This window comes from Lissotriton helveticus, chromosome 2_2 (assembly GCF_964261635.1).
Source record: "Lissotriton helveticus chromosome 2_2, aLisHel1.1, whole genome shotgun sequence".
NCBI lineage: Eukaryota > Metazoa > Chordata > Amphibia > Caudata > Salamandridae > Lissotriton > Lissotriton helveticus.
In genome coordinates this window covers 34,843,251-35,419,966 of record NC_136060.1, presented here as the reverse complement: position 1 = coordinate 35,419,966, position 576,716 = coordinate 34,843,251, and the positions used below count along the sequence as shown (strand labels likewise).

Here is a 576,716-nt window from a genome sequence, read left to right as displayed (position 1 = left end):
AACCATAATGTAGAACTCTATGTGGAACTAACAGGAGGAACCACAGAGTATTTGGTTCAGTAGTTCCGCTGGGTCCCACACAATGTCCTGATCTGTCCCACCACTGGGATGAACAACTTTTGCTATCAGGTGTGGCCGATTCAACTGATCCCAAGAACACCTCTACAACCACCCCTACAATTACTCCTCCAATTATCTCTTTGATAGGCATCCTGACATGGGTTGAAAAACAGGTTTGTGTATCACATCACTTTTCACTCTTGGCTCCCCTTTGTCTGAACATGCCACACAGCCTATTTCTCCATATAATTCCGAACTCCTCATGCTAGTATTTCCATCCCCCTCCGGAAGATTGATACTGGCAGTAACGTTCTTTTCCTGGCTCCCCTTTGTCTGAACATGCCACACAGCCTATTTCTCCATATAATTCCGAACTCCTCATGCTAGTATTTCCATCCCCCTCCGGAAGATTGATACTGGCAGTAACGTTCTTTTCCTTAGGCAGTAACCTGGGCCAGGACACTCCCCGAAGACATCCTCTGACACAATAAGTCTCTCTTTCCGTGTCCTCATCAGTGACTGGACTAGGCCTTCTTCTACCCTCATTTCCTTGGCCATGACCAGTATCAAAACCTTTATCGAATTCCGTTTCAAACAGCCCCAGCTCATTAGCATGAGCCTCATCAGCCTTAAGTCTGTCCTCCTGTTCCATCATGAGCTTGCCATAAAAGAACTTAGTTGTGTTTGCTGGGCCACTACACTTATGCTTCCTCCTATGATCATAGAATGGACCCTTCTTCCCTGACATGACTTTAAATGGAGAATCTTTTAGTATTTTCTGCGTTTCCTTACTCTCACTCTCCAACTTAACACAATCGAACCTTTGAAAGTTTTTTCCTTTATTCTCTCCCTTCGACTCAATATAACTTAAACTCCTTTCTCTTTCCAGTTCATAATTGTCCACATACTCCTCCAACATCTTGGTCCTGAACTCGGCCGATGTATTTCTTTGCCGCTTCTCATTGCAATTAAACTGGTTACTCTTGCATATTTCCCTTTCCCGCTCTTTGGCTGTGGTATTTAAACACACTACCTTCCTTTCAAATTCTCCAATTTTCGCAACTTTTCCCCTACTGTCTTTTCTCTCTTGTTTCTTACGTATTTCTCTTTCATCCACCTGACTTTGGTAAGTGTCTTGTTTTTTATTAAGTTTGTCCTTAATTGCTTCTTTTCCCCATTCTTTATTACTTGCAGCTCTTTCAAAGACTGTCATACCCTTTGATGGCGGCGTTCGAACATTCAATGTTTCACACATAGTAACTTGTATGCTTTGAATCCGTGCCAGCTCATTCATATGTTCCTTTCTTTTTCCATAAAGTGATATTCTCAATTTCTTTTGATCCTTCCACCCTAGCATGGTGGGTCCACCTTCCGTTATATATATAGTACTCCTTGTATTGCTTTCCTTATAAACTAGATCCATAACTTTGTAGCCTATTACCTTTATGTCCTCCCCTGCGTACGTTTTTAGGGATATGTTGGCTTCTTTCAATTCATTTCCATATTTTGTTGCTAATTTTCTGTTCCATTCACTCTTGCTTACCACACTATAGCGTGATCCTGAGTCTGAGATTATTTCTGTCTCTACTCCGCCTATAAAGATGGTACACCTCAGGTTTATTTTACTAGCATTAACTTCCTCTTTGCCATCCGTTCTTTCCTTGAAAACTTCATCCCTTTGTACCTTTCCACACGCGGCTTGTATATAATGTTCATCCAAAACATTCAAGATGTTCTCATAAATATTTCTGTCAGTTCCTTTCATGAATACCTTTTCCATTTTGTGATACATTTTCCGTCCCCCAGTTCCTAAACTGTGAAGTAATATTTCCGCCTTTACTTCAGGTACAAGAGGTACTTCCTCTTCCTCAAAAACGGACAAATAGTTCTCAAAATACTCTTTCCACTCTCTCCATTCTGCAATGGTTTTTTTATCCTCCTCCATAAACGGCACCGGTGGTGGGAAATTATACATTCTGCCCCACTCCCTGTTAAGTGTGCTATAGGATTCAAGAATTACACATGAAGATGCAACCTCCCACAGAAAGACGACGCACAAGTGCACACTTTGGACTCTTTGGAACACCCACCTTAAGAAATAAAATTTCTTGCGCTAGTTGTACGCCTCAAGGATCAAAAAAAAATTACTTGTTGATGATAGGTAAAGGAAATGTAGGCGAAACTTCTAGAATATAATGCTAGGATATCCCTTCAGAAAAATGACGAGGAAAAAAAAAACACATTGCACGAACACAAAAAAAAAACTAGCCAAGATAGGTTTGCTGGTATGGGAGAGTCTGGTTCGTGACAACGGATGAAGGGGGGATGGATAATACTTATGGCCTACACTTTCAAAGAATTCCGCCTCTAAACCTCATCACGCTTCCTCTTTGATGTATGAATATTTGCTGCGCTGTTTATGCTAGGTAGGTTTTAACAATCAAGCTTGCGTCTGGAGGGAAATTTCACCTTCTGGAACGTTCCAAATGGCGCAGTTAAATGAACACTGTCTCCCTTGACCAACGATATTGTCACTTTCCGTCATCAGAAGTTACGGAACCGAGAATGCTCTCAACAAATGAAATAGTATGCTAAATGGTGATCCTATCACTTTCAGTACCACCACTTGCCTTTAACTTGTCAAAATTTTCTAACCCCTTATTTTCCGAACAAAATTTGAAAAGGGCGTGAATTGGAAAATAGCCCAACAGGTGGCAGTCAATTAAGGCGCCTGCTTACTTATGTGCTGAGGAAGCGGATGATTCAATAAATAAAAATGTAAGGGGTATGTGGAGAATGACTTTAGAGAAAATTTCAGCGCACAGGTTAATTTTTTTTTTTGTTTTAACTTTAGCTGCGATGTAAGAGAGCGGTTGGTCCTTTGCCTCACTCAGCTCCTCCACACGTTCATTTTAAGTGCGCACCACTGAATTCACCAGGATATCACTATACTTCCAATCAGGTAACACTTTTATCCCTCGTTTTCAAACTCGAGTTCCCTCACCGTTATACAGTATAATATAGGAATAATCATGTAATATTTCAGTTCAAAGGGGTTTGTAAATAACTCACTCAGATTTCCCCTATACAGACTTCACGAGGTAATACTTCAAATACTTCAGAGATAAATTATCCAGCGGTTAGGTTTACTACTTGGTTCGCTGTGACAGCTCCTCACATCAGCTCCTGCTGCTTATCAGCAACCAGTCTAGTTGAAAACTGGCCAAAACTTGTCGCAAAACGGTAGATTTATAGAACACTGTTGCTGGCAGGTCCCGTCTTCTACTCAACGGGCGCCGAAGAAAGAAGGTGCCCAGCAGCACTGCCCCGACAGTAGAGCTCAATTCCACCTCAACGCCGGCAGCAATCGTTCCTCCACACGCGCTGCACCTCAGCGTCTTCACTCACTTTTATGACAGATACGTGCACCGCTTCAGGACAACTCACAAAATCTCGCGTTGTGCCCGACTGCCCCAGCTCAACCTGCAGCTGCTTCCTCATATGTCGCTTTCCCCACCACAGGTCACACCAACTGGACAGTAATCACCAGCTACACCAACGCCGGTGACTTCAAACGAGGAGACACGGTTCCTCTCCTCCACACGGCACAGGCTCACCGTCTCCGAGGCCACGACCTCTTTTGTCGTTCCGGAAGCGAGTACCTCTCGTCCCGCGGGGAAACTCCTCAATAGGTACAGTCTAGTACCGGTATGTCCGCTGTTCCCGTGATCTGTTACCTCCGCACAAGCATCAAGTTCATCCAGGGGGGGAAGGCACCACACTGACCCCGGCTCAGCTCCGCGTCCTCGTCGCCAAAATGTAGTAAGGAATCACTACTCAAAAATGGGTTCCAAGAAAGTACTTTTTATTCAGTCATAAACAAACAGGTGCTCCCGGCTTGGCGGCATAATATCTCCGTCAACATTCTAACTCGCGCTCCCGGAGGGAGAGCGGACCATACCAAGTGGGAGACAGAGAGAAGGGGGGGAGCGGGGAAATAACAGTAAGTTAGATTACAACACAAACCATGGTGCAGAGGGAAAGGACGGTGCGTTCGGCCAATGGCTCCACCAACCATTATTGAGGTTTTCCATTCCCCTTCCCAGAGTTGAAAGGGGGTTACTCCATTGTGTGATAGTATTACACATGATCAAATTCCTTTCGAGTGCAAGGTCACTGTCTGTGATAGTATTACGCATGATCAAATTTATTTAGAGTGCAAGGTCACCTTCTGTGAATTCCGTGCACTCCTAAACTGAACCATTCACGCTTGCAAGTTGGATTTTTTGAATTTGTGAATCGGTGGATATTACAAATTCATGTTTGTTGTTTAGAAATTCAAGTTAAGAAGAAAGGAAAAACAGATTTGTGAACAAAAATAAAATGGCTTGTGGTAGCCAAAGTCGTTCTTGCAATTAAATAATAGTGCATCTCTCTACTTGTGTGGGCTGCGTGATAGGGGATCAGAGAAGAGAGGAAAGTGCATTGTTCCCTGTAATCCAATAACATATCCTGTAGTTTAGATTATAATTTTGCCAAAGATAACAAGACATCCTTCATTCAATAATACAATTATAGTATTGTATTACTGGAGAAGCACTTTGATGTTTATGCAAACATTACTGAGATGGCAAAGCTGTTGGAATCGTGAGTAGCATGAGCATGGAAAGCCGTACTTTAAAATAAACCTTTCCCTAGCCAGGCCTTTCCAAGTCTCACCTATAGACAGCCTTTAGCTGTTGTCGAAGACGTATTGTGGACACAGGGGTAGCCAAAAACCAAACTAAAATACTCCCCCCCCACCCATTTTAATCGGTACTTCAAATTCCAACAGGAGAGTAAAGCTAGTAAGGACTGTCCTCCCTAGAAGAGGTCCTTTCATCCAAACTTCTATCTATTAGTCTCTCCACCCTTTAAGCCTTTCATCCAGCATCCATTTCCTCTGTCTAATCATGCTCCCATCAATCTGTCATTTAATCCATCCATCCTTCCTTTACCATTCCATCCATCCACCCATCCATCCACCCATCCATCATTTTGCCTACCTTTTATCAATCACCCATCCTTTCACCCTTCAATCCAGGTTTCCATCCATCTATTCAAACATTTATCGTTCAATCCATTCTTACGTGCACCCACCCATGCAAATATAACTTTACTCTTCCATCTTTCAAACCTTTCACCTTTGTATCCGTCCTTTTATTGACCTCTCCTTCTTGTCGTGGTTTCTTCCTTCTTTTCATATTTCCTATATTTCATTCTTCCTTTCTGCCCTCCATTTCTCTTTCCCTCTATTTTCCTTATTCTTTCTCCATCTGTTATGATTTCTACCCCGCATTTAGAAAAGAAATGCAGCAATTTTTTATATAGTGCGAACTCAACCCAAAAGTATTGGAGCGCTTTACATGATTTATTATTACATATATTTTTTTGTATGGATGGGGAGATTGATTTGCCCAGAATCACAGGATGTTAGGCTGACCCAAGAATCAAAACCCATCTCCTAAGACGACAGCTCGAGCATTAAGCCACAACCTCAACCACAAGAGCGGAAGCATTTTCAATATTACATACAACTTGATGCAAAAAACAACCACTGACAAAGCCAATAGTCTTGGCTTCTTGTAGGTGTAATGTTACTTGTATTATATATCTGGATGCAATGAATGAAGCAGCAAAATAGCAGTCGGATGGCACACTATGCGATGCACATCTTTTTAGCTTAATTGCTTTTAGGCCACACCCTTAATTGCATCAGTTACGCCACTTTGAAAGATCCCCGAGATTTTTCATCCCACTCAAAGCCCTGGTCTACATGCGCGGTCAGGTTCTTGGCGCACATAGCCTTGGCTGCAGCACACAAAGGAAAATAATTAGAGGGAACATTGCTTACAATGTCTAAGAATGGACTTAGACACTGTAGGGGTACAGGGCTCGTGCACATGTACCCTCACCAGTTGTATAGTGCACCCAGCTGGAGAGGTGTCTTACCTATACCATAGGCAGTGGGTTTTAGGCATGGCACATAGTAACATACTTTACAAACAAAATGGAATCCACTAAGACAAGGGTATTATGCGGTCCCTACTATGGTGTGGAGCATACAGTGTTGTTTAAATACCCCTCACACACCAACAGGCCCCTTGGTGTCATGCTTCATCATCGGGGTCTTCGCACCCCTCTACGGGATGCAGCGTGCTGCGACCGACGACTACGTGGGAGCACTATTAGTGGACTATGTGGATGTGTGTGGGGTAATTATTGTGAGTGGTGAAGAGGTGAGGTTTTAAAAAGGATACCTGGCTCATGGGGTGAAAAATAGACTTTTATTAAGCCCCCGGCTGGTATCATTAAAAGGGGTGCAGTGGGAGGTTGTTAATGTATAATTATGTACATCAACCTCTACTGTGCGTCTACATGGACATGTTTCGGAGTCAAAAACTCCTTCTTCAGGACGGGAACTGCACAAGGTTCCACACCTTACTCACATGAAAATGTTAAAGTGTATTCTAAAAAAAGGGGGGTGAACTATGGGTGTTGTGTACCTAATTCATAGTTCAGTACCGTAGTCTTATTAGCCCATTTGGCGTGTATTTTAGACCTGGAGGGAGAGAAAAGCATGATAAGTATTTTCACACAAGGTTGTCAAACAGGTAGGAATGACCTAAAGACAAATTAATTCGTAATTAAAGGGTTTGCCGATTGCCTCCAGTGATCGTGCAGCCCTTTATACTGCCGTTAGCTGGCTTAATTGTTGGTTAATTGGAATCGGATACGCGCCCAAACATGGGCCGATCACCATTCCTATTGCCGGTGTTGTGCGAGGGACCAGGGCGCTGGCTTCGCGCATGTGTATTAGTTGTGGTTTTTGCCGCGCATGCATGGGAAACGGACACTGATCCCTCGCGCATGCTGACCCAGAGTTATAAGTTTTGTTGATAGTCATGCAAATAAAATTGTAAATAAGGGGCTTGTGCATAGAGGATTGCAGACCCACGCATGTGGTTACAATATAGGTTATTCCTACAGCTATGAAGAAGATCATAAAAGGTGATTGATGTCTTACTTAGGGGGATTTATCTTAGTTTGCATGACTATCAACAAAACTTATAACTCTGGGTCAACATGTTAAACTTGTTCTGTTTTGAAAACATAGCACATGGAGAAGGTACCCTCCCGAAATGTCACACTGTTACGCCCTCCCGATTCCAGTTACAAACGAATCCTGTCCTTCGCGCATGCGTGGGGGATCAGTGTCCGTTTCCCACGCATGCACGGCAAAAACCACAACTAATACACATGCGCAAAGCCAGCACCCTGGTCCCTCGCACAACACCGGCAATAGGAATGGTGATCAGCCCATGTTTGGGCGCGTATCCGATTCCAATTAACCAACAATTAAGCCAGCTAACGGCAGTATAAAGGGCTGACCTTTCCCCCCAGACCGGCACAACTTTCGGAGCTGCGTTGAGGGGAAGAGGGCACATCGCATCCTACAATACTCGTGAGTAGCCAAACATCCACGTTAGAGGAATGACTTCAGGATAACGATGTAAGTGAAAGATCCTGAACCATTTGTCCTCGTTTTTTAGATCACTGAACATAGTGTGAGAACCCCCAACAACACGCATAAGGCTCATGGAGAATTTTGTGATCAAACTTTAAGTAAGACTTTTTCTATGCCATCTTTATCCTCACAGGATCATATGAAACCAACTGGTTATACAATGTGTGTGTTATGTTTGTTATGTGTTTGTCCTACTTGTTTCACTTTATTCACAGGGTGCACGATCACTGGAGGCAATCGGCAAACCCTTTAATTACGAATTAATTTGTCTTTAGGTCATTCCTACCTGTTTGACAACCTTGTGAGAAAATACTTATCATGCTTTTCTCTCCCTCCAGGTCTAAAATACACGCCAAATGGGCTAATAAGACTACGGTACTGAACTATGAATTAGGTACACAACACCCATAGTTCACCCCCCTTTTTTTAGAATACACTTTAACATTTTCATATGAGTAAGGTGTGGAACCTTGTGCAGTTCCCGTCCTGAAGAAGGAGTTTTTGACTCCGAAACATGTCCATGTAGACGCACAGTAGAGGTTGATGTACATAATTATACATTAACAACCTCCCACTGCACCCCTTTTAATGATACCAGCCGGGGCTTAATAAAAGTCTATTTTTCACCCCACGAGCCAGGTATCCTTTTTAAAACCTCACCTCTTCACCACTCACATTAATTAACCCACACACATCCACACATAGTCCACTAATAGTGCTCCCACGTAGTCGTCGGTCGTAGCACGCCGCATCCCGTAGAGGGGTGCGAAGACCCCGATGATGAAGCATGACACCAAGGGGCCTGTTGGTGTGTGAGGGGTATTTAAACAACACTGTGTGCTCCCCACCATAGTAGGGACCGCATAATACCCTTGTCTTAGTGGATTCCATTTTGTTTGTAAAACATAAACGGGGAGACTGAATCCACTTTCTTTCTCTCTCCCTCCCTCTTTTGTTATGTATTTGACATAGTAACATACACCACGCTAAAATCGAATCCCTGCAAGGCAATTACCCACTTGCATATTCTGATGGAAACTGCATCAGTTCTCTTACACATAAAGATTTCCTTCAGGGGTTTGTGATCCATCTTTATTATAAAGTTATTACCCCAAACAAACTTTCTCACCTCTTAAACTTCTGGACACAAACAAAATGATTCTTTCTTTACCATCAACTATTCTCATAAGAACCACTCCCAAGCCTTTTGAGCTAGCATCAGTCATTAGTACCGTTTCCTGCCCTGGTTCAAAACTGAACAAACTAGGAGTGTCCTTCAACTCCACTTTCGTAGACACAAATTCTCTCTCACAATCGTCATTCCACTTAAAATTCAATACCCGTTTTTAGCAGTCCCCTCATTTTCTTACTCTTCTTGGTGAAATTTACCATAAATTTGCTGTAGTACTCAGGCATGTCAAGGAACTTCACCAACTCATCTTTACTTTCTGGTATCAGCATATTACTGATTGCAGCCACCAATCCTTCTGATGCCCGAATACTCTGTTGTCCACGTTAAACGTACACTTGTTCAGTGTAAGGGAGAGACCACATGAATCCAGTCTTGTGAGGAGAGCATGTCTTCTGTTGTCCTGCTCTACCACCGAACTACCAAACACTAAAACATCGACCTGGTGGACTTGACCCCAGGTATCCCTTTCAATATGTCTTCCATCACCCTCTGGAACACTGATGATGCCGATACCAAACAGAAAGGCTTCCTAACATACTTACACATACTTCACATACTTGAACCATATGGGATAACAAAAGATGTCAGATCTTGAGACAATGGATGCAATCTTATCTGATGCAATGTGGATGTCAAGCCCATAGAGGAGAAACACTTCGCATTCCCTATTGAACTCAACATTTCTATTATATTGGGTAAAGGGTACATGTCCACTATGACACACCAATTCACCGCTCAAATCGACGCACTGTCTCACCTCCCCACTCACTTTCTTCGCAATCACTACAGGGGTAAACCACTTGAACCCTTCCACCCTTTTGATTATGCAGTGTCTCTCCAATCTTTCCAATTCATGCACCATGTCATTTCTCACTTTTAACTGAACATGTCTTACTTTATAGAACGTAGGGATGGATCTCGGCTTGATCTTTATGGAATGAGTATAATTCCTTAGGCAACCAAATCCCTCGCTCAACACATTAGGATATAAACTTTCATACTTGTTGAATACACATCAGCAAATTCACTTTTTCTGTCAACTATACTGCTAAAGACTCATTCGGATCAAAATAAAAGCCTAACTCTATATGATGAATCCAACTTATGAGAGAGTCTCGACCTCATAGACACATAAACCTTCTCTGCTGTGATCCTGTCGCCAAACTCAATGTCACTTTGGAAGTAGCCTAGAAGCATAATTTGCTCTCCCCCGTACCCTCTAGGTTTTATATCTGGTTTGAACAACTCTACTTTTGCTCTTAATTTCCAGCTGTGAAATTACTTAGGTATCAACGTAATTTTGGCTCCAGAATCAAACAGCATGCTTACGTTTGCGCCTCCTGCATGCACCACATCTACAGGGCCCTCATCACCCTTTGCACCAACTTGTAGCACAATCACATTACAATCATCCTCTAACATTTATTGCACTTCTCTCACTTTACCTTTGTCACTACCTGACCTACAATTTGCTGTAAAGTGATCTTTGCACTCACATTTCTTACAAACTGACATCCACCCTGGGCAATCCTTGCAATTAACTAGATGTGGAGTGCTATTACAATGGAAACAACAACGTTGAGCTTTTTTTCCTTCCTTGGGGTCATCTTTCTTGTATATTTGAACCCCCACACTCCTGATCTTGTCACCATCACCCCTTTCATGCACACTGGATTATTTCTTTATGTTATCAACACACGCCATTGAGTGCATAAGAGTTTTTGCCGTGGTTAATACATCGTTAAGAGCTGGGTTGTCTTTTTGCCATAATGCATCTCTTGCCTTTTCAGTAATACAACCCAGCATGAATAGATCCCTTAACCATTCCTCACAAGATGCCCCAAAATTGCACATTGATGCAAATTTGCATAATGATGTTATATATTCTTCCACCGATTCTTCTGACCTTTGCATTTGCTTCCTAAAGTGATACCGCTCTAGCACCGTATTTATTTTGGGAAGACAATGCAAGTCCAATTTGTTCATGCAAATTTCAAATTCATTTAAGTCTAATGAGTCTGGCTCACCTAAGTCCAGAAGATGCTCATACACTTCTTGCCGGACCCAAGCAGTGCATCAAGAGAGATGTTTTATGTTCATCACTCAAAGACATTCCACGCACCTTGGTATGAAGAGTACATACTCTCTTCCACTTTGGCCAGTGAAGAACAGGTTCTCCAGGAGATAAGAACAAGCATTTGCAATGCAATAGGTCTCGCATTAGGAAAATTTGAGCGGGAAACATCCTTTACAACGCAACTTTTACCACGCAGTGCTATTACAACGCAGGTTTTACAACGAAAACCATTACAACACATTGCGCTGGGGGGCGCTCTAGGATAGGGAATAGATTTAATTTACTATCCAACACCTTCCCTAGTGTCCACGGGGACTGGAGTTGGAATAATAAATTAAACTATTCACTATCCAGCACCCCAAAGCGCTATGCGTTGTAATGGTATGCGTGGTAAAAAACGCGTTGTAAAAGCATGCGTGGTAAAAGCATGCGTTGTAACGTCATACATCCAATTTGAGCTATGGGTATTGTAAATGACACATTTTTTATTTATGTGTTGGTTTTGTAAATAGCGAAATTAATAGCTTTGTCATTTACAATGCCAATAGTTATAACTTTCACAAATGTGACACCTATAGCATTTGTATTTTATTGTATTGTATTGTATTTATTATTTGTAACGTGCAACTGTCACCCTACGGGAATCCTGGCGCCCAAACAGGAAAGTAGTCAGATGGAACGATTAGTCAGATTTGTAATGCAATATGTGCTGTATTTACATGACTTGGATGTATTGATATTACAAATAACAATGGCTTTTCATTTTTTTAAATAATTATTACTTAAATAAAAGTTATTGTAATTTATAATGGCAATAGCTTAAACTTTTGTAAATAACTTTTGTGACAATTATGTTAAGTGTATTTTATTGTGACGAAAATCCAAGAACAGAAGTGAAATATTAAATTTTTTTTGTGACATTTGTAATAAAGCTTGAAGCATTGAGAGAACCAGTTGTTGTTGATTGGTTGCACAGATTGATGCTGTGGTGGCGCTGAGTGATGTTGTGGTGGCGACGAGTGATGCTGTGGCGTTCAGTGATGCTGTGGCGTTCAGTGATGCTGTGGTAGCGCATAGTGATGTTGTTGTGCCCCTGAGTGATGCTGTGGTGGTGCTGAGTGATGCTGTGGTGATGCGATAGATAGAGTGAGTGCGATAGATAGATAGAGTGAGGGTGATAGATAGATAGATAGAGAGAGGGCGATAGATAGACGGAGGGCGATAGATAGACGGAGGGCGATAGATAGACGAAGGGCGATAGATAGATAGACAGATAGATAGAGTGAGGTAGATAGAGTGAGTGAGTGAGGGCGATAGATAGACAGAGTGAGGGCGATCGATAGATAGATAGATAGATAGATAGATAGATAGAGCGATGCCGATATATAGAGTGAGTGCGATAGATAGACAGATAGAGTGAGGGAGATAGATAGCTAGATAGAGTGAGGGTGATAGATAGATAGAGTGAGGGCGATAGATAGAGTGAGGGCGATAGATAGAGTGAGGGCGATAGATAGCTAGATAGAGTGAGGGTGATAGATAGATAGAGTGAGGGCGATAGATAGAGTGAGGGCGATAGATCAATAGAGTGATGGCGATAGATAGCTAGATAGAGTGAGGGCGATAGATAGAGGGCGTTAGATAGATAGAGTGAGGGTGATAGATAGATAGAGTGAGGGCGATAGATAGATAGAGTGAGGGCGATAGATAGACAGATAGATAGAGTGAGGTAGATAGATAGTGAGTGAGGGCGATAGATTGACAGAGTGAGGGCGATCGATAGATAGATAGATAGAGCGATGGCGATATATAGAGTGAGTGCGATAGATAGACAGATAGAGTGAGGGTGATAGATAGATAGAGTGAGGGCGATAGATAGAGTGAGGGCGATAGAGTGAGGGCGATAGATCAATAGAGTGACGGCGATAGATAGCTAGATAGAGTGAGGGCGATAGATAGAGGGCGTTAGATAGATAGAGTGAGGGTGATAGATAGATAGATAGAGTGAGGGCGATAGATAGATAGAGTGAGGGCGATAGATAGATAGAGTGAGGGCGATAGATAGATAGATAGAGGGAGGGCTATCGATAGAGCGAGGGAGATAGATAGATAGATAGATAGATAGATAGATAGATAGATAGATAGATAGATAGACAGATAGATAGATAGATAGATAGATAGATAGATAGAGTGAGGGCGATAGATAGATAGATATAGTGACCTCCGTAGTTTTATGTCAATACTAGAGGTTTCCTCATTACCCATCTATTTCATACATATTTAAATTACCTCAAATAAAGAAAAGCTGAGTTGGCCAGCAACAAGATTCGAACTTGTGACCACTAGGTTGGCCATAGATCACCACAGCAGGGCTTTTACCCACTGAGTTGCCTTGCAGGTTATTTCTTGTTTCTAAAATGTGTCAACTGGTGAAGATAGCTCCAAGGAGTTAGTCATCTTCTTTCTGCACAGATCAATTGCACATCCAACAACTCTCAGTAGAAGTATGGTAGCAGTTAATGCACTTGCTGCAAAGATCAGTGTATATAATAGGCGGTTATTGTCCTCGCTGCCCAGCATTACCCATGACTTCCAGCTCGCGTGCAAGAATCCCAACAAAAGAGCAGAGTGGGTTCGTGAGTGAGCTGCTGGCTTAGGTGTCAGCAGGGCCATTAGAATTGTCAGACTTTTGAGACATTTTCCGCAGAATCCTGGGTAGCCGCTTTTGTCAGTTTATTTGCAGGTTAAGAAAATTTTTCTAGCCCAGATGGATCAAAAGTTACTAAAAATATGGTGACACCACAGCAACATGTGTCGCTACATTTTTTAGTAACTTTTGATCCATCGAATGCACTTTGCAAAGGTTGACTGGTCTGCTTTCTGTTTACTGATTGCTATATTTGGGTGTTATATCTTGTACGGATGAGGTGGAACTTTTGAGCCAACAGTGTTAAGTGTATCAAGGGGAGACCTGATGACCCCTCAAATTCAAGCCTTTGTTATGGGCCCTGGTGGAGTCTGAAATAAGAAAGCCCCACCCCATCCCTCCTGCACGTTGTTGCAGATCCAAAGCAGACAGCGTGCAGGCCAGCCGCTGCTGAATGTGTCCTGGTGTTTGAAAATAACACCAGGATCAGTGAGTTCAGCACATTATACAGCGGAGCCCAACTTTTTGGCAGGGTTGGACGATGTTTATCCTGTGATGATAGTGGGTGGACCCCCGACTTGGTCATATGGAGGATAAGATGGTGGTCAGGCTTGATTGAAAAGACACAAGTCATGGTAGGCAATTACACAGCGAGAATGTTCTAAGCAAGAAAAGCTGAAAGGAAGTTAAATGTCTCATTAAAAACTGTGAAATGTGCAGCTGCGAAGTACCAATAAATGCTATCGAAGAATGGGGTTTAACCTGATACGCAAAAGGGAATCGAAGTACAGTTGTGTGAGAGTAGTTGTAGAAAAGTTTCACTAGATGGCGCCAACAACAAATAGATACAAGTTATTTTCGCCATTTCCAGAACAGGGTTCAATAAAAGAAGCTCGCAAAGTAAACAGTTTTTTTTAATGAAGCGCACCTAAATGGCTAAAATGCATTAACGATAAATATATGCATGTCAAACCCCTCAGCACACATATCGTATACATTTCCATCTCACAATAGTTTGACTATTATATTACAAAGACCAGAAAATAACGAAAAAGGCACAATGCGTGTTTTTGCAGCGTGGCTGGTCAAAATCATTGTTTCGTAGCGCTCTGATAACAAGTTGGATGGGATGGGGGCGGGGGAGAAGGGGAGTGAGCGAGTGGGAGGGAAGAGCTGGCGAAGCTTCGCGCTTCAAGAGCCTGGTGGGGGGGCGGGGGAGCCAGCATGTGGGAGGGAGGGAAGGAGCATATGGGGATGGGGTGTGAGTGAGGGGGAGCAGAAGCCTTTGATGTGGTGTGCGAGGCCAAGCGCGCGCTGGAGAACCGTCACGCTTCAAGAGTGAACATGCATTGTGAGGAATCCGCAGAGAAATCCGCTTGGTCAAGAGAGTTTGTTCCCCTGCTATAGGGTCGAGCTAATTAATCCCTGCGGGATTTAATAGCTCGACCTAAAAATGGGACAGGACTTGCATTCTGAATTGTAGTGCAATACAATTCATTAGCTTGATTACAAGTTCAATTACACAATTCAGCAAGCAATAGTTTCACTGGGATTCGGTTAATATCCAAGAGTCCACACCTGTCAGGAAGGAACATGGTTAATATCACGTATCCTACTCTAAGAATAACACAAGAAAAGATATGCACAAAAAAACTACTGATGATGTGAAGGTAATTCCATAAAACATTAATGGCTCCAGGAGGGATAGAAATTAACAAATCAATGCATTGAAGTTGCTTCAAATTGTCCAATTAAAGAAGCCAAGAGAGAGGACACTGATTCCACACAAAAATGGCTGCTTCTAATGCCAAGAAATATGCTGTACTGGTTGTGCTCACTGGCTGCTGAAAACTTGAACCCAAATAATCATGGCCGCTTAATTGAATCAAAGTCCCCAGTTGAATATGGCTGCCACGCATCCACAAATGTGCACATGCTTGAAGAACTCCAAACTCAAAGTTAAGTAGCTCAAGTAAACATGAGCGTGTGCATTTAAATCGAGGCTTTGTATGAAGTTGTCAAAATAAATATGGTCAACGAGGATGGCGTGCACAGCGTGAGATGTACCAGTGCAGCTTAAGATTGCAGATGCATTGAGACCTGGTACGAAGTTGCCCACAGCATTATTGCCACCACGGGCAGGGTTGTTTAGTTATACAATCCTTGGTTTGCAGCTCATATTACAGCGCAGCACCGCTCGTTTCGATACAGAAGAGCGTAACACGGTTCAAGGGCAGATTTGCACGTGGGCAGAGCAGTTCTCCTGAAATGCCCAAGTACCACAATTACGGTCAGCTTGGCAGCGGAGTTAGTTTCAAAATGAAAAAATAAACAGACCTGAAACATGCCCTGAATAAGAGAGTTCGGGCGTCAGAAATACCAAGTCTCAGATGTTGAGGTGTCACATACAATGTCTTATTTCCACCCGTCACCAGTGTGAAAAGTCAAGAAGGTAAACAATGTTCTTCTTTGTTAACTTCCAGTTTATTTCAAGTTACAGGTATCCCCTCATTCAGCTTAGCACCACACTTCCCCAGCTTCCTCCTAGCTCTCTCCAACTCCTTCAGCTTTTGAATACCAACATTCTCAGAACTCTAATTCACTTAGCGACACTACTAGGCACATGGAGAGGGTTCTGACTACCAGATTCCACAATAGGCCTGAATTTTAGCACCTTGGCTGCTAAGACTTTTCCCCCTAGAATACTAAGCCCTTTTTTTGGCTATTTGGTGTGGTTCGCGCTTTAGGTATCCATAACTTCTTTTCTACATAAGGAATCCATGCCAAATTGGCTTCCTTTTTAAGTCTGGGGTCGGAGATTTAATGTTTCTTAGTAGGGCTGTAGAACCCGCCTCCCTGCCCTGTCTCTCCTTCATTGGCTGGCTTCCTAAACGGAGGCCAGCCATTGGAGGAGAGATGCATCACTCCGATTTAGCCCCGTCCTTTTCGGATTTGGGGGCGTAAGTTTTGCTGTTCTTTAGACAGTGACGTTGTCTGTCACTCAGAAACAGAAAACCACGCCCCCATTCCGAAAAAAAGACGGACGCTTGCGGCCGCCATTTTTTTTTTGTCCCAAAGACGAGCTGCAGGACTCCCTTCATCCTCGCCTGTGCTGCCGGGCTCTATTCCGTCTTGTACTAATATCTTATTCACTGTCCCTTCGTTATGTGGTGCCCCTGGCCCTGACTTGTTTGTACTCTGCAGTGATGGCTTGCAAGCTAGAAACCCTAACCTGGAGATGGACGGAGAGACTGCTCTGTTGCGGCCGCCATTTTCTTTTTGTCCTGAAGACGAGCTGCAGGACTCCCTTCATCCTCGCCTGTCTGTGCTGCGTTCCAAGAAGAGGAATACCGAGGTAAGGACCTGCACAGGGACATGTGGCGGGAATTGGCCCTTCACAAGGAATCTCCAGAGCTCCCATGGCCCTGGGCTTATTGTCTCTCCCCGGCCTCACCTGCGTTTCGTAGCACCATGCAGAACCCCGTATTATCTGGAACTCCGTCAGGGACCCGCGGCCCCTTTACTTGCACACAGCCTCCCAGACGGAGAGCGCTGTGGTCCGCATCCTGGCTGCAGGGCCTCTCTCGTCATCCTGGAGCTTCCTTGGCCGGTGCACCGTCACTGGAGATCTTGATGGGGCTCACTCTGGCTGCTTGCAGGTCTGTCTCGCTCTCACCGCTGTCCTCGTGGCGCAGATGCACTTCTGCGGATGTCCCTGACCCTCGCTCCCAGAGGCTCGGATCGTTGGTGTGCTTCGCTGGCACCTGTTCTTCAAAGATGTATCGCCTGCATTTTACTTTCACCACCGCCGGTGTACTCCGGCTGTTCCTCTCCTGTCGGGGTGTCCAGCACTGATTTTTCCCAGGTATTTAGTGCGCCCCTTGGATCAGGGGTTGGGGTTCCCCTGTGTCTGGGTGATGTTATTCTCCGTGATATCTGTGTAATGCATTCAGCCGGTCCGGCCATTATTTGCTAGCGTTTTATTACTAAAAGAAACAAAACTACAAGTCCCAGAATGCAATGCGTAGCTAAAAGGCCGGGACTGGGCCTGAAGTGTTATGACATGATGTGCTTTGGCAGGAATGGGAGAAGTTGCATCTGTCTCGATTTCAAACTTGTATTTCCATGCAACGTTCAGAGCTAAACCCACCCCCCTCCCCTGGAAGTAGCTTATCCTTGTTTCTATTTGAGTGTTGTGAAGTGTTATTGGGGGGAGTGGCCGAGTGGGGTGCCGTGCGAGGAGCGCAGCTGGTGGAGAGGGCTTGTCACTTCCCTCACCAGCTACGGACATATTTGGAAGGGGTGAACACCCCAGGTCTGAGACGTGGCTCAGGAAAGGCTTCCAGGTGACTCCAGGTCACCAGTGATGCAATGCACCAGTTCTGGGCTTCTCTTTTACACATAGTTAGTTTTAGAGTGTGTGAATGTTACTTGTTTCGTTTCTCTTCCATCACTCTGAGGTAAAGTTTATCACTTTGTATTAAAACTCATCAATAAACAGCACCTCAGAGATAAGAGGGCTTCAGTCAGGAGTGGCTTCCACCTAGTAGCTGTGACCATGATAAGGATATACAGGTTCTACTCCGCCCTGATTGAGATAAGAGGGTAGTTTTTACACCCACTAAATCACATGCACTTTATTTATATTTTTTACTTGATGGTCCTGACGAAGTGCTAACGATCTATGGGCAACGGAAGCGCGAAACATGTTGACCTTAACTATTGACACCTAGGCAAAATAGGCCTTTTGGGTCAATAATTTTTAGCAGTATTGACTGCTAAGGGTATACTTTTAAACTTACCGCTGCATGTTTACCCTTACATTTATTTTAATCTATTACACTGGCACGTATTTTCATTACCCTCCTCTTGACCCACCCCCCGCACCCCCGCATGCACCATCCGGCATTCCTCTAAAAGATCTCCGACAAAGTGACCCTTCGGGGGACCGGTAGGGAATTGCAGCACCGGCCCTACGAGGAGCAAACGCCCGATGATGAAGCATGACACTCTTCGGGGTGTGTGAGGGCAACAGAGGAAATAAAGTGTTTTTCCCTCTCATAAATTTGGGTTCTCTATACCTTGGAATCCCTTTTTAGGTCGAGCGACCTATCTCAATGCGCATGCGCATTGAGCGGGAGCGAGATATATAGGGGCTTATCGAGAGTTTACCTAACTGGCGATTCCACTGGCGATTTGATGCTGTGCCCGTGCGCTTTTAGGTCAATGCGCAAGCGTATTGACCTAAAATGCGCGTGCACATCATCAAATCGCCAGTCAATCACCAGCAGCACTCCTCCCACACCTTTGAAGTGAAGCTTAACTTCACTTCAAAGGCCCCTGCTGCTTCACACCCTCATGCCGCTCTCCCCGCTCCGCCCCCTCCCCTGCCCGCCGTGTCGCATTTCTCCTCCCCCCTCCCCACAGCAATGCCCTCCGCCGGCCGTACTTTCACTTTGACGGCCGCAGGCCGTCTCACGTGTTTCTCCTTGTTTCCCCTGGGTTCTTAATGCCAGATTCTATGGCCCATACCTTACAACCTGACCCCTCCTTTCCCCCCTCCGTGCCTCGTACCACTTTCTCTCTTGCTCTGCTGGTGTCTGAAGTCTGGTATCTACATAGTGTCTGATGGACGTGGCACGAGGAGAGGAAATAAATAATTACTGTGCAGTACAGCCCCTTAATCCGTACTCCACGCAAGACTGTCACTGGACTGGCTTGCCTCTGCCTGTGCCAGTCCCTGCCTTTGCCCTTAAACTTTGTTTAATGTTGCAGGTCTAGCAGTGCAGAGGGTGTCCCCCTGTCTCGGTCTCTCTATGAAATCCAGCTGTCTTGTGTGTATGTGTGTCTTTGCATCATGATGGTGTCAGTGCGGTGCGTGTGTCTGTCTGTCTGTCTGTTGTCCCTCCCTGTCTGGTGTCTGTCTCTCTGAAGTCGGCCTGTTTCCTTACTTACACCCCAGCCGCCCAGACAAGGCCGAGCAAACCCCCACCTCCCAGCTCCCTGGTTTTTATACAGGATCAGCGCACACTTTAAAGGCTTTCTGGCACTGCGGAGAATTCAGTCCCAACACCAACCACAAAATGCCCGGAGCAGGTATCAGCGGGCTACACGGAAGTGCTGGCATTTTATCTTTTTCCCGACTTTCATAAACTTTCCCTTTCATCGACATAGGAGGACAAACCAGAAGGGTTATAAGAGAGGTGTTTGAAACATGACAGAAAAGAAAGCCTTCTGATTGCTGCAGGATGGCTCAGCGGGGTGACCGTTCTGTTCTATAACCTAAGTAACGTTTGTAGGTCAGGAGTTCGATTCTAGGCACTGACAAATTAGCTCATCTATCTTCTGGTGGGTAAACTGACTTTTATTAATAATAAAATATGCTATTACAGCGCTTAGAAGCTTAAAGAGTGTGGCATACAAAAAGTAATTGGTACATTGAGCGTGCATTATTTGTTCACATGTCCAAATTCTACCATGGCCTTTGTGTGTGCCATGGTAACGCCGTTTGTACATTTTCTTTAATTGCTTTGAAATGAATACTGTCAAGTTTATTAATGCACACACATTTGTATCCTAAAAAATAAGGTATTTACATTTGTTTGGTTGTATCCTTTTTTGCAGTCCTGAAGCACATCTTGGCAAAGGTGCTGCACAATTACACATAAATCAAGTATGACCTATTTAGTCCGTAAACCCAGAGCTGCCTGTGAAACTCCTGCGTGTGATTTGTGGCATTCACCCACCACCACCACATCCACTACACCCACCACCACTACATCCACCACCCCATCCACCACCACCACTGCATCCACCACCGCATCCACCATCACCACATCCACCGCATCCACCACCACCACATCCACCACATCCACCACCACATCCACCAACACCACCACATCCACCACCACATCCATCATCACCTCCAAATCCACCTCCACATGCACCACCACATCCACCATCACATCCACCACCACATCCACCGCCACATCCACATCCACTGCCACATCCACTGCCACATCCACATCCACAGCCACATCCACCACCACATCCACCACATCCACCACACCCACCACCACTACATCCACCACCCCATCCACCAACACCCCCACCCCATCCACCACCACCACTGCATCCACCACCACCACCGCATCCACCACCACCACATCCACCGCATCCACCACCACATCCACCACCACATCCACCATCACCTCCACATCCACCATGACATCCACCGCCACATCCACCACCACATCCACATCCACCACATCCACCACCACCACATCCACCACCACCACCACATCCACCACCACACCCACCACCACCACATCCACCACCACATCCACCACCACATCGAACACATCCACCACCACTTCCACCACCACCGCATCCACCACCACCACATCCACCACCGCATCCACCACCGCCACATCCACCACCACCACATCCACCACCACCACCACATCCACCACCGCATCCACCACCACCACATCCACCACCACATCCACCACCACTTTCACATCCACCACCACCACATCCACCACCTCCACCACATCCACCACCACCACATCCACCACCTCCACCACATCCACCACCACCACCACCACATCCACCCCCACATCCACCACCATCACCACCACATCCACCATCACCACTGCATCCACCACCACCACATCCACCACCACCACCACATCCACCACCACAACCACCACCACCACATCCACCACCACATCCACCACCACTTTCACCACATCCACCACCACCACATCCACCACATCCACCACCTCCACCACATCCACCACCTCCACCACATCCACCACCTCCACCACATCCACCTCCACCACATCCACCACATCCACCACCTCCACCACATCCACCACCACATCCACCACCTCCACAACCACCACATCCACCACCACCACCCCCACATCCACCCCCACATCCACCACCATCACCACCACATCCACCATCACCACCACCACCACATCCACCACCACATCCACCACCACCATATCCCCCAGATCCACCACCACCACATCTATATGTGTGTGTGTGTGTGTGTGTGTGTGTGTGTCTCTGTGTGTGTGTAGGTGCAAATGCAATGTTCTTGGATTTTCGTCACAATAAAATACACTGAACATAATCTTCACAAAATTTATTTACAAACGTTTAAGCTATTGCCATTATAAATTACAATAACTTTTATTTAAGTATTAATTATTTACAAAATTAAAAGCCATTGTTATTTGTAATATCAATACATCTAAGTCACGTAAATACAACACACATTGCATTACAAATGCTATAGGTGTCACATTTGCGAAAGTTAAAACTATTGACATTGTAACTGACAAAGCTATTAATTTTGCTATTTTCAAAACCAACACATAAATAAAAAAAGTGTCATTTACAATACCAATCGCTCAAACTTTCCTAATACGAGACCTATTGCATTTCCAATGCTTGTTTCTTTTTCTTTTCCTTTCCTTCCAATCTTTTAAGTATGGGTGACTTTTTGCACCATAATGCATGGGTGACTTTTTGCACCCTGGCATAGGAACTTTGTCCTCTTTGTTGGTTAAATACAAATTGTAGCACAATTGTGTGGGTAGGGCTAGTGACTGCAACAGGAAAAGCGCCAAAACGCAACATGGACACATACAAATTTTCCAATGAAAACGTACCCTTTTTGTCAATGTGGCTAGCTGTGGATTTTGGGCCGAAGCTCAGCCGGCACATATGGAAACCTACAAAACTTGCACATTTTTGAAAAACAAGACACCCAGTGGGATCCAGGGTGTGGTGATTTGCATGGCTCTCACCACTTAGAAGCCCTGGCAAACCTCAAACTTTGACAAAAAAATAAATTTTCCTCACATTTTTGTGGTGAAAGTTCTGGAATCTGTAGGTAGCAATACATTTCCTAGCACCTACCATTCCCTAAGTCTCCCTATAAAAATGGTACCACTCTTGTGTGGGTAGGGCTAGTGGCTGCAACAGGAAAGGCGCCAAAACACAACATGGACACTTCAAATTTTTCCACTGAAAACGGACCCTTCTGTGCAGTGTGGCTAGCTGTGGATTGTGGGCCCTACCTCAGTCAGAAAATAGGGAAACCTAGCTAACCTGCACATTTTAAAAAACAAAATACCCAGGGGAATTGAAGGTGGGGTGACTTGCACGGCTCTCACCAGGTTGCCTTACCTTGAAAGCCCTCGCAAACCTCAAACTTTGACTAAAAGAACAAGTTACTTACCTTCAGTAACGCCTTATCTGTTAGAGACATGATCTAGCCACAGATTCCTTACCTTTGAACTTCCAGGCGTCAGGCTGGATCTGGGAGATTTTTCTCAGCAGTACTCTTGGGGCTGGTTGGTGGCGTCGGTCGGTCGGTCGACTACGCGTGACATCGTCGTAGCATCGTGTTTGTCGTTGTTGTAGCGTCCGTATCATCAATATAACCGCCACTCCGGCACCCTGATGCGGCTGGATGACTCTATCAGATAACACATTTTGCTCTCATTTCTGTGATGGAAAGTTCTGGATTCTGCAGTAAGCAACACATTCCCTACCACCTACCATTCCGCCAAGTTTCTCAATTAAAATAGTACCTCAATTATGTGGCTGAGCCTAGTGCCCACGACAGAAACAGATCAAACCAAGGTCAATGAGTGTCCCTTTGTGAGGACTACCATTGATCTTACTTTGACCTGTTCCTGCTATGGGCACTTGGCCCAGCCACACACTTGAGGCAGCATTTTTATTGGGACAAGTGGGGGAAAGCTGGGTGGTAGGTAATTTTGTGGATTCCCCCTGATTCTGGAAGAATACATCACAGAAATGGCTGACAAAAGTGTGATTTTGAGTTTGCAGGGCATTGTGGGTAAGAAACATTTGTGGGATCCACTAGATGCACACTACCCCATACTCTCCTGGGTATCTAAGTTTCAGAAATGCCTGGTTTTAGTAGGTTTCCCGGGGATTGCAGCCGAGCCCAGGCCCCAAAACTGCAGCTACCCCTTTTATTGATGTACCACAATGCATGCTGGACCCTGCCCTATTGCGGATGCTAGGCCTACCCACTCAGGTGAAGTATAATTTTTATCAGGAGACATGTGGGAACTGTTGGTGGCTGGAAATGTGTGGTTCCCTGCTGACTCCAGTACTTTGAGTCACAGAAATATGTAGAAAAGGTGCATGTTTACCCTATATTTGAGGATTGCAAGGGCTTTTGGATAAAAATACCATTGTGGTAGCTACACAAGAAGCATTACTCTGAAGTCCCCCTGGTTTCTAGTTTAGGAAATATCTGGAGTTAGTAGATTTTCCCTAGAAACAATGTACATCCTGGCAGAGAAAGACAGAAAAGACAAATATCACAGCACCACCATCTACTAAAGTCCACACACATACTGGTTGGGTTTGGCATGAGGGTGAGTGAAAAGTTCGAAATGAAAATTTAATTATCAAAAGATATCACGAAAATTAAAATGTGGAATTCACTGTTAATAAAAGAATTATTTAATACTGAACCACAACAAGGCAGCAACAGCTATACAGGACATTCACACACTTTTCATGCGTGACATGCACACAAAACCATTCCCACAACCAGCCGCGGGCCCAGTACATTACAACACTCACATCAACAAACTGCTCCATTCAATGGTCCGTCACTTTCATACCCCCACAGGACTGACACAGCACTCATATTACTGCAGCTGGTGGAGTGTGTAGATTGGCGTTTGGCTGTTGGTGTGAGTGGAGTGACCAGCAACAAATCACTAAACACACCGCTAGCCACACACATTGCCAGCTAGACACCGGTTTAGACACAGCAATCGCAGCGCCTGGCAGTGGGTGTAATGTGTGCACTGGTGTTTCAGTGATGGTATGTGTGTAGTGACTTAATGCTGGTCACTACACACACTAGCAACTAGATGCAAGCCACACAACCCACCAGCCAAACGCTACTCAGATATCACCATGAAGCTCCACACCTATTTCTTTTCTAAAACACTCCCACAATGAATAGACTACTCACATGACACCAACACCAACCTAGAACAGACTGTCAAGAACGTCTCAGCCTGGAATACTGGTAAAGCCGACAGAGTCACCCCGTCTAACCCACCAAACCCAGTAAATCCACCAAGCAGACCAGTTGGTACACAACAGAATTGAGAACCACGGAATGCAACTGCAAGTGTCTAGAAAGGAAATGTCACACTAGCAAAGAGCCCACAGACCACACCAACTTTAAGACATCCCTCAACCACTCCCATCAACTCCTGAAAGAGACGGAAAGGAATACTCTAGCTGACAGCATTGAAGCCAGTTCCAGCCACAGCAAAGAACTCATCAACATCGTCAGAGAATTCTTCAATCCCTCAGCCGCTGAAAACATCATTACCCCTTCCCAAGAGCTCTGCTACACCTTTACAGACTTCTTCCATGGCGAGATTTCCACCATCTACAAACACTTCGAACCCCAAACCACCGCTTCCGATACTCTCAGCCTCGTAGCTCCCTCAGAGGCAAACTCCGAACACTGGATCACCGCCTGGGACCAGCTCATCACTCAAAGCATCTCAGCCATCATGCACTCCGTCCACTCAGGAGCACCCACTGACCCATATCCCCACCACATGTTCAACCTCAGGCGCAATAGGATCAGCAACCAACTCACTGGCATCTTCAACGCTTCCATCTCCACAGTCACCTCTCCAGAAGAATAGAAAGATGCAGAAGTCAAACCCCTTCTCAAGAAACCATCCACCGACCCCAGCGAACTCAAGAACTACAGTCCCATCTCTCTACTCATCTTTTCCACCAAAGTCCTCGAGAAAACCATCAGTTATCAGCTCACAGAACATCTAGAGAACAACAATCTTATGACCCTCCTAGACTGAGGAGAAATGGCAGCCCTGAACCCCCTCAACCTATCAGCAGCATTCAACACCGTTAACCACCATAGCCTGATCAAGAGGCTTCTTCACATCAGAGTTCAAGGAGATGCCCTCAAATGGATCACCTCCTTCCTCACGGGAACCCAGAGAATTCGCCTACCACCATTCACCTCGGAACCCAAGAACATGGTCTGCCACGTCCTTCAAGGTTCGTCCCTCATCCCCTCAGTGTACAACACCTAAAAGACCTCCTTGGCCAACATCATCTGAACCCTTGGACTAAAAATCATATTCTACGCAGACAACACCGAGCTCATCCTCTCTCTTTCTGAAAACCCCTCCACCAATATAGCCAACTGTAGAAAGGTAGGATTCTTCTGCATGGTTATCCCCACGTTATGCCTGGTGCTAAGCTGTTTTGGGTACATCCCAAATTGGATACTGGGGTACCCTTAGAAGTCCCTAGTATATGGTACTAAGGTACCCAGGGCATAGGTACCCCTGAGGTCCCCCATGGGCTGAAGCATGCATTATGCCACCCATGGGGTACCATTCAAAATGGAACTACAGGCCTGCCATTGCAGCCTGTGTACACTGGTGCTAGCACCACTTACTAAAGATATAGGTTTCCTATATCTAGGGTCACTGCACTTAAAACCTATAAGTCACCCCACTAGCAGGCCTTTACAATCCTGAAGGCAGGGTGCTTGGTTCTAAGTGAAAGAGTGTCCCTGCATGAGCAGGAAAAGCCCTGCAGCCTACGGAGTCCTTTCTTCCGTGTTGTCAGTGAAGCAGCCATATACCATATAAAGGGGCACCACGTAATTACGCGATGACCATCTCAAAACTGGCTTCAACTTATCCTATCATGTTTGGTTTCAAACATGTTGGAATCACCCCCACACCGTAAACAGTATGGGAAGTATGATTCCAAGCACTGGAAGAGCCCTCCGTTAGGCTCTCCATGTCCCCGGTACCAGTCTTCCAGATCCGGACTGCACAAAATGGTTGCTGCTAACCAGATAGACAATTCTGCCCTCCTGCTGCTGAGCCAGGCTCGAGCAGAGAAAGGCAGAACAATAGACATCCTGTCATGGGGAGGTGTGACCACGTCCCAGACAGGATTTAGTGTATTGGAGCAAGGTGGGTGCGCTTGCCAGCACAACTCAGTCTGCATGAGGGGCACATTTGGCTCCCACGTGAAACTGGACAATGGACCCGGGGAGTAAGCTCCCCTCTGTCCAGACCCTCCCCTGGGAGGGTCCCCTGAATCATTCCAACCTTTTCCCTAGGGTACCTAAGGGCTTACCTGGGTTTAGGTCCCTAGATTCGTCGTGGGATAAGATTCAGATCAGACACCACTTCTTCTGCCGTCTGGGCACTTTGGACTTTGCTGGACTTTGTTTGGGATCGCTTTCGTCCCCCATCCTGTCTGCTGCATCATCTGTGCCTTTGCACCATACAGGAACCTTCCAAGGCCTGTCGACATCCAAGATACCTGGAGGAATCTCACTTGGAGTGAAGGAGTCACTCCCCTGCATTCGCAGGCACCGCAATTAAGTTGACTGGTCTCCTGATCATGAGCTCCTCCGGACTCCGAATGGCTCTGCAACACAGGCGGTGGTTTTCCACAGCTCCTGAGGTCTGCCCTGCCCTCTCACCAAGTTTGAGGCCAGTATCCCTCGTGGGGGTTGCAATAACCAGACCCCTGTGCACTGTGTCAACTTGCAGTTGTAAAGGCTTGTTGACTTCTCTCCAAGAAGATCTTTAGCTTCAAGTAGCCCCAACCTCGAGCATCTCCGTGACCAGAATCTTGGGCCACACCGCATCGTGTCCTGCATCTTTTGGTGAGCTGCTTGAGGTCCTCTCGCGACTCCAGTGCCTCCTGCCTGTGAGTCCATTTGAGGGTCACCTTTGCTTCTCTTGGGCTCCCCTGATTGCTCGGGGCCTGCCCTGACTCCCCTGCTTGTGGCGAGTCCCCTGGACCTTACTGGTCTCAACGTTACTCCTTCTTCAGCTCCTACATTGGTTGTCTTTGCCAAGGCTTGTTGGTGCTCCCGCTGGACACCGACCCCTCAGCACTCAAAATCCTATGTGGACAGCTCGTGTACGGCTCCTGGACATCTTCACCGTCACCTGGTCCTCACAGCTGCAGAGTCTAGGTCCTCTTCAACTCTCCTGCAACACCTGACATCGGAGGGCATTCTCCTTCCAAGTCTCCTGGCCACTCCTGAGTGACATAGACTCTGTCCCCTCTGCTTGCAAGTTCCTCTAAACTTGAATCCACCTTCGTATTCCATCAGACACTTTCCCCTTCTTCAGCAGCTGCACTTTCCTGAAGTCCTCCATTGGGTTCGACAGTGGTTTCCGACACCACTTCACATGTATGCACCCGGCTTCCCTGGTGTAGGTAATGTGGGTACTAGGGTATCCATGGGTGGGGTGGCTCTCCAACCTTCTGTCTTCCACAGGGTCGACTAAGAAGGGTCCTTAATCTTTAAAAATCCAACCACAACTTACACGTAGACGTGTATGGAGCATGCTGTCGTATTTCCACACTGCACACACTCTCCGTGGAGTTCCTAGTCACTCACCTCTGCTGGTTCCTTGGATCTCCAGCACTTCTACGTCCTCTCGACCTTGTTTTGATCCGAGTCGTGGTTCTTATACCACTTTCTTAGTATATGGTTTAGTCCCCCTCCCCCCGGGGTCCACTCTGTATTATGTGCTATTTACTGTTTTTCTTTTCTAAGTATTGTGTGCATTGTGCATATCTCCGGGTAGGAGATATTTGTATGTGTTAGAGAGTATTGTATAATTAATACATATTTATATAAATACTTTGTGTGGTTTTTTATCACTGAATCTATACTATAAGATTGCATTCTGGTAAAACAAGCTGCTTTACAATCGTTCTGTACTAAGCCTGAGGGATGCTCTCCACAGCTACCACTTCCAGAGCTTTCTAAGGTCTGTCTAAGACCTCTTAAATCACTATAAGGGTTCTCTGGACTGGTGCAAGGTATCCACTTACATAAGTGTACATCATATACCAGGTCAGCTTCTCTTACCAACTTCCACCAGTGCATGAGCAGTGTTGCGAACTGGATGCCAAACAGCTGCCTCAAACTCAACACAAACAAAACAAAAGAACTTCTCTTCAGGAACAACTCCTCCCCTTGGAACGACTGCTTGTGTCCCTACGAACTAGTACCCTTACACACCCTGACAGACCACAACCGCAACTTCAACATCATCCTGGCGCAAGCTCGCCATGAAAAGCTGATCAATGCGGTCTCCTCCGCCTGCTTCTTCACTCTTTGCATGCTCTGTAGGATCTTCAAATGGGTCCCCATTGGCACCAGATGAAGCGTCACTCAATTCCAAGTCACCAGCCGCCTGAACTACAGCTACACACTCTACGTAGGAATTGCCATGCGCATCCTGAGAAGACTGCAGACCATACAGAACTCAGCAGCCAGGCTCATCCTTGACCACCCCAAACAGATCCACATCAGCCCTCACCTCAAGAAGCTCCACTGGCTCCCCATCCAGAAGAGATGCCAATTCAAGATGCTGACCCACACCTATAAAGTCTTTCACAATCAAGGACCAGCATACACCAACCGACTCTTGAACTTCCCCCAATCCTCCAGACACCTGTACTGCGCCTCCCTCTCCCTCGTGCACACTCCCTGCATCGGTCTAAGCAAGAGTGGCGGATGCTCCTTCTACCTCGCTGCGAAGTCCTGGAATGGCCTTCACTTCCACCTAAAGACCGTACCCTCTCTACTGGAATTTAGGAAGGGACTCAAGACCTGGCTGTTCAACTGAACCCACTGGAAGCAGCTAAGCTCTCAGCACCTGGACACCTTTGCGGGTGATTAGCCGCACTTTATGAATTCTGTTAGATTTGATTTGACAGATAGGAAAAAAATAAAACATCCAACTAAAAATAACACATTTGTTTTCAAATAGAAAGCTTATTGGTACAAAATGAAATACCAACTATGACTGCACACACAACAGTTGTAACTAAACACATCAGACTATTTCCAACCAGCCATCTAAACAGAAAATATATAGCAATACGTACCACAGTCAGTTCCCTCTTACAGTCATGGTTGCTCCCAAAACTTGAGTTGTGTATGGTATAATTTGAAACATGTGGGCACACATAGACCAGGATTAGAAGGTGACTTGGGGCAGTACATAAGACTGTCTCTCCTTTCATACTCCTCTTCCGATATAGACCCTACATCTACGACAAGGAAAGTCTTTTTTGGTGTTGGAGGAAAGTATTCAACAAAGTGGCGATCTTTCATTCTAGCCACACCCCTCACCACTCAGACTCTAGGAACACTTGCCTGCTCATCTGCAACAAGACTGCCTATTACAGACGTCTGGAAGTGTACAAAAGTCATCTTGAATTCTGGAGAACGATCTTTGGTAACAACGTAAGCATTGAAGGATGCCAAATGAAACCAATGAACAGCCACCTTCTTGTACCAGATATAGGACTTTAGAGCAGTATTGTAAGGCTCCAAGGTTTGATCTACTCTACACCTCCCATGTGCTTGTTGTAGTCTAGAATGCCCACTGGTTTGCATACTTCTGCAACCTGACCCTTAACAGTCACAGGCACAGTACTTGTCCTCATGAATAGTTGTCAGCATGTGGACATCTCTTCTGTCTGAAAATTTCACACCAAGGAGTTCAGTACTTCACAAAGCACTTCTCGGTCCCCTTTCAAGTTTTTGACACACAAGCACTTCAGGGTAACCTTTACAGTCAGAGCGGATTGTGCCACATGCCACAGTGCCCACTCTGAACAAATCACATGTATAAATGGTGACCCTTGTGAAAAAGTGATCTGGCAAGTTCCCACACAATTTTCTCACTGTCCACCCTGAAATTATACCCATAACTAGTGTCACTTTCACACATCATATACTGCTTAATACAATAACATGGTCTTTTGCTGGCAATGTATTGTCTGAAAACCAAATGCCCCTTGACCAAGACCAGAGGCTCATCCACAGATGTATCTTTCCCTGAAACATAGATCTCTGGGAAATGATCTACTAAATGGTCAAATGGCTAAGCCTTGAAGAGATGGTCACAATCGTTGTGATCTTGTGGCAATGCTGTAGCATTATCCACAAAATGCAGCATCCACTGCAGAAGCAACTAAGGTTCTCAACTTAGTTGCTAGAAATATAGCAGTTGCAATAAAGGGACTAGTAGACCAATTACATGACAGTGATGACTTCCTTTTCAATCCCCTCAGCAAAGTTAAACCTCAGAACAGCGTAATCACGTGGAGATTCGTGGGAGTCCAGCGGGTAGCTCTCGAGTGGGTCTTAAGTGTGGCACTGTTGTCCCTCAAAAACTGTTCTGCATACAAATTAGTCTGCTCAACAATATCATCCAAAACACATCATCAATAAACAGTTGGAAGAAATTGATAGGCAAAACGTTTTCTGTATTTATTCTATACCCTGAAACACCACTAAAGACAGGCAAAAGAGACTGAACCTGTTAGGGGCAACCCATGGTTCAGCACTTCCTATGAAAAGCCTTCCAGCCCTTGACTGCAGTCCAGTGAGCTCTTGCTTGACTACTGGCATATCACTGTCCTCTTCTAAAAGAGGCACTTCATCAGCACGAATAGTGGATTCATCATCCGATGATTCCTCTCAAATAGAAAATTCACTGCCAGAATCTTCAACTTGATCTTGACTCAGAAGCAGAGTCAATCTCAGAGCCGTGTTCAGAGGCAGATTTAGAAAGCAAATCTACAACTTGCTGGGCAGTCAGCTGGGCGGTCAGCTGGGCGGTCTGCTTGCAAACAGCCATAATACTCACTAAAGTAACACAACAAACAATACAGCGCTAAACAACGCTGTGTCAAATTAGAACTCATCAAACTCAGCTGTATCAAAGAGTAAATATAACTATTGACATATAATGGTCTTAAAAAAAATATCAATAAATCTACACAATGAACTTGATACTCTAAAATGATACTACTCACTTGGCACAGTCAGCCAGGCGGCGGATCAACTGCCCCTAGTCTGCACAGGCTCAGCAGGTACCAACAATATCCCACTGGAAAGGAAAAAGAAAATAAATTGGTAAGCTAAATATGCTACAATTATTACAAGCATTGAAAAAATGCGAGCAGGGCAATGATACTCTTTTGAAGTAAACATTACAAAAATGTTTCTCTACCAAACACATGCAACTACACAACCCGTAGATCTACCAGTGCCGATCCTGTAAGCAGAATTCGCCTCCAAGGAAATCAAAAGCTTATACTAGAATAAAAAGAAGAAATAAACATTTACCATTGGGGGCAGATCAACATCACAAACATCTGATCTGCCCCCAAGGGAGGCACACAGCAAAGGAACGAAATTAGCACCCTAGAGAGGAGTGACCCTTACCTCTGCCAAACACCAGTTTGGGCACACCACCATCCAGTCCACAAACACTGGCAGAAAAAATCCCCATTTCAAACACACCATCAGCCAAACTCCAGCTACACGCCAGTCCACACACACAGCCAATCAAACACCAGTACACACACAAAACCAGCCAAACGCGAGTACACGCAGACCACCAGCCAAATGCCAGGTCATGCAAACCAACAGCCAAACTCTGGTTCACACACACACACACATAATCTTATTCCCTGGTCTCTAGTGGTTTTCTGCCCTGGCCCCTCCTTGACATAGAAAATGGCTGATCTGCTTGGGCGGGGCAGATAAACAGCCAAAACATGTGCCCAAAAATGAAGTGTCTATTGCCCAAGGGGCAGCTCCCACAACATATACCAATGTTACATTCCCTGATGTCTAGTGTTCTTTTTGCCCAATCACGGTCCTACCCGCCATCCCGCAGCAAGGAATGCACACCAGAGAGACACTGGCAGCAAGGAAAGACTCTTTCCTTTCCCCTCGGTGTCGCTCTGCCCTCTCGATTCCTCTTGAGAATAAAAAACATACCTTTTTCATGATGCGCCCCAGCATGCTTTGATGATGGCACTCCTACGTCATCAGATCGCCAGGAAAGGGGTGGCAGCGGACGAGCTTCCGCTGCCATCCCTGGTGGGGGAATGAGGTGGGGAGCCCCCATGAGGGAGTGCTAGGATGTGCTAGACATGTCCTTAGCACTTAAGTGGGGTTAAAATGGCTAATGTTATTTGCCATCTTGATTTGTAACACAAGAACATTTTATTTCTAGACGATCTGGAGTTGTAATTGTCGACTTTGATGTTCTTTTTTGCTTCTTTCCCATGTGAAGAAATGTTTTATTTTCTTTGTGATAATCGTGCTGTGTTTTAATAAATTGCAAAAAACACAGTTGATGGACAGAATGTAGAACAATGTCTTACATTCACCCCAGTACAAAGATCTGGGCCTAAATCCATCGTTTTTTTGCACTCCACACCACCCTAGGTCATAGAATGGCTATATGCAAATAAGCCTTGGCCCTGTGCCTCATGGGAACAGTCCAGCCCGAACTACCAAGCCATGTCTTTCCTAGACCGGAATCAAGCATCCAAGGACCGGTTTCTGGCTATCAGCCTTCTTCAGCCTGGATAGCTTGACTCCAGTGGTGTGGAGAGCCTGGGACTCACGTCTGAGCATACCCAGCCCACTCGGGGGTGAAAATTGCAAAAAACACAGTTGATGGACAGAATGTAGAACAATGTCTTACATTCACCCCAGTACAAAGATCTGGGCCTAAATCCATCGTTTTTTTGCACTCCACACCACCCTAGGTCATACAATGGCTATATGCAAATCAGCCTTGGCCCTGTGCCTCATGGGAACAGTCCAGCCCGAACTACCAAGCCATGTCTTTCCTAGACCGGAATCAAGCATCCAAGGACCGGTTTCTGGCTATCAGCCTTCTTCAGCCTGGATAGCTTGACTCCAGTTGTGTGGAGAGCCTGGGACTCACGTCTGAGCATACCCAGCCCACTCGGGGTGAAAATTGCAAAAAACACAGTTGATGGACAGAATGTAGAACAATGTCTTACATTCACCCCAGTACAAAGATCTGGGCCTAAATCCATCGTTTTTTTGCACTCCACACCACCCTGGGTCAGACAATGGCTATATGCAAATCAGCCTTGACCCTGTGCCTCATGGGAACAGTCCAGCCCGAACTACCAAGCCATGTCTTTCCTAGACCGGAATCAAGCATCCAAGGACCAGTTTCTGGCTATTAGCCTTCTTCAGCCTGGATAGCTTGACTCCAGTGGTGTGGAGAGCCTGGGACTCACGTCTGAGCATTCCCAGCCCACTCGGGGTGAAAATTGCAAAAAACACAGTTGATGGACAGAATGTAGAACAATGTCTTACATTCACCCCAGTACAAAGATCTGGGCCTAAATCCATCGTTTTTTTGCACTCCACACCACCCTAGGTCAGACAATGGCTATATGCAAATCAGCCTTGACCCTGTGCCTCATGGGAACAGTCCAGCCCGAACTACCAAGCCATGTCTTTCCTAGACCAGAATCAAGCATCCAAGGACCGGTTTCTGGCTATCAGCCTTCTTCAGCCTGGATAGCTTAACTCCAGTGGTGTGGAGAGCCTGGGATGGATTTAGTTCCAGATCCTTGTACTGGGGTGAATGTATGACATTGTTCTACATTCTGTCCCCAACGGGATGGCGATCAGGTCCTGTTGACATCACTCTTGCAGGAATATATGGACTGCTTTCTCACTGAAATACACTCAGGAATAGGCTAACTAAAAGCAGATTTCAAATCCTGCCTCCAAGAAGTCTGTAGGGAGTTGACGGAGCTGGGGGACCAACCGGAGCGAGCAGCGGACTTACGCATTGAGGACCAACAAATGATTTGGAGGAACAGAACCTAGAGTTACAGCTGAAACAGAATGACCTTCAGAACTGGAGCCACAGGAACAGCAGAATACAAGGTATTCCACAAGGTGCGGAAGGATCCAACATCTTGGCATTTGTTATGGAGGTCCTCCACACCATTAGGTGAGAAACCCCCCCAGATCGTGCCCACAGGGTACTACCAAGAGCTCCGTTAGCTGGACCAGCCCCCCACATCCTAATACGCCTCCACTACGATGAAGGTAAACAAGCAATCAGGACAGTGGCATGGGTAAGGCTGACAGAATCTTCTGCGGTGCAATGGTCCACCTCTACCAAGACATGCTGATAGCAACCCTCAAAAGGCTCAGAGATTTCTGACCAGTCTCCGCTGCTTTGAAAGAGTGAAACATCACCTACCAATGGGGCCTCCCGTTTAGCCTCTTTTTTCCAATGGAATAACCAGCACAAAGTACTTTGCTCGCTGCAGGAGGCTATATTCTTCCTAGGCCTCCTAGCTGATCTCTAAGGGGATGACCCCCCTCCCCGCACTCAACAGCAGTTGGAGAGGAAGACACGGTGCCCAGAATGAAACACCTCTATCCAAAACCTAGACATAAGGGCCCAGAATCAACATCGGACGCTAAAGCAGCTATAATCTCTCACCTACAACGGAGGGACAACGGCTTCCCTCCTCGAGAGTCCTCCACGTCGTGATCCACACCAAAGTCACCTGTTCTCCCGAACCTGCAGCACCATCCACTTTAGGTGCTTTAAAAGTCCAGCAAGGACATGGATTGTCCCACCCCACTCTTTCACCACAAGGAGGCACTCGGTTAGACCTTGGCTCATGCTCCCTCATACTTTCCTTTCCGAGCAAGGGGATCACACCCCATGTGCGCCGGAACCATACACCCATACCAAGGACATGGATATGGACTTGTTACTTGTTCGCCTTTTCTTTTTACGGTTGAGGCAACTTTTTACGGTTGAGGCAACTTTAACACTCAGGGGCACACACTTAAAAGCTTAAACTTCCCTCTCTAAATGGACGTGGCCTAAACTCCCCCAACAAACGCAAGCAGATATTGAATACTTAGCTCAGAATGACCCTTATATCATCTTCATATAAGAGCCCCACCTAATACGCACAGATCATTTCCGTATGCAACATTGAAGTTATTTCCATCAGTTCTGGGCCTCTCCCACCTCCAAAATAGCAGAAGTGGCGATTCCATGCAAATCACTTAGAGTCAGTGCCCCTACCTCCATGACACAAGACCCAGAGGGCAGATATCTGAACGCTATTACTCGCTAAGGAATTAAATCCATAACACTTCTTAATATATACGCCCCTAACTCCTCATGAGACTTGTTTATCTGCTCTACACTGAAACAGCACCTATAGGACGCCTCTGAGGGCTTCATAGTGGGGGGGAGGGGTTTGACTTCAACCTAGTTTTGGGCCCCAACACCATCACAACACCAAATCATACCAAGGGATGGAAGCGCTGTCAACCCTACTAAAAAAGGAAATGGCAGAACTGAAGTTCCTGGGTGTCTGGCGCTATCTCCACCCTACACTAGAGATTGTTCTACTCACATGTCCACTCTTCTTACTACTGCATTGATTACATATTCATCTCCTACTATTTCCTTCACACGCTGGCATCTGCTGACATATCCCATATATCCATCTCGGACCACACACACATAGAACTGCTATGGCAAGATGACCCTGCAGACCCTGACAACCTGCACCTTGGTGACTTCACCCATAAACACTACTAGAGTATGTGAATAGGACAGACATCCCAGAGGTTATTCAAGACTTATTCTCACACAATTCTACCACAGACGTCTCAGCACACATACATCGAGACGTTTTCAAAGCAACGGTATGGGGGACAATCATAGGTATAGAGAAAGGCAGAGCGAGAGAGGCGAGACTGGTAGATAGACAGCCGAGATAGAACAGTTGGCGGTCCTTGATAAACAGAAGGCCTCCAAACTCCTTAAGCGGAAACTCAACAGAACTAACTAGTCGAAACACACCCTCCTGACAATCAGACAGCACTTTTATGGCAGAGGCAATAAAGTAGGTTCCCTTCTCACCCACAAACTGAGAGTCCACCAGGCCAGGGCCACATCCCACGAAACTTGAGCAGCCACAGTGAAGGATAAGTACGAGGCCTTGTCCCCCTGACAACGGTCACTACCCCCACCCCCAGATGGAATACCTGCTGATTTGGTCCATCAACACAGTGAAATGTCTGGGAATATGGGTACACCGAGACCCGGAAGTAGTAATCCATGAAAACTATGGAAAGGCCTGCATGGCTCTAGAACGTCAAGTGGATAGGTGGTCCTCTCTTCCACTGTCTCTTGCCGACCGCATTGCTGTTATTAAAATGATCGTGCTGCCGCGGTTTCTATTCCTCTTTAATAATATCCTTATCAGGCTCCCGAAACACCTTTCTCACACTATAAGAACCCACTTGCTTCGACTAATCTGGAATGTCAAGCAAGCCAGAGTGGGCTGGCATACACTCACACTTGACTATACTCAAGGTGGATTCTGCGCACCGGATCTCTATCTGTACTATCTTTGTGGGCAAGCGCAGTATGCCTACTATTGGTATTACCCGCACGCTTTCACACCTCATGTTGCGGTAGAAGACGGAGATGCACACCCCATCCCACTGTCTGGGATACTAACGCACACACACAGAGGCACTCCCCGGGTATATATAAAAACGGTGGACACCACCATTGCCGCTTGGCACACTATTGGTAAATTGACAGTCAAACTCCCCAAATATGCCCCGGCTCTGCCAATTACACATCATGCATCACTTTCAGTTACACATGAAACGGGTCGTATTCGCCCCATGCACAAGGTTGGGGTCAAGCACATGCAGGACCTATTTTCAGATGGGCACTTTCTTACACCTGAAGATCTTCAATACATTACCAACCAGACACCACTATTTCAGTTTACTGTTCATCGACTGAAACTTGCGGTCAAAACACATTATGAATCATTTCCTCTTGAACCACCTATATTACAATCCCTTCAATTGCTATTGGTGACCCCCACAAGACGAAAATTGGTTACTAAACTATACAAGTCAGTGCCGGCTGAAATGGTGAGAGGGGAATGTAGAGAGCCACCCGGCCTCTCCTGATAAATGTATCTTTTTGCACCCATGCATCCCTACACCCTTCCGGGCGGGTTCGCCCCGTGGGGGATAAATAAAGGGTCCGTAGACTGCTCGGGGTCTTCCGGCCAGCAGCTAACCAGGGCCTCACATGTCATCATTACCGCGCTGCTGTGGCCTATGTCCCCAGGCCCTGCCGCGCTACACTAGCGACAAGGCCGGTAATCGCCCACGCGTGCGCTCCCCTGCCGCGTGTGGTTAAGCTGCGGTGCCCATCCGCATTGCCCGTGTCCTGTCCTGCTGGTGTGAGGCGGGTGCTCCGATCGCACTGCGGAGCCTGCCGCGTCTCTGTGTGCGCCTGGGAGGTGCGGCCTGCGCTGCCCGGCTCGAGTCTGCCTACGCGTCTCTCTCCTTTGGGGAGTGCGTTCAGCTGGCGGTTCTCGCCGTGGCGGCGCCTGCGAGGGTGAGTGACCTAGACCCCGCCTGCATGCTGTGTCCTCTGCACTCCCGCTACGGTGTCTGCCCCGGAGTGAAGACAATTGGCTGTTCTCACACAGCCGATTGAAGAGGCCCCCAAGTGCGAGGCTGTCAATCCAGTGCCTGTGCCCCACATTGTCAGGGGTGAAGACTGCTCCCATCAAACTGGCAGTGCAGCCCTCATGAGGAAGTGTCACCCCTGAAAGAGAGAGTTCTTCTCGAGGGTGTCTGACCTGTGGAAGCCAACAGGCATTGGCAGCTCCAACCCCTGTTGCAATTCCTGTGTGCAGCCACCTCAGTCTATGCGTCAGAGAGTTGGTGGGGAAGAGACTGGAGAGGACACCCGTCGTGGGGAGGCCGGACCAGCACATTCTTGCTGTCCCGGCTGTGCGCATCTTTAGGAGACATGGCCGAAGGGGCAGGCTACATCCCTGGAGACGTTTGTGAAGAGGACAGGTCAAGTCCACGTGCTGGGACACCAGCTCAAGTGCAGCGCGTCAGCGGGAAAGGCATAAGCCCACACCCTCGCACTGCCACAGATACGCCAAGATGAGTGACCCGGCGGCAGGCGGCGCGGTTCAGCGAGACGGAGGAGGGAACCCAGCGGTCACCGCAAATCCTCCACCCCCGGTGCACACTCACACTGCGGTTACACCGCTCCCACCTTTCAGCGAAGCTAAAGACCCTGCAACAGCGGCTCCCCGGTGGAAGGCCTGGGTCGGACGACTCAACCACTACTTCAATGGGACAAGGGAGACGGATGGCACCGTGAAACGGTCGCTCCTCATCTACTACGGCGGAGCCAAGATATACGACCTCTTCGAGACGCTCCCCAACACGGGGAGAGAAGATGACTATGATGCGGCGGTGGCCTCCCTCAACAGACACTTCGACCCGCAACTCAATCACGATTTCGAAAAGTTCAAATTCAGGAGGGCGTGGCAAACTGAGACGGAATCAGTCGACATGTTCTACACGCGCCTACGCCGGCTGGCCAGCACGTGCCCCTTCGCAGATCCACGGGAAGAGATCCGTGATCAGATAATCCTTGGCTGTCGATCTAAACTGTTGAGAAAACTCATTCTCCGGCAACTGGGAATCTCGCTGGATGAAATACTCGTCTTTGCCCGCTCCCATGAGCTGTCCGACGCCAGGGCGGAGGAAATGGAGGCCTCCCTACATGCACCAGTTGTCCCGTTGCAAGCACCCAAGGTCCCGGCCATCAAAGAAGAGAAGGTAGAGGCCATCCAGAGGCGACCACAGACATCACGCCCAGCACCGAAAGCAAGCCCGGGAGGTCTGTGTGGGTATTGCGGTGAAGATCACCCTGCGACGGCCGTCTGCGGGACGAAGGGGAAGACGTGCTCTCGGTGCGGAAGACAAAATCACTATGCCCGAGTATGCCGTGGGGGGCGGTTTCGACCGACGATGTCAAGACCGCGGAACATGTCTCAGAGGGTCCGACAAATATCGCTGGTGGACCCGTCACCAGTACCGGACGACCAACCGCAAGAAAGGCGCCCCATGTACGAGGACGAAGACGATGAAGAAGTGTTCGTAGTCTCCTATGTCAGCCGAACAGGAACTCGTCGGAGGCCACCTCCCATGTGCTCTGTGTCCATTGACGGTACGGACGTGCGAGCCCTCATTGACACCGGTGCCTCGGTCAATGTCATGGACTCCGATCAATATGACCGCCTAACACCACGACCTCATCTGGCACCGTCTACTGCCAGCATCTACACCTATGGAGGGACGGACCCTCTCCCTCTCAGGGGCGTCATCCAGGTCACGGTTGTCAGCGGCAGCTACACCACGGAGGCGAGGTTCCATATTACTGACGGCAAAAAGGGGACTCTGCTGAGTTGTCACACTGCCGAAGACCTGGGGCTCATTTTCTTTGCTAACCAAGTTCACAAATCTCATGCAGAAGCAATGCTAGAGGAGTTCCCGGAGCTTTTCAAAGGACTGGAGAAGCTAAAAGGCAAAAGGTTTAAGCTGCACATTGATCCGACAGTACGGCCTATGGCCCTCAGGCATCGACGCGTACCATTCAACTTACGTCCGCAAGTAGAGGAGGAGCTGAGGAAGCTCGAAGAACTAGGAGTAATCGAAAAGGTATCGAGGCCCACACCGTGGGTGTCCCTGCTGGTCGTGGCGCCCAAGCCCAAGCAGCCAGGAGCTATTCGACTCTGCTTCGATATGAGGTTACCCAACACTGCAGTAAGAAGGGAGCGCCACATCACCCCTACGATGGACGATATTGTGGCCGACTTGAACGCCGCGAAATGGTTTTCGAAACTGGACCTGAACGATGGGTACCAGCAGCTCGAGCTCGACCCTGAAAGTAGATACATCACCACGTTTTCAAATCACGTGGGGTTACGCCGATATAAGAGGCTCAGTTTCGGAGTGTCCTCGGCCGCTGAGGTCTTTTAGAACGCCATTCGGGAGACGCTGTTGGGGCTGCAAGATGTAATTAATCTAAGCGACGACATCTTAGTTTACTCCAACACACTTGAGGAACATCATACCCACCTCCGTGCCACGCTGCGTAGACTGGCGGATTGTTGTTTGACTCTGTACAAGGCCAAGTGTTCCTTTTACCAAGAGAGAGTGGACTTCTTTGGGTACACCTTCACCCAGGAAGGGCTGGTAGTTGACCAGAAGAGGCTGCCAGCACGCCACAAAACCCCACCGAGGTGAGGAGTTTTCTCGGTATGGCTACATATTGTGGGCGCTTCATCCCCAATCTGGCCGCCATATCTGAGCCGGTACGTGCCCTCACACGACATGATCAGAAGTGGGAATGGACACCTACAGCCAACAAAGCATTCCGGGATGTCAAGGTGGGCCTGCTGGACAAAAAGGTGATGGCATACTTCCATCCTCAACGCCGAACGGAACTGGTCATTGACGAGAGCCCGGTGGGCCTCGGCGCAGTTCTTCTCCAGGAACACGGCCCTGATGTGTGGAAGCCAGTGGCCTACGCCAGCAAGGCACTTACTGACACGGAGACCAGATAAGCCCAAATCGAAAGTGAAGCGCTGGCGATCAAGTGGGCGTGCCAGCACTTCCATCAGTATCTGTGTGGCCAAGAGTTCAGCGTTGTGACCGATCACAAGCCGTTGTTCCCGCTGTTTGCGGGCTCCTCCAGACTGACCCCACCGAGGATTGAACGCTGGGCCGTACAGCTCCAAGGATACAACTTCAAGGTGGTGTTCCGCCCAGGGGCACACAACCCTGCCGACTATTTGTCCCGTCACCCGGAGTCCTCGACACTATCCGCGTCGTCTGGGGACGTTTGCAACACAGAGGCGTTCATACACATGGTGTCGCAGGGCGCATGTCCGAAAGCCATGTCACTCTATGAAATCAGCCACGCCACTCGAGAAAACCCCACGCTTGCCTGAGTTCGAGAAGCCCTGGAGAACAAAGGATGGGCTCACTTCATGGACGGGGCACGGGCCCTATGGCTGGAGGTTAGTCATGCACGTCAGCAGCTATGGCAAGTGAGAAGTGAGTTGAGCGTGGGAATGGAAGGAATGATTTTGAGAGGGCATCTCATCGTAATACCCAAAAAGCTCCAGAGGAGGATCCTCGCTTTGGCCCACGTCGGCCTCCAAGGAATGGCTAAGACCAAGGCCAGACTATGGGATGAGGTGTGGTTCCCGGCGATGGACTCCATGGTGGAGGAGATGGTGAGGCAGTGGCATGCCTGCACAATCACAGGAGGAGATCCTGCCCTGACACCGGTGCTCACCGAAGAGCTGAGCAATGCCCCGTGGACACACCTCAGTGTGGACTTCGGTTGTTTTCCCGATGGACGACACATACTGGTAATAGTCGATTCCTTCTCAAAGTTTCCGATCGTTGAGGTGGTGGCCTCCACCGCGTTTCCACATGTAGAGCGAGTCTTGGATCTGGTATTCGCGATGATGGGGTTACCCGAAGAAGTCAACTCCGACAATGGACCCCCTTTTCAGGGGAGAGAGTTTCAAGAGTACCTTGAGATCCGAGCGGTAAGGCACCGAAAGATCACCCCACTGTGGGCTCAGGCAAATGACGAAGTAGAAAGGCTCATGAGAACCATCAACTGGGCGCTACGCATCACTGTGGATGGCGGCGAAGATCCTGAGACGGCCTTAAAGGAATTCCTGGGCGTGTACCGTCAGACTCCCCATAGCACCACCAAGGGTGCCCCGGCTCATCTCCCGTTCAAACGTGCTCCACGAGATAGCATCCCGGCTGGCCCGGCTTGGGTACCTGTGGAGAGGGATGATGTCGCTGTCCAGGCACGGAGGGAGACCACGAATCGGAAGGCAAGTGAGGCCCGGAGGTCTCAGGAACCCCAGCTGAGAGTGGGGTACCGGGTCTTGATCAAAGACCAACACCCCGGGTGGAAGTTTGGACGCCCTATGAGCCGGAGGTATGAGAAGTGGTGATCATCCAGGGCACCATGGTGACCGTCCGAAGAGGACAACAGTCCGTCACGAGGAACGTGTCCAGCTTCAAGAGGACCGGGGGAATGGATGGATGTCCTGAGACAGGAGTGTGCCAAGATTCAGCTGGTCTTCTCCCCCGCGAGGTTACCGGAAGTAGGAAGCTCGGAGTCAGAGCCGCCAAGGGCAGCGAGTTCAGGGAGTGCAGAGAATGCAAGACCGATGACTCGGACACTGGCGCAGCGTCTGTGGAGGGAACCCCGGCTGGGGTGGAAAAATCCCCTTCTTTCCGAGAGCCAGAGGTATGGTCTCCGGCCGAATCCAGCGCCCAGCCAGCGTTTGAAAGATTTTGTATATACCTCTCCGTGAAGTGTACAGTTTCTGAATGTGCAGGACTAAAAGAATAAAGGGATGTAGAGAGCCACCCGGCCTCTCCTGATAAGTGTATCTTTTTGCACCCATGCATCCCTACACCCCTCGGGGCGGGCTCGCACTGAGGGAATAAATAAAGGGGCCGTAGACCGCTCGGGGTCTTCCGGCCAGCAGCTAACCAGTGCCTCACGTGCCATGTCCCCAGGCCCCTCCGCGCTACAGGGAAGACCGTAGCTTGACACGTTGGAACGCTAAATTAGATCCTCCATTGACTCCGTCAGATTGGGAACATATTTGCGCGTTGACGGGTAAGCTAACACCCAATGGAAACCTAAGGATTATCCATTTTAAATACATACACCAGATTTATCATACACCTCTAAAATTGTACAAAATCGGCTTATGGGACACAAGTAATTGTAAAAGATGTGGTCAATCAGATGAAGACTTTTGGCATTTAGCGTGGCAATGTAATCTGGTCGCAAAATATTGGGATGAAGTAATAAATTGTTTAAAGGACATGTCCAACCTGAATTTGAAGTGAACACCTACAGCCTGTTTGCTATGCTTTGTGCCTCAGGTAAAAGGTTTTCTGTGGAAATTTCTGAGAATTGCTTTATATTGTTAGCAAAACGGAGAATAGCAATCACATGGGAGAGCTCTCTGGCCCCTCTGCAAAGAGACTCTTGAGCTGTATACAGAAGAACTTCCGTCCTCATCTAACCCTAAAGACATTTGGGAACCGTTGCGACATTATATGATAATGAAAGGTCAAGTTGACTCTAATTCTGAGGCCTAACAAGCTACAATATGTCACATGGGACTGCTAATTTGAGACGGGGGGCGACATGTGGTTCTAATATTATGTGTATGAATATGTAGTAGGAGCAATCACTCATGTGTTGGTGTTTCTGTTTTTTCTTTTATTTGTTGATAACATACCGCCCTGCGTGGCGGCACCGTGATTTGCCTATTATTAAAATTAATAAACAGAATATACTTTTTAAAAAAAAGTAGGAGGCCTTCCGGAACTTCTATCAGAAACTTTACACAGAGGACAAGACAGACCCCACACGTGTACGTCATTTCTTATGGCAATGCGATTGGGACCCAATTTTAGCCCACAAAAGAGAATCCTTAGAGGCTCTAATAGAGGCGGCGAAACCGCACAGGGCAGTCCAGGTTTTGCCAACTGGGAAAACCCCATGGCCAGACTGCCTGCTGTTAGAAATTTACAAACCATTATTAACAGCCTTGCAGGAACTCCTGATCCTGTTCTATAACTCCTTTTCCTCTGCCATGGCTTGACCCCGGAAGGCGAAAATATCTTTAATCAATTAACCAGGTAAAGATCCATCAGATTGCATGCTGTATCGCCCTATCATTCTCTTAATTGTGGCCACTAAAATGTATCAAAAATGTTAGCAATGCATCTAGACCCTTTGCTCCCAGGCCTTATTGAACAGGAACAGGTAGGATTCCTCCGCAATTGATAGGGTTCTGATAAAATTCGTCACCTGACCCACTTGATCGAAAAGGCTCAGAGACATGAGGTCCCAGCCCTGCTTCTTTCCCTTGATTTGGAGAAAGCATTAGACAGAGTGAGCTGGGTGTTTATGTCAGAGTCCCTCCAGAAACTCCAGATTCCAAGCGGCTTTAGGAAGAAAATCCTGGCGGCCTACACCGACCCCCTCTTTAGTGATCAGGCTCAACTGATGACGCTCAAACCCCATTCCCCTATCTCGGGGAACAAGACAGGAATGCCCACTATTTCCCTTCCTTTTCGCCCTGGTAGTTGAACCTCTAGTTATCAGAATCAGACAGGATCAGAAAATCACTGGCATCTCTTCGGCCAGCCAAATGCATAAGATGTGTCTAATTGCAGATTATATTCTCCTTACCCTCTCAAAATTCCACAGACTACCTTGCGGCCTTAGCCTCCGTCTTGCAGGAGTTTGAAAGAGTATCAGGTTTTAGGGCCAACCTGACCAAATCTCACATACTCAATCTCACTATTCCACAAACAGTCCTCCCGATCTTGCGGTGGAAGAAGGTGGCGAGGTTGTTGCAGAGGTTATGAGACTGGGGAATGTCTGCTGTCTGTGTGCTGGGTTTAGAGAATTCTTTGACCATGGCAAAGAGTTCTTTGCTGTTGTTTGCATTGGCGTTGATGCGTCCCTCGATGGCTGCTTTCTTCATTGTTTTGATCAGGTGGTGGTGTGCAGTGAAGGCTGTGTGGTCTGCCATGATCTTGCTGCTCCTCCATCTATTCTCAATGCTATCTGCAGATGCGCCTGGACTCTTGGAGGGCAGGGGAGAACCAGTTGACTTTCTTGAAGGCTTGCTTGCCTGAGGGTTTCCTGAGGGGGGCTAGTGTCTTGGCGCAGTCAGAGATCCAGGGGTGGAAGTTGCATGCTGAAGTGTTGGCCTCTGTGGATGTCTGTGGTGGGGTATTGCTGAGAGAGGTGGTGAGCTGGTCTTCAGTGACCTTATTCCAGCTTCTGCGAGGATTGCGTTGGGCATAGTGGCGCATGGTGGGTTTGGTGAAAGAGAAGTGGACGCAGTTGTGATAGGTCCAGTGTGGCTCGGAGGTGTGGCTAATGCAGATGCTGTTGCTTGCGGAGAAGATGGGGACAAGCGTGTGTCCTGCTGAGTGGGTTGGCGTTGTGATCAGTTGTTTGAGTCCGATGGTGGCGAGGTTCTCCAGTAGGGATGAGGTTTTGTGACCTTCGAGGTTGTCCAGGTGGAAATTGAGGTAGCCCAGGAGGATGTAGCCCATTGAAGCGAGAGTGTGATGAGCGATGAAGTCAGTTATGGCTTCGCTGAAGGGGTAGGGGTTCGCGACGTCTGTAGGCAAAGGTGCCAAGGAGGGTGGTGTTCAGGTTGGTCTGTATCTGGAAGTGGAGGTGCTCTATGTTGGGTGAGTGCTCATCGGAGCTGGTTGTGAGGTGGTGGGTGTCTTTGTGTAGGATGGCGATGCCTCCTCCCGGTCAGTTGACTCGGTCCTTGTGTATGATTTTGTATCAGTCTGGAATGGTGGTTGCGATGTCCGGGGCTGAGCTGAAGTTCATCTAGGGTTCTGTGAAGAAGGCGACGTCAAGGGAAATGAAATTGAGCAGCTTCCAGATTTCCATGGCATGTCTTTTGAGGGAGCAGGTGTTGAGTAGTTTGCATCTGAGGTGGTCGGGTCTGGTTCTTGAGGGTCATGCGGACAGAGGGTTTGGTGTGCGGAAGCCGGCGAAGGTGCAGTTGTGTGTTGTTCAGTGACGCGAGTTGACAGGCGGACTGGTGTCCGACGTTGAGGGCGATGAGGGTGCAGGCGTCGTAGCTGTGGTTGGTCCGAGGTCCGTATTCTGTGGCGCACAGATGGGTCCGACGACCTTGCCTTTGGCACACCCACTGTGCTTGGCCACCATTAAGTAGTGTGAGGGGGGGGGCCAAACAACTGGGAGGTGGGAAAGTGAGAAGCAGGAAAGCGGCGCTGGAGGAGGGGTGGGCCGCGGGGGACGAGCAGCGGCAGGGACATGGAGAGAAAATAGCCGCATAAAGAGAAAAAGTGAAAAATGAAAAAAAGATGAAAGGAAGGTGAAAAAGAGATGAGAGGAGAAAAAGGCAGAGAGACAGAGGGCAGAGCAGCAACAGAGCAGAGATGCTTCCCACTGGACCACCAGATATGAGGTGCAGGCAGATGCCTGCGGGTGGGTAGGGTCTCGAACACACAGACCTGCAAGGGTGAGGTGCAGCAGCTACCAAGCTGAGCTGTGCGGGAAGGGAAGCAGTTCACTGATAAGGTCAGTGTGATGGCGCCTTTCACCGCGCAGCAGCCGCCATTAAGTAGTGTGAGCACTGGACAGCTGGGAGGCGGGAAAGCGGCGCTGGAGGGGGCAAGGCCATTGGGGGCGAGCAGTGGAAGGGACATGGAGAGAAAAATGGAACAAAAAGGGAAAAAGTGACAAAAAGCAGAAAAGATGACAGGAAGGTGAAAAAGAGATCAGAGGAGAAAAAGGCAGAAAGAAGAGAGACAATGGGCAGAGCGGCAGCAGATCAGAGATGCTCCCACTGGACCACCAAGGATGAGGTGCAGGCAGTTGCCTGCAGGTGGAAGAGGGCCTCGAACACACAGACCTGCAAGGGTCCGGGGCAGCGGCTACCAGGTGGAGCTGTGCAGGAAGGGAAGCAGTTCACTGATAATGTCAGTGGGGCGACGCTCCTCCGCCTTAATGGAGGCGCCACCCCTGCTTGCTTCTTGTTAGCCCTCTTAGAGTTTTAGTACTTGATTTAGATCTTGCCTGACAGGTTACTCCCTCACAACGGTGACGGATATCCCATCCGTTCAAACATAAATCCCATTATATCCCATAGGATTTATATTTCAGCGGACGGGGTATCCGTTACCGTTGTGACGGAGTAATCCGTCGGCAAAGATCTAAAGCAGGCCCAAAGTACTGTTCAGGGTAAACCTCCTATAGTATGCGGCCACGCCGAGGAAGCTGGGCACGGCACTGATATTTCTGATTGGCTGGCTGACTTTGTGACCTGTACTTTCTTTAGATCAGAGCTGACGCCATTGCAGGGGAATGAGGGGAACATAAGTAACCCTGTTCTTAGAACCCAACAAGAATCTCAAAGCATGTGGCTATTACATGCCTCTTTTGAAGATTATCATGAACAGTTAGATTCTTGAAAACATGATTTTACCTAGAACCATTCTATTAGTGCAGCAACTTGTTAATCCTGACCTGCCGGGTTTATCTGAGGCAGGTTCACTGTTGTACCTTTGTAGGTCCCTGCATATTATGTCTGATTGGCATGTGGAGGAAGCGGTTGCAGTGGTGACTACATTGGATGCAAAAAGGGTTTTTCATCTGGCCTCATGGGTCTATAAAAACAATTGCTCAGATCCAAGAGGGCTAGTCACTAAATCTGTGACCAGAATAATCTAGTATACATCAATTGGTTTTCCACTGAATGTGTTCAGATGAAACACATATTTTTAACCCGGTTCACCAGAAAGAGAGGAGTGCCCAAAGTTGATGTCCAATTGTGTAAATCTCACTTGAAATGGTTGCCTGTCGAAAGTGTATGGATGTTGCTACCAGTGATGACTTCCCAGCTGGCATTCATCATACCGAGAGGGTGTCATAGGTACGGGAGAAAAACTTAAAACCAAACACCCTAATAAAGAGATGACAAACCCTCAGTATAAACATAAAACAAAATGGGAGAAAGAGAAACGCCCTGGGAAACAGCAGACATGATGGCGCATGGACTCAAGTGGAAAGGATGAAGAGAACAAAAAACAGGGACTAATTCTGTAGGAAAGAGCTGAACCACCCAAAAGCTCCCTCCAAGGCGCCAGCAGAGACAAATAGTCAGTCGAACTGGACTGTGACCTATCGAACACAAAGGAGAGGCCCATAAGGGCCAAAACAGCGGCATATCCAAAATACTGAAGCAGCTGGAGTTCAACGAGAACATCAACAAGGACTGCCTTAGTGGCCCAAGAGAGAGTCGGGATCCAGCCTTAAGGGGACTAGAAACTCTGATGATTCAGGATGACCAAATAGCCAGTGAGACAATGTTTTCTCGGAACTTTCCCACCTCAGGTAAAAGTAAAATAGTTCTGACGTTAATAGGATCATTAGGGTCAAAGTTTAATAGAGGCCTGGCCACCCCCTCTTTTACCGCTTTGGTAGCCCCTGAGTAAAATGGGGGTGAGCATAATCCTAATAGGTGGGGCAACAACTAGGGGTAAAAAGGCACTAAACGGATTCTCAGGAGAGTCCAATTTGAGTTTATTCAATTAGAGCAACAACTAATTTGATATGTCATTGGAAGAATAGGCTCAAATCCAGATGGGTCCACTCCGCCTTTCAACCTTACGAGGTTGTTAAATTGAGGACCATTGAGTTGTGTAACAGTAAATACTGGTCACTCAGTGACAGGGTGCTTTAAGAGTGAGCGTGCGCTTTACAAATACACGTGTTATGTAAGGTGGAGGGATCAGTAAGGAGCATAAAACTTGAATATACTACATGGGTATGGGCTACATGAACAGGGGTATGAGTTTAGTAATCCTCTGCGAAAGTGATTTGGCATTCATGTCACACAAGCCTTGAGATTTTACAAGACAAGTTAGATTTAGACTATATGTATACAACATAAATAAATCACAAATACAGTTTAAAAGAAGTCTGGTTAGAGAACTTAGGGAATCTGTTTTGCCATGAACAATTTTTTTTAAATATGTTGGCGACTGCGAATTATAGGCTATCAGGTGGGCGTAGGTAGAGCTTGTGAGAGAGGATCCCCGCAAAGATGAGAGTGCCTATCTAGAGGTTGGGGGTTCTCATTAAGCAGAATTCTGCCATGTGGTAGAGAAACCTTTCGAGAGGTAATATTTACAAGCTGTATGCTTGAAGCAGATTTAAAATGGAGTATATGGCGCATGTTTTAAGAGTTGGATTGCATTTGGTTTAACAACGCTAAATAATTTGTGGTGGGGTCCTAAGGGAGATAGTTGTAGGAAAAAAAGAGTTGGATTTAGGGTGGCAGATGCTTCTGTTATTGCAGTGCAGGAAGGAGGGTAGCTGATGGCCAGTAGGGACGAGCTGTGGAGCAGGTGTGTTCTATTTTGAGACTAGCACAGCAGACAGATCATAATTTAAGTTATCCCACAGAGGTGGGTGGCAGAAATACTGGCTAAAAGTACCCTGCCCCTTTATGTATCATGTCATGGAAGGTCAGTGGCCCCAATGACAACATTAAGTGATGGGTTCTCCCTGACATTCTCTTGTTTCAGGTTACTAGACCTGTCTTCAAATCTGGTGATTGAAGAATAGTGCCAGGGTGTTAATGTGTTTATTTTACCTTGAACTGCTCCTTTGTCTTCCATCTTACAGGAACTCCTGCCTGCTTAGCATTTTTCTACTGTATAGTCTATAAACCACACTCATTCAATCACTCACTCATTCACCAGCTCACTCGTTAAAGTGCTCCAGTGCTTCCTCCTTCCTTCCTATCATTTTGTTTGTTTGATCTGTTTATTATAATTTATCAGTAAGACATAAAAAGACAACAATTTCTCCAGGTGCTTCGCGCATGCATACAGGACCCCTTCCTTCCTATCATACTGTACTTCCCATTGACACATGGCACTGTACCCAATCTCTTGCTCGCTCTTCCTTAGCTCTCCAAGTTCCTGAAAACAGAGCTAACTGAGCAGGGGTCTCAACGCTGCAACCTTTCTCGCATTCCGTACCCATCCAAATATGAACCCAGACCTTCATCAGGCCCGGTCATTGTTAAGCATAAAATATAACTGCTCAACTTGAGCTACCATATTGAAAAACCAAGATAAGGTCCTACACTCTGGTGAGCTAACCCAAGCCACCCTAAGCTAGGTGAGAGACAGGGCATAGCACAAGGCAGCAAACCCTCGCAACTCTGCCCTGTCAGAAGTCAAGAGTACCTAGAGAAATGAAGGGGAGTGCACCTATCAGTCTGAGCTCAAACTCCCGCCCAATCCCTCCTCAGCTTCTGGGCCTCGCAGGTAAATGCATTGATCAGGGAGAGGATCTATCTGTGGTTTGAGTGCCAACAGTGCTGGAGGTGGAGGTTGTGTCAGCATCATTATGCGATTATACTGGTCCTATTATTCCTATAACAGAGTACAATTCATTTTTTAGTCCTCTGGCAGGCCAAATTGTAATCACCAGACAGACGCGCTCTTTCACTCACAACATACATACAGGGCAACTCTCACTAACAGCATGAATTCACATGCCTCTCCTGGTCTCTCTCTTAAGCCACCATCCTACCACTACTGTGTCTATTCTTTCTTCCCATCCTGCCAACCAGAGGCCTAAGATGTGCCACCTGGGTCAGCTATCACTATGATACAAACAACCCCCAACCACAGTACCTAAGCAATAAACCTCACCGCACGCACCCAACACACTTAAGAAATGTGGCTTAATCGGCTTCCATCAGACTCCCAACAGTACCACAATAATCCTTACACAGCACCCTTCTATTACGCATATGATGTGCCTTTTTCAAACTAAACATTATGAATTGGACCCCTGACATTCTTCTACGCTCTACACAGCACATAATCCATATAGTTGGCAAAGCACTGCCAGTTCAACAGGCCTCGCTATACACCAAGCCAACATGCATCTTATATAACTTTAGCTTTAACATACACCGCCAGCATGTACAAACATTACATTGCAGTTCCTGGCTAGCCATACTGTCTAGACATGTTTGCAAACGTCTGGCAATGAAACAACTGACCTTCTAGCTCAACAAATGGCAAAATCCTTTGGAACTCTTATCTACAGGCATAATACAGTGGACGTATTTAGTAGGATCAAACTCCTTTTTCTTGCACATTAATCAACTTCAACCCTTACTAAACTAGACATTTAACAAAGAGCCCCCAGTTTAGAAAAGGCGTTGGTGCCATACTATTAGCAAAAGTCGCTATACAAATACCGCTAATATAAATATATCTGAATATATACACAGTGGTGGAATATGTCAATGTGCCCCAGAATGCAAGATTGTATTGCCTAAAAAACAAAACATAACCTACGAAAGGCGAACCTTATAGTTCAATTAAGGGAAAAGGTCCCAATGATTGAGAGGATAAAGTGCAATCACTTGATTGCGTATTCCCCACTGGAACTAAAACTAAACAATGGCAAACAAGTAACAAAAATGAAAGCAAACCTGCTCAATTAGTGGAATTTTTCCTTCAATGCAGAGTCCATAATACCTCATCTCCAGACATGTGTAGGACACAGAATAAAAAAAAAATCTAATGGGTGTCATGCTTTATCATCGGCTACACCTCATTCACCAAAGAACCTTCCAATGGTGAATGGCTCCTCACGATTGTGAGGAATACTTTTGAAAAGGCGGGTAAATGTGGAAACGGGACCTAGACTCTATAAAACTCACTGTATCTAATTCCAAGGATTGTTCTTTAATGTGGGTAGATCTAGGGAATGCTTAAAAGCGAAATTGATACATAGGCACCAGATCCGAATTCTCCTGATGCATTACCAGTCATACATCACAAAGCACACAGTACCTATTAGTATGGTCCTATAAACCAGCATACACTGGAAACGCAGGTTTTATGTGTCCTGAAAAATAACAAAATATATGACATAGTAAATCATAGTTATAACCACATAACTAGAGACATAGACCGACCAAACATATAAATAATAAAACAAAAAGACATTACATTTTTCGTGTCTTTGATAAACTACTCGTAACAGTTCACACGTGTTTGGTGCACACAGCAAACCCCTGCAAACCTGTGTAAATAGTTCAAACCATGCATGACAGCAATCATACATACAGCTCATCACTTCCTACCACAACCCCAGCTATATAGGGTCTCATGGAGTGGAGGTTGGGCGACTCCCTGTAGTCACACATTGGAAATAAAAGCATCGGTAATGAAAATAATATTCTAACCAGAGAAAATGTGCCCACCCCTGTGGGTGCTTAGTACTTACATCATCAAATGTATTGCCCCTCTGTTGCACCTGCAAAAGTATAGCGAACACTCCAAATGTTAATCTGTCATGTAAACCAGAGATTATAAGCATTTTGCCTAAACTGAGGGTTCCTACAGTGTGGAACTGAACTCCGCCCTCACATCCAGTGGTGCAGTAGATACAGGGACAACAGGCCGTGCCACGCGTACAGCCCAGAAAGATGAGAGTTGTTGTGCTGGCAGCCCTCTCCCATTCACATGAGGGAAACCGGACATTATAGGTGTGCATACTTCAAAAACCAGGATGGAGAAAAACGTTGTATGTCTATGTGTGTAAGTTCTACACTATGGCTGATACTGCTCGCTAAAAATCATATATAGAGCTATCCCTTAACAGAATAAGGGATTACATATAAAACATATTAAAAAGTAAGTTGTTGCACAACGGGCCCGAGTAGTTTCACGGTCCCTTACTAAATTGCTAGGAATGTACATTTGGAGGAAAAAAGGTGGATGAAAGTACAAACTGGGAGGGTTCCGCAAAGTGTGATTGGCCTTGGTAATCAAATACTATGTGAAAACCTTATATGCACCATAAATGTGTGATTACAGGAGCATACTAATAGGTATTGTGTGCCTGGTGATGCATGATTGGTAATGCATGTTCCCAAATAGGACTCAGCAAAATTGGGATTTGGTGTCCTGAAGAAAGCCTGGGTCTGGCTACAGGCCCAGTTTATAGACAGAAACGTGTCGACTCCTACAGATGCAGGGATACTAACTAATCCCATTAATTTAGTTTTTAATCATCCCCTAGATCTGTCCATATTAAAGGACAATCCTTGGGATTAGCTATAGGGATTTTTATAGAGTCTAGAACCTGTTTCCACATTTACCAACCTTCTCAAAAGTACTCCTCACTATCGTGAGGAGGCCATTCACCATTCACCTTTGGAAGGTTCTTTGGTGAATGAGATATGGCCAATGATAAAGCATGACATCCAGGGGGATGTGAAGCCACATCTATCAATTTTTTGAAAATCTGTGTGTCCTACACGTCTGGAGATGTAGTATTATGGACCTTGCATTGTAATGAAATTCCCACTAATTGAGCAGGTTTGTTTAATTGTTGTCACGATTTTGCCTTTATGTTTAAAAATCGTGACATGACGTGACATTTACATGAGCTACACGGCAGTTAAGAATTTTTTTTTTTTAAAAACACATTTGCTTTTTATGACGATTTAACATATTTTTCGTTCTGCCAATGACCAGCCTGACTGGAAAGATTTCTGTGAAGAGCAGAACTCCTTTCCACTTGCGCCAAAACAATGAAGCCAGCAAATGCTTGTAAAAGAATATAAGCAACAATGAACAAAAATGCACTTCTGAAGCATAATACTGGCAGCTCAACTAATCACAAAGTTGGCAATACAACTTCTCATAGCACAGCATAAACTCCATGGGTTTTGATATAATTGAATGCTGCTTTGTGGCAAACTTAAAACCAAACCCAAGACATATAGGACATAAAGTTGCATCCAACCTGTAGACGTGAGAAGTGTCCTCTTGATGGTAACATCCTGTAGGAAATTCATCCCAAACTGAGCCAGGCTCACAGTACCCTAAAGTGATGAGCACTACATATCCTAACTGATTGGAGAGATTTATAAGAACCCTCAAAAACAAGATGCGCATTGTGGAAGTGCCATGGTTTGACGTAAAACCCTGTGAATTCAAGACAAGAGAATGAAACCTACAATCCCAAGTACTTGTAACGTATGCCCTACTCACCGAGGGCCATAGAGCCACTGTTTTCTTTCAGTCAGGATCATGAGACCAGCATTAAGAGGAGTTATGTTATGTTATGTTGATAACAACTTCTAAAGCGCACAGTCCTGCCAAGCGTCACGCAACAGGTGTGACGCTCATGCATTTCAGTGCGGTGATCCGCATCACCGCACTGAAATGCATTGACACGCATTTTGCCACCTGCTGCCAGGAGAGCCACCAGTGCCGCCTGTCATCACTGTGCCCTGTAACCTGCCTTCCGCGTCCTGGTGTCCGCATTCATACCAGACAGTGGAGTGCACAGCTGACGGCGCACAATTTAAATTACCGGTGTCGCCGCGGCACTAGCATCAGCATTATGTCACCCGAGAGGCCTTTGCCGTACTGTGGAGTGTGCCACGTTGGCTATAATAATAATAATAATAATAATAACTGACCTGGACCGACGATAGCCCGGCGTTAGATTGCTGCGGCGGCCTATGTGAGAATCAGAGTTAGTTGTACTGATTATTTGCCGCCAGTTTGTTGCAGAGCTTGCATTCCACCCCAGCAGCAAAGTGTAAGTGGAGTGCCGTATCTTCGCTTTCATTTTTAAATGGAATAAACTGACATTTGCTTTATGATAAACAGCGATCCGAGCGTTGATAACCCAGGCCAGATTCTGCCGCCTGCAGTGTAACGAGCCATACACACCGCCCCAACACCATCAGCCCCATGTGCTTGTGGCCACCAGACATCAGTAGCGGCTCCCTGCCTGCCGGCCGTGTTATTTTAATTAACTTTCATATTAGCGTGACTCACTCGAAGTTTATCTCGGCGCTGCAAGTACTTAATAATCATAACCCAGTACCCCCCATTCATGCAGATCCAAGCCCTGTGAAAAGCAACCCTCACCAAAGCGGCCCCAGAGTGCTCGACACATGCACACATGACAGCTCCAGCTTCCTGCCTACACCATAGCTCCCAAATGAGAACCTGTCAGACCGGACCAAGGTATCAGGGGGACACAAACGGAGAGAGCAGGTCAGCACGGTGGCACTGAGGGGTCACTGCACCAACCAGGCAGGCGAACCCTCTTAACAGCACAGCCACCTTCAGTCAGTCTACAGCACTAGTGCCTGCAGCTTGCGTGATCCTCTTCACAGCAACCTGGTAAAAGATGCTCTGGCTCACCGTGGCACTGCAGGAGGACACGTCATGGGGGTACAGGTGAGAGAGCACTGAAGTAGTGCAATGGGATGTCTGTGCGAGTGTCAGTTTCTTGTGAATTTTGGTTTAATGGGCAAAATGTTCTGTATTGTTTAGATGCTCATATCGGGGATTTATAGGTCTTGAAACACGCTGGAAACCGGGTCCATGGGAGTGAATGGGGCTGGCAGAGTGTCTGTCACTCCAGGAGGCCATGAGCCTGCCCTGGAATGGATCTGAGTCGATTTCAAAGAGCTGAACTGTCATATCAAATAAAGAATTATTTGTAACATGAGGTTGAGAAAACACACAGGAAGGAAATTTTTGGTACACTGGCACACTTATTGTTTCGAAACATGCAGTTTGGATGTTTCTGGATTAAATAAAACATCATAGTTTTATGTCTTGTTTAGTCTCATTTACTTCTGATTCTTTGCCTGTTCTTGTAGAAACAGGGCGCTTGCTTGAAACCCCTCATTTCCTCACTATGAAAAGTCCTGTGGACTCAGATCTCTTCAGTACATGCTGTGACTGAACCATTCAGTTTTCTTCTCAGCCCCAAACCCATGTTTTTCACTTTGATGGAAACATCAAGATTTTGGTGGCCTTTCTATCGTCCTATTCTGAAGATGACGATGCTTCATTTGGTGACCTGGGGTGCACTCACTTGCTGTGCCCTTGTTGTTACACCAGTGTTAAACCAGTTTTGGACTAATTCCAAGATTAGGACACCGTGTACCTGATTCTCCCACACTGCCACTGCACTGCAGGGGGGCTGGACGTTTTATAGATGTCTCTCTAGCACACAGCTCATCCAACATGAACCAGGCATGTTCACAAAACGTGTATTTTATGAGGATTATCTGAGAGTTACTGCTTTTTACTAGGTTACTGCTCATCAGTTTCTGGTGATTTACAGCAGTTTTAAGATCTACTTGGAGTTTCTCGTTGCTCAAATGAGTGTAATTTCTGATATTTATATGTTTCCTTCGTCTTCATTGCTTGATTTTGCTTGCGATAACGTGTCACTCATAGTCGTTGAATGTCACTCATAATTACACTGAAATTATTAAAACGTCACACATAAGCAATCTGAAACCTTGGCAGCTATGAGCGCAGGGCACCCAAGGGTTTCATGGCGCTGAGGAGTGAAAGTGAAAGTGGGGAAATGTCTAGCACTGTGGGAAATCCCACAGTGCTCAGGGAAGAAAGAGAACTTCACAGTATTGGTCTTTCAGTGTTTTTTATTAGGACCAGAAAAAAGCATTTCTCCAGAAATGTTGTACAAATGAACAAGAGAAGGCAGGGCATGCGGACAGGTTATGTGGAAACGGTAGACTCAACTGGAGAAGTTAAATTGTATAATAGGTGAGATGCATGCAGATCAGATCAACGTGCAAGTCTTGATGTATGGTAGGTTAGTGCACCACAAATAATTGTTACGGAGAGAGTGTTATTGTGGAGCCGTTTTGAAAGTACAACTATCAGAGTTCTCTTTGGGAGGGAAATCCCCAAAGGCTCTGTTCTGCTTAGTGTCTAAAGGACACTTTATTCCTGAGTAAGCTTGGCGCACACATAATAACAGCCGTTGTACGGTGACGTGAATGTTAAAGCCAAATACTGGGACATTTCACAAAAATAGAAGTAGGACTACAAATGTACTTCAAGCGATGAGAGCGCTCCTTAGCAGAGAATTACAGAACAGGCAGTAGGAACATACATAAAATGCAATTTTTAAACCCAGTAGCTTGCCTGCCAATTAAATTGCATTCTTGAAACAACTTCTAACTATCCCTGCTTTGTAAAACATTAAAAACACCTCCCACCGTTTTCAGTCGACCCTCTCTAAAAACCGGGACGTGAGCTAAATTTCTTGAAATTTGCTGGGACAGCTGGTTAAAAACGGGGACCGTCCTGGCAAAATGGGGACGCCTGGTTACCCTAAGCCTTTGGCTTCTTAGTCGCACAAACTAATATGCTCTTACAATGCTCTAACAGACATAAACTAACCCGTCATCCCACTCCTTGACAGTTCCCTCCTCCCATTATTATTTTAAAATATTAACTTGCCCCTTTCCATTTAATGCCTTGCTCAGGCCCCACTGGCGTTTTTCCTACCCACACTGCTTTTCTTTTCAGTGGCTTGTCCACCTGTGGACGTAGCCTTGTGATGTATTCCTATAGGTTCTGTATCGATCCCCCTATTCCTGACCCTATTCTGGTTAACAAGTTAACTAGCAGCCATCCCATGAGGCAGAAAACCCCCATGATGCAGGAACCGTTATCTGATAAAGCCACACTACGGCACAGGAACGTGTTATCTGATTAGGTCATAACGCTTGCCATCTAATTAGACAAGCGATATTCCTCCAGCCCCTGATAAGGCATACGGAGTTCTCAAAACAAATCAAACCTATGACAGACCTGGGAAAAACCCTGCGGCCATTGTTTTGATTTCACCGAGAACTTCAGCAAAAGAATGTGCTAACGACCAGGTCGTATGACATCCTTATTGACGTATCTATGTCCATCCTTACGTCAATCTCTGCACCTTAAAGGTATAAATATTACCAATATTGCCCTATGCAAACACACGCGGTGGTGACGAGATCGGAGCAGCCAGACTTGCCGAAGCATAGAGCAGAGCAGACCCCGCTGGCGCAGCCCCGCCTTCCTGACGCGCTGAGAACGAGACGCTGCTTTCTCCTGCGGAGAAACCCAGCTCCGGCGCTTCCGGGTAGCCCTCGCAGGCAGCCTGGGATATCGAGACCAGAGACGAGAGATACCATCCCTCATTCATCCTAGAGTCCAGGTACAGAACTGAATAACCCCTTGCAGAGAATTCTTTAGTCAGTCACTTGGCAAAACAAACTTAACTTAAACTGTAACTTTCTATTCCCGCCCACGTATTAGGCTTAGGTCAGGTACACGGGGTAGGCGTAGTTAGAAACACCAGTTGAGTACGATTAGTCAAATGTAAATGTGTATGTATTCATTTTATTCATTTTAAACCTTCATATGGCTTAGAAACCATATCAATGTTTTTACAGTATTATTTTATACTTCTGCTTTTATTGTATGCACTTTACTTAACCATAAGTATTGCAATAATATCGATCCATTTCTCTTGTATGAGAAAAGAGACTGATCAATAAATAACATCTTTTATTGAACACGCCCGTCTCTTCCTTTTCTCTACAATCTGGTGAGACTAAGAATGCACGTACTGACTGAGTAAAATAAGTCGTCTTTTGTTTTCACACGACTCTAGAGATACACTCTTGATTAGGGGAGAGCAAAGTTGTCATGTTCTATGGTTGTCAGAAACTAAATCCCTTCTTGTCTATCCAGGGAGGTTCAACTCCTCCTTGCCTATTCGAGAAAGTTTCTAGTGAACTCTGAGCTAGCTGGCAAAACCCAAAACTTTAAGTCTAATATCGACAGTAGTAGACCTAGTTAACGTCTGGTCTAGGCCTATACTATTGAAGGTATTATTCCAATGCGCAGAGCCTATTGGGATAATAGGAACTACACTACATGGCGCCCAACGTGTTTGGAAGGGCGATAAACTAACGTAAGACATTTAAAGTAACTCAGTCGTGCTTTTTCACTCAGACCCCTTTTTTCCCATAATACTCCAAAGACGTCTGGAGTGGGTGAAAGGTAATATCCGCCAGACCTCGCAGGAGGAAACTCCTATGTATGGTTCTTGGTTTAGTCAACGTTGAAGGATACACTGTTCCAAAATATTGTGCATCTAATCTTTGTTTCCATAAGAAACCTGATCTGCAAACAAACTAAATAACCTTCCTGTCGGTAAAATGGTAGACAGTGATGAAGAAAGAGAGACAGTTAGGATAGCAACTGAACTCGCAGCAGCTGATAATGCACTGCAAGACACAGACCCGGATATAAAACTCATCCCGGTCATCAAGAGGAAATCTATAACTTTAAAACTTATAGAAAATGGACTGACACCTAGAGGTGGCACAGTCATATTCGTGATTGAGGCACACGAATATCGGCAGACAGAGGTATATTATTCATGGATACATTTTCCAGCAGCAAATGCTGTAACAAAGTACTTCCACTATTACAAAACAGAGGACCCTCCTAATGAGTACACTCCTTTCGAGGAGGTGGAAGTACCACTTAAATTTCAAGAGCATCTGCTCTTATTTAATGGCGCCCTAAAATATAATAATCACATCACCAGGCTCGGTCCATTAGGTAGACCAGGAGCAACGTGGCCGGTCCTAGCCGGATACACACCACATCCAGACATCGAAAGAATGCCTGCACCAGAGCTTTTAACACAGCTAAAACAATTAATAAAATTACATAGACAATTAGTCCAATATGTGATGCGGACTTCAACAATTCAACCAGCAATTAAAATTCCACAGCTGACCCCTCACCAGGGGAACACAAATAAAATTACACCACAGAACATACAATCCTGCCTAGGTAAAGTGCCAGCTAAACGGGAACAAATACCATTCTGGTTAGCACAAAACATCACCCAAATAGAGGCGGTGTTTCCAGACACCACCCCGTTAGAAAAACACAGGATTCTGACTATCTGTCTTCCAATGGGAATCGCACCACACGTGGAGGACTGTGACACTTGGGGTACAGTCTTTGCTTCTATCTACACAAAAACGCACGGTGTTCCATCCATTTCGGTAATACCAGATGTGCTAAAACAAATTCAAGACTAATACGGTCCAGAACCCGCTTTAACTCTTGGTATGAAATTACTAAAAGACTTCAAGCAGGTCTCGGCTATATTATTAGCCAACATAAAGGGAGAAGCAGCAAACGTGGCGATCCGCCAGAGGTTAAAGGAGACAGATATAGCAGACCAACCAGCTGAAATTGCCAGAATTATAGAAAAATCCTATGAGGAACTAGGTAGAGATAGTTTAGGTGGAATACCAGTAAAACCACAACTGATTGAAAGTCCTGAAAAAATATTTTTTAATAATAATTCAACATCACAAAAAAAGAGCTGGGATGGAAACAAACAATCCAATCCTAAAGAAAAGAAATTCCAGTCCAGAGGAAGGTCTCCTCGGCGGAGAGAAAAATCTCCGAACCAGAGACACAGGTCACCCCAAAGTGACCCCTCTGGGAAAAGATATAACCTTAGAAATAGGGATAATATAAAGAAGCCTGATAGATATCAAGACATTGATACACGTCCCTCTCAATCTTTTCAGACTTCCTCGCAGAAATCGGAAAGAAGAGGACGATCAGAACAAAGAGAAGAGCACGCCAAGTCCAAAGACAAGGAATCTGCTCATCTAAAAAAGAAACTACAATTTCCAAAAAAGAAGGTAGCCAGTATCAAGGTAGTTAACAATGCCGAGAATACTGAGGACACAACTGAAAAACGGAGAATGGGCTCAGACAATGCTAGACAGCGCAGCAGAAGTGAGCATAGCTCACAAAGTCCTTATGAATCTTCTGGAGACAGTGGACACGAATGAATATCTTCAAGTGGAAACTGCAGACACCAGAGTTAGCAAACCTCACAAAATATATGAAATAACTTTACGTATAGAAGGGGGTAAGACTGGAAAAATAAGGGGACTATTTTGGGATAATCTCTCCAAGGGCTATGACATCCTTCTAGCTGAAAAAGACTGGCCACCAGAGTTTGTCAGGGAGTGCCCTCATGGCGAAGAAATAATTATGCCTGCCTTCTCAAATCATATCCCAATTCATAAAAAATACACACTTGCCAGAAAGTGGGCAGTAGCTCAAGCTCCTGCTTTATATAAAAATCATGTAGGATGGGATGAGGACTCTCCTCCTCACAAAATCCAGTTAAAATCACAACCTACTGCACAAAGACAGTACCCAATTAAGCAAGAAGCTAAAAAACAGGTAAAAGAAATCCTAGATCAATTAGAATACCAGGGGGTGATTGAAACTTGCACCTCACAAATGAACAACCCTTTGTTTCCGGTCTCCAAACCAGACAATTCATATCGTCTAGTTTTGGATTACCGACACCTTAACTCATGTTGCAAAACTTTTGCAGTACAAAACTCGCATAGTGCTGCACTAATGAATAACATAGTGCGCAAAAAATACAAAACAACATTAGACATCTCTAATGGATTCTTTTGTCAAAACATAGCACCAGAGAGCAGATATTTGTCTGCATTCTCAATAAATGGCACTCAAAAACAATTCTGTCGGTTAGCCCAGGGGTACAAGAATAGCCCAGGGGTATTCTCAGCGAGAGTAACAGAATTACTACAAACATATGATGACGAAGCTTTATCTTATGTCGACGACATATACCTAACAGATGATGACTTGGATACTCACTTGAAGAGAGTGAACACCATAATACTTGGGTTCGCAGCAGAGGGTTACAAATTCAACTTTAAAAAATCCAGAATTGCCCATCTAACAGTCCTGTTCTTAGGATACGAATTATCAAGTGAAGGCAAAAGCCTGGCTGACAATTTCCTAGAGAAATGTGCCGTACTCCAAGCACCTAGAACACTAAAAAACTTACAGTCAATTCTAGGCTTCCTAAATTTCGGAAGAACATACATTGCAAATTACGCAGAAAGGGTCAAACCCCTTTATGATCTAATAAAATCAGATTTTAAAAGAACCAATTGGACTCAAATACACACAGAAATTTTGAGATCCTTACAAACAGACATGTTAATTAAAACAAAATTAGAAACACGTGATAACACACGCAATCTTGTGATTCGAGTCATCCCAGGAAGATGCGGATTCACATACCTGACCTCTAATGAGGGAGAGAAGGTACCAATTGCATTCAAATCACACTTGTACACTAAGGCTGAAATGAAATTTAGCCCAACGGAAAAAATTCTTACTGCAACACAGACAGCTATAGCAAAAGAACGAGCCCTGGCACAAGGTAAACGAATAATAATCGTGACACCAATACCAGCCCTAGAGGCTGTAACAAAAGCAAGCATTCCAAATGCTAAAGCGCTCCATCCAAGATGGATACAATGGGCTAATTCTCTTGCTGCAACAGACGTGGCATACGAATTTGATCCTAACTTAAAAACACAAGAATTTCTCCAATATGAATTTGAATGTCCTCTGCCAACCGAAATTCTGCCTCTAGAACATTACGGCTGTATAATATATACAGACGGATCAGCACAACCCGCAGTAGGGGGTAAACAAGCTTACAGTGCTGCGTGCGCGATTGTTAAAGGTCGCTGGCACGAAGGAAAATTCAAACCGGCTATCACTAAGACACAATCTCTAGGAGATTGTACAGCTCAGCGAGCTGAACTACTGGCGTTTAAGATGGCGCTTGAAAATACCGATCGAGAATTCCCCACGCTCATAGTGTGCGATTCGTATTACTGCGTTCAGTCTTACAATGAATACTTGCAGATCTGGCTTCAGAATGGCTTTAAGGATGCAAAAGGAGGCACAATCAAGCATAAGATGCTCTGGGAACAAGTAGTTCTATTACAAAAAGAACTACCAAAGACTCACGTGATACATACGCTGAGTCATCAACGTGATGGCGTTCACGTTGCAGGGAATTCATTGGCTGATGAGGCTACGAAGGCAGCTGTGCAAACGGCTTCCGTAGCTGCCATCACACGGTCAAAAACAAAAATAGACAGCGAAATATTACAGGCTGTCAGCGCTACAGAAAAGGATTCGATAGAAACACTCCCGAAAGGCTTTCCAGTAAAATACTCATACATAACTGATGCAAACAATGTTCCTTTCGCTCGAATCCCTGGAGTGGGGGATAGGGCAATTCCAAACATGGAACATAGGTTAGGACTTATAATAGCGGCACACGAAGGGCTTGCTTCTATACATGCTGGCGTCTCAGCCACAGTATCATTATTAAAACAGAGATACTGGTGGCCACAAACAAGGAACTATGTTTTAGAATGTGAAATATGTCAAAGAATGAAAGTATCAACGGTGAGACGTCCAGCGCAGACGCCCCTTCTAATCTCGGATAAACCATTAGCCTGTGTTTACCTAGACCACTGTGGTCCCTTACAAAGGGATGGTAACTATAAATACATCTTGGTTGCAGTGGACTCATGCACGAGATTCATATGGATGTGGCCCCAGCGAACGGCTGACGCCAGAACTGTTATAAAAGATTTCCGAGTCTTTATCGGCACATACGCAATTGGCATGCTGCATTCGGACCATGGTCCTGCTTTTAGCTCTATAGCTTATAAGGAGGCCATGGTCAGCATGGGTGTTACATTGCGGTACTCTTGTCCATTTCACCCTGAGGGGAACGGAATTGTTGAAAGAAAAAACCGTGACATAAAGCAATCTATAACGGCAAAGGTATTAGGTTCGGGAGCTGGGTGGGTCAAACATCTAATAAGTGTCCAACGTAGTCTAAATAACTTGCCAAGAAATTCTCTGAAGGGATTCAGTCCGTACGAATTATTGTTTGGAACTAGGATGTTAGTCTTAGATCTCGACAGTCAGACTTCAGTGGTGAAGGAAAAAAGCTTTGATATCAAAGATCGTTTGGCTGTTTTGCAGGACTTAAACGAAACAAGAAAAGACCTGAGCAACATAAAGTTGAAACAGCAGCCAACAACCACTGAAGAACCACCACCTGTCCCAGCAAGACCTGTCTGGATTCCAAAAGTCGGGGATCTAGTCAGAGAAAAGATCGCGGTAAAGAAGGAATTTGGGCCTTCTTACAGAAAAGCAGTTCCTGTCTTGTCTGTCAACGGGACAAGATCAGTTGTACTACCGCCGCTTGCTGGTAAAAAGGAGAACCGAGTTGTATCCATCGACCTGGTAAAACCACAACATGTGGCCGATAACAAATAGTAGGCCAAGTGGACTCCCGAGAAGTAGTAGAACACCAAGATTTGCTACTAACACAGAGGTTCAATCTAAGAGGCTAATCACATTCGAAACGCCTACAGAACTACAACAAGGACTATGCAACAATGCAATGGAACTTAGACCTCTGAAAACCCAAATAAAAACATTTAGCAGAGACACACCAATCTATAATGAAGTAACAAACGACTATGCAAGAAACAGTAATCCTGAAGCAATTGGAACAATTGACAGAACTGCATCCGGCTACTTCATAAACTTCGATGATTCCTCTGAAGGCTTCACTGAATCAAAAACACAGCCATCAACAAAAACCTTTAAAGAAAAAGTTAAAGTACTTTTGAAACAACTGAAAGAAACATATCTGATTTCTCCATGGATTGAATTTTGGGTGGGTTTTGGTGCATCTATCCTCATACTTTGGCTCATCATGGTACTAACTTTGGGACGCTTCATTGAGGGAAAATATGCTAAAATGGACACAGCAAGTCAGAAAATCAACTTGATCCTCAAACCACACACATCTTCACACGTCGAGAAAAGAGAACTTTCTTCAGTCAACTTCACAGCCAATCCTATACCGGGTGGGGTAGCATGGGACAAAACTGACTACGAAATTTATGGTCCGGTTGAAATCCTGAAATATCCACACCAAATTAAGATCTCGTTGAGTGACTTTGTAAAACCGAGCTCATTTGCTGATGATTGGGACTTTGAAAGTATAAATAATATGATGTCTGACTTAGTGATGTCTGCTAAATTTACCAAACATGATTATTTGCAGGGTTCCGACAAATTATGATAGTATGTACTGTTATAACCACTATGGTAACCATTTTCTACATAGATCTGCACAACCTAGAAATGTTTTAAATTATAATCAATGGGAACATTGTGCAACCCCTCCAAAAGGAAGCTCAAGAACCGTTTATGACAAATATTCATACTTTTCAGGTTTTAACACAAGTAATGCCGAAACATTTTATTTCAAATTGTCAAATAAGACAGGGACAAAGACCATGATAACAAACACGAAATTTATATATTCAGACTCATTCTTTGAACAAATGAATACTTTTGGTTTTGATTATTGGGACAAAAATGTTGAAGTAAAAAGTGTTTGGGGTACAAAAGAATGGCAAGTACAGGGTATAGAATCATTGTTTAGAGCCTGCATGATCCCAGAACAAATTATATTTTTAAATGACACTGTTCAACAAACTACCTGTCTTGGCTTAGCCAAAATCAAAGACTTAAATAAACCGTCTATTCCAAAACCAACAATGAACAGCAATAGCTCCACAGATGAAGAGATAGACGTAAATTATGTATTAAACCAAAACAGAACACATCCTGATTGGAAACAGTGGTTGATCTGGCCCACAGATACTAATAACTGTCAAAACAGATTCCTGAACAAAACACAGGGGTTCAAAATGACCAGGCCAGACCCTAGATATTCCCAAAGACAACACCCAGGAATAATAACCACCTACAGTGTGGGCAAATTATGCCTTCAGTGGCTACAGACTTCCACACTGGCAGAAATTAAGCAACACCTAACTTTACTTACTGATGGTGCTGACTTGCGTGATTTCATTATGGGACAGCACAAACAGCGTCAGAAACGTTTCATAGCAGCCTCTGTATATGCAGCATACAACGAGGCCTGGAAGGTGACTCAAATTGAGACAGCAGAAAGAATACGGGAAATTGACCGTATTAATTTGGAAAAATCACTTTCTGTAGTGGACAATGGGTTAATGACTCTGTCCTCCAGAATTTTTTCTCTGGACAGCATTGTGTCTTCAGCAATCGACATAATATCGCAAGACTTGCTGTTGTTACAACACGGTCAGTCTCAATTGCGTTCTATTGTACAGCTTGGCTGGACGTTACAAAATCTGCGTTCAGGCTATGTGCCTTGGCGTTTAATCAACACAACGTCACTATTCAATATCTTTAACCTTACTGATAAACAAATCAGTATGGCACAAAAGGGTGCTGATTATACAATTCTGAGCATTGAGAAACTCGAGAGATTACCAGTGACAATGTCAGAACGACCTGTCAGTGAATGGATAATACATGGGATAATTAATATTCCAATATCAACCTTCAGGTTTCAATACTGCCAAAAATATATACAGGCTGGCATGTACGAAAAATTGGGAAAGGGGTACATTAAAACAACATGGAACTAGCCCTATTCACATGCATGTGTCAGTAATAAAGGACAGAAAGTGTTTCTTAGTGGCAATAATTGTGCAATGTCACTGAGCGGTACACTTCTGTGTAATGGAATTAGTTTGCATGGAGCCTGTGAAGGGAACTCAAATAACCTTTCATGTCACCAGCTAGGCGCACCTGCAACAGAGATAGAACCATTCTTTCAAAGACTCTATAATGGGAGTTACATTCTAATTGTAGATCGCAGATGCTGTAGTCTTATGCCCGGGACTCCTTATCTCGTAACTACGACTGCGAAGGTCAAGTGCTGTGGACGCTTATTGTTCCCCAGCTCCCTTCCAGACAGGGAGGCAAGGGCATGGCCCAACTTGAAAATTACTTCTATTCGAATAGATACTTTAAGCAGAATGAAAACAGTGCTTCTTCAGACGCCGACCAGACTCACGTCATCAAAAGAAACGTATGATCTCCTAGTCGCAAGGACGACTGCAGAGATTCACTCCTTATTATCAACTAATTCCCCCATACATTTCGCAGAAATCCTGAATGAAATCTTAAATATTTCTGATACCAGTGGAGTCTCAAAAATATTTAAGACAGTATTTTCGATGGCATTAACACCATTCAAAGCCATACTGAGTATTTTTCCAGATTTCGTCCATTCGATTTTTGGCAGACTTCCCCTCATTTTAGGACTAATCGCAGGAATCCTATTCTTAGTCCTTATATTTCGTTATGGCAAACCATGTCACAGACAAAACACCTGCGACAAGGGAAGAAACAATCCTAGCCATTGGATACCGGGACCGGATATCAAAAATCCTGGGACTATCCCGGCTTAGAGACCTGAACATGACTTGGTTTCTTTCATTTCGACCAATGTGGCATCGATGTGTTTTACCTGTATTAAGGTGCTTGCTATGCGGAGAAGAATGCGTGTTAGACACCTGTCTGACTCTACAATCAGATGCGCCAATGGATGCAGAAACATTGTTGAGTCCAATAAAGGCTCATGCTTTGTGCTGCCCTCAACGGCTACCAATCCTGATGACGGCATTCGTGGAAGCTTCACCACTACGATTAAGGGGTAGTGAAGTTCAAGATGAAAGCAGCATTGATCAGGTACGACCTTCTGTCAGCAATACTAATCAAAACGTCAATGGAAACAATCATGCGCACGAATGCATGGTTACATCTTTTTCCGAGTTAGTGGAACTCTCCCAGGAAGCTGTTGACAACTTTTTCGAGAGTCTAAATGATATGATGTCCTCACCAGAGCAGAAATAAAAACTTTTGAGAAAGCTCGTACACGGCGTTCCCTGAATTTGGCCTTCAACTAGAATAGCAAACTACCATGAACAATTTTCCCTCCAGTTCACGGACAGCAATTTTTTCAGCAGCCCCAAAACATTTTTACGAATTTTTCGGGACACTTATTTTCTGCTTAAAGTAAGAACTATTCTTAGAGAACAAAAATTTCTATTTTTAGATACTTTATAGACATTAGCTGCCCGCTGGTATGTTCATAATTATTTTATTCTGTGATGGAATGGTCTCGAAACTTTTTTCTGTATTAAGAGCCATTTCATGTGTAAATTCTCATATACAAATTAGTGATAATGTATAGATATGCGTGATTGCTTTAGCATTATTCTACAGCTTGAGTGCATATATTACATGTGACTGTTTTTTCCGTATATTTGATAATTTCAAAATGCATTTATGTATTTTGGGGTGGTAAGGTATACACGATACTCTACAGTATGTTTTACTATGCATAGATTCGTAAATATGTCCATAGTTAGCGTGGAGTGGGTGTGATGTATTCCTATAGGTTCTGTATCGATCCCCCTATTCCTGACCCTATTCTGGTTAACAAGTTAACTAGCAGCCATCCCATGAGGCAGAAAACCCCCATGATGCAGGAACCGTTATCTGATAAAGCCACACTACGGCACAGGAACGTGTTATCTGTTTAGGTCATTTTTGATATTTTTTTGATATTTATGGGGTTTTATAAAGCGCGAACATTCGCTCCCAGGGGAGCATCTTGGCGCTGAGCTAGCGAACAGTAGGTAGATGAAAAATGAAGTAGGTGAAAACGATGAAACTAAATGGCTGCCAGTACAGAGGTATCTGATTGTTGGTACACCCAAGTCTTAAGGAGTTTTCTGAAAAGACCCTCCTTTTCAGTCAGTCTGAGGTTGGCTGGTAGGTTATTCCATGCCTTGGCTGCCAAGACAGTGAAAGTTTTCCCACCCTTGGTTTTGTATTTAAATCTGGGAATCATGATAAGGTTTGTCCCAGATGATCTCAAACATCGCGGAGGATTATAACGCATAAAGCGATTTTTAAGGTAGTGGGGACCTGTGTTTTGCATGGATTTGAAAACGGTGAGAAGCAATTTAAAAAGAATTCTTTTATGCAATGGTAGCCAATGCAGAGCTCTTAATGCTGCTGAAGCTGATGACCTTCTGGGGAGTTGTAAGACCAATCTTGCAGCTGCATGTTGTATACTCTGCAGCTTCTTAAGGGTGGACTTTTTCACTCCAGCCATTAATCCGTTGCAGTAATCAAGTCGGGAAAGTATTAAAGTTACCGCGACTGATTTTCTAGCTGCAATGGGGAGGAAATCAAAGAATTTTTTCAGTGATTTAATGAGACCAAAACAGCGTCCAGCCGTAATCCTTGCCATCTAATTAGACAAGCGATATTCCTCCAGCCCCTGATAAGGCATACGGAGTTCTCAAAACAAATCAAACCTATGACAGACCTGGGAAAAACCCTGCGGCCATTGTTTTGATTTCACCGAGAACTTCAGCAAAAAAATGTGCTAACGACCAGGTCGTATGACATCCTTATTGACGTATCTATGTCCATCCTTACGTCAATCTCGGCACCTTAAAGGTATAAATATTACCGATATTGCCCTATGCAAACACACGCGGTGGTGACGAGATCGGAGCAGCCAGACTTGCCGAAGCCCAGAGCAGAGCAGACCCCGCTGGCGCAGCCCCGCCTTCCTGACGCGCTGAGAACGAGACGCTGCTTTCTCCTGCCGAGAAATCCAGCTCCGGCGCTTCCGGGTAGCCCTCGCAGGCAGCCTGGGATATCGAGACCAGAGACGAGAGGTACCATCCCTCATTCATCCTAGAGTCCAGGTACAGAACTGAATAACCCCTTGCAGAGAATTCTTTAGTCAGTCACTTGGCAAAACAAACTTAACTTAAACTGTAACTTTCTATTCCCGCCCACGTATTAGGCTTAGGTCAGGTACACGGGGTAGGCGTAGTTAGAAACACCAGTTGAGTACGATTAGTCAAATGTAAATGTGTATGTATTCATTTTAAACCTTCATATGGCTTAGAAACCATATCAATGTTTTTACAGTATTATTTTATACTTCTGCTTTTATTGTATGCACTTTACTTAACCATAAGTATTGCAATAATATCGATCCATTTCTCTTGTATGAGAAAAGAGACTGATCAATAAATAACATCTTTTATTGAACACGCCCGTCTCTTCCTTTTCTCTACAATCTGGTGAGACTAAGAATGCACGTACTGACTGAGTAAAATAAGTCGTCTTTTGTTTTCACACGACTCTAGAGATACACTCTTGATTAGGGGAGAGCAAAGTTGTCATGTTCTATGGTTGTCAGAAACTAAATCCCTTCTTGTCTATCCAGGGAGGTTCAACTCCTCCTTGCCTATTCGAGAAAGTTTCTAGTGAACTCTGAGCTAGCTGGCAAAACCCAAAACTTTAAGTCTAATATCGACAGTAGTAGACCTAGTTAACGTCTGGTCTAGGCCTATACTATTGAAGGTATTATTCCAATGCGCAGAGCCTATTGGGATAATAGGAACTACACTACAGCCTATCATCTTTCCTTCCCTCCTTCTGCCTTTGCTTTCCGTTTTTAGATCGAAGCCTAGCAGACACCACAGCTGAGGTGGAGAGGCAGGGTATTCCAGGTCTTGGCGGCGAGGTATGGGAAGGTTCTTCCTCCGGTTCTGGTCTTGTGGATCCATGGGGTGGAGGTCATGGTGAGTTGTACGGACAGGAGTTGTCTGGCTGGTGTGTGAAAAGCGAGGCAGTGTTTCAGATATTCTGGTTCTATGTCATGGAGAGCCTTGTATGCATGTATGAGGAGCTTGAAGGTGATTCTCTTGATGACTAGGAGCCAGTGGGGTTGTCGGAGGTGTGGTGTCATGTGGCTGTGGCAGGGGATGTCAAAGACCAGTCTGGCTGCAGCATTTTGGACGTTCAGTAGTTTCCTGAGCTGTTTCTGGGTGACGCCGGCGTGGAGTGATTTGCCATAATCAAGTCTGCCGGTGATGAGTGCGTGGGTGACCTTCTTTTCTGGATTCTGTGGGGAGCCATCTGAAAATCTTTCGAAGCAGGCGTAGCATCTGGAAACAGGATGAGGATACTGCTTTTATCTGGCGGTTCATTGAGAGCGAGGAGTCCAGTATGATGCAGAGGTTGCGTGTGTGGTCCGTGAGAGTGGGAGTGGTTCCTAGTGCAGTGGGTCACCCAGAGTCATCCCAGGCTGAGGGGTGGGTCCCATGATAAATTTTTCAGTCTTGGCCGAGTTGAGCTTGAGGCAGCTGTCTTTTATCCAGTTAGCGATGGCCTTCATTCCGTTGTGAAAGTTGATTCGGTAGCTGTGGGCTCATTGGCGAGGGAGATGATCAGCTGAGTTTCATCGGTGTAGGAGATGATGTTGAGTCCATGGCTTCTGATGATGGCTGCGAGGGGGGCCATGTAGACGTTAAAGAGGGTGGGGCTCAGGGATGAGCCCTGGGGTACTCCTCAGCTGATCTCTGTAGGCTCAGAGAGGACTGGGGGTAGTCTGACTTGCTGTATTCGGCCGGTCAGGAAGGAGCTGATCCAGTCTAGTGCCTTGTCGTGGATGCCGGCGTTGTGGAGTCTTGTAATTAGGGTGCGGTGAGATACCAGTAGGATAAGGGCTGTGGTTTTGCACCAGTCGAGGAGGGAGCGGATGTCGTCGGTGGTGGCTATCAGTGTGGTCTCGGTGCTGCTGTTGTTTCGGAAACTGTCTTGGGAGGTGTCCAGGACATGGTTTTCTTCGATGAAATCAGAGAGTTAGGTGTTGATGGCCTTCTCCATGACCTTGGCTGGGAAGAGGAGGAGGGAGATGGGTCAGAATACTTGAGGTCTTTGGGGTCGGTGGACATTTTTGTTCAGCAGGGGGTTGATCGTGGTGTGTTTCCAGTCATCTGGGAAGGTGGCGGTTTCAATGGAGCAGTTGAAACTGACGAAGCCGGGGAGTAGTGGAGGTGGCTGCTTTATGGAAGATGCGGTACAGGCAAGGATCCATTGGGGCTCCTGAGTGGATGCTCTTCATGGTCTTGAGTGTATCGTCTGTGGTGAACAGAGTCCAGTTGAGCACGATCTGTTGGGGTGTTGCATGGTCGCTTGCGGTGGTGGCGGGTGTAGTGGCAGGGTCTTGGGTGTCAAAGCTGAAGTAGATCTGCCTGATCTTGTGGTGGAAGTAGGTTCCCAGTTTGTTGCAGATGTCTTGGGAGGGTGGAATATCTGTGGTCTCGCTGTTGAGCCTGGCAAACTCCTCGGCGAAGGCAAAGAGTTCTTTGCTGCTGTTTGTGTTGGCGTTTATTCTGTCTTGGAAAACCGTTTTCTCTGTGGTTTTGAGTAGACGGTGGTGTGTATTGATGGCAGATTTAAAGGTTGCATGAGTTTTCAGGGTTTTGTTGTTCCTCCATCTCTTCTCGAGCTGTCAGCAGGTAAATCTGGACTTGTGGAGGGCGGGAGTGAGCCAACTGGCTTTTATGGATTGTTGCTTGCCTGGTGTCTTCTGGGTTGCGCGCTGCAGTGTTGGTGTAGGTGGAGTGGTCGTGCTGAGGAAGTTGGTGAGACTTTTTTGGTGGCCTTGTTCCAGCTGCGATGGAGGGGAGATGAAGGCGGTGGTGAACGGTGGGTATGGCGAAGGCGAGATGTATGCAGTGGTGGTCGGTCCAGAGAAGTTCGGTGGTGTGGCTGTAGGTGATGTTCCCGCTGGCAGAGAAGACGAGTCGAGCATGTGCCCGGCTGTGTGGATCGGTGCAGTGACTAGCTGCTTAAGTTCGAAGCTGCTGAGGTTCTCCAGTAGCAGGGCTCGACAAATCCGAAAAATGGTAATAGTCCTGCAGGTCTAGTACCATGGAAAATCCCCTCGACCTGACTCCAACCCACTTGACCTCCGTCTCTGAAAACAGAGCAAAAGTGACAAGATAACAAGATTTAGAGGCATGTTTATTGCTGATTCCCTTTGTGAGCAATAAAAATGCCTTTAAATCGTGTTATCTTGTCACTTTTGCTCTATTTTTAAAGACAGAGGACAAAAGTTAGTTTGACTTCCTACTCGCCAGAAAGGGCGAGTAGGACCTAAAAATAGCTCGTTCTCATCCATTCTCCCTCGCAAATGTGAGCGGGCAAGTGGATTTGTCGAGCCCTGTGTAGGGAGGTAGTGTTCTGGTCCCTAGGGTTATCCAGGTGGAAGTTGAGGTCTACGAGTAGCAAACAATCGGTGGATGCGAGAGCCTAGGGTGCGATGAGGTCTATGATGGCATCAGTGAAGGGCAGACAGGGGCTGAGGGGCCTATAGATGAAGGTGCCATGGAGAGAGTGTTAGACTTGGCATCGTTTGGCATGTTTACTCTGTCTTTTTGCTTTCTGACCTCCCGGTTTTGACTCTATTTTTGCTAGTTTAGTGTCTCAACACACTTTCTCACTGCTGTCCAGTGCAAGTGCTCCTATTATTAATTATATTATGGTTTGGTAGTTCCATGATTCGCATATTTGATTTACTGGTAAGTCCTTAATAAAGTGCACTGAGAGTGCCAGGGCATGTAACTCAAATACTGCTAGTGGGGCTGCAGCACTGATTTTTGCCACCCACACAAGCAGCCCTGTAAAGGTGTCTCAGACCTGCCACTGCAGTGTCTGCACAGTTTCTAACTGCCATGTCAAAGTGGCAAGGCACCCACTTGCCAGGCCCTAATCATCCCTTTTCTTACATGTAAGTCACTCATAAGGTAGGCCCAAGGTACCCCTGTGGGCAAGGTGCTGTGTATGTTAAAGGTAGGACATGTCCTGGTGTGTGTGACATGTCCTGGTAGTGAATTACAGTGTATTTCGTTTTTTCACTATGGAAAGACTATCTGTCCCATAGGATAGAATGCGAGTTTACTTATAACATCTTATAAGCATACCTTCCCATTGGGGCAAGATAAGGAAATGGAGTTTAGTATGCCTGGACTTAGAATGTAAAAATGTATCTTTTAGTAAAGATGATTTTAATGTTCTGTGTTTAATATATCACATTTAGAAAGTATGTATTTTCTTACTTAGCCATCCTATGTTCCCCTACTGGGTTTGTAGATTGACTGGCTTTGGAGTAACAGGGGCTGAGGATATGCATTCTCTTCAGACAGCCAATGGGAGGAGCATTGTCATTGTCATTAGCATCCAAGTGCATAGCGGATACAGGATAATATCTTCATTCTTAAACAATGCCAGTTTCATGGTGAATCTGGCACTTTTGCTGTGTAATGACTTTGGATTATTCCGACTGGCGATTGGTAACGTGGATTCCCCTATTTTTGATATAGGTAGAACAAATGGTTCATGGTATTATAAAATATTCCTTTTATATAATTTTGCACTAATTATTATTAAGGAATGGTGGTTGTGCAAATAGCGATTCAAACACACTTCTTCTTAATTTTTTTTAAAATTGATTTTGTTTATTTATGCGTTCGATGGATATTACAAAATGGCGCCCAAAGAAAAGGTGCGCCGAGCACCTTTTTTCCTTTTGATTTGCTTATCGAAATATGGCAATGTAGATTGCCTCAATTGACCCTTAACATATAAAAATTATTGGGTATTATTAAAAAATACGATGTATGGTAATATAGATTATCTCCACCGATATTTAACTTCAATAAAATATTTTAAAACCCTTTTGGGCCATAGGAAACAATTCAAGTCTGACTTTGATCGTGTGCCACGAACACGACCGACTGAAACATTTCTCGTTGAAATTGGCAATGCTGAATTTTTGACTTAACACTTGTCACAAAGCAACCCACTTTTTCCAACAGTAGGGGAATTTCACTTCGGGCGACACTTTCGCTGCAAATTGTTATGTCTGCCCATAAAAATTAACGCAGAAACAGACCTTAAGCCCATTATGAAATGGCGGACGTGTAAAACAAGTCTCCAACGCCCTTTTTTTCAAATTGGGCACAGGTGATTCTTACGGAGGGCTATTTAAACGCTGCAATGTTGACTTGAAAAATTTCACGATTGGAGCTACGCTGAAAAAGCGGTCCTGAGAAATACAAAGTACGCTTGGGAGGGGAGGGTCTTTACAATTCAAGTGACTCCCATGTTATAGACTAGGGCGTACCGGTACAATGCACTTCGCCGGACCCCGTATGTGGGGTTCGTATTTTTAAGTTGGAAGGATTTCTTTCCTTAACAATTTATTAGTATTGCTTATAGTGCAATGGTACCAGCTATTACGTACGGCCCCGTATGTGGGGCATTTGAGTTTCATAATGTAAGGGTTATTATCTACCCCTCCCCCCTCATTTTTAACTAAATTTGAGTATGTGAAACGCTTTAAACTCCAAAGCACAGGTGCACCACAAAAACATTATTCAAATAAGAACGAATGTATAGTCCAATTCCAAAAAGTAACAAAGAGAGATGTTCCTCAGTTTGTTTTCTTTATTTCATCAGAATTGAAAAAAAGCACAGTACAGCCGACGCGTTTCGTCCCAATGCGGGACTTCTTCAGGACGCTGAGTCAAAATTCTTAACGTGCCTCCATTTAAGGGTGGAGGAATAAGGAGAGCGCTGTGCACGAACAAAGTCAGTCGTCTGATACAATCTGTGGTATAAACTGCAAAAAGGAAATCACAAGATCGTCCTGGTACAAATCAAGACCAGATTCAAATGGTGAGTCAATCTGCCCTGTCAACATTGGATCAGAACACAATTCCGTTTAGGACCTACAGGAAGTCAAGACTCCTTCTGTCAGTAGAGAGGTGGAGACCGCCCACTAATATGTGTTGATTATGGATTTCAATCAGCGGTTTAAAACAGATGCTACAGTCCAGCAGTCTGCAAATATTAAGACCATGCCTTTTACGGCAGGAATGCCAGGATCGCAATCTGATAGTCACGATCTGTGTAAGCAGACTCCACGGACGGCGTCCAGGTGAAAATCCCCGCAACAAGCTTGTTGGCCAGGACCTTGGCAAGGATCTTGGGCTCTGCGTTTAGCAAAGATATAGGCCTATAAGAGGCACATGAGTCTTTCGGTTTTCCTTCCTTAGGGATGGCCACAATTGTGGCTGTTCATTGATCTCGTGGTAGAATACCCTTCTCCCTGCTCTCCTCAAACATACATTTTAGGTACGGGCTAAGGCTGTCTGGTTTGAGCTTGTACAACTTGATCGGCAGTCCATTAGGCCCTAGGGCTTTACCCGGTCGAAGATCCTTAACAGCCTGGCCCAGCTCTTCAGCAGTGAGCGGCGCCTCCAGGGTCTCCCTTTCTGCGGGCTGTTCATTCTAGGCCCAGTTGTCCTGTACAGCCTCCACCGCTCCCCGGCCCTCCTGCAGCCTTCAGCGCCCGGGCAAGCTTCTCACGGTCTGTCTCCTTCACTACTATCCCAACGCAGGACAGCACCTCCTCGCCACAGGGGCATGCCAATCTGCTGCAGTACGTCCCACACTGTCCTGCCGGCTCCGGCGCTGTGTTCCAGCAGTTTGAGCACGCCGCCCGTTACCCATGCACATGCCTCTGTGCCCAGGGCGTTTGCCTTGCCTACCAGTATTTTCTTTTGGGTACAGGCTTAACTGGTAGTGCGGTGCGTCCGAGTCTCCAAAGCCTGGCCCACAACTGTTTGGCCCCCGCCTCCTCTTCGGGCAACTCGGGCCTTCAGTATGTCCCTCCAGGGGTAGGGCCACCCCCACCGTCAGAGCAGCGCCGCCGCCTCCGGGCCATGGTCAGGCGCTCCGAAGGGGCAAGGAGGTTCCCAGGGGTCCACTCTCCCTCGTGGACCCCCTGCGCCGACGATTTCTCTTGGGTGCCGCCGCCAAGCAGGCTCCCGGCGCCCGCTGTCCACTCGCGGGCAGGCCTCAAGCTGGGAGCTCGCGTAGGTAGCGCACCCGACCGCGCTATTCCCGTGCCTCCGTCTGTAGCGGGTCTCTGGGGCTCCTGCGGGAGCGCTTTGGAGCGTGCCTTGGTGCGGATGGATGACGGATGGCAAAGGGGAAAGACCTAGTTTCGGCAGAGCTCCCCTTCTAGGCGGCCATCTTCGCTGGCGCCTGGCCACGCCCCCCATCCTGATGTTTTTGTGGTAGGATTTTTTACTAGATCTGAACTTCAATAGATCGTTTGTCATGGCTTCCGTGAATACATCTATGGCATCAGGTGGCATTTGAGGATTGAAAATTGAAAATGGATACCGGTTTGAATGGACTTTTCTCCCTGTCCTGTTCAATCCCTTCATTCATAGCTCTTTTTGGTATAGACATCTGATCATAAATATTGTCTCTGTTTTCAAACTGGGCATCCTCCAGGATTTCAATGGTTGACAGGTCTTTCCCAGTCAATGCATCGGTGGCAGTTATTCTACTGGACACCTTTTTTGGATTTTTCAAAATGGGTCCTCAGTTTGAAATACTTATGTAGTTTCAATTTGCGTGTGAAACTAAAAAGGTCTATCCTTGTTTGAGTGTACTCTAGGTGGCTCGTAGGGCAAAATGTCATTCCAAGACTTAAACTTTATTTTCAGTTTCCATGAGTTTTCGCAGGGTCAGGTTAACCACTGTTAGATTTGTGGTTTTTGCTATCGCCTGTTGGATCTCTTCTGGTTGCGATTCCCCCAGGTTGCCTGTGGCTTCCCTCTTCCTGCTGCCACCCCCTCTGCGGGTTCTTCTCCTCTTGTTTCTGGGGGTTTGTTCTTGCCACCCCGGATCCATGATTGGCGTATTATCTGAAACTTGTCGTGAAAAGGGACCTTCTTACTCTGGGCTGTATTCCCAGGTTGCTCATCACTCGACTCATTTTCAGTCAAATCAGATTCTGAGGATTCTACCCTTTGAACCACTTGTTGTTTCTTCTGGTTAAATTCCTTTCGGGGTGCATCGAACTTTCGGGCGAATGTTAGGACCCTTCCTTGTAAATAATCATTTTCGTCACGGACAAATTTTTCTTGCTTCCTACTTTTAATTTTTTGTTCATATTTCAGTAGTCTTGCTTTCATCTGGGCTTTCAACTCCTCCACCCGGTTCTTCCTCACCAAAATGGAAGATCTTCAAATAGTGTGATTCAGGTGGTTACAGCGATATTCATTTACTATTCATTTACTATTAAAATGTAGTATTCATTTAGTAAGCATGAAGGCTAAGTAGTATGCCCACAAGCCGAAATATGCTAATGAGGGAATACTAGTTCTACTCAACTACACTTCAAATACATGATGAACACTTCAATTGATTGCTAAAAGAAGACTAGTAGTATTCTAGAAGAATAGTATCTGAAGCTTAGTAGTATTCTGTTAGGGTTTATTTGTAGCTCTTGTGCTATTTCAAGAGCAAAATGAAGGCTAGTCTCATTGCCTGTGACCACTGTTTGAAGACTAGTGGTATTCTTTGTGAGCACTAACTGAATACTAACTGAATACTAACTGAAAACTAACTGAAAACTAACTGAAAGCTAACTGAAAACTAACTGAAAACTAACTGAATACTATCTGAATACTAACTGAATACTAACTGACTACTAACTGAATACTAATGATTGCTGGGAGGAGGGGTTTGCGGGGGGGGAGATGGGGGTTCGCGAGGAGATGGGGGGTCGCGGGGAGATGGGGGGTCGCGGGGAGATGGGGGTCGCGGGGAGATGGGGGGTCGCGGGGAGATGGGGGGTCGCGGGGAGATGGGGGGTCGCGGGGAGATGGGGGTTCGCGGGAGATGGGGGTTCGCTGGAGATGGGGGGGTTCGCGGGGAGATGGGGGTTCGCGGGGAGATGGGGGTTCGCGGGGAGATGGGGGTTCGCGGGGAGATGGGGTTTTGCGGGGAGATGGGGGTTCACGGGGAGATGGGGGTTCACGGGGAGATGGGGGGTTCACGGGGAGATGGGGGGTTCGCGCGGGCTTGGACAGTGTATGCAGAGGACTTTGGATGTGAAGGGTTAAGAACAGATGTGAAGGGTGGATAGACAATGGATACAGAGGAAAATGTGCACATGAAGTGTGGAGGGCACACCTGGATTCTGAAGATTGGATATGGAAGGGGGCCAAAGTGTATGGAGAGCACATTTAAAGAGTGAGACTGATGACCAGTGTCGAAAGTGTGGTGAGGGGTTTGGAGAGTGGATGTGGAATGCAGAGAGAGAATGGAGACCATAGAGTGCAGATGTACATAGGTGCAGAGTCAGTAGCATTTCCATTGCAGATGTGGTGAAGTGGTGTGAAGAATGGATAGTCAGAGTTGGTGTCAACCACCGACAGTGGATGTATAGGGAATCTTGAGGTTGGAGAGCAAATGCAATTAGTTGAAACCCCAAGTGGCGGTTGGAGAGGGCATGTACAGTTTAGAGCTAGAGGATGCGGAGGGCAGAGAGTGTATGTCCAATGTGAAAAGCAAATGTGGTGGGACAGGAAGCAGATGTGAAGGGTAGGGAGGCAGATGCGAAGGGTGGTGAGCAGAGTAGTTTGATGGCAAGTGCATTTGAAGTACAAATCTATCAGTTGGATAGCACATACGGAGGGTGGAGATCAGGATGGTGTGCAAAGCCCATGAAGAGGGCAGAGGTGGATGGCAGAAAGCAGCTGGCCACGGAGAGGAGATGTGTTGCAAGGAAAGAGAATAGAGAGGATGTAAAGTGTGGATGTGACTGCCATACTTAAAGTGGCAAGAGTATGGATGCAGAGAATTTAGAATGGGTGTGTATTGTGTAGAACAGAAGTGGAGGGTAAATACAAAGGGTGCACATCCGGATTGGAAAGTAGTGCACATTAGTGGACAGTGCACATAGCTGGAGAGGGTGATGTATATGGAGTGCAGATGATGGAATGAGAATGGACGGGAGGTAGAGCAAATGTATAGTTTGGGAATATATATGGAGTGGATGCAGAGCATAGTGGGTGGATGTGGGCCATGGAGTACTAGTGCTCATAGTAGAAAGTAGATGTCCTATCTGCACAGTAGATGTAATGAAGTCGTATTGAAAATGGATTTGGAGTAAGTGTGGACCACAGAGAGTAGGTAGCGGTATAGGCTGGATATTGTATATGCAGTATAGAGCACATGTAAGGGAGTTGCTGTACATGGCAGAGAGCATGTGGAGGGTAGATAACGAGTATGGGTGGTGTGAGGCATATCTTGAGGAGAGGGAGAATGCACCTGGAGGGTTGGGAACAGATATAGTGTGGAAAGGAAGGCAAGGTGGCGACAGCAAATGGAGATTTGAGAGAAAAGGTACAGGATAAAGTGCAGATGAACAGACTGTAGACTACAAGTGGAGAATGTAAAACATGTGAAGTGTAAAGATGTCTGGGGTGGAGAGTGATATGCAGGGTAGAGAGCGGATGTGAAGGGGTGTGGATTGTGGACAGTAAACACGAGGAGCGCATGTGGAGAGAATGCATGTAGAAAGTTTATGTGGAAAGATGTCAGCTAATGTGGAGGACAGAGCACGCATTTACACAGTGGTAAATGGATTATCAGGTTGTAGAGCATGCATAGACAACAGATGTGGAGGGTTGAGAACGCAGTGGGATAGTGGTTAATCCGTATGCAGGGTGGACCGCAAAAGCACAATCAGTGGAGTAAATTTGACAGTGGAGAGCAGATGCAACGGATAGAGTGAGAATATGAAAGCCCCTTTACTGCATGCACCTTTCTGCTCTAAATGGAAGCAGGCATGGCGCGGGTGTGCCTACAGTGTCAGCAAATTATCCTATAACAAATTCCCCATATTTCCGTTGGACCCGTCGGGATCCGGCTCAATAATAGCTGCTGGATCTGGCTGGATGCCCTTCATATGCAGCACTGACCCCAAGTGCCAATTTAAGACACTGTGCATGATTTAGAGTTTTGTGGACTGGTACTTCATCACACACATGAAGGACTTCCGGCTGCCTTATTACAATTGCATTAGGCTCTAATCCACTTGTAATAAGGCATAACGGATGTCTGTTACTTTTGCGATGGAGTACCCGTCCACCAAACTCTAAATAAGGTCCAGTCTTTGCTCATTGCCCTTGTAAATTAGAGATTCTAATCTTGGCAGCAGGGCTGATGTAATCTTTCAAGCTTCTGAGGTTGATTGTTTTAGAATGGTAACCCAAACCTCAGCTGTTTTGGCGACTGGAGTCGATTCAGTATGTTGTCAGCGCTACCTGGCTAACAGAAAAGAATATGACAATACCTCTTGGAATTGCAAATAAGAAAACCTGCATTAAAATAGTAATTTGTCAGTCCCCAAAAGCAGGACAGTCCTTCATAAAAGAAGGGCTATGGCAAATTAGGACATTATAAAACAATGCTTGAGGTTCGAGTTGCTGTTTCCCTTTTCTTTTGCAGAATAGAAGTCAATGCATTTTTCTGAATTTTAAAGTGCAAAGTTGTACATCTAGCTAGGGAGCAGGTTGAGTTTGCAGGATGGAAAAATCAAGCCGGGTGTTCTTGTGGAGATGACCATAGCTGCCAAAGTTTCAGATTGCTTATGTGTGTTATTTTCATAATTTCCGTGTAAATATGAGTGACATTCAACGACTATGAGTATTTCGTGAGCAAAATCAAGCTGTGAAGATGAGGGAAATATATAAATATAAGAAATTACACCCATTTGAGCAATGAGTAACTCTTAGAAGATCTTTAAACGGCAACAAATCACCAGAAATGGAAGGGCACTCCGGAACCCGACTGTACCAAATAGGATGTAAGCATAATTGCCAAGAGTTCAGATTTCTTCGCGTGACATTTCCATGGTTTCAGTGCACCTATCAGTGACATTCTGCTGCCAAATGTGACACTCAGACTGACAATTCTTGCAAATAAAACCAAGCAATTAAGTCCATAGAATGAGATACATATTAGAAATGTTGCTATTTTTAACAATGAGAAGTGCTAAAAGATCTTAAAACTGGTAAAAAAAACCCTGATCACTAACCGCAGTCCCTTTCTAAGTTGATTATAATGTCATTTCATTGAAGACATGCCAAATTCTTTTAGAAGTTTTATATACTGCCAACTCGACCCGAAGGTATTTGAGTGCTTCACATGAGCACTAGTTAAATTACATGAAGGAACATTCATTTTTTAGGCACGGGGAGATTCGGTGATTTTCCCAGAATCACAGGATGTTGAGCCGACACTGGGACTCAAAGCTAGTTCTCCATTCCAAAAGCAGTGCCTGTAACGTACGTCACATCTTAAATGTGAGCAATCATTAAATGTGATTAAGGATCCAAGTGAGGTTTTTTTAGGGGAGAAGTGGTGCCTTCCTGTTTTCATGCTGCGTTTCTAAAATGGGTTTTCTTTTTCACATTTGTGAACACAGAAGCTATTTTGAAACAAAAATAAACAGCTGGGTTATATTAGACTGTGATACGTACCAGCGCCCATTGGGCCTGTGAAGATATATGCTTAGGCTCACAGATATCATGGTTCTATACAATTGACACAAAGTTTTAGGGAACAAATGCGTTCCCAGATGTCAGTGGAAAGGTGAAAAGGAAAATGATATGTTTCTAATCAGTCTGTGCAGGGCTCACCTGGCTGTGCCCAGACGTGCGTTCCCACATGTCTGCCCGGCTGGGCATTCTGAGCATGTTCTTCAGCAGCAGCTGAGCAGGGGGAGTTGGGGTGGTTGGTTAACAGGCTGCAAGAGGGCAGTGCTGACTGTACCTGCTAGAGATGATTACTAGGGGGCCATAATCTGCTTAATTGGACGTTCTGCCGCTGACATACTTTGCAGTGCTTATAGGATCGGCCATGGTTGCTTGTGTCATGTCCGTCCCAACATTGAGTGACGTTTTAAGCTGACCCACTGGGGAGAGAGTCGCCCTCGACCCACAAACATGCCAGATCCAAATCAAATACTTTCAGAAGGAGCCATTTTATCAGTCTCCCCGGCGTCCCTCGCGCTGCCCTCACATACCACTGTCAGTTGGGTCGGGCACGGGAAGTGGAGGGTTAAGACTGTGTGCGATGTACTTTGAAATAACGGTCTTATTTTCGGAAGTGTTTTCCAAGCCTTGCTTGTTACTATATCAAACCTTTCATGGGTAAAGTAAACGTTTGCACTTTCATCAAGTGATTACGTGTGTAGTGTTTCTAATGCTGCTCATTTTGTCATACGATTTTGTTTTGAAGTGAACTCCGTGAATGATAATTCAAAATCTAGGATGCTGCTCACATACCAACCAACACAAAGCCTTTTTTTCCGGGAAAGCGTGTCTTGCTGAAAGTAATCACTCGACATAATAAAAAAGAAACAGATACTCACAATTCTCCTTAAGATAAAAAGCATACCGTTTCTGCACAGTGTTAATTTTCAAATCTCAGCACTCCTCTGTATTTTTAAACCTACGTGTTATTGTTACGATTAGGGCATCTTTTGAACACAGCGTAAGAATTAAACTTGTCTGGGCTGCAGGGGGAAGTAAAAACATGAATCCATTCCTGACGGTGCTTTTTGTTACGCTTTAACAAACTCTTTCTGCCCCTGTGGGTGACGTTGCACGCTGCTGCCGGATCAACTTGACATGTCCTAGAGGCTTGGACTTCCAAAGCAGTTATAAGTCTCGCATCGCTGTGAAAACAATGTGTCTGTCAAACTTCAGACCATTGCTCACTTAAACCAGGAGTGTCCTGTCGGTGAGTGACTATTAATAATCAGTCACTCACTGTCTGCACTGTCTCACGGCAACGCCGCTGAGATCAGACGTTAATGTTCTAGTGAGGATGTACAAGCCGCAGAGAGCAGTTGGGCAGGATAGAGAGATGGAGAAAGTAAAATTAATACAGAGCGCACATGTGAGGAGAGAATATACAGCGTGTAAAGTGCACATAGAAGATAAAGAACAGGGAGTAGAGGCTAGATGTGGGCAGGAATTCCAAGATGCAGTGAAATGTAGTGCAGTACTGAAAGACTTGATAAAAGAGAAATGAAGCACAATGAGAAGGCTCTTAATGAGTATAAATCCCTTTCCGCTCCTATTTACAAAGAAATACCAAACTAGCCAATCGCTAACCTTCGGGGATTGGGAGGGCCGATTCCTCGCTTAGCTATTTCTCCCTAATAAGTATTCCATTTCCCTTCCTGCCAGAGCACTGCACTCAGCTATCACCCTGAAAAGTTTCATCTGAAAACCCTGCTGATATAATTCCTCCATATAGGCTCCTCGTAGGCTCGGTGACTTTCCCTCGGTTTCAGCAACAAACGTGAACAAAGAGCTTAGAGATCGAGTAACTTGATGGCTGGTTTGAGAACAACAATCCTCTTGCTGATTGCCCAAAAATGCTTCGGAGGTGGGCGGAGATTAACAAGGTTGGTTGGATGGGGAGGGCTGATTCCTCACTTAGCTATTTCTCCCTAATAAGTATTCCCTTTCCCTTCCTGCCAGAGCGCTGCGCTCAGCTTAACACCCTGAAAAGTTTCATCTGAAAACCCTGCTGATATAATTCCCCCATATAGGCTCCTCGTAGGCTCGGTGTCTTTCCCTCGGTTTCAGCAACAAACATGAACAAAGAGCTTAGAGGTCGAGTAACTTGATTGCTGGTTTGAGAAACCACAATCCTCTTGCTGATTGGCCAAAAAGGCTTCGGAAATTAACAAGGTTGGTTGCAGTACAGAAGAGCTTTTGTCCAATTGTTTTCAACAACCTTTATTGAACAAGCATTTGCAATGCAAAAGGTCTCGTATTAGGAAAGTTTGAGCTATTGGTATTTTAAATGACAATTTTTGTATTTATGTGTTGGTTTTGAAAATAGCGAAATTAATAGCTTTGTCATTTACAATGTCAATAGTTTTAACTTTCGCAAATGTGATACCTATAGCATTTGTAATGCAATATGTGTCGTATTTACGTGACTTAGATGTATTGATATTACAAATAACAATGGTGTTTAATTTTTTTAATAATTAATAATTAAATAAAAGTTATTGTAATTTCTAATGGCAATAGCTTAAACTTTTGTAAATAACTTTTGTGAAGATTATGTTCAGTGTATTTTATTGTGATGAAAATCCAAGAACAGAAGTTAAATATTAACATCTTTTTGTGACATTTGTAATAAAGCTTGAAACATTGAGAGTACATATTTGAACCAGTTATTGTTGAATGGTTGAACAGATTTATGCGGTGGTGGAACTGAGTGATGTTGTGGTGGCGACAAGTGATGCTGTGGCATTCAGTGATGCTGTGGTAGCGCATAGTGATGTTGTGGTTCCCCTGAGTGATGCAGTGGTGGTGCTGAGTGATGCTGCGGTGATGCGATAGATAGATAGAGGGAGGGCGATAGATAGATAGAGGGAGGGCGATAGATAGATAGAGGGAAGGGGATAGATAGATAGATAGATAGATAGATAGAGGGAGGGCGATAGATAGATAGATAGATAGATAGATAGATAGATAGATAGATAGATAGATAGATAGATAGATAGATAGATAGATACAGGGAGGGCGATAGATAGGTATACAGATAGAGTGAGGGCGATCGATAGATAGATAGAGTGAGGGCGATAGATAGAGTGAGGGCAATAGATAGATAGATAGATAGATAGATAGATAGATAGATAGATAGATAGATAGATAGAGTGAGGGCGATAGATAGAGTGAGGGCGATAGATAGATAGATAGAGTGAGGGCGATAGACAGATAGAGTGAAGGCGATAGATAGATAGATAGAGTGAGTGTGATAGATAGATAGATAGATAGATAGATAGATAGATAGATAGAGTGAGGGCGATAGAAAGAGTGAGGGCGATAAATAGCATGAGGGCGATAGATAGATAGAGTGAGGACGATAGATAGATAGAGTGAGGACGATAGATAGATAGAATAAGGGCGATAGATAGATAGAGTGAGGGAACGTTACTCTCTTCACTCGGCCTCAGACTAGTACAACTCGGCTTCCGCTTCCGTTCCAACCAATGTTAAATGGCTGCAGCATGGTTGCCTGGATCCTACTAAAAGTAGCCCAAATGTGGCCCATTGTTCTACACCGAGGCAGGAAGGTCTTGGCACTTGATATAGCCAGACCTCCCAAATTGAACAGCCTACATCCACATCAGAACCAGTGTGCAAAGGCTCTGGGCAATTATGTTAAAATGTCAAAACAACGTTATTAAATCAGTCCAATATTTACTATTGTTTATTCATCTGCAAATAGGTAAATCTCTCCCTAAAATGTCAATCAAGTATATCATGAAAAAACAAGTATATAAAATAACGCAAACAGTGTTAAAACACGCCTCGGTGCCTTACATAGCAGGAACAAAGAAAACACAAAGCAAGAAGTTGGATAACGTCTATAATGCACCTTTCAACAAGCATTGAAAATGCAATTGGTCGTGCATTTGTTGATGTTGGATCTCTTTGCATTATAAATGGCAATACCTTTTACCTATGTGTTCTGGAATGAGGAGTAAAGCAGAGTGGCATTGAATGGAGAGGAGTCAAGCAGAGTAGTGTGGAGTAAAGAAGAGTGGTGAGTGGAGTAATGCGGAGTGAAGTAAAGCAGAGTGGCGTTGAGTGGAGTGGTGTGGTGTGGAGAAATGTGGAGTGGAGTGAAGCTGAGTGGAGTGGAGTAAACCAGAGTGGTGTGGAGTGGAGTAAAACAGAGTGGAGTAAAGCACAGCAGAGCGGAGTAAAGCAGAGTGACGTTAATTGAAGTGGAGTCAAGCAGAGCGGCGTTGAGTGAGGCAGAATGGCGTCGAGTGGAGTAAAGCAGAGCATAGTAAAGCAGAGTGGCATGGAGTGGTGTGAAGTAAAGCAGTATTAGGCGAGTAAAGCAGAGTGGAGTAAAGCAGAGTGGAGTGGAGTTGTATGGATTAAAGCAGAGTGATCTTGAGTGGAGTAAAGCAGAGTGGAGTGGAGTAAAGCAGATTGGCGTTGAGTGGAGTCAAGAAGAGTGGCGTTCAGTAGAGTGGAGTGGAGTAAAACAGAATGTTATTGAGCAGAGTGAGTAGAGTAAAGCATAGTGGAGTTGAGTGAAGTGGAATAAAGCAGAGTGGCATGGAGTAAAGCAGAGCGTTGTTGAGTGGAGAAAAGCAGAGTGGCATTGAGTGGAGTAAAGCAGAGTGGAGTTGTGTGGAGTAAAGCAGTCTGGAGTGGAGTAAAGAAGAGTGCTGTTAAGTGGAGTAAAGCAGAGTGGCATTGAGTGGAGTACCACACCACAACACTACCCTAAAACGCTACCCCCAGCACGACCCTCCACGATCCCCAGTCCGGTCCCCAAACTCAAACACTACCCTGCACGACCCCCCAGCACTACCCTAAACCCTAAAACACTACCCTAAACTACACAAACACCACAACACTACCCTAAACCCTAAAACACTACCCCCAGCACTACCCTCCCCCGACCCCCAGTCTGGTTCCCACACTCAAACACTACCCTGCATGACCCCCCAGCACTACCCTAAACCCTAAAACACTACCCTACACTACACAAACACCATAACCCTACCCTAAACCCTAAAACACTACCCCCAGCATGACCCTCCCCGACCCCCAGTCCGGTCCCCACACTCAAACACTACCCCGTGCGACCCCCCAGCACTACCCTTAGCCCTAAAACATTACCCTACACTACACAAACACCACAACACTACCCTAAAACACTACCCCCAGCACGAACCTCCCCCGACACCCAGTCCGGTCCCCATTCTAAAACACTACCCTGCATGACCCCCCAGCACTACCCTAAACCCTAAAACACTACCCTACACAGACACCACAACACTACGCTAAACCCTAAAACACTACCCTACACAGACACCACAACACTACCCTAAACCCTAAAACACGACCCCCAGCACGGCCCTCCCCTGACCCCCAGTCCGGTCCCCACACTCAAACACTACCCTGCACGACCCCCCAGCACTACCCTAAAATATTACCCTACACTACAGAAAACACCACAACACTACCCTAAAACACTACCCCCAGCACGACCCTCCCCAGACCTCCAGTCCGGTCCCCACACTCAAACACTACCCTGCACAACTCCCGAGCACTACCATACCTAAAACACTACCCTACACTACACAAACACCACAACACTGCCCTAAACCCTGAAACACTACCCCCAGCACGCCCCTCCCCCAACCCCCAGTCCGGTCCATACACTCAATCACTGCCCTGCACGACCCCCCAGCACTACCCTAAACCCTAAAACACTACCCTACACTACACAAACACCACAACATCACCCTAAACCCTAAAACACTACCCCCAGCACAACCCTCCGACGACCCCAAGTCTGGTCCCTACACTCAAACACTACCCTGCATGATCCCCCAGCACTACCCTAAACCCTAAAACACTACTGTATACTACACAAACACCACAATAGTATAATAAATAAGGCATACAATTAGTATAATAAATAAGGCACCAATCTACCATTCCGCATGCAGCTTGAATAGAATGTTAATAGTAGTCTGGGTAAAGTCCAGTAGTATTCAAATTGTTTGTATTCACTAAATGTTCTGCACTGTAAATGAAGACTATGCAATTACAAATAAGTATGTGCTTAGTATTCTGTTAGTATTCAAGACGTACCACTCACATATCAGTAGTCTTCATGCACTAGCCTTCCCAAAAAGAATACTACTGAATACTAAAATTGGCATAAAATAGTCTTCGAATGCTATAAAAAGACAGGTTACCCACCACTAAATGTAGTATTCCACTTCGGTATTATCCTCCTTTGCCACTTCTTCCTCAAGCTCTTTTATTTCTGTCAGTGCCTTTTCACGGTTGGTCCAAGCGTATTTCACAAGTATGCCTAGGGTGCCACGACAGTATTGTGCGGTATGCTCGGCCCAATCTGTCAAGAGCTGAGGGTCTGGATTCTCATATGATGGGACGGTATATACTCTTAGTCCCCTAGGGACGCTATTCTCTTTGATATAACTCTGAAGACTGGTGGCCTCCCACCACTTTCTAACCTCACGTTCATGCAATCTTTACATTTTACTCAACAATTCAGTCATTCTGTTTTGTGGCTGCGTTATTGAAGTGGTGGGTCCTCTCAACTGTGTCCCAACTCCACCCTGGGATTTAAACAAGTCCTTAGCTGCCTCGCGGCGCGTAGTTTCACAAAACATGCCTCCTTCACCAACAGTCACAATGCGGTATACTGCGTGTAAAACGAGCTTTGTTTAGTCCCCCTACTACGTTCTGCTGCTTAATTACTGCCACCTCCACAATTGGAAGAAATCAGGCTTACCCGCATCGTATTCTGGCTCGCACACTCACTGCTTCCTGATCACAGCTCCACAGATACTTGCAGGCTTTTCCAAAACGCAGTTTTTCTACCGCGGGAATAACCGGTCTTGTTGCCCAGTTCTTGTGTGTATATGCTGTGTCTTAACCAGCTTCTTTTCGCTAATTACTCGCAATCCTCGTGTGCCTTGATACACGCTTCTCAGCTTTCCGTACTGTCACCCAGCCGGCTGCTTCTCCCAAGCTGGCAGTTAGCAATGGTGCTCTGTGCAGTTCTTGTGCGTATATGATGTATCTTGACCAGCTTTCCTTTACTTGATACTCGCAGCCCTCGTGTGCAGTGTTCATTCCATGGCTCGCCTTAGTACACGCCTCTCCGCTTTCCGTGTTGTCACCCAACGGGCTGCTTTTCCCAAGCCGGCGGTTAGTAATAGAGCTCCGTGCAGTACAAACGCGACGTTATCGCGCCTCCTCCTCCGCTTCTCCAAACGACGCACCTGCGTGCCGGTTCGGGCATTGAGGCCTTTGATGTTTGCTTGGCGGCCTTCTCTTCCAGCCTAACTATTTTCTCTACTGATGAGGGAAGTTATCCCGAAACCCGAGCCATGTTTCGGGCGATATCCAAAAACCCGGGACATGTATCGGGTCTAGAGATCATCAGTTCAACAAGTACCTACTTGCACCCACTGGGGTGAACCACTCAAGAACTCCATATACCAGAGTCCATAGGGGCGACCCGGAGGAGGGGCTAGCGGTGTGCGGTCCATTGCGATGGTTTCTACAAATTGGCTCCCCTGAGCTTTGAGCTGACGAGCTCCTGGACGACGCACCTGCGTGCCGGTTCGGGCATCGAGGCCTTTGACGTTTACTTGGTGGCCTTCTCTTCCACCCCTATCTATTTTCTCTACTGATGAGGGAAGTTATCCCGAAACCCGAGCCAAGTCTCGGGCGATATCCAAAAACCCGGGACATGTATCGGGTCTAGAGATCATCAGTTCAACAAGTACCTACTTGCACCCACTGGGGTGAACCACTCAAGAACTCCATGTACCAGAGTCCCTAGGGGCGACCCGGAGGAGGGGCTAGCGGTGTGCGGTCCATTTCAATGGTTTCTACAAATTGGCTCCTTTGAGCTGATGAGCTCCTGGACGACGCACCTGTGTGCCGGTTCGGGCATCGAGGCCTTTGACGTTTGCTTGGCGGCCTTCTCTTCCACCCCTAACTATTTTCTCTACTGATGAGGGAAGTTATCCCGAAACCCGAGCCATGTCTCGGGCGATATCCAAAAACCCGGGACATGTATCGGGTCTAGAGATCATCAGTTTAACAAGTACCTACTTGCACCCACTGGGATGAACCACTCAAGAACTTCATGTACCAGAGTCCCTAGGGATGACCCGGAGGAGGGGCTAGCGGTGTGCGGTCCATTGCGATGGTTTCTACAAATTGGCTCCCCCGAGCTTTGAGCTGACGAGCTCCTGGACAACGCACCTGCGTGCCGGTTCGGGCATTAAGACCTTTGACGTTTGCTTGGCGGCCTTCTCTTCCACCCCTAACTATTTTCTCTACTGATGAGGGAAGTTATCGCGAAACCCGAGCCATGCCTCGGGCGATATCCAAAAACCCGGGACATGTATCGGGTCTAGAGATCATCAGTTCAACAAGTACCTACTTGCACCCACTGGGGTGAACCACTCAAGAACTCCATGTACCGGAGTCCCTAGGGGCGACCCGGAGGAGGGGCTAGCGGTGTGCGGTCCATTGCGATGGTTTCTACAAATTGGCTCCCCTGAGCTTTGAGCTGACGAGCTCCTGGACGACGCACCTGCTTGCCGGTTCGGGCATCGAGGCCTTTGACGTTTGCTTGGCGGCCTTCTCTTCCACCCCTAACTATTTTCTCTACTGATGAGGGAAGTTATCCCGAAACCCGAGCCACGTCTCGGGCGATATCCAAAAACCCGGGACATGTATCGGGTCTAGAGATCATCAGTTCAACAAGTACCTACTTGCACCCACTGGGGTGAACCACTCAAGAACTCCATGTTCCAGAGTCCCTAGGGGCGACCCGGAGGAGGGGCTAGCGGTGTGCGGTCCATTGCGATGGTTTCTATTTTTGTATATATTGTTTGTGATGAACCTTGGTAATATGGATTGTCTTTTCACTTCTTTCTGGGTCGTTTTTGAGCATTAGTTTTAAACTGTAAATAGTGTGTGTATTTAGTAGAAATTTTAATGTATATATTATGTACTTATTTGTAGCCCTGAAGAAGACCTTCTGGGTCGAAACGCGTTGGCGACTGTCGTTTTAAGAAGAATTTCTCAATAAAGAAACCAAGAACCTGCTGAATACATTTGCATTTTTCTTACGTTGTTTATATTTGCAAATCACATTCATTTCTAGACCTATTGGAGTGCGGAATTGCTGTATTTGTTATATTTTTAAGTACTGTATATTGGATTCTTATCGTTTTAGTCTTGTTTTGAATATATAACGTATTGGATATTTTTCTAAACTGGCATGGTGTCCTTTTGTAGTGTTTTCATTGTGTTACTGTTGGTTAGGTGCAAATGCTTTACACACTGCCTCTGAGATAAACCCGACTGCTCGTGCCAAGCTACCAAGGGTGTAAGCAAGGGCTATGCCAACAGTCTCTACGCAGGTGCCCCTTTGTATCAGATCGAACGTTTACAAATCGTGCAGAATGCCGCGGCTAGATTGATTGGTAATATTCCTTACCGACAATCTGTAGCATCCTATCGCAAAAAATTGCACTGGCTTCCTATCACAAAACGTATCCACTTTAAGATTCTGATACTTGCCTTTCGAGCCTTGAACAACCTCGGCCCAGGCTATCTGAAAAAACGGCTTGTTTTATCACAATCCGTTAGATCCTTACGATCTAATAGTCTACGTCTCTTGGTTGTCCCACGCTTCCGCCTCTCTAGAGTAGGCGGTAGAGCATTTGGAGTATCAGCAGCCAGACTGTGGAACAATCTCCCCTTGGAGCTAAGATTTGTCCCCACTGAATCCATCTTTCGCCGTAAACTTAAGACTTGGTTGTTCTCCTCTTAATTCTCTGTTCTTTACTCCTTTTTTCCCTGGGCTCATTAGTTGTTAGCGCCGGGACACCCCCTAGGGGGTAGCCGTGCGCTCTATAAAATCCAAAAATAAATAATAATTAAGGGTTATTTCAGTAGTGTGTCCCCTTATCCTGACTAGAAGGAAGGGTCCCTACTTGGAACAAAGGTGCAAACCATTGCCAACTACAGACCCCCATTTTTAACAGAGAGTTGTTTGGGTTGGTCTGGATCTGGAAGTGGAGATGTTCTATGGTTGTAATTGGTAGGTTGAGTGCATGGTCAGTCGGAGGGTGTTCCTGTGGGCGATGGCGATGCCTCCTCCTGGTCGGTCAGGGCGGTCCTTGTGGGTTATTTTGTAGCCGTCGGGGATAGAGATGGCGATGTCCGGTCCAGATCTAGGGTTGGTCCAGGTTTCCGTGAAGAAGGCGACGTTGAGAGCGGTGGCATCGAGGAGGTCCTAGATTTATGTGGCATGTTTGTGGAGGGATCGCATTTTGAGGAGGATGCATTTGAACTGGTCGGGTGTGCTGTTGGTCTGCTGGGCAGCAGGAGGAGCTAGCATGTTGGCGTAGGTGAAGGGGTGGCTGCAGTTACAGCAGGCTAGGAGTTCATGAGTCTTTTTCAGCGATGTGAGGTGGCAGGCAGTGCGGCATCCTAAGTTGAGGGCGCAGAGGGTGCTAGCGTTGTAGTGGCGGAGGTTCCGGGAACCAGGGTACCCGGCGCGGTCAAGGTGCAGACGTGCGCTAACGGACTTGCCTTTGACGCGCCAACGGTCTAGCCGCACAGCGGCTGTCGTTAAGAAGTACTGCGGGTGGCTGGACAGCTGGGAGGCTGAAAAATGCAGTAAGGGTCACTGGAGGGGGTGGGCCGCTGAGGATCACAGCAGCAGGGGCAGCAAAGAAGCAGAAGCGAGTGAAAAAACCAGAAGGAAAAAGGCAGAAACAGGGGAAAAATAAAAACAAAGAAAAAAGCAGTTAGAGAGACAGAAGGGCAGTCAAGTAGCAGAGCAGTGACGCTCTGCCACGAGACCACCAGGGATTAAGCACAGGCAGGATCCTGCGGGTGGAGGAAGGCCTCGAGCTCCTGACCTCCGGGTCAGCAGCAGCAACGTGGGCAGCAGCAGCAACTAGATGGAGCTGTGCAGTGAAGTCCACCAAAAGATTAATGGACTGCTATTTGCTGGCTGTATTTGTTTTAGGCTGTCTTGCTTGAGTTCACCCCTTCTCTTGCTCAAACCTTGTTTACTGTACAATTCCGAGATCTCACTTTCTGTAAATAGGCCTTTAAATCTTGTTCCTATCTTGTCACATTCGCTGTGCATTTAAACACAAAGGTCAAATGTTAGGCTCTGTTTTCCTAGGAGCTTGGTGTCTACTTTTCTTTCTGTGACTTCAAAGTTAGAGCATTTACAGGAAAGCATGAGAAATGCAGATTACTCTCCCCATGGAGCTTAATTGTCCCCCTTCTATGCTCGAGTTTATGAGGCTGTAACATAACCCTTAAAACAGGCCTGAAGGGAGCAGGTGCACGCACTAAACAAAGATTCTTCTATCAAAGCACGGTTGGCTTTTGCTTAATGTGACCCTCTAGTGAATATGTAACGATCTTTCTGTTTACAGTCAGTGGGTCCAAGTACCAAACCCTTTCAATATTAACACACATTGTCCAGCCACAAAATTTAGCCTACACAACTACACTTAATGAGCAATAGCCTCAGTATGTGCAACTTTTGCAGTGGAACCAATACACAGATTACTGCTTTCCTGAAAACTACAAACGGGAGCCCAGAAATCCACTACAGTATTTACACTACAGCCTTAAACATCCCGTCAATGTCAAAACACAGTTTTATACTATTTGGTGGATGTGTGTGTTGTCATCAATCAAATAGGTAAACATGTTCCACTGAAACAACACTGGCCTACCACCAGGGCCGACTTTAGCACTGTTGGTGTCTGGTGCGACACTCTACACCACTTCAATGTATGTCTCTCTCTTCTACTCTGCACCACTCTATGCCAGTGCACTCTACCCCACTCTAATAATCATAGTCATAGTCAATTAGTCTTTATTTCAATTATCATATTCATTAAAAACATCGTACATCAACAAATAAAAGGACTAACAGATTTGATTTGATGAATCCATATCAATAAAACATTTGGGAGAATAGATCACGATAATAAAACACTTTCAAAATTGGATACAAATAAATATCAGTTTACATAAAACCACGAGTGTACACCATAAACAGAACTTTCACAGTTTTGGCAACACTATTTAGCCCTATGACTAATAAAGGAATGACACTGACACGTTATTTGGGTAGGGGATTTACATACATAGACAGAATGATGGGACAACCATAAGGCGATTAAATGCTAAAAATGTTAATAAACTTTGGCACAACTGTGGTGCCCTCATCTATTTTGCTCGAATAACCCACATCCATCCCAAAAATTTAGCAACAGCGTTCGCTATGGGCTCTTGTGTTATCTGACTTCAAAATCCTTGGTGCCTCCACGCCCGACCGTGTACCCAGAATCGAACAGATTGGTTTAAGCCATTTGTTCCTGGGAGGCTTATAAGCAGGGCATACACACAGAACGAGTGCTAATGTTTCCTTCTGTGGTGGACATACAGTACATTTGTCATTGATCAGGGGGTGCCATTTACAAGTAAAATATTTTATTGGAAGGGAACCCAATCTAAACTGGTGATACAGTTTCCTATCATTAGGTACTGTGATAAATTCTCAATACCATTCATACTTAATCTCTTGTTTGTGCTCCAGAAATTCCATCGTCAAGGTAAGCCTCGTTAGGGATGAAAAGCGCTTCATCATAACCATATTCCAATATGCTACCTTGAACTCTTTCTTTGAAGGAAAACGATTTTCTGCGGGATCCTCGCCTAAGCTACTCAACCCCATATCATTCATGGTATCTTTTATCCTTCTTAGCCAGAAGATCTTACATGAGCAATCTGCCCACCTGGTTTCAAGAATAGCTTGGGCATACAGGGACAATTCAGGGGTAACCCAGAGCCTTCTCCAGTATGCCACAGGTCTGAAGCAAGCTATGTCCTCAATTTTAGAGCAGCCCAAATCTAAATAAAGAGGCAATAATGGTGTTGGTGTTGATTGTGGGAGACCTAATAAGGCTCTCACAAATTTGTTTTGGGCTGTAATCAGTTTCCTGATAATTGTAAATGGGAAGACCTCGTCCTGCAATAATAGTACAAGAGGGTTGTGATCACTTTCAACCCGCTCCTGTACTACCATATCCAGTAGGGAGGACCAGAATTCTATGTTAAGAAGAATATAATCTATACGGCTGCTTTTCAGCCCATTGTTAAATGTGTGAGAGTCCCGCCTATCTGATTTAGACCTCCCATTCACTGCCCTTATTCCCCATCCCAAACATAGCCCTTTGAGCTGTAATGCAGCCTCAGTCCATCTTTTAATCGGTTGGGGGTCAAGGGATGGAATGTCCCATTGTGCATCCTCCTCAACACTGAGGTTAACATCCTCATAGTTTAAGGGCTCAAAGGAGCAAATGCAATCCCCTACGATTACCAAATTACTGCGTCCCTTATACTGATCTAAAAAAACATCTAAGAGCGCAACTGTACTGGAGCCTCTGCCCCCTGGAGTCCCTCTTGCATAGACATTAATGACCAGTGTATCCGGTACGTTTGCCACCCGGAGTCTAATGACCATAATATCCCTACTGTCAATCTGTACTTCCTCCACTAAATAGCCTGCTTGCTGTCTAATCCAAATGACAAGTTCCCCTAAGGGGCTACCTCTCTGTCCCCCCAAAGCCGGTTTGCAAAAATTAGGAACCAGGGTGATAAATTTGTTCTAGTGCCCAGGTTTCCTGGAATGCCCAGATATCGTGATCGTCAATAAATGCAGACCATTCAGTTGAAGAGATTTTAGAAGAAAGACCCGCTATGTTCCAGCAGACTAGTGACAAGTTTGGCTTTTTTAAGCCCTTTCTTTAGAGTATTGGGAGTGACCAAGGGGTTAAGAACATAAGCATTATCCGAGTCCTCCAGACTAGATATACTGATAGACGTGGGGAACCCTTCTAAGGGAATTGTGAGTGGAGTGTCCTCCCTCACTACACTAGTCATGTCCACCCCACCTTGGCCTGCATCCCCGAAGGTGTTAATACCACCCACGTATTCAGTCCCTACCTGTTTGGAATTCCTGTTTGAAATTGGTTCCTCGTTATTAAGAATGTGTAGATCTAAATCATTCTCACAATGTCCCCTGTATTATTGTATGCCTATAAAAGATAGACTAATATTTGATCCAAGTCAATCGATACCATCTAAGGAGGCAAAAATATCAAAGCGGTTACATGTAGGGACTTAATAGTTATATTGGCCCCAAGCTTGGCGTACCACCCTCCACGCACTGCGCCTACTATCTACAGGCAGTTGGTAAAAAAAGCCCTGGGGAAGAATATTAATATCATCCATCTCAATATGTCAATTTCCAGCCCTGTCCAAGATGTGCTGGACCAGACAGTAGACCCAAAACGTAAAACCACACAGTCACCGGACTTGTGTGATTTACCAATCCAAGGTACTCTTCGAACCAATTTAAAATCAGAGAAAAGATCATACCTAGTGCAGGTCAATGAAGACCAGTGTTCCCGTGTAGCAGACGGTAACACAGGAACATTGGCCAAGACAACTGTGTAAGGTGTCGCGTCCGGAGGGAGATGTAAAGACGTGGGGGCATATGAATTACTACTGACACGTTGCTGAAGAGTACGGGAGTCACCCACTGTCAATGCTAATGGAGGGGGTACGCCACTTTGGGTAGGATGAATGGTTTGGTTAACCACAGGTGGTACTACAGCTTGAGGTGGGGGACAATGTACTGTATTTAGGGGTGCCCTGGAGTCTATTCCGCTCCCTGGCGGTGAGCCCGTCCCTTTTCCCTGCCGCACACTATAATTAGTTAACAGAGCACTGGAGATTCACTGCTCTATTTTTGCCAACCTTCCCTCTATCAGAGTCAGTTTTTCTAATAACGGGTTGATCAGGGCTAAGAGTTTGTTTTCTATCTGTGTACAAAATAGGTCCTCAGACAGACGTGATAGTGAATCAAATGTTGCGGTGGTAGCATTTGTTATACATAAATTGTCGGGGCGTTGTTAGGCTTTAAACTACCTTCGCTCCCATTTTCACCCGCCTTGCGTTTAGCAGCTCTAGGTACCTGTTGATTGGGGTTCAAAGGTCCACAAGCTTTCCTTTTTTTTGATGGCGGTTCCCCACCGCGGACCTGACTAGCCTTCTGTTTTCTTCTGAAGACCATGGAGGTCTTGGGGGTGTGGACTGAACTTTCCAGGCTGGAGAGTGGAGAATGTGATTGTACCGGGGGAGTCTGACTAGAGTGTGGGGTTCCATCCTCAGTGGCGATGTGCTCAGGAAGAGATGACAACATTATACTACTTAGTGGTTGTTGGGGTTCCAGTAACAACCTGCGTTCAGTGAGCTGGATCGCAAAGATTAGCTCTGATTCGGCCCTAGAAAGAAATGCGTCTAATGTCCCCACGACTCCAGAGCCCACACCCGCCTTACGCTTGCTCAATTTTGCCAACAACCAAATATCAACAACAGAGACTAGCTAGCACAATGCTTACAAGTCCCACGTTAGGGGGGTGGCCCAGCCCAGTTTCTTCCTGACTCTGATGGGCCCGCTCTTGGTCTGGGCTTTGTCCGGGCGTTGTCCCGCGCTCGTGCCGTGCCGCGGGTGGAGAGGCAGCACTTTATGCGCGATGACCATGCCTCCCCCTCACTCACGGCAGGTGCAGTGATGATGTTGCACCCTGGGGGTTGTAGTCCTCTCCCGTGGTGATGATAGCAATGCAGGGATGAGTATTGCATGTCCCTGGGTCCCCAGTCCCACCAGGGATTCCTCCAACTCAAATGGCAGCACAAATGCGCCCACACAGCCAACAGACAACAGGACAATCTCCCACGCCGCGGGGGAGAGGCAGCGCTTTATGCGCGATGACCATGCCTTCCCCTCACTCGCGGCAGCTGCGGTGATGATGTTGCACCTTGGGGGTTGTAGTCCTCTCCGAGGGTGATGAGAGCAATGCATGGATGAGTATTGCGTGGCCCTGGGACCCTAGTCCCACCAGGGGTTCCTCCAACTGAAATGGCAGCACAAAAGCGTCCTGCAAGGCCAACAGACAACAGGACAATAGGAACAGCAGAAAAAGTTCCCCCACTCTACTATGTACCACTGCACTCGTCTCCACTGCACTATACACCAGTCCAGTCTAGGCCACTCCACTCTACTCTACGCCACTGCACTCTATTCTACACCCCTGCACTCTACGCCACTGCACTCTATCCTGCACCATTCCACTGTACCCTGCACCACTCAACTCTACATAATTTCACGCTACTCTGAAACAATCTACTGTACGCCACTGGACCCTATGCCACACTACTCCACTCTACGCCATTGCACTCTACTCTGTACCACTCTAAGCCACTCTATTCTAAACCACTGCACCGTACACCAATGCACTCTACACCAACTACTTTTTACCACTGCTCTCTACACCACTGCACTCTAGTCTGCAATATGCTGTGCCAATCTGCTCTGCACCACTCTGCCCTACTTTACACTGCTATACTCTATGCCACTGCTCTCTGCACAACTCTACACTACTCCACTCTACTCCACTCCACACCACTCTAATCTATTCTGCACCGCTGCACTCTACACCACTCTACGTCACTGCACTCTACATCAATGCACTCTATACCACTTTTCTAAAAACCAATGCACTCTACTCCACTGCACTTTTCACCAATTTACTCTATATAACTGTACTCTACGTCAATGCAATCTGTCCCACTTTACTCAAAATCAATGCACTCTACACCACTGCAATATATGCCACTCTATAACACTCCACTCTGACGCTCTACTAAACTCTACAATACTCCTCTCTCCGATATTTCACTCTAACGCTCTACTCCACTCCTTGATACTCCACTCTTATGCTCTGCTTCACTCTACGCACTCCACTCTGTCGCTCTACTCCACTCTGTTGCTCTACTGCACTCTACTTCACTCCACTCCACTCTACTGCACTCTTTGCCACTCTACAACACTACTCCACTCTACGTGACTCCCTCTACTCTACTCCCCCATCACACTAAAAGCCACTCCATAACACGCCACTTCACTCAGCTCTACTCTACCCTACTCTACCCCACTTCACGCCACACCATAACACTCCACTCCACTTTACAACACTCCACTCCAGTGTCCTTTACCCCATTAATTTTTAGCCATGTAGAACAGCAACCACGTTGGTGTGCAACATGGCTAAAACAAATTGACAAAGCCAGTACCTCTTGCCTAGGTCAGACCTATTTGTTTTCCCAATGTTTGTTCTCTTTCCTGTTATCCTTCATATCATCCATAGCATCCTTCAAGCCGCCACCAGAAGAGCCCCTCCCCTAAGGTGGTGCTTCTGTCCCCCCTTGTAACTTCTTTGACCCATCCTCCTCTCCACCCATGCCTCTAGTGCTTTCTTCACCTATGCTATGCACATCCTGTTCCCACCTGTGATAAAGGCACCACATCATCTCTAGACCACTTCAGGCATTCTTACAGTATGTCTCTGTACTTGACCACATCTATCACCTTTGCTCCACACCCCTGACACCTCTCTGTTAACATCCCTCCTGGCTCAGTTGATGACTGCCAATTTGTGAGTCGCTAGCCAAACCATCCTTGACAGTACCTGTGTCCATAAAACCACTGTTTCCACCAAAACTTCCTTATCGTACCCAGGTCATGTTTCCTCATCTTTATTAACTCTAATCCTGTAATCTGGACTAGGTCATTTCCCCTACATGAATTAACAATACCTCCAGCTGTGACCATTTTCCCTAGTTCCCACAGCTGCGGCATTAACTGTCTGCACCATGTGTCCCCTTGTCCATACCATTGCACCACCACATTGTCCATGTCCGAACCCAGCTGTGCACAGTCTCTCATCCTCTCTGCTTCTACTCTGGCCCACTCAATTATAGAGTGGCCACAGATCCATGTTTTTCTTTCTCCTTCCCCTCTGATGCACACATGTCAAGTAAAAAAACAGTTCTTCAGCACCCTTGCATTACCATCACAGATGTATATATACCCACCAGTGGTGGCTGGTGGATTTTAAAAGTGGTGAGACAGAAATCTTAGACCAAAGTTGGACTTGCGTACAAACACAGTGTTGGACCTAGCCCTTTTGACAAGTTTATCCCTAAACTTTTTGCCTCCCATTTTTCGGACCCTGTTTTTGTTGGCTTTAGGACTCTGGGCACTTTACCACTGCTGATCAATGCTAAAGTACATATGCTCTCTTTATAAATTGTGATTCTGATTAGTTATTCATGATTGGCATATTTGATTTACTGATATGTTTCTAGTAAAGTTCATTGTATGTGCCCAGGACCTGTAAATCACATGCTACTAGTTGCCTGCAGCACTGATTGTGCCACCCACACAAGTAGCCTTTCAAAAGTGTTACAGACCTGCCACTGCAGTGTCTGCGTGCACAGTTTTAAACTTCCATTTCAGCCTGGCAAGTGCACCAACTTATCAGGCCCTAACCTTTTCTTTTCTTACATGTAAGTCACCCCTAAGAAGGCCCAAGGCACCCCCATAGGCAGGGTGCAGTGTAGGTGAAAGGCAGAACATGTGCTGATGTGTTTTACATGTCTTGATAGTGAAATACAACCAATTTAGTTTTTCACTATTGCAAGGACTTGCTCTCCCATAGGCTATCATTGAAGCTGCCTTGTAACATTTTACAAGTGTAACTTTCGATTGGGAACAGCTAGCGAGTTGGAGTTTGGGCTCTTTGAACTCAGAATTTAATAACACACCTTTTAGTAAAGGTGTTATTTTAAATAGTGTGTTTGAAAATACCACTTTTAGAAAGTGGGAATTTTATTTTTTAACCATCCTGTGTCCCTCTGCCTGCTTGTGGATTCACCCTTTGGTTTTAGACTGACAGGGCCTGTTTGTGCATTCACTTCAGACACTCACACAAAGGGAGTTGAGGTGTGCCCTGCATATGCTGAGGGGCCATCCTGGGCTACAGTGGTGGGAGAAGTTGTCACTGACACCCAAATAAGCTGTGGCTGCTCTGCACAATGCTGTCTCCACCTCCTGTAGTGAAACTGAACCAGAGAGGACAGAACTGCTTTTTCTGAGCGATAGAGACTTTCTGAACAAATATTTCAAAGGGAAAAGGGGTATAAGTATTATACCTAAAACCCCAGAACTGTAGAACACTTCTGGATCAAGAGGATCCTGCCAAGAAGAAGAGCTTAAGAGCTGTCAGGAGGAGTGCTGCCCCTTTGCTGTGTGTTGCTTTGTTTGGTTGGCCTGCAGTTGCTGCTTCTGCATGGGGCAGTGGAAAGGACTGGACTTTTACTTTGCTTTATCCTGCTTGAGAAGATTCCCCCAGGGCTTGATGTAGAGCTTACCTCCTGTTAAGAAGTCTGAGGGACACAAAGACCTCACCTGCTGCATCCACAAACTCCACTGCTGGGAGTTCTGTCCTGTCTGGTGGTACAAATTCCAGTTCTGTGCCACTGGAGGTGTTTGTTGGGCTGCAAAACTCAAGAGAAATATTTATTTATTTAAAAGTTTTATATAGCGCTAGCTAGACCAGAGGGTATCAGAGCGATTTACAGCATTATCACTCAAATAAAAATGTACACAGTAATATGTCTAGTGGGTTAGGACGCATCGCAGAGTATCTTCGAAAAGGAGCCCATTGTCCTTCATAAGATATGTTAGCATAGTAGGATGTCCAGTGTCTTGTGACATTTCACAGAGATGTCGTCTAAGAAAGTACTGGGGCTCTAGGTGAGATTAATGAGGTTAGGACTTAGTGTCAAAGGGCCCGATTCACAGAACTAGCTTAAGACAAAATCCTAAACTTACTACCATTTTGGTATTCACAGAAGGCACTTACTCATTTTGGTATTTACAGAAGTTAGGAGTCCTAACTTTAGGACTCCTAAATGCCTTCTGTGAATACCGAAAGTCTTAAAGTTAGGATTTTTCTCAATTTAGTAGTAGTAAAGTTAGGACTCCTAACTTTAGAACTCCTAAATGCCTTATGTGAATACCGAAAGTCTTAAAATTAGGATTTTTCTCAATTTACTAGTAGTAAAGTTAGGACTCCTAACTTTAGGACTCCTAAATGCCTTCTGTGAATACCGAAAGTCTTAAAATGAGTATTTTTCTCAGTTTAGTAGTAGTAAAGTTGAGAAAAGTCCTAATTTTAAAACTTTCGGTATTCACAGAAGGCATTTAGGAGTTCTAAAGTTAGGAATCCTAACTTTACTACTACTAAACTGAGAAAATTCCTAATTTTCAGACTTTCGGTATTCACGAAAGGCATTTAGGAGTTCGAAAGTTAGGAGTCCTAACTTTAATACTACTAAATTGAGAAAAATCCTAATTTTAAGACTTTCGGTATTCACCGAAGGCATTTAGGAGTTCTAAAGTTAGGAGTCCTATTTTTACTACTACTAAACTGAGAAAAATCCTAATTTTAAGACTTTCGGTATTCACAGAAGGCATTTAGGAGTCCGAAAGTTAGGAGTCCTAACTTTACTACTACTAAATTGAAAAAAATCCTAACTTTAAGACTTTCGGTATTCACAGAAGGCATTTAGGAGTCCTAAAGTTAGGAGTCCTAACTTTACTACTACTAGATTGAGAAAATCCTAACTCTAAGACTTTTGGTATTCACAGAAGGCATTTAGGAGTCCTAAAGTTAGGACTCCTAACTTCTGTGCATACCGAAATGAGTAAGTGCCTTCTGTGAATACCAAAATGAGTAAGTGCCTTCTGTGAATACCAAAATGGTAGTAAGTTTAGGATTTTGTCTTAAGTTAATTCTGTGAATCGGGCCCAAAGTGTCTGAGTGCTGCTATGGGCAGGTTTCGATTAGTTAGGCTTTAGCTATCCATTCGTGATAGATTGATTGAGGAAGAGGTCTTTGAGCTGCCTTTTGAAAATTAGGAAGGAGGGATTGGTTCTGATATGGATTGGAATGGAGTTCCAGATTTTTGGTGCATTTTCTGCAAAGGAGCGAGATGCGGTTTTCTATTTACGAGTTTTCGGGGGATAAGGAGTAGGGTGTCGGTGCTCCTTAGGCCTTCTGGAGTTTTGAGGCCAGGTAGGCGGGATTCCCTGTGTGTAGCGCTTTGTGTGTGAGGCAGGCAAATTTGAAGTTGGCACGCATTTCGATTGGGAGCCATTTTAGTTCTCTAAGTGCAGGCGAGATGTGCTCATATTTCTTGACTCCGGTGACCATTCTAGCTGCTGCGTTCAGAGTTGATCTGAGGGGGCTAGGTGAGATTTTTCTGATCCTGTGAGGGTTGCATTTCCGTAGTCCAGTCTTGACAGCACCAGGGATTGAGTGGCTTGTTTGAGGTCATTGGGAGGGATGAAGGGCTTTATTTTGTTGAATAGTTTGAGGTTGAGGAAGGCGCTCTTTGCAGTGTTCTTGATGTGTTTACTCATGTCTAACTTAGGGTCCAAAGTGATTCCCAGCGATTTTACAGAATTGGCTGGGGTGGGTTTGTGATTGAGAGCATTGATAGCTTTTAACCATTCAGTGATTAGTTTTTTTTTCTCCTTGTTGGAGATGAAGAGGATTTCTGTCTTGTCTTGGTTTAGTTTCAGGTGGTTTGTGATAACCAGTGCTCAACTTTTCTTAGAGTGTCGTTCAGTCTTTGAATGTCTTCGATGGAGAAGGTTTCCAGATAGATCCGGGTATCGTCAGCATAGAGGTGGAAGGGTATGTTGTTGTTTTTTAATATGATGGTAAGTGGTTCCATATAGATGTTGAAAAGCTGCGGCGAGAGAACTGATCCTTGTGGGACACCCCTGCTAACAGGGACTAAGTCGGACAGGAAGTTTTTATTTTGTATTTTTTGGGTGCGGTTTTGTAGAAAAGAGGTGAACCATTGTAAGACCACCTCCTCCGCTCCAACCCTTTCTTTAAGTGTCTTAATGAGAAGTTTGTGGTCAACCGTGTCGAAAGCTGCCGATAGGTCCAGGAGTATGAGTAGGCAACATTGACCTGTGTCAAGGGATTTGTGCATATCGTCTATTATATTTAGGATTGCTGTCTCTGTGCTGCATCTTTTTCTGAAACCCTATTGGTGTGGGTCAATAAGGTTGGTGATGTCCAGGTGTTGAGTAAGTTGGAGGAGATTACATCTTTACTGGAATTTCGTTAGGAGAGGGAGGTTGGAGATGGGTCTGAAGTTGTTCAGATCGTTTGTGTCGGAGCCTGATTTTTTCAGTAGAGGTGTTACTTGGCCAATTTTTAGACAATCCGGCATGGTTCCTGTGCTTAGGGAGCTATTTATAATCTCTGTCCAGAGCTGGGCTAGGGAGAGTGTGAGCTTTTTGGCCAGTTGGGCAGGTATGGGATCCAAGAAGTGTGCTGAGGGTTTGGAGTTGGAAATCATTTTGATTATCTCTGCTTCGGAGATGAGATTGAAAGATTTCCATAGGCTTGCGAGGTGCTTGGGAGTGGTCTCTTCCATTACTGGAGGCAATTTGCTGGCAGAGGGACTATGGTGAACGTCCAGGGAGAGTTCTATCTTGGTGATTTTGTCTGTGAAGAAATTGGCAAAGTTGAGGCCGCAGCTAGTGTTGTAGTGGGTTTGGAAGTTTTTTGCCTAATGAGATTTAAGAGTTCTTTGGGCCTGTTTTTAGCATTAGCAAGGGCACTACGAAAGAAGGAAGATTTTTCGTTCATTATGTGTTTATTATATTTTCGGCGAACTGATTTCAGTCTATTTCGTAGGATTGTGGACCGGTTGTTGCGCCAAAGTCTTTCTGTAGCTCTTAGTTCTCTTCTTTCAGAGTTTATGTCTGTGTTGAACCATGATCTTGATGGTATGTTCCTGACTCTTTTTAGTTTCAGGGGGGCTAGTTGGTCCATAATGGAGGACATGGTAGAGTTGTAGTGAGAGGTGAGTTCTGTTGTTGAGAGCTCACCTTTGTGGTTAGTGAGGATGGAGTTTAACCTTTCCTCCAGGTCTTCAAGGGGAATCTGACTTAGATTTCTTTCCCAGTGGGGAGGTCTTGCGTGCGGGCCTGACACTGGATCTTTTGGTTGATGTGGAAGAGAATGATATGGTGATCAGACCAGTCAACAGGCAGGGTGTGGCCAATTGAAACTAAATCTGGTTGTGCGATAATGGCATCCAGGATTGAGCCTTTATTGTGAGTTTTCTCAGTGCAGTGTTGGGTGAGGTTGTAGTTTATTAGGAGATCGTTTAGGGTTTTGATTAGTGTGTTGTTTTTTTCATTCCAGTGTATATTGAGGTCGCCAAGAATTAAGTTGTTGGAGTCACGGAGTGAGTAGTGAGTTATCAGGTCGGAGAGGTGTTCTCCAAATGAGGCAGTGTTTCCTGGCGGAAGGTAAAGGAGATGGCAAAGTAATGAATTGTTGTTGCTTGTCTTGATGGTGGCAGTGAGACATTCAAAAGAGTTGTATTCTAGGGCATCGGTTTCCGTCACAGTGATGTCATTCTTGTGTATGATTGCCATACCTCCTCCTCGTTGGTTAATTCTGTCTTTGTGGATGATTGTGAAACCAGGGGGCACAAGCATGTCCATGGTTGGGGGGGGGGGAGATCTCATTTAGCCATGTTTCGGTAATGAACGTGAAGTCTATGTCATGGGTGAGGATGGTCTCAGCTAGTTCTGTGGCATGTTTGGTGGCCGATCTGCAGTTAACGAGCATGCAGTTGGTGGAGGATCCCTCCCCCAAATTGGGTTTTTTCTTAAAGGGGGCCCTGGGGATATTGGTGAGGAAGGCTGGTGGTCTTGGGGGTCTGGGGTGGGAGCAGTCTCTTCCAAATCCAGTGATAACATGGATCTTGGAGTTGGGGGGGCAGTAGTGGATGTGTTATACGATCAGGCTAGATTCATCGCTTCACTCGGGGACATTGCGGCTCTTGCTCTTTTGGGTCTTAGTGTCCGGTTAAGGAGGGGGGTTTGTGGTCCAGCTGAGCCATTTGGTCATTTGAGGCCTTGTGTGATTGGAGTTGGAGGGTGTGGGTGGGTTTCGAAGATGGGAGTTTGTTCGGCTTTTGTGGTGAGGTGATGTTCCGTAAGATTTCGGTGAGGCCCAGTATTACCGTTTTTAGCTGGCTTTCCAGCAGGGCAAGTCGCTGGGTCGTCTCTGGTTCCAGAGTGGGGTGTTGGACAATCTGGGTCGTTGAATCTTGGGTGGCCTTACATGATTGGAGTCGTAGAGTGTGGGTGTCGGATGTGGGTGTTGAGTGGGCTCTTTGGGCTGGCTTTTGGTGTTGAAATTGTTCAAGATGTCCCTATGGGTAGACCTGGGTGTAGGGAGTGGGAGATCACCTTGTGGTTGCGAGTGAGATTTGGGAGTCATTGACTTCGGGCAAGGTTCGCTGGTTGTTAGTTGGGGGGTGGGGGTTTAAGATTCCTGACACCGTCTCCGCATCGACTCTGACATCATCACTGAGGCTGCTGCCTGCACCTGGACCGAGGGTACCGCTCATGCAGCGCATGAAGTGAAGCCTCACCCTGATGCTAGCCGAAACCAGCACATCCTCTGCACCACCACAGAGTTGACAACGGGCGTAAGTGACTTCCTGTACTCATTGACGCTGCACCGTCATACAGAACTGACGCCTCGCAACCAATGCAGCATCACCTCTCCTGCACAGCCCAGAGTCAGCGCCTCGCTTCCCCTGAAAGGACTTGATGCCTCGCCTCCCCTCCCCTGCGGCAGTAACGTCACCTCGGCCCTACGACGCTTTACCACCGCGACGCCTTCCAATGTCTTTTGACTTCATCATTTTCCACAGTACTGTTTTGGGGATCGTGTGACTCCTAGGCTGGCCCGCCCACCTTGCAGTCGGCACCGTAAATTAGAAATTTGTACTTGTCACGACATTGTGCTAGTCCCAGTTGGGAATATTGTTTTCTGGGAACTGTATTTTTGCAAGATACCTTTTAAAAGTCATATTTTAAGTTTTGTATGTTGTATTTTTGTCATTTTGGTCTTTTGGTTTAGATAAAGATTGTTTATGTTTGTACACTGGTGTGGTGTCCATTTGTAGTGTTTTCACTGTGTTACTTTGTGTTTGGGTGCACATACTTTACACACTGCCTCTGAGATAAACCTGTGTGCTTGTGCAAAGTTACCAAAGGGGTGAGCAAGGGCTATCTAAGTGTGTAACTCCATTATCCTGACTAGAAGGACCGTTCCCTACTTGGACAGGGTGCATACCACTGCCAACTAGAGACCCCCATTTCTAACACTCAGTATATGGATTCCATATGTGCATATGCATATAGGTCAATGAGAAATTGTAAAAAAAATACTAGTATCCATGCAGAGAAACCCCTTTGTTCATATATATATATATATATATATATATATATATATATATATATATATATATATATACATATAGAGAGAGAGAGAGAGAGAGAGAGAGAGATATTTTCACTGAAAAAAACACGTTACAGGAACGTTATAGTAAGGCTGACATTTCACACGAACAAAACCAGAGAAATTCAGCGGTTTTAGTTAGCTGAGCTAACTATAACTCGCGCCCCCGCAATGCACTGCTGATGACGTCACATATTACATCACTCATGACATGGTCAATTACATCACTGATGACATCTCAAATGACATCACTGATGACATCACTGATTACATCATCCAGTGACTGAGTGTTTCTAAAAAGTTTAAGAATATTTTATATATATATATATATATTACCTACTGGCGGTCGCCAGTAGGTATATATAGTTAGGATTTTTTCCCTATGGGATTTTTGAAAATTCTATGTCTAATAACTTTGGCGTTTGTGGACGGAATTGGCTGAAATTTTCTGGAAAATGGAACATTTTGTTTCTGAGCAGCCACTGGAAATTTGGGGGGAGTTGGTCCAGGGGGGGCCGAGAAAAAAGGGGGGTCCCAAAACGTGTTTTTAACATTGAGTTTTCCATAGGGCGGTTAGCCTCACTTTTAGCCCGAACGGCTGAATGGATTTGCACGAAACTTGGCAAAATTGTAGGGACTGGTAGCCCGATGTGCCTTTTGTAGGTCTTAATATATGTGCTGCAGTGGATTTTGAGAAAATAACGTTCAAAAAAAGATATATATCTGTAAGCGCGGACCAGGCAGCGCCCCGGTACGCGTACTTGACGCGTAACGGAACTTCGCGTAGCGAAGTTGATTGGCTCTCCGGTGTCTGTCAACATTCTAAACAGTCCGGAGCGGCCGCCATCTTGTCTCTCGGTAGGATCGAGAGACAAGAGGAGGTCAAAAGCGAAGGGGCAAATGACCTTAAGGGGGCATAGTAGATACTCCCTGACCCCCTAGGTTTGATGTGGAGGCTTTAAAGGGGCCCCGCTAAGCAAAAAAAAAAAAAAATTTTTTTTGTTTTTTTTCGTGGTTAGCGCCCGGTACGCGAACCGGGAAGCGTACTGGGGAGCGTATCACAATAAAAAATGAATGATAGACTTTTCAAATGCTGTATGTTAATTGATTGTTGGTTTTGTTGATTATTTTTTTTTTTTTTTAAACTTTTTTTATTGTGTTTCATAATTTATTAAACTTTCTAACATTTCATTGTCAGAAATTTCATAATCATGGAATATAGATTGTAGTCTCTGAGGTTGTAAAATGTCCTCATTTGCAAGGAGGTTATCTACTGCTTGCACACATTGCAGTAGTTCTTGGTCCCATGTTTCATCCATAAATTCAATCTCATTTGGATCAATGATTTCTGTGTTGGACTCTGGAAGGACAATTTCAAATGAAATGTTTTGTTCACTTTCCATTTTTCCTGAAATTTGCATTAAAAAAATATATATTAGTAGAGGTAGGGCACTGTTGGGATTAATTTTAGATAGGCAGTTTTTATCAGAGAATTTATCTTTGGGCAGTGTATAGTATCAGAGTGGAAGTAGGAATATAAAAAAGTGTATCTAAATTTATAAGTACTACAGAGGGATAGTATATAACTAACAGAAAAAGTTTGCCATATTAACTTAAAGTGCACAATATACTTCAGTTTTAAAAATAACAACTTACCTTTAAAAAGAAGTTGAAGTTATTAATGAAAATCCAAATGAAATGTACACCAGGAAGTAGTAGTCAAAATGGCTGTGTTTCCTTCTCTTCCTTTATATATATTCGGGTACATAACCAATCAAATATCATGTAAAAAAAGTAGAAAATGAAAGTAACATTTTAATTGGTTGTCAATTCCAACACTTCAGATGTGTTTTGTGAAGTAATTTACCTCACGGTATTTAGAGAGGACTACAGGCTAAATGGCTAAATGGAATTCCAATCAAATTTGTGAAAATGGTAGGGATTGGTATGTAGTATGAGCTATTCTATATTTGGTGAAATTGTCTCCAGTGGCTTTTCTGTTAACTACTTTCCCACCTTTTTTGATGGTGCGCTTCCCAGGAAGCGACCCGGTACGCGAACCGGTGAGCGCCCTGGTACGCGAACCTTAAGCGTAACGGGAGTTCACCATTTTGTGTTTCGGTCGAATTATGATACAAGATGGAGGGCAAATAATGTTCAGAATGGGTAGAAGGGGGCACAGTAGACTTATCTTGACCCCCTAGGTTTTGTGAGGGTGGCTGAGGAGGCCCATATGTGCGGAAAAAAAAACATTTTTTTAAAAAATTTCGCGAGGTTAGCTCCCGGTACGCGTACCGGGTAGCGCACCAGGGAGCGTATTTTGTTGAAAATTAGTGAAAATAGTTAGAGTAAAAAAATAATTGTGAGTGATTAGATGTAGGGTAGCTCTGAGAAGAGCTTTTGGGTTTATGGTACATTTAGGTACTTATAAGTAGGTACCAATGCACATTTTTAAATTCAGAGTGAAAACTCTGTTGCCCTCATCTGAGAAGTGAACTCCATCTCCTCTGTAGATATCTTGCATGTAGTAACGCAAGTTATTGTTGTACAGGGAGCCCATTCCATGGTCTCTCATGTAAGCTGAAACAGATTTGTTTACATGCTTCCTCGACTTCTCAATTTGTGGACAAAATTGGTTTGACCACCTCCATTTCTGTCTTTGGCATATATTTGAATATACCAAGGCAGTCTGAGGAAAAAGTGCCATTAATTGCTCAAAGGTGTCCTTTAAAAGCATTTCCAGACCTACACCAGTCAAAGTGCCCAAGTCATTACCTCCACAGTGCACAATTAACAGGTCAGGTTTTGGCAAATGCATAAAGGTTTTCACCAATGGTATCAATTGGTGACATTTTAATCCTCTCTGGCCAAACCACTTAATTTCCACATCTTGTAAATTGAGGTTAGGTAAATTCCTGCTTTCAACGTACCTTTGAGCCCAGTGAATATAACTATGACCAACAATCCAGACAGAAAACATGGTGAGAGAAGGTTCTCCTGCAGTCAGATGAAGTGTGGCAATGAAATGGCAGTTGAAAAAATGTGAGTTTGAAATGAAAAAAACTGTGGAGTTTCTGTGTTCATGAAGTAGTAACAGTGATTGGTGGATTTTGATTGATGAAAACAGAAAGTTAGGGTGTAGAGATGTGTTCTTTGAAAGATGTATTTTGAGTGGTCAATAAAAAATCATTAAATGAAAGAAAGCACTGGATATGCAGGTGCACTGAGAGTTCAGAGTTCAATTGCAACATTGTTGTGTGAATTTGCAAACACCAGAGTTTCTCCAAGAGGTGGTTGCTATGGAAAATAGGCAGAAAGGGCAGAGGGGGAAGGGTTTTCATTTGAAAAAAAGTGAGGGAAGAGTTTTGATTGGGTGACATGAGAAATATGTGTGAAGAATTACACCATTTCTGTGCTTTTGATAGCTGCAGACTCTGGAGTGCATACCTTTTGCTCTGCTGAAGACAAATTGGTGTGTTTCTGAGACTGTTTTCAAACTCAAAGTATTTGCTAAGGTGAGAAAATATTTCTTTACTTTAGATAGAGAATAGTGTGCTTTAAGGAGAAAATTATGATTTATGTGGCGCAATTTGCTAGTAAATATGCTCTCACATGTGCATGGAAATTTTTGATTTTGAATGTTTTTGTTATATAGCCATGTTAAAAGTGACGCAACCATGCTGGAAAGCCAATCAAAAAATGCTTTCATGTGTTTTAATGACATTTTAAGTCATTTTCTGATGTGCAGTGTTTAGAAATTATGATTTGAAAATCGTTTTTGTGGAAAAGGAATTGTTTTTAAAATCATGACAAGGATATAATGGTGTATGGTTATTTATAAGGCAATTGACTGTCCTTGATGTTATTTTTCTCATTTTAGTGTAAGACCTTTCTCTGTGGCGCAAATTGCTTGTAAATATGCTCTTACATGTGCATGAAAATTTTAATTATCAATGTTTGTGTTACATAGCCATGATAAAAGTGAACCAACCATGCAGGAAAGCCAATAAAAAAACGCTTTCATGTGTTTCAATGACATTTTAAGTCATTTTCTCATGTGCAGTTTTTTGAAATTATGATCTGAAAATCGTTTTTGGGAAAAAGGAATTGTTTTTAAATTCATGAGAAGGACATAATGGTGTATGGTTCTTTATAAGGCAATTGACTGTCCCTGATGTTATTTTTCCCATTTTAATGTCAGACCTTTCTTTGTGGCGCAAATTGCTTGTAAATATGCTCCCACCTGTACATTGAAAATTTTGATTTTGAATGTTTATGTTACATAGCCATGTTAAAAGTGACCCTACCATGCAGGAAAGCCAATCAAAATACGCTTTTATGTGTCTTAAGGACAATTTAAGTAATTTTCCCATGTGTAGTGTTTTGAAGTTATGATTTGAAAATCGTTTTTGAGGTAAAGGAATGTTGTTAAAATTTATGTTCGCCATATGCCCCCAAATTTCTTTCTCAGGGTTGCAGCAGGGTGTTCTTGAGACACCCCTGCACTTTTGGAATAAATTCCTAATTTGTGATGAGCAAATTGTTAATCGCAAATTGCACCTTCATTTATATGAGCCTCCTAGCCCATGGAAATGAATGGGTAATTTGCAATTAGCAATTTTCTCATCGCAAATTTGGAATGGTAAAGAATCGCTATTTATTCCTTAAAATTCGCTTTTTTGGAAATGCAAAATAGTTATATGATACATATGGCGGTTGATGTCTAACAAGATAAGAAGCTTATGGATACATTTATGATGACTGGTGCAATGAAGTAGAAATCACTTACTTCATTGGTAGGCCTTTACAATAAATTATCTCCTCTGTATTCTTCATCAAGCATAACTTTAATCTGCAATCCTGAGTAGGCCTCACCTTAAACAAACCTCTGGATAGGCCACATCTTATTGTCATCCTGATTTAATCATTTATAATTCTAGGGACAGATTTATGATAGGTGTATACCTCTTTTGTGCCACTTAGAAAACATTGTCCATGGGGAAATGACTTAAAATGTCATTAAGACACATGAATGTTTTTTTTTTAAACGTTTGCAATTTTTTTGGGTCACTTTCAACATGGCTATGTGTCTGAAACAGTCAAAATCTAAATTTGCAATGCACTGGTGGGAGCATATTTACAAGGAATGTGCTTCATGGGGAAAGGTCTTATAATGTAATATGGGAAAAATGACATTAGAGATACTGAAATGCCTTATAGAGAAGCATACACCATTATGTCCTTGTCATAAATTTGCAAACCATTACTTTTCCCCAAAAACGATTTTCAAATTATATTTAGAAAACAGTGCACATGTGGAAATTACTTAAAATGTCAATAATTCAAAATTTGTGATTCCTTAAATGCAATGTATAAAAAAAAAATATGTAAAAAATGATATTAAGGATTTGGAAACTACCACCAACTTGTAGTTTGTGGTAATTTGCGAATTCTTTTCAAAAAGAATTTTTTTTAAAAAAAAAAAAAGGTCCCATATGACGCCCATACATGCCATTAGGGCATGTAGGTGTGCCATGTGCTCCCAAATTTCTTTTTCAGGGGTGCAGCAGGGTGTTCTTGAGATACCCCTGCACGCTTGAAAAAAATCCTATTTTGTGATGAGCTAATTGCTAATCACAACTTGCAACATTAATTCCTATGAGCCTCCTAGCCTATGGAAATGAATGGGTAATTTGCAATTAGCAATTTGCTCATTGCAAATTAGGAATAGTAAAGAATCGCTATTTATTCCTTAAAATTTGCTATTTATAATATGTAAAATATTTTGATGATACATATGGCAGTTCATCTGTAACAAGATAAGAAGCTTAGGGATAGATTTATGATGAGTGGCGCATCCCCAGGGATGTGACAGTCATCCTGCGCCACTGTTCCGCCACCCATGGTGTGCTGCATTTACAATGCGGCGCAGCATGGGGCAAAAAAGGCACAGATGCGTGACGCATCTGTGCTGTAAAGGTGGCGCATTGCTGGAGTTGTATCGTAAGTGCGATGCAGCTCCAGCAAGGATCAGGGGTGCCCCATCTATACAATGCTGCGTCAAGACCTATGCCAGCTTCAAGCAGGCGCAGGGTTTTGAAGCAGCTTTCTCCTATCTGATTGTAAATGCGGCACACCATGGGTGGTAAAGCAGTGGTGCACATTAACTGGTGCATGCCTGGGGATGTGCCATTTAATATAAATCTGCACTTTAACATTTGAGTATGTGCAGGGGACACAGAGTCGTTGAGGCTTATCCAAGGTTAAGAACAGATGAGTCCTGTTCAGTGAAAAATTAGACATAGGCTTCACCTGCTCAGCATCGCTGGACATGGCTAAATAATAGCTGCAAAATGTTACTCTTGTTAAATAATTTTACTATTATAATCTGTGAGATTTGTCTCTTACTCTGCAACATCTCATTGTTGTTGTCTTTCTTTAAAGATAAAGACAACCTCAACATGAGCGACAATCTGCAATCAGTTGATTTTGACCTCATCATTGAACTTGTAATTGAAACATCAGTGGATGTTGATCCATTGGATGATTTAAATCCTGAGGATGAAGAAGAGCGTGATGAGGATGCAGATTTGTCCGAATTATATGATATAGGATGGGAAGCTGACCTGCTTGAGCCTTTGGAAGTATAAACATTTATTTTTAAAATTTATAATCAATAAAAAGTAAAAAGGTAAACCGTTTAATTTAAAAATAAAGACACCTTCAAAAACAGGTTATGTGTAGTGTCTTCAATAAAATATTAAAATATGCTCATAAAATTAGATCAGATTCACATATAAAATAGCATAGGTAACATAAATATAAATCTCATTTCTTTTCTGCTATTTCTGTATTGTAAATTTGCAAGGACTAAAAAATCTTCTATTTAAAATGTCAAGTAGTGTGTTATGTTTTTGATCACTATTACTGAGTTACTGTTTGATAATATTTTTTTATTAACATTTTTATTATATTTTTCCTCAGATTCAACTATGCCTACAAAAATAAGAGAGATGAAGGCTGCAAAACGTCAAAGACAGCAGGAGAAAAAAAAAATGCAGCAGTCCTCTAACAAAAAGATTTCTCAAGCGATGAAGAAAGCACCGGGTAAGAGCTCTAAATATTTCATAAAAAATATTTCTAATAAAAAAAATATTAGTACAGAAAATGTTTCAATCCATAACAACACAAGTAAATCAAATGGAAAGAAAAGGACAAATGAAAATGTTACTGCTAGAGCAAGAGATAAATCTGTGCATGATAGTAGAAGGAAACAACAGTTTACGGAGATTCGTAAACGAATGTTCCGTAACAGGATAATTGGCAATTTGTTAAAAAATATTAAGAAAGGTCAACAGAAATTAGTTTTTTATAGGAGAAAAAAAAAAGTTGAGAAAGTTATTGATCAGGCTTTTGAAATTAAACGTAAGTTATTTATTTTGATAATCAATAGAATTAGGAAGCTAAACAAGGCAATTTTTGATTTCAAAAGAAATAGTAGATGGAAGAGAATAGTTAATCGTAGTAATTTTTGTGAAGTTTTTTCTGGAGAATGGATACATAGTTCAAGCTGTGAGGCATTTTTTAATGAAGAGAGTTATTTCCAGGATAATGATTTGGTGCATGCAGTTGACATCAGTGGTCGTGCTTATGAAGTGAAAGATGGTTGTCCAGTTGAAAAAGAAAAACTTGTGACAACAGAGGCAGAAGAGTTGTTAGGTAATGAGGTTTTAGGAAGACGTGCTAAGGGTCCTGTGTACACCTGGAAGTGTAGTAGTATTTGCAGTGTGCGACAGGATTCCATCAATTTGCTTTGTGATTTTGTACGGTCATTTAACAAGAAAAGTTTGAAGCAGAAAATGAGGTTGTTGCAAGAATTAGATCCTTGCAGAGTGAGAGAAGTGACAGGTTTGCATGGTCATTCACTGGCTTGTCTTTCCAGGAGAGTATGCCAGAGTGTTTTTCATCATTTCAGGATGCTAGCAGTGCATCATAACAAAGTGAGGAAGTTAGTTAGACTGTTGTATTATGCTAAGAGTCCAGCAATTATGCTGAAACAATTATGCGCTGCTCTTTTGCATGGTTCTGAAATAGATGTGAGGAATATATGTGAAGAAATTGAGTTTTGTTACTTTGGAAGTAAAGAGGAGAATGTTGAAATTGAGCAAGAAATAGAGGGTCATTTGGAAGATACTGTACATGTTTCCAGTACAGATAATTTCCAGAGGGAAATTGCGACGTTTGACATGAAATCAAGTGAGATGCCTAATTTCACTTGTGTGTGTTGTCGACGCACTTATTATAAGAATCAGACTAAGTTAGTGGATTTATATGCAAAAAGTGAAAGGGAAAATAATAGTGAATGGAAGGATTTTGCAACATACTTGATGGTAGAAAATTGTTTTGATTTGGGATTGGATCAACGTGTGTGTACTTATTGTTGTAACAAATTAAAACAAAACCAGATGCCTGCTAGAGCAGTTCATAATAATCTGGAATTGGTTGAGATTCCTTCTGAATTGAAGGATTTAAATACTTATGAATCTATTTTGATTCAAAGTATCCATCCCTTTCAGGCTATTGTAAGAATGGAGCCAAAGACAGGGAAATTGCCTCCATCAGATTTACAGAGAGGATTAAAGGGAAGAGTTGTTTATTTGCCTCTAGATTTGAAGAAAAACATTAACACAATTGGAGTAGAAAAAGTGGAAGAGGAACCTCTGGTTATCTTAGTTAATGGGGTTCCGACAAAGAATAAGAAAATATGGCAAGATTTAGTAGATGTTAGGAAAGTTAAAAAGGCAACATTGTATTTGAAAAAAAATAATAAATACTATAAGAATGTATATGTTGAAGAAGAGGAAGTAAGTGAGGAAGAGGATAGCGATTTGTGTGCTGGTCAAATTGAGAAAGTAGAACCCTCTACTAGTGAGGAAATATATGAACATTATAGTGTTCATCCTTTGCATTCAAAGGAAGTCATGGGGAATGCTATTGAGTTGTTTCAAATGAAACAAGCCAAAGGGAGTCCCATTAGTGTTTGGGAGGAAAGTTTGGAAGCTCGGTGTTTCCCACAGCTTTTTCCAACAGGTCAGGGAGGAAGATATGATGAGCGACCTCATCAAATTCCTGCTTCTGAATACCGGACTTTGCGATTGTATGCAGGAGATGCTAGGTTTCGACAATGCATTCCTTATTTGTTTCATCTCCTGTTTGAAAGCGATCTGTCTGGACTGTCATATGCAGTGAACCACATCTTGAAAAGTGGTATACACATGCAAAACATCTCGGCAAGTGATTTTATGGATAAAGTGAATGTCCAAGATAGTATTTTGGATTCTCACCTGATTAATCTCATGGCGTGTCAGCGTGGTACTAATGAGTACTGGTACCGTCGTCATGGTGATTTAAAATGTATGCTGAGGAACTTAGGTACTCCCACATGGTTCCTCACTCTGAGCTGTGCCGAGTATGGCTGGGAAGACTTACTTGAATTTCTACGAGAGGCAAATGCTAACGTAGAAAACATCGAATTCAAGACACCCGGAGAACTGTGCTCTTTGGATCCAGTCAATGTATGTAGGTACTTCAATCATAGATTTGAAGCTATGATGTCTTTCATCATGAATAAGAAGAATCCACCTCTTGGAGAGGTGTTGGATTTCTTCTGGAGAAAGGAGTACCAAGCAAGAGGTGCTCCTCATATACATATGTTGCTGTGGATCAAGGATGCACCTAAATTTGGAACGGATCCAGATGACTCAGTGATGAGTTTCATCCAACAGTATTCTACGTGTGCTGTTCCAAACGCAAAGGAGAAGAAAAGCCTAAGAGAAAAAGTTCTGCGTTTCCAAAGCCATCGATGTGGAAAGTACTGCCGTCGTAAATTCCGAAACAAGGACAAGTTCTACACTAAATGTCGTTTCGGCTTTCCACGACCGGTGATTTCTAAAGGAAGAGTAAACAGTTTGATGTCTTCGCTGCGACACAATGTCATGAAGAAATCACCTAAAAACACTTACAATTTGAAGAGGAACGAAGAGTCCAAGTACATCAACGACTACAACCCGGTGATTTTGTCCATGTGGAATGCTAACATGGATATACAGTTTGTGGCTGATAACTGTATGGCTGTGGCTCGGTATGTGACGTCTTACATCACCAAAAAAGAGAAGACAGAATTGAAGGATATGTGGGAGGACATTTCCCATGAAAAGAGCCTCAGCAAGAAGTTGTACAGTTTCAGTCTGAAGATGTTGTCGCATCGAGAAATCGGAGCGTACGAATGTTCTGACCGGTTGTCTTCAGCAAGTCTCTATGCCAAGTCCAGGAGTATCGTTTGGGCGAGTCTTGGTCTTGCTGCAACGCGTAATCGAGTTCTCAAACCTGTGCGGGAAATTGAGTATTTGGCGGAAAAGGAGCCAAACAGTACCGACATTTTGAAGACAAACATGTTGGATACATATTATCCAAATCGAAGCAGTCACCTAGAGAATGTTTGTCTGTATGAGGTTCTGCAAAATTACATGTTCAAGAGGAACATCAAAGAAGATACTGAGAAAGGAGTGTATGCTGTAATAGGAAGTGAGGGATGTCTGGTGAAGCAAAGAAAATGCCACTTGATAAACCATCGAAAATTGAGTGGCGAATCTCCTGAAAAAAAGGAGTTTTTCTATTTAGCACTTTTGCAACTTTTCAAGCCTTGGCGTGCAGAAGAGGAACTGCTTGGAGATTTCCTCTGTTATGAAGACTCTTTCAATGCCGCCAAGGAGACCATAGAATGTCCTGCTTTTCCCAAATATGTAGAAATGTTGAATGCGGAAATTGAGCAGGAAGCAACGATTGCAGCCGAGATTGCCAGAGACAGTTCTCAGGACAGTCAGAGTTCTGCTTCATTGAGTCAGGATCCACTAGGAGGACCTCTTATTGAAAATGAAGCTGCCACTGCTATGAATGAGGTGGAAAGAGCCATGGCACATGCTCAAGAGGATGCGGTTAACTTAGAAGAGTTGGAAAGGCAACTCAACGTTGAGCAGAGGAAAATATATGACGAAGTTACCATGCAAATTGATCATGGATTAAGTCATGATAAGAAAGAGTGCTCATGTACGTCGTTGAAGCCTGTCCGACTGTACGTGAGTGGAGAAGCGGGAACTGGAAAAAGTTTCCTCATTAAAGCAATTTCATGCTATTTGCAGGAAAGGACAGAGTCATCGCTGTCTTGTGTTGTCACTGCTCCAACTGGACTGGCAGCACATAATATTAAAGGGATTACTTTACATCGTTTACTGATGCTGCCAGTGGAGCATGACAACAAATTAGAATATCACAAGCTATCTGGAGATGCTTGTTTTGAAGTTTCAAGAATCTTGAGGAAAATGAAACTTCTTATCATTGACGAAGTAAGCATGGTTTCCAATGTCATGCTTGCCTTTGTGCATTTGAGGATGCAAGAAGTTCTCAAAACAGAGTATGATGTGTTATTTGGTGGCAAACACATCATTGTTTTCGGAGATCTTCTGCAGCTGACACCAGTGAAAGGGCAACCTGTGTTCAAAATGCTCACGCATGAAGATACCAGGAAGTGCCTAGGCAGCATTGGCAACGTCAATATATGGTTAAACTTCAATTATGCTGAACTGCATGAAAATATGCGTCAGGCAAAGGATGAAGTTTACAAGACTATTCTACAAGATGTTAGAATTGGAAAAGTGACCGAGCATGGGAAAGAAGCTTTACATGCACGATTACTGTCAAATTTATATCCAGAACAAGATGTTGTGCCTGAGAATATTTTTCAGAAAATTACTGATAAGAAATCTGGAATATGTTTGATGCCAACTCTTGCAGAATGTGCCAAATTTAACAACAAAATGTTGCATTTAGAAAAGCAAGAGATTGTGAAAGTGGAAGCTATTGATAGAGTAGAGCATATGGGATCAACAATTATTTTGTCTGAGAATCTGAAATCAAAATTGGATTCATTAGAGAAGACTATATCTAAAACTGCAGGTTTTGAAAAGACTCTGAATGTGTGCTTGAACTGCCGTATAATTTTAAGAAGGAATTTACATGTTGAAAGAGGTCTGGTAAATGGATCAATGGGTAATGTTGTTGATTTTGTGAAATACAGAAATAGAGATGGAATTGAATTTTTAAAAATTAAATTTGATGGCATTGAGGAAGTACAGCTAATTGCTCGTTGTTCTGCTAGATTTTTGCTTGTAAAAGACTTATATGTTCGCCGTAAGCAGTTCCCTGTTTGCTTGGCATATGCGGTGACAATTCATAAATCGCAAGGTTTAAGTGTAGACACTGCATTGGTGAATATTGGCAGTTCTGTGTTCAAGGAGGGTATGGCATATGTGGCATTGTCACGAGTTAGAACTTTATCGGGATTGTACTTGATTGAGTGTGATGTCAGAAACATTTGTGCAGATCTAGATTGTGTTAAGGAATACAATAGGTTAAGAAGAGAGTATGCGCCACATTTGCCTCAGTTTCCTTTGTTTGAGAAACGTCTGGTAGGCCGGAAACGAAGAAATGAGAACAATACTGGGGAGGTTGTAGCAAAAAGACAAAAAGTGAATGAACCTAAAATTACAAGCAGAAACAAAGAGGATTCTGTTGAAGATGTTGTTGGTTTTCAGTTTGAAAACAGTTCTGGTGTCAACTGCTATGCTAATGTAGTAATGAATGTTTTGTTTTCTCTAAAAAATGTAAAAGAAGAGATTGTGGTCAATTCTGATCAAAGATTTTGCAGTTTGTTGAATTCTGTGTTAGAGAAATGTAGCACAGATAGAACAAAAATAGAAAGTGTGTCTGAAATTCGAAACCTGTTAGACAGATGTTCAGGGCAAACACAATTCTCTCAAAATATTCAGCAAGATTGTCAGGAGTTTTTAATGTATATGCTTGATGTATTACATGCTGAAGGTGTAGATGTAGATCAGCTGTTTGGGCTTTCTTATCAATGGCAGCATGACTGCGAGAACTGTATGGTATCAAGTACTACTAGTGTAGACTCAGAAAGATTTATATATTTAACTTTGCCAGACAGTAAATCAGTCTCCTTTAATAAGCTAGTAAAAGCTGCTAATCACAGCATGGAGTGTAGCCAATGTAAATCTGAAATGATGTCCACATTATTTATACGAACATATGGCCAGTACGTCATTTTAATGTTCCAACGATGTAGGCCTGATGGAACAAAATTGACAACTTTAATAAAAAATTTTGTAGCTTCGCAGTTGTCAATATCAGGAAGGACTTTTGTAACTACAGCAATTATATATCATGACGGCCCTTCAATATCATCAGGACATTACACAGCTTATTTAAAGTCTAGAAATGGCTGGTCATTCTGCAATGATTCTGTTTTAATTTTCAAAAAAAAATTGCCGTATGACCTTAAAAACTCTTACCTGGTGTTTTTAAAACCAAAATTTTAGGAAAATAATCTCGGGATATGATCTGTGGAATTTCAAGAAGTTCTAATGGCTCCTACACAATTTGGCCTTGAGGATAAGTGTAGTTCAGAGACATAACTTCTAATCAAAGGATTGGACATCATGGAGATGTATGTGCACTTTAAATGAGTTCAGAAAAACTGTTTCTTTTCATAAGCTAATTGAAGCAGCCAATCAAAACATGGAGTAGAGGGAATGTAAGTCTGCAATGCTGTCTACTGTTTTACATTGCTTTGTGATTAAAAGTGATGTAGAGAATTAAATAATTGTAGTACTCATAGAGGTAGTGTAAGTCTGCTTCATATTAAGCAGTATCAGTGTCATAGGAAATGTAGAACATGACTGACCAAGAAGGGGAAGATATTACTATTCCAGGATTGTGAAAATGATCTTCAACATTTTAATTCTGAAAGTTGCGGAAATGCCAAATGATGGGATTGGCTTACAAGAAATCCAAGAGTTATAAATATCTCTGACTAGATTTGGCCTTGTGGAAAATAGTGGTAGAGAGCAAGAAGTCATTTATTGCATGTAACGTGTTTTTAAAAACGATGGAGGTTTTCTTTCAGAAAGTGGCGGGCTGAAAGTAATAATAGCACAAAAGAGTGTAAGCTGTTCATAGGACATCCTTGGACGTCATGGAAAGTAAGTTAACTTTAAGGAGTTCTGAATTTTATTTTCTGATGTTGTATGGGTTTTTTAAACACAATCATTTTGATTGTGTTTTTTTTTCCCCGCTGTTACATGATGAATACCTTCAAGTCACTGTTTTTAGTGAATTTTGATACATTCTGAGAACAGCAAAAATAAACCATTTAACATGTATAATTAATTCTGTACTGTTTGCATTTATGATGTATATGTAGAACTGTGTAGGAGGCATGGAGAAGGTGAGTTTTCTGTAAGTGTTAAATTTATTGTATGCAGTGCTGCACTTCTACGTATTCTTTCATATGCTGGACTACATCTGCACAATGAGATACCTAAGCAAAGGAAACACAAGTGATGTGATTGTGAAATGAGCAAAATAAATTGCACATATTTCAATTACATCACTTGAGTTTCCTATCATTACGAATCACATTGTGCAGATCAAGTTTAGGTCTGTCCAGGGAAACATAGGAGGTTTCTACTTTGTTGAAGAGTGCAGTGGACATGACTCACTTCATTAGTAGACTTTCACAGATATTATCTCCTCTGTACACTTCAACAAGTGTAAATCTCATCTTGAACTCTGAGTAGGCCTCACCTCAAACAAATCTCTGGATAGGAGACATGTTATTGGCATACTGAAGCGACACTTTTCTGAAACAAGAGCAATGCAAAAGATGCACCATGTTTTAAGATAGGCCTCACTTCATCTGCATCAAGATACTGTTAGTTTAAAATGTATATCTTTAGCATTGTGTAGAGGACCTGGAGAAGCAGAAGCTTCTGTCAGTGTCAAAGTTGTTGAAAAACTATTTGTCCTTCAATATTTTCCCTTGTCTTTTGTAATTTTTAAATACATATTTTAATTTTTTTTCAAATGTTGGTTCTCTCTTTCACAGATTGAAAGTATAGAAATAAAATGTGATTAATTTAACGGCAATTACAAGGTAAATAGTTGTACTCTTTTCGTTACATTTCTATCACATTCACCTACTATTAGATCCACTGCTTCACTTCTTTAATCCTCAGTTTCCTGCCTTTGCTACTTTCCTCATTCCTTTCTCTATTACCTATTTACTCAACTCCTTCCACTCTTTTTCTCAGTCCCTCTGTTCTCATAGTTTCTCAGTCTTGTTCACTCACTCCATCTCTATTACTCTTAGTGTCTGTGAATTACTTTCCCAACTTTTTTTTTTTTGGGACCGCTTCCTGGGAAGTTGCCCGGTTCGCAAACCAGCAGCGTTATGGCAGTCCACCATTTTGTGTTTCGTTCGAATCAAGATACAAGATGGAGGGCAAATAATGTTCAGAATAGGTAGAAGGGGGCACGGTAGATGTATCTTGACCCCCTTGGTTTTCTGAGGGTGGCTGAGGAGGACCATAGTTCTTCACTCTTGTTCACTCTCTCTGTTTCTATTAATGTCACTGTTTATGACTGATCAAAAAAATGTTTTTTAAAAAAGAACAGTAACTATAAGGGAAGGAAATAGACAGTTATGTTAAAAGAAAGACAGCTATAGGGAGTAAACTAACGATACTGTTACCTACAATCCACTGCTGTTGATGTTACTGACCATGTCATGAATGATGTAATATGTGAAATCATCAACAGTGGATTGTAGGTAACAGTATCCTTAGTTTACTCCCTAGAGCTGTCTTTCTTTTAACATAACTGTGTATTTCCTTCCCTTATAGTTACTGTTCTTTTTTAAAAAATATTTTTTTGGTTAGCTTCCGGTACGCGTACCGGGTAGCGCTCCGGGAGCGAACTAAGAGAAATACAGGTTGGCAGAGTTCCAAATATTCTACCAATTTTTTTATAATGGGGAGTTAGTTCTGAAAAGAACTTTTTTTTTAATGTTTTTGTTGTTTTATATTTTTTTTAGTATTTTTTGAACATTTTTTTACTTTTTTTGTATTTTCTGAACGTTTTTAAAAATTTTTTGGTTTTTTTGGGGGGGGGGGAAACAAAAACGATCCATTATAAAGGGCTCAACAGGAGCAAAAAAAAAAAAAGAATTTATTTTTTGGTGCGTCTTGTGCAAACATTAATATGATTTTGAATTGCTCGCAAAATCAAAGTGATGCTACTTTCTCTGTAGCAGATGAAAGCGCCACATTCCACGCACACTTGTTTTACGTGCCCAAACAACATTTGGATGTTTGCAATCACCTCCCTCGCCTCTGGTCCCGACACCTCTGGAACCACCGATCTTCTTGCCATTTGGAGGGGATTTTGTTGTTGGTCACGTAGCTGGGCAGCACTATAGTTATTTGGGTGCCACCTACTCATATGCCGATGCATAGTATGATTGCCATAACTATATTTTTTATCAGTGCCCCTTGACAATCTGTCACCGCATATGCGGCAAAACACGTAACGAGCATTCACTTTCTTTTGCCCCTCAGGAATTCTGTAGAATTGCCAGATATAATTCTCCTGTCGATTGTACCTCCTGGGCTCCTCTGGCAAAAACTCATGCTCTTCCTCCTCTTCCTCCTCTTCCTGTTCTTCCTCTTCTTGCAGAATTACTTCTGCAGGTGGTCCTCTCTTTCTTGGATTTGGTGGAGGTGGTGGGTTAGCACCAGCTGAAGCTACTAATGAAGCCATCACAAAGTCTCAATAAAGGGTCTTTCTCTCACCAAGATGAAAGTCAGAGTGATGAAAGAAGGAGGGGTTTTCATCATTTGGGAAAAACAAAAGTTCTAAACCAATGAAAAGTGTCCATTTTAGATCACATGACCTTGTATTACATCATTAGGAAACCAAAAGTGAAATGAACCAATGAAAAGTGTTATTATCGAGTCACATGACCTGCTATGTTTACATTACGCGGTCGGCGCCGCGCCGCGGATCGCTTCCGGTTCGCGTACCGCTGCGCTTCCGGGTACGCGAACGTAGCACGTAATATGACGTATTACGCGAGAACGCGAAACGTCATGCTGACGCGAAGCGTCGCGATGTTGTTTTGTAACGCGAGAGGTGCGCTAAAGGAACGTTTACCAGTTCGCGTACCGGGTCGCGCCTCCGGATTGAGCTAACGGGAAGCTAACCGGTACGCGTACTGGGAGCGAAACAAAAAAAAATAAAAAAAAAATTGTATAAAAAACATGTAAAAAATATTTTTCTTTTTAAAGAATAATACATTGTAAAGGTTTTGATATTAGCTATTAAAAAACCAATGAAATTCACTGAAAAAACCATAGGTTATAGACCATATATAGTTAGGAATTAGCATTTACAAAACCTTAAAAATTCACTGAAAAAACCATAGGTTATAGACCATATATAGTTAGGGATTAGCATTTAAAAAACCTTATTTTACTCACACAAAACCATTGAAATTCCATATATAGTTAGTTGTACTAACTATATATCACGCACCCGCAATCCACTGCTGATGATGTCACATATTACATCATTCATGACATGGTCAGTGACATCACTGATGACATCACTGATGACATCTCAAATGACATCACTGATGACATCACTGATGACATCATCCAGTGACTGTGTGTTTCTGTAAAGTTTAAATATGTTTTACATATTGAAGAATGAGTAGATGTAGAAGTGTCTGGATGAAGGATTTAGTAGGTGCGTGACTGACTGTATGAGTGAGTGATTAAATGTGTCTCACTGAGTGCATGGGTTAGTGACTAAACTGTCTTAATTTGTGCATCATTATGTCTGTTGTTCTGTAAACTGCTGCATGTGTTGATCAGTAGCTATATGAGTAACTATATAGGTTATTGATTGGTTGCCCAAGCATTTGTATGGGAGACTGAGTGTGTGTGTGAGTGGCTGGGAAGTGTATGACTCTGTGCATAGATGTATGGGTTCAAAAGTGCATGTTGGAAACAGCTGTATGGGCGGTTGACTGTGTGCATGACTGTATTGGTGAGTGAATAGATATCTCAGTGCTACATGTCAAATTAAGTACATATGTAAAATACAGTACATGTGAGAGTTGACATATATAAATAACTGTGCATAAGAGCCAGTGAATGTGTGAGTGGCTGTATGGATCATTGTGAACTTGTATCCAGGATTGTATAAGTGAGTAAATATGTTTTAGTATTTGTTTGAATAAGTAAGTAAGGTGTGTTTAACTGTATAGTTAAGGAAATGGAGGTGTGATTGATTGTTTGCATGACTGTCTAGGTGTGTGTGTAACTTCATGGATGAGTGACAATCTGTGAGTCTGTGTTTACACTGAGTGTATCTAAGGTTATATTAGAGTCTGAAGAGGTTCATCGTATTATCACAACAGTGATGTCATCAGTAATGTCATTTGAGATGTCATCAGTGATGTCATCAGTGATGTCATTTGAGATGTCATCAGTGATGTCATCAGTGATGTCATTTGAGATGTCATCAGTGATGTCATCAGTGATGTCACTGACCATGTCATGAATGATGTAATATGTGACATCATCAGCAGTGGATTGCGGGTGCGTGATATATAGTTAGTACAACTAACTATATATGGAATTTCAATGGTTTTGTGTGAGTAAAATAAGGTTTTTTAAATGCTAATCCCTAACTATATATGGTCTATAACCTATGGTTTTTTCAGTGAATATATATATATATATATATATATTCACTGAAAAAACCATAGGTTATAGACCATATATAGTTAGGAATTAGCATTTACAAAACCTTGAAAATTCACTGAAAAAAACATAGGTTATAGACCATATATAGTTAGGAATTAGCATTTAAAAAACCTTTTTTTACTGACACAAAACCATTGAAATTCCATATATAGTTAGTTGTACTAACTATATATCGCGCACCCGCAATCCACTGCTGATCATGTCACATATTACATCATTCATGACATGGTCAGTGACATCACTGATGACATCTCAAATGACATCACTGATGACATCTCAAATGACATCACTGATGACATCACTGATGACATCTCAAATGACATCACTGATGACATCTCAAATGACATCACTGATGACATCACTGATGACTACATCCAGTGACTGTATGTTTCTGTAAAGTTAAAATATGTCTTACATATTGAAGAATGAGTGGAGGTATAAGTGTCTGGATGAAGGATTTATTAGGTGCTTGACTGACTGTATGAGTGAGTGATTAAATGTGTCTCACTGAGTGCATGGGTTAGTGACTAAACTGTCTAAATTTGTGCATCATTATGTCTGTTGTTCTGTAAACTGCTGCATGTGTTGATCAGTAGCTATATGAGTAAGTATATGGGTTATTAATTGGTTACCCAAGTATTTGTATGGGAGACTGAGTGTGTGTGTGTGGGTGGCTGGGAGGTGTATGACTCTGTGCATAGATGTGTGAGCAGTTGATTCACTAGATGTATGGGTTCAAAAGTGCATGTGGAAACACCTGTATGGGCGGTTGACTGAGTGCATTGGTGAGTGAATGGATATCTCAGTGCTACATGTCAAAGTAAGTACATATGTAAAACACAGTACATGTGACATTTGACATATATAAATAACTGTGCATAAGAGCCAGTGAATGTGTGAGTGGCTGTATGGATCATTCTGTACTTGTATCAGGCATTGTAAAAGAGAGTAAATATGTGTTAGTATATGTTTGAATAAGTAAGGTGTGTATAACTGTATAGTTGAGGAAATGGAGGTGTGATTGATTCTTTGCATGACTGACTAAGTGTGTGAATAACTCCATGGATGAGTGACAGTCTGTGAGTGTCTGTTTACACTGAGTGTATCTAAGGTTATATTAGAGTCTGAAGAGGTTCATCGTATTATCACATTAATGATGTCATCAGTGTATATATATATATGATGACATCTCAAATGACATCACTGATGACATCACTGATGACATCTCAAATGACATCACTGATGACATCACTGATGACATCTCAATTGACATCATTGATGATATCACTGATGACATCACTGATGACATCATTGATGACATCTCAAATGACATCACCGATGACATCACTGATGACATCACTGATCACATCTCAAAAGACATCACTGATGACATCACTGATGACATTATTCATGTGACATTATTCATGTGATAATACGATGAATCTCTTCAGACTCTAATAAAAACGTAGATACACTCAGTGTAAACAGACACTCACAGACTGTCACTCATCCATGGAGTTACTCACACACCTAGTCAGTCATGCAAAGAATCAATCACACCTCCATTTCCTCAACTATACAGTTATACACACCTTACTTATTCAAACATATACTAACACATATTTACTCTCTTATACAATCCCTGATACAAGTTCACAATGATCCATACAGCCACTCACACATTCACTGGCTCTTATGCATAGTTATTTATATATGTCAACTCTCACATGTACTGTGTTTTACATATGTACTTACTTTGACATGTAGCACTTAGATATCCATTCACTCACCAATACACTCATGCACACAGTCAACCGCCCATACAGGTGTTTCCACATGCACTTTTGAACCCATACATCTAGTGAATCAACTGCTCACACATCTATGCACAGAGTTATACACCTCCCAGCCACCCACACACACACTCAGTCTCCCATACAAATACTTAGGCAATCAACCAATAACCCATATAGTTACTCATATAGCTACTGATCAACACATGCAGCAGTTTACAGAACAACAGACATAATGATGCACAAATTAAGACAGTTTAGTCACTAACCCATGCACTCAGTGAGACACATTTAATCAGTCACTCATACAGTCAGTCATGCACCTAATAAATCCTTCATCCAGACACTTATAAATCCACTCATTCTTCAATATGTAAGACATATTTTAACTTTACAGAAACATACAGTCACTGGATGTTGTCATCAGTGATGTCATCAGTGATGTCATTTGAGATGTCATCAGTGATGTCTTCAGTGATGTCACTGACCATGTCATGAATGATGTAATATGTGACATGATCAGCAGTGGATTGCGGGTGCGCGATATATAGTTAGTACAACTAACTATATATGGAATTTCAATGGTTTTGTGTCAGTAAAAAAAGGTTTTTTAAATGCTAATTCCTAACTATATATGGTCTATAACCTATGGTTTTTTCAGTGAATTTTCAAGGTTTTGTAAATGCTAATTCCTAACTATATATGGTCTATAACCTATGGTTTTTTCAGTGAATTTCATTGGTTTTTTAAAAGCTAATATCTATAGCTGTAAAATGTATTCTTCTTAAAATCAAAAAATTTATTTTATATGTTTATTATTTTTTTTTTTATTATTATGTTTTGGTTCGCTCCCGGTTCGCGAACCGGGAAGCTTCCCGTTAGCTCAATGTGGTGCCGCGACCCGGTCCGCGAACCAGTAAACGTTCCGTTTGCGCAACTGCCGCGTTAGAAATCAACATCGTGACGCGTCGCGGAAGCGCGACGTAGCGCGTTGTCGCGTAATGCGTCTTATGACGCGCCGCGTTAGCGCACCCGGAAGTGCTCCGGTACGCGAAGCGCGGCGCGAAGCGCAGCTCTCCGGAACCGATCCGGGGCGCGTCGCGAAAGCGCGACGTATCGCATTGCCGCGTAATGCGTCTTATGACGCGCCGCGTTAGCGCACCCGGAAGTGCTCCGGAGCGCGAACCGAGGCGCGAAGCGCAGCTCCCCGGAAGCGATCCGGGGCGCGTTCCGCAGCGCGTAACATAAGCGTAACAGGTCATGTGACTTGTTAATAAAACTTTTCATTGGTTCATTTCACTTTTGGTTTCCTAATGATGTAAGGCTAGGTCATGTGACCTAAAAATAACACTTTTCATTGGTTTAGACCTATTTTTTTTCCAAAATGATGAAAACCCCTCCTTCTTTCTTCACTCTGACTTTCATCTTTGTGAGAGGAAGACCCTTTGTGATCACTGAGCAATGGCTTCATTAGTAGCTTCAGCTGGTGCACCCCCACCACCACCACCACCTCCTCATAGGAAGAGAGGACCACCTCCACAGTTCATTACCAACACAGAGGAGGAAGAGGATGAAGAAGAGGAACAGGAGATACAGGGAACACAGTTTTTACAAGAGGAGCCCCGGGTATCTCATCATAAAACTAGTTTCATGTGGCAGTTTTTTTCTTTTCCTGAAGGACAGAAAAAAGTTAATGCTCGATATGTGACGTGCCTGATATGTAAAGAGGACTTATCTAGAGGCACAGAAAAGAAGTATAGTTACGGCAACTATACTATGCACCGTCACATGCTGAGGTGGCATCCACTAAACTACAGCCGGGCAGAGATGCGTGACCTTCAGGACAATCCACCAACTCCTGTGGCCAGGACATCGTCACAGGTATCTCTGTCGGGGCCAGAGGCACGGGAAACCGTGCCAAACATTCAGGACAACTTTGTCCATATGAAGATTACCTGTTTATATTGTGGTACATTGCTCTCATGTGCCAATATGAGCATTAACTTAATAAACAGAGCATTTGAAAACCACAAGTGCTCTAAACGCCCCAAAAAGTAAATTTTTTTTTTGCTCCTGTTGAGCCCTTTCCAATGCCTGTTTTTTGTTGTTTCCCCCCCAAAAAACCCCCAAAAAACATAAAACTGTTCAAAAAATACAAAAAAAAATGTTCAGAAAAAAAAATATATATATAAAACAACAAAAACATTAAAAAAAAAGTTCTTTTCAGAACTACCTCCCCTTTATAAAAAAAATTGCTAGAATGTTTAGCACTCTGGCAAGCTCTATTTCTTTTGGTTCGCTTCCCGGTTCGCGAACCGGTACGCGAACCGGGAGCGAACCAAAAAAAAATTTAAAAAAAAAAGAAGAGTAAGTATAAGGGAAGTAAACAGAGAGTAATGTTAAAACAAAGACAGCTATAGGGACTAAACCAGAGATACTGTTTAATAGATTTATTTACCGAAGAAAAGATGGAAGAGGGTATAATTGTGAAAAACAAAATAGATAAGGAAGTGAAAGAAAAAAAGGAGAGTAGAAGAATAACAAAGAAGAGTTTCTTAGAGAATGTGAGTGAATGTTCAAAATAAGATTAAAACATGTGGAATAACAGAGAGAAAAAACAGAAAGCAGAAAAGAAGAAGTAACAGAAAAGGAATAATTGAAACAGAAAAGAAATGTAAATAACATAGGGGCATATTATCAACATAGGCAATAAAAGTTTCGCAGCTTTTATTGGCAGAAATGTGTCGCTAAAGCCGCTTTTGCAGCAGAAAACTGCCGCTACAGCCGCTTTTGCAGCAGTTTTCTGCCGATAAAAGCAGCAATAATTTTATTGGCTGTGTTCATAATATGCCCCTTAGTGTGCTTCAACTACACAGAGAAAGCATAATGAACAAGTAGTGAAAGAGTGATCAGTCAGAGACACTAAGAGTAATAGAGACGGAGTGAGTGAACAAGAGTGAGGAACTATGAGGAGAGGGACTGAGAAAAGGAGTGGAAGGAGTAGAGTAAGTAAGTAAGTAATAGAGAAAGGAATGAGGGAAGTAGCAAAGGCAGGAAAGTTAGGGTAAAAGAAATGAAGCAGTGGAACTAATAGTAGTTAAATGTGATAGAAATGTAACGAAAAGAGTACAAAACATTTACCTTATAATTGTCGTTAACTTAGTCACTTGTTATTTTTATACTTTCAATCTGTGAAAGAGAGAACAACCATTTGAAAAATATTAAAACATGTATTTAAAAATTAGAAAAGACAAGGGAAAAGATTGAAGGACAAACAGTTTTTCAACAACTTTGACACTTACAGAAGCTTCTGCTTCTCCAGGCCCCCTACACAGTCCTAAAGATATACATTTTAAACTAACAGTATCTTGATGCAGATGAACTGAGGCCTATCTTGGAACATGGTGCATCTTTTGCACTGCTGTTGTCTCACAAAAGTGACGCAATGGCAGCGCAAAAGAGGTGCACAATCATCATAAAACTGTTCCTAACATTTTAAATGATTGTTTCAGGATGGCAATAAGGTGTGTCCTATCCAGACGTTTGTTTCAGGTGAGGCCTACTCAGGGTTGCAGATCAAATTTAGCCTTGTTGAAGAGTACAGAGGAGATAATACATGTGCAGGGCAACCAATAAAGTTCAGACTTCCTCTGTTTCCCTGGAGAGGCCTAAACTTCATCTGCACAATTTGATTCGTAATGTTACGAAACACAGGTAATGTATTTGAAAAATATGCAATTTCTTTTGCTCATTTCACAATCACATCACTTGTGTTTCCTTTGGTTAGGTATCTCATTGTGCAGATGTAGTCCAGCATATGAAAGAGTACGCACTGAATGCAACAACTTTGACACTTACAGAAGCCTCACCTTCACCATGCCTCCTACACAGTTCTAAATGTACATCATAAATACAAACAGTACAGAATTAACTATACATGTTAAATGGTTTATTTTTGCTGTTCTCAGAATGTATCAAATTTCACTAAAAACAGTGACTTGAAGGTATTCATCATATAACAGCGGGGGAAAAAAAACACAATCAAAATGATTGTGTTTAAAAAACCCATATAACATAACTAATCAGAAATCAAAACTCCTCAAAAGTAACTTACTTTCCATGACGTCGAAGGATGTCCTATGAACAGCTTACACTCGGTTGTGCTGTTTTTTCAGCCCGCCACTTTCTGAAAGAAAAGCTCCATCGTTTTGAAAAATATGTTACATACAATAAATGACTTCTCGCTCTCTACCACACGTTTCCTCAAGGCCAAATCGTGTAAGAGCCATTTATAACTCTTGGAATTCTTGTAAGCAAATCCCGTCATTTTGTATTTCCCGCAACTTTCAGAAAGAAAACGTTCAAGATCACTTTCACAATCCTAGACTAGTAATATCTTACCCTTTTTGCTCACTCATGTTCTACATTTCCTATGACACTGATACTGCTTACTATGAAGCAGACTTACACTACCTCTATGACTACTACAATTATTTAATTCTCTACATCACTTTTAATCACAAAGCAATATAAAACAGTAGATAAAATTATATCAACCCCTAGAATCATTATACGCCAGTTACCTACCCTAAATTCTCTTTTCTGAAAACAGAAAGTAAGAATATTTTTTAGTAAAAAGGCAACATTGTATCGTAGTCAAATGGCAATAATTTCCGAAACAGCAAATTTTTTTACATTTTCAATAACCTGTGTAATAAGCGGATCTTGTCAAATGACCATCATGCAATATAATAGCTGCAGTTACAAATCTTCTTCCTAAAATCAACGACTGTGTAGCCACAACATTTGTAATTAAAGTTGAAGACTTACTTTCATCAGGTTTATATAATTGGATTTTTAAAATGACATTATAATCAAAAGTTTGGACCAATAATCTAGACAGCATTGCAGACTTACATTCCCTCTACTCCATGTTTTGATTGGCTGCTTGAATTAGCTTATAAAAAGAAACAGTTTTTCTGAACTCATTCAAAGTGCAGTTATTTTTCCATGACGTCAAGTGTTTTGGTAAGAAGACTGTTTGCTTTGGGAAATACTCTGTTGTCCTTCAACTAATCTGTGCCCACCACTTTCTGTAAGAAAATCTTCTTTTTTTCCAGGAACTATTGTCTCTGTACTACACTTATCCTCAAGGCCAAATCGTGTAGGAGCCATTAGAACCTCTTGAAATTCCTCAGAGCACATCCCGAGATTCTTTCCCTAAAATTTTGGTTTTAAAAACACCAGGTAAGAATTTTTAAGGTCATACGGCAATTTTTTTTTGAAAGTTAAAACAGAATCGTTGCAGAATGACCAGCCGTTTCTAGACTTTAAATAAGCTGTGTAATGTCCTGATGTTATTGAAGGACCGTCATGATATATAATTGCTGCAGTTACAAAAGTCCTTCCTGATATTGACAACTGCGAAGCTACAAAATTTTTTATTAAAGTTGTCAATTTTGTTCCATCAGCCCTACATCGTTGGAACATTAAAATGACATACTGGCCATATGTTCGTATAAATAATGTTGACATCATTTCAGATTTACATTGGCTACACTCCATGTTGTGATCAGCTGCTTTTACTAGCTTATTAAAGGACACTGATTTACTGTCTGGCAAAGTTAAATATATAAATCTTTCTGAGTCTACACTAGTAGTACTTGATACCCTACAGTTCTCGCAGTCATGCTGCCATTGATAAGAAAGCCCAAACAGGTGATCTACATCTACACCTTCAGCATGCAATACATCAAGCATATACATTAAAAACTCCTGACAATCTTGCTGAATATTTTGAGAGAATTGTGTTTGACCTGAACATCTGTCTAACAGATTTCGAATTTCAGACACACTTTCTATTTTTGTTCTATCAGTGCTACATTTCTCTAACACAGAATTTAACAAACTGCAAAATCTGTGATCCGAATTGACCACAATCTCTTCTTTTACATTTTCTAGAGAAAACAAAACATTAACCACTACATTAGCATAGCAGTTGACACCAGAACTGTTTTCAAATTGAAAACCAACAACATCTTCAACAGAATCCTTTTTCTATCTGCTTATAATTTCAGGTTCATCAACTTTTCGTCTTTTTGGTACAACCTCCCTCGTATTGGTCACATTTCTTCGTTTCCGGCCTACCACACGTTTCTCAAACAAAGGATATTGAGGCAAATGTGGCACATACTCTCTTCTTAACCTATTGTATTCCTTAACACAATCTAGATCCGCACAAATGTTTGTGACATCACACTCAATCAAGTACAATCCCGATAAAGTTCTAACTCGTGACAATGCCACATATGCCATACCCTCCTTGAACACAGAACTGCCAATATTCACCAATGCACTGTCTACACTTAAACCTTGTGATTTATGGATTGTCACCGCATATGCCAAGCAAACAGGAAACTGCTTACGGCGAACATATAAGTCTTTTACAAGCAAAAATCTAGCAGAACAACGACCAATTAGCTGTACTTCCTCAATGCCATCAAATTTAATTTTTAAAAATTCAATTCCATCTCTATTTCTGTATTTCACAAAATCAACATTACCCATTGATCCATTTACCAGACCTCTTTCAACATGTAAATTCCTTCTTAAAATTATACGGCAATTTAAGCACACATTCAGAGTCTTTTCAAAACCTGCAGTTTTAGATATAGTCTTCTCTAATGAATCCAATTTTGTTTTCAAATTCTCAGACAAAATAATTGTTGATCCCATATGCTCTACTCTGTCAATAGCTTCCAGTTTCACAATCTCTTGGTTTTTTAAATACAACATTTTGTTGTTGAAGATGGCACATTCTGCAAGAGTTGGCATCAAACATATTCCAGATTTCTTCTCAGTAATTTTCTGAAAAATATTCTCAGGCACAACGTCTTGTTCTGGATATAAATTTGACAGTAATCGTGCATGTAAAGCTTGTTTCCCATGCTCGGTCACTTTTCCAATTCTAACATCTTGTAGAATATTCTTGTAAACTTCATCCTTCGCCTGACGCATATTTTCATGCAGTTCAGCATAATTGAAGTTTAACCATATATTGACGTTGCCAATGCTCCCTAGGCACTTCCTGGTATCTTCATGCGTGAGCATTTTGAACACAGGTTGTCCTTTCACTGGTGTCAGCTGCAGAAGATCTCCGAAAACAATGATGTGTTTGCCACCAAATAACACATCATACTCTGTTTTAAGAACTTCTTGCATTCTCAAATGCACAAAGGCAAGCATGACATTGGAAACCATGCTTACTTCATCAATGATAAGAAGTTTCATTTTCCTCAAGACTCTTGAAACTTCACAACAAGCATCTCCAGATAACTTGTGGTATTGTAATTTGTTATCATGCTCCACTGGCAGCATCAGTAGACGATGCAAAGTAATACCTTTAATGTTATGTGCTGCCAGTCCAGTTGGAGCGGTGACACCACAAGACAGCGATGACTCAGTCCTTTCCTTCAAATAACATGAAATTGCTTTAATGAGGAAACTCTTTCCAGTTCCCGCTTCTCCACTCACGTACAGTCGGACAGGCTTCAACGATGTACATGAGCACTCTTTCTTCTCATGACTTAATCCATGATCAATTTGCTTGGTAACTTCGTCATATATTTTCCTCTGCTCAACGTTGAGTTGTCTTTCCAAGTCTTCTAAGTTAACCGCATCCTCCTGAGCATGTGCCATGGCTCTTTCCACTTCATTCATGGCAGTGGCAGCTTCATTTTCGATAACAGGTCCTCCTAGTGGATCCTGACTCAATGAAACAGAACTCTGACTGTCCTGAGAACTGTCTCTGGCAATCTCGGCTGCAATCGTTGCTTCCTGCTCGATTTCCGCATTCAACATTTGTACATATTTGGGAAAAGCAGGACATTCTATGGGCTCCTTGGCGGCAGTGAAAGAGTCTTCATAACAGAGGAAATCTCCAAGCAGTTCCTCTTCTGCACGCCAAGGCTTGAAAAGTTGCAAAAGTGCTAAATAGAAAAACTCCTTTTTTTCAGGAGATTCGCCACTCAATTTTCGATGGTTTACCAAGTGGCATTTTCTTTGCTTGACCAGACATCCCTCACTTCCAATTACAGCATACACTCCTTTATCAATATCTTCTTTGATGTTCCTCTTGAATATGTAATTTTGTAGAACCTCATACAGACAAACATTCTCGAGGTGACTGCTTCGATTTGGATAATATGTATCCAACATGTTGGTCTTCAAAATGTCGGTACTGTTTGGCTCCTTTTCCGCCAAATACTCAATTTCCCGCACAGGTTTCAGAACTCGATTACGCGTTGCAGCAAGACCAAGACTCGCCCAAACGATACTCCTAGATTTGGCATAGAGACTTGCTGAAGACAACCGGTCAGAACATTCGTAAGCTCCGATTTCTCGATGCGACAACATCTTCAGACTGAAACTGTACAACTTCTTACTGAGGCTCTTTTCATGGGAAATGTCCTCCCACATATCCTTCAATTCTGTCTTTTCTTTTTTGGTGATGTAAGATGTCACATACCGAGCCACAGCCATACAGTTATCAGCCACAAACTGTATATCCATGTTAGCATTCCACATGGACAAAATCACTGGGTTGTAGTCGTTGATGTACTTGGATTCTTCGTTCCTCTTCAAATTGTACGTGTTTTTAGGTGATTTCTTCATCACATTATGTCGCAGCGAAGACATCAAACTGTTCACTCTTCCTTTAGAAATCACCGGTCGTGGAAAGGCGAAACGACATTTGGTGTAGAACTTGTCCTTGTTTCTGAATTTACGACGACAGTACTTTCCGCAACGATGGCTTTGGAAGCGTAGAACTTGTTCTCTTAGGCTTTTGTCCTCCTTTGCGTTTGGAACAGCACATGTAGAATACTGTTCTATGAAACTCATCACTAAGTCTTCTGGATCTGTTCCAAATTTAGGTGCATCCTTGATCCACAGCAGCATATGTATATGAGGAACACCTCTTGCTTGGTACTCCTTTCTCCAGAAGAAATCCAACACCTCTCCAAGAGGTGGATTCTTCTTATTCATGATGAAAGACATCATAGCTTCAAATCTATGATTGAAGTACCTGCATACATTCACTGGATCCAAAGAGCACAGTTCTCCGGGTGTCTTGAATTCGATGTTTTCGATGTTTCCATTTGCCTCTCGTAGAAATTCAAGTAAGTCTTCCCAGCCATACTCGGCACAGCTCAGAGTGAGGAACCATGTGGGAGTTCCTAAGTTCCTCAGCATACATTTTAAATCACCATGAAAACGGTACCAGTACTCATTAGTACCACGCTGACACGCCATGAGATTAATCAGGTGACAATCCAAAATACTGTCTTGGACATTGACTTTATCCATAAAGTTACTTGCCGAGATGTTTTGCATCTGTATACCACTTTTCAAGATGTGGTTCACTGCATATGACAGTCCAGACAGATCACTTTCAAACAGGAGATGAAACAAATAGGGAATGCATTGTCGAAACCTAGCATCTTCTGCATACAATCGTAAAGTCCGGTATTCAGAAGCGGGAATTTGATGAGGTCGCTCATCATATCTTCCTCCTTGACCTGTTGGAAATAGCTGTGGGAAACACCGAGCTTCCAAACTTTCCTCCCAGACACTAATGGGACTCCCTTTGGCTTGTTTCATTTGAAACAACTCAATAGCATTCCCCATGACTTCCTTGGAATGCAAAGGATGAACACTATAATGTTCATATATTTCTTCACTTTTAGAGGGTTCTACTTTCTCAATTTGACCAGCACACAAATCGCTATCCTCTTCCTCACTTACTTCCTCTTCTGCAACATATACATTCTTATAGTACTTATTATTTTTTTTCAAATACAATGTTGCCTTTTTTACTTTCCTAACATCCACTAAATCTTGCCATATTTTTTTATTCTTTGTCGGAACCCCATTAACTAAGATAACCAGAGGTTCCTCTTCCACTTTTTCTACTCCAATTGTGTTAATGTTTTTCTTCAAATCTAGAGGCAAATAAACAACTCTTCCCTTTAATCCTCTCTGTAAATCTGATGGAGGCAATTTCCCTGTCTTTGGCTCCATTCTTACAATAGCCTGAAAGGGATGGATACTTTGAATCAAAATAGATTCATAAGTATTTAAATCCTTCAATTCAGAAGGAATCTCAACCAATTCCAGATTATTATGAACCGCTCTAGCAGGCATCTGGTTTTGATTTAATTTGTTACAACAATAAGTACACACACGTTGATCCGATCCCAAATCAAAACAATTTTCTACCATCAAGTATGTAGCGAAATCCTTCCATTCACTATTATTTTCCCTTTCACTTCTTGCATATAAATCCACTAACTTAGTCTGATTCTTATAATAAGTGCGTCGACAACACACACAAGTGAAATTAGGCCTCTCACTTGATTTCACCTGAAACGTGGCAATTTCCTTCTGAAAATTATCTGTACTGGAAACCTGTACACTATCTTCCACATTACCCTCTTCTTCTGGGTCAATTTCAACATTCTCCTCTTTACTTCCAAAGTAACAAAACTCAATTTCTTCACACATATTCTTCACATCTATTTCAGAACCATGCAAAAGAGCAGCGCATAATTGTTTAAGCATAACTGCTGGACTCTTAGCATAATACAACATTCTAACTAATTTCCTCACTTTATTATGATGCACTGCTAGCATCCTGAAATGATGAAAAACACTCTGGCATACTCTCCTGGAAAGACAAGCCAGTGAATGACCATGCAAACCTGTCACTTCTCTCACTCTGCAAGGATCTAATTCTTGCAACAACTTCATTTTCTGCTTCAAACTTTTCTTATTAAATGTCCGTACAAAATCACAAAGCAAATTGATGGAATCCTGTCGCACACTGCAAATACTACTACACTTCCAGGTGTACACAGGTCCCTTAGGACGTCTTCCTAAAACCTCATTACCTATCATCTCTTCTGCCTCTGTTGTCACAAGTTTTTCTTTTTCAACTGGACAACCATCTTTCACCTTATAAGCTCGACCGCTGGTGTCAACTGCATGCACCAAATCATTATCCTGGAAATAACTCTCCTCATTGAAAAATGCCTCACAACTTGAACTATGCATCCATTCTCCGGAAAAAACTTCACAAAAATTACTACGATTAACTATTCTCTTCCATCTACTATTTCTTTTGAAATCATAAATTGCCTTGTTTAGCTTCCTAATTCTATTGATTATCAAAATAAATAACTTTCGTTTAATTTCAAATGCCTGATCAATAACTTTCTCAACTTTTTTTTTTCTCTTATAAAAAAACACTTTCTGTTGACCTTTCTTAATATTTTTTAACAAATTGCCAATTATCCTGTTGCGGAACATTCGTTTACGAATGTCCCTAAACTGTTGTTTCCTTCTACTATCATGCACAGAGTTATCTCTTGCTCTAGCAGTAACATTTTTGATTGACCTTTCCTTTCCGTTTAAATTGCTTCTCTTTTTCTGGACAAAAACATTTTCTGTAGTACTACTTTTTTTTCTAGAAATGTTTCCTATGAATGTTTTCGTGGTCTTACCCGGTGCTTTCTTGGTGACTTGACGATTTTTTATTGTAGAGGACTGCTGCAGTAAATGATGGACCTGCTGTCTTTGACATTTTGTAGCCTTTCTCATTCTCTCCTTAGTTGGCATTCTCAAAATTTGAAATGATCTGCAGTTGAATCTGTGGTAAAATATAATAAAAAATGTTATTAACCACTATTACCAAACAGTAAATCAATAACAGTCATCAAAAACTTAACACACTACTTAACATTTTTACATATAATATTTTTTAGTGCTTTGGCAAATTTAGAATACAGAAATAGCAGAAAAGAAATGGAATTCTTCTTCATTTTACCTGTCCTGTTTTATATGTGAATCTGATCTAATTTTATGAGCATATTTTAATATTTTATTGAAGACACTAGACATAACCAGATTTTGAAGGTGTGTTTAATTTAAAATTAAACAGTTTACATTTTTACTTTTCATTTATTGTAAATTTTACAAATAAATGTTTATAGTTCCATAGGCTCAAGCAGGTCAGCTTCCCACCCTATGTCATACAATTCTGACAAATCGGCATCCTCATCATATTCTTCATCATCCTCAGGATTTAAATCATCCAAGGGATCTACTTCCACTGACGTTTCAATTACAAGTTCAATGTTGAGGTCGAGATCAACTGATTGCTGATTGTCACTCATGTTGATGTTGTCGTTATCTTTAAAGAAAGAGAACAACAATGAGATGTTGCAGAGTAAGAGACAAATCTCAGAGATTATAATAGTAAATTTGTTTAACAAGAGTAACATTTTGCAGCTATTATTTAGCCATGTCCAGCGATGCTGAGGAGGTGAGGCCTATGTCCAAGTTTTCAGTGAACAGGACTCATCTCTTCTTAACCTTGGATAAGCCTCACCGACTCTGTGTCCCCTGCTCATACTTAAATGTACTGGGGCAGATTTATGCTAAGTGGCGCATCCCCACGGATGCACCAGTTAATGTGCACCGCTGCTCTGCCACCCATAGTGTGCCGCATTTACAATGTGGAGCACCATTGAGCAAAAACAGCACAGATGCGTCACGCATCTGTGCCGCAAAAGCAGCACATTGCAGGAATCACGTCATAAGCGCAACATGTCTACTGCAATGCACAGGAGGAAGCCTCACATTGCATGGTGCATCACTTCTTATGCCTGTTTCAAACAGGCGTAAGGATTTGATTCAGCAATGCTATAAAGCTGACTCAGTGAAATCTTCTAAATTTCACTGTGTTAGTTTTACAGGGCTTTCATGCAAATTAATGCATACCTTGCAACAAAACACTTATATGAAAACTGACGCAGGTTTCATGTGGCACAGGACTTTACAGCATGACACATCTGCCTAGATGCATCAAGTTGTAAATATGTCGCCACATAGCAAATCTTTTGCACCGCCGCTGCGTCACAAAAGTGACGCACAGTGACGCAAAAGAGACATACACCTATCATAAATCTGTCCCTAACATTTTAAATGATTGATTCAAGATTACGATAAAGTGTGGCCTATCCAGAGGTTTGTTTGAGGTGAGGCCTATTCAGAGTTGCAGATGACATTTACGCTTGTTGAAGAGTACAGAGGAGATAATACATGTGAAGGCCTACCAATGAAGTAAGTCATATCCACTTCACTCTTGAACAAAGGCCAGACCTTTTCTGTGTCCATGGACAGACCTAAACTTCATCTGCACAATGTCATTCGTAAACTTAGGAAACACAGGTGATGTAATTGAAAAATGTGGAGTTTCTTTTCCTCATTTCACAATCACATCACCTGTGTTTCCTTTGCTTAGGTATCTCATAGTGCAGATGGACTCTAGCATATCAAAGAGTACACATAAGTTGAGCAGTGTATACAAAAAATTTGACATTTACAGAAGATTCAGCTTCTTATCTTGTTGGAGATGAAATGAGGCCTGTCTTGCAACATGGTGCATCTTTTGCATCACTCCTGCATCGGTTTCATGTGGCACGGGACTTTACAGCATGACACATCTGCCTAGATGCATCAAGTTGTAAATATGTCACCACATAGCAAATCTTTTGCACCGCCGCTGCGTCACAAAAGTGACGCACAGTGACGCAAAAGAGGCATACACCTATCATAAATCTGTCCCTAACATTTTAAATGATTGATTCAGGATGACGATAAGGTGTGACCTATCCAGAGGTTTGTTTAAGGTGAGGCCTACTCAGGGTTGCAGATGAAATTTATGCTTGTTGAAGAGTACAGAGGAGATAATACACGTGAAAGCCTACCAATGAAGTACGTCATGTGCACTTCACTCTTGAACAAAGGCCAGACCTCTTCTGTGTCCGTGGACAGGCCTAAACCTCATCTGCACAATGTCATTCGTAAAACTTAGGAAACACAGGTGATGTAATTGAAAAATGTGGAATTTCTTTGCCTCATTTCACAATCACATCACCTGTGTTTCCTTTGCTTAGGTATCTCATAGTGCAGATGGACTCTAGCATATGAAAGAGTACACATAAGCTGAGCAGTGTATACAACAATTTTGACATTTACAGAAGATTCAGCTTCTTATCTTGTTGGAGATGAAATGAGGCCTGTCTTGCAACATGGTGCATCTTTTCCATCACTGCTGCATCGGTTTCATGTGGCACGGGACTTTACAGCATGACACATCTGCCTAGATGTATCAAGTTGTAAATATGTCGCCACATAGCAAATCTTTTGCACCGCCGCTGCGTCACAAAAGTGACGCACAGTGACGCAAAAGAGACATACACCTATCATAAATCTGACCCTAACATTTTAAATGATTGATTCAAGATTACGATAAAGTGTGGCCTATCCAGAGGTTTGTTTGAGGTGAGGCCTACTCAGGGTTGCAGATGAGATTTACGCTTGTTGAAGAGTACAGAGGAGATAATATATGTGAAGGCCTACCAATAAAGTAAGTCATGTCCACTTCACTCTTGAACAAAGGCCAGACCTCTTCTGTGTCCGTGGACAGACCTAAACCTCATCTGCACAATGTCATTCGTAAACTTAGGAAACACAGGTGATGTAATTGAAAAATGTGGAGTTTCTTTTCCTCATTTCACAATCACATCACCTGTGTTTCCTTTGCTTAGGTATCTCATAGTGCAGATGGACTCTAGCATACCAAAGAGTACACATAAGCTGAGCAGTGTATACAACAATTTTGACATTTACATAAGATTCAGCTTCTTATCTTGTTGGAGATGAAATGAGGCCTGTCTTGCAACATGGTGCATCTTTTCCATCACTGCTGCATCGGTTTCATGTGCACGGGACTTTACAGCATGACACATCTGCCTAGATGCATCAATTTTTAAATATGTCGCCACATAGCAAATCTTTTGCACCGCCGCTGCGTCACAAAAGTGACGCACAGTGACGCAAAAGAGTCATACACCTATCATAAATCTGTCCCTAACATGTTAAATGATTGATTCAGGATGACATTAAGGTGCGGCCTATCCAGAGGTTTGTTTAAGGTAAGGCCTACTCAGGGTTGCAGATTAAATTTACGCTTGTTGAAGAGTATAGAGGAGATAATACATGTGAAGACCTACCAATAAAGTAAGTCATGTCCACTTCACTCTTGAACAAAGGCCAGACCTCTTCTGTGTCCGTGGACAGACCTAAACCTCATCTGCACAATGTCATTCGTAAACTTAGGAAACACAGGTGATGTAATTGAAAAATGTGGAGTTTCTTTTCCTCATTTCACAATCACATCACCTGTGTTTCCTTTGCTTAGGTATCTCATAGTGCAGATGGACTCTAGCATATGAAAGAGTACACATAAGTTGAGCAGTGTATACAACAATTTTGACATTTACAGAAGATTCAGCTTCTTATCTTGTTGGAGATGAAATGAGGCCTGTCTTGCAACATGGTGCATGTTTTACATCACTGCTGCATCGGTTTCATGTGGCACGGGACTTTACAGCATGACATATCTGCCTAGATGCATCAAGTTGTAAATATGTTGCCACATAGCAAATCTTTTGCACCGCCGCTGCGTCACAAAAGTGACGCACAGCGGCGCAAAAGAGATACACACCTATCATAAATCTGTCCCTAACATTTTAAATGATTGATTCAGGATGACGATAAGGTGTGGCCTATCCAGAGGTTTGTTTGAGGTGAGGCCTACTCAGGGTTGCAGATGAGATTTACACTTGTTGAAGAGTACAGAGGAGATAATATATGTAAAGGCATACCAATGAAGTAAGTCATGTCCACTTCACTCTTGAACAAAGGCCAGACCTCTTCTGTGTCCGTGGACAGACCTAAACCTCATCTGCACAATGTCATTCGTAAAATTAGGAAACACAGGTGATGTAATTGAAAAATGTGGAGTTTCTTTTCCTCATTTCACAATCACATCACCTGTGTTTCCTTTGCTTAGGTATCTCATAGTGCAGATGGACTCTAGCATATGAAAGAGTACACATAAGTTGAGCAGTGTATACAACAATTTTGACATTTACAGAAGATTCAGCTTCTTATCTTGTTGGAGATGAAATGAGGCCTGTCTTGCAACATGGTGCATCTTTTCCATCACTGCTGCATCGATTTCATGTGGCACGGGACTTTACAGCATGACACATCTGCCTAGATGCATCAAGTTGTAAATATGTCACCATATAGCAAATCTTTTGCACTGCCGCTGCGTCACAAAAGTGACGCACAGCGGCGCAAAAGAGACACACACCTATCATAAATCTGTCCCTAACATTTTAAATGATTGATTCAGGATGACGATAAGGTGTGGCCTATCCAGAGGTTTCTTTGAGGTGAGGCCTACTCAGGGTTGCAGATGAGATTTACACTTGTTGAAGAGTACAGAGGAGATAATATATGTAAAGGCCTACCAATAAAGTAAGTCATGTCCACTTCACTCTTGAACAAAGGCCAGACCTCTTCTGTGTCCGTGGACAGACCTAAACCTCATCTGCACAATGTCATTCGTAAACTTAGGAAACACAGGTGATGTAATTGAAAAATGTGGAGTTTCTTTTCCTCATTTCACAATCACATCACCTGTGTTTCCTTTGCTTAGGTATCTCATAGTGCAGATGGACTCTAGCATATCAAAGAGTACACATAAGCTGAGCAGTGTATACAACAATTTTGACATTTACATAAGATTCAGCTTCTTATCTTATTGGAGATGAAATGAGGCCTGTCTTGCAACATGGTGCATCTTTTCCATCACTGCTGCATCGGTTTCATGTGGCACGGGACTTTACAGCATGACACATCTGCCTAGATGCATCAATTTTTAAATATGTCGCCACATAGCAAATCTTTTGCACCGCCGCTGCGTCACAAAAGTGACGCACAGTGACGCAAAAGAGTCATACACCTATCATAAATCTGTCCCTAACATGTTAAATTATTGATTCAGGATGACATTAAGGTGTGGCCTATCCAGAGGTTTGTTTAAGGTAAGGCCTACTCAGGGTTGCAGATTAAATTTACGCTTGTTGAAGAGTATAGAGGAGATAATACATGTGAAGACCTACCAATGAAGTAAGTCATGTCCACTTCACTCTTGAACAAAGTCCAGACCTCTTCTGTGTCCGTGGACAGACCTAAACCTCATCTGCACAATGTCATTTGTAAACTTAGGAAACACAGGTGATGTAATTGAAAAATGTGGAGTTTCTTTTCCTCATTTCACAATCACATCACCTGTGTTTCCTTTGCTTAGGTATCTCATACTGCACATGGACTCTAGCATATCAAAGAGTACACATAAGTTGAGCAGTGTATACAACAATTTTGACATTTACAAAAGATTCAGCTTCTTATCTTGTTGCAGATGAAATGAGGCCTGTCTTGCAACATGGTGCATCTTTTGCATCACTGCTGCATCGGTTTCATGTGGCACGGGACTTTACAGCATGACACATCTGCCTAGATGCATCAAGTTGTAAATATGTCGCCACATAGCAAATCTTTTGCACCGCCGCTGCGTCACAAAAATGACGCACAGTGATGCAAAAGAGGCATACATGGCTATGTAAGTTAAATAATCAAAATCTAAATTTGCCAAGCACACATGGGTGTGTATTTACAAGGACCTTCCACCACGAGGAAATGTCTTTAATTAAAATGGGAGAAATAACATCAAAGGGACTCAAATGCCTTTTAAATGTACCCCAAGCAACCTATGAAACTCTAGCAGTACATATCAAGAAACTTAAATTACTTCAATAAACGTTTTTAAACAAAGTAAAGCAGTTATTCAAATACATTCAAGGCGAAATGACTTAAAATGGCCTAAGACACATGTCAAAGACTTAAAATCTAAATTTGCCAAGCACAGATGGGGGCGTATTTACAAGGACCTTGCACCACGGGGAAAGGTCTTTAATTAAAATGAGAAAAATAACATCAGAGAGACTCAAATGCCTTTTAAATATACCCCAAGCAACCTATGAAACTCTAGCACTACATATCAAGTAAACTAATTGATTTCAAAAATTGTTTTTAAACACGTCATCTAAATCAATTATATACCTAGATTCAAGGGGAAATGACTTAAAATGGCCTAAGACACATGAAAGCGTTTTTTTAAGGCCCTTGCACCATTTCTGGGTCACTTTTAACATGGCTATGTTAGTCAAAGAATTAAAATCTAAATTTGCCAAGCACAGATGGGGGCATATTTACAAGGACCTTGCTCCACAAGGAAAGGTCTTAAATTAAAATGGGAAAAATAACATCAGAGAGACTCAAATGCCTTATAAATATGCCCCAAGCAACCTATGAAGCTCTAGCAGTACATATCAAGAAACCTAATATTTTTCAAAAAACGATTTTAAACACATCATATAAATCAATTATATACCTACATTCATCGGGAAATGACTTACAATGCCCTAAGACACATGAAAGCGTTTTTTAAGGGTCTCTTTTAACATGGCTATGTAACTCAAAGAAACAAAATCTATTTGTAAAACACTTGACACAAAGCAACATTTTAAATACAGAACTTTCTTCATAATTTTCTCCCTAAAGCATACTATTGTCTATCTAAATTAAATGAATCTTTTCTCACCTTAGCAAATACTTTATGAGTTTCAAAACAGTCTCAGAAACACACCAATTTGTCTTTAGCAGAGCAAAAGGTATGCACTCCAGAGTCTGCAGCTATGAAAAGCACAGAAATGCTGTAACTCATCACACATATCTCTCATGTCACCCAATCAAAACTCTTCCCTCACTTTTTTCAAATCAACACCCTTCCCCCCTCTGCCCTCTCTGCCTTTTTTGCATAGCAACCACCTCCTGAAAGACCTCTCATGTTTGCAAGTTCACACAACAATGTTTCAATTGAACTCTGAACTCTCAGTATACCTGCATATCCAGTGCAATCTTTCATAAAATGATTTTTTTTGACCATTCAAATTACATCTTTTAAAGAACTCATCCATGCACCCTAACTTTCTGTTTTCAGCAATCAAAATCCACCAATCACTGCTACTGCTTCATTAACACAGAAACTCCACAGTTTTTTTCATTTTAAACTCTTATTTTTTCAACTCCCATTTCATTGCCACACTTCATCTGACTGCAGCAGAACCTCCTCTCACCATGTTTTCTGTCTGGATTGTTGGACATAGTTACATCTACTGGGCTCAGAGGTATGCTGATAACAGAAATTTACCTAACCTCAATTTACAAGATGTGGAAATTAAGTGGTTTGGCCACAGAGGATTAAAATGTCACCAATTGATACCATTGGTGAAAACCTTTATGCATTTGCCAAAACCTGACCTGTTAATTGTGCACTGTGGAGGTAATGACTTGGGCACTTTGACTGGGGTAGGTCTGGAAATGCTTTTAAAGGACACCTTTGAGCAATTGATGGCACTTTTTCCTCAAACTGCCTTGGTATATTCAAATATATGCCAAAGACAGAAATGGAGGTGGTCAAACGAATTTTGTCCACAAATTGAGAAATCGAGGAAGCATGTAAATAAGTCTGTTTCAGCTTACATGAGAGACCATGGAATGGGCTCCATCTACAACAATAACTTGCGTTACTACATGCAAGATATCTACAGAGGAGATGGAGTTCACTTCTCAGATGAAGGGAACAGAGTTTTCATCCTGAATTTAAGACTATGCATTGGTACCTACTTATAAGTACCTAAATGTACCATAAACCCAAAAGCTCTTCTCAGAGCTACCCTACATCTGATCACTCACAATTATTATTTTACTCTAACTTTTTTCACTAATTTTCAACAAAGTACGCTCCCCGGAGCGCTACCCGGTACGCGAACCGGAAGCTAACCGCGCGAAATTTTAAAAAAAAATGGTTTTTTTTCCGCACATATGGGCCTCCTCAGCCACCCTCAGAAAACCTAGGGGGTCAAGATACGTCTACCGTGCCCCCTTCTACCCATTCTGAACATTATTTGCCCTCCTTCTTGTATTTTAATTCGACCGAAACACAAAATGGTGGACTCCTGTAACGCTGCCGGTTCGCGTACCGGGCCGCTCCCCGGGAAGCGCTCCATTAAAAAAGGTGGGAAAGTAATTTACAGAAGAAACCCTAGAGACACTTTCACCAAATATAGATTTGCTCATACTACATACCAATCCCTACCATTTTCGCAAATTTGGTTGGAATTCCATTTAGCCATTTAGCCTGTAGACCTCTCTAAATACCCTGAGGTAAATTACTTCACAAAACACATCTGAAGTGTTGGAATTGACAACCAATTAAAATGTTACTTTCATTTTCTATTTTTTTTACCTGACATTTGATTGGTTATGTACCTGAATATATATAAAGAAAGAGAAGGAAACATAGCCATTTTGACTACTACTTCCTGGTGTACATTTCAATAGGATTTTCACTAATGACTTCAACTTCTTTTTAAAGGTAAGTTGTTATTTTAAAAACTGAAGTATATTGTGCACTTTAAGTTAATATGGTAAACTTTTTCTGATAGTTATATACTATCCCTCTGTAGTAGTTATAGATTTAGATAGACTTCTCTGTTATAGTTATGGATGGAGTTAGGCTTCTCTTGTATAATTATGAATTTACTTACGTTAAATCACATACACTTTTTTATATTCCTACTTCCACTCTGATACTATACACTGCCCAAAGATAAATTCACTGTTAAAAACTGCCTATCTAAAATTAATCCCAACAGTGCCCTATCTCTACTAATATATATTTTTTTAATGCAAATTTCAGGCAAAATGGAAGGCGAACAGAAAGTTTCATTTGAAATTGTCCTTGCAGAGACCAACCAAGAAATCATTGATCCAAATGACATTGAATTTATGGATAAAACTTGGGACCAAGAACTACTGCAATGTGTGCAATCAGTAGATGTCCTCCTTGAAAATGAGGACATTTTACACACTCAAACATTACAAGCTATGTTCAATGAAAATAACGACATTTCAGACAGTGAAATGTTAGACATTTTATTAAATTTTGAAACACAATCACAATAATAAATAATTGCTTAAAAAATAAAGAAATAAAAAAAATCAACAAAACAAACAATCAATTAACATACAATATTTGAAAAATCTATCATTCTTTTTTCCTTATAGTACGCTCCCCGGACCGCTTCCCGGTGCGCGTACCGGGCGCTACCCACGCAAAAAAACCAAAATTTTTATTTTTTTATTTTTTGCCCCACGGGGCCCTTTTAAAGCCTCCACATCAAACCTAGGGGGTCAGGTAGGATCTACTATGCCCCCTTATGGTCATTTCCCCCTTTGTTTTGGCCTCCTCTTGTCTCTCGATCCTACCGAGAGACAAGATGGCGGCCGCTCCGGACTGTTTAGAATGTTGACAGACACCGGAGAGCCAATCAGCTTCGCTACGCGAAGTTCCGTTACGCGTCAAGTACGCGAACCGGAGCGCTGCCCGGAGCGCGCTTACAGATATATATCTTTTTTTGAACGTTAATTTCTCAAAATCCACTGGAGCACATATCTTGAGACCTAGCAAAGGCACATCGGGCTAACAGTCCCTACAATTTTGCAAAGTTTCGTGCAAATCCATTCAGCCGTTCGGGCTAAAAGTGAGGCCAACCGCCCTATGGAAATTAACATGGGAAAAACACGTTTTGGGACCCCCCTTTTTTCTCAGCCCCCTCTTGACAAACCCCCCCAAATTTTCAATGGCTGCTCAGAAACAAAATGTTCCATTTTCCTGAAAATTTCAGCCAATTCCGTCCACAAACGCCAAAGTTATTACACATAGAATTTTCAAAAATCCCATAGAGAAAAAATCCTAACTATATATACCTACTGGCGACCGCCAGTAGGTAATATATATATATATATATATATATATATAAAATATATATATATATATACGCCAAGGTGTACTGAAGAATGAGTGGGTGTATGAGTGCCTGTATGGATGACCGACTGTATAAGTGAGTGATTAAACAAGGCTTAGGTAATGTATGGGTGAGTGACTAATCTGTGTGAATGTGTGTATCAGTATGTTAGTCGGTGTGTAAGTGGCTGCATGGTTTGGTGAGTAGGTACATGAGTGTCTATATGGGCTATTGATTGGTTGTCTGAGTACCTTTATGGGTGCCTGAGTGTCTGTGCGGGTGGGTAAGGGGATGTGTGACTTCCTGCATGGATGTATGAGTGGGTGAATCCCTGTGTGTATGAGTTCATGAGGGCATCTGTGAGGGACTGTATGGGTGAGTGAGTGTGCGTATGGCTGTGTCGGTGAGTGTATGGATGTCTCAGTGGTATGTGGGTGAATAACTGCATATGTGAAAGCCAGTATATTTGAGTTCTGGAGTATATAATTGACTGTATGTGTAAGTGAGTGATTGAAGAGTGGCTGTATGGGTGAGTGTGTGCTTGTGCCAGCGACTGTATTGGAGAGTAAGTATTTGTTAGTATCTGTATGAGCAGTGAGTGTGTGTGTGTTTCTATTTGAGTGAGTAAATGGCTGTGTGATTGTGTGTTTGTGTGAATGAGTAGGTGTGTGACTAGCTTTATGGGTGACTGACAGTGAATGAGTAGCTGTATGGGTGTATGAGTGGCTATATCGGAGGCTGTATTGGTGAGTGGCTAGCTATAGGAGTGCCTGTATGGGTGAGTGAGTGGACTTGTATGAATACCTATGAATCAGTGAGTGGGTATGTACGTACTGGTATTGGTGTGTCAATGGTTTCAAGAATGGTAGTCTGAAATTTGGAAGGGGTGTATGAAAGGTTATATTGGGGTGTGAGTAGGTGCTTCAAAGATTATGCAGATGATGTCATCAGTGATGTCATTTGAGATGTCATGAGTGATGTCACTGACGATGTCATGAGTGATGTAATACATGACATCATCAGTAGTGCATTACGGGGGCGCGAGTTATAGTTAACTCAGCTAACTATGACGGCTGAATTTCCCTGCTTTTGTACTAGTGAAATGTCAGCCTAACTATAATGTTTCTGTAACCTGTGGTTTTTTCAGTGAATATCTAAGGTTTTTTAAATGCTAATTTCTAACTATAATGTCCCTGGAACCTGTTTTTTTAGTGAATACATATATACACATATATACAAATCATTTTTAAAATATATTTTAATGTTTGACTGTAATAGTAGTGCATGGGTAATTGGATGACTGCACGGCCAGTGCGTGTGTGATTGCATGAGTGCATGCTTAGTGCCTGGTTCATTGGATGAGTGCATGGGTAGTGCCTCCGTGAATGCATGAGTGCAAAGGTAGTACCTGGGTGATTGAATTAGTGCATGGGTAGTGCCTGAGTGAATGGGTTAGTGCAAAGATAGTGCATGGCTCATCGGAATGAGTGCATGGGTTGTGTCTGGGTGGTTGGATGAATGCATGGGTAGTGCCTGAGTGAATGGATGAGTGCAATGATAGTGCCTGGATTATTGGATGACTGCATGGGTAGTGCCTGAGTGAATGGGTGAGTGTGATAGTAGAGCCTAGGTGATTGGATGAGTGCATGACTTGTGCATGTGTGATTGCAGGAGTGCATTCATACTGTCTGGTTGATTGAATGAGTGCATGGGTAGTACCTGAGAGAATGAAAGAGTGTATGTGTAGTGTCTGAAAGAATGAATGAGTGCAAGGATAGTGTATGAATGATTGGATGAGTGCATGGATTTTGCCTCAGTGAATACATGAGTGCAAAGGTAGTGCCGGGGTAATTGAATGAGTGCATGGGTAGTGCTTGAGTGAATGGATGAGTGCATGGGTAGTACCTCAGTGAATGGTTGAGTGCAAGGGTAGTGCCTGAGTGATTGGATGAGTGCATGAGTAGTGCCTGGGTGATTTAATGAGTGCATGGGTAGTGAGTGAGTGATTGGATGACTGCATGGGTAGTGCCTGAGTGAATGGATGAGTGCAAGGATTGTGCCTAAATGATTGGATTAGTGCATGGGTAGTCTCTGCGTGATTGGATGAGTGCATGTGTAGTGCCTGGGTGATTGGATGAGTACAAGCATAGTGCCTGAGAAAATGCATATGTTCATGGTTAGTGCCTGAGTGCCTGAGTGAATGCCTGAGTGAATGCTTGAGTTGAAGAGTAGTGCTTCAGTGATTGGATGAGTGCAAGGGTAGTGTCTGGGTGATTGGATGAACTGCTTGGGTGATTGCATGAGTGCATACATAGTGCCTGAGAAAATGCATGAGTTCATGGGTAGTGCCTGAGTAATTAGATGAGTGCATGGTTAGTGGTTTAGTGATTGGATGAGTGCATGGGTAGTGCTTGGGTGCCTGGATGAGAGCATAGGTATTGCCTGTGAGAATGGATGAGTGCCTGGGTAGTGCCTCAGTGATACAATGAGACCATGCTTAGTGCCTGAGTGAATGGTTGCGTGCAAGGATAGAGCTTGAATGATTGCATGAATGCATGGGTAGTGCCTGGGGGACTGGATGAGTGCAAGAGTAGTCTCTTGTTTTGTGCACAGCAGAGAACTTTGGCACTTTTTTTTTCAGCAGTGATGGTCACATTACAGTGATACCTTTTGGTAACAGCTGAAATTCACTTCTTCAATCAACCTGCTAGATACAGATTTTGAGCAATCCTGTCTGGGTAATCCAGACCAAGTCTCACCAGAGATTAGGATTGATAGAAGGGACAGACACATGGAAAGAAAAGGAAGCCAGTATGTGCAGTCCAATGAGGAGCAAAGAAATGAAATGATGTTGAAGCCAACCAATGCAAATTAATAGACAGACTGTAAGCCTCCTTTAAGCTAATAAGATTTTTCGTAAATGGCATTGCATGCCCTGTCTCATGTTAAAACTAAAAGTGGATTACCTCTTGGAAAGATGAAGACTGTGGTAAATAAATTGTTTTTGATACAACTCTGGTTGTTCCTGATCCTTGGAAGGTGGTGATCCTAGCTCAGCAAATCTTTAGTTGATGCCATTTTTAGGGGAAAAAACATGCACTGAAAATATTGCTACAGTTTTAATATTTTCACAGTTCCCGTCAGGTATACCTTGGGTCCCCAGAGAATTCTCAGGACGTTGAAAAAAGCAACACATTCAGTGTGGATGCTGTGGTGTGCGAGGTCTGGGCCTTGCACGTGGATACTAGGCACTAAGAAATGGACACAGAGGCTGGATAGTCGTAGGTGCCGGAAAGACCCCGAGCGGTCTTCCGCCTCTTTATTTTATACCTCGGGACGAGCCCGCCCCGAGGGTGTGTGAATGCGTGTGCGATATGGATACATTGTAGAGATGAGGCCGGGTGGCTCTCTACATCCCTCCTTTGATTTAGTTCGATATCAATCAATCACCAGCTAGGGTGAGGTCCAGGCGAAGTCTCTGAGTCTCTGGCTTGGTCCTGGATTAGGCCTCAGGTGGTATCGGTTGCTGCGGCATACTGGAGAGCTAGCAACCCCAGCCGGGGTTGCGTTGACACTCCTCAGCGGAGATGGGGGTCTGGTCCCAGGGCCTGGAGACTCGTTTTGGTGATTGTCCCTTTCGTTGGATCTACGTGGACTCAGCGGAGGGGCGGGAGCCCCCGCTCCCCGGCCTTCGCCATCTTGGATCTCTGTCTCAGTGGGTGAGGCTTCAATGATGTTTTCGGGAGGGCCAGCCGGCTCTCTCACTCTCTTGAAGCAGGATACGTTCCGGGTGACAGTCTGGCGTCCTCGGCGCGCTGTCACCATGGTCCCTTGTACCTTTTCCACTCTCCACCTCTCTGGTTCATAAGGGGTCCGGAACTTCCACCCTGGATGACGGTCCTGGACCACCACGCAGTCTCCTTCTCTTAAATTTGGATGCACAGCATGTCGAGCCACACTCGCCTTCTGGTTGGTAATGGTTCGGCGTGACTGAATGGCTTCATTGTCTCTTTCTTCCGGCGTCCAGGTGGATGCTGACGGTATGTTACCTCTTGGCGCCCTCTTGAATAGTACATGTGCCGGGGCGCACTTGGTGGTGCTGTGCGGGGTCTGTCTGTAAGCACTCAGAAATTGGTCCAGGGCAACCTCTGGGTCGGTTCCATTGTCTGTTGCAATCCGGAGTGCTCTGTTAAGGGTCCTCATGAGTCTTTCAACTTCCCCATTCGCTTGAGACCATAGCGGTGTTATCTTCCGGTGCCTTATTCGGAGGTTTTCGAGGTATGTTTGGAACTCTCGTCCTTGAAATGGTGGTCCATTGTCCGATTTTATTTCTTCAGGGATTCTCATTGTCGCGAAGATTCGGTCCAGAGCTTTTCTGACTTGGGGAAACGCTACTGACGGGATAATCTCTACCATGGGGAATTTCGAGAAGGTATCCACCACTACCAGCGTGTGTCGACCATCAGGGAAGCTTCCAAAGTCGACGCTCAGGTGAGTCCAGGGGTTTTTGGGTGCGTCCTCTGTGATGACAGGGGCGGGCGCCTGATCTCCCCCTGTGATGGCACAGGCGTGGCATGACCTCACCATTTCATCTACCATGTTGTCCATGCCAGGGTACCAGACTTTGTGTCGTAGCCGTGCTTTTGTCTTGGCCATGCCCTGGTGGCCTACGTGTGCTATGGTCAGCATGTGCCTCTGGAGTTTCTCGGGTACAACGATGAGATGGCCTCTGAGCACGATTCCTTCGTCTCCTACGCTGAGTTCGTGGCGGATCTGCCACATCTGTTGTCTGGCATGGCTCACTTCCGGTCGCAAACCCTGAACTCCGTCTAGGAATCTGGTCCAACTGTTGTCTGCGAGGGCGCGTTTCACTCGAGACAGTGTTTCATCTTCGGCTGTGGCCTCCCCTATCTCCTGGAGTGAGAGTGTGTCTGGGCATGCCGCTTGAGATATCATATGGACGAATTCCTCTACTCCATGTCCATCGGTGAGTGGGAGTGCTTTCTTCGTCACGTCGGGGTGTCTGGACAGGTAATCGGCGGGATTGTGGGCTCCTGGACGAAATACCAGGGTGAAGTTGTAGCCTTGCAGTTGTACGGCCCATCTCTCGATGCGCGGAGGCGCGAGTCTGGAGGATCCCGTGAATAGCGGCAGCAGTGGCTTGTGGTCAGTTACTACCGTGAATTCCTGCCCGCACAAGTATAGATGAGAATGTTGACATGCCCATTTGATGGCAAGGGCTTCCCGCTCAATCTGAGCGTATCTGGTCTCAGTGTCAGTGAGCGCCTTACTGGCGTACGCCACGGGTTTCCACTCGTCCTTGCCATATTCTTGCAACAGTACGGCTCCCAGACCGACAGGGCTGGCATCCACGATGAGCTCTGTCTTCCTTCGTGGTTGAAAATATGCCATCACGGCCTTGTCTAGGAAGTTCGCCTTAATGTCTTGGAAGGCTTGATTTGCCATGCATGTCCATTCCCATTCCTGATCCTGGCGCATGAGTGCCCTCAGAGGTTCTGCCAGGGCGGCCAGGTTGGGGATGAATCGGCCACAGTAGGTGGCCATGCCGAGAAAGCTCCGCACTTCGGATGGATTTTGTGGGGTGCTCGCGTTTTGAATGGCCTCCGCCTTCTTCGGGTCCACCTTTAGACCTTCCCTGGTGAAGGTGTATCCAAAGAAATCAACCGCTTCCTGGTAGAAAGCGCACTTTTCCTTGTGCAGAGTCAGTCCTTGGTCTGCCAGCCTCTGCAGCGTGGCTCTTAGGTGAGCGTGGTGTTCCTCTAGCGTGTTCGAGTAGATGAGTATGTCATCACTCAAGTTGATTACCCCGTTCAGCCCCGACAGTACCTCTCTGATCGCGTTTTGAAACACCTCGGCGGCGGAGGAGACACCAAAACTTAACCTTTTATATCTTCGGAGCCCGACGTGAGTCGAAAAGGTTGTTATGTAACGAGTCTGCGGTTCGAGCTCCAGTTGGTGGTAGCCCGCGTTGAGGTCTAACTTGGTGAACCACTTGGCTCCGTTCAGGTCGGCGATGATGTCGTCCATCGTTGGCGTGATATGTCACTCACGCTTCACAGCCACATTGGGAAGTCTCATATCGACGCACAATCTGATGGCGCCGGGCTGCTTGGGTTTCGGTGCCACGACAAGGGTGACACCCAGGGAGTTGGTCCAGAGACCTTTTCGATTACTCCGAGGTCTTCCAGTCTTTTGAGTTCAGCCTCTACTTGTGGCCGTAGGTTGAATGGCACCCTCCGGTGCCTGAGAGCGACTGGACGCACCGAAGTGTCGATATGTAGTCGTATCTTTTTCCCCTTTAGCTTCCCTAGGCCGCTAAAGAGCGATGGGAATTCTTGTAGAATGTTATCCGCGTGTGATTGGTGGACCTGGTTGGCAAAGAATACTAGTCCTAGATCTTCAGCAGTGTGACAACTGAGGAGTGTGCCTTTCTTTCCTTCCGTGATGTGGAATCGAGCTTCGGTCGAGTATTCGCCATTGACGATGACAGTGTTGATGACTCCTCTCAGAGGTAGAGGGTCGGTGCCCCCGTAGGTGTATATGCGAGCGCTCGACGGTGCCAGCGTTGGTTTGGGCGACATCTTCTCATATTGTTCCGAGTCCATCACGTTCACGGATGCTCCTGTATCTATGAGCGCTCGCATTTCGGTTCCTTCTACCGACACGGTGCACATGGGTGGAGGCCTTCTCCTTGTGGATACCCGGCTGACGTAGAATATTACATACACTTCGTCGTCCTCGTCATCTTCGTAGTACGGCCTCCTCTCCTGAGCTTGACTGTCCGGGGGCGGACGTTCGGGTTCCAGCGATAACTGTCTCACTCTTTGTGTTACCGCTCTTCGACCATATCCTCCTCTAGACCTCGGGGCCCCGGGCCTGTATCTCCCACCTTGACACACCACTGCAAAGTGGTTCATGCGCCCGCATTTCAGGCAGGTTTTGCCTTTTGCACTGCATGTCGCATTCGTTGGATGCTCTTCCCCGCAGTATGCGCATTGGGTGTCTCGCGACTGCCACTGTCGCGGGCGATTGCTTTGCGGTCTTCTCTGTAGAGCGTCCACCCTTTCCTCTTTGATCAGCGGCATCTTGGGGGAATCCGGACGTACCATCGGGGAGCGCAGCGCCGTCTCCATCTCTTCTGCCCTTGCGTCCGAGAGCTCGTGTGATCTGGCGAGGATAAGTATCTCGTCCAAGGCTATTCCCGGTTGTCGGAGAATCAGTTTTCTGAGCAGTTTGGACCGACAACCCACGATGATTTGGTCCCGTATCTCCTCCCTCGGGTTCGTGAATGGGCAGCTGGCGGCCAAACGGCGCAGCCTGGCGTAGTACATGTCCACCGATTCCGTCTCCGTCTGCCACGCCCTCTTGAATTTGAGTTTTTCAAAATCCAGATTTAGTTGGGGGTCGAAGTGCGCGTTGAGGGCATTGACCGCCGCGTCATAATCATCTTCTCCACCCGTGTTAGGTAGGGTCTCGAACAGGTCATATATTGCAGGGCCGCCATATAGGATTAGGAGGGACCTCATGACCGTGCCATCTGTCTCTCGGGTCCCCTTGAAGTACAGGTTTAGGCGCCCCAGCCATGCCTTCCATCGGGGAGCCGCGGTCGCTGGTCGGAGGTATGGGGGCCACTCCCGTGTGCGCATGGCTGGTCACTTGCGGGCCAGGGACGAGTGGTTGGGCTGGTCCTGCGGGTCCCGGGCCTACAACTGGCGCCGTCGCTGCGGCGGCTCCCTGCGACGCGTCAGTCATCGCTGCTCGGGCGAGCACGTGTGTTCCTGGGCGGGAAAAGGACAGGGCACTTATCTAGGCGCTGGGCAGCTGAATCCTCGATAATGTTCCCCCTGTGAGAGAGACACCCCTGCCACTTCACGCGCACACACCTCCGTCGCGCCGTGGAACTCAGGCCAGGGGACTGTACATAAGGCAGGCAGGGGGCAGCACTGGGCGCTGTGGAAAGTGAGAGCCTGCCCCACGGGGCTCTGCGCATGCGCACCAACTCTTAGGTATCACTGAACAAGAGGACTCTTGTGTGGGCCAATGCTTGTTGGCTATTGGGGAGCAGTGTCCAGCTCTGACGTGTAGGAGAAGAGGCAGGGCAGACTCCGTGAAGCCGGTCCCACGCTGGCAGGATGACGAGGAGCACAATGACGGGTCCTAGAGCAGACGTGCAGCGTCGCTCTTCTTCGCCCCTCCCCCACCGGGGCAGCGCGCGCGCGGAGCAGCGCGCTCACTCGCGCAGGAGCCTAGGCCGCGAATGGTGACGCGGGCGAAAGGCTTGCGCAGACAGGGGGGGCCTAGCGAGGCCGCGGGAAAACGCCGTGCAGGCGTGGCAGAAGGACCCCACTCACCCGTCGGTGAACGCGCCGAGTCCCGCCGGCCGAACACGCTCCAGAGGAGGAGGCGCGTGGGCGGGTCTCAATCGGGCGCGGGCCGCGGTGCCACAGCAGGGACGCTGGCCGATGGTCGGAGGGTCTCTGCAAACTCCGCATCCGGAGCGGAGCAAGGTGAGGGGCCGCTGCGATACGCACGCAGCTGCTTGCATGAGGCACGCGTGAGGCCAGTACCGGCCTCGTCGCCAGTGTGGTGTGCGAGGTCTGGGCCTTGCACGTGGATACTAGGCACTAAGAAATGGACACAGAGGCTGGATAGTCGTAGGTGCCGGAAAGACCCCGAGCGGTCTTCCGCCTCTTTATTTTATACCTCGGGACGAGCCCGCCCCGAGGGTGTGTGAATGCGTGTGCGATATGGATACATTGTAGAGATGAGGCCGGGTGGCTCTCTACAGATGCCTTTTGTGTTAAACAGTCATGAAAGATTAAGCACAAATTACCTCCCAAAAAACGCTTAGCACCATAGAGGGAAATGCTTAGCAGCCAAGTACTTAAATAATGTGTTTTAAAAACCAGTCCTCACGCTTGGACTGCCTGTACTGCGGTGAAAAGCTGCCTTTTGGTTTATTGAAACTCCCTCTGCCTCTCGTCGCCAGATGGCGCTCCCCTCCATTATTCCCTGTCGGATCGCGTGTAATAATTGTTAAGCGGTCACTAGGCAACGGGTCGGCGAGGGTGAGTGGCTGGCAGCGGAGACGGTGCCGGTGGGGAGAGCTGCCGAGCGGCCACCGTGGACGAGGGGGTCACCCGTGAGAGAAACGTCCGGACCTGCCGCCGCAGCACTGGTAATTACCTAAAAGGACTCTTTGGGCGGGTAGGGTGCGGGTGCTAAGCGGTACTGAATCAAGAAGTGAGGCGTTCTCAGGTCTGATTTAAAAGCTACACTCGCACCGTGTTTTACTGAGTCCATCTCGTTTCCTGAACTCCCTAAACAGCAGTCCGAAGGGTCCCCGAGAGCTCAGCGTCATTACACACACCACATAGGTCTCACATGCAGCTCGGTAGCTGTGACGACACTTTACATGCGGAGACTTTAAGGCTCACGCTTATCAGGCGAAATCTAAAGCTACAAACCTCGGAGTACAAAGTATTATTGCATTAAAGGTAGCGTTCCTGTTTTCCGTATTAGAGCGCTGAAATCATCATTTTAATTTATGAAATGTAAACCCAGAGTTGTGAACTGTAGGGTATCTGAAATTTGGAGAATACACTGCTGGTAACTAATAGCCATGCCATGATAACTGGCCACTTGACAACCACCGACTACACCATCTACATCACCTTTCATACCAGTGGGACTTTCATCGAATACAGGGCCAGTGCTAGGATTTTTGGGGCCCTGTGTGTACATGTGCACAGATGTAAACAATTCTAGAATACTATGAGGAAGGAACAAAGTGAAGATAAACAAAGGACAAAGAAAGGCCACTCACTACACCGGGCGAGAGGTGAGGTTCCTCTAATTTGCATGTGACATCACAAGAAGTGACATCACAGGGCTATTAATCTTCTTTGGCATCGCTGAAGTGACCTAGTGTGGATGTCAGTAACATGGACGAAAAGATAAATGCCCAAATATAATAATTTTATCTATTTTAAAGCTATAGTAAGGGGATTACAGTAGTCACATTGAACAGAAAAACTAGGCACAGGTCTCACGAAGATTAATTTCCCTACTCAATGTTAACTGATTGCTTCCAGATTAGTGTATGGTAACAATTCTAGAGCATTGCGGAAACCGAATTGAATGTAATCACCATGGTAAAAAAATAGAGTATAGGGAAATAAAGATGAGTTCAAATACATGTACCTTTTCATTTTTACTTAAAAGCTTTATAAATTAAAGGTCAGAACAAAAAAAGGACAACAGACTGCACCAAACAAGGGTGAAAATCATCACTGTACTGAAAAGGCTGTTTGAAATATGAGTTTTTAGAGTTCTCACATTTATACATCATTTTATTTTTTCCTTTCATTTGGATCTTGTACTCCTGCATTTTTGATGCAGCCTGTTCCAGAATGCAAGGAAATAACAACAGGATGTACTACTTACATGTGGTATAAAGAAGCAATTTGAGACCTCTTCTGATGGGAATCTTTGATAGTGACAGTTACAGTTTTAATACAACTTTTACTGTGACTGGAAACGAAAGTTTGAAGATGCACTTATTTTGGAACCATTAGTAAAGCCAATTGTGAGGATGTGGTTTGGACATGAGAGTGTTCACTCGTGTGTGTTTGTTGCAGCAGTATATCAGTGTTGTTTAATCCTGCACCTGGGATGAGAGTTTAGGCCTTTGAATAATCTGGACAGAGAAACAATATCAGCAGTTAGGATTTGCTTCGAGACTACTGCAGAACAGCTCATTAACTTAGCTTGAAACTGGAAGCTGACCTCTTACTCATCCAGAGAAGTATTCTTATATACTCTTGGAGTCCTTAAGAAGTCCTTGCTTCGTATTGCTGCTGGGATGTTACTAAAAAGGATTCTTGCTGTGGTGGCAAACTAAGAGGGGCATTGTTGTGACAGACCCATTGTAGGGAATGCATTATGGCTGTGTCAGCAAGTGGCATTTAAAGTAGGGAGTCAGACTTCGTTTATGGGGGCTTTGCAGAAAGCTGCACTGGCTGACAGAGGTCACAAAGACGCTTTTCCCTGCAGCTCTCTTGAAGAAGGCACTGGGGATGCACTATCACACAGTTTGGTTTGGACACCTTGCCTATTGCTAAAAGACAATATGCATCTCAAGCACATCTCATGGCACTATAAGGCACTCTCTAAAACCTTACACTTAAAACAAAACATGCTACAATTTACAATTACTAGTGTGACATTCAAGTAGCAGTTGGGTGTCGTCAAAATGTCATACATATGATGTAGAGATGCTACATGTAAAGACAGGGCACACATAAAAATGTCACACATAGGCAAGGGAGTAGCATGAAAGAAAAAATATCCCCCACCTTCAACCAGCTCTTCTGGCACCAAGCATGTGAAGCCAGTCACCCTCCCCAGAAGTGCTCTTTTGTCTCATCCTAGCATCTATCCATTCATCCTTTTATCCTTCCACCCACCCGCTCTAAGTCACCATTTCTTCTTTACATTCTGTCATCCATTCATTCTTTCATTCATCATTCAGTCTTTCACCATTCTGTCTGTCCGTCCATCCGTGTGCTCATCCATCAATCCCTTCACCCTTTCATTTACCCATTCAGCCAGCCATCCTTTCACTCATCCATACATCCTATTGCTCATCTATCCATCCACACTTTCATTCCACCCTTTCCCTAATCCATCCATCCATTTCCCTTTCACACATCCACCCTTCCTTTCACCCTGACACCTTTCAGTTCACTCATCTATCCATTCCTTCACTCATCCACTCTTATATCCATCCTTTCACTCATACATCCATTATTTCACTCACCTATCCATCCATTCACTCATCCATCCATCCACCCTTTCACCCAACCATCCACGTTATGTTATGTTGTTATGTTATATCCATTTATAGTCCGCTCGGATACTCGTGAGTGTCCCGGCGCGATGCCAAAGGGGTGCTGAAAGAAGCTATCAAGCAAAGAGATGGGTCTTAAGTCTTAAGTTTCCTTTTGAACACAGCTGGGTCCTGGATACACCGCAAGGCAAGGGGGAGGGCATTCCAGGCCACAGTAGCCTTCACCACAAAAGAACTGCCCCCTAGCCTCTGAAACTTGAACCGCGGGACCTGGGCAAAGCGAAGGGACATGGATCGAAAAGCTTGTGAAGGAACATAAAAAGAGAAACGCCTATGAAGATAGAGGGGGCCACACCCGTGAAGAGCACGATGGGCCAGAGCCAGAGATTTAAACTTGACCCTGTCCACCACGGGGAGCCAATAAAGAGAGCGCAGTTGGTAAGCCACACTGGTCCTTGCCGAAATGCCCAATAGCAATCTGGCCGCTGTATTCTGAACCACCTGAAGCCTTTTGAGCAGGTAGCCAGGGGCACGAGCATAGAGGGCATTGGCGTAATCCAAACGTGATAGAATCAAAGCGCACGTAACAGTTTCTTTAGCTGCCTGCGGAAGAAGTGGGAAGAAATTCCTGAGAGTCTTAAGAAGGCCGAAGCAACAGCCGGCCAGTTTCTTAATGTGTGTCGAAAAGAAAAGACTCTCATCGAACCAAACACCCAGGTTTTTTGCGGGCTGTCCCATGGAAAGGGGCAGTGGAGAGTCAGGCGGTCACATCTGCTCTTGGAAGTCAGAGGGGAACTTTCCAAATAGCAAGATCTCCGATTTCTGTTCATTGCACTTAAGCTGTGCATCCGCCAACCATGTAAAAATGGAGGCTAGGCACTGTTGTGCTGCTGAAACGGAGTCTGTAGTTTTATTCCAGGTAAAAGCAGCTGGGTATCGTTCGCATAGGCTATCACCTTCGCCCCAAGCTTCTCTGCCAGATATATAAATGGCGTAACATAGATGTTGAAGAGCAGAGGGAGCCATATCTGCTCAACACGCTCCTCCAGAAGAGACCTAAGCCAGCCCCAAACGGCTCCCGACACACCAATCGCTGCTATTGGGGCCAAGAGAAGAGCACGAGGCACCGTATCAAACGCCGCCGAGAGATCCAGCAAAATTAATGCCGCTCTCCCGCTGGCTACGAGACACTCCCGAATGGCCTCAAGCACCTCCTCTAAGACAGTCTCAGTGCTATGAGAGACTCGAAACCCTGATTGAGCTGGGTGCCGAAGTGCCTCACTATCCATATACTCTGTAAGCTGTTTATTGACCACGTTCTCACATTTCTTGGTGATAGCCAGAATTTATTTATTTATTTATTTTGCTAATTTGTAAAGCGCATGAATCGCCCCAACTGGGGTATCTCCGCGCTGAAGACTAGTAAGGTAATGTCTGTTGGCTCAGAACAAAAATGTTTTCAACTGCTTCCTGAAGCTAAGATAATTATGAGTTAATCGCAGCGTCTCAGAGAGCTGGTTCCATAACTTGGGCTCAAGGTGAGAGAAGGCTCTACCTTCCCATTTTTTTTTCTTGAAATGGGGAGTAACTAGGAGGCCTTTGCCTTCCGAACGAAGCTTGCGTGAAGGCGTGTAAACTGTCAATTTGTTTGATAAATATGACGGGCCAAGTTGATGAAGACTCTTAAAGACTAGACAGCATATTTTGAATTTAATTCGTTTGCGAACCGGAAGCCAATGTAATTTGTGAAGGAGGGGCAGGGAGGGAGTGCGGCGAGGGGCATTGTTAACCAGTCGGGCTGCTATGTTCTGAATCACCTGCAAGGAACGCAGGGCAGAGTCTGTAGCCGAGATGAGAAGTGCATTACTAAAGTCCAGCCGGCTTAAAACCAGAGCATGAATCAGGGTCTTACGGGTAGTGAGGGGTAGGAAGTGAAAAACTTTCCGTAAGAGGCTGAGGGCATGGAAACAAGATCTTCTCGTAGATGCTATATGCTCCTCCATGTTTAACTTGTTATCAACAAGAACCCCTAGATTTTTTACAACTGATTTGGGGGTTGGAGCCGCACCTAGTTCTTCCGGCCACCAGCTCGGGGACCAGCTGGTGATTGCCTCCGTAAACAGCATGATTTCCGTTTTGGATGTATTGAGCTGGAGGAAATTTCGATTCATCCATGCCTTGATTTTAAGCATGCCTTCTGAAAAAATTTCACGGATATTAGGAGCATTAGTATCATAGGCCAGGAGCAGCTGTGTATCATCTGCGTAGGAGACTGGGATAAACCCAATCTCTCTAAGCAGAGCAGCCAATGGAGCAATATAAATATTAAAAAGGGTAGGGCTGAGACAGAAGGAGGGAGATAGGCCGATAGTTCCTGGATTAAGGGGATCCAAAGAAGGTTTTTTTAAGGAGTGGCAGGATCTTAGCTAGCTTCCACATCTGAGGAACGGCTGCTGTCTGAAGAGACAGATTGATGATAAAGTTCACTTCTGTGTTTACACTCTCTGCCACCGCTGCCAGAAGCCTGGCTGAGCAGGAGTCCGAAGGAGAACCGGACTTCAGCCGCCTCAGGATTTTAAGGGATTCCAAAGGGTCGACTGCTCTAAATGCTGACAAAGAGCAGGTAGAGGCAGCAGGTTGCCCCGCCAAGACCCCTCACGGCTGCTATTGCCAGTAGGAAATGTAGCCTGGAAGGCCTGAATTTTATCTCTAAAACTGCAGGAGAGCGTGTTACACCAAGCCAAGGAAGAAAGAGTCACACTCGATTGAGCCAGCGGAGACGTAAAGTCACTGCGGGCTGCAAAGAATTGCCCTTTAGCCAAGGCACTGGCATCATAATAAACTTTTTGCATTGCTCTAAGCTTCCTCTTGGCTATGGGCAGTACCCACTCCTGCGCCAAGACCGCTCCAAAATCTTGCAGTCATGCTTAGCAGCTTTAAGAGCCGAGTTGAACCAAGGTTTAGAGGGCGCGTCTCTAGCCGGTCTGGCGGGCCGAATGGAGGCCACAGAATCAGCCACACGAGACACCCAGGCTGTAAACCCCAACAGACACTCCTCCAATTCTCCTGACAGGATGGGCCTAGAAAATTCCAGAGCCCGTCTAAATTCCAGAGGATCAATTTTCCCAAAAGCTGGCTTCTGGTAGGAGCGCGCATGTGTCTCTGCGTTAGATACCACACAAGAAAAGTAGGATATAAAATGATCTGACCAGGACACCTGGCAAGGGTCCCTATAGGGAAATTGGTGCAGATCGGGTCCAATAGATGGCCGCCCTGATGAGTAGGAAGGATGACATGCTGATTAAGTTGTGCAAGTTGTAATATATCCAGCAGGTCAGTCACCTCCTTAGTATCTGATCGATCTAGATGGATATTAAGATCGCCCGGAACCATATAATTGGGAAAATCTGACCGCCCTAAAAACAATAGCGTCCCCACAAGTCTGCAGAAATGAACCCATGGGTTCAGGGGGCCTATAGATCAGGGAGGCTCCCAAGGTAAAATTAGCTGAAAAGCGGATGCTCAAATCAAGCACCTCACAGCCTCCCCAACCCGAAGTATCCCCCAAACGGAGATCCCATATGTCTTTATATATAATGGCCACACTGCCTCCTCTCTCTCCCTGACAGTCGGCTCTAGAGGTCTTATAGCCCATTGGAATGGCAAAGGAGACAATGGGGTCAGAAGTGGGAACGAACCAAGTCTCCATTAGGAACAGCATGTCTAGAGAGTTGTACTCCAAGAGATCATAAACGCCTGCATGATGTTTCCTAAGAGAGCGGGCGTTGATCATAGCTGCCAGAATAGAGAGGTCCTTGGCCCGCTGGTCGGGTAAACTAACCTCATTAACCAGGGAACAAGCCCCCACCACAATTTGAAGCCACAAACTGGGCAGCAGGCTGTCGGTGTCACAGCCACTTCCCAGTTGCAAGGTGGCAGTTGGCATCCATCCTTTCACTAATCCGTCCAACCTTCCACCCATCCATTTATTCCCTCATCCATCCATTCACACTTTCACTCATATATCCTTTCATTCATTCATCCATCCATTCTCTCATCAGCCCTTCAGTCTCACTCATCCATTCATTCACCCTTTCACTCATCCATTCATCCTTTTGTCCATTCACCCTCCATTTCAGTCATTCATACATTCTTTCACTTATCCATCCGTACATCCACCCTTTTACGCACCTGTCCATCCTTTTCTCATCCACCCATCAATTCAGCTATCATTTCACTCATTCATCAACTCTTTCACCATATCCCTCCATCCTGCCCTCCTCTCATTTATCCATCCACCCTTTCACTCAGCCATCCATCCTTTTACTCATCCATCCACCCTTCTGTTCAGCAGGGGTTTGTAAGTCATGTTTGATGCACAGTGCTAGGACTTGAGGTTACTTTGACATGGCATTGTGGTTCCTTTTTTTGCAGTTTTATATAGCACAACCTCGGCCCAAAGTCTGTGGAGCGCTTTACACAAGTATATATGATTCTACAAAAGGATATATATATATATATATATATATATTCACTGAAAAAACCATAGGTTATAGACCATATATAGTTAGGAATTAGCATTTAGAAAACCTTATTTTACTCACACAAAACCATTGAAATTCCATATATAGTTAGTTGCACTAACTATATATCGCGCACCCGCAATCCACTGCTGATGATGTCACATATTACATCATTCATGACATGGTCAGTGACATCACTGATGACATCACTGATGACATCATCTAGTGTCTGTGTGTTTTTGTAAAGTTTAAATACGTTTTACATATTGAAGAATGACTGGATGGATGGAAGACTGAGTGTGTGTGTGGCTGGCTGGGAGGTGTGTGACGCTGTGCATATCAATGTGTACTTGTATCAGTGATTGTATAAGAGAGTAAGTATGTGTTAGTATATGTGTGAAAAGTATGGTGTTCTGTGTTTAACTATAGATGAGGAAATCGAAGTGTGATTGATTCTTCACAGGACTGACTAGGTGTATGAGTGCATATGATAGTGTTCTAATAATAACTGACTGTATGTATGAGTAATTGTATGGGTGAATGAGTGAATGTGTGTGTAGACGTACGAATCAGTGAGTGCGTATGTAGTAACTGGTATTGGTGTGTCATGATGTCATCAGTGATGTCATTTGAGATGTCATCAGTGATGTCATTTCAGATGTCATTAGTGATGTCATCAGTGATGTCACTGAAGTATGGTGTTCTGTGTTTAACTGTATAGATGAAGAAATGGAAGTGTGATTGATTCTTTACAGGACTGACTTGGTGTGTGAGTAACTCCATGGATGAGTGGCAGTGTGTGACTGTCTGCATAGGTGTATGAGTGCATATGATAGTGTTGTAATAATGAGTGACTGTATGTATGAGTGATTGTATGGGTGAATGAGTGAATGTGTGTGTAGACGTAGGAATCAGTGAGTGCGTATGTAGTAACTGGTATTGGTGTGTCATGATGTCATCAGTGATGTCATTTGAGATGTCATCAGTGATGTCATCAGTGATGTCATTTGAGATGTCATCAGTGATGTCATCAGTGATGTCACGGACCATGTCATGAATGATGTAATATGTGACATCATCAGCAGTGGATTGCGGGTGCGCGATATATAGTTAGTGCAACTAACTATATATGGAATTTCAATGGTTTTGTGTGAGTAAAATAAGGTTTTGTAAATGCTAATTCCTAACTATATATGGTCTATAACCTATGGTTTTTTCAGTGAATTTTCAAGGTTTTGTAAATGCTAATTCCTAACTATATATGGTCTATAACCTATGGTTTTTTCAGTGAATTTCATTGGTTTTTTAACAGCTAATATCTGTAGCTGTAAAATGTATTCTTCTTTAAATCCAAAAATATATTTTATATGTTTATTAATAACTTTTTTTTTTAATATTTTTTTTTCTTCGTTCCCGCTTCGCGAATCGGGAAGCTTCCCGTTAGCTGACCTTGATGCCGCGAAATAGACCGCGAGCCGGTAAACGTTTCTTTACCGCAACTGCCGCGTTAGAAAACAACATCGTGACGCCTCCCGTCCGCATGACGTTTCGCGTTGTCGCGTGATACGTCATATGACGTGCTACGTTAGCGAACTCGTACGCTTACCGAGTCGCAAAGCACAGGTTTCTGGAAGCAAACCTGGAGGCCCTGCAAAGCGCTTAACGTAAACACAGCAGGTCATGTGACTTGGTAATAACACTTTTCATTGGTTCATTTCGCTTTTGGTTTCCTAATGATGTAAGACTAGGTCATATAATCTAAAATGAACACTTTTCATTGGTTGAGAACTATTGTTTTTCCCAAATGATGAAAACCCCTCCTTCTTTCCTCACTCTGACTTTCATCTTTGTGAGAGAAAGACCCTTTGTTACCAGTGAGCAATGGCTTCTTTAGTAGCTTCAGCTGGTGCTTCCCCACCACCTCCACCACATCCAAGGAAGAGTGGACCACCTGCTCAAGTTATAATTCAGCAAGAAGAGGAAGAAGAAGAACAGGACGACGAGCACGAAGAGAGGCACTTTTTGCCTGAGGAGCCCAGGACGTCTCACCGGAAAGAAAACTTCATTTGGCAATTTTTTAAAATTCTCAAAGGTCAGAAAAAAGTAAATGCAAGATACGTAACTTGCTTATATGTCAAGATAGACTGTCCAGAGGGACCGACAAAAAATACAGTTTCGGAAACTACACAATGCATCGCCATATGACTAGGTGGCATCCTAACAACTACAGTGCTGCACAGTTTCGTAACGACCTAGATAATCTCCCTATTATGGCCAGAAGATCTGTTGTACCGGAAGTAACGGGACCAGAGGGCAGGGAGATGGTGCCAAATATTCAAACGAGATTTCATGAAGTAAAACACGTCTGCGTACATTGCAATGGATTCATTTGCTACGGAGAAAGAAGCATCACTCTGATCAACAGAGCTATTGACTATCATATGCAAGTTTGTACGAAACTCCCCAAATAATAAATACTTTTTTTTTGTTTTGTTGCTCCTGTTGAGCCCTTTACAATGAATCGTTTTCATTGCCCCCTGCAAGAAAAACCCAAAAAAATATAAAACTGTTCAGAAAAATTCAAAAAAAGTAAAAAAATGTTCAGAAAAATAATAAAAAAAATATAAAACAACAAAAACAATAAAAAAAAAAGTTCTTTTCAGAACTACCTCCCCGTTATTAAAAAATTGGTACAATATTTGGAACTGTGCCAACCTCTATTTCTCGTAGTTCGCTTCCCAGTTCGCTCGCCGGTACGCGAACCGGAAGTGAACCAAAAATTAAAAAAAAAAAAAAAAACCAGTAAGTATAAGGGAAGGAAACAGACACTTATGTTAAAAGAAAGACAGCTATAGGGGAGTAAACTAGAGATACTATTACCCGTAATCCACTGCTGATGATGTCACATATTACATCATTCATGACATGCTCAGTGACATCATCAGCAGAGGATTGCGGGTTTTTTGGCAACGTGCCTTATCCACGGTTTAATAACGCTGCCTTTTGCTTTATATAAGTTTTCAAATTGTATGAAATATATACCAATAGGTCGTTATGAACCTTTAGGTAGTGCTTTTCTTCATGAGGTCTGGTCGCTTCCATACACATACAGATGTTTCAAAGATGATCAAGAAGTTTATCTGAATGGAGAGGAATGCACTGAGACGCCAGATCATTCACTAATGTGTAGGCACATACAGTTACACGGTTCATGCAACAAACACCGACCAAATATGGCTTGCGTGTTGCAAGGCACGCCAGTTCCTGCTATCATCCCCACGTTCAAGTTGTTGGAAAATGGTAGTTATTTGATGCTCAATAATGAAGATTGTTCTGGGTTAATTAAAAGTATTCCTTTTATCGTAACAGTAAGTGAACGGGTTATTTGCTGCAGAAATGTTCTATTTCCTCCCACACATGAACATAGGGAGTTTTCAATCTGGCCACAAATACCAACCTTGGGAGCACATTTCAACGGCATGGCAAGAATAAGAGCTCTTTTGTCTCAGAGAGAGGTGGCCTTGAGTTCGGCCCGTGAAACTTTCGTGCTTCACATAGCGAACACCCGTACAGAGGTGCAGACCCTTTTAAATACTGATTCGCCTTTGCATTTCAGCGACATGGTTCGGACTATCTTTGACGCGTCCTCCACAAAGGCCCTGGCGCACTTTTTTAAAGTTGTTACCAGTGGTCTCGTGACTTCATTTGAGAAAATCTTTGGAGTCATCCCTGCTTTCTTTCATTCTATTTTTTCCACTCTGCTTCGTGGATTCCCATTTTTACTTGCATTACCAGCGGACGCTCTTGTGCTTTTTTACATTTTTAAATATGGATGTCCCTCCTGTGCAAGCTCCCGCCCTGCAGCTGCTGACACTGTTCCGCAATCGCATGCTAGAATATTATGGCACAATGCCGTTGGCGATATTAAGCACGGCATATGGATTATCTTTTCGATTCTCCTACTTCACCTGTGTCCAGCCTGTATTTCACTGCCTGACCTGTGATTTCGATTGGGCCATTGATTTGTGTCTCTGCGGACCGGTTTCTCCTGACGTCGACTTTAATCAGCTGATGACTCCTATCATTACTCACGAGTTGGTTTGTCCTGGCGAAAGGATTATGGCTGTGGCATTGATGCATGGACTAATTGGTCCTTGGAATTTACTGGCGGCAACACAGTCTTTCTTGGAACAGAGCTTTCTTGAAAACCCACCGAGCTGTCCTCTGATGGTGATAGAGGATCCGGTGCTGGGAGAGCACGTATGTTCTTTTCCGCTTTTAAATTGGATGGCTGAACTCTTTTCGGATGAAGACGGTGACTTCCTATTGGAGGCTGTTGCAGCTTATTTTGCATACACAGTTATGTCATAGACCTTTTTCATGTTTGATATGCTGAGTACTAGCATTTCATTGACAATTCATTGACTTATTTGTCAAGTTTTTATTATTTAGCTTGCCTATTGGCTTAAGACTCGATAAAGTACTTGGCTGTTTTATTTTTCTTTAGCATTAAATTTTCCTAGTTTTTAATGTTTTACCTTGCGGACCGTCCACATATAAAGTTGCAATCTGCTCTCATGAGATGGCACTTCTATTATCTTATTCAGTTCGTTTCCGGATCATGGGGAGGTGTCATCTAGGTCCTGGATATCTTTACACCGTGTTAAGTTAGCATGGGCTCATTACCGGTTTAAACGCCATTTTTCCTTTTTTGCAACTTCTGCACACGACACTTAGTTGTTGCTTTAGCTTTCAACCTAGTAGTTCATCGTGGTTTACATGAGAATAATATGTTATTGCTCTACTATCTGCTTTGCTTGTTAAACTATATCTGTACAGCGAGTGCTGAAGTTTCAAGAACAACACGATACAGAATTGTTATGAGGTCTGATCTCCACGACTTCATACTCATAACATAAGTGCAGCTTCTGCCAATTCTGGGCATGAAGCGGGTTTTATATTGCTTTGCCGAACACACATACACAACAGTTGTTGCGGTTCACATGAAGAGAGAGCTGGTGTATGCTGATGTGATTCCTTCAAATCTAAGACACTAAAGTATGGGCACGCCCTAAACCAACACAAACAGACCTTCTTAGCAAATAATATAATATGTGTATTAGGGAGGGTGAGATATAAGCAGCCGCGGGCCGTGGAGGGAGTTACGGTGGGGCAGGGAGGCGGGGAGGGGGAGGGGCAGGGTGGAGCCCTCTCCACCCTGCCCCTCCCCCTCCCCGCCTCCCTGCCCCACCGTAACTCCCTCCACGGCCCGTGGCTGCTTATAAGTGTTGCTAACTCTTATTCATTTACAGCATGTTAACATACTGTCACCATTCGCTTTTTATGTACTAGTAACTATGCTGGTAATTTTGCTACTGATAATATGTGTACTTGTATTATCTAAGATACTACGCCTGAGAAGACGGCATTAGTAAATAAACATTTCAAATACACATGTGTTCTTCTTAACTCCATGTTCTGGTTTCTAAGAAATATATAACGACCGACTGTTCATGAGTTCCACGTATCCTGAGGTACTATAAGTTCATATTCTGGATTGTCTAAACATTGAGAGTTTGTTATATCCAATGTGACACTGTACCTAGCTTGCTAAGGGGTTTTTGATTACTAAGGTGAGTTTTGGGACACCCTAATTCGCCGAGGTTCCAATCCTCTGTCCACAGTTCTGTGTGAGAACAGAAACCCTGCGACAGGGGCACCCCCGACCCTTGCTGGAGCTTCATCACACTTGCGATACAACTCCAGCAATGCGCCACCTTTACGGCACAGATACATCACGCATCTGTGCTGTTTTTGCCCCATGATGCGCCGCATTGTAAATGCAGCACACCATAGGTGACGGAACAGCGGCACAGAATGACTAACACATCCCTGGTGATGCGCCAGTCATCATAAATCTATCCCTATGCTTCTTATCTTGTTAGAGATGAACCGCCATATGTATCATCAAAGTTTTTTGCATTTCCTAAATAGCGAACTTTAAGGAATAAATAGCGATTCTTTACCATTCCTAGTTTGCGATGAGCTATTTGCTAATTACAAATTACCCATTCATTTCCATAGGGCGGTTGGACTCACTTTTAGCTCGAACGGCTGAATGGATTTCCACGAAACTTGGCAAAATTGTAGGGACTGGTAGCCCGATGTGTCTTTGCTATGTCTCAAGATATATGCTCCAGTGGTTTTTACGAAAATTAACTTTGAAAAATATATATTGGGCTACATTGGCCTATATATATGTTGGAGCCCAAATGTAGCCCAATGTAGCCCAATGAAGCCCAATGAAGCCCAATGTAGCCCAATGTAGCCCAAAGATGGCCGCCAGAGACAAAAAAAACAAATGTAGCCCAAATATCAGCCAGATGTAGCCCAACTATAGCCCAGTGACAGAATGACCAATCAGCTTCGCAAACCTCCGTTACGCGAAGCGGAGCGCTGTTACAGATATATATCTTTTTTTGAACGTTAATTTCTCAAAATCCACTGGAGCACACATATTGAGACCTAGCAAAGGCACATCGGGCTACCAGTCCCTAATATTTTACCAAGTTTCGTGCAAATCCATTCAGCCGTTCGATTATTATTATTATTTTTTTTTTTTGCCCCGCGGGGCCCTTTTAAAACCTCCACATCAAACCTAGGGGGTCAGCGAGGATCTACTATGCCCCCTTATGGTCATTTGCCCCTTCGCTTTGGCCTCCTCTTGTCTCTCGATCCTACCGAGAGACAAGATGGCGGCCGCTACGACCGTTTGGAATGTTGACAGACGCCGGAGAACCAATCAGCTTCGCTTCACAAAGCTCCGTTGCGCGAAAAGTACGCGTACTGGAGCGCTGCCCGGTCCGCTGTTACAGATATATATCTTTTTTTAAACGTTAATTTCTCAAAATCCACTGTAGCACATATATTGAGACCTACAAAAGGCACATCGGGCTACCAGTCCCTACAATTTTGCCAAGTTTCGTGCAAATCCATTCAGCCGTTCGGGCTAAAAGTGAGGCCAACCGCCCTATGGAAAACTCAATGTTAAAAACACGTTTTGGGACCCCCCTTTTTTCTCGACCCCCCCTGGACGAACCCCCCCCCCCAATTTTCAGGGGCTGCTCAGAAACAAAATGTGCCATTTTCCTGAAAATTTCAGCCAATTCCGTCCACAAACGCCAAAGTTATTAGACATAGAATTTTCAAAAATCCCATAGAGAAAAAATCCTAACTATATATACCTACTGGCGACCGCCAGTAGGTAATATATATATATATATATATTACCTACTGGCGGTCGCCAGTAGGTATATATAGTTAGGATTTTTTCTCTATGGGTTTTTTGAAATATATATATATATTACCTACTGGCGGTCGCCAGTAGGTATATATAGTTAGGATTTTTTCTCTATGGGTTTTTTGAAAATTCTATGTCTAATAACTTTGGCGTTTGTGGACGGAATTGGCTGAAATTTTCAGGAAAATGGCACATTTTGTTTCTGAGCAGCCCTTGAAAATTTGGGGGGGGTTCGTCAAGGGGGGGCCGAGAAAAAAGGGGGGTCCCAAAACGTGTTTTTAACATTGAGTTTTCCATAGGGCGGTTGGCCTCACTTTTAGCCCGAACGGCTGAATGGATTTGCACGAAACTTGGCAAAATTGTAGGGACTGGTAGCCCGATGTGCCTTTTGTAGGTCTCAATATATGTGCTCCAGTGGATTTTGAGAAATTAACGTTTAAAAAAAGATATATATCTGTAACAGCGGACCGGGCAGCGCTCTGGTTCGCGGACTTTTCGCGCAACGGAGCTTTGTGAAGCGAAGCTGATTGGTTCTCCGGCGTCTGTCAACATTCCAAACAGTCCGTAGCGGCCGCCATCTTGTCTCTCGGTAGGATCGAGAGACAAGAGGAGGTCAAAACAAAGGGGGAAATAACTATAAGGGGGCATAGTAGATCCTCGCTGACCCCCTAGGTTTGATGTGGAGGTTTTAAAAGGGCCCCGCGGGGCAAAAAAAAAACAAAATAATAATAATCGAACGGCTGAATGGATTTGCACGAAACTTGGCAAAATATTAGGGACTGGTAGCCCGATGTGCCTTTGCTAGGTCTCAATATATGTGCTCCAGTGGATTTTGAGAAATTAACGTTCAAAAAAAGATATATATCTGTAACAGCGCTCCGCTTCGCGTACTTTTCGCGTTACGGAGCTTTGCGAAGCTGATTGGTTCTCCGGCGTCTGTCAACATTCCAAACAGTCCGTAGCGGCCGCCATCTTGTCCCTCGGTAGGATTGAGAGACAAGAGGAGGCCAAAGCGAAGGGGGAAATGACCATAAGGGGGCATAGTAGATCCTTCCTGACCTCTTAGGTTTGATGTACCATTTTGCCAAGTTTGGTGTAATTCCGTTCAGCCATTCAGGCTGTAGACGTATGTAAATGTCCTATGGAAAATTGCATGGGGAAAACACATTTGAAAGTGTTGAAATTTAGAACCAATTAAAATGTTACTTTGGTTTTGTATTTGTGTGTGATGAAAGTTAATTGGTTATGTATATATGTCAAATGAGAGGAAACCACAGCCATTTTGTGATACTACTGTCTGAGGTACATTTGTGAGGAATTTTTGGTGGTGAATTTCTGGTGTTTGATTTACACAGTACTAACACTTCTGCTACTTTTAAAAAGGTGAGTTGTTAATTTGTAAGGGGAACTATGTTGTACACTTGAAGATAATTTGAAAAATGTTTTCTGTTATTTATTTGCAGTCCTTCTGTTATACTAAATACTTGATAAAGTTAGTTTTATATTATGTATTACTAAAGACGATAAATGAAAGTGATTATTTTTTTCTGCAATTTACAGCAAGCAATTTCAAAATAAAATGGCTCACAATGAAGAGACCGTGGCAATTTCTTTTGAATTGTCCAACACATTGATTGAAATTGAGAGCACCAATAATGAAATATTGTCACAAGGAGGACATGACTTGTATGATTCCATTAGATTGATTGAAATGGACAGCACCAAGAATGAAATATTGTCACAAGGAGATGACTTGAATGATTCCACTACATTGATTGAAATTGAGAGCACCAATAATGAAATATTGTCACAAGGAGGAGATGGCTTGTATGATTCCATTAGATTGATTGAAATGGACAGCACCAATAATGAAATATTGTCACAAGGAGGAGATGACTTGAATGATTCCACTACATTGATTGAAATTGAGAGCACCAATAATGAAATATTGTCACGAGGAGATGACTTGAATGATTCCACTACATTGATTGAAATTGACAGCACCAATAATGAAATATTGTCACAAGGAGGAGATGACTTGAATGATTTTTTTGATCAATCTCTTGATGGCGAATTTATCGAGTGTTTGGAGACCATAGAGTTACAAGAATCATCATTGGAGACTTTTAATGAGGACATTGCTGATGAGGACATGTTACTAGTTCTTTCAAATTTAGAAAATTCTGAAGAATAAATTTATATTTAGAAATCAAAAATTGTTTGAGACATTATTCATTTTTATTTTTAATTTATGAGGTTGTAGCGAAGTGATTGTAGTATAAAATGAGACTTATAGTATAGAGTGCAACATTTTTATGTTACATGGTAAGTTTACTCATATTTACTTCCCTTCTGCCACTATATTATCTCCAATGTGTATTTGACATGTCTTCTTCATCTCCGGCCTCCTTTCTCTCACTGTGTGTCTCCGATGCATCTTATCGCTGGTATTTTGTGTAATTACAGAAGAGAGTAAAATAAAATAGTTCGGAACGTGAAAAGGGGGCAAAGTAGAGTACTCCTCACCCCCTAGGCCTTTTTAGGCGGTCCCAAAAGGATCAGTTTCTGCTTTCCTGAGAGATTATGGTATGAGTTCCATATACCACAATAACTTGCATTACAACATGCAAGATATCTATCTCCTATTACCAACTTTTGGAGATATTCGCGCTAAGCGCGAATATCTCCAAAAAGTAACACCTGCCCTGAGCAGTTCTTAGCCATGTTATCCAATGGGAGGTGGATAACATGGCTAAGAGTATTAGCTCGGTAATGCATGAATATCGCTGAGTTTTTAGCGATATTCATGCATTGCGGCCGTTTATTATCGCATTTGCGATAAACCTTGATAATAGTAAGGTTTATCTTCGATAATTTCTGACGATGCTTAGTGGTAAAAAATTGGTTGGTAAGCATCGTTAGCGATAAATATCGCTTAACTTTGGTAATATGCCCCAACGTCTGTTAACGTTCGATTCGAAGGAAATGAGGAAGTGTTGAAAAACATTGTCTGCGCCATCTTGCCTTTTTTGAAATGCCACACTTTTGTCGTGCACGGCAGCCATTTTAGATGTCTTGACCAGACCCACTCTCTGCACGCTGTCGATTCGTAGCATGGCTCCTCACCCACGCAAGCATCTTCCCTAGGCACTGGTCACCACCGCTCTCTGTCTTATGCATGGGCAATAAACCTCCCCCCATCTGCGCTGCTCTTCCCTGAGAATCACACTCTGTGCCCGCCCGACACCTCCCTTTCGCCCTATTCACTACCGCACCCTCTGACACTCCTCTTTCTCTGTGTCCGATTGTCCAGGCTATCAGCTAGCCCTGCAGATGTAGTTTATGGCCCCAGCTGTAAAGAATCACCCCTCTTCAAAGGAGTTATAGTAGATCAAGGCCCACACTCGATGAGATCCGTCACACCACACGTGTTCCTACTATCTGAAAACCATCCTGTATTGTGATTGGGGAGGGGACCGAGCCTGAAGCGGAAGATTCCAGGAATGACTCTTTGTACATCAAAGTTTTTACAATTATGTGTCACATTAAAAATATATAGCACTCCAACAAAGTAGTAGGAATATAAAACTTTAATAACATATAAATATATACAACAAAACAAAAACAGTAAAAACATTTAAACAACGAAGAGACCGTGGCAATTTCTTTTTAATTATCCAATAGATTTATTGAAATTGACAGCACCAATAATGAAATATTCTTGTCAGTAGCGGTCTGTTGTGCGAATAGTTCCAAGGCAGCAGAACGCGCTGAAATCTAGATGGCACGAAAGTGATGTCTAGTAAGTTGCCGCCCAGCAAAAAACGGCGTGGGGTGCCGCGGGGGTGAGTGAGTCCAGTAGGCACCACAGCTATTCTTACCGGCATTGCAGAATTACTGCTGGGGACAATGCCTGTGCTGTAGCAGGGTCACAGCAGAAACAAAAAGGATTCTGTTGAAGATGTTGTTGGTTTTCAATTTGAAAACAGTTCTGGTGTCAACTGCTATGCTAATGTAGTGGTTAATGTTTTGTTTTCTCTAGAAAATGTAAAAGAGGGGGAGGCAGTCCAAAGTTCCGTTAAAAGGGCAAAGGAAAGGATCGGTGGTTTGAACTATCAGTCAAAAAGGGGAGGGGGGTGCAATAATTTTTCCTACCGGGTCACACTGTGCTTTCACCGGAAGTGAGGTCTGCAGGATTCTAGTAATTCAAAGTGAGGCTGGCGCCAGCATGGGAGCGCCGACGTCCCGCGGATACAGTTTCGTCACTCCACGGGCGATCATGGCAGTCATTCCCCATCGGGGGTCGGAGACTCCCGCGGCTCCTCTAGAATCTTCAAGGTCGTGGAGGACTACGGTGGTGGAGTCAACCAGTGACCGGGCCATTTCTTTATGTTGGGCCCGCTCTTGCCAGGTCGACCGCCATTTTGAGAGTTCGGCAGCTACCGGCGATCGCGGGGTCACATGAGCGGACGGGCTCCACCCTGCCGGGCGAGATGTTGCAGCATCGCCACAGTGGAAGAACCCTTTTCCGGGCGCCTGGAGCGCTGAGGGTGCAGCTGGGAAGCCTCCACCTGGGGAGGCGGGAGAGGCCTGTTCGCACCGTCTCTCTCTCCCAGTGCACCCCACGGCGTCTCGCTTGAGATTTGTTATGGCCGGACCAGGCGATGAGGACGAGGGGGGGGTCGGAGGCATGTGCAAGACATCCCCCCCCAGTGTTGTCGCAGCCATTATAAAAGAAAGAAGTGTCCCGTCCGTCTTCGGGCCGGGCTTCCGGTGGATGTCGGCCGGACGCCCCTGGCTCTGGCCCCATGAACGGGTTTCTTGGTTTATCGGCTGCAGCCGGATCCCGTCGGCCTCGGCCCCCCGACCGTTGGTGGTCGGACCGGAAGAGCATGTGGCGGGACTACCTGCAACTCTCAAGGGCCACCGCGGCCGGACTGGGAGAGAGAGGGGAGGGTCGAGGAGACATTCCCCCCCCCTGCAACTGTTCAGCGTTGTAAAGGCAATCCCCTGGCCGGGTCCCGCTGGCCTCGGCCTCTCCTTCGGCTACACCCTACGTTAGGATCTCCTGGCCGAGGCGTGGCAGCAGGACCTGCCTTATATGGGCTGCTCCCGGCTGGGCGTAGCCGGAACCCTGCCCCACCTTGGAAGTTTCCAGAGTGGGGGTGGATGTTCTACTGACTTGCATTTTCCCTAGTCTATCGATTTTTTGGGCGTGGCAGGCGGTGGGACAGCGAGGGGTGATTTGGTTTCTCTTACTGTTTTTCTGGTCTCTCACCACTGGCATATTTTAACGTTTTCTTGTTTCTAGGACATTAATAGGTTTTATCATTACGTTATGTTATCGTTTCTTTGTTCGTTGTTTAATAAAAGTTCATGTTCATCAGTGGCCTACTGATTTTCGTTTTCCTATTTTTTTCTTTCCAGGTTGTTTCATGGTAAAGTTTCTGTTAACAGGATACAGTGATCACTTCGTTATTATTGCATATGTCCTTTTCACTAGGGGTGCTCTCTGGTCGGGCCAGATGACGTATCTCTAGTAAATGGTCCGGGTGAAAAAGGTGCATCAATCAGTGGGGAGTAGATAGGCATGACAGATTACAACGGGGGAGAACGGTCCGCATTACGTACCCTTTCACTACTTGCAAAGATTTTCCTACGTTTATTTGCAAACAGGGAATACCTCCAAAAAGAACTAATTCCCAAACAGTCAATGTTCGGACAATCAATCAATCAATGAGGAATGAAATAGGTACGACGTGTTAAAGGCTTGCGTTACCTACCCTTCACTATCTGCAAAGGGAGATAGAATATTCCTATTCTTCCTCGTTTGCAGGTAGAGAAGATCCTTAAGAGAATTAACTTCGAACAATTCAATGCTCGATTGAAACAATCAACAAGGGGTACTGTGAACACAAATGAACGCCGCTTATATACATACGCATTGCTATTTTCAACAGGTTGTTCCTAATGTTTCTATTTTAGCGAGGTCAAAAGAGATCCCATTAGTGGCCTACTGATTTTGCTCGATTCTTTTTGTTTTTTTACACGATTTTTCGCTATCTGCAAAGACTAAACAGAGTATTGCGACTCTGTGCTTGTTTGTAAATAGAGAATGAACCAAAGAGAACAATCAATCAAATGGAGAGAGAAGCAGGCACGACGGATTACAAAGGGGGCAAAGGGCTGCGTTAACTACCCTTCACTATCTGCAAAGAGAGAGTACTCCTAATAGAAATGAGGGGTGGGGGGCAGCAATCAAAGCAGATCAGTGTGCATAAACACGAAAAAAATAATTCTTACCACGTACTTGACATTCGACAGCTTATGATATTTGCTATTAAAAAACCATTGAAATTCACTGAAAAAACCATAGGTTATAGACCATATATAGTTAGGAATTAGCATTTACAAAACCTTGAAAATTCACTGAAAAAACCATAGGTTATAGACCATATATAGTTAGGAATTAGCATTTACAAAACCTTGAAAATTCACTGAAAAAACCATAGGTTATAGACCATATATAGTTAGGAATTAGCATTTAAAAAACCTTATTTTACTCACACAAAACCATTGAAATTCCATATATAGTTAGTTGCACTAACTATATATCGCGCACCCGCAATCCACTGCTGATGATGTCACATATTACATCATTCATGACATGGTCAGTGACATCACTGATGACATCACTGATGACATCTCAAATGACATCACTGATTCATTGTTCACGAAGGGCTGGAAGAGCAGTTTCTGGCCGCGTCTGCTCATATAATCACTGGCACCTGCCACAGTGGGCGTGGCTACATCGCAAAGCCTTCTGTGCCTTGTAGTACACTGGCCCTCTTCCCACAGTGGGGCCACTCAACAGTCCTTACAATTTGAACCAAGTATTCACCAAGTGGAGTAAAGTAAAGCGCTGTAAGCCCTCAGATTGCGCTTTGCAGCAGTGAATTCGTGCTCAAGGCAGCACCACCTGCATTGGAGCTGCTCTTGTCTTCGTTCCGTCTTTGCAAGGCCCTTCTCAGAGCCTGCACGAACCCTTCATAAGGTGGGCCTCGCTTCTCGACTGGGCAAACAGCCGATATCCATCAAAATCTAAACAGGAAACCCCAAATTGAAGCAAAGCCACACGAAGTTCAGATCAGCACGTTTATTTGCATTCATTTCACTGCTCGCTCCTTGACAGCTTTCAGAGCAATCTTTCAACATGTAAAGCCTGGAAGAGCAGTTTCTGGCAGCGTCTGCTCATATAATCACTGGCACCTGCCACAGTGGGCGTGGCTACATTGCAAAGCCTTCTGTGCCTTGTAGTACGCTGGCCCTCTTCCCACAGTGGGGCCACTCAACAGTCCTTACAATTTGAACCAAGTATTCACCAAGTGGAGTAAAGTAAAGCGCTGTAAGCCCTCAGATTGCGCTTTGCAGCAGTGAATTCGTGCTCAAGGCAGCACCACCTGCATTGGAGCTGCTCTTGTCTTCGTTCCATCTTTGCAAGCCCCTTCTCAGAGCCTGCACGAACCCTTCATAAGGTGGGCCTCGCTTCTCGACTGGGCAAACAGCCGCTATCCATCAAAATCTAAACAGGAAACCCCAAATTGAAGCAATGCCACACGAAGTTCAGATCAGCACGTTTATTTGCATCCATTTCACTGCTCGCTCCTTGACAGCTTTCAGAGCAATCTTTGAACATGTAAAGCCTGACGCGTTTCAGGAAATAATCCTTTCTTCAGAGGCATTGTTCACGAAGGGCTGGAAGAGCAGTTTCTGGCCGCGTCTGCTCATATAATCACTGGCACCTGCCACAGTGGGCGTGGCTACATTGCAAAGCCTTCTGTGCCTTGTAGTACGCTGGCCCTCTTCCCACAGTGGGGCCACTCAACAGTCCTTACAATTTGAACCAAGTATTCACTAAGTGGAGTAAAGTAAAGCGCTGTAAGCCCTCAGATTGCGATTTGCAGCAGTGAATTCGTGCTCAAGGCAGCACCACCTGCATTGGAGCTGCTCTTGTCTTCGTTCCGTCTTTGCAAGCCCCTTCTCAGAGCCTGCACGAACCTTTCATAAGGTGGGCCTCGCTTCTCGACTGGGCAAACAGCCGATATCCATCAAAATCTAAACAGGAAACCCCAAATTGAAGCAAAGCCACACGAAGTTTAGATCAGCACGTTTATTTGCATGGAGTAAAGTAAAGCGCTGTAAGCCCTCAGATTGCGCTTTGCAGCAGTGAATTTGTGCTCAAGGCATTTAACAGCGCTTTACTTTACTCCACTTGGTGAATACTTGGTTCAAATTGTAAGGACTGTTGAGTGGCCCCACTGTGGGAAGAGGGCCAGCGTACTACAAGGCACAGAAGGCTTTGCGATGTAGCCACGCCCACTGTGGCAGGTGCCAGTGATTATATGAGCAGACGCGGCCAGAAACTGCTCTTCCAGCCCTTCGTGAACAATGCCTCTGAAGAAAGGATTATTTCCTGAAACGCGTCAGGCTTTACTTGTTCAAAGATTGCTCTGAAAGCTGTCAAGGAGCGAGCAGTGAAATGGATGCAAATAAACGTGCTGATCTGAACTTCTTGTGGCTTTGCTTCAATTTGGGGTTTCCTGTTTAGATTTTGATATATATATATATATATATATTCACTGAAAAAACCATAGGTTATAGACCATATATAGTTAGGAATTAGCATTTAAAAAACCTTATTTTACTCACACAAAACCATTGAAATTCCATATATAGTTAGTTGCACTAACTATATATCGCGCACCCGCAATCCACTGCTGATCATGTCACATATTACATCATTCATGACATGGTCAGTGACATCACTGATGACATCACTGATGACATCTCAAATGACATCACTGATGACATCACTGATGACAACATCCAGTGACTGTATGTTTCTGTAAAGTTAAAATATGTCTTACATATTGAAGAATGAGTGGATGTATAAGTGTCTGGATGAAGGATTTAGTAGGTGCGTGACTGACTGTACGAGTGAGTGATTAAATGTGTCTCACTGAATGCATGGGTTAGTGACTAAACTGTCTTAATTTGTGCATCATAATGTCTGTTGTGATGTAAACTGCTGCATGTGTTGATCATTAGCTATACGAGAGGCTATATGTGTTATTGATTGGTTGCCCAAATATTTGTATGGGAGATTGAGTTTGTGTAGGGGTGGCTGGGAGGTGTGTGACTCTGTGCATAGATGTGTGAGCAGTTGATTCACTAGGTGTATGAGTTCAAGAGTGCATGTGGAAACAGCTACATGGGCAGTTGACTGTGTGCATGAGTGTATTGATGAGTGAATGGATATCTCAATGCTACATGTCATAGTAAGTACATATGTAAAACACAGTACATGTGAGAGTTGGCATATATAAATAACTGTGCATGAGAGCCACTGAATGTGTGAGTGCTTGTATGGATCATTGTGAACTTGTATCAGGGATTGTATAAGAGAGTAAATATGTGTTAGTATATGTTTGAATAAGTAAGGTGTGTATAACTGTATAGTTGAAGAAATGGAGGTGAGATTGTTTATTTGCATGACTGACTAGGTGTGTGAGTAACTCCATGGATGAGTGACAGTGTGTGAGTGTCTGTATACACTGAGTGTATCTAAGGTTATATTAGACTCTGAAGAGGTTTATCGTATTAGCACAAGAATGATGTCAAATGAGATGTCATCATTGATGTCATCAGTGATGTCATTTGAGATGTCATCAGTGATGTCATCAGTGATGTCACTGACCATGTCATGAATGATGTAATATGTGACATGATCAGCAGTGGATTGCGGGTGCGCGATATATAGTTAGTGCAACTAACTATATATGGAATTTCAATGGTTTTGTGTGAGTAAAATAAGGTTTTTTAAATGCTAATTCCTAACTATATATGGTCTATAACCTATGGTTTTTTCAGTGAATTTTCAAGGTTTTGTAAATGCTAATTCCTAACTATATATGGTCTATAACCTATGGTTTTTTCAGTGAATTTTCAAGGTTTTGTAAATGCTAATTCCTAACTATATATGGTCTATAACCTATGGTTTTTTCAGTGAATTTTCAAGGTTTTGTAAATGCTAATTCCTAACTATATATGGTCTATAACCTATGGTTTTTTCAGTGAATTTCAATGGTTTTTTAATAGCAAATATCATACACTGTCGAATGTCAAGTACGTGGTAAGTAAAAACATTTTCGTGTTTATGCACACTGATCTGCTTTGAATGCTGCCCCCCACCCCTCATTTCTATTAGGAGTACTCTCTCTTTGCAGATAGTGAAGGGTAGTTAACGCAGGCCTTTGCCCCCGTTGTAATCCGTCGTGCCTGCTTCTCTCTACATTTGATTGATTGTTCTCTTTGGTTCATTCTCTATTTACAAACAAGCACAGAGTCGCAATACTCTGTTTAGTCTTTGCAGATAGCGAAAAATCGTGTAAAAAAACAAAAGGAATCGAGCAAAATCAGTAGGCCACTAATGGGATCTCTTTTTGACCTCGCTAAAATAGAAACATTAGGAACAACCTGTTGAAAATAGCAATGTGTATGTACATAAGCGGCGTTCATTTCTGTTCACAGTACCCCTTGTTGATTGTTTGAATCGAGCATTGAATTGTTCGAAGTTGGTTCTCTTAAGGATCTTCTCTGCCTGCAAACGAGGAAGAATAGGAATATTCTCTCTCCCTTTGCAGATAGTGAAGGGTAGGTAACGCAAGCCTTTAACACGTCGTACCTATTTCATTCCTCATTGATTGATTGATTGTCCGAACATTGACTGTTTGGGAATTAGTTCTTTTTGGAGGTATTCCCTGTTTGCAAATAAACGTAGGAAAATCTTTGCAAGTAGTGAAAGGGTACGTAATGCGGACCTTTCTCCCCCGTTGTAATCTGTCATGCCTATCTACTCCCCACTGATTGATGCACCTGTTTCACCCGGACCATTTACTAGAGATAGGTCATCTGGCCCGACCAGAGAGCACCCCTAGTGAAAAGGACATATGCAATAATAACGAAGTGATCACTGTATCCTGTTAACAGAAACTTTAGCATGAAACAACCTGGAAAGAAAAGAATAGGAAAACGAAAATCAGTAGGCCACTGATGAACTTTTTATTAAATAACAAACAAAGAAACGATAACAATACGTAATGATAAAACCTATTATTGTCCTAGAAACAAGAAACGTTAGAAGTAAGCCCGTAATAAGAAACCTGAAAACATCGCCCCTCACTGCCCCAAAACGTGTCTGTCCCACCGCCTGCCACGGCCAAATAACGGCAAACTGGGAAAGATAGAAGTCAGCAGACATCCACCCCATTCTAGAAACTTCCAAAGGGCAACAGGTTTTCGGCTACGCCCAGCCGGAAGCAACACATATAAGGCGGGTCCTGCTGCCACGCCTCGGCCAGGAGATCATCACGTAGGGTGTAGCCGGAGGAGAGGCCGAGGCCAGCGGGACCCGGCCAGGGGGATTGACAACACTGGAGAGTTTCAGGGGGGGGAATGTCCGTGTCCTCGACCCTCCCCTCTCTCTCCCAGTCCGGCCGCGGTGGCCCTTGAGAGTTGCAGGTTGTCCCTCCACACTCTCTCCCGGTCCGGCCACCAACGGCCGGGGGCTGGGGCCGACGGGATCCGGCTGCAGCCGATGAGCCAAGGAACCCGTTCATGGGGCCAGAGCAAAGGGCGTCCGGCCGCCATCCACCGGAGGTGCGGCCCAAAGACGGACGGGACATTTCTTCTTTCTTTTATAATGGCTGCGACAACACTGGGGGGGGGATGTCTTGCACATGCCTCCGACCCCCCCCCTCATCCTCATCGCCTGGTCCGGCCATAACAAATGTCAAGCGAGACGCCGTGGGGTGCACTGGGAGGGAGAGACGATGCGAACAGGCCTCTCCCGCCTCCCCAGGTGAAGGCTTCCCAGCTGCACCCTCAGCGCTCCAGGCGCCCGGAAAAGGGTTCTTCCACTGTGGCGATGCTGCAACATCTCGCCCGGCAGGGTGGAGCCCGTCCGCTCATTTGACCCCACGATCGCCAGTAGCTACCGAACTCTCAAAATGGCGGTCGACCTGGCAAGAGCGGGCCCAGCATAAAGAAATGGCCCGGTCACTGGTTGACTCCACCACCGTAGTCCTCCACGACCTTGAAGATTCTAGAGGAGCCGCGGGAGTCTCCGACCCCCGCAGACACCCCCGATGGGGAATGACTGCCATGATCGCCCGTGGAGTGACGAAACTGTATCCGCGGGACGTCGGCGCTCCCATGCTGCCACCAGCCTCAGTTTGAATGACTAGAATCCTGCAGACCTCAGTTCCGGTGAAAGCACAGTGTGACCCGGTAGGAAAAATTGTTGCACCCCCTCCCCTTTTTGACTGATAGTTCAAACCACCGATCCTTTCCTTTGCCCTTTTACCGGAACTATGGACTGCCTCCCCCTCTTTTACATTTTCTAGAGAAAACAAAACATTAACCACTACATTAGCATAGCAGTTGACACCAGAACTGTTTTCAAATTGAAAACCAACAACATCTTCAACAGAATCCTTTTTGTTTCTGCTGTGACCCTGCTACAGCACAGGCATTGTCCCCAGCAGTAATTCTGCAATGCCGATAAGTATAGCTGTGGTGCCTACTGGACTCACTCACCCCCGCGGCGCCCCACGCCGTTATTTGCTGGGCGGCAACTTACTAGACATCACCTTCGTGACATCCAGATTTCAGCGCTTTCTGCTGCCTTGGAACTATTCGCACAACAGACCGCTACTGACAATCCACCCCCCGGGACGCCCCACGCCGGATACCCAAATCAGTGCGGCACCCAGGCAACATCTTCTGAATTTTCATAATTTGAAAGAACTAGTAACATGTCCTCATCAGGAATTTCCTCATGAAAAGTCTGCAATGATGATTCTTGTAACTCTATGGTCTCCAAACATTCGATAAATTCGCCATCAAGAGATTGATCAAAAAAATCATTCAAGTCATCTCCTCCTTGTGAGAATATTTCATTATTGGTGCTGTCAATTTCAATAAATGTATTGGATAATTCAAAAGAAATTGCCACGGTCTCTTCGTTGTTTAAATGTTTTTACTGTTTTTGTTTTGTTGTATATATTTATAAGTTATTAAAGTTTTATAATCCTACTACTTTGTTGGAGTGCTATATATTTTTAATATGACACATAATTGTAAAAACTTTGATGTACAAAGAGTCATCCCTGGAATCTTCCGCTTCAGGCTCGGTCCCCTCCCCAATCACAATACAGGATGGTTTTCAGATAGTAGGAACACGTGTGGTGTGACGGATCTCATCGGGTGTGGGCCTTGATCTACTATAACTCCTTTGAAGAGGGGTGATTCTTTACAGCTGGGGCCATAAACTACATCTGCAGGGCTAGCTGATAGCCTGGACAATCGGACACAGAGGAAGAGGAGTGTCAGAGGGTGCGGTAGTGAATAGGGCGAAAGGGAGGTGTCAGGCGGGCACAGAGTGTGATTCTCAAGGAAGAGCAGCGCAGATGGGGGGAGGTTTATTGCCCATGCATAACACAGAGAGCGGGGGTGACCAGTGCCTGGGGAAGATGCTTGCGAAGGTGGGGAGCCATGCTAAGGATCGACAGCGTGCAGAGAGTGGGTCTGGTCAAGGCATCTAAAATGGCTGCCGTGCACGACAAAAGTGTGGCATTTCAAAAAAGGCAAGATGGCGCAGACAATGTTTTTCAACACTTCCTCATTTCCTTCGAATCGAACGTTAACAGACGTTGGTGCATATTACCAAAGTTAAGCGATATTTATCGCTAACGATGCTTAGCAACGAATTTTTTACCGCTAAGCATCGTCAGAAATTATCGAAGATAAACCTTGCTATTATCAAGGTTTATCGCAAATGCGATAAAAAACGGCCGCAATGCATGAATATCGCTAAAAAGTCAGCGATATTCATGCATTACCGAGCTAATGCTCTTAGCCATGTTATCCACCTCCCATTGGATAACATGGCTAAGAACTGCTCAGGGCAGGTGTTAGTTTTTGGAGATATTCGCGCTTAGCGCGAATATCTCCAAAAGTTGGTAATAGGAGATAGATATCTTGCATGTTGTAATGCAAGTTATTGTGGTATATGGAACTCATACCATAATCTCTCAGGAAAGCAGAAACTGATCCTTTTGGGACCGCCTGAGAAGGCCTAGGAGGTGAGGGGTACTCTACTTTGCCCCCTTTTCACATTCCGAACTATTTTTTTTTACTCTCTTCTGTAATTACACAAAATGGCAGCGATAAGATGCATCAGAGACAGACAGTGAGAGAAAGGAGGCCGGAGATGAAGAAGAGATGTCAAATACACATTGGAGATAATATAGTGGGAGAAGGAAAGTAAATATGAGTAAACTTACCATGTAACATAAAAATGTTGCACTCTATACTATAAGTCTCATTTTATACTACAATCACTTCGCTACAACCTCATAAATTAAAAATAAAAATGAATAATGTCTCAAACAATTTTTGATTTCTAAATATAAATTTATTCTTCTGAATTTTCAAAATTTGAAAGAACTAGTAACATGTCCTCATCAGGAATTTCCTCTTCAATCATCTCATCTGGAATCTCCTCATGAAAAGTCTGCAATGATGATTCTTCTAACTCTATGGTCTCCAAACATTTGATAAATTCGCCATCAACAGATTGATCCAAAAAATCATTCAAGTCATCTCCTCCTTGTGACAATATTTCATTATTGGTGCTCTCAATTTCAATACATGTAGTGGATAATTCAAAAGAAATTGCCACGGTCTCTTCATTGTGAGCCATTTTATTTTGAAATTGCTTGCTGTAAATTGCAGAAAAAATAATCACTTTCATTTATCGTTTTTAGTAATACATAATATAAAACTAACTTTATCAAGTATTTAGTATAACAGAAGGACTGTAAATAAATAACAGAAAACATTTTTCAAATTATCTTCAAGTGTACAACATAGTTCCCCTTACAAATTAACAACTCACCTTTTTAAAAGTAGGAGAAGTGTTAGTACTGTGTAAATCAAACACCAGCAATTGACCACCAAAAATTCCTCACAAATGTACCTCAGACAGTAGTATCACAAAATGGCTGTGGTTTCCTCTCATTTTAGATATATACATAACCAATTAACTTTCATCACACACAAATACAAAACCAAAGTAACATTTTAATTGGTTCTAAATTTCAACACTTTCAAATGTTTTTTCCCCATGCAATTTTCCATAGGACATTTAGATACGTCTACAGCCTGAATGGCTAAACGGAATTACACCAAACTTGGCAAAATGGTACATCAAACCTAAGAGGTCAGGGAGGATCTACTATGCCCCCTTATGGTCATTTGCCCCTTCGCTTTGGCCTCCTCTTGTCTCTCGATCCTACCGAGAGACAAGATGGCGGCCGCTACGGACTGTTTGGAATGTTTACAGACGCCGGAGAACCAATCAGCTTCGCAAAGCTCCGTAACGCGAAAAGTACGCGAAGCGGAGCGCTGTTACAGATATATATCTTTTTTTGAACGTTAATTTCTCAAAATCCACTGGAGCACATATATTGAGACCTAGCAAAGGCACATCGGGCTACCAGTCCCTACAATTTTGCCAAGTTTCGTGCAAATCCATTCAGCCGTTCGATTATTATTATTATTTTTTTTTTGCCCCGCGGGGCCCTTTTAAAACCTCCACATCAAACCTAGAGGGTCAGGGAGGATCTACTATGCCCCCTTATGGTCATTTGCCCCTTCGCTTTGGCCTCCTCTTGTCTCTCGATCCTACCGAGAGACAAGATGGCGGCTGCTACGGACTGTTTGGAATGTTTACAGACGCCGGAGAACCAATCAGCTTCGCTTCACAAAGCTCCGTAACGCGTAAAGTCCGCGAACCGGAGCGCTGCCTGGTCCGCTGTTACAGATATATATCTTTTTTTGAACGTTAATTTCTCAAAATCCACTGGAACACATATATTGAGACCTAGCAAAGGCACATCGGGCTACCAGTCCCTACAATTTTGCCAAGTTTCGTGCAAATCCATTCAGCCGTTCGGGCTAAAAGTGAGGCCAACCGCCCTATGGAAAACTCAATGTTAAAAACACGTTTTGGGACCCCCCTTTTTTCTCGGCCCCCCCTTGACGAACCCCCCCCAAATTTTCAGGGGCTGCTCAGAAACAAAATGTTCCATTTTCCTGAAAATTTCAGCCAATTCCGTCCACAAACGCCAAAGTTATTAGACATAGAATTTTCAAAAATCCCATAGAGAAAAAATCATAACTATATATACCTACTGGCGACCGCCAGTAGGTAATATATATATATTCAGCCACTCCTGTTTACAACCATACAAAATCAGGCACCGACTCCGTGGGATGAAGTTACAAGGATAGTTTTTATTCCATACGATTAGACTCGTTTCGGCAGACATAGCCGCCTTGGACACTACATCTACCTTCACCGAGGTGAAGAGCCTTTTTGTAGTATATATATATATATATATCAGCAGAATCCTCCTTGCAAAACTGCCTCCTCCGAACCAAAAGCCGCTTCATTGCATCGGACGCCTCGGAAGACCGTCCTTGTCAAATATACCTTCACTTCTCCCAGTATTAACGTAGAAGTACGAAGCCTTGTGCGGTTCTTTCAAATCTTTTTATTCAGCCATCCAAATTCATATGTGTTTCGAGTGCTCTCGCACTCCTGTTCACTGATAATTTGTTTGTTGGCGAGCGGCCATTTTTAAAATCAAATCACACCTGATGCAATTGAAACTACAGATGTAGTGCATTCAAAGACAGACTTGTAGTTTTTACATAGACTTGCACCATGACTGTTTGTTTTGCGCAATATCACATAACCACATTGTTCCTCAGTAAACCATTTTTACATTACGGACCTCTCTTTCAACAACACGGTGTGTTTATGCAATATTGCTGATGTCTCTTGCAAACGGATAATTTACAATCGATCCATACATTTTCTAATACTGCCCAAGTGGGCGCGCATCACCATGTCATATTAAACATTCCCGGCATATTAAAATGATCAATATTGCTATTTTACATTCTCGCGGCTCCCACCCTGCCATAGCAAACAGCGGTTTGCCAGGGGTGGGCACCCCAGGACAATGCAGGAGCCGGCCTTGGGGGGTGGCGGTCCCCAGGGCCATCACAGGCTCCAGGAGGGGGACCGCGCAGCCACCCTCCCATCACATGCAGAGCCCCGGGGAGGTGGTGGTCCCAGGGGCTCCGGGGTCTGTAACTGACCCCCAAATTAGCATTTCAATGCTCCGGGGAGGTGGTGCTTCCCGGGGTGTGTGGGGGGCCTCGAGCCCCCCACACAGGTGTTGAAATATATAATTTTTTAAAACAAGCAACGGGGGTGGCGGTCCCCGGGGCTGCGGGGGCCGTGTGCCCGCCGCATATATTTGATGAAAGCCCCGAGGGTGGCGGTCCCCGTGGCATGGTGGGCCTTGGAGGCCCCCCAAACATTAATAAAACAAGCCCCCCTCCCGTAAAAAAAAAAAATGACAAAAGAGGCAAAGCCCCGGGGGATGGGGTGCCCGGGGCAAAAAAGGGCCTCAGGAGGGGGGCCCCGCGGTCCCACTCCTTTAAATGTAGATTTTTTTTAATCTAATAATCTTCCTTGACCATACTAAAGTAGTGTGGATGTCCTAAAATTATTTGTATTGTGTAACTTTCAGGTTAACTCCACTGCTTCTGCAACCACATTTAAACCTATTTTTCATAAAATCATCTGTTTGCCATTGGTCTAAAACTGACAGCTGTACGTACTTGCATTGGAAGAATCTGTATTCTTGTTTTTTGAGGACTCCTAATTACAAGAAAATGTTTAAATACCGCACGGTATGCCTGCATTAAATTAACTGTGAGTAAAAAGTCATGGTTTATCACTGGTGATGCTGTAATTTTTATGTTCATTTTACTCACCACAATGAAGTATGTTGCTAATCTGTGATTAATTTTGTGACGGGTAGAGTTTTAATATTTTAATGATACTGTCAATTTGTGTGCAATGTGTTTAAGTTTCCTTTAAACTTAATAATCTGTTTACTAGCTTAAACTGAATTGAGTATCTACTGCCAGAAATATGTTTTAGAGAGCTTCATTAACTAACATTTAATGTTTGTTTAGGACATCTCTACTGTCAATAATGGTTCAGTCTCAAAAACACCTACTCAAAAAAGTCAGTTTATGTGGAACTCCAATGAGATCCACATGAAGAAAAAAATACCACACATACATAATAAATAACAATGGTATTGCCAAATATAGTAACACCATAAAATCAATAACCCACCATGGTATAATCAATTTCATTATGTAAAAATGTAGAATTACATCAAAAGGTTCCATACAGATTTAAAAAGCAATTAAATAACTTAAAAGCTCGAATACAAGACATTTTATTAGAAGGAGACAATATTAGCTATATGGCATCGGCTGTTATTTGAACAGTGTTCTCATACAGGTGCGGTAATATAATTGCAAAGTGGGACAAATAAATAATACATATTTCAAGATAAAGGAATTCCTTGCCTTCTCAAATTTTTCTTTTTTTACCATAAATATTGTTGTCCAGGCAAAACTTTAAGTAAGAAGAGGTCACTTTGAGATGAGATTTTAACTGGGTTACAGACACCGATGATACCAGACTCTGGTCTAGGTCAAACAAGCTTTAAAGCATATGAAAAATTTCTTACAAACATGGATTTTTCTTATTTCATTACAAAATCTCTTTCCACATATTACTCCTTGATGAGTTAGAATCGCTTCTATGCTTCTACGATGACCCAACAAACCCCTCCCACCTAACCTTGCACAAATTAACTTTTTAGCCCAATGTCTTAAGGCTGCAATTGCTGCCAGGGTATTACATCCACCCAAATTCCTCAAAGTGTGCCCTTCGATTTTGTCTAAGAAACCTCATTTTGCATGATCAGTGAATTCCACTGCAAACAATAATATAGCTGGGGTTTTGATGGAGTGCTGTTGAACCCATGGCAAGATGGCTCTAGCGTAGCAATGCCGGCTGGGAAATCAATCCAGCAAGAATCCGGGCCAGTCGCAGGCATCGGGGGCCCAAACTACAAAAGAAATGACAGCGAACTACCCCTGCACCCATTGCCCCGAAAAAGAATGATGAGGAGCTGTCTGGGCCGCAGCACAGACAAGACTACATAACAACGGCGAAAAATGGCAGACTCACGCATGTTATCATAGAGGCGGACTGAGAGTGCGGTGCTGCGGTGGAGCTGTAGAGCATAACCCTCGCACGTGCCCATTCCGTGGGTACCCCAAACACCGGGCACTTACCGGCCCGCATCCTGTTGTTGCCACAGCTGGGAAATAATGTCAGCCAACAATAACTGTTCTTAGTGGTGGTCGTTGTTGGCCGCAGTTTATTAATCATAAAAGACATATTAAAAGTATAACTGGTTAAGCAATCTTCCATTTGCGAACTGTACCAATCAATCATACAAGACATATTGCAAATTCTGACACCAACTTGTGATAACAGGTGTCAGTCTTTGGTGCACTCCTCAGTTCGAAAATGGCACTTGCACAAAAACCAGTTCCTTGTCAGTCTATTGGTGTTCCAGTGGTTGGTTGCCCATGCCTTCTGCGTGTCGTGGAGGGGATCTTATCTGTCCGGAGTTAGGTCCCCAGCTCGCTACCATTTGCGCCCTGCCGTCCGGCCGGGTCTGGGCCGCGAGTGCCGTCTCCTCCTGTTACTCCCCTCCTTTGTGCGGCCACGTCACCCTGCCGTGCGGCATTCAAAAGTGAGTGGCCATCCTCCTACACACCGCCCGCCGGTGTGTTTCCTTGGCCAACCAGTGTAGGATTTCCGTAAACGCCCCTTCCCTTTTCCAGCACTGCGACTTTGCTGCTCCTTAGGTGTGGGTGGGTGGGCTTCAGTCGTTGTTGTTGTCGTGCCGCTCTTCCCAGCTCCTCGAAGCGATGTGCTTCTGCTGAGAGGGCGGCGGCGCTTAAATCCTCCTGAACCCCCATAGGGCCTCAGGTGAGCCCTACCGATTGGGGGGTTCAAATAAAGCCAAGTTGACCATTGGGCGGCCCTTGGGGGCGCCCGGGTCAAATGTCACTTCCGGTCGGGGTGGCTGATGCGCACCCCGCTTCCGCTGGTTCCTGGGCGCTTTTGGGCGCCCGGAACCAGTTTCCCCACTGGTGGCACCGCGAGGATTATGGCGCCGGCCTTCAAGCCTCCCCCCCCCCTGCGGGGGGGGTGCGGCGGCCTCTGCAATAACCCTCGCACGTGCCCATTCCGTGGGTACCCCAAACACCGGGCACTTACCGGCCCGCATCCTGTTGTTGCCACAGCTGGGAAATAATGTCAGCCAACAATAACTGTTCTTAGTGGTGGTCGTTGTTGGCCGCAGTTTATTAATCATAAAAGACATATTAAAAGTATAACTGGTTAAGCAATCTTCCATTTGCGAACTGTACCAATCAATCATACAAGACATATTACAAATTCTGACACCAACTTGTGATAACAGGTGTCAGTCTTTTGTGCACTCCTCAGTTCGAAAATGGCACTTGCACAAAAACCAGTTCCTTGTCAGTCTATTGGTGTTCCAGTGGTTGGTTGCCCACGCCTTCTGCGTGTCGTGGAGGGGATCTTATCTGTCCGGAGTTAGGTCCCCAGCTCGCTACCATTTGCGCCCTGCCGTCCGGCCGGGTCTGGGCCGCGAGTGCCGTCTCCTCCTGTTACTCCCCTCCTTTGTGCGGCCACGTCACCCTGCCGTGCGGCATTCAAAAGTGAGTGGCCATCCTCCTACACACCGCCCGCCGGGGTGTTTCCTTGGCCAACCAGTGTAGGATTTCTGCCACGCCGCAGGGAGGCTCGCGTCTTTCTGCGGCTCCCCCCCTGCACCTGGTTCGCGGCTCACCTCCCCTATTTTTTTTTTTTATTACTTACAACCTGCGAGCGCCATCGCACCCCACAAGTTATCCCAGAATACCTTCATCCCTTTTTCGGAGAGATGTACCCCATCTTGGCCGTAAAGCTCGGGCCGGCCCGGGTGGATGAGACCATGGCGGATTGATTCCAGGCCATTGGTGGAGCAAAACTTGTGCATTGCGATGTTCAATTTTCGCCTCGCATTGTCAACCGCCTTGTTGGAGTCGGCACCTCTCCAGTGCCTCCTGCTGATCATTTCTGACCAGACTACCGTCGTGGGGCCCAGCCATGCTGCTGCTTTGGTCAGGTCCTTCTGAATGGCCTGCCCTACCGCCTTGCGCCCCAGTCGGGTCAGATCGTTGCCCCCGAGGTGAATGATCAGGACGTCGGGCAGCCATGCCGAGTCTGCCATGAGGCCGTCCAGCGTTGGCAGTAGCTGCTCCCATCTCATGCCCGGTTGCCCTATCCAGCGGATGTACGTCGCTTTGGGCCTGCTTGCCCTGTGGCCTGATTGCTGCCACCAAGACTCCATTCTGGACACGAACGAATGTCCCACCACCCAGACCAGCCGCGGGCGTCCCCCTGTCAAGAGAAAGCATTCAGTTAAGGTGGCCTGCTGCGCACCGGGTAAGGTTAGAGGGCAAGCACCCTGCCGTGCGGCAACCCAGAGTGACTGCTACCCCCCACCCGCTTTTTTTTTTTTTTTTTTTAAACAAGGTGTGGGCATACGTATGACTTGTATGCCCTGGAACGCCATCTGCCTACGGCCTGGATCCTGTCCTCCGGCATGCCATGCTGCGATGCCGAGGTCGCTGCGCCGATCCTGAATGAGTGAGGGGCAAAGGACGCTGCGTGAAAACCGGCCTTACTAAGGCCCTGGCGCATCACGGCCGTAAATTGAAACTTACTCAGGTTCTTTCCATCCCGATGTATGAATAGGGGGCCTTCGCCAGCCGGACGGGCCCAATTCCTTGCCATCTCAAATTTTTCTTTTTTTACCATAAATATTGTTGTCCAGGCAAAACTTTAAGTAAGAAGAGGTCACTTTGAGATGAGATTTTAACTGGGTTACAGACACCGATGATACCAGACTCTGGTCTAGGTCAAACAAGCTTTAAAGCATATGAAAAAGTTCTTACAAACATGGATTTTTCTTATTTCATTACAAAATCTCTTTCCACATATTACTCCTTGATGAGTTAGAATCGCTTCTATGCTTCTACGATGACCCAACAAACCCCTCCCACCTAACCTTGCACAAATTAACTTTTTAGCCCAATGTCTTAAGGCTGCAATTGCTGCCAGGGTATTACATCCACCCAAATTCCTCAAAGTGTGCCCTTCGATTTTGTCTAAGAAACCTCATTTTGCATGATCAGTGAATTCCACTGCAAACAATAATGTAGCTGGGGTTTTGATGGAGTGCTGTTGAACCCATGGCAAGATGGCTCTAGCGTAGCAATGCCGGCTGGGAAATCAATCCAGCAAGAATCCGGGCCAGTCGCAGGCATCGGGGGCCCAAACTACAAAAGAAATGACAGCGAACTACCCCTGCACCCATTGCCCCGAAAAAGAATGATGAGGAGCTGTCTGGGCCGCAGCACAGACAAGACTACATAACAACGGCGAAAAATGGCAGACTCACGCATGTTATCATAAAGGCGGACTGAGAGTGCGGTGCTGCGGTGGAGCTGTAGAGCAGCCTGGGGCCTCCGCTGGCTATCTGGACCCGTCGGTCGGCTTGTGGAACCCGAATCGGTGATAAAAGGGGGCCGCATCTACCAACGCGGACTCCAGCGAAAGGTGTGGTTTGGCGCCTGAACCTGCAGCCGCAATCTTGTAGGAGAGGCCGCTTCGCTGTCCTGGGCTCAGTGGCACCTGGCTGAACGCCAGAGGCCAGCTGAGTGCCTATCGGAGGCTGGGAGCAGTACTGCTGCGGTGCTGCCTCCCCCCTCTCACCGTGGACTATCTTAGCATTCAGGAGGTGAACGCATACTGGCCCGCGATGTATGTCAAAAGCGGAAGGCGCCGGCCCGCGGACTGTGGACTGTGCTAGGCCCTGTAGGGCCCCAAATAACACAACGAGGTTCAGGGCAACCCACACTGCGGGGGATACAGCCACAGATGTAGTATGGCACTAGCAACAAAATAAGGACAAAAGTGCTACTTAAAGCAGCGTGACAACTAGCCAGAAAACAAATAAATCCCAAAGGGAAAATTACTGGACATTACCTGTCCGATAGCTAATAACACTGTACATACCTGTGGAGCGGTGTTCCTGTGGGCCGACTACCATCACAGGAGTAGGGAGACACCTGCATTTACAGGTCTGATCTAGGGGGTAAGACCCTACCTGGGACCTGCCAACCATATCGGTGCGCAGGTACAGCGGCAGGCGCACACAATCATTTGCGTAGGCAGGTACCACGAGACCTTCTCTGGGTGGCGCTGAGTCTATGGTACCTGTACCTGACGGTGCTGGCTCAAGGGGCTGGAGATACTGAAGCAGTGCTGGCCGATAGGATGTAGAGAAGAGCAAGTAAGAGGAAAAAGTAGAACATACCTGCAGTTCTATAAGCCACTTAACAAGACATGCTCATCCTAATCATGGGAAAAACTGACAAGCAGCAATTTCGTCTCACCTTTGAGTAAAAAAAAGTGTGCAAACCGACACAGCATGCCCATTCGGACTCAGAACAAGACCCACCATAGCAGTCGAGCGGCTCCATGGAGGCCAACTTGCAGGCCATGCAATAAAGTCCCCTGTCTATTGATGGGAAAATAGATGCGCTGAATGCATGCATGGACAAAATGGCCTAAAAGCTGGAGAAACAGGATGGCAGGCTCACTGGCAGTGCATCTCAACCACAGAAGATGACGTCCAGACATTGAGCATCAAACAACTAAATATGGATAAAGTACTGGCCATCATCCAAGCAAAAATGTAAGACTTAGAAGCGCGCTCGCGTAGTAGTAACCTACGCATTCTTGGCTTCCCGGAATCCACCAATACTGGCCGAATGGAACAATATGTGGAAGAAATTATAAGAAAAATGTACAGCAGCGAGGATTAATCAGCAGTGTTCGTGGTGGAATGGGCTCACAGGTCCCTGCAGGGTGAACACCCACCCCCCAACCCTCCTCACACCGGAGCCCCGCCATGCCCAATATTGGTGAAATGTTTAAAATTACAGGGACACTGTACTACGCTTATCGCACGAGAAAGGACCCATTCAGTTTGATGGAAATAACGTGTCTTTTTATCCGGACTTTACAATGTCAGTTCAGTCGTATGATGTGAGTTTGGGCCTGCAAAAAAAGAAACTTCAGTTGTTGGGCCTAAAATATGCCATGTTGTACCCGGCTCGCTTGAGAGTGGAACAAGATGGTTGGCCACTAACTTTTAACAACCCTAAAGCAGCCATGGAATATATAATGAAAGCCAAGAAGCTGAGACCACCCTTCACGAACGAGGATGCGGATGCAGATGACTCCCAGACCCAGGGCGAATAAATGACTCTACCGATCTGAATAGACAGATAAGTTACAATAACGAAAATATAACAGTCATGTTTAACTCTTGCAATGAGGAAGTATAATCCATTCCAAATGGTACGTATGCAACACGGTGTGGACGCAGGAAATAGAGGTGCATAAGACACCTACCCCTAACGATAAACTGGTCCAGATGTCCTGGGCCCTACAGATATAATCCCAGCCCCCTTCAGTATAATGAACAGTAAAGTGCTCCGGCGCCTCCCGAACAGGGTAGACGCCTACTTTAATTGCATGTTTTGGATACACTGTGCTCCTCTGCTATTGCGAGGGAGTTCATTGTTAAAAAAGAAATGTTTTATTCATGATGGTATGGCTTTTGGCACTGTTATTTCGCCAGAGTGGGAGGGGTTTCCTATTCTATAGTTCTTAATTTGAAGTCACTGAATGTTCTTACACCTTTACTTCGACACTCGCACCTACTTGAAAAGCTTAAAGTTGCAACACTAACTCGCCCCATTACGATAGCTAGGCCTTCTCAGCACACAATAAAGTGCACACACTTAAATGAATTACATGGAATGTACGGGGGCTGAAGATTCTTAAAAAACTGATGTAGGTCTTTGATTACCTTGATGGCCACCAGATCGACATAGCGCTTATCCAAGAGACACACCTGACACCACAAGCGGCAGCTAGCATTGGTTCACGTTGGGCACATGACAAAAAAGCATCTTTATATTCATCTTATTACAGAGGTGTGCTCACACTGGTTTGAAAAGGTGTCCCCTTTGCTACTACTTACTCAGAATCTGATGCTCAAGGGAGGTTTGTTATATGGCAGGGCAACTGCAGAGGTACAAATGTTATGCTAATAAATGGTTACAGGCCTAATTTCGGTGACCCTGAACTTTATATCAACATTTTTACCAAACTATACAAACTGCAACCGTCCACGATCATATGGGGAGGAGATTTCAATTTTCCACTTGACTTAAACATGGACAGGTCTGGCTCCGATGGTTCCCTGATCAAACAAGCGTTCAAAACTCTCAAAGTGGGAATGTCGGAATGGGAACTCTGGCGACTAAGACACCCAAGGACAAAAGAGGGTACATTCATATCCACTACACATAACATGTGGTCTAGGCTAGACTATTGGCTAGTAACCCGAGCAATGAGTAACTGGATAGGTGAGGCCAAACACCTACCCAAAACGCTATCTGATCATTCCCCTGTTTTATTGTCACTAACACTACCTACTGATGTCCCGGGCCCATTTCAATGGAGAATGCAGTCCTCTGCCCTCACAGATTCGGTCTTCAGGGATGATGTAAGAACAACAATTATACAGTACTTCGGCGAAAATACAGGGTCTTTTGACTCTGCGGAAGCACTATGAAAATCCTTCAAGGCCACTATTAGAGGCACCTCTTATTGGACTCAGTGCCGACGTTTTAAAATGATTATGTACTCAAATGGCCCAACTTGTACAAAAGCTCCGGGAGCTTGAGTCATCGTATGAAAATGACCCCAAACCGTAAAAACTGATGTATGTCGTTACAACGCATGCTTTTTCCACGCATGCCTTTACAACTCAGGTTTTACCACGCAAGTCGTTACAACGACTTGCGTTGGGGGGCGCTGGATAGTGAATAGTTTAATTTACTATTCCATCTCCAGTCCCCGTGGATAGTAGGGAAGGTTTTGGATAGTAAATTAAACTATTCCCTATCCTACAGCGCCCTCCAGCGCAAGTTGTTGTAACGACTTACGTTGTAATTCCTGCGTTGTAAAGGTACTGCGTGGAAAAAGTTTTGTTGTAAAGGATGTTTACCGTAAAAACTGGCAGACATAAAAACACACCTTCAAGAATACACCGACCAGGAGATCCGATATTTATCTAAATGATGGGTGGCTAGAGCATATGGGGAGGGAGGACGACCGGGCCGTAGTCTAACCGCTAAAATCAGGGGCACAAGAGACATCTCTTTCATTCAAACTCTTAGAATGCAACAAGGCACACAGGTACACGCATCCCAAGACATATTGCAAGCCTTAGTGGACTACTATGCAGAGCTATACGGGGTGAGAGGGTCTGCTGAAACGAATGAAACGCACTCTAATCTAAAGGACATAACATTAGCGTGGATGTTGCCCGGCCAAAGGGAGTTTTTGGTTCAACCACTAACTGAGGAAGAAGTGGGAGATGCAATCTGGGCAATGCCCAATGGCAAATCACCGGGTGGTGATGGGATCCCAGGCGAGTTTTATGAAGCCTTCACTAACCTACTGATAACTCGCTTACTGGCAATGTATCAAGAAGCATACGATAAAAAATGCCTGCCCCCCCTCTCTGCGCGAGATGCTTTTAATAACCCTATTAAAACCAGATAAGGAACCCGAGCACGCGGACTCTTACCTCCCACTATTTCTAATCAATACATACATTAAGATTCTGGCAAAAGTCATCGCTACCAGGCTCCAGTTGCTTCTGCCGGCCCTGGTGCTGCCAGATCAAGCAGGATTTGTTCCCTCACGATCTACCACGTACAATTTGCGCACAGTATTTGCAGTACTAAATCAGATAGACCCCTCGCTACCCGCGGCTGCTGTTTTTCTAGACGCAGCTAAAGCATTTGACTCCATTTAGTGGCCATATATGTTCACGGTGCTGGCCAGGATGGGGATGCCACAAGCGTTCTTAAACTATATCCAATTGTTATTTACAAAACCCGTAGACTGGGTCCATGTCAACGGTCTCAAATCCGAGCCAATTAATATACACAGAGGAACACGCCAGGGCTGCCCACTATCCCTAATTTTATTTGCCATTGCTCTAGAGCCCCTAGCTTGCATCATACGTCAGAAACACTCATGCACCGCGCTAGGATATTGTCTCTGACCTCTAGCGATCTCACTTTACGTGGACGATATGGTTGTTTACATTAGAGATCCAAGCACACATTTGGAGGCCACACTAAGAGAATATGTTCGGTTTGGATAGTATTCAGGTTTAACCATAAGCTGGAATAAATCAGTGGTATTTCCCCTGACCCCGGCAACCACGCCCCACAAAACAGAATTTCCTCTGGTATGGTGCGTGTCGCCTCTTAAATATTTGGGAGTCTGGGTGGACAGAGACCCGGAAGTAGTCATCAGGTTGAATTACGGAAGGCCGTTACAAAACTGCGAGGCCAGATAGCACGATGGGTGAAGCTCCCCTTATAACTGGCCAGCAGACTTGCAGTAATGAAAGTGATTGCCCTCCCTAAATTTTTATACTTTTTTGTTAACATGCCTATTCCCCTCAGGCTGGAAGTTTTTAAAACACAGCTGTTCTGTATGGTAACCCTAGCCTGGTCAGGCAAACAACACAGAATAAGCTGACAAACTCTCACTCGCCCATATGCAGAAGGGGAATTTAACGCTCCAGATCTGTATTTATACTATTTATGTGCCCCAGCTCATTTCGCTCAATACTGGTAACAACCCCACAGCTTCATTGCCCACATGGCTATCGAATCAGACGATGCATATCCAACTCCCCTTAACGCCATACTGCTACATAAGCGCAAACTAGCAAACCTTAAGACTCGCATCACGTGCAGGCAAATATCCAATATATGTAGCTAGGCTGCCATTGCTTCACCACCCTTCATTATCTGCCACAGGCGAAACTGGTGCATTGACAATACTACAGGAAGCAGGCTTCCGCACTCTGGGCGATGTTTTCCCAACTGGGTAGTTCATCTTGTTAGATGACTTTATTGGTAGACGTAGTGGCAGTTTGATGAAGTTTATATATTATATAGATTAAGAGCGGCCATGAAAGCGCTGTATCCTAGGTTCCCCCGGGAACCACCCGAGTTTTTGTCGCTATGAACTATGCTAGTAAGCACTGACAAGAGAAACCTGATAACTAAGTTATACAATACCGCTCAGAAGAAACTACATGCTCAGTGGACAATGCCAGGAAGAGATGGAACACAGTGCTAGATACACAAATCACGCCAGAAGACTGGGAAGTATGCTGTGGTTTATTAGATAAACTTACCTCCAACTGTAACTTAAGTCATACATTTTATATACCTACAACAGGCATACCATACCCTACAGCAGCTATATAAGTATGGGTTAAGCCAAGATTCCATATGTAAACGTTGTAGAACAGACAAAGCAGATTTGCTCCATCTCGCTTGGATCTGTGAGCCCATTGCGTCATATTGGAAACAAATAATAGACACATTGACTGAGATGGTGGGGATAAGAATTGCATGCACTCCAGTGGTATGTCTACTTGGCCTTCTCAAATCAATACCCAGTGTTCATCGTAAACTAGTGGCCATGGCACTGCTGTTAGCCAAGCAACAAATATCAATCTGCTGGGGTGGGAAAAAGGTGCCTTATAAGAAAGACTGGTTGCGTGATTTGGCCTACTGTAAGGCAAAACATGAGACCTATGCAGAGGAACTGCCTGTAGCTTCACAACCAACTGACTTTTGGACCCCTTACGTTGTGTATCTGTTAAGTGCAAACTCAGAAGCACCTGGATGATTATATACGTTTTTAACTGTTGGGGCCAACTAAATATCATTGAATGCATTACTTTAGCAACACGTCAACTCAAAGAAGTAAAATGACCAACCAATATTGTGTTATACAGGACGTTGACTGATTATGTTGTTATTGTTTACTTTAAACTAATATCTGGTAAAGTACACTGTGCGACTAAAGTACGTGCTATGTAATCGAAAGTACTAAGGGCCAGATGTAGGTAGGGTTTTACCGGTCGGTAACGGCCGAATTCGGCCGTTACCGACCGGTATTTGGCATTTGATATGTAGGGGCAGGTAAACAGGGAAAATCGGTAATTAAGAATCGGTAAATAAGTTTTACCTACATCTGGCCCTAAATACTGTAATTCTCATTGAAAGATATTGTAACCTGTTTATGAAAAGTCAATAAAAAGGAAAAAAAAAAATGTAGCCGGGGTTTTGGATTTGTATATAGTGAGAAGGTGGGAAAAACGTCCCGCCTCTCTGTTCTATAACACGCACCCAACCCCTTAGCTTGGGATTTAGTCTTACAGATACTGTTAGAAATATATTTGCATCCTTTAAAGTGCTCTACACAATTTCCCCTAAAATGTATAAGAATTAACTGTCTTCATTTCACCAAGATAGTAGGAGCAATTTGAGTAGTTATGCTGAATTTTGCCCCAAAGCATAAGACTTTGCGTTTAGAACTGTTAATTTTCAAGAAATCAGCCCATGCATTCAGCTGTAAAGCAGCGAGCTGGGTATTTAAACCTTTAGACGTAAGATCAAGAACTATAATATCATCTGCTTATCACAAACAAGCCACCAAGCAACCGCCAATACTCGAAGGATATCCCGAACTGTTACTCAGTACAACCGGTAGACTGGATATGTAAAGAGAAAATAACAGCAGCGGGGCCAACAAACAGCCCTGCTTCAAGTCATTTTTTGTTGGGATCACAATGGATAGGCCTCGACAACCTCTGAGCAGGGCCTGACATCTAGTAGAAGAGTGCAAGGCAATAAATAAGTGTAATAGGGTTGGACGATCAACTTTATTGAAGTTAATAAAAGCGGAAAAAACTGGGGAAGCTCTGCCTAACACGTTTTCTGCAGTAAGGTGCAGGGCTGTAATATTATCCATGGTGCCTTAATCGTCTGTCCTAATGGTATTATAGATTCCTCATTTACTTAGGATTGAAGAGGGTCTAGTAGGCATTTTGTGCCACATTTCACTTTGCGACTTGCAAATTGAGATTTTTTTTGTGATGCCCGTGACTGCTTCTGCTTTTTCAATAAGGCATTTACAATTTTATTTAAATGAAGCCCGTTTTCCCTTGAGGAAAATGGGATGCATTTAAAAAATAAATATTTAACGTTTCCGGTTCCATGGGACCACTGCCTGCTCTTGAAAAACGTTTTTGCCTCCAATCACAAAGGGGAAGGGCCCCTTCCCATTTGCGACTGGTTTACCACCTACTTGAAGTAGGTGGTGAACTGCTATTGTTTTGCAACTGCTTTCCGGTAGCAAAACAATTGTACATCCCCTGTGACTCGCTATTAAGAAGGGATGCCCATGACACACCCCTTCCTTATAGCGACTCGCAAACCCTATTTGGCGAGTCGGGTAACAGATTACTGACTTGCAAAATAGGGTTGATACATGCTATATGCCTTTTTAGCAGGTGCAAACGGCCCGATACGCTATTTGCGACCGCTAAAAACGGTTGTACATGCGGCCCTTTGAGAAGACCTACCCACAGCAACTAGCAATGCAATTTGTTGATAATTATTGGGTAGATTATGGTCACCCTTTTTATGAAGTGGGATAATGACACTTCTGGTCCAAGATGAGGGCACTGTAGATTAGTCATAACAATATTCAAAGACCAGGGATAAAATAGTTGCAAAACGTTTGGTTTCACTTTTTAAAACCAAGATTGGTTCTTCATCTGGACCCATCGCTCCAGAAATTCTAAACGAGCAGATTGAGGTCTTGATCTCGCCCTAGAGGGTGGCCCATTACTCACTGCCTCCATCTCACGGCTGGGGAGGAGGACCTCCCAAAGAGACATCTTTCGAGTTGGCCACATATAGCTCGGAGATAAAGCTATTTCATGGAACAGGTGAGGGGTGGATCTTACCCTCGTTCCACAGCAGTCCGCAATAATCCCAGAATTTTCTTGAATTCTTAGAGAATATGGCCTCTCTTAAATTAATCCATTTACGACGTGACTCTTGTTTTATTTTACCAGCCATTAGTCATACTCTTTTCCTCAAAAGTGCTATTAGTTTAACTCTATCAAATGAGAAGGAGACACATTGAGGCTAATTAGCCTATTTATTTCTTTGTTCAAGATAAGGATGGGTAATTGTGAAGGTCTTTGAGGTGACCTAGTATAAGCCCAATAGCCCCTACTTACAACCTGTTTCATAAAATGACGGGGGAAAAACATAACAACAGGTTGTCAGGTACCTATGTTACTAGCAGTCTTCTCCAGAAGCCCTGCTAGATGCAAATCCTGTCAGGGAACCAGTGGGATCTACCCGAGCTCTTAATAAAACTCATGATGGCCTCATTACGTTTCCACGACCACACTAATGCCATCCTAACTTCTATGGAGAAAATAAGAACTCTACAGTCACTAAAATAGCTGTCTACATTTTTTAAATCAGACTCAAGGCTGAATAAGACACAGTGAGTTAACCAGTTGATGTTTTATGGGGGAAGGAAGCAGGGACATTGTGATTAAATGTACCATTAGCAATCACACAGTCAATTTTTCTTAGTGGATCCAGGAGTACCAGTCCTCTTTCATCTGTTTTTATTATTTATGGAAACTGGAGGAGTGGAACTTATAATGCTTCTTTGCTTTCTACATCTGCAAATAGGCCAATGGCATAGTTAAAAAGTTTACAATTCATATAACCAACTAGAATGACCTTGGTATCAACCCCCTGATCCGTAACTTCTTTTATGAAGCAAAACAGTGCGGGAAGCATTTTATCATAAAGCGGATCCGGTGAATGTAAGCATTTACAATTAAAATATGATCCCTTCCACTTTCTCTCCGAGTTGGAATGATTTTTACGGCCTGAAGAAAAAAGTACTATAGTAATGCTGGTTGAAATTATTATTGAATTATATAGCTATACCACCCCTAGCGTGACCTCTTTTAGAGGGAGAAGCACTACAACTAAAGACATAATAGCCATCTACAGCAAAATCAGAAGTCGACCTGGTCTCCTGGACGCAGGTCACATCAGCTTTCAGGGTGTTTAAAATATACTTTTTGTTGGGTATATTGAATAAACCAGCTGCATTCCAAGAAGCACTTTTTAAGCTGGTATTAAATATAGAGTTTGAATACTGGACCTGAAGCACTGGTACAATTAAGGGTACTGACCAACCAATTCCATTTGGACAAATCATCCTCTTTTTTTTAATGGATCTGCTTTGCATGACGCACTAAGGTTTGCCAACTTGGGTTCCCAAATTTTTAATAGAGGGTTTGGCATGGGGGATACTTGAAGAGGCATCCACGCCTATAGAGCGTAGTCTTCTAACTTGTATCCCACAATCCTTGTGCTTGGGCTTTGCCAAGGGAGCATGGCAAGGGACATCTATGCTCAAACTAGGCAGATGCTTTCCACCCTCGCTTTTTTTAATCAACTGCGAGACCAGCTTAAAGAGGCTTCATCTTCTTTCACCACCACCAAAACCTTCAGGATTGTTAAAAGAGTATCTTGAATATGATCAGTATTATTAACAACGTTTTCTAGTAAAGAATGGATGACAAAACATTTTCAAAGGATTTGAGGGATTCAGAATATTGAATGTAATGACCAGGCAAATTACAGGAAGGATTCCTAAGTAACTCTAAATCAGGTGTGTCCGAAATTTCCAAGGCGGAGACCAATATCTCCATAGGGGTACTGCTTAAAAGCTTTAACACAGATTTCTGTTGATTACATAAGGGAGTTGTAGGGGGAATGATCTCTTCTACCAATTGCTTTCCCAGCAGAATATCAACATCATGTAAGGTGAAATCCTTGTTCTGGCATTTGGGATCTTCTCCGGTTGCTGAGTGCCTTGTTCTGAGAGACAAGTGAGGTGAGGAATCGTGCTTTACAGGGTTCCTTACATCCAAGAAGACAAGTGGGTGCTCCTGTTTGACCAACTTGGAATAGTTATCACTGGACCACACATCTTCCTTTTGGAAAAAGAAAAAAAGGGAGTTTGAGCCCTTCACTGCATTTAATGTGAGGATTTTGTCTTATAACATGCCCTTAAAGGGATCATTCTTCCTGAACAAAGCTTCCTTATCATAATCTTATTTTCTCAAAAGAAGGCTACGGGAGGAATTCAACCTTGTGGTCCACACTCTGGGTGATCCGCAATCTTGGCACAGATGCCATGTCGCACAAGACCACTGGCGCTGGACACAGACCACCTTGACTGGAGCCCCCTTGTCCCAAAGACCAGCACCCCCGTAGGAGTCGGCCATCTCGTTGCCACCTCCTTTTCAGGGGGAGCTATGGTACTCAGAGTTATGGCTATTGATTTGACTTTTTCGGTTGCTGTGCATCTGTTCAGACGAATAGTTGTGAACTACTTAGTGAGAGGTGCTCAGTGTCCAAGAGAGACATGAACAAGACCATGGTAGATGAGTTAAGTGACTTATAGATATCACAAAACCAACAATCCTTCAAAGACCACCTAGTAACTGGTTTGGAGTATTACAGTACTTGAGTAAAATGCAGAAGGCTCTTGAGCAACAGTAAAAAACACTGTACCGTAGAGAAAATTGAAGGAAATTCCTCTGAAGCATCCACCTATCCTCCTAAAACACTACAAGGATCGTCCTGGATCTAACTAGTTTTACCATCACACTAACACACACCAACTACATCACAATATAACACTGTATCTACCAAGCTCACAAAACCAAACTCAACAAACAAGTACTTTCAAATGAAAGCTCATTCAGATTGATTGATGGCCTTCTAAGATGTGAATAACATAGCATACCAATAATTCTATTGCTAATGACTTATGCATCCTACTTGCTATTTCTGCTCACGTACTTGGTTTGTTGTCCACTTTAGGCCTCACTCTGAGTTTTGCATAAAAGCAAGTTCAGAAATTCCCATGAACTAGTACGGTTTGCAGCTGTCTGATATTTCGCTTTAAAAGTCGTGCACCTCTTCCTGTATGTACTTTCTATGTAAAATTGTCTCTTTTCCAGATTTTAGTTTTAAAGAGAATTTCAAATTTTCCCACCTGTGCTTCCATGTCTGGTGTTTCACTGATCAGAATGTCCACATATTTAGTTAAAACAAGACAGCATTGTTGCAAATACAAAGTTAAACACTACTGTGTGCAAATCTTTGTTTCTGATCACAAGTACTGCTAACAGAGTTACATGTTATATTTTTCAAGGCATTCATGGTACAGTCATTAAGCAAATGCCGCAGGAGGCGACGGAGAGATGAAGAAGTTAAACTCGGAGCCCCTGCCCTGCAAGGTAGACTCTAATATCGCACCCATACTGCACACCGTCTCCCAGGTATGTGGCTGCTTCCCGGAGAAGAAGCAGGACACACCTGAACAGCAGCAGGATGCTGAAGGAAAGGACAGCAAGTTATTAGTTCTACCAGGTACACAGAGAAACCCTTAAGGTCCTGCTGTTAGAATCCCATGTTGTACAGTATTGCGCAAATATTTATTGCCATCTTTCACAAGAAACTTTCAAGTTTTATATGATTTCTGGTTCTTGTAGATGTTTTCAATTTATATCTTCTGTTGTCTTCTACAACTTTTAAAGGAGTACTTGTTACATATGACTGTATATAGTATATACATGTTACAAATGTCGCTGGTTTTAGTATATTTGATTATTTTAATGTCAATTTATTTAGAAACAAGCATAGGAAAAACCAGTAGGTCTGCCTTTAATGTACATCCCCATGCAAATACAGACATGCAGAAATGTGTTAGCAGCTTTAAACAAGGTGTGTTGCCTTTACCAATGCTTGTTTTATCTCATGCAGTTTCCCATTTCAAAGCACTTGAACTAACTGTTGCGAATGCCTAGTCAATGGACCTCAATTTCTTAACCTTAGAAGGATGAATACGTTAGTTATTCCTGCCTGGATTTGAACTTGTTTGTGTTGGCTGATCAGACATAGGGCCAGGTGTACAACCATGTGAAAAGGCTATTTAGCGGTCGCAAACGAGCTGATTTCTCGTTTGCAACAACTAAAAGCCGTCGAAAATCTGGCTCCAGATGCCTCCAGCTTGTGGTTAGCATTCTCAGCAATCACGACATTAACGATAATATTCCTCCTGAATAATTTTGTTTTAATAGCCCCATCAAAGTAGTAACACTTAATACATGATTCTACTAGGAATATTTACATTGTATTTGGCCATTTTAGTTCAAAAAAAGGTTTGGAAGTAAATTTCAAAAGTTTAATTTTACAACCTAAGTGCACACCTTGGAACTAATGCAGAGCAGAACACATAGGCATCCTGAAGTGTTTTGCTATATAAGAAAATAAGGGGTGTTGTAGAAGAGCAAAAGTCAGTGCTGACCGAGGAAGGATTATTTAAGCAGTGTCAGTAGATCTGAGGTTGAGTTGGCTGAGAAGAAGGCGTTGCGCCATGTGGGTCAGAACCAGGACAGGCTGGCAAAGGATGTTGCAGCAATACCATGACAGGAGGAAACTGATGGATAGATAGGAGAGATGTTAGGGGTGCCCAATCAACAGTAGCAAAGAGGGAGAGAAATGAGGCAGGAGAGGAACAGTGTTGTGCAGCAGGGGAATAAGAACCTCTCAAGAGTAATTACTTATGAAATGATTCAATTCTCAAAACTATTTCAGGTGGTATTTATGAAACAAAACACAAAATATGATGTAATTGCACGATGTTGATGCATTCATACTCCTTGTCCTTGCGATGCAGTGGCACCAACTTCACTGGACTCACCAGCTCTTCCTGTCACCTTTTCTGGAGCCCATTCTTCAAGTTGGCAGTAAAACTGTGTATAATCAGGTTATGGAATGTGGTTGTCCTTTTTTATTCTAAAACACCATGGATCTATTATGCCCACCTTTATGCAGTCCGACCTCCTGAGGCCTCCCTAGCCGCACTGCTGTCAGAGACAACAACTCAACTGCTCCGTCTTCCCCAGGCAGTCTCGGAGACTCTGGACCTCCCCTTACCAGGGAGGAGATTCAAGGGGCCATTTCACTCTTGCACTCCGGTAAGACGGCAGGGCCGGATGGATACCCTCAGGAATATTACGCGACCTACCACGACTTGTTGGTTCCGCACCTGGTGGATCTGTTTCACCATGTGGTAGACATGGGGTACTTCCCCCCAGAGTCCAACGTGGCCACTATTGTGGTTCTTCCGAAGACACAACCACCTTCCATCTCCTGCGCAGACTACCGACCCATTTACCTCATCAACACCGAGGTGAAAATCTTTGCCACTGCCTTTGCTCAACGCCTCTGCCCCCTCTTGCATGACTTGGTCCACCCAGACCAATGTGGCTTCCTCCCTGCCCGTGGTACCCGGCATTGCATACGCCGTCTCCACCTCACCCTCGCACACCGCCATCAGCTCACCTCGTACTTGGCCTTGCTTTTCATTGACTTTGAAAAAGCATTTGATACAGTTAACTGGAGCTATCCAGAAGACGTGCTGGAGGCGTTGGGATTTGGCCTCCCATTCAGCGTTTCATCCGAGTTCTATTGTCTAGCCCTGAAGCATTGGCCCTAATTAACGGCGTGCTTTCGGAGGCATCCCCCATCCAGAGGGGCACCCGCCAAGGCTGTCCACACTTACCGCTTTTATTTGTGCTAGCAATGGAGCCCTTGGCCTCTCTCCTACGGCAAGATCCCCGCATCTGGGGATGGGCCTGGGACCCCTACCAGATTGACAAGGTCGCCCTCTATGCCGACGACGTCCTCCTATTCCTAGAGGATCCCGAGGACTCCAGCCTACAATGCTTGGATGTCCTTTCCGCCTTTGAGCAAGATTCCAGCCTATGGCTCAACCCGGCGAAATCCACTCTGGTTCCCCTCCACCCGTCACATGCATGTTTCGACTGGCAAACAACCATTCCCTTGCGTAGGCAATCCTTCAAATACTTGGGAGTCTGGGTCACCTTGCTCCCAGAACTTGAATGGGCCTTAACCTTGCGCCCCTGGTTACCAAGGCCAAGTCAGACCTCAAGCGATGGCAGTCCCTTTCTCTTAATCTCCTTGGCAGAAGTGCGCTTTTTAAAATGAGGGTTCTCCCCCGCTTTTTATGTATTCTTCAAAATATAACCTTTCTCCTCCCGGGGAGCTGGTTCCGCGAAATTGATGGCCTCTTCATCTGGTTTTTAGGGAGAGGCGGGAGGCAGCGTATGGCCCTGGCTCACTGTCAGATACCTCCTTATGATGGTGGCATGGGTGTGACTAATCTTCACCTCTGCTACCTGACCATGTGACTTATGGTGGTTCATGACTGGTTCTCCGGTGGCTGGTCCGAACTGGCGTACCAGTTTGAGCTCTGGTCTATGGACTTTCCACAGCTCCAAGCCTTCTTATACCATACCCATACCACAAATACTTCCCAAGCCCCCTACTGTACGGAGGTGGAGGCGGGGAGTGGATTGGTGCGGGGCCCAGGAGGAACCCCTCTTCGAAGCCCGGGGCTGCCCTGAACTATTCAAAAAGATTTGGGGTAAATAGTTCAATCTATTGTCCTGAGTGGTGTGCGTGCTCATATGTATCGCGATAACCTTGCACTAGAATCTACTCTGAAGCATAATACACAAGTCTCTGTCATCATCTTTGCTTTTGTTTATCATCGAGATAATGTGCCTGATTTTGCTGCCAATGTAATTTTGTGGTTTCTTTTAAATATCAATACATTTGATTATAAAAAAAACCACCATGGATCTCCCTAAATCTAAATCTATTTTGGCACTTCCAAAACTTCCCTCAGACATGTCTGTTTGATAAACAGCTGTAAATCAGACAACAGGATTTTATTCTGTTAAGGACATGGAGATAAAGATTATGTTTCTCAATTCTTTACTGCAACATACAACAGCCATTACAAACATTTAATACAATTACATTTCCCATGAACATGAAAATGAGTCATCACCAAAGCACCAATCACAAGGCAGCATCCCCTTCAAATAGTAATGGCTCCATTTAACTGCCTCTTTTCTTTGTAATCAATATCCAATCACAAAAAAAAGTGCATTCTCAAAGTTCAATAACCAGCTGTGGAGCAACAGCTCTCCTCCATCGAACATGAGCGAGTCTCGACCAACTCTACTTTGACCTACACATGTCGATCAGATCAGACTGCCCTTGCTCATGAAATGACAGCTATCACACCATCACGGGCCCAAAGGCTTCCCAGTATGCCCGCACATTTCTGGTTCTGTTCTGCGCCTGAAAGGGAACTAAATTGTTAGTTCTGCCATAAACTCAAAAGTTCACTTAAACAACTATATACACCATTGTGGGCACTCAAAACGCACACAATGATAGTACATATCAATCATTAAAATATAATTTTTTTGTGATTATGGATAGGATAATCCTTGCCTCTATCTTCTAAATAGAATTGAAAATTCTTGATGCGAGTTAGAAAATTTCTTATTCTGTTCCAGGACTGGAGGCTCAGGTTATGCTTGTTCAAAGCTGTCTCTCAGCAACAGAAGCAACATTCACAGTAAGCGTATAATGAAAGGTCTTAAACATAGATTGAGAGGATTAGTCAGTTGCCTTCATTATGTCCTCCAAGCAAGACCAAGGAGAATATGTCTTGGAAGACATGGCTGCCTGTACTGAATGAGTCCCACACTTAGAAACATGGGTTCCAGCCACAGACGTTAACCATCAAACCCATCTCGCTAGAGAAGCCAAAGCAACTGGGTTAAAGGGCTTTTGAAGAGAGATTAACTTCTTACCTGTACCATTCTATGTAATTATTTGGTCCCGTATTCATAGACCCTCAAATAATGAACAACACACAATTTCGTTTTGTTACCAAAAGCTGGGTAGGACATATCCTTAAAATTAGACTTCTCTTCATCTCTGCTTCAGGAAGCCTTGATGATAGAATTTTTAAAACGGGTCATATGGGCAGGGCTACTTGCTTCTAGTGCTCACCTTTTACAAATCATTTTATGAAGTGACTGATGGTCCCATGTACTAAACCTAAGTTGCAAATAGAGGAGGGCATACAGTTAAATTAAAAGGGTGAACTGAGCCATGGGTTTGGCTTGGCTCTAAGAATCCATGCACGAGCCGAGCCATGAAAACGTTTGGCATGTAGATCATTGAACAAACATAAAGTGAAAATATGATACAATCTCTTCAAAATAAAAAAAAAAGTTTATTTTTTACCAGGCATAAGCATTTCACCTTTATACATCCAATTATATCACTGTGTAGATAGAAATTTATTAAGAGTGATAGTTTTTAGAAATATTTTGACTCGCGCCCCAACGACAATACCATTAGTGAACTAAGAGGCAAGTCAGTGGCCATTTAAACCCTATACATGACCTAGATTCTCATTATAGATGGAGCAATATTACAGTATACTATTTCAAAAATAAGAGGTGCCTGTCCAGTGCGCATCCTGAACCCAAGAATTCAAAAGGGCCCTCATATGTGACAATAAAGGAAAAGGAGGGTCTGTGTAATAAAATATTTTCCTAGGATTGCACAATTTGGACAAGCAGGTAATCCAGTTGTGATTTTAGGTTATCCAGTTTCACATTTTGGAATCCAGCCAACAGATGCATCTCTCTCTCTCTCTCTCTCTCTCTCTCTCTCTCTCTCTTTCTCTCTCTCTCTCTCTCTCTCTCTCTCTCTCTCGCTCTCTCTCTCTCGCTCTCTCTCTCTCGCTCTCTCTTGCTCTCTCTCGCTCTCTCTCTCGCTCTCACTCACTCTCTTTCTCTCTTTCTTTCTCTCTCTCCCATTTACATCAAAGGTCACTCTTTTGACTTTTATTCTTGGCTCATGACAAGAAAAACTGACGCAGAGGTAGCAAAGCCGACTCAGCCCTCCCCCGACCCAACAACCAAGCCACACATGCATTTATTTGAGGGGGTGTCACACATCATACAACCCTCCCACCCTCAAAGCTAGGCTTCTGAAGAGGTGTCCTTAAGGAATGGAGCATGTATAACAAAGAGCAATAGCGCTGAGAAAACAATTGGACAGGGTTTCTGGCCCCTGGCACCATCCGAGCACAGACGGGCTTGCCTGTGGCACGCGGGCAGCACATCAGTGCATCGCACTTCATTATATGATCACTTAAGTGATGCATGTGACAAACCCTGGCCAACTAGAGCCCGTTCGTTCAAATACTGTACCTCCAGTTGGTGCAGACAAGATGGCGGCATAGAAAATATATGTTCTTTCAGTTTTTATTCAGATAGATATTTGTTGCAGGTTTTTATCTAGTTTCAAAGGAGCTGAACACAAATATACATTTTCATGTCACAGCATATGCACTGTTAGAGAAGCAGAAGACTCAGCCTTAGAGGATACCAGGAAAAGAACATATGCTTTTCTGTTGTTTATACCAGGCTTGTAGGGTATGGAAAACATTGAGCATTTTGCTGGTTTAAGTAAGAGATTTTCAAAGTTCATATACCTTAATGATCACTCAGATAGAGGTCTTTGGTTAAAGAATTATTCAAAGCGAAAACAAACATTTATTTTCCATATTTCATGATGATGTGCCTTGGAGATGCCATTTGTGGTTATCCGGGATATCAGACATGCACTGTTCCCAAGTATGAGGGTTTCAATTCTTGTTATGTCACTTTGATAAATCTTGCCACAGACACTCGAAATTTAAAAACAGTTCATCATAATACACCCAACACGTGTTTTGCCCCTTAAATGGCAGGCAAGCATGGGGTTTTCTCAAGCTTGTGCTTTGTGGAATTCCAAACTAGGTGTTGAATTATTTTCTAATCTTTTAGAATCCTGTGTTTTCCTGACTTGTAGCGCTGCGTTATGTATGTCGGTCACAGGCATAATGCCATTTCTTGATCGTGACCACGAGGTCCTTCCTGGAAAAAATAACAGATTACTCATGTAGCAGAATAAGGATATTACCTAGTTTACATTTCATGGAAGACCAACAGTTCCATTTTGGGAAACACAGGCCTGCCTGGTGAAGAAATGAGGAGTAGAGGAATCCCCCAGACAGATTTGTTGATTGCTGCATTCCTGTGAGCAGGGTGGAACACACTGGAGGATGGGAGAGAGAGACCCTGTGCACTTCAAAATGCTGCCTTTTGATTCAGTGATAGATTACAAAGAAGGGGCCTGGACACATCTTAGGAAGGAGACAGGGCTGATGAGGGAATCATAAAGAGTAGGGCTGGAAGCCTGGGATTAACCTTTGATGCACATATCACTGTGGCTGTCATCCATGTGTGAACTCTAGTCACTATCATGGCTTGTGTTTTAGCACTATAAGATTTAGAGTCTCTCCTGCTGTGACAGACAGCCTTTCAAGAGGAAGAGAGAGAAAAGTATACACTTCAAAAGAAGCAGAACCCCACCATAAAACTTCTTAAAGACCCAGACCCTAAATCAACTTTGGTGTCTGGAAATGGACTATAAGAAAGGGAGGATAAGACACCAACATTTGTCATCTGCTAAGCAGCCAGATGGGCTGTGGGAGAAGTGGAAGCTATACAATGCTTCTGCCTGTGAACAGGACTGGGGGCCAAGGCCTTCTAGTCTCCCTGCTGGGTGGGGGACAACAACTTAGGGAAACCAAGACCACGTGCCCTGAAGCGTCTGCCTGCTTGCAAAGACCAGTGTGCTATGTGAGGAAGAGAAGAGCGTAGGAGGGAGCGAGGGCCACTGGGGAGCTCTACTGAGAGGACTCCCTGTGTGATATGAGAGAAGATGTTTATCCACCGATCAGATCGTTGTCCATGTGCAAGAGTGATTTGATGAACCTGTATGCCAGGAGAGGGCCTTCGATGACTGAGCTGTGCATTGAGCAACGTGCGGGGAGCGCCATGACGTACTGCTTTGTTGCGGTGACCCAGTGTGCCAAAGTGGCCACCTTTGAAGTGATTTTGCCGACAAGTGCGCCAAGCCTTGTGTAGGCACTAGCGGCGACCCCGTATGCCAGGAGGGGCCTCCATGATGTGGGTGATTGCACTGGAGGAGTCTGCGCTTCACCGCAAGTACGGCTTGCTGTGCCATATGCCAGGAGGGGCTGCTGGTTTTTTCAAAGGTTCAGGCCATTGCGTGAAGAATGGCAACCTTCTGGGTCGAGTCCACGCATCAAGATTTGTCCCTGACCGCTGTGGAGGACAACGCACCATCACTGGGATCTGGTCAGGAGCCTGAAGATCAACCCTCTCCCTCCCATGCAGGGAAAATAGATTTGCTGCGACCATGGAAGCTGGAAGTATCTCGGATCACTAGGGGCCGGCTGGGTGCTGCTGCATGTACCGCAAGTAGCTGAATGCTTCTATGCTTCTAAGACTTGTATCGGGCCTGTTGGGCCCCTAGGGACTCACTACTGAAGGTGCTGCGGTACCATAGACACTTTTGGCTAATGTCCAAGAGTCAAAGGAGAACTCTTGAGTACAGCCTACTATTAAGCATTCCTTGGATACGGCCCCTGGTGAAGGAGGAAAAACCCAACCACATTACAAGGAAAAGGATGGGACAAGGATTTGCCTGGCAATCACTATAACCCCGGACCTCAAGGGGGTTGTGTTGTTGCTTACGAATGTCGTTATCTCTTTGAATGTATAGGGTCAGAAATAAAATATGTCTTTTTCATACAAAAACAAGTATTTGACTATACATAGACTTATTGACATTGCTAAGTGCACTTTGAGTTATGAGTTGGGTTCAACCCGAGTGAGTCTTTGACTACTCGTCCTGAGCCACTCCTGAAAGTGAAGTCCAGAAGGGGTACTTGCCCCTGTTGCTCAGTATCCATAGTAGGTCAGGCTCTGGAACATCATGAGTAAAAGGCCTCAACCACCGCAGTTAGGGCCAGTAACTCCTGTGTGCCCCATGGCCCTCTGAAAGGGTTTTTGACAGTCTGCAATGAGGGTTCATGGACGAGAGCGATTCTCACATCTAATTTTGCTAATGGCAACGAGGATGAAATATATTTTTAAGGCAGTTTAAACTCCACATCCAGTCTTAAATGTGGAGAAGCCATTTTCAGCCATCTTCCATTGAGACCGTGAAATCTAGCTGGGTATCACCTGTGTACTTGTATTATCTGGTGCTCTTCTCTTCTAGGAGTATGCAGAATAGTTCATTGCTGAAATGAAATATCACTGGTGTCAAAATTGAACTTTTAGGTATGCTTCTGTGTATTGGTATGCTTTCTGTTATGGATACATTTGTTTGGATGAACTTGTGCAGTTGGTTAGGTTTGAAGTGAACAATTGCAGAACACTGTCATTAATGCCAATTGCGGGGAAAGGTTGTTGAGTAGCAGAATACTGCAATGATCTAGGGTGATGAAGTAGGGGTCGAATACATATTTCAGAACTGTTCTCAATACCCACATCTCAAGTATTGACTTAATACTTCGTAAGGGTCGCCAGTGATGCAGATGGAGTGTTGGTTACTTACGTGGTTGCTGTACCACTATTGTACTGCTGCTTGGTATTGCTATAGAATGACATTCTCCTTGATTTGCAGCAGTATAACATTTCCCTTCATAATTAACTTTCCAAGGAAAAGAAGGTGGGCTTATACATAGATGTGAGTTTATTAGGTGATGATAGTGGCCTTCTTTAGCTGTTGGTAGATCTGACCAGTCTTGAGTTTGGCTATAAAGTGTCGTGAGTGTGGTTGGCAGTGTGCTTGATCTTACTTATTTTCTGTTTGATAAACCTGATGATAGCATTGTACTTTTCAAAGAATTGTTCAACCAATTGGTGCAATACTTGATCGCTTAGAAGAGCACATTCCTGATTTTGGGGTTGTCGTTAATAATGGTGGTTGTGGGGTAGTAGTCTGTGTGTAGAGAAGTATTCTGCTCTTGCTGCAGTGATGAGTTGCCACTGTGTAGAGCAAAGTGTTTTCACCTGGAACTGGGTTTTATGGCCTTTATGTTTTTTTCCTGTTAACTACTAGAAGTACTAGGGGCTCTGAAGGCCTGGATTTCGAAGAGTACATTTTCATAGTTACATGAGTGTCCATGTTTGATTAGAGTGTAAGGTTCATTGTGTCATGTTTGGCATTGACATTTCTGAGGGGATCCAATGTGATGTTATGAAAGAAAGGTCTTTTTAAAAAAAGCTAAGTGAGATAACCTTTTGAAGAATTTTTTTTCTAAGTTGCTTTTATTACATTTTTCGATATCGTCGGTGCAAGCAGTAATTATAAGCACAACAAATAAACATATAATAAACCAAGATTATAGTGGCAGCATTTTTTTTTTAAAACAATTTTTATTGAAATATTTTGTAGAGCATTACCATGACAACACAATTTGCATGATGTGTAAATAGATCACAGTATTAGTCAGACAGTTTCCTGTACAATTCTCATAGTTCCACATTTGGATGCTTCCCCTTCGTACCCCTCCCCCGTACCTGTGGATCACCTCTAACAATCTGCTCCGCCTAGGTTATTCAAACACTCACATCCGAATCCGAGTCCTCAGGAGGCGGTGGTTCACATATGCCTCCTCGTTAGGAGTTCCAACCCCCCCAGACCTTTTCCCATTTTTTTGGACTGCCGCGGTGTATATAAACTGATCTTTCCGCTACCATCGCCAGGTCCATATGCTTGCACCACTGGGCAAGAGTGGGGCTGGTCCTAGACCCCCAGCCTTGGGCAATATTCTGCTTCGCTACTGTCATGCCTAGAGTCACCCACCCCTGATCCGTCGCATTTAAGTCTGTTGGTTCCCATATATTGAGCAGACAGCACCTCGGTTCCGGCAACACAGTGACTCATGTAACCTGGGAGAGCGTCCTCATCACTGCCACCCAATATTCCACTAACCTGGGGCAGCTCCAGATGGTATGGTAGAATGTCCCTGGCTCTCCGCACTCCCTGAGACAGTGTGGCGTGTCTGTCCGCCCAATTCTATGTAGGAGTACCCTAGTGTAGTAGGTGCGGGGAGAATTTTTAGTTGAACGGTGGAGAATTTTTAGTTGAACTAGCCGAAGCCGTGACGGAATAGCAGCCTCCCGAGGAGAAGCCAACGCCTTTCTCCAGTCCGCCTCGTCAACCTCCCACCTCGCTCTCCCACTTGGTCTTAACGGTCTCCGTGGGGTCAGGTCTATTATTAACTATTTTCTTATACTTCATCGAGATTGTCTTTTTTTCTAGATGGCCCCGTTGGGAGTCTATCTTCCAATGGCGAGGATTCCTAGTGGCAGCATTTTTAGTGATCAATTCTATACATATGATGTAAAAATCCTAGTTGCATATTATATTACACCTTAAACACTTTAGGAACATAAAACTCCACCCCCTCTCCTTCATGGTCCCCTTGCAACCTTTATATATTAGGATATTGTGTGAGCACCCAGATAATGGTTAGCTAAACATTGGAGGCTTAACAAAGCCCTCCAGTATCAGCAAAATAATTATCCCCATCTAGACAGATATTCTGCATATATATCAAGTGATTCCCTGATCTCCTCCTGGCTCACCCGTATGCTTGAGCTATGCAGTCTGAGGGGAATTTTATGGAGGGCTGGTGTCTAACTTAGCAGCTATGGTGATCAGCACAACATCCCAATCTGTTGTTGAGCCAGATCTCCCATTCTACTATGTTGTTTTGCTAGTACCATAAACCCAACTTTGCTGCATTTTTCCACATCTCTCAGCAGTTCATGAAATTGAGAGCCCAGCCCCTTTGGCCTTCCATCCTATGGCAATATTTAGCTTAGCCAGCACCAGACGAAATCAGTGAATCTACTAATTTGTTGCAACCCTTTGGTTCAATCTTGACACCCAAGCAGACAAACCTCTATTTAAGCCCGAGTCTTTGGCAAGTTATCTCCTTGGGTAGTTCAATGACCTTCTCCCAAAACCTTCCGATGACCAAACAGTCCGACACCATGTGGAAAAATCCACTTGAAGGGAACCACATCTAGGGCAGATGTAAGTAGCACCAGGGTACATTTGTGAAATTTTAACTCGGGACAAGTATTCTTAAATTAAGTTGGGTAAATGTGTTCTAGTATGTGCTTCCAGTTTCGAGTCGCAAATTGTTTGCAGATCTACCTTCCCATTTTGTCTTCACTACCGTTCAGTCTGGGCATGAATCATGGGCAATCGTAATGTGCAGTGTCATCACTGCACGCCGAACATGCCCTCCAGTCAGTAGTGTAGTAAGTTATTCTGACTTTGGCAGTTCAATATCTTCTTTGCCCCAGGTCAGTTGGGTAGCTTTCACTGGGTATTGTAAGTTTAGAGCTGCCCCATACAACCATGGTCCTCCCAGACAGAGTTGAATGTTCTCTGTTTTCCTCCCAGATACAGGGCGCCCACCATTGTAATTCCGGCAACCACCCATGGTTCCGTGTCTTGCATTAAAGCTAGCCCTCTCAACCTTGGAAGACACCACAGAGGCAGTTCAGAGGCATACAAAGATGGGTTTCAAATTTCTTAAGGTGTAACTGCTAGCAGTATCTTACGTTACAGGGGATTTAGAGTAGTTCCTCAAGGGAAAATTTCCCCCAAAACACAGCTTCTGTAATCAATTGATTTTCAAGACCACCCTAACCTCTTTCCCCACAATATCATTATTAGTACTTAACCAGCACATTTGCAATGTGAGCTGCTAAACAATAACTTTTAACATTTGGTGTGACGAGACCGTAGCTCATCAAACTGGCACATACAGTTTTTGATGGATAGTCCATATCTGGCTTTACCCTAAGTCAGATCTGCTAACAATGTATTGAATTCCTTGAAGCATCGTCTTTTAATAATTATTGGCAGTGCGATGATATGATTTCATAAACTTGGCAATTAATACATCTTATGGCCACCATTCCCACTGGAGATTAGTAGCTTGCACCAAAAGGGAGGTAGCTGCCTAAATGTGGCAGCCACCTCTTCAATATTTCCTGCCATGAGCTATTCCTCGTTGTGATACATCTGCACCTTTAGATATGTAAACGTGTTTAACTTCCAGCATAAGGGGAGCCCCAATTCAGGGGGCATGTCATTCCTAATGTTTAAAATAACAAAAATAAACAGGATTTAGTTTTGAGACACGATAGCTGTCCGAATTGCTCCAGTTCCTGCATTATGTCTGGTAGGTAGCTAATAGGGTTGTTGAGAAACAAGAAGGCTTCATTTGCGGATATGGATGTCATATGCATGGTCTGTGGCAAATGTATTTCTCAGTAAGTAATACGCCCTGCTATGCGGCATGCAGGCCAAGGGCTCCATAGCCAGAGTAAAATGCAGCAGGAACAAGGGTCACCGCTATCTAGTAGCGCTGCTTTGAATAGACTTCAGCGGTAAGAAACCCTATCCTTCAGTTGCCCATGTATAAGTCTTATCCACCCAAATATAACATTGATCAGGCCCATTTTCTGTAGTACTTAATATAAATAATTCCAAAGCAAGGTATCAAAAGCTTATTCCAATTTTAAGAAACGCAACTGCCATGCACTGGTGGCTCTGTTGTGCCCTGGCCATAACATGACACAGCTGTTGCAAGTTGATTTCAGTGTTGCATATGGGGATAAAACCACTTTGGTTAGAGTTTACTAGATCCAGCATCAAGGGAAGCAGTCTTTTAGTTAACACTTTGTAAATATTTTAGCTTCTGCATTTAACAGAGATAAGGGTCTGCACAGCTTTAACTCCAGTTAGCCTCTGCCTACCTTGGGGAGTACCACTTTTGTAGCTTCTTTTACTAACCTGGGTAGGACTCCTCTTTGGTGTGGTCCCTCATAGATATGGAGTAATTTGGGTGCATGTTTGGTCTCATATGTAACATAAAATTCGAGTGGTAGGCCATCAACCCCTGGTGCTTTGCCATTGGCCAGATGGTCAATTGCCACTTTCAATGTTTCCACAGTTAACTCCACATCTTGATCTCTTTTTTTCCTAGATATTCAAGTGAAATAGAGGTATCATCTCAAGGTATACTCTGGCATTATTATTAGCCTCGGATTGGCATAGTATATAAGGGCTCACAGTATGATGTTTTACTGACAATGTGAGATTTGTTCATGGGGGTACGAATCACACAGATGGGGTTCCTCTCGTTCTCAAGTTGTAATAGCCAGGCGAGCATTTGCCCATCCCTGTCTCTGTCCAAAATGCTGTCTAGCTATGTATTACTTGTAACTTTTTCCCGATAGGGGTTGATAATTTTGTAAGGCTTCAACTAAGGCCTGTGTGTTATGTGTGACTTTCAGTGATTGCGTCTTTAGACTTTATATGTGCAGTTCAGCCACTAATATCTCCTTTTGTATAGTTATTTGAAGTCCATAATTGTTTTTTAGACAGATACCCCTAACAACCACTTTAACAGCACCTCTCACCTCTAGCGGAGTCATCAGCTCAGCTCTCTTTCCCATTGAAATAATGATTGATATTTTTACCCACTACAGCCCAGAATTGTGCATGCACCAATGTTTAGTGTGTAAGTCGCCAAGTGGAAAATGCAGACAGCAGCACTCTGCCCCTCCTATTGACCTCAGCGCTGATAGCTGCTCTGACTCAGTCTGACCAAGGTACTCAATTTCTGTAACAGTATCTCTATATCAACCCCATTAAAAACGTAGCCTGTCTCGCTCTATACCATGTACTGATGAGGAGAACAAATATTCCCTTCTGGATGAGTTTCACACTATACCTCTGTTAGCTGCAAGTTGTGTGACTAAACAACTAGGTTTTGTGCAGTGAGTCTGCCAGGGGCTCCAGGTAAAGGAAGGATTGATCTATCTAGTTCAACATCCATGACAGGGTTATAGTCTTCCCCCAGATCAATGGAGAATCTAATTTCTTGAGTGGTGTTGGGGACATGGTGTCATAAAAGGCTCCTTGATTAATGTTGGGAGCATACATACAAATCAAGGACAAGTCCTGCCAATTGAAGGTCCCCTCCACCATAGTGTAACACCACTCTGCATAATCTGGCCATTGGTAGAGATAAATGGACTCCAGGAGACCAAGGTGGCCCTAGGAAATGCAGAATATGTGTTACTTTCCACACCTTCTGTTAAGTTCTTCTAGTTCTGATTGGGTGAGGTGAGTCTCCTGAGGGCAAAGTGCACTCTACCTTGTGTCAAGAGGATATAAACTTTATATCTCCTGATTGGGGTGCGAAGGCCCCCAATGTTAAACATTTAAAAGCGTCAGACTTAGGCATGTTGGTTCCGACAAACTATGATTTAGTAGTGGCCCAAACTGCCACACTCCATGCTACCTTAATGCCTTCCATATGGAACACCCCCTCGCAACCAGCTTGTTTGTGAATCTAACCATTAGTGTCATTGTATGTGTGTGTAAATGGTGACTGATCCCAGAACTTCCCTCAAATCAATAACTAAAAAAGATAAAGTGAACATCCATTCCTGAACCATGTGTGGAGTGTAAACCATGTCAATAAATAACACAATGACAGAAGGACAGTCCAGGGGGCCCCCAATCCACCGTCATCATGGTGTAGGACATCCCAGAAGATATACAAAAGACAGTACTGCATTAGCTGTATGCTGGTATGCCTATAACAGTTCTTGAGTACTGTCCAGCAAAAGGCGATTGCTCAAACTGCACATTTTGTGTCTTTGGTGTGCCATACGGGTAACAACTGTGGTCATCATTTGGAGTGCCCCATATCAACTCACCTTCATCACTTGAGTAATCTTTTGCAGTGTCTGATCCCTTTTCCTGTGGCTTCAGTTGTCTAACCATAGCGACCAACAGCCTTAGCTTGCCCAATGCTACCTAATACTCCATGGGTCTGCTGTACTGCTGTCCGCTGATGGTGCTATTAGTGCCCAGCTCTGTGTTGATTCCAGATGACACCATCCATTCCAGGGCCTCTGCTGATGTTGTGAAGAAGTGGGAAGTTTCATCAGTAATTACCCTCAATTTTGCAGGGTGTAAAAGTGTGCATATGATATATCATTTAGGTAGAGCAAGCATTTAATTGATTCAGAGGCGCATCTGTGTCACTACTGAAGCAGTCAATAATTATTAAATACAAGTGTGCCCTACTAAGCAAATGAAACTTGAGTAAAGAACTGCAAAACCTTACATATAGTGTTGGGAGGAAAACCCCTCCTGGACAGTCATCTGTGGCCTATTACTGAACTCTGGTCTTGTTCAAGTCCGACTTTTATTTATAAGTCAAAGGAAATGAGCATGTTAAGTGCCAAATGCAAACTTGCTTGCCTGGGTAATGAGGACCCACACTCCATGTCTTGTCTTTCTCCTTCTCCCTTTATATAGACAGTCTCTTTCTTGAGCAATCTCCATTTTAGAAAATATCTTTCTTGTAAAAAAAAACATTTCTCTCTCCCATTAAAAAAAAAAAAACTTTTTAAAGCTAATATCTTAAGTAATCTTTAAAAAAAAAAGAAAAAAATCTCACATTCTTTTTGTAAATTTCATCTTCTTTCACCTTCCCAACGAACTGTCTCCCTATTTGCCCCTCAAGTTTCAGAGTCTACACTGGCTGGCCATTGCGAGCCTCATTAAATTCAAGGCACTATCCTTTGCCTACAGAGCCTTTGAGCAAAGAGCCCCTCTGTATTTAAAAAGAAGATTGTCTTCCTACCATTAGGGGAGATAATTGCACTCCAGCGCGCTTAAACTTCTGCACGTTCCCAGGGTTCGCAAGGCACGAAGAGGAGGTCAATTCTTTTCCTTTTGGACAACTAAACTCTGGAATGTTCCTACGTTTCGCTCCTTCTGAACCAGTTTTTCATAACTACTGAAGCCTATTCTTTTTGATGCTTAGACTTTCTGTTCTGAGGTTTGACTAGTCTTTGTTCCGTAGTCAGGCCGCTTGCGCCAGGACGCTTCTTCGGAAGCAGCTGCGCACTCTTCAAAATCTTTTGTATTATATTCTCAGTGGTAGTAGTGTAATCCAGGAATATAAAGATCTTTGTATTTTTGAATCTGAAGAGGGCCCTTTTCACGTGCGTTCTGTAATATCTGATCTCTAACCTGATACTTCAGTAGGCACACTACCATAGGCCTAGGTGGCATGCCCCGCACAGTGGGCTGACCCGGCACTCTATGTGCTCTTTCCACGGCAAATACTTTAGGGTGGGATGGGGCTCTGTGTCAAATTGCTTTTCAACTAGAGGTTGTTCCAAAACAAATTCAGCATTTTGCATCTTTGATAGTTCTGGAATTCCAATCAAACTGATATTATTTGACCTAGAGCAGCCCTCAGCATCCTCAGTCCAGTACTCCATTAATGGAGGCGAATGACTGTTGCTTTCAGTTCTATTACTTAAGATTGTAGGTCAAGTGCCATTGGCCTCAAAGAACTCAGTTTGGCTTCCTGTCATGTTTTTGTAATCCGCTGTCTATGCCCACTCATACAGTCTTATGTTCCAGAGTTGTTTTCGTATTGTGTATTGCTTTCAATTTTTCATCAAACTTCATTATGGCCCACCGGTGTGGTTTCGAACCTACGCAGTGAGTCAATCATCTTTGTCTAGGTTCAAGTGTAGGGATAGCATAATCTGGGCTGGCAGCCCCTTGGTAACTTTCGGCTTGACCATTATCCCAGACCATTATCTTCATTTCTCAAATTGGTGTCTTCCTAAAAATGCCAGCACTAGTCTTAATGTATGGACAAGTAGGTGTCATATGAACTATGACCCCTATCGTGGTGGGGACCAGCTTGGCATAGACTAATTTCTAATTTCTAATTTAAAATACTTGTAAAGCGCATCATACACCTTGCGGTTTCTTGGCGCTGGGGGGATCGGCAACTGAGGTAAAACAAAAAGACCAGGAAGAGAAGAAAGGGAAATTTGAAGGGGTTTAAGTGGGGAAGGCTAGGCTGAAAAGGAACGTTTTCAGATCTTTGCGAAAGGGGAGATACTGAGTGGCAGAACGGAGGTGGTCAGGAAGTGAGTTCCAGAAGATTGGAGCTAGGGTGGAGAAATTAGCCCCGCCCCACTTTTTGCGAGTGAAGCGAGGGATCTGGAGGAGGGACCTGGAGGAAGATCGAAGTTCTCTTGTGGGTACATAGGACTTGATTAATGAGGAGATGAAGGCAGGGGCAGAGCCCTGGCGGGCCTGGAAGACCATGCACCCGATCTTGAATAGGGCCCGTTCCTTTATGGGGAGCCAATGAAGCTCTCTAAGAAGGGGGGTGGAGTGGTGATAACGAGGGAGGCCGTACACAAGCCGGGCTGCTTGATTCTGGACGGTCTGGAGTCTACGCAAACTGTAAGCGGGGATACCGTGGTAAAGAGCGTTTGCGTAGTCCAATTTTGATATCACGAGTGCGGCCATAATGATCTTAAGTGCCTGGGGGGAAAAGAAGCGAGAGACAGTGCGGATAGTGCGGAGAGAAAGGAAACAGGAGGACACCACAGAGACTGCTATCAAGAGCAGTGAATCACCGGCAGGCATCCACAGCCAGTTCACAGCCCAGGCTGTAGAGCTCTGTCTCCACAAGACCCCATAGCACCTTAGAGTACCCACAAAGAAGGGTACTCTAGGTCATTGTCAGCACGATCTGATGCTTCCTTCCTTGCTTTCCATGCTGTTGTAGCTCATCTGTAAAGCCTCCTATGTGTTCCTGCCTCATTCAACATCGGGGTTATATGTGTGGTCGACCATTGTGGCATGGAGGGAAACTAACGACCTTTCAAAGTTGCAAGACCTATTCCCAACAGTGTTCTGTTCCAGTTGAGATTTGTGTATTTTTTTTAAAAACAGTTTTTATTGGGGTTTTGCACAGTTACATCTAAAGCACAAAATTCTCATTACATATGCGGAAAAGTGCTACATATTAGTGTCATCCCCATGTGATCAACATTATTAACAGTTCAACTCCCTCACCCCCACCCGTGAGTTGTTTCAACTTCTGGTTGTCAGCCTGGGGATTGTGTAGTTCTGCTGTAGTGTTCACTGCTTGTCATCTCAGATAGGTTAATACCAAGGGGCGCAAGGGAGTAAAGTCAGGGAGGGGGCAGCCACTTATGCTATCTGGCTAGTCTCACCCCCCCCCTTTACTCAAGCGACAGGGGACGTGAGTGATCCTATCATTTTGGTGACTAGCCTTCCCCAGGCCCTTGCCGTGTCCCGTGTGCCTATGCCCCGTAGAGCTTCCTTCAGAAGAATTCTCCCATCCGAGCTCGCCCATTTTTTGAATTCTCTTCTCCATGTCCCCACTTTTGTCCCCTGTCAACTTCCAGATCTGGGTGATTTCCCCTTTGGCCAGGGCATATGCAAGATCCTGGAATTTCCCTGTCACTTTGGTTTTAGTTGTATGTGGGAGCCATGCCAACAAGCAGTTGCTTGCGGTATGGGGTATCTCCCTGTCTGTGATAGTTTACACTATGTGTAGCACCTCTTCCCAGAAAGCCCTCAGAGTACTTATGTAATATATGCACCTCTCTTTCCTCACATTTCCACTCAGAAATATCTTCTAATTCGCACTGGGGTAAGATATGCCCATTGTAGGATATAATAATTGATTCATTTGAACCGCGCATTCCGCGAAACCTTCAGGGTCCTCTCTACGATGGTCTCCCAATCCGCCTCAGTAATCGGGATTTCCACATTCTCTTCCAACTGCAGTCGCAACCGCTCCATGGGCTTCTGAACGTCATGACGTATCGCCCTGTAGAGGCAGTAAACCATTTTGATCCTACCTGCTGATAGAGCCTCGTATCCGGACCAGTCCAATGCTTGCGGTTCCGTGAATCCCGCACCCCAGTGCTTCCGAAGTGCCGAGGTGAGGGCCCTGTGCAGGAGAAAGTGGCCTTCGGGTAGGTCGAAATCTGTGCGGAAGTCGTCCAAGGTGAACATCTCAGAATCTTGAAAAAGATCCCCCAGTACCCTCACCCCGCCTACACCCAGGCATCCAGGCCCACCAAGTTCCTGCAGTGTGGTAGATGTAGAAGCAGGGCGAGGCGTGAGACAGGAGAGTAGGGAACTGTGCCATGAGTATGTTGTAGATATCTAGCCCAGCACTGGGTTACTACTCTGGTCTCTTCAGTGTCTCCAGTGGAACATATTTGCAACAATATTTTCACAAGCACCTAGGGCATTGGAGTGAACGGGTACGGGGCCCTCTACGGTTTCTTCCTGGTCGCCATCAACTGAACTGGCCATTTGAGCTGCGTCGCAATATAATATGCGTCAAAGTCCGGGACCGCTAACCCTCCAGTCACTGTGGAGCGCTGCATTGTGGTCAAAGGCCACACTCCTGTGGCCCGATCCCCAAATGAACGATACGATCTGTGAGTCCAGATCCCGGAACATCGTATGGGGAATCCACACTGGGAGTGCACCAAAGAAATACAATAATCGTGGTAATGCACCATCTTCAGGAGAGCCACTCTGCTAGCCACTGATAATGGTAGGGACTTCCAAAATTCTATAGAGGAGCGAAGGGAGCGTATCGCTCTACGCGCATTACCCGCCATGAGGTCTGGGGTTCAATTATAGATTTTTACTCCTAAGTACGCCAGGCTGCTGAACTCCCACTGGAGGCAGCCCAGCTCATCTGGAGGGGCCTATTGGGTGTCATGGGGAAGAGTTGCGATTTCTGCCAGTTCACCCTCAGACCTGCGAGCTCACCAAAGCGTTCTAACATATTCTGCACCCCTCTCAGGTCCTCTTCCGTGTCCGGGAGGAATATCAGGAGATTGTCTGCATACAGAGCAATGTGATGCTGTGTCTCCTTCACCATCATCGCCCGATAGTCTTGTCCCGATCTCGCGTAGCACGCCAGAGGTTCCATGTCCAGGGCAAATATTAGAAGAGACAAGGGTCATCCCTGTTGTGTGCCCCACTCCACTTTCTGACCCAGGGAGATAGCCTTCCCCGTACACACCCTGGCCATCGGGTTTGCATACAGTGGTTTCGCCCACATTAAAAAACTGACCCCCAGACCCTAGTATCTAATAGAGGAAGTGCCATTCCAGGCTATCAAAAGCCTTCTTTATGTCTACTGCAAATACAGCTGCTGCGGCTCTACCGTAGTCATCCGTGCCCAAAATGGCTAGGAGCTACCTTTTGTTAGTGGCTTTGTTCTGTCCTGGAATAAAGCCAGCCTGGTCGGGGTGGACCAATTTTGGCATGTGTGATAGTAGTCTGGCCGCTAAGATCTTACTCAATATTTTATCGTCTTTGTTCAGCATGGACATTGGCATTATAGGCTGTGCAATTATGTGCCTGCTTGCCCTGTTTCAGCACGGATAATAAGCGCTTCCCTGGTGCTATCCGGTAATTTGCACAAATCCCAGGCTGCAGCATACAGCGAGACCAGCCGGGGGGTTAACTGCCCCGAGTAGGTCGCGTAGAACTCGGCCGGCAAGCCTGGGGTTTTGTTGTGTGCCATGTGTTTGATGGCCGCCCTCACTTCCTGTGGGGTGATGTCCGCACCCATCATCTCTGCCTCATCTGGTCCTAGTCACGGCAATTGCAGCCCCTCTAGGTAATCCCCCATATGATGAGGCACCACGGTACAGCCCAGCATAGTACTGAGCAAAGATGCCATTGATCCTCTCCTGCGTATATTGTCTGTAGGAGTAGGAGAAGAAGGAGTAGTCTTGGTCATGGGGGTGCAGTGTGCTCCAGGAGCCTATAAGCCCCTAGTGACAGCCGCCAGTCATTAAATTCCCGGGCTGTGCGCACTGTCTGGGAATCACACAATGGAGGGTGGTATCTATCCAGGTGCACGTCAGTCATATTGTTAAAATCTCCCCCCATGAGAGCAGGGAAAGTCAGGTATGGGGCCATGTAGTGGGTCAGGTGAGCGAAGAAGGTGACCTGGTCAGTGTTAGGGTCGTATACACTCACTATATTAAGTGCACATACGTCTAGTCGTCCTCGTACCACTAAATAGCAGCCTTTTGGGTCTACTAAAGCGTCTGTGAGTTTGAATGGGACCCGCCCTTATTCAAATCAGCACCCCTCTAGCATAAGCGGAGTATGTGGTGTAGAACGCCTGGCCTCGACAGCGTTTCTGCAGCACATATCCCTTCCTTCGCCGTGAGGAGGTAGGAGAATACTTTATATCTCTTGGACATGGTGGTCATTTCCCTTATGGTTCTTGATAGACATTTATACGTTAGTGTACCTGCCATCTGGTATCGGATCAATAGACGCACGCGCGTCCCCTTCCCCCAGTACCCCCAGTCTGTAGTGCACCCCCAGTTACCCCGAAAAGACATGTGAAGCGACACGCTTCAGAACCAAATTCCCCAAAGCCCACTCCCCAGGACAAGTAGGTGGTTGCCTCCCATCCAAACCATTAGTCTAAGTCAGCTGAAAATCTGCCCACGGAATGTCCAGTCAGGGGAGGTGGCCCCACAGCTACTCCAGCCATCAGGACAACCACCCAGCTCAGAGGGAACAACTAATGCAACAGATTCTACCCCTTCAGTGATCACAGAACCTCTTTTTCAGGGTAGCGTCATTGCAGTTTCCCTCAGGCCCCTCCCTACAATTCTGCCGGGTCTCTCAGATGATATAATCAGCTGTTCTCGGTGTCACCTTTGGCTGTTCAATACTCAGGGTCTCAGACGTGCTCGAGCCGTGTTCCTAGTCCGATTCCAACACTGAACCACTGCACTCCAAGACAGCATTCTCTGCTTCCTTTTTGCTTATCAGTGCCACTACCTTCATTGCACTCTGTCACTCCAATTTACCTCTTCCTGCGTCGAGCCCAATGCATCTTGTTTGGCTACTCTGCTGCGGGATCTGCCACTGCTCTTTCCCCACCGTCCAGGCTCCCGAGGTGGGGCCTTGCCTCAATGGCGCTCTAGCCAGTTCCCTTGCCTTCTGTGGGAAGTATGGTTGGATAAGTAGTAACCATACTCACTTTTTTAATTATCCACAACCAACACTATGGAGAAAGAATAAAATTGGTTATCCTTGTTGTTTGTGGTTTATATGTTGTTTTGACTATATGTATGTCATTTTTCTACTTACACTGCACGTTTGTCACAAACACATTCTTTGTTTGTTTATTTGGACACAATTATTTTGAGCTTGATGGCACCAATGATGAGAACAGGGCAATCCTGGTGAGTACCTGCCAGGTTCCCGTTGGTGGTGCGCCCGTGAGGCGCCATCTCGCTCACACACACTTTTTCCTTTGTCTGAATGTGACACCAGGGTGTGTGTTTTTTGTATTCTGACAACTGTGATTTTTACAAGTAGGGACTGGGCAAGTTTTAAATACGGCACAATATGGATGTATCTCCTACCCCATTAAATGGAAATTGGGGAGGCCAGCTCTAATGTAATATTTTGCGACATACGATACACCATTAAGTACAAAATTATATAGTGCCGAGGGTCTAGGTTCTGGTTTTGTAAAGTTGTTGAGTGGAGGGCGACCTATGACCCTATTGTCCCTCTAAGCTCCTTATTGTTAGATAAACTTCTGTGGGAAGTGAAAGAACTCTGCTACTCCCTCAGTGACCACTCACAGTCCGGCTGGGTATAGCATTCTTACTTGTAGTCGAGTTGATGGAGCTGCTGCTTTACACTCTGAAAGGAGGCCCGTTGCCTCTGCACCTCTCGGGAAAAATCTGGAAATATGCGCACCGCCACTTTGTTCACCTGGAGCTCCCCTTGGCGTCTCGCTTGTGCCAGTATGTGGTACCTGCCCTTATAGTGTAGGAGCCTCACCACCACAGAGTGTGGAGGTGCCCTAGGAAAGTGTCGGCCTCGCTGGCACCAGGTGGGCTCTCTCAAGGGCGTAGAAGGCCGACAGTCCCTCTGGTGCCACCTCTGTGCGCAGCCAGTTTTTAAGGTAGTCCACCACGGTGGCCCCTTCCACCATCTCCGTTAGGCCCACAACTCTGACATTGTTCCTGCGGGCTCAGTTTTCTGCATCTTCCACCTGGAGCTCCAGCGTGCACACTTTTGCCTCAAGCGCAGTGAGTTGACCTTTCATTTTTGTGAGAGCAGGGGCGGATTCTGACAGTATGCGCTCATTTGCTGAGACTCTCTTAGTGAGAGGTCTGTGATCCTCCCTCAGAATGCCCAGGTCCATACCTATGGAGTCTATCTTTGCCTTCAGCCTCTCACTGGAAGCAGTTATTGCCTGTAGGATGTCTTGTAGGGTTGGGTCCTTGTGGGGGTTCCACTTGTGAAGCAGGACTCTTGCTAAACCTCTTACGAACTCTCTGCTTGGACTCCTCCAAGTTTGTGCTTCTTGGTCATTTTCCCCATTGATGTCGCAGAGTGATTTAATCTCTCTTGTCTCTGCCACGTGTCCTTGAGGTCCGAATGTCCGTCACCCTCTGATGAGATGTCCCACTCCTCCTCAATAGACACTTGGAGATGAGTGCAGATTATCCTCTTTTCCAGCAAGGGCAGGTGCCTCAGGGAGCATCCTTGCATCAGCAGTCCAGCCAAGACGTGCTGTAGCATGCCAGTCCGTGATCTTGGTTATCTCATTAAGAGGTCCTCAGGGTCTTGTACTCTCCGGCCCTCTGGAGTCACGTGCAACACCCCAGGATCCTTATGAGTGTTCTGTGGAGGACTGGGCTCCAACTCGCAGGACTCAACACAGTCCCAGTGGTCCAAGTCTCAGACCCCCATGCCTGGGCCTCTGTGATATTTCAGTCGGCCGGGCACTTCTGTGCCGGCTCGGCGGACCCAGCCCTTCCCAGTAGGTGTCCTGCGGCTGCTACGGTCTCCCTATCCAGGCTCTGAGTCCTGTGCGCACTAGCTGCCCACTGCTATTGGTAAGCAGACATTTTACCACCTCTTCTTGTCACTGCTGTCATGCCCTCATGGCCGCATGTCGCTGTGTCCTAGCTGTCTCCCTAGGATAAGCACCTCTGGTGGGACAGGTATGGTTCCTCAGCGGTTCCCCCCCTATCTCAGTGCATAAGCAGTAATGCAGTCTCACAACTCCAGAATTCTCACCAGGGAGCAATAGCAGATGCTGGAGCCGCCTCTGCTTCCCGGATCTCCATATGCATAGCTCTGTGTGGTCTAGGGTGGCATTCTGCTGCTCATCACCTGTACCATTGTATTCTTAGAAGGCCAAGATCAGTTCATCAATTTCCTGTCAGTGCCCAGCAGCTTCTAGGGGACCAGACTCCTGCAGCTACCCACTGCTCAGCTCAGGCAACAGGCATAAGCCTCACCTACTCAGGCCCCACGCCCCACGCTCATCAGTCCGCCTGCCCCCAAGATGTGGTCACAACGCTCTGGCACCACTTCAGTGCAGATGCCACATCCAGCGCAGGCGGTCTCTCGCTGCGGCGCCCGCCCTTATATGGCCCTGGGGCAGGGTAGTCCTCTTGCTCTATCGGCCTCACCTGGGGTCAGAGGCAGCCTTAGTGTTTGCTGCCTGCCTCTGGCACTGCAGGGCTCATTGTCTCCTACAGCTGCTTGCCTCTGGGGGTGCCTCCGCAGTGGTCCCCGGCGAGGTCGGGGACGGGCCAAATCTTCCCTCGGAGCGCTCAGCGGTACCACCAGTTCCAGGGATCCGCCCTGCAGCTCAACTCCCTATTCATTCAAGGAGCCGCCGCCATCTTGGGTTACTCGCAGGTGCAGAGGACGGTCCCGTCTATAGGGTTCAGTGCCCTCCAGCTCCGTTGTTTCTCGGGTCTGGCAAACCCCCCCGATCAGAGTACGGTAGGGGCCCCCTCAGGGTCAAGTAGTCTTCCGAGGGGAGTCAGGATGGAACTGGATGGCACAGCTGATTGGAGCTCTCGAGCAACACTGCTCACTCCGTTGGCATCAGACCACGCCCCCTTTGTGTTCTTGTTTGATTAATCTCTTTGGTGTTGCACACCTCCATAATGGTTCATGATTTCATAATTTCAATTAACACTTTTTCGAATGTCTTGAGTACCTTTATCACTGTTTTTCAATCATGGCCATCTCTGTGCCCCCGCAGATGCTCACTTCTGGTGCCCCTCTTTCTGCAGATGGCACTTGGAGCCCTGACCCATCTGTTGAAGGCTTATCTGCATCCCGCTGGGGAGCCCGTGATCCTCAGGTTGGGACTGTACTCCTATGGTTTGGCTTCCTTGAAGACCATTCGACATTCTATTGCCATGCTGCACAGATCCCAACCGCGGCCCGCTGGAGCACCCCTCAAACAGTCTGTAAATGCCCTGCTAGATCACTGCACAGCACCCATTTGCTGTAAGCAGCACAGCTTCACATCAGTGCCCAGGACAAGGAGTGCTCTTCCACTCATTCGCTTCGCACCATCTTAGCAGTCAGATGAGGCCACACCATGCCCTTAGCTCACCAGTGGCTGCACATTCCGATCCCAGGAGGGATATATGAACAATTGGGAAAGTTAGAGGATTACTGGCGACCTTATGTTTAGTAAGATGTTGTGTTTTTGGTGGCTGTCTACCTGGAGCATCCTCAGAAAGATTCTTTTTACTTCATGCGTCAGGCCACGGCCCCCCATAACCTTTGAAAGATTTCTAATGGTTTCAGCAAAAAAAAGTCATGTTTCTCTGTTTTTTGATCTCTGTACAAATGTTAAGATGTTTCCGCATAACCAACTTATTTAAAAACCATGGTAAAATTTGTAATCAAGCAGGTCAATAGACTGATAAATAGTTTAGAGGAGGAGACAAGAAACAGGAGGATGCTGGAGACAAACAAAATGACAAAAAGGGAATGATTTTGGTGGAGTTATAGCAAATTGAACACAGGTAGGGGAGTACCTGATGACCAAAGCTAGCTTAATATAAGCAGTTGTGCAGAAAATTAGGACCATGCCATAGCTGACCTTATGGAAAAAATATCAGTCCTACTGATCCAGCGAAAGGCCAATGTTGAACAATTTCACAAACCAAACATTTTAATGGGGCCCATACACATTTACCCAAGTGTGTATTCCCACTCCCTGGCCAAACGGCTGGGGGAGTCAAGTTTTTTACTTCGCCTAAATTCCGATTAGTTAATTCCCTGTGAACACAAAATAGTTTGAAATAAACTCAATACCTAACTAATCGTCACAAATCAACACTCTTTTTCCTCTGGTTGATGGATCATTAGTTGAGTTAGTTGATGGTGATATTAACAACTATCTAACTAATCCACAAATCTCAGTGAAATAACCACAGACTCTAGGTAAGATTCATAAGCTTTATCTAAGATTTCAGTCATGATTTGAACCCTCGTTAATACAGATTCACAGTGCAAACTCCATCACATGGGAGAGACAATTACATTTACCAAATACATTCGTTTACACAGATTTCATTCAAGTAATCAAAATGCAAAGAGTGGATAGATGAAGAGACAAAAGTCACAAAATAAGATACATTTGTATAGAAATATGCAAATTTTAAGACCGAATGACATTTACCTAATGAAATACTGAAAACCACCCCTTTGGCCAAAGGACTGTTGGGAGTCCCCTGAATTAGGATCAGGAGACAAATACTACAGGACAGGATCAGGACTTACTAGACTTCTCTATAAACCCGACACACCAGGACGCATCCCTCTCTTACACTCTCTCCCTCCTCGATGTTCTTCCGCAATCTTTAAATCTAATCAGGCTGTCATTTGGAGCTGAATCTTCCCAGTCTGTGCTCTCTTCTTTTCTTCTAGCAGCTCTGTCCTCTCTTTCTCTCTCAGCATTGATGTGTGTCTAACTAACTTAAGTCACTCTAGTTATAGTCTTTATTTCTACTTGTTCCACCCTCAAGAGTTGCAATTATTATGGAATATGATTGGACGGGGCCAGGGAAGTTTTCATCATACCATGCTGACATATTCAATTTTATTAAGGTTCTTATTGTCCTGTAAACTCTTCCCCTTTAACTCATTCATGTTGTCCTCTTCCCCTGCATATATTGTTGCCATTGTAATAATTCATTCAATACAGGCTACATAGATGAGTGATACACATCTTCTTTTTTCTATGTCTTTCGTCCTTGATATCTGGCAGTCATTCAGCTCTTTCGGTCATCGGGTCACATTACGAATCTACTGAGGATGCGCAGCTCCTTTTCATCCAACGCCATTTTCTTCCCTCTGTTAGTGACACCGTAGGCCCAAATGTACACTATTAATAAAAGAATCATAAACAGATGTTATTTTCTTAAACATATAATTTTCACTGTTCACCACCCACTTCTACTCTATCCCATGTTAGTTTTATTTCTCTAAGCAAAGGCATTAACAACTGCATCTTTTTTTTAAGTTCAAGCAAGCATATCCCGAGCATGTGGCTCCTCAAGACGACATGTTAGTCGTTCCTGCGCATGCGTGAGGATTTTTCCCCTCTCAAAGTGTGTTAGTTACGTTATCTCTACGTAATGCTGTTGACATGTCAAACATTGCTGGCAGAGACTCTCTGAAATTTGCCTAAACTTTGGATTGTACCATGTCTGTCTGAAATGCCTAATCATGGCATCTCTCCCAATGTGTGTCGCTCCATGATATACTCCTGCCATTTGTGATAACAAGCTATCTGGCATTATTGGTCTTCCATCTGGACACACCCATACTTCATCATCTGCTCCTCTTGTACAACCTGATTTAATCCAGAGTACCTTTTCTTTGGTATCTGCCTCATCCTGCAACGGCCTAACTTCATCCCATGTTTCAAATGCAGAGAAAACCATTAGTTGGCAGTTGATAACTTCTTTTTCCAACCCTCTGTTCAAAGACATTGATTTTCGAGCACAAAATTGAGCAACTTGGTCAGCATATCTGTTGCCTTGTGTCACATAATCATTTCCTGACTTATGTGCGGCACATTTGACCACTGAAATTTCCTTTGGTAATTGTAGGTCTTCCAATAGTTCTTTGACATGTTTACTATTTCTGATAGAAGAACCTGAAGAAGTCAGCAATCCGCTTTGCACCCATAGTTGGCCAGTCATGCACAACCCCAAAACCATATTGACTATCCGTAAATATGGTTACTCTTAATTTTTTCCCAAGGTTGCACACTTTTGTTAAAGCTAGCAATTTTGCTATTTGTGCAGACTTGACTCCTCTTAAACAGTATGCTTCCAGAATAGCAGATACGGTACATACAGCATAGGCAGAACTCAATTCTCAACCTTGTTTCCTCAAACATGACCCATCAACAAACAATACATAGTCTGATTCTTCCAATCACGGATGTCTGGTCTGGGCTTTGTACACATTTCTGTTACATCCTCACAGTATGGATATGGCAGCAAGGTTTCTGGATTTACTGTGGTGCATCTTATTACACTTACATTTTCAGCACCCAGAATCACCATTTCATACTTAGTCAGCCGACTAGGGGTTAAATGCTGAGTACGAGTCCTTGTTAAAAGGATCTCGACTGAATGTGGCAAATATACCTTTAAGGGATGTCGCATTACAATCGATTGACTCTGTTCCAGACTCACACAAGTAGCAGCTACTGCTTTTAAGCAGCCAGGCAATGCTGCAGCCACTGAATCCAAAGTGGCAGAAAAATATGCCACTGGACGTCGTGACAATCCATGTTTCTGGGTTAACGCTGAAAGAGCCCATCCTTCCCTTTCACAACAGAAAAATGCAAATTCTTTTGAATAGTCTGGTATTCCCAATGCTGGTGCTTGACACAAGCAATCTCTCATTTTTTATGAATGCTTCCTCACTTTCATCATCCCATTCAATCGGATCTGCCACATCCTTTCTTGTCAACCTTAGTAAAGGCTGTGCGAGCAGTGTGAATCCACTGATCCATTGACTCCCAATCACTCCCAAAAACATTCATACTTCTTACTTAGTTTTAGGCAAACTTATTAGTTGAATTACTTTAATTCTCTCTGGTGTCTCTTTTCTAACTCCTCTTTCTAGCTTGTGTCCCAAATATTGGACTTCTTGTTGACAAAACTGTAATTTTTCTGGTGACACCTTGTGTCCACCTTCTGCTAGATGGTTCAGTAAGGCAATTGTGTCTGTGACACAAGCCTCATGTGTCTTTGATGCCACCAGTAGGTCATCAATGTACTGAACCAGAACCGAATTTCCTGGCATAACCATTGTTTCCAAACTGCTATTCAGGATCTGATTGAAAATTGAAGGGCTCTCTGTGTACCCTTGAGGAACTCGGCACCATGCCAAAACACGATCTCCGAACCGGAATGCAAAAAGATATTGGCTATCCGGATATAAAGGAATCAAAAATAATGCTTGGCACAAATCAATCACCGTGTACCAATGTGCATCCCATGGTATCTGATAAAGGATCACTGCTGGATTTGGTACTACTGGACAACAGGGTACAGCTATCTTAATAATTTTCCTGAAATCTTGCACTATTCTATACTTGCCACCAGGTTTTTTAATTCCCATGATTGGCAAATTACAAGGACTCTCCATTATCTCTTTCAAAATACCTCGGTCAATCATTTGATCAATTACTGGAGCAACTCCTGCTTTTACTTCAAGGCTCATTTTGTATTGTGGTGTGTTCAGATAAATGGTACCTTCTTTCACCATGATTTTAATTGGGTCTACATTTGCCATAAGACCAATTTCTTTTCCTGAAAAATCCCACAAATCTGATCTCACTGTGTTTTTCAGCTCATCAGGCAAACTGTTTTCAGTGAGAAGTGAAAACATCTCATCCAATTCTGTCCCCTGTTTTGCTAGCATCATTTCAAATGCAACATATCAGGTGTTTGGAAAGCCACCCAATCAGCCGTACAATAGATAGTGCAGTTCATTTTGCACAACAAATCTCTCCCTTATAGATTTACTGTACTTGAATCACGTACCACAAACTGATGCATGTCTTTGAAATTTCCAATATTAACTTCTATTGGTTTTGTGACTGGGGTTTTTATTTGCTTATTTGAGACTCCTACAACTTGGATAGTTTCTCCTGAGATGGGTAGATTTAGAATTTCTGCTGCTTGCACAGTAGAACGGGTGGCACCAGTATCCACTAGGAAAGTGATAGCATTACCTTCCACTTTTCCCTCAACAAATGGACCTGACTGACCTACCGCCAAGGATGCGCCAAACACGCATTCTTCCTCCCCCTCAGGCACCGTTATTGAGACGCGTCCAAATCACTCTCATTACTTTGCATCCAATATTGTTGAACTGTTTGTGTATTCTTACCACTCTCTCCACGAAATCCGGTGTTCACACTGTATCTCTGCACCTGAGAGCTCGTATAATTTGGCATAGGGGCTTGTGGCACCTGTAATTGAGGAGTAACTACCTGTTGCTGCTGGTTCACAACCACCTCGTTTTGCATCTGTGGATTTAAAATTTGATTTACCCCATTACTCTGATGAACACTTCTACATTCATTCTTCCAATGTCCATGCTTTCTGCATGCCTGACAAGGGTATTTCTTTCTCACTTCCTCTCTACTCATTCGTCCTTTTCCTTTATTTCCATTCAATACTTGACTATTCTGATTGTTCGACTGGTTTTCATTTTTAGAACCAGAATTTGCCTCTTGGTGTTCTGCCAACTTTACTTGCGCCCACATCATTTTCTCTTTCAGCTTCTCGTGCTTTGCATCAATATCATCACTACAATACTTCGCATACTTTAAGATATCATTTATGGGCTTGCTTTGCCAACAAAGCATATGTTGCTGAATCATCTGACTAATTTCTGATCTTAATCCATACACAAACCTATACACGAAATGTCCCACATCCTTATCACCAATATTTTCAAATCCACTATACTGCTTGAATACCTGCAATAACCTTTCATAATACGCATGCACTGACGCTTTTGGTTCTTGAGTTGTTCTATCTATTTTAACTCGATCTGTTTCCTTTGGAGGAATTTTGCTTTTTAAGAGAGTAATCACCTAGTGATACTTTTCCATCACCTCTTCTGAAGGTGCACCTGTCCTTGCATCTCTGGGATACTCTTCAGCTGGCCAATCAACAGTAATCTTACATTCTGTTCACAAATCAGTTGGCACCACTATGTCAAACAGGCCATCCAAATCTTTTAACAAAACCTTTGAGACTTTCACAAACCTTTCTACCTGCTTATACCATTCAACCGTTTTTTTTCTTAATCTGGGAAAATCATTCGTAAAAGACAAAATATCATGTCTAGTCCAAGGAACATGAACATATCCACCACCAGGAACTTCCCTCATTGGACACATTCTTTCGGCCTGATCTGTTTCTTTTAATAGAAATGCAGATTTTTCCTCTGTAACTGCTTCATCCCTTCATCCCTAGGAGATGCGGGAACGTGCCTCATTCTTGCGCACTCTTGCGCATTACGAATTGCTCCCTCGGCTCGGTGTCTGGTTTCCCTTGGTTACGCTCGTCTCGAGAGCGTAAGGGAGCCTTTGCCGAGCCGGAGCCTTTTTTCTGCTTTTCCCAGAAATAAGATACATTTAATGAAAGATCGCCATCTGCTGGCTTCTTTCAAACGCTGTACTCAACTCCTCATTTTGCCGTATATATATTTTATGAAAAGCCTGCAACTTTTGAAAACCCAAACCGGCAAGTCTGTTGGTAAGCCCTCAAATAAACAAGAGTTGAACTGATTCCTGTGCCTACCTGCACTATTGGGTTTAACTCCCATAAAGGCATATTATTGATCAAGCCTAATTAAGGCATTTTATTAACTAAAGCCTCATAAAGGCATTTTTCTGATACTTTACTTGAATTTATTGATATTTTACAATGGAATCTGACTCGAATGTCCCCCAACACTCCCCTAAGGAGCACTTGGGGGACAACCTCAAGAGGTTTATTGGGTAAGAACTCAATTCTTCCAACAGAGAAGCAGTTGACGCTGCTCTCTCTAAGAGGAAGAGGGTTTCCCCTCCCGAGGAGATCTATTTCTCTCTGTCGGATGGGGTATCCCCCTCCACCTCTGGACAGCAAAAAAGGGGTAAGGTACCCGTGAAAAGAAAACATACAATGGAGACATTCACCCATGCGATGGAATTTAGTAGCCCTGCACTACAAGAGATGCTGGTGCTCTCTGCAGCACAGTAGAGAGACCCCAATTCCTTGGGGCAGAGAGAAGGGGTGCCTGTAGCGGCATTATAGAACGCAATACCCTTTATTGGACAAATGACTCTAATGATGATTTTAATAACCAAGCCACAGACTATGAGGACTTGGATAAGTTTATTTTTGACCCCCAAGATACCTTTGAAGACCTCGATGAGGATTTAGACCATCCCTCCACCTCATCCCTTACTGTTAAAGACCCCCTAGGCGGGGAAATGTTTAACCCTACCACCATTCGCCATCCTCGCAGCACCGAATCGTGGCCTATGGACCACGTAGGTAAATACTTATCCCAGTGGGTCAGGAAACACCTCGATACAAATACCCGCAACCTACTGCAGAATGAGTGCCCTCGACCCTCCTCGGAGGATAAGATCTGCAGCACCCCCAACCTTGACCCTGAGCCGATCACCTTCCTGTTTAAACCAGGAAGGGACCCAAGGAAGGGAATTCAAAAATGCCACAAGCAAGCTCAAAACAAGCTCCTTTAGGTAATGGGACCACTATCAACATTTTTGGACATGACTGAGGAGGCTAGATCCAACAATACCCCAATAGATGTTGAACTCTTACGAGGCTGGTCGCAACACACAATATGTCTTATTGGCAAAGCCAATGCTAATCTAATTACTGAAGGCATGAAGGTGGTTCTTCTCAGAATGAACCCCAAGCTCACGGACCTATCTGCAAAGGAAGATATGTGCAATGCCAAAGGTCTCTTGTTTGGCAATAATTTTGTTAAATCCTTGGGGAAGTATGTCTCCACTTTTAACGCCTTCAGTAAGGCACAATCCAATATGCGGAGAGTTTTAGGGGGACAACTACTTTTTAGAAGGGCTGACTGAAGGGGACAACCTGTCAGCCGCGGCTCCTTAAGGTCCCACTTTTACCAAGATGAAAGAGGCTCCCACCCCTATAGAGGCTTTCGTGCCAACTCCAATTTCTACCCCCAGCGAGGAAGGGGTTTAAGATCCCGTGGTGGCAGATCAAGGTCATCCAACAAGCCTATCAAGGTAAGCACAAATCCTTCTCCCCCCTTGAAGGTGGCAGGAAGACTGAAGCATTTTGCACACAATTGGCTTTGAATCACTCAAGATCCATGGATCTTAGAGACTGTTGTGGGGTTCAAAATAGAATTTTGGGAAGAGCCACTCAAAGAAAGAATTCCAGAGGAGATGACTCTAAACAAGGAAAATTCAAAGTTAATCGAGTCGGAGATTTCCCAAATGTTAGACAAGGGAGCTATTATAAAAGTTTCCCTGTCAGAAATATCCAAAAGTTTTCTAAGTACTATCTTTCTTGTCAAAAAGAAAGGCAAGTGATGGTGACCCGTCATCAATTTAAAACACTTAAACAAGTTTCTAACATACAGACACCTCAAGATGGAAGGTATCCATCTTTTGAGGGACATTTTATAAGCCAAGGACTGGCTGGTAAAATTGGATCTGAAAGGTGCCTACTTTACCGTACCCATGGACGAGGAGTGTCACAAGTACCTTCGTTTTACTTGGAAGGGAACTCTCTACCAGTTCCAGTGTCTTCCCTTCAGCCTATCATCAACCCCTTGGTGCTTCACCAAGGTCCTACGACCAGTAGTCAGTTATGTCAGACAGAGAGGGGTTTGTCTAATAATTTACCTAGACGATATCCGCATCATGTCTCAGGACAAGTCAGAAATCTTGAAACACTTAGATATGACAACAAACCTTCTACGGAACTAGGGTTTCATCATAAATGTGGATAAATCTATTTTGACCCCGGCACAGTAAATAGAATTCCTTAGTTTCCAAGTAAACACTATTCTATCCAACCTAATCCTTCCCCACCAAAAGGTTACCAAAATAAAAAAACATGTCTCCCTTATTGTTTCCAAAGAATCTGTCCGTCTGAAAGACCTAGCCAGGGTTTTAGGTCTCCTCTCCTCCTCTATCCAGGCCATTTCTCCAGGTACCCTTTATTACAGGGTTTTGCAAAGACTAAAAGCTCTGGGCCTGAGGAAAGGCCTCTGGTATGAAGACTTGGACAACTTCTCAGCTGTCTCCTATATAAATCGTCTGGGGGCGCAAGATCCAAAAATCTCTCAGATATTGTCAAGCAAATATGGTATTTTTGTTGGGACAAAAAGATCGCCCTCAGAGTGGAATTTAAGCGGAATTTAAGGGCAGACTGAAATTCATGTTTCCTCCACGATTCCAGCAATTGGAAGTTGAATCCCGAGGTTTTTCCCCAGATCCAAGAGCTTTGGGGCCCAATCCAGTTAGACTTGTTTGCCAGCAGATTAACTCACCAAGTCCAAAGATACTTCAGTTGGAGGCCAGACCCAAATGCGTCAGGAGTAGATGCCTTTCTCCAGTCTTGGGAAGGGATCAAAGTTTACGCCTTTCCTCCCTTCTAAATGATTTAGAGATTATTGTGGAAGGTGAGACGAGTCATGCTCCATCATTCTGGTAACTCCCTTTTGGAAATCCCAAGTTTGGTTTCCCGGGGTAATGGAGTTAGCGTGGACTTCCCGTGGCTGATCCCATCATCTTTAGGCCTACTCCAGGGTCCGGAAAGAGAAGAACACCCTTTGGTATTAGAAGGGAAGATGAACCTTCATGTTTGGAGGATATCAGGGATTCAGGCAGTTATTTTGGCCTTTCAGGAGAAGCTAAAAGCCTATTGGAAGATTCATGGGCACTAGGTACCAGGAAAAGATACAAGGGTGTTTGGAGAAAATGGTCTTGTTGGTGCCTGGAAAGGGATTTGGATCCCGTTCAATGTCCTCTACAACAGGTAGCTAATTATCTTGCTCATCTTTTTGAGTCAGGTCTTTCTTTCAGAACTATTAACTACTACAGATCAGCATTTAGACCCGTTGGTTGTGATCAACGTCTCTTATCATATGTTAGACCCTATAGACCTGTTTCCTCAGCGACCTTAGCCTGATGGATATATTTGATTATGCATGAGGCTGAAGTGGACCTCTCTAGATTTGGAGCTCACTCTTCTAGGGGTGCAATGGCTGGCAAAGTATTTTGGCCCGGAGGATTTCTGCCGGAAATACTTAAAGCAGCAGATTGGTCTAATGCAAGTACCTTCTCTAAGTTTTACTTGAGACCAATAGAGCATGTTAACAGTGTAGCTCTACATGGCTTTAAACATGCATAATGGTAGCCTCCGGTCTTGTAATGAAATGACGATTCTCCTATTATTATACAGAGAGAATCTTGATTTCATTAAAGACATACGGAGGCTAACATTATCCCACCCTCCTCTCCCCCAGAGGTTTGAGTCCGGTAAAGTTTATGTTTAATATTCTGATATTGCACATTCTGCTTTTATCTTCAGCTTTAGTCTGTCCTTACACCTTTTACCATACAGTGTTCTTTATTCCTTCTCAGATAACAATGTTAAGGATCCGAAGAGATAGGATCTTTTAGCGCTGGGATACCTCCGGGTGACTACGCGCTCTATAAAAATAAATAATAATAATAATAATAATAATTAAGCAGACTTATGGAACGTCATGTTGTACATCTGTGTCATCGCAGCCCACGAGGAAGATGAGAGCCTGCTTGTCATGATACTAATGTTCTATTTATTGTGATGTAACAACATTCTTTAAAGGGCTGCATGTTGGGCAGCAAATAAAAGTATTTGCATAATGTTAGTCTCCGTATGTCTTTAATGAAATCAAGATTCTCTCTGCATAAAAATTGGAGAATCGTCATTCTCTGTAAACACAAAATAGTTTGAAATAAACTCAATACCTAACTAATCCACAGATCTTAGTGAAATAACCACAGACTCTGGGAAGATTCATACCCTTTATCTAGGATTTCAGTCATGAATTGAATGCTCGTTAATACAGATTCATAGTGCAAACTCCATCATTTTTCACATGGGAGAGAAAATCTCATTTAGCAAATACATTTGTTTACACAGACTTCATTCAACAAATCAAAATGCAAAGAGTGGATAGATGAAGAGACAAAATGCACATAATAAGATAGATTTGCAAAGAAATATGCAAATTTTAAGACCGAATGACATTCACCTAATGAAATACTGAAAACCACCCCTCTGGCCAAAGGACTGGTGGGAGTCCCCAGAATTAGGATCAGGAGACAAAGACTACATGACAAGATCAGGACAGGGCAGATACTTTACTAGACTTCTCTATAAACCTGACGCACCAGGGCGCATCCCTCTCTTACACTCTCTCACTCCTCGATGTTTTTCCGGAATCTTCGAATCTAATCAGGCTGTCATTTGGATCTGAATATTCCCAGTCTGCTCTCTCTCTCTCTCTCTCTCTCTCTCTCTCTCTCTCTCTCTCTCTCTCTTCTTGTCTTCTAGCAGCTCTCTCTTCTCTTTCTCTCTCAGCATCGATGTGTGCCTAACTAACTTATGTCACGCTAGTTATAGTCTTTATTTCTACATGTCCCACCCTCAAGAGTTGCAATTATTGATGAAATACGGAATATGATTGGACGGGGCCAGGAATGTGTTCATCACACCACGCTGACATATTCAATTTTATTAAGGTTCTTATTGTCCTGTAAACCCTTCCCCTTTACCTCATTCATGTTGTTCTCTTCCCATGTATATATTGTTGCCATTGTAATAATTAATTCACTACAGGCTACATAGACGAGTGATACACATCTTCTTTTTCCCATGTCTTTCGCCCTTGATATCTGGCAGTCATTCAGCTCTTTCGGTCATTGGGTCACATTGCGAATCCACTGAGCATGCGCAGCTCCTTTTCATCCAGTGCCATTTTCCTCCCTCTGTTAGTGACACTGCAGGCCCAAATGTACACTATTAATAAAAGAATCATAACAGATATTATTTTCTTAAACATATAATTTTCACTTTTCACCACCCACTTATACTCTATACCATGTTAGTATTATTTCTCTAAGCAAAGGCATTAACAACCGCAGTTTTCTTTTAAGTTCAAGCAAGCATATGCAGAGCATGTGGCTCCTCGAGACCACATGTTAGTCCTTCCTGCGTATGCATGAGGTTTTTTTCCCTCTCAAAGCAAGTTAGTCGCGTTATCTCTACGTAATTCTGGTTTGCACATGCGCAAAGCGTTTTTGCAAAATAAAGCGTGTTTTAGTCGCGTTGCATTTTATTTCTCTGAAGCTTTTCTCCCACTTGTTGTTGTCCGGTGTATATCAGTTTTCGTCTCATCTACAATTTAAACAGTTAGTGAAAGTTAATGAAGGATTGCTCAGAGTAAGTTTCAATTTCTTGAATCCTTTATCCATCACTTCCACCATACACCAGACAAGCATTTAATTATTTTGACAATTGAAGTGTAAGTAATAGTGTGGAAATAATAGTAGAGTCCATCAGGATGGCTGGGGTAATGTCCTCGGCCATTCTGAGGGACAGAGTGCCATCCGTCAAATGCTGAATCAGGCCCTTTGTCTCCAACTGCTGAAAAAACTTCTCTGGTCAGTCCTGTAGCTCCTAACTCCTCACGGCAGGTTTCTGGTCACCAAGTCTCTCTTCAGCCAGGTCTCCTGCCGGGTCTTGATATTTTAGTCAACTGGGCTGCATTTAGTGCTCCTGAAGCAGGTAAATAGGAGGCCAACCACTTGACCCTTGGAGAGCAGTTCCAGTCCTCGGGTACCAGCAGGAGTCCTTATGTGAGTCCTGTTCTTTCAGCAGGAGTCTAAAGTCAGGGTTATTCTTCCAACAAGGCGTTCTTTCATCAGATGGAGTATTCCTAGGTTCATGAATGTTCTGAGGTGGTGGTTTTTGAGGTTCCAGATTTATCCTGTGTCCTTACCAGTGATTGAAGCAAATCTACCACTCAATCCTAACTATTTTCTCACAATCCCCACTTTCTTTTGCGCCACTTTTTCTTTGCTTTCCTATCAAATTAAACAGGAGCCCCTGTTTCAAAATGGCAGTCCCAGCTGCCACCAGGCAGGTCTTTCTTCAGCTTCTTGGCCATTCTCCTACCGGACAGGTCAAAAATGGTTTTCCCTTCTACTGTGGATTGAGCCTAAATGTCTAGAAAGCCCAGGGGACGAATAGATTTCCCCTCTGGCATCACCAAGTCAAAAGCGGTAATGCTAACGCAGCTCATTTTTGTGTCAGCTGTTCCTGTCCACTTTGAGATCGCTAATCCCTGCTAAGTGACCAGCAGTTATCACCCATTGGTCTTTCCTGGGTACATGATCCCAGGTCCGATCCCTGAGAGTCTACTCAGCCGTTCATCCTTCCAAGGGGGATAAAACAAGTACCTGTGAGTTGGGTATTTATACACATCTGTTATTTCAGTGCTGAAATACACTTCAGGGTGAATATGGGCCTTACAATCAATTTGATAAGTTACAACCAGTGGTAAATTACTTATCTTGTGTGATAGAAATTATGCATCACAGCCAGTGTTGTAAAAATACAGCTGGGATTAGGTTACACTGGAGCTAATTGCCCAGACATGAAAAATACCAGCAGCAGAACATTTAATTCACTACATTTTGCAGCTTAACAAATACTGTTGGGGGTCAAATTTACTGACGGATGGTAAAAATGCCGCTGTTCGAAATATACATTTCTATGGCAGGGATAGGGCCCCTGCAGACAGAGCATGCCTGCATCAATGCCTACATGTTTGGAAATCTTATTTAAAGAAAGCTTCAGGCTGCAGAAGTTGGTTAGGGGTTGTACCCTGATTTTACGGTGTAAGTTCAATGTGTTTTGGACAGTAGTTTTCTGTAATGAGATTTTCTGGGGACAATACAACCAGTGTTGGCAGTAATTCAAGTATCACAGGTGGTAATTTTGTGATCGCAGTGGAATTTTTTGGGTGGATGTTATTTCCTCCTTTTGTAATGCACATATTTACGGTCCCAGACTCATAGTCGTGTTGGGTTCATGCAATCAAGCTTTGAAGTAGCCTTTGCAGTAGCCTTTGCAGTGCACATAAGAGTCTAATGATGTTTTTGCTTGTGACAAGTTGAGTGCTTTATCCCACCCGTCATTGTACTTCTAATATTTATGTAATTTGGCAGCAGCAGAACCTACCCATGATGATCTGGTGAAAAGGGCTGAACAGTTTCTTAAGGAAAGAATTCAACAGGGCGACCAACAAGCACCATTCCTCCTGGGGCAGCTGTACTTTGAAGAGGTAAGTTGTTTCCGAATCCTTAAAGTTACAAAATCAAACTTTAAAAAGTTGTGAAGAAGGAGAAAGATAAGAAAGACATAATGCAATTAGAAAAGTGGTCATTTTTCTGAGAGTCATTTCCTCACTAATGTGACTATAGTTAAACTTAAAAGGAAGAAGGGAAAATGGTCTTAAGCTGCAAATAGTTTTCACAATCCGTCGATCCCATTTTTGTGCTATGTTACGCCCCATCTCCCCATTTTCAGATGTCTTTAAACAAACCCAAACCTCTTTCCAGTCATTCCTCCTTGGTAAGGATAACAGGCTGGGGTGAAGTTGATATTTTATTGAAGTTTTTTTTAACACATTTTTAATCATATTTATAAACAGACATAGGCAGACCAGATCTTCGGGGTCATTAAATCGTATAACCATCTTAAATGATGTATGTATTCTACTTTAGCCAAAAGTATAGTCCTCTGGGACCTCTGTGGGATGTGGCATGTTTTGCACCAGAGGTCCGAAAAAAGGTGTTTAGTGAAGATCAACACACAGCCACTAATCTGCAAATTCACAGATATATTATTAGTAGACCCAACTTCACCGTCTCCTTCTGTAGACCTAGCCACATGATCCAAGACACCCCTATATAATCCTTCTAGTGGTAATGTTCATTACTTATTGTGCTAGTTCAGTGTCTCTTGATCTACCACCTGTGCATTCCTTACCACATTCAACTCCTCTAGTGACCACTAGCAGTCTAGCAGCACTTTACCGTCTGTTGTATACCAGACAGTCATCTTTTCTCTTTTTTACTACCCTCAAACCACAATTAATGTATCTTGTTGCAAATCTGTTCTTCCTGCCAGTTTACATTGGAGAATATGTGACTACAGGACTGTTGAAAATGTAGCGAACCCGTTCGTTGTAGCCTCTTTCTTTTCTCCCCTCAGGACTCTCTAGATTGAAGCATCATGTTGACGCGTTATTACCCGCTCTTTTCTTTGAGACTGCTTCCTTGTCTTTCAGTTTAAAACATTCAGGTTTTTTCAATTCTGCAGCACCCAGGTCATGCACAAAGGTTTCTGAAGCCAGCCTGCAGTGAGCCTATTTAAGTTAAGTCCAAGGAGAAACACTGCTCGTAGGATGTGGCCCGCCTAAATTCTTCTAGGGGCTCTACTTTGTTTTCCAAATGAGAGTTCTCTACCATAAATAGATTAATTATTAATCTATTCTGTCTGCAGTTCTTGGATTTCCCTCCTGAACTTGACTTACCCTGGCATTGATCTTATCCAGTATGTATTCTATTTTGGACCTGGTCCCGTCAGTCCTCTTAAACATGATAATAATTCCTTTCTGGGATGGGAAAATGACCAAAGACATCTGAATAGGACTTCCTACCTGCTGTAGCTTGCTTATGTGAAATAAACCTCTTGTTTTTATTGCTTATATCAATATTTTTGGAATACACCAGAAATATTTCCCACAGCCGCCATGAGTCATGGGTATTACTATGACCCTATTTTATTTATTTATTTCTGAAGTTTTATATAGCGCGAACAAGATCCCAGAGGATTTCAGAGCACTTTACATTAGGAAGGAAAGGAAGGAACAATAAAGCAAAAACAACATAAGGTAGAGATATAAACAAGAATGTTCACAGGTTACACACAAAAAACCCCGCAAGGTGGTTATATTAAACAGTAGTAAAGGTTCATAGTATGTCGCAGAGAAGCGTGGTCGTAAATGATGGTTCCATGAAAGTAGGCACAATGTCATCGGGCAGGAGAGCCTAGCCCACTTACGGAAGGAATTTATTAATGAGGAATCTTTTGACTTCCAGTTTGAACACCGCTGTTGAGGAGATTCTGCGTACATCCGGTGGTAGCGAGTTCTATAACTTTGGGGCAGCGCCAGAGAAGGCTCTGTGACAAGTGCTTTTTTTGCTGAGGATAAGTGGTTTCAAGAGGAAAGTAGTGGCGGTTCTTGAGGCTCTTGCACCACAAGATAGTTCAACATTTTGTGCCAGGTACCTAGAAGTATTGAAGCGGATAGCTTTGTGCGTCATAACAGCAATCTTTGACTGAATTCGTGCTTCATAGGGGAGCCAGTTTAGAGATTTTAATACTGGCAATATGTGCTCATTGCGTTTGATGCCTGTAACCAGTCTAGCAGCAGCATTCAGTGATGCCCTTAGTGGAGCCAGGGTGTATTTGGGAAGGCCACAGAGGGTAGCGCAGCCGTAGTCTAGCCTCGGTAGGACAATTGCTTGGACCACCTGCTTGAAATCATTAAGTGGAAGGAAAGGTTTGATATTTCTGAGAGTCCTCATCAAGTGGTTTGCACCCTTGCATATATTGCTGATATGATTTTTCATATTCAGGTGCTTGTCCATGGTGACTCCTAGAGATTTGGCTGAGTCTACGATGAGAGGAGAGCAGTTGAAGGCAGTGAGGTGACTCAACCAGAGGTCTATCTTGGGGATGTGGTTCGGGGGGGAGATGAGTAGCAATTCCGTTTTTGAGGTGTTGAGCAGGAGATGGTTCTCAGTTAACCAGTTTTGAGTTAACGTTAGGGTAGTGTTGAGTGAGATGATGTCTTCCGGGGATGAGATTTTTAAATAGAGTTGCGTGTCGTCGGCATACATGTGGAAAAGAATACCCTTGGAGTTTAGAGCATTTGCTAATGGTTCCAGGAAAAGGTTGAAGAGGGTAGGAGATAATGCAGTTCCTTGGGGGACTCCCATGATAACTGGGGAGGGCTGGGAGAGAGAGTGATTTGCCTTGACTCTTTGAGATCTGTGGTGGAGGAAGGACGAGAACCAATGTAGCACCTGATCACAGAAACCCATCCTGTTTTGCAGAATGGATAGGAGGTTGTCATGATTAACCGCGTCGAAGGCGGAGGAAAGGTCAAGGAGGATCAAGAGGCAGGATTCGTTTTGATCGAGCATTTTTAGAATGTCATCCATAACATGAGTGAGGGCCGATTCGGTGCTGTGCCCTTTCAGAAAACCGGATTGATGCTGATATAGGAGTTGGTAGTTCTCAATGTGTTCACAGAGTTGGGATTGAATGCATTTTTCAAGGAGTTTTGCAGGGGTGGGGATGTTGGAGATAGGTCGGAAATTATTGTGGTTAGTCTTGTCAGCGTTAGGTTTTTTTTATTATAGGAGATACCTGTGCTGCTTTTAGGCAGTCGGGACAGGTCTCACAAATACACTGATGGGCTATGTTCGCTGGATATGAATGTGCAAAGAAACAACAAACCTGGCAAAAACATGATGCCAGCAATTAGGTATAGGGACTTTCCCTCTTTTCCTCCTCCACCCCCGGAATCAATGCATGCACACCAAGGACTTATAGTAGATATCTTAATTTATTATACACTCTATACTAGGGTAGAAGGTAAGTATTCAAGCTATTATGAGAATTAGCTGAGCATTAGCACAGGTGAATACTGACTAAATACACAATATAACCCCTTCGTTGGAACTTTGGATATGACATCCTAAACCCCACGGAAGGGGAGACAGGAGTGATTCTGAAACAGTTTGCCTACTGCGGAACTGTAAACGATGTCCAGCCTCCACCTGCATTTACTGGGGCTTGGTCCCTTAACATTCCTCACTGTCTATTGCTAATATATTTATGATGGGCTTCACGATTTTTTTATTTTTTTATTTTATAAAAAAAAATCTTTTTATTTACTTTGCTCACAGACTCACAAAATACATAGCAGTGTTCAAGTATCATGAAATAAGTTGGCAATTCATTGTATATTCAAGTTCAGATCATACAGTTTCAGAATACCACCACCCGTACCACTCCTCAACCGCTCCCCCCCCCATTGCTCGGTACTTCCGCCAGGGACCCCCGATCTTTCTCCATGTAGGGCTTCACGATTTTTGATTAATAGGCCCCTTTTCCGGATGACTCTGGAGTGCATGTTTATCACGGTTGGGCTCCAGGGCCTGACCCTCGCGCAGAGACTTAAAATCATATGTTTTGGAAACATTTCTCCAAACAGGGGTATAATATGCTGTGAGGGTATTATATGGTGTGATTGTGCGACCCCACCTTGTAATACACTACCTGCACCTTTAGGACCAGTCAGATTTTGTTTGTTAAACCTTAGCTCAACCCTGGGTAGCTGTGGGCCTGAGCAGTAAGGTTACAAAAATGAACAAGTATAAAGAATTTGAACAGCACCAAAACAATTGAAAAAGAGAAAAACTCGACACTCAGGAAACCAAACATCAGTTTATAAAAATAGACTGTATTTTTATGAATTCATGGGCACCAAAATGAAAAAATTCTACTGGTGAGTTCCAGAGATATAGATTTTAGAAGAAACAATAAATCAGGACTTTTCACTGACCCGCAAACAATCAATTGCAAATTCAATGACTCTGACACTGGAAACTGTTTTGAGAAAATCTTTAACAAGTTGAGATGTGGAACAAGTCAAGGAGACCAACAAGGTCCAAAGAAATAGTTGCCTCCTCAAGATGAGTTGACAGGGGCCTCCTGGATCTACTCCTCAGTCCACAGTCTTGGTGAGGTGATTCTGACCACAGGGGCGACGTTCCTCAAAATCCTCTCAGGGATCAGCAGAAGTGAAATAAAATGAAAATAACATTTCTAGAGCACGTCTATTACCTGGGGGTATCTAGGCACTAAGCCGACCAAGAGAAGCAGCATATAATGAAAGCAAGAGGATAAGAACTACTTATTAAATAAACAGGGATTTAGTCTTTTCCTAAATTCCAATAGGATTGATTTATTCTTGAGTTCTAGGGGGAGCGGGTTTCACAGCCTTGCTGTGCAGGCTACGAAACTCTTCCCACCCCATTTGGCTTTTTTGAATTTGGGGACTATATGATTCCCACTGAAGGGAGAGTGAAGAGGTCTTATTGGAGTGTATCGTTGAAAGCGTTGTGCCAGATAAGCTGGGCCAGGGCTGTTTAGGGCCAGGAAGGCTATGCAGAGGGCCTTGAACTGAATACACTTTCTAGTAGATAGCCAGTATAGCTGAACCAAAGCTTGAGAGGGGGCTTTGTGTCTGGAGATTCCCAGCAGTAGTCATGCTGCCGCATTTTGGAGCATCTGTAGCTTGTTGAAGAAGCGTTTTTGAATGTTGGTGAACAAATCATTACAGTAATCCAATTTGAAGGTGATAAGTGCCGTGACTACTGTTTTTTGCAAGGTCAGTGAGATATAGGGCAAAACCTTCCTAAGAAGTTTCAGAATGGAAAAACACGGAGTTGTGATGTGATTTATCTGACCTTCAAAAGATAGTTTAGTCTTGAAGATCATCCCTTAGGTGTTTACATTAGCACTTGGGATGGGATGGGTACCGAGTTCTTGAGGCCACCAGTTGGGAGACCAAAAGGACGGATTATTGCCTAATAACAGGACCTCAGTTTTTAAGGAGATTAACTTGAGACAATTGTCCTACATCCAATTGCCTATATCGAGCATGCAGTCATGAAATTTAACTGCAGCGGCATCAGGGTTCCCAACTACCGACACGACAATCTGGGTATCATCGGCGTAGGAGATAAAAGCAAGGCCATATTTAATCAACGTCGCTAGCGGGATGACATATAGATTAAAAAGGGTGGGTCTCAAAGAGGACCCTTACGGCACCCCACATGGCAGAGAGAAAGATGGTGTCGTGAAATCTCCTAAGGTCACTATTTGAACTCAAGCAGTTAGAAGAGATGTTAAGAAATCCAGGGCTTTGTCTTTGATTCCAATGGATGCAAGCCAGTCAACGAGAAGAGCGTGGTTGCACAGCAAGCACAGCCGAGAGATCTAATAAGATCAAAGCCATGTTGCCCCCACAATTTATAGTCTGTCTGATTTCTTCAGTGGTGGTGATTAATGCAATCTCTGGTCTATGATGACTGTGAAACTAAAACTGAGTAGGGTCCAGAATCTGATTTGCATTTATAAAGATCTTCCATTCCTGATTGACAACAATTTCAGCAACTTTGGCTGGGAATGGTAGACGAGAGATCGACCTATAGTTGATAAGTCCAATTGCGACTGGACTACCAGAGTGGAATCAGCAGTTTCCTTTTTTGGGCGATATCTGTCTTTCTGGGCAATCTAACTGCACTCTGACAGCTGCCCTGGGTCCAGCAGGCTCGGGTGTAACTTTTGATTGTGTAGTCCTGGTTTTTTAGGTTGCACAGGGGCAAGAAGCTACAATTTGGTGATCTTGGCTTCCAACTCACCAGGCAGGCTACTTCAGCTTTTGTGTCCCTGTGCTGTGAACAGGAAGTCAGCCAGCTGACTCTTGTAGTTTATGCTTCTGGCTGGGCTCAGAGAGACACCTTCTCCAAGAACAGGACACAGCAGGCACAGTCTTTTCCAACGTTAGCCCAAGGAGCAGAAGGTTTAGTCCAACTCCGGTGCAGCCTCTTTTTTGTCAGTTCCAGGATCATCAGGGCAGTTCTTCTTCAGTCCTCTTCTCAGGTCAAGGGAGATCAGACTTCTGGGTGCCAGTGGTGCCCCTTTTACACCTAGGAAATGCCCTTAGGGAAGGTCCTAGTCAATCGCCAATGGGCTACTAGGTTCCCATCCACCTGTTGACAATTTCCTGTGAAGTGTGGCATCTGGCTATCCCAGAGTGCTCTATTCTGCCCACTCCCAAGATGTCGGGACCCATCTCCTAGTGTGTGAAGATCGGTAGTTCACCCTACATGTGTGGCTAACTATGGGCCACATACCCATGAAAAAAACGGTACGGCCAGTGTTTCCCTCTCTCTGTCCCTGACGCCAACCTGTCTGCCCGAACAAAAGAGCAGCCCCTCACTTAGTGTGTTCATCTTTTACCCTTCAAAGGCAGTTTCACTTTTGAAACTCGCCTTTTTGACCAACACCACCGTTGGCTTGCTGCCAGGAGGAGGTAACACCTTCTTCAGTGGCAGGCCTCTATTCTTACCTATCCTGGGAGATGTTGACACGTCTACCCAGGGTGGGAGAAGGTATTCTCATGGCCAGCCTCAGCAAATGGCCACTGGGAAACTGGGGAACAGAGTAAGAACTTTCTAAAAGTTACTCTGATTTCAACTTTGGCATCAACTCGGGCTTAATGTAACGAGTCGTTTGATACCTTGAAGTACCAACTTTGGTAGTCCCATTAAGAAGTTACCTCAGCTGAGGTGTCAGCGTGAAACGCTGGGGCTACCAGCATCTCTCCATGTACAAACAACAGTTGCGGGTTTTTACTGCTAGAGCATGATAAATGCATGTCTAATTCTCTAATATGCTGCTCCTGACTTAGGACTCAATAGGCCTGCTGTGGGGGTGACTTACATGCATTTAAAAAGGGAGTTTGGGCTTTGCTTTTGATCAAAATTACAAAGTCGAGTTAGTTAGTGACTCACTGTCTGCTGTGGCAGACTGTGAGTCACGTTTTTACTTGTCCCACTGAGGGTGGCACAATAAGTGCTATAGTCCCTAAGGAGACACTCTAACTTACAGGCCCAGGGTACACCTGGTACTATATAGTAGGGACTTAAAGTAAGTTAGCTTGTGTCAATTGGGTATTGGCTAATCATACATAAAAGTTTAAGGGTTAGGAAACTAGCACTGAGGTCCGGTTAACAGGCCTCAGTGCACTTTGATTCGAAAAACCAGCATCATCTGTCCAAACTTTGGGGGTGACAATACAAAAAGAGGCCTTTCCTTACACATGCTTTTAAACCTATACATGGACTTGCAACCCCATCTTGTTATATTTGCTTACAGATAAAAGGCTGAAGAGTGGCAAGTTTGACCAATAACATCATAAAGGAAAGCTAAGCCCTAGTTTCATTATGAATAATAACATTGATCGCAATGATCCTTTGCCTGTTTCAAGTCGACCCTTTTAATTGTTTCTGACACTGTTTTAACAAGGAATTTTACCGAATGCACTCATTTGTGCCCCTTAAAATCATAGGAAGGACATTTTTTAGCGGATTATGCAGTACGGTTTCTAACCCAGTATACCTTCATATATATTTTTTTATTACTACCTGGCTTTAAATGATTTTTGACTAGGTAAAACTAACTACACTGTGTCATCCGAATGTATGACGTTACAACGAATTCCGTTGCAACGCATGCCTTTACCACGCATGCGTTACAACGGAATTCGTTTACCACGCATAACCTTTACCTCGACTACTTGCGTGGTGACGTCATACGTCGTTAAGAGGAAACGGAATATTTTTTCCGATTTCTCTTAAACGACGCTGATTATGTGCAGATCCCGACGTGACTTCTGGTGAGTTTTTTTATTTGTGGGGGAGACCCCCCCAAGCCCCCCCCCGTTTTACTTTTTACCTTTACCACATATGCCTTTACTACAAACTTCGTAGTAAAGGTATGCGTGGTAAAGGCTTTAGTGGTAACCACGCATACGTTGTACTGCATGCGTGGTTAAAGATTTCGTGGAAATGGCTTCGTTGTAAAGGCCGTTTCCCGTGTCATCCAGGGTTTCTTACTATATATACCTGTTTAGGGTTATCATTTTACTACGTATTAGTTTTAAATTCCAATGATAATTTTTACTACCACAAGCTCTTCAGCTTATAAGAGATCGAAACTACACCCATTGTTTGCGCTGATATACTACAACCAAGTATTTTTTATTTTTTTTGGGGGGGGAGATTACTGCTTTAAGTATATACTCATATGATTCACTTGCTTCACTTTATATTTTGGACATATTTTCAGTTTTGAGTCCATTTACTCATTTTTTGTTTCCATAAAGGTTTAAAACCTAATGGTAAGCTGTGGGCAGGTTGTAAGCCCACTGAATTGTAAACAATATGTCTTGCAGCACAGCGCATGCTCTGTGTAGGTGAGACCTAACTATCTTCTTCCTTATATTACTTTCCTTTTTAACTCGCTCATACCCACCTGACTCTTGGCATCTTCCCACAGCTGCTCTAAGAATATCTCCATTAGGATGTTTGGTAGCGGTATTATATTTTCATATTTATTTATCACATTCCTTTTGTTTCTAAGCTTTGGATCACCGGTTTCCTTTGTTTTCATCACCACACTTCTGTTTGCACATTGATATATCTAATAAAGGTTTCTGACCTATATATACAAACTTCTTACTGCAATATACACCACCTTTCTCCATACATTTCTAATAGTTCTCTGTGTGTGGACCGAGGGGAACATAGTATTAATAGTTCTCAGTGTGTGGACTGAGGGTAACGTAGTATTTTTCTTCAGCACTTAGAATTTTCTAATACGCCTATTACGATCTCTGGGGTCTAATCACACTCTTACTAATTAACGTTATCAGCTATGTCTATAACCGCTTACCTCATTTTCCTAAGTGTTGAAGCCCTGCTGCTCTAACTTATGTATGATAGATACTGTGTACCCTTAATCAAATAATTAATCTAGATTAAATTCATCAGATATGTATCCACAGCCTTGATAAAGTGCTATGAACGAAACACGTGTTGGGTGTTTCTTGATGTACACCTGGTGTGGTTGTATTCAAACCACAATCAGTAAAGAAAGAATACTACATTTTTACACGCCGGGAAACTCCTTTTTAGGGCTCGCCTGGCGTTGGAGCGCGAAGCGCTCCCGCCAGCGAGTTCTATAGTCACTATCCTCCCTGCCAAGGGAGTGAGAGCTGCTCCAAACCTGGGCACGAGCCGACTCAGGTCCGTGAACGCGCGGGAACGTCAACGTGCACGTTCACGCGCGTCACGCTCCTGTCCTCCCGCGTCTCTTCTGAGGCGCGCTCGAGGCCGACTTGCGGTGTGCTGTTCCAGCGTTAGGTAAGTGAGGGCCGGGGGGGATTTGTTTGCTTGTTTTTTTTTAGTTTCCAAGCACTGTACACAGATTGGTAGGGGAAGTTTATTCCAGTAAAAGGATGTCAGTTAAGAGAAAGACAAGGTTCTCGAAAATCAAAGGCTACACACTAGAAATGATATTTCTTTAAGTGCATAAAACATTACATGGAAATAACTACAAGAAAAAAAACTGTTTATCGAAGTAAATATGTAATTCTTAAGAGGTCAAAATAGTTTACTCCCCTTCCTGTGCCGTCCAATAGTAAGGCGTGTTAGTAACTCATTGCAGCGCCATGTTTGCTAGGCCGCAGGTTATTCCCCTTGCATCCATCTCCTTGCCGTGGTTGGAGCCGGGATCTCTTGTGCTGAAGAGTATGACGGGAGGCACTCCGCCTCTGCAGAAGGTCTCCGAGGTAAGGGCTAGGGAGGAAGAGTCCCGTTCGCAGCAGGCCTGGCTCCCGACGGCCACCACAAACACACACTGATCCGAGGCGCGTCGTCACCTCCAGTTCTCCGTGGTTTCCAAAAAGGGAAGCGTCTTTCGAGGGTCTTGGAGGTGAACTTCGGTCTTCATGCTCGTGCCCGGATGCATTGTCCGCCATTAAGTGCGAAGAGGTGGTCTCAAAGCGAATTGCGAGGTCCGTCGAGCAGGTTCTGAAGCTAGCACATGAATGTGTACCTTACACCGGTCGGGTAAGGTCCAAGCCTTTCCTGTGGCTTGTAAAACAGGACTGCGGTTTACGGATCCTCGTGCACTCCTCCTCAAAGACCTGGAAACCAGAAGCAAAGACTCGGTCCCGGGAAGCTGTTGTCACTCCGTGTAAGCCACAAGTAGGCGCGCATAGAAAGATCGCCTAATTTGCTTCTAGTTCCACCCAGCTATTATGACACCAAACAGTGGTTTAAATGGGAAGATACTCAGTACCTCCACTTCTTTACATATGGAACGGATGGTACTGGTATTTCTCAGCACGGCTCCAGAGTACCGGCACGTCTCGGCAGCACACAGGTACTCTGGGATGGCGAGTACCTGCAGTTCTATATTTCCATTCCAAGCACTGCCCAAACCCATTGTTCCGGTGTACAAGTGCGCCATAAAGGAAGACTGTGAGGAACCCGTGTCACACTTTCGGCTTCTGACTGTAATGTCTGTTTTGCTATTGTGTTTTTCTTTCCTGTCATAGCTGTCACTTTCAATCTCCTCTCTAGCGCCAACAAACCTTGTGGGTGTATGTTCATTTTATAAGTTCGGATAACTTAACATTTTTTAATCGCACCTCATTACATACTGGCGTGTGCAGCCTATGTTGTGATGTTGGGCATGTTATATAGCGCGAATTCTTGCTGTATATGGCCTCGCAGCGCTAATTATGCCGCACAAGAACACGTAAAACTAGTGAGCATTCGTGGCACTTCCCCCCGGGTTTTCGACGCTCAGATACTGTGTTGCTTATGCGTTTATTTCACGTTCCCGATACACTCTGTCTCGTCAGCTTTCCACGCAGTTATCTTTCACTCTGGAAAATGATTTACACATATAAATAAATGCAAGCAAAACATTCGGTAAAATACGCCTCTTCTAATTTACGTACGCATCATACGCAGATGTATAAAATGAGATTTTTAATTTGCAACATATGGTTGAAAGTAGAGCTTTTACAATACATCAAATTGGTAATAACGCATGTTTTTAATTTGGTTAAGAACTGCAGTGCGCAAGCTGCAGAGAGGACTTGAGTATTTAAGTGCATTTTAAGAGATAGGATGATTCATTTAATATACGTGTTATACCCCCCCATTCCCCTCCGCCCCCCGCCGCACTCCCCCACTCTCCCCGTGCGCTCGCCCCCCCCCCGCAGGCCCCACACCCCCTCGCACTCCCCCCAGCTCCTGGCTTCACCTCCTCGCACCACCACCCTCAAACCCCCCCGCCCCATCTCCGCTCTCCACGCCCCTCCGCCACCCTCCAACCCCCACCCCCCGTCCACCCGCGCCCCCCACGGTGACGGGGGTCTGTTGGGCTCTACCACGCCCTCCTCCCCCCTGACGACGAGCCCCAATCCAACTCACTCTCCCCCCCACCACCTCACGCCCTCATCTCCGACTCCTCAATCAATAGCGGAGACCCCCCATCCGTCCCCCACTACCCTCCCCACCCTGTTTCACCCCCAGGGCCCCCCCCAGCTCGCCGTCCCTCCCGTCCCCCGCACCCACAACCACGTCCACCCCGCCCTCCAGCTCCCCTGCCCCCCCTCTCCATGCTCTCCCCCTGCCGGCCCCCCTGACCCCGCCCCCGCCACCCCCGCAGTACGCACTCTATCTGCACCCCCACCAACCCCGCACTCCCCGCTCCACTGGACTCATCCATCCGGCTCTCCGCCCCCACCACGAACACCAGCGCCTTCTTCACTGTGCCCTTGCGCTTATTACTTTTTGCCTTCCCCCCTTCTGCCACCACCGCAGCTCTCCCTCGCTGTCCGCCGCCTCTCCCGCCCCTCCTCCTCGAACCCGCCTCACACCGCGGGCGTGACCAAGGCGGCTCACAACACGCCAGGACTGCCGCCGCAGCGCCATCGGCAGCGCGTCGCGGTGGCCTTACCCGAACGTCGTCCTTCACCAGATCCAGGCGGCCTGCTTTATCGAGTAGGCGCAAGGCCTGGGGGGGCCGGGGGGATTTGTTTGCTTGTTTTCTTACTGAACTACTCTCACTACAGGCACAACACACTTTTTTGTTCTCATTCGGATTTGCCAAAGGCAGCTGCGTGTTTATTTTTGCATCATGCTTTCACTTAAAGTGAAAGCGATATGCAATTATATACAAACGGCTGCCTTTGTGCAATGCAATAATGTGTTCCGGTGCCCGGCGTGCTCTTCTACTGGCACCACCTCTCTGGTCTCTTGCTTGGGCCGAGTCAGCCGTCCCTGCAGCGTCTCTTCCTGCCCGTCCGTAAGCTAGGCTCGGAATTTAACCAAATAAATTAAAAGGCAGCCTGCTAGCTCTCCACACACCGCCGCACCCGCCTTGGCTCAAGCGCCACCACAAGCCAGTTCGGAATTAGTTTTAGTGTGCAAGCTCGTAGAGTGCTATTTAGAAAACAATCATGAAGCCAGCCAATTTGGAGCTGTTCGTGGTAGGTTTTTTTGTAGTTATCGCTCTCCTTAGGTGCAGATGAGATGCCTTACTCACCACTGAACACTTTACCCGACTTTAAAAAAAACACATTTTTAATCGTTGCAGTTTGTTGGGAAACTGCTTGAAATCCAGGATAAATCTAGAAAACTGCTGCCTACTTCAGGGGAACAAAAGGTGTCTGGAAAGTTAACTTATAAAGTGGCGGTGGAGCTGCACTGGAAGTGAAATGGAGATCTGGAAAAGGTTCTGCTAGCCCCATGTTGCACCGAGCGAGCCCAGATGGTGCTCGCAAGAGAGCGCCGATAGGGATACCACGGTTGTCCATCTGAGTTGTCATGAGTCCCCGCACACAATCTTTCTTTAAATGTATTTATGTATTAAATATATTGCTGTTCCTCAGGCCACGCCACGTGGGCTTCAGGCGGGTTACAGCCTGGTAAGGTGGGATAACGAGCACAGTGCATTACACTGTGACTGTTTGGTTAGTGTCTGGTATTCTCAGCATAGGGGAGATAGGGGAGAAGGGTTACTGTGTGTATGTTATATTTATTGACCTACATTGGCAATATCTGCCCAAGATGAGTGCCTTTAAAAGTGTCCTGAATGGCAGTGAGTTATTATTGACTGTTATTTCCTCCGTTAGAACATTCCGGAGTTTTGGGGTCCAACGCGGGAATGTGTTTTTCAGCACATTGCTCTTCCTCTTTAGACATTTCCAGAATCGGGTATGTTTTGTTTCTGTGGTGCGCGCCCCTGCAGTGATCATGAGCATGTCTTTTAAGTATGTGGGAATTCATTTCTGTGGGCCCTCGCTCTCTGCTCCTTTGACAGCTCTGTAGTGACACGCTCGTGTGTGGACACACACAATAAGAGTCTGTTTTCCAACAGTGTCTTCCAAATTCAAACACTTGGCACTACAGCTCTGCAACGCTGCCTTCCTGTCTCTTTCTATTCTTGTCTTTCTCTCTCTCTCTCTCTCTTCCTGTCTTTCTTCCTCTGTTGCTGTCTTTCTCTCTCTGGTGCTGTCTTTCTCTTTCTGATAGATACATCTGCCGTGTGGATTCCTCACCTTGTGAATATCCCCTTGCGTCAGCAACATTCGGAAATTCTTTTGTAGCTTCGCGCCGACGTGGATCCGGATGTCACAGAGGCACGGCATCGCACGCGACCTCGCTGACGTCACCGGCGCCTATAACAGGCCCACGCCGGCGTGATGACATCAGTTCCCTTTTTTCCGCGTCGTCGACGCTAACGGTTTTCAGGGATCGTGTAGTAGCTTCCAGTAACTTTGTTACTATTTCTTCGTAATTGTGTCTTTATTACATTTTCTTCGAGATGTCGTCGAAGAAGACGGGATTTAAAGCCTGCGGTGAATGTGGCAAGACCATGTCAATCACCGACCCCCACGAATGCTGTGTATGGTGTTTGAGCTCGGACCACGATGTCGAGGACTGTTCCTGCTGTAAGAAGATGACTCCAAAAGCCTTAAGAGAGAGGGAGACAAAGCTCCTTATGGCGAAACTCAAGAGCAAAAAAGCTAAGAAGTCGTCAAAATCTCGATCTCGTCGGTCGAGGTCGAGGTCTCGTTCGAGGTCACACTCGGAGTCATCGTCAGCACACGCTTCGAAGTCTTCGAAGAAGAAACACAGAAGGAAGTCCCATGAGTCGCATCATCACTCTGGGAAGGACTCTAGCTCGAAACCAAAGTCCCAGATCAAGCTCGTGTGTAAAGAAGTGGAGGTTTCGGAGTCGGAACATGAAGAGGCTGTGCATCCAGTTTCACCCGAGCCTCAGGAACAGGTCCAATCTCCGATTCCATCAAATCCTTCTGGTCAGGAGGATGAAGGTGAGGAGCAGGGGGATGGTGGAGCCGAAGTTCCGGCACCCAATGGTTCATCGACTCCGGCTCCGGCGCCCGAAGAAGAGGTCGACGTCGTATCGACTCCGCCTCCCCGGGAACATCCGAGAGGTCCGTATCCTGAGTTTCCGACTCCAGTTCCTGAACGCCATGTATGGTGTATATTCAAGGGCAATGTTCCCGTCTGGTGCACCTGTTGGTCCCACGGGTCCTATGGCCTTTAACCTAGGGGTTCCGCAGGCTTATGCCCCTGCACCCTTCATGCCCTTTATGCCGGCTCTACCGCCGCATTGGCATTTTCCGACACCACCGGCTCCATCGACGCCGATCCCATCGACGCCGATACCCGTGACTCCGAGGCAGGATTCTGTCCGACCTCGTGTCGAGAAGCCTCGTCCGACGTCGGGCTCGACGCCGGCAGCGACCCCGTCGGAGTCGATTCCGAATCCTTTAACTTCGATTGTGAAAGAAAGGTCTCGGAGAAAGGCCCAGAGACTTTTAGAAGAGGAAAAGTATGGGTATTCTGACACTGAGGAAGGAGAATTACAGGATTCTGAGGATCCCTTTGATGAGTTAGGTGAAGCCAGTGGTCTTGAACTGTCACCTGAATGGGAGTTGGCTTCTGTATCGAATGCTCCATCTAAGGATGTGGTGCCTTACCACACTGTGATTAAGAAGGCAGCGAGTTTACTAAATATAACTCTGCCTACAGCTGATTATAAACCCAATATTTTAACTGAGGTACTTCATTCACCCTCATCTGTGATCGAGCCTATGTTACCATTCAACGAGGCGTTGTCTGAACCTGTCTATGAGGTCTGGAAGAAACCCTTGACTGCTCCAGCGGTTTCTAGATCGGTAGCAAGAAGATATAGAGCTGCACCGGATGACCCTGCATTTTTAACAACGCATCCTCTTCCTGAGAGTTTGGTAGTGCAGGCTGCCTGTTCTAAAAAATCTGCTGGGGCATTTCCACAGGTTCCTGGAGACAAGGAATCCAGGAAACAGGACCAAAATGCTAAAAAGGTTTTTTCATCAGCCAGCATGGCATTGAAGTCAACCAATGCTACATGTTTGATGGGGAGATATATCCATGCGTTGATGGACTCTGTCAAACAACTCATTCCAAAGGTTCCTGAGGATGACAGGAAGGATTTTCAAGAAGTAATCTCGGACACCCAAGCGGCTGCGAGACAGGTCATCCAGAGTGGTTTGGACACTGCGGACTCGGTGGCAAGAGTCATGGGTTCCTCTGTGGCTACTAGGAGAGCTGCTTGGCTCAAATCTTCGGAGTTTTCTGCTGATGTCCAGTCTGCTTTAATGGACTTACCCTTTGATGGTTCAGGTCTGTTTGGAAAGAAGGCTGATACTGCCTTGGAACGTTTTAAGGACAGTAGGGCCACTGCAAAATCTTTAGGCCTTCAATCCAGAGGTACTACCAGAAGACGTTTCAGAGGATTTGGCCGATCTTCCTTTCGATCTTACAGATCATTCCAGCAGCAGCAGCCTCAGCAGCAGCAGCAGAACACGCTGTACAAGTCGTACAGAGGCAGACAAAGACCCCGTCCTAGAGGTCGTCAAGCTTCCTCCTCCTCCTCCTCCTCTCCTTCCCAACCCCCGGCCAACGCAGCAAAGCAGCCCTAGATCCGCCATTCCGGATCATGTGGGCCCAGTAGGGGGTCGGCTTACTCATTTTCTACAAGATTGGGAGTTTATAACTTCGGATCTTTGGGTTCTCAATCTTGTAGAGAATGGGTATGCTCTTCCTTTCCAGGAATTCCCTCCCAATTACCCTCCTTGCCAGGGTTATTGTTCAGAAGACCACCTGCTTCTCTTGCAGGAAGAAGTCCTGGCATTATTTCGAAAGGGTGCAATAGAGGTGGTTCCAGAGCAGGAAAGGGGTCAGGGGTGCTACTCCCGGTATTTCCTGATCCCCAAGAAAGATGGCAGACTTCGGCCAATCCTGGACCTCAGGATTTTGAACCTTTACCTGAAGCAGGAAAAGTTCAAAATGCTCACTCTTGCACAGGTTCTTCAGGCGCTGTTGGAAGAGGACTGGATGGTGTCGATCGACTTGCAAGATGCGTATTTTCATATTCCCATCTTGAAGTCTCACAGAAAGTATCTCCGTTTCACGGTTGGGTCACAGCATTACCAGTTTGTGGTCCTTCCGTTTGGCCTTACTACTGCACCTCGAGTCTTCACCAAGGTGATGGCAGTGGTGGCAGCTCATCTCAGGAGAGCGGGGATTCATGTATTTCCGTATCTAGACGACTGGCTGATCAAAGCGGAGTCGCAGGAGAAGGTGCTCCATCATCTGCAAGAGACAACTCAGTTGTTGCACAGGTTGGGTTTTTCGATAAATGTACCCAAGTCTCACCTGGTGCCCTCACAGCGCAACCTGTTCATAGGTGCGGTACTGGACACAACCGTATGTCGTGCATTCCCTCCCCCTCAAAGAATTCGCGACATACGGGAGATGATTCCTTTATTTTACAATGGAGCGGTCGTTCCAGTCCTGAAGGTCCTTCGCCTACTCGGTCTGATGGCTTCATGCATTCTGTTGGTCAACCATGCACGCTGGCACATGAGGGCACTCCAGTGGTGCCTCCGCAGGCAGTGGTATCAGCACAACGGAGATCTCGGGGAGTCAGTGAGGATCTCCAGGGAAGCTGCAGCGGATCTGTCTTGGTGGAGCGTGGAAGGCAATCTGTCACAAGGAAAGCCTTTTCAACTTCCTCCAGCGGTGGCCACAGTGATAACGGATGCATCCACTCTCGGGTGGGGTGCTCATCTAGGAGACCTGGAGGTCAAGGGTCTTTGGTCTCCAGAGGAAAGGTTGCTTCACATCAACCTTCTAGAATTGCGGGCGATACGTTTGGCGCTCAAGGCCTTCCTCCCTTCCCTTCGCGGTCAGTCAGTCCAGGTCCTGACGGACAACACGACCGCGATGTGGTACATCAACAAGCAGGGAGGAGTGGGGTCGCAGTGTCTCTGCAGAGAGGCTCTGCGTCTCTGGTCCTGGGTTCAGGACCATCAGATTTGTCTGATGGCAAATCATCTGGCCGGGGTTCTGAACGTTCGTGCAGACAGTCTCAGTCGGCAGTTCTCTGCCGATCACGAGTGGAGGCTTCACCCGGAGGTGGTTCACGACATCTTTCGGATGTGGGGGACACCTCGGGTGGACCTGTTCGCCACTCACGAGAATGCTCACTGCCTGTCATTCTGCAGTCTCCAGTATCCGATGCAAGGAGCCTTGGGGGACGCGTTTCAGTTGAGTTGGGACTCGCAGCTCCTTTACGCGTTTCCTCCCATACCCTTGATTCCTCGGGTTCTGAGGAAGATTCGCCAAGACCGGGCCCAAGTCATATTGATCGCCCCGGATTGGCCAAGAAGGGTGTGGTGTTCAGACCTTCTCCACCTCTCCTCTCACCCGCCGCTCCGTCTCCCTTACAGGGCAGATCTCCTCTCTCAGATGGAGGGGCAGGTTCTACACCCCCACCTCCAGACCTTACACCTTCATGCCTGGAGATTGAGCGGGGCAACCTGATTTCTTTTTCTCTCCCTCACGATGTGGTGGATGTCATTTTGTCGGCCAGGCGTGACTCCACTAAGTCCATCTATTCTTATAGGTGGTCTAAATTTGTTGTTTGGTGCAGGGAGAAGTCTATAGACCCTTTGAGGTCCCATTTATCTGATGTGCTCCAGTTTGCCCTTTCCCTGGCCCAGCAGGGGCTTGCTGTTGCCACGGTGAAGGGATATCTGTCTGCGCTGTCGGCATTTATCTGTATGCCTGACCAGCCTTCTCTTTTTAAGTCTCCCATTGTTTTAAGGTTTCTGAAGGGCCTTACTAATAGGTTCCCTCCTACACCCTTTGTTGTGCCTCAGTGGGATTTGAACCTAGTTTTGACATTTTTGATGGGTGCTCCCTTTGAGCCTCTTCACAAGTGTCCCATGAGGCTTCTGACTTTGAAAACGGTTTTTCTCGTTGCAATAACCTCAGCAAGGAGGGTAAGTGAGCTTCAAGCTCTTAGTTCCAAGCCCCCATTCCTGACCATTCATGCTGAACGAAAGGTTCTTAGGACCAGGGCTGCTTTTCTGCCTAAGGTGGTGACTCCTTTCCACCTTGGTCAATCCATTACCCTTCCTACCTTTTATCCTCCCCCTCACCCTTCCAAGGAGGAGGAGAGGTTACACCGTCTTGACCCCAAGAGGGCGGTGTCTTTTTACTTGGACAGAACTAAAGACTGTCGAGTGGACGACCAGCTCTTCGTTGGCTTTGCTGGCTGCAAGAAAGGAAGAGCGGTCCATAAGAGGACTCTGTCGAGGTGGATCGTGCTCTGCATTAAGATCTGCTACTCTTTGGCTGGTAAGGACCCTCCAGAGGGTATTAGATCACATTCGACTAGAGCAAAGTCTGCATCATCTGCTTTGTCTAGAGGTGTACCTGTTGAGGACATTTGCAGAGCCGCGACTTGGGCCTCCCTCCACACTTTCGCGAAGCACTACTGCTTGGATACCGAGGTGAGGAGGGACGGCCATTTCGCTCGCTCTGTCCTCCAAGATTTCTTGGTATAGCAGAGTGGACACCCTCCTCCGGGAGTGGGGACTGCTGTGGGACTCTATTCACAAGGTGAGGAATCCACACGGCAGATGTATCTATCAGAAGAACAAGTTACTTACCTTCGGTAACGCTTTTTCTGGTAGATACTATATCTGCCTGTGGATTCCTCACTGACCCACCCGCCTCCCCGTTGTCCACTCTTCTATGCCAGAGTTTCTATGATGTGTTATTTTATTGTCATGGAAATGTTTATTTCAAATGTTGTTATTGCATTTGCTTCACACTGTGTGTGTTACCTTGTTTCTATACTACGTATACTGTGTATATTTCTACTATCATCGGTCCGTCCGTGTGCCTCGATGGCACGGAAAAAAGGGCGGAACTGATGTCATCACGCTGGCGTGGGCCTGTTATAGGCGCCGGTGACGTCAGCGAGGTCGCGTGCGATGCCGTGCCTCTGTGACGTCCGGATCCACGTCGGCGCGAAGCTACAAAAGAATTTCCGAATGTTGCTGACGCAAGGGGATATTCACAAGGTGAGGAATCCACAGGCAGATATAGTATCTACCAGAAAAAGCGTTACCGAAGGTAAGTAACTTGTTCATCTGTTCCTGTCTTTCTCTCTCTGTTAGTCTTTCTCTCTCTGTTAGTCTTTCTCTCTCTGTTCCTGTCTTTTTCTCTGTGTTCCTGCCTTTCTCTCTGTGTTCCTGCCTTTCTCTCTCTGTTCCTGCCTTTCTCTCTCTGTTCCTGCCTTTCTCTCTCTCTGTTCCTGCATTTTTCCCTATCTAGTCCTGTCTTTCTCTCTCTATTCCTGTATTTCTCTCTCTGTTCCTGTCTTTCTCTCTCTGTTCCTGCATTTTTCTCTCTCTAGTTCTGTCTTTTTCTCTCTCTGGTCCTGTCTTTTTCTCTCTCTGTTCCTGTCTTTCTCTCTCTGTTCCTGTCTTTCTCTCTCTGTTCCTGCATTTTTTATCTATCTATTCCTATCTTTATCTCTCTATTGCTGTAGTGCTCTGTTCCTGTCTTTCTCTCTCTGTTCCTGTCTTTCTCTCTCTGTTCCTGTCTTTCTCTCTCTGTTCCTGTCTTTCTCTCTCTGTTCCTGTCTTTTTCTCTCTATTCCTGTCTTTCTCTCTAATCTTGTCTTTCTCTCTCTAATCCTGTCTTTTTTTTCGCTCTCTCTGTTCCTGTCTTTCTCTCTATTCCTGTCTCTTTTTCTCTCTTCCTGTGTCCCTTCCACGCTTTCTCTTTTTGCTAGCTGCCATATACCCCGGGGAGCTGTGGACAGAGGCAACGGTCGTGGACCTTCAAAAAATGACCTCCTTTGACCCAGTCTCCACCCCACTCACACCCCGCCTGCCGGGAAATGCCTGCTGATATAAATGGCCAATCTGTCCTTGGCGATTGTGCCTCATACGTGCACTCAGATTTTTAACCTGGAACTGGGCTCGGCCCACAACATGAAAAGTGTTTTGGCCGCAAACAATCAGTTATTCCTCATTACTTTGCTTTGAATTTTGCTATTTGATATATTGACCACATTTCTATATTGTACATATTAGGCCCACGCTATTGACTGTTCAATCTACCACTCTTTACTTTCCATTGGTTGGAACATTTCAAGCAGCATCTTCGCGGCATGTGATTAACGCATCAGCAGAAGCTCCCCGCGGGGTCCCAGTCACAGGGAGGAGCTAACGAGACAGCCAAGGGCCAGGAAAGTGAGGCTCATGGAATAGAATGTGAGTGCTGCACCAACGAGACAAGAGCAGTGTGCGTGCCTGTGAGTGCTGAAGAACCCAAAGTAGATAGAGCGTGCCGCCAAGCTAAACGGTTTTGAGACAGTGACCGTCACAGCACTGAGGCAGGAAAGCAAAGTCAGTATGTATCGGAGCGGGAGACAGCATGAAGTAGCCTCAAGGAAGAGAGAGCGGAGGACCCTTGTAACACTCTAATGTGACAGCAAAGAGAGGTGCCTGCTGCGTGTTACTGTGAAGAAGGGGGCACCTCCAGAGCAGGCTTAAGCTACGTACACTAGGTATGGGCAAAGGACGTAGGGGGGCTGCAGCACCTCAAAAATAAGGTTTGGGGTTCAGAAAATTCTGGAACAATATCAAAAAAAATTGCAATGCAATTGGTCTCGCATTTACGCGACTTTAAGCTATTGACATTGTAAATAACAATACCTTTTATTTATGTTTTGGTTTTTAAAAAATAAATAAAAGGCATTGTCATTTACAACGCCAATATCTTAAACTCACACAAGGGCGAGACCTATTGCATTGCAAATGCTTGTTGTTGTTAAGACTTTATTGTACATATGGTCCCATTGCAGCTATAAAATTGTGCATTACTATTTACCAGTCATTAGTCTTGCATCCAGAGGTAGCAGGATGTCTCAGTGCTTTTTTACTTTGTGAGGCATTAATAACTATTTTGCAGAGAAAATTATAATGACTGCTTTCTCTATACTATTGTCACCTTTTACGAATGTGCGACGTTGATCTTCCTTGCTACCTTTGCAATAGTTGAACATAGGCTGGCATGTTCGTCAGCATTTTACTTAGCAGCACCCTCATGAAACTGATGACAGACTGCATTTTTGGCCACACTCAGATATGTATTGAATGTGCTGTCACATATAATAACAACAGTACCATTTACGGGGCTGTTGACTGCCACTACAACAGCTACAGGTATTGTTTTCTGGTCAGTGCTTAAAACCAATGTAATTTCTCATGTCATAAGATTTTTTGTTACTGAAAAAAATTCAAGTGCAGCCCCTAAATCAGACTTGAACTGCTTCTGTTGTGGCATCATTATTTTACTGATTGTTACGCAGTCAATGCTTGGTACACCGCACACCGTTTTTTGTATACAAAGTTCTACAGAGAGAGACATGGATTCACTGTATTGTGGCAGGCCATGAAATATTGGGATAATTAATTTCATCCCCTTCAGAACTACCGGGCAAACCCATGGATTTTTGCCAAACTATTTGAAAAGAGGTGCGAGCGCTGGGCTTGCTGTATCCAACATGGCCCTACTTTTTTTTTTTAAGACTTTATTTTTCAGGTTTTTATACAGAAACAAACCAGTAATGATACAATGCAATCTGTATGAACAGCAATGAAGGAGCGTCATCGTGGTAGATCAGGCACAACACATGCACATATAATAACAGCAGCAAGCAATGCAATATGGTCCAGAAGTAAAAATGCACATTATACACAACCGCACCATAACACAATAAGTCAATAATGAAGATGAAGTACCCAACCCCCAGTGAGAGGGATCAAGCCAAACAACAGGAAGGGTCGGGCTACCACTAGGACCCCACAAGGAGACCTCCAGTCATATCTAGAAAAGCCCCTAACCCACCCCCTCCGGGGTAATTCCAGCTACCACCTGTGAATCTTGTGTCGTCCCACATCGGGCTATGTATTCCTTGTATGGGCCCCAGATGTCCACTGGCCTGGATGAACTGGGAAGCAAGGTACAGAATTCCTCACAGTTGACATTGCAAAATGTTAAGCTTCTCAGCCAGGACTGAAGAGTGGGAGTGCGTCTGCTACCCTATAATAGCGCAATCTCGCGTTTAGCCAAGAGGAACCCCAGGGCGGCCAGCTAACGAACCTTCCGAGGGAAATTAACAACATAATCCAGTAGTGCAATCTCTGCAGTAGGCAAAAGCTGCATGGACAGTATGTCCCCTAACGTAGTGTGAACGCTCGTCCAGTACTGATGAATTTTAGGACATGTCTAAGCAAGGTGGGCAAAGTCTGCAAAGGGAGATAAGCATTTCTGACAGTGGTGTGGTCTGGAATTGTCTATTCTATGGGAGTGAGCGGGAGTGAAGTACATCCTGCGGAGAAACTTAAAATGGAGTAGTTTGTGTCTGCTGTTCAGGGAAATTTCACCGGTGGCCCTGCAGCACTGCTCCCACTGGTTGTCAGAGATAGGCTTGCCCAAGTCTACCTCCCAGGCCGCCCACACCCTGGAGTCATCCACAGGCCGAATCACGCCACACTGTCTATATGAGTTTGGAAATCAAATGGGCTCCAGACGGGCTCCGTATCAGCAGCATCAGGGGAGGCGTAGGCTCAGGGGCAGAAGGAAAAGAAGGAAACACGGTCCGAAGAGAGGACCGCACACGGGTTAGGACAAAGGAATCCATAAAGGTACGCTCACTAAAACGGGCCTCCTCCGATATCGAAAAAGCATGCCCGTCGGGGAATAAATCGCCGAGCGTACTAATCTGGAATTTCTCCAGGGTGCGTTGGACCAAGGTCTCCCCAGTAATCGGGAGCAAGGAAGGATTAGGCAAAGGTAAGTCAGGAGAGTACAATAAGTCAAACCCCAACAATCTACGTAGTCTGTCCCAAGCCCAGCACGTAGTAGAAACTGTTTGAACATCTCGCGGTCCCGAGGGTAGCCCGAGGGCAGGATAGTAAGGAGCTGGCGCGGGTGAACCAGATCAGCCTCTGGTTTCAAATATGGAATGCGCGCGTCCGGGTGGAACCAAGCATATGCGTAGCAACACTGCGCAACCTGGTAATGCAAATGAAAATCCGGTACCCCGAACCCACCTCTGTCATATGGCAAAGTAAGAATCTTCCAGCTGACACGGGGAGTCTTGTCCCACCATATTAATCGCAACAGTCGTGAATGCAACTGTAGAAAGAATGACTTGGTGAGAGGGATCGGAATGTTGTTAAAAGGGTACAAAAACTGGGGCAGAATGACCATCTTAATAATTGCAACCCTGCCCGCCATGGATAGCGGGAGACGTAACCATTTTGTGACCTGTGATTCTAACGAGCTAATTGTTCTGCCATAGTTAAGCCTGATCATCGTAGCAGTGTCAAGGTGACTATAAACTCCGAGATATTTAACCGCGTCATCAGACCATTCCAGCGGAAACTCACACGGCCAGGCAGTGGTGCCAGCCGTAAGAGGGAAAATAACGGATTTATGACAATTAATACTAAGTCCAGAAAACCTTCCTAACCTAACAATTTCCAAAATCAGGGGCTCAGGTTAATATGAGGCATCCTGACATAAAGAACGGTGTCATCCGCATACAAGGAGATTAAAAGGGGGCCTGTACGAAATTGCAGGCCACGGTGTAAGTGAGTCTCCTGGAATTGGCGAACTAAAGGGTCCATGGCCAAGATGAAAAGGAGCGGAGATAAAGGGCATCCTCGTCTCGTGCCGTGAGACAAGGGAAAAGGGTCGGAGAGAGTGCCGTTAAGGCGCAGTCTGGCCTTTGGGTTAGTATATAACAGAGCCACCGTAGCGACAAAGCACTCAGGCATACCCATACGGCGCATGACCGATAGGAAAAAGGGACATTCGAGGGAATCGAACGCCTTTTCAGCATCTAGAAGGATAGCTGTGGCAGGCGTGGAAGACTCGATTCTATGCAACACCGTATATAAGGTCCTTAGGTTCAGAGAAGTGGACCTGTGCGGGACAAATCCCAACTGTACCGGTGAAATAATAAATTACATCAAAAATTCCGGGCCTTCGCGGACCTACAGCGGAATCACGCTCTTTCCTACACCCAACACTTTAGGTACCTCCAGCTGCGCCACGCGCTCCAGACCCACCTCCCTTCCCCAGTCTCCCTTCCGGAATTCAGTCTGCTAGAGGCCCAGGTGATGATGGGGGACCTGGGGAGAGGGGGGTCTCCCGTATTTATCGCTCCTTGCTTAACAACGGCCCTGCATCCCTAGACATGCTGCATGCTCGATGGGAGGGATGGGTGGGACCCCTGGAAGAGGTGGACTGGAGATATGCCCTTATGGCGCCCAGAACCCTGACCACCTCCGCAAAACTCCGGCTGGTCCAGACCTAATATCTCCATGCGGCTTACCTCTCCCCTGACCGCCTCTACCGGGCCCGCTTGAGACCCACTCCGGACTGCGCGAGATGTGGTGTTGCGCCAGCGGATTTCTACCATGTGGTGTGGCTCTGCCCTGGGCTGGCGCGATTTATGGAGGGGGTGGAACGAGAACTAACCCGTGCTCTGGGATGGGAGGTTCCCCATGAGCCGACTCGACTCCTTCTGGGGGTCTTCGATGGCCTAGATGGTTCCGGGACGGACAAGCGCCTCCTGGGGGCGGCACTGGCAGTGGCCAAAAGAGACATAGCGAGCCACTGGTCGCGGCCTGATCCGCCTACTGTGGGGAAATGGAGGAGGGGGGTCGACTGGTGCGGTACCCAGGAGGAGGCTCTCTTTGAAGCTAAAGGGGCATCGGACCTGTTTCACAGGATCTGGGGGAAATGGTTTAATTTACTACCACCTTGACTGATGCTTTACTGTCTGTTCCTAGCCCTTGTCTTTCCCCTGTACCCATGACTGTGGACTGGCAAGTTGAGTTCCGTTTCCCAAGATTTCTGTCTAATATTCTGCTGTGTGATTTGATTGAGCTACACCCAATGAACTTTGTCTATTGTTTTAAATCCCAAATAAAGTTGATTATCAAAAACAAAATTCCATAAAAAATGACAATCTGATCGCAACAACCTTGGCCAAAATTGTATAGTCCAGGTTCAATAATGATAGTGGCATATAGGAGCCACAGAACTTGGGGTCTTTCCCCGGTTTGGGCAATAGAATGATCACCGCCTCCCTAAACGTAGGGGGAAGAACACCGACTTCAAGTGCCTCGGCGTAGACCTCCACTAATCGCGGCACCAGGATATCCTTATACGCTTTGTAGAAATCGGCAAAAAAAACAAAGAGACCCGGCGCCGAAGAGGCACATAGCGCATCAATGGCCTCGACAATGCTATCTGGAGTAATGGGGGTCAGGAGAAAGTCCTGTATATTTCGTTCCAAATATACCAAAGCGATCTCAGATAAATAATCCCCCATGTCACTTAGGTCACCGGACAGACGAGACGTATAGAGTGATTTATTGTAGGAGAGAAAGTGGTCACAAATATCCGGAGTGGAGTGCAAAGGGGTACCATCGGGGCCAGTCATTGCAGTGATGTAGGCAGAGCCACGTGGAGGACGCAGAGTGTTGGCCAATAGCCTACCGGGACGCTTGCCCTCACCATATCGCCTTGCAACATGGTGCTTACTAAGGAACGATAGCTCTCTTTCGGCAGCTTCTCTAAATTCCAATAACAACTCCAACCTCCTCGACTCAATAGACGCAGAGGGCGAAATGAGCCCATCCCCATCCAAGGCGACAATATCTCGCTCGATATGGGTCAATGTGGAGCGGAGGTCACGCAGGACACCAGCGTGTTTTGAAATGCATACTCCCCTGATGTAAGCCTTAAAGCCCTCCCATAAAAACGCCCACGTGTCAACCGACCCGGTGTTTAAATCGAAATAGTCCTCGATAGCCTGTCTGATCTCTTCATTAAAGACAGTGTCCAACAAGGCGCGGCCAGGAAACCGCCATTGTCTCTCATAACCCCCTGCCCTGGGAACGTTCAACTGCAGGACCACCGGAAAGTGATCTGAAAGAGTGCGGGGGAGGGTTAGGACAGCATCCAGCCAGCCCGCCACCCCAGGGGAAACTAACCAGTAGTCAATCCTAGTCCAAGTGTTGTGAAATCCTGAATAGTGAGTGAAAGCGGGGAGGTGAGCGTGCATTTGAAGTTCAACGTCGACTAAAGAATACTGAACGCATATGTCTCTGAGGGCCTGTCGGGCACGAGGTTTGGCGTCTGGGGAAGCAGCAGTACTGTCTCTAGCAGGGTCCATCAGAAGATTAAAGTCACCTCCTATTACCAAGAGCCCGGTGTCAATAGAAAGGAGACAAACCTGTAAGGCCTGAAAAAAGGACGGGGAGTCAATATTTGGGCCATATATCCACACCAAGGTAACCTTCTGTCCCATCAGCAAGCCAGTAACTATCAAAATGCGGCCATCAGGATCCTGGCTCGTGTTGTAGAGTGCAAACTGGACTCTTTTATGTATAAAGATGGAAACCCCTCTCGCGTACCTGCTGTAATTGGAGAAGAACCTATGGGGGCCCCAGCTGGAGGCGACTGGAGCCCCATCTGACCTAGACAGGTGAGTTTCTTGCATAAAAACTATATCGATCTTGTGACGAGCAACATAGTTGAGAACTTGCCTATGTTTCCTGGTGTTATTCAGACCATGCACGTTCCATGTCATCAGTGAAAACCTGGAAGGACCAGGTACATTACCTAGCTGCACCATTGAAATTGTATCAGGACAAACCAAGCTTTGTGGGCATCTGATCCAAACCACATAATAACCATAGATACCGAAAATCTGCAAAAACCATTAATGTGAAGATAACGAACCACTACCCACCCACCACCCAAACTCTTATAAACCCCAAAGAGGCAGACCCAAATGTAGCTAACCCTGCACATGTGCAATGGAAATCTGAGCGTGCCAAAAGGAGCAGACGAGGCACAGTGCACCAAACGAACAATAGAAGAAAACATAATGGTATTCACCATAGGGCATGGCAACGCCACGCCGGTCAGACAACACAGCAATCAATAACTTTGAAATGAAGTGCATATGACTGGAGCGAAAAACATTAGTAGGACACATTAAAGGAGCAAGGAAACATAAAAAGCGGTCAACCAGTCCCAGGTTGGGAGAAGAGATCCACACTTGACTGTGACGACTGCAGCAGTGGGGAAGCAGATCTCGGCCCTCCAGACGCAGCCGTATGGTCCTTCTTGTAATCTCGGCAGAACTCCTGCGCTTCAGTTGGAGTGTCGAACACCCGCGACCTGCCGTTTATGTCCACCCTAAGTCGAGCTGGGTAAAGCATGCCATAGCGGAGACCCAAGTTCTTCAACGTTGCCTTGACCCCCTGAAATTTGCGCCTAGCTTCTTGCACTACGATGGTGAAATCAGGGAAGAAAGATAGCTTGCTCCCTTGCCACTGGACATCCCCCAAGTCAAGAGCAGCGCGCAGGGCAGTGTCTCTATCTCAAAAGTTAATGAGCCTGGCGATGATGGGTCTCGGAGGCAAACCAGGCCTAGGACGTGGGCCCAACGATCGATGGGCAGGCTCGACCACGAACCCCTGTGTGAAAGAGTCCCTGCCAAACAGGTCGGTAAGTAGTTGTTCCACAAACGTGTCCATACGGCCATGCCCATGGATTTTCGTGCTCATATCAGCCAGTTTTTTATCCAGATCGTCGAACCGGCCGTCCAGAGCCTTGAAACCAGCCCTCATTTCAGCCAGCATGGCCGTGGCAAAGGGGGCCGAGCATTCAGCGTCCTGAGGGATTGAGGTATCCGCGGACTGATCAGCAGGAGCATCCGTCACAGTGCCCGTCGCTTTATCAAACTGGAGCTTGCTCTGTTTAGGGTCTTTCTTCACCATTATCGCGGTGTGTGGAATGAGGACAGTCGTGGATAGATTGATTAGAGCGCCGCTGCACAGGCCAAACTCTGAGCGGGAAAGCACTAAGCGGATTGGAGAGACTCAGCCAGCTGCACAAGAGGTGGTACACCCACCAGGGACAAGGTGTGTGGTAATGACGAAGAAGAGGCGACAGCCACGCACACAAGGCTCTCCACGACATGGGCCCGAAGTACCTCAACAGCCGCCTCACCTTCTACACCCACCCGCCAGCTACGATCGGCCAGCCTCACCCTCGCCGCTGTACCATGCATTCGCAGAGCCACCGCTGGAGGAAGATCCTTCTCCTACCTGGCGGCCAAGACATGGAACTCCCTCCCCATCCACCATGGTTTAACCCTTCCATGAGAGAACACAAAATAAAGCTCCGTCACTTAGAAAGACGCTGGAGGAAAATAAAGGATCCCATAGACAGGGATCAGTACAGAACGTTCCTTAAGTTGTATAAAAATTATATTCTGTCAGCAAAAGCAGAGTATTACGAATCACGAATCAATCATTCGGAGAATGTTCAGAAAGAAACTTTTAAGATCTTAAATGAATTGAGCAAGAAGGTAGAAAAAGTAGAAACGTCAATAGATTGTAACATCTTTCAACACTACTTTCTTGATAAGGTAGAAACTATTCTTTCTGACATCCAGAACTCCCCCAGCTGCCATTCTCTACCCTCTCTCCTCCATTCTCAAATCCCCTCCTCTGAGCACACCATTCTTAATTTTCCTTTGATTTACTCTACAGCTTTAGGTCAACTCATGAATCGAACTAAGTCTGGCTCGCCAGTAGACCCTTGCCCTCGCAGTATCTTCCGTCTGGCGCTCCCCACTTTAGAGAATCATTTCATCTCCCTATTGAACAAATCATTAGATCTCGGCCAGCTCCCCTCTAGCTTCAAAGAAGCATGAGTTGGGCCCCTAATAAAAAAGCCGGGGGCTGATCCCACCAACGTAAAAAATTATAGGCCTATATCCTAGCTGCCTTTCCTGTCCAAAATCCTGGAACAACATGTCCTGAGATCTCTCTCAGCATTCCTGGAGTCACACCATCTACTCCATGAGGGGCAAGCAGGGTTTCGGGCACATCATAGCACTGAATTAGTGATGCTTTCAGTACTAGATGAGCTCAGAGGTATGGCTGACAGTAAAAAGCCGAGTGCCCTGATATTATTAGATCTGTCAGCGGCATTCGATGCTGTCAGCCATACCCTGCTTCTGGACAGACTGGCCGCTTTTGGGATAAAGGACACAGCCTATAAATGGCTAAAATCTTTTCTTTTAGGGAGAACTCAAAGGATTCAACTGGGGGATTGCATATCAGATTTGGGTGATCTGAAGTGTGGAGTCCTCCAGGGATCGGCTTTGTCCCCACTCCTTTTTAACCTGTATCATCAGCCCTTAATCAACTCTTTGGTAAGCATGGGCTGTAAAATTTTTAACTACGCCGACGATACTCAGCTGTTACTGAGCATCGATAACACGACTTGCGCACAGACCCATGCTCAAAAGATTCTTAGACATACAGTGAGCTGGATGACAACAAACCTGTTGAAAATTAACCCAGACAAAACTGAGTTCTTGGTGGTTTCGACTGAAGCCTCTCCCTGGAGCGACCTGTTTTCGCCTCAAGACCTTGGCACCACCCGAAACCTTGCCCTAAGGTAAAAAGTCTGGGTAAAATTATTATTATTATTATTATTTTTTTTTTTTTTTAAGTTTTCAAAAACCTTTATTTGTAGTCGCAATCTGTACACCGCTATTTAGCCAACAACCCGGAGGCAGGCAGCATATGTTTGTCTTTCACATAGCAAAGTAGCAATAAGTGTACAGTGTGCATTAAGCCAGTATATCATTTACATACAACTTCTAACAGAAACACACGTGAGAGAATGTCACAGGTCAACCCAATCAGTTTCCAGTAATGGAACACGATACTCGCCGCCAGCAGTCCCTGATAGTCTGCATGGAGCCGGTACCCTCTCCCTCCCCGCTCCCCCACAGCAGATTAACATTGTGCTGCTCTCAATCACTCTCCTCTCCCCCCGAGCGGGCCAGCCAGTCCACCATTGGCTGCCAAATATCGACAGGCCTAGAGCGGAGTGGCATCATTTCCCAGTACGCCGTCAACTGGTCTTTGCAGTACAAAGCAGATTTTAGCCAACCAGATGTCGTTGGTGGGGCCTTTTGTTTCCATTTGAGTGCTATCTGTCGCTTGGCAAGCAGGAGTAACATCGCCACCAGCTTTCTGGATGCGCTCGGCACCGGCAGTACAAATCCCAGAAGCCCTAACAATGGGTCAGGACTCAAGTGTGCGTTTATCATCAGACCTATAGTGCGAAATACGTTCTCCCAGTATGCACCTACCGGTCCGCACTTCCAAGACAAATGGTAAAAAGTGGCCTCCCTCTCGCCACACCTCCAGCAGGAGGCGTCAGCTGACAGTCCCATCTTCACCAGCTGCAAGGGTGTACGGTATGTTCTGTGGAGATAATTGAAGTGTATGAGCCTGAGTCTGTAATTTGGGGAAAGGTGTTCTAGTTGCGTGCAACAAAACGTCCATTGTTTGTCTGATATTTGTATATCCGCCTCCCTTGCCCAGGCCATCCTCGAATCAGTGTGTGGGACTGGTGTCGAGTTCTGTGTGGCTCTATAGATCCTCGTAATTAATTTGTGGGAGGAGGCATTCGAGAGAACATCCTCCAATGCCGCTATTGTCGGCGGTGCCTCCGGGAAGCCCGGGTATCTACTCTTGCACGCAGCTCGCAGCTGGTAATACAATAAGAGCTCTGTGGCCGTAGGGGTCGTAGAGTTAGTCATTTAACGGCAGAGGTACGTTTATGAATAAATACAGGAATTTGGGAACCACCACCATTTTTGCAAGGGCTATGCGTCCCATCAATGACAGCGGGAGCGTCTTCCACTTCTTAACTTTGCCCTCCAGCCATTCTATTGCCACTCCAAAATTCATGAGCCAGATGTCCTGAACTGTGCGACTCACTCTAATGCCCAAGTACTTAACTTCCTCCTCGGCCCAGTCAATCTGGAATTCAGTGTGGCACTTCACCGTGCTATCCGTTAGCGGCAGCATGGTCGACTTTGTCCAATTGATATTGATCCCAGTGAGGCCGCTATATCTGAGTATCTCCCGCATCAGCGGATCGAAATTCGATTCGGGATCCATCATGTAGATCGTAATGTCGTCCGCGTACAGGGAGATGAGCAGGCCGCGCGACGTGAAGCCAATGCTCCTCTGAGTGTGGTGTTGGCGCATTCGTGCGGCCAGCGGCTCTGTAGCTATGGCAAACAGCAAAGGAGAGAGCGGGCATCCCTGCCTCGTCCCTCTCGTGATCTGTATCGAGTCCGAGGTCTGCCCATTCACACGTACCCTTGCCGTCGGGTGGTTATACAGCACGCCGATGCGCCTGGCAAACAGCGGGCTGAACCCCATTCTCGTGAAGAGTGAGTGAAGGAACTTCCACTCCAGGGAGTCGAACGCCTTGGTCGCATCGAGTAGCGCGGCTGCAGCTTTCGACTTGGGATCTAGATAGTGGAGCAACCCGAACAGAACTCTCAGGTTGTGGGACGTGGACCTTTCCATGACGAATCCTGACTGGTCTGACAGGGCAATTTGCGGTAGCATGTATTTAAGTCTCTCAGCCAACAGTTTCGCATAGATCTTGGCGTCCACATTAATGAGTGAAAGGGGCCGGTATGATTCAGGCTCAAGAGGGTCTTTTCCGGGTTTTAGTAGGGTGATGATCAGCGCCTCACGCATTGATTGCGGAAGTAACCCTGATTCGACCGCGTCTTCGAAGACCCCGTACAGTTTGGGTACCAGAATGTCCGCATACTCCTTGTAAAATTCAGACGTTAAACCGTCTGGACCCGGTGCCTTACCAGGCGCCATGCTCATTATTATTGCCCGTATGTCTTCCTGCGAGAAAGGTAAGTCCATGTACTGCCTGGCCCCATTGTTAAACCAGGCCAGGGCTATCGTGTCCAGATAGTCTGTGATAGTTTGGTCGTCAGGAGTAATCTGTGACGTGTATAGTGTGCGGTAGTAGTCTGTCATGACCTCGAGGATGGCATTGGGTTCCCTCACTATGTCGCCCCCCTCGTCTCTGATCTCCAGTACATAGGTCGCACCTCTGGGAGCTCGAAGCATATTGGCCAGCGTCCTGCCCGCCCTGTCTCCCTCCCCGTATCTTCGGGCCTGCCCGTCTTTTGCAAGAAATGACACCTCCCTGTCTGCCTCTTCCTGGTATTGCGTGAGTTTTGTACGAAAAGCAGCCCTCACACTGTCTGCAGGTGCCTCTCGAAGCTGTGCCTCAAGCGCTGCCAGTTCAGTTTCTAGCGTTTGCAGGGTGCCTCTGATGGAGCGGAGTATCCCTGTCTTTAGTGACATGCAGCATCCCCTTATAACCGCCTTACATGCCTCCCACAGCGTGCCCGGTGAATCTACCGACCCCTCGTTCAGCTCAAAGTAGTCCTCCAGTTTGTCCCGCAGTTCTTGGCTAAATACCTGGTCTCTAAGCGCCCTGGAAGGGAATCTCCAGCTGAATGGCTGGATGTATTGTGCTGGGGTGGCTAGTGTAAGACAGACTGGTGCATGGTCAGATAGCGAGCGTGGCAGGTGTGTTACGTCAGTCGTGAGTGTATGAACATTCCCAGACAGCAGCCAGTAGTCCAGTCTAGACCACGCAGCCCTGTGCATTGTTAGACACGTTCCCTCTCGGGCACCCGGGTGCAGTACCCTCCAGGAGTCAATTAGTCGAGCTTCCGTTATGATGTCTCCGAGTGCGGCTGCCGCCCTGGGGTGGTGCTCTCTAGCCATACCTTGCCTGTCCATTGTGTCTGAGATCACCACATTGTAATCACCTCCCCATATAATCGCTGCCTGCCCACGAGCTTGTACTTTGTACCAAAGGTCATTATAGAACTCAGGGTTGTCATCATTAGGACCATACACATTCACCAGAATCAACCTCATTCCACATAGATTCCCCACTACTATTATGTACCGTATCCATTTTCACCTCTGTCGTTGTCCAGTGAAGACCCCTCCTAATGAGCACTGCTACCCCCCGGGAGTAGTTGGAGTATTGAGCATGCAAAGTTTCACCCCATCTGTGACTGCGAAGCAGCGTAGTGGCATTGGCAGTTAGGTGGGTCTCCTGCAGAAAACATATGTCTATACTTTTCCGCTGCAAGTAGGCTTGTACCAGCCGGGCCTTGCGCCTATCATTCAAGCCGCGCACATTCCAGGTTAACAGTTTAATTTGTGTCATAGCCTAATTAGTGAGTGCGTAACGTGACCCAGCCGCGACGTGTGCAGTAGGGTACAGCATAGTCTTCCAGGAGTGGTTACCATGGAACTCCGGATGTCAGTCGAACTCTGGGGCCTATCTCGTTCAGCCATGTGTGTATGCATTGCCTGTGTCAGTGGTCTCTCAACAAAACAATAAGCAACAGTGCTTTGCAGTCCCAATCCCCCCCAACCCCCACCAACCCCCACCCGCTCCAACCCCCCAATCAGGTCGTGCAATTCTGTCCCTCCCCTCCCACCCAACAATCAAACACCCCGCAAAACATCTCAACAGTTCGAAGTACATGGGAGTCATCCCTCGGGGAACGCGGGTCGTACACATTCTAACCCTGTACTTTTGCCAGGGCGACCGAGCGCCAGCCTGACTGCGCTCCCGTGTGGACCTCCCCTCACCCTCTACATATGGCTATATAAGTCCAATTCATCTCAACCAGGAGGAGCTGCAGCGTCCCGTGCTATCGGTAGGCCCTTCCAACCGTCGCCACGTGGAGCGACGTCAATGGTGGTTCGATGTCCAAGCACCCCGTAAGGCGTCTCAATGAAACCAGTCTAATGGGAACCATCCCTCGGGGGAACATGGGTTGTATGCATATCAATCCTGCGCTGTTGCCAGGGCGACCCAGCGCTAGCCCGTCAGTGCCCCCCCCCCAGAGCCTCCCCCCAAACAACAAAAGCGAGTGCATAGGTCAACATAACTGTGTAGGGGGGATCAGCAGCGCCTCAGCTCAGCAGCTAGTCCCTTTGGCTGCCACGCCAATGTGAACCACGCAGTGCATACTAAGTTCGACCCGCCGTCACTCAATGTCACTCAGCGCAGCTTGCACCTCCGGGGCATCCAGCGGCGTCTGATTCTTCTGGTCCCGAGATAATTGCTTCGCATATTTCAGCGCTGCCTTAGCGTCCACAAAAAAGGAAGGTTTACCTGGGCCCTGAACTCTCAGTTTGGCAGGGTAGATGAGAGAATACTTGGTTCCAATTTGCTGGAAAATCTTCTTGGCCGGGACAAATTCTCGCCTTGCAGCTTGAACTTGCATGGTGAAGTCCGGGAAAATGGAAATGCGATTGCCCTGATATTGAAGGTCTTGCACCTCTCTCGCCATGCGGAGAATGGTATCGCGGTCCCTGTAGTTCAGGATGCGTGCTATTATTGCTCTTGGTGGGGCTCCCGGCTTGGGCTGGGGGCCCAGTGTCCTGTGCGCCCTTTCTACCAGGAACATTTGAGAGAGTCCCGTTCCAAAAAGTTCCGACATCATGGTCTCCACATACACCTCCATTTTCCCAACGTTGGTCGTTTCCGCCACACCCGTGATGCGGACGTTGTTACGTCTGGAGCGGGCCTCCAAATCCTCGTTCTTTTGCTGAATCAGCGTTAGAATCTTGTCCATGCCCTGTAGTTTCTTGTCCATGGCGGTGTGACCCTCCTCAGTTTCAGTCACTCGTGTCTCGAGCACATCCACCCGACCATCCTGTTTATCCATCCGCCTGGTCAGGCTGTCCATGCGAGCTGCCAAGTCATCCATCTTCTGGTCAATCCCTTGTAGACTCGTTTTAAGTTCTTGAAACATGGACTTTATATCGCACGCCTGCGCGGCTCCGGCATCGCTCCTCGCGGCCTCCTCCTCCGATTGCTCCTGGCTCGCCGCCTTCTGCTTTGTCTTATCGAACGTTATCTTCGGTTGCCGCGTGTCAGGCTTACCCATCTCGTCCGGCAGTCTCGACAGTGCTGGCGCAGGTTTTAGTGCAGGTCACCACTGTCGGAAGGGCAGCAGGCAGGGATTCACTGCAGGTCAGCCTGTCGCCCTCCTCGCCGTAAGGTGGCCCCGCAGGTGGTGTTAGTCCCTCCCGCAGTGAGGTGCCGTAGTATCCCAAGCTGAAGCACTGGTGGGTAGGCCGGTATCACGGGGCACCAGGCCCGGGCCGTCGTAGCTCAAAATGGCGTCTTGCACCACTACGCAGCAGCACAACCCACTAACCTGTATGCAGCGTTCAGGGCCAGGTCGTGGTTCCTGAATGGTATCCACCACCTCGGGCGATCAGTGTCCCTAGAGGGCCGATGGACTGGTCAGTGATATCGTGAGGGTCAGGTATTGATGTCGGCCACCCGTTTCCCCGGTGGGTCGGGCCGCGCACCTAGTTCGCACAGCCTGCACAGTCTCAATGAGCCCAGCGGACTCCCGAGTCGCTTCCAGGCCGTTCCGCAGTGGGACTCACCAAGCCGGCTGCTCAGCGGTCCGTCGGGGGCTCCTCCGCGGCCTCTCACCCTCGTTACGCGGCAACCCTTCGGCACCAGCCCGCTCCGAGTCTCCTCGCCGCAGTAGCGTAGTATTCAGCGCCGTCCAACTGCTTCTCCCTTATTCCGGGCGGCGATCGCAGAGCTCCCGCTCCGACCTCCTTCGCCCAGCACACTGGTTTTCCTGCGCGTCTCGCAGCCCTCATCCGGGCCTGGACTCACGCGAGGTCCCGGCTTCCGTCTTGCCTCCAGGCCGCAGCTCCGCCCTCAGCCAGGCCGTCGCTCATTAATGTCGACCTGACCGTCCGGGCAGATTATGCACGCCAGCAATCGTCTCCAGCTGTCTGCCGTTCTCGAAAGGGGAAAGTCGGCCGGGTTAGCGCATCAGTTTGTCGGATTTATTTCGGATTTATGGGCTCGGTCGGCGGAGCTGCGGTATCAAGCAGCCATTCCGCCTCGCGTCCAAGCCACGCCCCCCTGGGTATAATTATTGATCACGAGTTGTCAATGACTAGTCAGATTTCATCTGTGGTTGGGACCTGTACTAATTTAATTAGACTGTTACGTAAGCTAGTCCCCCTCCTTTCCTTTTCCATGCTTCGTACCATTGTATCCGCCACAATAATTTCAAGACTAGACTACGGGAATGCCCTGTATTTGGGGTTGCCCAAAACTTTGATCAACAGGCTGCAAGTTGTCTTGAATGACGCTGCCAGGCTGATTTTTAGGTTACCCAGACGGACTCATGCACCTCCACTGTTGTGTAAACTGCATTGGCTCCCCATAAAACAACGTGTGGAGTTCAAGAGCTTATGCATCGCTCATAAGGCTGTCTATGGCCAGGCCCCTGCGTACATAAAAGGACGCCTTGGGGTCTACAACCCCACACGATCATTAAGGTCTTCTAATACCCAACTGATGTCCTGCCCCCGCTACAAACTAGCAACGAAGGGTGGAAGATCTTTTTCAGTGGTGGCTCCCCAGCTCTGGAATAAACTCCCTGAGTCTCTCCGCAAGGAAACTAATTTATTGCGCTTCAGGAAGTCCTTATAAACACTCCTGTTTAGGGAAGTCTTAAACTCTGCTTAATATCTGGTCCAGGTATCTTCCTGTTATTCACCATTATTTTCTCCTTCTGCTGAAAAGCGCCTAGAGACCTGTCGGTGATTCGGCGCTATATAAGCTGTAGTTAACATAACATAGTTAACATAACATAACCTACGACTGACCCAGGACCACCTCTCCTTCAGGAAAGATCTCAAGACCTGGCTTTTCGAGCAGTAGCGGACCCCTCCCCCCCAGCGCCTTGAGACCCTACTGGGTGAGTAGCGCGCTATACAAATTGCTGATTGATTGATTGATTGATTGGTAACACCTGGACACAAAGTAAGGGCAGCTCAGCGTGACAGTGTAAATCAGAGGGCGTCAGAGAGCGGCGAAGGCATCCACCACCAGACCACGCCAGGGAGCGCAGAGATCACGGGATACCATCCAGTAGCTGGCCCCCAGGCAGCGCCGGCGTCACAGGAGATCAAGGCCGGGTGTATGCATGCCAGGCTCTGGCACAGCGCAGGAGTCGGGCAGGTAAGTCGAATCCGGGTTTCGGCGGCTGCAGGGGACTCAGGCGTCACAGCGATGACCGGGCACGGTCAGAAAAGCAATGGCACAGGTATGGGCACAACGGGAGAGGCCCGGGACATCGGCCACAGGAACAAGCTAGCCAGAACAGCGAGGCCGGAGCAGGCAGCAAGGAGTTGGAAGTGAGGGTTTCGTTTTGGGCCACAACTCAGCCACCGCCCCCAGAAAGGCCCCCCCACCAGCAGAAGACAGAGCCAAACACACCGGGGAGCAACCCCCAGAGCAGGCACCAACACCCCACCGGCAGTGGAGCACCCCCGAGGTGCCGAGGGGGGAAGTCAAGCCGACCTGCGCCATCACAATGTAGCCCCCGCACTCGTCCCTCGTCCGAAACCCGGATCCCCCCACAGGCCTACCCCCCCAAGCCCGCCGGCCCCAGCAATCCAGGCCCCGGACTCGGAGCAAGCACCAGGGCGCGAAGCCCGAAGTCCGTCCGAGGTCAAGGGGTCCGACCGGAGGGGGCGGCGGCAGGAGAGCAAGCAGGTGGAGGGAAGCCGGACAAGCAGAAATGCGTAGCGAGGCCGCAACAGGGCAGCAATGGCGCAGACTCACCACACTTTCGGCCGCGCCGCAGCTTCAATATGTAGGCCGCATCTCTGTCACAACCTTAGCAGGCATCAGCACTCCCCACGGGCACAGCACGCCTCCACTCTGGACCTCCGATTGTGCTCCGCATGGTCCCGGGCACTGAAGAATGGTGTCCGGTTGCAATTGAAGGCTCCTACATCGAGCTAAGAAGAAGCATAAACGCCCGACCGGCGGAGCTTCAGTCAGAAGCGGCCATCTTGGTCGCCTCCGTGGCCACGCCCCCCCAACATGGCCCTACTTCTAAGTTCTGGCAAAATGTCCACTTTTGGACTGTCTTGCACAGCCTAAGGGATTGTGTGGCCTTGCAAGTCTACTCACTAAACCCTTTGGCGGCAGTCACTTGTTCTGGTGTCTTTGTCACAGGCCTGGAAATTGGTGGCATTCGGCTTGCTATATTCCATGTTCAGAAGTGAAGAGCAAGATGGTGGTGCCCAGTGGGAAACCTTCTGAATCTCATGGCTTCTAATACTCCAGTGCCACCGCCATATAAGATTCGGCTAATGTTCTTCTTCAGCCCTCTGATTTGACTGAGACTAGAAGGAGACCCTAGCTGGCTGAATCTGGATATCAGTCAGCAGAGAGAAGGGAGGATGGACTGCTGGGGCTGGTGCTGAATGCTTGTGCTCAAGATGCACCCAGAAAGGGACTAGTGAATGACACAGGGAGAGGAAGAGGCCATGCCCTGGTTCATCCAGTATTTGTGCTATTATTGCCTTCTACGCTTAACTCTTACACCACAAGCCAAATGTCCCGAGGGACAAGCAGGAATTATTTAACCTGAGATGGCTAGTCCCAAAGGACTCTTGAGGTAATGAGCCAGAGGTCGATGGAACTGTAGGAGGTGGCCTGGATCCAGGGCAAAACACAATTTATAGCACCTTTGAACGTCCAACAGCGTGTCTTGCACACTATGAAAATAAGGTGATTTCGATAGAAAGTGGCTTATCACCAAAACAGAGATTAATGCTGGGGACCTGGATTTATGCTGAACAAGTGGATTACAAGATACGGGGACCAGGTTAGGGGCTGTGGGAAGATTCATCTATAAATAGCATCAAGTACAAGGTTGAATACTAGAGTATGATGTAAAATCCTCGAATGTTAGGATTCGAGAGTGTACAGTCTTAGAGTGGGACCTGCAGGTGTAGTGTTTCCTTCAGATAGTGTTTTGGAGGGCCCGTCATAGTCGCCCTTGATGTTGTCTTACTCTCTAGAATCCCTATGTTGATCCCTCAAACAACGTTTCAGAGATAAGCACCATCATTGCTGTGTTGGACACCCCCATCCAGCCTGAATTGGTAAGGTCTACTGCAGAAAAAAAGAGGAACTTGGATTAAAATGGTTCAAGGCTACACATCTTTGCAGATGTAAGCCATCCTACTTTGGGGACCATGCCTCACCTCATGCAGTTAGAAAGGGTTGGAGGAGTGTTAGTTGTTCCAGGCAAGATTCAAGGTGAAATTGACAGGAAACACATCTCTTCTTCAGAACAACGGAAACTTTTGAGTTCCTGGCCCATGAGAGAGAGTGGTGTGGGGAACCATACTGGTTTAAATTATTGACACTTCATTTTGGTGTCTCATGTTGTGTTTTACTGTGCTGAGATTACGTTTTTTAATTTTAGTTCTTGTGTGGTGGGATTGCTGACTTTCATATTCCTAAATTAAAGATTGAAACATAAAAAGAGGTGCTATTCTTGTATTGTTTAACTCCTTTTTAGGTCTTGCGCCTAGCGTTGCAGTGCGCAGCAGTGCTCGTGCAGCGCGAGACGTTATGTAAGGGTTTTTAAAAGCTGACCACACGCTCATGCGTGTAGTTTTGCTTTCGCCGGCAGTCATTGGCTTTAGCGTGTTTTTTTTAAAAAAAGCCACGCAATTGGGCAAAGGCGATCGCATGTCCCGCCTTTGCTCCTCCCATTCCTGTCCATGTCTATTACGCACAGCAGCGCACATTCGCCTCGCTCCCTCGCCCCCGCTCCTCTGTGGCGAGCGCACAACACTGATTTTAATTATTGAAACACCCCACGCTGCCCTTTGTCTTTAAATATGGCAGCCGTGCCTTACTTCCCCGGGGCCAACATTTTCACGACTAAAGAATATAATCACCGTAACTTTTCACAAGGAGTACTCTACACTCCCAAAAACTCTAGTTTTACCATGGCGCCCGCGTCACAGCCACGCACATTACCACTCATTGGTTTTATGTAAAAAGGTGCCATCCCGAGGTACCTTTGGGCAGTCAGAGGGGCGAAGATTCAGCTCTACCGCAAGAAATGCTTGTTGTACATTTGTCAGATAATGCTTGTCGCCCGATCTTTCGTGGTCCACCTTTAAAAAAGCAGCAGCTGCGCAGGCACAGCAGATTCACTTCCCGCTAATGCACAACATCTTCCGTGCCGTCCCCATACTCTACTCTACTCTCAACTTAGTAGCCTACTGTAGCGTCGCTCGCCTCCAGGCACAGTGCTTCAAACGTCTCACTGCTCCAGAAGAGGTATGTTAAAGGGGCTCCGTGCGTCACCGTCATCTCAGATGTTCAGCTTCCCATTCTCTGCCAATATGTCTGCTATTGCCTTGTTTTCGAAGTACCTCAGTGAGGCATTTACTCCATCTGCATCTTTATGTGAGCAACAAGCCCTGACAGCCTGAATCTCATCAATGCCCCCAAGCAGTCTATGACAACCGCAGATGGCCCCTGCAAGTTTCCACATGTCAGCTGCATGTTGCTGCATGTAAACAAAAGAGGCATCTCCCACCTTACCTTGCTACCCCCAAGGCTAGCTGCTCTCCATTAACACCTCATATTAGCTCATCTTGATACCCTGCTTCTGAAAGAGAGGGCGAAGAGCGTTGAGAGCTGAGATCCCTGCATTCATTCCTTGAGCAGCAGTGTCTCGAGTATTCTAAGAAGTACTGTATTAACATTTGTTGCCAACTGGGTACAAAATGGTGGCATGATGTATTAAGATTTCGAGACAATCTGTGTCCTTGAGACATGTGTTACAAATACAGCATCATTCCAGCCACACGTCTTAAAATGTGTACCTGTCTATCCCTGTGGGTAAGCGCTTCAGTGCCTCATAAAGTAGGAAAGTAGGCACCATACAAATCCTTCTATGCAATGCAGTTTGCACACTTCCTAGTCAAATGCATGTTTCCTTGGTCTCCCTTATTTCTTCAATGTGCACTCTGGATGATTGAGAGCAACACATTGCTTTATCTATGACACTTTCCTTTTGGTGATTGTGTGTCTATACAGGGCTTTAAGTGAAATTAAAAAACTGGGGGTTCTCTCAAAGGGCTGTAGTCGATGTAATGAAGGGCGTGTCTTAAAATACTTAAGCTACAAACACAGTGCGCCGCACAACTTGAATTTCACTGCATCTGTCATTGCATTCAGATATATAATACAAGTGACAACACACCTACAGCAAGCCTGGGCTATTGGCTTAGCCAATGCCTGTTTTTTGTTTAATTAAGTCTGCACAATAGCAAGAATACAAATGACTATGGTTCCAGGGTAATCAGGGGTCTGTCACAAGGAGATAATGGCATGGTTTTCCTTTATAGGGAATAGCCTAAAACAATCCAGGAAAAACAACTGCTGACAGTTCAGTCACATATGATCTCTGAAAGGAAGTAAACTAATTGTCTGGCAGAGGTCAGATCGCGGGTCAGTCTGACCTTTCTTTGGTCAATCATGCTCTTTTCCAATTACCTCTATTAGGTTTCAGTACACCGTCACTTTTATACCAAATTTGTCTTGGTTTAATTTTTCAACAAGCATTTGCAATGCAATAGGTCTCGCATTTGCGAGAGTTTGAGTTGTTGGCATTGTAAATGACAATACCTTTTATTTATGTGTTTTGAAAACCTGAAAGCGGTGCATAAATAAGCACTTTGTACTTGCCGTCCTGGCTTATGACAAGCAAGTCTGGCAGTAAACGAGGCACAGTTACCGCCAGCCTTGGTTTTCACAAGCAATGACTATAAGAAGAAAAGTGCATGTTAAGGCACCGCTTGCAAGTTTTTAAAACACATACCTAAAAGGCATTGTCATTTTCAATGCCAATAGCTCAAACTCTCACAAATGTGAATGCAAATGTATGTTTCAAAATGGTAGCCTCCAAGACTTCGGTGGAGAGGATTGAGTAACCCCATTACACCAGGTCAATTACGATTTGCATGAATTCGTTTTGTTAAAGCTGCTTATGGTTTTCAGACAAGCTGCATAAAGTGATAATTATTAAATAATTTTTCTGACATATTGGATCCACTAGTGCCCTTTTTATTTACATTCTTTCCACAAGGGAAAAATATCTTCTATGTGTCATGTAACCAGAATGGGGCCCTTGCATCAATACAAATATGGAGCACATTTTGTGCAGGAGGAGAGTTTCCAGGGGCCTCATTATATAGTGTGTTGACACCGGGCGTACAATTTTCGGTTCCTGCTAGTTCCCCTTCACCAAATAAGGGGCATTCCAAGCTATTCTTCAAAGAATAACAGGTCCTTTTCCTCCCCTTACATTCTTTTTGTACAAAACAAGATGCAGCCCATTACAACTCAACGATGATACCCTATGACTTGTTCTGTATACTGCCATTAGCTAAACATTTCGCAAATGTGAGACGTATTGCATTGCAAATGCTCGTTAGAACTTTTGCCCTGCTTGTGACTGAAGCATTATCCTGCAGATGTTAGAGGGGACTGTTGGTACCTGGCTTAATTTTCTCCTGAAGTCTTATTGGTCTGTTCTGGATCTTCTAGGACTTGCCCATTTCAAGTATAGCCAACACATATGTCAGGCTAGATTAGTTGCAGTCACATTCAAGTGTTTTCAATCACAAAGGAGCTGAATGGGTGACAGAGGTGATCCGTGAAAGGGTTAAATCCTTGGACTCTGCTGCCATTTTGTAGCCAGCTCTCCAGCAGGTGTGCCCAGCAAGTTGGAGCAGGACAAAACCAGGACCTGACAAACAAAAGAGGCTCCCCGTTCTGGGTGTTAGCTCTGGTTACCAGAGCTAGACAATGGCACCAGTGGCGTGTAAGGAACAAAAAGGCTACCGCTAGCTGTGCCATTCACAGTCAGTTGATCTGGGTGCAGCTCTAAAGACATTTTAAGGCTCTGGCCTGACACAGGGTGATGATAGATGATCATATACACACGGAGATCACGTCCGAATAAAGACAGAAGTTCAATTCAGGGTTGTTAAAATGCTAATCTGGAAAATTCAACAAAAGACTAATGGGACAAAAAAAGTTAGAGAAGTAAACACACACCTCACATAATACACATGTGAAACTGTCATTTTTTCTCTTGGATTACTCAAACATTTGATGTTCAAAAGCGGGACAATTCAGCAAAGGTTCTCAGTTGAATTAACTGTTACCATTAAACATGTAATGTAAATGTTGTCTCTGCGTGACAAGGCAAACAAGGCTAAATGGGGGAATGCGGGTGCGGGGCTCTCTAAAATGAGTTGTAGGGAGGCAGCCTAAATGACTTCAGTACTTCCAGTCATCAGCTCTTCCGCGTGACACTGGAACATGCCAGAGAGAACTTTCTTTCCTCTGAACTTTAAAATTTCAACTGGTAGCTTACTTGCAGGACGAGTTGAAACTTAACTAATCAGTAGCGCGGTCGCTTAAGTGAAAGCGGACCGCAGTGTAAGTTAAATAAATAAAGCAGCACGGCCGCTCAAGTTTAAGTGGACCACGGTGTAAGTTACATAAATAAAGCACGTGTCCGCTAAAGTCAAAGCGGACCGTGCTGCGGCGCTGCCAATTAAATAAATAAAGCAGTGCAGCCGCTGAAGCGAACCGCACTGCAAAGTACAAACAAAAATGGTAACAGCATTGTAAAAGAGGGTTGCAGTATTGTGTGGGTGGAATAGGAAAAGACCATTAAAGAAAAGATTGCTCACCCACTAGATAACGCAGACCGTGTAAAGAGCCAAGTAAAAGGTCCAGTCGTTATGGGCGGTAACAAATGCAGACAAGGCGGTACCAAGGAGGGACTAACAAGCCTATGTACGAATCAGAAGCCAGCATTTACGAAGGACAATGACACAAGCCAATTACAAATATGGGCAGAGACTGGGCGGGGCTCCCAGAGCATACTCTTATACAGCATGCCTCGCAGAGAAAATGTAGAATGTCTTTGAGTGTCCCATGCTTACAAGGTGCTGTGTGTTAAACCTTCCAATCTGCTCCTTATGGAACAGCAAACAAATCATAGGTCCAAAGTGGCCTCTCCTGGAAGGCTACAGAAAAATGGTCTTCCGAGTCATATGTCACCCCAAGCAGGATAAGGAATGTACAGCTCTAGAACATGCTTCTCTCCCCCTCTTTCTTGTCATAAACATAGCAGGAACTCAATGGGGATGATTGATGATTTAGGTGCAATGGGATGGATTAAGCGCACAGCAGGCTCCAAATGCATAGCTACATCTTGGATATGTACTTCTGTAGCAAGCTACCAATGCCGCTTGCTTGTGCAGACATGCTCAACTTGCTGCGAATGTGGGGGTGCAGAGACTAGGTCTCTACTCTCCCCTCTCCCATATAAATGAAATGGTCAAGGACGCTGGCTTCCATCAGCATTGACAGAGCAGGCCCATGCAAGAAATTATGCTTGCATTGGATAAATGTTATGTTATGTTAAAGTAGATCGCACATACACTATGTGGTTTCTTGGCACTAATTATAGGAAATAGCCTGCAGCTTGTTGATTCATTCATATGCTGGGGACAACAGCCACGCTTTTAAGAGTCTCCTGAATTGAAGATAACACAGTGAGGCCCTGATATTCAGAAAGAGTGAGTTCCAAAAAAGAGGGTCCAGGACAGCGAATCTGGCTCTGCCTAATCTCTTCCTTTTAAAGGTGAGGATAACCAGGAGGTTAAGGTGGGATGACCTTAAGTTCCGAGCAGGGGTATACATCTGGGTGAGGGTGGAGACAAATTCTGGGCAGGTGTTCCATGCAGGGATTTAAACATAAGACACACAATCTTAAATGCACTGTGTTATGTTACTGGTAGCCAGTGCGGGTTCCTCATAAGGGGAATGATATGGCACCGTCTAGGTTGATGGTAAATTAGTCTGGCTGCCTGGTTTTGCACCATTTGCAATCTTCTTGTTAAATATTCCGGGAGACTGAAGTAAAGCGAGTTTGCATAATCAATGTGGGAGACGACCAGAGAAAGAACAACCTGGACAAGAGCTTCAAAAGTAAGGAATCTACCAATTTTTCTGATCTTCCGGAGCTGGAAAAAACAGGTGTAGACTCTGAGCCGATCTGGGACTTCATAGAGAGATCGATGTCGATTGTGACTCTTCGCTGAAGTAGAGGGTAAAGGGGGGGGGGGGGCTTCCCCAGCACTGCAGGCCAAAAGTTAGAGTTCCAAGGATTTCGAGAGCCACCGACTATGACAAGTTCTGTCTTGTCTGGATCCAGTTTTAGGTGGTTGCTATTCATCCAGTAACATATAAATAGCATAGTTGTTTGGAAATTTAAAGTAGAGTCAGGAGTATTATCAATTGTGAAAATTAATTGCATGTCATCCACATAGTTGAAGGTGCACACATTCATTTTCCTCAGGGACTGAACTAATGGAAGAATGTACAAATTGAACAGGTACAGTGACAGAGATGATCCCTGCAGCACGCTGCTGGTCATTTTTATTTTTTTTTTTCCATTTTTTTTAAAAACCTTTATTTGCAAGAGACAAATAGAAACAAAGATGTGCCTACAACCCTCTGGGCCGGCCGGTGCAGCATCTCAAAACAACGTCAAAGTACACAGCTCATCAGCCGACAACCAGGGGTCCGGCAGCCATGGTGCATGACATCGATCAATCACAAAACGACAGGATATAAAGAGGTTTCATTTTTTAAAACAACTAAACAAACGAAGAAGAAAAAGACAAGGCTATGCCCGAGTTGTTACGTCCGTTTCATGAGATGCGGGGCGAGTCAGACCTAGAACAATAGGGAAAGACAGGAGAATCGTCAGAGGATAAAAGAAAAAGGGAGGGGGGGAGAGGGGGGACCCAGCACCAGTGGTCTAACAAAAATACAGCACGGGAAAGAGCCGAAACACACAGCTAAGGGGAACAAGGAGTATCAGGGGGATCAGTGAAAGGGGGGTCGCAGACATCCCCACGGAACGAGTTCCATTGGCTCCATATCCTACCCCATTTTTTGGGCCTGCCACGGGAGACATACACAATCTTTTCCTTGAACATGCACCAGTCCATACTATCTTCCCACCCGGAGACCGATGGAGCCCTCTGAGATCCCCACAATTGTGCAATGTCCCTCTTTGCAACCATGTTCCCCAGCGTCACCCATTGAGTCTGAGCAACATTACAATCAGTCGGCTCCCATACATTCAAAAGACAACGCCGGGCTTCAGGCAGCAACTGAACATGCGTAACTTCACTCATCACCGCATACACTCCATTCCAAAAAGATACAACCTCCGGACACTCCCATATAATATGGAGGAAGGTAGCAAGCATACCACAGCCCCGCCGACACAATCCATCCTCTGAAAAACCCATATGCATCAGTCTGGGACCCGTGACATAGACCCGGTGTAGAATTTTCAGCTGAACGAGTCGCAGACGCGCCGGAATCGCAACCTCCTTAGGAGAGGATATCGCGGCCTGCCAATCCTCATCATCCAGCTCCAGTCCGTCATCAGTCCAGGAAGTACGCAGATGAAGAAGCAAATCCGACCGAGTATTAATAAGCTTCTTATATATAAGAGAGATAGTGCTGTCCGGCACATGTCCGTCCAGCACCCTGTCTTCCAGGGGGGAGCTCTCCGGGATGGCAGACCCAGCCGGAAAAACCGACCCAATGGCATGACGAACCTGAAGGTACCGTAAAAACTCCGAATCAGTCAAACCATATTCCTGTTGCAATTCAGCAAAGGACTTAACCTTGTCCTTAACCCAGAGGTCATCCAACTTACTGATCCCGATGAGGTCCCATCTATCAAACCCTTTTGAGGTCCACAACTCACCCAGCCTCTCCGCGGCAAATAGAGGGGTCGCTCTGGTCAGCCTATCTGTCCATTCGGTAGCCGCGGTCGCGCTGCCCCATACCCGCACCGCCACTCCAGTGGGTCCCGTCAAGTTCTTCCTGGCACCCCGAGAATAGAACGCCCTGTAATAATTTCCCCCGGGCAAGAGCCACCGGTCCATTTCGTAAGCAGGGTTCGGAACTGGACCATACATAGCATGATTCACAGCACTCAGTTGAGATGCCCAATAATACCGTCGTATATCAGGTAACGCAATGCCCCCATCGTACCAGGGTAACGTGAGCTTAGTCAACGCAATACGAGGCCGGCCAGCCCATACCAGCTTCCTTTGGAGGCCCTCAATTTCGCGGAAATAGCTAGCCGGCACTAGGTCAAGTGTATTTTGCACAGCATATAAGAACCGGGGAAGAGACATCATTTTAAACAGGGCCGCCCGTCCCAGGGGGGATAAGGGCAGATTACACCAAGCCGCAACGTCCGACCAAAGTCGGGCGAGTGGAGGCAACAGATTCCGATCATAGCGCAACACAGGGTCAAGCGAAATATAAATACCCAAATACTTAAAACCCTCGGTGCGGACCGGGATCGGGCACACTCGGGGCAAAGAGAGAGGGTCACCGGTAAGCGGGAAAATACAGGATTTGGACCAATTGATAACCAACCCGGAGTTACGTCCAAAGGAACGCAGGACATCAAAGAGGACTCCCAATGACTTACGGGGGGACGTCAAATACAACAAAATGTCGTCGGCATATAATGAGACACGGTCTTCAAAATCAGGGGACCACCGAATACCCTTCAAGGAGGGCTCCCACCGGAGCCAGGTGGCCAGCGGTGCGAGCGCGAGGGCGAACAACAGCGGTGACAAAGGACAGCCCTGCCTCGTGCCTCGCCCAAGAGTGAAGGGCCTTGAAGCTCTACCATTTACCACCACATGCGCCAACGGTTGCTCATACAGGAGTTTAACCCATGCAATAAATTTCGGGCCAAAACCAAACTTGGCGAGAGTAGCCCACAAATATGGCCACTCAACCGTATCAAAAGCCATCGAAGCATCAAGAGAAACCAAGATGGCCGGCTCACCAAGAGATCCCGCCCTCGCTATGACGCCATGCAGTCGACGAAGATTGAGTGCAGTATTACGCTGGGGGATAAAACCGGACTGATCAGGGTGAACCAGTCCGCTAATCACCGTGGCTAGTCGGTTTGCCAATAATTTCGCCAATATCTTGGGTTCCGCGTTCAAAAGCGAAATCGGGCGATACGAGGAACAGCACTCACGGGGTTTGCAGTCTTTATGTATGACCACAATAGAGGCCAGCCTCTGGTCTCTAGAAAGACAGCCGAGGTCACGTGACGCCGCAAACATACGCAGCAGATACGGCGCCATTTTATCCGGGCATAGCTTATACAGCTCGACCGGAATGCCGTTAGGGCCCGAAGCCTTTCCTGAACGAAGAGAGCGAATAGCGAGCGCGACCTCATCGATGGAGAAATCAGCCTCCATTAACACCCCGTCTGATTCCGCGAGACTGGGCAGCTCAAGATCACAAAGTAGTAAGCGCGAGTCCTCCTCCGGCAAGCCCGAAACCGGCGCATACACAACCCAAAAGTGCTGGGCAAACACCTCAACTATCTCAACCGGGTCCCCGACCCGCACTCCATCAACTCTCTCAACCACAGGCACCACACGATTCAGTCTGTCTCGCTTATCCAGCCATGCGATCAACTTCCCCGCTTTGTCACCCACGTCGTACAGACGCCCCTGTTGCATACGATGCAGTGCCTCAGCCGAGGTAGTAACCAAGGCTCTGTAATCAGATTGCTTAAGAGCCAAAACATGCAGCGTCTCAGGCGTAACCTCAGCTTCCAACCGCTCCTCCAACACAGTAATCTCAGACTCCAATCTCACCACCTCTTCTTGTGTGCGCCGCTTCTTGTCAGCAATCAGGGATAAAGTCTGACCACGGATAACAGTTTTATAGGCCTCCCATAAGGAGACTGGGGAAGACACCGATCCCTCATTTTCAGCAAAATAAAAATTCATGCATTTGACCACCTCTGCTCTGATCTTAGGGTCCTGAAAATGCCATGGATTTATCGGGGCAATTCGGCCCCCATTCCCCAAACAGATATCCAAGTGGAGCCATATCGGGGAGTGGTCTGAGATCCCTCTAGCCAAGTGTTTAATTTCACGCACAGAGAGCAACTGCACCACCGGCACGAGGAAATAGTCAATTCTCGAGAGACTGCCATGAGCCCCCGAGTGGAAAGTGTACTGAAGCCGGTCAGGGTGCAGCTGCCTCCAGCAGTCGGCCAAACCAAAGGCATCCAAGAACTTCCCCAACCATAACTGCGAGGCAGGGAGGAGCCTGGGGGGGCTACGATCACTCTCTCCATTCGCCACAGAGTTAAAGTCCCCACCCAACACCAGTAAGCCATCGGGCAAACCAAGGACAACCTCACCCAAGTCGGTGAATGTGGTAGATTGCAGCCCAGGCGGGACATAAATAGACAGTATGGAAATCAATTTCCCCTCCCATCTCCCCGTAATGCCAGCATAGCGGCCCCTGTCATCCAGCACTGTGCTATCTATCTCCAGGGGAAGGGAATTCCTGACCAGGATACCAACCCCTCTTGATCCCGAAGTAAAGCCGGAATGTGCCACCAGACGATAGCCTCTTCTGTCCAATGCATGACATGTATTGGCCACCAAATGGGTCTCCTGAAGCAAGACCACATCTGGGGTGTGTCTCTTCAAATATTGTAGCACAATCCCACGTTTTATCCTGTCCCCAAGACCGTTAACATTCCAGCTCAACACCCTGAGTCCCCTACCCCCCATCCCGGAAGAAGACCGACCGCCCCTCCCATCCCGAAACAGACACATGAAAGCAACTGTAAAGCAAAGCACAGCCTCGAAACCAACAAAGAGAAAAGAACCCCACCACCACCCCCAAGGAACCCATCAAATTCAACCCCCCCTCCCTGCACCCCTGCGGTAGACCTAATAGCCACTCCAACTTGCAGTGTGCCTGTCGCCCCATTGAACTAACCTACAGAAAGAGAGAAAAAGTCCCCAGAGGAGGAAGATCCCCGAACCCCCCCCACCCCGGGCATTCACACAATGCTTGAAACAAAGTCTCTAAGCCACTGCAGCGGATGATGGCTCGCCGATGTAGACTCACTGCTCCTGGCCCTCCACGCCTCCCTCAGCGCCTCTCGAGTCCTCCGGGCCCTCATGATGCGTCGACAAAGTGTCTAACCAGTCACTAACCACCTCAGGGCGGTCAAAGAAGAATGCACGATCAGCATGTTCGATTCTCAGGCGGGCCAGGAAGAGCATAGCATAATTCAGTCCCAGGTCCCTGAGTCGTCGTTTCACACCCGTAAAGCCCATCCTCTGTTTCTGAACTGCCTGAGTAAAGTCAGGGTAAAAACTAATTGAAACGTTCTCAAATTTAGTGGGCCCATTGGTGCGCGAAGCTTGCAGGATAGCGTCCCTATCACGAAAGTTGAAAAGTCTAGCAATTATGGGCCGCGGAGCGGCTCCCGACTTTGGCTTGCCACCCGGAACACGGTGGGCGCGCTCCACAGCGAAGAATTTACTGAGGCCTTTCGGCACCAGATGCTTCAACACGAGGTCCTCCACCAGGATATCAACAGGCATGTCGGCAGAAGTCTCCGGGACACCCACAATGCGGACGTTATTGCGCCTGGCTCGGCCCTCGAAATCTTCCAACCGATTGGCAAACAGGTCACAAGTGGTCCTAAGATGGCTGACCGTGGTCTGAAGGTCCGAGACATCCGTGGTCAAACTAGCAGTCTTGAGATCGAGAGATTTGACACGCTCATTCGTTTTCCCAAGGTCCGCTCTGATGAGGGTGACATCAATCGCCACCGTATCAATCTTAGCCGCTAGCGTTTCATATTGCTGACCCATGGCGGATTGGACACTTGCAATAGCGCCCATAACGTCCTTCAACGTTGGCTCCTCGTCATCAGGAGCACCATCCCCAGCTTCTTCCAGGGCACCACTCAATCCGCCCGGGGAGCCCCGTGGTCGAGTAAATCGATCAATGGTCTGAGATTGGGTGACCCCCCCTCGGGACGAGCCTCTATTGCCGCGCCTCTCAACGACTGTTCTGCCCGTCATGTCGTGGAAGGAGCTCCAACGGGAATCGTAAAATCAAGGCAAAGCGAACTCCGTCGTGGCAGGCTCTGAACTGCGAGTGGAGAAGGGCGCAGCATAAGCAGCAGGCTGGCAGCGATAGCAGAATCGGAACTCGGATCTGGAAGTGAGCGTTCACAACAAAGAGAAGAAACGAAACCGAAAGTACACCAGGGGCAGCGGGCGTGGCTTATCCGCCGTTGTTGTTCGATTGCCACCTGGGTACCTCGGGGACTCAAGCCCCCGGCTGGCATACGATATAGGCCTCAAAGTTCAAGGCGCAGCAGGTCCAGTATCCGACGGCCAAATCGATTTCTGAAAAGAACGCTGGCATCAGCAGGGCTTCAATAAAGAGCACCCATCGTCAAAATCAGGATCTTGCACAGGATAGTCGCGGGAGGCGGAAGGGGTATCGGGAGCCCTTAGCTCACGCGTCCATCTTGGAATCGCGTGAAGCTCCTCCTCGCTGCTGGTCATTTTGACTTTGGGACTCATAGATTGGGAGAGTCGGATCGTTTGAGAACATCCTTTCAAGAGGGACGCGATCCATTCAAGAGCGGATCCCTGGACCCAGAAGTTCATGGTCAATCATTTCAAAAGTTGCGGATAGATCAAGGAGCACCAGTTCCTGAGTAATGCCCTTTGTCTTCTTCTTTCCTCATTTCATCCAGTATGGTCAGAACCTCTACCTCAGTGGAATGGGACAAAAAAACATAGGCAGTTAGCAACGTAGGCTTGCAGCACCTTAGCCAGGAAGGGAGGCAATGAGATGGGACAATCGTTAGTAAGGACAGGTGGATCTGAGCTTATTTTCTTGAAAAGTGGGACTGCCATTGCTTCTTTAAAGGCTGTGGGAACAGAGCCCTGTGTTAATGAGTTATTCAATAGGGAAAGGGCAGGATTGGGAATGCCTAAAAAATCCTTCAATATATGAGGGGGCAACTATCAGAAGGAGATCCGGATTTGACTTTAGTCAGCAAGTTAAGAAATAGTTCTTTCCTGATTCTGGGGAACTGAGACAGGGAATGAGGGTTCCTAGGGGCAACCGGTTGAATACCGGGACTGAGCTAGCGGGTGTACTGGCTTTGATGGTGATGATTTTGTCAATGAAAAAAGTGTTCAGAGCATTACATTAAGATTGAGAAGGGGATAATTTTACTATAACTCTGTCCGGATTGGATAACTCTGAAACAATCGCAAATATATCTTTGGATTTGTTTGTTGAGTTCAGGATCTTGCTAGAAAAGTAAGTGGCCTTAGTTTGTAGGATAGAGTTTTTATATTGCTGAAGTTGAGCTTGATAGATATATTTTTTATCTGAAGAGTAGTTCCGTCTCCAGTTACGTTCAGTGTGGCACATGGCTAGTTTTTTAAGTTTTAGATCTTCCGAGAACCATCTCGGAGCGTCGTAGTACCTGGTCGTTTTGACTTTTCTAAGAGGAGCATGGATGTTTCTGGCGGCCGCTAACCATGATCTGATATGTTCTTTGTTTTGGTTGATAGTAGAATGTTTCATAGAGTTGCACTAGGCATTGATGTTAATGTGAGACCATTTCCTATCCATTAAACCCCCCCCTAACTGGGGTGGGGGTTCAGAGATAGTTAAGTTGCTAATGGTAAACTTTATTAACCGATTATCAGACCAGGTACATGAGGAAACCGCCATGGTGGGCACCGTGAGATTATAGGTCCAGACTTGATCAAGGATATATCCTTTTATATGAGTGGGAGATATCCCATGCTGGACACAGTTCAGCTTGTTAAATAGGTCAGTCAAGTCTGATGAACTTGGGCCACCCATCTCATCATTGGCCCAATAGTTAAAGTCACCAATCAGTAACATTTTTGCATAGCTGATTACCAAGTGGGATATTTGTTCCCCTAATATTTGGGGGAAATTAGGTATATTGTGAGGGGCCTATTAATTAGAACGGCAATCAGGGGGATGAGGGAGGAGTCAAGTTTAATAACTAAACTTTCTACTGAAGTAAGTCTAGGGCAGTAAGAGTGGTAAACCTCAAATTCTGATGGATTATGGCAGCGACTCCTCCACCTATTTTCCCTGAGACCCGATTAGTCTGAAGAATATAGTAGTTGCTTGGGAGTGCAGCAAGGATGTCAGGATAGGACTCAAGGGAAAACCAAGTTCCAGTTAGTAGGAGTATATCCGTTTTTTGCGGAGTCCAAAAAGTATAATATTTCTAATTGAGGTTTCACCTTTGAACGTGTGTTCAGATAGATGCTTGTTTATTGATTCATCCTATGGTTACCCTGCCTAAGAATTTTGTCTTCAACATAGTAAGGTGGGTTGAGTTCAGGAAGAGAGTCCCTGATGTTCATAATCCCTAGATTAACTAATCTGGACAAGGTAGTAGGATTAAGTGCATAGTTGGCGGATTAAAAAATGTTTTAGTTCGGGCAAGGAGTAGGTGAAAATCTGGTTACAGTGACTTGCCCGTAGCCCCACTCAGCCGCGGACTGGCGCAGACGGGCTTACCTAAATGGGTGGGTGTATCCCCTACCTTCTTCTCTTCATGGCTGCGGTTATTTGAATGTGGAGGGTAGCCACCACTCTCCTTGGATGGATGGGAAATTAACTGGAGAAACTTCCTATACATGGTTAGTAGAGTGAGTATCTGGGGGTATTCTATCAGCAGATCCCTTCCCTACAGATTAGGAAGAGAAGTTTTAAAAATATTTGCAGATGTAATGTGCCCTGATGGTCTACACAAATATGTGGTGGAAATGCTCGATTTCACCCCAATAGAAACAAGATTGTTAACTGAACACCATGGGGAAAGGCCTATAGTCATGGCATACAACACTATATCACCAGATTGTTTGGGACACCACATGGTCAAATAAGGTGATTTTGGCAGTTGTAAGTGGGAGAAGGCCTTAGTTCAAATAAAAATTATCCAAATAAAAATTGTTAAATAAAAAATACTTCACAAGGACAACAGTACATATGATTGGAAACATTTAACGTTCACTTCCATAAGAGGTTGCGAAGAAGACGGAACTTTCTTTCACACGTCTAGGAGGATGATATGATAAGAACCTCTGGGATGGCATTAGAAGAGTGCGGTGTCAGGCATCCTGGAGTTGGAAGCATAGGATCAGGTAAGATGACGTATTGGCAATCTTTGACGATCAAGAAATTTAGGAATAAAATAACCCTCATTAAACTGAGGTTAACAATGTCTTACAGAGAAACCATGCATAAGTGAAGTAGCTCAGATTCTCCAGATGTGTCAGCCTGGTGTGCCAATTTGGAGTGATGTTTAGAAACTGAGCAGATAGTTTAGGAAAGCAAAGGATGTCCTCCAAATTGTAAAACAAAATCTATTTATTTATTTGCAGTTTAATAAAGAACTAAGCCACTTGGGTATCAATGCGTTTTACATGACTCAGGTTGGTATAACAAAGGGGGGCTTACAAGCACAATGTACACAGCTTCTTACAAGGTGCGAGTTGCAGGATGCACTGTTTACAGCTGCACAGTACAGCTCCTTGCGAGACAGTACTGGTTGAGTCACTTTGATTAAATAGTCCATTACGTACTTTTGCTGTGACCTGAGGACGGGAGCAACAGCCTCCCCAATGTGACTTGGCAAGAGTCAGGTCCATGAACACAAAATATTGCTATTCTTTTCTTTTTAACTTCCTTTATACTGCTTACAACCATGGGGATGTGCATGCAAAGATATATATTGCATGACATATGCCTTGTTTACAGTTGCGATACCAAAGGGGATGATGGACAGAGCGCTTGAGCAAATCCAAATCTCACCCCCAGTCAACTGATCTGGGTTTAATCCAGCATCATTCTTTATCTCACTCCACCACCCCAGTTCAGACATGGCCATATGCAAATCAGCCTGACCCTGTGCCTCATGGGAACAGTCCAGCCCGAACTGCCAAGCCATGTCTTCCCTGGACCGGAAACAAGCATCCTGGGACTGGTTTCTGGCTAATCAGCTGTCATCAGCCAGGCTAGCTTGAATCCAGTGGCAAAGTGAGCAAGGGCCCCACGTCTAGCCATACCCTGCCAACTTAGGGCGAACAAAGCGATACCAAAGGGGATGATGGACGGAGCACTTGAGCAAATAAAACACTCACCCCCAGTCAACTGATCAGGGTTTAACCCATCATCATTCTTTAGCTTACTCCACCACCCCAGTGCAGACATGGCCATATGCAAATCAGTCTGACCCTGTGCCTCATGGGAACAGTCCAGCCCAAACTGCCAAGCCATGTCTTCCCTGGACCGGAAACAAGCATCCTGGGACCGGTTTCTGGCTAATCAGCCAGGCTAGCTTGAATCCAGTGTCAAAGTGAGCAAGGGACCCACGTCTGGGCATACCCTGCCAACTTAGGGCGAACAAAGCGATACCAAGGGGGATGATATGGCTGGGATCAAACTGTAATGGCATGGTGAGCAAATAAACGATGGTTTAGGCCCAGATCGCTGTAGTGGGGTGAATGTATGACATTGTTCTGCATTCTGTCCATCAACTGCTGTTTTTGCATTTGCTTACAGTTGCATCTGGCATTGAGCTGTTGTATATTGTTGATTTGTAACTAGATTGTAGCCTGGAGTCCAAGTGTCTGCCTACTTGCCCAGACCTGTGTGCCCTGTGAGGAAGAGGTGTTGGAAGGAGCGAGGTCCGGTGGGGAGCCATAACAGGAGGCCTCCATAAGCAAAGTCTGAGTAAATGTCTATGCACCAATCAGGTCATTGCCTGAGTACAGGAGGGAGCAATCTGTGACCCCCTTTTGCCAGGACAGGGCTGCAATGACCTGGGTCGTGTAGAAAGTGCTGTGCAAGAAGCACCAGACCTGCACTGCTTCATTGCAGTGATCCCTTATGCCAAAGGGGACCACCATTGAATTTATTGCTGTCAAAATGTCGAGACTTGTGTCCAGCTTAATCTGCGACCCTGTAGGCCAGGAGGGGCCGTTGTTGTGTGGGCGATAGCACCAAAGGAATCTGCTACTAGGTAGGGAAGTACGGCAGCAACCCTGTATGCCAGAAGGGGCTTCTGGTACAAACATTGCCAGAAGTTTGGGTAGTTGCTCGGAAAAAAAAGTGCAGCTGTGGCTGGCGAGTCGAGCCTGCACACCAAGACCTGCCCCTTCTGATTCCCCCCAATGACCATGAAGGATACTGCAGGAGACGTCGCCCCCTCGCTGGGTTCCGGTCAGGAGCAGGGGCATCAAATCCCCTTCACCACCATGTGGGAATGATTGACTTACCTTGTCTTTGTGGATTGGGAGCAGCTCCTATTCTAGGGAAAGGCAGCAGCCCAGCTCAAGGGAGAGATTCTGCACCAGCTTACTGCTCCTGCATGTAACGCTCGACTTCTCCTGACAGGATGAGGACTTGTCAGTGCCCATTGAGAGAGGGCACCCGCTGCTCCACCGAACGTTTCCATACTGCAGGAGAGGGTAAGACTTGAACTGGGGCCTAGGAAGACTCACTGCAATTGGTGCTATGGCACCATAGACACTTTTGATCAATTCTTAGAGGCAAAAGGGAACTCTTGAGTGTGGCCTACCAGTGAGCATTCCCTGGATGCGACCACCATTGAAGGGAGATAACCCCAAACAGGTTACAAGGAAAAAGGTGGGTCAGGGATTTTGCCTAACAAACATTTGAGCCCCAAACTCCAGAGAATTGTGTCATTGATTATGGATGCTGTTATTCCTTTGAATGTTTAGAGTTAGAAATAAAATACTTTTTCTTACAAAAGTAAGTATTTGACTGCACATTGATCTACACTCCCAACCCCCCAGGCAGAAGCCTTTGACTACTTGTCCACAGTTCCCACTGAGAGTCAAGTGCAGAAGGGGTACTTGGCCCGTTGTCCCGGATCCTTAGTAGGTTGGGCCCTGGGACATCAGGAGTAAAAGGCCTCAACCACCACGGTTGGGCCCAGTAGCCCCTGCGTGCCCTGTGGCCCTCTGAAAGGTGTTCCAACAAAACGATAAAATAGTAATACATATTAATAAACCAGCATTGGCAATCAATCAATCAATCAATATTAACTTTATTAGGATTCATGTTTGTAGAAACCATAAAAGTACATACAGTAGAATTGCAACATTTTATACAATAAAAGATTAACAAATTCATTAAAAAGCAGTTAAGAAAACACTTTTCAGTTTTAAGAATAAAAATATAAAATATAAATATAAAACACCAGGATTTAATTGTAAATTCTTTCTATGTCGAATACAGATTTAAAAAATCTTGCAACATTTAGGGCTAAGTAGGCTGTATCAAGAAGTTGGAGGGCCAATAAGGTCGGGCGGCATTGACGTAATCCCCATTTTTTTAGAAGAGGAATTATATAAATCTTTCTAGGCTCTGTGTAAAATTTACAAAAAAGAACCATATGAATGGTAGATTGAGAAGAGACGCGTCACAAGGACATGGGACAGGAAATAGTGACCAATCATTTACATTTGGAAATGTCACTTGCCTATAAATAGTATTTTGCCTGAATCTGGTTAAAAGGAATTTGTCGTGGGTGGTTAGATTCCAAGTCAAATAAGGCTCTATCAGTACGGTGGATTGAATCATAAGAGCGCGCTGAACCGAAGATTTGCTATATTCTGTCATCAGGCGGATTTCCGCTAGATGGGCAAGGCACGCATTTTTCAAAGTTTTCCTAGGAAGTGTAAGCATTTGTAAAGGGTTATGATATAATTTTTCTAGGCCCATGTCATTGAGGGACCGCTTTATATATCTCAAACAGCCGATCTTACTATGATTTTCTAGTGCAAGACACTCCTTCACAATGCTTTGAGTGAATACAAGTATAACTGAAGTCCATAAATGGTGCCATAGGAGTATGGGCTTAGCCCTTATAATATCAGTAATGTAAGACAAGCCCAGCTCTAAGTGGGTTCCATATGTAGAAGAGCCCTGGGGAACAGCTAATAAAAACCTTAGAAAACTGTTTTCTATTTTTTGAATAGATTCTACCTGGGCATAGCCCCATACTCCTGCACCGTATGTAGCGGTGGTAATGCATTTGGCCTTATAAATATGTATCAACTCTTCAGGTGGTCTCTTTCCCAGCCTCTGTGTAAACTTTACCAAAGCCATAGTTGACTTTAAAAACTGCAGTTTTCTTGCCTCCACAGCCTTTTTCCATGTACCCTTCTCGTCTGTTACCACTCCGAGATATGGATATGTCGGGGAATTATCTATGTTATTATTATCAAGTCGGATAACCAGACCTTTCCTGCTTTTTCGGCCGCAATTCATTATAAAAGTTTTCTTTGCATTAATTTTTAAATCTAAACCTGACATAAATGAGTTATAACGGGCCAGTGAACGTTGAAGTTCGATAGGAGTTCGGGCAATGATTACCGCATCATCCGCGTAGAGGAGAGCGGGGATTGGACAATGTTGAATTAAAGGTAGGTCCTTGGCCCCCTTCGGCATAGCCTGTTCTAGACCATTTGTATACAAAGTAAAGAGGAAGGGGGCCAGCACACAACCTTGTCTGACTCCCCGCTCAACTCTAAATGGTGCCGTAAGCTCTCCACTCATGCCAAATCTGACCCTTGCCGAAGCGTTTGAATACATCTCCCTCATGAATATAATCAATGGTGGGTCAACTCCTATTTCCTCTAAAATAAGCCACAGCTTCGAATGGCCCACGCAGTCGAACGCTGCAGTTAGATCGACGTAGGCCAAATGAAGACTACCTCCTTTTGCGTCCACGTATTTGCCCTTGAGCAGGGAAAGATTTAATACCTGCTCAGTGGTGCCTAACCCTTCCCTAAATCCATATTGTATGTCGGATACAATCTTGTTTTCCTCGGACCAAGACTGTAGTCGGTCCAAAATGATACGTCCCACGATTTTACCGAATGTATCCAGTAGGGAAATCGGGCGGTAGCAAGTTGGATTCTAGCGATCGCCCCTTTTAAATATTGGGACCAAAATAGATTTTGACCATGATTCCAGGAGTCCGATTTTACATGTTGCTTCAAGAACTCTAAGCAATATTGGCTCCCAGAGATCTGTATTATGCTTATAAAAATCAACACGGACCCCGTCTGGGCCCGGGGGCTTTTCCTCCTTTACTTGTTTTCAAGGCCTTCTCATTGGCAATCTAATAGGCCGTGCTTATAAATGTACTCAAGCCAGATCTTAAAATTCATGTATGTTAATGACTTCTCCTCTCCCACTGTGCTGCTGCCAGAGTAGAACGCCATACATTACCTAGTCATCCAAGACACTTTTATAGCATTATAATGGCATGTGTGTGACTCTCAAAATTCAAGCTCAGACAAATGGATAAACAAAAAAAAAGGACCAGATGTACGACCATTTGATTCACCAGTCTCTAATTGCGTTTTTTTGCGACTCTAAATTAGAGACTCGCAAAATCACATGTACTGATGTCTGGGACACATTAACGATTCCCAAATGGGTCACAAATGGACCTTCCTCATCAATATTCATCAGGCAAGTCGCAATTTGGGAATGGCTATAATCAAAATGATGGTGGCCTCCTGGGGTCAGCAGACCACCATGTCTGTGATTTCTTTTTAACTAAAGCACTGTTTATTTTTTGAAATGCATCCTTCTTTCCTTGATGGAAATTGGGCTGCATTACAAAAATAAAAATGAAAAGTTTTCTTTTCATTTTTTAATAACAGGCAATGGTCAGTGGGACCACTGCCTCCTCTTAAAAAAAATTTCACCAGCATTCACAAAGGGGAAGGGGTCCCTAATGGACCCCATCCCATTTGAAAATGGACTACCGCCTCCGCCTCCTCCACGGAGTTGGTAAATTATTAATGTTTTGCGACCGCATTCTGGTCGCTAAACATTCAAACATACCATTGCTATTCAGTATTAGGAAGGGCTCTCTAAACACGCCGCTTCCTAATACCGAATCGCAAAAGCGAAATGTGATTCGGTAAGTTCCCGAGTTGCATTTTGCCTGTTGTACATAGGAACATGCATTTTACCTGTCAGAAATGGCCCGATAGGCCGTTTGCGACTGGTAAAATGCTTCGTACATCCAGCCCAAAATGATCACAGCTGTGTGGAGCGCAAGGACGTTTTTGTGGAAGCACACAACTTCTGCCCAATCAAAACAGGCACTTCTGGCTCCGAACATGTGCACGGAGCCAAAGCTTCTCTCCTGATGATTCTCATATAATTGTTTGGCAATAGCTGTGATGTCAAGTTATACCATAAAGAAGCATTCGCAATGCCAGTTGGTCTGGCTTCAAAGGCAGTTGTATGGTAATGTGAAGCATTACAAGTAGATAACATGAGAATGACTATGTATTTGTGTAGCTACAAAGAACCATAGATAATATTGATGTAGGTTAAAAGTCAGGTGACAGTTGCACTGCCAAGCCATGCCTAATGCTAAGCAAGTTAATGACTGCTCTCCTTACATATGTGCTGCCTTCAATGCCAAACACCAATAATTATCTAGTTATCGAAGACACTTTAGTAGCATTGCAAAGTCATATATTTGCCCCTGAACGCTCAAGCTCGGGCATCTGGATAAATAAACAACGTGATTACAGCTGTATGGAGGGCACACAACTTCTGCCCAATACAAACATGTACTCCTGGCTCCCAATGTTTTGTTTTATAAGACATCCATTAATTCAACTAACTAGCCTTTGTTGAGGGCTGGTCCCTTGTAGTACGAGCCCAAAACGCTGGACTTTTATCAACACAAACCAGAAATCAAAACTAAAGCCCATACTCTTCAGGATAACTCATAGAATCTCAAACGTTTCAGCATGCTCTGATTGGAAAAGGGCATCACTGGATGCAGCAACTATTCATTGCCAAAGAGACTGACTGATCTTTGATTGCCCTCAACCTATGCAATATAGCTGATCTTCCCTTCAATTAACAACCCAAGTAATAACAAAATTATACCGATAGCCTGTGCATCTGTTGTGTTTACTTTTCTACATTGTGCTTTATACGGGTGCCTCTAATTCCTAATGGGCATTTGACCATTATTTTAAAATGTATTTATTATTAACTCTTACCGTTTTTAACATTTTAATGATTTGGTTTACATTATTTCTTTTTTACAGTTCGTTTGGTGTGGTTGTCTGCAACGTGTAAAGTTATTCCACTATTGTATTACCTTGTGCTAATAGTGTTATTCCCTCCCGCCATTACATTCCATGTAATTCATTTAACTGTGAGTGGCAATTTGTGGTGTGTGGTTTACCTCAATACTTGGCTGGATTAGATTTGAGCCTGATGGGCTGTAGTACTACTGGAGTACTTTATGTAGGTGTGTTTTTGTATTTCCACATCCATCCCTTTGTCCCTCCTTAATTTTCTCTTTACTCCTCTTACTTTGTAGCAGACAGTCCCCATTTTTGAGCAACTTCCACTTTTACATCTAAAATAACATAGGTTTACATGTGCGTAGTTCCACGCAGACTTGGTGTTGAACTCTGCAAATGAGAGATGGGACAGATGTAGATCTATGCATGTTACTATGTGATATGCATTTATGTATATGTGAAGTGATACTACTGCCACCATCCACACCTTTAAATGCCTTTGTGAATTGCTTCCATGGATGAGTAGTTTTCCAACGACATGGTGTTTTTCACTATGAGGTTCCAAGCCACACCATAGAAAACTTGAGCTTCACTCTCCTTATCTATTTGAACCCCTTGGTGCAAAACATTAGACGCAAGAGATGACTCAAATAGCAAGAGAGAGCAGAATCTGATATATATGTAAGGAGGGTATGAAGCCTTACGGCTAGAGCAGTCTACCTCGAAGCTGGTTCGAGTCTCTGCAATGATGCCCAGCATCCTGTGATTCTGGGCAAATCACCTAATCTCCCTGTGCCTAACAAAAACAAAAAATAATGTATGTGTCCATCTGTAATGAAACTGGTGCTCATGTAAAGCGTTCTGATACCGGATGTCTTGAGTCTAGTTCGCGCTATATAAAACTACCTCCCCCCCAAAAAAAAGGTCTGTCATGTTGCACTTCTGTAATCCAAAGGTGATTTACTATGTCTAACCTGTTTAACTAATATTGCTGCAATGCCTTTTTATGCCTATACACACATTTATATATACATAATTTTGTTATAGAAATAAAAGACAGTAGTTCAAGAATGTCATCTGGCTCCCGGAAATGTGCCCCCAATAGCGTCCTTGAACAGAGTAGCGAGGAGCAGCCTTTGAAGAAATAACATAATATTTGGTCTTGTTTTGACAGGGATGGTATGAAGATGCCTTGTTACAGTTTGAAAAGAGCAAGAATGACTTCCAAGCTTTGTATCAGGCAGGAGTAATGTACTATGACGGACTTGGGATTGCAGAAAACCCCGTAAGTAATGATTTTATGTGACATTAGTGATATTATTTGAATGTAGCATGTTTGTTTTTCAGTTTCCTCATGCATTTATTAATTAAATGGAGTTTTTTTTAGCACTTTTTCGGGTCCCAGTGATGTCCAAATATACGCACTTATTTCAATGCAATCTCCCTTGCAAAGTTCCAGTACACCAGAAGAAAATGATAATAAAGCCTTATTTCTCTACACACCAATGATCTTGAACAACATTCCACCTTCTGTCAGGCTTCAAGGTTACTCCTATTGTTGGAGAAGGAACTGAAGGCCTGTCTCTTTAAAGAACCCCTCACTGACCCATGTTGAGAAATCCCCTAGCTCCCTTTGTTTTTAATCATTCTAATGGACATGCCCCTTACCCCTATTTGCACGCAATCAAATATCGACCCCCAGATTCCCTTGCTACTCAGTTTATCATTGTTCCCATCTGGGTTTACCTCATATGAATGCACCAAAGCAAAATTAAAAATACAGAATACTTTAGTAAGTTTAAGTCATTAGATAGGAGGAAATTTGCTAAAGACAATGTGGATTCAGTCTTGGAATCTGTTTATTGCAACAACACACATGCAGGACTTTTTAACCACATTTATACTTCAAACATCTAACTAATCTCTATCCAAGCATATATTTTGTTACAACATCATGCAACAAAATGTACAATTAACCTCCCTCTCAACTACTGTGCCTTTGCTTGAAACCATATTAAAGTAATTTCATGAAAGCATGCTTTTGCTTCCACAATTCCCCTTTCATCCCAAAACAGCAGAGATTACAAGAATATTGTTTGGGAAGAATTATCTAGAGATTTCCTGACTGGGCTACCCCCATTCCCTTCAGAAAGGCCTCGGGCAGACTTCTTTGCATAAGGATGTATCTCTTATTGAGCTATTTTACCTTAGGCTTATCTGAGAAGTCAACCATATCAAGTTCCGTTTTTTAAAGACATCAGATCCTTTTCCTCAGGAAGGCATTTGTGAACAGATCTACAAACAGCAATATCCACTCTTCCCCACCGAGATTGTCCATTAAAGGAATCACCTCTGTTAGGATATCGACTTTCACGCCCTTGTCACTCAGAGCCCCTTAACTCTTCCATTTCCTGAAAGAGCTGTCTTTTTGTGATCCTGTAAGCCATAGTGACAAGGCAGCACTCTGTTATCTTGTGTTTCTTGTGCAAGGTCCAAAGATGTATTTCCCTCTTTCCCAAACAGGTTATCTTTAGCAATCTCAAGGAACTACCCTCCCGTCCACATACTCCCGCTCCCCAAAGATGTCTGTAACCTCTACTCAGGAATCTGCCTCCATGGCTGATTCTGCAACACAGTCTTGGAACTCAGCAAATCTCTTAACTGAAGACTCCACATCACTTTGAGCTTTTACAGAACTCCCAGTCGAGTCTCTAATGTTCCAAGGGCCTTTTCGGACTCATGTATCATCCCGGTCAGGTCTTCCAATCTGGTCTTCACAGAATGAACCACCTTTGCAGTAGATCCAGTTTTCTCACTTAGATTGCTGTGAAGCACAGTAATGAAACAGAGCATGGCCTTCTCAACCCCTTGTGAACTCATTTTCTCTTCATCCTGCAGTTGCTGAGGTTGCATGTCCTTGTGACCTTTGCAGAATGCTAAGTCTTGAGCTTTAAAAAATTCTCCTTTGTGTCCCTCCTTTTTATCTGCCATTCCTCTATATTAAGCAACAAGTCCAAGATGGTTGCAACATTAGGTAAACAAACATATATATGTAAACCATAATGGGAAGTAAGCCAAGGCAGTATCCCTGGCTGTCCCTCAGGCAGACCCCAGCAAAAAAGTTTGGTAAGCCCCAGAAATCTTTATTCCTTCAAAAAAGGGCCCATGTACCATGTTTAGTTTAAAAAATGACCTCAGGTTGGAGGAAAACTTCTCTCCTAGCAAAGCTTGTGACCCTTATGCTGTTTTTGCAAACTCCAATGGGCTTGGCATACCTGTCTCACTGCAGCCCTCATCAGTGTCCTCATTGTGTCACCCCTGGTCTCTGAATGTCATGGCACCCCTTGGAATACTCCTCTTCAGCTGAAATGTAGTATCTGTACATAAAGTTGCAAGAGCTACAACTCTGATGCGTAAATCACAAAGTCATGTCTGGAGAGTTCATTAACCCAAGTCATTAGAAAAGCTCAATATTATCATCTTTGTTAACCCATAGCAGTGCAGCAACACGTTTCCACTGGACCCCGAGATAAAAGCATCCATTTAGGAGCTGGCTTGCACCCACCCATAACACCATGCTTTTAAAGATCAACTGAAAATGGATAATGTTCCAACTTTCCTAAACAATTTTGGAGATATTTGTACAGGAGGAAAATACTACTTTCAGGAAATGAGCAAGTTAAGTGAGAACATATAGTTGGGTTATACAAGACATATGGGAGAGAAAGGCAAAGAATGATCTTATATACAACGGAGAGGAATCACAATGGCAGGTAGAATGAAAAGTGAAACCAGCAAGGGGAAATATGTGAAGAAATATGAGGAACAGAGGAGATATTCCTTCCCTTATCTATTTTCTATTCAAACTTCATGTTGCCAAAAGGGTGAAGAATTTGAGAATCGTCCTAGGCAAAGCAATATCATATTCACTGAAAATCGCGGTGAAGAAATGTATACTTTCTGCTGTACGAGCTTCCTAAAAAATGCTCATGCTTATTGTACCAATTTGCACAGATTAATTCAAATTGGATCCATTCATAACACAAGGCTTGACTATTGTTCTCTAATTGAGTCTATTAACCCTCAGTATTCTAAATAAACAAGGCACAAATAAGGATATTTGTCTGACACTCACACATGGGTCCCTTTTGCATAAATTGCAGTGGCCTTCACTGACTCAGTTATAGCCAGGGTAAAGTTGACTGTTGCCTACTTCAAACACGTATGCAACTTCAGACACTGCCTGTCTTATTTCTCAGATTAAGCCTTATAAGCCTATGCAAACCTTTTTCCAAAGCCTCTAACTCATACATAAGATGACCACAAATGGAGTGTAACCTCTATTTAGATTAAAAGATTGTAGTAAACCCTTTCTCTTACACTCACTCAGTCTTATCACTTATATAAGAGCCTTTTTGAGAAAAACGAAAATAGTGTTACCAGTTATGAGTAGCTGCTAGAAATTGATCACTCCGTACCATAGACCAAAAGAAAATCTTCAGTGATGGCACAACGTTTAGTTTGGTTGGGGCTAGTAGAAAGGCATGGCTGTTCTATCCTGTAAGACTAGATTTTTTTTTTACCTGAGGTAAGTTTGGTCTGGAGAGATTTAGGGCTGAAAAATATACATTAAAAGGCTTGCTCTCAGCTGGTACTTAATAGTGGATAGGGACTGGAGGTGAGTTTACCTATAGTGGGCTATAGTTAGAGCAGAGTGGTTTTCTTGTGCCTAGAGATCATTTAAAAAAATATATTTTTTTTCAGTTTTAGCTCAATTATAACAAGTGCCTGGAAAATAGCTCATTACAAAGACTACTACTCACTCCACACCAACTGATGCATGTCATAAATAAATATACAGTGGAAGGGATATCATGTCAATCAAAAGGCAGAATGCAGTATAGTTTGTCCAGTTATATGTAGGACATAGGCATATATTGTCAAGTTATATGTAGGACATAAACAGTTTATGAGGGATTATCATTTAGTTTTGGGGTTGGAGTCAGCAGTATAATGTCTCATCATGATGCCCCCGTGGCCCTGCCCACTTTATTATTCAAAGGCCTTCTGATAGCATCACCAGACTTCACTCATTTGTGTAGTTCATACTGCCATTTAACTGTGAGCATTAGGCAACTTCCAATGGAGTGCAATAGCTTTCTCAGCTATTACCATTGCCAAATTCACATGCGTTCTTATCTGCTTTAAGGTATAAGGCCCAGCAGACATGTTTTTGGCTTGTGCGGGAGTCGTTTACCTGTCCAGTCCGCAATTTGTTCCATCACCAAGTTCTAGAAAACATGCAGCTCATAAGAGAATCATACCAAAAGATAACAAGTTGCTTCCCCCATTCACACCTAGGAGATTAGTCCATAATTGCAGTGATCATGTTGTGCTGTCTGTCTCTTGTTAAAAGATCATTAATATCAGGACAGCTGCTTCCTTTATTGGATTATTTTTGCTGAGAGAAATCAGCATTTCATGCAGTATTTTTTTTTTATGTGCAATCGTTTGTTGATAATGCACAACTTCATACATAGAGCACTGCATCAATTTGTAGATAGTTTGTTTGATGCAGGTTTAGGTTGGTGTGATCACAAAGTCAGTTATCGTCTATTACCTTTCCATTTCTTTCTCTACATAGGACTCTAAATAGGACTAATGTAGCAAACATTTTATTTGTGTGAGAAACCTAGGGGAGCACAATCACTTTCCAATTTGTTTTTTTTTCTACTGTTGTTTTAAAAGAAGTATTGAGTAGAAAATAACCCTTCAAGATTTGAGACTTAAGGTATTATATACCGTTCTTGAGAACAAGGTTCAGCTCCTGAAAATATTTTCATGGAGTCCAGATTAGACTCTTTTGGGAACGTTTGGATTTGTTCTTAGTCATTTCGAATTTTGCTTGAGCACCACTTTCTCACGATGACTCTCAGTTCAGTTGAGAAATATAGACATCGAAGAGCAGCGGAGACACACTTTTTTTGATATTCCCAAATGTAAGTACTTGGGAGCAAAACTGGTCCAGTACGTTGTTATTCGGGTATTAGGGTAACTGTGTAAACTTTTGTAGAGTTCTTCAGCAGAACCAACATTGTCAATTCATCTGAAAATCAAATGGGCGGCTGCTCATCCTTTTCTTTGACACCATTTTTTTGCCACCGAAAGCAGATTGTCTGTCATTGCTTAGGAGAGTGGATTGGCTCAAATTAGCATGCGACACCCGCTCCACAGAAAACAATAAAAAACTGCCAAAACTCTATTACTGTACGTTTGCGAGCTTGAAGCTGTGTCTTGTCATTGCGGGACTTTCAACAGAACCACTTTTTCCAAGATCACTTCAGAAATCAGCCACAACCCTGCTTTTGCTCTCTACTAGCTAGCTATCTTGAAGATCACATTTAGCATTACTTGAAGAGAAGTATTCATTCAGTGTCCATCCTAGACCTCCACACATTTTTTTTTTTTTTTTTATTTTATCTGATACAGCACAGTTATTATCATGCAATTTACAGTTGGTACTTGAGGAAAATTTCATCAATCTTAATATTTACAAAGTTCATGAAAATCAGCAAGCCAATTTTTAACCAACAGCTATTCAGAATGGGATGAAAGCATTACATCTTGATAAAGAAAGGAAAAGAGAAAAAAGTTAATCATTATTTTAAATACAATTATAAATCAAATCGCATATCCAGGCTCTAAAACATAAATATTGAAAACCTGCTAATTTTAGTCTAAATCAGCATCTACAGTCAGTCATCTCTTCCTTCAGTCTATAGATAGGCGCCCATATGCGTCTGCCAAGCTTTCTCCCTCTCTTACCCTTTCTCTCATAGACACCTTTTTCAAGATTGTAGGTAGCCAGCAATTTAGCAAGCCATTGCTGAAACGTCGGGGCTACCGGATCCAGCCAAGCAGAAGCAATGCAGATACGCAAAACAGCCATGGCAAAAAACAAGAAGCAGTAATGTGGATCTTGCGTTTCTCTATCATTAATCCCCAAAAGCATTAGTGCCGGAGTAAGAGAGACCTTTAAATTCAAAATTTTATCCATAAACTTTTCAAATGCGCTCGTCAAAATTAGCAGTCAAGGGCAGGTCGCAAACATGTGAGTTATATCAGCATCTGAGCTATCGCAACTGGGGCATGTAATTCCTTCCTGTCCCCCCCACTGTGCAATCCATGCTGGTGTATGATACAGTTCAAAAATTGTTTTAAAATGCTGAGCCTGAAGCCCAGCGGACCACAGAACGGTCTGCCCCAGCTCCATAGACTCAAGTAAGCTATCTTGATCTATGCGGAGTTTGTCAACCCACTTCTTCCATGTTTATCCAAATCGTCGTCGTAAATCTTTATTTCGGTAATTATATCACCATAAAAGATACATAGTTCATTTCAGAAATATTAAAACATTAAAATAATAAAATGACAATTCATCGAGGTACTAAAAATGTTCCTTTGTACAGAGTTTCTGGTTTTATTCTACAGTCGGTCCATAATCAGTCGTTAGCCTTGAGGTATTGGCTTCTCAGGTACCACATTGCTCCTAAATACTTAGCGACAGCAAAAACAATGTGTGTAGACAGATCTGATTTGAGAACTCTGAACGCGGCCTTACACTCCACGAACCCCAGACTCCTACAAATGGGAATAATCCATTTCTTTCGGGAAACGTAGTAGGCTGGACAAAAAAAGACTATATGGAGTTCTGATTCGTTGTCCACTCCGCAGGCCGGGCATAGGCTAGATGGAGATTTATTCCACTTACTAGTTAGCACTCTAATTGGCAGAGTCCCGTGCCTCCATTGTAAGTATAATTTCCTGAGAAGTGGAGGATAAATTTTATCCAGGGCTGGTTCAAATCTGTAGCTGTCCTTGATGGATAAGAATAGTTCCGTGTGTGTTCCCAGAGTTACTTGGCGACAAAGTGCCGCTAGTTTACTTTCGTGGTATACCTTGGCCAATCTCTTTTTGGAAATTAATGGAACCGCAGATAGAGGATCAGACCAGAGTGTCGGTAAGCCCAATTCCTCCAACTCAGTTCTAATAAATTTAAGCCACTTAATTTTACCAGCATTAGGCATCGCTAAGACTTCCTCCAGACCCTGCCTATAACTGCTCAGTTCTGGAACCGCCCACAGCCTGCGCCAGTAAACGAGAGGACGCAGTGCCAGTTCTTCACTTATGGGTCGCAGCCCCAGATCTAACCTCAGTGGGACTAGAGGGGTGCTAGGCGGAAGTCGTACCACCTTCCTTAAAAACTTGTTCTCCTCTATCCAAATCATCCTGCTTGAGGAGTGACAGTTCTGCATAAATTCTTTTAATGGTACAGTTCTCCCCCTCTCTTATAATATTGATAATTGTAACTTCCCGTAAGCTATTCAGACTGCCCTTTTCCCCACTAAAAAACTATAAAGATATTTAGAAAAGTTTCTCTTATCAATACCATAAGCACATTGGATATCGCTAAATGAACAAATTCCCTCTGGCCCTATTAGATCCCCTATCATCCGGATCCCGCACCCCTCCCACTCCAGCATTATTGCATCAGAAAAAATTCCCGAAAACATGGGATTTTCATATAGCTGAGTATAAAAATGGATTCTCCTTAAGCTAGTCTTTTTTTAAAAAGCTGCCCAGATCTTAAACGCTGCCATCAGCGTTTTAAATCTTTTTAGTCTTGGTAGTAGCTAGGTTCACTAAATTTCATAAAACAGTTCACAGCATCATCTCCTAGCATTAGCCTGTATTCATCTGGTGAACCCGCTTTAACCCAGGTATCTTCTACTCTCCCACCGATCAACCCACACATATATTGAAAGGCCACGGCCCAATAATACATATTAAAATCTGGGACTGCCCAACCCCCTCTTTCCTTGGCAATGACATGTACCTCAGGGCCCTCCTTGTTTTCCCATGTGCCCATATAAACCTATACACAATGCTTACGAGCACCATACACCATTGCCTCTCAAACTAAAATTGTATAGCCCTGAAGAGGTAGAGCACTTTAGGCAAGAAAATCATCTTGACTACATTACAGCATTCCACCACCGACATATGGAGATTATGGAATCTATCAAAATCTTTTTTAGCCTTCCCAATTACTGGCTTGATGTTTCTCTCCACTAGCTTCCCTAATTCCGATGTAATATCTATGCCAAGATAAACGGTAGAATCGGTCACCCATGGATGATCCAAATCGGCCCCACTATTCTTAACTTTCTGTGTTTTCAATCTATTTAATGCATACCCGAAGCCAGGTCGAAGGCCTGGGCTTCTGTCTCAATTCCAGCTATAGCTTCTTGAGGGTATGAGGTAACCACCGCAAAATCATCTGCATAAGCCAGCGTTTTAGTTTCCAGCCCATGATATCACATAGGGTTAATTCTATTGCTAGCTTCTAGCTTCCTTATGAATGGATCAATGTACAAGGCAAAGAGAGAGGCAAACAAGGGCAGCCCTGCCTTGTACCTCTCTTAATAGATAAAGGTGCCATGTACCCCCATTCAATCTCAGCCGGGCCGTCGGTGCTTAATATTGGGCCTGAGTTGCTTTAATGAAACCTCCCCCCAATACCAAACCATTCCATAACTGCCCAGAGATAATCCCAGGAGACCCTATTGAATGCTTTTTCAGCATCCATAAGTATCAAAGCCATAGGGTCCACTGAGACTTCGACTGCCTCAAAACAAGGTTATGACCCGACGAATATGCTGTGTTGTTCCCCTTCCCTGTATAAACCTGTGCTGGCTGGGGTGGACTATTTTCTCGATAATATGATTAAGACGAGTCGCCAGGGCCTTAGACAAGATTTTAGTATCACTATTCATAAGCGTTTTTGGCCTATAAGACCCTGGTTCTCTAGATGACTTACCCTTTTAAAAAATATTATCATACCTGTCCCAGCCCATGACTCGAAACAGAGCTCCCCTGCTGAGCTTGACGTACTATCTCGACCAGGTCAGGTCCTAATACCTCCAGAAATGTTTCTAGAATTCTATAGGGATTTGATCTGGCCCAGCTGCTTTCCCGGAGGGAAGGCTACCCACTGCTCCATAAATCTCTTCCTGAGTCAGTAGGATTTTGAGTGCCTCTCTTTCATCCGGAGCAATGCATTGCCCTGAAATTCCACTGAAATACCCTTGTATTAACTTCTGCTCCCTTCGATATTGCTCACTATAAAGATTTCCATAGAAATCTCAAATTCTTCCCGATCTCTGAGGAGCCCTCAATTAGATTCCCACTATCATCTAATTATTTCCCGAACCTCCCCGCCGTACTCTTTTGTCTCAATCGGACAGCCAGGGTATGCCCCACCCGCTCACTAAACTCTATTAATGATCCCTCCTGGCAAGAAATCTTAGATCTGTGATATCCCCTATTTCTGCCTTAGCTAAAGCCAACCTGCGCATTATGTCATCCAATGGATTACCCATCAAGATTGCAGTAGCGAGCTCTTCCACTACCTCCATTAATATCTCACAAAGCTTTTTTTTCTCGCTGTATCTCCCTTCTTCTGTCTATACAAACTATAGCTCAGTGTCTCTCCTCTGACCCGAGCTTTGCATTGTCCCAAACCACCCAGGAGCTAGCACTTTTTCCTATTTTATTTTTTTAGTTTATAAAATTCTCTATTGTATTAATCATTTGATTACATTAAAAAAGAAAATGCTAACATTAGAATAAAATAATTTCCATGATTAAACATCATATAAAAGAACATACATAATATCAGGTTTTTACACACACACCACACACACACACACACACACACACACACACACACACACACACACACACACACACACACACACACACACACACACACACACACACACACACACACACACACACACACACACACACACACACACACACACACACACACACACACACACACACACACACACACACACTCTCTCTCTCTCTCTCTCTCTCTCTCTCTCTCTCTCTCTCTCTCTCTCTCTCTCTCTCTTCTCTCTCTCTCTCTCTCTCTCTCTCTCTCTCTCTCTCTCTCTCTCTCTCTCTCTCTCTCTCTCTCTCTCTCTCTCTCTCTCTCTCTCTCTCTCTCTCTCTCTCTCTCTCTCTCTCTCTCTCTCTCTCTCTCTCTCTCTCTCTCTCTCTCTCTCTCTCTCTCTCTCTATATTTTAGGGATGTTCTAAAAACTGAATCGTCCTTATACTTGCACTGTCCTCTTTGACCCTGAAACAATGGCCTACAGCCTCTGCAGTTGTTCTGTTTTAGCATTATTAAAAATGGGGGCATAAATATATCCTCCGTATGGGCAACTGCTTCGGGCAAATGCACATTAAATGTTCGAGAGTTTCTTTTCAGATTCACAAAGTCGGCATACTTGTATACCTTTAAATGCCTGGTTCCAAGACCCTTCTAACTCCCCAATCGGAATATAGAATTGTCTTAACTAAGTATTTCCATTGTATGTAACTGGACAGATCCATCCCAAGTATTCCTGAGCCTGTAAGGTATAACTATCTATTACTAAATCTGTATCTTCCTATTAATCTCCCCAAACCCCTTTATCCATTCATTCATATGGAGCACATATTCTGGCTCCTTTAAGAGCCCTCTTTCAAAGGTCCAGAACCACTCTGGCTTTTCCCCCGCTAAAGTAATTGTTACAATTAGGGTATTATTGTCTGAGATTATCCATGGGTGTTTCTCTGTTTTACACCTAGAAACTAATAAATGTGATACAAAAAAATAACCAAGTCTAATGAGGTGCCGAAAAAAACGTGCTACCAGGATCATCAGGTTTTAGGTACACCCAAGCATCTATAAATGCGTTATTCCGTGCCTAGTTGGTGAGTGCTTTAAAAACCTTTCTCTTCCGGCCCCCATATCTATCTCCAGTTTCCCCCCAGAGTCCTCCCAAACCGTTAATATTAAAATCCCTACACATTACTACTGGGGTAGGCCATGATGCCAGCTCAACATCCAAAAATTCAAAGAGATCGGATCATCCCCAGTCGAGCCATAGACTGAGCAGATTGTAAATGTATCCCCATTTAACATACATTCTACCAAAGCCCAGCGACCCCATCTATAAGAAATGTTCCTCTTGAAAATGATATCACTTCGCCGGGAAAAGGTGTCTACCCCTCTTGTCTGAGTACCTTGTTTAGTGTTAATGATAAGTTTAAACCCTAACTGCCCCAAAATACTGCCTCTAGTGCCCACTATATGGGTCTCTTGAATATATAATATATCTATACGTAAAGTTTTCAAAATTATAGCGGCCCTTTGTCTCTTGGCCTGGTCGTTTAAGCCGCATATATTAATTGAAGCCACTCGCAAACTCATTACCTAGAGTTAACCACGTTTCCTATCAAGATATCAATTTTATTAAATCTTTGCCTTCCCAAATCCATTCCTCAACATATCTCTTTCCTTCCCTTTCTGTATTTATTTAACAAATTAGACCTCAAGTACTGTACGTGATATGCTGTGCCCTCCCTCTCCCCTCCCACCCCAAAACCCTCCCCCTGCCCATCTGACCCCCCTCCTCCGCCACTTCCCCCCAGCAACCCTCACGAGCAAATAGGTCAAGAATGACCTATGTGTGACAGCCGAAGTTCACATCTAAAGTCGCTGCAGGTTCCCCCCACCAGAGGACCACTGTAGTCCACTCCTTACTAATATACCCAACGAGGGAAAAAGAGGGAAAAAAAAGTGTGAAGAATAAGGTTAAAAAAAAGGAGAGAAGGGGTGCGATGGGAGAGTCTTCATAGTTACTTGATTGAGAGAATTCCCTAGGCCATACAGTATCCAAAATAAAAAATTCTCCACTTACTCTAGGGCCGTCTTAAGTCGATCTCTCCCCACTAGCTTTCCCTTTTGCCTCTTTCACTTGAATCATATATTCCTGTTCCTTAATATCTGGAAAAAAACATTTGCACCCTCCCATTCAGGATGACTTTGAGCCGGGCAGGGAATAACAGATATGCTTCGCAACCAATCCCCTGAAAGGGAGTTATCAACTGCCGGAGTCTCCATCTCCTCTCGACCCTGGCATGACAAAAGTCCGGCCGAGCAAAAAAGGTGTGGCCTTCGTATGTACGTTTTGTATCTGGCTTTGCTTTGTCCAAAATAGACTGCTGAAGGAGAAAATTACCAATATAAATTAGAATGGCTCTGGGCCGCTCCTCTTGCCCTGCTCCTTTGTGTCAACAGGAAGCAATGTGCCCTCTGAATCTCCATGTCCCAGTTCCATTGAGCAAGGTCAGGGAATGCTCTCTTTAAAAGGTTTACTACAAATGCTCTAATATTTTCCCCCTCAATATTTTTGGCAAGGCCCCGCAGCCTTACGTTGTTTCTTCGCTGTCGATTCTTGAAATCTTCGAGCTTCCGCATCATATCTTCTGATTGTTTCTCATGTGACTCCTTATAAACCTATAACTTTCCAACTTCATCCTCCAGAATACCAGTTCTTTCCACAACGTGGGCCACCTTTTCTGCCATGTCAGTGTATAATTTATTCACTTTGCATAGAGACCCCTGCAGTTTTTTGGTGGCTTGATGTGCCCTGCGGCTCTCCAGTCTGGCCTCTCCCTGCATCTGCTTCAGGGTAGAGTAAACTAGATCCAGCGATGGTGGAACCGTAAAGTCAGATGGGCTGGGAGGCCCCCCTTGTATGGATACCTCCCCCATATCTTCATATGCCTGGCTGGTAGCTGAATAGTCCCACTTGAGTTTGCGGACAGTTGCGGTGTCTACTTTAGAGGGGCTAGGTCTAGGTTTAATCCTACACTTCTGGGTGGTGGCCTTAAGTCGTTGCGTCTTTTGTGTTATAGAGGAATCCCCTGAATCAGACCCTTCAGATGAATTATCATCACTAGTAAGCTAAAGATCTGTGTCATCTTTAGGAGAAAAGAACTTGTCCCCCTCTGGGGATCCTGAAACTGATTTAGACCATAATAAATTTTGATTTCGCCCCCCTACCTTTTCCAGAGGCACAAATTGAGCCTTATTAGGGAGATCACATGTATTTGAGAGGAAGCCATTACCTTTTCCAACCGCAAAAGTCTTGGCTTCTAAATCAGGGGGCAAAACAGCAAGTTCACGTACACTACTACCACTGTCTTGCATACTGCCCGGCAGTTCCTGCCGCTCCAATGTAGCTTGTTTTCAAAAGCACACGGTGCCGAGATTGACCCGGCCGCGCACAGCAGTGTTAGAAGGGGCAGCCTCCTTCTGGGGGTCTTTCAGCAGCCCTTACTTCGTGGGCTTATGTGTTTTTGGCCCCATCTTCACTCCACAGATCAGACACCACAGCAGTGCCCCGGCTACCACTCCAACTTCCTGAAGCAGTGCCCTAATAATCACAACCAGTCTCATGGGTCTCCGACGAGAGCCACGGCACAGCACCCAGCCAACCAGCCGATCAGTTAGGTAAGTGCGGAGCGGCATAACATCATTTTATCTCCATTCCATCATATCGCTTGGAGAAAGAGTCTCTGCAGCGACTCTCACTGAGGTCAGTCGGCGGCCATCTTCTTGCCCTCCCTATGTATCTCCACATATTTTGTGTCATTTTGAATCAGTGAAAAAGCAATAAGTGCATTGGGTGTGCGCACAAGAAGAGCCTATACCACTGGACAGAACTCTGCACCTCCATACCCATGTGCGCTCCATTCTCCCTACATACCACTGTGTTTCTTCAACCTCCCCCCTCAGCATCAAGCTTCATTGCTATACTTTCAACCAGAATTATTCTCAGACAGCACAGGCTGTAGCCTTCCCAGTGGGGCTGCAACCTTGCTATCCTTCCACCAAATCCACTTGCTCACACATGCATACAACTGTCATAACCACAGTCCTGTCCCCTACAGCTTATCATCATGCTCCCAGACTTGGCAGACTCAGCTGATTTTGGTAACACCGTCATCACCAAAAGAGTTCAGAATCTGTTTATCAAAAAAACCTGCCTTACACCCAAATGTGATCTCACTTTTGATTAACTCACACCTGTTGGATACACACATTAATACACCCATTACACACATCACTCATATAAAGCGGGCATTATTCCTAAATCCCTGGGTACTGTTCAGCATCAATTAGATCAACTCCTAGAAGACCTATCCTGAGCGTGTCCTCTGGCCTCATCCCTAAAATGAAATATTTTGTGTATCCTTCCACTGCTGACGTCAGGGAGCTATTTTTCTTTTGTTATTTTTCTGCGCAATTTGAAATATAGCTTTCAGTGGTAATGCATGGTCTACTCTTCTCTCTCACACACTCACTCTTGTTTTCTCTCTGTCTCTTCCCCACTGTCTCACTCCTTACCCATACTCCCCAGTCATCCTCAGCAGTTACTTCGAATTTCCACTTCTCCCAATTGCCTCCATATTGGCAATTCCAGCTCCTAACGCTGCTGTGTCTCGGTGCGTCTCTTGCTGTCCGACCCTAGCTCGCTCTCCCTACCTATAGCTGCTCACCAGGGTAGCTGCTGGCTTTGTCAAACCTTGTACAATTGTACCAGCATTGGCAAAGCCAGTTGCAGTGGCCTGCCATCTTGGAAAGTTATTTTATTTTATTTCAAGATGGCCAACGCATTGCCTGTAGACATTACATGTTGGCAATCTTGGAAGTTTCCAGTGTTTACAAAGAAAAATTTACAAACAATGTCATAGCTAATACCTGCAGTCAGACATCTTTGATCATTATTTTATATACTTCAACAATAGTCACCATAGTTCGTCTAGATGCATCATGGTGACCACGTAATAAGTTTAGAAAATATCAATCCAGGATGGCCGACTGCTACTGTTTGCTTTGCCTGGACATGCGCTGCATAGCCAAGACCAGCAGCCAACAATCATTGGCAAAGGAAAACCATTTATGCTGCAAATGCTTTCATTTTTAGGCGCGTCCCCATATCTCTGCTTGACGTTTTTAGTTCTGATTCTAAGTGGGCGGTCCCCCACCCACCTCCCCTGAGTCCCCGCTATCCTTTTATTTAACAGGGGGTGTTACCGCTGTACCTCTTTGTTACTCCAATGTATTTGGAAGTTGTGGGCCTGGAGCTAGTGGCGCATTCACTGGCTGTGGATATACAGTGTAAAATGCACCAACCTCTTTCCACCCCATCGCACATTCCACAGAAAAAACAACAGCCATCAGTAAATAATGTTAATAGTACTCTTAACAACCATGTACATTTTACCTTAGCAACAGTAGCTAATGCCTTATTACTGCTAATAGAAAATATAGTAGTTCTAAGAGGGATTTGTATTTTTGCTTTGCTTTGACCACCCGATTGAAACACCTCCCAGTTAACAATCTATTAAAGCCACATACAGACTAAGTTCTCGGGATCATCATACTACAACCAGTCCAAACCTCCTGACTCCAATAGCAGCACCCATCTCTGCTGGCAGGCCCTAAAGTAGCACAGCTCATATCCTCTACCCGACAGCAGCACCACACCAATTCCACCGAACCTGTGACCCGACTTGCTTCACCAAAGTCAGCCGACTGGGAGCCAGTGAAGACCTATTCTAGCTTAAGTTTAAACACACATTCATTTCCTGACCAGCAACCGCCAATCCCAAGTGTAAACGCTATTTTACTATCTGCCTCTAGTAATTAAGATTGTTTTTGACCTTCAGTTCAGAAGCAGATTATAGAACTAGCTTGAGATGGACACTCTTCCAAACTCCTCGCCACAGACAAGGCCTCTGCAGCTCATTCCTCCTACAGCCCCCACAAATTCACGTGTGGGGCATACAATCACTCCATCAATTCTCAGTTTGATGTTTTTAGAACCAGTAGGATCTCCTTCTACCCATTCACAGTTTTTGAGCAATCGAGGAGACAGAATTGCTCAGAGAGATGGTGAACAATGAATGCCCTAAAATGTTGCCCACTTGGTTGTGGACTTCTTTCATTTTATTTGCATGGGTTTCTGGGATATTACTTAAAATAAGCACAATCTTGACTAAACTGACGAGCTTTCAGGTAGTTGTTTAATTCCCTGTTTCTCCAAATCAAATGTACCATGTTAGTCAACCCATGAAGCTGAGATCTATTTAATAGCAAAGAAAGGAGTGTGTTGGTAAGTAAAGAAAGCTGTACATTGCATACTGTGGTCGCATCTTCCTCAATGTTCTTTTCACCTACATCTAGGGAAATCAGTAGAACACTCAGATGACTACCAGACTTTATTAGAAAATTATTTTTACGTCTAGCAAAAGTCAAGACCTTTTGTTTTTCATAAATATATATAATATATACACATGATTAAGAATTGTGTCACCCTCCTTTAACTATTGGCTTCTTTGTATGATCTTCCTTCATCCATTGGTTTTGAACATTGGATTTACTTCTTGGATCAGGCCAGAAAAGTATTTCTGTCTCATCTAGTGCTATTTGTGTTAGGTGACAATGTGTGAGGGCATTTTACATCTAGAAACTAGAATCAATAAGGCATCATTGAACATTTTCGTTTACATATACATTCTCCTCATAACGTAGTCTTTTTTGGACTCTAACAGCCCTTTCTTTAATTCATTTGTCAGGATTTGAGTGTCTGATTCAGATCTTCCTTTTGATTTTTTGGAGGAGAGAGCAATCTGTGCTGTAAGTCCACACTACCTTCAGGATGATGATTTCATGACTATTGGCATCTATTTTGCCCAAACAGGAGCAGCTGCCCCACAATTTACTGAAAAAGCCATTGGTCGGAGGGGTGCTAATTTTGATCTACAGAACTGCTTCCTATAGCTGATTTTTAGGTCAGTGTTGCTTCTGTAACACTTCACAATTGATAACTTACTTTGTACATAATTTAAAGGGCTGTGTTAACACAAGCTAAACTCGAACTTGTGACCTTCAAGTCAATGCATTTGTTATCCTTAAACATTCAGTTCACTGAGCCATCCTCACAGCTACAGAAGAGGTTTGTAAATAAATGATTTATACTGGATGTATCCAAATCAGGCAGCACTTCAGCTGCAGTCACTCTTATCCATATCAAATATTACCGACAGATCTTAAGGAGAGCATTAACTTCCACAGAGAGTGATGTGGCATGGTAGCCAAATGTAAAACCGACTTTTCACACTGGTTGACAGCACAGCTGTTGGCTAACCTGATGTGATCAACAGAAAAAGAGGTTTAGGACGTCATACTGAAAGCGGGAATTTGTCTTATCCGACATGTTAATCTTCCTCTCAACAAGCTTTTAATTCGACTTTGGTCGTGTGCTTTTGCTTATTAACAAAGTTTTATTGCAGTTTATGCACGTTGAAGTGTTAATATACTGTAGTGCAGTTGTAGCATTGTAATATGCACTAATTTGAATTGAAATAACAAAGAAACTGCTGTTGGTGATTCAATAAAATCAGCATTTCATGTTGTTTCAAGCTGCATGAGTCAATGGCTGTATGGCTAGCTGGATGTGGTATGATTTGCGGCTTTGGCTTCTAGGTCAAACAACTGAGTGTCAGTGAGCTTGGGCAGATGCTGACACAGTTGTGCTTTAGAAGGCTTTCAGGGGTATTGTGGCACCATGTTAAGTGGAGCAGTGGACAGAAGAGCTTAAAGGAAGACACGATTTTGGTGGCAGTGAGAGGTGGTGTCAGGAGTCGCTTTGGGCAAATCTTGGAGGCACTGTGTGGTGATGTGTTGGCTCTATAGAGTATAGCATGCGGCTTAGACAGTGATGTCGCCACATTGTGAGTGATGTCACCATATTGCCACTGATTCACTCACACCAACTCTCCCTCCCTTCTTTCCTTCAGAGGTTTTCAAAATGCTGGTGCTGGAGTTGTTTGGTGCACAGCGAGGCAGGCGGGGATTGTGAAGGGCATTGGCCTCTTCATTGGCATAGTGTTTCCCTAAAAACAATCAAGTGGGAGGGGCTCTGTGGTGGTACCTGGAACCACTTGAGGCAGAAGAGCCGAGGTGGGGACTGCTTGATGCATGATCCCGTTGAGGTCCTCTTGCTGTGCCAACTCCCTGAATCTCTGCCACTGAAAACGAGACATTGCAACGGCCACCACATTTTCAACTTACTCACACCTAGGAAAGGAAGGGGATTTCAAATCGGTCTGTTGTCTCCTTGGGAGCTGCTCATATTTCTGCAATGGAAAATCCTTTGGTGTTTTAATACTGCCCTCACACACTATATGGTGTCATGCTTCATTCATAGGGCGCGCATCAACACTCTGACACTGACCAATGTACAGAATGGAGCAAAAAAGAAGAAAAAAATGTTTTTGTTAGTTATCGTGAGGTGTTCATGGACTCGAGGAAATCACTCTGTCCCATCTGAGTCAAGGATCCTTTCAACACACAGAAAAATATATATTAAAACTACCTAGGTTACAACAAATCTCTTAAGATCAAAAACAAAGCACTTTTTTGGAAGGAAGGGATTGATAAAGGTATTATAACCTATGACCAATTGTGCATTGGTGATTCCTTACGAACCTTCCAGGATCCTCCTATGGTATATCTACTGAGCACTCTTCACACTTCTATTCGCTCACACAGACCTTGTTTACTATTATTTTTCAGAACTTTCCCTCTTCCTCTTTTACTCCCCCCCCTTTCTTCCCCACCAGATTTCACTAGTCCCTTTAGAGCCTCAGCAATTTACAAACTACTTTCACCTCTCCCAATTGATAGGCTCAAGTCCAATTTGGAACTTTTGTGAGAATTGGATTTAGGCCAAGATTTCTCTCCACAACTCTGGGACTCTATCTGGTCTAAAGTACACACTGTCTCTCGCTCAGCCAGCACCACACAGACTTTTTACTTTTTCTATAATAGGCTTTAATATACCCCCTCTGATTTGTGTAAATTTAGGCTGATGGATTCTAAAAAAATGCTTGTCATGCTCATGTGATAATAGTGACCTGTTACATATGTTTTTTCATTGTCCTAGGGTCAAATTATTTTGGTCTTGTATTTGGTCTACACTTAATAAGATTCTATCTACTGATGTTCCTTTTGATATTGTTCATATTTTTCTAGGTGGGTTGGCTCCCATTTCGAATGTTCATTGTCACGTTCGTAAATTTATTGATCTATTCATAGCAATCTCTTTTCAATTTATTACTACAAACTGGAAAGATACAACAAAAATTGCTTACCCCGCTTGGTGGAATTTGTTGTGCCACCATCATAGACTTGATCGTGCTTATGCCACATCTGTGCCTTTGTTAATCAAAAGAGATTTACTATGGTCTCCCTTAACTGATTATCTCTCTAGACATGCTCCCTGATTCCTTGATTGTTTTTTCTTTTTCCTTAATAGTTATATTTCAATCTTAGTTTTGATGATATGTCAATTTTTGATGCCATTTCCCTCCCCTCTCCCCCCTCATTTTTCCCTTTTATGAAAATCTATAAAAGCACTGTTTATTGGTATATTGATTATACCCCTTTTCTGGGGTATGTTTTTTTGTTTTTCTATTGCTCTTTACTATTGGTTGTATTATATTTCTATGTTACTTATTGCATTTTGACATGATGTTTCACGTTGTTTAATTTTCTTCAACAAAGCTTTTTTAAACTTTAAAAAAAAAACTACCTAGGTGATAGTTCACTCTATTTTATTTTCGGCTTCTCCTGGCAGGATAAAAAATGTGTGGGTGGGGTATTCCTGGATCATAAGTTTCTGTGCCCCCTAACAATTGTGTTAGTTATGTCTACATTGTTCGGCCTTTTGCTTGCCCCGTGGGGTCAACAGGCCTTTCTCTTGACTTTGGATCCCTCTTAAGCGGGCCCATTCCGTGCCCCCCTTAAATACAACACATTATATCCTCAGGTGTATACTGGGATTACTACTCGCACCATCGCCTTACTTGATCATAGAGCGACTCTCCTCAGGAACATCCCGAGTTTCATCTGGTTTTCTCCAAAACCGGGGTGGCGATGATAACTTCTACCTCTAGTCACACCCTGTATTGAATACAATACCATATTATTAAAGAATGCAATATTTGTATATTACATGTTTCCTGCGGTGTCTGTACCCGTACTCATCTCTAGGTTAATGTGCCTGTTGTGAATCAGCTGCGTATGGTAAATATTAATCTTTTGTTCTATTCTTACCATTCTCTCTCACATCCTCCTAATAATCACCCGGGTCGGGTCCACACAAGTAGTTTTAGTCAAGCATCACATCTTGAGTACTATGGCCTTCTATGCAAGCGTTGGATGCTACAGGGATATCCTGCAAAGGTGGAAGGTGTAGGGGACAAATCCTCCCTATCAGAGCCCTCGCAGGATTGTAGTCAGGTAATGATTAAACACTTTGAAGAATGCTGCTGCCCAATATATTGTATCTTGTTTAAAAATAATCACTGGAATGCCGTTTGTTCCAGGGGCACCATCTTCCCTGTTTTTGCTGATACAGTTTTCTATGGCTTTTTCCTGGTAGTCCATGGGTGGCCAGGATGAAGAATGGAAGGGTCTAACTGAGAGTCATGGATATCCCTAGAATACGAAGATTGGATATGTGATAACTGGGACCGTTGCTCCACGATTTTGCCTGTAATTTCTGGGGAGGCACTTTGGAAGCATTTGATCACACTCCAAAAGATGTGCTGTTTTTTGCTGGAGCATCACTTTTGGCGTACTAGCTAGATTTAATTTTCTTACTTTGCTTCGCTGCCGAATTTTTTATTGGTTTTCCTTAGTGTTTTGATTTTTTTCTTTTTAGCCTGTTGGATCTTTTGAGGATTTAATGGCCTTGGCTTGCTTATCCAGATTTTCTTCTAGTTTCTCAGGGCTTTTTGTGTGCCAACTCTTAGTTTGAGGCTTACTCTTAGTGTATTGAGAGGTTGTGTTGGTTCCGAGGTGTTGTTTGAGCTCTGCAGAAACCTTTCCCAGGTTTGGAATAAGTTTCCATCAGCATGGTATCCTAATATTTTCTCCCTGCAGGAGAGGGTATTGTGATCAAAATCACGTTTTTTATGGATCCTATGCTCCCCCAGCTCGCTCACTTCTCATCTCCTCTAATACTCTCAAAATGCCTTTCACATGTATACTTTTTTCAAAAAATCAAACCATTGCCAAAGCCAATACGTCTCACTTTAATGTGCCTACATTTGCAAACTTCATTTGTGCATGCCTGTGTTTCCATGTGTTCACACGTTAATGCCAGACATATTTGGCTTTGCCAATGCAACTGCATCTAACAGCCAAATTCACAAGGTAAGTGAAAGGGTGTGTGAGTTCATTCCAGAGCAGTGGACCGGCAGCTAAGAAAGCGTTTCCCTTTTTGATAGGGGGACACAACCAGAAGACCTAGTCTTCTTTATTAATTAGGGAAGTATTTCTTGAGTGCATTTGTACGCTATATTTTGTCGCCCCTAAAAAGGGATTGTGTGTATTACAAAATGTTATTGAGACAAAAAGTATAAGTACATAATGCTTACAACATGTAGTAAATGCTGGCCAACAATTAGTTAAAATCCAGGAGGACTTAACTGTAAAATCACTGTTCGTCCTCCTTTTTGGGCCATGGAGAGTCTCTCAATAATTATATCATTTTTGTAGTTCTTAATCGATATTTTCCAAAGTAACTTACAAAGCAACAGTACAAAAGGTGAAATTCTGTTAAGAACAGGGAGGCAACTATTATGCGTTTCTCTTATTAATAGCAGCAAGAAGTAACAAAAACATTATTTTACAGTTCTCCTAAGTGAAACTTTAGTCCTTAAGACTAATCAGTGTAACTGCGTTCAGCATCCTCTACAGTCGCCCCCTCCTTCCTACTCTATATGGCAAATACTAATTACCAACTCCATCCTTTGAGGCAACCATGGATACATCGTACCAAAAGCTTGGGGGCATGGCCTAGCTGCGGAATGCCAGATGTGTTCTAGATGAGCGCCTTACCATCCCCGCCAAAGAACAGGTTAATTACCTTCAATAACACTCTTTCTCGTGGGTACTCTATGTAACTACGGGTTCCCTATCTTTAACAAATCCCCAGGCACCAGACAGGATCAGGAGAATTTCAACAGTAGTGCACTTGCATGTCAGAAGGTGGCGCAGTGCGGCTCCACGTGAACTTTGTTCCATTCTGGGCGTGATGGAACAGAAGCGCCACACTTATGCGCTGATATCAGTTTCTTTACTCATTCCCTTTCTCCTGCTTCAGACTGAGAGCATAAAACAATTATTGGTGACAGGGTACTGATTGCTAACTTGTGTCCTTTTTAGATGTTAATGAGGTCACGCCACAGAATGAGAAGGTGGGAGGCCAGGGCAGAACTTGTTCTTCTGAGGGATACTTCTAACTACAGATTCCACACATTTAGAATACATACCAAAGCAGTACCTCCCAAAGATGGAAGGTTTGTTGAGTGGACATAAGTTCTACAGGATTAAGCTAGCAATATGACCCTCTGTCATGGCAGTAGTGCTTCACGGACATCTGCACTGAGGCCACATTGCATCCTGACAGTTATCAAGAACAGGGATTTCTCATGCCAAAGCCTTTGTTGCAGCCTTGGCTATGGTGGCATAGGCTCTCAAGTCCTTCATGGGTCTGCTTTTTGGCAATAGCTTCGCAGATCTTGATGCAGAAGACTGTCCACATTGACAGGATCCTCTGCTGCACCAACCTGCCCTTTTTTGCACCTGAAAAGCTGATGAGAGCGGATTGTCTAACGGGTGACCGTACATCCAGTCAGTGCTCGCTTTGAATGAAGGCGATGGAGCCTCGCCTCCTCTTTCAAGGGGTGAGGGGGAGTAAAGAATACTGGCAAAGCGAAAGAATGACCAACATGGGATGATGTCACAACCTTGGGGAGCAAATTGTAGCTGGTGCACAACCTATTTGTTAATATGACCTTATCCGTCAGTTCCAACGTGTTATTCCAAAGTTTAGGGTGCTCCACGGGTGGCGTCTTCCGTCCTGGAGACGTCTATAAATTGAACATGAATATCGTGCTTCCAATCTCAATTAGATGCATCCCCGTAGGCACACCTCTGTTCCTTAATGACAATAGGACTCCAACAAGATAAATTGATTGGAGGAAATTCACCTGGGTATACACCACCAACTTCTCCGGAAAGAAGGTACTGTAGGCAGTTTAACTCGCTAAAGAATCAGTTTAAAAAACTGGGGACTTTGAGGAAGTGCAGTGTTTAATAAACACTATTGACACCCTCTTTTGAGCTAACATGGCAGGTTGGAATCGAGTCTCGCTTCTTCTTTTTATGTTTTTATTTTGAGTTTGACTTACCCGAAGACCTCGAGTGGATGTGAATCATTCACAGGAACGGCGCTGTGACTTAGACAGACCAGGCCTGCAACTTTGAGCAGGAGCGAGACCTGAGTTTCAACTGCAACTGCCTGTGTTTGGAGGTATAAAGTTTCATCTCCAATTCCCATATTGCCTTTGAGTGCATAAGGGCAAACATGTCACATGACTTAGTGTTGTGACCAAAGGTCCACCTCGTACGGGGCTGTGACCAACATCTGCTTTCTGCAACCTTAGCACACTTTGAAGCCTGTAGTTTTCAGAGGGGACATGATTCTCTAGCCCAGTTGCTCTTTCGATTTCTTTGGGCCTCCCACTTATTCATTGCTGGAATCCAGGGACCTCCACTGAATCATTATTGAAATCCTGGGACCCCCCACTCAGTCATTTCTGAAAGGCAGAAACCCTGACCTCTGATTTTGATGATTTGAACCTCAAAACAATACCAAAAAATACAGAAATATGTATTCATAAAACAAATACGCAAATAATGAAATATTTTATTCACTTCAAAAGCAAATATAAAAAAATCTCCATTTTAATTTTAATGGAAAAGGTCAAGCTTTTCTAAATTCAATTGAGATGACCAAGTGTTCATACTATATTCTGTTTGATTCACATGCACTGCTCCCACAAATCAATCTGAGGATACCTACTGAATTTTAGCCTCCAATTCTAAATTCCTGCACATTTTCAGAACGTTTTCACATTTTCAATTTTACATTTTGCATCTTTATTTATTTACTCTTTAGACTGTTAATATTATTTAATTTCTAAGCAGTCTCTTACACCCTCAGTAAGACTCGCAGACCCCTATGGGTTTAGGGACGTCACTTAAGAACTGCTGCTCTAGCACACTGTCTTATGTTGTAACATTTAACATGTTGTTCTGTGACCGAAGATGGCAGCAGAGCTCTCGATCCATGTCAGAATGCAACAAAAGTATCAAACTGACTTCAGCGTACATGGATGGTGCTTAAATGCAGCTCCGTTCCTTCACGTCCAGGGGAAAACGAAGCCTACGTGGAGCCATATGATGTGACCTGCTGGAGCGTGGGAGTATTGTTATTTAAATTTTCCAGTCCACTGCCTGGGTACATTCTAAAGATGAGGAATATGTGGTTATGAGTATCCGTCAGAACTCATGCTACTTTGCTAGATTTGAGTCGCACGGAAGTGTAACACCAAACGTAGTGACCTGCATTGAACTCACCTGCCTGAACTGTGTCTTTAATCATGCAACACTTGGGATTTGATTGCAAGTCACCACGATCTTGTTTGCTGGGTCCAGGGTCCAGGGGCCTGCTGGACAGGAGAAGAGAATAATGTTAGCAGGATTGCCCTTATGATCCCTTCAAACCCCCACTGTAGAAGAGATAATCCAGCATAGCCGTCTGTCAGCAGACAGCAGCAGTGCTGACACACTGTGCCAAGAAGGGTGCCTGGATCCCAGTATAGGGGCTGAGGAGCTGATGATCTACATCCTTGTGAAGAGCGGCACCACCCCCAGCCTGCAGTTTAGGTGGCAAGCTCCAGCAAGCGCGGCTTGTTATAGGCCAAAAGTGATGGACAGAAGATGGTGGAGCATGTCACCAAATGCTTGGATGAAAATGTCTCTAGACCAAGAGGGGAAGATCTCAGGCCTACGTTTCCTGTCAGTAGCCTCACTGGAAAAGGCTGCCCACGTGACCCAGCTTCCCTGGGAATGCCACTCTGCATCATCACAGTAAGAAAAGGGACCCTTTTGGCTCCCAGCACAAAGTGCAAAAACGTTTAATCACCTGACTCTGAAATAAGTGCGTTGAAATACCTGAGAACCCATCCAAATCACACTCCACATACCCTTGAAAAGTTCCACGAACACCACAAAGTATCTCTGCCCACCTCATCAAGGGTCAATCCTGCTAAAGTTGGGAACCATATTTTCATAGAGGACCTATGCAAGGATTGCATCGTGCAATTAACTCCATAATTTTTACAGTGCTTTGTAGCTGAAATAAACACAGACGTCACCACCATGAGGCAGGAGTTACAACAGCTAGGTGACAGTCAATCGTCTGGAGAAATTAGAGAGCAGGAAAACTGCACTGCATGGGAACCAGCATCATCTCACTAGAAGAAAAGTTGGAGAAACTCAAGCTTAGTCAGTAGGACCTAGCAAACAGGTCAAGATGCAGGAACATTCGGACCAGAGGCCTCCCCTAGGGTGCAGAAGGGCAACATTTTCAGACCTATGTGAGAAATCTGCTATACTTCCTCAGAAACAATTCTGAAGTTGCCTTTATCCACTTAGACTGCACTCACATAACTGCTGGAGTGAATTCCTTCAGAGTCTGAAGGCACTACGCATGATGGAGGGAACAAGTTGCTGCAGGGCAAACACTGCACACGAGGAGCAAATGGACACTAAACACTTCAGATGCTTGACCTGGGTTGCTCCTTAAAATCATATTAGTGGTCTAGGTCCTGCCTGTTAGTCAGGTTGAGCCTGTAAAGGGTGGAGAGGGCAAAGGACCAGTAATGACATCTGGCAAATTGGTTTATGCTGCTAATCAAGAGTTGCCAGGAGGCGTTAGGGAATTTATGTGTTACAAGGGGGTTTGTTTAGGTCTTTTGGACACTAGGCACAGCTGGTTGAGGAAACAGGGAGAGTGGCTCTGGTCAGGTTTAGGGCTTACCACATACTCTAGGATTTTGGAAGCACACGTCCACTTTTGTAGGTCAACCACAGAAATGCCTGCAGATATCGCCAAGGAAGCTTGGCAGAAGCCTGACTTGTTACTTGGGACCCATGCTGAAGGTAATCAGTCTTAATGTTAGCAGGTTCAGTGCTCCAGCCAGATACTTCGCCAAATTGAACCTTTAGTGAGAGTTGGAAGGACACATATGCATGTTACAGGAAACATACACAAGTGACCCAGACTTCAGTCAAACTGGTTCCAGTTGTACTACTTGTCAACTCAATTGCATAAATAGCGAGTGTGGCAATATTATGCACCTAATTATTTCCTTAACCTATCACGAAGGACATGCAACATGAAGATGGATGAATGAAGTGGTCTTAGTGGAATCCCAATCACATTTACATCTGTGTATGCAACCAATGCCCTGCAAGAGTGTTTACTTCAATCCACATTTTGGATGTGTTTATGTTTGGAGAGGTGTAAGTAGTTTTCAGTTGGGACCTAAACGTAACCATGAAAAATAATAAAGATAATTTGTGACTTAGACCCAGGGGTGTGGGCTCGATTTCTCATACCTTCCAGCAGTTGTTGACATTGTTAGCCGTGGCTGACCCCTGGCAGTAGCATCTCAGGGGCAAGATTGACTGCACAATCTTCTTGGCTGCCAATGGGTCCTGTGCGTGTCATGGGCAATTTTTGGTAGCGACCAGCCTCTTGGTATATGTCAACAATTCCTTCATAGAGCATAGCATTTTGAGACCACGAGCTGATATCCCTAACACTTCCCACCATCTGTCATAACAAAGGCATGGCTATATGAAATGGCCCTTCAATACTGCTATGAGAATGTACCACAGTAGTGACATGGTCATGGCTTCTCTATTGTTCATAAACAAGAAATTGTGCATGGATGTGTTTACTTCAGTACTCAAAACAAAGTCATGGAGGAAGAGATTGCTCAAGCGCCAATAGGCCCTGACTGTTATGACAGGTGGTGTGAACTGTTAGGGTTATCGGTGCACTGTTTAAAAGTGCCATGTGTCTAATGGAGGAATTGCTGATGTGCCAAGAGGCACTCCCAGAAAGTGCCATGTGGCCAGTCTTTTCTAGTGAGGTCTTTGACGAGCAGCCTCGGTCACCGGACTTCTCCACCGGTTCCAAGCAGAGTATTTGTGCCCCTAGGCAGTCAGGCCGGCCCCCACAGATTGGACATTAAAAAGCTTACGTACACACTCAGCAGATCGGCAAGGGTCCATGACCAGGAGTGCCCAAAGTTCAGTTTCCTCACTGCATCTATTGTTCTGGAGGCAGGTTCTTCCAAGAAGGCAGCAGCCTGCTCCACCATCTCCTCTTCCACCAATCTATCCCACCTCAGTGTCTCACTGCAGCTTTGCACATGCAGTGGGCTCACCACTCATCACCAGGATGTGGATGTGTATTAGTTCCTCAGCCCCCAATTCCAGGATCCAGCTACGCTCCTGATTTCATAGCAGTTTCTTCCCGAAATAAAATGGTAAGGATTGGCAAGAGCCAGCTTGCTCTACCTAAATACAAACATAACGTACCGTAGCCATACAAAAGTGCTGACAAAGTGGTGCACTTTGAGCACAAGTCGGCACTCTATACCTAGGCAAGATGGAATACACCCTGCTCGGACAGAACCAAGAATGTTAAGCACCTGGAAATAAAGGTAACACAATACTGCCATCCCAATTCTGAGCAACGGTTAATAGAAAACAGGGTTTAGGCACAACGTACCGGGGATGGCCGCACTCGGGCTACAGATGGAGATAGAGAGGAATCTTTTTTCACCTTTTATCATATCATCTTCAACCGTGCTTAGACTTATCTAAAAACTGATATTAGGACAAAAATATGCGGCTCTAAATCAGAGTCCCCGGTCTTTCCAGTTACAGTCAAAGAGGCCGTCACAGTCTGAAATATGACAAGTTGCGACTCAGATGCCTCACAGCAGCCTTTTATGAAATATATTTTAGGCCTTGCCCCTCTTTTGTCCCGGATTTGCAACTTTTTCTGGTTTGCAGGAGTGGTGGCAAACTCAATGCTTAATTTCAGTAGAGGTTGTGTTGCCCAAGCCAGGCAAGAACCCAGCTCTCTGTATTTAGTATCAACCCATAAAACCTCTTAATATAAACATAGATATTCACAGGGTTTGTTCTGGGACCTTTAAGGCATGTGCTTGTGGACCCAGACCAAGTGGGTTTTATGCCTTGGCGTCAGTGTGGTGACAACACTAACAAACCAGCACTGGCTTTCCTATCCTCTGTATGTAATCGTCCCCTCCCAATCTAGCACAAAAACATCAGAAATAGATTTTTCTTGTTTTGGAACCTATGCATAGTTCGTAGCAACAGAGTATAAAGTAGTCTTAATTATCTACAATGTTTCAAGTGAATCCAGTACTAACTATCAAAACCATATTCATAACTACCATCTCTGATACGTTCAAATGTAAAACAATATTCACCTTATGACTCTAACAGAAATTCGACTTTCATTACAGTAATATAATAAACGATGGTTCAGTGGCACGACACATGACTGAGTATTGTATTTATTCATATTTGATCAATTACAATAACTGAGTAAATCGTTTAGAAATATAATTGCTTGAAAACTGAATCACCTGACAATTGCACATTTTTCGAGGCATCCTCCAGCCTTATCCCCTCTACGAAGGCCACCGCACCTCTGGATTTAGTTTGTGGGATTAGTGGCTGCTGGCCGAAGATGAGTCAGTGTTTTAACCTGGGATGGCTAGGCAGTGGCTCCTCATTGGCTGAATGTGAGACGAGGCGAAGCCCATTGCTCTTGGCTGTTACTGACCTTCCCTGAGCCCCATTGAACTAGCTCCCCTCCCATTCTGGGACCTGGGCTTCCTCTTTGTTGTTTTTCGACTGAGGGTTGGTTTCTTGGGCAGGTCGGGGGTCCCATTTCATGGGGAAGCTCTTCAGAATGGGTAAAATGGTGTTCAATTATCGATGGCCTGACTGACAGATTTCCTGTTTACGAGCAGCCGCTAAATACATGCTGCTGCACTGCGCTTGGCTCATGATTTTTTGTTGTGTAGGGTCAGTGCCTCTTCTTTCATCTAAGTTATTATGGGAAATTCAATTACTATGCTCTAATACATGGGCACAAGTTACACTTGGCTTGAATCATTATCTGTTGTCAAAAATATTGATTAAAAGGGGTTTGAAGAAAGGATGTTTCCTTGCTCCAATGCTGTGTAACCTTTTTATTTCAAATCTAAGTACATACCTGGATGTAGCCAAATCTCAGCCACTGAGAATGGGCCAGTGCCAGGTATCCTCTCTGCAATTGCAATACTCGGACGATGTAATACTTATGAATATGATAAGAATAGATCTGCAGAGGCTATTAAGCAACTACCCACCTACTGCACAGAAAACGAAATGGCTGTCAATCTCACAAAACCAGTTTTGGCCCTTAGGCAGAAATCCTGTTTCTAGAATCACAAACTATAAATACCTTGGTGTCTGATTGCAAAAACCATTTGTCTCATGGTCTGGACTTAAATTCAATAAAGCCACAGATCGCTTCCCTGATTGTGTTGCAGAGACTAGAATTCTGCAATCTCCATTGCGAATCCCTATCCCCCACTTTTAACAGTCATAAAGGCTAAGTTTATCCCAACAATCACGCACACATGCCTACTTAACCAGAAGGTCTTTCTAACAGCTTGCGAGGTAAGAGGGAGAAAACACAATTGAATTTTAATACAGTGTAACCAATTGGGTCACACAATAATCCACTTAGCAACTAAATCTGAGATTAGTAAAATATACTTATACATTTTGAAATAGATTGATATAAATCAACCTCAACATTATCATATAAAAATACAGAACAAACAAAGTGAATCCATATGTCCTAAAGAGATTTACCATATATAACAAAAAGCAGATAACTATTTCTATAATGACAGTGCAAGTAATCGGGAAAAAGAATGAAGTAATAAAATTGCATCAAATAATTGTCAAAGGTAAGTATGAGTATGCTGTCTCCCCCTACACTGCCTTAAAAGGGACAACCCTAAATTGAGATGGATTGAATAAAGGTGAAATCAGAAAAGTGTCAACTGTCAGAGTCTTCAGTAGAAGAAACTCCAAACAAGGGTCAAGTATCATGAAGCCTCTCATAGTAGACACAGAAGCAGAGGTCTGTGCCTCATGAAGTCCTAAGATTTCTCGATGTCTCTCACTACTGGCTGATGAGGGATGTTATATAAGTATGCAGGGTATGCTCAGATGTGGGTCCCTTGCTCACTTTGCCACTAGATTCAAGCTAGCCTGGCTGATGAGGGGTGTTACCCCGAAACCAGTCCCAGAATGCTTGTTTCCGGTCCAGGGAAGACTGTTCCCATGAGACACAGGGTTAAGACTAATTTGCATACAGCTGGACCTAAACTAGAATGGCAAAGTGAGATAAAGAACGATGATGGATTCTACCCAGATCTGTGTCTGGGGATGAGTGTCTGAAAGGTTTCAGCACTCTGTCCATCATCTCTTTGTGTTTGCTCTTTTCTCACTATATTACAGCATAATACATTAGTTGCACCCAAGGTAAGTCAGGTGCTCCTACAGTAAATTTCCACAATCCCAGCACAAATTGGTTACTGGCACCACCTTTCCCACACCGATAAGTTGCTACTTCATTCATCCTTGGTCATTCTTATCCTCCTTCATGAGACCTCGCCTTCTTGCTTGTTACCGTATTTCTCCTTGCCAAGATCCATCTTCTCATACCTTGCTATCTAACTATAATGAAACCCGCCTTTTCTAGTTAATAAGGCTTTGCCTGCACCTTTAGTGGAAACAAAAATCCAGGCAAATACAGTCTACGTTGAATGTTAAATACAAATTACTTTACTTAGACTTTAAACGTAAGCTTTAACTGAAATGGTTCTCGAGGCCCAAACTTATGTCAATTTAACAGTGCACAGGGTTAGAAATATGTGTACATTTCTACACAAATGGCAAATGCAGCTTCTGAATGCATGAATAATTTGCAAAGAGTTGCGAAAATGTAATTTCAAATGCACCAACATTGATATAATTCTAGTTACACGTATACATGTTTAAACATTAGTCTACACATACACGTCATGTTTTATTAACTTCACACGAGACAAGTCTAAACGTTAGCTTCTCCTGAAATATTAGGATGTTAATGTTAGGAAAACCTTTATTAGTCACGTTTCTATGCACACAGTTATTAGTCTAGTTAATTTCTACTTGGAGTACTTTAAATATGCAATACCCTTAGTAACAATTCAATACTCTTAGTAACATTAATCACACAGAAGGTATTAGAGTGCTGACTACGCCTGATTATGGGGCACTCCCACAGTAGCTAAGAATGGTACCATATTTAGGCTGCTCCAATTCCATTTAGTACTTACAAGTGATTATTTCAAAACATTCCACTGAACTTTCATATTTTTCTTATTATTAGGCAAAAGGAGTAGAATATATGAAGACAATCGTAAACTCTGAAAGCCCCAGAGCCACGCACTTACGATATGCTGCAGCATACAACCTTGGCCGAGCCTACTTTGAAGGATATGGTGTTACACATTCAGATAAAGAGGCTGAAAGGTAATCGTTTTGTGGTAAAGAAGTCAATGTTCAGTTGCCTTCAGAGAAAGAAATGTATTTTCATTTGCTTTACTGTTTTTTAGACGTCGTACGATTTTAAAAACATGTAGAATGGAGGGTGAGTCATGATCCAGATGATGAAACCATTCTGAATATCCACAGGTGCCAAATTGGATCCAGAAACTCCTCCTCTTCCAGAATCACCTCCTGTACCAGGAGGTGGTGCTGGCTTCATCTTGGCACTGGAAGCAGTATGACGAGTATGCACAATATATGACAAAGCAAAATAGAAAGATAACAAATAAAATAAGAACAATAACGACCCAAGCTATATAAATAGGACGTGGGGAGGGGCAGGGTGGGGGGTAGTGATGTATGGTTTACGGAGTTTTACAGGTAAGTAAACATTTAAATAAATAAAACTAATTTCGTTGCGCGCCCTGCATCGCATTTGGTGTCTGAGGACTTGTGAACTCCGTCATCCACAACAAATCGAGCGTGTCTTTGCTTGCTAGGTAAATCGAGGTCTCCCAGGAATTTCCTGAAGATGTCCAGTATCTGGAGCACATACGGCCTGAGCCACGGAGGTCTGTGAAGCACATCATATCCAATTCTCCTGCTCCTTGTCCCTACATGAACCCCCTCAGCTGCGCATCCACCTGGACCCAGTCCGCCAAGGGTTCAATAACCATGGCGGAGAGTAGTGAGGAAAGGGGGCACCCCTGACATGTCCCTCGCTCAACCAGAAAGTGAGCAGACGTGGCTCCACCCACCCGACCCTCAGCATACACCACTGTGTAATGGAGCTTGGCACAGTTGATAAATTGTGGCCCAAAATTCATTTTGGCCAGGAGAGGGAACAAAAACTGCCAGCCCAATGAGTCAAAGGCCTTGCGAAAGTCCACTTGCAGCAACACATTCTCCTTGTGGTAGTGCTTGGACTGTGCAGTAGCATTGCAAACTCGTTGTATGTTGTCTCAGCATCCCTTGTTCATAAGGACCAGATCCTTGAGAGACTTCACTCCTGAGACGGTTGAGGACATTTGGGATATGGTTCAAATATTTAGCAAGAAAGCTCATGTTCCAGCCATGATGATTCTTTGTCTGCTTGCTTTCTGCATCCTACTTGTCAAGTATGAACACTGGAATGTTTAGGGCTCTCAAGTGATGCCTTCAACTAAGTGGTTCCAGCTATGGGGAAGTATGTCGGACAGCATCACAGTCTGTCAGGACACTGCAGCAGACCTGAGCTGGTGGTCAGTAGAGGAGCTCCTTTTACAAAGGATGTCCTTTTACCCTCCTTCGGCAGTGACCCCTGTAGTGATGGACTCATTCTCCGCAGGGTGAGATGTGTATCTGAAGTGAATGGAGATTAGAGGCCATGCATCTCAAAAAAAGCATCTTCTACACGACAACCTTCCTCAACTGTGGGTTACTTACATAGCTCTGAAAGTCTTTCTCCCACCTCTTTGCGGTCGGTCTATCCAGATCTTGATGGGCAATATTACTGAGATGTAGCATGTCAACAAGCTGGGAGGATTAGGGTCTCACCTTCTCTGTAGAGAAGAACTGGGGCTCTGTGCTTAGACTAGGAAGCATGGACTCTGGCTGGCCGCCAGCCATCTGGCTGACTCTCTGACCACCAGGGCCAACAGTGTGGGGCTACATTGTTGTAATTTTGATTGGAAAAGCTCATGAGAGGCATCCTTTCTTGCTGATGCACTTTCCATTGACCCTGGAGTCACTTGCTTGATGGGTGAGGAGAGATTTGCACATTAGAGGATGATGGTATGCCAAATGGAAAGAATGCAGATCATTTTATGTAGATGAGATCTTTCTATATGTGGTGGATACAGAAACCTTTATAGACAGGATATTAAATATGTTAAGAATATTTGCACAATATGTTGATTTTAGCAAAACAGGAAAACGACAGGGTGGTACTACTCTCCTCTACCCTCTAAGGTTATGACAGAGGGTTGCAAGTATCTGTGAGTGTTTGTGACCAGAGACAAGGGGGGAGTCTTCTTTGATTTAATGTATAAGGAGTGCTGGCAGACTTCCAAGAGACGTGAAACATTGGAGATTCATGCCTCTCTCCTTTTAACGGAGGGCAGTACTCTATAAAATGATTATCATACCAAAATAGTTGTAGATATTACAAAACACGCCATACTGTGTAAAGGAAGGATTTTTCTAGAAAAATAATGCAACATTGACAACATTATTATGGGACAAGGACACCCAGAGATTGGCAGAGCAAGCACTGTCCTGAGGATTACATGATGAGGGCATTGTGTCTCCACATCTGCTTAAATATTATTGGGCATGTGCAGTAGTCTCAAGGCGAAAATCAATTTGTCCTATTGTACTAATATTATAATTTAATTAACAATGGTGGATAATTGGATTATTCCATTTATTTCTACATTTAATTTTTCCCCTCATGTTCCACTAATATATCTGAAAAATCAATGGTTTACGTATATAGCTCAAAGACCACAGAATAAATTCAGAGATTCTTATTTTACAAAATAAAGCAAACAATTTTCTGTGTATACAAAGTCCTTGTGTGTGTTCATGTGACCGGTCTCCTTATTTTGAGCATGACTGAAAAGTGTAAGCCAATATATCTCTCCCCATGTTGAGTCCATTTATGTAGAGAAAATAAGAAGAACCATCACCAGTCCAACTGATGTTTTATCAAGGGGCTGTGGGTTAGCTTGTAAAATGATGAGTTTGGACACCGGAAGTGGAGAAATGTGAGTCCCTCTCTGTAAGTGCAAATTCAATACATTAATAGGAAACCCTCTTATATGTGGTGCATGTTTTTTCTTAAAAAATTATACCAGTAAACCATTTGAGTGCAAAGTGGGGTTCACGTACCATGCTGATCAATAATAAAGTAAAAGACACACAATTGATTGACGGAATGCAGAACAAATCAAACCATTCACCCCCAGTCAATAGATCGGGGTTAAATCCATCATTCTTTTACTCACCATGCCACCCCAGTTTAGACCTGGCCATATGCAAATCAGTCTTGTCCCTGTGCCTCATGGGAACAGTCCAGCCCGAAATGCCAAGCCAGGTCTTCCCTGGTCTGGAAACAAGCATCCTAGGACCGGTTTCGGGGTTTCACCCCTCATCTACCAGTGGCACAGTGAGCCCGGGACCCACGCCGGGCATACCCGGCGCACTTAGGGCGAGAAAGCAAAAGACATGTGCTACATGCCACTGGAGTCAAGCTATCCTGGCTAATGTCTTGAACACACCACAACTACAGTTTCGTAGACTGTCCAACACCACTTTGATCTAATCCTTATCACCATCCCGCCTTCCCTACCCCCCTCCTCGGCCACACACAACATAACTCTGCCTTGTGAGGACCGCCCGCACTAGGCCCAGGTGAATTCCTCTCCCTTCCTGTACAGCAGTGATCATGGCAAAGATATCCTTGAATATTGTATCTTGAAATGTGAAAGGCCAAATAATTATGTAAAAAAAAAAAGAAAAGAATGGAATACCTAACTTCTAAACATGTAGGCATTGTTCTCCTACAGCAGACGTACGGCGCCAGAATCGAAATGGAAAAAAGCAAGAGGGATTTGGTAGAGAGAGCTCAAAGAAATGCAGAGTAGCAATCTTGATCAGGAAATACATTCTGTGTAAAGGGCACACACATGGGCAGATGAAGAGGGGAGATATGTATTTGCCAAGCTGACAGTGGATACCAGAGTATTAAGTGTAGTATTAAGTGTACAGTATTAAGTGTAGGGTATTAAGTGTAGGGTCCATGTACACTCCACATGGAGTCAAGATACCCTTTCTCCTTTGCTTAAACACAACCATCGTCAAATTCAGCACCACATATACAATTCTACGCTGTGGACACTTGGAGTGTGCCGGGCTGTGTGTACAGGGAACTCTCCTGCTTTCTGCCTACTCCTCGCGGAACCCGCTCCGCGGGTCCCGCTTTGCCGGGATTGGCTGCTGTCACTCGAGGATTACTGCTTGTCATCTGTGAGGTGGGAGCTGCAGGGCTTCGAGCAGAGCGCGGGTCTGGGACTACCTTCCCCAGAAGCGCCCGCCGCCCAGATTTACAGCACCTGGGCTGCTCTCCCTGCTGGCCCCTCCCCATCTGTTTGAAAAGCCCTTGCCTTCGGCTCACCTGTGGGACGCTACGCTGTGGACACTTGGAGTGTGCCGGGCTGTGTGTACAGGGAACTCTCCTGCTTTCTGCCTACTCCTCGCGGAACCCGCTCCGCGGGTCCCGCTTCGTCGGGATTGGCTGCTGTCACTCGAGGATTACTGCTTGTCATCTGTGAGGTGGGAGCTGCAGGGCTGCGAGCAGAGCGCGGGTCTGGGACTACCTTCCCCAGAAGCGCCCGCCGCCCAGATTTACCGCACCTGGGCTGCTCTCCCTGCTGGCCCCTCCCCTTTACCACGGACCTATAAACTGAACTGACCAGTCCCGCTGCGCGGGAGCGACCGGGAGAAGCCCGGGACAAGGGCGGGACCGTCTTTGGCCGTCAGGGGCCGACTGAGGCCGGGTCGGGCCCCCCCTCTGTCATCTTGCAATTGTGGTATTAGGGTTACTCTTGTAATGATTGTAGGTATTACCAACTGTATAACATAGTACAAATACTGTATACTAAGATTGCTAAATATGACAACATCTATAGCCGGCACCCCCGGTACCTCTTATCCGGTCGAGGTCGGGGCAGCCACCCTGGGCCCTTTGGATAAATATTTTTGTCGAGTTTCCAATGACATCGACAAGGAAATTGCCCTGGCGGAGAGACGCGCTGAGCGTAGGCTGTCCATTGAACTTCTTAAAATACCCATGGATAAAAGACAACCACAGATATTTCCGGCATTGGTTCCTCCCCGGTCATCTGTAAATCTGCCAATGGCTGACGAAACGCCCTACCCTTTTCCCCCAACTGCAGTCTTGCTCCCTGACCCGCTTGAGATTACTAATCTCTGCTCTTCCCCTGCGAGTGCACTTCCCTCACTTACGATCCAATAAAACATCTAGATCCGACTCGATATTGCGTGTCAGATCAAGTGGTAGGAGTAAAATCATCATCTGAGAGGAAGAGGTGTCCTCCTCCTAGAAAGTGCTATCAGCCTAAACCTTCAAAAAAATCAAAGAAAGTGGCGGCATGCACCCTGCAGGAACGTAATGGAGGTGGTCCCAGTGGGAACATAACATATAAGGAGGGGGCCGCTCCTGAGGTGGTTAGTCCTCCCTCGATTAATTCCCACCCACCAGTTATGGGATTGCTAGAGCTCCCACCCGCAACATTGGTTCTGCCTCTTGTGGAGGGTACTGCCCCAGTTGATCCTAGTCCCAGAACCCAAATAGGACATGGTGAGTTCACACTTATTACCCCTACTTTGTTACTCGAGTTGGAGAAGCTGATGAGGTCTTTACTGACTCCGCTCGAGGATCAAGTAAAAAAATTAACAGATAGGCTAGACCATTTTGAGCAGGTAACCCTGGATAATTTTTACTCTACGAAAGCATTGATCAAGTCCCATAAAAAGACAGGGGAGTCCACTAATCATCATCAATATGGTGGGCAAGCGAAAGATGCTTCGGTTGTTGTATCCCCCACATTGGCGGACAGTACTCCAACAAGGCCACAGGTAAAAGGAAATATGAAAAAAGCTAATGCAGAGACAATTAACAAACCTAGTAGCAAGATTGCTATAGAGGGAAATCCTCCTGCTTTGGATGCCACGGGTTCAAAAGACCCCTCTAGCATAGTGAATCCCCGACCCAATAACTCTCAAGTCTCATCTAATAACCCAAGATCTTGTCATACTACTGCAGCCAGCAGTAGTAGAAACATCTTGGAGAATAAAAAACCTCAAACACCATCATCACACAATATCCCCCACCCTCCCACCTCCCCCTTTAGATCTGCCAATAGCATGCCCAAACAACCATTAGCGAAGGGGCCACGTAGGACACCACACATGAATCTTACCCCTGACTCTTTTCCCTATGTAGCTGTCCTCATAAATGTCCCATCATTGCCAGCCGAACAAAGGGAAACGTTTCAAATGCTAAAAAACAAGGTTATGCATTGGCTAAGGGTCAATAGACCATTACCAGGGGGAGTGGATGGTTTGATCATTGGAGTACGAAGGGCTGAGTGGATCGGTTGTACTTCTAAGAAAGTGGGGGGTGATTGTATAGTTATTAATTTCCAAGATCCTAGGGTGGTAAATTTGATAACGAAACAGGATGGGGGTTCTGGTTTTGGGGGAATTGGTATTGTAGATTTAACCTTTTTTTATCCAAGACCACCAGGTGTTGAATCTATTATGACAATGTATCCAAAACCCTCAACTAGTGTCCCCCACCTGGGGTTTGTTCCCCCTGCTGTACCACTTCAACTGAGTTGCCATCATGGTGGTACAAAAATAATTGTTTCGGACTCTTGAGGAACATGGGGAGGGAGTATTGACAAATGTTTGACAACTGTGCAAATGTAGAAGCTGGTAACAACAATGAAACCAAAGGTGGTGGTTCCAATAAAACTGTTACAGACTCAAATGTGGAACCAAATAGCATGAACATCTATTCTGGGTTAGTGGCTCTGGAGCATATAAGTGGGGAATGTAATGAAACATCAGGGAGTGAGGAGCAAAACACTTTAAATACCCATGACGATCTACCGGTTGAGATTAATAAACTAGAACCCGTAGGACTAGTGTCCGTGGATGGCACAAGTGTAGGGAAGTTTCTCTCATGGAATATTGCTGGGCTGGCCGGTAAAGTGATGTCTCAGGATTGGATTGATTTTATTGATGGTTATGAAGTTTGTTTATTCCAGGAGACATGGGCATGTGACCCTATCTTCCACCATGGCTATTTGAATTTTTCAATCCCGGCAAGTAAAGGTGCAAGGGGTCGTCCGAAGGGTGGCCTCACTATTTGGGTGAAACAATGCTCACATATCAAAGTAAAAATGGTCAATTTGGGCTGTAAGGATATCCTAATGTTAAGATTAACCCCAGAAAAAGGGGGGGTGTTTAGATATCTATAACATATATACTAGGGGTACTAACATAGGAAGCTCTCCCACTCTAGAAGCCCTGTCCACCTTCCTAGACTCACAGTCTCTGGGGAATAAGATTATATTAGCGGGAGACCTGAATAGGACTTACGAGCCACTTGATACTACGAATGATCCCGTGGGGCAGGATGAGGACTCACATTGGGGCGTCCCGAGCTTGACCCTGGCCCCCGTCAAACGATGGACGAAAGACATTCTGCTAATGAACGCCATTTGCTTGGCACACGGGTTGAGAGCTCTCAATGGAAGAACGAAAGGCGATAGGGAGGGTGCGTGCACTTTTGATAATGGCCTAAACCATAGTAGGATAGACTATGTCATCTGCAGCCTTAGTCTATGGCAGTGGGTTGGGGACATGAAAGTCGAGGGTAGATTGGAAAGCGACCACAATCCCCTCTGCGTGACCCATAATTGGTGGTCTGTTGAGTCTGGCAGTCAGCAGGGGAATGAAGAAATAATGCCCACAATGACGAATGACATGCGTAGACTCCACTGGCCAAGTGTCATGGCGAATGCGGATTCTATGGATTATATAAACTCTGAGCTGGATGTTGCAATTGCTGCAATGGAATCCGTAAAATCCGTTAACCCAGGGTCCAGGGAAATTACGGACATACACAATGAATTTTTTGCCCATATAAGACCTCATTTTTTGAGAGCCCGCAAGCCCAATAGGAAAAATCCTCCCAGACTAGCCAAGTGGTTTAACCAGCAGTGTAGGACAGCAAGGCTAGCCCTGGGCAACGCTATCAGGAATAGGGACAGGGAAGCCATAAGTAAGGCTAGGAAGCATTATAAGGCCAGCATACTGCTTGCGAAAAAACGATGGGATGAAGAGTACTGGGTAGAACTGAAGGAAGCATCGGGGGCCAAGGACTCCAGGTTATTTTGGAGGCTACTAAAGTGGGGAAGAGGTGGGAATCCAGACAAACCAGACAATAATGTCGCAGAGGGCGCCTGGGTAGAATATTTCAAACCCCAATATGCAGAGTCCATGGAGGATGGGTCTGCAAGAATTATTCCAGCAGTATTCGCAAGGGGTGATGTATTCTCCCTTAAGGAATCAGAAGTTGCAATATGTGCTGCCCAAGGGGGTAGGGCCCCGGGTCTTGATGGGATTCCATCTGATGTCTTTAAAAATGACATGGTTCGGTGGGTTAGTTATGTTTCCCTCTTGGGAAACTCCATCGCCAAAGGAGCTGAAGTCCCTGAAGCATGGAAGGGGGCGATCATTGTACCTATATATAAAAAAGGGGACAGGTCCATCCCGGCCAATTACAGGCCAATAAGCTTGATTGCCACCATTCAAAAGGTGGTAGGAAGAATGGTGGTAAACAGGCTGATGGATTGGGTTGAGGAGAATAGTGCATTGTCCCCTTACCAGGCAGGTTTCAGACGGGCTACAAGTACGATAGACCAGGTGTTTCGGTTTGCTTTACTTCAATGGGGAACGGTGGTGCTAGGCGAGGGCAGCCTGTACGTCGCTTTTGTCGACTTGCGGGCTGCCTTCGACCTGGTCCCAAGGGGAAAGCTCTGGGAAGTCCTGTGTGAAGTTGGCCTCCCGGCTGAGTTGCTCACTCTGATCATGAGGCTCCATGAGGCCAATTTTGCCAGGGTCCAGTGGGGCACACGTGGAGAATCTTCCACCGATTTCCCAGTCGAACGTGGTGTTCGACAGGGATGCGCGATGGCACCCTTGCTCTTTTCGCTATTTATTAATGGAATTGTGGCTCGGATGTTGGATGTCCCTGTGGATGCACCCTTGTTGGCGGGCCTCAGGATTCCGATCCTGATGTTCGCCGACGACACATTGATTTTGTCCAAGACACCTGGAGGCCTGCAGCGCGCCCTCCACATCTTTGACCGCTTTTGCGGAGAACGTGGCTTGGAAGTGAACGTTGGTAAAACCAAGCTGATGGTCTTTTCGCATAAGCGTAGAGCCAGCCCAAAAATAATCCTGAACAATAGTGTGCTGGAGGTAGTTAGCGTATTTACCTACCTTGGGGTCCAGATCTCTAATGACTCAAAGTCGTCCCAACATTTAGACAAGGCGACCCTTAAACATCAACAGATCGCGGGAGCATTAAGGGCGGAACATAAAAAATCTAAAACAAAACCTATTAAACCAGTCTTGGCTGTTTATGATGCTAAGGCCATAGGGTCTGCCCTATATGGGGCGGAACTATAGGGCTATAATAATGTTTCTTCCTTGCAGCTATCAGAGAATAGGTTTATTCGGGGCATAACGGGTCTCCCCCAGAGCGCCCCATTAATCCCGCTTGGTCTTGACTTAGGGAGAAGATCGGTCAGTGACCGAGTAAGACTGCGTCCTATCCTTTATTGGTGTCGCCTTTGGACCACTCCAGAGATACGGCATTATGCTGAGGGATTCCTAGCAGTAATAAAAATGGATGTTTTCCATAAAATAGCTTGGCTTAAACACCTTAGGGCTGCTTTAGGTGAACTTGGCCTTTCTAATCTCTGGAACAACCCCTCGGAGGAAGTCTTCCCCATCAAAAATACCATCAAAAGATTATATTGGGGTAGGATTGACAATAGACTCTGGACCAGAACGAGAGCCGATACGATGGGGGGGGGGCGTTTTCTGGAATTTAAACAGTGTCCACTGTTAGAACTTTATTGGGACACAATTACCGTCCCAGGAGACAGTAAACTAATGTTCCAGTTGAGATCTGGTTCCCTCCCTTTGAGGTCTTTGACGGGTAGGTGGAGGAGTGCGACCACTTCGAGCTGCCTGGTGTGTGGAGCAGCCAAGGAAACCATAGGTCATTTTTTATTTCTCTGTAAGGCATATATAATCCCCCGAAGAGTATGGCTGGTACCAATCTGTAGGAATTTAGGGACATCCAGTGGCGTTGAGGCGCTAAGAGTGATCTGCACGTCTGCTGATCTGCCAATTGTTCTCGGAACAGCAAAATACTTGGGGTGGGCATGGTCAATTAGGCGGAAGGGTATTTCTCTTAATGAAAAATGATTTTTCTGTGTGTACATGTGCATTTAATTGCTTTTATTCTTTAGTGTCAAAGCTGTCACAACGGTTTTTAACTATTGATGTATAATAATGATCAATTTTAAGTGTTGTATATTCTTTTTTTTTTTTAATGTATGTTGTGCTTTTATGAGTATTTGCTCGAATAAAGCTTTGAAACCGTAACCGACAATTCTTGTGGGAGAATAGAGCTTGGCTGTAGATGCAGTACTGAACTGAACAGGACCCTTAAATACTGCTACCAACAAAGACAAGGCACTCATGAGAGACACGATGGAGGACCTTGGCCTCATAGACATATAGCATCTTCGGCACCCTTTAGAAAAAGAGTACTGTTTCTTCTCAGCTGCACACAGCTATTACTCAAGGCTGAACGTCTTCCTAATATTGTAATCAACCACCCCGTTAATTCTGGACACTACCATTTTAAAAGAGTACATTTTCAGAGTGTGCACCTGTTTAATTGACCATAGCCTAGATCTCCATGTACCAGTGAGAAAACTGTGGCACTTTAACATATCAGGTAACAGAGCCTTATTTCGATCTTGGCGGATGGACTACTCCATCACAAACGTGATGGATATCCTGTCCGCCGTGTTACAATCTCCATAGGATATAATGGGATGATAATACAGCGGATAGGATATCCGTTTTGTTTGTGACCAAGTATTCCCCTCCACCAAGAAATCAGGCCCAGAATGCCATCCAAAAAATACACATAAGATCACACTTAACTGAATGCTTAAAAGACAATAAACGGTTGGTGACCTCACCCGAGGTACAGTGGGCGTCAGCCAAAGCCGCTACCAGAGGACAAATTATGCGAGACTCCACATTAGATAATAAGAGACAATCGGAACAACAGGTTATCCTACAAAGTGACATTAAATCCCTAACTTGAGAGTACACCCGCACCTCAACAGCAATAACCCCTCACAAATTGGAAAAATGCAAAAATGGACTTGAACGACCTCTTTGCTACCACAATTAAATACATTTTGATACAGACTTAAAGCCTATCACTATGAACAGAGCGAATAAGCAGGTAACGTTATGCCATTAACATTTGGTTAAAGGAAGGCATATATCTTGCGTATAACAAGACCCTGGATGACGACTGATACCCAGGGGGATTCTGTAGATGGACAAAATTATATATGGTATATATACTTTATGATGCCTTTAAGTTGGCAGAGCAGTCTGGCACACTGTCCCCCCTTTCCAACAGAGCTTTGGTCACAGTTATACTAAAACCCAGAAAAGACTTATTGAACAGTGTGGTAGTTACCGCCCAATATCTCTACTTAAGCCTAATATGGGCGTTAAAATTCTGGGCGGGATACTATCCTCCAGCCTCAAAAAAGTAATTCTAACACTAATTCACCCTGTGCACACTTTGTGCCCGGAAGAAACTCGCTCAACAATTTGAGGACTGATTCACCTACTTTGGCTTTCCAAGGACTAAGATGATACCCTTGCCTTGCCCCTAGCCACAGAGAAGGCGTTTGATCGGATTGAATGAGAATATAAATTCAGCACATTCTGCAGACTGGGACTAGGTTCTTGGGCCAAAGCCAGATGGCTTTATGATTCCCCCACTGCCCAAGTAAACTGTGAAGGCTTTCTCCTGAATCACTCTCCCATTTATAGAGGTATGAGACAGTTGTGTTCCCTTTTGACAATGTAATTCCTTCTGGCCCTGGAACCACCGGCGGTTATCTGCTGATTCACTGCTATATTAGGGACCACTACCCCATTAGGTCCCTCAAAAATATATTTAAATGCAGATGCTATATTACACTGACTAACTTGAGTCGTTCCCACCTAGCCCTCTTATTCATCATTACAGATTTTTTGCAGCTCTCAGGCTATATAGTCAACCAGGACAAACGCGAGGCACTACCCTAATCCCATGGTACAATAAAGTCAGTCATCACAGATTATACATTTTAATGGAAACCAGGGCAACTTAAATATCTAGGGAATCTACATTAATAGGGGACTGGCGTGCATAATATTGGACAACTTGGACCCACTGATAACTCAAATACATGCAGACTGCGCAAAATGGGCTCACCTAACTTGTCACTGTAGGGCCAAATACAGGCTGTAAAGAACCTTTGTTTACATACGTACTGGTTATGTTATCACTATTAATTAACCTTACTTTATCAATATCTATAGATTAGGACATCAAGGACTTTGTATGAGGCAACATGAAATAACAACTTTAGACTGATAGCCCACAGGAGACAGGGGAGCCCTGGCCTCCCGAGTGTTGAACATTACTGTACGCCCCTACACCTGTCAAGGATGGCATCCATATGGCCGAAACCAGCCGACTCCCTAAGCACTGTGGGTCCTGATTCAATGGAAATACTTGAGTCAGGCTTATGGTTACTATCCAGATACAAAGTCCCCTCTTCACTGACATCGAACCTCATGGTGCAAGCCATAGTACAGAAATGGATGCAGGCACACTCTACTACAGACCAATGCCATATTATATACTTGAGCACGTCTTTGGGACAATGCTGGTATATGCACTGAGGGCAGACCAATACAGTGAAAAGAGTGGCAGGTGATGAGTCGTCTTACTTCAGACCAGATAGTGCACCAAGGGTAGTTGAACTCCTTTGAGACACTACCGGAAGAATTCTGTTTATCTCCAAACCAGAAATGGATATAAATCTGACTGGAACACAAAAGAAGGCCAGGAAAATTGTATAGACCGCCAAGCTCGAAAAAATTATACCAAACCACTAGAGGCACTTAAGGCTCGAACATCAAGTGGTACCATTTATGTATTTATTTATGCGATTTTATATAGCGCGAACTTTACCCGAAGGTGTCAGAGCGCTTTACATAAGGACCAGTTGAAAAACATAAGGACTTAGGATTACATGCGTTACATGAAGGATACAAACAGAAAAAATTGCAAATGTACAAGATGTAAAGTCACACAAGGAGATACAATGGATATACTCTAAGAGTCACATAGGAATGGTATATTGTACAAAGGTCTACTGCATATACTAGTGATTAGAGTTATCTCTATTTACATAGGGAAGGGATATGACTGGATATACTCTAAGAGTCACATAGGAATGGTAGAGAGTACAAAGGTCAACCGCATATACTCGTGATTAGAGTTATCTCTATCTACATAGGGAAGGGATACACATGGATATACTCTAAGAGTCACATAGGAATGGTAGAGAGCACAATGGTCTACTCCATATACTAGTGATTAGAGTTATCTCTATATACATAGGGAAGGGATACAAATGGATATACTCTAAGAGTCACATAGGAATGGTGGAGAGCACAGCGGTCTACTACATATACTAGTGATTAGAGTTATCTCTATATACATAGGGAAGGGATATGACTGGATATACTCTAAGAGTCACATAGGAATGGTAGAGAGCACAATGGTCTACTGCATATACTAGTGATTAGAGTTATCTCTATATACATAGGGAAGGGATACAAATGGATATACTCTAAGAGTCACAAAGGAATGGTGGAGAGCACAGCGGTCCACTACATATACTAGTGATTAGAGTTATCTCTATATACATAGGGAAGGGATATGACTGGATATACTCTAAGAGTCAAATAGGAATGGTAGATGGTACAAAGGTCTACTTAATATACTAGTGATTAGAGTTATCTCTATATACAGAAAAGCAGAGTTCCATAAGTGGGGTCGGAGGGGGGATGCAGTCACAGCACAAAGGGAGGGTGGGAGGTTGCACACAATAAAACATTACAAAACAGGGGATAGGGAAATGAGAAAACTCGAGGATGGCACAGGGTGAGGTAACGAAAAGCAGTGGGATGGTTTCAAGAGAGGCTGAAAGTAAGAGACAAGAACAATTTAAGGGGCAGGGGAAGGAAGAGGGGGGACAGAGAGAAAGGGAAAGGAAGGCAGAAAAAGGACAGGAAAGCAAGAGCGAGACAAAACAAGCAAGACAGCGAGGGGTGGTTCGGAGGTACAGGAGTGACAACAGACAGTTCGCTGGGACAGAGGAAGAGGCCAGAGATCGCCAAAATGGCGGATCAGGAGAGGGGCGGCAGAAGAAGAGAGACATAAAAAGAAAATGGCGGGAGCACCAAGGTCCAAGTCCGACATTCAAGGTGGAGGGTCACCACAACCAGCAAGTCCGGAGGGAGAAAGACAGTCGGCCCAAGTCCACAGCCGCCCCATCCATGAGCAGCGGGGGCAGAGGTGTTAAATCCAGAGACCAGGGGTCAGGGAACAAAGGCAGCTGTCCGCAGAACGGGAGGCGGCAAAGTCTAAAAATAATGTCAAAAGGAAAGCAGGAAGGAGCGTCTCACCAGGACGAATTGCAGAAATATAGGCTCAAGAGTGGTTGCGGAGAGCCGTACAGACTCTAAACCTCACCTGTGACCCAAAAGGGCCCGAGGTCTAGCAAAGAGGCGAGCGGCGAAGCTAGAAGAGTCGGAGAGGGCTCCTCTCCGATAAGGTTAAGGAGTGAAGAGCTCAGAGCAGCCTTGGAGAGCGGCGCCGGCGCCCTCTCACCTCGGTCGTGTCTGCAAGTCAATCCATCAGTCCCGCGACGAGGGAAAGCAGGCAGGCCGGCTGAAGAGAAAGGCAGTAGCAATCATGCCGCCCAGAGACAGGATGGGGAGTCTCCGCCCGGCTCCTCTGCAACCCTCCGGAGAGACGAGTTTAGTATCGGGCATCGGACACAGAGCCACAAAGCGAAGGGGCCCGTCCAGTGCTCCAAACCGGGCAATGAAGAGGATATGGCGGGGGAGGGGGGGGGAAAAGACTAGCAGCGGAGTCTGGAGGGGAGCAATGCCCTATGCCCGGCTGGGTAGGTGTCGGTCGCGGCAAGATACCTGGGCTGGACAACCCGAGCAGAGCGGCTCCACCGGACATCGGCCATGCTGGCTCAGGAACTCCGCAGGAGAAAAGCATCAAGCCTCAAGCGCCAGCTCCGACGATCATCTCGGGCTCAAAAGCGCTGGAATGGGGCCTCGAGGAGCAACAAGGACCCAGGTAGCGGGCCATCCCCGGGTGAGGTGGTAATCCAGGGAATACAGCCTAAAAGGCCGTGTCTGGCCGGGAGCTCCCGGCCGGAACTCCTCACCGGGCGGCCATCTTGAAGGGTGATGCCGATACCATGATACTACCTTAGATAGTGTTACTGTTTCTTCCGCACTGAAAGCAATTTTGTTTATGGATGGAAACCCTCGCCCTCCCCTTAGCTGGCATGCTTCTTCATAGAGTTCCTCCTCACACCATAGAACAAGTCTATAGTCTGGGCTACTACTCCCCTGCAGGAGAGGAGCGCTTTGGATGGATTTCCTTGTGTGGGTGCACAGTGCAGGAATAGGGAAGTGCAAATTAAAACTACGCTTTGAAGGAACTACAGCTTACTTTATTATATCCCAAAGGAATAGGCTTAAAACAGGGTAAAATCTTCAGCCCAAGTGTGAGCAATGGGCTAACATGTTTCAGCCTCTTAATTACCTTTAAATAGGTTTCTAGGCATTCATCAGGACTTGTAAAATCACTCTGCCAATCATGGAACGAAAATTGTGAAAAAGGGAATTTTAATACAACCAATGGTCTGCAACTGGAGGACAGATCCACCGTTGTCTATATTTGAAAAATTTTCAAGAGACAGAATAATGTAATACTGATCCTTAATGCAGTGTCATGCCTTTATTTGATCACTTGAACAGTGGTGAAAAGTACATGCTAGTGTAAAATAGTACACGCAACTACCCTCAAAAAGTCAGGTTTAGGTCTCAACACCAGACCTTCAGGAAAGGTTTAATAGGGCTGCAACTAAGAAAATAGTTTGAGTTTTTAATGTTATAATAGTATATAAATGAACATATTCTAGTATTAGCTGGCATGCTGTAAAAATGTGCACAATTTCAGATGCTTTTTTGATGATAAAAAAATCGTCATATGTCTCTTTAGGAAAAGTAGTCCCACCCTGAAAACATGAATGACTGAAAGTTGATACATGTTGTAGGTTTTCAATGTTGGCACACAGTATGAAACCCCAAAATAAACTATTTTCTAGAAAGGATTTTATGAAAAAGCCAACGGGAGATTGTACTTGAAAATGTAATGATTTGTAGTTTACAAATAATACTGCATGTACAGCAGTAAAATAATTCTGCTTCTATTATCCTTTCAGTTTGGGTAATGCCAGTGACCGCTATATTAATAGGCATCCAGTCAAGAGATTTATTTTAAAGTGTGAACCTAGGCGGATTAATAGGTATCTCCATCTTCAGCCAGGGGTTATGTACAACATCGTGTACACAAAAAAGAGCCATGTTTAAAACTGTTTCTAATAAGGTAGTAGTAACATAGGGAAGCACAGTGTAGAAAAAGCATATTTAACCGCAGCATGGTGGCAATGCAGAGACGTGATGAGCTCAACAGAAAAAAAAAACGATTGTGATAAGATTAAGAGTTAACATGTAGAGATACCCCTTACATTCGCCATCTGCTGTTAGTTAGCTTTTTCTTGCCTGGTACAGTTCGTAATGTCAGGGCCACTCATTGATTTAGGAGCACAGTCTATTGACAGCATCTGCAGTCATTCGATGGGCATCACCAGGCGTTATGGTAAATGTAGTTTTGTTTCACTCCTCCGTAGTATATACAAATTGTGAAATAATGACTTAAATTGTAGTAATTAAGAAGCATCTAGGTGAAAATTATTTGAAAAAATTGACATCTATATGTCCCGCTCAGCGCATAATATTGTGGAATTTATATATTTTCTTAAAACAATGTCCATATCTATGTCAGGCTCTAATCATATGGATTGCATGTCATAAGTTGTGGTCATGTAAAGACATTGAAGTGAATGTTGTAAAATGAAATGGGCAACTATATGTCCATATCACTGCATACAGTGTACAGATAGTGTTCATGGGTATGTCAGTCTTTTTTCATAAGATGTATATGGAGCGGTTTCTTTCTAAAGTCATGAGAATTGAAGGGATAGCCTTGCCCAGTGTTGCAGGGATTCTGCAGTATCACAGAACTATGCTTGTGATCATGGAAACTTAGTAGGCAGGGACTGAGTCATCCTACCACCGGAGTACCCATGAGCCCGGGACCGACTAGCTATAGTGTCTCAGATCCCCTCCTGTTTACTCACAGAGGAACAAGTTATTAGTCACCCTGGGACCCAACACTCCCAACCTTCTCAGGAATTGCGGTTGCAGGTCATGCCCTATCTCTCACACTTGTGCTAGTCCACAATAAGGGGCCGATTATGATGTTGGGCAGTAAGCCTCCTCCCGACAGTCGGATCTCCTCGACAGTGTCGGAACCCTTCGACCGGCTTGGTCGGTTTACAATACGCCCCACTGATTATAATGTTCGCTCGGAATGTGAAACGCACGGTCTTTCCGAATCGGTTCCAACTTGCTCAATGAGAATTTGTGTCGGTCGGAACCACATCGTACACCTCTATGGCCAGTGTTTCTGACCTCGTGATTATGATGCTGATTTCCAAAAGCCTTCCAGAGTTGGCCTGTCCGAAACGAAAAGGCTGTCAGAAAGTGACTTTGGGGCCCTAGTAGGGCCCCCTTCATCCTGCAGCCTCCGGTTGGGGGCCAAAGGTGCACCTGAGGGACCCCCTGTAAAACACTCACTGTGTGCCAGGCACCGTGTGGTGCCCAAGACAGGGTGCAGGGGTTTACACACACATCCCCATTTCACCAAAGGAACCTGTGCTTTCGGGCTGAAGCTCCCCTAGGAAACAATGGTAATCCAACCAAACAGTGTTCTGACGCATTGTAATCAGGCAGGCCGAACCGCCGCACGCAAGTCGGTCGGTCCCAATTCCGAGATGGTGTTGGGCACAAAGATTTCACAGCCCGGGACCAACTAGCTGTAATATCTCACTTGCCCTCCTACTCACTCACAGAGGAAGAAGTAATTAAACACCCCAGAACACAACACTCCCAACCCTCTCAGGAATCGCGGTTGCAGGACACACTCTTTCGCTCTCACACTTGTACTAGTCAACAAAAAGTTCTTACAGAAACACGAGGAAAGGTTAAAATGTTTAACTATCATGCTTTAGTATGCATTATATGTGCCACAACAAGTAGGAAAATGCATAACACAAATATGGTTAGCATAGCAAGAAGGCAATAAATCCTAAAAAGATGATGTCATTATATAGGACAGTGTAGCCCATGCTCCTTCCCCTTCTACAGAAGCAAAATTTTTATATATCGGAAGATCTCTGGTTGTTAGCAGCAGACCCCTTACCTTAGCATACACAGATGCAAGTTCTACATCTCAGGTACAGTCACACTCTCTTCCCTGGAAAGATCACTCTTCAAGTGTGTGTGTTACCATCTGTGTATACCTATGTGACAAAGTACATGTTCCCAAACAACAGCTGCATCTGCGTGTTTTGTCTGGGTGCGAGGCCTGACCAGAACAGAATAACAAGGGGCATTGTTGTTTGACATTGTCTGCATTGTTCAGACTAAATGCCCGGAAAGAACAGAACGCAAAAACAACAGCATATTCTGTGTGAAAGTACAATGTGGCACAAAGCAAAATGAGTTTGTGTAGTAACGTGTGCAAAGCAGAGGACAGTCTGCAACGGTCTCATGTTAACAAAGGAAAAACAACAGTGGCCTACACTGGACATACAACACCCTCCTCTTGGTCAGGGCAGTAGCACAAAACAACAACAGAAGTCAGTTGACAAGCAGAACCAAAGCACATAACCTAGTGCTATTGGAGAGCATCTGCACAAATGTATGGTCGATTGAGAAGGAAAGTTTTGTACGCAAAATTATATTCAATTACAGCGTATCATCAGGGCCCAGGATGTAGGATGCCAAATGGAACGCCATTAGTTCCATTAAACTATCCGAACCTACCAAAGTAAAATTGGCAACCATCCAATTGAGCAGGTCAAAGGAACAGACATGCTCCTTGTATCCAGTTGTTGCTAGGACCAACCAAGGAGAACCTGTGTTGACTTCAATAAAACTCAGATCAAAGAGACACTGTGCAGGTGCATACAGATTGATTATGGCCACTGGCCCCAATGATGGATTATACACTAGCTGCATACCCAAGGAACGGTCCTGATTATGTGCCACCAAGGGACCCATCAACAGTTCGAAATCCAGGGCGGTGTGTGATGGTGTAGCCAGGCTGACATCCAGGGCCCATTGAAACGGGCACCGGACACAATGAAATACAGGTTGCACCTGTTGGCAGCTATCAGAAAGCACTGGCGGATGGGATTGTTGGAGCCTTTCACGTCGCTCACTTGTCAATACGTAGTGATGGCAGCAGGAGCTTTCAAAGCGGTAACCTGTCTTTATAGGCAAGGGAGCACGCCAACCCTTGACGGCGTTGCGGCTCAGTGGGAGGTGAATTTGGGGGAACCCATTGAGGAAAAACCTTGGGAAATGATTGTCGAGAGGGCGTGGAAAAGTTCTTGAAATGAACGCTTTGAGTTAATCCAATACTATGTCTTACATAGGGCCTACTTCACACCTGTCAAAATCAATGAATATTTTGGGGGGTCAACTGCTTGTCCCTACATCGGGAAGGGGCGGGTTTCTTGCATATGTTCTGGGATTGCCTACAGTTTGAGGACTACTGGCGGGGGGTGACGACTGCTTTGGCGACAGTGACGGAGAGGGAGATAGCCATGACGTCAAGGGTCTGCTTGTTGCACTGGTTTCTGCACACTGCGAAGACTAAGATCACCAGCAAGTTCATTGATTTGGGGTTGGTCCTGGCTAAGAGAGAACTTACTTCCCACTGAAAGGCGTGACAGGGTTCCACTCTGGCACGGTGGCATAGGGAACTGGTAAAGTGGGCAGAGAGAGCGAAGAGAATTGCAGATTAAGCATGGCCAGGCATAGTGGGAGTGAGAAATCACTAGAAATGACTCGAGCGTGGGTGGCACTCACGGAACTGGCTAAGCACCCAACTGCAGAAGACGAGAATGTACTCGAAGAGGGGGTGGACATATAGGCCACTAGAGTGGCCCCCGGCTGAGGGAGGGGTAAGGTGAGATCAATAGGAGCATGGCAGGGACTTTCCCCCAGTGTTCCGGATCTGCCCTGGGCTGCGACCTGTGAGACAGAGTTTATGATGGTGGCGCGAGAGCACTGATGAACTCCCTGAGTAGTTAGTGACCGGCTGCATGCTTGGGAAGGAGGTGGGAGGGGGCTCTGTTGGAGTTTTTAAGAATCGGGAGGGAGGGATGGGGTTTGGGAGTTCTTTATTTTGAACTACAATATCGGACTGGACCATGCATAGAAACGAACCGTGCAGTATGTCGGGATACCTGTGGGGGGGATGGGTTGGGATTAGTAGGGTGCTCCTGAGATCCTTTGTTGAGATCGCCCGATTGCAGCCAGCACTGGAAGGACCACAAGTTTGATAATGTATACCATTGTCCTGCATATTGTCTTCCCAATTAACTTGTCATAATGCCCAAGGGGCTGTATGTCTGCCTTTGAAAACCAATAAAAGGTATACATTTTTTAAATGAAACACAGATTGCACACAGGTGAAGTACGCGTATGTGAAGGTTAGACAGAAGTCGGCATCTAATGCTTCTAATATCACCAATCCAAAAAGTTGCATTTGTTCACAGTACAGCTGCAACTAGTCATGACCGGGCAGGATCACAGACGGAGCAGCCATAGCGAAATAGAAGCAATAGTACAATGATGCCACAACTCAAGGTGAGCAGCAGCGGAAACCCACTGAACACGCTGGAAAAGATAAAATGTAAAAAAGCAAGGATTACACCAAAAATAGTTTGAAAAGAAGTCACAAGGCCAGAGCTGACAAGTTTAAAAAAGTGGGTTAGGTCTCCGGTATCAGACGCATTAAATATCTGTTGTATTAATTCCCTGAAATGTAGGGGGAGATTCGTGTTTAACAATGATTGTATTTCATTGGACGTTCTTGCCACCTGCAACTCGAAGGTCTCATGTGCTGAAGTGAGAGCCACTTCTTGTTGAAACAATAGCGCTTTGAGTCTGCTTAGCTTGTTGAAATCTGTTTTCAGGGTGCGAATAGAAGGCTACAATGAGATATCTACACTTCAATGTGGAGGGACAAACAGAACGTTATTGCAACAAGTAACTAACTGGGAAAGAGTTACCACATATGGGGTTCCTGCCCACAAACCACAACAGTCCTGATTATTAAGAACAAGATAACTGCCATTCAAAAGCAATATGAGAGTGGGAATGATAGCAGGAACCAGAGTTCCTTTCAAAGCCAAATTAGGGGCAGAAACAGTGCAGGCGCAGTACATTTTCACTTGTTGACACACAAGAGAATGACCGGCAGTGGAGTCGCAATCGTCTCCTGTCAGAAAAACTTCTCTTTTAGCTCGCTGACAGTGATATGTAAAAAGCAAGGACCATAACTCATGAATACAACTGCTACTAAGCGGTTCATTTCCACCTAAGTGTTTCATGCTTGCAGTGAACAGAAACATAGAGATGGGGAGCGAAATAACGCTGTGTATTAACCAGACCACGGATTGAGTTTCTGCTTCAGTGAAGGGAAGCTGTTCAAGTTTTCCATATGTGCATTGTTGTAGATAGCATCTTTCACAGCGATTGTTTGTTGCTTGTGTGTTAAGTTAAATGGTAAGAAAAATGTGCTATAATTCAGGTAATGCCAAGGAATGTGCCCATTTTTAAGTGTTTGCAGTGTCCAACAAAATTGCATAACAGATCTAAGCTGATTTTGACCATGATACAAGGTAGACACCTCATTTTGTACAATATAAGCAACAGAAGACACAATATTATCTATGGCACAAATCTGAGATGATAATGTATTAATACTGTAATCGACAACAGCAAGCACCTTATCTAAATTATCCCGATTAATTTGGCATAAACGTACAGCAGCCGCCATTTGTGACAATTTCCATAATTCATTATAGCCTGCATAAACAAATAGTTTTGAACGAGGAGATTTTGGACCCAATAGGAGTCAGAGAGATTTATGACTTCTGGTTGGAGGGAAAGATGTTGCTTCATGTCCAACAATGAAGAATGTTCTAACCATTGTTGATATAATTTACCTACAGAATATGTGGTAAGAGTATGGGAATGTGGGTAACGTGGATCACATCTATGTAATGTGAACCCTGACGTTGTGTTCATGAAACGCGAATGACAAATATTCGTGTCTGTTGCCCACAAAGCCCACCCATTTGGGACTGTTATCGAAGAATTAAATGAACCCTTTTTTACCATACCATTTAGTTGGTTGTAATTTGTAAAAGACAAAAGTCATCAGGTCTATGTAATGTGAACCCTGATGTTGTGTTAATGAAACGCGAATGACAAATATTCGTGTCTGTTGGCCACAAAGCCCACCCATTTGGGACTGTTATCGAAGAATTAAATGAACCCTTTTTTACCATACCATTTAGTTGGTTGTCGGTATAATTTGTAAAAGACTGCCAATTATTAAAAAAGGCAAAGGACAGAATAGTGGGAATATTTAACTCCTTAATCTTATCCAACTCCAGACAGGTAGTCTGTTAGACCGTGTCATGAAGAAAAATAATTTGAGCAGGTATCAGGCATGCACGGAATAAAGATTCACTTCTCTGGACCTGCAAGGATTTAGTATCCCATACTGATTTCAAATCGATATTGTCTTTTCAATAATTGTATTCCTTCAGGACTAAGTCATCAACTGAAAGGGATGCATAGATTAATTTAGACCGAGGCAGCATATATTTCTTTGAGATGTAGGGGCCAATTTAAAATAATACAATATCAGGTCTGTGAGATTATAACCCGTAAAATAAGTGAATTTCATTTTTTGTGTATTTGAACTACCCTTTGGTGGAATCGGGCAATGTTACTATTGGACTATTGAATATAATTAAATTGGGGACATTGTCCATTCATTCTATGCAAAAATTATGCCCATAATGGTGATAGCAGAACAAATCAGCATAGTTAACAGAATTCAAATATAAATCTTCCGTGTTGAAAACAGTATAATATTGCAATTCGGAAAACATAGAATTAACTGCATTGACATCCCAATCATCCGATTGTGACCCTGGTATTATCATGTCACCGCTAGAAACACGGAATACGTATGGTATCTGTAAGGTCTCCATAGCACCAAATACATTGAATGGTACTTTATCCCATACAATTCCATCAGTGTCTGGGACCCCTGAAATGCGAACACGGGACTGCTCTCTTTTCATTCTATGCGAGGATGAATGTGGGGCCAACACCCCATCGACAAGTTCTGCAGCAGAACATTCTGGGAGTTAGTGGACAATAACCAAAAGGAAAAACACTGTAACGAATCCAATCCACATGAACATAAATACCATAGAAAACATGATCCAGACATATGGCCACGGTGGAACCAGATACGTGTGCTTTAACCAAGAGATAAAAGCACAAATCCATGCTGGTGTTTGCAATAAAACTGATGACATTGAAGAATTGTCTGAAGAAAAATTATCCTGATCGATATAGTAACCAGAAGGACTCAGCTGAAATAACAGCGGTTGGGATTCTGGTTGTAGGCATGAGGCTTTCACTTCCACAGAGGACTCAATGGGTGGATCAGAGTAAGCGATTTCTATTGTGGAATATGTAGAATGTAAAACTGATATCAGGTTACCCGAAGACTCAACATCCCCCTCCAGCAGCCAGGGAGAATCTGAAGGAAAGGAGCACGCATGCTATGCAGGAATATCCCGTCGTGGAACACTCCTGGACATACTATGGAGTATTGGCCAATGTGGTGTAACTTGACATGTTCAATTGAAACAAAGTAATTATCTTTGTATCTTGGTAGTGGAGGCAAAATGACAGTTTGGGTACCCACTAAAATAGGAGCATGATAGGAGGGACTGAATTCTTTCTTGATTGCCACCTTTTCCCAAACCAGATCACTGACTTTTGAGAATCAGCCAGAAACCGGAATCAGAACTCCTGCATCTTCTGGCAAAGTTGAGGGCAAATGGGGTTTTGCCCAAGCATCACAACACTTTTGTAGATCCTGCAATACAGCACAGTGGTTATCTACGTCAGAGGTTGCGGCAGCCGCCACAACGTCAAGACCATCAGGGTGTATTTGTACGGGGTCCGCCCACCCAGAGATCTTAGTGAGAGATTATTAAGAGCATGTTAAACCCCATATAGGTGAGTCAATTAGCCATGACCCATTGCTAATACCCTTGCTGTTAAAAATTGCTTTGAGTCACGGTTCATCCGCTCCGCAACAGAATTGCTCTCAGGCCTATATGGAGGTGAGAAATGCACCTGCACTCCCATGGACTTCATCGAATTACAAAAAACCTTAGAGGCAAAAGCCGACCCTTGGTCCGAATGGCAAGTGCCACAGGCATAAGTCCCAACAAGCACATTCAAATCTTTAATACCAGTGCGAGCATCAGCAGAGCGCTGCTGCTGCAAACCTAGGGGAACCTAGTGCATGAATCCACTGCAACCACAATGATCAATATAAATGCACCCAAATGGATGATTAGAAATGAAAAGGTCAGTCATTTGTTGAGAAACATCACAACAAAGCACATATTTGCGAGTCGGCTGGTAAAACCGCACCACCAATAGCGTAGCTGTAAAAGAGAAACAGTAGCCGCAACTCCTGCGTGAACATAAGCCATGCCTACATGGGTGGCCACTATAAGTGTCCACCCATGAAGGCATGTTTAGTAATTGTCTAGTAATTGCTGCTACTTTAACTGTGGCACCTGCAGATTTGGCTGCTTCATCAGCCATGGAATTACCAATAGCGTGCGCACCCACAGGTTGATGTCCTAATGTATGGACAACATGTGTGAGTGGCAGACGTTCCTTAAGAGCTGCCACTCGAACCCAAAGCATTTTATGTTTTATTGTGCTACCTTTAGAATCCTAAAAATCTTTTTTTTTCTCCAAAAAACAGATTGTCATTGGAAGATTGTGCACAGTAAAAAGAAGCACATACAATTAAGGTGAGTAATTCAGGATCAGATTATTCAAGAGCCAAAAGTAGTGCCCATAATTCAGCCAAGTGGGCTGTGCAATCTCCTAGGGACTGCGTGTGTACTAAGGAAGAGCGAAAAAATCCATCTTCCATTGTACCTATGACCATAGCGCAAGTCACAGAATAAGCATGCTTAGAACCAATGGCCGGTTGAGCTGAACCACCAGTGTAAATTATACATTTGTACTGATCAAGAGGAAGCACTGAAGAAGGCATAGGGTGAACATGAACATCCTGTGTTTCTTGATAGGACCAGTAAGGGGAAAAACTGCATCAAGTTACTCAATTTTTTGAGCTATCCAGACACAGCAAGTCCTCACGATCTGGAGGACATTTTCCCATCACCGAATTAATAATAATGGGGCTAATCACAAGACCACCACCTTGCACCGGCGATGGAGCCCCAGGTGGAGCCATTAGGAAAGCATGGGCAACAAATCAAATCAGGCGTCTCTAAAGGAGAACCACCTGTCCATACAGCAAACAAACGTCCGCCAAATTAGCATTAAGATAATTAGGATGTGGAGTAAAACAGTCCAAAACAGGCCACATGGCCCCATCAATACTTAAGGGGCCCATGCGAACGCAAGGAGGAGGATGGGGAAGGGTGCCATTAAACCAAATCAGGTGCTTCGAAGCCATAAGAGGAACTTCAACAACAGCATAAGGGTGATAAGCTGCCGGTATAGTGACAGGAGAATAAGCATGAAAAGAATTATCATTCGCATCCACTGCGGGCAATGTAACCCAGTTGTAAAATACCTCGAAACGGTACGCAGGAACAAAAACAATCAGAGACCCGCATTCGGGATTCCGTGCTGTAGCAAGTGTTGAGTAACTCTTGCATGGCAATGAGACTGAATCGCGATCGGTTGAGCCATAAGTCAAAAAAAGGGAAATAAATGGTAGCACAAAATGGGTATAACATTTTTTTTTAATTCAAGCTTGAAAAACCTACAGCAATAGGTAATTCATACAAACTGAGGAGGCAAAGCCCTCCCACCATGTACGTCTCCGGAAACTGGTATGAGGGTATTGTGCACCAGCACAAGCGCTACTCAGGGGTCCTGTGAATAAGTACTAGACCACATGTTGGTTGTGCCATGGTGCAGTGATTCTGCGGTGTCACATAACTATGCTTGGGATCATGGAACCTTAGTAGGCAGGGACTGAGTCATCCTACCACCGGAGTACCCAAGATTTCCCAGGCTTGCCCTGGTACTCACTCAAAGAGTAACAAGTAATTAGACACCCCAGAACACAACACTCCCGACCCTCTCAGGAATCATGGTTGCAGGACACACCCTTTCGCTCTCACACTCGTACTAGTGCAAAATAAATTCTGACAGAAACAAGAGGAAAGGTTAAAATGTTTATTTTAACTATCGTGCTGTAGTTTGCAGTATCGTGCCACAATAAGTTAAACAAGCATTTTCAATGCAATAGGGCTCGCATTTACAAGAGTTTAAGCTATTGGCATTATAAGTGACAATGCATTTTATTTATGTTGTAAAATAAAAATAAAAAGGCACTGTCATTTGCAATGTCAATAGCTCAAACTCACATAAAGGCAAGACCTATTGCATTGCAAATGGTTGTTAAGCTTGCCCTCCCAACTGCATCTCCTCTCTCCATGTTTGCTCCTGCATTGCTCGTTCAAAAGGTGGCATTGAATGCCCTTAACCACCCTCTCAACTTTGCCCAAGGGTGGGTGTGTACATGTTTCTTCTACTCCGCTTTGCCAAAAGCTGGGGAGAGGCGGGTAAACAATGCTTTAAGAGACGTTGGGCATTGCCCTGGTGCTTGAAATCATGAACAGGGCAAATGTTTTTTTCATGGTACCCTGGCCAGATTATGGGGGTGGCAGCGGAGGCCAGTTTGTGTTTCTGGATCTCTCCCTGGCCTAACTGACAGGACGGTGAAGTGAAGGGCACAAGGCTCCTCTTCCTTATGCATATGTATGCATCTGCTCTCCCGGCCTAATGCTTTTTCATTGTTATATTTAATTGTTAATAAACATTGTTTACAAGGCCGAGTGAGTGTACAATGTGTTAAACTTCTTTTGTTCTCGAAACATTTATCCATTGTTTCTACCTTTGGGGATAGAAATGGACACATGTAGCGTTGACATATTCACACTTATTTATGCTTTTGTATATAGCGCGTACTATAATCGTAGGTGTCAGAGCGCTTGACAGTAGAACCAGTTCACACTCTTCTCTCTCTTGTATTTGAGACGGAAGCGATTTGTGACGACGTCAAAGACACGCATACATAAAAAGATGGTAAACACACCAACAAAGAGCTTATGCGAGTCTGATTTTGCCTTTTTTCTGCCACTGGATGGGCACTTCAAGAAAAGTGAAGGCATTTTGACACAAAAAGTATGTAAAATCTTCAGGGAAATAACGAATTTGCAGATGAGATGCAAAGACACGCATACTTTACATTAATTGAATGAACCAAAGATGACAAGCTCACACTGTGTTAAAACAAAGCTTTGTAGCAGTCGGAGTCGCAGCGCGAGCACTTGAAAGCAGCACTGTACTTTGCCCACGGGTCTAATTACGGCCGTCCGGGTATTCCATCCCCTCCCCCGCCGCGGACCTGCAGGTCAGCTAGCAACCTTCAAAGGAAAGCAAGCACACTTTCCGCATTCAGCACGTTCGGGGAGTGGGGGAGCGGAGGCACGGCAGCAGGACGGCACACAGTCCGCCCTGCAGCCGGTATAACAAGAACATGCATTCTCGTGGAATGCTCACACAAAGAACCAGCCTGCTTATCAGCACCGCGCGCCTCGTGAACAGCGCGCCCCTCTGCAGACTCCCCCTGCATTCCAAAGGAACTGCTCACGAGGCGCGCAACGCGATCCGATTCTTTTTGCTATGCAGAAAGCAGCAGAAGTTCACGCGCGCAACGTTATCCTATGGGACAATGCTGCGCGCGCGGCCAGGTCTTGTCTCCACATTCCAACTCGTTGTCGGCTGAGACGACAGCTATAGTGCTCTCTGTGAGAGCGCGCGAAGACGCTGCGCGCGCGGCCAGGTCTTGTCTCCACATTCCAACTTGTTGTCGGCTGAGACGACAGCTATAGTGCTCTCTGCGAGAGCGCGCTTTCGCGCGCTTTTCGCAGCGAGCCCTAAAAATGCCTAACACAAATAGGGTTAGCATAGCAAGTAGTCCGTAGATCATAAAAGATGCTTTCATTATTACGACAGTGTAGCCTAACCTCCCTCCCTTTCTACAGAAGCAAATTATTATATATTAGAAGATCTCTGGGTGTTAGCAGCAGACCCCGTACCATAGCATACACAAATGCAAGTTCTACATCTCAGGTGCGGTCACGCTCTCTTCCCTGGAAAGATCCTACTTCAGAATGAGCTGCACCCAATGAATTTTACCTGTTGTTTTAAATACCCAATAAAGTTGATTATCAAAAAAAAAAGTTTGTGTGTTACAATCTGTGTATACCTATATGACAAATTACATGTTTCCAAACAACAGCTGCATCTGCGTGTTTTGTCTGGGTGCTAGGACCTGACCAGAACAGAACAACAAGGTGCATTGTTGTTTAACCTTGTCTGAGTTGCTCAGACTAAATCCCAGGAAAGAACAGATCGCAAAAACAACAGCATGTTCTGTGTGAATGTACAGTGTGGCACAAAGCGAAATGAGTTTGTGTAGTAATGTGCGCAGAGCACAGGACAGTCTGCAACCGGCTCATGCTAAAATGGGGAAAACAACAATTGCTTGCATGGGACATACAACACCAGGGAGAGCGCAATCTAAAAATCCAACGTTGTTCTCGCAAAACAGGACGTTTGTCATATCTTTTGTGAAAGATGGTGGTTTTGGTTTGTCTATTACAGTCCATTTGTTACTGTTCTCGTTATGTCCCTTTTCAATCAAATGACTTGCCATTTTTGTTATTGTATGTCGACATTGTGTAGTGCTCAATGATTTGTGTCTTAATCTTCCGGGGGGTCATTCTAGTGTAGTGTAAGGCACAAAGGCAGGTGATCATACAGATCACTTCTTCGCTATTGCAGTTATGTTATGTTATGTTATGTTAAATTTAATTTCTATAGCGCACGGCTACTCGAGTGGAGTGTCCCGGCGCTTTATTTTATTGGCAGCTCAGAGAAGAAACATAACACCATATAAAACTTTCATGAACAATAAACAGAAAACACACTAGAGGGTAAAAAGCCAGGTTTTAAGGCCCTTCCTAAAAGATAGAAGATTAGATGTACCGCGCAAGGCCAAAGGCAGAGAGTTCCAGAGCTGTGATGCCCTCAATCTGAAGGAGCGCCCCCCGATACGGGCCTTCATTACTCGGGGAACTGCCGCCAAAAACAGGGATTCAGATCGCAAAGACCGGGCCTGCGGACAAGCCTGCGCTGCAAGTACTTTGCTCCAGAGCCAAAAAGTGCTTTATGAGCCAGGGTCAGCGCTTTGAAAGTTATCCGCTTCCGGATAGGCAACCAATGAAGCGACTGCACCAGGCCGGACACTCTGGCTCGCCTGTGGAGGCCAAAGATAGCGCGAGCCGCAGAGTTCTGCGCAACCTGCAGCCGCTGTACAAGATAGTCCGGAAGACCCAGATAGAGGACGTTGGCGTAGTCCAATCTGGAGCCAATTAAGGCTTGCACGGTGATCTTTCTGTGCTCTTCTGTGAGCAGAGGCAAGAACTTCCGGAGCATCTTGAGAATGCCAAAACAAGTGCCCGTCAGACCAAGGATCTGGGATCTCAGCGTCAGACGGTTGTCAATCTTGACTCCCAGATTTTTAGCCACCTGGGATGCCTGTGCGGGAGGGAACATATCCACCGGCCACCATGCCTGCCAGTCAGGATCTAAGGAGCAGCCAAAGAACAGCACCTCCGATTTATTAGAATTACATTTGAGGCTGTTCTGCTGAAACCAATTGAAGACCATCCCGAGACAGCCCCGAATGCTCTCTCCGTCAAAAACCTGATCTTTCCTACACGTGAAAAGAAGCTGGGTATCATCAGCATAGGAAACGATCTGGGCCCCAAAGGACTCCACCAGTGCCGCCAAAGGGGTCATAAAGATGCTAAAAAGAGTCGGGCTCAACACAGAGCCCTGCGGAACTCCGACTCCCAATGGCGGCATCTCAGCGGAGGTCGGGGAGGCCCAGACCGTTTGTCGACGACCCTCAAGAAAAGATGTAAACCAGCTGAGCACCGTCCCCCTCAGACCGATGTTATAAAGTCTGGCGAGGAGACCCTCATGGGGGACGGTGTCGAAGGCCGCCGACAGATCAAGCATGACAAGCATGGCCTTGCCTCCTGAATCCAGAGTCTCCCTAATGGCCTCTGACACCTCCAAGAGTGCCGTCTCCGTACTTAAATTAGGGCGGAAACCAGATTGCGTGGGGTGCAGCAGGTCATTGTGTGACAACGCAGCTTCAATGAGTTTACAGTCCAAGATTGCTCTGGGTGTCATGGGATGTCAAAAGGCGCTAACACGGGAGCGTGGGGGATCCCATGCGGAATCCTGAGGAGCTCCTAAAAGGTCTTAGCCTTAAAGATTTAAAAAATTGATCAGGTGTAAATCCAAAGTTTATTAATCAAGTTTAATCCGTATAGTCATATATTGGAATTCATATAGACAAACGTGGAAACTTCGATAAGTTCAACATGTGGGTTTCAAACTGCGATTAATCCCTATGCATTTCGGGACCACCGTCCCTTCATCAGGGGATCTGTAGAGGAAATAGACATCGTTTTAGGGGGGGGCCCTGTCCTCAAAAAATAAATTAAATAAGGAAACAATACATACAAGTGAAGTACGTTAAGTGCATTAAGGAAGGTGAATAGGGGTAAAACGAGTAGCACCGCGTTGTGACACAGTGTATAGTTTTACAAAAATATACATGGGAATAATGGGATAGTGAAAGGTGAATAATAAGCTGGTGGTGAAGTGAAGAAATGAACAGGTGAGAGAAATAACTGAGTGCACGTAGGGAGCGGCGCGTTACACAGGGTTCATGCGGAGATATCAAAGGACGGGTTGTCGTGAAAAGGATATGTGGCTCAAAGACATGCGGGTAACATCTGTCGGTCTGAGGTGGAGATCCAACGTTCCCGGTTAAAAAAAACAAAAAAAAAACAACAACTTACCCGAAACCACACGTTCCAGGGAAACTCTAGCGTTACCGCATTCAGGGTAGATAGTAGTGTTCGGCACCATGCAAGGAAGTGAATAACATAAAAGACGGACTAGAGATGCATTCCTGAGGCGCCCATAAATCGCATTTAATATCGAGTTTGTATTACCTATTTGTTGAACACGCGTTAAACCACCGGTGTGCCACACCACCTCTCTGTTTGTATGTCAAAAGGCGCACCATATGAACCGCATGGAAAATGTCCCTTTATTTTCGAAGCACCCAAAGAGCATCTTGAGTAGGGATTACTAATAGTTAGGTCTGTTGTGAACCAGAATATCCGAATAAGGTCAGGTTGTCTGTATTCAAGATGAACCAGTTTTTGTATCTCACCTGCTTGGTGGTTGTTGACAAGTGGCAAAAAGTGCTGACATTCTCTATAATGGGACATGGATATGTTTCTATCAAGGCTCCATTGTTGTTATTCCAGGCTCTTTAGCTGCCTTCCATACCAGAGTCGGAGGTTTAGTGTCTTTGTATCAATTGGTTGCTCAGTTCATTTGCACGAGTTTTATAGGCGGATCGTTTGGAGCAATTCCATCCTAAGTGGAGGAATTGGCCTATGGGGACGTTATCCCTCAGTGCCTTCGGGTGGAAGCTTTTGTAGAATAGTAAAGAATTACGGTGCATGAGTTTCCTGTATAGTTCGGTTGTCACTCTTTCTTCCTTCCAAGGGGTACAGCAATAGATAAAGGTAAGGTATTTTAGTTTTAGTGTATTCACAACTGAAGTTAAGATGGGGATTCCCAGAGTTAAGTCACACTGTGATATGTGCGAATATTTGTTGTTCAACATCCCTGCTCATATGACTTATTTAATTGACACGTTTCTTATTTAATGCCCTTAACCACCCTCTCAACTTTGCCCAAGGGTGGGTGTGTACATGTTTCTTCTACTCCGCTTTGCCAAAAGCTGGGGAGAGGCGGGTAAACAATGCTTTAAGAGACGTTGGGCATTGCCCTGGTGCTTGAAATCATGAACAGGGCAAATGTTTTTTTCATGGTACCCTGGCCAGATTATGGGGGTGGCAGCGGAGGCCAGTTTGTGTTTCTGGATCTCTCCCTGGCCTAACTGACAGGACGGTGAAGTGAAGGGCACAAGGCTCCTCTTCCTTATGCATATGTATGCATCTGCTCTCCCGGCCTAATGCTTTTTCATTGTTATATTTAATTGTTAATAAACATTGTTTACAAGGCCGAGTGAGTGTACAATGTGTTAAACTTCTTTTGTTCTCGAAACATTTATCCATTGTTTCTACCTTTGGGGATAGAAATGGACACATGTAGCGTTGACATATTCACACTTATTTATGCTTTTGTATATAGCGCGTACTATAATCGTAGGTGTCAGAGCGCTTGACAGTAGAACCAGTTCACACTCTTCTCTCTCTTGTATTTGAGACGGAAGCGATTTGTGACGACGTCAAAGACACGCATACATAAAAAGATGGTAAACACACCAACAAAGAGCTTATGCGAGTCTGATTTTGCCTTTTTTCTGCCACTGGATGGGCACTTCAAGAAAAGTGAAGGCATTTTGACACAAAAAGTATGTAAAATCTTCAGGGAAATAACGAATTTGCAGATGAGATGCAAAGACACGCATACTTTACATTAATTTAATGAACCAAAGATGACAAGCTCACACTGTGTTAAAACAAAGCTTTGTAGCAGTCGGAGTCGCAGCGCGAGCACTTGAAAGCAGCACTGTACTTTGCCCACAGGTCTAATTACGGCCGTCCGGGTATTCCATCCCCTCCCCCGCCGCGGACCTGCAGGTCAGCTAGCAACCTTCAAAGGAAAGCAAGCACACTTTCCGCATTCAGCACGTTCGGGGAGTGGGGGAGCGGAGGCACGGCAGCAGGACGGCACACAGTCCGCCCTGCAGCCGGTATAACAAGAACATGCATTCTCGTGGAATGCTCACACAAAGAACCAGCCTGCTTATCAGCACCGCGCGCCTCGTGAACAGCGCGCCCCTCTGCAGACTCCCCCTGCATTCCAAAGGAACTGCTCACGAGGCGCGCAACGCGATCCGATTCTTTTTGCTATGCAGAAAGCAGCAGAAGTTCACGCGCGCAACGTTATCCTATGGGACAATGCTGCGCGCGCGGCCAGGTCTTGTCTCCACATTCCAACTCGTTGTCGGCTGAGACGACAGCTATAGTGCTCTCTGTGAGAGCGCGCGAAGACGCTGCGCGCGCGGCCAGGTCTTGTCTCCACATTCCAACTTGTTGTCGGCTGAGACGACAGCTATAGTGCTCTCTGCGAGAGCGCGCTTTCGCGCGCTTTTCGCAGCGAGCCCTAAAAATGCCTAACACAAATAGGGTTAGCATAGCAAGTAGTCCGTAGATCATAAAAGATGCTTTCATTATTACGACAGTGTAGCCTAACCTCCCTCCCTTTCTACAGAAGCAAATTATTATATATTAGAAGATCTCTGGGTGTTAGCAGCAGACCCCGTACCATAGCATACACAAATGCAAGTTCTACATCTCAGGTGCGGTCACGCTCTCTTCCCTGGAAAGATCCTACTTCAGAATGAGCTGCACCCAATGAATTTTACCTGTTGTTTTAAATACCCAATAAAGTTGATTATCAAAAAAAAAAGTTTGTGTGTTACAATCTGTGTATACCTATATGACAAATTACATGTTTCCAAACAACAGCTGCATCTGCGTGTTTTGTCTGGGTGCTAGGACCTGACCAGAACAGAACAACAAGGTGCATTGTTGTTTAACCTTGTCTGAGTTGCTCAGACTAAATCCCAGGAAAGAACAGATCGCAAAAACAACAGCATGTTCTGTGTGAATGTACAGTGTGGCACAAAGCGAAATGAGTTTGTGTAGTAATGTGCGCAGAGCACAGGACAGTCTGCAACCGGCTCATGCTAAAATGGGGAAAACAACAATTGCTTGCATGGGACATACAACACCAGGGAGAGCGCAATCTAAAAATCCAACGTTGTTCTCGCAAAACAGGACGTTTGTCATATCTTTTGTGAAAGATGGTGGTTTTGGTTTGTCTATTACAGTCCATTTGTTACTGTTCTCGTTATGTCCCTTTTCAATCAAATGACTTGGCATTTTTGTTATTGTATGTCGACATTGTGTAGTGCTCGATGATTTGTGTCTTAATCTTCCGGGGGGTCATTCTAGTGTAGTGTAAGGCACAAAGGCAGGTGATCATACAGATCACTTCTTCGCTATTGCAGTTATGTTATGTTATGTTATGTTAAATTTAATTTCTATAGCGCACGGCTACTCGAGTGGAGTGTCCCGGCGCTTTATTTTATTGGCAGCTCAGAGAAGAAACATAACACCATATAAAACTTTCATGAACAATAAACAGAAAACACACTAGAGGGTAAAAAGCCAGGTTTTAAGGCCCTTCCTAAAAGATAGAAGATTAGATGTACCGCGCAAGGCCAAAGGCAGAGAGTTCCAGAGCTGTGATGCCCTCAATCTGAAGGAGCGCCCCCCGATACGGGCCTTCATTACTCAGGGAACTGCCGCCAAAAACAGGGATTCAGATCGCAAAGACCGGGCCGGGCGGTAGAAGACAAGCCTGCGCTGCAAGTACTTTGCTCCAGAGCCAAAAAGTGCTTTATGAGCCAGGGTCAGCGCTTTGAAAGTTATCCGCTTCCGGATAGGCAACCAATGAAGCGACTGCACCAGGCCGGACACTCTGGCTCGCCTGTGGAGGCCAAAGATAGCGCGAGCCGCAGAGTTCTGCGCAACCTGCAGCCGCTGTACAAGATAGTCCGGAAGACCCAGATAGAGGACGTTGGCGTAGTCCAATCTGGAGCCAATTAAGGCTTGCACGGTGATCTTTCTGTGCTCTTCTGTGAGCAGAGGCAAGAACTTCCGGAGCATCTTGAGAATGCCAAAACAAGTGCCCATCAGACCAAGGATCTGGGATCTCAGCGTCAGACGGTTGTCAATCTTGACTCCCAGATTTTTAGCCACCTGGGATGCCTGTGCGGGAGGGAACATATCCACCGGCCACCATGCCTGCCAGTCAGGATCTAAGGAGCAGCCAAAGAACAGCACCTCCGATTTATTAGAATTACATTTGAGGCTGTTCTGCTGAAACCAATTGAAGACCATCCCGAGACAGCCCTGAATGCTCTCTCCGTCAAAAACCTGATCTTTCCTACACGTGAAAAGAAGCTGGGTATCATCAGCATAGGAAACGATCTGGGCCCCAAAGGACTCCACCAGTGCCGCCAAAGGGGTCATAAAGATGTTAAAAAGAGTCGGGCTCAACACAGAGCCCTGCGGAACTCCGACTCCCAATGGCGGCATCTCAGCGGAGGTCGGGGAGGCCCAGACCGTTTGTCGACGACCCTCAAGAAAAGATGTAAACCAGCTGAGCACCGTCCCCCTCAGACCGATGTTATAAAGTCTGGCGAGGAGACCCTCATGGGGGACGGTGTCGAAGGCCGCCGACAGATCAAGCATGACAAGCATGGCCTTGCCTCCTGAATCCAGAGTCTCCCTAATGGCCTCTGACACCTCCAAGAGTGCCGTCTCCGTACTTAAATTAGGGCGGAAACCAGATTGCGTGGGGTGCAGCAGGTCATTGTGTGACAACGCAGCTTCAATGAGTTTACAGTCCAAGATTGCTCTGGGTGTCATGGGATGTCAAAAGGCGCTAACACGGGAGCGTGGGGGATCCCACGCGGAATCCTGAGGAGCTCCTAAAAGGTCTTAGCCTTAAAGATTTAAAAAATTGATCAGGTGTAAATCCAAAGTTTATTAATCAAGTTTAATCCGTATAGTCATATATTGGAATTCATATAGACAAACGTGGAAACTTTGATAAGTTCAACATGTGGGTTTCAAACTGCGATTAATCCCTATGCATTTCGGGACTACCGTCCCTTCATCAGGGGATCTGTAGAGGAAATAGACATCGTTTTAGGGGGGGGCCCTGTCCTCAAAAAATAAATTAAATAAGGAAACAATACATACAAGTGAAGTACGTTAAGTGCATTAAGGAAGCTGAATAGGGGTAAAACGAGTAGCACCGCGTTGTGACACAGTGTATAGTTTTACAAAAATATACATGGGAATAATGGGATAGTGAAAGGTGAATAATAAGCTGGTGGTGAAGTGAAGAAATGAACAGGTGAGAGAAATAACCGAGTGCACGTAGGGAGCGGCGCGTTACACAGGGTTCATGCGGAGATATCAAAGGACGGGTTGTCGTGAAAAGGATATGTGGCTCAAAGACATGCGGGTAACATCTGTCGGTCTGAGGTGGAGATCCAACGTTCCCGGTTAAAAAAAACAAAAAATAAACAACAACTTACCCGAAACCACACGTTCCAGGGAAACTCTAGCGTTACCGCATTCAGGGTAGATAGTAGTGTTCGGCACCATGCAAGGAAGTGAATAACATAAAAGACGGACTAGAGATGCATTCCTGAGGCGCCCATAAATCGCATTTAATATCGAGTTTGTATTACCTATTTGTTGAACACGCGTTAAACCACCGGTGTGCCACACCACCTCTCTGTTTGTATGTCAAAAGGCGCACCATATGAACCGCATGGAAAATGTCCCTTTATTTTGGAAGCACCCAAAGAGCATCTTGAGTAGGGATTATTAATAGTTAGGTCTGTTGTGAACCAGAATATCCGAATAAGGTCAGGTTGTCTGTATTCAAGATGAACCAGTTTTTGTATCTCACCTGCTTGGTGGTTGTTGACAAGTGGCAAAAAGTGCTGACATTCTCTATAATGGGACATGGATATGTTTCTATCAAGGCTCCATTGTTGTTATTCCAGGCTCTTTAGCTGCCTTCCATACCAGAGTCGGAGGTTTAGTGTCTTTGTATCAATTGGTTGCTCAGTTCATTTGCACGAGTTTTATCCTAAGTGGAGGAATTGGCCTATGGGGACGTTATCCCTCAGTGCCTTCGGGTGGAAGCTTTTGTAGAATAGTAAAGAATTACGGTGCATGAGTTTCCTGTATAGTTCGGTTGTCACTCTTTCTTCCTTCCAAGGGGTACAGCAATAGATAAAGGTAAGGTATTTTAGTTTTAGTGTATTCACAACTGAAGTTAAGATGGGGATTCCCAGAGTTAAGTCACACTGTGATATGTGCGAATATTTGTTGTTCAACATCCCTGCTCACATGACTTATTTAATTGACACGTTTCTTATTACTGGAAACGACATAAATAAACAAAAGAAAAAACCCATAACATTCAGTGCCGATCAACATCTCTCAATATTTCCGTTCCAAGTCTGACAATAAATGTGCGTTGTTTGAAATCTGTTCCTGTAATCCATAACCTCCCTCTCCAAAATTGTCTGCCACTCTTGTAGATCATTTTTTTTAACGTTTTCTAGGTGGTGGATTATTGCTGCAGATGACGGGAATCCCAGGGCAAGTGTGAAGGCACAGTGTGCTTTGGGAATGTTTTATTCCAGGCCTACGACCAAGAATTTGAAAAAGGTCAGTTTGGGTTCATCTGTTAAAATTAAAACCGTAACTCCTGCAAAATGTGAACTACATCTCTCATGTTTTTTTTCCATAACTATGTCTCATTTGGATTGATAGCATTATAACACGAAAATACCCTTTGTGGTTTGCTATCATCACTTCCTCCCTCCATTTGAATGACAAAGATTTTAGAACTTCTTTTGCCTGTGAGATTGGAATGATTCATTATATCCTCAGGTGCTCGGTTTTCTCGTTTCAGCTCAGGTCAACTGCTGCATGAAAGGCTTTACCTCAGAAGGTTTTTTAATATCCTCTAGCACATGCTGCTCTGATGCATATGGTGTTCTTGACATTTTAAAGTTAGCGTTCGCTGTATTGGCTGATTACACAGTACATTTTCTACTATTCCTAATTTCGAATTTTCTTTCAGTGTAATTCTCAGGCCACGGGGTTTGCAGTGTGATCTTCAAGGTTGATGTTGTGTGTCCTGTACAGAACTTCATGTCCCCTATATTCTTTGTTTGGGGACTTTGTCCATCTACACCTGCCTGCTTTGGTGGTTAATTCAACTGGTGGCCCACATACTTTACTATGTCAAACCCAGAGTGAACCATCGTTGATCAGCTTCAGAGGAGAATATGGAAATACAAGTAATAGTCATTACTGTGTGCAGTGTCACTGGACCTAGCTGGGGATAGAGTGCTATCTCAGCATTGCTATCTTGCCTGCATGGATGCCATTGCGCCTCTTTCTAGACCTTAACTCAGAAATAGCCAATGGATGACTCCCTTCATGAACCGTAGAACCCTCCTTGTAGAACTGAGCATCTTCACTTCTCCATACTGCATGGTATATGTATCAAACTTTAGAATATAACCAGTGGCGTAACGATAATTGAGGGGGCCCCCCTGCCAGGTATGTGGAGGGGCCCCCTCCGGACTCTATTAGGAGCTCTCAGGCCGAAGTGCATTGCTGAGGGGGCCTCCTTGAGCTTGAGGGCCCCCCGCACTGCGGGGGATGTGGGGGCCCTGAATATAACATAACAATATTTCTCTTCCAGGGAATACTCGTCAATAGTATTAAGCACTGAATAGTCCTGCCCATGCGCAGGGACCCCAGAGCATGTATTAAATATAATGTAAATATGTATGTTTAACCTCATTAATGAACCTAAAACCGCCAAAACATATAAATATATATATAGATATATCTATATATATGTATCCAAAGTCTCCGCTTCTCGTTTCCTGCTTCCTGAAACAAAACGGGCATTGACCACAATTGCTAGTGCAAAAGCTGATTTATTGCTGACAGTCCACCATTACGCGTTTCGGCCTGGAAAGTCCTTGATTACATGACACTACTGCTTTGTGGTTCACTGCATTGTGGGACAAAAACATTTAAAGTAACGTGCTCCGTTGAGGCATAAACACTGTAAACCGACTGCTCAAGTGTTCGAGTCTTTAGTGTCTCAATTAAAAACACGATTTCAAATACATGCTCATTGCAATTTCAGTAAAATACCTAAATGCATATTATTAAAAATACATATAATTAAAATCGGTAATGTCATATTTATTGCATGAAAAGACGTGAAAATACTGTTGTTGCTAACCCCGACCCCATATTGTAAAACATATTTCTCCAGTATTAGGGGTGTCTTTCATAGATTCACATGCTTGAATAGATTCACATGCTTGAATATTCCCCGTCGTCGAAGTGGGAGTCCCACGGTAAATAAAATAGCAATAATGCTAATAAATATATATATATATATATACATATAGTATCATATAAGTAATAAAACAGATAAAATATGTACTGAAAAACCTTTACAAAGGTTACCACATAGAAATGCATTAGAGAGGAAAAAACTCATTTGTAACATATCAGTGTCATTATGTTAGTCCAAACTGCAGCCAATCAGGCTCAAGTACCCTCTAGAACCTTCTCCTCAGAAGCTCAAGCCCTCAGATTTTCTACCGCACGTCGTGTGAAGGGAGTCTCCCTGAGCTCTGCTCAGTTCTTTTCTACATTTCTACTCTTCACAGGTTTTTGTTTTACACAAAGATGTCAAGTAAGAAGTCTTTATTTAGACCTTGTTCCTCCTGTGGGAAATTGCGTTTATTTGAGAAGGACCCTCATGACAAATGTATTTACTGCCTGTATCCTGCTCACAAAGCGGTTGATTGTAGGTTCTGTAGAACTTTCAATCCTAAAACCCTTAAGGACAGGGAGGGTCGCCTTCTACTTTGGCTTAAGCGCCTTCAAGATAAGGAGGACGTTGTTTCTGATGCAGAAAGCCTTCAGTCAGTTCCTTCTTCTATGGCTTCTAAGCGTGGCAGTGTTCAGGAGTTACCATCTCCTTTCCTGAAGAAAAGAAAGCTGGCTTTAACTGTGGCTGCAGTGCCACCTACTACTACTGTGCCTGTTATCACTACGCCCACGAGACCTGGCTCTCAGGCGCCTTTTCCAGCTTCTATTAAAGTGGTTACACTTTTAACAGCGCGGTCGTCGACGGGCTCGTCGACGACCACTCCAACGACGAAATTGGCTGCTGTGGCTTCGTCTACGACCACAGTCACGACGACGTCGGCATCATCATCGTCGACGAGAGTCTCGACGACGGCTTGCACGTCGACGAACGCCTCTGTCTCTTCAATCCCGTCGACGATCCCCATTTTATCGTCGACGAAGAAGCCATCGTCGACGAAGAAACCATCGTCGTCATTACCTTCGTCGACGAAGCTCCCGTCGACGACACAGCTACCGTCGACGACGACGAAGATTCCGTCGACGAAGACGCCGTCGACGTCTAAAATGCTGTCAACTACATCGTCGACGAAGATTCCGTCGACGAAGATTCCGTCGACGAAGATTCCGTCGACGAAGATTCCGTCGACGCAGGCGCCGTCGACGAAGGCGCCGTCGACGTCTAAAATGCTGTCAACTACATCGTCGACGAAAACATCGTTGACGAGCTCGTCGACGAGCACATCAGCTACAGTAGTGCCTAAGCCTTCTAGGTCTACGGTGACGCCTACAGACTCATCGTCTACGACGACTGCTTCCAAATCGTCATCGTCTACGCAGGGATCTGCGTGGACAGAAACTTCTGGTTCTTCATCCTACGCCAACGTGCCTTTAGTGCCCTTGGACACTTCTGTTTCTGCAGTACAGTCCTCATTCAATATGGAGGAAGATTCTGCTTTCCATCTACAATCCCCTGCTCCACAACCACCACTTCAGTTGTTTGTCTCAGACCATGGATCTGAGTCTGTTCCGGATGACACTGGGTATGGGGACGCCCGGAGTCCATCAGATTTGATAATTAAATGCCAAGACACTACTTCGGAGGAAGAAGAAGAAGATGAGCAGGTAGATCAGCACGAGGACCAATGCGTGCAAATTCCGATGACGTCTATTCCAATGACGCTTTTCTCTAACCTCCAACACATGTTGGACGATTACAATAGACGCTTTCCACCTACCCCCCAGGGTACTCCGGTTCATGAATCTGCTGAGGTACCAGTTTCGTCTCAACCTCTACAATCACCACCTAGACCGTCGATACATTTGAGCACTCCTCTATCTCCTAATCCACAGATGGACACTGACTCAGAACCAGAGAGAGAGGAAGGCGAGGTTTATCCAGATACGGATGGTGAGCAAGATCCTTATATGGCGGAATTCGATGATTATCGAGTTCAAACACCCTCGCCACAACAGGGCACTTCAGGTGATTCACCTCCTGTGGACATCGCTAGTTTTCATAAGCTTATGGACAAAGCGGCGGACCGCTTCAAGTTGACAAGGGTCCAGCGAGACGAAGAATGTTTCCTGTATGATTTTAAGAATCAGCCTTATAAGCAGGTACATACCATACCAATTATAGAATTTATCTGGAAGGAAGGGCAAAAGATTATGAAGGCTCCTAACTCTTTGCCTGCCCAAATACCTAGGTTGGAGAAGAAGTACAAGGCTCCAACAGGCTCGCCTGTTTGTCTGCTATCTCATCCAAAGCCAGACTCTGTGGTGACTCAGGCAGCACAACGTCGTGCGCGCAATCCTGCAGCGCCTGTCACTTCCCCTCCCGATAGAGAGGGTCGACGATTGGATGCAATCGGAAAGAAGTTTTCATCCATGGCATCAACCTCAGCTCGTGCTGCGAATGCTCTCGCAATTTTGGGTCGTTTCGACCGACAAATGTGGTCAGACATGTCCATCTTCCTTGCACAGCTTCCAGAGTCATCCAAAGCAGAAGCGCTCCAGGTCCTTCAGGATGGACAAAGAGCTTCGGAGGAGATTATAGACTGTGCTGTGGATATTGCAAATACTGCATTCCGTATCCTTGCCAGTGCTGCGGCGCTCCGACGCCAGGGATGGTTAAAATCTACATCTTTCAGGCAGGAGGTTCAGTCAAAGATCATTGACATGCCGTATGATGGCCAATCTTTGTTCGGTTCCCAAATCGATGCGTCTTTGGAAGCCATAAAGAAGGATACCGACACGGCAAAATCGCTTGGATCCTTACAATTTAAAAAACAGCCCTTTCGTGCAGCACGGGGACGGGGCACCTCGTCCACTTTTTCCCGAGGAGGACAGTCACAGTACCGCCAGTACAATCAGGGGAACCAACGGTACTCAAATCAGCAGTCTTCTCGTCAACAACAATCCAGACCCTATAGAGGAAAGTCCAATTATAGAGGTGCCAACAACGCCAACAAACGGCAATGACTTGCCAGTTCAGCAGGATGTTGGAGGTCGAATCTCGCAATTTTACTCTCAGTGGTCTCAAATAACATCGGACCAATGGGTGTTGGACATTGTGCGCAAGGGTCACGCCTTGGAATTCACAGAGTTTCCTCCTCCATTTCCACCTTCGGGTCCGCCACCTCCCCACCTGGAAGAACTGCATCATCAAGTTCTACTTTTATTAACAAAGGGTGCAGTCGAAGTGGTTCCTGTATCTCAGCGGGGGAAAGGCTTCTATTCGAGGTTCTTCCTCATTCTAAAGAAGACGGGGGAGTGGCGTCCCATTATGGATTTGAGGTATCTCAATCTCTTCCTGAAACAACAGTCCTTCCGGATGTTAACGTTGTCAGAGGTCTTGCGGCTTCTCTGCAGCGGCGATTTTTTAACGACAATAGACCTGCAAGACGCCTATTTTCATGTACCAATTATTCCTCAGCATCGGAAATACTTGAGGTTCACAGTGGGACACAATCACTATCAGTTCAAAGTCCTTCCTTTTGGCCTCAGATCAGCTCCTCGTGTGTTCACGAAGGTTCTGGCCCCGGTCATGGCTTATCTGCGTCTTCAAGGAGTCCAAATATTTCCTTACCTGGACGATTGTCTTTTAAAGTCCCAATCCGCAAGCCAGCTGCATCACGACACACGTCTGTGCCTCACCCTATTCAATTCTCTAGGGTTGACCATCAATGTAAAGAAGTCACATTTCACTCCTCTGCGAAACAGGACATTCCTCGGAGCTGTTATAGACACGGACGTGTCAAAAGCGTTCATCTCCGCCGAGCGGAGACAGAGGATACTTCATCTGGTCTCCACCATCAGATCAAAAAAGTCAGTTTCAGTGCGAATGTTAAAATCATTTCTGGGAATGGCATCATCTTGTATCGCACTGATCCCGAATTGCAGGTTACGTACCCGTCCCATTCAGGAGGAATTGGACCTACAATGGCGACAGGTGTCGGGGTCGTTCAACGACCAAGTGACAGTCACATCTTGCATGAAGACCAGTCTGCTCTGGTGGGAGCAACGAACCAATCTGATCCAAGGGGCCTCCTTCCTTGCCCAGCCTCCAGATCTAACATTGACCACGGATGCGTCCATGGACGGATGGGGAGCCCATCTCATGGAACTTTCCATCAAAGGCAAATGGACAGCGACTCAGAAGACCTGGCATATCAACAGGCTAGAATTACTGGCAATCTTCCTAGCGCTAAAGGCTTTCTTACCAGTGGTGCGCGGAGAATCGGTGCTGGTCCAAACAGACAACACCACCAGCATGCACTACATGAACAAACAGGGAGGCACAAAATCTCAGCCCCTGTCTCGTCTTGCCCAAAAGATTTGGGAATGGGCACTTCGTCATCACATTTGTTTGACAGCAGTCCATCTGCCGGGAGCGTCAAACATACTGGCAGATTCCCTAAGCAGGTCTGCGTCATCCACTCACGAATGGGAGTTACACCAGCCGACTCTGGACCTCGTGTTCCACCAATGGGGTCATCCCAAGATGGACCTCTTTGCAACTCCAGTGAATCGGAAGTGCCAGACTTTCGCCAGTTGGCATCCACATCCGGAATCCAGCGGCAATGCCCTACTCATGGATTGGACCGGCCTATTTGCTTATGCGTTTCCACCACTCCCATTGGTGCCAAGAACGTTGTGGAAGATGCGCAGACAACCCTGCCGCTTGATTTTAATCGCCCCACGTTGGCCCAGACAGGCGTGGTTTTCAGAACTCCTTCTAATGTCCCAATGCACACCCATTCGTCTCCATCCACGTCCGGATCTTCTGACAATGGACAATGGACAAGTTTGTCACCCAGACCCATCAACACTTCAATTGTGGGCATGGAACCTGAATTCATTGAATTTGCCTCTTTAAATATACCTCAAGACTGTAGAGACATTCTAGCGTCGGCTAGAGCTCCATCAACCATCAAGACATATAGGTTGAAGTGGAAACGTTTCTGTCATTGGTGCGCAGCATCCAACGTACACCCTATCAGTTCCACTCCAGACCAACTGTTACCGTTCTTTTTAAGTCTTGCTCAGTCTGGTCTTTCACATGCCACATTGAGAGTCTTTTTGGCGGCTATCTCACGCTACCGTCATGATGGATCTACGTCTCTCTGTTCTTCCAGAATCATCCGACAATTCTTTAAAGGACTTTTCCGGAAGTTCCCTCCGTTAAGGCGCCCTCCTCCAGCGTGGCACCTCAACGTGGTGTTATCCCAACTTATGAAACCTCCATTTGAGCCAATTCATCGCTCACACCTCAAGTTTCTGACCTGGAAAGTGGCTTTACTTTTGGCTTTGACTTCGTCTCGTCGCGTAAGTGACTTGCACGCTTTCACAATCAAACCTCCATATTTACAGTTCAAACCAGATGGAGTATCACTTCGTACCAATCCTTCTTTTCTTCCAAAAGTACCTACTGACTTCCATTTGAACGAGCCAGTGTTCTTAAAGACTTTTTTCCCGGATCCTAAATCCCCTGCGGAACAGCGACTACATTCTTTAGACATCAAACGTTGTCTAAAATTCTACCTTTCAAGAACAGCTCCTTTCCGTAAATCCAATCAGCTATTTATAGCATATGGACTACTGCGCAAAGGACACTCAGTGACTAAACAAACAATAACACGATGGCTCTCTTCAGCCATATCATTTTGCCATCAGCAGGCTGGCAGGCCTTTACCTACTCCAGTGAGGGCACATTCTACGAGAGCGATGGCGTCGTCCATCGCATTGTTTGCCGGAGTGCCTCTACACCAGATTTGTCGTGCTGCGACATGGTCCAGCAGGCACACATTTACCAGACATTATTGTTTGGAAGCTGTCAACGAAGCGGATACCGCAGTGGGGCAAGCAGTGCTTCGTCATCTTTTCAAATAAGGTGAGCCTCTTTCCCTCCTCCATTCTTGAGATTGCCTTGCTTTTATGCTATATATTGTTTCTTCAATGCTTTGGAAATATTGCAATCTCAGCTCTAGGAGGTTACTGCTATCTATTCTATTCAAGCATGTGAATCTATGAAAGACACCCCTAATACTGGAGAAGAACAATTGTTACTTACCTGTAAACAGGTGGTTCTCCAGTATTGGTGTCTTTCATAGATTCACATGCGACCCACCCATCCTCCCCTCAGAGGCTCTGTTCTCCTCATGCGCTATTATTACTAGTGCTACGAAAATCTGAGGGCTTGAGCTTCTGAGGAGAAGGTTCTAGAGGGTACTTGAGCCTGATTGGCTGCAGTTTGGACTAACATAATGACACTGATATGTTACAAATGAGTTTTTTCCTCTCTAATGCATTTCTATGTGGTAACCTTTGTAAAGGTTTTTCAGTACATATTTTATCTGTTTTATTACTTATATGATACTATATGTATATATATATATATATATATTTATTAGCATTATTGCTATTTTATTTACCGTGGGACTCCCACTTCGACGACGGGGAATATTCAAGCATGTGAATCTATTCAAGCATGTGAATCTATGAAAGACACCAATACTGGAGAACCACCTGTTTACAGGTAAGTAACAATTGTTCATCTCAATATCTAAAGAGGGAACCTCTTTATTTTCAGAGGCCCTCTCGGAGCTTGGCAAAAGGAAATCATAGAGACACTCTCAATATGAGCTTAAAGTGCATTTATGGAGGTTTGGCTACTGCCTTCAGTGATAATGGTTTATTTAGTCTTTTTGGGTATCTCAATGATATGTTGATCACCTTAATTCTCTTCCGTCTCGCATGTTATATGATTTTTAATATCCTTTATTAGAATACTATGCTACCATACTACTGGACAATCTGTTAAAGTGCCATTGTTCCAAAGTGCTGAATATAAAGTGCTATGTGTGATTGATTCACCCCCTAATACATTTCTAAAGTGCCAGAGTGCTTTGATAAGAGCAGCAGATTGGCGGCAGCTTGTATTTATTATCAATAATTATTTTGATATTCAATTTTGCCACTCAAATTCCCCCTAGGCTATGAATTACTATCGGCGGTCATGTATATACTGTAGATAGTTCTTCTCTGTATTTATCAATTCGTCAGAGGGTATTGTTGATGATTGCCTGATTAGGTTCATTTTGTCTTGTATTTATGCGTATAAAGACTGCTGATTAAAACATGATAAGAATGTGATTCATACATAATACTGGCCGTCGTGGTGGTGTAATTGCTATATGGTGGCCAAGCTGAAGGCAGGTGAACAAATCCTCACTAGCATTAATGCCCCCGGCGTTTTGGCATATAATTCTAAAATGTATCGGGTCTCTGATTCTTTTTAGTGCTACTTCCCTGTTGCCTCCTCTTCTAAGGCTGGGGACATAGTCCAGTAGGTAGTATCTGAACTGATCCAGATTGTTGTAATGCTTTTCCTTGAAGTGGCGGACAACAGGGTAGGTCGGGTATGAGTTGGTGATCCCCCGGATGTGTTGGAGTATCTGCTTGTGTGCCTGTAACTTGGTTCTGCCCACATAGCGCAGTCCACAAGGACACTCTGTTTTACATGTCAAAAATCTGTTGATCCTGCAGTGTTTGTCACTAAAGGGGGTTGAGTATGTTGTCAAATTTGCAGCTCGTCAAGATGTACATTTAAAAAACCTTTTCTGGATAAAAGCCAAGTAGCTCCTGTTACCTAAGGGTTACTTTTTACAAGAACATTGCTCATAGATGGAACTTTTCTGTAGGTAATGGGAGGGTTTCTAGGGAGAAGGTGGCCAATGGTAGGGTCATCTAACACCAATGGCCAATTTCGTCGGACAATATTTCTGTTATTCATCTTGTTTATTAAATGTGAGTATCAGTCTGGTTTGATCTTTTTTCTCGCCTTTCTCCTTAATGGCTTTGAAGGTTGATTCACAGCTAATTTTATTGAGTAAAAGCCCAGATCTCTTCAGCAACCTTGTTTTGGTAATGGCCAAATTTATTGTTCTTTCAGAATAGACTTGTGCTGTGAATCTGAGCTTACTCTCCTATTGGGCCATCTCAAGGTCTATATCATTGCTACATATCCTCTTTAACATAAGCGTTTCCCCATAGGGTATGTTCTCTATCAAATGCCTGGGGTGAAAGCTGGTAGCATGCAGCACAGTATTACCAGCTGTTTCCTTCTGGGGTCATTTGGTTTCAATTCTATTATTCACAATATAGACCTGTGCGTCCGAAAAATTACCAGGTTTCTCGCTCACTGTGGCCATGAAATTTCAACTTGTTTCATTATTATTGATTGTTGATACAAACTCCAAAGCACTTTTCTTTGTACCCTTCCAAACCACAAAAAGGTCATCAATAAACCTTTACCAAATCATTACATGCTCATCTAGGATTGCCCCTTATTTTGTTCTGAGGACTAGCTCTATATATATATATATATATATATATATATATATATATATATATATATATATATATATATATATATATATATATATATATACATATATACATATACATATATATATATATATATATATATATATATATATATATATATATATATGAATGTAGATGAATGTAGTTCGCCGACCGACTCGAGGCAGCCGCCCCAGCCCAGTCCCAAATGACGAAAGAGCAGACCCATAAGTTGGTACTTAGTCAAGGTGCTTTATTTCATCCAGCAAGCCAGCCGCCATTACGCGTTTCGCTTTTCACAAAGCTTGATCACATATCAATATATATATCCAAATGCAAACTCCCTCTGTTGAAGATGCCTCACATGGCGTGTAAAAACTTCTTTATTGACAAGGCAGCAGTAACGAACAGCTTTGCGGACACAGCACAGTCTTGCCAATAGTTCCCTACGCGTTTCAGGGTTTCCTCACCCTTGTCCACGGGATGGCTCTGTGATGAGTAGCAGCGGAAAGCGTGATTTCACTCATGGTGTTCATATAAACCCTGCCCAGCAGGGCGTGGCTGCACACTGGGGCCTGGAGTCCTTGGCATACAAGTACCGCTGCTCACACTCATTCAATGCGATTAAAATTCCCCAGTGGGTTGCTGCATACCTCTCGGACGTTTGCCTGCTGAAATTCTATCCTTGGCAACATACACGCCATTCCATTAGCGCTGTTTTCGTGACAGCGCCTGACCTGCTCGTCCGCAGGGGGGCATCTTTGCGACCTGGGAAGGCCGCTAACATATCCAAATGCAAACTCCCTCCGTTGAAGATGCCTCACATGGCGTGTAAAAACTTCTTTCTCTTCCAGGGGATACTCATTAAAGTCATAAGCACTGAATAATATCCGCCCATGAGCGGGAACCCGGAACATATAATAAAATATATATATATATATATATATATATGTGTAAATATATATAATAATAGTACATAGTGCTAAACAAATTATACACATATATATGTATAACCAATAAAATGCAGCCCAACATAACCCATAGGCTAATAAAGCCATAATTACATATTTTCTGCAGTATGTAAATAAACCATATAAACAATGCAATAAAAAAGTAATGAGCCTCAAAAGCATTCCATAATCAGCAAAAAACCTTTTATTTTCATCAAAGAATTTGTAATAAAAGGCAATTAGCCTAAGAAGGCTGCATACAGAAAAACTATCACTGTACAGAAAATCAGACTGACACCTCGCCTTTAAGGCCTCAGAGAATCTGAACACTTTGCCTTTAAGGCCTCCAAGGGAACTCTGTTCCCATCATGCACCACAGGTGACAGTTAGGTCAGTTCTTTTGTACGGTACAGTAAACTTAGCAGGAATCTGCATCTATAAACACAATATTACCATATTCAAAAAACCATAAAGCTACTGCTCGCCCGGGGAGGCGGGAGGGTGCTTATGACTTTAATGAGTATACCCCTGGAAGAGAACTAGGATTACAGGTAAGTAATCTTTTTTTACTGCTTGTTCTGTGAGGAACCTGGAACTTGAGCTCGGCTGAATTTGACTGTTTTCAGTCAGAATTAGTTTTTTTCCTGTCTTTTTTGACAGTATTGGCTTTTGGTGGTGTTTTTCTACCTTTTCTGACTAAGTCTTTAGAAAGATTTTAGTCAGTTATGCCACCTTTATTCTATAAGTGTCCTTCCTGTGGGAAGAAGATGTCCAAAACACATCCTCATTCTGTTTGTGTGGTTTGTCTTCCTTCCACACATGATGTGGAAAAATGTTACCATTGCCTCAAGCTTTCTAGCAGAACTTTGAAAGAGAGAGAAAAGGTTCGGCTTTTGGGGCTTATGGAGAGAGAAGGATGTCGTGAAAAGGGGGCAAAGAGTGTTTTGTCATCTGGAAGGTCCCCTTCTCATTCAAAACGTCGAAGATCTGCTTCTCCTGAAGGTAAAAGCAAGAAAAAACAACATCAGGAAGCGTCGACGTCGAAGAAAGTAAGTGCGGCGTCGAAATTGAGATCACCGTCGACGTCGAGACCAGAGAAAACTGCATCGACGTGGAAGACATCGCCGGTGAGGCATAAGTCGGCGTCGAAGCGGAGATCGAGGTCGCTGTCGAGAAGTGTATCGACGTCGAGACATCTGGTGTCGATTGCTGTGAGGACGATGTCGAGAGCAAGGCGTTCGACGTAGAGAGAGAGAGAGAGATTGTCGCCTAGAGGAAGAGTTAGATCGACGTTGAGAGAGAAGTTCAGATCGACGTCGAGAGACGAAGGTACGAGGTCAAGACCTGAAAAGAGAAGACGATCCAGATCGCCGTCGAGACATGGTTCGACGTCGAGGAATGCCTCGGGCTCGAAGCTTGAGATGGTCCAGTCGGCGTCGAGAAAATGTCAGACGTCGAGGAAGTCGACGTCGAGGGCTCCGCTGCTTGTCTCGCGGTCGACGTCGAGGCATTCTAGATCAGCCTCTCGGACCTCTCATAGGTCTTTGTCGAGGTCTGAATCAGCGTCGAGGATGTTGGATGACCCTCCAAGGTCTGTTTCACACGACCTGCAGTCAAGGGCATCGGTGAACAGATCTCCAGTGGTCGGAGCCTCTCCACACCAAGATTCTTCAGTGGTGGCTCATTCTGACTCGATGTCAAGAAAGTCAGCGTCAGGAGAAAGACAGTTGGTCCCCAGAGAGGTGCAGGCTCCAGCTTCTGGGTCTCCACATTCAGTTGGGAATGCTTCCTCATCTGCTTCTTCTTCTTCTTCTTCTTTCTTCTTCTTCTTTGTTGGGAATGCAGATTGTGCAGGTTTCCCTGGAGGGCTCTCCGGTGCGTAAAACACCGCCTGCAGGTATGTCTCCAAGATGGCTAGAGAGCATCCGTCATTGGAAGATGCAGCCAAGACCTAATCAAAGACCACTGACTATGGAGGCTTCGAGACCACCGGCTGGTGGGTCTCCAAGGAGATCCAGATCTCCAGTGCGAAGGCGTTCGCGCTCTAGGGAACGCAGTAGGCATCGTTCTACTACTCCTGAGAGAATACATAGATCTCCTGCTTCTTCATCTCCGACAAGGTCTTCTTACAGAGACTATTCGCCCGCGATTTCATCAACACCACCCTCTAGGGTTTCGCCTGTAGATGATTTGGGAACCTTCAATGAGGTTTTGTGTCGTGGGGCGAGTAAATTCCACATTACTACGACAGTGCCACAAGTGAAATCTTCTGTCGTATTTGAGACTTTACATCAAAAGTCCTCTGCTAGGCCTCTTCTTCCACTGGTGCCTGGCTTATTGGAACCGGCAATGAAGACATTCTTGACTCCAGCGACAGTAGGATCAGGTCCCTCATGGATTGCGAAAAAGTATAAGGCATCTGATCAAGACCCCATGTTCCTGCGCACAGATCCGCCACCAGATTCTCTCATAGTGGCTGCAGCCAGGAAGGCCCATTCGGCTACGTCTGTCTCGTCTGCCCTACCTGAGAAAGACAGTAAAAATATGGATTCCTTGGGCCGAAGGATGTGTAACACAGCTGGTTCGGTCATGAGAGTGGCCAGTGCTGCGGTTTTGCTGGGTCGCTATGATCGCCTCTTATGGGACTCTATGGCAAGGTTTGCAGACAAACTTCCAAAGGAAGATCAGAAAGATTTCCTGGAGATTGTGGAAGAAGGTGGTTTGGTGGCAAACCAAAGTATAAGTGCGGCTGCGGATTCGGCTGTTCTGGCAGCGCGCGGTTATGCCCACGGCATAGGCTCCAGAAGATTGGCTTGGCTGCGTCTCACGGGTCTTAAGCCTGATGCCCAAAGAAAGATAGTTAATCTACCCTTCAACGGGTCGACATTATTTGGATCTCATGCGGATGATGAGATGACCAAGATGAAGTCGGAGCTGGACACTCTGAAGGCAGTGGGCCTGGAGAAGAAGAAAGACTTCCGCCAGCGTAATTTTCGTCCTTATGACAAGAGGTCGTTCCAGCAACGTGGGCAAGCGTCGAACTGGTCATCGCAAAATCAAGGCCAGAACCAACAGAGGTCTCAATTTCAACAGCGCAGACCTGGGCGAGGCAGGGGAGGAAACAGACAACAGTCCTTTGCTGCAAAACAGCCTCAGAAGCAATGAGAAGAGACTTCCTCCGCAGCCGTTGCCCACTCCGGTAGGAGGAAGCATTGCGTCATGGTTGGGCGAGTGGAGAAGATTAACAAAGGACATGTGGGTCATCGACATTATCCAAAATGGCTACCTCCTAAAATTCAAGAAACCTCCTCCCATTATCAATCCGAAGGTAATTTTTCATCACAATCTAAAACTTTTGCAAAAAAAAGCAAACATCCTTCTGTGCAAGAAAGCAATAGAGAAAGTCCCTCATCCACAGCGGAACCAAGGTCTGTATTCCCGGTTTTTCCTGGTGAAAAAGAAAGGTCCCAAAGTATTATTCAGGCCCATACTGGATCTGAGAATGTTGAGCAGGTTCATTCGAAAGGAAAAGTTTTGAATGTTAGAGCTCCATCAAATATTCCCTCAGTTACATCAAGGGGACTGAATGTGTTCCATCGACCTGAAGGATGCATATTTTCATGTTTCAATCTCCAAAAGGCATCGCAGATTTCCAAGTGTATGGCGGTGGTTGCTGCCTTCCTTCGAAAGCAGATAATTTTTATTTATCCTTACTTGGACGACTGGCTCCAAAAAGTTCGTCCCCATCTCTGTTGGAAGATCATCTGTCCATATGTCTGCATCTCATGCACAAGTTGGGTCTCCAGGTCAATTTAAAAAAATCAATTATGAACCCTACTCAGCGGATCCACTACCTGGGAGCTCTTCTGGACACAGAAAGAGAATACGTGTGTCCTTCGGAGGAGAGGTGGTTATCAATCAGGTCGATGTGTCAACTGCTTCGTCAATCCACTTATCCGACAGTTCGTCAAGTATCTTCTCTTCTGGGATCCATGGCATCGTGCATCTTCATAGTTCCAAACGCAAGGTTGCACATACGTCCTCTACAACAGTGTCTAGAGGATCAGTGGAGTCAGAGGACAGGATGTTGGGTGGATCGAGTTCTTCTTCATCAGTCCGCCAAGGATTCCATCAGGTGGTGGATGTAGAGATCACACTTGATGAGAGGTGTTCCGTTTCATCAAGACCCTCCGGTGCAGACTCTTATTACGGATGCTTCACTCCAGGGTTGGGGTGCTCATATGGGCCCTCTGCAAGTACAAGGGCTATGGTCTGACTCAGAGAAGGGCTATCACATCAACCTGCTGGAGCTGCGGGCTGGTCATCTAGCCCTCAAGTCCCTGTTTCCATCAATCCAGTCTCGGTCCCTCCTGGTGCAAACAGACAGTACAACGACAATGTATTATCTAAACAAGCAGGGGGGTACTCGGTCCAGGACTCTGTCCATAGAAGCCCAGACCATCTGGAATTGGTTACTGGCGAGAGACTTGTCGATAACAGCTGTACATCTGCCAGGAGCTCTCAACTCACAAGCGGATTTCCTAAGCAGAGACTTCGTCGAGGCTCACGTTTGGGTTCTCAACGAGGATGTCACAAACAGTATTTTTCAGGCATGGGCATGGGGAACACCAGATATCGATCTGTTCACAGACGCGGAAAACGCAAAATGCCCCGTCTTCGCGTCCAGGTTTCCCAAGAGCGGGTCTTAGGGGAATGCCCTTTTGATAGACTGGTGTCAGAACTTACTGTACGCTTTTCCACCGACCCCGTTGATACCAACAGTAATCAACAGGATGTACAGAACCGACTCCAGGATGATTTTGATTGCCCCAGAGTGGCCACGCCAATGGTGGTTTCCAGATCTCCTTCAGTTGTCGGAAGTACCACACATGAGGTTGCCGTGTCGCCCGGATATTCTGTCCAAACAGAAGGGGAGAGTGTTCCACCCCAATCTGTCCTCCCTGCGCCTGGCAGCATGGCTCCTGAAGTCATCCAGTATGGACACTTTCAGTTGAATCCTGACTGTATGTACATCCTTAGGGAGGCGAAACAGCCTTCTACAAGGAAATCCTATGGATTTAAGTGGAAACGGTTTTACCTGTGGTGTGAGAGTAATGGGTTTGATCCTATCCATGGTCAGGAACAGGTGATTTTGCCCTACCTCTTACATTTAGCAAGATCTGGTCTTCAATTTAATTCTATTTAAGTCCATCTTGCTGCGATCACAGCCTACAGAAAATCACCTACTCAGACCTCCTTTTTTAGGATGCCTGTAGTAAAGGATTTTCTGGAAGGTTTGAGGAAGGTGTATCCGCCAGTCAGGTCACCTTCTCCACCTTGGGAGCTTGATATGGTGTTAACTAAGTTAATGAGTGCTCCTTTTGAACCTATACATAAGACTTCCTTGCAACACTTAACTTGGAAGGTAGCGTTCCTGGTAGCCATTACTTCTGCTCGTAGAGTGAGCGAGATCCAGGCTCTGTGTTGCAAAGAACCGTTCACTGTGTTTCATTCTAATAGAGTGGTACTCAGGACGCATCCTGCTTTTCTGCCCAAGGTAGTGTCAGATTTTCATATTAATCAGGCCATAACCTTGCCTACTTTTTTCCCAAATCCTACCAGTCCTGCTGAAAGGGCTCTTCACTCCTTAGATCTGAAGAAGGTCCTTAAGTTTTACTTGGACAGAACAAAGACTTTGAGACAGTCAGACCGTTTGTTCATTAACTATGGTCCTGTTAATACAGGCTCTGCAGCATCTAAGAGGTCCATTGCTAGATGGATTGTTTCTTGTATCCTTCTAACTTATCAGTTGTCAAATAGGTCTTTGTCAGGAAGACCAAAGGCACATTCTTCAAGAGGGAAAGCGTCTACCATAGCTCTTCTTAGAAATTTTTCTATGGCAGAAATTTGTAAGGCAGGTACTTGGCGTTCAGTGCATACTTTTACTCGCCATTATTGCCTTGACTCAGACACACAGGCAGATGCACAAGTTGAGCAAGCATCTCTTAGAAATTTATTTGCTAATTCTAGCTGAGATCTGTGTGTTATAGCTGTTGTTGTTGTTATTTTATCTGTTCGCCCGCGTTTTGTGGGTATGAGCTTGCTACTCTATTCAGTGCTTATGACTATTAATGAGTATCCCCTGGAAGAGAAGGATTAGTTACTTACCTGTAATCCTAGTTCTCTTCCAGGGGTATACTCATTAAAGTCATAAGCACCCTCCCGCCTCCCCGGGCGAGCAGTAGCTTTATGGTTTTTTGAATATGGTAATATTGTGTTTATAGATGCAGATTCCTGCTAAGTTTACTGTACCGTACAAAAGAACTGACCTAACTGTCACCTGTGGTGCATGATGGGAACAGAGTTCCCCTGGAGGCCTTAAAGGCAAAGTGTTCAGATTCTCTGAGGCCTTAAAGGCGAGGTGTCAGTCTGATTTTCTGTACAGTGATAGTTTTTCTGTATGCAACCTTCTTAGGCTAATTGCCTTTTATTACAAATTCTTTGATGAAAATAAAAGGTTTTTTGCTGATTATGGAATGCTTTTGAGGCTCATGCCTTTTTTATTGCATTGTTTATACAATTTATTTTCACACTGCAGAAAATATGTAATTATGGCTTTATTAGCCTATGGGTTATGTTGGGCTGCATTTTATTGGTTATACATATATATGTGTATAATTTGTTTAGTACTATGTACTATTATTATATATATTTACACATATATATATATTTTATTATATGTTCCGGGTTCCCGCTCATGGGCGGAGATTATTCAGTGCTTATGACTTTAATGAGTATACCCCTGGAAGAGAACTAGGATTACAGGTAAGTAACTAATCCTTATTGACAAGGCAGCCGTAACAAACAGCTTTGCGGACACAGCACAGTCTTGCCAATAGTTCCCTACGCATTTCAGGCGTCCTCGCCCTTGTTCACGGGATGGCTCTGTGAGGAGTAGCAGCGGAAAGCGTGATTTCACTTGTGGTGTTCATATAAACCCTGCCCAGCCGGGCGTGACTGCACACTGCACTCTGGGACCTGGAGTCCTTGGCATACAAGTACCGCTGCTCACACTCCTTCAATGCGATTCCGCGGCTACTCCTCACAGAGCCATCCCGTGAACAAGGGTGAGGACACCTGAAACGCGTAGGGAACTATTGGCAAGACTGTCCTGTGTCCGCAAAGCTGTTTGTGATTTTTTCACATAGAATCACCAATGTTATCCTACGGGAAGATATTCACTTAGCAGGTAAGTAGTGTTATCGTTACATTTTCTTACTCAGTGGTGGATCGTGGATCCAGCACTGGTGCATCTTCTGTAAACAGTTGAAAGAATGCGTTTAAGTCATACAGACGATTTTTAAGGAATATTTGCAGTTTTTGAAAATAGACACTTAGAAACTTTTCTGGTGAAAACCAGACAATTGATTCCTATGGAAGGAAATTCAAGTTACTGGTAAGTACAGTTAGAATTACTTTTCATGGTCAGTGCTGCGCTAAAAGATGCAGCACTGGGTTCTCTCCTGATAACAGGTGAGTAAATCGGAATTTGTTGTTCGGATGATTTTAGATGAATATTTTAGTTCCAAAACTCCACACTTAAAAGAATTTCCGAGTGAAACCAGTCAATGTTAGCCTATGGAAGGAAATTCAAGTTACTAGTAAGTATGGTTAGAATTACTTTTCAGGATCAGTACTGGGCTCAAAGATGCAGCACTGAGGTCTCTCCTTTTAACAGGTGGGTAAATCGGAATTCGTAGTTCGGCTTATTTTAGAGGAATATTTGTAAGTTTCAAAAATAGACACTGAAACTTTTTCAGCAAAAAGCAGGCAATGATATCCAATGGAAGGAAATTCAAGTTACTGGTAATTACGATTAAAATTACTTTTCAGGCTCAGTACTGGGCTCAAAGTTGCAGCACTGAGGTCTCTCCTGATAACAGGCAAGTAAATTAGAATTCGTAGTTCGGCTGATTTCACTTCGGTCCAGTATATAGAGAGCCACTTTCCTACACCATCCCCTCCCTTCACCACTGTGCAAACATGCCCTCTAGCGCGTTTTAAGTTGTGGAAATAATTCCCCTTCAATCCTGAGGGTCCCTAGAGTCCAACTAACCCACTAGGTACATCCAGTAAGCGCCACAGAGCTGCGTAAAAGAGAGATGTAAAAAGGGGCACGGCCTGCACCACCTCTCTGCAACGCAGTGCAGTGGCGCTTCCTGGAAGCACCTAGTGGGCTATTTGGCCCCCATGGCCCCTCATGATTTAAGTGGAATTATTCCTAAAACGCGCCACAGGGCGTGTTTGCACACATTACCTCAGGCCCCGTCCCCTCCCTTCACCACTGTGTAAACACACAATGTGGCCGTTCTAAGTTGAGAGATTAAGTCCCCTAAATCCTAAGGGTCCCTAAGGTCAAAGTAGCCCACTTGGTACCTCCAATAAGCGCCACAGAGCTGCGTTGCAGAGCGGTGTAAAAAGGGGTGTGGCCTCTGAACACCTGTCTGCAAGGCATCTCCCTGGCGCATACTGGAGATACCTGTTGGGCTATTTGGCCCTCAGGGACCCTCATTATTGAAAGAGAATTAATTCCCCAACTTAAAACGTACCACAGGGCGCGTTTGCACAAAGGTGAAGGAAGGGGGCGTGGCCTGAAGTTACATGTCTGCAAACACACCCTGTGGCCCGCTTTAAGTTGAGGAATTAATTCCTCCTCATTTCTTAGGCTCCCTGGAGGCCAACTAGCCCACCAGGTACCTTTAGTATGCGCCAAGGGGCTGCGTTGCAGAGAGGTGTTCAGAGGCCACGCCCCTTTTTACAACACTCTGCAACACAGCTCCGTGGTGCTTACTGAAGGTACCTGTTGGGCTAGTTGGCCCCCAGGGACCCTCAGGATTGACAAGGAATTACTTCCCCAACTTAAACCTCGCCACAGGGTGTGTTTGCACACATGTGAACTTAGGCCCCGCCCCCTCCCTTCACCACTGTGCAAATGCACCCCGTGGCGCGTTTTGAGATGGGGGATTAACTCCCCTTGAATACTGGTCCCTGGGGTGCAAATCGCCCACCAGCTACCTCCTGTAAGCGCCACACAGCTGTGTTGCAGAGAGGTGTAAAAAGGAGAGTAGCCTCAGAACACCTCTCTGCAACGCAGCCCCCTGGCGCATACTGGAGGTTCCTGGTGGACTAGTTGGCCCCTAGGGACCCCCAGTACCCAAGGGAATTCTTTCCCCCTCTGCAAACGCGCCAGGGGGCGTGTTTGCAGAGTGATGCTGGTAGGGGGTGTGGCCTCTAGCGCAATGCCGGTCTTTTTCTTCTTTTTTAGGTTTAAGAAGGGGGCTGTGTGGCCCCCATTCTTTTCCTAATATTTTGGCCCTGGGCACCCCGTCCCCCGGGGCCGACCTATTTTTTTTAAAATTTAATACATTTGGGGAGGGTGGCGCATGGCCCCGCTCCCTGGCCACTTGTAGCCCTGGGGACCCCATCCCCTGGGGCTGGCTCTCTTCGTTGGGTACTGTGGGGGGCCCCAATCCCCCCACATTCCCAGCCGGCTCCCCGCATCCTGTGGGAGCAGGCATTGCTTTTCCACACAGCGAGCAGCTAACATGCTGCTCCCCCTGTGGAAAAGCAATCCTGCTCTCTCTTCCAAATAGCAAAGCAGTTTGCTATGGCAGGGTGGGAGCCACGAGGCTCCCGCCCTGCCATAGCAAACTAAAGTGTCCCAGGGGTGGGCATCCCGGGACACTGTAGGAGCCGGCCCTGGGCGGTGGCGGTCCCCAGGGCCATCAATGGCTCCAGGAGGAGGGCCACACGGACATCCGCAAAGCCCCTGGGGGTGGATGTCCCTGGGGCTGGGGGCCCGGCACGGACCCCCCAATTTAAATATTTAGTGCCCCGGGGAGGTGGCGGTCCCCGGGGCGTGTGGTGGGGCTTGAGCCCCCCCACACAGGGTACAAATTATTTAAAAATAAAGCCCCAGGGGTGGCGGTCCCCGGGGCTGCGGGGGGGCACTGTGCCCCCCCGCAATCAAAATTTAAGTCGAGCCCCGGGGGTAGCGGTCCCGGGGCTCGGGGGGGGGCCTTAGAGGCCCCTCAACAGTAAACTATTAAGCCCCCGGGTGTGGCAGTCCCCGGGGCTGCGTGGGGGCCGTGTGCCCCCGCAATTATTTAAACTTTGCCCCGGGGGCTGGCGGTACCCGGGGCAGTGTAGGGGCGATTTGATAATGCCCCCGGTATTTGGCCCCCCGGGGGCTAAGTAGCATTGAATCACGGGAGCCTGCGCTTTTTTTTTTTTTTTTTGAACGGCAGGATCCTCGCATCCTGCGTGGTTTCTACCCAGCCCCCTTTTCGGGTTTTGCACATTTGTTTTATAGGTTTCTTGTGCCTCGGTTCTACCGAGGCACAAGATGGCTGCCAACACTTTCTGATTTGGAGTGTTGACAGCCAATTAGAGTACAACTCGTGCAAGGCAGGGTGCGCTTAGGATGCGTGGATCCTGCGCGGCCATAGATATATATATGTACTTTTAATTGTGATTTTCTCAGTAACTACTGAAAGGATTTACACCATTTAAGCAAAACGCATGAGTCTGAATCGAGGACTACCTCTTTGCCAAATTTGGTGTAATTCCGTTCAGCAGTTCAGGCTGTAGCTGCGGCTAAAGGTCCCTATGGAAAATTGCATGGGAAAACACGTTTTAGGACCCCCCTTTTTTCTCGGCCCCCGCTTGAAGAATCACTCTGAGACTTTCTGGATAGGAGCGGACCGGAGCACCCCACCAGTTTTGAAAATTTAGAGAAGATTCGTCAACCGGCGCCAAAGTTATTCCAAATAGAATGTTTGAAATGAAATTTAGAATGCACCACAATCATTCACATTTCTGCAGTACAGAAAATGCCACTTTAAAGTAGAAAACATAGCCCTTATTTAAAAGGAAAAAGCAAGGGAATGGGAGGCATGGTTAGCCAAAGGGCTGCACTGAAAACCATAAAAGAGAAAACCAGCACCGTGCCTTTAAGACCTCCAGGACCTCCTGAATCCCATCATGCCCCACCTGTGACAGTTAGGTCAGTTTTTTTTTCTGGCTTCTTCAGTGAAGATCCTGGAGCATTGAGCTCTACATTTCTTTACTTTTTTGTCAGAAAATTCTCTTTAAAAGCAGAAGATTTTGTCGTAACTCAACTGTTTTCTCCCAAGGCTCCATCCTCAATTCCTAAGGTACAGACAAGACCTCCGCAAAGATTTAGGAGTCTGTAGAGGTGAAGATCACTGTCCAGGACCGCACAGAGGAAGAGGTCAAGATCTAGGACACCACATAGAAGTACACCATCCAGATCTCGATGCGCATCACCGATCTAGATCTTTCCGACACAGGCACAGGTCTCCTTACTGGTTCACGTCCTCTCATTCATCGATGAGAGATTACTCACCAACATTATCAGACTCACCCTCGGCTAGGGTTTCTCCGGTGGATGATCTCCTCACTTTCAATGATGTACTCATAAGAGGGGCAGTGAAGCTGAATATTTATTTATTTTTTATTTTTATTTTTTGAAAACTTTTTATTGATTTTAAAACAAGAACACAAAAGAACAATACAAAACAAGGCAGTACATTAAAACGTGTCATCACGTGGTCCGTGGGGGGGGTATATAGAGGAATCAAGCAATAGTGCAATCAATAATTGGGGGGGGGTGGGGGGGAGAGGGGGGGGGGGAAGGAGACCAAAATATATACAAAACAACTATAGTCCTGCGGAGGAAACGTCAGGTTGGGAGGAAGACAAATCAGCATCAAATTCCGAAATTGGGGGAGTACATATATCTCCACGGTATGCGTTCCATTGGTTCCACACTTTCCCCCACTTGCCCGGCCTGCCACGGGAGACATATACAGTTTTTTCTCGAAACATGCACCAATCCATGTTTTGTGTCCACGCCAGAAGTGTCGGAGGCGTCTGCGCGCCCCACAATTGGGCAATATCACGCTTGGCAACCATGTTGCCCAAGGTCGCCCAGCGGAGCTGCGCTTGATTGTAGTCATTCGGCTCCCAGACATTCAACAAGCATCTTCGCGCTTCAGGCACCAATCGAACTCCCGTGACCTCACTCATTACTTCATGCACGCGGTTCCAATAACGTATCACAGCAGGGCATTCCCAGATAATATGAAGGAACGTAGCCACCATACCACATCCGCGCCTGCACAATCCATCCATCGAGAATCCCATTCGAACCAGACGTGGGCCAGTCACATACACCCTATGCAAAATTTTTAGTTGGACGAACCGAAGACGTGCCGGGATAGCCACTTCTTTCGGGGAAGAAATCGCGGACTGCTAGTCCTCATCATCGAGTTCTAGACCATCTCTGGTCCACAACCCTCGAAGACTTTCTAGTAGATCAGTCCTGGTATTGATCAACTTTTTATAAATTAGCGAGATCGTGCTATCAGGGACGTGACCATCCAGAATCCGATCCTCGAGCGGGGATGCCTCCGGCACGTCCGAGCCTAGCGGAAAAACAGACAAGATCGCATGCCTGACTTGCGCGTATCTGAAGAATTCCTTATCATTCAGCCCATACTCAACTTTCAATTCCTCAAACGTCTTGACCCTGCCCTTGAGCCATACGTCATCCACCCTACTGATCCCGATCATGTCCCACCGATCAAATCCCTTCGATTGCCAAAGGGAGCCCAATTTATCCGAAGCATACAGTGGGGTAGCCCGGGTCGGCCTGTCGGCCCATCCCGTGGCCGCCGTAGCTCTACGCCACACCTGTACTGCTGTTTTGGTGGGGCCCGTAAGAGTTTCGCCAGCTGATTTCGCATATAGAGCCCTATTGTAGTCCCCACCGGGTAGCAACCATCTGTCCATCGCAAAAGCCGGGTTTAGTGGGGGAGTGTAGGTGCCATGGTTAATGGCCCCCAATTTAGAGGCCCAGTAATAGCGACGAATGTCCGGGAGAGCGATGCCGCCATCGTACCAAGGGAGTGTAAGCTTCGAAAGGGCGATGCGAGGACCGCCCCCCCATAACAACTGCCGCTGTAGACTCTCAATCTCACGAAAATATTCCGCTGGCACAACATCAAGCATGTTTTGAAGCGCATAAAGGAATCGGGGAGCGACATCATCTTAAACAACGCAGCTCGTCCCAAAGGAGAAAGGGGTAGTCTGCTCCAAGTCCCGACATCCGCCCGAAGGCGTCTGAGAGGGGGCAGCAGATTGCGCTCATACCGAAGTGTGGGGTCCAAGGTGACAAATATTCCCAGATATTTGAAACCATCTAGTACCACCGGAATAGGACAATCACGGGGCAGGAGAGGAGTATCACCGGAGAGAACATAAACGCAAGATTTAGACCAATTTATAACTAAGCCGGAATTCTTACGGAAAGAAGTCAAAACGTCGAAAAGGACGATTAACGACTTTCGGGGCGATGTGAGGTACAAAAGGATATCATCTGCATACAGAGATACACGGTCTTCAAATTCCGGAGACCATCGAATGCCCTTCATGGATGGTTCCCATCGCAGCCAAGCCACCAGTGGCTCTAAAGCAAGGGCAAACAAGAGTGGGGACAGAGGACAGCCCTGGCGCGTACCTCTACCGAGAGCAAAGGAGGCCGAGACACGTCCATTCACCACTACCTGGGCTAAGGGATCAGCATAAAGCAATCGAACCCAACGGATAAAGGTGGGCCCAAACCCGAATTTGGAAAGGACCGCCCAAAGATAGGGCCATTCAATCGTGTCAAACACCATGGTGGCGTCCAAAGACGCCAAGATGGCCGACTCTCTCAATGTCCCCGCTCGCGCGAGGACTCCATGCAGGCGCCGAAGATTAAGTGCCGTATTGCGATGTGGTATAAATCCGGACTGGTCTGGATGAACCAGATCGCCTATAACAGTCACCAGACGATTAGCAAGAACTTTGGCCAGGATCTTGGTTTCAGCATTTATTAGGGAAATAGGCCTGTATGATTCGCAGCGGTCACGTGGCTTACCCTCTTTATGAATTACCACTATGGTGGCCAATCTCTGGTCAGGAGGAAGAAACCCTTCTGCCAGTGATTCCAAAAACATAGATCGCATATACGGCGCCAACACATCCGGACGGAGCTTGTAGAGTTCTATAGGGAGTCCATTAGGGCCCGAGGCCTTCCCGGAGCGGATCAAACGGATAGCGGTCGCAACTTCATCCGCCGTGGGCGGAGCTTCCAGCAGGTCCCTCTCTGAATCAGACAAGCATGGTAGCGAAATATCGCGTAAAAGCATGTGGGAGTCTTGCTCCGGTCTATCGGACACAGGGGAGTACACCACCCGAAAATAATCGGCGAACCTCTCAACAATCCCAGCAGGGTCCGTGATACTTCCACCATTTGCGTCAACTATAACAGGAACCACTCGACTCGCGCATTCTCTCCTATCCAACCAAGCAAGCAACTTCCCAGCCTTATCCCCCACATCATACAGACGTCCCTGCTGTTCACGACTCATCTCCTTCGCTGCATCAGTCACCAGAGCTCTGTACTCATGTCGTTTTAGGTCCAACAGATGAAGCCTCTCAGGGGAGACCCCAGCATCAAACTCTCCCTCAAGATCGGTAATTTCAGTCTCAAGACGAACAACCTCCTCTCGTCTACATCTCTTAACATTGCCAATCGACGAGAGGGCCTGCCCCCGAATTACAGTTTTGTACGCCTCCCACAAGGAGACAGAAGAGGATACTGACCCCACATTTTCGGCAAAGTATTGATCAACTGTCTTAAGTAGTTCCGCTCTAATCTTAGGATCACGGAGGTACCATGGGTTGATCGGGGCCACTCGACCCTCCGAACCCCCATGTGCGTTCACAACCAACCACAGTGGGGAATGATCCGAAATACCCCTGGCAAGATGTTTCACCTCCCCTATACGGGAAGCCTGGGAGGAGGGCATCAAAACATAATCCAATCTCGAAAGGCTGCCGTGGGCCCCAGAGTGAAAGGTATACTGTTGTTGCCCAGGATGGTGTAAGCGCCAACAATCGGTCAGCCCCAGTGCCTCCATGAAGTCCCCAAGCCAGGATTGGAACTTAGCGAGAACTCGGGGAGGGTAACGATCACACATCCCGGATACTACTGAATTAAAGTCTCCCCCGACTACAAGCAAACCCTCGGGGACTCCCAGAATCACTCTTCCCAGATCTGCATAGGTCGTAGTTTGAAGACCTGGGGGTATGTAAACAGAAAATAATGTAACCACCCTACCCTCCCAACGCCCCACAATGGCGGCGTACCGCCCTCTATCATCAAGTATAATGTCGTCAACAGCGAGGGGGAGGGAGGTCCGGATCAGAATGCCCACCCCTCTGGAGCCAGAAGTGAAACCTGAGTGTGCAATGAGACGATAGCCACGCCTATTCATGGCGTGGCACGTATTACCCAGCAAGTGCGTTTCCTGAAGCAAAACCACATCAGGGGACAAGCGTCTCAGTAATTGCAAGACCACTCCCCGCTTAATTCTGTCTCCCAGACCATTTACGTTCCAACACAGTATCCGTAGCCCCCTACCCCCATCCCAGATTCCACCCCAAGTCCCCCCCACACCAGCCGCGACACCACAACACAGAAGATCATCAGCATTATGCCTTGAAAAAAACAAAGAAACACATCTCTGAACTTGTTAACCCCCCAGAACAACATCATACCCCCCACCCCGCACCCCTGCGTTAGACTCAAAAGCCACCCCAACTCGCAGCGTGCCTGTCGCCCTAACATACAACTAATCTACGAAAAGAACCCCAGAGGAGGAAGACTCACCTGCCCCTCACCCACACCCCAGTAAGACAATGGAGTAGCAATTATTGTCAGTATAGGATCGAACCACTGCCGAAAGTCAAAATGTTGGTCCGGGAGCCGATGTCGCTCCCTATTCCTGCTCCGTCGGGCCGCCCTCCGCTCCACCGGGAGGTTCCGATTGTTCAAATCGCCCTCGTCCATTAGGCAGCGAGTCTAACCAGTCATTAGCCGCTTCAGGATGGTCAAAGAAAAATGTTCTATCGTTGTGGACGATACGCAATCGAGCCGGGAAAAGCATGGCATATTTCATGTCCCTGTCTCTCAGTCTCTTCTTCACTCCTTGAAATCCCAGCCGCTGCTTCTGGACTTGTTGGGTGAAGTCCGGGTAAAAGCTGACCATAGCGTTCTCATATTCCGTGGGGCCTGATGTGCGGGAAGCCTGCAGTATCACATCTCTGTCGCGAAAGTTGAAAATCCGCGCAATGATGGGGCGCGGAGAAGCACCCAGCTTAGGCGGGCCACCCGGGACACGGTGGGCCCGTTCTACTGCAAAAAACTTGCTCAGGCCCTTGGGCGCCAAATGATTTAGGACAAGGTCCTCCACCAGTAGGTCCACAGCTGACGATTCCGTCTTCTCCGGGACACCGACCAATCGGACGTTGTTCCGTCGTGCTCGGCCCTCAAAATCGTCCAAGCGACGGGAGAGATAGTCACGGGCGGATCTCAGATTACTGACCTCCGTCTGTAGGTCAGAGACGTCGGTGGTAAGACTAGTAGTCTTCAGGTCGAGAGACTTGACCTTTTCGTTGGTTTTTGCAAGATCCGCCCTGATCAGATTGACATCTATGGCAACAGTGTCCAGCTTGTGGGTTAGGGCCTCATACTGTTGTCCCATCGCGGCCTTCATCCCAGCAATAGCGCACATGACGTCTTTCAACGACGGGTCGTCACCCAGCAGGGATTCGTCCTCAATGCCGGCCGGGGGTTTAGTCATTCCGCTCGGAGAGCTCTTATTGAGGGTATATCGGTCCATGACGTTGGATTGGACAGAACCTCCTCGAGCTGCCGGTCTGGTCTTGCGCCTCTCTGCTTCAGGCTTGGTGGCCATCTTAGGTCGTGTGCCCCGGAGGGTATTCTGAAAATGGCTACACTCGATGTGCCCGCAAAAGCTCAGAGAATAAAGTGAGGACCAGTCCCTAGGCAAACAGCAAGAAAGTCTGGATCTCCGAGCGATGTTGCAAATAGTTGAGTGGAGCAAGCAACCAGGGCGACCAAGGCAAGGTCAATGACGTAGGCTCGTTAGAATCGAAACTGAAAGTAGAGGACCGGGCAAGGGAGGTTAGTGCAGGCCGTTGTTGTTCAATTACTACCCGGCTGGCAGAGTAGGCAAGCCCGGGGCAGTGCCATGGAGCAGGCCGCAAATCTCCAAAAATCCATATATTCGGTTCCCGGAGACCAAATCGAAATCCGCAAACGGATAAGTGATCAGCAGGTTCTCGACCACAAAAGCCCGTCGTCCAAATCAGGATTAGTTGCAGGATAGTCGATGGAGGTGGCGAAGGTCCGGGAGCTCTGAGCTCACGCGACCATCTTGGGTGCGCGCTAAGCTCCTCCTCTCGTGAAGCTGAATATTGACATTCTTTCACGTGTCACTTCATCATCAGTCATATTCAAGACTCTCCATCACCAAACGGCTTCCAGACTGCTTTTACCTTTGGTTCCATGTCTTTTGGAGCCTGCTAAGTGAATCTTTCTGACTCCAGCATCTCTACGGGCTGCATCATTACATATACTTAAAAAATACAAAGCTCGCCAACCAAGACCCACTTTTCTTGAGATCTGATCCTCTTCCAGATTCGGTAACCGTAGCTGCCGCAAGAAAAACGCATACTGCGCATCATCTTCGACATTGCCCGAGGATATGGACAGCAATCAAATAGATTCTGTAGACAAAAAGATGTGCAACACTTCTGCATCCTTTATGAAGGTTGCCAGCACCTCAACTTTACTAGTGAAGTACAACAGATCATTGGGTAACTCTCTGTCCAGATTTACAGATATGTTGCCAAAAGTGGACTTTCAGGAGATTCTTCAAGAGGGTGCTCTGGTTGCAAACCAGACCATCAATGCTGCTGCTTCTGACTTTGCAACCCATGGATATTCTCACGGGATTTGTGGAAGACGCTTCTCTTAGCTCCGTGTTACAGGCCTGAAATATGTGGCCCAGCAAAGGATACTAAATCTACCTTTCACAGGAAATTCTCTGTTCAGAATACACGCAGATGATGAGATGGCAAAAATGAAATCAGAACTAAATACACTCAAGGCAGTGGGCCTCGAGAAGCGTAAAAAAATCTGTTGCAGGTTCTGTCCCTGTGATCAACGATCATACCAGTAGACAGTTCAAACCCCTCATTGGGTACCACTTCCATCCCCGACAACAAGCATGTGGAAGAGGAGGCCCTCATCCATCAGCATTCTCTTCCAAGACACCTGCAAAACAATAAGCATCTGCTTCCCCCCTCTCCGTTTACCGGTCCGGTGGGAGGAAGTATTGCTAAATATCTGGACGAATGGCACAAAAAACCAAGCACCAAGTGCGTCTTGAATATTGTTCAAAATGGTTACTGACTCAGGTTCAAATCCATTCCTCCTGGTGCCCCTCTGAGGATAACATCCTGTCCTCAACAAGTCTTATTGCGAAATGAAGTAGAAACACTGCTCCAAAGAAAAGTCATAGCGGAAGTTCCATTGTCTCAAAAGGGACTGGGAATACACTCCCACTATTTTGTGGTCCAGAAAAAAGGCCTGAATCGAGAGTACAGGCCAGTTCTAGACTTAAAACTCCTGAACAAGTTCACCCGCAAGGATAAATTCAGGATGCGTGCCCTTCACCAGATCTAACCCTAGCTCCATCAGGGGGACCGGATGTATGTAATTGATCTCCAGGATGGCTACTTATACATTCCAATAACCAGGAAACATTTGAAGTTTATGCGCTTCAGAGTGGCATCAACGCATTCCCAGTACAAAGTGTTGACCTTCGGGCTCAAATTAGTGCCTTTCACATTCTCAAAATGCATGACAGTAGTCGCTACACCTGCTGGGGAAGAAGATTTTTGTGTAACCATACTTAGCCAAATGGTGGTTCAAAAGCTCCTCCCCATTGCTAAAGCAGGAACATTTTCAGAGCTGCCTCGAGACCCAACAAAATCTGGGCTTACAAGTAAACTTCAAAAAGTCCATACAAGTATAGACTCAAAGAATAAACTACCTGGGAGCGACTGTAGATACAAAAGAAGCAAGAGTGTATCCTTTGGAGGAGAGATTATCCTCAATCAATATGAAATGTTGCACACTCCTCGCCCATTGGCCAAGTAAGTGGTGTGTCTGCTGAGGTCGATGACCTCTTATATCTTTGTTGTCCCCAATGCTAAGCTCCCCATGAGGCCTGTACAGCAAGCCCTGGAAGGTCAATGGTCTCAGTTTTTTAACCTCTGGGAGGACAAAGTGGTTCTGTCACAAGATGCCAGACAGTCACTCAGGTAAGCAATTTATCCATCACCAGCATTTCATCTTTTATAGAGTAATATGCTTAAATCATTCTCCATTGTCCAAGTGGGAGTCCCACAGTAACTTTAAAATAGCAGTATAAGACAGTAGCTTCCTTCAAGCACCACAACAGTGATGCTTCAGTAGCACACCAACTTCATTGGAAAACAACCAAACTTTAGCCAATTTTAGTGAGAATGCCCCCAGTCTCATCCTTCCTGGAGGATATCGCATTTCAGAGTTCAACGACATGTTGTGAGGAAAGTCCTAGAGCTTAGATCTCTCTTCTCCCAATTACCTCCAGCTTTTTTCTTCACAAATATTACTTTTAATTTATCCTTGGGTGCTTTGTATTGAGATATTCTACTACTGCCTCTAAAATAGGCAATCTTACATAATTTTACAATGGCAAACTACTCTACAAAGAGCCTGGTTAAGGCATGTGGATACAGGATGGTGTTTTCATTTGACCCTCATATTAAATGCATTTATTGCCTTTGTCCTGACCATATACATAAAGACTGCACAAATTACAGTACGGTTCTGCTAAAACTGTCAATCACTGATATGAAAGACTTTTTAAGTGGCTTCAAAAGCATAAGGTGGCTAAACCCCTCTCCGCTGGGGATGAATCATGCTCAATTTTTAAGCCCTCAAAGGAGAAAAAGGCGTTAAAGCATAAGATGGGAAAAGTGACGGAGAAATTCCTTAAAAATATGTGAGACCATCACTTGAGCATGGGAAAAAGAAAAGTGTCAACCGATGTAACTCCCCCCACCATCCACTAAAATGAAGAAAAAAACATAATATGTCACACCGTCAATAGTGTTACCATTACCAGAAAACCCAGTTGATAACAGTGCATGGAGAAGACCAGGTGTACCATTAACAGAAGCCCTGTAAATGAATACAAAATCCCACCCACCCCCTATCAACAGCGCCAGTGACAATACCACAAATGACACCTTCTCTGTCAAATGAGACACAGGTAAGAGAAGACCTTAGCTGTTGAGACATATTGCCAGAAGACACTTCATTCAGCAAAATAGCACGATTTTAACCATCAAAATTCCTGGAGGCAGAGGCTGAAGAGGAGGTATAGGATCCTGATAATCAATATAGAGCAGGTTACAATCCACAACAGGGGAAAATAAAGTTTCAAGATACAGAGGAGGGGCTTGGATTTTCACTGCATGGAGAGCAGGTTACTCACTTTTATTACCCTAAGTAACCCAGACACCAGGAGTAAGACTTTACCGAATAACATGTTTTCTAAGATTGCATGTATGATCCCTATGAAACAGAATATGAACAATTCCATTGTCGCTCCAACAATGCAGGTGCTGATAGATGTTATCTAGGACCTCAGGCATATGATGAAGGATTATTACACATTCCCCAACGAAACCAGATCGACAACCATCAGCTACACCACAGGCCAAATGTTTGAGCCCTAAGGAACCAAAGGGACAAGATACACATGAACGGAACCCTAAAGCTTCTGTTCCAGTTGAATGTCACACCAGTTCCTCTAGTAGCCCGTCAAGTCCAACATTTCACAGAGAACGCATCTAAGCCAATACAAGTTGATACCTCTGATGTTGACCAATACTACGAAGAAGGCAAACTCCCAGAGCCCTCAAGGAAAAGAGGAGATGAATGGGAAGACTGCATACTAACAATTGCAGAGCATCCCAGCACACTCCCCCAATACACTCTCCATCAGACGACAACTCCAGATTCGTGAAAGGGTGTAAAAATATTTGACTTTCCATTGACAAGCAAGGAAATGGATTACTTTCTGTACAACTTCAGCGAGCCATCTAGAAAAGCGGTCAAAGGAATCCCTATAATAGACCATCGGTGACAAGAAGGCATGCAATTAATGCAGACTGCAAGAACTGTAGCTGCCATCGTCCTCAGACTAAACAAGATATATAAAGCTCCAGACAACACACCAATCTGTCTAGTGGCATCATTTAGTATTAATACGAGCCACACAAAGGAGGTCTAGAAATCCTAGAACACCTTTTACTGCTCTACTGGAAAGAGAGGGTGTACAATTGATGCCTTTGGGAAGAGGATGTCCTCAGAAGCTTCAATGTCAATAAGAATTGCCAGTATAATGGCCATAGTAGACTGCTTTGACTGCCAGATGTGGTCCGCCATCACGCCGAATCCAGAATATTTATCATTTGGTTTAGCTGCTTATCTTACATAGGTCATACAACTCTCGGACACTCCTGTAAAAAATCGGGAGGAGCGAATCTATGATCTGCTTAAGGGGCTGTGGTCAGGAGGGTTCCTTCTTCCATACACTCTGGGCCTGCCCGGTCATTCAGACCTATTGGGAGGGAGTAACTCAGATACTGGCACGGATGCAAATCTTGGAGGTCCAATGGGGGCAAAGTGGCTCTTGCTCAATATCGAGGGTGATCAGACATGGCTATGTATTCAAAACTGGTTGTTGGTGGGAACTGGCATGGCCAAATGAAACTAGGTATGTACATTCAGTGCTGTGCCCCCTAGGGTCTTGGACTGGTAAAAAGACATGGATTGGTGCCAACAGGCAGAGAAGGTGGTGCATCAGAGTAGAGGTGGCCCACAGAAGTGGGAGAAGTGGGCCTCAAGACCTGGCTCATCAAATGACTCTGATGCAGCTGCTCACCCCCGTCCCCGCTCCTTGAGACCCTAACGGGTGAGTAGTGCACTTTAAAAACCCCTGATTGGGTGATTGTGTAGCTGGCGTACCTATTGCTGCGATTAAAACTGACAGAATGGGGGCGGGTGGAGACGCCAGGCCCAAGCAGCAATGTGTTTTCACATAAATGGTGATGCTGCAACTTTCCGATGTTTTGTTTCAACGTTGAATGTCCCAAAGTTACTGACGCTATCCTGTCAAGCACTTACTAATCATTTATACTGTACGGTTAATATTGTTTTGTTTCTGTTGTACAAGAAAATGAATAAAATAAATGTATGAATATTTATCAGATGCTAACAATCAGGAATTCACGTCCATATTGCACGAGGGTGATGAGGGCTGAAAGCCTGAAACCGGTACTAAGATGCTTGTTTCCAGTCCAGGGAGGACTTGGCCTGGCAGTTCGGGCTGGACTGTTCCCTTTGGGCGCAGGGTCAAGACTGATTTGCTTATGGGTGGGTCCAAACTGGAATGGCATGGTGAGCAAAAAAACGTTGGCTTTAGGCCCAGATCTCTGTACTGGGGTGAATGTATAACATTGTTCTGCATTCTGCCCATCAATTGTTCTTTTTGCATTTGTAACCCCGAGTGGGACGGGTATGCCCAGACGTGGGTCCTGTGCTCTCCATGCCACTGGAGTCAAGCTATCCTGGCTGATGAGGGCTGAAAGCCCGACACCGGTCCTAGGATGCTTGTTTCCAGTCCAGGGAGGACTTGGCCTGGCAGTTCGGGCTGGACTGTTCCCATTGGGCGCAGGGTCAAGACTGATTTGCATATGGCTGGGTCCAAACTGGAATGGCATGGTGAGCAAATAAACGATGGCTTTAGGCCCAGCTCTGTGTACTGGGGTGAATGTATGACATTGTTCTGCATTCTGTCCATCAATTGTTCTTTTTCCATTTGTACCTCCAGGGGCCATTACTCCTGAGGTCAGTATTTCACTGGTCCTTTCCTAAGACAGCTGAGATCTTCCTCTCTGAGTAATGTGAACATTCCTAGGTTCCAGAGAGCCAGATGCGGTGGTCACACCTTTATGGAAGCTGCAGCTAAATTATGTAACACCCTACCGATCCACATTTCAGGTTTAGTTTCTCACATGGCAAGAGTTTGCGGGCATTGACTCCCCCTGCGCTCTTACCTGCAGCAAACGCAGGAATCGCCAGCCGCCCTGCTCATACATGCAGCAAAGGCAGGGACTGCCATGGGTCAGAAGGTCTAGCTACGCCACTGTCTACAGGTCCAGATGTGTACTAAAGAGTTGGAGTCTGAGGTTTAATATATATTCCTGGTTCCCACTTTGAAATAGGAGAAGGTTCTAGAGCCATCTACCCACGGAGGTCAGGCATTCCTTTCCTCACGGCCCTGGTCCAGCATGTCTGGAGACACAAAAGACTAGTGACAAACCCCTTTTTGATAGGGATGAGGCAGAGCCCTTTGTACTGTGCAAGGGTGGTAGGTGGCAGCTCCTCCCCCCGTTAAGTCAGAGTGGCCCATCCGGCAAATACCTATCTTCCCTTTGTCTCACTGTCTGGGAGAAATACACAAAGAAACCGAAAAGTTGGTGTGATACCCACAGAGAAATACAGTTTGCTTAATCAGCAAGTCAGCAGGTTTGTACCAGAGACCCAATGAGTTCTCTGTGTGATGCTCGTTGTTTTTAACCTAAATTCAAGGCAATTTCAAGAATTGGACGAGGATGGCTCACTCACGTAATGTGACATCCTTCGTCATTTGCCATCTCGCCCCACCCTGTTAAGATGTTACTACCAGGGCTGACTCAACCTCAGAATGGGGCTTTTCTGAGGAAGTTCCTAGATATTTCTTCTCTCAGGACAATGATTTAGGTCCAGTTTATGACTTTAAAAACCATGGGATAATCCACTAAAGTAACCTTTAATTTGGTGGTATCCCTGGTTGATTACTTAGGGATAAATACAGAAGGCAGACTTGACCATAATGACCTGTATATGTCACTGTACAAATAATTATGTCAAAATGTTTTTGCCTCTAATCAGCCATGGGTCTAGGGCATTCGTCAGGACTTTGTCTATGCCCCCTACACTGCAATAACTAAATGCTGGGTGGGCTAAAATATAGGCAATGACCTACCTCTCAACTGGTATCGTAATTAGTGATAACCTAGAACTGTTATCTAGGTGCTTCATGGTCGGTTCGGGGTGGCTTTCCTGTAGTCAAACTTTCTTCAAGTTCGAGAATCCACTTGTCACCTAACTTGCCCCATCGAACAGCCGCCTGAGCCCCATAATGCCCCTCTTGTCTCCCCTCTGTGATAGTAAAGAAATATAAAAGACCAGCTGCCAGCTCCACCTAGTCGTGTGACACAGGGGCAGGCTGCATGACCAAACGGTTAGAAAAAAAATGGCATCTTTTTAAAGGGGCATTTTTAGAATTGTGAAAAAATAAATCTGACTTTACCATTAAAGAGGGCTTTTAATTCAAATTCTTTAAACACCAAACTCAATCCATCTTCCTGCTCCCAATTGAAAGTCATCACTTATTAAATATAATAAGGAAACCCGATGTTAACCTATGGGAGAGGTAGACCTTGCAGTAGTGAAAAAACTAATTTGAGTTTTTCACTACCAGGACATGTAAATCTTAAATGTGCAAGTCAAACTTTTTAAATACATTGCACCCTACCCTTTGGGCTGTTTTAGGGCCTACACTTAGGGTGACATATGCATAAAAAGAAAGGATTGAGTCTGGCAAAAGGTTTTTTTGGCCAGGTCGAAATGCCAGTTTCACATTGCACACCCAGGCTGCAATGGCAGGCCTGAGGCAGGTTTGAAAAGGCTACTTAAGAGGGTGGCACTATAGTTGCTGCATGCACACTAGTTGCATTTAATTTACAGACTATGGGTGCATGCCGTACCACTTTACTAGGGACTTACAAGTAAATTAAATGTGCCAATTGGGTGTAAGTCAATTTAATCAGTCCTAAGGCCAACAAAAACGAGATTAAAACTAGGAGGGGTGAAGGCAAAAAGTTTAGGGGTGAAAAAGTCCCTCCTAAGGTTGAAAGGTCTAACATGACTACTTCCAAAATGTGTTCTGCCATAGGATTGGCTGTCTTGTGATCTGAAAGTACTGAAATAAAAGCAAATGTTAATTTAAGCAGAGTTAACACTTTACCAGTCTCAATTAGACAGCCATTTAAGCTGAGGAAATATCCATCTCAGGCAATGGAATGATAGCATTATTGAGGGTTTCACTTGGATGCAGCTGCGTCATTACGTTTTAATGTGGCGACATAGTAGGTTAGGGAAACCTCCCAATAGACCACATGAGTGCAATGCAAACACTCTCTCGGAGAAAGCACACAATTTCTACCCAATCAGATCATGTAAACAGGACTACCAAAATCTGGAATGGGTAAAAGTCTCTCTCCTAGTAGTGCTTTTTAACTCTCCTTTTTTAGGTTCAGCACAAAATGTGTGGTGACCGCTTTGCTGTCAAGCCAGACCTACAAAATGCAGACACAGAGGATCTTCCTGGTGACAGGCTGTCATTTTATATGCTAACAGTCCTTGTCATCAGCCAATAACACGATGATAGTGGAAAAAGTGTAACTCTGAAAAACTCAGAGCCGCACTCCTAAACCTTCATTTAAACCAGATAGTAGAATCACCTGATAATAAAATAGCTTGCTTAGATTGTATCGTTGTTTAATGTACTCACAATTTAGCAAATATGCTCCATTTTAAAATAACATACTTTGGAATAACTAAGAGATTTATCTAATAGCATTATATATTAGTGCTTAAAGAGATGTTTACGCCTTGTGCAAAATGTTACTAGTGTGCAAAATGTATACCACCTTGTGGTTAATAATTTGTCTATATATCAATTAATCAATCAAATATGTAGTATGTGTAGTATGTTTGTAAAGCCCGATTGTATGTTCCGTGTCAATTAAACATTTTCCCTGGTGTTTCTGCATTCGAAAACGATGGATGAAGTATTACTGTTGGACGGAAAAGTCCTCTGCATGGTAATGGACATGAACCACTGCCCTGAATGCCCAAATGTGCTGATGTTTGGATCTCTACTGCTGATTTTTGTTGTCATAGGCGAACACAAATCATTCGTTTGCCCCTGACATAGGCCTGTCTCACTGATTGCAGTATTGTTTGACTGGGAGGGGCACCCAAAGCGCTACCCTCATAGTAGAGGCGCGCAAGCTCGATCAGCAGTCGTGAACAGTCAATGGAGTGAGGCCTACAGGCTCACCAACTTTTTTAAGTTCTGCTGCTGTGTTCTTATCCTTGGCTATATCAGACTGGTGTGACATGCTGTGCAGCGCAGACATGGTGTGTTGCACTGGGTGCATGTGTGCCTGGGGTGGGACCATACAGAGACAATGCAGTACTGATTAGTGGATGCATGATGTAAGCATGTGCTGGAGGTGTGAGGAGACTGCTACCGCACTTATCTGCGGTACAAAAGGGGGTGGTGATGGACGGAGCATCTGAATCAATCAAACACTCACACCCAGTCAAAAGATCTGGGTTTAATCCATCACCGTTCTTTAGCCCACTCTGCCACCCCAGTTCAGACATGGCTATATGCAAATCAGTCTGACCCTGTGCCTCATGGGAACAGTCCAGCCCGAACTGCCAAGCCATGCCTTCCCTGGACCGGAAACAAGCTTCCGAGGACCGGTTTCTGGCATTACAGCCCTCTTCAGCCCGGCTTGCTTGAATCCAGTGGCAAAGTGAGCAAGGACTCACGTCTTAGCATACCCTGCCACACTTATGGTGGCCAAAAGTGGTACAAAAGGGGGTGGTGATGGACGGAGCATCTGAATCAATCAAACACTCACACCCAGTCAAAAGATCTGGGTTTAATCCATCACCGTTCTTTAGCCCACTCTGCCACCCCAGTTCAGACATGGCTATATGCAAATCAGTCTGACCCTGTGCCTCATGGAAACAGTCCAGCCCGAACTGCCAAGCCAGGCCTTCCCTGGACCGGAAACAAGCTTCCGAGGTCCGGTTTCTGGCATTACAGCCGTCTTCAGCCCGGCTTGCTTGAATCCAGTGGCAAAGTGAGCAAGGGACTCACGTCTGAGCATACCCTGCCACTCTTATGGCGGCCAAAAGCGGTACAAAAGGGGGTGGTGATGGACGGAGCATCTGAATCAATCAAACACTCACACCCAGTCAAAAGATCTGGGTTTAATCCATCACCGTTCTTTAGCCCACTCTGCCACCCCAGTTCAGACATGGCTATATGCAAATCAGTCTGACCCTGTGCCTCATGGGAACAGTCCAGCCCGAACTGCCAAGCCATGCCTTCCCTGGACCTGAAACAAGCTTCCGAGGACCGGTTTCTGGCATTACAGCCGTCTTCAGCCCGGCTTGCTTGAATCCAGTGGCAAAGTGAGCAAGGGATCTTTTGACTGGGTGTGAGTGTTTGATTGATTCAGATGCTCCGTCCATCACCACCCCCTTTTGTACCGCTTTTGGCCGCCATAAGTGTGGCAGGGTATGCTCAGACGTGAGTCCCTTGCTCACTTTGCCACTGGATTCAAGCAAGCCGGGCTGAAGACGGCTGTAATGCCAGAAACCGGTTCTCGGAAGCTTGTTTCCGGTCCAGGGAAGGCATGGCTTGGCAGTTCGGGCTGGACTGTTCCCATGAGGCACAGGGTCAGACTGATTTGCATATAGCCATGTCTGAACTGGGGTGGCAGAGTGGGCTAAAGAACGGTGATGGATTAAACCCAGATCTTTTGACTGGGTGTGAGTGTTTGATTGTTTCAGATGCTCCGTCAATCACCACCCCCTTTTGTACCGCACTTATCTGGCCATTGCCCATGTACAGGACTGTGTGGGCAACCCCCGTATGCCAGGAGGGGGCAGCCCTTAGGATTGTCATGGTAAAGACTGTTGTGCGGCAAGGGCCAAAGCCTTGCACGGTATTGGAACAGTGACTCTGCATGCCGCAAAGAGCTGTTGTGGTAAAGACTGCCATGCGGTAGGGGCTGAAGCCTTGCACAATAAAATAGTGGTGTGGCGACCCCATATTGCAAGAGGGGTTGCCGAAGTGAAAGAGTGAAGGAAGGGCCTATACTTCGTGTGTCAGCAGTGCTTCAACCCTGTATGCTAGGAGGGGCGGCCATTGGTAACTTTGTCGTATTGATCGGGCCGGAGACCATAGACAGTGAGTGGTGGTGACCCATAGGTCACTGAGAGCAACAAGGCCAGTAACTGGTTGGACACCCTTTAAACAAGTGAGGATGCCGTAGGAGACCCTCATCCAAGAGGGACCATGAACAGGATCATTATAGCCTACCCACCCATCTTGAGCGTGTGAACACTTATTAAGCTGGAGAAACAGCTGGAAACCTCCTATCACTGCAGGAGCGCTTCTCTCTTCTTATCAAAGGGAGTATTTAGCTGGACAAGGATGTATTGCTGGCTGCCAGTGTGCAAATTTTGAGATGTGAGTCTGTATTCACTAATATGTATCCACACACCGTCCTCCCTCCATCGAGGGAGCCTTGGACTGCTCGGACCACGCAACCCTGAGACTGAAGTGCAGAAGGAGCACTTTTCAGGTTTCATAGTAGGATGGGCACCTGGACATCAGGAGTAAAAGGTCCAAACCCCTACAATTGGGCCCAGTAGCCCATGTGTGCCCTGTGGCCCTCTGAAAGGGGTTCATACAATCACAATAAAAACCTTGCTTCCTACAAAACTATCTCCTATTTTTAGTCTCAAGCAGAGCTTGTGACACCCTCTAATACACTCATCACCTCTTGGTGATGAGTGTATTAGAGGGTTATTAATGATCTGATTCGCTTTTCACATGTGTATGAGTGTAGTTAGTAAATGGTAGCAATATTAATTAAAGAGAATCCCTTAAAGAATCAGTGAGCTCTCAGCAGTGTGAAAGTTACACTGCATTATTGTAAATGTTTAATTTAATCACATGATGCTAAAGAGGCCTGATCTCTCCTCCAGGCATTCTTTTGGCATTCCGAGGCATGTGGCAATGGAAACCTAGAGTCACAAGCAGCGCTTGGTGTAATGTACCTACATGGGCAGGGTACAAAGAAGGATATAACATCTGCAATTGAATGTCTGAAAGAAGCAGCAGAGCGAGGAAATGTGTACGCTCAGGGCTACCTTGTGAAATTTTACTACAGCAGAAAGATGTACCGAAAAGCTGCAGAACTTGCCAAACTGTGAGTATTGTCCTCTGTCCTTCCTTCCAAGTCGTGTGATGTCCATTATGCTTTTTTAGAAAATCTGAAATCTCAACAGAGATATCTTCAATTGTGTAATGCATGCATTATGGAAAGTTACCTCCATTGCTGATAGTAAATGTTTCTGAGGATAAAGTAAAAGGACCCTTTTATGTATCTTGTGCTGGGTGCACAAAGCATCTTAAACTCCTCTGTTTCTGCATTCCAAATGTTCAGTGATATTAGAGAGTAGCTTGTATCTCAGTCTGTAATATCGAATGCAATGGTGCTTTTGGACTGCCTCCATATTGACTGTTGTGGGTTCCTTTATTTGCTTTGTGCATTCCAGTGCACCCCCCTGAAGCATTTTCTATTTCAGTATATATGTAGGGTTAGTCATCATCCCTTATGAGAGCCGATCATAGACACTTGGGCCCATCTGCAATTTACTTTGCGTGAAGAGCAACCTTTATGATGGAGTAAGGATAACCTGACCATGTGTTGTTCGTCTTAGATGTGTGGGGCCCTTCCTACTGCCAAAATGTTAAAGGATATTTTAGCTCAGGATTTTACAGTAGTTTAAAAGGTAAGTTGGCATCCTGCATAATAAGGCTCTGGAATTCGTAATATGGATGCTTTGCAAATTATGCCCCAGGAGGTTCAGACCAACAATAGTTCTGTGATAACTGTACAAACCAAGAGTGGATGATGTTCAAAGTAGAAGTGTGGAACTAGGTGAATGCACAAACAAAGCAAGCACAACAAGGTGATGGACGGAGTGCTGAAACTTTTCAACCATTCATCCCTAGTCAAGAGATCTAGGTTTAATCAATTGGACCCAGCCATATGCAAATCAGTCTTTACCATGTTCCTCGTGGGAACAGTCCAGCCTGAACTGCCAAGCCAGGTCTTCCCTGGACCGAGAACAAGCATCCTAGGACCGGTTTCAGGGTATCACTCCTCATCAGTCAGGCTAGCTTGAATCTAGTGGCACAGTGAGCAAGGGACCCACTTCTGTGCATATCCTTGATCATTTAGGGCAAACATAGCAAACACAACAAGATGATGGACAGAGTGCTGAATCTTTTCAACCATTCATCCCCAGTCAAGAACGATGATGGATTCAACCCAGATCGATGACTGGCGGGTGAGTGTCTGAAAAGTTTCAGCACTCCGTACATCATCTCCTTGTGTTTACTTTGTTTGCTTTAAGGTGGCAGGGAATTCCCAGACTTGGGTCCCTGGCTTACTTTGCCAGTGGATTCAAGCTAACCTGGCTGATGAGGGTTGTTACCCCCAAACCGGTCCCAAAATGTTTTTTTCCGGTCCAAGGAAGAACTGGCTTGGCAGTTCGGGCTGGACTATTCCCATGAGGAACAGGGTCAAGGCTGATTTGCATATGGCTGGGTATGAACTGGGTTAGCAAAATGATCTAAAGAATGATGATGGATTCAACCCAGATCAGTGACTGGGGGGGGGTGAGTGTCTGAAGGTGTCAGCGCTCCATCCATCATCTTTGAATACACAAACAAGACAGAAAATTGAAAAATGAGGCTGTAGGACATGACCACTCACTTGTCAACTACCAAGATTCATCAAGCTCTTGGATTAAGCTGATGATCTTAGTTGTATCCCAAGGGGAAATAATGTCTTCTACCGTGAAATGAAAGACAGTGGAGAGGATAATCAGATGGACATTTATTGTGAAAAATTCTTGCCTCGTTTTTGGGTCAACCAAGAATAATTCCAAAGTTTCATATTCAACAGATTTATCGTGAGTAAAATTGAATCCAGGGAACCAATTAGGCATATAATAATTCACAATACAACAAAAGGGGGAGAGGAGAGATTCAATGGGGTGGATTCGGTCTCCCCAAGCATAATTTTGGAAACAGAAAGAATCCACACCTAGTGTGTCTAGAGTGGTCGCCACGATGGTGGAGAGCATTCAGTGTTCTTTTGATACCCCTCACACACCAAAAGGACCCTTGGTGTCATGCTTCATCATCGGGGTCTTCGCACCCCTCAATGGGGTGCGGCGTGCTACTAACCAACGAAATACGTGGGAGCACTTAAATGATGACTATGTGTGGTGTGTGAAGGGGTTATGTCAATCAGTGAGTTGTGGGTTTGGAGTGAAAATAGTGAGAAAAATAAAATTAAAAAGGGACTGACACGTGAAGTCTAATTAATTTTAATATGCTTTCATGCTGGCACTGTTAAAAGGTGTGTGTCGAGGTGTATGTGTATATTAAGGTACAACACCTCATTGGTGCGTCAACATGTTTCGATGCATAGCATCTTCTTCAGGACGGGACTGCACAATCCCTACCTTACTCACAACTATATGTCAAAGGACATCAGTACCATGAACATAACCAGTTTAATTCGGCTTTCTGAGGCTATAATGTGCCTACTTTTTAATGTTTTCAAAGATATCAACACTGTGTACCTGTTGGAAAAAAGGAAAAGAACACAAAAAATAGGCAAAATGGCATTATGTTAATAGAATATCCAACTGCTGGGACAGTGACCTAAAAAAATATATATATATTGGGGGCATTAATAACACAAATTGTTTGCACCATGAGCCTGTTTGACGGGAGGGGTGATATGCTAAATAGCAAACTAAATTAGGGAAGGAAAAAGGAAAAAGGAAAAAACAACAAAGTTGCAATAGTCAATATCCTTATGGTCTCTCTTCTACTTACTCAGTAGGTTTGCTGAAAAACCACCTTAATGTCAATCGGCTATGCCGTACTCACAAAATGTAGGAGAATCCCTATCGGTGTCAGCCCCTGCCCGCGGCTCCGTCGGTAATGCGAAACCGTCCTGGATCTAGGCCGACTGACCAGAATGGACAAGAACGTATTCCATAACACTAGTGGAGTAGAACAAGAGGCAATCAAACAACTTGCAGCTAACAAGGATATCATCATTAAGCCTGCGGGAGAGCGATCGTTATTCAAACTGTCATGGCATATGACAAGAATGTCGGAGACTTCTAACTGACAGGAGGAACTACACTATTCTACAAGAAGACCCACACAGGAACACTGAGGATTAAGATACAGGGAATGGTAGAAGAAGCTTTGGCTCATGACTAGCTGTCCAAAAAAGAGGCAGAGTTCCTAATTCAGAAATCGCCCAGGATCCCTTATTTTTATACCATCCCTAAAATACATAAAGATTTAAACAAACCCCCTGGGAGACCTATCGTCTCCGGAATTGGTTCCATTCTTGAACCCCTGTCAAGATTTGCGGACGCATATCTGCGTCCACTGTTACAAGTAACAAACACATACCTAAAGGATACGAAAGCGATACTCCAGCTCTTGCAGGATCTACCTTTCAATCCCGAAACACAACTACTACTAAGTCTGGATGTAGAGAGCCTGTACACCAGCCTACCCAACGACGAAACCCTTAATATCATTGAGGAAGTCCTCTTCTCAACACATTGGAGGTACCAAACACCCAGGAATGTTGTGATGGAGTGTATCTCTTTAGACCTCACGAAGAACTTTTTCAAGTATGAAGAAAACATATACTTACAATGCCATGGATCCAGCATGGGGAGCACTTTTGCCCCTAGTCTGGCAGGGCTCTACGTCCACCACTTGGAGACGCAAAAAATCCGGCATCCCAACAACCCTTTCAGACACAATATAACACAATGGAAATGTTATATTGACGATGTCCTGGTCATCTCGGAAGGCGATCCACAATCAGTGGAAAATTTCATGGAGTGGCTTAACAAACAAAACAATTTTTTGAAATTCACGAGTACAGCATCCAAAGAAATGTTGGTCTTTTTGGATTTAAACATCTACCCTGAGGCAGGTTTTTTGAGAACAACAACACATTTCAAAGCTACCGTAAGAAATTGCCTATTGAGGTATGATAGTTTTCATCCGCGACATTTACGTGACAACCTCCCGTACGGACAGTTCCTCCGTTTGAGACGGAATTGTTCCAATGTAGGGGATTATAAGATACAGGCAGCAGACCTCAATAATAAACTTCCGAACCGACAATACCCCAAACCTGTTATTGACAAAGCCATGAAAAGGGCCCGCAACAACCTACTTGAAGAAAGAGAACTGAACGAATCGATCAATCAATCAATCAAAGACATTTGTAGAGCGCACTACTTACCCGGAGGGTCTCAAGGCGCTTGGGGGGGGGGAGGGGCGCTGCTACTGCTCGAACAGCCAGGTCTTGAGCTTCTTCCTGAAGGAGAGGTGGTCTTGGGTCAGGCGCAGGTCGGTCGGGAGGGAGTTCCAGGTCTTGGCGGCCAGGTTGGAGAAGGACCTTCCTCCTGTTGTCGCTCTTCGGATGCGGGGGACGGCGGCGAGGGCGTGGTTGGTCGATCGGAGGTGGCGTTTGGGGGCGTAGAAGTTGAGGCGGTTGTTGAGGTAGCTCGGGCCTTGGTCGTGTAAGGCTTTGTGTGCGTGGGTGAGGAGACGGAAGGTGATTCTCTTGTTGACGGGGAGCCAGTGCAGGTCTCTCAGATGTCCTGAGATGTGGCTGCGTCGGGGGATGTCGAGGATCAGTCTGGCTGAGGCGTTCTGGATCCGCTGGAGTCTCTTCTGGAGCTTGGCGGTGGTTCCGGTGTAGAGGGCGTTGCCGTAGTCCAGTCGGCTGGTGACGAGGGCCTGGGTGACCGTCTTCCTGGTCTCGGTGGGGATCCACCGGAAGATCTTCCGTAGCATGCGCAGGATGTTAAAGCAGGATGCGGAGACGGCGTTGACTTGTCTGGTCATGGAGAGGGAGGAGTCCAGGATGAAGCCCAGGTTGCGTGCGTGGTCTGTCGGTTTGGGTGCGGTGCCCAGGGCGGGGGGCCACCAGGAGTCGTCCCAGGCGGAGGGCGAGGAGCCCAGGATGAGGACTTCCGTCTTGTCTGAGTTCAGTTTCAGGCGGCTGGTCGTCATCCACTCGGCTACTTCTTTCATCCCTTCGTGGAGGTCGGCTCTGGCGGCGGCGGGGTCGTTGGTCAGGGAGAGGATCAGCTGGGTGTCGTCGGCGTAGGAGATGATGTTGAGGTTGTGTTGGCGTGCGATGGCCGCGAGGGGGCTCATGTAGACGTTGAAGAGGGTGGGGCTCAGCGAGGATCCTTGAGGGACGCCGCAGATGACTTCGGTGGCCTCTGACTTGTACGGTGGTAGACGGACTCTCTGTGTTCTTCCGTCGAGGAAGGAGATGATCCATTCCAGTGCCTTCTCCTGGATTCCGACGTTGCTGAGGCGCTGCACTAGGGTGTGGTGGCAGACAGTGTCGAATGCCGCGGAGAGGTCTAGGAAGATGAGGGCCGCTGTTTCTCCGTTGTCCATCAGGGTTCGGATGTCATCGGTGGCGGCGATGAGGGCAGTCTCGGTGCTGTGGTTGGCACGGAAGCCAGACTGTGAGGGGTCGAGGGATCCATTCGTCTCGAGGAAGGCGGCCAGCTGTTTGTTGACGGTCTTCTCGATGACTTTGGCTGGAAACGGGAGGAGCGAGATGGGGCGGTAATTCTTGAGTTCGGTGGGGTCCGCTGTAGGTTTCTTGAGTAGGGCGCTGAGTTCGGCGTGCTTCCAGCTCTCCGGGAAGGTGGCGGTGTCGAAGGATGTGTTGATGATGTCCCGCAGGTGGGGTGCGATGACAGCGTCGGCCTTGTTAAAGACGTGGTGAGGGCAGGGGTCGGATGGGGATCCTGAGTGGATGGAGTTCATCATGCGCACGGTGTCTTCGGTGCAGATCGGAGTCCAGGCGCGGAGGGTGGTGGTGGGGGGCGGTGGTTCGGTCGTGGCGTGCGTCGGTTGCGTGCTGAAGCTGTTGTGTATGTCCGCGATCTTGTTGTGGAAGTAGGAGGCGAGGGAGTTGCAGAGGTCTTGCGACGGGGTGATGTCGTTGTTTCCGGCGTTGGGGCTGGAGAGCTCTTTCACGATGTTCCTGAAGAGTTCCTTGCAGTTGTGTGCGTTGATGTCCAGCCGGTCCTTGAATGCAGTTTTCTTGGTGGCGCGGATCAGTTGGTGGTGCTTCCGGGTGGCAAGCTTGAGGGTGGTCATGTTGTCCGGTGTTGGTCCCCTTCTCCAGGCTTTCTCGAGGGCTCTGCAGTTCTTCTTGGAGCTCTTGAGTTCGTCGGTGAACCATGGGGCCTTCTTGCTGCCGGGTCTGCTGGGCGGGGTCCTCAGTGGGGCGAGTTCGTCCGCGCAGTTGGTGATCCACTTCGTGAGGTTGTCGGCGGCCTGGCTGGGGTTCGCTGAGCTGGCGGGAGGGTGCTGGCTCAGGGAGGCGGCGAGCTGGTCGGCTGTGATCTTGTTCCAGCTTCTTCGCGCAACCTGTTGCTGGTGGTGGTGGATCGTCGTTCTTTTGAAGGTGAAGTGGACGCAGCTGTGGTCCGTCCAGTGGAGTCCGGTGGCGTGGTTGAAGGTGATGTCTTTGCTGGATGAGAAGACGGCGTCGAGTGTGTGTCCGGCGAGGTGGGTGGGGGTGGACACCAGCTGCTTGAGACCGAGGTTGGCGAGGTTGTCCAGCAGGGTGATGGTGTTGCGGTCGTTGTTGTTCTCCAGGTGGAAGTTGATGTCCCCCAGGAGGATGTAGTCAGCGGAGGGGAGGGCATGCGGGCTGATGAAGTCGGCGATGTCCTCGCTGAATTGTGTGCGTGGTCCCGGGGGTCGGTAGATGAGGGTGCCTCTGAGGGTGGTCTTGGGGTCCGTGTGGATCTGGAAGTGCAGGTGTTCGGCGGTTGTCAGGGTGTCGTCGGTGTTGGTCTTGATGCGGATGGTGTCCCTGTAGATGATGGCGATGCCTCCTCCTGTGTTGCGGTCCCTCCGGATGATTTTGTAGCCCTCTGGGATGGCGATGGCGATGTCGGGCGCTGAGGAGTCGTTCATCCAGGTTTCCGTGAGGAAGGCGACGTCAGGGGCTATGGTGTCGAGGAGGTTCCAGAGTTCGATGGCGTGTCTGTGGACGGAGCGGGTGTTGAGGAGGATGCACTTCAGGTGGTTGCTGCTGGTGTTAGGCTTGGCGGGTGTTGGTGCGGGGTTGGTCCGGATGCAGGTGAATTTGCAGGCGTGGCAGCTGAAGGGTCCGTGTGTTCGTCTCGGGGTGGCTCGATTGCAGCCCGGGAATCGGCCGGTGTTGAGTGCGTTGAGTTCGGTGGCGTTGTAGGTCCGTCGGGTAGGCTTCCGTCGGTGGGGGCCAGGGGTCCTGGCACTGGGCGCGGTCCAGGTGCGGACGGGCGCAGACGGGCTTACCTTTGGCGCACCTTCGGCGCTCATTCGGTGCTCCCGCTGCGCGCGTCCGCTGCGCGGTCGCTCGGGGGGTGACATAACTCTGTAGCCGGGAGGGCGGGTCAGCTGGGAGGCGGGAGCGGGGCGGCCAATGGGATGGAGGTGGGCGGGGCCGCAGGGAGGCAGCGGCGGGAATCGGCGATCACGGGCGGCTCAGCGGCAGCTGGGTCGCTCTGGCAGCAGGCAGGCAGACAGGAAGGCGAGTGGCAGCAGGGGGGGGTGACCAGGCCTCGTGGAAGGCGCTGTGGTCACGAACAAAAGGAGCCTAACAAGAGACCCATTTGCGTCACTACATTTAACACACATTCAAATCAGGTCGCTAAAATTGTAAACAAACACTGGCGAATCCTGGTATGTGGCAACCTACATTTTGAAAAACCCCTCTTTGCCCACAGGCGGAGCCGGAATCTCAAAGATATCCTGGTTCACACACCCCCCCGTTAGGTGGAACAACAACCACCACTCCAGTGGGTACAAGGCCATCACCCATGCGGAAATTGTAACTGCTGCCACTTAACCAAAAAAAGCAGACACCTAACCTTCAGGAATCAAAGTAAGTGGGAACAAAGAAAGCTCGCCAACTGTAACAGCAAGCACGTGATCTACATGATCACGTGTCCTTGCGGGCTTGAGTACATAGGAATGACAACCCGATCTGCTAAAATCAGGATAAACGAACACAAAAGCAACGTCAGATGCAGAAAATCCACGACCAAAATGGCGTCTCATTTTTTTGAGCGAATCACACTGTGTCAACGACATACAGTGGACAATCATTGAACAACTGAATCCTGAGAAAGACTTGTTTGAAAAGGAGCAACAATGGATATTTCGTATGGGTACCCAAATCATTGGCCTTAATGATGACATCCCCTGGGGACAACTGTCTAAATGAACAGCCTTTACTCACTGCATCTGTATATTTTATTTTTTCAATTGACCAACACTGGTCTTTTGTATTGGTTTTCCACAATCCCTCCAAATAAATAGAGGTAGTTTTGGGTTTGTTTTCAATTAATCTTTCCAAATATTCTGGGCTTTATTTACAAAGTACCACATGCCTCGTTTCAATGGGATTCAAGCGACGTTTTGAAACCGATGCAATCCATTCTTTTGCAATCGGCTGAGCGTTTGCAGACACAACTCGGACGCATGTGCAGCTACAAAGACACCACCCGGTCGCATTGCCCATACGAAGTATGGGATCAGGGCCAATACTGCGCATGTTCTACATGAACACTAACCTTCTAACTATCGGCGCGCTCAGTTTGGCACGAAACCTAATATCTGATACAGGTGGATACAAGGGAACCGGAATAACCATGTATGGTCCTTTTCCTTTTTTTAGCGGCACTTAACCGTAATTGATAGTCTTATATAAACACAGGCCCAGGACGGTTACTCATTACCGACGGAGCCGCGGGCAAGGGGCTGACACGGATAGGGATTCTCCTACATTTTGTGAGTACGGCATAGCCGATTGACACGAGGGTGGTTTTTCAGCAAACTTACCGAGTAAGTAAAAGAGAGACCATGAGGATATTGACTATTGCAACTTTTTTGTTTTTTCCTTTTCCTTTTTCCTTCTCCCTAATTTAGTTTGCTATTTAGCATATCACCCCTCCCGTCAAACAGGCGCATGGTGCAAACAATTCGTTTGGCAGCAAGTAGATCCTACGGATATTACAATAGAGCGTGTGCTTTATGTTATGTGTGTGTCTGTCTTTCCATGTCTGTCTTTTTTCCTTTTCAGGGCACTTCACGGAACTAGTATGACAATTTTGTCTAGTTATTAATGCCCCCACTATATATATATATTTTAGGTCACTGTACCAGCAGTTGGATATTCTATTAACATAATACCATTTTGCCTATTTTTTGTGTTCTTTTACTTTTTTCCAACAGGTACACAGTGTTGATATCTTTGAAAACATTAAAAAGTAGGCACATTATAGCCTCAGAAAGCCGAATTAAACTGATTATGTTCATGGTACTGATGTCCTTTGACATATAGTTGTGAGTAAGGTGTGGGGATTGTGCACCCCCGTCCTGAAGAAGATGCTATGCATCGAAACATGTTGACGCACAAATGAGGTGTTGTACCATAATATACACATACACCTCGACACACACCTTTTAACAGTGCCAGCTCGGAAGCATATTTAAATTAATTAGACTTCACGCGCCAGGCCCTTTTTAATTTTATTTTTCTCACTATTTTCACTCCAAACCCACCACTCACTGATTGACATAACCCCTTCGCACACCATACATAGTCATCATTTAAGTGCTCCCACGTATTTCGTTGGTTAGTAGCACGCCACACCCTGTATCCCATGATGAGGATGTATGACGTTACAACGCATACTTTTACAACGACTACCTTTACAACGCATTTTTTACAACGCAGGATCCATTACAACGAAGTACCATTACAACGCATGTATTTACAACGCAGATACCTTTACAACGCATACCATTACAACGTAAGTATTAGTAAGTATATAATATTTTTTGAAATATAAATTAATTAAAATTAATTTAATTTAATGTAATTTAATTAATTTATTTAATTTGAATAATTTAATTTAATTAATTTAATTTAATGTAATTTAATATAATTAATTTATTTTAATTTTATGTAATTTAATGTAATGTAATTAATTTAATTAATTTAATTTAATTCTTTTTTTTATTTAATTTAATTTAATTATTTAATTTAATTTAATTTATCCTGTACACCTTTACCCCAAAAACCCAAAACTGACCCTGAACCCTAAAAATACACCTTTACCCAAAAACCCAAAACTGACCCTGAACCCTAAAAATACCCCTTTACCCAAAAACCCAAAATTGACCCTAAACCCTAAAAATACCCCTTTACCCAAAAACCCCAAACTAACCCTGAACCCTAAAAATACCCCTTTACCCAAAAACTGAAAACTGACCCTGAACCCTAAAAATACCCCTTTACCCAAAAACTGAAAACTGACCCTGAACCCTAAAAATACCCCTTTACTCAAAAACTGAAAACTGACCCTGAACCCTAAAAATACCCCTTTACTCAAAAACTGAAAACTGACCCTCAACCCTAAAAATACCCCTTTACCCAAAAACTGAAAACTGACCCTGAACCCTAAAAATACCCCTTTACCCAAAAACTGAACACTGACCCTGAACCCTAAAAATACCCCTTTTCCCAAAAACTGAAAACTGACCCTGAACCCTAAAAATACCCCTTTACCCAAAAACTGAAAACTGACCCTGAACCCTAAAAATACCCCTTAACAAAACCCAAACATATAACATTTTAAATATAATTATATACTTACCAATACTTACGTTGTAATGGTATGCGTTGTAAAGGTACCTGCGTTGTAAAAACATGCGTTGTAAATACATGCGTTGTAATAGTTTTTGCGTTGTAAAAGTTTCGTTGTAATGGTACTGCGTTGTAAAAGTTGCGTTGTAAAGGTTGTTTCCCCATGATGACTATGCTTCTGTAACATATATAACTTGTAACCTGTAACTCATGATCCTCATGTAAAGTGCTCTGATACTCCCGGGTCTAGCAGTCTCCATCGTATTCTCCCTACTACCCCTTTACTCCACCCCCTTTCTCCTTTACGCTTCATTTTTCCCTCCTCTTAGCTCTTTATTTGTTTTCCCGTTGAGACCTATCTGTTTGGCTGATGCCCGGTGGAGCTACCTGATAGCTATAGAGGAGATGGGCTGTGGACTTTCCCCTCAGCCGTCACCTACCCAGCCGGACTTTGGGCAGACTCTACTTCGTCTCTCCATCCTATCTCCCTCCCACATCTTTACCCCACCCCCTTACCCTCCAACCTCCATTTATTTAGTCTTCCACGCTTTTGAAATGTGTTTCTAGTAACTGATGTAATCTTGTAATTTTGTGGAACTTTATGTAAAGCGATCTGATACCTCCGGGTCTAGCCAGCGCTATATAAAACTCAAATAAATAAAATAAAAAAATAAAAAGAAGACCCCGATGATGAAGCATGATACCAAGGGTCCTTTTGGTGTGTGAGGGGTATCAAAAGAACACTGAGTGCTCTCCACCATCGTGGGGCCCACTCTAGACACACTAGGTGTGGATTCTTTCTGTTTACAAAAATATAATAATTCACTACAGGGATAAGGAATTAGGGCCTTATTACGACTTTGGTGGTCTTCCAATGGGATCACCACTGCGGCGGTCTAACAAAGACCGCCAAGGCCTGGTGAGCCTGCCTGTTGGATTATGAGTATTATCCAGTATTGGGGTATCTTTCATAGATTCACATGCCTGAATCATTCCCCGTCGCCGAGGCGGGACTCCCGCCTCGCCGACGGGGAATGATTCAGGCATGTGAATCTATGAAAGATACCAATAATGGATAACTGAAGTTACAGGTAAGTAACTTGTTTTCTTATCCAGGGGGGGCGGGTGGTTCCGCGCCGGTGTCTCACAGCGGCAACTGTGTTAGGCTCATAGGGGAGCCTAACCAGCATACCACTGCGTAAGAGTGGCTGCAGCACTTTCCTGCATGGAGTGGCATGCTCTCTGTCGTGCATGCCACACCATGTAGGAACGAGGGGGCTTAACATGTGTCCCTCCTCATGCACACTAGGCCCAGCATCTGCCAGAGGCCCTGGTAGGGCCCCCTTACCTGCATGTCTGCCACCCTTTACATGGTGGGGTCCCAGCCATGAAAAAGGCAGTAGAAAGGGAGGGCGGAATATGTTTGGCGATGCCAGCATCTACACTGCCAGCATATTCAGGCCATTGTTAGACCGCTGCCAAGGCGGGATCCTTGATTCCGGTGGAGGTGGCGGTCTTGTGGAGGCCCCACTACCACACTCATAAAACGGTGGCTGTACCGCCACCACCCTGGCGGTCTGACCACAAACATGGCATTCCTGAAGACCGCCGTTCTCATAATAAAGCCCTATATCTTAAAAGGTTCAAGAGAAAGGTATCCATTGCAACTGTGACTAAAGGTTTCTAATCTACTTGAATTTCCACATCAAAATATTGACATGAAAAGATTTGGCAGTCCTACATTCCAGATTCATGCTTGCCCCCTAAATCGAAAGACCTGGACTTATTGTAGTAAATAGCCCAGTGCAGCTACAAGAAAGATTTGGTACTGAAGATATGGTGAAAAAAGTTTATAAAGAAATTGTTGCATGTTGAGATTAAATACTTATTGAGATTTTATTAGGTAGTATTATCACCCGGAACCAAGATAAATTAGTGAGGTAAGAGTTGAGAGGGCCAGTCACTGTTAAGGAAAAAAGCTGTTCTCTTTAACCAGCCCTGGAACCAGCTACATTCATCAATTGGCACTCTAAAATGTTGCTTTGATTGACGTCTGCTTGAGCTTTGAAATGCATTGCAACATCACTCATTGCATGGCCCTTTTCCGGTGCAAGAATTCTCAGCTGCGCTATTTTCGTTTTAACTTCTTACCTTTTTGATGATAAAATAAATCACAATAACCAACATCTCTTTCCAAAGATTGCTCTCTGCCATCATCATGAACTAGGGAGATTAGTACAAGTTGTAAACATCCCCATCGAGTATATTTCACCAATTCTTGCTATATTATGACAGCGGTGAATATATTGCTTACTGTCTTAGATGGATTTCAGGATCCCAGCATGCCTAAGGTTCCTGTTGTGCAGATGGACGAAGAGCAGGGTTTGACAGTTGTTTTAAAGTCTGCTTCTTGCAGGCACAGTTTGATTTTGCCAAGTATGGTTAGCTGGTCCAAGGCTACATAGCTCTTCATGGTTGAGTGATTAGAAGGGGTTGTTGCTCTGTACATTTCGTTATCCTTAAGAACCTCTCTGGGTTCATGTAGTTGAGTAATTTCTCAGTAAGAGTTTGTTTGGACCTCTTGGTGGTGAATGATAGAAGTTACTGAAGCAAACAAAAGGGGTTTGATGACACAGTTTACAGAAAATTAACAATCTTTTCATTCAGTTTTTGTCAAATGCATAATTTGGGTTTTTCTCACAAATAGAGACTATGAAGTTAAAAGGCATTGGAAATTCCGAATAACTTTTACCTGTTTTTTTATGTATGTAGTAGTCAAAGAGTCTGCCCAACAGTATATGTACTAATGCTTTTTATTATATCAGATGAACCCCAAAAAGTTGACAGCGTATACATTTGAAAAGTAGAATATTTGGCAATATTCTCATATGGAAGCTTGAGATACATCCGAATCACTGGTTCATTCAAAAGTAGTTTTGTTCCTGTTTAGTTAAACCTAGGAAAGTCCTTCACTATATTGTCACACTTAGTCTTCAGGTACATACTGGGTAGATATCCGAGTCAGTTCTTATGTTCATGCCCTATGCTGTGTCTTATATTTGAAAGTAGACAGTACTTCCTTAAATATATTTTTTTTGTGTTAGATTTATTTGTTTACGTATATACGATTATGTTAGAATATCAAGACGTCACTGGTGCATTACTAAAAATGTTATAATTTACTAGCACTTGTTTCATGGTAGCTTGAATGCTGAGTCTGGGTACCCCACCTATTCTCATCTGTTTTTCCCCCAAAACTCAGGTCTCTTAAAACTAATGAAATAGTAGCATGCTTAACAGCAGATATGCAAAAATAATACCACGATGCTAGCATGGAAGTAGTAGTTCAGATGGTGCTTGATGATCTGCTAAACTACCAAAGATGAGAGCGGTCAAAGGGGGGAAGCAGGGAGTGTGCCGTTGTTTAACCTCTCAATGGCCTTTGATACATCCATAACATTCTTATTGCTCGTCTTCACTCTATCACATCTCTGTTTCTTTTTTGAAACGGTTCTGCTCTTTCTCAACAGTCAGGTCCTAAATGCCATCATTCCACTTCACAAACTTTAAGTTGAGCGGTGGCATCCCGCAAAGATCTGCCCATTTCTCTGTTGGTTTTACCTTCTGTGTCCCACTTAAGGTGCACTAGTAAGATCTTTTTACATTCAGGACTGTTCCTATGCTGACGACATACAGCTGGTGTTCTGGTTTGATCAAACTTTTTCAAACACCATTGGGCATCATCATGACTGTCGGAGAACAACACAGCGGTGGAAGTCCGCTAATCACCTTATTCAAAAGGGATGAAGCCAATTTTCCCTGTTGTGACCATATCTCTTGGAATGGCCCATTTCTTTTTAAAAATGTGGGATTACGTTTGATAGTGTGATTTCATTAACAGGCTGACATCCAGAAGGTCTGGTCGACAGAATTTGCGCAATTTAGACTTCTACTCAATGGCATGGGCTGCTTGATGTCTCTCATAGACTACTGCAATTGGTCTATTTAGGACTTTTGTTTAAGAGAATGAAAAAGCTTCATAATGTAGCCATGAGTCTTCTTTTCAATCTGAGAGGCAGCTATTTCATCTCTATACCTCACTGAGTTCCACAAGGTGTCCTATTAAAGAACAAATGCAATTCAAGACCCTGTACTTGTTTCACCAAGCAGTCTGCCCATTTTTTGAAGTTTGGTATCTCATTGTGTACCTGTTAGGTCTTTCTGATTGGAAACCCTACTTCTTCTGTCAGTCTCTCGCTTTAAGCAGAGACTGACAATCACTAGGCTCTCCTTTAGAGTTTAATGAGTGCCCCTGTGACATACTCTTCATGCCTCTTGCCGCCACCGGAAATGAATGTTTATTTTTTAGTGTTATAACTGTTTTAATACTCCTAGTGAGAAGATGCCTTTGGATGTGCATTAGAGACAAATAAAAAAATACAATAAATATATAATTGGTTATAAGAGGTTTCTTAGTCAGTTAACCTTTTCTATCTTGACACCTTGTTCAACCTGTCATTTTTTGTGGGCCCATTCTCTACTGGTTGTATGATATTGGTAGGAAGGCTTCAAAGGATTCAGAGTCTTCTGGCAACCTGCATAAAGGTTTTTAATTATTTAAAACATGGCTTTTGCTGATCGGTCGGTATTTTATATCGTAAAATAAGGAAATTTAAAGATCTAACCAACATTCTTAATCAGTAGATGGCACAGAATTATTTAGGATACTGTCACAAAATAACATGAAAAATGTTAATTGCACCTTGAACAATAGGATAGGTCATACAGAGGGTATTTGTAATTCAAGTCTGTAGACTACGTCAAGCGTTAGGCTTTTCCTTTTTGAGAGACCTAAGAAAGTTGTCGAACCAGTTATTTAGTTATTCATTCTGAAGTGCTGGTCACTATGTTTTTGTATGATCCTCTCAAGAGAAAACAAGTAAGACAATTCAAGAAAATAAAGCAAACGTCTTGATCTATCCTGAAATTTCTCAGTTAGGTAACATGAAAAGTTCACGTAACCATAAAATGTGATTGATAAACAATAAATTCAACACAGCAACAAATAACATATCAAAAATATAAATTAATTAATTTATTTTTGATTTTATGATGATCCCATAAAGTTCACTGCAAACTCATTTCAATACAGGCTGTCAAACATAAACCAAAAAGACACAATAACAAAAAACAAACAAATTCAATAAGTGACTGAAGTGACAAAAAGGTGAAAGTAAATAACATGTTAAATTCAAACAAAAGAGACAATAACATAAATTCCCTGTCCTTCTCCGGTCTTTCACTATAATATACACTGTCTACTTGATTAATAGTTATAGAGAGCCTGGACATGAGACCATATCACGTCGATGTTTCGACCCTGTAGAGTATTGGGTTTGTAGATACATCAAGTAGGGTCTTCCTCAGGACAAAGCAGCCTAATGACAGCCCTCACTATTCAATAAGCCAAAGCGAATATTGCGCTCCACCCAGCATCAATGGAGACCACTGGTCATTGGGGACATCGTTGAAAAGTAGTTGGTGCCAATCCATAGGCATCCCTGATTATTGCCCACAGAAGCCTTGATGAACTTTGGTTTGACGAAGACGTATAAGAGTATTATCTCCACCCTTAGTCACGCTCCATTGATATGGTCTCATGTCCAAGCTCAATAAAGCTATTAAACAAGTAGACAGTGCATGTTATAGTGAAAGACCTTATTGAAATGAGTTTGCAGTGAATTTTATGGGATCATTATGAAATGAAAAAGAAATAAATTCATATATATTTTTGACACTTTTTTGGTGGTGTGTTGAATTTAGTGTTTATCAACCACAACAAATATATAGAAGTGCTAAAAAAAATTGTATATTCAAAGTAATAGTAAAGTACAAATAAATTACCCTTGATTCTTACCCAGCGGGACCAATTGTAGTTTCATAGATCAATACCCAGGTACCGAGGGCAACTGGGTGACTGCATTGACTTTAATGATTAACAGAATTATGGCACTGCAAAACCTGCTGTAGCAAACACTATAATAAAGCAGTGAGTGTGTAGATTCTTGGTGTCATCTTTGTGATGTAAGTGCTCCTAGAGGATGTGCTTATTGTATCTAGTGGTGAGTTTGCCCAGAAGATGAAGTCTCCAAGAAGCAGGACCCTATTGGTGTTCAATTTGAGATCAGAGATTAAATCTATTGGGTAGTTTCAGGAGTTTACTTTAGCAACATTGTGATTTGGACAATTTTCTAAAATATTTAGTAAATTTTTTATAATGCAGTAAACATTCATAGCATACAGTGATCAATAATGCTAAGCGCAAGGTAAAAGCTTTTTTGGGAAATTGAGACCACATGGTTTTTCCTAGCAAGCCTGCCCAACCTCTACCTTTCAATGCTTTACCCAGCAGGTAGAAAGTCAAACATTTCATTAGATCTGAGATAAGCAGTTATCCTAGATATAAGTCGGAGCCTTAACTCTACTCATTCACGTAGTCAAGATTCAGTTAAGACTCCGGTGCCTGACACCTTATCAGATTTCTCTGAGTGGATTTCTGCTTTGTAAACGTGTGTTCTGTAGGCATGTACCAGTAAATATTTGATTTCCATGCATCAGCAGGATCTGCTGCTTCCCTACAGTGACTGCCAATATTGTGTGTTGCCTCCATCAGGAGGAAGTTGCACAGTCATTTTGTATAACTCCAAGGAGCGTCATTTTTCTAAATACCCAATAAACAGTTTCAACCCATCACATGTGGGAATTTTTGTCAATTGTGACAGCACTGGGTCCTTTACAAAAATAGTTTCGACTCAGGACACATCCATCAGATGTGAAAACGGCTCCCATCTGTCCACATCTTCTAAGGCACTGACCAGATTCCTTGTGTCAAATGTAACTATTAGAGTTCTTGCATAGTATATTCTGTGGCAAATCTTAGTTTGCAACAGCATGAACCCCGCTCTGATTGCTTTGTCTATTGAGTATTGAGGAGCTTCCTCTAAAACTATATTAATTCACAACAATATCAGAAAAAAATATTGATTACCAAATTATCTTCATCCCATACACAATCAAGAAATACACAAATATGAATAACAAATATATCACTCTCAAAAATATGTACAATTGATAAAAAAATAATAAAATATTAACTAAATAAATACATACAAAATAAATAAAATATCGAAAACAAAAATATTGTTAACAACATCATCTAAAAATAAATAAAAATATAACAGTATAAAAATTACTTTTAATAACCCATTAAAGATAAAAACTTTAAAAATATATAATATTGTTAACCCTTTTGCTGCTAGACCTTTACTCCCCCTGTGCTAAGCCTTTATATGACTATTTGAGGTAGTTTGCATTTATAACTCCAAACCATTTCATCCACATGAGGTATTGAATCTAAATTTGAGTCCTTTTTAAACTAACGACCTGGGGATGCTAAAGGTACCCATGGTTTATGGATTCTCCTAAAGGGAGCGAAAAAGTAGCCAAAACACAGCAACATTTGGGGGGTTTTGGGAAAAAAGTGCAGCAAAAGAAATCATCTGTTTTTTTCCTGCATGTGGCATCAACGAAGGGTTTGCGATGGTAAAATTACCATCTTCTCAGTTTTTCAGAACAGGCAGACTTGATTCAGAAAACTAAATTTTCCAACACAGTTTTGGCCTTTTACAGGATGATAGTCCATTTTTGTTATTTTTTTGTGCTTCTAATCTCTTCAGTTAGTGGTAGAAATGGGTGTGAAACCCATGGTGGATCCTGGAAAGATATACATTTCTGAAAAGTAGACAACATTTTGAATCAATTTGTGTAGAAACTTCAAGGTTTTCCTAAAAAAAATGTAACAGTTGAAAAAAACAAAAATATTGAAATTGAGTTGAAAAAAACAGCTGTTTGTGTTTTCTTCTATAACTTCTAACTATGGCAGATTTCTAAAAGCAATATACCGTTACGTGTGCTGGACCCTTATGGTTGCGGTACGTTGTTGGACTCTGAGATGTCTAAGAAATGCCTTAATGGTTTATTAACTGAAATGTATCTACAATTGGCAGTGGTGGCTTGCTGTTACCATGACTGTTTTATCTTTCTCTGTGCCTTACAACTGTGTGGAGAACCGTTTGACTTAAAATTTTGTCCAGATGAAGCCTTTGCAAGGTGAAACGTGTTGGCTGCATGTTTATAGTGTGGTTGAAGATATTTGAATAAAGAAAAATAATCTACCACAGTGACGAGGACCTACGATTTCTATTCATGCTAACTGCTCTTCCATACTCAGCTGTATGTTTTGCCCCTATTTTATGTAATAACTGTTAAAAGTATGGTCTTAGCAGCTGCACATTGGTGGCTAGCAGCTCTTCAGCTTTGATGAAGTGATAACTTCAGGAGGTGCTGCTTGTGAGTCAGGAGGTGCTGCTTGTGAGTCCCTGGCTGATTTTGTTTGTTCAGTATAATTTTTATCGGGAGAACTAGGGGAACACTGGGTGATAGGAAAGTTGTGGTTTTCTGTTGATTCTGGAAGAATATGGCATAGAAATGCAAAAAAAAGAGTGATTATTTTTGGGCAAAAGCTAAGCGCCAGTCCACGTACACCACCAGTCTGGCGTTAGTCCATGCACATCGCCAATCAAGAGCCTTTCCACACACACCACCAGCCAGGTGCCAGTTCATACACCTACAAAAATTTTTTTTAATGAAAAAAAACCCCACAAACTAATTAGAAGAAGATAAAAAACTAACTACGACCTCAAACACAACGAGTCTAACTAAATACATAAAATAACGGCAAATCATGATACTGAACACAAAATATAAAAATTCAGACCAGTCAGTTCACTTTTACACTCTCGGTTGCTCCGAATAATTCCCTTGATTGTAGTAGAATTTAAAACACACAGGCACACATAGCCCAGGCTTAGAAAGACACTTGGGGCACTACATACAACTCTCATTCCCCACGCCTCTTCTGACACAGACACTACATCTCCTACAGGGAAAGTATTTTTGGGGCGTGGGACGAATGTAATCAAGAAAGTGGCAATCTTTCAATCTAGCCACATCCTTCACCACTCCAACTTCAGGAGCAGTTGCCTGCTCCACTACAACAAGACTGCCTATCACAGCCTGCTGAAACTGAATAAAAGTCATTTTTGAATCTGGAGAACAATCCTCTAATACAGCAAAAGTATTGAAGGTTGCCAAATGAAACAGATGGACAGCCAACTTCTTATACCAAATGTATAACTTATGAACAGCACTGTAAGGCTCCAACCTCTTATCTACTATGTCTACCCCACCCATGTGCTTATTGTAGTCTAAAAGGTACACAGGTTTGCGCAGTTCAGCATTCTGACCCCAAACAGTCACAGGGGAAGCACTTTCATCATGAATGATTGTCAGCATGTCTGACTCCTGTCTGAAAATGTCACAGCTAGAAGTTCATGACTATGCGGGGCATTGCACTGTCCGCTCTTAACTCTTAACTTTTTGTTTCCCAAACAAGCTCTCCAGGGTAACCTTTACAGTTAGATTGGATTGTGCCACATGCAACAGTGTCCACTTTGAACAGTTCCTTGAACAATTGCATTGCTGTGTAGAAGTTTTATATGTATAAATGGTGCACTTTGTTAAAAAGTCCTCTACCAAGCTCCCAAACAATTTTCTCACTGCCTCCAAAAGTAGACAGACAACCGGGGGGGGGGGTCAATAGCGAAATCCCTACCAGTGTACACCTTGAAATTATGGACTTATCCAGTGCTACTCTTAGACAGCATATACATCTTAATTCCATAACGCGCCTTCTTGTTAGGAATGTACTGCCTAAAAACTAAACAGTCCTTGAACAGGACCAAAGACTCAACCACAGCTATTTCTTTCCCTGTAAACATAGATCTCTGAAAAGTGATCTACAAAATGATCAAGGACAGGTCACCATCAGGGTGATCCGGTGGCAATCCTGAGGCATTCTCAACAAAATGCAGCATCCGAAGTGAAAGCAAATACTGATCATGAATCATGATTGCAGGAAAATAAAGCAGTTGTCATCAAGCGACTAGTAGACCAATTTAAAGCAAGCAACAGCTTCCTTATCAATCCCATCAAAAAAGTAAACTCCATAACATCTTCAGCTGAACCAGATTTGTGGGAGCCCACCGGGTAACTCTAGGGTGGGCTTAATTCTGGCACTGTTGTCCCTTAAATACTGCTCAGCATACAAATTCGTCTGTTCAACAATCTAATCAAAAAAGACATCGTCCATAAACAACTGCATGAAATGTATAGGCAAAACGTTTTCAGTATTGACTCTACACCCTGAGGCATCACTAAAGGCAGGCAACATCAGATGCACCATATTAGGGGCAACGCACAGCACTTACAATGGGAAGCCTTTCAGCACTCCAGGTGCTTTTTGCTGCACTATCGGCATATCAGTATCCAACTCTGAAAGAGCCACCTCCTACACATTGAGAGGCTTTATCATCAGATGATTCTTCTCTGACAGAAAATTCACTGCCAGAATCTTGGACTTCCTCCTCTGCCTCTGATGTAGAGTCAGTCTCAGAACCATGGTCAGAGGAAGCTTCAGAAAGAAAGCTAACAACATGCTGATGACGGTAATCCTGCGGCTAGCTATAATCTTTACTAATAAAAGTGACACAACAACAATAGCCCACACTATGTACAACAAGTAATATACAAACTGTGACTTTATCAAACAGGGAGTAAACTGCTGGCATATAGTAATCTGGAAGGAAAAATCTATTGATACAAAGCACACAAAGACCTATATACTCAGAAACTATACCACTCGGTTGCCAGAAACAGCTAGACAGGATCACCTGCACCTATTCTTCACAGACACCGCAATCAACATTGATATTCCACTAGAAAGGAAAAACAAAAGAAAATTACACACAAGACCACACAATATACATCTTGCAGAAATCCAAGGAGAATTTGACACGCAATAATACAGGAGCTAAATATGCTACTGCTGTTACACCATTTACAAAAAACGCATTCATCCAGGGCAATACTACTCATTTGGAGTAAACAGTACAAAAAGTTTATTTTTACTAAACGCATGCACCAACACAAACTGTAGATCTACCAGTGTCAAAACTGCACACAGGAGTCACAGCAAAGAAAATCAAAAGCTTTGCACTAGAATAAAAAGGAGAAATAAAACATTACAATCACAAATGCAAATGATAACAAGAAATAAAAGTTAACAATATGAAACACAATGAACTCTGCCCATCACCTTCGAAATGTCAGTCACAAACATCGCCACCCAGAAGCCACTCAACACACACCATCAGTCGACACACACTACCAGCAAAATCCCCAGTTCAAACAAACCATCAGCCAAATGCCAGTCCACACACATGGCCAGTCAAGCGCTAGTCCACACCCCCTCACAAGCAAGTGCCAGTCTACACCCCCGCCTGCCAGTCAAGTGGCAGGCCACACTCACTGCCAGCTATGCACCAGTCCACACATACCACCTGTTAAGAACCAGCCTACACACACTGTCAGGCAAACGCCGGTCCACACACACCGCCAGCGACATGCCAGTACACACAGATCGTCAGCCGAAAACCAATTCTCACACACAAACTTTCCTTGGTAATAAAAGGGAGCTAACCTTACCCAAAAGGCCTTTCTCCAACATGCAAATATTCTTATCCTTAGTGTCTAGTGGCTTTTGTGCAGATCTACCTACAAATATGGCCAATCTTCCCCCAAGGCGAGCAGAAACAGCCTAACTATATGCCCCAATAAAAGGGAGCAACCTTGCCCAAGGGGCCAATTCCCTTACATACCAAAAAAGATATCCCTGGTGTCTAGTGGGTTTTTGTCATCCTTGTGGACAGATGGGTCCAAAGATATGGCCGCTCTACCCCTAAAGAATTTGTGCACACAAAGTGGAGCAATCCTTGCACAAGGGGCCGCTGATCCAGCGGGTTACCAACCTGCAAACAACTATCACTATGCATTCATTTGGGCCCATAAACACACGCACTCATAAAGGCTAGTCAACACTGCTGGGGGTCAATTTTTATAAGAGCTTGAAATAGAGATAATTTACCTATCATTTCTAAAAATCTATTACTGATCCGAAGCCCTCTCTTTAACAAATAGATCTATTTTAGTTGAGTAGTCATTGATGATATGACATAGGTTCATTTACCTTATTATCTTATTAAAATATTCACAGACTCTGGAAAGTTTGAAATGTTTATCTAATTTATCATATGAGCAAAACTAATTACAGTGCTAACTCCATCTTTCTGAGGAAGTAAGATTGGTTTACCCAATTTAGAATAAGATTTCACAACAAACAAGTACCTCAGGAAAAAGAGGATAGAGAGAGAAAGGTACCTTGACACAATACACAGGGATATATTTACAGAGGATGGTGTGGAAATCAGACCCCTCTGGCCAGGAGTTAATGGGTCCCCTTGAAAGTTCATGTGACAAGGACTTCAGGACAGGTTTCAGGACAGATAGATGACCTCTTCTGGATTTGACGCCATCGTCTCACCCCTCTCTGACACCAACTTCCTCCTCGATACTTCTGCGATCATCTTCTAAGTCTATTACCTCCTCTATTCTTCCACAATCTTCTTCTAATTCTATCACCTCCTCAAGTCTTCTGTGATCTTTTTATAATTATTTAGCTTTATGATTCGAAGTCTGCTTCTTCAGGTATTCGATAAGCATTCGGACAGCATCTCAGTCACTCAGCGTTTTCTTACTGCGACTCTCACTTAATCTAACTAACTACCCCAATTATACTTTCCTAATGTCATGTACCACCCCTAAATGTTTCTACTTTATGAAACTCCTATTTCTGATTCGATGCGCTGAGGGGATGATCATCACACCATGCTAAGTTTAAATAATGTTCTTTAGTTCATTGTTTTAAGTTCCCGCTCATTAATTTGTTCTTCCAGGCTTTATTTCCCACCTGTATTTGCAAACTTTATCAACAACAATGTATACATTTCACAGTTGTCCATTGAATCTTCTGGATGTTCAGCTGGTTCCCAGGACATGTACGGAGAACGTCCTTGGACGAGTTTCAAGACTTGACCTCACTGTTTCTGGGTTGTTATCCTTGCGCATGCGTGAGGAACCACATGGGTGACAGACTTTAGCATTGTTCAGAGGCCCAAATACGAACTAATAGACAGGTCAAAAGAAAAGGTATTAATTTCATAATAAAATGGTTTCATTGTATACCACCTATCTCTACTCTAATCCCATTTACTTATAAAGACTCTTCATGCATTAGCATTTAGTATACAACTCATTTTAGTTTCAGCAAAGCAGATGTTTAGCACATGAGATTCCAAGCGGCCATTTTAGATGCTATTGCTCAGAAGCAGAAATTTCCCTCCAAGCGTAAAAACGTCATTCTGCATAGATGCAGTTGACGCCTGCGCAATACAGTTTCCTGCGTTAGCAGCCATCTTTAATCACACTCAGGTTACTTATTAGTAAAACACATAGGCAAGCTTCCTCTATCTAAAAATATATGAAATGTGGTGCATATTAGTATCAAAATACATTGTTAATACTTCCGTCTGGGTTTATATGAGAGGATTGCGTCCGAGCAAGTCTCTTTTATACGAATCCTTCCTCCATCAATCCCATCTCTGAAGGCACTTATGCCATCATAAATTACTTATACCCAACCAGTTGCCAACTTTAGCGTATCTCAATTTCCTTCCCTTTCTTTTAATTTTCCACTTCATTTTTCAAAATGTTCATTTTCTTGTACAATTCTCCTTTCATTTCTTCAAGCTTAATTTCTTTGTATTTTCTCTTCTTTCCCTGTTTATTTACTTCATAATTCTTCTCCATCTACAACATTTGCACCATATCATTATTACTAAAACTATCATTGTTATTCCAAGTATAGGTAGTATTATTTGAGCTACAAGACCTTTACCTAGGTTAGCAAACCATGACCCTATTGATGTTAGGCTATTTGTTAATTTCTTCCATACATTATCAACTTCCAGTGATTTCAAGTCTTCCTTCAGTTTAGTAATATTTGTAATGTATCCTCCGATTTCTACACTTTTATCCACAATATACATGCAACAATGTTGCGCTTTCAGCATTTTACAGACTCCACCCTCTTTTGCCAATAATATATCAAGGGCAAGTCGATTTTGCAAAACCATTGATCTGATCGCAACCATTTCGGTATTGATCAGAAAACCTCCAGCAGTATCAGTGGATAAGCGATCAACTACTGTGGATAGTTGACAAATTCTTCTTGAATTCAGAATTACTCCCACTGAAGGTATCAATGCACTAAGTAAGTCACCTACTATTTCTGAAAAACTACCTCTTTTATTATGGATTAGTTTGTTATTGTTTCCAGTGATTCTTTTCACATGATAGACTTTAGGGAATACTATTCCAAAATAGCACCTCCCATACCATCGTGCAGGTAGCTTAAAATAAGCTTTATTCCCACATACATAATAAATTCCAGGAAATACTGGATCAGTTTCCTCTTTTAGTCCCCATCCTCCAATAACCAAAAAAATGTGTTCACATTCACTGGAACCAATAAATGCGTTATTATAGTCAGTATTTAATTTATGCAGACAAATCTTCCCTTTCTTTTCGAAAATCTAGAGACATCGCAGCATGAGTCTTGCCACGTGTATAAATTCCTTCCTTCTCATCCCAAAGTGGAATATGGCTTTTCTGTTCAATGGCTTTCTTCTGAAAATCATGTCTCCTTTCTTCTACTAAATTCAAAAATATGTTTTCTTCTTCTTTTAGCGAGCAAGTTACATTTTTCTTATGGGCTTCTGCTATATCTATTGCCTTTTGTGTTATAGAGAAATTCACCCATGTACTGCGCTGCTAGGCTACTAAGTACTGGATTCATATTCTTCCGAACAAGAACCTCTGAAAATATCAAATCTAAATTTGAATAATAATATTGCAATTTTCCTGTTTTATAAAACAGACTTGTTAATACACTACATGAAATGCCATATGTTAGCGGTATATGGTGATATGTGACACTTTCTGCTACTGAAGCTGGTAATTTCATACATACATAACAATCACTAATTTCCATAGTGTCTACATATTGAAACAATAGCTTGGTGAAGACATTTAAATCTGTGCTATTATCTGTTACCGTGTGATGTATTTCTGTCTCATCTTATGCTTCTAATTCTACTCTATCTCCTTTTAAGTTAGCTAACTTTCCATTAGTGTCAGTATTATATTTCTCTTCTACCGTCATCAAATAAGGTACTGCTATCGTTAAAATTAACCAAACTACAATCACTAATAAAATGCTACATATGCATATTCTACAGTATTTATTTAAGTAAGTTCGCTTGGGTCTTTCAACAACTCTATCTCTAGCCATTTTAAGAAGATTTCTCTTCTTTCTTTCACTTTCTTTTCATAATTTTTCTTTTTCTTTTAGTAGTTCAAGGGGGTCTCACTTCTGCTTCGTCAATCTGTTTTGCAATTATTTCTTCATCACTTTCCGACGTTTAAATCTAAATTCTCAAGTTCTTCATGAAATCTCATAGGTCCACTCCGGGTCTTTGAATTTATTATTCAGTATTTTTAGTCTTTGACTTCTTCATCTGGGTTTCTCACTTGATTGTCCTGACTGACTAGTGACTTCATTCAGTTGTTCAGGTTCTTCATTTTTTGTCTTTAAGTGATAGTTTAATCTTTTGACGAGGGGTGGGCGTAGTACTCCGCTCCGTCCACGTAGTGTGCGTAGTGTTGCCTTCTTCGCGATTCGCAAAGTAGGCATAGTAGGCAACACTACGCACACTCCATGGCGGAGCAAAGTTGCCTGCCACCCACCTCCCTCCTGCCCTCTTCTAAATGCCCTTAATATAATTTAAAACATTCTAAAACAAAAAAAACTACTTACCTGCGATGCGGCATCTCGGGGCTCCCTCTTCCTGGTATCTCTGCCGACTTCTTCCTCACAAATGCGCAAGTGGGCGCCCGCGCATTTGTGAGGAAGAAGTTGGCAGAGATACCAGGAAGAAGGAGCCCTGGGACGCCGCATCGCAGGTAAGTCATTTTTTTTGTTTTAGAATGTTTTAAATTATATTAAGGGCATTTAGAAGAGAGCGGGAGGGAGGCGGGTGGTGCGTAGTGGGGCTACACGAAGTGGGTGGGTGCGCGTAGATTCCCTCCCACTGCATGGTGCTTCGCGTAGCCCCACTACGTCCACTACGCCCAGGGTTACTTTTGACACAACTAGGCCCTTTCTAACCCTTTTACCATGCACTGCACTTTCACTTTCCTCTACTCTCTCAAGAGTTATTTTATTTTTGTTAAGTTGTGGCACAATTTGATTTTCTTCGTCTTCTGAGTCCCTCTCTATGTGTCCTTGTTCAGGACTTATTATTGTGACATCGTTTGCCTGAACGTGTTCTGCTTCTTCTATCTGATCCTATTAAGGTTTTACTTTAGCTTGTTCTTCTTCTTCCTGAACTTGTTCTTTTTTTCCCAACTGGTCCTCTCCGGGTCTTATTGCACTTGGCTTTTTTGCAGCCTGAACATGTTCTTCTAAACCGATCTGTCCCTCCTCAGATTTGTGAATATTTTGATTCACCTCTGTCTGAGTATATTTTTCTTTCCTTAACTGATCCTGCTCAGAGTTTCCAACAATCTCAAATTCAATTTCCTGAGCGTGTTCTTCTACACCTGCCAGGTCCTCTCTAGTTTCTTGCTTTTCTAACTTTGTTCTATTTCTTGTTTTGATATTCACATCAGGTATGTCAACCACTGGTATCTAATCCTCCTGACTTGTGCTTGGTTGTTCTTGATCAGCTACTTCAGAGTTCGTTATTCTAGACTCTTCAGCTGCACAACCTGCAGCACCTTCAACTGCTGGTATCAGTTGTGGATTTCCTTCCTTAGGAGCTGGTACTCTCTTGGTATGACTAGCATGTACCTAGTTGGGCAAACCTGTTGTGTGTCGATTTAGAGACCGTATATAGGTTTCCCGACTTATGCCCTTCTATAGGCACAATTCCTGTTGCCCTTATTTAGGCATAGCAATCCAACCCTTATTTAGGCATTATCCATGCGAACCAAATACAGGTATGGTCACCTACATCCGTCCAACTATGTCAATACGAATTCTTGGAAAACCAGAATCTTAAGCCTTTAGGACTTCCCCTTGCTTGGATTATTGATTTCTCCAAGAACTCATTTATTATGCATGAACATCTATTCCTTAGGGGTTCATTCATGACGTTCCTGTGCCCGACTTTTACGTCAATACTGGCATTCCTAAAACGCCTTCAAGGTATAAATATACCTTCACTTGCCCTGGCAAACTACGGTGCTCGGTACGATCCAGCTGCATACTTGCACGAGGCAGTTTGCCACGGCAAGTTCGGTAGGAGATCGAGTCAACCGCCTGACGCACTGACCATACACGGTCATCCTCCTCGCAGAGAATCCAGCTCCAGTGTTTCTGACTCCCCGTGCGGGGTGTTAAAGATCGAGACCTAGAAAGAGATTCCAACCCCTCTCATTCTAAGGTATGGAGCGGACTAGAACCTAGAGGGACTTTTGGCAAATCTTGGCAACACCAACCTAAACTATAGCTAAACTAGACTATAGGAAAACAGCACCTACTTCTTACCTCGTACTACACTTAGGTTAGGTACACTGGGGTAGAACTAGCTAGAAGCACCAGTTGAGTATTTATATTTTAGCATGTGTTATTTATGTATGTATTTTTATGAATGTCATAGCTACAAGCTATGCTATTTTAGTATTATTTTTTCTTCCTGCTAATGCTGTACGTATTATACTTCGCATTCTGTCTTACGATTGTAGCAGCTCATATCTCTTGCACAAGAAATAAGACTGTTCAATAAACCCTTTTATTGAAACGCCCGTCTATCTATTTCTGTGTAACCTCTGTAGAAACTAAGCATGCGCGATTGGCTGAGTGAAACTTATCTATTGCTTCCACGATTCTGAGACTGTTCCGATTCTAAAGGGAAACAAAGTTGTCATGTTTATGCCATTGTCAGAAACTAATCCCTTCTTGTTTATTCAAGAAGTTTCTGGTGACCTCTGAGTTAGCTGGCGCACACAAGTAATTAAGTTTAATGTAGTAGATAGAGACATACTGACCTCAGTCCTATGTCAAAACTATAGTGTAAAGTCCACATTTGTAAAGCGCACAATCACCCGTAAGGGTCTCTAGGCGCTGGGGGGCCGTCGGGGAGATTAAGCGAGCTATTAAGTGTACATTATTCCAATGCGCAGAGCCTATCAGGGATATAGGAAATACACTACATGGCGCCCAACGGTTTGGTAAGGCACTAATTTAACGCTAGATACTGAAGTAACTAATTTGTGTTTTTCTCAGAGACTCTCTACTCATAACATTCCATAAGACGTCTGGAGTAGGTAGGGATTATATATGCCATAGCGGAGTAGGACGAAAAATACTATGTATTCGCTTTTTTGGTTTGTTCAACGTTGAAGGATACAGTGTTCCAAAATATTGTGCACCTTATCTTTGTTCCCTTGAAACTTGTTCTACAAGTTTCATTAAACAATTACCGAAAACGGCACAAAAAACGAAACTGGTGGAGCTGTACCAGATGAGGTCACAGCAGCTTTTGATTATACAGGTTTTAATGAAACCGATGAGAATGCTATAATCATTCCTCCAAATTTAATGAGAGCCATCACTCTAAAACGTATAAGACATGGTCTTACACAAAGAGGTGGTAGAGCAGTTTTTGTGATAGAGGCACATGAATCTCACCAGACAGAGGTAATCTACTCATGGATAGTATTCCCTGAATCACATCCAGTAACTAAAATGTTTCACTTCTACAAAGAAGATGATCCACCAGAGGAATATATTCCTTTCGAGGATATTGAAATTCCACTCACATACCAGGAGCATGAGCTCTGGTTTAAAGGTGCCCTAAAACATGTAAATCACATTACCAGGCTCGGTCCACTAGATAAACCAGGAACAACATGGCTGGTTTTAGCAGGTTACACACTTCATCCTGAAATCGAAGACATGACAGATGTAGAATTACTTGCTCAACTCAAAGAGTTAATCAAAATCTACAGACAATTGGTCCAATATGTAATGCAGACTTTCACAGTCCAACCACCAATAGTTATTCCAAAACAAACCACTAAGGGAATACACTCCACAGACTTTACACGCTGTCATTGGTAAATTCCCCCAAAACGTGAACAAATTCCGTTCTGGATAGTTCATTAAATTACTCAAATGGAAGCAGTATTTCCTAATACTAGCCCTTATGAAAAACATAGAATTCTAACAATATGTTCACCAATGGGGATAACAACACATTGGGAAGACTGCACCACTTGGAGTACAGTCGTTGCTGCCATCTACACTAAAACACATGGTGTCCGTCTATGGCGGTAATACCGGACGTCCTGAAACAGATTTAAAATGAATACGGAGCAGACCTGCTCTGATTTTAGGCATGAAGTTACTGAAAATGTTTACACAAAACACTACAAAAGGAGGGTCCCAGGGGAGGATTGCCGACCTAGACTGCTATAACCCCCAATTAACTAGTCATACCAACAACAAATAACAGTAGGTCAAAAAGGAGAAATATTTCTAAAGTATGTATCTGTGTATGGACCTAGGTGAGAACCAGCCAGTGGAACATCATCCAGAAAGTGCGAGTTCCCATCAGTCAACTCACGAGACGGCCCTTCATCATTTGGGGACCGTCACGTTTAGTAGATCGAGTATCCACAATAGATTGGCAGGTTTTATAAGCCTAATCTATATTAAACGTGTCAGCGGGAAAGCGTGTCTGTGGACAACTGAGTAGCAGTGCATAAAAAGAAGAAAGTGAAAGTGAATCAGTGAGTAGTAAAGCAACAAAGGTTTAAGATTGGGTAGTGATAGGGGAAAAAAACGTTTATTCTGTACCCCTTCAGTCCCAAAGTATAAAAAACAGTGCAATAGTAGCGTAACAAAATAACTACTAGGAAGTCTCTTAGGTCGACATGTTTCTGCAGACTACTGGAGCCAGGTGGTCTCCCGCTGCTTCTTCAGGACCATTCCGTGCTACTGCTAATAAAAAGAGTTAATATCACCTTATACGTGATCAGTTACCATCTTCCTGGCTTCATAGGACAATCACCCAGAATGGAAGACCAGATACATACAAGAGAAAAGAAAAGCACAAACAGGGCACTATTAGTATGTGCTTGAATTGCAAAAATAAATGCAAATCAATTTACGGACTTATATGTTAATAGCCATCAAAGACAGTAGTAACTTGTCATCGCATTAGCCTGCTCACTCACCTTTGTGGCAGGAAGGAATAGCCCCACCTCACCTGGCTTCAACTCAGGTACATGGAGCACCGCTCTAGCGGAGGGAATAAACAAGTATTTACATTCTGAAAATACGAAACTATGTAACAATAGTGCTCAGTCTAACTGCAACGACCCACCGGTCGATACCAAGTAGTCTCCCCATGTGTTTAAACTTGGCCAAATAACTATCTAGGCTTTCTGCTTCATATGACAAGGCCGTTTAGGAAAGCAGGAAAACATTAGTAACCACATGCTCTGACAAACAATCGCCGAACCCTAGTAAGGTATAGGTCGGTGATGTGCAGCTTTCACCCATATGCTCAAAAGACGGCACTGTCATAGTTCTGATAAAGCCAAACTCGCAGCCTTCGTAATTACATTCAAAGTGCCGAATCATTGAATCATATCAATGCTGGCGCTACAAGCCATTAGGCAAGACGTATTGGTCACTCTTGTCAAGGTGCCAAAACACTGAATCATCTCAACGTTAATACCAAAAGTCGTTAAGCGAGGCGCGGTAATCACTCTTATTACTTCCCTGTACTCGCAACACCTATGCTAAAAAGACACTATGTTTGGCACGCTTGTTAGGCAAAATAGCTGGGCGCTGTGCACTGACCTCTCTGTCGGTACCCCGGGCGTCCCTCTGGGCTGTCTTTTGGGGAGGTACCGGCGCTGCAGTAATCCATCGGTTTAGTTCATTCCGGCATCGGCGTCGCCCTGGCGTATGACGTCATCAGGGCGTGCCGCGCTATGAATCAAGGGAAATGTAGTTTGACGTTCGCTCCGTGGTTCATACAGAGCGTGGTGACAGCGAGGGCGCCGTGCTATGAAGCAAGGGTAATGTGGTTTGACATTCGATATGTACTTTATAAGAAGCCTAGTGACAACGATGCTAATATAGTTCAACAGGCAACGTCTTTAATTTATGACTCCGTACCTGTTGAGGGCGAGGAAGTCACAATAATGACATTTCAGCAACCCAATAGTCGCCAGTATATTTTCATCTTTTATCAGCCATAGCTTCAAAGACACCCACCACCTTTATGGAGCCCATCGCTCGATTTATTCAATTAGAGAACCTCGGCAGGTTCACAAGACTTACACTAATCTCCGATGACATGCAATATTATTTAATATCAGGATCATCGTTCAATTTGTTGGGAAAAGAGAGCAACAAGTGAGTACAGGAGGCTAAAGATAGTCTACTCGAATCCCCTGTGATGTTAACACATGATACATACACTATAGAGCCTATGGAGGTATTATCTCCAAAGAGTCGGGTCTCATCAGCTGACAGAATGTGGACGGTTCTAATGGTATGATACATAAGCTGAGGCGTAAATCACTTAGAGCGACATCCACGGGATGTCTTCGTTTAGCCCTATTTTGTCCGTCCTCAGCCTAAATACCCATTTTTGTTCGCACCTGAACAGAAAGGCAGTGACATCAGCCCCAGGAGGGATCAATGGTTGGTCCAATACCGTCCAATGGAGATCAGTTGGTTGGTGTCCTACTTCTAAGAAATGATTCGTAAGTTTGGTAGCTTGCTTGGAACACCTGACCGAGCTCTTGTGCTCCGAGATCCTCACCTTGATTTTTCTGGTTGTCATCCCTACATACTTCTTGTTGCAGGGACACGTGATCAAGTAAGTTAGGTTTGTGCTATTGCAGTTGGTGAATCTTCTTAACTGCCAAGGGCGATCTGTGCCTATATCAATATTCAGTGTTTTGGTTGTTTGTGGGCAGGCGACACAGTTGCCGCATGGATAGTGTCTAGTGACCGCTGGCATATCCCACAGTGTCCCTACTGCCCGTGGGATGGTGTTCTTGGGTCTGGTATGCACTATTTGGTCTCGCAGACTCTGTCCCCTCTTATAAGCAAACAATGGATGTGGTAGTGTATCAGTTCCCGTACTTAGGATCTTCCAATGTTTCTTAACAATTTTTTGGATTTGATTGGACTGTGTGCTGAATGTATTTACACATGTAATCCGATCTTGTTTCGGTTTCGGAGGCAGAATCTCCAAGAGACTTTCCCTGTTGTTATTCGAGGCCCTCTTCTTAGAGGCACGAATTAGATGTTTAGGATAGTTTTTTTCGGCTAGATTCGCCGCCAATGTCTTAGAGTGGGCCTCAAACGCGGACTTCGTGGAACAATTCCTTTGTATCCGGAGGAATTGCCCATAGGGCAAGTTGTCCCTCAAAGCCTTGGGGTGACAACTTCCATAGTCCAGAAGGGAATTCCTTGCCATCGGCTTACGGTACAGCTCAGATTGAAGGCCAGTTGGTGTGGATATAATTAGAAGATCCAAGAAGGCCAATCGATGTCTATCATATTCAACGGTAAACTTGAGAAACCTATTTCTCTCATTCAGCCAGGTGTGAAAAAGCTGGAGGTCCTCAACCGATCCACGCCACACCACCAAGACATTGTCTATATATCTTTTCGACACTCGCAGACAACCAAGATGTGGATTGGTGTCCGCGAAGATGTGGTTCTGCTCAAACTTATGCACATACAGGTTAGCGAGACTAGGAGCAAAAACGCTGCCCATGCTAGTCCCGCTAACCTGCAAGTAGATGGAATCCTCGAACTGAAAATAGTTCTCAGTCATGGCCAGGGTGGCCAAGGTCATGATTGGTCTCACTGGCGGGATTGAGTTCAGATCTCTCTCTGATAACAGCCCTTCAATCACCTCCAACGTCTCAGTCTGAGGGATGGACGTATACAGACTTTCGACATCGAAAGATACAAGTATGTCAAGGTCTTCATTGTACTCAATGTCAGGGAGAATCCTAAGGACATCCTTGGTATCTTTAAGGAATGTAGGCATTTCCTTGACTAGGGGTTGCAGAAAGAAATCTACGAAAGTAGATAAGGGTTCAAGTAGTGAACCTATGCCCGATATAATCAGGCGACCAGGGGGGGGCCTTTGTGCCTTATGAACCTTTGGTAGTACGTAAAAATAAGGCATCTTAGGATTCACTGTACAAAGATATTGTGCTTCTTTTGGGGTGACCCACCCCTCGGCCAATGCCTCTTCCCCTATGTGCCCAATTACTGTTGTAAGTCGCTCAGTGGGATCACATGTGAGTTTCAAGTAGGCTTTGGTTTTATTCTATTGTCGTAGACACTCATGGCGATAGACACAAGTGTCCAACAAGACTATAGCCCCACCCTTATCAGCTGGCTTCACTGTCACTGCTTCATTGTTGGCCAATGATCTTACTGCCTCTTGTTCTTTCTTTGACATATTGATAAATGGACTTTGTTGGTGTCGATACAGTTCTCTCAGGTCGTGGTCTACTGCTTCCTCAAAGGCGTCTACCTTCACCTAGGTCCATACACAGATACATACATGACTGAAACCATGTCTCAACAATATTATTATTTAATATTAAAAGAGAAGCAGCATCAGGGCAATCCGCCAGCAATTAAGGGAATTTGATGTAACAGAACGACAAGAACTAGCCAGAATAATTGAAAAATCCTATAAAGAATTAGGTAGAGACAGTTTGGGTGGGAAACCAGTTAAATCACAACTGTCTGAAAATCTTGAAAAGGCCTTTTACTAAAAACAATCCTACCCCTTCTAAAAAGAAGTGGGAAAATAACAAACAACATTCAAAAGAGAAACGCTCTCAATCCCGAGGTAGGTCACCTCAAAAGGAGCCCTCTGAAAGGAGGTATAACCTCAGGAAAAGGGATCATTTGAGAAAACCTGAACGGGATCAAGATACTGATACACGTTCCTCTCGTACCCTTCAGATATCGTCACAGACATCCGCAAGGAGAGGACTGTCAGACCAAAAAGAAGGTGTGAAGTCCAAAGACGATCAACACGTTCAGAAAAACAAACCAAAACTCAATTCTCCAAGAAGAAAGTAGCAGGTCTAAAAATCAGACATGCCGACGATTCTGAGAACACAGCTCAAGAACGGAGATTGGGCTCATACAATGTTGGACAGCACAAAAAATAGTATACAATTGGTTCGGTTGGGTGCGTGATATTTCTTCAAATTATTAGGGATATTCAAACACTTATGCACAGATACACAGATTAATCAACATTAATACCAAACCAAACCATCTATGGTATTGCAAAAGTCTTCTTTATATATAAATAGGTTTGAGACCCATAGCCTTCTGGCGTAGGCTGTGGAGTAGCAACGATCTTGCAGCCTATAGGGCGGAATTGATGGAGCTATTGACCCATGCGAAAGCGCTTCGGATCCCCTGGATTAAATACATCCAAAATACTTGTATGGAAATGGGGTTCTCTGACCTATGGACTGACCCTGCTAATGCCGTACTAACCATTTCTAAGAGATCCCTGGCCAATGCATACCATGAACTAAAATTGGCTAGGGCCCTAGATAGTCAGGGCGAAGGGTCACTATCCTCTGTATTTGTACAAATTAAGGACTTATATAGGTTTGAGGGGGTTTTAGATGCCATTTCCCCCGTGTTGGCCAGGAAGCTGTTTCTCCAATGGAGATATGGCACATTGCCTCTTCGATCTTTTACCAGCTCCTGGTCATCGCCTCCCACCACCAAGCAGTGCCCGGTCTGTGATGCCGCGGAGGAAACTGATTTACATGTGGTCCTCTTTTGCCCAGCTTACAAGGTCGCAAGGAAATACTGGCTCCTTCCATTGATTAGAAACATGGGTTGTAGGGAGTATGCCCCAATGTATAGGATCTTAAAATCTGATGTTACAGGCCCCACTGTGTTTGCACTGGCAAAATTTCTTATCAATGCTTGGCACACCCGCAACCGTATTTTAAAGACGCAGGCTCCCTCTTAATCTTAATTTTAGATTCATAGTTTTAGACACCCTTAGTAATACGTATTTCCAAGGTTTTATTGCTTAAGTGTGCACTGATTGATTATACTGTGGATTTACTGTGATTGTACATGTTTTATTGTTTATCTTTTATGGCCAAATGGCCGAAATAAAGATTGAAAATGAAATATAAATGACATCATTTATAAATACCATATTTCAATGTTTGTTCGGCTGTTAGAGGCACATGGTGACATATAATATGTGAAGAAAGTGACTTTTTAGTGTTCTGTGATATTGTGAAGGTGTTATATATACAAAAGTGATTGGGGGGAGAGGAGGGGAAAAAAAGAGTTGGCCAGAAATGCGCAATATATCAAGTAATTCTGTGGACTGAATGAATGAGTCTCTCCACAGAAAGTAGTGTATTGTCGACGTTTCAACCCTTGATCTGCATAGTTGGTGGGTCAATGCGGGTCTTCATCAGGACTAGGGTAGTGGGTTAACAGCCTGTTAAATCAAAGTGTGGTGATCAGGTTGGTTTGGGAAGTGAGAAGTGCCAAAACGTTGATGTAGCACTTACAACGGCGAAAAGTCACCTAAGCAAGCCCAATTGGGCTCACCAGAGCTAGCACGAGAAGTGTCACTTACAAGGCTGCTGTTGGGGGGCACTAGTGGTTCCCTTCATTCGGTGGTACTAAAGGAAAAGAATGGGCGTAACATTACTATTCCATTTTATATACCCCTCTTTTGTGTCGGAAAAGGTGGTTGGGAGAACTCACCTTAAATACCAAAGGAGGCCATTCTGCAATAAAATCTGCTTTCAGGTTATTCCCAATGTCCTCAAATGCAGGTGTAATCAACTTCAGACCTGTCTCTAATCTGTGAGGAGGAGAATGTAGATTAATCATCTCCAACCCTTGATAGTATTAATACCGGTAAATTGCAGAGAAAATAGACCATTATTTCCTCTATTTCGGGGATGCTCACCTCTTGAATCAAAGTAGAATTCTTTCAGGTCGCAGGGATCATCCGGTATCCAATTCCTTTAACCGCCACCGCGCTCGCAATTAGTGGACGATTGCGGCTGGGCGCAGGACCCGTTATATCCAGTTTAACGTGCTCGAGGAATCTTCCCCGGGACGCGTGGAGCGGTTGCCTAGCAATCCGTTCTGCGTAAATTAGTCACGTGCTCTGTTTAGGCCATTGGGACTAGTGTTCGAGTCGGCAGTGAGCCAAGCATGAACATTTGCCAATTTAAAAAGGGACTAATCCTGTGTTAACAATTAAATTACAGTGCGTATTTAAAATGTTGGTTTAATGTTTTTCCGTGCGCTCATTGTGGCCAGGAGTGGGGCAGTTGCCTAGCAACGCGTTCAGCGTAGCCAAATCACGTGGTCTGCCGGGGGTTCAACGTGGCAGTCAGACGGGCTTAATACTCCGAACCTATTATTGACGAGGTGAACAATATTTACAGTGTACAGTGAATTAGACATAAATCCAAGACAACGTGGAGTGCATCCGGGGAAAGGTTCCACAGTTTCTTGAACCAAAAATGGCTAATTACAAATGCATTTGGATTACATATTTACAGTCAACAATGAACAATGTTGTCAATTGGATAGTGCATCCGAACATACAAACATAGCAATTGGCAGTAAACACAATTTCGTGTAGCGCATGATGTGATTAATAAAAAACATACACGGTCGAACCAATTCCCGAATGATAACCATGTATATAAATGAAGTTTCAATGGTACTTGATACTTGATTATTAAAAAGCTTAGGAATGTATAACACAGAGGTAAGCAATTAAAAAAAAATTTGGCAATATTCTGTGGTATGCACTGTGGTTAGTCCAAGTGTATAGAAGGCGAATTTCTCATATGAGGACCATACATTTTACTGATGCCTGAATCACACATTAGTTGTTTCACAACACGAGGATTCCTGGATGTCTTCCAAAGCCTTTTCTGACAACACTAGATAAATCAAGAAATGCATCTAACAACACAATTTGATGATTATGTACAGTGTAGATTAAAAAAGGAACGAGTTGCCTATTGGAAGGTCACATCGGTCTGTGGTGACATCTTAAACCCTACTACCGGATGGTAAGATGTACTGAGTGGAAATTCAGTAGCTTTCCAGAATATTCCTCATGTGGGTCAAGTGTATGGTTAAGGGCCATGTAAGAGGGGCATGTATAGTTGTGTGGCTGGATTAACTAAAGCTGCCCCATTTGTCTAGCGGTTTCTTCTATTTCATCAAGCCCAAACTGTACTGACTTGAGAGAATGGATCCATTTACACTCTTTGTAGTTTAGTGACCTGGCCATGGATCCTCCCCTTGAGTGTGGGCAGATCTTCTCTATGACCCACCATTTGATGTCATTATGTGCGTGGTTGTGTGCTGCAAAGTGTTCAACCAATGGTTCCCCAGACGTCTCACATCTTATTCTGCTCATGTGTTGCAGGATCCTGGTTTTAACTTTCTGAGTTGTTTGACCAATGTATATTTGCGCACAGGGGCAGAGAATTTCATAGATCACATGGGAACTGTTGCAGTTCGTAAAGAGTGGTAATTTATAAGTCCTGTTGTTGTGGGGGAGCTCAGTTCCCTCCTGACATTGTTCACACGCTTTGCAGCTTCCACATCTATGGTGTCCCGTCACAGGTGGGAGGCCGAGGTAGCCTCTCAGGTCCTGTTGTTTTGATGGTTCCAGGAAGGCTTTCACAACAGTGTCCTTAATGTTCCTTCCCCTCTTGAAGGCAAACATAGGTTCAAGGGTAGTGTGCAGTTCACTAGCAACACGGTTCCAATACTTTATGATTCTTTTGATATCGTTGCTCTTTGTATTGAAAGTTGTAACACACATAATATTGTTGGTTGCATTGGGTCTTTCTTTGACCTCCAGTAGCTGGTCCCGGGGGTTGTACCAGGCTCTTTTTTTCGCACATTTCAGTAGTCCGGTAGGGTATCCTCTTTCCTTCAGACCCGTGGTGAGTACTTCAGACTCTTTTAGAAAATTCCTTTCTCAGGGAACAGTTTCTTTTCAGGGAGGGAGAGGGAGGGAGAGCGAGGGAGGGAGGGAAAGGGAGGCAGAGAGAGGGAGAGTGAGGGAGGGTGGGAAAGGGAGGGAGAGTGAGAGCGAGGGAGGGAGGGAAAAGGAGGGATAGGGAGGGAGGGAAAAGGAGGGAGGGAAAGGGAGGCAGACAGAGGGAGGGCGAGGGAGGGAGAGAAAGGGAGGCAGACAGAGGGAGAGGGAGGGAGACAGGGAGGGAAAGGGAGGGGGAGCGAGGGACGGAGGGAAAGGTAGGAGGAGGGAGGGAAAGGGAGGCAGACTGAGGGAGAGCGAGGGGGGAAAGGAAGGGAGAAGGAGGGAGCAGGAGGGAGGGAAAGGGAGGCAGACAGAGGGAGAGCGAGGGAGGGAGACAGACAGAGGGAGGGAGACAGACAGAGGGAGGGAGGGGGAGAGGGTGACAGAGGGAGACAGGGAGGGAGACAGACAGAGGGAGACAAACAGAGGGAGGGAGACAGACAGATGGAGACAGAGAGAGGGTGAAGGACAGAGGGAGGAGGGAGGAAGAGGGAGGAGGGAGACAGGAAGGGAGACAAAGAGAGGGAGACAGACAGAGGGAGACAAAGAGAGGGAGAGGGAGGGAGACAGGGAGAGGGAGGGAGACAGACAGGGAGAGGGAGGGAGACAGAGAAAGGGAGAGGGAAGGAGACAGAGAAAGGGAGAGGGAGGGAGACAGAGAAAGGGAGAGGGAGGCGGGGGAGGAGGGTGACGGAGGCAGGGAGGAGGGTGACAGACAGAGGGAGGAGGGTGGGAGGAGTGAGGAGGGTGACAGACAGAGGGAGGAGGGTGACAGACAGAGGGAGGGAGGAGGGTGACAGACAGAGGGAGGGAGGAGGGTGACAGACAGAGGGAGGAGGGCGACAGAGAGAGGAGGGCAACAGAGTGAGGGAGACAGAGAGGGAAGGAGAGAGAGGGAGAGGGAAGGAGAGAGAGGGAGACAGAGAGGGAGAGGGAGGGAGAGGGAAGGAGAGAGAGGGAGACAGAGAGGGAGACAGAGAGAGAGAGAGAGGGAGAGAGAGAGAGAGGGAGACAGAGAGAGAGGGAGTTAGACAGTCAGAGTGAGTGAGACAGAGGGAGTCAGGGAGAGAGAAAGGGCGAGAGAGGGAGTGAGACAGTCTGAGTGAGACAGAGGGAGAAACAGAGAGAGATGGAGGGAGGGAGAGAGGGAGAGAGAGGTTGAGAGAGGGAGAGAGCGAGAAAGAGAGAGAGAGGTCTGGTGGCTCAGTGGACGAAGGTGTCCACTGCAGGGACCTGTGTTCAACCTCATAGTCACAGTTTTTTTGTTGCTCTATCCCCGCCCCCTCCCCCACTGACCCCGCCCCAACCGGTGCGGCCCTCGGACACAAACCACACTGTAAATTTGGCCCCTGAGAGAAAGTTTATGAGTACTGATGGCCTAAAACATATACCAGCAGGCAAATATGAAAGGTTGGGTAAAGAATGCAACAAGACGTCTTGGGATTTACCTTACACACATAGATGTTGGAGTGAGGGGCGTGAAGTGTTTCTTAGCGCTATAAACTGTAAAAATGCACTAAGCGGTTCTCTCCTTTGTCAGGGTATTAATTTACATGGGGCCCGCGATTGTTCTACTACAAACTTATCCTGTCACCTGCAAGGCTCAACAGCTGCAGTGATTAATCCAATTTTTGGACAACTTTCAAATGGAAGTTACCTCATGTTGAATGATCACAGCTGCCGTGGCATGTTGCCAGGTATCCCATATCTAGTAACGGTTACATCCAGGGTCACTTGCTGTATGCAAGTCTTGTTTCCACAAATACAGACAGTCAGGGAGTCGCCTCTATGACCTTCATTGAACATTTCTTTTATACGAATTGATACTCTAAGCAGAATGAAAGCCATTCTTTTACAACAAACAGTGCCACTGACCTCGGCCAAAAAAACCATATGATCTACAAGTCGCAAGGACTTCTGCCAAGATACATGTCCTTTTGAATACAAACTGCCCTATACATTTCTCAGAAATGTTGGAACGTATCTTAAACATGTCTGATACAAGCGGTATTGTACATGTATTTAAGAGCGTGTGTTCAGGACTGTTAGCACCTTTTCAAGCAGTCCTCGGAATAATTTAAAACTTTGTGCACTCTGTGTTTGGTGGACTACCGCTCCTTTTAGCACTCGTTGCAGGGATCCTGTTTTTATTCCTACTGCTACGATATGGCAAGCTAAATCACCAGCGACACCCAGTTCACCGTGGAGAGAGCTCTACTGGAGATGAAGTGTCGTGAGCTCATCGTCCAAATTTTGGGTTTACCTCATCTACGAGAATTAAATACCACATGGTTTCTGTCATTCAGACCAATCTGGCAAGATTGTATCTTACCTGTTCTAAACTGCCTGCTTTGCGGTGAGGAATGCGTGCTAGACATCTGTCTAACACTCCCATCAGTCATGCCTACGGATAGCGATACTCTGCTGGACCATGTAACGGCCCATGCTCTGTGTTGTCCCCAGCGGCTACCAATTCCGATGACGGCATTCATTGAGATCTCACAGACGCAAATTGCTACTGCTGAGGTACGAGAGGAAACAACAGGCACACAGGTAACCTCTGATACGAACATTGCTGATGCGTCCAGCACTGAAGGCGATGTTTCTCACCTATATGCGGTTAGTCTTCTAAATGAGGTAATCCAACTTTCACCTACAATGGTAGACGACTTTTTGTCTACAGTATTAAAAGATTTAATGTTTTCTCCATACACTGACGTTTGATTTGGCACACAGTGTACTGAGATACTCTGAATTTGACCTTCATTTTTCAAAAACAAGGACTAACTTTGGAACTTTTTTCCTATGAAAAAAATTCGTTTTTCGTATTTTTAATTTTTTGGCACAGTAATCTGCTTACAACTATTCATAGAGAACAGAACTCTTTGAAAAACTTCCAGAGACAATATGTCACCTTGTTAACAACAATTAGTTTATGTAATCTGAAATTAAATGGTTTCGGCCCTTTTTCTTCTGTATTAATGAGCCATTTCATCATATGTATATATATGTATGTTCATTAATTTAGCATTTCACTGTAAATATATGCTTGGAATGATACATTGCTCTAATATATACAGCACCTTACATTTTATGCATAGCAACACTTTTAGATGTGTTTTTAGAACTATGTTTTTTAGACATGTTTTAGCAAATCATGCGATACTCTATTTTAGATATGTTTAACATGTTTGGGATTTAGTAATGTTGTTCATACGAAAGTGGAGTGGGTGTATATAGATTTCCCGATTTATGCCCTTATATAGGCACAATTCCCGTTGCCCTTATTTAGGCTTAGCAATCCAACCCTTATTTAGGCATTATCCTTGCAAACCAAATACAGGCATGGTCACCTACATCCGTCCAACTACGTCACAAGGATTTCTTTGAAAACCCGACTCTTAAGCCTTTAGGACTTCCCCTTGCTTGGATTATTGATTTCTCCAAGAACTCATTTATTATGCATGAACATCTATTCCTTAGGGGCTCATTCATGACGTTCCTATGCCCGACTTTTACGTCAATACTGGCATTTTCTAAAACACTTTCAAGGTATAAATATACCTTCACTTGCTCAGGCACACTACGGTGCCCGGTACAATCCAGCTGCATACTTGCACAACGCGGTTCGCCGCGGCAAGTTCGGAAGGAGATCTTCCAAACTTGCTGAGGCACTGACCAGACACTGTCATCCTCCTCACAGAGAATCCAGCTCCAGTGTTTCTGTCTCCCCTTGCGGTGTGTTAAAGATCGAGACCCGGAAAGAGATTCCAACCTCTCTCATTCTAAGGTATGGAGCGAACTAGAACCTGGAGGGACTTTTGGCAAATCTTGGCAACAGCAATCTAAACTATAGCTAAACTAGACTATAGAAAAACAGCACCTACTTCTTACCTCGTACTACACTTAGGTTAGGTTGTGATGTATTCCTATAGGTTCTGTATCGATCCCCCTATTCCTGACCCTATTCTGGTTAACAAACTAACAAGTTAACTAGCAGCCATCCGGCAGAAAACCCCCATGATGCAGGAACCGTTATCTGATAAAGCCACACTACGGCACAGGAACGTGTTATCTGATTAGGTCATAACGCTTGCCATCTAATTAGACAAGCGATATTCCTCCAGCCCCTGATAAGGCATACGGAGTTCTCAAAACAAATCAAACCTATGACAACCTGGGAAAAACCCTGCGGCCATTGTTTTGATTTCACCGAGAACTTCAGCAAAAGAATGTGCTAACGACCGGGTCGTATGACATCCTTATTGACGTATCTATGTCCATCCTTACGTCAATCTCGGCACCTTAAAGGTATAAATATTACCGATATTGCCCTATGCAAACACACGCGGTGGTGACGAGATCGGAGCAGCCAGACTTGCCGAAGCCCAGAGCAGACCCCGCTGGCGCAGCCCCGCCTTCCTGACGCGCTGAGAACGAGACGCTGCTTTTCTCCTGCCGAGAAAATCCAGCTCCGGCGCTTCCGGGTAGCCCTCGCAGGCCGTCTGGAATATCGAGACCAGAGACGAGAGATACCATCCCTCATCCATCCTAGATTCCAGGTACAGAACTGAATAACCCCTCACAGAGAATTCTTTAGTCAGTCACTTGGCAAAACAAACTTAACTTAAACTGTAACTTTCTATTCCCGCCCACGCATTAGACTTAGGTCAGGTACACGGGGTAGGCGTAGTTAGAAACATCAGTTGAGTACGATTAGTCAAATGTATATGTGTATGTAATATATCTTATTCATTTTAAACCTTCATATGGCTTAGAAACCATATCAATGTTTTTACAGTATTATTTTATACTTCTGCTTTTAATGTATGCACTTTACTTAACCATAAGTATTGCAATAATATCGATCCATTTCTCTTGTATGAGAAAAGAGACTGATTAATAAATAACATCTTTTATTGAACACGCCCGTCTCTTCCCTTTCTCTACAATCTGATGAGACTAAGAATGCACATACTGACTGAGTAAAATAAATTGCCTTTTGTTCACACGACTCTCGAGATACACTCTTGATTAGGGGAGAGCAAAGTTGTCATGTTCTATGGTTGTCAGAAACTAAATCCCTTCTTGTCTATCCAGGGAGGTTCAACTCCTCCTTGCCTATTCGAGAAAGTTTCTAGTGAACTCTGAGCTAGCTGGCAAACCCAAAACTTTAAGTCTAATATCGACAGTAGTAGACCTAGTTAACGTCTGGTCTAGGCCTATACTATTGAAGGTATTATTCCAATGCGCAGAGCCTATTGGGATAATAGGAACTACACTACAAGGTACACTGGGGTAGAACTAGCTAGAAGCACCAGTTAAGTATTTATCTTTTAGCCTGTGTTATTTATGTATGTATTTTTGTGAATATATGTCATAGCTACAAGCCATGCTATTGCAGTATTATTTTATCTTACTGCGAACGCTGTACGTATTATACTTCGCATTCTGTCTTACTATTGTAGCAGCTCATATCTCTGACCGAGAAATTAGACTGTTCAATAAACCCATCTATCTATTTCTGTGTAACCTCTGTAGAAACGAAGCACACAAGATTGACTGAGTGAAACTGTTATCTATTGTTTCCACGATTCTGAGACTGTTCCGATTCTAAAGGGAAACAAAGTTGTCAAGTTTATGCGGTTGTCAGAAACAAATCCCTTCTTGTTTATTCGAGAAGTTTCTAGTGACCTCTGAGTTAGCTGGCATACACAAGTAATTAAGTTTAATGTACTCGATAGAGACATACTGACCTCAGTCCTATGTCAAAACTATAGTGTATATTATGCCAATGCGCACAGCCTATCAGGGATATAGGAACTACTCTACAAACCTGCACATTTCACTGCTGTTGTTGTAACCAGTATGACCTGTCTCGGTGTATCCCACCTGGGTTCTAGACACATCTCTCTGGTGTGATTCTTCACCACCACCAGTCCCCAGGATTGAGATCATGTGCTTGATCCGGTTGCCTGGCAACTGCGTTTTCTCCAACCTGGTGAGAGACAGAAGGCACTAGGTCAGCCAATCGTTTACAATAGTCTAATACCAGATCATTAGTTATACTTAAGGCTCCCGGTTTTCCATTTTTACGGATTTTTACAGATAAATACAGACAGAAAACAGTGTGTTTTCTGCCTGCATTTATTTTTAAAGGTGGATAAATACAGAAAATTGGGCTTCTTTTAAGTCAGTTTGTGCTGCCTTTCATGAACTATATGCCAACAGATGAGCAGATGGACATCATGGGAAATTTAAAAAAAGATGCAATTTCATTAAATAATGCCATGTGTCCACATACATTTGTGGTATAATGCTAATATTTACCAGTGGATGTTTTGTTATATAATATGCCGCAGCTGAAATAGCTAAAACAGACAGACATCAAAGAATGTGTGCGCATCTATCAGTTAAATAAATATGGAAATCTACAGTTTTACCACTTCATTTATCCGCAAAACACAAAATAAATATGGGTAAATACAGATAAAGTGGGCAAAAAATGAATATGGATAAATACAGACGGAAATGCTAAAAAAATAAATACCATTAAACCGGGAGCCCTAGTTACACTCAACAGTTTGTGTCCTTGTATAAAGGCTAATCTCATTGTTCTTCCCATGAGTATTTCATGTGGACTCAACCCTGTATTTCTGTCAGGATTGTTTCTGAGTCCTATCAGAACAAGAGGTATTGCATCTGGCCAACACAGTGATGTAGATGTGTACACCTTTGCCTACCTTGATTTTACTGTGCCATTCATTTGTTCTACCACTCCAGAAGCCTCTGGACCGTAAACACAGTGCAATTTTTGTTCAATTCTAAATGCTTCACAGATTAAACAAATCATTTCATTATTAAAGTGAGATCCTCTATCTGATTCTATAGTTGCTGGAAAACCAAAACATGGTATCAGTTCTCTCAACAGTAATTTGGCAAATGATATACTGTCATTTCTTCTAGTAGGATATGCCTCCACCCATCCTGAAAACAAACATTCTATGACAAGAATATACTTCAATCCTTTACATGGTGGTAACTGAATACAATCAATCTGCAACCTCACAAATGGTCCCTCTGCCTTTCCACTTTTTCCCCAACTGACCACTGTTTTCCCGCCTGGGTTATTCTGTTGACAAATAAAACATCTCTGGCAAAGACTCTCTGCGACAGTTCTAAACTTCGTATTATACCAATTTTGTCTAAAGAGTCTGATCATGGCATCTCTACCTATGTGTGTATCTCCAAGGTACATTCTGGCCATTTGTGAGAGCATGCAGTCTGGCATGACTGGTCTCCCATCTCGATAAATCCAGACATTATCTTCTGCTCTCCTTTGACACCATGATTTTATCCAACCTTCCTTTTCACTCACTTCCACCTCATCCTCTAAATGTCTTACTTCATCCCATGTTTCTAATGCTGAAAATAGCATAAGTTGGCATCTGATTCCACTTGTTTCAATTTTCTTGTTTACTGCCATTTTGTTTTTGGCACCGTACTGGGCAACATGGTCAGCGTATCAATTACCAGCAGTCACATAGTCATCTCCAGACTGATGTGCAGCACACTTGGCCACTGCCACTTCTTTTGGCAATTGTATTGCTTCTAAAAGCTTTTTCACAAAATTTCCATTTTTAATAGGGGTTCCTGAAGAAGTCATGAACTCCCTCTGCATCCAAAGGTGGCCAAAGTCATGCACAACCCTGTAACCATACTGGCTACCAGTATAAATGGTTACTCTCCAATGTTTCCCAATTGTGCATGCTTTCATTAAAGTTAGCAATTTGGCTATTTGTGAAGACTTGACTCTGGGTAAATAGGATGCTTCGACTATTCCATCCAATGTACAGACAGAGTAAGCAGCACTTAATTCTCCTTCCTCGTGCCTCATGAACGAGCCTTCTACAAATAGCTCATTTTCACATTCTTTCAGAGGCTCTTCCTGTATGTCTGGGCGAGGTTTAGTACAATATTCAGTAACGTCTTAAAAATCATGTTCAACGTCATCCCTCACTTCTTCTCCATGTACATCAGGGAATAAAGTAATGGGGTTTAGGATAGTACACCTGATTACGGTCACATTTTCTGCTCCTAAAATAATTCTTTCATACTTGGTCATTTGACTTGGGGTAAGGTAACTGAGTCTGTGTTCTAGTTAAAAGAATTTCCACTGAATGAGGGACATAAACCTTTACGGGTTGTCCCATCACAATGGACTCACTTTATTCAAGACTCGTGCAAGCAGCAGCCACAACTTTTAAACAACCAGGTAATGCAGAGACAGGGTCCAAAGTAGCAGAAAAATATGCTACAGGACGTTGCATTAAACCATGTCACTGAGTTAATACTGATAAGGCACAATTTTCTCGTTCACAACAAAATATTGCAAATTATTTTGTATAGTCTGGCATACCTAGAGCAGGAGCTTCACATAAACAATTTAGTAATTTTGCAAAAGCCTCCATGCTTTCATCATCCCAGTCAAGACTATTGGGTCCTTTGCTCACTTTCTTGTCATTTGTATTAGTGGTTTGGCCAGTGAAGAAAAACCTACAATCCATTGTCTACAATACCCTACCACACCAAGAAACATTCTGATTTCTCTCTGGGTTTGCGGTAACTGTATTTGTTTTATTATTTTCAATCTTTCAGGGGCACTTTTCTCACTCCTCTTTCTAATTGATGTCCCAAATATTTAACTCTAGTTTGGCAACATTTTAATTTTTCTGGTGACACCTTGTGTCCTCCATCAGCCAAATGATTTAACAAGCCAATGGAGTCAATGACACAATTATCTTGTGACTTTGATGCGACAAGCAAGTCGTCAATGTATTGGACTAGAACTGAATTTCTGGGCATCACTAGTGTTTCCCAACACTTTTTCAGAATCTGATTAAAAATTGAAGGGCTCTCTGTGTACCCTTGAGGAACCAGACTCCACACAAAAATACGATTTTCAAATTTGAATAAAAAAGATACTGGCTGTCTGGGTGTAATGGAATGGAGAAAAATGCATGACCTAAATCAATTTCAGAAAACCATCCTGCATTCCATGCTATTTGATACAGAATTACTGCTGGGTTCGGCACTACAGGGCAACAAGGGGCCACAATTTTATTTATCTTTTGCAAATCCTGCTCTATCAGATATTTCATGTTAGGTTTCCTAATGCCAATTATAGGTGAATTACAAGGATTGCTCATTATTTCTTTTAAAATGCCTTGTTCAATCATTTGTTCTATTTTTACTATGACACCTGCTTTAATTTATGGGCTCGTTTTGTATTTTCTCTTGTTTGGGTAAATAGCATCTTCTTTCACAGTCACTTTCACTGGATCTACATCTGCCATTAACCCCACTTCTTTTCCAGTGAAATCCCACACTTCCGGATTTACTGTTAATTTAAAATCATCAGGTAAGTCATCTTATGTCAATATAGAACAACATGAAAGGGATGTCCCCAATAATTATAACGGACAAAAAGGTGCTAACAATAAGGCCAACCAAATAACATACGCCCACAGAACAGCTATTACTTTTGAGTTATTTATTTTTCATAGTAATTCGAACTCATTGTCGTATTTGTATAATCATAAGGAAAATTCATTTAAGTCATATATATACATGTAAACTTTCCAATAATTTAAATAGAGAAAGACACACCAGCCCCAGTACACATTAAACAATATGTAAGCATGACAAACTATTCAATCACTCCATCAGTCAACTCCAAACTCACATACACACACCACATGCATCCAAATTCAGACAAAAAAGTGTTCCTTCAAACATAAAAGGAAAAGCGTATCTATATCAGTGCCTGAGGGGGAAGGAAGAGGAGTGCATACTTGGCGCATCCTTACCGGTAGATCAATCAGGTCCATATATTAATGGAAAGGTAGAAGGGAAAGACATTACCTTTTTGTTGGATACTGGTGCTACCCGCTCTACTGTGAGAACAGCAGACATCCCAAACCTACCCCTCTCGGGAGAAGCCATCCAGGTAGTGGGTGTTTCAAATAAACAGATTAGATTTCCGATTACAGAACCCATGGAGGTATGCATTGGTAATTTTAGGGAAATGCCCAAATTTGTAGTGTGCAATTCTAGTCCTGTAAACTTGTTAGGACGAGATTTACTGTGCAAAATGAACTGCACAATTTATTGTACACTGGATGGTGTTGCGATTCAGACCCCTGATGAAGATGGTATTTACAAAACAATGCTAGCAAAAAAAGGTACAGAGGTAGATGAAATGTATTCAATGATGACATAAGATGACTTTCTTTTCAAAAAACAGAAGAGGGACCCTGAAGACCTAAATAGGATAAAGGCAAGGGGAGCAACCCACCAGGGAGAAATCAATATAGAACAACATGAAAGGTATGTCCCCAATAATTATAACGGACAAAAAGGTGCTAACAATAAGGCCAACCAAATAACATACGCCCACAGAACAGCTATTACTTTTGAGTTATTCATTTTTCATAGTAATTCGAAATCATTGTCGTATTTTAATAATCATAAGCAAAATTAATTTAAGTCATATATATACATGTAAATTTTCCAATAATTTAAATTTTATACATAAAAAGAGAAAGACACACCAGCCCCAGTACACATTAAACAATATGTAAGCATGACAAACTATTCAATCACTCCATCAGTCAACTCCAAACTCACTTACACACACCACATGCATCCAAATTCAGACAAAAAAGTGTTCCTTCAAACATAAAAGGAAAAGCGGCGACGCGCGATTCGGAACACAAATGTTAGGACATTCCTTCATCAGGGCGCATATCATGAACATATACTTTAACACGGACTTTAAGGCTCCAGAATGTAAAGAAGACCAGTTAGGCGTGTCAACTTTTCAATCGAGGCTGACGTAGCATATCTGTGGGCGAGACAAAAATATGCAAAACAGTAATTATACCATTATTAAAAAAAAGGGAGCGAACAGTAATTCCAGGTCACAATAAAAAGCAAGGCAGTACTGAAACCACACATATATCCAATCATCCACTAACACCCATCAGTGAAAACAGATAATTTGTTCCTCAAAAAGGCCCCTAGAATGGAGACCAAAGAAGTGAAATCAGAACCATCACCCAGAAAGGAGTAGTATAGAAGCAAAGAAGATTAGAACAAAGTCCTTTCCAAAAGACACACACCTCTGGGAATGATAAAATCAGGTACTCTCAAAGAGTAGAAGAGGGAGTAACTTTATCTCCAATAGCAGGTGTTCATAATAAGCATTCACAGACTCATTTATTTCTTGAGTTGTTCTGTCTATTTTTATCCAATCTGTTTCTTTTGGAGGAATTTCCCCTTTCAAGAAAGTTATCACCTCGTGATATTTCTTCATTACCTCCTCTGAGGTTGCTCCTGTTTTCTCATCTCTTGGGTACTCTTCATTAGGCCAATCAACTGTAATCTTACATTCTGTCCATAAATCTGCAGGCACTACTATGTCAAATAGACCATCCAAATCCTTCAACAAAACTTTAGAAACTTTCACAAACCTTTAAACCTGTCTATACCATTCAACTGTCCTTTCTCTTAATTTTTGGAAGTCATTAGTAAATGATAAAATATCTTGTCGGGTCCATGGAACATGTACATAACCTATCTCAATGGGCATAATCTTTCTGTCTTTTTAGATTCTCTTAGTAAATATTCTGATGCAGTTCGATTTGCCTATGCCACCTCCTTTTTCTTTGCCCACCTATTTTTCCACCTGTCCAAATCTCCCCATTTATGTAAAATTGTAATTAATTCCTTAATCTGTAATTTTCTTCCGGACATATTTATATTTTCCAAGTCTTTGTCAGTAAAGTCTGCTCTGTATGGTTTCTGCAATACCTTCGATGTCTCTATTTCAATTCCCATCTCGGAAGCAAGCTCTGTCAATTTTTCATGAAATATTTTTACATTTCTAGTTATGCTCCTGTATATGAACAATTCTTCTTCACTGTACGTATTTAGCCTACATTTTCCGCTATCATTTCTTCCAAATTCTATTTTTAATATAAAAATGTCTAAAATCTTCAGCTGTTGGTTCTGTTTGTCTATTCCCTGTACCCACTTTTCTAATTCTTCCGGAGATACTATTATGGCACTTTTGGTTCCTGTTGAGGTTTCTAATCGTATTTCTTTTGAACAACTAAGTGTAACTCTTTTCGGGTTTCATTTATCTGTTCTCTTATTGGCAAATCCATTAGAGAAATTACTGATTCACATTCACTGACCTGATCCTTAATTATTATGTTCTCTTTTCTAGGTTCTATTATAGGAGTGGTCATAACTGGTGGTTTTGGACAACTTCCCTTATCCCCATACAATGGGACAACGGGACCTATAGTCACTGGTATAGTCCAAGCTTCGGAGTGTGCACCCAATTGGGTTATTTTCTGTATTCATTCTTCTCTGTTTCTATTTATTGCTTCTATTTCTTTTTCCTGGAGCATCCTTTCATTTAATGAATCATGCATAACCTGAGGAACTAATGGTGTTTCTAGTGTAGGGGCACTTGGAGTAGTTCTACTAGGTCCCTCCTGATATAGCGGAGGATTCTTTGTTAGGATATCTTCCATAAACGCATCTTCTCCCCACAACCTGCCATTGTTAAATGCTTAGTTTTTTCCTGCACACCTACCTCCTGATTGTTCCTCTAACATTAATACAGAATACAGCCCTTCTGTAACCATTGCTTGTCTCCATTGTTTCATCTGATCCTCGCGTGGCTCACGCATTCGTTTTGGGTAAAATCCTCTAATTTCTAGATTTGTCTCGATCAAATGACTCAGCTTCCCATTCTTCTAAAGCTTCATACTGCGTTAGTCTAGGTCTGGACTCTAATTCATTCACCCTCATTCTTACATTTTTAAGAATTCTCCCATTAAACGTACAATTTTCAGGAAAAGCTAATATTTTGTCATTTTTGAATATTCGATCCAATTTTCTAACCACACACAGGTATGGTAGCCTCTTTCCATCATCATGAATGAGGCAGGAGTTTTAGGCCTTGGAATAAGAATTCCCTATCTAGTCTTAATGAGTTTATCTTTTTGAAGTCATTTTTATCTGCATAAGTGAGATTTTTCTTTTCTCTCCGTACATCTTAGGAGAAGATCCTCTTATATATTCTTCTCTTGCAAAACCTAAATATCTACTATCTGGGCGATTCCCTATTAATGTTGGATCGTATTTCCACATACAAACTCCACTGTCCAGTACTATTACCGCTTCTATTTTGTTAACCAATTGGTCTTTTTGTTTACACTTAGGTTTCTCCAATCCTGTTGCGGCTTTTATTCTTTCATCCAATTAAGCTCAAATTTACAAAATCTGCTTGGCCAATACTAGCACAGCTCTATTGTGACGTCAGTGTCACTCCTCACTACTGACCCCTCCTTTACAAATCTCCTTAAATCACACACTGGCTGTCTTAACCAATCCCAGCACGGCACTCTGTGAGTGCGACAACTAACCCCTCCTTTACAATTCTCTATCTTGTCACACACCCGCTGTTTCAACCAATCCTAGCGCAGCACTCGGTGACGCCAGCGTAACTTCGGCAGCTGACCCTCCCTTCACAAGGTAATACAAAAACGTATTTTCCTTTAACTTTTCACCAACGTTTTCCATTAGTAACACATGAAAACATTCGCTACTCTGTCTGTTTCATTAAACTAAAGAATGCTTGATTTTCTTTTGCTACGAGTAAAACCTTCCGCTTACTCTTTATAAACTGCAAGTAAAACCTTTCTGCTTACTCTTCACTCAAGCTTAGAAGAGCCTGCTACTCCTTTAGTGTTACCCTTTCTAGGTGATATAACACCAGAATTTCACCAGCGAACTCCTTGCCAACTATGACTCCCACTTATTCTCAAAACTATTTCCAAACAGACTAGTAACCTCACTGCTGTATGGCTTCCATTTACCACCTGCTATACTTTTCCTGTGAATTTCCAGACAACCTGAAACAATATACAAACAGGTTTGTAAGAACATAAATCGATAACCAATAATCACCAAACTAATCAATAAAAACCATAACTCTGCTACCAGCAAACTGATCCACGGGCTACCAACCTGCGAACATCTATCACTATATATTCACCTGAGCCCATAAACACACTCACTCATAAAGACTAGTCAACACCGCTGGGGGTCAATTTTTATAAGAGGTTAAAATAGAGATAATTTACCTATCATTTCTCTAATCTATTACTGATCGGAAGCCCTCTCTTTAACAAATGGATCTATTTTAGTTGAGTAGTAAATTGATATGACATAGGTTCATTTACCTTATTATCTTATTAAAATAATCACAGACTTTGGAAAGTTTTAAATGTTTATGTGATTTATCATATGAGCAAAACAAATTACAGTGCTAACTCCTTTCTGAGGAAGTAAGATTGGTTTACCCAATTTAGAATAAGATTTCACAACAAACAAGTACATCACGTAAAAGAGAATAGAGAGAGAAAGGTACATCGACAATACACAGGTATATATTTACCTAGGATGATGTGGAAATCAGACCCCACTGGCCAAGAGTTAATGGGTCCCCTTGAAAGTTCAGGTGACCAGGACTTCAGGACAGGTTTCAGGACAGGATAGATGACCTCTTTTGGATTTGACGCCTGCGTCTCACCCCTCTCTGACACTAACTTCCTCCTCGATTCTACCGCGATCTTCTTGGAAGTCTATTACCTCCTCGATTCTTCCGCAATCTTCTTCTAATTCTAACACCTCCTCGAGTCTTCCGTTATCATCTTCTAATTATTTAGCTCTATCATTCTAAGTCTGCTTCTTCAGGTATTTGATCAGCATTCGGACAGCATCTCAGTCGCTCAGCGTTTTCTTTCTGCGACTCTCACTTAATCTAACTAACTACCCCAAATATACTTTCCTAATGGCATATACCACCCCTAAATGTTTACGCTTTATGAAACTCCTATTTCTGACTCGATGAGCTGAGGGGATGATCCTCACACCAGGCTAAGTTTTAATAATTTTCTTTAGTTAATTCTTTTAAGTTCCTGCCCATTAATTTGTTCTCCCAAGCTTTATTTCCCACCTGTATTTGCAAACGTTATCAAAAACAAATGTATACATTTCACAGTTGTCCATTGAATCTTCAGGATGTTCAGCTGGGTCCCAGGACATGTACGGAGAACATCCTTGGACGAGTTTCAAGACTTGACCTCACTATTTCTGGGTTGTCATCTTTGTGCATGCGTGAGGAACCACGAGGGTGACAGACTTTAGCATCGTTCAGAGGCCCAAATACAAACTAATAGAGAGGTCAAAAGAAAAAGTATTAATTTCATAATAAAATGGTTTCACTGTATACCACCTATCTCTACTCTAATCCCATTTATTTATAAAGACTCTCAATGCATTAGCATTTAGTATACAACTCATTTTAGTTTCAGCAAAGCTGATGCTTAGCACGTGCGTTTCCAAGCGGTCATTTTAGATGCTATTGCGCAGGAACAGAAATTTCCCTCCAAGAGTAAAAACGTCATTCTGCATACATGCAGTTGATGCATTCGCAATACAGTTTCCCGGGTTAGCAGCCATCTTTAATCACACTCGGGTTACTTGTTAATAAAAGACATAGGCAACCTTCCTTTATCTAGAATTTTATGAAATGTGGTCGATATTAGTATCAAAATACATGGTTAATACTTAGTTATGGATTTATATGTGAGGATTGCTTCTGAGCAAGTCTCTTTTATACTAATCCTTGCTCCATCACCGCTCCCTCAGTAAAATAAAATCCCTGGTGGCCTAGTGGCTGCATTCCTGCGGAGTGATTGTGGCCCAACCCACGATCATGCAGCAGCAATGCATTGTAAAGGGGCAGCGGGGGAAAAAAACTTTCTCTCCCCCCCCGAATCCTCCCTAGAGGAGAAACCTTGTTTCTCCGACGTGCTGGAATCAACCGGCTTCCAGCATGTCAGCATGATGATGTTGGTGCACATTGTGCACGCTGACGTTATCAGATCACTGAGGGTGGGGGTCAGTGTGGCAGCGGAAGCGCTTCTGCAGCCACCCCCAATGGAGGCATGTTGTGGGGCGGTGGGGTAGCGCCAGCGGGTTATCAGGATGGCTTGGAACGTTACTCAGCATACCCCCACCGTAGCTGAAGATGGCTCCAAGCCGTCCTGAGCACCTAAGGGGTTAAACTTATATTCTTGAAACAAAATATAGTTACTTATAAAAAGAAACACAACTCTAATACAACCTAAAAATTATTTACGTTACACTAAAACGACTGCAGTCTTTTTTTTTTTGTAAAAGCTTTATTCAAATAAACAAATTAACAAAACTCACAAGGCAAAAATACAGTAAAGTATGATCAAGAGTCCATGTAGGCAGAGCTCTAGTGCACAGTACAGACAGTACAATCAATATTTGCGGGGAGGGAGGGGTAGGCGAGGAAACAAGCAGCAATACTATCAACAGCAGAAATCGGAATGCCAGTTAGGGGGACAGGGAGGCATCGGGATATACATCTTGTGGGGGAGTACATATATTTCCACTGTATGCGTTCCATTGAGACCAGATCCTACCCCATTTCTTGGGCCTGCCCCGGGATAGGTACACAGTCTTCTCCCGAAACATGCACCAATCCATGTTCTCCTTCCATTTCGATACGGTGGGTGGCCTGTGGGATCCCCCAGAGCTGAGCGATATCCCTCTTCGCGACCATATTACCAAGGGTCGCCTAGTTGATCTGCGCCGTGTTGTAGTCATTAGGTTCCCAGACATTCAGCAGACAACGCCTGGCTTCGGGCAGCAGCGACACACCAGTTACTCTTCCCATCACCACATGTAGTCGGGACCAAAACTCAACCACCTCCGGACATTCCCATAGAATGTGGAGGAAGGTGCCAGACATACCGCAGCCACGCTTGCACAACCCGTCCAAAGAATAACCCATACGAACCAGACTCGGACCAGTAACATACACATGATGGTGGATCTTAAGCTGGACAAACCTAAGGCGAGCAGGAATAGCAACTTCCTTAGGCGAGGACAAAGCAGATTGCCAGTCCTCGTCATCCAGTTCTAGTCCGTCAGCACTCCACAAAGCCCTAAGGCGCACCAGCAAATCAGCCCTGTTATTAATCAGTTTCTTATAAATCAGTGAAATCGTGCTGTCGGGCACATGGCCATCTAGGATACGGTCCTCAAGAGGGGAGGATTCAGGAATATCATCACCTGCAGAAAAAATTGACAGTAGGGCATGACGGACCTGGGCTTACCTGAAGAATTCCGAGTCACCAAGCTCGTACTCCGCTTTCAACACATCGAAGGACTTGATGGTACCCTTCGTCCATAGATCACCTACCTTGCTTATACCAATCATATCCCATTTATCAAAGCCTTTCGTTCTCCACAGATGTCCCAAACATTCAGAATCATACAAAGGGGTCGCGCGGGTAAATCTACCACACCACCCCAATGCCGCATTCGCATCCCGCCACACCCGTACGGCAACTTTAGTGGGACCGGTCAGCGTTCCATAGAGTCCCTGGGAATACAGCGCCCTGTTAAAAGTCCCTCCTGGCAGAAGAAATTTATCCATGGAAAAAGCCGGGGCAGGGCCGGGCGCATAAGTTGCGTGGTTGATCGCACTCAACTGAGAAGCCCAGTAATAACGCCTGATATCTGGGAGGGCAATACCACCGTCATACCACGGAAGCGTGAGTTTGGAAAGAGCAATGCACGCTCACCCATCCCAGACCAGTCGTCTCTGTAGGCTCTCCACTTCACGAAAATAACCCGAAGAAACTAGGTCAAATGAATTCTGGAGTACATATAAAAATCGAGGCAGCGACGTCATTTTAAAAAGCGCCGCTCTACCAAGTGGTGACAACGGCAACCTACGCCAGCGTGCAACATCAAGCTTGAGCCGCTGGAGGGGGGGTAACAAATTACGCTCATAGCGCACAGAGGGGTCCAAGGAGACGTAGATCCCTAAATACTTAAAGCCGGTCTCAGTTACTTGAATTGGAAATCTACGAGGCAATGGAGGGAGATCCCCCGCCAAAACGTAGACGCAGGATTTAGCCCAATTAATAATGAGACCCGAGTTCTTTCCGAAGGAGGTCAGAACATCAAAAAGTACATTCAAGGACCTCCGAGGGGAGGTGAGGTAGAGAAGGATGTCATCCGCGTATAGTGAGATTCGATCCTCAAAATCGGGAGTCCACCGAATGCCCCGCATTGAAGGCTCCCAACGGAGCCACTCCGCCAAAGGTTCTAAAGCGATGGCAAAAAGCAGCGGAGACAGCGGGCAACCCTGCCGGGTACCACGCCCAAGTGTAAAAACACAGGACACTTTCCCGTTAACTACCACCTGGGCCAAAGGCCTCTCGTAAAGAAGTTTCACCCAGGCGATGAACACCGGCCCAAACCCAAACTTCGAGAGGGCCGCCCAAAGGTAGGGCCACTCGATGGTATCGAAGGCTATGGTAGCGTCAAGGGAAGCCAAAATGGCCGGCTCGGTGAGCATCCCAGCTCTCGCGAGAACTCCATGGAGTCTGCGAAGATTAAGGGCGGTGTTGCGATGTGGAATGAAACCGGACTGATCTGGATGGATCAAGTCTCCGATCACCGTAATCAAGCAATTAGCAAACAGTTTAGCTAGGATTTTAGGTTCGGCATTAAGTAAAGAGATAGGTCTGTACCAAGTACAACGATCCCGCGGCTTACCCTCCTTATGGATAACTACAATGGTAGCAAGTCGTTGATCAGCGGGGAGGGAACCAGACTCCAGAGCCTCAAGGGACATCTCCCTTAAGTAGGGCGCCATTTTGTCGGGTCGCAGCTTGTACAGTTCAATGGGTAAACCATTGGGGCCCATTGCCTTGCCGGAACGGAGGGAACGTATAGCCACCGCAACTTCATCTACCGAGAGTGGAGCCTCCATGAGGTCTCTGTCGGCGTCAGAAAGGCAGGGCAATGCGATATCCCGCAACAGCAAGCGAGAGTCTTCCTCATCTCCACCACAGACCGAGGCGTACACAATCTTAAAGTGGTCTACGAAACACTGAACAATCCCAACTGGGTCCGTAACACACGCACCATCAGGCCCAACAATCACCGGAACAACACGATTCACCCTCTCTTTCTTGTCCAACCACGCAAGCAATCTACCAGCCTTGTCACCCACATCATACAACCTACCCTGTTGCTCTCTATACATCACTTTCGCCGAATTAGTCACAAGGGCTCTATAATCGGCTTGTTTCAAACCGAGGGAGTGCAGCTTTGCGTGAGAGACTCCTGATTCAAGATCATCCTCAAGTGCAGTTATTTCGGTTTCCAAGCGTACAAGTTTCACATTGTTAGCCCTCTTGGCGGCGGCAATCAGCGACAGGGACTGCCCACGAACAACCGTCTTAAAGGCTTCCCACAATGAAACAGCAGGGGTAACAGACCCCACATTTTCATCGAAATAATGGTCAATAGCTTTCACAAGTTCAGAGCGGGTTTTGGGATTGCGAAAGTACCAGGGATTAATAGGGGCAACTCTACCCTCACTACCCGCCCCGACCTCAAAACTAAGCCACAGGGGGGAATGGTCGGAAATACCCCAAGGAAGTTGACGAACCTCTCTAATAGAGGAGGATTGGACCGATGGCATTAAGAAGTAATCCAATCTGGAGAGACTGCCATGGGCCCCGGAATCGAAAGTGTACTGTAATTTCGTGGGGTGCATCAATCTCCAACTGTCTACCAGTCCAAAGGTTTCGAGCAAGCCACATTTGGGATCTAGGCAAATCCCTAGGGGGACAACGATCAGAAGTGCCAGAGACAACAGAATCAGGAGGCCCTCAGGAAGCCCCAATATAACCCTGCCGAGATCAACGTAAGTCGAGGCCTGTAGGCCCGGAGGGATATACACAGAAAGTATGGCAGTGTCTTTCCCCTCCCATCTACCAGTGAGCGCCGCATAGCGCCCCCTGTTGTCAAGCGTCACTTCATCAATTTCAAAAGGGAGAGAGGACCGAATAGGAATGCCCGCCCCCCTGGAACCAGAAGTAACCCCAGAGTGAGCTACCAACCGGTATCCACGTCTATTCATGGCCTGACACGAGTTACCTATTAGATGCTTTTCCTGCAAAAGGACAATGTCGGGAGAATGGCGTCTAAGGATCCGTAACACGACCCCTCGCTTTATCCTATCTCCCAACCCATTGACATTCCAGGACAGCAGTCTCAATGCGCCACCCCCATCCCCAAGAAATAGGCAGAGCAACACCCACACAAGACCCACTGACCAGAGCAAAGGAAAAAAACAATACGGTGCCTCGTGAATAAAAAGAAACACACACACACACACCCCCGCCACTCCCCAACTTGAGCCTGTTACAACACGCCCCACCCTGCACCCCTGCGTACGACTCATAAGCCTCCCCAACTTGCAGTGTGCCTGTCGCCCCGTCATGAAACTAATCTACACAAAGAACCCAGGAGGAGGAAGAGTCCCCATTCACCCCCCGCCACCCTCGGGCCAATCTAGAGCATAAACAAGAGAACCAATGTCCAGACTCAGCTGAAATAGTAGAAAAGTTCAGACGCCAGGATCCGCGGTGTCACTTTCACTCTGACGCGCCACCGTCGGCGCCACCGGGGTGCCCAGGTCGATCGTCTCTCTTGGGCAAAGAGTCAAGCCAGTCACTAACATTGTCCGGACGATCAAAGAAAAACGTACGTTCCCCATATTCGATCCGAAGTCTGGTCGGGAACAACATGGCGTACTTAAGGCCCAAGTCCCGCAGCCGTCTCTTTACTCCCTGAAATCCCAGCCTCTGCCTCTGAACAAGCGGTGTAGAGTCGGGATAAAAGGTCACGGAAGCATTTTCGAATTTCACAGGGCCCTTGTCCCGCGAGGCTTGAAGGATAGCGTCTCTATCCCTAAAATGGAAAAGTCTGGCAATGATGTGCCTCGGGGGGGCACCCAGCTTCGCCTTCCCGCCTGGGACTCGATGGGCCCGTTCAACAGCAAAGAATTTGCTAAGTCCGGCGGGAGTGAGGTAATTCGTGACCAGATCTTCCACAAGAAGGTCGGTTGCAGGCATCTCGGGACTCTCAGGGACTCTGATAAGGCGTACATTATTGCGACGGGCCCTATTTTCATAATCTTCAAGGCGACGAGCCATCACGTCGTGAGAGGAACGGAGGTTACCGATCTCAGTCTGAGCCTCCGTGACATCCGTGATAAGACTGGAAGTCTTCAAATCCAACGACTTGACTCTCTCGTTAGTCTTCGCCAAGTCCGCTCTGATCAGCGTGATGTCGACGGCCACCGTGTCAATCTTAGAGGCAAGGGCCTCGTATTGCTGTCCCATGGAGGCCTTCATGCTGCTAATGGCACCCATGACGTCATGCAACGATATTTCCGAGGTCGCTGCAGAATCAACCTTGGGATCGTCAGAAGTGCGACCAGCACCGCCGGGGGACCCCTTTAACTGAGAGTAATGATCCATAATGTTCGTCTGGGTCTGTCCCCCACGGTGAGGCGTCTTAATCTTGCGTCTTTCAGTATCAGGTCTGGTAGCCATGTTGGAAAAGGGACCCCAGAGGGGCCCGCGCGACCTGGTAAAAATGGCCGGGTGCAGAGTGGTCAAGCAGACAACGAAACTGGATCAAATTAGCAGAGACGCCAAGAAAGCTGGAGATAGGGCACTCAGCAGGGACAGCACTAAGCAGTGTAGAAACACCAGGCAGGCCGAGGGTCGATCAGGGCAGCGCTTCCATCAGTCCGAGCTGGGAGTAGAAAACGAAACTGAAAGTCAAACTGGGGTCGATCGGGAGGAGACCCCTTCATCCGTTGTTGTTAAACTACTCCCCGGCCTGCCGAGCAACCGAGCCCCCGGTCCGTCTCGGGGCGGGCCGCAAAAGTTCGAAGCGATGTAAAAGTGGATCCCAACGTCCGAATTCAATTCTTCAAAGAATGTTGAGATCAGCGAGGGTGTACGAACAAAAGCCCATCTCCAAAATCAGGATATTTGCGAAGGGCGGCGCGGGTCCGGGGAGGTCTGTGCTCACGCGACCATCTTGGATGCCCGCGAAGCTCCTCCTCACGACTGCAGTCTTTAAAAAATATATCAAATATAAGAACCCAAAAAAATTAATCATAGATTAATGCAGGGACGTGATAATTAGATTTAGATTTCACTCGTACAAAACCATTCAAATTCAGCAAGTCATAGTTTTCTCAGTTAACCATAACTTGTGCCCCCCCAATGCACTACTTAGGACAGCACATATTACAGTTAATGTAAATATCCGGTGGTCCCGGGTGAATGTTTGTAGTTCAGCCATGCAATCATCGTCATCCTGGTGCTCCCGGTACCTCCCTTAACAGTCGCATCAAAGAAAACAAGTAGCAATATTGAAGGCCTTACTGTCAAAAATGGTGGGGTTGGTGTGTAAGTTGAGTTGTAAATTCACTATTACCCTCATCTTTTTCGCGTATATAGGAGATTTGATTTCCCAATTTGAAAAACAGTTTGCTTGTGGAGAAAAATTGTTAATGATAAGGCCTACCAAGGCCTTATCATTTAACTGGTGGATTTCCTGACACTATAAAAACAGTCGGTTTAGGGGGTGCATAAAAAAATATAGGATTTTCATAGATTTCGGAGATTATTCATCAAGCCCATCCCGAACATTATCTGTGCAAGGCAACATGTGGGCCCAGATTTACAAAACTCATGCAACACAGCCTAGCACCCAAAGTTGCTGCGCTGTATTGTATGAGAGGGAGAGAGAATGACAGAGCATATTTACAGAGATTAAATGACACTATCCACCTCCCTCCCTAGCGCCGGTGCATAATTATGATGCCAAGCACACGCTTTTGTGCAATAGAACAAAGGTGTCTGCATGAGTCTAGTATAGGTTTTGTACTGGAAGGGTACCCTTTCAGTAAAAAGTACTGTGCTTAGACTGATTACAACTTTTCTTACTTTGTGTGTGTATTGTACTGTGCAGCACCCATACATAGTCAGAAAATAAAGAAGAAATTAAAGCATTTCTCCTTTTAATGCCTGCTTTCAAGTAGCCTTAATTTTTGCACAGCACCCTATCTACTATTGTTTTAAGATAGGCGTTTGCATCAAAAACCATGGGTGGTTGCATGGGAACGCCAATATACCACTCGTAGTACGCCCCCTTGTAGCAAAGGAGTGCTTTGCATTACTACAGACTAACGCAAATACCAATTTGCATTGGTTTGTATAAGCCAAAGCAAAACCTTTTAAATCTGGGTCGGGAAGTTCCTACTTTTATGACTTGGGTCTGTAGTCCAGTACTCCTAGGTGCTCTTCTATTAGCAGCAGAGTGCTCTGTCCACTCCCATTGGCCTTTCTCTATAAGTAGTAGCTTGTATATAAGAGGGGCGTAGCTTTGTAGACATAAGTATGTGCTGAGAGATACGCACCTATGATACATGAAGAAGTAGTTTGTGATCGAGTCAGATGGTGGTCGGATAGTTCCCAGAAATTCGAAATAATGGAGAGCCTAAAACTAGCAGTACTGTCTAGACTCTAGGCAGTTTTTATTATTAACATTATTTCTTAATACAACTTAGTAAAAACTGTTTATTGTTTTAACCCTTTTGATGTTGTGAAACTCCATTTTACATATTTATTACAGGGTTGCCGATTTCGATAACATTGAAATGTTAGCGAGGATGACAGATTGCATTCCTTTGTACACAGCAAAAGGAGTTGCCATAGCCACATTTTACTTGGCAAGATGTCTTCAGCGAGGCCTGGGTGTACGAGAAGATAGAATAGCTGCCCGCAAGTATTATTCCAAGGTAAGCCTTATGGTGCTTTGTATGTTATCAAAAGTACCGCAGGGAGCACATGCCGGACAGCGCATGGAAAGGCACATATGTTGGGGCAGATTTACAATAACTGGCGCATCCCTGCATATCAGCAGGGATGCGCCAGTTATTTTGCGTGACGGTTGAAACCCCTTGCGCCACTATGGATGCGCCGCATTTACAATGCGGCGCACTGTGGCATGAGGATAGAGAGATGCGTGGCGCATCTGACGTCGTAAAGGTGATGCAGTGCTGGAGTTGTGTTGCAAGCACGACGCAACTCCAGCACTGCTCAGAGGTGCCCTATACTTGCTGTGCTGCATCACTCCTTACGCCTGCTGCAAGGCAGCCTTAAACCACTCAACGTGGCTTAACGCCGCCTTGTAAATAAGGCACCCTTTCATACTTTATTTAGAATGAAAGGGGAGGGCAATGGGTGTTGCAGTGGGCGTTCCGCTGCAACACCCATTGATTTTGACGCTGCTCCCTATGTACAAGGGCAGCTTTAATAGGAGGCAGTGCCAAAATTAAGACCAAGGAAAAACTGGTCTTAAACAGACTAAACGAGGAGAAATTCTTTATTTCTCCTCAATTTTGCTTTTTCCCTGTAGAAACAGCAAATTGCCTATGATTGTTTATGTGCAGGAAGGTACCACTTCCTGAACATAAAAAATCATTAATAAAATTCGGTTTTGCAACTTCTATGTTTGTTGCATTAAGCAGCACACATAGAAGTTACAAAACGGCATTTAAAGATTGTTTATGTGCAGGAAGGGGGACATAAGCAATCTTTCCCCCAAAGCAGACACTCTTGCACTACGGTGAATATGGCACATCCCTCAGTCTTCCGAATGGAGACAAGTGAAATTAGCAATGTTTGCTTAGCTTTACGCTTCTCCGTTCTGTTGTAAATATGCCCCCGAATCTCTTGCAATTGCTTTATTTATTGCATCAGCGAGGATGAAGCAACTCTGAGTGCTGAAGAATGACTTATTTAATCCCGTGGAGTCGCTCAAATTGGGGCCGTGGTGGAAACACAATGAAGCCGCAGCAATGCAGTAATTCCTTATGAGGGGAGCCGGCGTGAGTCCTGAATGTACAGCTAGGAGTCATATGTCTTTTTAATAGTGATGCACTTTCTTTTGTCTCGCACTTTGCACTGCACCTTTCATGTCACTTATAGCATGAGCAGCAAATCTTTCTTTTTGATGTTAAATATGTTTATATGATGGTATTAATAACGCAATTGCAAGAGATTCCGTGTTTTGAATTTTTTTTGTTCGATAAACAATTGTATTGATTTTTAAAACAAACAGAAGCAGCTGGACACATTTGACCAATGTATTTACGGCAGCACAGGCCACTTTTGCAGTACTTAGAAACAGACACGCACTCCATTCCACAACCCCAATGTACAAGGTATACATTCATGTACATTCATGAACATAAACAGGATCAATTGTGTTTTGACCTTTTAAGTACATGCCTTGGTATATTGTTTTGGTGTCTTCATATACAGAAGACTCTTTCACTTTGTTAAATTGATTTATATCTTAGTGAACCAATGTTCTCTCAAAACGTACCGCCACGGGTTCTCTTATTTAATGGGGTCACCCTTGTTCAAAAACATATGCACCTTTATAGTTAGATAAAGAGTGTAATGGGAGAGTCTACCACTAAAATTATTCAGGACTGGTTCCTCTTTTGAGTTTGAGGGTGGAGGCATTTTTCACCCAGGTATGCATTCCCACGTCATACGGTTATGCACCTGTTCAGAAATGGCTGCCACACATGATCCTGCACATTCAAATGTTGTTCCTGCACACGTTAGGGTAATAGATACTCAGCTGTTCTTTCTGAGTAAACCTTCTCAGAGCATCGTTGGTATAACCTGAGTAATCTAAAATTCTCAAACATGGAGGTCTCCCCAGATGGCTAATCTTAGTTCGACCTTTGACCCTGCTCGCGGGCAGGTCACTCCCCACGCCACCACACAGCCACCAGCTGCATCATTGCTCCTGCTGCCGCCGTCTCCCGCTCCTTCGTTCCCGCCGCTGCGTCCCTGTGGCCCCGCCCCCTGATACCCATTGGCCACCCCTTTCCCGCCTCCCAGTTGCTCCTCCCTCCCTATTCCCCTCTTATGGAGGCCGCGCAGCGGATGCTCACAGCGGACGCTCGCAGCGGGTGCGCCGCTGGTGTGCCGAAGACAAGCCCGTCTGCACCTGGACCGCGCCCAGCACCAGAACCCCTGGACCCCGAGAACACCACAACACCAGACTCCGCTACGACGCCAGCACCCTGTATGCACTCAACGCCGGCCTAAACCACACCTGCTTCCAAGCCACACTGAAATGGACTCACGGGCCTTTCACCTGCAGGTTCACCTGCGTCAGATCCACTAAACCTCCAAGGACCGGACCCAACCACCTCCGCTGCTTACTCTTCAACACCCGCTCCGCACGCAAACACGCTGTCAAGCTTTGGGATCTGCTCGACACCTCTGCCCCAGACGTGGCCTTCCTGACCGAGACCTGGTGGAACGACTCCTCGGCGCCCGACATCACCATAGCCATCCCGGACGGCTACAAGATCACCCGCAGGACGGAATCGGAGGAGGAATAGCCATCGTCCACAAGTCCACCCTCAAGGTCACCACCCACGCAGACGACACCCTCAACACCGCCGAACACCTGCACTTCTGGATCCACACCGACCCCACCACCACCCTCAGAGGAACACTCATCTTTAGACCACCTGGACCCCGAGCACAATTCAGCGACTCCATCGCCGACCTCGCCAGCACCCACGCACTCGCCTCCACGGACTACATCCTCTTAGGGGACCTGAATTTCCACCTCGAGAACAACAACAACGCCAACTCCGCCACCCTGATCGACAACCTTGCCAACCTCAGCCTCAGACAACTCTTCACCGCACCCACCCATGCCGCTGGCCACACACTGGACCCCATCTTCTCCACAGGCACCCACGTCGCCTTCGACCACACCATCGAACTCCACTGACCACCGCTGCATCCATTTCACCTTCAACAAACCAACCACGCACCACCGCACCCAACAGCTGCCTCGCCGCTGCTGGAGCGAAGACCAGTTGATCACCACCCTCGCCCAGAACCCACCCACCGACCCCACCAACGCAGACGCCGCAGCCCGCAACCTCAGGCAGTGGATCGACGACTGCGCCAACACCCTGGCCCCACTCAAGAAACCCTCCAACAACCACGCCAGCAGGAGAGCCACCTGGTTCACCGACGAGCTGCAGACCTCCAAATGCGCCTACCGGAAACTGGAGAAGATATGGCTCCACGAACGCACTCCGGACAACCATGCAGCCCACAAGGACGCCACTCGCAGACATCACCACCTCATCAGAATAGTCAAGAGATCCTCCTTCAAAGACCACCTGGATAACAACGCACATGACAGCAAAGAGCTCTTCAGCATTGTAAAGGAACTCTCCAACCCCAGCGCCAACGCCAACGACATACCGCCCTCACAAGAACTGTGCAACTCACTAGCCATCTTCTTCCACCGCAAGATCGCTGACATCCATGACAGCTTCAACACCATGACCGCCCGACTACGCCAGACCCCCCCACCCCCTGTGAACACCACCAGCGCTAACCGCCTGACCTCCTGGTCCAATGTCAACGACGATATGAGACGCAAGGTCATGGACTCCATCCACTCAGGATCTCCGTCAGACCCGTGCCCACACCATGTATTCAACAATGCAGACGCTGCCATTGCACCCCAACTACGGAAGGTCATCAACATCTCCTTCGAAACAGCAACATTCCCGGAAAGCTGGAAACACGCCGAAATCAACGCCCTCCTCAAGAAGCCAAAGGCAGACCCCAAGGACCTCAAGAACTTCCGGCCTATCTATCTCCCTGCTCCCGTTCCTAGCAAAGGTCATCGAGAAAATCGTCAACATGCAACTGGTCCGGGGGGCGTGGCTTAGGCATTACCGGGAATGGACGTGTGAGCTCCGTGCTCCGTGTCAGCCTCTGCATTTATCCTGTCCTGTGACTCCCTCGGCGGTGTCGGAGCCCTCGATGGGGGCCTCCCGGGGTTGTAAGGTGCCTGCGCCCAGGTTGAGCCCCGATTCCGACGGCGAGGGCCGACGGCGTGGCGACTGCGGCTGCCGCCTTTGAAGTGACCCGGCCATTTTGTCTGCGGCCTACGAGGAGCCTGGCATCCCCGGCCTCACGTAATTCTGTGCCTGCCGGCGGTGGACTGCGGCTTGGAGGGGATGCCGCTGCGGAGTGCGGGGGCTGCAACACCGAGACAGAGGGCGGCGCCTGGAGAGGCAGTGCTGCCGGAGCGGACCTGGGGCCACTTCGGCGACGGCGGTGATCGGAGGTACGCCTGAGCTCCCGCTCGGGGCCCCGGGATGCAATTTTGAGGACGGTGCTGCCGTGGTGATACGGCGGGAGCTCCCTGCGGCTGTAAGGGCATCAGAGGCTTAATATTGTGAAGACCCCCCCCTTCCGGTGCTTGCTTCCCTGCACCTCGATCTGGGGGAGAGCTGGCTTCATCGGCGGGCGAAGGCAAGCGCAGGTATTCACGCCGACTCCCTGCCCTGCAATTTGGTGGCCTGCTTGCGTGCCTGGAGGGCGATTGCAAGGACGACTCACTGGAGTGCCTGCTCCGGTCCCCTGATCGGCCTGTCCCGGCGTCGCGGGGCGCTGTAATCTACTTGGGGTACACACCCTGAGAGGAGGATTGTGGCGTGCTTGGAGTGGCGGCTGGAGACGTGGGGGCAGCGCCTGTAGGAGCCACATCCTGGTGGAGAGGACCGCCGCCGTGGAGAGAGGGGTGCCGGCAAAGCGGAGAGAGTCCATCTTCTGGCGGTCCTGGCGGAGGGGCCGGGTGGAGCCCTATCCCTGACAGGCAGCAGTTGGTGCTTGACCCCTGATTGGTGCACGAAGCACAGAGGACTACCATTGTGGTGAGGCCAGGTGACATGGACCACGGACATAGGGGTGACCCGCCGGCGTACACCCTAGCGCTTCTGGTGGTGCACGGTTGGGAGCACTTGGCCCTGGGGCTTTGCGTTGGGCCGCCGATATCGAGAGCGGACCATGGGGAAGTCGCGGCGCGTCCCGGAGACGCCGCAGATTGACCCGGTTGATGACTCGCATGACCCTCACGACCAGAACCCGGCTGGGGGTCCGGCTGTGGGGCTACAGCAACAGCAAATGGACCAAATTCTTAAGGCCATAGCGGACACGAAAGAATCCTTGCACCACGATATAACGCAAGTCTCAACCAGCCTTGGACTGCTGCGGGCTGACCACGGAAAGCTAGCGGATCGCGTTAAGGGCACGAACATTGCTCTTGCAACGTTGGAACCTGCGCAGAAGGCGACGAATAGGTCGCTGAGTGACCTATCGCGTAGAGTGCAATTGCTGGAACAGAGGGCGGTGGGCCTTCCCGAAAAATGCGAAGGGGACAATATGGTTGACTTTCTGGAAAAGTGGCTGCGAGAGCTGGTCGCCCCTGAAGGCCTGCCACAGTTCTATACCCTGGAGAGCGCTCATCGTGTGCCGGCCCGGCCCCCGGCCCCCGGCCCAGGGCCGTCCCCTCAGACCAGTGGTCGCACGTCTGCTCCACTTCAAGGACCGCAAACTCATACTGCGGAATGCCAGGACATCTGGTCCCTATAAAGTGGACAATGCATCAGTCTCCCTCTACCCTGATTATTCCCAGGAGGTCCAACGCAGCCGTTTTTCCTTTATGACTGTCAAGAGGGCACTCCGCTCGGAGGGTATACAGTACGCTTTGTTCTTCCCCGCACGCCTGAAGGTGATGGTAGATGGGACTGCAACCTTCTTTGATAATCCCGACGATGCTTGGCACTGGCTCGAGCATTATCGCACGGGCAAGGATGGTCCGGGACAACGGGAATCGGAGGCCAGGATGCAGCCAAGACCCCGAAGAAGCCGATGCGCCAGGAAGCGCGGGGCGAATGGAAAATCGTCAACAAATTCCCAGACGGGACTGGAGCGGCAAGCGGCGCTACAGGCGGTGGCTATCATTTCCGGAGCGACGAATGCGACGTCCCTGGCGGAAACTACATCCAACCAGGGGTCGGAGGAGGTGGGGTCGGAGGGATCTGAGGAGGACAATGGTCACCTGCCTGAGGTTACTCCACGGACTGCTGATGGCCTGCTGGACGAGTGTTGATCCCAGACTCCAACCTGTGCACAGTAAGGGGGCACGTCCAGGAAGCAGGGACGCCCCACTGGGAGGGGCGGACATGGCTCAGCGGAAGAGGGCGGGGGTTGGATCTCCGATTTGAGCGGGGGGGCATCTTTTGGGGGGGGAGAGATTTGCCTGGGGGGCCCTTCTGGGGCGGGGCACTGCCGGGAGGGGAGGACTATTATATACGAGGCCTGACCATTAGATTGGACAAGTGAGGTTGCTGTCCGGACCGTGCTGGTGTTGGACCACCCCCTCTACCTCACACTTACTGTGAGACTCTGGTTGCTACCAGGGTATTTTCCTTAGTGGGTTTGCGTTTGGATGGGTACCTACGGTTTAGAGCCTGTTCTGGGGAAAGTTGGGGTGGGGGGTTGTTGGGAACGTTCTGATCAGGAGGGGGTTGTCAGTGTGCCCGTTAGACTGTGCAGGGTTGTGCTTTGTGTCATCCTTTCCTATGGCGATCCGACTTGAATTAAAATGTATCACGTGGAATGTGCGAGGGCTGAACTCCATGAGAAAACGTTATAAAGTACATGCATATTTAGTTCGCAGGGGGATCCAGGTGGCCTTTTTAGAAGAAACACACATTGATCAGACAGAGGGGCGGGCATTACAAAGGAGATGGCGGGGACAGTTGTTTTATACCACTTACTCTGCCTTCGCCAGGGGGACTCTAATCTGGGTGAGATCGGGGGTCCCCTTCCAATCTACGACCACTGTTATAGACCCAGAGGGGAGATACGTGTTGCTTTTGGGCCGCCTGGACTGCAGAGATGAGACCTTTAGCAGCGTCTATGCTCCAAACTCCGACCATGCCACATTCTTCGCGCGGCTCTCTGAGAAGTTGGTGTCGTTTTTAGTGGGGACGGTGTTTATTGGGGGGGACTTCAATTCAATCACTGACGTGGAACTTGACCGCTCTCACCCTCCGCTGGCTCAGTCGGCTGTACGACGAGTGGCCAAGGCATGCAGGGAATGGCAGGAAGCGTGGGGTCTTGTGGATGCCTGGCGGGCACAGTATCCCTCGGACAGGGACTATTCTTTTTACTCGGTGCCGCACGATTTACATGTGCGGCTCAATGGCATTTTATGTACTCCGGGGGCACTGGCGCTCACATGCCAGAGTGAGTACTTAGCGAGGACACTCTCGGACCACAACCCCTGCTTGATAGCCGTGCTCTGGTCGCGGCAGCGACAGGTGATCCCGACATGGCGTTTGAATCCGGCGACGGTGGAGGACCCCACGTTTGCAGCGGAGCTAGGGAGGGCATAGAGCGCTACTTCTTAGACATCACGGGGACGGCGTCGAGTAGAGCTCATGAATGGGACGCTTTCAAAACAGTGGTGAGAGGGACATGCATCTCATCAGCCGCTGGGACGCGTAAGGTACTGTTGGAGGATATTGACCGGGCAGAGGCTAATCTGCGCCAAGCAGAAATAGATAGCCACGCAAATAGGGACGGCCTAGATGCGATGACGACGGAACGCGAGGAAGTGTCTAGGCAGGTCGAGTGGCTCTGCTGCTATGATTATAGGGAATATATAGTCCGCGCTCATGCTGAACGGGACAAGGTAGGGACATTGTTGGCCTGGTTGGCTAACCCGGCGGTCCGGGGCTCCCCTATAAGGTCTCTGGCCACACCCGCAGGGGACCTGGTCTTCTCACAAACGGAGGTGAACAACCAATTTTGGGAATATTACACGCTGCTATATCAGAGCAAGATGAGGGACCCCCTGAGGGTCTGGACGACTATCTAGAGTCCGCGGGGCTACCACATTTGGACCCGGAACAGGGCACCAGGCTGGGGGAACCTATTTCGCCGGGAGAAATTAGGGCGGCGGTTAAACACATGGCTCGGAGAAAGACGCCGGGAGCCGATGGCCTCCTGGTGGAGTTCTACGCAGCGTATTTGGATATCCTGGTGCCACACTTGCAGTCGGTTTATCAGGAGGCATGGAACCTGGGCAGGCTGCCACCCACCATGAGAGAAGCGATCATAGTGCCACTACTGAAGAAGGGTGGGGACCCCGAGTCCGGGGCCGCGTACCGACCGCTCTCCATGCTCACAGTGGACTATAAGATCCTCAGTAAGATTCTGGCCACTAGCCTTTTAGATCACATGGGCACCCTGGTACATCCAGACCAATCGGGGTTTATCCCTGCTAGGAATACTGCGACGTGTATTCGGCGATTGATCCGGATCATGGGGGATGGAGGACATGGCTCGGCGAGGGCAGCAATGCTGTCGGTGGATATCGAAAAGGCGTTCGATAGTGTAGAGTGGTCGTATTTGTTTCGAGTGTTGAAGGGATTTGGTCTGGGGGATCATTTCATACGTTGGACCAGCCTGTTTTACTGTTCTGCCACGGCACGGGTTCGCACGGGACGTACTGTCTCAGCGGCCTGCCAGGTGGAGAGAGGTACTCGTCAGGGCTGCTCTCTGTCCCCACTGTTGTTTGCGCTGGCAATTGAACCGCTAGCTGCACATGCCCGCCAGGGACGATTGTACGAGGGGGTCTCGTTGCATGGGGAGGTTCATCACATATTGTTATATGCGGACGATCTCCTTTTATATTTGGCTGACACAAGGGACGCCTTGCAGGGCACTAAGCACTTGCTCGGGGAATTCGGCCGCTTGTCCGGTCTGCGGGTGAATTGGAACAAAACCTGTTTGTTCCCCCTCTCCCCTGAGGGTCAGCCGCCCCCGACACTGGATGGCCTGAGGTGGGAACCTGACTGCCTACCGTATTTGGGTGTCTGCATATTTCACGCCCCCGCCAACCTCTTTGACGGGAACGTGGGTGGCGCGCTGAGAGGGCTTAGAGGCAGTATAGCGTTCTGGCGTACTCTCCCCATATCAGTAGCTGAGCGCATAGCACTCTTGAAGATGGTGGCTCTCCCACGGCTGCTCTATTTTTTTCGTACTTTGCCGATCTGGATCCCTGTTTCCTTTTTTTCGGACGCTCCGGGCGATGATGACAGGGTTTATCTGGGGATCTGGCAGAAGACGGGTAGCGTTGGCCACCCTGATGAGACCGAGGGAGGAAGGGGGGCTGGCGGCCCTGGACTTCGAGTGGTACTGCCTGGCGGCACAGCTCCAATGGCTTACACAGGCTGTGGCGTGAGAGTTCAGGGGGCCGGACGGTCCGCAGGGCAGGGTCATCCCCAGGCACGTACTGTCTTTGTTATTCTCCGGCAGAAGCTTCGATTGGACCAGCTCACCCTTGAAGAGCGCACCCTCCGGTCATGCTGGCTGCGAAGTCAGAGGCGCGCAGGGTTCGCGAGCCCCTTTGCTCCGGAAATCCCCTTGGGTATGTGCACGGCCCTCCCTCATGGCGGTGACTGGTCGGCGTTGGCTGGCTGGGAGGAGCGCGGTCTCCACATGGTGGGGGATTTATATAGAGATGGTGTCTTGATGCCTTTCCCGGCGTTGCGGAGGCCTTTGACCTACCAAGGGGGAACTACTTATTGCATGCTGCCCTAGTGGCGGGAATCCAGAAACACTGGAAGATGGGATTGTCGGAACCCCCAACATCGCTGGGGTGCCAATACATCACTATGGCGGCGGATACGTTTAAGGCCATCACCTGTTTGTATTGGCGATTGTCCACGGAACACCTTTCCCCTCTGGACAGCTTGAAGGGTAAATGGGAGGAAGATCTTGGTAAGCTTATCCCTGAGACGACGTGGCCACAGTTGTTACGGCGCGCTTGGAAGGGCACCCGCAATGCTAGGTTTCAATTGGTCCAATTTTATACTCTCCACAGGGCCTATTTAACCCCGGTCAAGATCCAGAAGTATTTTGGGGGAACCAGTCACTGTGCCCTCGGTGCCAGGCAGAAGATGCTGATTTTGGTCACATGTTTTGGTCCTGTACGGGATTAGGCTCTTATTGGATGGATGTGGTGGCATGCTTGAACCGAGTGACGGAGCGCGAGCTGGAAGCTGAGATGGGAACCTGCCTCCTGTTGTGGTTTCCGCATACCCCTAACACTAAAGTGACAAGCAAATTTTATGATTTGAGCTTAATAATGGCAAAGAGGGAGCTTACCATGCACTGGAAGACGAGGACGGGCCCTAGCTTTGGGAGATGGAAGGCGAGCTTCCAGCACTGGGCGGGGAGCGAGGTGACACTTTGGCTCCAGCTGGCTAGGCATTCCTCTAATGACAAGGCGCTGGAAGTTGCAAGGGCCTGTGGACCGTTAGTATCGGAACTTCAATCACCTGTTGAGCCGGACGAGGGAGACGAGGTACAGGCAGTGGTAGATCAGGGTGCGAGTACCAGAGCAGAGGACCCCGGGAACGCAGTGGGGAATGTTTTGGACGGGGACACTTGATCACATATAGGGAGGAGCTAAGCACTACACGACACATCCAGAAATATTGACAGTTTAGGAGGGAGAGTCGGAGCGCACCTGAGCGCCCGGACGAAATGTACTATCTACTATCTATTGAGAATCATGGTGATGTTATTTTACACTGATTTATGTTAACATTGGTAGCAACGAGGATTATAGGCGATGTGTAACACGAAGATACTCGAGGGCACACTGACGGGGGGGGTGGGGGCAGTGGGGGAGGGGAAGGGAGTGTTAGGGGGGGTACAAAAAATTGAGTCCTGGTTAATCCTGTTTTTGATAATGAATAATTGAACTGCGCACAAGTCTTTATTGCATGTGATGATAACCTGCTGATACGACAATTGTTGACTCAATAAAAATATATTTACAAAAACATGCAACTGGCCCGCCACCTGGAAGACAACAACATCTTGGACCCGTCCCAGTCCGGGTTCAGACGAAACTACAGCACCGAGACAGCCCTCATCGCCGCCACAGACGACATCAGGCGCCAACTAGACAATGGCGAAACATCAGCCCTCATCCTCCTGGACCTGTCAGCCGCCTTCGACACGGTCTGCCATCGCACTCTAAAGACACACTTCCTAGAAGCCGGAATCCAAGAGAAGGCCCTTGACTGGACCACGTCCTTCCTCTCCGGCAGAACCCAGAGCGCCCACCTCCCGCCCTTCCGATCCGAGACCACTGACATCATCTGCGGCGTCCCCCAGGGCTCATCCCTCAGCCCGATGCTGTTCTGGCCCCCCTCGCACAAGTGGCCCGCCAACACGACCTCAGTATCATCTCCTATGCCGACGACACCCAGCTCATCCTCTCCCTCACCAAGGACCCGCACACCGCCAAAACCAACCTCCATGAGGGAATGAAGGCCGTCGCCGACTGGATGCAGAACAGCCGTCTGAAGCTGAACTCGGACAAGAGGGAGGCACTCATCCTCGGACCCACCCCCTCAGCCTGGGACAACTCTTGGTGGCCGACCACACTGGGAACAGCACCGACACCCACCGACCATTCACGCAACCTAGGGTTCATCCTCGACTCCTCCCTCTCCATGTCTAAACAGGTCAACGCCGGCTTGTCCTCTTGCTACAATACCCTCCGCATGCTCCGCAGGATCTACAAGTGGATCCCGACCGAAACAAGAAGAACGGTGACACAGGCCCTCATCAGCAGCAGACTGGACTACGGCAACGCACTCTACGCAGGAATCCCAGCCAAACACCTACGATGACTACAGCGCATCCAAAACGCCTCCGCCCGACTTATCGTCAACGTCTCCCCCCCGCAGCCACATCACCTCCCACCTGAGAGACCTATACTGGCTCCCCGTCGACAAGAGGATCACCTTCAAGCTCCTCACCCACGCACACAAAGCACTCCACAACGCCGGACCAGCCTACCTGAACAGCAGACTCAACTTCTACATTCCGACTCGCCAGCTCCGCTCCGCCAGACTCGCCTTCGCCGATGTCCCCCGCATCCAACGAACAACCTCCGGCGGCAGGTCCTTCTCCTACCTCGCCGCCAAGACCTGGTACACCCTCCCTACCCACCTACGTCAGACCCAAGACCTACTCGCCTTCAGAAGACTCCTCAAGACCTGGCTCTTCGAGCAGTGGCGGCACCCCCTCCCCTCAGCGCCTTGAGACCCTCACGGGTGAGTAGCGCGCTTAACAAGTACTCTGATTGATTGATTGAATGTACCCTGGAAAATCAGAATATACATTTTATAAAAAATTACTTTTTTTCCAAGTAATTTTTTTTTAAATGCTTAAGGTGAAGAACCAAAGAAAGAACTCCATACTTATCTCCAAACCCATTTCTAGACACTTGTGCTTTTCGGGACAGAGATATCAGCTTTCAGGCAGCCATTGTAGTTCAGTTGTGTTTTTCTGAACTGAACAGAACAGTCTTGAAACATTTAAAACACACAAGGTGATGGACAGAATGTTGCTCATTGGCAAAACATTCACCACAGATCTGGGTTAATCCATTGTTATTTTGCTCACCACGCCACCCCAGTTCAGACATGGCCATATGCAGATCAGTCTTGACCCTGTGCCTCATGGAAACAGTCCAGCCTGAACTGTCAAGCCATGTCTTCCCTGGACCGGAATTAAGCATCCTAGGACCGGTTTCTGGAAACATTTGACACATTTTGTTCACTCCAAGGGTGTCTCATTTTGTTCTTTTGAGGTTTTTTTAAATTTTTCTTTGACTTTTTTTAATGTTACAAATGTTTTTTGTCCTTCCTTTAGCAACATGACTCTTTCCAAATTTGCGGTTAGTGTGATGGCAAAATGTCAGGTTGGATGGGCATTTTACATGCTTGTACTTTCTGCCTCCTGAATATGGCCTTTCAAGTTGTAAGCATTGTTTGAGAATGAGAATTGGCTCGGTTATGGAGAAACAGCTGTGCTAGCTCAGGCCTGCAAGGGTTCTAACCCTTTATCCAACTTCAGGTTTTCCAGACCTTCTAACACGCACAGAAAGGCTTCTCCCCAAGAAGGAGCCATGGAGAGACCCTGCTTCATCCTCTAGAAGTCCACGTGGTCTCATGTTTCTCACCAGGGTGCCTGTTCCCACTCTGGTCTTTTGTGACACCAACACTCCTGTCAGTACCATTTTCAGCACCACAGGATGTCGTGGAACAGTGACTCAGTAATGCTTGCCTTCTGCACCAGTTTTTATTTCACCAAACAAAATCTTTGGGGCCTGTGCAGCCTTCCTTGTGTACGTGGTCGGATGAATCATGCTGGCCCCTTTTTGACCTGGTTGCAATTATGATGAGAATGATCAGGGTGATGAAGACTGATAGAATTGTGTGGAAGCGCTCCATGTCTCTTTCCCTCAAATGAGTCTTACCCTGATGATTCCCTCTCACTTACTGATCATTTGGGTACAGTGGCAGAGAAGTTCCAAATTTCAATCCAGCTTTCTATGCAACATTTGAAACCTTGTAAAGTCCGAAGGCCAAAACAGGATCTAGCCCCGTTGTGTAATGGTTGTTAGATCAGGTCGACACAGTTTTCTAGCATCTGAGAAGGATAGGCTGTGTCCACTAGGGTGTAACAAACATACGAGGCTCAAGAGCCTGGCCTTTTTTTAGTCAGAGCTATCTTCCAGCTGACTGTTTAAACCTTTTGACAGTTAAAAAAAATATACAGGAAAATTGGTGGTGGCAACCCTTCTAGACAGGGAAAGTCTGCAGCTGTGTTTTTTAGGGAAGAAAGTATGTACCTCATGACAGTGGTGGCTGGCAAGTACGCCGATTGGAGAGGTGGGCAAATGGGTGGTGGCATAAAATAAATACAAAACACCATAAATACATGAAATAAATTTAAAAACAAGTACCTGCTTGCCCAGACACGTCCTCCTCGCTCCGGTCCTCTTCTTTTCCAAAATAATGTCCAAGGCCCCAGCTAACCTACATAACCAATCCTGGCACTACTGTAAGCATGAGAGAAATGCCAGGATTGGAGGGGGCGGCGTCTCTCCGTGCTCCTGAGGACAGTAGAGGCCTGTGTGGGTCTAAACCCAGCTGTCATAGACAGCTGGTTTGAGAGGTTTATAGAGCGCATGTCAGGATGGCCATCACCAGATGGCTGGTCAAAGGGACATGCGCACTATAAACTAGAAGCAGCCCACCACTCCTGCTTCTCAGCAGGCCCTGCCCTTTCCTGAGTCAGGACAGTTTGACGAAAAATAAAATGGTAATGAATTAACTGAATTATGCTTTTCTTTTTTGTCTCGCTGGCTTTTCTGGGGGCATTTAAGTGGGACGCTCCTCCGCTTCAATGGAGGTGTTGGTTGATGACACAAATGTATCCTCTGCAGTCTGTTGGAGAAACGCGTGGTTGGCCTCCTTGTTAGGATACAAAATATGTCCATACCACTATATTCACTGCCGACCATTGCTACAGTTCAGAGAAAACAAACAGGATACGATTACAAAACACTCTTAATATGCAAATATGTTAATATGCTAAGTTAGTCAATTTGAAATTGAATATTTGTTTTGAGAAGGCGTGCCTTGCCAGGTAATGGCGCCCATCATATGTACCCACAGTGTGTATTATGATACCTTTTTGAACCGTCTCTTCATTCAAGACCTAACCTCACTGTGTTTGTTTTAAGGCCTATCGCCTGGATGCAGATGTAGCCGCTGATCTTCACTATGAAGTCATCTATGGAACAATTTAGGATGTACGAACCGCATCGAGTATCCGTCTTGTGTTGTGAACATTCCGGAACGACGGTCACTTTGGCATGCTTTGGTGATGTTACTAGTCACGTTTTCAATGTTAATCATGTCTTCATAAACCATGGAATTTGGCATTTACATCAACATGTTTTGCTGCTATTCTCGGCTCTTTTATTTCGGATTGTCTTTGGTGATGCTCGTTACTTCAACGAGTCTTAACCAGATCCCTAACACACATCATGTAGTGCTTTACGCATGAGAACTCTCTCAGGTATAACAGGACAACGTGGGTTAACTACTGTGCCTATTTATTTGCAATACATATGTGGATTTTTTTTGTAAACATGCCTGTGTATCTCAAAATATTCCTTTGAGAAAATAAAAATAAAATGATTCCCTCTTTGTCTCAATCATTCTTTAATGAAAATGCTGTTTTGACTTTTAAAGCGCTGCAGGTACATGTTCAGACACCATTATAAAACCAGCACTACATAAAATAGAAGGACTTTTAAACACCAGAAGTCACGAGTGCTGTATCAGCAGTAATAAAGCATAGCAGAGGCAAGAGAGGGCCTTGTGGCATCTTTCGCTGCAAATACTGGAGTGAAACGTGTTTCATTTTAAATATATGCCCTCGAGTGAAATAACTCGCAGGGTAACCCTACAAAGTATCGAATGTAAACTTGTGACTTTCTTAGTGCGTGGTGTATGAAATGTAAAACTTGCAGAACACACTAGGACCCAATCAGTGACCATATTGGTGAAACGCAATGCCAAAAAGATTGACGAACAAAATATCTGTAGGTTGATCTGTGCATTTCAGGCTTCAGTAAAACTACAGAATACCCGCTACAAAAGATTTCCTTACATGCACTTATGTTTTAGACTTGTTTCTTCGCAGATGGTCACTGCTGTTAGCTAAATGTCTTATGAAGAAAGGTTTCTTGCTTGAGCATTGCAGTTTCTTGTACTGGCCACTGGGCTTGCTTACGACTGCCTAGCCTACTCCACTATTTCAAGTTAAAACAAGCATTGGCATAGTCAATAGGTCTCGCCTTTGGGACGTTATAAGTGTTTTGTTATCCAGCACAGAATCCTTGGTGCAACAACATTAACTGTTGCATGGCTAAACACTTATAAGGTCCCAAAGGCGACACCTATTTGCTATACCAATGCTTGTTTCTTCAAGTGATTACAGCTCAATTAAACATCAATAGAAGCTTTGTAGGTCAGAAGACTTTCAGGTTCTTAAAAGATGCGGATGTGGCTTTACTTTTACATACACATGTTTCGATTATTTTTTTGTTCCTGTTCAGTGTGCCAGAACTATTTAAAGTCAAGTTCATTGTTCAATAAATCTAAATGGAAAACGGATACCAAGTCAACTGCCATGAAGTACCAAAATATTGCAACTTTATTACTGCATTTAATATATCGATGGAAAGAAAGCAAGCAATATTTTCTTTAAATCAACTTTGGCTTGCAGCCCACTTACTCTAGCAAAATTGTACAATGGCATCATAAACGGGATTTGTTTAGGATGGATGTGTGGAAGGAATTTCTACTGCATTTGTGTTTATGTGGCTAAACTTGGGATTGTTTGCATACCGACACGTTAAAAATAATACATTTTACTTTTTTGCAGCAAAAAACAGCTAATGTAAAAATACCTTAACAGTAGTCAGATATTTTTCCATAGATGTACCAAATACAGACTACAGATTTGAGAAAGGGTTAACAAATACAATGATAATCCATTGTGCAATTAGGTGTGAGCTTTCACCTCCTATTTTAAGTAGGAACGCCACATGCTTGCTCGAGTGAATAAGGTTATGATCTTGCACAAGGACGGTTAACAAATCGTTCGCTGGCAAAGCTCCTTCTCAACTAGTAGTGGTCACCAACTGCAACTAGAACATAATATGAGCTTCACCAAAGTTTAATCCCTAGATTTATGTGTAGTGTCCACAAAAGGAAAGTGCAATTGAATTTAAAACTTTTAAATGTTCAGAGTGGATGGCTTCGATTCGCTGTGACGAAGATGCTCCCACTGAATTTATGGGGGGAAAAACCTATTACCAAAAACTCATTAACTCAACACCCAATACCAAGAATTAATTCCCTCAAGTTTATATGCATTCTTTTTCTCACCACTACCCCTTTTATTTTGAGCGTGAGGAATACCCCTACCGACCTTACTCAAGTCTCTTCCTGCTTGGTAAACCACATCTGGTTCACTGACAACCCTCTCCCCTTAGAAAAAAAGGTATTTGGGTTTTTGTGGTAAGTATTTCGAGCTAAAGGGCTTCCTAGTTATGGAGTCAAGTGTTTAAATAACTCTATCCCCTTTGATCACCAGCTCAAAGCCAGTCATTGATTCTAGCAATTAAACTCATGAACAAGCACCACAAAGCTGCAACATCACAGGTAACAAGCATTTACAATGCAATGGTCTCGGCATCATTAAAGGTAGAGCTATTGGCATTGCTCATGACATTTTTTTTTCTTTAAATCATAAATAAATGGCATTGTCATTTATATTGTCAATACACACCACTCTGCCCTCAACTGCACTCACCTGCACTGCACTCAACTGCACTCACCAGCACTGCACTGCACTCACCTGCACTGCACTCAACTGCACTCACCTGCACTGCACTGCACTCAACTGCACTCACCTGCACTGCACTGCACTCAACTGCACTCACCTGCACTCACCTGCACTGCACTCACCTGCACTGCACTGCACTCACCTGCACTGCACTCACCTGCACTGCACTCACCTGCACTGCACTCACCTGCACTGCACTCACCTGCACTGCACTGCACTCACCTGCACTGCACTCACCTGCACTCACCTGCACTGCACTCACCTGCACTGCACTCACCTGCACTGCACTCACCTGCACTGCACTCACCTGCACTCACCTGCACTGCACTCACCTGCACTGCACTGTACTCACCTGCACTGCACTCACCTGCACTGCACTCACCTGCACTCACCTGCACTGCACTCACCTGCACTGCACTCACCTGCACTGCACTGCACTGCACTCACCTGCACTGCACTCACCTGCACTGCACTCACCTGCACTGCACTGCACTCACCTGCACTGCACGCACTGCACTCACCTGCACTGCACTCACCTGCACTACACTGCACTCACATGCACTGCACTCACCTGCACTGCACTCACCTGCACTGCACTCACCTGCACTGCACTCACCTGCACTGCACTCACCTGCACTGCACTCACCTGCATTGCACTGCACTCACCTGCACTGCACTGCACTCACCTGCACTGCACTGCACACACTGCACTCGCCTGCACTGCACTGCACTGACCTGCACTGCACTGACCTGCACTGCACTCACCTGCACTGCACTCACCTGCACTGCACTCACCTGCACTGCACTGCACTCACCTGCACTGCACTGCACGCACTGCACTCACCTGCACTGCACGCACTGCACTCACCTGCACTGCACGCACTGCACTCACCTGCACTGCACGCACCTGCACTGCACTCACCTGCACTGCACTCACCTGCACTGCACTCACCTTTACTGCACTCACCTGTACTGCACTCACCTGCACTGCACTCACCTGCACTGCACTGCACTCACCTGCACTGCACTGCACTGCACTCACCTGCACTGCACACACCTGCACTGCACACACCTGCACTTCACTCACCTGCACTGCACTCACCTGCACTGCACTCACCTGCACTGCACTCACCTGCACTGCACTGCACTCACCTGCACTGCACTGCACTCACCTGCACTGCACTCACCTGCACTGCACTGCACTCACCTGCACTGCACTGCACTCACCTGCACTGCACTCACCTGCACTGCACTCACCTGCACTGCACTCACCTGCACTGCACTCACCTGCACCGACTCACCTGCACTGACCTGCACTGCACTCACCTGCACTGCACTCACCTGCACTGCACTCACCTGCACTGCACTCACCTGCACTGCACTGCACTCCACTGCACTCACCTGCACTGCACATACCTGCACTCACTACTCTGCACTCACTACTCTGCACTCACTACTCTGCACTCACTACTCTGCACTCACTACTCTGCACTCTGCACTCACTACTCTGCACTCTGCCCTCACTACTATGCACTCACTACTCAGCACTCACTACTCACTACTCTGCACTCACTACTCTGCACTCACTACTCTGCACTCTGCACTCACTACTCTGCACTCACTACTCTGCGCACTCACTACTCTGCACTCACTACTCTGCACTCACTACTCACTACTCTGCACTCACTACTCACTACTCTGCACTCACTACTCACTACTCAGCGCTCACTACTCTGCACTCACTACTCTGCACTCACTACTCTGCACTCACTACTCTGCACTCACTACTCTGCACTCACTACTCTGCACTCACTACTCTGCACTCACTACTCTGCACTCACTACTCTGCACTCTGCACTCACTACTCTGCACTCACTACTCTGCGCTCACTACTCTGCGCTCACTACTCTGCGCTCACTACTCTGCGCTCACTACTCTGCGCTCACTACTCTGCGCTCACTACTCTGCGCTCTGCACTCTGTACTCTGCACTCTGCACTCTGCACTCACTACTCTGCACTCTGCACTCACTACTCACTACTCTGCACTCACTACTCACTACTCTGCACTCACTACTCACTACTCTGCACTCACTACTCACTACTCTGCACTCACTACTCTGCATTCACTACTCTGCACTCACTACTCACTAATCTGCACTCACTACTCACTACTCTGCACTCACTACTCACTACTCTGCACTCACTACTCTGCACTCACTATTCACTACTCTGCACTCACTACTCACTACTCTGCACTCACTATTCTGCACTCACTACTCTGCACTCACTACTCTGCACTCACTACTCACTACTCTGCACTCACTACTCACTACTCTGCACTCACTACTCACTACTCTGCACTCACTACTCTGCATTCTGCACTCAGCACTCACTACTGACTACTCTGCACTCACTACTCACTACTCTGCACTCACTACTCACTACTCTGCACTCACTACTCACTACTCTGCACTCTGCACTCACTACTCTGCACTCACTACTCTGCACTCTGCACTCACTACTCTGCACTCACTACTCTGCACTCACTACTCACTACTCTGCACTCACTACTCTGCACTCACTACTCTGCACTCACTACTCTGCGCACTCACTACTCTGCACTCACTACTCTGCACTCACTACTCTGCACTCAATACTCACTACTCTGCACTCACTACTCACTACTCTGCACTCACTACTCTGCACTCACTACTCTGCACTCACTACTCTGCACTCACTACTCTGCACTCACTACTCACTACTCTGCACTCACTACTCACTACTCTGCACTCACTACTCACTACTCTGCACTCACTACTCACTACTCTGCACTCACTACTCACTACTCTGCACTCACTACTCACTACTCTGCACTCACTACTCTGCACTCACTACTCACTACTCTGCACTCACTACGCACTCACTACTCTGCACTCACTCTGCACTCACTACTCTGCACTCACTACTCTGCACTCACTACTCACTACTCTGCACTCACTACTCTGCACTCACTACTCTGCGCTCACTACTCACTACTCAGCACTCACTACTCTGCACTCACTACTCTGCGCACTCACTACTCTGCGCACTCACTACTCTGCGCACTCACTACTCTGCGCACTCACTACTCTGCGCACTCACTACTCTGCGCACTTACTACTCTGCACACTTACTACTCTGCGCACTCACTACTCTGCGCACTCACTCCTCTGCACTCACTCCTCTGCACTCACTCCTCTGCACTCACTACTCTGCACTCACTACTCTGCACACTCTCTCTGCCCACTCACTCTGCACTCACACTCTGCACTCACACTCTGCACTCACACTCTGCACTCACACTCTGCACTCACTACTCTGCACTCACTACTCTGCACTCACTACTCTGCACTCACTACTCTGCACTCACTACTCTGCGCTCTGCACACTCACTCTGCACTGTGCACACCACTGATATCATGGAATCTTCCACCACACTTTCTAAAACTCTATAGTCCGAAGCATAATAGGCACAGAACCAAAAGAAGGGTAGACATTGCTTAAAATAATCTTATTGTATTTATGAGAAGCAAAAGCGAGACTGTGAAATGTGCTGAATATCAGTTTGTTACGAATCAACAGAGTGGAGTTAGTGAACCAAGAAATAGTAATTTAGAATCCGGGTTAGAAGGAGTAGTAATCACAAGCTGAGGATCAACGGGCGCGAAACAGCGTGGTGGGCGCGCAGGAGACGCAGCGTGAGCGTGCACATCAGCTGAAGATCGCTGGAGAAGACACCGAGCCTGCCTGCTGCCGTGACTGACCCGCTGCAGAGGGAAAGAGCCCGGTGAGTGGGGGTAGAGGGGGGCGGCAGAGAGGGAGTGGGCAGAGAGGGAGGGTGTGTGTGTGTGTGTGTGTGTGCGTGCGTGTGTGCCTGCCTGCCTGCCTGCCTTTGTGTGTGCGCGTCCACAGACCCTGGTCGGCTCGTGCACCGCTCTGTACTCCCTTGCGAGCTTACTCGGCGACAATAGTTCTCGTTGCCGAGACCTAAAAACGGGAAGGGCAGGAGAAGTTCAAATCGTTTTTAATATTATGACAATCCAAAATGCCCCTAGAGTACGGATACACTGCACACACAAGCCAAATGTATTGTTCAATTAAGCAACGCTCCCCATTGCCTTCAGCAGTGCGCTATTAGACTTCTGGACACATGTCATTTTTGGATTTAACTTTCCAGCAAACATTTCAGTGATAAACCTTCGTCCAGTAAACTGATGACAGGAAGCTGCAATCTATTTGTGAAAACAAGAGTATACTTCCGTGGCGAAACTAATGGGTGTAGGGGAAGTAACTTTGTGGGCTCAAACAATTACATTATGGCTCTACAAGTCATTTGTAATACCTAAACTATTTTACAAAGAAGTAAAAGCTCAACTTTTCCCGGATCATCTGCTGATTGCATTCCACCTACTTAACATCAATTGTAACTCATAGCTTAGCAACAAACCCCAACCCAATTAGACGCAGGTGACAGATCAAATGAATGGGCCTGAATCCTAACAGACTTCTAGGACAGCCAGGTTGGACCAGAGGATGAATAAACTTCAAATGTCGGGAGTGTCTTCTCTAGTGTAACTAACAACTCAATTTGGGTGGCCTTAAAAAGATAAATGTAAGGATAAAAAGCAGAAAAAAACAACTAATAAAAATGGTATGAAAAATAGTCTTGCCAAGCCGAACCAAGCGTTCTTCCCTCATGCATCAGTGACCTTGAGAAGATTTTACCAAAGGAAGACATTCTTGCCCAGGTGTATTAAGCATTTCCTTCTGATGGTTTCAGGTGTGTTATTGAGGAGCATCAAAGGTGGTGTTGCACAGTTGTAATTCTGTTCTCTTTCCACTGCCTACCTTCTAGTAGTCCCCTCCCTACAAGTATGTAATTCAATCAGGAGCCTCTGTGAAGGGCTGATGCTGACACACGCATGATCTGCTGCATTAGGTTTTTGTGTCTGCTTATTTTTACAGCACCAGAGACAGCACTTACAAGGATACTAATTGTTATTTGAAACTTGGTTGGCCTGTTTTGTCCATGACTGAGCCTTTTAGTGATGCAAAAGGAGAGTGATTGATGTGGACCTTGTGGGAGCTCAGCTGATGCCGTCTGCTTTGCTATCACATTTCTATCAAATAATGCGCACGTATCAATAACCTTTTAAAATTAGTCTTGTAGGAAATGTGCGCCCACCCTCTCGGAACCAGCATAATGCTGACATTTTGCTGGACTACTAGAAACTTGAGGTTGGCTGATAGTTGGCATCAGTGGATCAGTGCAGAACCTTGAAAGAGAGAGGTGATAAGCGCTCTTAGGCGTTCAAGACATGCAGCGAGAAGACCAAAACCACTGCACCACATAAGGCGGATGAGATGGACAGAACCCGACGCCACCATCAAGGATCAATTTAGAAACCAGCTAAGTTTGGTACTCATCGTGTCTCATTTATACACTCCCGGTAAGTAGAGTGAAACCACATGGCAATTACCGGCAATATTTGTTATTGTGTGTAACCTGTAGTAATGGCTGTTGGTAATGATGTTACCACAAATTATTCTCCTATATTTAATGGCCACTTTTAAACATATCTGTACCTGCTTGTGCGTAAATGGCCTGGATTACACGTTTACTGGGCAATATTGAATATATATATATCATTTGGAACTCTGAAGATTTCAGGACAGCTGTTGTCTAAATGTGTGTTAAGCATAAATACATTTTACTTTATTGAAAGTAAAGGTGTGAAGTCCCGTTTCCTGTTCCATTTCTTATGCTGGGCAATTTTAATACTGCCATCGGTGTCACAACTGAAGAATAATGACCGTTGCAAGGTCCGTATTGTCCACATAACCCAATTAAATAAAAACCTTACTCTGAAGCTCTCAGTTCTACACTATATCAACTCAGCATCCACAGCAACTTCCACTGCATTTAACCATTTTGTTTTCTGGGGAATAAGCGACCAAAAGAAAAGGAAACGAGCGCGCGCGCCTCACGCTCAAAGTAATAAGAAAAAAACAAGTTTGACGAGAGGCGGCAGGGAGAGGAGAGAGAGGAGGGGGCCTGCGCCTGTTTCCCTTGCGGGAGCGAGCAGGAACCATCTGTTAATTACAAACAGATGGTTTGAAAGCTCACTCCCGCAAGGGAATCGCCAAACGTACACGCATTGCCATTAAAAGAAATGCAATGTGTGCACGTTTTTGACTGCAAAACTGAATTGATTTCTAAAGGTCTTTTTCGCATGCAGTGCATGCGCGTAGCATGGGCGAGACCTAAAAAACTTGGCCTTGTTGTAGGGCTGGCCTCATTTTGCATCCAGACCCCTGCTGAGATTTCCTTGCTCCTACTACATTATGACCAAGCACATACACTTCTTTTTCTGGTTTCACTTCAGAAGAAAGTCCTACTTTTTCTTTAATCGTAAATCAGTTTTATATGTAACATTATTAGATTTTGCATTCGAAATGTGTTTTTTGCACAGTAGTTCTTTGGAATAAATGTTGACTATTGTATTGTGCTTAAGTAGAAAATCAGTTCTTGGGTGTGCATGAGGAACTATTTCTATGGCTCCATCACATTGCATGTACTCCATCAGTTGATTTAAGTAATAAGTAATGCAGTACTCTACCTCTTAGGGGTACACTCGCCCATAGAGCAATTATTTTGAGCTAAAACACATTTAAGAGGAGACACTTAAAAATCATAACTTTTAATGCATTGAATTTGTTACAAAATCAGTATACAAGTCCAACATATTTTCTTCAGTTTTGACCCTCATCCATATAAGTAGTTCAGAAGGGTAACTTCATGCTTTGATGTGTGTCCAGAGACAAAGGATTCACTGGTAGTCTTTAATTGTTTTAAATCATCTTTATGTAAATCCAAATTAAAAAAGAGAAATGCCAGCCAAGATGAAGTCCTACACAAGGACTTCATCAGGGCACCAAGAACACATATATACATATGATTACAAATGTATACAATTTACATTGATACATTGCCAACACATTATTCACATACTATCAACATTAAAAACGTAAATGAATTCTTCTTTTAAAATCATCAAAAATCCTTTTTACATTTCACCTGACCTTTCCTGATCACAGCTTCGTTAATATTCACACAATTGCATTTAATTTACTTTCTGTAACCTCATAGTTCTCTCTTTTTTTCATCATGCCCAAAAATAGTTCCTATGGAATACAATTGGCTAAATTTTAGGCATTCTTCAGTAACACAATCAACACAAAACAATTTGAGTGTAACTCGTAAATTCACTGGTATAACCCACATTTCTATTACCAATTATATCCTAAAATATTTACTTTGTTAAATCTCAAACTGTTGTGAACAGGCATCCATTTCTAATCATGTGGAGACTTCAAGCCGTAGATTTCTTACCATAGAATTATCCCCGGACATTAGACTGGATCCGGCCATTTTTTCATGAGCGGCATGCACATGCCAGTAGATGGAGTCATTCGGCACTGCATGGCATCATCTGTGCCAGAGGTGATGTGCACAGTGCCTATCTATCTATCTAGGCATCACCCCAGCATGCTAACATTAGTTCTTTTCTCTCCACAACAGTCAGCGCAGACTCGTAGAAGAGTTACCCCCTCAGTCATTTTTTACTAACCTTTTTCTTTTACTTTTGTCAATCTTTTTGAGGTTTTTCTTCCTATTGCCGCAGTATGTCATCAAGGAAGGCCAGCTTCAAGCCATGTGGCGCCTGCACTGATTGCCTCGTCATGAACCTGAAGGCTTTGTGGAAGCGGCCCTTAAGCTCCTGGCGGCTTGACAAGCAACGCTGCAACAATCAAATTCCAGGTCGAGGAAGGTCCTGGGAGTGGTCATGGAGTCCTAGATCCTTGTATCACACAAGTCGTTATTCTGGGAAGTCACATCACCACCATACTGTCACACCACCACTAGAAGAAGTCAAAGTGATCTTCAACTTCTCAATGTCCATCAGCTGACTTAACAAGAGAGCGTCCACATTCAAGTCTGGGCTCTGTGGTTGAGCCCATACCTGGTCAGTCTGCGCAGCTCCCAGAGTTTCCAAGAGCCAGAATGACCCCGCCCAGTGAAAAGAATTCTAGGAAGCCATGCGCCTCATATTTGAGTGGCCCCTTCCCTCTAGCGTGCCTAAGGACCCCAAGGGTTAAGCAGGGGCCCCTTCTAGTTCTGCACGGTGGCTCCAGCGCCAGTGGGTCCCTAGAATCCATTCCTGGATCTGGACCGATGCCGGTTGTGCCACTTCGACCTTTCCCAGCACCGGTCCCGATATCGATGTTCCAGCGCAACTGCGCCCCTTCCCCATTCTCATCCCGACTCCGACATGGAGCTGGAGGGGCGTCATCCGACGCTGACTGGAGCAATGCCTTCCAGGCCAGAGCCTACCCATATTCTTATGGGCTAGGACTCGGGAAGGAATGGGAGGGGTCGCTGGACCTTGAGGAATACCAACCTTCTGACACCTTAGACCGGTGTAATGGTCTCAGTGAAGCCAGTGGACTGGACACTTCTCCAGATACTGCCATGCTTTCTCCCCCTGCTGTGGCTATGAAGAAAGGAGCTTCCTTAGGAATGGCGGTGAGGAGGGCAGCTGAGGTCCTGGACCTTAGCGTGCTCTCATTGGCAGTCAAGACGAATGTCTTGACAGAAGTGCTTCAGCCAGAAGTGTCTCCATCACAACCACTACTCCCTTTTAATGAGGCTCTTACTGATGTTCTTCTTGGGACGCGGTCCAAGCCCAGCACAGGGGCTCCTGTGGACAGCTGCCACTGCCCAGCTCCGGGGGAGCCAAATTTCCTCACACAACACCCCACCCCGGAGAGCTTGGTGGTCCAAGCCTCCACCTCCCACATAAATCCGGTCACATTCCCAACCACACAACCAGATCGGGAATCCAAGACTGTGGATAACCTAGGGAAGATGTTTTCTTCCACCAGCCTGGCACTGTGATCCGTGAATGCTGCAGGCCTTTTTCGCTATTCCCACGCTGTGTGGGATACGTTGTGCAGGTGCTGCCAGCGGTCCCGGAGGAGACCCGGGCCGTACTCCCCCAGGCTGTTGCTGATGGAAGGGACGCTGCAAAGTTCACAATACGATGTGGACCAGGCATGACTTACTCACTACTGGGCAGTGTGGTTTCATCGACAATGGCTTTTCAACGCCACTCTTGGTTGAGGACGACTGGCTTTTCTGGGGATATCCAAGCATTGCTTATGAACATGCCCTTTGATGGCTCCTGTCTTTTCGGAGAAAAGGTGGAATCAGTGCTGGAGCGCTTTAAGTACAGCAGGGCTAAGGCCAAGTCATTGTGCCTTTTATTGGCCCATGGGCAATCCAAATCTGCTTTTTGCACGTTTCGTGGCCACAGAAGGGGTTTCCAGTTGCATCTATATGCCCCCAGCCATTGCGCAGCGGATGCTTCTTAGCTTCTACTTGGCCGAGGATGCAGTATCTAAGGGCCCTGTGCAGCCAGTGGTCGGGTCAGTTCCCCAAACCCCCAGCAGCCGCTGCCTCCAAATCCTCTTAATCTGCCCTCTTACCATCATGGGCATCCGGTGGGTGGGAGGATTCGCCATCACCTGCCCTGCTGGCAGCCCATAACATTGGACAGGTGGGTTTTGCAGATCGTCCGAAGAGGCTACTCCCTCTCCTTCGTGACTACACCTCCCCCATGCCACTTAACTTGAGACAGGCGGATGGAGGATCACCTGGCTCTACTCCGCCTTGAAGTGATAGCTCTCTTGGCCAAGGTGATTGAGCGGTAATTTCACCATAATTTCTCAATGCAAAACCCTCATCCACCTCTATTTTACCGCTGAAAAGGTGTTGGACCCTTGACACCGTGTATTACCTTCAGGAGACTTTACATAAACATGAAAAATCAAAATTCAAATACTATTTAAGCCAATAAAGAGAGTTGGTGAGTATTTTAAAGGGTTTTATTTTCTAGTCAAAAGTTACTTTTCTCTGACCCTTTATTCATTAGTCAATTATCAATCAGGTTACAGGATTTTGAAAACAGGAAAGAGAGAATTAATACAGAACGTATTATAGGTTGCATACAAAGCATTCCATAAAGGAAGGGAATGAGGCAATCAAATGTCAATCAGAACTCTATAAAAAAAGGTCAGGAAAATAGGATTCAAGAGTGAGGTATGCAAAGCTAATAAATAATTAATAATTGGCAAAAATCTCCCATAAAGAGAAATAAATGCATAAGATAAATACATCTTTTCAAAACTAATTAATTAGTCAAAGCATAAACTTAAAGTTTTAGCATCTAAATCTAAACCTTCTGCCCAGGTATGTTCCATCTGCTTTTCTATGCTTCACAAGGACCGAGACAGCCCGCCCTTCACAAGACCACAGAGGAATGTGATCTGCCGTGCCAAAAATATGACGTGCAAGGCTAGCCTATGCATCCACGTCCCTCTATCTCTCCTCGAACATAATCTCTTCCCAGACTGCACCGGTGACATTCTCGTACCTAACCCATATGCTGTCTGATCTCATCTGCTTCTTCTTCTCTCAGACAGAGTCCCCCTGAGGCTCAAGGCTTAAAAAGTGAGCAAACACACCCCCTAAGAGGTCATTATTTATACTCTAATTCTTGGCTGACTTTACTAGTAATGTTGCATTTTTCAGTAATGTTTGCACCGTGATTGGTTAGCATAGATGACATGAGGGTCTCACCATCCTGTTCTCATTGGCAAATCCAACTCATACCAGTTTTAACAAAGGAAGTGTTAATGCTTAATACAGTCTTATGTTTCACCAGCAATAATTATACAACTATGCAACATTAAGGCAGAAAAATGTACCAGTCCATTTCTTCCTTCCTTTCATATTGCACGCAGGAAGGATACTTTCTACAAACACTGGTATATTGGCACAATAACAAGAATGTACAGTTCACTGTGGCCTTGACTCCTTACTGCACTTGAGGCAAGCTGGTATAATCTGCACATGCGTCTCTCATTTCAGCACGATTCTCAGCCATGCTGGATTCTTAGGCAGCCATTTAATGGTGGGCCCATAAACAGAAAACAAACACAATGAGTATTAATTTAAGAAATAAAACCCATTATGTTTGACCTTCCCATACTAGTACCCTGTATTAGTGCTTACTTAGCAAAAGCTATTAGTTTAAAGCAGTGTTTCTATTATTTGTGCACAACATGCAAAAATGTGCAATGTACAACATAGCATAATCATGCACTAGTGTAAATTTTCAAAGCGCACACAGTTAATACATACTCATAGCAACATGCTCTAATGTTTTAGATAACTTTTCATGCAAAATGCGTTTGCCCCCGTATAATGTTGGTGAAGGGTTCATTAATACACATTATAAGAAGATGTGTTATGAACTGAATATGCATTGCCCAAATATGCAACAAAGCCAAAGTCTCTTAAGACAGGAACAGGGAGTGTAGATTACAAAGAAAATGAACTAGGAAGACAGAACACATTCCATGATTATTTTCAAAGCTAAAGAGGCCACTAAAATCACGAGTTTTCTCTATACTGCAAAAACACATGTTAATTCAGCACACGCATTTCAGACTGACTAGGCCTCATTTCATGTTTCATGTGTTTTTCACTTGCACCAAAATCTGGGTTATTTTAAATACAGTCTGTCTGAAGCACAAAAATAAAGCAATGCCTGACTCCAGATTAAATCAGAGCTACATCAAAGGGAGCCGTAGAGAGGGTGGCGACGCAAGAAATAGGTTGTGGTAGTTATTCCTGCTACTTTCTGGTGCCCAAAAAGGACAGAAGCCTTTGTTCTGTCCTAGACCTGTGTTCTCTCAATTTCTTCCTCAAGAATAAGAAGTTCAAAATGTTCATGCTAGCTCTTCGACATCGGAGACTGGATGGTATTATTGGGCTTGCATGAAGCATACTTTTATTTCCCAAACCTGCCTGCCTAGAGGCGTTACCTGCGGTTCACGGTGGGCCATGAGCATTTTCAGTTTGCTGTGCTTCCCTTTGGCCTCACCAGTGCCTCCTGGGTGTTCACTAAGGTGAAGGTGTTGGTTGCAGCTCATCTGCCTAGATCAGGAAAGCCAGTCTTCCCCTATCTCAACAACTGTCTGTTGAAAGTGGGCTCGCCCCAGGTGGTCCTCTTCCACCTCCAGATTATGGCGGACCTTCTGGACTTGCTGGGATTCACTAGCAGCGTGCTGACGTCACACCTGACTCCCTCTCAGACGCTCCCTTTCCTTGGAGCCGTTCTGGACACAGTGCCATTTTGGGCTTATCCTCCTGAACGGCGAGTCTACGATATTCAGTCTATGATACCAATTTTTAAGCCTCTAACCTGGATTTTAGTGAGACTCAATCTGAGGCTGCTGGGCCTCATGCATCCTGCTGGTGACAAACTCCTGATGCCATATGCAGGCTCTGCAGTTGGACCTGAAGTTCAATTGAGTGCTGAATCAGGGGAATCATGGTGCAGATCTTGGAGGGAACTTATAAAAAGCCTGCAGTGGTGGTTTACCAGACAGTGGAAGACCCCTGTCCCTTAACCAACCAGATCCCACAGTAGTGACGGATGTATCACTCTTGGGACGGGATGGCCATGTGGGAGAGGTGGAGATCAGAAGATTCTGGTCTCCGGCGGAATCCTGACTCCACATCAACCTGTTCGAGCTCCGAGTGATCCGATTGCCATTGAAAGCTTTTCTACGCTCCATCAAGGGAAGGCTAGTGCAAGAGTTCACATACAACACCAGCGACATGTGGTACTGCAACAAACAGGGCTGGGTGGGGTCATGAACCATTTGTGAGGAGGCTCTGCCTCTGGACATGGCTGGAACATCAAGGCATTTCCCTGTTAGTTCAACATCTGGTAGGCTCTCTAAACACAAGAACAAACTCAGCCGAAGATGCCCAACGTATCACTTATTGCGTCTCCATCCGCAGGCCGTGCAAGGTCTCTTTCAGCAGTGGAGAGAGCCTTGGTTAGATTTGTTTGTCACCACCAAGAGCATGCAATGTTATCAGTTCTGTGCACTGTAGTTTCCAAGGCGAAGCGTGGCTCAATGGTTAGAGCGGCAGACCCTGATGCAGAGGTCTAGCCCGGGACCAGGGTTCAATTCCCAGCCTCGGCGGGGCTTGGGCTAAAAAATTCCACGGACCTGATAATTCTCGCCTCGGTGCCTATTCCAATCATGGAGTCCCACTCTGCAACTCTGGGCAATAGCTTGCTTAATCTCCACAACGACCCCCACAACGCTAAGGATGCCTGGCCTCCACCTTGGGGGTGCCCAGGAGTGGACACCTCACAGGGAAAGCCAGGATGGGTTCCACAGCGGTATTCGTACAAGCGCCTTGAGACCCTTGCGGGTGAGTAGTGCGCTATACAAGAATCAATTTACATTTACAAGGCGGCTCTCACTTGGAGACAATTTTCATCTCGAGTGAAGCTCCTTTCTCATATATGCCTTTCCGCCCATAACACGCCTGGCCAGAATACTCAGTGGTTTCAGAACAACCAGACCTAAGTCATCCTGATGGCTCTGGGCTGGGCACGGAGAGTTTGGTATCCTGAGCTGTTTAGCATGGCCATCAATCCTCCGACCAGGCTGCACATTGGGAGAATCCTCCACCCGAACCTGTCAATTCTTCGTCTTCTTGCTTGGAGATTGAGGGGTGACAGTTGAGCGCTTTCAACCTTCCTCCTTCCAGGCAGCCCTTCACTAAGATGGGGTATGCCTGCCATTCGGGAAAATTTGTAGCATGTTGTACAGGAAGAAAGATCGATCCCCTTTCTGCCCCCGTGTCACAAGTCCTTCTCTTCATTCTTTCTCTTGCCTGGCAGGGTTCTGCTCTTGAAACTCGCAAGAGCTATGTTTCTGATATTTCAGCTTTTCTGCTGTTGCATGACCAGCCTTCCCTCTTCAAATCCCCTATTGTAAAAATAATTTGAAATTTGTTTCTACCGTCCCCTTTCTTTATACACCAGAGGGACCCCAATCCTGTCTTCACTTTCCTTATGTGTGCTCAGTTTGAGCCTTTGCATAATTATACACTCAAGCTACTTACCATCAAGACGGCCTTTCTAGTGGTGATAACATATACCTGGAGGATCACTGAGTTTCAGGCTTTATACTCCAAGCCGCCATACTCGAACATTTACCCAGGCAAACTGGTGCTTCGTACGAGAGCTTCCTTTCTTCCAAAAGTGGTCACTGTCTTTCACTTAGGCCAGTCCATCACTCTGCCTGCATTTTACGCTCCTTCGTATCCCTCCAAGAATGAGGAGTGACTTCACTGGCTGGACCTAAAAAGAGCATTGTCGTTCTACCTTGACCATATATGAGAGTTCCGGGTCAACGGCCATTTTTTCCATGGGTTATGTTGGAGCGAAGAAAGGCTGGGCCGTGCAGAAGTGGACCACCTCCAGGTGGATTGTGCTCTGCATTAAAATCTACTATGCAACCCCCTGCAGATTCCGCCAGAGCGAATGCTGTGACCACTCACAACGTGGAGTTCGGGTGCAGGAGATCTGCCAGGCAGCAATGTGGGCCTCCTTGCACATGTTTACAAAGTAGTACTGCCGGACAGTCAGGTGCATTGGCATGAGGCTTGTGCCCGTTCGGTCCTGCAGAACTTCCTCTTATGAAATTGGTCCGCAGATTCACCTCTGGGGACGGTATTGCTTGGGTATCTATTCTAAGATAAGGAATCTGCAGCTAGAAGTCTCTATCAAATGAACAAGTTACTTCCCTTCAGTAATGCCTTATCTGTTGGTCTATCTAGCTGCAAATTCCTTACCAACCCACCCATCCTCCACACTCTGCAAATGGATTTCTAAGGACAGGGCTGTTACCCTTTCAGAGCCCTAGTTTTTCTAAATCAGTTGTCGTGTTATTCACGGCTCTACGCTCCTTGTATGGAAGTCGTGAAATTAAAAAAACTTCAGCGTGCTGGAGTGGCACTAATATAGGCACTGAGCACGTCCCTTTCAGAGCAGACAGCGCCACGTGGAGCTGAACGTCACCACCTACCAGCGAGCATGGGTACTACTCACAAAACAATTGCCGGATCCAGTCTGACGCCTGGGATAATTCTAAGGTAAGGAATCTTTGGCTATATAGAGGCTCTACTATTTAAGGCGTTACAGAAGGTAAGTAACATGTTCTTCTGCCACAGATATAAAAGTAGGAGTTGGATTTTTGTAACCAATTAGTCACTTGGTCAATGAACTCTGGACTGATTTTAAACTAATAGAACCATAATGTTTTTAGATACAGCCTGATTTATGTGGTCGCCACATACAGTTATTAAGTCTACTTAGTTCAGAACCAGGTGACCTATGTCTTCCCAGTATTAACACATAAGTAAGTGCCCCAAGGGGTGTACCCACTTTGCTATGGTCTAGTCTAAATAACAAATAAAGCATTCAGGGGAACTTGAAAAAACAATCTTACTGGTTATTACTGACTCAAACGTAGTATGCAGCTTCCCACAATGTGCAGGAAAAACCACTATCTGTGTGTCGAATGTCTTGTCTCCTATGGAATAAACTAGGAATCACACTTGCCAAAAAAAAAGAATCCCAACCACATGAATAATCACATAAGTACTAAAGGAGACAAAATGGTTTCGTATGTACTACATCAAATTCATTGATTTGAAGATGTAAAACTTAAATATTCACAACTCTAACGTGGATACAGGAATCAGCTCAGTGAGCTGTAACACCTGTTTAATGTGAAAAGTCTGATAAGTCTTAATGAGGATATAAAAATCTGTTCCGTGATATATGCTCATGCAAGGAAAACCGCCAAAATACCCAGGTACAACTTGTTTGACCTTCCTAAAACTATGCAATTCAAGTGAAGTTCATCCTTGTTTAGTGTTTGAACACTGCCACATGTATACATCTCCAATGAAGTATAAACAGCCCAATGAATAAGAAAAAGGGGACACCATATTGTGAAATATTGTATATCCTAGTAGAAATCTGCCAAGTCTCTCATATCTGTCTCTGCTGTTGTCAAACTTCTCCAATGGCCTAACGGATTAAGGGATATCGAAGATTTGGCTATATGTCCGCCCACTAAATGTAGATGGGCAAACATATAGCCATTTTTCAATGTCCGTTGCCGCCAGAAAAAGCCAGATGGTATACTCTGGAATAATTTCTGTCAAAAGTGGTGTTCCCTGTCTGTGTGGGGCAATCCATTACACTCCACGTTTTCTTCTCTGTGCTGTATCCCGTTATGGAGGTGGAGAGAGGCTGCACTAGATGTCCCTCAAGAGTGCCCATAGTTTTTATAACAATCAAACTCAAAATAACTGAATTAATGACCATCTTTTTGTGGACCTCTCTGCTGTTAAGAACAGACAGATGCAGTCCATAAACAGTTCTTATCCAGCTGGGGCATTCTTTGTTTAAAAAATGTGCTATGCTTTGCCCAGAAAGGTGCCTCCTGGCCACCTTTGAGCTCATTCTACCAGAGCAAAGACCTCTGTAGTGTTGTACGAGGTGGGCGCTACCACTTTGACTCGTAAACAGCATCACTGTATTTGTCTTCCCCCCAAGGCGTATGTTTAAATGGCTCCGCCCGACGTACAGACGGAGGGCACGTCCCATAGTTAATAAAAAGCCCGGGACCCTGGGCGTGGCAGGCACTTGACTGACCACTAATAGAACACACGTGTGGTCTCCTTTAATGCTGCCGCAAGGCCTAGTCGCAACACTACATTGGCGACGAGGTGGTCTCGCCACCCCACCGTGTGCCGCGCTCCGCCCTCTGGATCGGGCGAGCCCCTGCTGTGTGGCCCGCTCTGCTGCCTCAGCGCGGCCCTCCAACGGAGCCCTCCCGGCCTCCCTGCGCCCTGCTCCCTCCATCGCCGAGCGGAGGCCCAGCCACGACTGCCGGCACCCTGCCGCCCGGCCGCCCTGCCTCACAGCGGTGTCCAGCGTGCGCGTCGGAGGCCGCCTCACCTGCGGGAATGTAGCCTTTCCGCCTTCGCCCAGCAAGAGTGGCCTCAAGGCCTCAGGTGCGTGCACCCCCCTGCCTCTGTGCCCCGACCGGTCTCCAGTGCTCCCCTGCCTCAGGCCCCGGAGCCCCGCCTGCCTGCCTGGCCTGCCGCGCGCATCCCGCGCTATCCCTCACGCATCCCGCGTGCACCGCTGCGGCCTACCTGCTGTATCCCACGCATTTCGCGTGAGGTGCGCCTGCCGTTTTACACGCATTTCGCGTGCAACGCTGCTAAGCCTCGCTGCTTCCACCAGGTCTATCCCGCTAGCACCCTGGGCGTGCTACTGCCCTCCTGAACGTCTAGGGCCCACGCTCTTCCCTGCTGCAGGCCGTTCCTACGTCCCCTGTGAGCCATGGCCGTGGTACCGCCACTGGAGCCTTTCACGGTCACAGGCACGCCTCCTTCCCAAGCTGCCCGGTGGAGGAAATGGGTGGAACGCCTGGATAACTACTTTGTCGCGGCGGACATCGCAGTAGAGCGGCGGCGTGCAATGCTTTTGCACCTAGGAGGAGAGGCTATTCACGACATCTCGAAGGACGTGGTGGAAGCCGGCCCACCCAGGAACTACACTACGCTACGCGACGCCATAACGGAGTACTTTGAACCCTTCGCCAGCGCGGATTATGAACGATTCCTACTCCGCCAAGCCCGCCAGCTCCCAGAGGAGTCCGTCGATGTCTTCTATGCGAGACTCAAAAAGCTAGCCAGCTCGTGCACCCTCCCGGATGTGGACGACGAGATACGCGCTCAGTTTATACAAGGCTGCGCCTACTCAAAGCTACGGGAGAGAGTCCTAGAGACAGACAACATGCCCATGTGAGACATCCTAGCGCTCGGGCGATCCAAAGAACTATCGAAAGCTCGAGCAGCACATATGGAGCCAAAACCAACGGTCGCAGTCAAAGTCGAACCCGTGTGCGCCATCAAGACAAGCACCACCGACATGCGCACGAAGCCACCCCGAAGACCTCGGCCAAGCCCAGTCACCTCATGATCGCCCCTGCATGTGGTGCGGAGGGACAACCCCCCACAGCGGAGCATGCCCTGCACACGGGAAAATCTGCAGCGCCTGTGGAAAGGCCAACCACTTCGCGAGCGTGTGTTTATCTTCACAGAGGAAAAAGTCCAACGGCCCGCCCCGACGAGTACGACAAATAGAACCGATGCTAGAGACCGCCGCCGACAGCGACATGGACGACGACGGAGCTGACGCAGCTTCCGTCCATGTGGTACGAATGCTCAACACCTTAGCGGCGACACCATCCGCAGAACCTAAGTGCACGGTGAACGTGCAAGATCAAGCAGTGGCACCCCTCATCGACACCGGGGCTACAATCAACCTTATGGCAGCCAGCGTATACCGGACTTTAAGCGAACCGCCAGTGCTCCACCCCACGAGAGTGCAAGTGTACGCCTACGGCACCAGTCGACCCCTCCGCCTCTGCGGTGTGTTCCGGACAACGATATCACACGACTCCCAACAAGTAAACACAAAAATCTATGTGTCGCAAGAAGGGTCCGGGTTTCTCCTAGGCTGCCGGACCGCCCAAGACCTGAGGCTGATCCACTTCGCCCTTACGGTCCAAGCCCATAGCCTCGACCATCTCGTACTACAACACACCTCACTGTTCGACGGGTTCGGCTGTTTGAGAGGACCCGCCGTCCGTCTGCACATAGATCACTCCGTCGCTCCAGTGGCCCTCAGACACCGGCGCATAGCGTTCCACCTACGACCCAAGGTAGAAGCAGAACTACGTGTGCTCGAGAGAGCCGGAATCATCGAACGAGTCAGCGGACCCACTCCGTGGGTGTCACCCATCGTAGTGGCCAAAAAACTGAAGCAACCAGACGCCGTGCGGATCTGCGTGGACATGCGCATCCCAAATCTTGCGATCAAAAGAGAACGCCACCTGACGCCAACCATAGACGACATCATTGGAGAGCTGTCAGGTTCAAAGTGGTTTTCGAAGATGGACCTGAGGTTCGGATACCACCAGATCCCTCTGCACCCGGACTCCCGCCCGATAACAACTTTCTCCACCCATGCAGGCCTGTGGAGATACACCAGACTCAACTTCGGGATCTCCAGTGCAGCCGAAGTGTTTCAGAACATCATTCAAAACGTCCTGCAGGGTTTAGATGGCGTTCTGAACGTGAGCGATGACATTTTAGTCCACGCGGCGACGCTGGACGAACACATTCTACGCCTCCAAGCTGTCTTCGCCAGGTTGCAAGAGAGAGGTTTGACCCTTCACAGGGAGAAGAGTGAGTTCCTCCGAAGAGACATCAGCTTCTTCGGATACAGATTCTCCGATCAAGGCGTTGGGCCAGACCCAGACAAGGTCAAAGACATCCATGAGGCCCCCGCCCCAACATCAGTGACTGCTGTCCGCAGTTTTCTTGGAATGGTGACATACTGTGGACGTTTCATTAAAGACCTGTCGGACCTCACTGGCTCTCTTCGGGACCTCACAAAGTCTACAGCCACCTGGGAGTGGGGACGAGAACAGCAAGAGGCCTTCCAGAAGACCAAGGCGGCACTCTCCGCCGACACGACCCTGGCCTACTTCGACCCTCGATACGAGTCTCAACTCGTGGTGGATGCCAGTCCAACCGGTCTCGGCGCTGTCCTGACCCAGCAACAACCGTGTGGAGAGTGGGCACCCGTCACGTACGCGAGCCGGACCCTCACCGCGACAGAACAAAGATACTCACAAATCGAAAGAAAGGCCATCGCCATTCTGTGGGGGTGCCGTCACTTCCACATCTACCTGTACGGGCACCCGTTTGTGGTAATCACAGACCACAAACCACTTCTCCCACTGTTCCAAGGATCCTCCTCACGGCCTCCTCCACGCATCGAGAAATGGGTGCTCCAACTCCAAGAATACCAATTCGCCGTGGACTATCGGCCGGGCTCCAGAAACCCCGCCGACTATCTGTCACGACATGCCCGCCCGGCCACTGAAACAGAAGCCGCGGAAGCCGACGCCACGGAAGAGTACGTTAGGATGATCGTGGAGCGGTCGAGGCCGCTGCCAATCTCCCTTGAAGACGTGACACGAGCCACCAAAAACGACGACTGCCTGCAGATTGCCATCCAAGCCATCCGTTCAGGAAATTGGAAACCACTACAGAGCCCGGCGTCGTTCCGCACCCTAGAAGCCCAGGCCACACTCAAAGCGCTTTACCAGGTGCAGAATGAACTATTCATCTCGCCAGAAGGCTTCCTTTTGAGAGGGCCCCGTCTAGTTCTGCCCGACAGCCTCACCCAGCAAGCGGTCCTCCTCGCCCATGGTGCTCACCAAGGCATTGTGAAATTGAAGAATCGCATTCGAACCAAGCTCTGGTTCCCAGGACTCGACAAGAAGGTTGAAGACGTCATCCAACGATGTCCGGTGTGCATAGCGACTAGCCTGCCCAACCCTCCAGCACTGGTAATCACGGAAGAAGGGCCGACCGCCCCGTGGGCACGAGCCAGCGCAGACTTCGGCAGCCTCCCGGGCGGGAAGTACATGTTTGTTGTGGTAGACGACTTCTCAAGATACCCCGAAATCGAGATCTTGCCCTCCACCGCAGCCTCCGAAGTGATCCCAAAGCTGGAGAAAATCATAGCGACCCATGGCTTCATAGGAGAACTACGCACTGACAACGGACCTCCCTTCAATGGCGGCGACCTGGCAGAATACCTACAATCGCACCGCATCAAACACCGGAAGATAACCCCAAGATGGCCCCAAGCCAATGGCGAGGTTGAGAGACTAATGAGAACTCTAAATAAGACTATCCAAATTGCCATGGCCGACGGCCAGAACCTCGAATTGGCCCTCTTTCAGTTTCTAAGAGAATACAGACTGACTCCCCACTGCACCACCGGGATCCCTCCAAGCCGCCTTTGCTTCAACAGAGCGGTGGTGGATACTCTCCCACACCATCCTATGTGGGCCTCAGCTCCACCTCCGAACAACCGGTCCATGGAACAGCGAACCAAGTCTAACAAGGAAGCGTCAAGACGGAGGAGGGCTGCAGATAGCCCCATTCTGGTGGGCAACCGAGTGCTAGTGAAAGATCGCCATCCCGGAGGGAAGTTCCGCCTCCCGTTCGAGTTACACCCCTGGACTGTCACCAGTGTCAATGGCACCATGATCACTGCAGTAAAAGGGAGAGAAACAGTCACCAGAAACGTGTCTTTCTTCAAAAGACTGAGAGAGATAGAAGACGACAGTTTCCCGGAGTCAGCGGAGCAATACCCAAGGCTGTCCCAAGACCCACGAGGAATAGAAAGCGAGGATGCCCCCAGCGAAGAAGAAACTCCACAAGCAGGCCCAGCCACACCAATCAAGGATGGACGTGAACCGCAAGTGTCCCAAGATCACCCTGAAACCGTTGTGGCCAAAGACTCTGAAGAACTGATTCCCACCCAGTCGGGCGAGCGCAGCCAGAGCAAATACAACTTGCGCCCATGCCCGAAGCCATCCCAGAAGTATCAGGACTTTGTAGCCTGTTGCGGACGCGGGGAGAGCCGAGCTGCACCGCAACCACCTCATAAGTAAGACTGTTCTTTTTTCTTGCCTATTGAAAGCCTCAGAGACTGTAAACCGATAAGGCTGATACTTGAAGTTATGTTATTCATGTTTCATTTTGTTCCCCTAGGGTAAAGGAGGAATGTAGTGTTGTACGAGGTGGGTGCTACCACTTTGACTCGTAAACAGCATCACTGTATTTTGTCTTCCCCCCAAGGCGTATGTTTAAATGGCTCCGCCCGACGTACAGACGGAGGGCACGTCCCATAGTTAATAAAAAGCCCGGGACCCTGGGCGTGGCAGGCACTTGACTGACCACTAATAGAACACACGTGTGGTCTCCTTTAATGCTGCCGCAAGGCCTAGTCGCAACACTACAACCTCCACTACATATTTGTCCAGAGGTGTTGAGTTCTGGTCATCTGCTAGGCTTTTACATTGGCATTTGTACTCACCTTCATGAGGCATTACTGCTTTGATTTCAGGTTCGAAGGGAGGGCTAATTTCCCCACATGGTACTAGAGGATTTCCTGTTGCAAAGTCCTCTCCACAGACCCTCTGCTGCTTGGAAGGAACTACTTTTGTATCTATTAAAATATTGAGGAATCTGTGGTTAGAAGTATCCATCAGAAGAACACATTCCTTACCTTTGGAAGATCTTTTTAGTGGATACTCTGTATAACCATAGGTTACCAAAGTCTGCCTCCTCCTCATTCTGTGGTGTGGACTTGTGTTTATAAAGTTTCATGTTAAATTGAAAACCCTGACAATGTGCAGAATGTGTTATTAACGCTCTGCGTCTAAGAATGTAAAATGCTTTATTGTAAACGAACACTAACGCGCAGGGTTGTTTCCTGTTTATGGGTCCGTGCGTCACTTCTGGAGGTGTGATGAGTCCAATGGCGCCACCTAGTGGTGCACAGGAGCAATTAATGGAAACTTTTCTTGATCCAGGCTGGCGCCTTAGGTAGGGAGCTCAAAGGATGAGGAATCCACAGTTAAAGTATTCACCAGAAAAAGTATTATCAAAGCTAAGTTACTTGTTCATCAGGGCTTTTACCCTCTGAAGATTTTTGCCGTAGCCCATCTTACTTCCAAGGTTTTTATTCCTTCTTGGGAGTGGATGTTGGTTTTACTAGTTCTCAAAAACATTGGTCCTTGAATCAGTAGATAAACATTTTATGACCATTACATCAGCTAGAAGAACGAATGCATTAGGAGCATTAATGTATTGAGCTCCCTTTTTGTCTTTTAATGAAGCTATGGTGATTGAGGCCTGACCCCAATTTTCTTCAACAATGTCCTACTCCTCTGAATAGGTATCAAGCATTGATTTTGCGAGTATTTTTCCTTCTCTTTAAGGTAGCTTGCTCTCCATCTATATGCAAGGATCATATCCCTATAGTAATTGTAAAAAATCTGACAATTTATATGCCACTTTTGGTGCCACAGGTCAAGGAAGCAATGGATCCAGGGAAGATTGCCTACAGGTCTTAAAGGCAGGCAGAGGTAAAAGGTATACATTTGGCAGAAATTTGCAGGGTGGCAAATTAGACTACACTAAACACTTATCGCCCTAGGGGAAAATGAGCAGGGTTTGTCTTCATCATTTCCTGGTTTGTTTTTCCTGTTTGGAGGTTGCCACTTCAGAAGTAATGACTGGTAGAAGGATGCTGGGAACAGCAATGAAGCTGATGAATTTTACAATTGTATAGAGCTGCATGACCCTACAGGGGGGTACAATGTGTAAATGACCAGCAATTATATTTATCTTGCAGCTATCCCTCAATTTGCTGGAACCTTTTTATAAATATTGGAAATGGCTGACAGTAAAGATAAAACTAGTTCAGCCATTTCCATCCTGGGTAGGTTCTATATCTAGGCTTGCTAGGTCGGGAATGTCCTGTGTGGTAAACATGCTTGTTCTCCTGTTCCGAGTGCCTAACTGTGTGTATATCTGATATCCTGACTTTTTATTTTGGCCCTGGCTTCAGGCTAATCTATGCGTGGGCACAGAGGGCTACGCCTGTTCCAGACTATGAGTGGTCCTGGACCTTTCCTATGACCTAAAGGGCACACTGTGCAAGTCCTCGATGTTTACAGTGGGCTAATCTCCCTGTCATGAGATTGGAACATAGAGTAATGGTGGTGGTGTTGGCAGCATGCTGCGGTTAAAATAATCAATATAGGTGTAACACCTGCACCTCAAAGATATACATTTAAGGTTTTTTTGCTCAGACAACTGTACGTATGACTAAATGACATACTGCACGTACGCTCTCAAGGTTAAAATCGTAAAAAGATTTTTAAAAATGTGAAGGAAAAAAAATCTGTAGCGTTACCAAACCTTTTTAGGTGGTTATACTTGAGTAGAGGCTTACTGGCACACCTATGTAATGCTTTACTTCCATGTGTCTGCCCAGACCCGGGCACTGACATCACAAGTGAGGGTTATGTGTGGATGGGGGTGTAGCACATGCATGGTGTGAGAATGAGTCCGAGTATGGACGCCTAAGGGATCCATTTTGGATTCCCCTGACCAAGCCTAGCACGAGATAGAGAATGAGGACTGTGCTTCCTGATTCTGGAAGAGTATTGCTTAAATTAGAGGATTCGTCCATGCCCGACTTGGTGGCAGCATTGCCTCCCAACTTCTGTGCCACTATCCACAATAGGAAAGATGGCAGGAAGGGGGAGGGGGGAGTTGCCCTTCTCTATAATAAATCCTTTAAAACTGAAACCATTTGTGCAGAAAGTCTAGAGGGTGCGGATATTCTGGGAGTTAAGCTTTGTTCTGCCACCAATTGCTTGGCGCTACTCCTTGTCTACCGTCCCCTAGAACTCCCCCAGCCTTCTTCGAGCCTTTTTTGGGACTGGTCCACGACCTACGAACAAGGTATGAGGGTCTTGTGGTAATGGGAGATTTCAATCTCCACTGGGAGGAGTCCCCCAAAGACGTAACGTCTAAACAATTAGAAGAGGCCATGACCGCGCTAGAACTTACCCAGATAGTGACTGGTTCGACACATAAGAAAGGTCACACATTGGATCTGATCTGGACATCAGTCCCGATGCTGAGCCCTATCACCATCTCGCCCTGTATATGGTCGGATCATCACCTGTTACAGGGTAGAATAGCATTCCCGGGGCAAAGTGTAATTCCCACCGCCGAGTGGCAGGTCGTGAGAAGGTGGAATTCAATCAACACTGATACTCTAATCTCCACTTTAGAGAAACCCTCTCACCTTAACAGACTACCCGAAGATGGCGTTGAGACGGCCAGCCTCAAACTGTCACAAAAACTGGAAAGTGCCATCGAGGCAGTGGCACCAGACCGAAGGGTAAAAATCGGAGATAAGGGGAAAGGTGCCCCCTGGTTCAATGACGCTCTGAGGCTCCTGAAACGCTCCCTGCGCCGGAGTGAGAGAGCCTGGCGAAAGGGGTATGATCCCACTACCCAAGCCTCATACGCTAAAGAGCTCACCATCTACAAACAAGCTATTAGGGCCAGGAAAGCTGAGTTTTATGAAGGTAGAATTGCGACAGCGCCCAACCCCCAGAAAGAAATCTTCAAGGTCCTATCAGAATTGAGTAAAAAGAAGGAACAGCCCCCCTCCTTCACGCAAGAAGACTGCCAAAAATGTCAGTCCTTCTTTACCACCAAGATAACAGACCTCCTGACAGAAATCGAGACCACCCCTAGACTGGACTGCCTGGGAATTACTTTAAAACCTACCCCTACAGTCACCCAGCCCCTAATCTCACTACCCTTACTCACTAAAGAATCTTTGAAAATCGTGATGGGTCGAGTCAAATCAGGCTCACCGGCGGACCCATGCCCCCCGAGGATCTACAAACAAGCCTGGTCAGGGCTGGAGGACGACATATTATCGCTTCTGAACAGCTCACTCACATCCGGACAGGTCCCTTCCAACTTCAAGGAAGCCCGGCTGATCCCTCTCTTAAAAAAGGCAGGGGCAGATACTAAGATCTTGAAAAACTACAGACCCATCTCACAACTACCTTTCTTAGCTAAAATAATGGAGCAACATGTGCTGCCCAGCCTCTCACATCATCTTGAGAACAATCTCCTGTTGGAACCTAATCAGGCCGGTTTCAGGGCCCATCATAGCACGGAATTGGTCATGCTTTCCGTGCTGGACGACCTGAGACTTAAAGCAGATAAAAAAAATCCTTGCGCCCTGGTACTGCTAGACCTCTCCGCGGCATTTGATACGGTCAGACACGACCTACTACTGTCGCGGTTGTGGGATTTCGGTATCCAGGGCACAGCCCATGCCTGGCTGACCTCTTTTCTTGGCGAACGGGTTCAGAGAGTACAATTGGCTGTCCTGGTATCGGAGGCAGCAGGGATCACATGTGGAGTCCCACAGGGCTCAGCCTTGTCACCCCTGATGTTTAATGCCTATCTGCAGCCCCTTATTTCAGCACTAAATCAGATGGACTGCAGCATATACAACTATGCTGATGATACGCAGATCATCATCCAAATTGGCAACTCTCCAACAGCTTATCAGAGATTGCAAAACATCCTAAAATTTACCGTTAATTGGATGACGGCCAACTCATTAAAAATCAATCCCGATAAGACTGAGGTGCTTGCAATTACGACAGCATCTAGCCCTTGGAGTGATCTCTTGTGGCCCACTGAATTAGGGACCTCCCCAGTACCTGCAGTAACAGTGAAAAGCCTAGGCATAGTCTTAGATGCCAATCTCACTATGTCAGCCCAGGTCTCAGCTGTAGTGGGCACATGTGTGGGCCTAATGAGACAATTGCGTAAACTGTCCCCCATTCTGACGGTGGACACTCTCAGGAGAGCAGTATCAGCTTTAATCCTGTGACGTCTGGACTACGGCAATGTTCTGTATGTCGGTACCCCTCAAAAACTAATGAACAGACTCCAGATAGTCATGAACGACGCTGCCAGACTTATCTTCAATAAACCAAGAAGGACCCATGCCACCCCCCTTCTTCACAAACTCCATTGGCTGCCGGTGAAACAGCGGGCCAAGTTTAAGGGCCTATGCATTACACATAAAGCCTTGTACGGGCAAGCCCCTAAATACATTAAGGAACGTCTTGTTCCGTACGCCCCCAGCAGGAATCTACGATCGGTAGGTGCTGCACTGTTGGTCTGCCCACGGTTCAAACTATCTTCTCTAGGAGGGCGTACTTTCTCCTATACAATTCCCAGTGCATGGAATAAACTGCCAGAGAGCTTGCGCAAAGAAACAAGTCTGCTGCCCTTCAGGAGAAAGCTAAAAACCGTGCTGTTTCAGGAGGCATGGGGTACCATCTAGCTTGCTCTCCCAACAGCACTGTGTCCACCCTCTGCTAAGCGCTTAGAGACCCCTGGGTGATAAGGCGCTCTACAAATCCAATATACAATACAATACAAATTCCTGCGGCTGGAGACGTAAACACTGAAGTGAATGGCAAGGAGACAGGGCTCCCTCTAAACATACTATGAAGACTGTTGGCTAGCAAGGAACTGCTGATTTGTCTCCCTGTGCAGTGCCATTTGGTAGATGTTTACAGTGAGTGGTGGGACTGCATACTCTGTTGTGAAAAGTGAGGAAATGTGGGTGAGGTCAGCCCTTTTGTGTTTTCCTGATTACGTGTTGCAAGTGGGCTGACAGACAGGTGCAGAAACCTACCAACTCGTTGTGCCTCCGGCATGGTGCTTCGGAATGGAGCACCATGACAGAAAGGCAATGTCTGGAGAGCAGCGTGAGTAAGGCACTCCAAAAAAGAACCACCTATAACCATTTCTACCTTATGAGACAACAGATCCACATGCTCTGTCTGGAAGTAGTGTATAAAGGTAGGACCCGCAGCACCCTACTTAGTTCCAGTTACCAGTTCTCTCTGACCAAGAAAGGCTGAATCTTCAGAGTACCCAGAGGACTGGTATATAACTAGGGCTGGTGTCAGTCTTCCAGAGATGAGGGGACAGCACTCGAAGTCTGGTTTTCCTGCTGCATGAGCTGTGTGCCCGCCCTGAAGTGCTTAGATGTTTGCCGGCCTGCTGAGAGCGTGTGGGAGCCTGCCTTGCCCTGCTGGAGGGGAGATTGCCCAGGAAAGAGTGAGATTTACCATATCTGGAGTGGCTGTGGGGTGCCTCGGAGGAAGCTGCCTACCTCAGACCAATATGAGAGTAGCCGGGTGCCTGTGCGCTCCCACCCAAAACACTCATTTGGGTTCCTGGTGGCAATCCAGATACCACAATTGCATGATTGCCAAAGGCCCAGTTGGGCTGCAATTGTGAGACTACTGACGGCTCGTGCAGGGCAGCAACTATCAAATTGATGAAGGCTCAGTCGAGGCTGCATCTGAGGTAAAGGGTGAGACAAATAGACTAAGCACATCTTGTGAACTATGGGTCACTGAAACTGCACCTAAGGAAAATTCACACGACTCTTGATTCTCCTTAGAGCAAGGGGGACCCTGTACCCAGGGGAGCCCTGTTATGGGACAGTGATAGCGCCCAGAGAGACTAATTAAGTATAGGACTAATGGAACATGTAGTGTTGCATAACACTGTGTAATTAAAGTACTTTCTTACAAAGACAATCACTTGGCTCAGTTGGTAGAACCATAGTAGTACGGAGCCTGGGACATAAGTGGCAAACAACTTCAACCCCCACAGTTGGGGGCCTGTACCCCTTACCTGCCCTAAGCCTCTCCCCGTCACTAATGATAAACGACCCTGGCTTATTTTGGTGCCTCAGATATCAGTGGAAAGACTTGGATGTTCTGGATAATGACGATTGGCCAAAAGCCAAAAATGGCCCCCAGGCTATTAGCAATATCCGCAAGATTCTGATTCATACAATTGAAATCTTTACATTGTGTATATTTGAATGGCTCCAGGCATTGCCAGATGGGCAGAGCCCCTCTGGCTGCCTGCCGGTGTTGCAGTCTTATGGAGGGCACATTCCTGTATGTCATTTAAAGTTGCCCAGTCACCACTGCATACTGGATCAGGGTACAGCCCCACTTAGAGGGAGAGTATTGAGATACAAATTTACGTTAAAACTTAAGTTAGCCTTGCTGAAGGATGGTTGGGAAGAAGGCCTTAGTGCACACTTACTGGTTGTACTGGGTACCGATTGTTAAACCGCATAATGCAAGAAAATGAAAAAAATACAGCCCCCTGCTGTGCCTGTCCCACCAACCCCCCTCCAAGTCATCAGTGATTGGTGGGGAGGTATGAACAGACCTGCCATGGCAGTGGAGTCTGTTTACAAGGTCAGAGATTATTTGCAATACCAGCGTATTTGATCAAAATGAACACGATAAAATGACGTTTAGAGCAGGGCTCGAGTCGGGGGTACATGCAGGTATATGGCGTCCCCCCAAGAAGCTGGGCCACACCGAAATATGCTGAACGTGTCCCGATGTAATTTCTATACACCGGGACACGTTCAGCATGTGACGTCATGCGGCCATTTGCATATTGTCAGTCCCCCCCTCTTCTTTTTATAGGACTTGAGCCCTGGTTTAGAGACCTAGGTTTCCATAACACAGGGTTACAACAAATGTGGTCTATTGGGGCTCTGCTGTAGATATACTGCAGCTCCATTTCTGGGGAGACGTCTGTGCTGGATTACTATGTGAATATATCATTCTATGCTGCTAGTGAATTAATGTATAGTATATTACTGTTGTGGAAACGTTAAAAGCTTTCATCGAAAAAATTGCTAAGCCCCATAATATCTCCCATCTCATTTCCACTCTCTTAAAAAGTAACACTAGAATGCGCTTGGTTATTTTCTACCCTATTGTAACATTATGAACCAATAAATGAATACGTTTCCCGCAGAAAAATAGGGCGGTAGTCTTAATATATTTAAAACAATTAAAAAATAAAACATTTGGCTAAGGCACTTACTGAGATTCGAGATGGCAACACTCTTGTGAACGTAGCTCCCTTCCCTGGGCTGAGAGTGTTCACAGAACCCAACACCATAGAGAACGGATGAGTGAAGGAGAAAGACAACTGAAGCCTGTCACTGGTGGCTATGGGAGAAATACATATGCAGAAGAAATCGTAGTAGTAAGAACCTTTGGATGTTGTGTGAGGTGCTTATTGCAAGAAGGCACTGCCACTTGAATTCTGGCAGTGAAGAGTGGCTTGTCCCACAAGGGGCACGCTACTGAGGTAAGTCGCAATTCAAAGGGTGACATGACCCAGGCTCTGCCGATTATCCCTAGCTCCAAAGCAAAGTGAGCCCGAAAGGTTGGCCAGTAGGAGTACAGTGTGAGCCATAATGCTATACAGGCTTGGGCTGAAGTGGGTGGGTGCATTGCTCGCCATAGTGACTGCAGCTCATTGAACAGGGGCCAGTTAATTACACAGAAGATGTGCGCAGAGGTGCAGCCTTAAAAGAGTGTTCTGTATAGTAAAGATGGAAATTTAGATGGACACACCCAAGGAACAAGATAGAAAGTGCAAAAACACTGAAGCCGCAAAAGTTGCCGAAGTGCTCTGATTGAGTAGAGTGCAGATGACCCTTTTCTTGCCACTTTGACACAGCAGGAATCATTCCTCTTTGACATCCTACAAGATGTGAAGACGGCCACAAGATATTGCACAGAAGGTTTCACTATGGCGAAGGCTGTGGTGTAGATCCATGCCATAGTCCACGATACAGAACAGGATAGAAGTAAGCAAATGCAGCTACAAGTACACGGGATATAGCTTCAGCAGCAGAAGACACTTAGAGACTGTGCAGTAACAATCATGATTAAATTGGAATCCAAGCTGGAATACCTAAAGAACACTGCACGTACAACCACAGCAAGAGTTCTCTGGGTCTCCTTTACATGAATCCCCTTTGTCAGAGTTTTCACTACTGATGTCTTCCAGGGTTCCCCTGCAGTGCCGGCTGAAGTTCTTAGGGCTTCCAGACACCTACCAACGGCGTAGGTGATACCTCAAGCAGAATGGGCACCATCATCATGGATTTGGGCTCCATCAGACAAATATATAAACTGATAAAGTGCCAGCGAAGAAAAAAACAGGACTACTCTGGAGAAACCGCAGGATCCAAACTTTCCCTGATCTGTAACAGGATTTAGTGACTAAAGCAGGATCTTTGGATGCTAAAGAAAGAGATCAATATGCTAGATCCAAAAATGTAGTTCCAACACCTAGTAAAATTAAGGATGATGGCAGAATGATCTGTGCAGTTTATCCACTTGGGCGTTGCCTGAGAATTCCTTGTATCTGTTAAATCTAGAACACTTGCAATAAGAGTACTTCAGTTCCTTGAGTCCTCCCAAGTTGATTGACATTTTGGTGATTGTTGGATTGTTTTGACACTTAGGTCCGAAGGATCCAGAGTTCCTGCAGGTGGTGGGCACTATGGGAGTTTCTTTTTTTGTGGTTCGCTTTATTCTGCCGAGTTTATGTGTAGTATATTGGGATTATGTTGTGTATTCAGGAGTCCCCACATCTTTGCTCCACCCTTTTCTTCCCAGATGCTCTTGCGGAAGAAAGGACAGTCTAGCTAGACATTTGTGACCTCTTTGTGATTTTTCTGGTATTAAATGGGTGGGTGAGGATTTAACATTTCTGAGACATGTATGCATATTTTCTACTTGCGTTGTGTTTATTTTGTTTCATTTAGGCTTCTTTAACCTCTTAATTGCGGAGGTTTCCCCCTCATGCTGATTTAAAAAAAAAAAATGTTTGGGGTCTTCTGCCCTTTGTCCCTCACATGATTTTAAGGGCACCCATGGTTTTTATATTCCCCACCAAGAAAATAGTATATGTGTGTTTATGTATACACAAACACACACACACACATATATATATATATATTACCTACTGGCGGTCGCCAGTAGGTATATATAGTTAGGATTTTTTCTCTATGGGATTTTTGAAAATTCTATGTCTAATAACTTTGGCGTTTGTGGACGGAATTGGCTGAAATTTTCAGGAAAATGGCACATTTTGTTTCTGAGCAGCCCTTGAAAATTTGGGGGGGGTTCGTCAAGGGGGGGCCGAGAAAAAAGGGGGGTCCCAAAACGTGTTTTTAACATTGAGTTTTCCATAGGGCGGTTGGCCTCACTTTTAGCCCGAACGGCTGAATGGATTTGCACGAAACTTGGCAAAATTGTAGGGACTGGTAGCCCGATGTGCCTTTTGTAGGTTTCAATATATGTGCTCCAGTGGATTTTGAGAAATTAACGTTTAAAAAAAGATATATATCTGTAACAGCGGACCGGGCAGCGGCCCAGGACGCGTACTTTTCGCGCAACGGAGCTTTGTGAAGCGAAGCTGATTGGTTCTCTGGCGTCTGTCAACATTCCAAACAGTCCGTAGCGGCCGCCATCTTGTCTCTCGGTAGGATCGAGAGACAAGAGGAGGCCAAAGCGAAGGGGCAAATGACCATAAGGGGGCATAGTAGATCCTCGCTGACCCCCTAGGTTTGATGTGGAGGTTTTAAAAGGGCCCCGCGGGGCAAAAAAAAATAATAATAATAATAATCGAACGGCTGAATGGATTTGCACGAAACTTGGTAAAATATTAGGGACTGGTAGCCCGATGTGCCTTTTGTAGGTTTCAATATATGTGCTCCAGTGGATTTTGAGAAATTAACGTTTAAAAAAAGATATATATCTGTAACAGCGGACCGGGCAGCGGCCCAGGACGCGTACTTTTCGCGCAACGGAGCTTTGTGAAGCGAAGCTGATTGGTTCTCTGGCGTCTGTCAACATTCCAAACAGTCCGTAGCGGCCGCCATCTTGTCTCTCGGTAGGATCGAGAGACAAGAGGAGGCCAAAGCGAAGGGGCAAATGACCATAAGGGGGCATAGTAGATCCTCGCTGACCCCCTAGGTTTGATGTGGAGGTTTTAAAAGGGCCCCGCGGGGCAAAAAAAAAAAATAATAATAATAATCGAACGGCTGAATGGATTTGCACGAAACTTGGTAAAATATTAGGGACTGGTAGCCCGATGTGCCTTTGCTAGGTCTCAATATATGTGCTCCAGTGGATTTTGAGAAATTAACGTTCAAAAAAAGATATATATCTGTAACAGCGCTCCGCTTCGCGTACTTTTCGCGTTACGGAGCTTTGCGAAGCTGATTGGTTCTCCGGCGTCTGTCAACATTCCAAACAGTCCGTAGCGGCCGCCATCTTGTCTCTCGGTAGGATTGAGAGACAAGAGGAGGTCAAAGCGAAGGGGGAAATGACCATAAGGGGGCATAGTAGATCCTTCCTGACCTCTTAGGTTTGATGTACCATTTTGCCAAGTTTGGTGTAATTCCGTTCAGCCATTCAGGCTGTAGACGTATGTAAATGTCCTATGGAAAATTGCATGGGGAAAACACATTTGAAAGTGTTGAAATTTAGAACCAATTAAAATGTTACTTGGGTTTGTATTTGTGTGTGATGAAAGTTAATTGGTTATGTATATATGTCAAATGAGAGGAAACCACAGCCATTTTGTGATACTACTGTCTGAGGTACATTTGTGAGGAATTTTTGGTGGTGAATTTCTGGTGTTTGATTTACACAGTACTAACACTTTTCCTACTTTTAAAAAGGTGAGTTGTTAATTTGTAAGGGGAACTATGTTGTACACTTGAAGATAATTTGAAAAATGTTTTCTGTTATTTATTTGCAGTCCTTCTGTTATACTAAATACTTGATAACGTTAGTTTTATATTATGTATTACTAAAAACGATAAATGAAAGTGATTATTTTTTTCTGCAATTTACAGCAAGCAATTTCAAAATAAAATGGCTCACAATGAAGAGACCGTGGCAATTTCTTTTGAATTGTCCACTACATTGATTGAAATTGAGAGCACCAATAATGAAATATTGTCACAAGGAGGACATGACTTGTATGATTCCATTAGATTGATTGAAATGGACAGCACCAAGAATGAAATATTGTCACAAGGAGATGACTTGAATGATTCCACTACGTTGATTGAAATTGAGAGCAGCAATAATGAAATATTGTCACAAGGAGGAGATGACTTGTATGATTCCATTAGATTGATTGAAATGGACAGCACCAATAATGAAATATTGTCACAAGGAGGAGATGACTTGAATGATTCCACTACATTGATTGAAATTGAGAGCACCAATAATGAAATATTGTCACGAGGAGATGACTTGAATGATTCCACTACATTGATTGAAATTGACAGCACCAATAATGAAATATTGTCAGAAGGAGGAGATGACTTGAATGATTTTTTTGATCAATCTCTTGATGGCGAATTTATCGAGTGTTTGGAGACCATAGAGTTACAAGAATCATTATTGGAGACTTTTCATGAGGACATTGCTGATGAGGACATGTTACTAGTTCTTTCAAATTTAGAAAATTCTGAAGAATAAATGTATATTTAGAAATCAAAAATTGTTTGAGACATTATTCATTTTTATTTTTAATTTATGAGGTTGTAGCGAAGTGATTGTAGTATAAAATGAGACTTATAGTATAGAGTGCAACATTTTTATGTTACATGGTAAGTTTACTCATATTTACTTCCCTTCTGCCACTATATTATCTCCAATGTGTATTTGACATCTCTTCTTCATCTCCGGCCTCCTTTCTCTCACTGTGTGTCTCCGATGCATCTTATCGCTGGTATTTTGTGTAATTACAGAAGAGAGTAAAATAAAATAGTTCGGAACGTGAAAAGGGGGCAAAGTAGAGTACTCCTCACCCCCTAGGCCTTTTTAGGCGGTCCCAAAAGGATCAGTTTCTGCTTTCCTGAGAGATTATGGTATGAGTGCCATATACCACAATAACTTGCATTACAACATGCAAGATATCTATCTCCTATTACCAACTTTTGGAGATATTCGCGCTAAGCGCGAATATCTCCAAAAAGTAACACCTGCCCTGAGCAGTTCTTAGCCATGTTATCCAATGGGAGGTGGATAACATGGCTAAGAGCATTAGCTCGGTAATGTATGAATATCGCTGAGTTTTTAGCGATATTCATGCATTGCGGCCGTTTATTATCGCATTTGTGATAAACCTTGATAATAGCAAGGTTTATCTTCGATAATTTCTGATGATGCTTAGCGGTAAAAAATTCGTTGGTAAGCATCGTTAGCGATAAATATCGCTTAACTTTGGTAATATGCCCCAACGTCTGTTAACGTTCGATTCGAAGGAAATGAGGAAGTGTTGAAAAACATTGTCTGCGCCATCTTGCCTTTTTTGAAATGCCACACTTTTGTCGTGCACGGCAGCCATTTTAGATGTCTTGACCAGACCCACTCTCTGCACGCTGTCGATTCGTAGCATGGCTCCTCACCCTCGCAAGCATCTTCCCCAGGCACTGGTCACCCCCGCTCTCTGTCTTATGCATGGGCAATAAACCTCCCCCCATCTGCGCTGCTCTTCCCTGAGAATCACACTGTGCCCGCCCGACACCTCCCTTTCGCCCTATTCACTACCGCACCCTCTGACACTCCTCTTCCTCTGTGTCCGATTGTCCAGGCTATCAGCTAGCCCTGCAGATGTAGTTTATGGCCCCAGCTGTAAAGAATCACCCCTCTTCAAAGGAGTTATAGTAGATCAAGGCCCACACCCGATGAGATCCGTCACACCACACGTGTTCCTACTATCTGAAAACTATCCTGTATTGTGATTGGGGAGGGGACAGAGCCTGAAGCGGAAGATTCCAGGAATGACTCTTTGTACATCAAAGTTTTTACAATTATGTGTCACATTAAAAATATATAGCACTCCAACAAAGTAGTAGGAATATAAAACTTTAATAACATATAAATATATACAACAAAACAAAAACAGTAAAAACATTTAAACAACGAAGAGACCGTGGCAATTTCTTTTGAATTATCCAATAGATTTATTGAAATTGACAGCACCAATAATGAAATATTGTTGTCAGTAGCGGTCTGTTGTGCGAATAGTTCCAAGGCAGCAGAACGCGCTGAAATCTAGATGGCACGAAAGTGATGTCTAGCAAGTTGCCGCCCAGCAAATAACGGCGTGGGGCGCCACGGGGGTGAGTGAGTCCAGTAGGCACCACAGCTATTCTTAGCGGCATTGCAGAATTACTGCTGGGGACAATGCCTGTGCTGTAGCAGGGTCACAGCAGAAACAAAAAGGATTCTGTTGAAGATGTTGTTGGTTTTCAATTTGAAAACAGTTCTGGTGTCAACTGCTATGCTATTGTAGTGGTTAATGTTTTGTTTTCTCTAGAAAATGTAAAAGAGGGGGAGGCAGTCCAAAGTTCCGTTAAAAGGGCAAAGGAAAGGATCGGTGGTTTGAACTATCAGTCAAAAAGGGGAGGGGGTGCAACAATTTTTCCTACCGGGTCACACTGTGCTTTCACCGGAAGTGAGGTCTGCAGGATTCTAGTAATTCAAAGTGAGGCTGGCGCCGACGTCCCGCGGATACAGTTTCGTCACTCCACGGGTGATCATGGCAGTCATTCCCTATCGGGGGTCGGAGACTCCCGCGGCTCCTCTAGAATCTTCAAGGTCGTGGAGGACTACGGTGGTGGAGTCAACCAGTGACCGGGCCATTTCTTTATGCTGGGCCCGCTCTTGCCAGGTCGACCGCCATTTTGAGAGTTCGGTAGCTACTGGCGATCGCGGGGTCAAATGAGCGGACGGGCTCCACCCTGCCGGGCGAGACGTTGCAGCATAGCCACAGTGGAAGAACCCTTTTCCGGGCGCCTGGAGCGCTGAGGGTGCAGCTGGGAAGCCTCCACCTGGGGAGGCGGGAGAGGCCTGTTCGCACCGTCTCTCCCTCCCAGTGCACCCCACGGCGTCTCGCTTGAGATTTGTTATGGCCGGACCAGGCGATGAGGACGAGGGGGGGGGGGGGGGGTCGGAGGCATGTGCAAGACATCCCCCCCCCAGTGTTGTCGCAGCCATTTTTCAAGAAAGAAGAAGTGTCCCGTCCGTCTTCGGGCCGGGCTTCCGGTAGATGTCGGCCGGACGCCCCTGGCTCTGGCCCCATTAACGGGTTTCTTGGTTTATTGGCTGCAGCCGGATCCCGTCGGCCTCGGCCCCCCGACCGTTGGTGGCCGGACCGGAAGAGCATGTGGCGGGACTACCTGCAACTCTCAAGGGCCACCGCGGCCGGACTGGGAGAGAGAGGGGAGGGTCGAGGAGACATTCCCCCCCCCCTGCAACTGTTCAGCGTTGTAAAGGCAATCCCCTGGCCGGGTCCTGCTGGTCTCGGCCTCTCCTCCGGCTACCCCCTACGTTAGGATCTCCTGGCCGAGGCGTGGCAGCAGGACCTGCTTTATATGGGCTGCTCCCGGCTGGGCGTAGCCGGAACCCTGCCCCACCTTGGAAGTTTCCAGAGTGGGGGCCGATGTTCTACTGACTTGCATTTTCCCTAGTCTATCGATTTTTTGGGCGTGGCAGGCGGTGGGACAGCGAGGGGTGATTTGGTTTCTCTTACTGTTTTTCTGGTCTCTCACCACTGGCATATTTCTAACGTTTTCTTGTTTCTAGGACATTAATAGGTTTTATCATTACGTTATGTTATCGTTTCTTTGTTCGTTGTTTAATAAAAGTTCATGTTCATCAGTGGCCTACTGATTTTCGATTTCCTATTCTTTTCTTTCCAGGTTGTTTCATGCTAAAGTTTCTGTTAACAGGATACAGTGATCACTTCGTTATTATTGCATATGTCTTTTTCACTAGGGGTGCTCTCTGGTCGGGCCAGATGACGTATGTCTAGTAAATGGTCCGGGTGAAACAGGTGCATCAATCAGTGGGGAGTAGATAGGCATGACAGATTACAACGGGGGAGAAAGGTCCGCATTACGTACCCTTTCACTACTTGCAAAGATTTTCCTACGTTTATTTGCAAACAGGGAATACCTCCAAAAAGAACTAATTCCCAAACAGTCAATGTTCGGACAATCAATCAATCAATGAGGAATGAAATAGGTACGACGTGTTAAAGGCTTGCGTTACCTACCCTTCACTATCTGCAAAGGGAGAGAGAATATTCCTATTCTTCCTCGTTTGCAGGCAGAGAAGATCCTTAAGAGAACCAACTTCGAACAATTCAATGCTCGATTCAAACAATCAACAAGGGGTACTGTGAACACAAATGAACGCCGCTTATGTACATACGCATTGCTATTTTCAACAGGTTGTTCCTAATGTTTCTATTTTAGCGAGGTCAAAAAGAGATCCCATTAGTGGCCTACTGATTTTGCTCGATTCCTTTTGTTTTTTTACACGGTTTTTCGCTATCTGCAAAGACTAAACAGAGTATTTTGACTCTGTGCTTGTTTGTAAATAGAGAATGAACCAAAGAGAACAATCAATCAAATGGAGAGAGAAGCAGGCACGACGGATTACAAAGGGGGCAAAGGGCTGCGTTAACTACCCTTCACTATCTGCAAAGAGAGAGTACTCCTAATAGAAATGAGGGGTGGGGGGTAGCATTCAAAGCAGATCAGTGTGCATAAACACGAAAATGTTTTTACTTACCACGTACTTGACATTCGACAGCTTATGATATTTGCTATTAAAAAACCATTGAAATTCACTGAAAAAACCATAGGTTATAGACCATATATAGTTAGGAATTAGCATTTACAAAACCTTGAAAATTCACTGAAAAAACCATAGGTTATAGACCATATATAGTTAGGAATTAGCATTTAAAAAACCTTATTTTACTCACACAAAACCATTGAAATTCCATATATAGTTAGTTGCACTAACTATATATCGCGCACCCGCAATCCACTGCTGATGATGTCACATATTACATCATTCATGACATGGTCAGTGACATCACTGATGACATCACTGATGACATCTCAAATGACATCACTGATGATATCTCATTTGACATCAATGGTCACATCAATGATGATATCATTAATGTGACAATACAATGCATCTCCTCACACTTTAATATAACCTCTGTTACACCCAGTGTTAAATACAGAGTATAATTTTTGAAACCATTGACACACCAATACTAGTTACTACATACGCACTCACTGATTCCTACGTCTACACACACATTCACTCATTCACCCATACAATCATTCATACATACAATCACTCATCTTTACAACACTATCATATGCACTCATACACCTATACAGACACTCACACTCTGCCACTCATCCATGGAGTTACTCACACACCTAGTCAGTCCTGTAAAGAATCAATCACAGTTCCATTTTCTAATCTACACAGTTAAACATAGAGTACCTTACATTTTAAAACATATACTAACACATACTTACTCTCTTATAGAATCACTGATACAAGTACACATTGATCTGCACAGAGTCACACACCTCCCAGCCAGCCATACACACACTCAGTCTCCCATACAAATACTTGGACAATCAATCAATAACCCATATAGTTACTCATATAGCTACTGATCAACACATGCAGCAGTTTACAGAACAAAAGACATAATGATGCACAAATTAAGACAGTTTAGTCACTAACCCGTGCATTTAGTAAGACGCATTTAATCACTCACTCATACAGTCAATCACGCACCTACTAAAACCTTCATTCAGACACTTATACATCCACTCATTCTTCAATATGTAAAACATATTTAAACTTTACAGAAACACATAATCACTGGATGTTGTCATCAGTGATGTCATTTGAGATGTCATCAGTGATGTCATCAGTGATGTCATTTGAGATGTCATCAGTGATGTCATCAGTGATGTCACTGACCATGTCATGAATGATGTAATATGTGACATCATCAGCAGTGGATTGCGGGTGCGCGATATATAGTTAGTGCAACTAACTATATATGGAATTTCAATGGTTTTGTGTGAGTAAAATAAGGTTTTTTAAATGCTAATTCCTAACTATATATGGTCTATAACCTATGGTTTTTTCAGTGAATTTTCAAGGTTTTGTAAATGCTAATTCCTAACTATATATGGTCTATAACCTATGGTTTTTTCAGTGAATATATATATATATACATATATATATATATATATTTAATGTGGAAGACAGTGTATACTTTTTTGTTTTTTTCCTAAAATGGCAACAACAAAACTTTGCTGTGCTAAAATCATTCTCTTCCCCGCTTTCAGGAACAAGCAGGGTTTTTTGTTTTTTTTTAAATTTCAAAAAACCTTTATTGAGTCATGAAGCACGGTACATCAATGCAATAAAGTCAAATTGGTATACATAGTATTGTGGAGTAGAATATTGGCATCTTCCCATGCATGGCAGTGTGGAGCAATAATCGGTTACTCAAAAGAGTGTTCAATGAATGTCCCCCAACTCCCCCCCCCCCCTAACATAGTATTATAGCACAGTGGTCCAGTGTCCGAAGTAACAAGATGAAAGCATAGGCAAGTCCTGAAGCCTCAACTGAGAGAGAAAGACCCTCGCAACCCAAATATAGCAATACCACAAGACATTCTAGTAAGTACAACCATTCAAGTAATGACCAGATAGAAGTTCACCAGTTGACCTTAATCCTGTAGTTAGGCATTTCAAGGACCGTACAAGTATATTGTAACTGGCCAGCGAGCAATTGTGTAGTGCATGCAGAGGAAAGTGTTACCTAATCGGTGATTGTGGTACATTTGCAGTGGATATAGCCGCTTCTGCCAGGTCATCTTCCTCTTCTGCCCGCTGCTTAAGGAGATATGCCGTGAAAGGTGCCCATATGTCTTTAGGCTGTGACCTCGGGGGCAGGAGTTCTGCGTAGTCATGTAAACTCTCTTGCCAAGTAGACAGGGAGTGAATCCAGCACTTAAACTTTGGGGCTCTGCCCCTGCCCCAGCGGCAGGCAATTAAGCGCTTGGCCAGTAAAAGACTGAGGGCCAGAAATCTTTTGTGGCTAGTGACAACGAACTGCGTCAAACCCAACAGCGCTTGGAGTGGGCATGGAGTCAGTGCTACGCCTAGCATGCTCGCAAGACCAGCGAAAACTTGTTCCAAATACATGGCAATCTGGGGGCAGGACCACGCTAGATGTATAAAGCTGCACCAGCGGTGCCGCAACGAAGGCTGCCGTCTGATTCGCGCAAGTGAAGCCTTTTCAGTCTGGCAGGTGTATAATATATACGATGAAGGAATTTATAATGTAGTAGCTGCAGTCTATTATTGCCTGTAATCGCACGTGTCTGAGTACAACTACTCTCCCATTGTTCGTCTGTTAGTGGCAAATCGAGGTCTCTATCCCACTCCTTCCTGGCCCTAATGGTAGTGATACTAGGTGTGGCCTGTGCATGTTTGTAGAGCGTGGATATCACATGTCTTGGATTTTCGGGCTGTACTATGGCGTGAAGTGGAGCAAACGTGTCTGGCTCATTGGGGAATTAAGGGGTAAGGGCCCGGACATTTTGCTTCAGTCTGGTAAATAGAAAGGTAGCCATACAAGACGGGGACATATCCCCGAAAAACTGTTCCGTTGTTCGGAAGGTACCCACACGTATAAGTCTCCCCAGCAGCAAATTTTAAGTTTCCGAAGCAGTTTGTGACATATTGCTTCACAGGTGACCTGCAATCTCGGATCATTCATCAAGGGTAGATTGGCTGAGTAGACAAATGGACTTTCAAGGGCCCGCACCAGTCGATTCCAGGCCTGCACCGTACAATCTACAGTGGAGGGGTCCCGGCTTCTCTGGCTCACCGAGGTGTGAATATAGCCAGTTGGGACTATGGGAGCCATGTAGCCGTCTTCAACAGCCAAGTGCGCCATGTATGGTGGTGGATGATACCAGTATACGGCAAAGTGAGCTTGGGCACAATCATAATATCTTTCAAAGTTGGGTCCTTCAAACCCACCTAGGTGAAACTGGAGCATAAGGGTGTCGAGACTAAGGCATGCTTGTTTCCCACCCCAAATCAATCGCGTGATCTGGGACTTGAGGGAGCGAAAGAAAAAATTGCCGGGATTATATGGAATGTTTACAAAAAGGTATAACAATTTTGGCAGTATATTAATCTTAATTAACGCAATGCGGCCTGCCATGGAAAGAGGGAGGTGAAATTATCAGTGATTTTATCAAGTGTAGTGCCATAGTTGGCGCGCATCAGTGCCTCCATATACCTGTGAATGTGGATGCCCAAGTATTTCAAGGCATCCTGCTCCCACTCTAGCGGGTAGTCGAGTTGGAATGGGTGTGTGTTATCCGTAAGCGGGAAAATTGCCGATTTGGTCCAGTTAATTTGCACTCCGGCAATACCCCCAAATTTTGTAATTTCGCGTAGGACCGGATTTAAATTATCACAGGGTTTTTCTATAAAAAGCGTAAGATCGTCCGCGTATAGTGAGACAATGAGTGGTCTGGTGCGATAAATAAGGGAGCGATGGTTATGGTTTTGTCGGAGCGTTGCGGCTAAGGGCTCAAATGCAATGGCAAAGAGGATAGGGGATAACAGGCAGCCTTGGCGGGTGCCTCTTTGGACGGTAAACGGGGTGGATCTAGAACCATTGAGCAGCACAGTAGCCGAGCAGGTAGTCCCATTCTAGTGAATCAAAGGCCTTGGTAGCGTCTAGGAACACTGCCACTGTGTCGCATTTAGGGTTGAGGTCCTGGAGCACAGCGTGAAGGGTACGAAGATTATGAGAGGTAGCACGATTGGGTACAAATCCGGTTTAATCCGGCAGGACCAGGCGCTCCATGAGGAGGGTGAGTCGTGTAGCCAATACCTTGGCAAGGATCTTGGTGTCGCAGTTTAAAAGGGATAGCGGGCGATAAGAGTCGCAATGTGAAGGGGGCTTACCAGGTTTAAGCAGGGAAGTGATGAGAGCCTCACGCATAGTGTGGGGCAGGCTACCTTCTTCCAATGCGGTATAGTACACTTTCTTCAGAATGGGGGCCAGAATGGGGCGAAGAGTTTGTAAAAATCAATAGGAAGGCCATCTGAGCCCGGGGCCTTGCCCGACCGCATACCCATAATAGCCTCGTTAATTTCATCTAATTCTAGGTCTGCGTGGAGAAACTTCGGCTGAGCCTCCCCCAACCATGCCAAAGCAACATCCTCAAAGTATGTGGGAAGGTCGAGGGGCTCAGTTCTGTGCGAGGTGTACAGAGTCTGATAGTGGTCCCTAAATATGCGAATCAGGTCAGGGAGGTTCCTATGGATATCGCCAGCCTCGTCATGGATTTCGGTAATATAATTTAGCAAATCTAGGGGGTTTAACCGCATTCGCTAATGCTTTCCCGGGTCTGTCGCCCTCCCCGTATACCCGGGCCAAGTGCAGGCGTCCAAGGAATTTGCACTCTTTGTCAGCTAATTATGTGTATTCGGAAAGTTTGTTACGCATGCGTTCATGAGTCTCAAGGTCAGCAGGGCAACGATCAATGGAATGCTCCAGATCCCTCAGTTCGGTCTCTAGATTATGCAAATCGGTGCGTAGAGATTTTAAAATACCAACCCCTTTGGCAATGCACCAGGCCCTAACGGTTACCTTAAAGGCTTCCTAAACAGTAACAATGCTATCAACAGATGAAATGTTGCGTTCGAAAAAATACTGAATATCTTGTTCCAATTCGGCCTTGAAGGCCGCGTCACGGAGGTGCGCCGGGTTAAGACGCCATCACAGGTACGGGGAACTATCTAGAGGAATCTGTAGTTCCAAGAGGACTGGTGAGTGGTCGGAGAATGTGCGGGCCAGGTGGGCTGCGTGCCGCAGCCAGGGAGCCACCCCGCAGTAACGAAGACATAGTCCAAACGTGCCCAAGTGGAGTGGAATGTAGAATAGTGTGTGCCTTCACGTAGTGCGGGGTGCACGTATCGCCAAGCATCTGTCAAGTGATTATCTTCAACTATGTCACATAGTGTGCGCTGTGTGTTAGTGTAGTGTGAGGGGAGCGGTCGAGATCTGTCAAAGGTAGGCCGCAGCGCCGTGTTAAAATCTCCACCCCAAATGACGTGTGTGATGCCCAGTGTTTGGATCTTACTCCATAATGTCAGCAAGATGGAAGCATTATCTACATTGGGGCCATAATAGTTGGCGAATAGAACATCGTGTGTGTACAAGCGCCCCCAAACCAGACAGAATCTGCCCTCCTTATCAGTGTCAAACCCAGTGGGCGTAAAGGCAACCCCCCTTTTTATCAGAATTGTAACGCCTCTAGCATAATTGGAGTAGGGCGAGAAGGTGCGACTTGAGGCCCATCTGGCCGCGAATTGCGGCGAGTGCCCAGGAGCAAGGTGTGTCTCCTGTAGGAGAGCTACGTTTATGCCATGCCTATCTAAATATCCCAGAATCTGTCTGCGCTTTCTAGGGTCATTGACGCCTCTAACATTCCAGGAAGTTAACCTGATAGTCTGGCTTGCCTTAGGACTAGTCATGGTGAACATAGGTGTATGCGACCTGAAGTGGTGGACAGGCATGTGGCGGAGATTCGATTAAGGAAACAGTTGAGGAAATAGCGCCATCTGTTAGGTACAGTGCAAAGATCAATGACACTTCGGAATGCACATTGCGATCCCCCCCCCTCCCTCCACACCCACACTGGCTGCCCCAATTTGCCAGAAAAGAATTTCCCTCCCCCTGAACAGTGCACTGAGTCGCTGCACCCAGACTAAAAAGTCCCAAACTTTAACAGTCATTAGATAACAATGGGTAATGCCCTCTGTAGGGGCCACTAGGGGCTCCTGCCCGTTCCATTCCACCTCCTTATTTCACCCATCCACCACCACCTGGGTCACAGGTGTCGAGCTGACGGGACGGAGGTGAGCGGCCAGGAGTCAATGAACACCTTCAAGTCAATAGAAGTGTTATACATCACCAGTCAGTTGAACTTCGTCGTGCCACCAGGGGGATCGCCAGCTCACGGTTGACACTATGCGGAGACTGCGCCTCAGGAAGGTTCTGACAGAGGAGAGTGGGATCGCGAGCGGAGACGTGCAGCCGCCTCGCGTGAGGACGATCTCCTGTCACGTTTCAAATATTCCTCGGCCTGCTGGGGTGTCTGGAAAATGTGCTGTCGGCCCGATGGTGAATCCGTAGTCTTGCAGGGTAGAGCATCGCATATTGAATACTGCGGGATTGGAGTTGTTTCTTCATCGCAAGGAACTTTCGCCGAGCATCTTGTACCACCTGGGTGAAATCCGGATAAAAAGACAAGATGGTGTTTTCGAATTGCACGTCCCCCCTTCTCCCTCGCCAGTCATAGTAAGGTATCCCAGTCACGATAATTGAGGAATTTCATGATGATCGGGCGAGGTGTCGCTCCCGGAGGGGGTTTTGGCGCCAGGGAGTGGTGTGCTCGTTCAATGACCAATTGTGCTGAAAAAGAGTCACGTCCGAAAAGATCACTCAGCAAACGCTCCATGTAGTCTTGCAGTCGGGCCCGTGTTGGTAGATTCCGCCAGGCCCAGCATGCGGACATTGTTCCTGTGGGAACGGGCTTCCAACTCCTCATTCTTGTCCGCTATTACTTTTAATAGTTTGTCCATATGTGCCACTTGCTGCCGATTAGAGGTAGCTCCATCCTCCAGATACAACACTCTTTGTTCAGCTTCTTTAAGGCGCTCTTCGTGCACGTCTAGTTTTGCCACTACATTATCTAGCCTATGGTTCATGGAATCAATTTTGCAGTCTATAGAGGTGAGGCTTTGTTGCATGGTTACGAGGAGGGCTTTCCAGCCTTCATCCCGCGTTTCCGGCGGATCTTCTTCACCTTGAGTCTTAGAGTTTGCGCCCGATGTCTTGCGCCCGTCGAATAACAGTTTCGACTGTCTTGGTTCCGTTTTGCCCATCGTGGCGGGCCGAGTGGTATGTGTCTGTTGTGAGGTAGATGAGCGGTAGGCCGTCACACGTCCTCCCAGCTGTTTGCGCAGGTCCAGTTTAGGAAAGTACTGGTAGGTGTTTCTCCAAGCCAATCCACCTGGGCAAGCGTAGCTCTGCAATTTATCGGCTTCTGTGTGGGGGAGGAGGGGAGTGGAACTAGTTTTACCAGCTAGAACGCCCGCATTGGACTGGTGAAGGTATCCCCTGCGACGTCAGGAGCCTCCCAGTTGTCTCGTCTTCCAAGAGCCGCACCGTCCATGCAGATCTGCTCTCGATATAAGGAAGGTGAGGGTTCAATGACAGGTAACGTAGCGCTAGTCCAGACTGCGTGTGTCTAGAGAAGGCAATGGTAAGCTAGTGTCACCACGTGGAGTCAGTTCTTTCCAGGGATGTAGGGGCCGTGGCCGGGCGTGGAATTCAACAAAGCACAGGTATGGCTGTGAGACGGGGCTTGGGGTAAAGAGGTGACGGCAGCAACGCAGCTCGCTGTAAAATGGCGGCCAATAATAGTACAGGCCCGGCCTTACACTGCGCTCCAAGGCCCCCCAAGTGGTATGCTGGCCCCACGCGAGTATCAGATCAGCGTTCTGACTAGGAAATGGGGGCCCAAGGCGGTCCGAGTCAGGCGTCGTGTAGAAAGGCGCTGGGGTCCAGGCGAACCAGGGTCGTCAAAATGGCGGGCACAACAACCTCTGCCGCAGCGTCTTCAGTTTCCGCCCTCAGAGGGTTCTTCTCTTCCCTCCGGTCCCGAGCAATGTTATCTGTCCCTGCCAGCCTCTAGCCGTGTCCATGGACTTGTATAGGGACTCTCCCCTTGTCTCCAATCGCCTCTGGCACAGCCGGTAAATACCGCGGCTATCGGCGGGGGTAGAGAGAGGGGGGGGGAAATTGCGTCCTACCCCATGGTGTGTACTGCAGTAGAGCGTGAGGGAGATCCACGTACCTGGCAGAGGGATGCCGTATACCGAGCAGTGTGCAATGGGCAGCGCCGAGCCTGTGACGTGCGGCGATCTGAAGGCCTGCGCCGCCCCGCTCTCGCGTATGTTCCCAGGCCGTTTAGGAGACCAGCACTCGCATCAGCTTCATGGCGCGGCAACTACTTCCACCGATGTCGGGCTCGCTGTGATAGCTACGGAGCTGGGAATTGCACCGAGTGTGCAACGCGACCTCTTGTATGCTGCAGTGGCATTTGTAGGCTTCAACTCAAAGGCAGGATGAGGATTATGACTATTTTACTCCCGGCAGGACGAGAGCTCTACGCTAGAGAGGCCATGCTGGTCCAGCGCCACCTAGCGCCCCCACAGGAACAGGCAGGGTTGTTAAAAAAAAGTCATTTTTAAAAAAAGTTTTGCATTTTTATAAACGATCTTCTCTGTTTTTTTCTTATTGTTTCTACTTACTTGCTGGTTATGGTGGCAATAGCTGTAAAACCCATTGTTGAACTTGGAAATGCCGACATTTTTTAAAAGTGAGCTGAATTCAGCAATGTGTCATTTGTGTAGATCGCTCATAGGTTTACTTGGTAAATCTATCATTGAAATAAAAAAAAATATGAAAATAAGAAGGAAAACAGGAATAAATGTCAACGTTTTCAACTGTACTTTTTTGCATTGATAGCCGATTTAAAAAACGAATATACAGTTACATCCATCAGACTCATCTGATGGCAGGGATATAAAGTGTTTGTTGGCTGTCCAAAAACGTGATATCCAGAGCCAAAAATGTGCCTGACCCATTTTGGTGGTGTAGGTGGATGCAGTATTTGAACCTGGGCTGGGCACCCAGGGAAACCTATCAAACCCCACTACGTTTTCTTACCCGGATTTCCCTGCAAATGTCAACATTTGGTAAAAATCACACATTTTCTTTAAATTTCTGTGAGACAAAGTTCAGGGATGGCTATCCATAGAATCGTTACCACCAAATGTTCACATACTTCTGATAAAAACGGGACCCCCATTTGTGTGGCTATGCCAATCGCCAGTGACAAGAACAGGTCAAAACATGGACCACTGAAATCAATGTGGTGTCAATTAAGTATTCACATAGTCAGGGGGTGGCTTAGCTGGCTGCAAGATGGCCGCACCTTGTGTGGGCTCTGCCGGCAAAGCCAACAAGCATTGGCATAGCCAATAGGTCTCGCTTTTGGGACCTTATAAGTATTTAGTTATGCAGCACAATATCATTGGTGCAACAACATCAGCTGTTGCATGGCTAAACACTTATAAGGTCCCAAAGGCGAGACCTATTGGCTATGCCAATGCTTGTCTTCACTGTCCTTAAATCCCTTGACAAGTCCATCATGTTGTACTTGACATGTTATGAGGAATTGGCAACGTGCATGTTTCATTGGTAAGCTTGCGAGCTAACTCACGTTTTCAAAACTGTTTACTGAATTGATTTATTTCAAACAACACTGTTTACTGAATTCATTTATTTTAATCCGTTGGAGATGCTGGTGATTGAACCCGGGGCCTCATACATGTAAATGTATGCGTTCTACCACTGAGCTACATCCCCTTCCGTAGTGACGTGCTCAAATCAGAAGTATTGAGGAAACAAAAGCGGCTGTGATCTTTCACACTCCATGAGAGCTAACTGACGCTTTTAACACAGTTTACTGAATTAATTTATATTAAGCGGCACAGTGGTTTAACAGAAATCAATTTTCGGGAAATACAGATATTTAAAAATAAATAACAAAACGTGGAGATGCTGGGGATTGTACCCGGGGCCTCATACTTGCAAAGCATGCGTTCTACCACTGAGCTACATCCTCTTTCGTAGTGACGTGCTCAAATCAGACGTATTGAGGAAACAAAAGTTACAGTGCTGTTATTTCTGAATGGTAGTGAAAGAGACACAGCAAAGCGAGATAGCGTGCCTGGACAATAAAATAATAGCAATCAAGAGAGCGCTCTCTCCCGTCTGCTTAAGAATATGACATAATACTTGGTATCGAGATTTGTTTACCGCATCTCCTTTGCCCGTCTTTTGAAAATAAAGTTATATGAAGAAACACAGCAGCATATCTCAGGGTTACGTTTCTTTATGAAATGTTTTTCAGTTTGTAGCTTTTACTTAAATTTGAAGAAACGTTAACATATTTTCCTTCAGCGCTTTGCCCGTTTCAGGAGCGCTGCGCTTTATCTACTTGTTCAGAGCGCTTCGAACCAATATTCTTCAAGCACGCTGAAACAGAGTGCACCTTCGAGAAATTGTAAACAAACGGCGCTGTTATTTAATAAAGGCCTAAGGGCATGTTGTGTCAGAGGTGGGAGGTGTCTGGAAGCGGCACTGTTACTAAATAAATCAAGGAGCACAGGCATGCTGTGACGGAGGTGTGAAAGGTCTGGCAGGGAACAGATGGCCTGGCCGTGAAGCAGGGGGCGGGGCAGCGCTGGGGAAGCCTGTGGGAGGGTGATTGTTGCCTTTGATGTGGGGAGGGAGGAGAGCCTTTTGCGAGCCTTGTGCAGGAGAAACAGATGTCCGTGAGGTGTGGGAGGAGTGCCTGATGCGCGTGCTTGCTGCTGTCACGTGGTTCACGTGAACTTAAAGGAAACCGCAGGGCAAGAAGCCCTTAGTTTCACGAGGATTTTGGCTACTTGAATTCTCGCTCCGCTCGATGCGCTTGCGCTCATCGATAGGTCGCGAGACCTAAAAATATGAAAGAATCCTGTGGACGGAGGGGTGCCTGTCGACCCCCAAATATTGTGAGAGGTGCCAGTTCTCTTGGTGCTCTGAACGCTGACCCAGCGGAGTTCCTCTGCAGCGGGGAACACCCTACACAACATCATGAGCGGTACGGCCTGCGGGAGGCTGTACTAAGGGCCGCGCAGGCCGTGTGTGCCTACAGGGGGCCGCTGAGCTTCTATAGCTCTGGAAATCGTCTGAGCCTGGTGAGGAAACAACGCGCTCACCTGGTCGGCGTGTGTGGAGGATCTGTGATCATGCCGGCAGAAGTGCGCAGGACTGCATACCCTTCTGGGTGAAGGGCCGAGGCAGCGGCTAGGCCGGTGAACATGGTCTGCTGCCGACTCCGGATTGGAAGTGCCGGATGGAAGACAACGACGTACTCTGGACCCCCAGGTGAGCAGGTTGGGGACGCTGTGTGCGGGTGGGGGCGTCGCGGGGGGTTGACGTTGTAGCCGCGGATTTCTGGGCCGAGAATCGGGCAGGTGACCGGAAGGTGCTGGGGCAGCCCCTGCCTGCACGGTGCGGGGGTGTTAGGGCACCTCCTTACCCGGCCCTGGTGTGCCTCCGCGGCCATGCTTCTCCATGGCTGGAGGGAGGAATAACCCAGGAGGCCTACGGGTGCGCTGGACCATAACAGTGCAGGCCTGCGAGAGCGGCCTGCACACTGACGGCACTGGCCTGCCAACCGCACCTGGGGGTGCATCAAGTGAGCCTGCAACACGCTCCCCGAGCAGTACGGAAGCAGGGAGAAGCCCTCTGATGAACGGTGCTTTGAAACCCTGGAGGTCTGGATGTGGGGCCTACCCATAGACTGCCTCACGCTGGCCCACTACTATTGTGGCGCCCTGTAACCCTTTGGACTGATCCTGTGGAGCGGGGCAGCTGCTCGGTGGGAGGGTACGGGCCACAACAATATCAGCTCGTGACCCGTTCCCCATCTTGAGTGCTGGGTGGAGGAGCGGTCCGGTGCTGTCGTAGGTGGAGTTTGCCCTCCGCCTGGCTGCCGTTGGACGACCTTGGGCTTGCTCATGGGCATCAGCACTGGAAAGAGGTGCTCCAGCTGAGGCGGTGTGCGGGCCCTACCGAAATGGCCTAGTGGGGTTCTCTTGGCATTTCCATGGGCAAAGCGGACGCCAAGCAGTCCAAACTTACTTTTGAAAGCAAGCAGCACAATAGACAAGGGGAAACTCTGCCTGACGCGGAGGAACAAGCAACACAAATGAAGGGTGTTTCCCCTCGGGAAGACGACCTCTGATTGCTTCTTTTGGATGTAAAAGCCAGATTAAGTACAATCGACTCCAAGCTGGACCAGCTAACAGCCCTACTAGATCAAGTGAAGAATAGAGTAGACACCCAAGACGCCAAAATCACACACCTGGAGGCAAGAGTCTCAGACAACGACGAGGCCCTGGCAGATGAAAAAACAACAAATGTTAAAAATGGACAAAGTATTAGAACTGATCAAAGCCAAGAACGAGGACCAGGAATCGAGGTCATGAAGGATTTAACTTCTGAATCACAGGAATACCGGAATCAGCTGGATTCTCACGGATGGAGGACTTTGTGGAGGCACTGCTGCGCAAGCTCTTTGGCACTGTACTCCCCCCAGAATTCATCGTGGAGCAAGCGCACAGGTCGCTGGGGCTCAGGCCGCCGACTGGGGCCCCGGCTTGCCCAATAGTGGCCATACTGCATAACTACTGTGACCTGGACGAGATTCTGCGCTCTAACCGTGAGATGGTACAAGTGAGAGACCAAGGGAATGCTCTATGTTTTCCCCGGACTTTACACTGAGAGTGCAGGTGGCATGTCGCGAGTTCCTACCAGCGAAGCGTAGATTTCAAAAGCATGACATACAGTACACCCTGCTCTACCCGGCCAAGTAAAGAAGAAAAGATGCAGTTCTTCACAGTCCCCAAGGCCACGCAGACATTCGCTAAGAAGCTGGAGAGGGTGCAACGGTCACCCTCTAAGACCCCGGACCGAGACGGGAGGGGGGGGGGGTGCTACAAGTGACAATGACTAAAGGACCTCACCAGCTACTCAACTGGATGGACTGGGTCGAGTCCCATTGGAAATGCATCACGTTGCTGGACAGAAGAGGCCCTGGAGGGCTGGTCGCCTATGGTGTCAGATCGCAATCATGGACGATAAGTCCATTTACCTGAACATGGCTTGGCCACTCTGTCCTTGTTGACAGTGGAGACCGCTGGAGAGGTCGAGCCCCCGCAGGATAATTCCCAAAGTACCTTAACAGGACTTTCCAAGTCTGGTTAGGGGAGGAGGAAGGGCAATGTCACAACCTGATTAGGAGGTTGGTGTGCGGGGGTCTAGGGAGTTTGAATTTGGGATGTTTGCTGCATGGCAAAATGTGTTTGGGCACGTTGAGGGTGGGTGGGACTTGCCTACAAGTTGAGGATAAAGAACGCAGGATGCTTGGGTCACAAACAGGCTTGATAATTAATACACACAGTATGTGGAATGTGCGCGCATGCATGCACTCCCTCTCCTTTGCATACAAAGGCTCCCTCTCATTGCTGCAAGCTCATAATGTTCACCAATAATCATGGCTAAAATCACCTGTATGACATCGCCTGTGGTCTTAACGACTACCGGAAACCTGATTGGTGCACGCCTACATCGTTAGACAGGGGGTGGACGTGGCTTCCTTCAAGAAACCCACTTGACATAGGCCACAGGGGCTAGGCTCAGTGTAGCTGGTGCGGCGAAACCTACTCTTCCGTCTATTCCAACTATGGGAGGGGGTGGCTATCTTGCTGAGGAAGGGGACACCATGGTCTACCAGACACACACTCATTGATAAGAAGTGCAGATATGTTATTGTTGCAGGGAACCTCTTCCAGAAGTCTATTACTCTGGCTGTAGTGTATGAGCCGAATCAGGACAATCTGGGCTTTCTACAGGAGGTCTGGAGATGTGGTGTGGGGGGAGAGTTTAACATTGCACCAGATTGTCAATTAGACCACTCAGGGGCATGACAGCATCACCCGCAGGCGGCAGGCACCTTGAGAACAATAGCAGAGGACAATTTGCTAGTAGACATATGGCATCACACACATGGGGAATAGAAAAGTGTCACTTGCTACTCCACATACCATAGTTCTTGGTCGCGCATTGATTTTTGGCTAGTGACCAGAGATGTGATCAGCTGGACAGTGTTGATGGAACACCTTCCGCGGACGCTATCGGATCACGTCTCGGTATGCCTCCTGCTGACCATACCGCAGACCATTCTACAAGCATTCTCCTGGCAGCTACCCCTGAATGCCCTGCGTGACACCGCGTTCAGGGAAAAAAATACACGCCGCCATTATCAACTATTTTGCACGTTATGAGGGCATAGTAGAGTCGCCATTCGCACTATGGGAGGCCTTTAAGGTAGTGATGAGAGGGGAATGTATTGGGAGACAGGCGGGCGATAAGGGGTGCTCTGGGCAGATTGGAGGCTGAGATCGTCAAATTGGAACTCGAGCAGGCCACAAACCCTAACAGTACCCCGCTGGCAGAGATCAAGGACAAGATATCGGAGTACAATGCGGAGGCAGAGTGGGAGGTCAAATACCTCGGGAAGGAGGCAGGGGCGCAACGCTATGGGGAAGGGGGCAGGCTGAGCAAAACTCTGGCAGGACTGTTACGCAAACCGCACACTTCAGCATACGTGGCTGAACTCAAAGACTGTAACAATCAGGCAATCACTGCCCTGTCTGAGCTTCCTACGGTTATGTCCTCCTCCTATGCCAAACTGTACATGGCGGGGGTGACTGATGGCCCATCGGCGCTGCAAGAGTAGTTTGACACTATTGAACTGCTTTGGCTGGACACTAGACATAGGGAATACCTGGACGATACGATTGCCCCAGAATAGATCGCCAGGGTTATATCAGCCTTGCCAGCTGGCAAGGCTCCCGGATCAGACGAGCACCTTCTACAAGGAATATGCAGAGTTATTAATCCCACATCTCATTGAAATGTATTACGAGTCACTAAGGATAGGAAGGCTCCCTCCATCTCTTGCACGAGGCCCTTATTGTCACGATACTCAAAGCGGACAAGCCCCCAAGCATTGCGACTCAGAACGCCCCCTCGCTTTGATAAACATAGATGCAAAACTCTACACAAAGCTCTTGGCCAACTGCTTGCTGCTGCTTATGCCCCTAATTGCTTGCCCGGACCAATCCGTCTTTATACCTGGGCGTGGGACCTCACATTACTTGTACACTCTTTTTAATCATGCATTATTTACACTCCTCGTTGCTTCCCTTGGCAGCTCCCCTGGATGCCACAAAGGCATTCGATATGCTAGAGTGGTCGTTTCTCTTCCCAATATTAGCCAGACTTGGGTTTAGTAGGAGACTCATCCAAAAGGTCTAGCTCTTATACACCCACTCACGGCCTGAGTGCATCAAAATGGACACGTGTCTGACCGATTCGATATAATCAGAGGAACCAGGCAGGGATGCCCCGTCTCCCCTTTTATTTGCTGTAACCATGGAGCCACTGGCTGCCAGACTACAACAGCATCACGCAGAGCGTGGAATTGAGCTCACTACCCGTGGCTTGGTGGTGTCGATGTAGGCGGACGATGTCACCCTGTATGTTTGTGACCCCAGCGTTAATTTTGCTCCTCTGAGGAGAGAGGTAATTCCTTTTGGAGGGCACTCAGGCATACAAATTAACTGGAGTAAGTCGGTGATCTTCCCACTCACTGACTCAACCATCCCTTGCCCCTTAGACTACCCATTCAAATTGGCCACAGAGCAAGTAAAATACCTCTGCATCTGGATGAGTCACAACATTGACACACTATGTAGGGCAAACTATGGCTGGGCAGTGGAGGGGCTGGAGACGTGCTTGCAGGTTTGGATAAGGCTCCCGCTGTCGCTGGCCGGATGCATAGCGATAGCAAAGATGGTGGTCCTCCCCAATTTTTTTTACCTTTTCATAAATATCCCGATGCCACTTATGACACGATTCTTCAAAAGACTAAGCTCCAACCTGATTACTCTGACTTGGGCAGGTCGGCAGCCTAAGGTATGGTATGAGCTACTAACATCACCCGTGTTGAACATAGTATTGGGGCGCCAGATATGAAATTATACACCCTTAGTGCGCAGGGGAGTTTCATACACCACTGGTTTACCCCACCCCCTTTCAGCCAATGTAGCGGTGGAAAGGGACTGGGCGACACCCTGGGCGCTAATGACGGCCATATTTGGCAAATATAAAGCGCCCCAGGGTGAAATAGACCAATAGAATGTAACCGTGGGATGGTCTCCGGCGTCGGACGGGCCTCTCTGTACAGCATGCCCTTTCAGTTCCGCTGTCAGAAAAGCTGCTGTTTCCTCTGTTGTGTGACAAGGGGGCTGCAGGCAGAGCTGCTGAGCTGCGGGTCAAAACCATTGTGGACCTGTTCCCAGACAGGCAGTTCCTTCAATCGCTGCCCCATCTTACCACACAGGAGACCACGGCACTCAAGGCACCTTTAAGGTACATCCGCGGAAGCTGGCCATGAGAATCTACTCTATCACCATAAAATTACCACAACAGGGCGCATCTCGTAGGAGTGGGAACGAGAGCTGGAAAGTGAGATTCTAGAAGCAAGATGGGCATACTGTTTGTGCAGACAGAGAGACTATCCCCCAACTCAGACTGCATCTGCTCCACTTTAAATATCTCCACAAGATGTACTTTACTCCCCTGTTGCTGCACAAAATGGGACTGCAGGATAACTCAGACTGCTGCCGCTGCTCGGGAGGCCAACTTCCTGCCCTTGGACTGGGACTGCCTGGCGGTGGTAGAGTTTTGGACGAGTGAGTGTGACACAATCAGCACTATTGCAGGCACCCACATAGTATCACACCCTGTGACTTGCCTACTGGGGGATGTTGAGAAGACACTGATTGCGCACCGGCGTCAGATAGCGATGCTGATCTTACTGGCTAAGCCAGTGCTTAATTTGTAAAATATGAAGTGCAGGTGCTCAAATGTTTGGCAGAGGCCACACCTACTTTTCTCTGGCTCTGCCCACTTCATCCACTGGCTCCACCCACTTACTATATTAGCTCCACATATAACAGCGTTAGAGACGCGTCTGCGGATGGCCTCCAGCTTCATCTCCCGCCACCTGGGCTCCCACCTTCTCTCCTGGACCTCTTGACTTTTTGCTCTGTCCTGGCCGACACTTTCCTGCTGTTTTCGGACAGTTTTCTCTGGACTCTAGCCCTTCTCCCATTCCCTCGTCCTTTAACCCTTTTCCCCGTGGATGATCCTCAAATGTTTCCTCCCTTTTCTGCTTCCCCTTATCTCCATACCCTGGCATCCCTCCCACCCTCCCTTTATGCTGTGACTGCATCCACACTTATGGAACTCTGCTCTTTGACTTATTGTAATAACTCTAATCAATGATGGTATTTGCTTTAGACCTTGCACCATATACCATTCCTGAGTATATCCATGTGTATCCCCTCCCTAAGTAGATAGAGATATCACTAGTATATGCCTAGAGTTTATCTCCTCCTTGTGTGACTTTATCTCTTGTACATTTGCATTTTTTTCTGTTTGTAAAACTTTGTACCTTTTTTATAACGCATGTATTCCTAAGTCCGTATGTTTTCAACTGGTTCTTATGTAAGTCAAAAATTTGCCGCTTGTAACCTTCAGTCCTTATGTTTGAAACTGGGTCCTATGTAAAGCGCTCTGACACCTTCGGGTAAAGTTCGCGCTATATAAAATTGCACAAATAAATAAATAAATTCTTCCATGCCTTCAGTGTGTACTTGGTTTGTGTGTCTCTCTCACTCAGGACTGCTCTCACCTCACGCCGTATCCAGTATTGCTTCAGAAAACCCCAGCCCTGCTTTGCAAATGTTAATGTGTAAGTCAGAACATTTGCGCACGCTGCCTGCAGTGCTTGCCTGGCACAGCCCCAGCCAACCACCACAGATTTTATGAGCGTGCCCGCCGGCCTGCCCTGAAAACGAAACCGAATCCTGCCCTGGGCCTGCATCCTGTACTGATTCCAGGCAGCCCGCAACTGCGCAACAAATAGCCAGTGCACCTGTCCTGCACACACTGCTGGCAACAACAAAGTTTCAAACATGATTGTGCATCGATTCGTGATGATCAAAGTACCAGTAGCCAGGGCATCAGAAACAACATTTAAGCAGTGTGACCTGCGTCCATGAACATAAAAAAGTAAATCTGTAGGCCTCGCCTGCGCAGATTTATTAGTTAATTCATTATGTGTCTGACTCTGCCGGCCTACGCCGCCTATCATTCCCAGGCCAATCTTCATGATAACCAACGACCAACCAATCATCAACATTAACAATGAATTGATTTTTAAAAAACGTAATCCTGTGCCTGCGCAAACATCCTCTCACTGGCACAACATCTTCTCACTGGTACAATATTCTCTCGCTGGAACAAAATCCTCTCCCTGGTACAACAACCTCTCACTGCTCCATAACATCCTCTCACTGTCCCAGCATCCTCTCACTGGTCCAGCATCCTCTCACTGGTCCAGCATCCTCTCACTGGTCCAGCATCCTCTCACTGGTACAACATCCTCTCACTGGTACAACATCCTCTCACTGGTCCAGCATCATCTCACTGGTAAAACATCCTCTCACTGCTCCAACATCCTCTCACTGGTACATCCTCTCACTGCTCCAACATTCTCTCACTGGTACAACATCCTCTCACTGGTACATCCTCTCACTGCTCCAACATCCTCTCACTGGTACATCCTCTCACTGCTCCAACATTCTCTCACTGGTACAACATCCTCTCACTGGTACATCCTCTCACTGCTCCAACATCCTCTCACTGGTACATCCTCTCACTGCTCCAACATTCTCTCACTGGTACAACATCCTCTCACTGGTAAAACATCCTCTCACTGGTACATCCTCTCACTGCTCCAACATCCTCTCACTGGTACATCCTCTCACTGCTCCAACATTCTCTCACTGGTACAACATCCTCTCACTGGTACATCCTCTCACTGCTCCAACATCCTCTCACTGGTACAACATCCTCTCACTGGTACATCCTCTCACTGCACCAAAATCCTCTCACTGGTACAACATACTCTCACTGCTCCAAAATCCTCTCACTGGTACATCCTATCTCTGATCCAACATCCTCTCACTGGTACAACATCCTCTCACTGCTCCAATATCCTCTCACTGGTACAACAACCTCTCACTGGCACAACCTCCTCTCACTGGTACAACCTCCTCTCACTGGTACAACCTCCTCTCACTGGTACAACCTCCTCTCACTGGTAGTTTCACTGACTTCATCGACCCTACCAATGCTGCTCGGCAAACCCTCCACAGCAAACTGTTTCCAGGCTCTTGAGCCTTCGATCTGTTGGTAGGCAGCACCATATGTTCTGTTACCACTTGTTCTGCAGACTAATCAAAATGGCTTCTGCTTAGTAATCTCAGTACAGGAGCACCCGTACACAGAGTTATCAGAACAATGAAAGCTGAAAGATACAAATACACCATTCACCCTTGGACCTCCAATGCAGCTCTTTTAATAGCTGTAAGGCTACGTCACATTCAGATACCTTCACCGCAGGGGCTTCTGGTTAGATGACAATCAGTTGCCCCCCTGTGCCAAGGCCTTATAATAAGGAAGATGTTGTTCTTTCTCAAGGAACCTTTCTTTTAAAGTCATTTTAGTTAGATCAGTAATAAAAACTCTCATCCACGCCAATAAAGTTCCAATTCAGGGTGGTGGTGCAATATGCTTCATATTTACTAGTAAAGTGCACCGCGATCAGTGTAAAGTGAATGTGATGGAATTCAGATCTACAATCGGATATTATATAAAACAATAAAGGTAACAGTCACAACTAAGACGCTTGGGGTCATTTCCCAACTGGATCGCAGTTCCCACTTGTCTGCTCATGCCATTGTCAACGCCTATGCACAAACACTCACACTATACAGAACGGCAACAACTGGGAGACTTCAGAGTTGCCAAAACAGAGACCTGCTGTGCAGGTGCGGCGCATCCAGTGCTGCGTGCCTTATTATGCTCAACACGTGCTGCTTACAGTCTGTGCATGTACTTCTATCCTTATGTGTCCGGAAATGCAATTGAGTTCAATGTCAGCGCATTCCAAGGACTCCGTTTCCTATGCTACCTGGTGCACAGTCGCAAGGCATAAATTGGGCTGGCCAGTGATGCATCACTGACGCCCTGTAACACCGTGTCCCACAAGCCTGATTATGTGCAGCCCTGCGGCCCCCGCCGCCCCCAGCCAGGCCCTGCCCAGTGCCACTGCCAGCCAGCCCTGCCTGCTGCCTCGCCTCACCTGCCTGCGGAAGCGCTGCTCTGCTCGCCTCATCACGAGGATTATTTATTTATTTATTTAGGCCGCCGCCGGCCTACCCCCCCATCTTGTCCGTCTCCAGGCGCTGCTCGTAGCAGACCAATGCCAATCAGGAATGGATGATTTTAAAAACCTGACTGGCCACCACCACCAGTAAATTAATTAATCACCACTACTAGTGTAAGGGCGCCAGGCCCTGCCTCGCGAGTCGCGCCTCGCCCTCACCTGCTGAGCGCTCGGAATCGGATGGATGGCTGCGCTCCCAACTCCGAATCCAGCAACTTTGGGCGGCGAAGGAATACCAGAGCAGATACTCGCCGAGGGCCAGGGAGAGGGGTGCGGCCGTGCGGGTATGCTGGGGCGGGCAGAGAAAATGCGCGTGCAACATGCAATCTGCGCACGCGTCGCTTCCTCTGGCGCGCACAGCCCCAACCCCCACAGAGCAAAGCCCTGCCCAGTGCCCTGCCACTGCAACAACACTCAAACAGTGGTCCGCCCACTGGGGCCCTGATCCGCGCCGCGGCCTGGAGGAAGAGAGAGAGTAAACTGGGACTGGGAGCAGCAGGCACGTGACGTCACGTCACCGACACAGCAGTAAGTACTGCCAGTGCAAGACAGTGCATGCATGATCATCGAAGACTAAGTGAATGAACAATCAATCAACAAGTTTGGCAGTACAGCAGCAGTAGCACAGCAGCGCACGCTCTCTGTGTGTGCCAGAGTCACTCACCGAGTCACCAGTCAGTGCGCAGTGACACGCACGAGTCACGTCTTTTAAAAAATTTAATTCTGAGGCAGGAGGACAGGTGCACTTAATGCCGCGTGATAGACCCGGCCCCCATTTGAGCACCGGCAGGCTCCGGCTCAAATTAAGCCCTGGGCTAAGCGCAGGGTAGTTGGGGCTGGAGACCTGCGCCCACACATGCCGCATGGCTATCGGACGCCGCTCACTGACAGGAGCAGCTCGGCGTATATTGGGGACTCATGCTAGCTTGATCCAGACCCTTAAATATTTGGGAAACACTCACCACATACCTTAGAAGCAGAGATGCTGACGCATTGAATTAGCGAGAGTGGGCTGCTCTAAAATGTATGCACTAGAAGGCTGAGGAGCAAACCAGGAGTAGAGGGAGGTTTACAATCAACACCTTGTATTGTTCATAACTGTTGGGGGGGGCAAGCAGATGTTGCTGCAGTATATGGTACTTCATACTTTTTAGGTCTCGGTGAAGCGAGCGAAGCTCGCTCTCGCCAAAGACCTATAGTCAGCGTGTCTGCTTTCCAGGAGCTTTCCAGGAGGACAGCACTGGCCGCGCGCATGGCGATTTGAAAGTGCCACGCGCACGCGAACGCGCGCTGTGGCCAGGCGCTGTCTCCTGGTTTGTTTATTGACATTGATGAGGACAATGGCGGCCGCTTTTCTTATTGAGCGCTATGCCGCTCTAACTTGCATGCTGAGTGCGGCGCCCGTTTTAGGGACACTGCACTCAGTATATTATTTATTTAAACATTTTTTTTTCTGCTTCCCTGTCTCCTCAGAAGACAGCGGTAGGGTTGCTGGCGCCCAGCCAGCCCCGGAGCCAAGAGGTTTGCACTTGTTCGGGGGCTGGCCGCCGAGCCCATTTCTGCCTCGCTCTCGCACTCTCCTGCATTTTTCAGAAGAGAACAAAGAGTTCTTTCGAACGCATAATTTAAAAAAACCAGTGGATTTAAAATGAAGCTTAGCTTATTTTAAAAGTTCGGGATCATATGTCTGTCTTTTTTCTAGTTCTTTGAATTGTGTTTTGATCAGATTCGTATTTTTTTTAGTTGCTTTAATTCGATATTGACCTAGTCCCGCTTTTATCGCCGTGTAATATTACTCTTAAAAAGTTGGATTTAGTGCAGCGTCCTCGACAAGAAGAAGGAAGTATCCTTGGATAAGGTTTTTGGCAGAAGTTCAACTGGTTAGAAAGTACAGTTCGCCTGCCCGAGGGGTACCAAGGCTAGTCAGCCTAGCCTGTACAACTCTCCTGTCCTTCCCCTACCCCTCTCACCTGAGTGTCAGTGGCTGTACGCCTTGTACAGCGCTGGGACCGGTGGAAGTAGCTATGCATGCAGCCGACAGAAGTGTGCTGCTTTACCTCGAGTCAGCCACTTGAAGCGATGGCAGCTTTAATCACCAGAACAGGAGCACACCCAGAGAGGCTCCATTCCCTGCCCCGGGGGTGTTGTGTCGGCACCAGAGAGTGCCTCTGTTGGCTCACCTCCCTAAAGAGTGCAACCTTCCACATCATTCACTCGAAGCGTGTGGGCTTCACAAAAAAATCCGAAATATGGTTCATTTTAAATTGTGACTGTTACATGCTTCCCCACCCCATACCAAGGAAGGAGTCCTCGGGGACACAATCTATGATTTCTTGTGGGTAGCGTCTTTCATTGGGAAGGTACTGGTAGAGGGGATTCATTGCTTCTAATGCTGCTGTTTCTGGGTGGGCTTATTTTGTGTCCTGTGTTAGAAGACACAATCCTAGTATAATAAGCTAAAAACAAAACTGCGGACTATGTGGAATTTAGTGCATTGCGAGGGTGACTGAGTCTCATCTATCTGTATGGATGTGTATTAGACAGTCGGTGTAAAAGTTTATGAATAACAAAATGAAGACACATATTTGACATGTTGATGCAGCACATTTGTGCATTTTAATTTCTGATTTTGGCACATTAGTATATTACGAAAGTCTGATAGAACTTAATAGGATGTACCAGTTTAAATAATGTGTAACTTATATTAATAATATTGAAGTAACAAATTTAAGTAATGTAACCCGTTTGTGCTAAATGTAAATATTAATCGCAATCACAACTTCAAGCAGTAGACAGCAGTTCCATGTCATACTGATACGCAAAGAACTCAAGGTGTAAAGAAATATTTGTCTTCCATGCAACAGAACCGGTACATAGCGTTGTCCAGATATTGTATTTTGGAACTTTTGAATTCCGTGGATCTGCATCCTGGAAAGTGCCTCGCGTGTACCACCAGGACTCCCACAGTAACATATTAATTCTCAGTTTCCTGACAGGCGACGACTAATATTATTTTCTGTCTCGTAATAATGTGCTCTATTGTGACACTCAACAGGGATCGCACTAAGCATGCAGTGTATGTTAATGAAATAGTGCTAAATGGTATGCTGATTGGTGCAGCTGCTAGTGAGGAGACATGTGACGGTGGAAGGGGTTGGAAGTGACAGGGTGTTTGTTGAACTGGGACACTGAAGGGCTGCAGTGGAAGACTACATACAGTATGTGCATCTGCAAATAAAAAAATGCTACTTTACAACTGTAAACATATTTTATCAAACAGCCTTACAGTGTTCACTGAGGTTAGATGCTAGGCTTCTTCACATTTATTTAATACTAGATGTAGCTTTCTTTAAAACAATCATTAGCATATCTGGTTTATGTTTACCAAGTTATTTTCATTTATATCTAGTAGATTAAGTGATTGTGTATTTTGTGGCAGAGGAGCAGTTTGCTTTATTTGCTTCTCCTTTAAGTAATCTTTCAAAGTTATAAAGGGATAGGCATCATTTTATGTTTTTTCCCCCATAAACTTGTTTTTTTCTGGTGTCTCATACTGACTTGGCCAGCTTGTTTATTTGATGCCAGCCTGAGAGGAGGAGGTCACCCTCAACAAATATGGAAGCTGTCCGCACATCCTTAGAAAGAACGATTGGAGACTTATCTTTTCAGCAGATGCTTGGATGAAGAAAGATATTAGTTTGCTATGTACCAGTTGGATTTTCATCATGTTCCTGTTGTGTAGCATTTGGTTTGGCACTTACTCAACTCTGATTTCGCAGTTTCTGTTGTTTGTTAAACTCTGCGTTAACATTTTTTTAACTGCAGATTCATAGGTGAGCTAGCCTGTTTTTAGGGTTGTTGGGCAACCGTGGTTTGGCATTTTTTTGTTGTCTTGAAATGCTTTCCTCCCTCATTATTCAGTCATTTTAAGTGTAAAAAAGAACAAAATCATTATTATTTAATAAAACTGATGCTTACGACTGTCTGCGAATCAGATAATATATATTATTTAAGTTTTATATGTAAATATTCAAAGCTGTGTTATAGATATTATTGCAGCATCAGTAGTAAATAAAAAGGGCTTTTTTTTGTTCATCGTGCAGCAGTTCATGCCTGCGTGGTTACACCAAAACTTGTCTCATATTAACTACTCTTGGTTTAGCTCTGTCCTTGGCCAAGACCTTTTGATTTTACCAAAATTATACGTACAATATACCTACTTATAAGAGCTTTAAGGCAGCCCCCTTCATCCACTGATCTGTTACTGCGTCATTCAGATTAGTCTGCCGCCCACTACAGCATGCAGCCTGGGCCAGTGGGTTACTCCATTTCAGTCATCGGCTAATTTTAGGATGAGTGACAGCATTCAGCTCTTTCAAAAAGAGCACATCAACACACAAAGTCTTTCCCTTCAGTGCCAGGAACTAATATGGAAATGCGTGCTTTTTGAGACCCAAAAATATTTTTGCTTTTAGCCAATTTGTTTTTAGATTGACAAGTATCTTACAACTTTCCAAACAATTAAGTTTCGCAAAAATAATGACAAAACTAGCACTGGCAAAGCTAAGAGGCTGGCAGTAAATGCCAGTCCTAAGTTTTGCAATTTTAAAAATGTTTTTTAGTGTGGTGTGGAACAAGACCCGCACCATCGTACTGTCGTTTGTACATGTGATGTCTTAATTAAAGGATGATATCTACTGTATAGTAGATAGCATACTATTTTGATGAATGGCAAACTGTTTGACTTGTAAGCAAGTTCCAGTGGCAGCAGTTTTATTCCCAGAATTTATCTTATGTTCAGGTGGTAGCACATTTCTTGTTGTCTACTCGTATCTGATGTGTCAGCCACGCCACGCCACTCCACAATTACTGTATATGTGTGTGTGACTTTTTTTTACTTATCTCAGCATCCTTAGTGGCCCCTACACCTGGAAGGTAAGATATGGTTAGTGAATGAGTTCTCGTCTATTTTGCTCCCAGACATTTCTTTGTCTGGAGATTTATATGTAAATCATGAACTCTGATGTAAACACAGAAGAGAAGGGGAGCTAACACACATGGTTAAATCAGGACACTACTCTTGACCTTTTTTAAAATGACTCATGTAGATTTAGAGAATGGTTGTGTCCACGTGCTCAAGGAGATTAAAATGGCTATGCTTTTATTTTATGAATTTTTATTTCATGTCTTTTTCATTCATGATCACTGGTTTTACAAGTATTGCTGTGTAATGACAGTAGTACTTGTGTGGTGCCATGCTTCTGCGTGTCTTTAAAATTCCGGATGAACATATCGGAATGTAAAGAAGAGTAGTTTTGCCCCCAAAATGTGGCCGAGTAATAGGATGTCCGGTTTACTTGATCTTCTAGCTTACAATAAATATGTGGCTAAGAGTACCTTCAGTGACTGCAAATTAAATGATTTCCGTTGAAGAAGTGTAACAAGGAATATAATGAAACCTTTTTACATAAACAGTAGACTCACGGTGTTAATTTGTGTACTCAAACCATGTACTTTCGATTGCAGTTTTTAAAAACAAATTAATAAAAGGCATTGTCATTTACAATGCCAATAGCTCAAACTTTAATGCTGCGAGACCTATTGCATTGTAAATGCTTGTTGTGATTCTGTCGTACTGTGCATGTCTGCATCTTTGGCCAGCTTGTGTTTTGGCTTGTCAGTCGCTCGCTGTGTGTCAGCATCTCTCGTGTGTCAGTCTGCCTTTCTGGTTCAGCTCCTGTGTGTGTGTGTGTGTCAGTCTGATCTCTCGTGTGTCTGTCTGTTTCTAGTGTTGTCAGTTTGTGTCTCCAGTTAAAGGGTTGGTTTGTGGGCACAGGGCGAGGGTCGCCTTTCCGGGATACATGAAACCACTCCCACTATTTAAAGCGCCGAGAGAAGGTTGAGTGTGCGGTGGCGCTATATAAATAATTGTCACAGTGATGAGCATCGCCCCTCAGACCTGCAGTTGGCACTCTGTCTTCCCGACAGGTGCAGTGCACTCTTCACCCTCCCCCTTCTCCTAACCCTCACCGAAACCCCCTCTCTCAAGGCGCCCTGGCTCTTCTATTTACCTTTGTGATTCGTTTTAGGTCAGGCGGTAGCCATACCACATGAACTTACCAAACGTAAGTAATTTAAAGGGACTTGTGACCTGCTATCTTCATCCATTGGTCTGTTTTTGTGTCATTTACATTTTTGTTCCGCCCACTACAGCACGGGGCAATGGGTCAGCCCACTCCAGGCATTGGATAACTTTGCTTTGAGTGACAGGATTCTTTTCTTCGTGCCAGGGGCAATATGGCAGTGTGTGTTTTTTGAGACAAACTGCTTTGCGTTAAGCCATTTTTTAAAAATAATTTTTTTAAATAAGGGCAAATGCCCCCACCCCACCCAACAATAAAGTTTTACAAGAACAGTAATGGAACATAACAAATAATTAAAAGCACAAGGCTGGTAGCCAATGTTAGACCGTCCGGCTTTGCCAATGCTTGTCTAGGTCTGGCTTGATGGTGCAGCTCACTGGAGACCCTTCGTTACCAATTATTTGGAATGCAAATGGGTATGGAGTTGGCTCCGTCCAGAGGAGTTCTTTCCACTATTTTCATGCTATGTGGCTGTTTGATATATCATTCCGCCTCCTATGCAGCGCTTGCATTGCAATGCACGAGGGCATATTTTACATCTGAATAATACAATGAATCTTGGCATTAAATCATTTACCTTTATAGATGCACTGATTACAGAAATAACCATTTTTTGTTCATTTTTTCACAGTAGGAGACTTAAAAAAGTATTTGAGTCGGTATTGAATTTGCAAGCCAGACCTATTCTCTTTGTAAATTGCATTTCTGTTCCTCTTCAAGTGCCGGGTGTGGGTGGCTCTGTCTGTGTGAGGGTGGCTCTGTGTAGGTGGCTCTATGTGAATGACTCTGTGTGGGTGGCTCTGTGTGGGTGGCTCTATGTGTGTGTGTGTGGCTCTGTGTGGGTGTAAATGCAATAGGTCATGCATTTGCGAGCGATTAAGCTATTGGCATTGTAAATGACAATGCCATTTATTTAACGATTAAGCTATTGGCAATGTAAATGACAATGCCATTTATTTATGATTTTTAAAAAAAGTCATGAGCAATGCCAATAGCTCTACCTTTAATAATGCCGAGACCATTGCATTGTAAATGCTTGTTTTAACTTGCACGGTGACCTAATGACCCACTTGGACAATGTCTCCATATAGTATGTTCTTGACTTATATGTAGTGAGATGTTCCAATAAAGTCAGTAAATATATATATTATTCACATAGTCATAGCTTTGGTTCATTACAATGAAGGTGCGCCAGCAGGAACCAATGGGGTACCAAAAACTTTCTCCACAGCCTCTCAGATATGACAGAGTTCGCCAGCTAGAGGGGCAGTTGAAGCAGGAACAGTGCTGGAATCTGTTCTGCAGGATGGCTCTGCGACCTTGAGGTACCCGGGACGTTGCTTGACTCTGAATGTTGTGTAGGACGAAGGAGGCCAATATTTTGGCTTCTTGTGCTTTGCGTAGCTTAGAGACCATGAACAACCCTGCCTAAAACAAAGGATCGAGCCTGAAAGATCGGGAAAACTTTAAAGACCACTGTGCCCCAAACTGCCTTCCGCACTGACTGATGGTGGGGTTTAGGCTAGTTGATAGAGAATCCTAAGAAAGATAGCAATGGGATGGTTGCGACTGGCTAAGATGAGCCTGCTTTCAACAGCCAGTTGTTGAGGTACAGAATTATATTCACTCATGACCTGCAAATATGGACCACTCCTACGACCATCATCATTGTAAATACCTGAGTACCGAGGTGAGGCCAAACTGAAGGATAGTGATGTGAAAATGTTTCTTCCTGATATCAAAGTAGAGGAAATGCCTGTGGGACTGCAGAACAGATAAACAAAAATATGCATCCTGCAAGTCCTAGAACATCAACCAAGAATACACAGGAGAGAGGACCTGGCCCAGAGTCAACCTCTTGGGCAAGGAAGGAAGCATAGTCTGCAGAGGTATGAGTGAAACAGGAAGCAGTAAAGGGGGGTTGACAGAAAAGGAAGCCTTCATGAACCCACTGGTCTAAAGTAACCGCACACTAATTGGGCAGGTAAAAATATTTATTCTGTCCCGAACCCCCCCCCCCCCCCCACACACACACACCCACTCCCCTGGCCACAGGTGACTCCGGAAGGATGAATCAGAGGAGCTTGGGGGAGGTGGCTGCAGAGGACGATGAAGATGAGAACTGACATTGCTGATGGACTATCCTCTACCCCAACCAGAGCCTTAGGAGCCTGGAAAAGAGCAGAATGGGCTGAGTTAACTTCCTCTGGCCCTGTAAGTAGCCCCTGACCTTCTTGTATTGTGGATGGAACGGTCGGGCTAGGGAGAGCAAATCCAAAGAGAGAGCAGGCCATAAGATAGCTGCGTTGCATCTCAAGCAGCCTTGTCCTCAAACAGCAGGTAGCCATCAAAAGACATATCCATGAAGGATCCCTGTACATCCCCGGAAACATTTCTGGCATACATCCAGGCATGATGACAAACCACTAAACCATTGTCCATACCATGGTGTGTACAGACTGGTCCCCAGCCCAGCTTAAAAAATGGATTTGGCTGTGTCCTGCCTGTCGTAGAAGGTATTTTCAAATTCCTCAGTGAGTGCATGCAAGATATCGTTCACCATATCCAGAGAGTGTACAATTTCTGCCCCATAGGCACGCCACATTCAAAAATCATAATGCTAGACTGGTGAAGGAGAACACCTTCTTGCTAAGTGCATCAATACGAATCGATTCTCTAACAGGCAGAGCAATAAGGAAGGCATTCGGATTTACTCTGCTAGCTAAACCCTGTACTACAATACGTTTTATGAGTGAAGAAGGCTGAGGCATCGAGAGCAAGCCAATAGCAAGTAGCAATGGGGGTGGGACTTATCGGGCGTGCCGAGTAAGACTTCAACCACACTGCAGTCAGTGTCAGTCAAGGTGGAAAAGGCTTATAAGTTAAATGGCCTGATTGCAAAATTTCTGTAAACAGATTAGCCTTAGTTTCCATTGTTGGTAGCTCTTATTCTAACAACCATGATGCCCTACATACTACTAGAGCAGAAGAGGCACTTTTCTTGGTGGGGGACCCCAATTGAGAGTCCAACTCTGTCTGTGGTGTGTGGTCAGGACCACTACTGTTTTGGAGTATAAAATACAGTGCATCATTAGTATAGGGAGGAAACAAATTGTCTGCCTACTCCTCCTCCTCCTCACCATCCTAGTCACATGGAATATTCTGAAGGCCCTGTACAATATCTGAGTGTGAGCCAAATAAGGTACTGAGGCAGTTCTGGAGAGTCCTCCAACATCACTGGCTGAGCCTTAGTAATCTTGTAATGAGACATTGGGCATTTTCTAGCTGAACTCGTCTCCAGTTTAGAGGCTGGGTCAGATCTGAACCAGAGTCAGCGCCCAACTGCCACCAGCGTGGCACAGCAAGGGAGTGGAAGGCCGAGCAAAGGCTGCTTAATGTCATTAGCCAGTGCCAGGGAAGGTACCATCAGCAGAGGTCCAACACGGAGCCCTAGTGGATCCAAAGGTGCTCCAGGAGGACCCGGGTTGGCTGGAAAAGCTACAGCATCGCCTTCTTGAAGGACTTTAAATGCTGTGGAGTCCAGAATGGCCTGGGAAATTCAGGTGCATTGGCTCCAACTATAGAATGGGGTTAGAGTCAGACGACTTGCCTGGAGCTGGGCCTTTCAAGTAGCAGCTGCACGATCTCTCCTAGAAGTAAATGGGGGACTCCCATATGTACTTCTTGTGTTTGCCCCAAGATTTGTTTTTGGACTTCATCTTAGAGTTACCCAGACACAGAGTACTTGGAGTAAGAATGGACCTGTGACAGTTTCGACTCCCACTCCTTGATGGACTTTGGATGCATCATGAGCATCACTTTGACCCATGCTTGGTTCTGTTACACCAAAGACATACAACATAAGGGTCCATGACTGACATCCGCTTCCTGCAGGTGCTGCACGGTTTGAAGAGTCCCCTTGCAATACTTGAACTATCTGTGTAATTGATATGAAAATAGGGGCAGGGTCTGCCAAGATGGCGGACAGGTTGTGCTGAACACTAGTTCCGCCCTGCAAAATCCTTCAACATCCTGAGAGTATCAAAGTCGAAAACAGAAAATTAAACCTACATTCCGCTACGGATGGTGAGCTGAGCGACAATATCCTGTTTCTGGACTGCTCTGGATCTTCCCATTGGAGGTACTACAGCTTGGGGTGACCAGAAACGCTGGGCGGAGTTCTACCTGGTTGCGCTAGCTGGCTGGTAACATCACTCATCCTAGTGTTGCGGCTCAGCCGGGGGAAGTTTATGCTTATGCTGTGGGTTGAGGAGAGACCCTGAAAAATTTTACAGGCACTACCTGGCCCTGAGGGTGACAAGCACGAGGGGATAGCTGTGCACTCCTTTACTGCTGCACGGGCTTCGCTCGATGGGAGTCAGCCACACTGTTGCTGGCTGGGGCGGATGCTTGTCAGAGAGATTCTCATTCTATTTCAATGACACTGCGGCCTAGAATGGTGTGAGCGACCATGACTGCTTGCCTGCGCAGCCTCATAAGTTTTGAGCATGGGAGTGGCGGCGCACTCTTTTTTGCTCCCAGCTTGGCCCTCTCTCCGCCTTAAATTTTCCTAAAATGTATTGCAGGAGCTAGGGCTGGGCTTTTCCAGTACGGGTTAATTGTCCCAGATAGGCTTGGTAGGGAAGTCTGCCCATCGATGTGGGAGCCATTCTTAGAGTGGGACTCAGCTGTTTGTACCAGTAATGATGCCCCATTCATGCACACTTCTATGTGGTGAATGTGTCGCCCCTTGGCTGAAGATTTGGGCCCCAGGAGAGGAGTCGGAGGCCCTGTATAGGTGCATGCTAGGGATGAACTATTGCTTCAAAAAAAGAATAGCTGTTTTTTTCTTCACAATTATATTTATTGAATTTTGTTTGCACAATAATAAAACACATGCACGATCATACCCTTTCCAGCAGTCATCGGATATTGCTTACTTGTGGCTAATTCGTAGTTAAACTTCCAAGAGAGATCTATCCGTAATGACATGGTCAGTTTCTTTCTCGTATTATCTGCAAATCTGGACTCGGTCTATATTAGGCTCAGAAGGCGAACGGACAGAATACGTTCTTGAGTATTACAACAAAACTTAATCAGTCATCTGGATAACCGGATATACATCCTGTACTAATCGGAAGAGGTGACTGTATCTCATCTCACGACATCCTGTATCTTTCTCTGATTGGGGTGTAACAGTGTATGCATGATTTCCAAAGAATAGCTGTTTTTTGTGCCTGTTACCCTGGAGAAAGAATTATGAGTGCTGAGGGGAGACAGAAATCAAGGCCTTTATCACTAGTCAACACCAAACGTGATATAACAGTGCATGTGTAACTTAGCCTGAGATAGTGGGTGTCGGAGTGAACTTTGTGGATCTGAGATGGGTAGGGACCAGGCTCTGAGGTCCTCTCAGCAGACCACGATGAACTAGCTACTTCACTGGTGGGTCACTGAACAAACAATTTTCAGAGTGGGGGGATGAGGAGTACCCTGCAGATGGTCTTTGAGACTATCAGAGTCCAGATTTTGGTGGCTCCTGAACAGTCAAAACTAGTGCTTGAGAATAAAATGAATACTGTACCTTTAGGGGTAAATATGCTACATGCTGAGCTGCAAAAGGTGAGCAACAGATCGTTGGCTACAGAAAAGTCTGTGACTATCCTGCAAACCGAAATGTCGGAGTTAAAAAAAAAACGGTATGCTCTCTATCGGAGCAGACACATCTTCTGCATAATAGACTGGAGGTTGATGATGGGAGATCCCATATGAACAACTCAAATGTATTGGGTTCCCGGAACGAGTGGAGGATATCAAACCAGAATTTTTCCTAGAGCAATAGATCAAGCCATGCCTGTGCCCAGAGGCGTTATCTAATGTTATTGTTGTTGAACAGGCCCACAGAGCATTCGTACTGATGCCTCCCCCAGACAACCTACTAGGGCTATCACAGTACCGATTTTAAACTACAAAGACAGGGATGTTATCTTGCAACATACACGCAGAGCAGAAGATCATAAGTATGATGATCATCGGATTCGTATCTTTCCAGATTAAACACTATGTGTGGAAAAACTCAAGCAAATCCTTTGAACCCGGTGAAGCAGAAGCTCAGAACAATGGGAGTTCAATATATGTTAAATGTTCCCTGTAAAGCAGCTTTTGATATACAAAGGGAGATCAATGTTTTGCAGATCCAGACAATGTGTGAAAGTGGCTCGACTTGGGAGACAGAACACAAAAAAAGGATTGGCTCTTATAACGAAATAGGGTGCTACAGTCAGAGAAAAATGGACTAATAGACCACTATGTGGGGTACAAGAGCAGCTGCCAGAGTCATTCAGACAACCAAGGATTACTGTGCAAGACAATAGTACTTTGAAAGCTGAGACGGTAGACCCTGAAATTAAGAGTATTCTATCAGACAGACCAAAAAAAGACCTTGCCCAAGGGGCCAGTGTGGCACTGGGTGATACGTCATGGCTACTTGGAAACAGCCAGATAGAAAGTTAAGTTGCCTATCTGAAATCAACTGTGGTCTACATTTTCATTGATATGTCATTTTATTATATGTTTGATATGAAAGACTTGGATAGGGCCGTTGTCCTTCAGCTCTTAATGGATTGCTGCCTAGTGACAGTCAAACTATTATTTCCTCTTTTCTTCAGGAAAAACTTTGTATTCTCAGAAGTAATACATTGTGAATTGGCGGATGTAAAGACTTCCCAATCTGAACCACCACCTCCCCCTACATAGTGTAAAGCAAATCTCACTTTAAGTATATTTAGGCTTACAGGGGTGTCTCCCTGTTATGCATTTAGTTGGTGGGCAACCCTCTGTGGGCTGAAAACTGCTGGGAATCACTTGATTTAGAAGCTTTATTATTTTTTCTTGCTCATATTTAGTTGATGAAACGTTGTTTGCTTCTTTGTTTACAAAACTGAAACAACTGTTATATTCTATAACGTGGATTATGTGTTAAATGATTAGCGGGAGTGGCTGGCCCTGACTTTTTTTCTTACGATATTTTAATACCAAATGAACAATGTAAATCACAACATTAGATTTGCATTGTGGAATGTAAGGGACCGTAATGCTCTTTCTAATCGATACAGGGTACTTTCATGTCTTCAGAGGGAGGCCATAAGAATGGCATTCATGCAATAAACGCATTTGGTCGCTTGTGGAGGCAGAAAATATCTGGCGAAAATGGAGAGGGTTGATGTACTCCTCCACTTATTCTTCTTTTGCTAGAGGAGTAAGAATACGGCTGGCTATGCTAGTCCCCTTTCTACATTGCTCTTTTAAGGCTGATGTGATGGGCATATATATATATTGGTGTACAGCCTTTGGAGCAGGCAGGAAATCTTTTGATGATGGCACCTTCTGGGAAATTATGGAATCGGTTGCACCATACGTGACTACGGGCTGAGTAGAGAACATCTGGCTGCTTCCAGAACTTAATTAATTACTGTCAAAACGCCACTTCTGGACAAATGGGTCAGATTGGATGGAGTCACATTTGAAGAATACCGGCAGAAACGTTATATAAATATGGTGACAAATCAGGAAGGCTACTTGTGTGGGTTCTATGTAGAAACCCCTGATATTGTCAATTACAGGACCAGAGAGAACGCAGATTTCTACACCAGCTGGCATTACTGTTGCTATGTAACAATATTTAGAACATTTGCATAAAGAGCTACAGAGGTTGCATGACCCAACTCCTATGGGTTATCTGGTGATGATTCTATTCCTGAGACTTATGGATGCCCAATATGAGTCTGGAGGCAGACATTACGAAGGATGAGGTTCTCACACTACCGACGATTATGCCCCATTGTAAGAGCCAAGGAAAGATGGTTTGCCCCTAGAATTAAACCAGACGTATGCATATCTGCGCCACGAACAGCTTATAGAAGTATATAGTTACGGTTTCCGGAAACTATGAGGGAGGGGTTACCTAAACCTGACAAAGATTCTACTTTGATGGACTCGTATAGTTCCTCTCCATGAATAACACTGATGTCAAACTTCTAGCTAAAGTCCTGACCAACAGACTCCGTCTTGTGATAGGTACATTGATGTACGATGACAAGTGTGGTTTCCCCAGGAAGGAGCAAACTGCAAATTATTCAATGACTTACCGATATACTACATTCCACATACTGCAGAGACACAGATGATGCCCTAGTGGCACTAGACATCGAAAAGGCGTTCAATACCACTGGATGGTACCATATGTTTGAGGAGCTGCAGAAGAAGGGGCATGACCCGATATTTCAGCAATGGGTTAAACTCCTTTATACGGAACCCTCAGCCCAGGCAGACTAAGCAATATGGAATCCCAATTCAGGAGCATCTCCTGCGCTATGGCGGAGGAGCGTCGCCCCACTGCTTTTAAGCAGTGGTAGTAGAAACATAAAATGATAATGACACGGTCAGCGTTATTGTCATGTTATGCTTCCTGCTCACTGTTTGCTACAGGGCTGCTCTGCTGTCGAAGCAAAGCAGGAGTGGTTTGCCCACTCCTTAGTGCGCAATGACTGTTTGGTCGGCCCTCTTGGTCCACCCAAACCAGTTATGCGCACTTTTCCCGTTCTCCATGCAAACATGCCCAGGGGCCCATTCTCTGGTTGAGCGTCAAACCAGGACGCTCAAATTCAATCACAAGGCTGTATTGCAACATTGTGATTGGTCAGGAAAGCCTGGGTGTTGACCAATCACAACGCTCTCAGGGGAGCCTGGCTGTGCTTCTTGAAAAGGAGAGCCAGAGACTTGGGATCTGGCACACAGCAATGCATTCATTTTATTATCATATTGCGCACCCTTTCCCAAATCACCCCCTCCCTGCACCCGCCCGCCACCCGTAAATCATGCTAGCAGCCACTGAATCCTATAAATGGTCAGGGGTGCCCATTATCCCCCCTATTATTTGCACACATGTTAGAACCTTTAGGGATCCGACTATGTGAATGATTGCATGAGTGGAGGATCAGGACAGGGAAAGTGACAAGTCTTCAATGTACGCAGACAATCAACAGATGTTGCCCATCTTGCTAGCCGAACTGTAAAAGTTTGGTGATGTATATTAACTGGACAAAAACCGTGCCCTGGGCTTTCCACTGGGTAAGCTGGCTGGGACTGCACTGGCTACCCTACCAAATATTACTATGAGATGGGAAATGGAACATTTTAGATACTTGGGCATACAGATGGCAAACACACACACCCTTCAATTCAACAGGGATTGTGGAAGACGATCACTTTCTGGAATACCTTCCCGTTAACCATATTGGTTATGTTGCACTTGAAAAGATGGTGTTCTCGCCCCGCTGCGTATACCATTTACAAAACACAATATGTGAAATTCTGTGCTTCACTTTTAAAGAAATTGACTCCCTCCTGAAATCTCTAGTTACTACTGGCAAAAGAAGTAGGGTGAGATTATCTAACATAAAGCTAGAGAGTGTAGTGGGCGGCCTGATGTGGAGTTATGTATCTGCACAGCTCCAGCATGTGGCACAGTGGTGAAAAGAGGGAGAGAACTGGTAGAAGAGGTTACTGAAATGATGCTGAGAGAGGAAGCTGCTCCCCGTTTTATTGTTGCAGGGAGGGAGGTTCTGCACTACTACCCCCAAGTGGTTCGTCACACTGCCACTGTGTGAGATGCTGCGCTACATAGAGTGATTACACATTCTCTGTTCTCTAGGTCCTTGGGGTGGTTACAGCTGTTCAGGAAAATAGCCTGCAACATGTCTATGGTTAGCTGGCGGGAGGGTGGATGTTCCACTCTTGGTTACCTGTACCCTGGGGATCATTTTTTTACCTTCATCGAGGCGTAACTCCAGTTCGTGGAGGACAGTTCCTGCAGTACGCTCGCCTGCCAAGGATGACAAGGGCAGTCTGGGTGAATTTCTCTGTAACGCCCAAACTTCTGAGGTCCTGACTGTTTTGATAGAGATGGGTCAATCTGTTCCTGCAGTGTCCCGACTTTACAAAGCGCTGAGGACTAATAAACATAAGACAAAATTGCTGGTTCGGCAACTAAGGGGAGGGGAACTGGAACTGGATATGCAGTTGACACTTTGTTTTCGACACATTTATTTGACATCTTTGTATTTGCCTAGAATATACCCAGATATGTTATCTGTGAGCCCTAGGTGTGTGGTGAGACAAGAGCTGCTTTTTGTTTTTACACAACACGGAGTGACCAGTGGCATATGTGCTTGCAAATCTGGATTAATAAACTGTGATACTGCGGGTCTGACTACTGAACTGTCTATTAAGCACTGTTTACTTAATGTTATCCCTACGCCCCATTGATCATGGATTAAATACAAATTTAAAATGTTGAGACTGGTATTAGCAAAACGTTAAATTGCCATTCAATGGCTTAAATAATGCAACCCGATAATGGCTTCATGAGGAAAAGACCTACTGGAATGGGCAGTTGCAGAGGAACTCTGGATGGGAATGGTCAGGACAGATGATAAATTATCTGATGATTTGGATACTTGGTCCACAGTACTCCATACATTGACAGGTCAAGGAGATTGCGATGGTGCATCAAAGCGATTTGCATCTTTAAACAGTTAATACCTGCATACATGTCGTAATTATTAATGTTTTCAATTCTTCTCGTAAAAAAGGCCGAAAATTTAAGGTGCTTGTGAAAAACAAAAACAAAAAACTTTTTTTTTTAAGTCAGTGGTAAAAAAGACCTTTGGTTTTTACTAGAATTATGCATATAAAATTGTCATTAATAGGGGTTTTCAGCCAGACTTCATCCATTGGTCTGTTGTTGTGCCATTCACATTTGTCAAGGGGCAATGCATCAGCCCACTTTAGCCATTGGCTGACTTCACTACGAGCTGAAGCAAGCTGCCCTATAACAAGCAGCACAGACAAATTAGTTATCTTCAGTACCAGGGAGTACTGTGGTAAGATGTGCTAGAGACCAAAAAACATTTGTCCCTTCAGCCAATGTTGTATGTTACATTGATGAGGACCCAGCAGCTTCCCGAACAACAAAATATTGCAAAAATCATGACAAAACAAAACAAAAAATTGCCAGAAGGCTGGCGGCCAATGCCAGACCTATTGGCTTTGCCAGTGCTTGCTTACAGCTTCAGAATTTCGGAGTGATAATAAAAAATGCACACTAAATGTGCAAAGCAAGGCCGACAAAGCACACTCAGCCATCCAACAATGCGGTTAGTGTATTTTAGTGCTGTGAAGCAGAGCTGTGTTTGAGTGGAGAAGGGCCTCCTCAAGAGACTCGCAGCCCCTATAAAACACTGCATGTCAGTACTCTTGCAAACAAACAGCAATGCCAAACGTCACATTATATTAATAAAGCACTAAATAAAACCTCAGTAACAGATAATTACAAAAAGAAACTAGATGTGAACGCCTTAATAGCACCCTTATATTTCTGAAGTAAAAGAAGTTTAAAACAACCCTAGGAAAAGCCAATATGTTTGGTTTTAGTGTGTTAGCACATGCAAATAGAGACATGCATAAGTGTTTGTAGCA

The 576,716-nt window shown here is 45.2% G+C and overlaps 1 protein-coding gene across 2 annotated transcripts; it reads left to right on the top strand.

Annotated features, from left to right (window-relative positions):
• Positions 1-158,944: 158,944 nt before the first annotated feature.
• Positions 158,945-498,346, top strand: LRP2BP (LRP2 binding protein). 2 transcript variants are annotated; one of them, XM_078678933.1, is made up of 9 exons: positions 158,945-159,067; positions 208,011-208,228; positions 247,749-247,864; positions 310,860-310,970; positions 342,123-342,265; positions 379,986-380,091; positions 420,175-420,398; positions 482,978-483,143; positions 497,882-498,346. In XM_078678933.1, the coding sequence occupies exons 2-9, from the start codon at positions 208,060-208,062 to the stop codon at positions 497,945-497,947; spliced, it is 1,101 nt and encodes a 366-aa protein (XP_078535059.1). In that variant the 5' UTR covers positions 158,945-159,067; positions 208,011-208,059; the 3' UTR covers positions 497,948-498,346. The 2 variants fall into 2 exon arrangements, with proteins under 2 accessions (XP_078535059.1, XP_078535061.1); XM_078678935.1 differs by having other exon boundaries at positions 247,752-247,864; positions 497,882-498,092.
• Positions 498,347-576,716: the final 78,370 nt, after the last annotated feature.

Bases quoted from the DNA above. Each gene is read 5' to 3' on its own strand.
- LRP2BP (XM_078678933.1), top strand. From the start codon at position 208,060: ATGAAGAAGTTAAACTCGGAGCCCCTGCCCTGCAAGGTAGACTCTAAT. The intron at 247,865-310,859 runs GTAAGTTGTTTC...TTGTTTTGACAG, and splicing joins GGCAGCTGTACTTTGAAGAG to GGATGGTATGAAGATGCCTT. The intron at 380,092-420,174 runs GTCAGTTTGGGT...TCTCTCCTCCAG, and splicing joins CGACCAAGAATTTGAAAAAG to GCATTCTTTTGGCATTCCGA.